Source organism: Musa acuminata, chromosome BXJ2-10 (genome assembly GCF_036884655.1).
Source record: "Musa acuminata AAA Group cultivar baxijiao chromosome BXJ2-10, Cavendish_Baxijiao_AAA, whole genome shotgun sequence".
Classification (NCBI taxonomy): Eukaryota; Viridiplantae; Streptophyta; class Magnoliopsida; order Zingiberales; family Musaceae; genus Musa; species Musa acuminata.
Genome location: NC_088347.1, coordinates 36,397,020 through 36,914,243, shown reverse-complemented (window position 1 = coordinate 36,914,243; position 517,224 = coordinate 36,397,020). Strand labels below are relative to the sequence as shown.

At 38.7% G+C, this 517,224-nt stretch overlaps 69 protein-coding genes, 1 long non-coding RNA gene, 3 other non-coding genes and 1 pseudogene across 153 annotated transcripts; 38 read left to right on the top strand and 36 right to left on the bottom strand.

Moving 5' to 3' along the window:
* The first annotated feature begins 5,110 nt into the window (after positions 1-5,110).
* LOC135581224 (MADS-box transcription factor 23-like) lies at positions 5,111-18,265 on the top strand. Of its 8 annotated transcripts, none has more exons than XM_065130461.1 (9): positions 5,123-5,371; positions 5,464-5,671; positions 7,128-7,206; positions 12,746-12,807; positions 17,046-17,145; positions 17,219-17,260; positions 17,350-17,391; positions 17,552-17,706; positions 17,790-18,265. In XM_065130461.1, exons 2-9 carry the CDS (start codon positions 5,490-5,492, stop codon positions 17,803-17,805), a joined length of 678 nt encoding a protein of 225 aa, XP_064986533.1. In that variant the 5' UTR covers positions 5,123-5,371; positions 5,464-5,489; the 3' UTR covers positions 17,806-18,265. The 8 variants fall into 8 exon arrangements, with proteins under 8 accessions (XP_064986526.1, XP_064986529.1, XP_064986530.1 ...); XM_065130460.1 differs by having other exon boundaries at positions 5,125-5,371; positions 17,350-17,433; positions 17,790-18,264; XM_065130454.1 differs by having other exon boundaries at positions 5,111-5,371; positions 17,046-17,433.
* Positions 18,266-35,004: 16,739 nt separating this feature from the next.
* Positions 35,005-38,445, top strand: LOC103969598 (uncharacterized). Its single transcript, XM_009383178.3, has 6 exons — positions 35,005-35,144; positions 35,433-35,552; positions 36,202-36,319; positions 37,733-37,803; positions 37,869-37,955; positions 38,028-38,445. Exons 2-6 carry the CDS (start codon positions 35,448-35,450, stop codon positions 38,244-38,246), a joined length of 600 nt encoding a protein of 199 aa, XP_009381453.2. The 5' UTR covers positions 35,005-35,144; positions 35,433-35,447; the 3' UTR covers positions 38,247-38,445.
* A 719-nt stretch (positions 38,446-39,164) lies between these two features.
* On the top strand, positions 39,165-41,035 carry LOC135581219 (protein CURVATURE THYLAKOID 1A, chloroplastic-like). 2 transcript variants are annotated; one of them, XM_065130463.1, is made up of 5 exons: positions 39,165-39,506; positions 39,616-39,713; positions 39,799-39,906; positions 40,166-40,237; positions 40,785-41,035. In XM_065130463.1, the coding sequence occupies exons 1-5, from the start codon at positions 39,329-39,331 to the stop codon at positions 40,851-40,853; spliced, it is 525 nt and encodes a 174-aa protein (XP_064986535.1). In that variant the 5' UTR covers positions 39,165-39,328; the 3' UTR covers positions 40,854-41,035. The 2 variants fall into 2 exon arrangements, with proteins under 2 accessions (XP_064986535.1, XP_009381451.2); XM_009383176.3 differs by having other exon boundaries at positions 39,213-39,506; positions 39,613-39,713.
* A 2,403-nt stretch (positions 41,036-43,438) lies between these two features.
* Positions 43,439-48,623, top strand: LOC103969596 (uncharacterized). Of its 6 annotated transcripts, none has more exons than XR_010492093.1 (5): positions 43,439-43,590; positions 43,677-43,971; positions 46,740-46,810; positions 47,239-47,389; positions 47,503-48,215. XR_010492093.1 is itself a non-coding variant. In XM_018819041.2 (3 exons), the coding sequence occupies exons 1-2, from the start codon at positions 43,534-43,536 to the stop codon at positions 43,944-43,946; spliced, it is 327 nt and encodes a 108-aa protein (XP_018674586.2). In that variant the 5' UTR covers positions 43,439-43,533; the 3' UTR covers positions 43,947-43,971; positions 46,740-46,948. The 6 variants fall into 6 exon arrangements, 2 of the variants coding, with proteins under 2 accessions (XP_018674586.2, XP_009381449.2); XR_010492094.1 differs by having other exon boundaries at positions 47,239-47,831; positions 47,960-48,215; XR_010492092.1 differs by lacking the exons at positions 47,239-47,389; positions 47,503-48,215 and adding an exon at positions 48,294-48,623.
* Positions 48,037-51,131, bottom strand: LOC103969595 (zinc finger protein CONSTANS-LIKE 16). 2 transcript variants are annotated; one of them, XM_065130453.1, is made up of 3 exons: positions 49,582-51,131; positions 49,196-49,489; positions 48,037-48,175 (listed from the first exon to the last, which is right to left on the bottom strand). In XM_065130453.1, exons 1-2 carry the CDS (start codon positions 50,599-50,601, stop codon positions 49,235-49,237), a joined length of 1,275 nt encoding a protein of 424 aa, XP_064986525.1. In that variant the 5' UTR covers positions 50,602-51,131; the 3' UTR covers positions 48,037-48,175; positions 49,196-49,234. The 2 variants fall into 2 exon arrangements, with proteins under 2 accessions (XP_064986525.1, XP_009381448.2); XM_009383173.3 differs by lacking the exon at positions 48,037-48,175 and having other exon boundaries at positions 48,912-49,489; positions 49,582-51,128.
* A 6,774-nt stretch (positions 51,132-57,905) lies between these two features.
* Positions 57,906-68,536, top strand: LOC135625533 (putative 1-phosphatidylinositol-3-phosphate 5-kinase FAB1C). 2 transcript variants are annotated; one of them, XM_065130452.1, is made up of 12 exons: positions 57,906-57,996; positions 58,121-59,151; positions 59,241-60,008; positions 60,111-60,264; positions 60,340-60,684; positions 62,569-63,402; positions 63,495-63,829; positions 63,920-64,046; positions 64,130-64,291; positions 64,412-65,950; positions 66,037-66,294; positions 67,939-68,536. In XM_065130452.1, the coding sequence occupies exons 2-12, from the start codon at positions 58,724-58,726 to the stop codon at positions 68,191-68,193; spliced, it is 5,205 nt and encodes a 1,734-aa protein (XP_064986524.1). In that variant the 5' UTR covers positions 57,906-57,996; positions 58,121-58,723; the 3' UTR covers positions 68,194-68,536. The 2 variants fall into 2 exon arrangements, with proteins under 2 accessions (XP_064986524.1, XP_064986523.1); XM_065130451.1 differs by having other exon boundaries at positions 57,961-58,033.
* Positions 68,537-72,002: 3,466 nt separating this feature from the next.
* LOC103969592 (transcription factor MYB20) lies at positions 72,003-73,338 on the bottom strand. The gene is made up of 3 exons (XM_009383171.3): positions 73,111-73,338; positions 72,905-73,034; positions 72,003-72,816 (listed from the first exon to the last, which is right to left on the bottom strand). Exons 1-3 carry the CDS (start codon positions 73,241-73,243, stop codon positions 72,228-72,230), a joined length of 852 nt encoding a protein of 283 aa, XP_009381446.2. The 5' UTR covers positions 73,244-73,338; the 3' UTR covers positions 72,003-72,227.
* Positions 73,339-83,063: 9,725 nt separating this feature from the next.
* LOC135581215 (probable RNA-dependent RNA polymerase 1) lies at positions 83,064-92,136 on the top strand. 2 transcript variants are annotated; one of them, XM_065130449.1, is made up of 5 exons: positions 83,064-83,217; positions 84,476-85,057; positions 86,461-88,358; positions 90,668-90,818; positions 91,123-92,136. In XM_065130449.1, the coding sequence occupies exons 2-5, from the start codon at positions 84,542-84,544 to the stop codon at positions 91,960-91,962; spliced, it is 3,405 nt and encodes a 1,134-aa protein (XP_064986521.1). In that variant the 5' UTR covers positions 83,064-83,217; positions 84,476-84,541; the 3' UTR covers positions 91,963-92,136. The 2 variants fall into 2 exon arrangements, with proteins under 2 accessions (XP_064986521.1, XP_064986522.1); XM_065130450.1 differs by having other exon boundaries at positions 83,098-83,232.
* A 3,674-nt stretch (positions 92,137-95,810) lies between these two features.
* LOC135625893 (actin-like) lies at positions 95,811-98,535 on the top strand. Of its 2 annotated transcripts, none has more exons than XM_065131015.1 (4): positions 95,811-95,928; positions 96,887-96,955; positions 97,108-98,115; positions 98,316-98,535. In XM_065131015.1, exons 2-4 carry the CDS (start codon positions 96,896-96,898, stop codon positions 98,379-98,381), a joined length of 1,134 nt encoding a protein of 377 aa, XP_064987087.1. In that variant the 5' UTR covers positions 95,811-95,928; positions 96,887-96,895; the 3' UTR covers positions 98,382-98,535. The 2 variants fall into 2 exon arrangements, with proteins under 2 accessions (XP_064987087.1, XP_064987089.1); XM_065131017.1 differs by having other exon boundaries at positions 95,915-95,981.
* Positions 98,536-99,945: 1,410 nt separating this feature from the next.
* On the bottom strand, positions 99,946-101,684 carry LOC103969589 (zinc finger protein SHOOT GRAVITROPISM 5-like). The gene is made up of 3 exons (XM_009383168.3): positions 101,471-101,684; positions 100,992-101,391; positions 99,946-100,898 (listed from the first exon to the last, which is right to left on the bottom strand). The coding sequence occupies exons 1-3, from the start codon at positions 101,598-101,600 to the stop codon at positions 100,118-100,120; spliced, it is 1,311 nt and encodes a 436-aa protein (XP_009381443.2). The 5' UTR covers positions 101,601-101,684; the 3' UTR covers positions 99,946-100,117.
* Positions 101,685-110,582: 8,898 nt separating this feature from the next.
* Positions 110,583-115,784, top strand: LOC135625531 (uncharacterized). The gene is made up of 2 exons (XM_065130447.1): positions 110,583-111,535; positions 115,121-115,784. The coding sequence occupies exons 1-2, from the start codon at positions 110,639-110,641 to the stop codon at positions 115,526-115,528; spliced, it is 1,305 nt and encodes a 434-aa protein (XP_064986519.1). The 5' UTR covers positions 110,583-110,638; the 3' UTR covers positions 115,529-115,784.
* A 1,513-nt stretch (positions 115,785-117,297) lies between these two features.
* LOC103969587 (mavicyanin) lies at positions 117,298-118,755 on the top strand. The gene is made up of 2 exons (XM_009383166.3): positions 117,298-117,570; positions 118,067-118,755. Exons 1-2 carry the CDS (start codon positions 117,393-117,395, stop codon positions 118,501-118,503), a joined length of 615 nt encoding a protein of 204 aa, XP_009381441.2. The 5' UTR covers positions 117,298-117,392; the 3' UTR covers positions 118,504-118,755.
* A 1,565-nt stretch (positions 118,756-120,320) lies between these two features.
* On the bottom strand, positions 120,321-127,399 carry LOC135625823 (DEAD-box ATP-dependent RNA helicase 27-like). The gene is made up of 12 exons (XM_065130910.1): positions 126,848-127,399; positions 126,442-126,627; positions 125,362-125,547; positions 123,559-123,642; positions 122,344-122,385; positions 122,194-122,265; positions 121,823-122,122; positions 121,712-121,750; positions 121,519-121,623; positions 121,372-121,440; positions 121,164-121,289; positions 120,321-120,815 (listed from the first exon to the last, which is right to left on the bottom strand). Exons 1-12 carry the CDS (start codon positions 127,397-127,399, stop codon positions 120,636-120,638), a joined length of 1,941 nt encoding a protein of 646 aa, XP_064986982.1. The 3' UTR covers positions 120,321-120,635.
* Positions 127,400-128,950: 1,551 nt separating this feature from the next.
* LOC103969584 (protein COFACTOR ASSEMBLY OF COMPLEX C SUBUNIT B CCB4, chloroplastic) lies at positions 128,951-142,364 on the top strand. 4 transcript variants are annotated; one of them, XM_018819863.2, is made up of 9 exons: positions 128,951-129,158; positions 129,252-129,415; positions 131,466-131,565; positions 131,694-131,767; positions 133,263-133,447; positions 133,601-133,671; positions 136,440-136,523; positions 139,382-139,436; positions 141,990-142,364. In XM_018819863.2, the coding sequence occupies exons 1-8, from the start codon at positions 128,994-128,996 to the stop codon at positions 139,433-139,435; spliced, it is 897 nt and encodes a 298-aa protein (XP_018675408.2). In that variant the 5' UTR covers positions 128,951-128,993; the 3' UTR covers position 139,436; positions 141,990-142,364. The 4 variants fall into 4 exon arrangements, 3 of the variants coding, with proteins under 3 accessions (XP_018675408.2, XP_064986518.1, XP_064986517.1); XM_065130446.1 differs by having other exon boundaries at positions 129,249-129,415; XM_065130445.1 differs by having other exon boundaries at positions 128,951-129,415.
* A 2,929-nt stretch (positions 142,365-145,293) lies between these two features.
* Positions 145,294-150,195, top strand: LOC135625530 (AP2-like ethylene-responsive transcription factor BBM2). 3 transcript variants are annotated; one of them, XM_065130442.1, is made up of 9 exons: positions 145,294-145,450; positions 145,582-146,636; positions 146,741-146,823; positions 149,048-149,056; positions 149,131-149,225; positions 149,326-149,399; positions 149,483-149,533; positions 149,655-149,737; positions 149,838-150,195. In XM_065130442.1, the coding sequence occupies exons 2-9, from the start codon at positions 145,816-145,818 to the stop codon at positions 149,978-149,980; spliced, it is 1,359 nt and encodes a 452-aa protein (XP_064986514.1). In that variant the 5' UTR covers positions 145,294-145,450; positions 145,582-145,815; the 3' UTR covers positions 149,981-150,195. The 3 variants fall into 3 exon arrangements, with proteins under 3 accessions (XP_064986514.1, XP_064986516.1, XP_064986515.1); XM_065130444.1 differs by lacking the exon at positions 149,048-149,056; XM_065130443.1 differs by lacking the exon at positions 149,048-149,056 and having other exon boundaries at positions 149,652-149,737.
* A 2,521-nt stretch (positions 150,196-152,716) lies between these two features.
* LOC135581208 (probable galacturonosyltransferase 9) lies at positions 152,717-157,288 on the bottom strand. 4 transcript variants are annotated; one of them, XR_010492089.1, is made up of 4 exons: positions 155,802-157,288; positions 153,788-154,116; positions 153,039-153,213; positions 152,717-152,970 (listed from the first exon to the last, which is right to left on the bottom strand). XR_010492089.1 is itself a non-coding variant. In XM_065130441.1 (2 exons), exons 1-2 carry the CDS (start codon positions 157,068-157,070, stop codon positions 153,838-153,840), a joined length of 1,548 nt encoding a protein of 515 aa, XP_064986513.1. In that variant the 5' UTR covers positions 157,071-157,287; the 3' UTR covers positions 153,547-153,837. The 4 variants fall into 4 exon arrangements, 1 of the variants encoding a protein (XP_064986513.1); XR_010492087.1 differs by having other exon boundaries at positions 152,717-153,213; XR_010492088.1 differs by having other exon boundaries at positions 152,717-153,180.
* A 1,845-nt stretch (positions 157,289-159,133) lies between these two features.
* Positions 159,134-165,541, bottom strand: LOC135581205 (ATP-dependent RNA helicase SUV3L, mitochondrial-like). Of its 3 annotated transcripts, XR_010492086.1 has the most exons (3): positions 162,511-165,541; positions 159,576-159,851; positions 159,134-159,430 (listed from the first exon to the last, which is right to left on the bottom strand). XR_010492086.1 is itself a non-coding variant. In XM_065130437.1 (2 exons), the coding sequence occupies exons 1-2, from the start codon at positions 164,667-164,669 to the stop codon at positions 159,779-159,781; spliced, it is 2,232 nt and encodes a 743-aa protein (XP_064986509.1). In that variant the 5' UTR covers positions 164,670-165,541; the 3' UTR covers positions 159,134-159,778. The 3 variants fall into 3 exon arrangements, 2 of the variants coding, with proteins under 2 accessions (XP_064986509.1, XP_064986510.1); XM_065130437.1 differs by having other exon boundaries at positions 159,134-159,851; XM_065130438.1 differs by having other exon boundaries at positions 159,134-159,833; positions 162,511-165,536.
* Positions 165,542-166,420: 879 nt separating this feature from the next.
* LOC135625529 (pentatricopeptide repeat-containing protein At5g61800-like) lies at positions 166,421-168,511 on the bottom strand. Its single transcript, XM_065130439.1, has one exon. It carries the CDS (start codon positions 168,357-168,359, stop codon positions 166,818-166,820), a length of 1,542 nt encoding a protein of 513 aa, XP_064986511.1. The 5' UTR covers positions 168,360-168,511; the 3' UTR covers positions 166,421-166,817.
* Positions 168,512-168,971: 460 nt separating this feature from the next.
* On the bottom strand, positions 168,972-180,005 carry LOC103969578 (protease Do-like 8, chloroplastic). 7 transcript variants are annotated; one of them, XR_010492083.1, is made up of 14 exons: positions 179,763-180,005; positions 175,906-176,033; positions 175,039-175,124; positions 174,835-174,933; positions 174,470-174,536; positions 174,170-174,245; positions 173,986-174,052; positions 173,002-173,219; positions 171,932-171,999; positions 170,943-171,022; positions 170,239-170,325; positions 169,990-170,097; positions 169,660-169,851; positions 168,972-169,435 (listed from the first exon to the last, which is right to left on the bottom strand). XR_010492083.1 is itself a non-coding variant. In XM_018818720.2 (13 exons), the coding sequence occupies exons 1-13, from the start codon at positions 179,915-179,917 to the stop codon at positions 169,723-169,725; spliced, it is 1,368 nt and encodes a 455-aa protein (XP_018674265.1). In that variant the 5' UTR covers positions 179,918-180,005; the 3' UTR covers positions 169,522-169,722. The 7 variants fall into 7 exon arrangements, 2 of the variants coding, with proteins under 2 accessions (XP_018674265.1, XP_009381428.1); XR_010492081.1 differs by lacking the exon at positions 168,972-169,435 and adding an exon at positions 169,522-169,588; XR_010492082.1 differs by lacking the exon at positions 168,972-169,435 and adding an exon at positions 169,522-169,558.
* A 1,238-nt stretch (positions 180,006-181,243) lies between these two features.
* On the top strand, positions 181,244-182,434 carry LOC103969577 (zinc-finger homeodomain protein 9-like). The gene has a single exon (XM_009383151.3). The coding sequence runs from the start codon at positions 181,401-181,403 to the stop codon at positions 182,310-182,312; it is 912 nt and encodes a 303-aa protein (XP_009381426.2). The 5' UTR covers positions 181,244-181,400; the 3' UTR covers positions 182,313-182,434.
* Positions 182,435-182,909: 475 nt separating this feature from the next.
* LOC135624192 (uncharacterized) lies at positions 182,910-187,847 on the top strand. Of its 2 annotated transcripts, XM_065127597.1 has the most exons (6): positions 182,910-183,270; positions 183,364-183,642; positions 183,749-185,292; positions 185,453-185,863; positions 186,145-186,374; positions 187,452-187,847. In XM_065127597.1, the coding sequence occupies exons 2-6, from the start codon at positions 183,473-183,475 to the stop codon at positions 187,704-187,706; spliced, it is 2,610 nt and encodes an 869-aa protein (XP_064983669.1). In that variant the 5' UTR covers positions 182,910-183,270; positions 183,364-183,472; the 3' UTR covers positions 187,707-187,847. The 2 variants fall into 2 exon arrangements, with proteins under 2 accessions (XP_064983669.1, XP_064983667.1); XM_065127595.1 differs by having other exon boundaries at positions 182,910-183,642.
* A 402-nt stretch (positions 187,848-188,249) lies between these two features.
* On the top strand, positions 188,250-191,839 carry LOC103969576 (large ribosomal subunit protein eL34). 2 transcript variants are annotated; one of them, XM_009383150.3, is made up of 5 exons: positions 188,250-188,405; positions 188,581-188,660; positions 190,936-191,045; positions 191,145-191,243; positions 191,508-191,839. In XM_009383150.3, exons 1-4 carry the CDS (start codon positions 188,327-188,329, stop codon positions 191,236-191,238), a joined length of 363 nt encoding a protein of 120 aa, XP_009381425.1. In that variant the 5' UTR covers positions 188,250-188,326; the 3' UTR covers positions 191,239-191,243; positions 191,508-191,839. The 2 variants fall into 2 exon arrangements, with proteins under 2 accessions (XP_009381425.1, XP_009381424.1); XM_009383149.3 differs by lacking the exon at positions 191,508-191,839 and having other exon boundaries at positions 188,251-188,405; positions 191,145-191,426.
* Positions 191,840-193,436: 1,597 nt separating this feature from the next.
* LOC135581193 (putative pentatricopeptide repeat-containing protein At1g74580) lies at positions 193,437-204,282 on the bottom strand. 8 transcript variants are annotated; one of them, XM_065130434.1, is made up of 10 exons: positions 204,088-204,282; positions 203,032-203,355; positions 201,687-201,758; positions 201,144-201,307; positions 199,200-199,274; positions 195,459-198,170; positions 194,738-194,787; positions 194,344-194,429; positions 193,866-194,181; positions 193,437-193,790 (listed from the first exon to the last, which is right to left on the bottom strand). In XM_065130434.1, exon 6 carries the CDS (start codon positions 197,964-197,966, stop codon positions 195,654-195,656), a length of 2,313 nt encoding a protein of 770 aa, XP_064986506.1. In that variant the 5' UTR covers positions 197,967-198,170; positions 199,200-199,274; positions 201,144-201,307; positions 201,687-201,758; positions 203,032-203,355; positions 204,088-204,282; the 3' UTR covers positions 193,437-193,790; positions 193,866-194,181; positions 194,344-194,429; positions 194,738-194,787; positions 195,459-195,653. The 8 variants fall into 8 exon arrangements, with proteins under 8 accessions (XP_064986506.1, XP_064986502.1, XP_064986500.1 ...); XM_065130430.1 differs by lacking the exon at positions 194,738-194,787 and having other exon boundaries at positions 193,866-193,980; positions 194,070-194,181; XM_065130428.1 differs by lacking the exon at positions 194,738-194,787.
* A 1,394-nt stretch (positions 204,283-205,676) lies between these two features.
* LOC135625526 (aquaporin NIP2-1-like) lies at positions 205,677-208,576 on the bottom strand. The gene is made up of 5 exons (XM_065130427.1): positions 208,385-208,576; positions 208,034-208,258; positions 206,631-206,825; positions 206,476-206,537; positions 205,677-206,127 (listed from the first exon to the last, which is right to left on the bottom strand). Exons 1-5 carry the CDS (start codon positions 208,523-208,525, stop codon positions 205,869-205,871), a joined length of 882 nt encoding a protein of 293 aa, XP_064986499.1. The 5' UTR covers positions 208,526-208,576; the 3' UTR covers positions 205,677-205,868.
* Positions 208,577-213,584: 5,008 nt separating this feature from the next.
* LOC135625524 (amino acid transporter AVT1I-like) lies at positions 213,585-217,628 on the top strand. 2 transcript variants are annotated; one of them, XM_065130425.1, is made up of 4 exons: positions 213,585-213,629; positions 215,513-215,730; positions 216,351-216,955; positions 217,029-217,628. In XM_065130425.1, exons 1-4 carry the CDS (start codon positions 213,598-213,600, stop codon positions 217,539-217,541), a joined length of 1,368 nt encoding a protein of 455 aa, XP_064986497.1. In that variant the 5' UTR covers positions 213,585-213,597; the 3' UTR covers positions 217,542-217,628. The 2 variants fall into 2 exon arrangements, with proteins under 2 accessions (XP_064986497.1, XP_064986498.1); XM_065130426.1 differs by lacking the exon at positions 213,585-213,629 and adding an exon at positions 215,326-215,447.
* A 1,481-nt stretch (positions 217,629-219,109) lies between these two features.
* LOC103969572 (pentatricopeptide repeat-containing protein At1g62260, mitochondrial) lies at positions 219,110-221,429 on the top strand. The gene has a single exon (XM_009383139.3). It carries the CDS (start codon positions 219,212-219,214, stop codon positions 221,273-221,275), a length of 2,064 nt encoding a protein of 687 aa, XP_009381414.1. The 5' UTR covers positions 219,110-219,211; the 3' UTR covers positions 221,276-221,429.
* Positions 221,430-222,976: 1,547 nt separating this feature from the next.
* LOC103969570 (ATP-dependent zinc metalloprotease FTSH 6, chloroplastic) lies at positions 222,977-226,892 on the bottom strand. Its single transcript, XM_009383138.3, has 5 exons — positions 226,242-226,892; positions 225,547-226,087; positions 225,034-225,347; positions 223,614-223,854; positions 222,977-223,485 (listed from the first exon to the last, which is right to left on the bottom strand). The coding sequence occupies exons 1-5, from the start codon at positions 226,835-226,837 to the stop codon at positions 223,144-223,146; spliced, it is 2,034 nt and encodes a 677-aa protein (XP_009381413.2). The 5' UTR covers positions 226,838-226,892; the 3' UTR covers positions 222,977-223,143.
* Positions 223,893-226,452, top strand: LOC135625525 (uncharacterized). The gene is made up of 4 exons (XR_010492080.1): positions 223,893-225,059; positions 225,164-225,359; positions 225,527-226,141; positions 226,250-226,452. It is a non-coding gene; the product is annotated as an uncharacterized LOC135625525 (long non-coding RNA).
* Positions 226,893-228,240: 1,348 nt separating the features above from the next.
* LOC103969569 (2-hydroxy-palmitic acid dioxygenase MPO1-like) lies at positions 228,241-233,842 on the top strand. The gene is made up of 4 exons (XM_009383137.3): positions 228,241-228,765; positions 233,214-233,276; positions 233,383-233,454; positions 233,524-233,842. Exons 1-4 carry the CDS (start codon positions 228,406-228,408, stop codon positions 233,635-233,637), a joined length of 609 nt encoding a protein of 202 aa, XP_009381412.1. The 5' UTR covers positions 228,241-228,405; the 3' UTR covers positions 233,638-233,842.
* A 2,065-nt stretch (positions 233,843-235,907) lies between these two features.
* LOC135581188 (transcription factor MYB106-like) lies at positions 235,908-237,638 on the top strand. The gene is made up of 3 exons (XM_065130421.1): positions 235,908-236,159; positions 236,239-236,368; positions 236,496-237,638. The coding sequence occupies exons 1-3, from the start codon at positions 236,027-236,029 to the stop codon at positions 237,361-237,363; spliced, it is 1,131 nt and encodes a 376-aa protein (XP_064986493.1). The 5' UTR covers positions 235,908-236,026; the 3' UTR covers positions 237,364-237,638.
* A 793-nt stretch (positions 237,639-238,431) lies between these two features.
* LOC135625522 (tyrosine-protein phosphatase DSP1-like) lies at positions 238,432-240,501 on the bottom strand. 2 transcript variants are annotated; one of them, XM_065130424.1, is made up of 6 exons: positions 240,363-240,501; positions 240,032-240,278; positions 239,823-239,916; positions 238,965-239,022; positions 238,842-238,885; positions 238,432-238,767 (listed from the first exon to the last, which is right to left on the bottom strand). In XM_065130424.1, the coding sequence occupies exons 2-6, from the start codon at positions 240,247-240,249 to the stop codon at positions 238,588-238,590; spliced, it is 594 nt and encodes a 197-aa protein (XP_064986496.1). In that variant the 5' UTR covers positions 240,250-240,278; positions 240,363-240,501; the 3' UTR covers positions 238,432-238,587. The 2 variants fall into 2 exon arrangements, with proteins under 2 accessions (XP_064986496.1, XP_064986495.1); XM_065130423.1 differs by lacking the exon at positions 240,363-240,501 and having other exon boundaries at positions 240,032-240,356.
* A 2,248-nt stretch (positions 240,502-242,749) lies between these two features.
* Positions 242,750-243,614, top strand: LOC135625651 (uncharacterized). Its single transcript, XM_065130728.1, has one exon. The coding sequence runs from the start codon at positions 242,880-242,882 to the stop codon at positions 243,375-243,377; it is 498 nt and encodes a 165-aa protein (XP_064986800.1). The 5' UTR covers positions 242,750-242,879; the 3' UTR covers positions 243,378-243,614.
* Positions 243,615-249,213: 5,599 nt separating this feature from the next.
* LOC135625521 (uncharacterized) lies at positions 249,214-254,188 on the bottom strand. Of its 13 annotated transcripts, none has more exons than XR_010492073.1 (7): positions 253,983-254,188; positions 253,816-253,882; positions 252,957-253,717; positions 252,462-252,515; positions 251,596-251,917; positions 250,826-250,934; positions 249,214-250,750 (listed from the first exon to the last, which is right to left on the bottom strand). XR_010492073.1 is itself a non-coding variant. In XM_065130419.1 (5 exons), exons 1-4 carry the CDS (start codon positions 254,055-254,057, stop codon positions 252,468-252,470), a joined length of 951 nt encoding a protein of 316 aa, XP_064986491.1. In that variant the 5' UTR covers positions 254,058-254,188; the 3' UTR covers positions 249,214-251,917; positions 252,462-252,467. The 13 variants fall into 13 exon arrangements, 3 of the variants coding, with proteins under 3 accessions (XP_064986491.1, XP_064986492.1, XP_064986489.1); XR_010492076.1 differs by having other exon boundaries at positions 249,214-250,934; positions 251,596-251,679; positions 251,772-251,917; XR_010492072.1 differs by having other exon boundaries at positions 249,214-250,934; positions 251,596-251,679; positions 251,813-251,917.
* Positions 254,189-254,886: 698 nt separating this feature from the next.
* On the bottom strand, positions 254,887-256,806 carry LOC135625519 (probable galacturonosyltransferase-like 6). The gene has a single exon (XM_065130415.1). It carries the CDS (start codon positions 256,393-256,395, stop codon positions 255,199-255,201), a length of 1,197 nt encoding a protein of 398 aa, XP_064986487.1. The 5' UTR covers positions 256,396-256,806; the 3' UTR covers positions 254,887-255,198.
* A 335-nt stretch (positions 256,807-257,141) lies between these two features.
* Positions 257,142-265,802, bottom strand: LOC135625520 (pyruvate dehydrogenase E1 component subunit alpha-1, mitochondrial-like). The gene is made up of 8 exons (XM_065130416.1): positions 265,050-265,802; positions 264,874-264,953; positions 262,236-262,313; positions 259,846-259,941; positions 259,690-259,761; positions 259,489-259,542; positions 259,319-259,384; positions 257,142-257,405 (listed from the first exon to the last, which is right to left on the bottom strand). The coding sequence occupies exons 1-8, from the start codon at positions 265,750-265,752 to the stop codon at positions 257,361-257,363; spliced, it is 1,194 nt and encodes a 397-aa protein (XP_064986488.1). The 5' UTR covers positions 265,753-265,802; the 3' UTR covers positions 257,142-257,360.
* A 1,063-nt stretch (positions 265,803-266,865) lies between these two features.
* On the bottom strand, positions 266,866-270,074 carry LOC135625961 (E2F transcription factor-like E2FE). 2 transcript variants are annotated; one of them, XM_065131122.1, is made up of 10 exons: positions 269,828-270,074; positions 269,617-269,737; positions 269,411-269,488; positions 269,275-269,322; positions 269,056-269,179; positions 268,889-268,962; positions 268,721-268,793; positions 268,579-268,640; positions 268,085-268,481; positions 266,866-267,253 (listed from the first exon to the last, which is right to left on the bottom strand). In XM_065131122.1, the coding sequence occupies exons 1-10, from the start codon at positions 269,917-269,919 to the stop codon at positions 267,132-267,134; spliced, it is 1,191 nt and encodes a 396-aa protein (XP_064987194.1). In that variant the 5' UTR covers positions 269,920-270,074; the 3' UTR covers positions 266,866-267,131. The 2 variants fall into 2 exon arrangements, with proteins under 2 accessions (XP_064987194.1, XP_064987195.1); XM_065131123.1 differs by having other exon boundaries at positions 268,889-268,956; positions 269,828-269,998.
* A 3,448-nt stretch (positions 270,075-273,522) lies between these two features.
* On the top strand, positions 273,523-274,864 carry LOC135625517 (protein OXIDATIVE STRESS 3 LIKE 1-like). The gene is made up of 2 exons (XM_065130413.1): positions 273,523-273,809; positions 274,324-274,864. Exons 1-2 carry the CDS (start codon positions 273,523-273,525, stop codon positions 274,742-274,744), a joined length of 708 nt encoding a protein of 235 aa, XP_064986485.1. The 3' UTR covers positions 274,745-274,864.
* A 188-nt stretch (positions 274,865-275,052) lies between these two features.
* LOC135625518 (uncharacterized) lies at positions 275,053-278,979 on the bottom strand. Its single transcript, XM_065130414.1, has 2 exons — positions 278,793-278,979; positions 275,053-275,705 (listed from the first exon to the last, which is right to left on the bottom strand). The coding sequence occupies exons 1-2, from the start codon at positions 278,866-278,868 to the stop codon at positions 275,128-275,130; spliced, it is 654 nt and encodes a 217-aa protein (XP_064986486.1). The 5' UTR covers positions 278,869-278,979; the 3' UTR covers positions 275,053-275,127.
* A 5,422-nt stretch (positions 278,980-284,401) lies between these two features.
* On the top strand, positions 284,402-288,074 carry LOC135625516 (small ribosomal subunit protein uS3x-like). Its single transcript, XM_065130412.1, has 6 exons — positions 284,402-284,553; positions 284,661-284,808; positions 284,904-285,075; positions 287,155-287,209; positions 287,282-287,413; positions 287,703-288,074. Exons 1-6 carry the CDS (start codon positions 284,524-284,526, stop codon positions 287,865-287,867), a joined length of 702 nt encoding a protein of 233 aa, XP_064986484.1. The 5' UTR covers positions 284,402-284,523; the 3' UTR covers positions 287,868-288,074.
* A 1,138-nt stretch (positions 288,075-289,212) lies between these two features.
* Positions 289,213-297,696, bottom strand: LOC135625515 (PHD finger protein ALFIN-LIKE 3-like). Its single transcript, XM_065130410.1, has 5 exons — positions 297,469-297,696; positions 297,346-297,378; positions 293,186-293,414; positions 290,514-290,637; positions 289,213-289,816 (listed from the first exon to the last, which is right to left on the bottom strand). Exons 1-5 carry the CDS (start codon positions 297,563-297,565, stop codon positions 289,553-289,555), a joined length of 747 nt encoding a protein of 248 aa, XP_064986482.1. The 5' UTR covers positions 297,566-297,696; the 3' UTR covers positions 289,213-289,552.
* A 1,242-nt stretch (positions 297,697-298,938) lies between these two features.
* Positions 298,939-300,290, bottom strand: LOC135625513 (uncharacterized). Its single transcript, XM_065130407.1, has one exon. It carries the CDS (start codon positions 300,080-300,082, stop codon positions 299,141-299,143), a length of 942 nt encoding a protein of 313 aa, XP_064986479.1. The 5' UTR covers positions 300,083-300,290; the 3' UTR covers positions 298,939-299,140.
* A 3,672-nt stretch (positions 300,291-303,962) lies between these two features.
* Positions 303,963-304,044, bottom strand: TRNAS-GCU (transfer RNA serine (anticodon GCU)). Its single transcript has one exon. It is a non-coding gene; the product is annotated as a tRNA-Ser (tRNA).
* Positions 304,045-304,182: 138 nt separating this feature from the next.
* LOC135625514 (thioredoxin-like 3-1, chloroplastic) lies at positions 304,183-305,409 on the bottom strand. Of its 2 annotated transcripts, none has more exons than XM_065130408.1 (5): positions 304,938-305,409; positions 304,726-304,800; positions 304,580-304,646; positions 304,438-304,455; positions 304,183-304,360 (listed from the first exon to the last, which is right to left on the bottom strand). In XM_065130408.1, the coding sequence occupies exons 1-5, from the start codon at positions 305,210-305,212 to the stop codon at positions 304,262-304,264; spliced, it is 534 nt and encodes a 177-aa protein (XP_064986480.1). In that variant the 5' UTR covers positions 305,213-305,409; the 3' UTR covers positions 304,183-304,261. The 2 variants fall into 2 exon arrangements, with proteins under 2 accessions (XP_064986480.1, XP_064986481.1); XM_065130409.1 differs by having other exon boundaries at positions 304,955-305,096.
* A 288-nt stretch (positions 305,410-305,697) lies between these two features.
* On the top strand, positions 305,698-313,894 carry LOC135625512 (formate--tetrahydrofolate ligase). Of its 2 annotated transcripts, XM_065130406.1 has the most exons (6): positions 305,698-305,920; positions 306,023-306,172; positions 310,752-311,927; positions 312,619-312,765; positions 313,061-313,344; positions 313,531-313,894. In XM_065130406.1, exons 1-5 carry the CDS (start codon positions 305,759-305,761, stop codon positions 313,334-313,336), a joined length of 1,911 nt encoding a protein of 636 aa, XP_064986478.1. In that variant the 5' UTR covers positions 305,698-305,758; the 3' UTR covers positions 313,337-313,344; positions 313,531-313,894. The 2 variants fall into 2 exon arrangements, with proteins under 2 accessions (XP_064986478.1, XP_064986477.1); XM_065130405.1 differs by lacking the exon at positions 313,531-313,894 and having other exon boundaries at positions 313,061-313,467.
* Positions 313,895-314,921: 1,027 nt separating this feature from the next.
* Positions 314,922-316,702, top strand: LOC135625822 (uncharacterized). The gene is made up of 3 exons (XM_065130909.1): positions 314,922-315,209; positions 315,337-315,422; positions 315,766-316,702. The coding sequence occupies exons 1-3, from the start codon at positions 314,922-314,924 to the stop codon at positions 316,484-316,486; spliced, it is 1,095 nt and encodes a 364-aa protein (XP_064986981.1). The 3' UTR covers positions 316,487-316,702.
* A 2,287-nt stretch (positions 316,703-318,989) lies between these two features.
* On the bottom strand, positions 318,990-345,797 carry LOC135625511 (probable cyclic nucleotide-gated ion channel 20, chloroplastic). 3 transcript variants are annotated; one of them, XR_010492069.1, is made up of 13 exons: positions 345,381-345,797; positions 341,881-342,333; positions 340,623-340,811; positions 339,048-339,146; positions 338,010-338,147; positions 336,069-336,317; positions 333,088-333,342; positions 329,965-330,110; positions 328,164-328,241; positions 324,439-324,568; positions 322,294-322,540; positions 321,764-321,945; positions 318,990-319,788 (listed from the first exon to the last, which is right to left on the bottom strand). XR_010492069.1 is itself a non-coding variant. In XM_065130404.1 (13 exons), the coding sequence occupies exons 2-13, from the start codon at positions 342,316-342,318 to the stop codon at positions 319,674-319,676; spliced, it is 2,247 nt and encodes a 748-aa protein (XP_064986476.1). In that variant the 5' UTR covers positions 342,319-342,333; positions 345,514-345,793; the 3' UTR covers positions 318,990-319,673. The 3 variants fall into 3 exon arrangements, 2 of the variants coding, with proteins under 2 accessions (XP_064986476.1, XP_064986475.1); XM_065130404.1 differs by having other exon boundaries at positions 321,764-321,926; positions 345,514-345,793; XM_065130403.1 differs by having other exon boundaries at positions 321,764-321,926; positions 345,381-345,792.
* A 1,219-nt stretch (positions 345,798-347,016) lies between these two features.
* On the bottom strand, positions 347,017-349,753 carry LOC135625509 (syntaxin-112-like). Of its 3 annotated transcripts, none has more exons than XM_065130400.1 (3): positions 349,034-349,753; positions 347,385-348,532; positions 347,017-347,298 (listed from the first exon to the last, which is right to left on the bottom strand). In XM_065130400.1, exon 2 carries the CDS (start codon positions 348,504-348,506, stop codon positions 347,589-347,591), a length of 918 nt encoding a protein of 305 aa, XP_064986472.1. In that variant the 5' UTR covers positions 348,507-348,532; positions 349,034-349,753; the 3' UTR covers positions 347,017-347,298; positions 347,385-347,588. The 3 variants fall into 3 exon arrangements, with proteins under 3 accessions (XP_064986472.1, XP_064986473.1, XP_064986471.1); XM_065130401.1 differs by having other exon boundaries at positions 349,593-349,753; XM_065130399.1 differs by having other exon boundaries at positions 347,385-349,753.
* A 146-nt stretch (positions 349,754-349,899) lies between these two features.
* Positions 349,900-350,903, bottom strand: LOC135625510 (universal stress protein PHOS32-like). The gene is made up of 4 exons (XM_065130402.1): positions 350,608-350,903; positions 350,412-350,521; positions 350,202-350,320; positions 349,900-350,129 (listed from the first exon to the last, which is right to left on the bottom strand). The coding sequence occupies exons 1-4, from the start codon at positions 350,786-350,788 to the stop codon at positions 350,051-350,053; spliced, it is 489 nt and encodes a 162-aa protein (XP_064986474.1). The 5' UTR covers positions 350,789-350,903; the 3' UTR covers positions 349,900-350,050.
* Positions 350,904-351,725: 822 nt separating this feature from the next.
* Positions 351,726-354,410, bottom strand: LOC135625821 (jacalin-related lectin 3-like; annotated as a pseudogene).
* Positions 354,411-354,487: 77 nt separating this feature from the next.
* LOC103969551 (probable sugar phosphate/phosphate translocator At3g11320) lies at positions 354,488-361,259 on the bottom strand. 2 transcript variants are annotated; one of them, XM_009383113.3, is made up of 5 exons: positions 360,610-361,259; positions 358,461-358,564; positions 358,021-358,249; positions 355,750-355,919; positions 354,488-355,626 (listed from the first exon to the last, which is right to left on the bottom strand). In XM_009383113.3, exons 1-4 carry the CDS (start codon positions 361,075-361,077, stop codon positions 355,773-355,775), a joined length of 948 nt encoding a protein of 315 aa, XP_009381388.2. In that variant the 5' UTR covers positions 361,078-361,259; the 3' UTR covers positions 354,488-355,626; positions 355,750-355,772. The 2 variants fall into 2 exon arrangements, with proteins under 2 accessions (XP_009381388.2, XP_018674669.2); XM_018819124.2 differs by having other exon boundaries at positions 354,488-355,617.
* Positions 361,260-364,265: 3,006 nt separating this feature from the next.
* On the top strand, positions 364,266-369,679 carry LOC135625501 (protein IQ-DOMAIN 3-like). The gene is made up of 5 exons (XM_065130384.1): positions 364,266-364,750; positions 365,146-365,609; positions 366,526-366,747; positions 368,469-368,588; positions 368,783-369,679. The coding sequence occupies exons 2-5, from the start codon at positions 365,202-365,204 to the stop codon at positions 369,449-369,451; spliced, it is 1,419 nt and encodes a 472-aa protein (XP_064986456.1). The 5' UTR covers positions 364,266-364,750; positions 365,146-365,201; the 3' UTR covers positions 369,452-369,679.
* A 529-nt stretch (positions 369,680-370,208) lies between these two features.
* LOC135625508 (protein transport protein Sec61 subunit beta-like) lies at positions 370,209-374,469 on the top strand. Of its 4 annotated transcripts, none has more exons than XM_065130395.1 (4): positions 370,209-370,601; positions 373,546-373,939; positions 374,037-374,096; positions 374,444-374,469. In XM_065130395.1, exon 1 carries the CDS (start codon positions 370,234-370,236, stop codon positions 370,555-370,557), a length of 324 nt encoding a protein of 107 aa, XP_064986467.1. In that variant the 5' UTR covers positions 370,209-370,233; the 3' UTR covers positions 370,558-370,601; positions 373,546-373,939; positions 374,037-374,096; positions 374,444-374,469. The 4 variants fall into 4 exon arrangements, with proteins under 4 accessions (XP_064986467.1, XP_064986469.1, XP_064986470.1 ...); XM_065130397.1 differs by lacking the exon at positions 374,444-374,469 and having other exon boundaries at positions 373,546-373,774; positions 373,876-373,939; positions 374,037-374,099; XM_065130398.1 differs by lacking the exon at positions 374,444-374,469 and having other exon boundaries at positions 373,876-373,939; positions 374,037-374,099.
* Positions 374,470-378,196: 3,727 nt separating this feature from the next.
* Positions 378,197-383,755, top strand: LOC103969547 (protein DWARF 53-LIKE). The gene is made up of 3 exons (XM_009383108.3): positions 378,197-380,187; positions 381,244-381,475; positions 381,701-383,755. The coding sequence occupies exons 1-3, from the start codon at positions 378,878-378,880 to the stop codon at positions 383,630-383,632; spliced, it is 3,474 nt and encodes a 1,157-aa protein (XP_009381383.2). The 5' UTR covers positions 378,197-378,877; the 3' UTR covers positions 383,633-383,755.
* Positions 383,756-384,222: 467 nt separating this feature from the next.
* TRNAH-GUG (transfer RNA histidin (anticodon GUG)) lies at positions 384,223-384,294 on the top strand. Its single transcript has one exon. It is a non-coding gene; the product is annotated as a tRNA-His (tRNA).
* A 2,297-nt stretch (positions 384,295-386,591) lies between these two features.
* On the top strand, positions 386,592-386,663 carry TRNAH-GUG (transfer RNA histidin (anticodon GUG)). The gene has a single exon. It is a non-coding gene; the product is annotated as a tRNA-His (tRNA).
* A 1,978-nt stretch (positions 386,664-388,641) lies between these two features.
* On the bottom strand, positions 388,642-390,172 carry LOC135625504 (putative Myb family transcription factor At1g14600). 3 transcript variants are annotated; one of them, XM_065130390.1, is made up of 5 exons: positions 389,681-390,172; positions 389,514-389,590; positions 389,390-389,426; positions 389,009-389,306; positions 388,642-388,888 (listed from the first exon to the last, which is right to left on the bottom strand). In XM_065130390.1, exons 1-5 carry the CDS (start codon positions 389,922-389,924, stop codon positions 388,879-388,881), a joined length of 666 nt encoding a protein of 221 aa, XP_064986462.1. In that variant the 5' UTR covers positions 389,925-390,172; the 3' UTR covers positions 388,642-388,878. The 3 variants fall into 3 exon arrangements, with proteins under 3 accessions (XP_064986462.1, XP_064986461.1, XP_064986460.1); XM_065130389.1 differs by having other exon boundaries at positions 388,642-389,161; positions 389,243-389,306; positions 389,681-390,168; XM_065130388.1 differs by having other exon boundaries at positions 388,642-389,306; positions 389,681-390,169.
* A 3,805-nt stretch (positions 390,173-393,977) lies between these two features.
* On the bottom strand, positions 393,978-402,439 carry LOC103969545 (ubiquitin-activating enzyme E1 2). 2 transcript variants are annotated; one of them, XM_009383107.3, is made up of 7 exons: positions 402,203-402,439; positions 401,706-402,013; positions 400,871-401,088; positions 397,296-398,090; positions 396,338-397,206; positions 395,330-395,762; positions 393,978-395,040 (listed from the first exon to the last, which is right to left on the bottom strand). In XM_009383107.3, the coding sequence occupies exons 2-7, from the start codon at positions 401,998-402,000 to the stop codon at positions 394,441-394,443; spliced, it is 3,210 nt and encodes a 1,069-aa protein (XP_009381382.2). In that variant the 5' UTR covers positions 402,001-402,013; positions 402,203-402,439; the 3' UTR covers positions 393,978-394,440. The 2 variants fall into 2 exon arrangements, with proteins under 2 accessions (XP_009381382.2, XP_009381381.2); XM_009383106.3 differs by having other exon boundaries at positions 401,706-402,386.
* An 8,494-nt stretch (positions 402,440-410,933) lies between these two features.
* LOC135625506 (protein G1-like7) lies at positions 410,934-414,931 on the top strand. Of its 2 annotated transcripts, XR_010492068.1 has the most exons (3): positions 410,934-411,572; positions 413,740-413,906; positions 414,817-414,931. XR_010492068.1 is itself a non-coding variant. In XM_065130393.1 (2 exons), exons 1-2 carry the CDS (start codon positions 411,038-411,040, stop codon positions 413,778-413,780), a joined length of 576 nt encoding a protein of 191 aa, XP_064986465.1. In that variant the 5' UTR covers positions 410,934-411,037; the 3' UTR covers positions 413,781-414,023. The 2 variants fall into 2 exon arrangements, 1 of the variants encoding a protein (XP_064986465.1); XM_065130393.1 differs by lacking the exon at positions 414,817-414,931 and having other exon boundaries at positions 413,740-414,023.
* Positions 414,932-418,640: 3,709 nt separating this feature from the next.
* On the top strand, positions 418,641-419,566 carry LOC135625505 (PRA1 family protein B2-like). Its single transcript, XM_065130391.1, has one exon. The coding sequence runs from the start codon at positions 418,674-418,676 to the stop codon at positions 419,325-419,327; it is 654 nt and encodes a 217-aa protein (XP_064986463.1). The 5' UTR covers positions 418,641-418,673; the 3' UTR covers positions 419,328-419,566.
* Positions 419,567-422,556: 2,990 nt separating this feature from the next.
* Positions 422,557-427,297, bottom strand: LOC135625500 (F-box/LRR-repeat protein 3-like). Of its 2 annotated transcripts, none has more exons than XM_065130382.1 (8): positions 426,126-427,297; positions 425,547-425,675; positions 424,862-424,966; positions 424,375-424,768; positions 424,168-424,297; positions 423,746-424,037; positions 423,404-423,655; positions 422,557-422,895 (listed from the first exon to the last, which is right to left on the bottom strand). In XM_065130382.1, exons 1-8 carry the CDS (start codon positions 426,912-426,914, stop codon positions 422,839-422,841), a joined length of 2,148 nt encoding a protein of 715 aa, XP_064986454.1. In that variant the 5' UTR covers positions 426,915-427,297; the 3' UTR covers positions 422,557-422,838. The 2 variants fall into 2 exon arrangements, with proteins under 2 accessions (XP_064986454.1, XP_064986455.1); XM_065130383.1 differs by having other exon boundaries at positions 425,547-425,672; positions 426,126-427,292.
* Positions 427,298-429,644: 2,347 nt separating this feature from the next.
* LOC103969542 (heavy metal-associated isoprenylated plant protein 33) lies at positions 429,645-430,672 on the bottom strand. The gene is made up of 3 exons (XM_009383102.3): positions 430,541-430,672; positions 430,244-430,319; positions 429,645-430,024 (listed from the first exon to the last, which is right to left on the bottom strand). Exons 1-3 carry the CDS (start codon positions 430,544-430,546, stop codon positions 429,897-429,899), a joined length of 210 nt encoding a protein of 69 aa, XP_009381377.1. The 5' UTR covers positions 430,547-430,672; the 3' UTR covers positions 429,645-429,896.
* A 936-nt stretch (positions 430,673-431,608) lies between these two features.
* LOC135625507 (biogenesis of lysosome-related organelles complex 1 subunit 1-like) lies at positions 431,609-434,427 on the bottom strand. Its single transcript, XM_065130394.1, has 3 exons — positions 434,315-434,427; positions 432,688-432,893; positions 431,609-431,925 (listed from the first exon to the last, which is right to left on the bottom strand). Exons 1-3 carry the CDS (start codon positions 434,412-434,414, stop codon positions 431,836-431,838), a joined length of 396 nt encoding a protein of 131 aa, XP_064986466.1. The 5' UTR covers positions 434,415-434,427; the 3' UTR covers positions 431,609-431,835.
* Positions 431,609-438,089, bottom strand: LOC103969540 (G2/mitotic-specific cyclin S13-7). Of its 2 annotated transcripts, none has more exons than XM_065130385.1 (12): positions 437,870-438,089; positions 437,082-437,190; positions 436,945-436,980; positions 436,802-436,868; positions 436,513-436,731; positions 436,306-436,434; positions 435,979-436,227; positions 435,731-435,898; positions 435,484-435,662; positions 434,513-435,397; positions 434,315-434,427; positions 431,609-431,925 (listed from the first exon to the last, which is right to left on the bottom strand). In XM_065130385.1, exons 1-10 carry the CDS (start codon positions 437,910-437,912, stop codon positions 435,241-435,243), a joined length of 1,356 nt encoding a protein of 451 aa, XP_064986457.1. In that variant the 5' UTR covers positions 437,913-438,089; the 3' UTR covers positions 431,609-431,925; positions 434,315-434,427; positions 434,513-435,240. The 2 variants fall into 2 exon arrangements, with proteins under 2 accessions (XP_064986457.1, XP_064986458.1); XM_065130386.1 differs by having other exon boundaries at positions 436,802-436,865.
* Positions 438,090-439,428: 1,339 nt separating this feature from the next.
* LOC135625502 (rhomboid-like protein 20) lies at positions 439,429-446,940 on the bottom strand. The gene is made up of 8 exons (XM_065130387.1): positions 446,790-446,940; positions 446,595-446,695; positions 445,759-445,899; positions 445,513-445,579; positions 443,375-443,523; positions 443,176-443,277; positions 441,551-441,670; positions 439,429-439,831 (listed from the first exon to the last, which is right to left on the bottom strand). Exons 1-8 carry the CDS (start codon positions 446,812-446,814, stop codon positions 439,661-439,663), a joined length of 876 nt encoding a protein of 291 aa, XP_064986459.1. The 5' UTR covers positions 446,815-446,940; the 3' UTR covers positions 439,429-439,660.
* A 3,052-nt stretch (positions 446,941-449,992) lies between these two features.
* On the bottom strand, positions 449,993-453,824 carry LOC135625499 (disease resistance protein RGA2-like). The gene has a single exon (XM_065130380.1). It carries the CDS (start codon positions 453,554-453,556, stop codon positions 450,212-450,214), a length of 3,345 nt encoding a protein of 1,114 aa, XP_064986452.1. The 5' UTR covers positions 453,557-453,824; the 3' UTR covers positions 449,993-450,211.
* Positions 453,825-455,526: 1,702 nt separating this feature from the next.
* Positions 455,527-458,503, top strand: LOC103969536 (uncharacterized). Its single transcript, XM_065130379.1, has 3 exons — positions 455,527-455,884; positions 458,051-458,092; positions 458,193-458,503. The coding sequence occupies exons 1-3, from the start codon at positions 455,762-455,764 to the stop codon at positions 458,226-458,228; spliced, it is 201 nt and encodes a 66-aa protein (XP_064986451.1). The 5' UTR covers positions 455,527-455,761; the 3' UTR covers positions 458,229-458,503.
* A 618-nt stretch (positions 458,504-459,121) lies between these two features.
* Positions 459,122-462,939, bottom strand: LOC135625497 (uncharacterized). Of its 2 annotated transcripts, XM_065130377.1 has the most exons (7): positions 462,788-462,936; positions 462,537-462,673; positions 461,811-461,911; positions 461,112-461,197; positions 460,949-461,009; positions 460,508-460,594; positions 459,122-459,509 (listed from the first exon to the last, which is right to left on the bottom strand). In XM_065130377.1, the coding sequence occupies exons 3-7, from the start codon at positions 461,889-461,891 to the stop codon at positions 459,417-459,419; spliced, it is 408 nt and encodes a 135-aa protein (XP_064986449.1). In that variant the 5' UTR covers positions 461,892-461,911; positions 462,537-462,673; positions 462,788-462,936; the 3' UTR covers positions 459,122-459,416. The 2 variants fall into 2 exon arrangements, with proteins under 2 accessions (XP_064986449.1, XP_064986450.1); XM_065130378.1 differs by lacking the exon at positions 462,537-462,673 and having other exon boundaries at positions 461,811-461,909; positions 462,788-462,939.
* A 623-nt stretch (positions 462,940-463,562) lies between these two features.
* Positions 463,563-466,844, top strand: LOC135625496 (uncharacterized). 3 transcript variants are annotated; one of them, XM_065130374.1, is made up of 4 exons: positions 463,563-463,762; positions 465,893-466,305; positions 466,379-466,495; positions 466,584-466,844. In XM_065130374.1, the coding sequence occupies exons 2-4, from the start codon at positions 465,931-465,933 to the stop codon at positions 466,659-466,661; spliced, it is 570 nt and encodes a 189-aa protein (XP_064986446.1). In that variant the 5' UTR covers positions 463,563-463,762; positions 465,893-465,930; the 3' UTR covers positions 466,662-466,844. The 3 variants fall into 3 exon arrangements, with proteins under 3 accessions (XP_064986446.1, XP_064986448.1, XP_064986447.1); XM_065130376.1 differs by lacking the exon at positions 463,563-463,762 and adding an exon at positions 463,790-464,431; XM_065130375.1 differs by lacking the exon at positions 463,563-463,762 and adding an exon at positions 464,541-464,673.
* A 138-nt stretch (positions 466,845-466,982) lies between these two features.
* Positions 466,983-472,167, top strand: LOC135625495 (transcription factor GAMYB-like). Of its 3 annotated transcripts, none has more exons than XM_065130371.1 (4): positions 466,983-467,471; positions 468,762-469,137; positions 470,342-471,341; positions 471,471-472,167. In XM_065130371.1, the coding sequence occupies exons 1-4, from the start codon at positions 467,341-467,343 to the stop codon at positions 471,782-471,784; spliced, it is 1,821 nt and encodes a 606-aa protein (XP_064986443.1). In that variant the 5' UTR covers positions 466,983-467,340; the 3' UTR covers positions 471,785-472,167. The 3 variants fall into 3 exon arrangements, with proteins under 3 accessions (XP_064986443.1, XP_064986442.1, XP_064986445.1); XM_065130370.1 differs by having other exon boundaries at positions 471,462-472,167; XM_065130373.1 differs by lacking the exon at positions 466,983-467,471 and adding an exon at positions 467,551-467,896 and having other exon boundaries at positions 471,462-472,167.
* A 643-nt stretch (positions 472,168-472,810) lies between these two features.
* Positions 472,811-476,870, top strand: LOC135625493 (uncharacterized). Its single transcript, XM_065130368.1, has 3 exons — positions 472,811-472,946; positions 474,169-476,220; positions 476,317-476,870. The coding sequence occupies exons 2-3, from the start codon at positions 474,252-474,254 to the stop codon at positions 476,631-476,633; spliced, it is 2,286 nt and encodes a 761-aa protein (XP_064986440.1). The 5' UTR covers positions 472,811-472,946; positions 474,169-474,251; the 3' UTR covers positions 476,634-476,870.
* A 2,897-nt stretch (positions 476,871-479,767) lies between these two features.
* Positions 479,768-481,965, top strand: LOC135625494 (F-box protein At4g18380-like). Its single transcript, XM_065130369.1, has 2 exons — positions 479,768-480,095; positions 480,461-481,965. Exon 2 carries the CDS (start codon positions 480,696-480,698, stop codon positions 481,758-481,760), a length of 1,065 nt encoding a protein of 354 aa, XP_064986441.1. The 5' UTR covers positions 479,768-480,095; positions 480,461-480,695; the 3' UTR covers positions 481,761-481,965.
* A 1,556-nt stretch (positions 481,966-483,521) lies between these two features.
* Positions 483,522-485,598, bottom strand: LOC135625820 (uncharacterized). The gene is made up of 2 exons (XM_065130908.1): positions 484,045-485,598; positions 483,522-483,911 (listed from the first exon to the last, which is right to left on the bottom strand). The coding sequence occupies exons 1-2, from the start codon at positions 485,596-485,598 to the stop codon at positions 483,522-483,524; spliced, it is 1,944 nt and encodes a 647-aa protein (XP_064986980.1).
* Positions 485,599-491,155: 5,557 nt separating this feature from the next.
* LOC135586656 (ADP-ribosylation factor 1-like) lies at positions 491,156-500,752 on the top strand. 3 transcript variants are annotated; one of them, XM_065130365.1, is made up of 7 exons: positions 491,156-491,296; positions 491,498-491,670; positions 496,200-496,270; positions 496,529-496,648; positions 498,853-498,971; positions 499,747-499,828; positions 500,444-500,752. In XM_065130365.1, exons 2-7 carry the CDS (start codon positions 491,523-491,525, stop codon positions 500,447-500,449), a joined length of 546 nt encoding a protein of 181 aa, XP_064986437.1. In that variant the 5' UTR covers positions 491,156-491,296; positions 491,498-491,522; the 3' UTR covers positions 500,450-500,752. The 3 variants fall into 3 exon arrangements, with proteins under 3 accessions (XP_064986437.1, XP_064986438.1, XP_064986439.1); XM_065130366.1 differs by having other exon boundaries at positions 491,169-491,296; positions 491,412-491,670; XM_065130367.1 differs by having other exon boundaries at positions 491,183-491,296; positions 491,504-491,670; positions 500,444-500,583.
* Positions 500,753-501,770: 1,018 nt separating this feature from the next.
* On the top strand, positions 501,771-516,234 carry LOC135625491 (phosphatidylinositol 3,4,5-trisphosphate 3-phosphatase and protein-tyrosine-phosphatase PTEN2A-like). The gene is made up of 13 exons (XM_065130364.1): positions 501,771-502,064; positions 503,926-504,418; positions 506,403-506,504; positions 506,581-506,637; positions 508,910-508,975; positions 509,713-509,889; positions 509,990-510,076; positions 510,172-510,236; positions 510,319-510,395; positions 511,646-511,692; positions 514,288-514,418; positions 515,053-515,122; positions 515,413-516,234. Exons 2-13 carry the CDS (start codon positions 503,999-504,001, stop codon positions 515,953-515,955), a joined length of 1,842 nt encoding a protein of 613 aa, XP_064986436.1. The 5' UTR covers positions 501,771-502,064; positions 503,926-503,998; the 3' UTR covers positions 515,956-516,234.
* The last annotated feature ends 990 nt before the right edge of the window (positions 516,235-517,224 follow it).

The window sequence follows — 517,224 nt, the reverse complement described above, 5'->3', positions numbered from 1 at the left end:
TTCCCTTTTTCAAATTTCTTGCGTCTTGCTTTTTCTATTTTGCTCCTCTCGTTCTTTAATCTTGTCTTTTTTTCTGTGTACTTTGCAAATTTCTTGCTTCTTGCTTGTTCTGCAGGCATGAGGCTTGTTCAAGTTTGAGAAGATGGAACTCCTATAGGAGGAGTTCCTTGTTCTATCTTCCCCACTCCCTCCATACTAGTTTTATCCCTCGCTTTCTTTTGTTCCAAAATAAAATAAATATTAATTAAAATTATTTTTCTTTTTACAAAAATAACCTTAAGGTAGGTCATTAGCCATGTAAGCCACCAAACTAGTCTGCTTCAATAGAGAATTTATGGGTGAAGCAAAAGATGAGACATTATTGACTATGATTTGATTCGAATCGAAATCGAACAGGATTGGCATTTCGTCAATTCCAAATTGAATTGGAATCAGTCTTGATGGTTCGATTCTGATTTCAAATTAATAGTGTCAATTTTAAGCTGACTAAATATAATTAAAAAAGAATATATATCACATATACAACTTATGAGATAGTGATCGAAATGTTTTTAATTTAAGGAAATCTAGTTGGAATTATTTAGTTTGATTAAAAATTTTATAAATTTAATTTTTCGAAATAGACATTTAGTTGGATTAAAAATTTTATAGTTTTATTTTTTTTTATATCAGCTTTGCCCATTATAGTTATCCATCTCTTTTTAAATTTTAAAAATAAAAATAATTTTTTTTATTAATTAAAAAAATAATAAAAATTAATGGTCCCGAACTTGAATGGTTCTATTTGGATTTCTAATTTTTAGAAATTAAAATTAGTTATTCCGGAATTAATGGTTCTGGAACTGCAATTAGGACTCTAATTCACCCTCTTCTTGTGCTTATTTAGGAAACTTAAGCCCCATAAACCATAACAAAGGCTGTCAACGTTATTCCAATGTTTGTGTATATATATATATATATATATATAGAGTGGCTTCCAGATAGATGGCAAGAAACTAAACGAGCATACAATTAGTTTATCCACAAAGGTGGGGAATCTGACCTTACAGCTAAACAAGGGGGCAAACTACAGCTGCAAGTGACCAATGGAGACAACCAAAATCTAAAGTCTTTACTCAGCTACTTCACGGAAGATTCTGCAGGCCCCATCAACGTATGGTACGTGTCCAAACCCCATCACTCGACATGCACGTGAACACATGAAGCACTGCACTCCACCACGAAGCTCGAAGCATCAGCATGCATTCATGCATGCATGCATTTGGCCGTGGGTGGTACTTCAAAGAATTCCTCCGAGTGCTATCTTTTCCTGCCCGCTTCTTTATTCAGTGCTATGGGGAACTGTCCTTGACATGACACATTAAACTAGCGTTTGCTGACTCTGATTGGCCAAGCCCACGTGGGCAAGATGCCATCGACCAATATCGCGTCGACAAGATCCCGTGGCCTCATCACTAAACAAAGAACAAGAATCTGTTCACCTCCGAGGCGCATTAAAGAAGTTGATGTGATCGCCATGTCATCAAGGCAAACCTCCGAGGCTCCTCCACGGCATTCCAACCCAAGACAGTGCGTGCAGGCCGTCCTTCGATCCAGCTGCTTCACCAAAAACTGAGCTCTGTGGGGGAGGAAAAGGAATCTGCTAACCAAAACAGGCACAAGAAGTGAGGTTAGGGTTTGTAGCATATAGTGTATATATATATATTCAAGTATTGTTTAGATGTGGACAGTGTTAACAAGCACAAGAAGGCTGAATGATTCCCCCTCACTTCCTTCTCTGGCAGCTCTCTTGGCAGCCGCCGGTGTCCTTTTGCCACCGGAAGCTCCAGAGTTTTGATACTCGTGCGGTACATTGCGTCTTCTTTTCTTTTGTGTTCTCTTGGCAGCAAAGCTTCAGAAAAATCGAAAGGAAAGCTCAAGAGAGAGTGACTTTTACTCTGAGAGAGCACATGACGGAGTAAGGATGCATGACAACGTGGATGTAGACATGCCAAGGCTACAATGGGGAAGCGAGAAGGCAATCCAACCGAGGACAACACATGAATGAGTATAATACTACAGCAATGTGATCGATCCCTCGAACGCTGTGTCCAAGTTCGATAACTTTGGAAAAATATAAAGAGTAGATGCATGCATTAATTGAGGTAGACGTACAATTAGGTGAATTAAGTAGTTGCGAGAACGATCATGTTCACTATACAATACGACGGTACCTAAGATAATTTAGTTAATTATTTATCAAGTATTTTATGTCTTTTCTCATATTACAATAATCAATACCCCTCTATCCCTGGGATAGTAAGTATTATTCTGTCCTTAACTGGTCATCTGCTTCTCTCAACTTATTTGACATGCAAAAGCACCGTATGAACTATCAATCCATCGGTTCATTCGTTAACACATGACAAAAAGAATCAAAACATTAGTTGATGATAGATAGTTTATGGCTTTGATCATATGCATCCTATTCCTTCCTTTTGATTAAAAAAGCTTTTCGGTACGTAAGTAAAGATGATTTGATCAGGATAAGCAAACAAGTTATTGGCTTTGGTTAGTCGATTTCAAAATCCATTTCTACGATTAGGTGAAATAGTCAAACCAAAATTCACATTGTGTCGATGACAATTAGATGAAGAGGGGATGTCATATGAATACATTCAGTTTTAAGACATCTGGTGGGTCTTAAGACAAATTCACTACTGTATGAGTCATGAATCTTATAATTAATATAGTAAACTTTATGAGATTTTAAGACTATAATTCATTATACTTCTTTCGTAATGCATAGAATACATAGTAAATGTCTATACAATGCATTTAGTTTTGAGCACTCATATAGAAGCTCATTGATAAGTACTATTCTCAGTGTATAACCACTCCTATTTTTAATGCTTGCATATATGTTGTTTAATATATGGATTCAATAAATTACCTAAACATGAATGTCTTGAATATTTTGATAACAAGTCTTTTTAAGTAACTGTGCGGAATTTCATGTTTCTTTTAAGTATTGTCTGTGATGTCAAATATTTAACATGGTGCCATTTGTAAGCATTGGTACTTTGTAGCGATGAGACCGACACTTCAAAGCGATTAGGAAAATTATATACATGATTTGCCGCCGCCCGCAGTTTTATTAGAGGATGCAACATGTACCATATCTTTGTTGTTGCCCACAGATTTGTTATACATCGATCCTTAAATTATTGATGATTTTCTTCAAGAACATTAATGATACATATTAAAATTCCATTCATTGCCTTGTCTTGTTGATGATGTCTGAGATTAGCTTAGCTTCTGACCTAACAAGTAAGAAGGAACACTTGTTAACTTTGTTTCAGATGTATGGATGATGAATCAAGGAATATTTTCAGCTCATTTTGATGTCACTATTGTCTCAACACCGGTATTCTATCAATTATTTTTAGTCAAATCTAAACATAGTCAAAATAAGTTGAAATCCAATTGTTACTATGGAAATGTTACACATCCTGGAATTAATGCATTAAATATGTCTCTATAATCAGGCAGGGACACCTTAGATAATTTCAACATGTAGAATGGTCAATGTCCTCATTTCATTTGGTAGTGTCAAACTGGTTCTGGTGGTGTATCACTTCACATCCTAATTGATTGATGTGCTTGTCATTCAAAATTTTGATGATATGATTTTTTTTTCTCATTGCAATACATATTTGGATGAACAAAACTAATTTTCATTTACCTACTTAGCGAAATAGTGTGAGAAAGAGACTGGATCCTACTTTCATGCTATATATATATTTTTTGATATCTAAATTTGGAGTGAATGAGATTAATTGCTTGTTACTACAAAAACAAGACAAAGGAGGTTGACTCTATGATTAATACTGAATGACATTATATGGTGGCACCATGCACAAATGTACAACACGATTACTCTGCATATTCTTGGTGAGTCTCATGATGCACTAATTTATAGTGAGTGAAAGAGATGCTCAAAGTTCTAAAAAAGCAGCTGCTTTTTAAGACAAAAGTATGAAATCACCCTTCTGTTCTTAATGCCTTGTGTTGTGCGTGCATACGCCAACGCCCTTTGCAGACTTGCAAAGATTAATCTTGGTTTCTTATCATTTCATGTCAAATCATTTCTGTTCTTACCACACGCTACGATGATTCATCCTTCGAAGCTCATAATTATCATCACATGATCCAGCTAGGAACTGCGCAGATCACTGCAGGATCAAAATTGTATATGCTTCTAATCCTATGTTTCCTTGTTGAAATCAGCAACGTATTGGAATTTGTGTCGCATTCCTTGGATTAGGGGTTTTAACCTACTAATTTTGTTGAAACCGATGAAAATTCCCAGTTGAAGAGGGTGGGTTCTCAAGTAGCACACATGCACCGTATCGAGATATCTCTTCTTCCTCTTCCTCTTCTTCCTTCTCGCGGATGAAGAATGTTCATTCATGTTAAACCAGATAATAAAATTAGTTTCTTTTTCGAAGATTCTTCGGTCATACATCACAAATAATTGAAGGTTTCTGCATCTTAATTAAAAAAATTGATCTTAAATAACCCTAGAAATAATAAAGGAAAATAAATTTGATTCATAGTTGACCATTTCCTGAGAGACTGAAATTGTTATATCAAACACTCGTACATCTCTCTGACAAAATGAAATACAAATTATTCCATGAGCTTTGAGCATGAACAGTAAGTACTCATCTGAAACATCTTTATTACTCCAACCCATAGATTTGGAAAGAGGGGGACTTATTCATGATGGCATCACTATATGCCATTTCGTTGCCACCAAACTCCAATTTTAAGGTTGAAGCCGCGTCTCATGGAGAAACAACACTCTTTTGACCCTTAGGAAACGTCACATTCATCAATGACAAATGGCCACAGGGTGTATGTGCCGAGTCACCACGGACGACACACCAACCAAAAGCCAAACCATAGGAGGCTGACCAGGAAGATGAAACCCGGCACTTGCGTACAACCAGGTGTCAGTGATCTATACGGCAGGCGGTGGGAGTTGTATCAAATTATAAGCAGCGAGGGAAACGTGCTTTGCGCCTCTCTGAACCACCAAAAGCTTCACACCATGGGAATCATCAAGCTGCAGAGATGTAATTAGTGGCTGCCTTTGTTTGACATCACTTCCGTTGTTGCTGTTAATGAGGAGCAATGAGAAAAGGGTCATACTTAGGCATTTGCTGATAGCCTAACATCTTCCTTCCTTTCTATTCTGGTATAAAATAATAGGTGAAAGGGGGAAGACTGATACAAAGAGGAATCATCCTGAACCAAATAAAGGTAAGAGGTGTAGTTGGGTTGTGGCACCAAGAAAAGGAAGCTTACCCTACTTGCAAAAGTTAAGGTTATATCTGCTGCAATCTCTCCTGGCCGCATGTCTTTTCCCTTTCGTGGCAACCTCTTCTGAATTGGTTGTCTGCTAGCTTGTGTGGGCAGATCTGAGAACTTATTGCTTGGGAGACATGGTGAGAGGGAAGATCGTGATCCAGAGGATCGACAACTCCACCAGCCGGCAGGTGACCTTCTCCAAGCGGAGGAATGGTCTGATGAAGAAGGCCAAGGAGCTCGCCATCCTGTGCGACGCCGAAGTCGGCCTCGTCGTCTTCTCCAGCACCGGCCGACTTTATGATTACGCCAGCACCAGGTTTTCCACTCCTTCCTGTTTCCATCTTTTAGTATCTCTTTGAGATGGGGAAGTTAATTAGCCCCAACATTTATTGAGTATCTACGTATTAGATTTCCTTTTTCGTGTGTTTCCTCTGTGAGAGTGATCTTGAATGATCCTCCCGCAATCTTTGTTATTCCTCTCTCTCTCTCTCTCGCTCTCTCCTTTCTTCTGTATGCTCTCTTTTTCTCTCTCGAACTGAATGATGCATGCTAGAATTAGTCCATCCGATATACTTGTCTATATTTCTGGAGATATCTGTGCTTGCAATTGGATTTTCTTGACTGCCTCTTTGACAAACCCTGGAAAGGAGCAAGGTGGTGTCCATTGTTCCCCAGCCAGCCAGTAGTCCCAAATTTAGGTTCTACTTTCCTCCCTATTGCATGAATCCTATGGATCGATATGGTGCCTCTCCTTGACAAGGAAGGGAAGCCAAGTAGGGGGGCTCCAAAAGTTGAAGGAAGATTTAGTTTTTATGTACAAGACATTTGCATGCTCTCCAACCAATCAAAACACTTGATTAATAGATTTTTCCTTCTATTCCTTGTGAACATTATGCTGGAGAAACATGACCCTGAAATGATCTAACTATATGTAGATATCATCAAACATGCGAGATCATGATGAAGGCATCATGCACAAGCATGCGAGAGCCCACCAGCTGGATTATACTATAATATTAAGCACTTAATGCAGCACTACTTACTCAGATAATCCATGAAGCGTACGGTACATCAGAAATTATTTTATGTGAATAAGGTCTGATCGAGGGAGCTGATTAAGCTTTGTCGGTACGATATGAGCACCACAGGGATGATTTCAAATGGATACCTAGAGTTTGATTGATCTATAGAAGACATCCATTGTAGTCTTTGGAACTTGAATTGTTCTTCTAAAAGATATATTTTGTTTCACTGAGCCTCAAGTATTATTCTTGGACATAAAAATATAATTTTTTAGGAAAGGTCGCTGCATTACTCATGATTTCCTTTTCATATCTTAGTATCGAGAGTGGAAAGAGAGTTCGAACTTCAAGTCAAACTTGGCTCCACTACATGATTTTGTTGCCCTATGTAACTCAATCGAATTGGATCTAGAAAGATGGATGGATTAGTTTGCTAAGCTTGCCATTTTGACTTTATGTTGATCGAGAAGCTTCGTTAATGATTTTTTACAAAATGTTCATTTTGTGCTCATCTTTGTGCTCATCATCTTGACACTTACGAGATATATATATATATATATATATATATATATATATATATATATATATATATATATATATATATATATATATATATATATATATATATATATATATATATATATATATATATATATATATATATATATATATATATATATATATATATATATACTCTAATAGAATACCCAAAGCCATTTTTGAGCATTATAGCTTAGATTCTGTTCTCAGCATGAAGTCTGTGATAGAGCGATACAAGAAGGCAAATGAGGAGCATCAACTTGTTCTCAATGCGACTTCAGAAGTCAAGGTATACCAACTTAAGCTCAGTCATGTATATGAGTTCATTTCAAACACATGTTCATTCATTCCATGCTTTTTGATTTGCACCACACCTCTTCTCAAATTTTGCTTCGTTCACTACATGCATGCATTCTTGAACTACCAATTAATATCCTATTTCTAGATGGAAGGTGCATGAAAACAGATTAATTCTGATACAATACATAAATTAACATAACTTGCAACAATTTTCGGTAAGTAGTTTTTCCTCAGTGCTTTGTATTACGGTTCAGATGTCTACAATTTTTTAGCAAGATAATTAATGGTGAGCATAGTTATAATTTTCGACGAAGAATTATGTCCCAGTTGATACTATTTGTTGCATGAAGCATGTCTGGTAATATGATTATACTATATATATATATGTATGTATATTTTCTGGATGATTTCTAATATTCTGAAACTTTCAGAAGCAAAAACATTTTGATTCTATAATTTTAGGAACACAAACAAAAGAGAGCTTGTGACCTTTCTATTATTTAGGTTCCTGGCGACTTCTGAGAAAGAGAACTGTGTTCCAAAAGCAAAATCATGTTCAAATCAAGATCATTCTCGCCCACGAGAGTGGTGATTGTTTTAGAGCTCTAACTAAGTCTTCCCAAAGTGACTCATCATTAGTTACTTGATCTGACATGACTGTCGACGACTTTGCTAACTTAATCTTGTATTGGATACTAAAATAGATCTTACATCGTTTTCCAACTCCCTACTCTAATAAACATCAAATTTCGAGTTAGAAGATTAGGAAGCTTGTATATGATAGTAGCTAAGATTTCTCGTAATAATAGCTGAGATTTTTTCAACTATATAAGAAAATATCGTTACTCTGTCGAGAAAAATCCTCCCTATGTGTATAAATAGATAACACTATATCAAACACATATATTATCTTCGTTTCTTTTCTATTATTAATTTATGAAATTTGTGAAAATGGTTTAATATGGGCATCAAACTTCTTCACATCCATGCTAATTTGAGGCTGACTTGCAATAGCAAACAGTCTAAACCTGTGGAGGAGTGCATATCTAATACGGTTGATATTGTACTATCATATCAATATCACAATCTTATTGTAAATCTTTGCAAGAATGGAACTAACATGCAAAAGGCATATAAACATTGTTCAAGAGCTAGAATTAAATTTCATGACATTTTTATAGAACTATTTTTTTTTTCTTGATCAACTTCAATAATGAAAATTCTAGCGAAGGTTTAACAAGGATTTTATTGCAATCATCCATCGAGAATCTTGGTATTTTGCAGAATTTGATTATGGTAAGCTTCTTCTTCATATCATATCGTGTTCATGATATCCTTCCGATATCAATTTCTTTGATTCAATTACTTAGAAACAATGCTTTACAAACTTACATTGGAGAAGCAGTAGTCTTTAGAGAAGGTGCTGCGTAACTATTGATTATGTTCTTGACAGGTCCTGACACATCGAATCAATTGCTTCTTTGAGTTCATCATAGTTAGGGCCTTCTCTTTGTATCTATATCCTTTCAACATTATTAGCTCCGATCTTCTCTATAGGAAATTACAAATGAATGATGTGTTGTTCTTTCACATCTAACACAATTTAGAGAAGATATAACTCTTGATCTTGGTTTCCTCCCCAAGAACATAGGTCTGAGCTTAGACCTTCTTCTCTTTTGCAGCATCATAGTTCTCTCCATTCTTGAAATTAGGCTCATCTACTCCTTTGTTTTAGGTCCTATTCCATGGTCCTCTTCAAATTAACGAACGAAAAGAATGTAACATTAGAATGCCAATTTTATTAAATTATCATATTCTGAATGATATCAAATTTGAAATAGAGAGAGAGAAAAAAAAAACAAGATGCATGGAGGAAAAATAAAAGAGAATAACTCTTTACTATTCGACCACAAAAACATTGGAAGTCCGATATCAAAATTGAACTTAGGGTAGACAACTACACAATGATATAAAATTCTAATTTCTTAAGCCCCAAGAGATGATTAGTTAGATTGCACTATAAAAACTAACACTTAAAGATAGTGATCAATTTGCAATTGAAGTCTAAAATTTATCAAATAAGAAAAAAAAATTTCATCTCGATCAATCTGCTTTTTTTTTTTTTTTTTTTAAAGGTTAGGTAGAGATGATCTAAGAAAGTCACCACTATAAGTTTCAGGTGAGACTCAAATTATCATCAGCATCAATCAATTCCACTATGAGAATCTTGAGATTCATGTAGATACGTCCACCAGCTTGATCAGTCACCGAAGCTTCAACTTGATGATGAAGACACACACATAAACTACAAACAAATTGGCAATGTATCTTAATTGCATCATATGCTCTTTAAATCGTTCAAAAGAATAGATTTCATTGGCTTTTCACTTAAGAATGTATGATCATACTTGTACTTAGTCTTCGGACACAAGGCTTGATCTTTTCCCTCCTCATGAAGTTGATCTTGAGTCATGATCATGTCTTCGGTCTCAACATCTTCGACCATGATTTCTTCATCATCAGATGTTTAATAGATGTTTCCATTTAGCTTTTCATATTCGGATTCTATCGAATTTGGTGCAAGATTTCTCTTCGTGTTTAACACTTGATTGACTCTTTTTTGTTGCAAGCTATCTGAACATTCATGAAGCTCTCCATGTTGATCCTGCCATTACTTAATTAGGTTGTCGATGATACTGCTTTCCTCAACCATGCCATTACTCATGAAAGATCTTTGAAATCATAGGCTTTAGATCTAACATCTTAAACCTTTCCTATTGAGACAGCATGGAAGTTTCTTGTGTGTCATTAAATATAATGAATCAAAATCATCTTTTAAAAAATAATACATCCTTAAACTCATATCTAGGCATTGCATAATTAGAATACCCATTAACTTAATTTGGGATAGTATTGGCAGAAAAAAATACACATTGAGTTGGGTTTGAGATGGTTTGGTATCCAAATAATTAGTTAGTCTTTTATTAGAGTATAGTAAAATTTATGGATTCCTTACCTACATGACAACAAATTGACTTTTTTTATTTTTGATACACTTAAGATGGATTAAGATATTGGTTGTTCGAGGATGGGATGAATACATGTTAAAAAAATAAAGTGGTTAATTAATTAAGTTAGAATAAAAATTATGGATGTCCTATTTATTATTATTCCTAATCAAAATTTTCATACTAATGTAGTCCTTAGGTCAATGCAAAAATATAATGAAGGGAGAGAAGGGGCAAAAGAAAACATTGGTAAAAAATTAAAATATACAGCTCCTTATCCGAAAAATATGAAATATTTACCTTAAAATACTCATAGGGCTTAAATTTACAATCCTAATTTCGTAAGCTGTAGCTTAAGGTACCAACGACGGGATAGCCATATCACTCTTGCTCGAACCCTAATCCATTGACTTAAGATGCTTAAATAAAAAAATAATAGTAATAGTACACCCATCAAGCTCTTATCCTGCTTTCGTTCCACATCAAAGTTGTTGGAAGATTTCAACTAGCTTAAGCATATTGAATTAATAGATTAGACTATCATCTTTTATCGATAAGCAATATTTATAGGTTTCTTAGATGTTGCAAATTGAAAGCCTTGTGAGTAAATTGAAGGGATATAAAGGTTGAATCAACTTGTACAACAATTTGTGTTCTAAAATAAACATAGTGGCTTCACTGAAGATCTTCATCGATAGCTTTTTCTATTGATCCATAGCACCAAGCACATCACTATTTCGATTAATTAACTGGCTGGCTAATTTCTCTCTAAAAATTTTCACCCGGAGATCTAATGAAATAGATGATTATTGGGTCTTTTTCTTTCCTTTTGTAATAACTGAAATAGCTACTGATCTCATTGTTTGAACGAAAAATATTTGAATAGCTACTGAAATAGCTACCTTTCTTGGTTGAATAGGCTACACTAGCATTCATCTCTCCGGTGGCCAATAAGCAAATCTCCCGGTCTCTTTAGTTAACAACTAGCAGTTAAGACCACCACCAATCATGAAATTGACTTCTCAAGGAGGGGTTAAAAAACACCTATAGATAATAAGAACTAAATGTGAGTAATTAACAATGCTGAATTTTAAAGATACAATCAATTATGAAACACTGTCTAATCTGGAAAGGCAAGAGAAATAGACTTCAGCTGAGGAAGACAATGAGTGCCAATTGGTATCTTCAGCCTGCAATCCAATGTCTGGAGTTCTGCATAATTTTTCTTTTCATATGGGCATAAGGTAAAGCCAGATAATAAATTTGTCAAGAAAACAAAAATAAAATTTTAGATTAATTACATATTGGTTCCATCACATATTGTACTTATCCATGCCTAATCACAATATATATATATATATATATAAACAACATCATCATTTTATCCAATATTTATTATATTTGAACCAGTATCATTTAATTTTGTTAGTTGTTTGACATATTTGACCAACATATACTCATGATTATTGATACATGAAATGATATTATTATCTTTTAATTTAAACATAAATGTAATTAACAGAGATATACAACTTTTACTTGATTAACTTTCTTTATTTGTTCAGTTAATATTCCTTTCTATTTTAAATTAAAAATAAGAAAATAGTTCGTAAACATACTGGAAAAGGCTAAAGAAATAATAAAAGCCCATCAGATTCTTTAAACATTCATTCTGTTGACATCTGAATAACATAAGGTCTTAAATGTAATAAATTTAAATTAGTGGTGTCAGGTTCTTAAGAGAGGACTGAAAAGTGAATTAATCCAAATTGTGGGTACCATATGTAAGTAACCCTGAAAATTTAGCTCAATAATTGTATCCCAGAAATAGGAGATGGTCCTTTCAAGTCACCCAACAAATACCTTGTTAATCAGAGAGCCATCAGATTCTTCATTTTTAGTAGCTTGATCCTTTCAGCTTTGTTATAAATATTGTTCAAGATCATTTATGGTGAGTCCTTAAGATTTGGAAAATCAATGTTAAAAAGAAAATTTAGCATAACTAATAACTTCTGAGATCACAAACCCACCCCACCCATCATTACAATAATTAATTTAGAAAGTTATGGTCATTTAACTAAGAAGGAAATAAGTTATTTATTGGGTATGGAAAACAACTTATATACACAGTTATTTAACTGTAATCTTGAAGAAATGCCCTGGGTCTGTATTCATGCAATCAAAGTTAGATTAAGCATGATAGTTGAAACACAGAACAATTCGTAAGGTAGCAATGACTTAAAAAAGTATAAAACATGAGTTCAAGTAATAAATTTAGAAGAATTACTCAGAAAGAATACTGTCTAAAATCTAAACTATATATGTCGACAGTTCTAGAACAAGTACTTCAATCCTTTACTGTATGAGTAGTTAAGAGTTATATGCAACATTTACCATCATATTTGAGATTCTAATTCACATCACTGTATATATTTGAAGTTTGCAAACTGTAGTCAAATAGATATAGCAAATCCAATCCACTTCTGACATGGATTGAATTTTGTGCTTTGTACTTACAAGTTTTGGCAAATGGAGGTAGCAAGCTTGAGGCAACAACTGCATAACTTGCAAGAAAATCATAGGTATGCTCATTTTGCCCTTCACACATCCAAATGAAAGCATTGTTAGCCAAAAATTCTATTACTTTAAACAAGAAGAAAAACTTCTCTAGCAACATGAATGGTAATTCTGATCACATTTATTGGTCTCCTTTAGATCTGTAAAGATGAGGATATCATGACCAAAGAAGTCTAATATCATCAGTATTTTCTTATGAAGTACATGATTCATGTATGTCCAGCTTTATAGGGTCAACACAAGTGCACTAGCCCACCACATCCACTAATAGATCAATAAACCAACAAATAAACAGGAAACATAACAACAATCTTTTCAAAATCATTTAAGCTTCAACACAAGATGGCAATAACATGTGTTTACCATTTCTCTGTCTCCCTAAGAAACTTTCAAATTCACCAACTAAAGAAAAGCTTGGAAAACAGGATTTTAGCAACATCAATGGCTTGAATAAAAAACTAGAATTTTAAATTCTACATAAATTTCCCCTCTAAAGATCATCAGATTATTGTCAGATGCTAATTGGGCAACAGCAAAAAATAAAAATCAGACAAAAGGAAAGTTTAAGCTGAAGCAGCTGGTACCAAAACATTTACAACCAACATTTACCAAAGGAAAGAAATCAACATACAATACTGAAATTCACACAATACAATACAGTAGAATGAGGTTCCACTTCACTAATGCATCCAAGTCCTAGGAATAATCATACACGTTTTAAACAGTACAAAAATCATCAAATAGCATGAACAACTTTGATTCTTTAACAGTTAAAGAAGGCAGCTTAGATCAAACCACTATCTCCAGATAGCAACTTTTCCAACTCACGACAAGAAATAAGTGATGCTCTAGCACCAAATATAGGGCAATAAGAAATAGTTGCATGCACAAGGATGTATGCAAAAGAGAATATATGAGAGAAAATCATAAAAGCTATAGGGAGACATGCATTTAAGACTCTAGGAGAGCTGAAGAATGGAAAGTAATAGGCCAAAGAATATACATAGCCGTAATTCACTTTTTACAGCATGAGTTGTGCAAAAATACGAACTATAGTAAAAAACTGTATAGAACTACACACAAAAAAGCAACTTTCCAGTATGCATTCCTGCAATCTTTATCACAAGTTAATAAACTTTTATCTTTGTTATCATAAATTGTATTGAGATAGCAAGTTATTAGACATGGATACTTTGTCATGTAACGATATTTTTCTGCTTGTCTGTTTTCCACAGTTGCCTTTAGACTAGTTGCAACATAGTTCTGATGGTTTTGCATTAGATCTATTTGCCAATCCTCTATTGTTTCTGGTCAAATTTTCAGTCATAATTTTCAAATGCATTTCATTACCTGGAGACCAAATAACTTTTTTGTTGTCAAGCTCCTAACTGATATAATGTTCCTTTTGTTCACAAAATAGGTGACTTACATACTAAAGCCATCAGATAGTTAGCTGCAGTGTGTTTTTTCACCTTTTGATGGCACATCCACCTCATAGTAGCTTCTTGAACTATTACTGTATGTTTTCCACTATGAAATTTTTCTAGTTAACAGTTTTTATATGCTAGAATGAACTTGTTAAAAGTAATTAAGAGGTTGATCTCTATGACTTATGCAAGTTCCTACTGAATTAATATGTTGATTGTAGTACTACATGTTACACAAAAAAAGGGAACAATTATGTCACATAGCTTTTGCTTTGTGTTTTTCATAAACATGTCAACTAAAAGCTAAGGAATTTCATTTGGTAACATTCAAACTTATTCCTAACAGACCATTGTCCTAAACACTAGAAGAAAGGATCAATAAGGTCATTGGATGAACCCAAGCAAAGTGGTTACTTTTGTTTCTCTAGAATTATTGACAGAAGGAAAAGGAACCATTTCCATGCCATTACTTTTTAGAAAAAAAACTGAAAACAAAAACCCATGTTCCACTTTTCCTTCTGTAACCCTTCACACCTGCTAATAGCTGCATATGCTACTTATTGCTTTCCTGTACTAATAGCAACATTGAAGGTGCCCTTGTTGCTTAGAGAATTGACAAATGTCAAAATAAGGAGAAGAATTGTCCATGTAATACTCAGAAATCTGGAGAAATAGGAGCACTCTAGAAGAATTCTCCTTTTATTAAACACTGCTCTCATGTAGTACTCAGAAATCTGCTCTCGTGTAGAACTCAAAAATCTACTCAGAAAACTGATGAGCAGTGTTTACTAAAAGGAGGTTTTACACTAATGAGAATAGATCAACACTATAAGTAAATAAAGTTATCAAGTCGCATGCTAAGAAAAGACAACTACCAGAAGTTCTTTGAGGATATAAATGACTTTTCAAACTTGGTAAAGACATCTGGTCAAAGTAAAAAATCATCTCTCTTAGTTCTAGTTGTTGATGATCTTAATGTCAATATCCAACTTAAAATTAGACTTAGCTATCTGATTATCAGGAAATAACAATTGGATATATGGAATTACCCATATAAAGAAACATTCCTCTTGACACTAAATATAAGCTTTAAATACTGGTTGATCTGTATCGGTCCACCCAATTTTGGTTTGTCCAACCAAGCACCAGTAACAGGCCATACTATTTAGTAACATTCAGTACACCAGTCTTCTTTTTTTTCAGTGATTTTAAGCATCATAGATCAAATACATATCGATATATTAGTGCCACATTGGTTTGACAAACTTTCAATACACACCTTAGTGTAGACATCAAAGTCGTATTTTTAGGTATGTGATCTTCAAATCAAGGATTTTAATTTCGAATGATACCGCCCGTATCGGGTGGTACGTACCGGTCCACCAGCAGACCGACACGCGGACCCCCCGCTACCGAGCAATACCGTCGATTGGAGCTATTCCCACCCCGTTATCACTCAAAATCGGTCGGTGACGGTCGATTTTGACCATCACCGCCCGCTACCGGGAGATATTAACTGACGGAGAAGGAAGAAGAGGGAGAAAAAAAAGGGAGAACCTGGAGATCCGATGCTGCTCTCCCTCGATGATCCCGATCTGTCACCGCTCTCCCTCATCGGACGTCGAAGATGAGATGTCGCCTCCTCATTTGAGGCGACGAGGCCTCGGCGTCATCGGCGACTTCTCTTTAGCCACGCAGGGAGAAGAAGAGGCTTCACAGGGAGAAGAAAACGAGGTTTCTTCTCCCCACGCAGGCTGAAGAAACGAGGCGATGTCGCCTCAACGATTTTGACCTTTTTTTTAATTTTATTATTATTATTATTATTATAATATATATATATATATATATATATATATATATATATATATATATATATATATATATATATCAAGGTCTACTATACCAAAGCGTACCGCCCGTACCGGGCGGTACATACCGGTCCGATAGGTTACCGGTACGCGGACCGCCCGATACCGCTACAGTGCTATAGTGCTATACTATAGCACTGCTACAGTATGAAAAAAAAAATTTAAAATTCTTCGGTACACCGGTACCGTACCATACCGAGCCCGGGTCGAAACGCCGGTACGATACGGTACGACGAACCTTGATATATATATATATATATATATATCGGTATGCCAGAGCATATCGCTCAGTACGCTCATACCGTATTGTATCGAGCTAAGCTCGATACTTTGGTATGGTACGAAATTGCGAACCTTGCTTCAAATGACATCAATTAAAAAGTTGGAACTGCATCCACACAATCTTAAATTAGATAAGCAGCAATTGGACCATAAAATCTTAAATTTTATAACAAAAAGCCAAACAATAAACCTCTATGCAAGAATGCTATTGAAGGGTGCCCTGAACTGAAGAAGAGTTCCAGATCAAGATGTGTTACGAATGTCATAATCTTAAGCTATCTAGAATTAAGTTGCCTAGGTAATCAAAATTCCTGTAGTAAAATTCTGTTAACGATAACAGACTGATGAGAGTGCAAATCAGCTCTTCGATTGCACCAAATATCCAAACACATAAATTTTATCACAAGAAGAAGAATTGTAAATGATATGATCCATTCATAAAATATATACAAGACATTCATGAAAGGAACAGTCATCAACCTAGGAAATGAGGAGAATAAGAGTCAAGCCTATGGATCAAACAACCAAAATCAGATATGCAATGGAGTAGTGTCAAAATGCTACAATGAGTAGCCTGAATAGACTTTGTCAATGATCATTTATACATAATGGGAAAAAGTAACTCTAATGGAAGAGCACATATTACATCTAAACCAACTATTGCAGGCAGTTGATGGGAGAAGAGCTTTCTGGCCTGAGCATCAAAGATTTACATGATTTAGAGAACCAACTAGAAATGAGTCTACATGGTATCCGAACAAAGAAGGTCAGTAGTCTTTGCAACATTAAATGTCTCTTTTCTTTCGGCATTCCTAATGCTGTAAATTTCTGTTCTGCAGGATCAACTTTTGACGGACAAAATTCAGGAGCTCAAATGGAAGGTTGTGCAGAAATTAAAACCCATCCTTCTCTGTTTAAGTTCAGATTGCAGCTAAGATGCTTAACTATTTATTCAATGGAAACCTTACAGGGGAACCTCATCTACCAAGAGAATATGGAGCTCCACATGAAGGTAAACCTCCTTGATCAAGAACATATGGAACTACATAAGAAGGTACATTAATTAGAAAGCTGGTAGACATACACACTCAATCTAAAAACTCCATCAACAATCTTGTGGAATAACAAAAATTAATTTGTCTTGCACAAACTAAGCACTCAATCTTCTACAGGTTTATGAAAAAAGGGTAGACAATGGTGACAATAGAGACTCAGCTATTTCATATGGTTTCGGCATTGCGGAGAAAGCAAATGCATCCAATCATCTTGAACTAAATAGGCCACAACACCAAGCCAACAGGGAGCAAACTGGAACATCACGGCTATGGTAACCTTTCTTTCCAATACAACAACCTCACAGGTATCAAAACCTAATGTTAACTGTACAATGTTCAACTGGATTTGTGGCAGTCTTGGATTGCATTAAGGAGATGGTTCAGAAATCAGGGTTGGGTGTGTGCACTTCCATCATAATCATCTGAAGAATTCAACAATGTCATTTGATCAATCACATTTGGTGTTTAAGGAGGAGAAGCATCAATTGTAATTATGCATATCATATGACAGTAAGGTAAGCTTTGGCATTATGGTAAGAATGTTGATATACAACTTAGGTAAGTAGGGTAAATCATAGGAACAAACTCTCTACTTGTAGGGGTAAGGTTGTGTACATTGGCACTTTTTCAGACTTCACAATGATAGTAGCCTCATGAACCAAGCTACTTTTTATATTATTTAATTAGAACTACCTATTTTTAGCAATTTAACAGAATAAAGTGGTGAAGACGAACCATGTAGTTAAGTTTAATAATTTTGGAAGTCGCTAGTTTGCTTTCTCTTTTTCTCCTCCAATTAAACAAGACAAATACCACAAAATACCAGTTCAGATTGCCACAATAAAAGAACATTAGTTTTTGAATGTTTCTAGAAATTGAACAAGTAAAAGCTTGGAACACAATTTCACGGACAACATTAGTCATCAAGCACCGTGAACACAAAAAGAAGAAAGTGAGAAAGTTTGTTTACAAAATAAAGCGCAGCAAGAAGTGTTTAATAATAGTTCAATCAGACAAAGAGAAGAAATTAACAGAAGGCTAGGTGGCAACCTTGCTGGATATAGGCAATCCAGTCAAGAAGACTCTCTGAAAAGCAGTTGTCAGCTTTCAAAAGAGAAATGCCAGGTCCTACCCACAAGAAGGAGACCTAACAGATTTTTAGGCATGTTCCACTAATCCTTTAAAACAAATTAAAATTTAATTCACCCAACTACTTACAAAAGTTATTGAAATGTTGGAGCTCAAAAAGGGGGAAAAAAAACCCAATTAAATTACTCGTCCAGTCAGCAGTCTTATCGGCCTCCCCAAGAATGTGCCCAATATTAAAATCTAGAAAGCTTTTTACTGAAATCATTTTAAATTTCAATGGTATCTAAGACAATCCAGGGATGTTCAGAGTCTTTCACCCTGGAGATAGGAGATAAGTGACATGGATGCACCAACAACTGATTCTCTTGTGCCTAGTTCAACGAGTAAAACTCTCTGAAAGGTAAAACTATTTCATTCATCCTCCTTGCTTTATATAGAACAGAAAAACATTGTCCTGTATTGAGATCACCACTAAGAAAGGTATCTTTATTGTGTCATGTAAATCACTAGTCACAAATAGGATCCACGTATATGAAGAAAAACATGTGCCAGGATTCAGTAATTTCCATGCTTGAACAAAAAATTAAGGAATATTTCTATATTAAATGCACGAGGACCATTTGCATTATAAGCAGGATTATGAACAGAGCATCACAATTCACAATACCTGATAGGGCATATTATGGATTCTGACAAGTGGACACGACCCCCACCACATCAGCCCAAGTGCGGAGCCTTGGGAGGCAGACGCAGCGCCACGTCGGATGCGTCACCAGAAATCCGGGATGACGGTTGTTCACCTCCCGCGCCGTCTGGGGCCACACCAACCAGCGTTGCCCCAACAAGGACCGCTTTGGGAAGCTCGGAACGGCACCATGTGACGCCATTCCACATATCCTGGGCGACGAATGTCCGAAGGTACACTCGCCGCTCGGGGAGTCGACCGTCGTGCGAAGGCCGCATACGGCCGACCCTCGGGCACTATGATAAAAACCCCTTGCCAACATATGACAAGGGACACTTGGGACAATAGAATTCCACTAACTTGATCTTGAGGGGCCTAAGTCGAGATCCCCCTCCCCATCCCGACCTAAGCTAGTGTGCAGGAATCCGACGGCAACAAAGGTGGACGGGCTCGTTGAAGAGGCGCATCCCAACCGAATCTGAGCTCAACCCGATTAGACGAAGACCTCGTCCCCGAGATGGTCCTGGACATCGCCAATCGAACCAAGCCGTACCGACCCCACTGTCACGACCTTAGCTGGAATTGCCTAAGGCGTGATGCACCCTTGCGGCCAAAGACGCGAACTTAGCTTGGGTTGCCTAAGTCGCGAGTCACCCTCGTCGCAAAGACGCGAACTTAGCTTGCGTTGCCTAAGTCGCGCTTCGCCCTTGCGATCTTGCTCCGCAAGGATCAGCCACTTTGTAACCTCTCGCAGGTCCCGAAGGACCTGTAAAAGAGAAAGAAAGTTAGATCGAAAGAACGAGCAACGGACAAGTCCCGAAGTCTCGCGAAACGGAAAGCTTTACAAGCAATTCGACGAACACCCTGTGTGCACAAGAGAAAAGAGGGAGAGGGAGAAAAACAAGGCTTTCAAGGATGAACGAACAGCTGCAAGCCCACAAACAGCCGCTCACCTGGTCCCGGACGCAACACCAAGTTCCCGTAACGGTCACGTGCGAACTTGCGAAAGAGTGTTCAACGCCCGGTATATAACCGAAGCCCCATCCAGTCATGTGCCACTCGGGGGGTTCCTGGGGTCTGAGCTGGCTGACATTTTGGTGAGCGGAGGCAGCTCTCCGCTCACCTCCCGCGGCACGCGAAAATGGCTCCGTTTTGGGCTGTTTTAGGGCTGTTTTGCTCGGTTCGGTGAACGGTCGCTTTGCAACGCTGCAGCTTGTTCGAACTTACATATTTACAAGCAAAATGACCCAAAACCATAAGAAAACATGCTGTCAAGCAGCTGTACATGCGGGTGTGAGCGACGAACGGTTCGTTGAACGGAGTTGTTGCGGGTGCGCGACGACCGTTCGTGACATTCTCCCCCACTTAAACTGTCGACGCCCTCGTCGACGCTTGTTGATAGTTGTTGATGACTTCTTCTTCATGTCGCAGGGCGTCTTCAGGCTCCCAACTGGCTTCAGTTCGGGGAAGCTTTCGCCACTTCACCAAGTACTCTGTCTGCTCCGCTCCGTTGGGTAGCTTTATCTTGCGATCCGCCAGAATGGTTTCCACTCGCTTCTCGTAGGAGGCTGTGATGGGAGGTAGCCGAGTTGGAACACTTCGAGAAGCATCTTGCGGATCTGAATGGTAGGCCTTCAGGTTGCTGGCGTGAAGAACGTTGTGAATTTTGAACCACGCCGGCAGCTGCAACTTGTAAGAAACATTGCCTACCCTGCTGATAATTGGGAAGGGCCCTTCATACTTGCGCACCAATCCTTTGTGGACTCTTTTCCTGAAGAATTGGAGTGATGCTGGTTGGAGCTTTACCAACACCAAATCGCCAACTTTGAACTCTTGTGGTCGCCTTCCCAAGTCTGCCCACTTCTTCATCCGTTTTGCCGCCTTCTCCAAGTAAGCCCGCGCAATATCGGCATTCCGATGCCACTCCTTTGCGAAATGGTAGGCTGATGGACTACTCCCAGTATACCCAATTGCCATAGTGTGCGGAGTCGACGGTTGTTGTCCTGTGATAATTTCGAAGGGGCTCTTGTTGGATGCAGAGCTCCGCTGCAAGTTGTAAGAGAATTGGGCGATGTCCAACAGCTTCACCCAATCTCGTTGATTGGCACTCACGTAGTGCCGGAGATACTGCTCTAAGAGCGAATTTATTCTTTCAGTCTGACCATCCGTCTGGGGGTGGAGGCTTGTAGAGAAGTATAACTTTGACCCCAACAATTTGAATAGCTCGGTCCAGAAACGTCCCAGGAACCGAGCGTCTCGATCACTCACGATATTGTGTGGGACTCCCCAATACTTCACTACACCCTTCATCATCAGTCTGGCCGCCTCTTCAGCTGAACAGTGTAGGGGAGCAGCAATGAAAGTTGCATACTTTGAAAACCGATCGACCACCACAAGTATCGATCCAAGTCCCCCTACAGGTGGCAAGCTTGATATGAAGTCTAAGGAAATGCTCTCCCATGGCCTTTCTGGTACGGGCAACGGCTCCAAAAGTCCCACCGGCTTCCGCTGCTCCACCTTGTCTTGTTGGCAAGTAAGGCATGTTCGAACATACTCCTCCACATCAATCCCCATCTTCGGCCAGTAGAAGGCCCTCTCCACGAGAGCCAAAGTTCTGTGAATGCCGGGATGTCCAGCCCAAAGGGAATCGTGACACTCTTTTAAGAGTTCACGCCTTAAATTGTCCACTCGGGGAACATAAACCCTGTTCCCTTTTGTGTAAACAAGTCCCTCCTGGACCCAAAATCGTCGTGCCTTACCTTCTTTGATGAGCTGCATTAGGATAACTGCCTGGGGATCACTATACAGTCCATCTCTGATTCGGGAAAGGAAGTTGGAGTGTAACTGACTTGTTTGGCCTCTGCCCTCCAGTTGTGCAGCATTCACGCACTCCACCTTCCGACTCAGCGCATCGGCCACGACATTTGCCTTCCCGGGCTTATATTCCATTGCCATATCAAATTCAGCCAGGAAGTCCTGCCACCGTGCTTGCTTTGGGGAGAGCTTCTTCTGAGTTTGGAAATAACTCAGGGCGATGTTGTCTGTCCTCAGCACAAATCGCGACCCAAGGAGGTAGTGTCGCCAAACTCGTAGGCAATGGATCACCGCTGTCATCTCCTTCTCATGCACTGGATACCGCCTCTCGGTCTCGTTGAGTTTGCGGCTCTCGTAGGCCACCGGATGACCTTCTTGCATGAGTACTCCACCAATAGCAAAGTCCGAAGCATCTGTATGGACTTCAAAGGGCTCTCCATAGTTTGGCAATTTGAGCACTGGTTCTTCCAGAACAGCAGCCTTCAGATCTTGGAATGCTATCTCGCATCTGTCAGACCACTTCCAAGGCTGCTCCTTCTTCAGCAACTCCGTCAGAGGGGTTGCCCGCTTTGAATATCCCGCGATGAAGCGTCGATAGTAGTTGACGAAACCAAGGAAGGATCTCAACTCTGGCACCTTCTTTGGAGTTCGCCATTCCGCAACTGCTTGCACCTTCGACTTATCCATCCGAATGGAGCCATCACCGATTCGATGCCCCAAGAATAGGATCTCAGTCTGAGCAAAGTAGCATTTCTCCCTTTTTACGAACAACGTGTTCTCCCTGAGAACCTTGAAAATCGTCCGAAGGTGCTTGACGTGCTCCTCGAGCGTTTGGCTGTAGACGACGATATCGTCCAAGTAGACGACCACGAACTTATCCAAATACTCCTTGAATAGCTGGTTCATGAGAGTACAGAATGTGGCCGGAGCGTTGGTTAAGCCGAAAGGCATCACCAAGAACTCAAACGCTCCATATCTGGTCACACAAGTAGTCTTTGCTTCGTCGCCTTCAGCAATGCGCACCTGCCAATATCCCGACCGAAGGTCGAGTTTTGAGAAATACTTCGCCTTGCCCAATTGATCGAACAAGTCCGCAATGAGCGGGATGGGATACTTGTTCTTCACTGTTACTTTGTTGAGGGCTCGGTAGTCGACGCATAATCGGAGGCTCCCATCTTGTTTCTTCTGAAAGAGAACTGGAGCTCCGAAAGGTGCTTTTGAGCTACGGATGAGACCACCGCTTAGCAGTTCACCTAACTGCTTTCTGAGTTCTGCCAACTCTGGCGGGGGCATGCGATAGGGTGGTCTCGCTGGAGGCTTCACTCCTGGCTCCAGCTCAATACTGTGATCCACGCCTCTGCGTGGCGGAAGAGTCTTCGGCAACTCAGGTGGCATAACGTCTTTGAACTCCTTCAGGACGTTCGCCACCACAGCAGGTTCTTGAATGGTTTCTTCGTTGAGTGGCTCTAGCTTCATAGCAGCCACGAATGTCAGTTCGCCCTTTCGCACCCCTTTCTTCAATTGTAATGCCGAAATATGTTGGGGCTCCTTGGTTCCTCTCCGAGAGACGGGCACCACACAGGGGTCATCGCCTCCCATCATACATAGGGAATTCAAGAATGGCATCGGCACCAACTTCGCCGCGTGCATAAATTCCATTCCAAGAATCACTTGGAAGTCGTCTAGTGGCACGGCCATCATGTTGGTGTTTCCGCTCCAAGTCCCGATTCTGATGGGAACTCCCTTCGCCAACCCGGAGATTCGCCTGGCCTCCGAGTTCACTGCTTTCATTCGGCTTGGGCTCTTCTCCAATGTCAACCCAAGTCGCTGTGCTTCACGATCGGCTATGAAGTTGTGGGTAGCGCCCGTGTCCACCATTGCACGGGTCGTTTGGCCATTCAGCTTGATGTCCACATACATCAGTTCACTACTTCCTGCTTTGTGTGCCTTCGTCTTCATGTTCTCCCCCACTTGACCCCGCATAGCGTTCAACAAACGCATTGCTCCCATTCGGGGTCCTTGCGACTCTTCATCGTCGCTGCTGGATTCAGAACTGCTTGAGCTAAGGGCAACAGCTTTGCCCTTGTCCGATCGGGGAGGGTGGATGGAAGCCGTCAAAGCATTGAGTGCCTGTTTCTGTGGGCACTCCCTTACCATGTGCGGTCCTCCGCACAAGAAACATCCTCCCGGTTTTGAGGCCTTGCCTTTCGGGTTCGGCCCTTTATGGGAGCTCTTCTTCTTCTGTTCGCCCCCGAGCTCCTTCCCTCGAGAATGTTTCGGAGGGCGATTGCTTGAAGATAGTTTCCTTCTCGCTGGGTCTTCAGAGGAAACGAAGTCGGTGAGCCTTTCTGCAGCTGCAATTGCCCCGACCACGTCGGTAACATTCCTTCGATTCAGCTCTTGCTGAGCCCATGGTTTCAAACCATCAAGGAAGCTGAACAACTTGTCCTTCTCGGACATGTCCTGTATGTCCAGCATCAGTGCAGAAAACTGCTTTACATAGTCTCGGATGGTGGTACTTTGGCGGAGTTGTCTCAACTTCCTTCTTGCGACGAACTCTGTGTTCTCCGGTAGGAACTGAGTTCTCAACTCCCGCTTCAAGTCTTCCCATGTGTCGACTCGACACCGACCTTGTTGGATCTCCTCCCAACGAGTTCGCCACCAAAGTTTCGCATCTCCATTCAGATACATTGTTGCTATAGAAACTTTGGTATCTTCAGAATCGGGCCTCGTAGCTCGGAAGTATTGCTCCATGTCGAACAGAAAGTTCTCGAGCTCCTTGGCATCTCTGGCCCCTCCGTATCCATGGGGCTCAGGTGCCCTCAAGTTTTGTGGCGGTGCAACGCGGGTGTTGCCTCCTCCCGCATTTAGCGTTCTTGTGAGCATAGCCACCTTTGCCGTGAGTTCCGCCACAACGTCCTGTAAGTGCAGCACGGAGTCCTTGGTGTCATCGGACAGTCGGTCGACTAGGGCCTCGACCTTGTCGATCCTGGACTCCGCTTCCTCTTGCGAGCTCTCTACCCCAACAAGTCTTTGTTGGCCATGGTAGAGTTCCTCCATGCTCGCTTCCAGAACATCCAGGCGGGTTTCCGCCGTCGTGAGTCTCTCCTTATGACTCTTTTTCCCAGTTAGCGCACCAGATTGCGCTTCCTCCGCTCGCGGAGAGTTGCCAACTTCTCGCTCATCCTGTTCGCTGCCGCGATCCTCGTGAGCGGCTCCAACAGCATGAGAGCGAGTGTGCACATGCAGCCCACCTGCGGCTGCTTGGGGCAAGGGTCCGGCCTGCCCCGTCTTGCTTGATTCGCCACGATGCTTTACCATGGCGAAGTTGCGAAGTTCGTTCGCTGTTCGGTCGAAGAGCTTGCCCGCTCTGATACCACAATGTCACGACCTTAGCTGGAATTGCCTAAGGCGTGATGCACCCTTGCGGCCAAAGACGCGAACTTAGCTTGGGTTGCCTAAGTCGCGAGTCACCCTCGTCGCAAAGACGCGAACTTAGCTTGCGTTGCCTAAGTCGCGCTTCGCCCTTGCGATCTTGCTCCGCAAGGATCAGCCACTTTGTAACCTCTCGCAGGTCTCGAAGGACCTGTAAAAGAGAAAGAAAGTTAGATCGAAAGAACGAGCAACGGACAAGTCCCGAAGTCTCGCGAAACGGAAAGCTTTACAAGCAATTCGACGAACACCCTGTGTGCACAAGAGAAAAGAGGGAGAGGGAGAAAAACAAGGCTTTCAAGGATGAACGAACAGCTGCAAGCCCACAAACAGCCGCTCACCTGGTCCCGGACGCAACACCAAGTTCCCGTAACGGTCACGTGCGAACTTGCGAAAGAGTGTTCAACGCCCGGTATATAACCGAAGCCCCATCCAGCCATGTGCCACTCGGGGGGTTCCTGGGGTCTGAGCTGGCTGACATTTTGGTGAGCGAAGGCAGCTCTCCGCTCACCTCCCGCGGCACGCGAAAATGGCTCCGTTTTGGGCTGTTTTAGGGCTGTTTTGCTCGGTTCGGTGAACGGTCGCTTTGCAACGCTGCAGCTTGTTCGAACTTACATATTTACAAGCAAAATGACCCAAAACCATAAGAAAACATGCTGTCAAGCAGCTGTACATGCGGGTGTGAGCGACGAACGGTTCGTTGAACGGAGTTGTTGCGGGTGCGCGACGACCGTTCGTGACATTCTCCCCCACTTAAACTGTCGACGCCCTCGTCGACGCTTGTTGATAGTTGTTGATGACTTCTTCTTCATGTCGCAGGGCGTCTTCAGGCTCCCAACTGGCTTCAGTTCGGGGAAGCTTTCGCCACTTCACCAAGTACTCTGTCTGCTCCGCTCCGTTGGGTAGCTTTATCTTGCGATCCGCCAGAATGGTTTCCACTCGCTTCTCGTAGGAGGCTGTGATGGGAGGTAGCCGAGTTGGAACACTTCGAGAAGCATCTTGCGGATCTGAATGGTAGGCCTTCAGGTTGCTGGCGTGAAGAACGTTGTGAATTTTGAACCACGCCGGCAGCTGCAACTTGTAAGAAACATTGCCTACCCTGCTGATAATTGGGAAGGGCCCTTCATACTTGCGCACCAATCCTTTGTGGACTCTTTTCCTGAAGAATTGGAGTGATGCTGGTTGGAGCTTTACCAACACCAAATCGCCAACTTTGAACTCTTGTGGTCGCCTTCCCAAGTCTGCCCACTTCTTCATCCGTTTTGCCGCCTTCTCCAAGTAAGCCCGCGCAATATCGACATTCCGATGCCACTCCTTTGCGAAATGGTAGGCTGATGGACTACTCCCAGTATACCCAATTGCCATAGTGTGCGGAGTCGACGGTTGTTGTCCTGTGATAATTTCGAAGGGGCTCTTGTTGGATGCAGAGCTCCGCTGCAAGTTGTAAGAGAATTGGGCGATGTCCAACAGCTTCACCCAATCTCGTTGATTGGCACTCACGTAGTGCCGGAGATACTGCTCTAAGAGCGAATTTATTCTTTCAGTCTGACCATCCGTCTGGGGGTGGAGGCTTGTAGAGAAGTATAACTTTGACCCCAACAATTTGAATAGCTCGGTCCAGAAACGTCCCAGGAACCGAGCGTCTCGATCACTCACGATATTGTGTGGGACTCCCCAATACTTCACTACACCCTTCATCATCAGTCTGGCCGCCTCTTCAGCTGAACAGTGTAGGGGAGCAGCAATGAAAGTTGCATACTTTGAAAACCGATCGACCACCACAAGTATCGATCCAAGTCCCCCTACAGGTGGCAAGCTTGATATGAAGTCTAAGGAAATGCTCTCCCATGGCCTTTCTGGTACGGGCAACGGCTCCAAAAGTCCCACCGGCTTCCGCTGCTCCACCTTGTCTTGTTGGCAAGTAAGGCATGTTCGAACATACTCCTCCACATCAATCCCCATCTTCGGCCAGTAGAAGGCCCTCTCCACGAGAGCCAAAGTTCTGTGAATGCCGGGATGTCCAGCCCAAAGGGAATCGTGACACTCTTTTAAGAGTTCACGCCTTAAATTGTCCACTCGGGGAACATAAACCCTGTTCCCTTTTGTGTAAACAAGTCCCTCCTGGACCCAAAATCGTCGTGCCTTACCTTCTTTGATGAGCTGCATTAGGATAACTGCCTGGGGATCACTATACAGTCCATCTCTGATTCGGGAAAGGAAGTTGGAGTGTAACTGACTTGTTTGGCCTCTGCCCTCCAGTTGTGCAGCATTCACGCACTCCACCTTCCGACTCAGCGCATCGGCCACGACATTTGCCTTCCCGGGCTTATATTCCATTGCCATATCAAATTCAGCCAGGAAGTCCTGCCACCGTGCTTGCTTTGGGGAGAGCTTCTTCTGAGTTTGGAAATAACTCAGGGCGATGTTGTCTGTCCTCAGCACAAATCGCGACCCAAGGAGGTAGTGTCGCCAAACTCGTAGGCAATGGATCACCGCTGTCATCTCCTTCTCATGCACTGGATACCGCCTCTCGGTCTCGTTGAGTTTGCGGCTCTCGTAGGCCACCGGATGACCTTCTTGCATGAGTACTCCACCAATAGCAAAGTCCGAAGCATCTGTATGGACTTCAAAGGGCTCTCCATAGTTTGGCAATTTGAGCACTGGTTCTTCCAGAACAGCAGCCTTCAGATCTTGGAATGCTATCTCGCATCTGTCAGACCACTTCCAAGGCTGCTCCTTCTTCAGCAACTCCGTCAGAGGGGTTGCCCGCTTTGAATATCCCGCGATGAAGCGTCGATAGTAGTTGACGAAACCAAGGAAGGATCTCAACTCTGGCACCTTCTTTGGAGTTCGCCATTCCGCAACTGCTTGCACCTTCGACTTATCCATCCGAATGGAGCCATCACCGATTCGATGCCCCAAGAATAGGATCTCAGTCTGAGCAAAGTAGCATTTCTCCCTTTTTACGAACAACGTGTTCTCCCTGAGAACCTTGAAAATCGTCCGAAGGTGCTTGACGTGCTCCTCGAGCGTTTGGCTGTAGACGACGATATCGTCCAAGTAGACGACCACGAACTTATCCAAATACTCCTTGAATAGCTGGTTCATGAGAGTACAGAATGTGGCCGGAGCGTTGGTTAAGCCGAAAGGCATCACCAAGAACTCAAACGCTCCATATCTGGTCACACAAGTAGTCTTTGCTTCGTCGCCTTCAGCAATGCGCACCTGCCAATATCCCGACCGAAGGTCGAGTTTTGAGAAATACTTCGCCTTGCCCAATTGATCGAACAAGTCCGCAATGAGCGGGATGGGATACTTGTTCTTCACTGTTACTTTGTTGAGGGCTCGGTAGTCGACGCATAATCGGAGGCTCCCATCTTGTTTCTTCTGAAAGAGAACTGGAGCTCCGAAAGGTGCTTTTGAGCTACGGATGAGACCACCGCTTAGCAGTTCACCTAACTGCTTTCTGAGTTCTGCCAACTCTGGCGGGGGCATGCGATAGGGTGGTCTCGCTGGAGGCTTCACTCCTGGCTCCAGCTCAATACTGTGATCCACGCCTCTGCGTGGCGGAAGAGTCTTCGGCAACTCAGGTGGCATAACGTCTTTGAACTCCTTCAGGACGTTCGCCACCACAGCAGGTTCTTGAATGGTTTCTTCGTTGAGTGGCTCTAGCTTCATAGCAGCCACGAATGTCAGTTCGCCCTTTCGCACCCCTTTCTTCAATTGTAATGCCGAAATATGTTGGGGCTCCTTGGTTCCTCTCCGAGAGACGGGCACCACACAGGGGTCATCGCCTCCCATCATACATAGGGAATTCAAGAATGGCATCGGCACCAACTTCGCCGCGTGCATAAATTCCATTCCAAGAATCACTTGGAAGTCGTCTAGTGGCACGGCCATCATGTTGGTGTTTCCGCTCCAAGTCCCGATTCTGATGGGAACTCCCTTCGCCAACCCGGAGATTCGCCTGGCCTCCGAGTTCACTGCTTTCATTCGGCTTGGGCTCTTCTCCAATGTCAACCCAAGTCGCTGTGCTTCACGATCGGCTATGAAGTTGTGGGTAGCGCCCGTGTCCACCATTGCACGGGTCGTTTGGCCATTCAGCTTGATGTCCACATACATCAGTTCACTACTTCCTGCTTTGTGTGCCTTCGTCTTCATGTTCTCCCCCACTTGACCCCGCATAGCGTTCAACAAACGCATTGCTCCCATTCGGGGTCCTTGCGACTCTTCATCGTCGCTGCTGGATTCAGAACTGCTTGAGCTAAGGGCAACAGCTTTGCCCTTGTCCGATCGGGGAGGGTGGATGGAAGCCGTCAAAGCATTGAGTGCCTGTTTCTGTGGGCACTCCCTTACCATGTGCGGTCCTCCGCACAAGAAACATCCTCCCGGTTTTGAGGCCTTGCCTTTCGGGTTCGGCCCTTTATGGGAGCTCTTCTTCTTCTGTTCGCCCCCGAGCTCCTTCCCTCGAGAATGTTTCGGAGGGCGATTGCTTGAAGATAGTTTCCTTCTCGCTGGGTCTTCAGAGGAAACGAAGTCGGTGAGCCTTTCTGCAGCTGCAATTGCCCCGACCACGTCGGTAACATTCCTTCGATTCAGCTCTTGCTGAGCCCATGGTTTCAAACCATCAAGGAAGCTGAACAACTTGTCCTTCTCGGACATGTCCTGTATGTCCAGCATCAGTGCAGAAAACTGCTTTACATAGTCTCGGATGGTGGTACTTTGGCGGAGTTGTCTCAACTTCCTTCTTGCGACGAACTCTGTGTTCTCCGGTAGGAACTGAGTTCTCAACTCCCGCTTCAAGTCTTCCCATGTGTCGACTCGACACCGACCTTGTTGGATCTCCTCCCAACGAGTTCGCCACCAAAGTTTCGCATCTCCATTCAGATACATTGTTGCTATAGAAACTTTGGTATCTTCAGAATCGGGCCTCGTAGCTCGGAAGTATTGCTCCATGTCGAACAGAAAGTTCTCGAGCTCCTTGGCATCTCTGGCCCCTCCGTATCCATGGGGCTCAGGTGCCCTCAAGTTTTGTGGCGGTGCAACGCGGGTGTTGCCTCCTCCCGCATTTAGCGTTCTTGTGAGCATAGCCACCTTTGCCGTGAGTTCCGCCACAACGTCCTGTAAGTGCAGCACGGAGTCCTTGGTGTCATCGGACAGTCGGTCGACTAGGGCCTCGACCTTGTCGATCCTGGACTCCGCTTCCTCTTGCGAGCTCTCTACCCCAACAAGTCTTTGTTGGCCATGGTAGAGTTCCTCCATGCTCGCTTCCAGAACATCCAGGCGGGTTTCCGCCGTCGTGAGTCTCTCCTTATGACTCTTTTTCCCAGTTAGCGCACCAGATTGCGCTTCCTCCGCTCGCGGAGAGTTGCCAACTTCTCGCTCATCCTGTTCGCTGCCGCGATCCTCGTGAGCGGCTCCAACAGCATGAGAGCGAGTGTGCACATGCAGCCCACCTGCGGCTGCTTGGGGCAAGGGTCCGGCCTGCCCCGTCTTGCTTGATTCGCCACGATGCTTTACCATGGCGAAGTTGCGAAGTTTGTTCGCTGTTCGGTCGAAGAGCTTGCCCGCTCTGATACCACAATGTCACGACCTTAGCTGGAATTGCCTAAGGCGTGATGCACCCTTGCGGCCAAAGACGCGAACTTAGCTTGGGTTGCCTAAGTCGCGAGTCACCCTCGTCGCAAAGACGCGAACTTAGCTTGCATTGCCTAAGTCGCGCTTCGCCCTTGCGATCTTGCTCCGCAAGGATCAGCCACTTTGTAACCTCTCGCAGGTCCCGAAGGACCTGTAAAAGAGAAAGAAAGTTAGATCGAAAGAACGAGCAACGGACAAGTCCCGAAGTCTCGCGAAACGGAAAGCTTTACAAGCAATTCGACGAACACCCTGTGTGCACAAGAGAAAAGAGGGAGAGGGAGAAAAACAAGGCTTTCAAGGGTGAACGAACAGCTGCAAGCCCACAAACAGCCGCTCACCTGGTCCCGGACGCAACACCAAGTTCCCGTAACGGTCACGTGCGAACTTGCGAAAGAGTGTTCAACGCCCGGTATATAACCGAAGCCCCATCCAGCCATGTGCCACCCGGGGGGTTCCTGGGGTCTGAGCTGGCTGACATTTTGGTGAGCGGAGGCAGCTCTCCGCTCACCTCCCGCGGCACGCGAAAATGGCTCCGTTTTGGGCTGTTTTGGGGCTGTTTTGCTCGGTTCGGTGAACGGTAGCTTTGCAACGCTGCAGCTTGTTCGAACTTACATATTTACAAGCAAAATGACCCAAAACCATAAGAAAACATGCTGTCAAGCAGCTGTACATGCGGGTGTGAGCGACGAACGGTTCGTTGAACGGAGTTGTTGCGGGTGCGCGACAACCGTTCGTGACACCACGGCCACGGCATAAGGTTCACCAACAATACCCTTGACATGACAATGCAATACCAGCGCTTAGGATAGGTGCTTGCAGGAACCACGCCCTAGGTTAGTGCAACTGAATTCCCAGTTGCACTGTACAGTATCAGCCATTGCTTGGCAACACATGTAGTCCATAATGCTCATTATGTTTTGGTCCACCCTCAAAGAAATTGGACTGCCTAATCTTTCTTCCAGAAGCTGACCCCTTCACAGCTTCCCCAATGTTTTAAGAGAATACAAATATGGTAAGCTTCTCTTATAGGAGAAAATTATGCAGTATAGCAGGTCTTTTATGGCTTAGATATTTCCTGGTCTACCATGAGACTGAAAGAATAAGGGCTTATCTAGTGCACGAGGCTCCTGCCAATACGTGGTCTGGGGAAGGTTAATATATGCAAGTAGTTTCCATGATTTGAGTCCTAGTCTCCTAGGTCAAAAAGGGGCAATTTCACCATTGTATCATAAGGAATCTACAGCTACATAAAAGTTATAATTTTCAGCTTCATACTACTAAAATTTACACATATTATCCAAGTTAAAAATTGATTGCTAACTACACCAAAAAAATTACAATATTTTATGAAAAGTTCAATATTTCAGAGGCTTCTAGCAAGCTCAGCAGCAAGCCTGATGGGGTCATCTAGAAACATATCCAATGTTAGCCAGGGCCTTTGCAATAAGAAATTATTAAAAAGGACTCCCAAAATATAATCTAAGTTTGTGTTTTCGTGTATTCTAACTATCAGAAGCTTTAAAAAATATAATTCTTTAATAATGGTAGACACTTCATGTTTATGCATATCTGATGGGAAGAAATGTAACTAAATATTCATTAATGTAGTCAGAACCTTGGAGGTTGCACATTTTTCTGTTACTGTATTTCACGAAAAATATTGAAACTGAGTTTATACTAAACTTGGAAGTACTTATTGAGAATTAAATAGCAAAGAACAGCTTCTAGGACTTTTATTATAGAGAAAAACACTACAAGTCAATATTCATTGATGATTTTAAAATCATAAATCAAGAGACAATTAAACTTATAATTTAAGAAGTTACAAATAATGATTTAAAATATTTCACATAAATTTCATAAATAGAAGTCAAGGAATATAGACATACCATAGAACTTCCTGCAAGTTATACAGTTGTTGCCTCAAGCTAGTTACATCCTCTTATCATAACTAGACAAGCAATCAACCAAATTTAGATACATGACATAGATAAAGTGCAAATGGCATCCTTATGAAAAAACACTGTTTCTAAGTTAAGCTATAAAATCTAAGTGCTCATGACAAGTCAAATGTAGACAATAATTTACTAAAATAAGTAAAGAAAATAGACATGCTTACTAAGGTTTTCTATTAAGATAATTAGTCAAAAAACAAAGAGCAAATCTGACAGACTTAACGGGGATTTTCTTGACATTTCCTAGAGATATGTACAATTAAATTATAATTGTATTGAGAGGACTGTGGCCTCAAACCTGTTACTTCGAAACTATTCATGAAAGCTTCAAATGAAAGATTGACTCCATTGAGCATAATATACAGCAATCAAGAGATGAAGAATCAAACTTGTAAACAATATAACGTTTGCACCATGGACAAAAGAAGCAATTGTGATGGCATAAAATGTATTTTGATTTGATAAATAGTAAAATGTATCAATACTAGTTGAATATTGGCACACATTCATCGGATAATTTATTTTCTCATTAACTAAATTTTCTAGGTCAGATATTCATGAAAGAGTGCTGTTTACGCTGTTCCCCTTTTCATAGTTTGACAAAGACCCAAAACATATCTAAATCATATGAATTTTAGTTCCTAAATATATTGCACGTTAGAAATCATGTTCAATGGGACTGAGAATCAGTTGGACCATAAGTTGCTACATAAAATACATAGCAAAAGGTATACTAAAAGATTTATTTTATCAGTTACATCATTCTGGACGTATATGTATGCCTACCCAGAACTTCAGTTTTTTCAGGGGATTGTAATACTTGATGCAAATTTGATAACAAGAGAAAAAAAAGAGCCCTTACGCACAAAGGACTCCACAACATGCTACCCTCATTAACATAATTTTAGTGCGTAACCTCATCCATCAAAGAACAATGATATCCACGCCATTGAGCAGCGATGGCGCAGATCCTACAATGCGAACACTAAAGTACTCCCCGAACTGTTATCGACCCTAAAATAACTCAAAAAGGAAAATAAAATAAATAAATCAAAATAATGGCTTTGTATCGCAACCCACAAGAGATCATTGAGGAAATGTACAAAACTTCAATCATCAGGAAGGGGATCGGGGGAGAGGAGATCCGCTTCTCACCTCAGTTTCCACCGGCACGGCGTCCGCTCGTCTACGAGCAAACTCACAATTGAATCAAGAGATCAAACTCGAGACGGGTGCAAGAAGCGAAAGAAGGGTGGAGGAAGCAGATGGGTTTGGCTCTGGCAATTGCAACGATAAATATCGTCTCCTTCTCGAGGAGGCTCATAATATAATAAGCAAAAGAAAGGCGAAACAAAGGGCTTAGCATAGATCCACGTCTCCGCCTCCAATAATGTATGTACTTCCGGTGCTTTTTATGTATCCATGCACTATTCGTTAAACACACCAATTAGTCGATCGATCAACTAATCGGTCGGCACGTTACATCAAGGCATATGTTCCTTTGGATATAAACAAGGGAGACAACTGGGCTTAATCACAGCCGTCCACGTAGTTTGGTTGATTAATAAAATACTGGCATCAGGATATAAAGGAAATATGTTCTATATTAGATAGAACACGGGGGAGATCTGGCTTTATCGCAGCCGTCCACGTCGACTTGATCGCTTGGTTACTGGAGACGTCACACCAAGACAAGGTTATCCTCCCTCGAGAAGAAACAATGCGGGAGAATTGGACTTCATCACTGCCGTCCACGTGGTGCGGTTGATTCAATCGATCTCTGGAATCGCGACAGCAAGATGTGTTCGGAGAAAAGGGTGACACGCCGTATCTTTTTTTCCTAATTCTACCCGTCTCGGCTACCTATCCTGTGACTGGAGGAAGAAGCAGAATTTGGTGGGTCCCTATCGTACGGTCGGATTAGGATTATCTGCGATCGCAGTATAGGAGGTTTTTATAATAACTAAAATTTAGAGAAATAAATACAAAACTGGAAAAGAGAGGGGTTTGCAACCCTAAACGGGACGCGAACGGCTCTGCCCTCGTTGAACGATCTCGTCCGCCTCGAGTCTCTCCGTCGCGCTTCGTCTTCGCATAGGTTGGTTCTCTCCACGATCTCATCATCTTCTTGTCCTGCGTCAGTTATATGCGTGTTTAGATTGCAGCAAATTGAATGAAACCTGAACCTCTTTAGCGTGCTTGTTTTGTTCACTGAATCCATTGATTTTATTTGCCTGTATTTTCTTATCCAATCTTGATGCTCTTCTTCTCGCTCACTGTTTACCCTATTGGCACAAATATTAGAACTTTTTGCTCATACACATAATTGAAGAGATGCTGTGTGTGCTAACTAATATGTTCATCACTTGTTCCTTTTCTTGGCCAGGAGAAAGCGGCAGTCATGGTCAAATCGAATCTTGCTGCTGAAGTTGTATATGATCCTTCAAATTCTCGTACTATTAAATCTCGTTCCGGATCGTATGCTAATGAAAGACGGAACTTCATGGTATGACACGATTCTCTTGTTCTGAATACTGAAAAGAACGTTAAATGCTAATTTAGATGCTCTTTTTAGGAGTTGATGATTGTAAGAGTTATCTGTTCTTGAATATTCTTATGCTTCATCAACTATTCCAGTGAGAGTAATTGGTGATGCACCAAATATAAACCTTAAACTAACTATATTGTAAGTCTTCTATCTACTTCTATCAAGAATCATCATTTAAATTTTCAATTAGATTTCATGCATTTGTACTTTCTAAGGTTCATAGGCATTGTTTAATTATAGACAAGTTGGGGTTCGTACTATGTGTAGAAAATGTTGTTTTTGAAGCATTTAGTGAGAGCTATAATTAGTGAAACAAGGGGTCTCATGAATTGATATGAAAATTCTGATTTCCTTCGAGCAAAAATTACACAATTTTTGGTGTATTTTATGTATGACCTTCTTCTTTTCTTGAATAACTTCATAATTCAATTTTAGATGTGACTGAAGTTTGCATCAATGATTCTTTTCTTGTTGCTTATAATGGTCAAATGTAGAAGCCAACAACATTGTTACTAGTATATGCAATTTCATGCATTAATCATGTTCAATTATACGATCCCAATTATTAATTTATTCTTTTACTAAATTAATTTGATTTCTTCTGCAGTCAGGAAACCTTGCAGATATGTACGGGAAGCCGATATCTAAAGAATCTGATGATCAGTCAGACAGTGAGAATGAGAAGATGGACATTAGGAAAATATTGAAAGATGTTGAATACTTGGGTATGTAGTTTCATAATTTCAAAATTAAATCATGTAGTTTACTTCTCAGATCTTTTATGAGGATAATCATGTGTCGGTGAGATACTGGCATATTTTAAGTGGAACTTTTGCATGTTTATATAGCTAGCTTTTAATCTCCAGTAGAAACGATTTGTGAAATATATTTCCACACGTGATTTTGGTTGGGCATGTATTCAGTTTGTATTTTTTTAATTTGGTAATAAGCTTGGTGACAAGATAATTTTTTGTTGGCCATGTTGACAAAATAAATTTTGGTGATAAAGCTTTTAAGAAAAATTAAATAGACACCTCAGCAAAGTCACCTAGGTAAATTTTATATTTATTTTGTCAATGCAGATAATTTTGTTGCTAATATTCACTTCATTTTTGTGTTATTTGTTGAAATATTCTTCACCTGGTGCTTGTGGAAACATGATTTAGTTGATTCTTTATCTTCTAGATTTTAAATTTTAGAGCTGATTTTTTCTTCTTTAATGATGGTATTTTATCCTATCTTCTCTCCTCTGAGGGGGGAAAGTTTTTATTTAGAAATGCATATTTCAGAGTCTACACCTATGCTTATTTATATTTGTGTTAAATTTTAGCTTTTCATCAGAAACAACAATGAGAAGAAATGATTTTATCTGAGATTTGAAACCTCATGGTGATGAACATAGGTCTGACTATTACAGGTTGGGGCATCTTGGGGATCATAATGTCATGGTGTCATCCTTTTGGCCTTGTATGTCTTGATCTAAGAATGTACATCTGTAATTGATCTTTTTCTGAATTGAATTACATATGCCATCTTGGGGATCATAATGTCATGGTGTCATCCTTTTGGCCTTGTATGTCTTGATCTAAGAATGTACATCTGTAATTGATCTTTTTTTGAATTGAATTACATATGCCTTCTTATGCATAGATCTGAGTAAATGTATAATGGTCGATAAAAGTTCATACAGATATGTGTGTTTCTGGATTTAGTTCACTAGGAAGCTGTTAAAAAATCTTGATATGTTGACCAAATTAAGAATTTACATATTTGCTATTGTAAGATAGGCTGCTACCATGTATAGTCATGCTTCTAGTAGTTCTGAGTCTATGCCAGTAAACTTCAGTAATTTGAAAAGATTAATAAATTGTTTTGATTAGGTATTACTTTTACCCTGTTTGTCTTATTATAGAAAACAGATGTCTGATATTACTTTTACCCTTCTTGACTAAAAGTGTCCTGCTCTACTGAGTTGTGCATAGAGTTGTTAGTTTCAGGCTGGGTTACTATTGATCAGCGGATAATTTTGAATCTGCATATTTAGTCCTTGAATTGTCATTGCAGCTTTTTTAAATAAGAAGTTATTTTTCCATCCTATGCTGTAATTTTTACTTTTGCTGCTCTTGTGTTTCGTTAAGGTGCATCAAATATGTCGTGGAAAGAGAGGAAACAGCATGAGAACCGAAAAGTAGTTAGTTTAGGTGGAAAGGTAAGAACATATCAGACATCTAGTTGTTTCGTTAAATATCTGTGACTTCATTGTCTTCTGAACAGCCTCCTAAAAAGCATCGAACACCATTAAGTGTGGCAAAACCAGCTATGAAAAATCAGAAGAAAAGAGAAGAGAAGAAAAAGGAAGAGGTGGTTTTTTCTTTTTTCAGTATATTCTCTGTTTGACCTAATGGGATTCTGATTCATAAGTGATATTTTTAGGAGCTGATTCTTGGCCGATTTGCGCTGAAGAGTAACAGTAAAGCCAGGAAGCCAAAACCAGAGGGCAGGGGGTTGAAAGCAACCGAGGGACATTTCAGGAAAGGCGTTCTGAATGTCAAGCATCTTTTGGCTCCCACCACATCCAAAAGTAGCACTTTTGACAACAAGAAGGGGAAGAAGAAAGTTACGGGTAAGAAGAGTAAAAGAAAGGGACGTTGATTGAATGTGCTAAAAAATTTTGTTGTGCCAATCATGTCTTGCAAGGAATTTTTTTTCTTTCATATGTCAAGGATTGCAAGAAGCCGTTCATCATTGGAAGCTTTATGTACGTTGTTTTAACCAGAATCTAGTTTTATTGTAATTCTAGACATAATATATATGATTTCTTGGACAGGAACGTACAGGAAAATTCACCTAAGATCTTTTTTCTGTTTCTGCAAATGCCGGTGCTGTTACCTGATTTGTTATTTCTAAATTCTTTAAATGAAAATTGTTACTAGTTGTTATTGTCATCATCGAACTGTTTTTAATGATCACTTGATTGCTAAGGAAACTTCTCTGACATTTTTGCTGAATCATAATGTTCTCTTTATTTTCTCATTGCTGTGTTGAAAACAAACTCGTTTCCTCATCTGGTGAGCCTACAATTCAGGGGATTGTCATAAAGTGTCTGAGATCCTGATACTGGCAGGAAATTAGATTGTTTAACTAGAGTTGAGCATCGGATCAAGAAACATGTGGTGAACAACATGGAGGGTTTATCCAATGAAGAGAGCATGAAATGTGTTGTTTAGTTAGTATGTAGCACCAAACCAATGCTATTTCAACAGTAGGTGTTTCTCAATAATCCTTTGTGTATATTTAATAGTATCATTTGAGGTCCAGAAGTAAGGTTCAATCAATAATAAAAATTCATCAAAGTTAAGCTTGCAGTCGTTATGACTTAAGTTTAGCTGCATTGGTAAAAATTCATCAGAAAAACATTTCATCATTTTCTTTAAATTTGAATATGCTTATTTACAAAAGAAAATTAAAAACATGAAGATGAGTTCTTCTTTTCGACCAAGAAATAGGATAACTCGAAGAGTTCCGGGATCACATATTCTTCTCTCACGATGATATCATGATAGACAAGCAACCAATAAGAAGAAGTCCATCTGCCACCTGTCTATTGGATAGTGGACAGAGGTTGGGTGGCCAAATCACTTGGGCATTTTTGAGGGGAGGCAAGCAAAAGCAAGACCAATCTGAAAGCCGGAGAAGGGGGAAGGAAGCAATCGCCGAAGTCAACAGCGAGCTCCATGGCGGCGACGGCGTTTGCAGCAGCGTCCCCTCCGGCAGCGGTGCTCTCTGGATCTCGCCTCCCCGCGCCCGCGCCCGGTTCAGCCTCTCACCGGGCCCCAGTCCTCCTCCTCCCGCCGCCGCCTCGCCGCTCCTTCTCGTCTCCTCCCATTTCTCTTTCCTCCTCCCAACCCCGTGGTATCCTCCTCCATCTTTGAGATTCCATCTTTAACCCACAAATTAGTACAGGTCCGGTGGTTGGGTAGGCAAAGAGGCATCGACTGATTCAGGTTCTTGATGGCAGCAGATCATTGCAGGTTCTCTTCGCTACGGGCGAGAGCGACTTCTTCATCGGAGGAGTCATCTGGGTCTGGTGATGAGCTGCTGGCTGATTTGAAGGAGAAAGTATGTCCTCACAGCTCCTGCATATTAGCATTCTTTAAAGATCTCTCTTCTCCTAATGGATTATCTGATGTAATTGTGGTAACAGTGGGATTCGATCGAGAACAAATCTACTGTCTTATTGTATGGAGGTGGTGCAATTGTTGCGGTGTGGCTATCTTCCGTTGTTGTTGGTGCCATCAACTCGGTTCCTCTGGTACCAAAATTTCATATTGCCTGGATTCCACATTGCATACTTGTGTGAACTAACAGTGACTTGTGCCAGCATTGTTGAGCAGTAAAGACAGAAATGTTTGTGCTGTGGTTCCCTTTCTTGTCTTGAATTAGTATTTGTGACCTTATTTGTGAGATTTTTTTGTATTCAAGACAAGAAATTTGTTGCTCTTTTTTTTTTTCTGTCTAAAGTCATGATGCTTCAGTTGATGTAACTCAAAACTGTTCTCTTGTTCTTACAGCTTCCAAAGATCATGGAATTAGTGGGTCTCGGATACACTGGATGGTTTGTATACCGCTACCTACTTTTCAAGGTAAGCTTAAGATTTAGATGTTCTCGAGAATGTTCCTGTTTGAGTCAAACAATCCATCTTCTATAGCAGTTTCTGAGGCATTTGTCCTGTTAGATTTCCCAGTTTCGCTGAGCATTGATGTAGTTGATGATTATAATTATCATTGAATTCTTTTGTAAATTAGCCAATATGGCGATGGTATAGGACTTCAAAAGAGGTTCTACTAAAAGAATAGACATGAACATCATCTGTAAATAGGCTATATCGCAACAGCTAAAGTATGAAATATTTATTCATGTAAAATTTCATACATGTCTATTCTTCTTTTGGTGCTACGGAGGACAAGAGTTAAACCAAGTGAGATTTCTTATGTTCTCCTCGACCCCAGAATGTTCATGATTGATTCCATTAAATGAAATCTGATGGAACATTCCCAAACGAAGATAACTGTATCGACAAATTTGTTCTTTCTGATTCTCATAAAGATGTATTATGCTTATAATCTTGCCCTTCTTATTATTTGTCATCATTTTTTTGTTCCCTGACTAGATAAACTTGTCATTTGCAGGATAGCAGAAAAGAACTAGTCAATGACATTGAAGCTTTAAAGAAGAAGATTGCTGGAACAGGGGAATAATTGAGTAAGCCTGCAATCTCTTGGGATTCTCTTGATGACCTGTATAGGATACACTAATATAGTATATTTATCAGTGTTGTATGCTATTTCTTGTATTGAGAAGTGTCCTCCTTGTAATGCCAGTAACTATTTGTGATCAGAAGTTTCCGTCAGGGAAAATAAAAGAGATTATTGTTTATCCAGTTATTGTTTTTTAGATCTTCCTTCCAACTCTTGCCTCTCTGACTTTTCTTACTTACATGTACATCTTCATTCTAATTGATTGTGTCAAAAACTTGATTTTGTGTTGTTTCTCGTCAATAAACCCTATGTTATTTATTTCTGCCTTGTTTTCTTGAAATATTAGTTTTGATAGACAACTAATTACTTAAGAAAATAATAATAACTGAGGAGACTAAACCAACTTGAGTCACCTCAGGCACTTGATGCAAGAAAATAGATGATGCTTCACCATTTTGCTGCATGGGTTAGGTTAGGATGTTTCACATGTACCCAAATTGGGTTATGTTAAGGTTAATCTAACTCAACCCTGCCGAAATCCTACGAAACTACATATTAGAATGTGCACCTAGTTATGATCAAAAGCATAAAACATGTATGATTTAGAATGAATTACTTTCAAGTATCACACTCTTCTATATCTCTATTCTGTTCTTCAATTCTAGTAGAAACCAAAATCATGAAAGTACTATATGCATTCCTCATGCCTCATTGAGATGTCAAAAGTTAGGATATGAAAGCACACACGAAGACTATGTATAAACTGCTGGATAAGATAAATTTCTAGGGGAATGAGCAATGATACAATAACACCATCAAGTATGTAAATATCAAACTAATTACTCTTTGGTGTGTTTGAACCTAGATAAAAGCATCATCGAAGTACATGCATGGTCTTTGTTCTAAATCCATCAAGTATGCAAGTGTCAAACTAAACAAGTTCATTCCATAGAGATTTTGTTTCTAGGACTGCAGGAGAGGGTTCTATAGTAGTAAAAGGGTTGTTGGCTCTTGGGCAACAATGAAAAGTGTTTCCATCATCTTCTGCTTCTTCTCAGCCTTCGTCTTTGTTTTGTTGTTCTTGCATTGCTACTAGAGGTCTGCAGCCTATAACCTGTTGAAAGCATCTTCAAAACAAATCCATGATCCCTTTTTAGGACAAATAAATTCAGATGTATAAATATCAGATAAATGTTCTTTGCAAATGCTTCATTCTAGTGGACGCTATGCCCACACTCATCCCTAAACATTTTGATCACAGTCCAGACAATCTGAAAATCAATTAAGACATTGAGGTTTATTTATCTCGCATCGATGTAGGTAGTTCTTTCCTTGAGAGGTGAGATCATTTACATCTCTCAAAATCTCATCAAACAATATCATTAAATCTCCTCAAATTGAGGAACAATTTTACTGTGGTACCACAGACTTCTTTTTGTTATTAAAATTATTGGATAAATTTCAATAAAACTTCTCCTTTTAGGTATTTTTTTGAAAATCACTCCTCATTTTCAGAATTTCAAAATAATATTTTTTTACTTAATATCTAAAATACATCCAGTCATCTACCTATTTTTTTCTCTTTTTCTCCTTTTTTTTCTTATGGACCAATCTATGGGGTGAACTAATCTAGTTGCAGTATTTTTACATTGCGTTACAGTATTTTCAGAAATACCAAAAAAATATTGTAACACAGTACAAAAATATTATGTTACAGTATTTTTATACTGAATTACAGTATTTTTCTAGTATTGCTGAAAATAAAATTATTATGTTCTTTATGTATATATACATTTATTTATGTATATACATATATACATATGTATATGTATATGTATATATACATATAAATATATATATATATATACATATAAATATATATATATATATACATATATATATATATATACATATATATATATATATATATACATATACATATATATATATATATACATATATATATATATATATACATATATATATATATATATACATATATATATATATATACATATATATATATATATATACATATATATATATATATATACATATATATATATATATATATATATATATATTCAATCCCAGTAAGATCAAAATTATGTTTGTCAAAATATTACTTGTGGTGTGTGATTCATATTTACTTGCCTAAGAGGCTCCATTTGGGACTGTAGCCCTGTTATAGTATAATTAATATCCAGTTGATACTGTAATAGAGATTTTGGTAAAAATAAAAGAGACTAAGAAATTAATGCACAAATATTACCAAAAGTTCACAGGAATTTATTCAAAATGTGAACAGTTGTGATTTTTCTATTTTCTCCATATATTTTTTATTTCCACCAAAACATGATGTTTTTATATAATATTTTTTGATATTTTAACTTATAAATATGTCCTTAAGCAATGGTAAAAAGTTGGTAAAAGAATCAACTCATGATGTCTTTATATAATATTTTTTTATTCTTTTTAGACATTTTAGTTAGACCCCAAAATACAATATCGATATTAAGGAATTATTCAAAGTTAGGGTTTTTTTCTTAATTCGCCCTTAGATTTTTCTTAATTATTATTATTTTCTCGCTAGTCCACAAGCAATCATATTACAGTATGCCGTCATCACCTCTCCTTCCGTTCCTCTTTCTCGAATCTTCTCTCTCCACCGCTACCCTCCATGAACGCCATCGCTACCGCCCTAACGCCGTCGCCGATGCCTCCGTCCGCCAAAACCGTACTATTTCTCTCTTGCACTCTCTTTGTTATCGACTCCTTTTCAGATCTGATGTATATAACATGGTATGGCTGAATTTCTTCCAGCTGCGGGTGGTCGTCAAGGGGCGGGTGCAGGGTGTTTTCTTCCGCGATTGGACGGTCCAGACCGCCCGGGAACTCGGTCTCAACGGTTGGGTCCGCAACCGGAGGGATGGCTCCGTCGAGGCGCTCTTCTCCGGCGACCCCACCGCTGTCGACGAGATGGTCGAGAGGCGCTGCAGGGTCGGGCCCCCCGCCGCCGTGGTCACTGCCCTCAGCGCCTTCCCCTCCGAAGATGACCCTGGCCAAGGCTTCCAACGCAAACCCACGGTCTGAGTAGAAGCATCTGATTCGAGTTGAGGTAGTGAGGACTCTGATCATCTTATTTGCCTCGGGTTATTGGGAAATTAGTATCTATGTGATTATGCTACATCTTTTAATTTTTATTTTCTTAGAGTTTTGATCCAAAATTGGTGCATTTCCGATATCATATATGCTTTCCTGATTAATAATCTACAGTGCCCTTGCTTTGTCAGACTGGTTGAGGGTTTTGATTAGAATTGGGTAGTTAGTGCCGCCATATGTAGAATCAGGTGCGATGTGGAGTCAGGATTTACATTTAGGATTGCAAAATGCACACTGCTGACTCTGAAAATATAGGAATGAACAAAATATAAACAATGTATGATATTACTAACTAATAATACACATAAGATCATATGGGGTCCAGAGATTTAAAAGAATATCAATACTTAAAATATTAGGAGCACATATGGTAATTATAATTCATACTTTCATAGTAATATATATATATATATATATACAAAAATTGGTAAAATAAATTTCATGTGATAAAACTAGATGTGAATGTGAAAAGTTATGCGAAGAGTAACAGATGGATGATATGCTTAGTCCAGCACAGCGATTCACATTGCATAGAGGAACCAATTCATCTAAAATAGAGATAAATATAATGCAATAAATCATTAAAAAGTAGATAATGGAGCCACAATTATGATTACAAAGCTACAAACGAAGAAACAGTATCACTGGAACCTTTATTCATATAACAGGTGGTCTTGTCTTTTCAGGAATGGACACAAACATGTTAGATGGGGATAGCAAGGGAGCCTGACAAGAATTTGGTAAAGTTGGGGTGGGCTTTTATCTGTTTGGTCATGATTGAGGAAAATCTAAAATTTGTATAACCGTCTTTGAGGTGGGTTTGGCATAGGCCTAACCTAATTTGAACCTCAATCTAAGTTGACTTGAATCCTAATCTTGTATATTTAAGTACACAGATTCCTATCCTAACTCCAAATTCATTTTCTCCCCTCTTCTATCCTGCCTCCTTCCTTGCTCTGCCTATCCTAATTTCTCTTCAATCTCCTAGCTCTCCTCTGTCATTTCGGTTCTTCACCTCCCATCTTTATGTTATACCTTTTTGTAATTGTAGATGTGATTCCTTAAACTGAAGATGTTACTGGGTCAGTTTCTTTCAGCGATCGTAACAATTTTTTGCACATTTTACTAAGTGCTTTATTGAAACCAGTTAAATTGGCTCAACCTTCACCAAATCAGCTACCAGGCTAAGCCTATCAGCTGATAAGTGAAGCATATCAAATGATTGAGTTGGGCCTTACATAAGGTTGCTTAAATGAGACTTGTTGAGTAGGTCAACTTGAAACAATTAAATTGCAAATAAACACCTTTGGTAGGTGTCACCTTGGTGTTTGAAACTTCTAGTTTCAGGATGTCAATATGTACAACACTATGTATCTGGTCTTTCATTTTGGTGGGGGGACATTAGACCCATTTGTTTAGCATTAGATGTTAAAATTCACTAAACGGGATGTACAACACCACCTAAATAGCATGCGGGTCATTCAATTTGGAGATCAGAGCTAGCATTAAATACTGTCAAGAATCACATATAACTACTGATGGATGATGAGGTTAATGTGAAGGGCTGGAGAAAGAGAAGGCTAGGAGGGAATATTGCAGTTTACTCCAATCAATTCCCTTTGATATTATAGTCTGTACAATTATGAGGTGAAGGTACAGTAGAGAGAGCAGGTTGGTAGCAATTAAATGAGATAAGAGAGATGTATCTGGATTTTGGCGGGTGATTTATGTGACAGGTCCTTTGAAGAGATTGGACCTTTGTACATGGGCTTTGGCTATTTGGTAATTGGCATTCGGATGGTTCAGGTTTGACCCGTACCACCAATGGCTCCATACATAGTCCTATTGGAGAGTGGGGTGAGATCTGTTATTGGATTGCAATTGGACTAATTGAGGGGACAAGATATTTGGTGAGTTAGCTGACATCAAACCAACTGCAGTAAATGGATGAATGTTATCTCATGGTAACAAATACTACTTATTTATAGATTTTTAGTTATATAATTATATAGTCTTCATTGTTACATGGTCTTCATTGTTACATGGTCTGTACATAAAATTGCATATTCTGGATTTCAAAATTTGAGCTTTGTACTTATTGATTATGCTTGGTTTTTTTTTTTCTCTTTTCTTATAGCATTCAGTAAATCTGTTGCAGTGTTTTAACTATTGGTTGTTTTTAAATTAACAAATTGATAAAAGTAGGATGACTATTGCAGGTAACAGATTTGGCAGTACAATTACAGTATTGACAAGGCTGAGCCTAATAATTCTGTCCAGTTAAATATTGACTATTAATGTCTATAATCTATTATTTGTGTGAATAGATGTATGTGTGCAAACATGTTTGCTGCTGACATCACTTGCAAAGATGACCTTTCCGATCGGTCAATCCAGACTTTGAAAAGTAGCATAAAATATTGCTTCAATGGCTTCAGCAAAGCTTTTATTGGCACCCACATGGTCGGTCTTGTGATGATCTTGATTGCTAATTGCCTGTCCAAGCTGCATTGTCCTTGGCTGGTGCATTGGTTAAATGCCCATCTTTTTTCCATCTCCTGTCTGTGGTAGGATCATAATACAGCCACAAATGTGATTTTGACAAGGATTTTTGCTATTTTTTTATGCTTATTTTACTGTCTAACGATCTTCTTCAAATTCACCTTGGCAATAGTTTAATTGCAGTTCTATCGTATTCATACATTTCCTTCATGTTTGATACAGCTTACAAAGAGCCTGAGCTACTGCAAGGTCTTCATCAAGCAGAGTCGGTTCTATGGAGCCGATAATAGTTGGTATGGTTTCTTTATTATGGAAACATCCTAGGCAATAAGATCATGTGTTCTTCAATATGCCGAAATGATGCCTTTTCATTTCGGCCAACTGTTTGAAATTGAAGTTGGAAAAGAATCGATGAGGTAGCATTATTATCATCTTCTGAAATTGAAGTTGGAAAAGAATCGATGAGGTAGCATTATTATCATCTTCTGTCTCGCTGAAGAATCAACTTCCATATCTACGCTATGGCCTCTTGATGCCCCAGCTGCTATCATAGATCTTGAATCTGATTTTTTTTTTTTCTTTCTCCATTCCAATATGAAGCTGATGTTGTTTGAATCGTCATTGAGGGACCTTGGGATATCTTTCAACTGCTTCCTTTCTAACTTATTTTTCAATCTTTGATTGCCCATATCGATACTCTCTTTTTGGATTTATATGCCAGGGCTTTCGTTGGAATAAAGAATCTTCCTTCTTCTGCATCACCTCCGGCCTTGGTCGACCTATTCGTATTGACCCTCGATCCCTCCGCTTTGAGAGGGGCAGATTCACTCATGTTTGTATTGAGAAAGACATTACCAAGCCCCTCATTCAAGGTAATTGGTTTGGAGAATCTTGTTCGAGCCTCTTTCAAGTGATTTCATATGAAAAGTTTGCCCCACTGACATTAATTCCTCCACTACTCCTTGTCCCTGTTCCTCTGCCACAGGAGGTTCAACCAGATTCGGCTGATGAGAAAGGGAACGATAATCCAATTTTTGATCCATGGAGAAAAGTTCTTCATCGGCGACCTTTTAACAAAAAATCTCTTCTTCCCTCAACCAGTCTTTTCTACAGATTCTGCTACTTGTCCCACCCCTTCAGCTATTGTTCTAATGCCATCAGCTGCAACCAACAAGGTTATTGCACTTAATGCCATCCCAAAACAGACAACGCATGCACCTGATTTCACCAACCTCGAGTCTCAGCAGGCTAATGGTGCGAATTCAGATCCGACCCATTCTGCAATTAATACTTGTCCCAAGGAAGTAATGCCAGGTGAAAAAGATGATGTGTCCATCTTACAGCATGCTTCCACCACATACATTCGCTCCACCCTCTAACTCATCGCCTCTTTCTTTTACTTCTCCTTTACTTTCTTCCTCTTCCACTTCAACGGAAACCAGTGGCTCTCCTGAGGCACTCGTATTCTTACTAAAGATCAACTTTGTGGGGGCGTCCTTTGCAAATGATGATCCAAGCACCGGGGCCTGCAGACTCCAACCTTCTTCGAGACTTCTTGGATCAACGGAGAAAAAAAATTCTTCCGGCTCTAAAATCACCATAAGCTCTGCTGTCTGCTATTACTTTTCCTTCTGATGGATTTTTACCGAATACTCCCTCTAGTTAAAATGATTGTTCTATTTTAGAATTATTATGACATATTTTAAGGAAATCTGTTCGAGATTTTCTAAAATATACCAAAAAAAAGTATATAGACTTGATCTAATTCTTCTGTAGGAAACACACACTTCAGAAGCACAATCTAAAAGATTAGTACAGAGCATCGATCGAGATTGGTAGGGCATCTCCCAGCCATTGATGGAGCCTCGGGTGGTATATTTCTTGCTTGGTGTTCCTCTCTTCCTCACGGTCAGGTGATATTTGCCCAACCTCAATTAATGCATGTTGTTGTGCAATTAAATCATAGTCATTCTTGATTTCTTGCTAGTATTTATGTTAGTACCTTACTTAATTTACCAAATTAGGTATGGAACTCTCTATCTACTTTCGATTGTATGGAACTCTCTATCTACTTTCGATTTTATAGATCCCCCATGGTATGTTTGAGGTGATTTTTGTTACTTGTTAATTTGTTAATTTTATAGATCCCCCATATTTGTTACTTGTTAATTTACGAAATTAGGTATGGAACTCTCTATCTACTTAATTTGTCCACAGTTTCTTTGATTATTTTTGTTACTTGTTTCTATCGTGTCAACCTGCATATATGTACATATTCTATGTTTTAATTAGTAAAGACTTTTCCTTACATGCTAGCTGATATGCTAGAAATGAACAGGCTGATCTCTGTTCTCGTCTTTTCCTTTCACATATTACAAAAGAAACACGTTAACATTGAATTGGTGGTAATTAGATAATTCAATATCATTGAATTAAAGAGGAATTATATACATTTTTTTCAGCATAACTATGAGGTCAAATCTGAGCTCCAAGTGTTAAAAGTCCTATTTAGATCTTAGTGACTAGATTTGACGTAGGGGTTAATAAAAAGGTGGAATTATTAGAAATTCCATCATAAAAATAATTGGCATCCCCCCCCAAGAACTCTTGACAGATGCAGAAGGGCCCAAAAATTATGATGGGAAAAGGAAAGAGAAAGGTGAGAGTATATTATTTACCCAGTTGAGCACCTGGAAACTGGAACCGGAATGACCGCCTCAGTGAGCAAAGGCTGATCCCGGAGCTCGCTTCACAAATCGACCCTTCATCCTCGGCCGCTTCTCCGCGTTCAGCTTCCGCACCTCGTACCGTATCTTCTTCGCGAACAGCCTCGTCCGCCGCTTCTCCCGGTACCTCGTCACCCTCGCCTGCCTCCCCACATCCACAAATCCCACTCCTGTGTCGCTGCCGTGCCCGGTTCCCGGTGTCTCCCCTCTTCCTCCTCCTCCTCCTCCTACTTCCACCCGCACACCCTTATGTCCACAGAAGAACACAGGTTTCAATTCATCGAACAGTCGATAAGCGATGTGTACTTCTCTTTCAGTGAAGGTGTTACCGAGCTTACCATGTAGTCGGGCCAATAATAGTCTAGATTAATCTGTGGCCGCTCGCCGTCGGTCCATGGTGAAGAGCCATAGCTCGACCACGCGGATATGACCGCTTCGTAGTCGAGTCTTAATTTGGCTTTCTTTGTCACTTGTTGCTGCTCCGACGCCACCTCCACATTCTCTTCTTCGAGTTCCTCCTCTTTAGCTGTCGACGACCCTGGCCAGTCGAGGTCCAGCTCCAGCGTCTCGCTCGACTTGTCGATGTCCAGTTCGACTGGGCACTGTTCTGTATCGTCCGGCTGCTCCGTCTTCAATCTGCCGGCACTGTCCAAGCAATAGTCGACGTTGTCTTCCATCGAGTTTACCAGCCCGAGCTTCTCCATCGAGAAGGAGCCGTCGCGCGCATCGAGACCTCCACCGAGAAGGCTCTCCATGTCGGCTGCGAACTCCGCGAGATCCGTGACCGACGGGAGGAACGGGGCCAGCCTATTAGCGGTATCCACGGTGGAGGTGGACGCAGGGGTGCCGTCTGTTGAATCCATCGTCGGCTTAGTTTCGTCGCCGGAACAAGTGTTCGAGTCGTCGAGCATGGGGGGGGAGCAGAATTCCGCGAGGGCCGGGTCGACCACCGGGACGCAGTAGAGAAGCTGCTCCTCCTCCTCCTCGGTCTCATCGACCGATGTCTCGATGAGCTCCGGCACGGTCGTCGGTCGCAGTCTCCGCGCTCCAGAGGTCGTCTTCTCATGCTGGTGCGCGCGGGGGGTCCGGGCCTTGCGCTTGAATCCCCGGAGCCAAGAGGGAGACGACTCTTCCGAATCCACGTCGGCGGCTCTGAGACGAACGCGACGGTGGCGGCGAGCGAGGGGGTTGGCGGAGTGGACGGAGAAGTCGCAGTTCTGGCAGAGGAAAGCGTCGTCGGCAGGGCAGTACCACCGCGCGCGGCGGCGGGCGCACCCGTCGCACGCACGGGCGGTCTTCCCGGCCACCGCGCTAGACGCCACGACCTCGGGCGACCTTTGCTTCTCGAAGTGGCTCATCACTTGCTGCTAAGGTGGACAGAAGAGGCACAACGTTCTCGTAGACGTTAGCTGATAAATATCACACGAGCTCTTGCTCGTATGTTTTGGGAGCTGCAGAAGACTCTAACAGAGAGGCAAACTGTACTGAGAAGGATGAGGTGGGCCATCGGAGGTGCACTTTTGGGCCGACGGTGGGCCCACGGCGCCTTGATCTTTTCCAATGGCTGGGGCCCACAACCGTGACCTTATCTGCAACGCCATTGGCCGACGGAGAAGAAGGGCATCCTCTTCTTCCGACTCCCATTGGCCGGAGGCCAGATTTCCCGGCGGGGCCCACAGCGGAGCTCTCGCCGTCGCCGCTCCCGAATGGGACCGCAGCAATAATTCCTCGTCTCTAGGTGGGCCCCTGGGCAAGTCTCTCAGCGTCGACGTCGCTCACGGATGGGAACAACGCAAAAGGTTGCATTTTTCTCCGTGGTGGTGTGTAGAATTGTGGCTGTAGGAGAAAAGTTTTGGAACCGTGCGAGGAGACTGGACTTTTTCTCGTCGAGGAGTTATTTCAGAGATTACTTTTAGCTTGCTTTGAGTCAGCTAGATACGATCTTATCCCTGTTGAGATAACTCTTGGAAATCCGACAGGGTTGGAGAACTGAGAGGTATGTCAAAGAATGGGTGGACCGCCTCCTCTGTTGGAAACTTGAGTTGGCATCCATGAGCTGATACGGTTCGGCCACTTACCCACCCATCGAGCAGGTCTTTGCTGGAATTCGATCAGTAGCGTAACGAAGACTTCGACTGTAAACAAGCTAAAAGTCTCGGCCTCGAGGGCCATAGAAGATGGGGGGTTTGTATTCTTGTTGAGGACTGGTGTGTCAGGAGCGAGAAGAGAGTAAGGCATGTGGCGAGCCACGTTAGCTGACCGATCTAGAAGGAGCTGTACTCCCTCCCTTGTGCCGATATGGATGTTTGATTCAAGGTGAAAGAAGTGATCTAGTGTTGCTCTTTTGTGTGCATCCATCCACGGATGGATATTGCATGCAATAATAGGTCTCTCTTTGTTCGCTGTGATTGGTGCCTGGTAATAGCATCTGCTGTTGGTTTACCCACTCCGATACGGGTTGCATAGCGAGTGGCAAAGGGCTAAACACAGGTTAACTAAACATGCTGATACGGAGCTTAGGTGTGGAGCTCATATCATGAGAGATTCTATCCTATCATTCCGATAGATAGTAACATAAGCATCGAAGGAATTTTCTTTTTGGGGACTAACATGATCATAAGGATTTTAGAGTTATCTCCTACGTTCCCAGAGTTTAACAGTGAGAGATTTCGTTGCGACGTCGACGTCGACGTCGAGCTCCAGCCCATACTGTGGCTTAAGAGGACCATGGATTCATTCCCATCATCATCGTCTGCGACACCATTAACCAAACGAAGCTGGTAGATCCCGGTCCTATACGAACAGTGTCAGTATCCATGGATTCCCATCATCATTGTCTGTGACCTAGTTTGGTAGCATCCTAGAATTCCCGGTCTTGGAGCGTGAAGCCATGGCTCTCGTGAGCTCCATCACCAGCCATGGTCTCATCTTTCTCCAGTGCCTTTCAGGTCCCCATCACAAGTTCTGTGAGTGCATCTTTTGCATTCACTATATCAAGATGTGGATTATCACTAGAAAAATGCTAATTTTCAATATTCTTTTTTTCCAATTAAGAAATCATAAACTAAACATTATATTACTTAACTTTGGGATGGGGAACTATTTTAAAATCCGTAATTAATATGATCTTTCCTTGTAGAAAAACTTGGGTAACTCTTTGGAGGACAAATCTGTTCTATTAGCAGTGAATTCAAATTCGAAAATATTTTTATTTGAATTAAAACATCTTTAAAAGTCAAGGATTATTTGTTAAATAAATACCCTATGCATCTTAAATCTTTAGGTTATTAATCCTCCCAATGTTTCTTTAGCAAAACCGGAGATGTTGAGGAACGATTCTTCTGTGAGAGCTTAACAAAGTGCTTTATGAGTTTAGATTTGAGTTAACTCAAACAAGAGTTATCGTCTTTTTATTGTTTGTACAGTGTATAATCAATGGATACAGACAACGAGTACTAAATCACATAAATCTAAAACAATCAGTCTACCTTTTAGACAAAATTGTATATAAATCTTTCCAAAGTCAATGATTTAAATATTCATCCTTCTAAATCTAAGTGCAATATAAGTTTAAGATACAAGTTGAAAGTTACAAATATATCATTATAATCACATTGAAGGATTGCATTGGTGTTGATCATTTGACTGACATGCAAACAGGAACTTTGAGAAATCGACTGGTAAGAAATTATCAATAGAGAAGACGTCAATCCTAATTTGACTCGTTCATCCGATTCAAAATCTTAATCGACAGAATAGTACTTTAAAAAAAGAAAAAAGAGTTGGTATAATCCTTAAAATATTGGCTGTTCTTATATGTCTTGCACCTCTGTTGACAGATGGTGGATTGCCACACAGCAATGTGAGATTATTGTGTACGTAGAATGTCTTAAGATCATGCTTCGATGAATCACATTGTTAGAATAGTCTTCAGCCAACATTTTGTGGCTCGAGCTATGCAAAACTTAGCTTAAAGGTGTAATAATATTGCAGGCCATGCCATGGATGGGATTCCAACCCAAACCCAACATTCTAAGAGTATATAAGATGGAAGAAAAAGCCCAACTCCTACTGATTTAGGTTCATGCAGGAGAGAAATAGCCCAACTCCTACACTTTTTTGACGTCGTTCAAAATATCTTTATTTGATTCGTACTATGTAGAACATAGTAACATCGATTTACAAAAAAAATCAGACTCGTCTTCTTCTTTCTTCCGATCCTTCACGGTTGGTCTCAAAGAGATTATGTCTATTTATATGTAAAAATAAAAGATTTAGGATAATTGATTAGAAAATTTTATCCTATCAAAATCAAAATACAATATATTTTATTTAACAAAATTATCATGTATATTTTACCATTTGAAGTGCTCACCAAATAAATAAAGCAAAATGTGAACTGCTTTGCTCATTGCTGATGCGTGTAGTCGGGACTTTATCATGCAACTATTCTGTGGCGTTAGGTAGCAGATGAAGACGTCGCATTCATCCTTGCCTACTGCGGACGGTGGTGGACTAAATAATTAACACAATGCGGATAATATGGACTGCAGCTTTCGAGGGGTTGCTTCGTCGGCTTCGTCTGCCCCGAATGCCACGTAAAAAGTTTGATCGCAGAACCGACGGTCGTGTTTTCGTTGTCAGAGTATGAAGTTAGGTTTGGTGTATTGTTTATCTTCTTCCCAGCCATTACAATTGTTCCCTGCATCACATTTTGTGCATCATATCGCTTCATCTTAAATTAGATGAATCAGAATGGCCCACTCGATTGGTGGTACATTAATGTCGTGGATAACTTTATGCTGAGAGGAAGGTGCTTGCACCATCCAAGACAATGGTTGTCAGCAATAGGAGGCAAGCAAACGTTACAGTGACGTGTTCCTGTTGCGGGCCGGCGCTGTTCGAGTTGAATGGGATTCTAATCGCTATCACAATTTGCCCCAACGACGGATTCATTGACAAAAATCTATTTTTGTTTTAATTTTTTTTCTCGTTAGTATTGGTTTATTCTTGTCACAAACATTTTAGAGATATAAAAAAAATAGAGACAATGATGGGAACAATAGAAATAGAAATGAAGTGTATCTATCAATCCGGAAAAGGCCAAAAATCTAATATTTACATGGTGATAAGAGCTAATAGGATCTAATGAAAGGGCTGATGCAAGTGAAGCCTGGCCTTTAATTACCTCTACAAACAAACCACAGAGAGAGAGAGAGAGAGAGAGAGATGAGGGGAGGGGCAGCAATCAATCCTCGTCAAGACCTGATCGGATCGGTCTCATAAAAGGCGAAGGCTGCGACGGTTGGTGTGCACATTACTACTGCATCAAACAGTACGTAGAAGTATTTAAAGCTATCAGGCGAGAGAGATGCGTCTTCTTGCTTCCTCCGAGGACAGATTGATGGCGACGCCACAGGACTCCATCAAATAAATAAGCTGGTGTAGGAGTTTTTGATTCAAGTACAGGTGGATGTGCGGTGGAGGAGGGATAGGGGTCAATTATATTTGACAAGCACAGGATTCTTCTGCTCTCCTCCTACCTACTCTTTCGTATGCAGCCCCATATCATCCATGCATGCAGAGTGTCTGTATTCGTTCTACCTTTCCCAGGAACCTGTGGAATCGGAAGGATGCTAATTGAAGAGATCATGTCACTTTCAGTCACGACGTGTGTAGTAGGAAAGATCGGAGAGGAAAAATGGCTTCAGTTTTAAGAAATGATCCAAAGGATCTTGATTTTTCTGAACCAAATGCCACCTCGTTTTCTCTGGCCTTTTGCTTTGAGTGGTCAAAACACAGACAAACAAAAAAAGGCTTTTTTTTTTATATGTCTTGTTTTTCTCTTTTGATTTTATCTAAACTTTCTTCTCTCAGTTTTTCTTTCTTATGAAAATTTTATTCCCGAATCTCACATGATTTTCTCTATTAATGTCTTCGTCGTCGTCGTCGTCGTCGTCGTATTATGATCGTTAACTAATTTTAAAATTTAATTTATTTCTCATGATAGACCGATAACACATACAAAAAGATCCATACGATAAAAATACTAATATTTTGATTGAATTTATACCAAAATATTTCAGTTTGAGCTAATTCTTAACTAATGCTCCTTTTATGTTATGGTCATGTGTGCTATTTCTAAACATTTAATTAAAAACAGTTGCTAAATATTATGGTGTTTTTCATTCATAATTATCAAATATAATAATAATTTTCAACCCCTAATTACAAATGAAAGTTAAAATGCATTTTTTTTATTAACCTTCCGAGAGACGCACTTCATCCATGCACTCCCACAAACATAATATATAACTTTATTCATCAACTTATTATTATACTTGTAAAGTAGTACATTCTTATGCCTCTGTAAGCCTTAAAATTTTCCATGGCTTGTCCCAAGAATGTCCTTGAGCAACATGAGAAGGTGATGGTGAACAGTGGAATCCACCTTTTCATAGACCTTTTCTGTCCATTTATGTGCCACTAGATTATGTTCTGATTTCACTCTGGCTTTCTTTAATTCATGTTGTACTTATATATATATATATATATATATATTTATTTATATATGTGTGTAAAAGCTGCATTTGTTCCTCAGGTGCTGCTGTCCTTTCTTGTTATTTTTTTCTTCTTCTTGGTAGGGAGGGAGGTGATGATGTGCTTCTTTTTGAGTCCCATACCTTATAATAAATCATGTTGCCTCAAGACCATGTTTCCCTTGGTTAAGGGCCACCCACCCACTTTATTGGGAGCCTAATTAGCTTGCTCAAATAGATAAATTAAATAACTGATGGAATATTGTGGTAAGACTATTCCCATTAATGAAAGTCTACTTACTACCTTATATCATCAAATTTTTTTTTATCACCTTAATACTCATGATTATATGTTGTATATCTCATTTTCTATTTGGTCAAAGAGAAATTTTTTTTATAAAGAATAAATTTTTGATATGAAACTAATTGATATTAATCTTTATCCATTTTTGATATGAAACTAATTGGAGATGTTCAATTTATTAGTAAAGATAAATCGAACAATAGTTTAATTTATTTGTCACTTTCACATAGGACTAACATCTATTTATAAAAAAAAAGTTCTTAGAAACTTTAATTTTAATATCATATTAATTTGTTAAAAACAATAATGATAAAACTGAGTTAAACTAGTAATTGTTAACATAAACAAGAAGACGAGACACCAATTCGATTTAATACTACAAACTTATTAGGTTTGATCATTCAATAGCATAAATTTATTTGTTATGCTGATTAAACTGAGTATATGTCATCCGATTAGTTGCCGTGAACGTGAGATTATTTTTTTATTTCTCCTTCTATCTTAATTTTTCTACACAGGAATATTTTGGTAATACGAGTTGTCTTAATTTGTAGATTGTATTGAAGTTTAATTTTATATATAATTACTTTTAACTTTAATTAATACAAAAACAATTTATCATTAAAAAATGATAGGCTTTTGTTTGTCCTGAAGTCGAAAGACGTATGCTTTATTTGACAAGACTATTGTTTCTCATACATGCACGCATTGCGACGACCTCCCACTTCACGTGGTGGTGGGTGATTCAGGGCTAGGAAAGAGGCAAAGAAAAGAGGGGCGGTGGCGCTTGGGGCGGCGCCTCCCTCCTTGGTCCTCTCTTCCTCCACCTCACATGCATGGTCAGCAACTTATAGTAAACCTCCTTGCGTCCGTAGGCCAAACTCCTCCCCACCTTTTTCCCTCGCATAGTTGGGGAGGGGGGCCATGATGCGACCTTGTGCTGCTATCTTCTCGCATTTCCTTCACCGAGGATCCCAGAAAATGATGCATGCCATCACCACTCGATCTTGGTGTCATTACTGAAATCATTAAAACAGTGAAGGAATGTGTAGGGAAAGTAAGTGAAGGTTTTTTTTGCTCTACTTTTTAACTAAAGGCGAATCATTCTCGTCATATCTAAATTGGATAGGAGGAAAAGCTAAGGAATTCATTCATTTTTTGTGATCTCAACTTCAATATTATATTCGTTATTTAATGGATAACCATTAAAAGCATACTCGAATGCTTCATAATATCCAAACAATTGACCGATTACAGCAACCGCGGCGGAGCGCAGCGAGTTTCATTCATGTGGTTTCTTCTTTCATTTGGTGGCATTAAAGCAGTGGTTTCGTTGCACTAATTAATATCTTAACTCTTGTGATAGATAGATAGATAGATAGATAGATAGATAGATACTACATTCAAGTCTTAACTTTGTGTCAACTTAAAGTCAAAATTGGAAACTGTGGGAATTTGAGATAAAACCTACAGAATTCAAAATATATATAAATCTTTTTTCTTAAGTTGAAATTGGGTGTACAAGGATTTGCCAAAAGTCAGAGATTTATTAGGGTTAATAGAGCTGGATAGGGGACATTTGACCTACTTGCCAAATTGATTCGACCCAAATTATTAGTTCCCAATGAGGTTAACCCTAACTTGATCCAAACAGTTTGAGCCCGCAATTCAAGAATCACACCCGAACCCAAATCAAATTCAAATCCCTCCCTCAATAGATCAACGCATGTGACCAATTTGGACGGCAGTAGAATACTCACACCCTTTCTTTGACCCCATCACACACACACCATTCTCTTTTTCCTTTTTTTATATCGTATTGATATCTATGCGACTCATTCCTTCGTCCTCCTCCCGCTGCAACGACTACGAACGCCCAACTTAATCCCTTTGATTCCACTTAACACTATGTATGCATTCGGAAGCCCTCCTCGAATAGCTTTTAATGTACTATAAATCTGCCCCCTCATTTAAGAAAGCTTTCCTTCCCCCATCACCCCTTCTTTAACTTTTTCTAATTGTACTTGCACTCAGCTGCCCGCAGGAGAAGAAGAGATTGCCCTCGCCGACGATGGGATCTCCCGCTGCCGCCGAGATCCGTTGCTCCTCCGGAGCCCTCACCCTCCTCCGCCTCCTCCTCTTCCTCATCGTCCCTCTCATTTAGCTCTCTTCCTCTTGCTCGAGCTCCAAAGGTCCCGCCCGCCTTTTGCTTCTTATGGTCAAACACCCCCACCGGGGTCTCCGCAGAGCAATCGGGGATCGGCTGATTGGCTTTGTGGCTCCTTTACGGCCTTGCTTAGTGCTGCTAAAAGTCATTGGATTTTGGAGGACTCTGGATTGCGTTTGTGTCTCGAGGTTTTGTACATAATACCATCCGGTTGCCGGTTAGAGAAAATTTTGGTCTCTTCGGCAGGGTGTGGATTTTCTGGCTTTTGATTGTTGTGCTTCGTGCTTGCCTCTCTTTGATTTTTGGGACCCGAAGAACCCGGAAGGCTTGCCTTTTTTTTTTTTTTTTGGTTTTTGTATGATCTCTTCTCGTTTGGAGTTTGCGAGAGATCTTGACAGGGAAATAGGAAAAGTTTACGGAGGGAAGGGGAGCTGCTAGGTTTCTTTTATGACTGCGAGCGGTTCCTGTTTATGGGAGTAGTCAACTACCCGATTCTCGATTTGATACTAAAGGTCAGATCTTGGTTGAGCTTTCCACTGGACGTCTTATCGGAGTCTTTGATGTCGTCCGGCGGTGATCCTGTCACGTGCTGCGAGTGCAGAGAATTGGGGTTCGGCTACCGGTGCCAAAGTTGTGGCCGGTTGCTCTGCCGGAAGTGTATGCTCGGTGCTTCTCCGGTGCCGGACCGAGCAGAGCAGAAGCCCGTTTTCTGTAACTTCTGCTTTCGAGGTGACAATGGACCTTGGGACGCAGCGCAGCAGCGGGGCAGCACGTGCGCCAAAATTTATCCTTTTGTCTCACCGAAGTCGCCACTCTCCAGATCCAGTACTGACAGGCTCGGCCAATCGGAGTTGCGAGAGTTATCATCTCCGCGCCCTCTTCGTTGTTCGACTAATAGGTAATTCACCGACTTTTTATAGCTAGTCTTTTATTCTCCATGATATGGTTGGTTGGTTCAGATTTTGTCCTGTTTTCTTGTAACTTTAGGAATTACGAAGAAGACGAGGGTGATGATGAGGGGAAGCAGTTTTTCACCCCATTGAGTGTGTTCTCTCGAGATCCCTCTGACATAGAATCCATGAGCATTTGTGCTGGAAATGATTTGTACTTCAGGTCAGCAAATTCAAGTCCTTTGGATAGCCCTTGTAGGCCTGTTGAACAAGGGTTGGTTAGTTCTTTCTTGGGAAAGAGTGGCCTCTCAGATCAAGGCTCTCCAGGGCAGCTGAAAAAATATGGAGCAGATTGTGAGGAATTGCCAGAGATTTCTGGTGATATCTCTGGCAATTTCCTGGGTTCCCGGAATCAAGAAAGTCAAATGGCTACGCAAAACTTTAATTTTGAAAATGATTGTATTTTTGACCCTCCATTCCCTGAGGATGAACAGGATGATATGGAAACCAGTTTCTTTGGATTTAATGACGAGGATGATGATGTCGGGGAGTCAGCTAAACTCTTTAAATCTAGTAGCTTCAGTAGTGACCCAATGCAGACCAAAGAGAAGTCTAATGAATCCCACAAGGAGGCTTTGCGGAGTGCTGTTCATGCACATTTTAGGGCTCTTGTGTCACAATTATTGAAGGGAGAAGGCGTCCATTCTGGGGTTGACTTAGAGGGGCCAGACTGGCTGGAGATAGTATCCTCACTGGCATGGCAAGCTGCAAATTTTGTCAAACCAGATACTAGCAAAGGTGGTAGCATGGATCCAGGTGATTATGTGAAAGTCAAGTGTGTAGCATCAGGAAATCCAAATGATAGGTATGATTTCCCTTTGCTATTTTCTCTGCGGGTGGGTTGGGAAGATACCATCCTCTTTTTCTTTTGTAACCGTAGACTAATGTTTGCTCATAATCTGAACAGTACCCTAGTGAAGGGAGTAGTTTGTACTAAGAATGTGAGACACAAACGCATGGTCTCGAGGCATAGAAACCCTAGGTTGTTTCTTTTGGGTGGAGCATTGGAGTATCAAAAGGTTCCAAGCGGATTAGCATCTATAGGAACTCTACTTGAGCAGGTTATAGCCTTGGCCTTTGGAATTCTTATGTCTTTTTGTTGTCTCCATTAATTTTGACTCTATTTCGGCATACAGGAAACCAATTACATGAAGTTAGCTCTTTCTAGGATAGAGGCACTTCGGCCCAATGTGCTTCTTGTTGAAAGAAGTGTTTCCTCATATGCTCAAGAGTATCTTCTGGGGAAAAAAGAGATATCTTTAGTGCTAAATGTCAAGAGGTCACTTTTAGAGAGGATATCACGATGTACTGGTGCTCAGATTGTTCCATCCATTGATAGTGTTGCTTCAGCAAGGCTTGGACACTGTGAAATGTTTCAGATAGAAAAAGTGTATGAAGAATCTTCATCTTCCAAACATCGGAAGAGGCCCAGTAAAACTTTAATGTTTTTTGAAGGCTGCCCACGGCGTTTAGGGTGCACGGTAATAAATAGTTTTACGTGCTATTTGTACTCGATCAAGTATCTGTGTGCTAAGACATCCTTATCTATGCATTCCTATTCGAGTGGACATGGGCTGGAATAATTTATGCGAAAGTATTGAAAGACTTGATTGATCTTCTCTAACTTGTCAAATGTCACTTCCTTATCCGGCCCACAATTTATATGCATTGAAATGATGGTCCTTTTGACTTGGTCAAGAAATTGTAGGAATTGATTACAAAATAACATGCCTTAACATCTTGTTGCACTGATTATGTAACCTAAATGCAAATTTAATGCGTCACTAGCTGCAATGATTGCTTTTCCAATATGGAACAATAAATGGTTGCTTTAAAGCCTCTGCAAATGCATCTCCTTTTTATTAGTATACTCAGTTGCTTAAATCTATAAAGCTGACATGTCGTTTAGTTTAATGTATGAGGTAGTGGTGAGACGGTCGTTTGATGGTCCGCTTTATGATATGTACATAAAGTTCATTTTTGTTCTTGCTGAGCCTGTTGATCTTATTGAACCAAGACATGCATCTTTCCGGTTGAATCTTGGACTTGCATCATGTGTTACCTTTAATGTTTACACTATCTTCTGCTCTCTTTTCATTGCATCAGTAATCCAACGTTTAGTGAATCTATATTCTTGAGGGCAGATATCAAGGGGTCTGGGATTTGTTTAATAACCATAAATCTTTCTTCCTTTCTTTCTAGTTTCTTTTAGTTTTTCTCCTTCCCCACTTGGTCCTTTTTGTCTACTTTTGCCTCATGCTTTGCTGCTACTCAGTTCAGCATGATTCTAGCTGTTTGTATAAACTGGATTTAGTTACTGCTTCCTCGAAAGGGATTCGACCATACATGCATCCATGGTTATTCACATCTCTCACTGCATGATATGGTAGAATAATTTTAAAGGATCATCACTTAAGTTAGATGGTAAATCTTAAGTTGAGTAAGCCCAATTCAGAAGAATTTTAGTAAGTCTAGTACAGGCTTGCCCCATTGCCATCTTGACTTTGTTAACAAGTTTGTGACTGAAAAACTGTGGCATGCTTTTTGTTGCTGTCATCTCTGCTTGCTTATTTTCAGCTGGTAAATTAACATATGTAGTTCACATTGTTTTTCATTCTACATATATGATTGTAAATTGTAAATTTTACATTTTTGTGCTTTTACAGATTAATCTTTTGTAATTTTCTGTCTTTATGTGTCATATATGTTGCCTAAATTAGGAAGATAATACAAGCTTGACTTATCTCGTGGTAGTGTGGCATAATAGTAACTGGAAAATTCTTGTACTTTTGCATTTTGTCATTGTGGTTCTTTATTTTTCTATGTTAACTTAATATAATTTCTGTAGGTTCTTCTAAGGGGAGCATGCCTTGAAGAATTGAAAAAGTTAAAGCATGTTGTTCAAAATGCAAGCTTTGCAGCATATCATCTATCATTAGAGACCTCATTCCTTGCCGATGAGGGTACAGCTGAAAATAAGCAAGCAGATGAATTTCAGTAAGTCTAGTACAGGCTTGCCCCGTTGCCATCTTGACTTTGTTAACAAGTTTGTGATGGAAAAACAGTGACATGTTTTTTGGTGCTGTCATCACTGCTTGCTTATTTTCAGCTGGTAAATTAACATGTATAGTTCACATTGTTGTTCATTCTACATATATGATTGTTTACATTTTTGTGCTTATACAGATTAATCTCTAGGAGTTTGCTGTCTTTATGTGTCCTATATGTTGCCTAAATTTGGAAGATAATACAAGCTTGACTGATCTTGTGGTAGTGTGGTTAATAGTAACTGGATAATTCTTGTACTTTTGCATTTTGTTATTGGGGTTCTTTATTTTTTCATGTTAACTTAGTAATTTCTGTAGGTTCTTCTAAGGGGAGCTTGCCTTGAAGAATTGAAAAAGTTAAAGCATGTTGTTCAATATGCAAGCTTTGCAGCATATCATCTTTCATTAGAGACCTCATTCCTTGCAGATGAGGGTGCATCACTTCCTAAACTTCCTATAGGGCCTCCAGTTACCTTGCCTATGAAGCTTACTGAGGCTGATGACTTTGTCTCATCAGCTTCTAGTTTGGCTGCCTTTGCTGAACAAGGTTTTGGTAACAGTCATGAGAAAGATAGGTCATGCGGCAAACTTGACATAGAGAGCCAGGCTATATCATCAGATATTATGCATTTGAATAAAGATGTTTTGGAGCATAGTTCTGAACAACAAAAATACAATAATTTGTTTGAGCATACCAGCATTCACGATATTGATGGCTTTTCTGCTCCATATTCTGAAAACAGCGGGGGCATTGCTTTTAGATCTACTTCAGATATTTGCTATTGTGGGTCAACAGGTTCAAGATTTGAGTTTTATTGCAATGAGCCCACTTCCTTTCCACCTTTTCCTATTGAATTGAACAATCACCAAGATGAAGTGCTGGAGAAATTAGTAAAAGAAAGAAGCAACTTAGCTAGTGACCGACTTAGATCAGATGATGAACCTAAAAAATCAGATATTGCTATCAAGAATGATGTTCCTGGAGACTACTTCTCAGCTGCAGACAATCATCAGAGCATATTGGTTTCCTTATCAAGCACTTGCATTAAAAAGAGTAGAGTTTGTGAGCGTTCTCAACTTTTCCGCATCAAATTTTATGGTAGCTTCGATAAGCCCTTGGGGAGATATCTTCGTGGTGACTTGTTTAATGAGGTAATTTATTGTGCCGATGGAATATGAGTAACCCTCTTATATGTTTCCTTTTCCAGATTCTGATATACTATATTTTCTCTCATTAATGTCAGACATATTGTTGTCAATCTTGTAAAGAGCCAACAGAATCCCATGTTCGGTGTTATACTCACCAGCAGGGCAGCCTTACTATTATGGTCAGGCGACTTCCTTCCATGAAGTTGCCTGGTGAACGTGATGGGAGGATATGGATGTGGCACAGATGCCTCAGGTGTGAAAAGGATAAGGATGGAGTTCCTCCAGCCGCACGCAGAGTAATCATGTCTGATGCTGCATGGGGGCTTTCTTTTGGGAAATTTTTGGAGCTTAGCTTTTCGAGTCATGCAACTGCTAACCGAGTTGCAAGTTGTGGTCACTCTCTACAGAGAGACTGCCTTCGGTTTTATGGGTATACAATATCTGATGATAAAGATTATCCAGTCTCCTGTTTGGTTAACTTCCAATGCAAATTTCAATTTCATTCCTTTTCCTGTGGCAGGTTCGGAAGCATGGTTGCCTTCTTTCACTATTCTCCTGTGGATATTTTATCTGTTTGCTTACCACCGTCAGTTCTGGATTTCACTTTCCAAATTCAGCAAGAATGGTTGAAACCGGAGGCAGTTCTGGTATGCTGTTTGGTTTTGCATATGAGTTTTGTGCACATCAAATATTATTGCTGTAATAAAAGTTTGTGATTTTACTCACATAGGTATTCAATAAAATAAATGCCTTGCATGGTAAGATATCTGATGTGCTCCATGCAACTGAGAGGAAGATCATGACATCTGAGGATGAACCTTTAAAGGCAAGCATCCATAGGCACATTATAAAGCTGAAGGAATTGCTTGAAATAGAAAGACACGATTTTGATGTAAGTCCAACAACACTTGTGCTTTAAAGATTCTGTTTGCTTAAAGATTTTACGTTTTGTGACAATCTGTTGAGGGCAACTCCGTATACTGAGCAAAGTTTCTGTCTTATGTGGTAATAGGTCTTGCTTCAACCAGTTATAGTTGGGAATACTCAACCTTTAAGGGTAATGGTTGACATCTTAGAGCTTAATCGGTTGAGACGTGAAATTCTATTTGATTCTTACACGTGGGATCGTCGACTCTATTCTTTGGGATTGTTGTCCAAAGAAAAAGGCCGTACCATCTTTGATTCACAGCTTACAGATATTTCATCTAAAACCAATCTGAGAGAATGGAGGGAAGAAATGCTTGGGAAAGATGGAACATTTGGAAGAGAAGTTACTGACAAGTCATCCTACTTTTCAGCAACTCAAAAATCTAGTTTTTCAAAGCAGCATGAAGAGCTTAGCTTGCGGGTTATGGAGTGTAACACAAACAACATGGTTGAAATGGACCTGTCTATTGAATCCGTCGAAGGCTTTGCAGGCTCAGCAAGTTCTAACTTTGTTTCCAGTAATAATGATGGATGGGATGATACATCAATATTTGATGACACTGAAAGTACATTTTTGGAGAATTCAACTTCACCATTGTCTAGTCTATCAGATAAAATTGATTTGGCATGGAGTGGTTTGGGTCAGTTAATGACGGATCAACCAAAAGGTGGTTCAGAAGCTGATACATCTGGACCTTTGATGGAGAATCCATGCTACAGTAGGTTAAAGTCCCCATTAAGAGTTTATTCATTTGATTCTGCTTTAAGATTTCGAAAAGGAGTACATGGTCGTTTCCTTCCTGCTTCACTGCATTTGCCTTCAGCAAAATCATTCGATTTCTCTGGAGGTCTTGCTAGTATGCCAAAGGATCCGATTACAATCATGAGAAGAGCCTACTCACAAAGTTCTCCCAGTACGGTTCAGAGATTGGATGATCTTCTCAATCACATACCTCTACGTATCTCATCATCTTTGGAAAAGATAGCTGAAGGGGCACGGTTGCTTCTACCTCAAAATGCTCTTGATGATATTGTTGTTGCAGTTTATGATGATGAACCCACCAGTATAATATCCTATGCTATAACTTCCCAAGAGTATAATGACTACATAATGCCTAGTTTGGATGAAACTGTCTCTTGTATGTTGAGGAAAGGAAGTAGTGTTGTTAATATTGTTGGTGCAGCAACTCAACAATCAAATTTGCAGTTTCATTCTGATGTTGGACCTGATGAGCCTCAACTTTCTCGGGTGAACCCATTAGATCCTAAGGAAACACATTTCAGAATTTCTTTTGATGATGATTATTCAATTCCTTCAGACAAGGCAAAGTTTTCTGTTACATGTTATTTTGCAAAGCAATTTCATGCACTAAGGAAGATATGCTGCCCAAGCGAATTGGATTATATACGTTCTTTGAGCCGCTGCAAGAGATGGAGTGCACAAGGTGGTAAGAGCAATGTTTACTTTGCCAAGTCATTGGATGAAAGATTCATCATAAAGCAGGTCACCAAAACAGAGTTAGATTCCTTTGAGGATTTTGCTCTTGAATACTTCAAATATCTGACACAGTCCATAACTTCTGGTAGTCCCACCTGCCTTGCTAAAGTCCTTGGTATTTATCAGGTTAGAAACTGCTACCATCGTACTTCAGTGTACAAACATATAATGTGAAAGAATCACTCTTGCTATTTACATCTTTTCTGTATCAGGTGGCTGTCAAGCATTCAAAAGGTGGGAGGGAAGTGAAAATGGATGTCATGGTAATGGAAAATCTCTTTTTTAAGAGGAATGTTTCAAGAGTTTATGATCTCAAAGGCTCATTACGCTGCCGTTATAACCCTGATTCCTCGGGAAACAATACAGTTCTACTAGATTTGAATCTATTAGAGACAAAGCCAATATTTTTGGGAAGCAAGGCAAAGAGAAGATTGGAGCGAGCTGTGTGGAATGATACTTCTTTTCTTGCAGTAAGCGAACTGTTTCATCTTAACTCTGATAAACAAAATCTTTTACTATTCTTAATTTGAATACTTATTAGACATAAAATATCTGACTTCTTGAACTTGAGCCAAATAATTTGAAGATGCCTCATTGAAACTTTACAAGATATCTTGGGCAGGCAATTGCAATATGGACACAGAAATCAAACTGTATTGTTGTGTCTTCGCTAGCTTATGTTGATATCTATGCCAAATTCTTCTCGTACGAAATTATACAAAATGGATTTTGCCCATGTGATTTGGTATACTCAATTAGTTTGAGCACTTATTAGTTGCTTAATCATATATTTTTTGTGACAACTAAATATACATATGGTCTTAATTAATGCAGTCATATGATTCTTCTCATAATTAATCTTATGGTTGTTTCTGCATAAGATACCTTGCCTAATTCTTTAACCAGTAAATAATGAATTAAATTCCATCTTATTGAGCTGACATCCAATATCGTTTACTTGCATATGGAACTCTCTTGTAGGTGTTTCTTTTTTATCTTTACTTTTCTTTTTCTCCTTAAATACATTTCCAACCATTAAGCTTTGATGATAGCAATGATCAGCTTCGTGGCCCCGATGCATCCAGGTCAGCATGTGTGAACTGTTCAGTAATACAAGGACGTTTAAAGAAAATAATTATATTTGGAGAGAGGATCAGGATGATGACAAAATCTTGATATCTCATTTTTATACGACATCCCTATTTCCTATAGAGGTATGGATTACCTTTTATCATCTAACCAGCCATTAAGCTTTGAAGATAGCAATAATCCCCTTGGTGGTCCCGATGTCTCCAGGTCATCATGTGGGTAAGTGTTGACTAATAGAAAAGTCATATAAAGAAAAGAATTCTATTTGGAGGTTGAAGTTTCAGCAGAAAGCCAATCATCTCTCATGACTTTTAAATTTGAGAGCTAATTAATATTTAGGCTTTGTTCTTATGTTATTTTCTTAATCAATTAACTGGAAAAGTTACACATTACTTAAGCAAGCTGATTTATTATATTGGCCAAAGATAACTGTGATGATAATTAGGTGTTCAGTATTCTTAATCTTTTGTTTATGTGAGATAGATCATTAACATTTGTGAATTGTTTTGACTTATCTTGTTTCTGGAAAGACCATGCCTGATAAGACTTGCCAAACCGTACACAATCTGATTCCCAATGATTCAAATTCTGGTCAGTACGTAAGGACCAGCATTAGACCATATGATCTGGTATTGATTGGTATTTAATTTCTTTATATTTCTTTGGTTGATACCGGGCATTACAGGTTGTTATGTTGCTTGTCACATAGGTATCGTTAACACTGGTATTGGTCTGAGATTTAAAACCTTTTTGACTCCTAAAAATTTCAGATTAACTAGCATCATTGAATTAGAGGAGAGGCTTATGCTAGTTTCTGTTTTATTCTTTGACAATCATCTTCAGCACGACAACAGTGAGATAACCATTCAACTTGAACCCTGTTATGCGTGCAGTTCTGGTTTCTTGGCCAAAAAGACCAATGGTTATGCACTGATGGGTGAAATTTTTTGTTCACTATACTTGGAAGTCCCAAAAACATAGTTATTTTATTATTTTGTTTAATCCTATCTCTCCACATTTTGCAGTCTATTTATGTCATGGACTACTCGTTGCTGGTCGGCATCGATGAGACACACAAAGAGCTAGTGATAGGAATCATAGACTTCATGCGGCAGTATACATGGGACAAGCAACTTGAAACATGGGTAAAAGCCTCTGGCATCCTTGGTGGCTCGAAACATGCAACTCCAACCGTAATATCTCCATTGCAGTACAAGAAAAGATTCAGAAAAGCCATGTCAAATTACTTCCTTACTGTCCCTGACCATTGGTCCTCTTGAGTCCTTTTTCCAGCTGCAAGGTATTCGAAGCATTGTTTCAACAGTAATTATAGATGAATATACCATTACGAGCTATTCTACAAAGATCAGAGTAGTTACCTTCTTACACTGTATTTCATTGATTTATTCAATCTTGCCCTACTTGTATCATGCTTTTTGAATTCGATATATGGGGACGAGTTCTCTGAGCATCAAGCATTGCCTTTTGCCCTGCTCAGCAGAGTCTGTATTCATCAAGTTGCTCAATCGTCACAGTTGCTGTAACATGTAATCTCTGTTAAGCCCTTGTACTCTCAAACTTTAGTGCATGAAGCAATTGTGGATGACAAACATGAAAGTTTCATTCGGTAGTGACCTAAAATGACTGTTCATTCATCAAATATTACTTCTGCACTCGAAATAACATTTTTCTCTGTTTTTCTGTTTTCATGCTTACTGCTTATTCTTCACCAGGATTCTCTGCTGGAATAATCAGCTCTCTCTACTATTTCAAGTTGCTAAAGCACGACGAGCTTATTTGGATTTACTGCATGACTTGTTTGATCATGAAATTTAACGTTGGTATACTATCTAAAGATTAAATAAATTTCAATATTTTATTAACTGATACATTCGTAATGTTTGTGATTTCAGTCCAATTCCCATCCGGTGTCTCTCAATCTCATTTGATGATACCTATCAGGTTGTACCACCGGTGTTCTTTAGTACCCTCTTCTTTGTGTTCTCGAGTGTATTTATTATTTCTCAGTTAACATATGAATCTTGGATCAATATATGGTGTATGATCCTTATTTTGGATTCGTGATCTTATTGGATTTGGATTTGGATTCTATGTGAATTTAACCCATAACAGTTTTCTTGTATATTCATCTCCCTTCGTTTCACGCAAGTATTTTAAATATCGATTATTTACGTTTGGACGACGATCTTGCATTGCTCGAGATGTTAGGGATGGAAGAACAAGGAAACAATAAAAACAGAATACTATGATACAATTAAAAAAAAAATTTCGATCAAGGAAATCGATATAGTATTTAAACAAGAGGATATACATAGAATACTTACAAGATATTTTGAAGTGTATATCCCTTATCTTGCTTTATGAATTATGATCTTATTTATAGGATCTAATGGTAACTATCTCATTCCATCATGTCACTCTAGGTATATGAACTACTCTATAACTTCTAGATCATGAGCCATATTCTTAACATTATCTACGATAATTACTATAAATCAATTCTCGAGATACCTAAAATTTCCAAAAAAAAAAATTAAGTCGAATCAAATCGGCACTCCTGCTTCATCGTGTACTGCAATGCAAGCTCATGGAGATCACATGATCTGGAGTCCACCGAAGCCTATAAAGAAGGGATGTGAATCCATCCGCAATCGACAACCAGAACGATTAAGCTGCTACTGTGTCGGTGTGCAGTGTGGCTCCCATTAACTCCATTCTTTGGAGGTGAGTTCCCAAAGGCTTTTAAGCTTCTGATGCCGGCCGTGAGGGGACCGAGAACCGCCCGCTGCCCACCTCCCACTACGTCTGATCCACATGTACGTCACTGCAAGCTTTCAGTTCCCATGCCTCCACATCGTAAACCCTTCACGGCGCAGCTTCTCTCTCATCCGCCGGTGCCTCATCATGCCTGCTCTCTCCTCAGCGAGTACGTGGGGGATAAAAGAGAAGCTATTATTATGATCGAGTGGGAGACGCTGTCATACATGTCGGGGGGTGTGTGTGTGTGTGTGTGTTGGGTGAGCTTTAGGGTTGGTAGGGCATGCCCGAGGGATAAAAGTGGGACGCGGCTTCGTCCGACGCATGCATGCCGTCGTCTGTTGGGTGGCCGCGCGTGGCCGAGTGGTGGAAAGACGGGCCCGCCGGTGATCCGCTCTGTGTCGGCGAAGAGTGCGTGTGTCGTCATGGGTGATTCATGTGTGACGACGCTTCCTTCGTCGAGCAGTGTTGCGGGTACTCAATTCGGAGCTCCGAGATCCAAACCTACGTTCGACCCATCATCCATGGGAGTGTACATCTTCACTTCGGATCATTTAACATTGTCGACTCGGGTATGGATGTCCTGTTCGTGGCGTGGCAGCATGAGTCTCAGTGCGAACTCCGAGATAGAGCTGTCCCCATGGGAACGAGGAAACGAGAAAAGATGAGACACCAAGTCTAGAGGCCTAAAACCTAAGATAAAGCTTTCAATATCAGATTCCAAATTGAATACAGCTGTTTGTGACGACATGTCTTCTTGGTAAGAGAGCATATCAGATGTCAAATTTGTCAGTGGAGAATCCACGGCAAAACACACTGCAAGAAAATATATAGGAGAATATAAGTGAGTTACATTGTACACAGAAAAGGAATCCCATTTTGTGGAAAGAGTCTTAACCTCAGAGTACTTATAACCATCAACGATCAGTTGATTGAAACGGTGTGAATGATTCAATATTAAGGATGGCCAGTCTCTGGTAGATATATGCCAACTCACGGTTGTATCAAAGCAATGGGATAGAAGCTGATGGATATATAGCTTGGAATTGGAGAGTCAAAACTTGTAGACGCAACGCTCTGAAGCAAAATGTCAGCTATCCATTTTGACGTCGACTTGCTGCAGTCCATTGGATTTTAGCGGCATGTCAAGTCAATGCTTTCCTCGTTTTGTTCCTCTGCTCGTTTTGTTTGGTGTGGCAGCGAATATGAAGTCAGAATTTGCATTGCGGCCAACATTACATTTCAAACCATATTAAGTGCTGCAAGAAGAAAGTGGATTTATTGTGTCCAAGTAATTTGTAGAGCTCTCAGAATGATAGGAAGATTTGTAGTAGAAACATATGAATAATAACTCGCTCACAGAAATCAATTATATATATATATAATGACAAGAAGGAAAAGGACACAATATATTAGACTATGAACTCAAACATAAGGCTTATCATTTGTATAATAATACACTAATCAATCGGAACATCTTAATAGAGTCACCTTCTATTCGTTGTACTTGCTTTTATATCATTACAAGTCTATCGTGTTTGTGTATGAGGTGGCTAAGTTTAGTTTTCATTCATCACATTGTCGTTCTAGCTGGGCTAGTTTGAGGGTAATATGCCTGATTGCATTAAAAGAAATGTCTGATTACATAGGTAAATTAAATATCTTTGGTGCAATGTAGGTGGAACAGATAAAAAGAAAAGGGTACGAAGCATCACTTAGAGTTGATGCATTTAAGAGTGGTCAGCGAACGGATGCGTAAGAAGGGGAACACACAGCTTGTAGTTTAGCTAGAATTCATGTGCCCTGCATATGGTGCAAGGCTGGAAGGAACACATGGAAACATCCGCAATGAATGCTTGAACTCCCAATGCATGGCCTCAAATGTCCAAAGGTAAGATGAATCCAGAAATATGCTGAATCTTCTCAAGTCAACTCTGAGGCTTTGGTTTTGTTGTAGTTGTGTGATGTTGTCATCGATGATATTGACCTTTCTTGTGAATGTCAAACTCATGTGGAAGAGAAGTAGAGGCAGAGAGTGGCCTTCATAATACTTGGCTACTTCTCTCCTCTCCTCTCTTCCACCTGATCTTGGATGGTAGAAGATTGATAGAATGATGATGAAACATAAAGCAAAGGTCAAAAGTATCGGGTCCTTTTCACATCTTATTTTATTTTTATTGATTGACCCTATCATTGATGCAAGTGGCACAAACATCTGTCACATATATGGGGTAATCTACAAGGAAGTAATAAGCAATCGATGAACTTTGCTTACTCATCTTCATCAAACGAGTCATTTCCACAACATCAATCAGCAAAACTTATAGTCGTGTCTAAACATTTGGCATTGAGGTGAGAGAAGCCTCAACTAGAAGCTCATCTCTACATGTTCTTTATAACCTGTACAGAGGAAAACCAAACAGGAAAAAGAAAGAAAGAAGAAAAAAAAAGAGGAGGAAAAATGAGTTTGGTATCACATTCTGTTTCCTCTTTATTCTATCTGCAAGCACAAATTACAGAACCAAGGAGCCTGAGATCAGAAAAGCTCAAATTTCCAGGTTTCTTGATCCAGAGCAGTTCTTTGCCACTGGGTGAAAAGATCAAGGCCTAATTGTTCATCCCCTTGAGCATAGTTGAAGTCCCATCCGTTCAGTTCATCCAAACCCCAAAGACACACTGATTCCGGCCACTCCATGCACGGCGGCTGGATCTCCTGAGCCTTCACCGAGGAGCAGGAAGAAGAGCATGATGATGATGATGATGATGATGATGATGAAGAAGAAATGGAAAATGAGGCAGAGGGGGTGGAAGCACATGGGACGATCATCTCATGGGGCTGGATCATGGGCACCTCATCAGTACAAAAGGCATCGTCAACTGCGCTTGTGATGTTCTCTTCTTCACCTTGCTCTTCTGATACCTTGTCGTTTCCCTCCCTCCTGTCAGCCGAGGCACCCACTTGATGCTGCTCCTGGTGGAGGAGATCATTAGCTGAAGGGATGAGGGGCTCGTGGGTGAGGGGGTCGATCCCCATCCGCCTTAGTTTCTTCTTGATGTGGGTGTTCCAGTGGTTCTTGATCTCATTATCCGTTCTACCAGGGAGATGGGATGCGATCTTAGACCACCTGAGGAAACCAACAAAGGGCCTGCATCGGTCGAATCCACAAGATGACAAAGGGAAAGAAGGAAGGAGAGAACAGGGAAGATGGGCACCTGTTTCCCAGCTTAGAATGGAGCTCAATGACCATCTTCTCCTCGGCTTCCGACAGCAATCCCCTCTTCAGGTCAGGCCTGAGGTAGTTTGTCCATCTTAGCCTGCAACTCTTTCCGCACCTCAGAAGTCCTGTCTCAACAACACGATCTTAAATCTAGATTAGACACCATCAGTGTTGTAGTGGCATGTAAAGTGGGAGGAGGACCTGCAAGCTTAGGCACAGCCCTCCAGCAGCATTGGCCATTGGTGAGGATGAAGTTGATCAGCCGCTTGTCCTCCTCTGCTGTCCATGGCCCCTTCTTCAGCCCCACCTTATCACAGCATGGCTGCCTCCCCATTGCTTCTCCCTGTGGCTCCCCTCTCACGCCACAACTACTCGAATGAGAGGAACAAGAAGGCGCGGAGGCGGGCGAGAACAAGGTATGTCCAGGCCGCCTTCACCAGTCGCTTTATAGCTCTCACTACCCGAGTGCCGTGTACACGTGTCTGGAACTGCGGTTACCTGATCGCACGTGGGAACTCAGTCGTAGGATGGTGCCACCTCATCTACTCCTGCTTGGTTTGCAAGGGTGGAAAGATCAAAGAAGCCGAGAGACCAATACCCCATGTTCTTGAGCAAGAATAGCAGGAAGAAGAGAAAAAGGTCGGCACTCAATATGGTTCTTAGATTAAGAATTGCGCTACGGCCACGAGTGATCATTGATGTGAAGTAGTGCTGTCCGAGAAAGATGTTCCCCACCTGACATGAGGAGGATTACACAATAATAACAACAAACCTTGCAGCTGTATGAATACCATACGAATTCCAAAGGCTGTGTACTCTTTGTATTTCCAGCTTTTGAGATCAGGTAATAAATAGATAAGAATAATCTTTTCCAGACACTGTATATTTCAGGGTGTATACATATGTCAGGACCACACGTCTAGTGTGCATCATGTCGATGTAATATAATATATATGTATATATTATACTGAAAGAAAAAAAGCATGGAGTCATGGAGGGTGGGAAAAGTTAAAAAAGGTTTGTGTGCTGCATCACGCAAGTGAAGCTCACGTCGTCTTCTGCCATGGAGGAGGAAGAGTCTAAGAGATGGCATGGACGCGTGTTGGAAGCCATGGGAGAGCAGTGCATGTGCAGAGCGTGTGGGGGGGGGGGAGGAGAGACAAAACGCCGAGCGGTGGATCCGGAGAGCACTCGCTCTCTTAGGCAACAACAAAGATCTTGACTTCCAGATTAAAAGATCATATCCGTCCACCGCAGAGCACTCGCTGTCTCGTGTAAGAACAAAGATCTTTGACTTGGGAATAAAGATCGTACCCGTATACATGTACACATCGAATACCTCCCCACCACCAACAGCGGCCTTCTACTCTACTCCACTACCAAGAGGCAATCCCACTGCTTCCCTTGGAATGTAATGAACTATATATATATACACTTCCTTTGCGTGGTGTTGTCTACCACACATATATATAGTTAATGATCGTGACAAGAATTAAACTCGGTCTATGAAGATTGCAGCATATTTGATATGCAGAAAAGTAGCAAATAGGAAGGGTGACCCATCTCCTCCCCTTATTTTATTTTTTTTATTATTGCTCAGTAGGTGCTCTTTTCTCTTATTTTTGTTATTGTGATCGTTGATAAACTAATACATCATGGCTGATGAGTCAGCACGATCCGGTTTGCAGGTCAATGTTGGGAGTCTTCGATCGGGTGGGCTGGTTGACAAGATCGGTCGTGCCCTCCGGAAGGGGTGCTGGCGTCGGGAATGTTAAAAACGCCTATCTCGATCGGGATGATCTCGCCTTAGGGGAGATCTGTTTTCCTACATAAATGACCCCCATCAGGTGTTTACCGACCGTGGCCCCTCCGACAAGTAAGTCAGTGGTGGGTTAATCTCTCTCTCTCTCTCTCTTTGTCCCTCTTTTTTCCCCTGGGCCGGATGCCGGCCAAGGGTTTTATACTACTGTACGAGGGTCAATCGTACGTGGGTTTAGCATGACAACCGATCCTCGAGAGGTGAGATGGTACCTTTGTGTGGCCATCGTCCCGGGATGCACTGAACGACGCCATGCGACGTCGTCTCGGACTTATCGGGACTGGACATATCGAGCAACGTCTTGGTACGATCTCTGGCTCAGCACGTGGGGGTACTCCTCTTGCTGATTTGGTTGTAGCGTGACATGATATCGATTGTGACATGATCTGACCCAAATATACCTTATCAATTATTGATAAAAAATCACAAAGTTTATCGATGACATATCCCTTTTCTTTCTAACCCAACCCCTCCAATATCATTAAAATTGTATACATCTTCCCTAGCCTCTCCAACGTCACAATTGACCTATTCAAATCCAATATTTGCTTTCTTAAGCAATGTGAGGCCTCCATTAAATATTCGATTTGTACTTCAAGATGATTCAAATACTTTGGTACCTTCTTTTATTATTTAAATATAATGGGAAGCCTTGGCCCAAAATAATCTTGTGGTGAAAGCTAGATCTAAGATTGACACAAAGGCTTTCTCTCTTAAGCTAGTAAGATAGTCCTGATCAACTTTATTTTCAACTTTTTATCTACTCATATTCTTCTTAGTTCTTATGATTTTTTTCTAAGGGACTCGCTTGATCACAAAAGGTTTCACCTTCTCGATTGAGATAATATGATCCTTCTCAAAGATAGGGGTGGCCTGAGTATTAAAGATATTTTTACTATTAAAAAAATAATTTGTGTCGAGTATTTGCTTCTTATCCTTAATTGTAACAAGGTAGATTTCTATGGACCATTGCTCAGCACCACTGCCACTTGCTTCTAATTTCTATGGACCAATTGAAATGATGCTAAACACAATAAGCATACAACCAGGCCATCCATCCTAGCAAAGAATATGGCTGGTAATGACTTCATTAATTTTTCCTCGAGGACACTGTCAGGGAACTAAGTGGTATTCCTTGTTCTCTTGAGGACTCCCAGGTTATTCTTCAAGTTGATGGATCATTCGTCTCCCCTTCTCTTCCTGCAGCTACTGGATTCCACCTCTTTACTGCTGATCGAAAGTCTCTTTGGATGGGTGGCAGCTGCTGCAAGGCTTCCTTCTCACTCATGGTGGAAGGAAGCTTCCCTGATCCAACAATGTCCAAAGAGAATCTATTCTGACTCCTATTCCCTGGTATATGTGGAATCTATTTTCGGATATCTTTTCTTTTTTTGATCCAACAATTTTGTAAGCCATAATCTGACAAATTTTGGGAGATCTCAGATCTCCAATTTTTGGTTTGCTGCTACAGATCCATTAGCAGCTCAGTTTGTTCCTCAAGTTTAAGACAATAGATTCTATTTCTCTTTTGATAAAAAAAAAAAGAACGAATCTTGACATATATGAATTTAGTAAATATTGCATGCAAATACTTTAATAATACACATGAATTTAAATCTAATAAAGTGATACGTGAAAGCTACAATTTGTGCCAAATCAACATTACTAAGAAATTGGAGATTGACATCACCAAACATAGTAACTAACGTACAGAGATCAAAATCAGTTAACTGTAGATTGGATAAAAGTTGTTCTTGCCATTATTTTGGGGAATAATTTGGAGCCTTCATTTTTAGATTTAGGTGACACTGATTGCGTGTGGTTTGGCTTGTGGATTGGATCAGCCTCTTGAATAACTTGTATGACTCTCTCTCTCTCTCTCTCTCTCTCTTGTTCTGATTCACTGTGTCCTCCATCACTTCCAAAGTGGTTGGATTGGTCTTAAGTCAATGAGCTACATTGAGATACTAGTAGAAAGATTCTTGTTGTAAATTATATTCTTATCTCTTTGTCTCTTCATATCTTGGTTTTAATCAGGTCCTGAGTATGTGATTAACAACTTTAAGCTGTCTAGATGTTTCCTTTAGGGAGATTCTGAGTTCAAAAAGAAGATGAGACTTATTAGTTTAGATCAATTCATATGCCCTTAAAACTATCTTCGCTGTGTTGGCTTAAGTATTAAAGATTTATCCATAGTTAAGGAGTTGGTTAGAGGTACGATAATTCTTTTCGGTCTCAACAAGGACAACTCCATGTAAGCTAGAATTTTAGGTGATCTTACGATGCTAGTCGATAATGATTCTCATATTAATATAAGAGAGAATTCTAATTGTTCGATTAATGTTTATTATATTATAATGAAGTGAGAGTTACTAAAAATAAAAATATTAAACTTAATGGGACGACGGTGAAAAATGAAAATGTTGGACTTAATGAGACGGTGACGATCCTAAAGGACATTTAGATTGTTATAAGAAAAAAGATAATTCATCTCTCTAAAACCATGAAACACTTGGTTGCTTGGCATAATTGTCAAGGGAATGAGCCTCAGAATTACATTCACCAAGCCAAGCCAAGCCACAAAAAAGAAAAAGCCCCTATTTGACTACAAATGATATGTTTACACGGCACCACTTTATGCACAGTGGAAATGCCTAGTCCTTGTTCTCCCAATTTTGACCTTTCCTTTTTGTTTTGGCTTGACATTGTTGATTCTTTCCATCCTAAAAACAATTGATTCTTTTCATCAAGTGGAAAGTCCTCTTCGGATGGAATGCTGAATTAAGAATATTTTGGGTCGATTTCGATGCTTCCAATCAGATAAAAGATGTAAATCCGATTCCTTGAAAACCTTGGAATTTATGTAAACGTTAATTCTATTTTGGTCAGGTTATGAGTTTGGAGTTTACTCCCACCGATAGAACGATTAACTTCTCTTTTTACTGGTCAATTATATACTGTTTTTTTGTTGTTGTTAAAAAGATAGATATTAATCCGTATGTGTATTAGTTTATATAATTGATTTTTTTTTTTGAATAAGTTTATGTGATTTTTTTTTTATATGGGGAATTAGGAAAGATCTTCTAATTGATGGTTGTCATTCCATCTCAAAGCTTAAAGCTAATAATACCAATCGATTGATTACACGAAACTAACGATTTATGTTCTTCTAACAGATGGGAAGAATTCTACCCTAAATCTCGACCATGTCGATCGTCCGTCCTAAGGTGGAAGAAGGCTCCGACACAGATTTACAAGACCACTCAAAACGGCAGACGATCCAAAAGGATGTGTACGACACCACTCCACACAGCTTTCTCCGGAATCGTCGACTCTACTTGCTCCCTACCGCGATCGGCCGGCCGGCGGGTCCCAGCCGCGACCTCGAGAACTGCCTGGTGAGCTCCGGTCTCATCTCCATCGGCTCCGATTGGAGCCCATCCGCCATCTTCTCGTCCTCTCGCTTGATCCTTCTGACCTGGCTGTGGATTAGGACATGCTGTTCATCTCCGACACCATCTTGTCCTCCTCTCGCGTTCCGCTCCTCATCCCCCTCCATCGCCGCTTGCTGCAGCACCCGACCAAGAAGAAGAAGAAGAAGAAGAAGAAGAAATGTTGGTTTTGGCTGTGGTGTTGGATGAAGGGTAGTAGGTCAGGAGGGGGCATGATTTATATGTGATGGATGGGCTCGTGGGAAGCGAAGGGAGATGGAAATTTCTTGTGGCTTCATCGATCGGAGATGGCTTCCGTAGTGCTTTGATCGAGTCCTTGCAGAATTAGAAGATGACGGACCATCAAAGGACACATGGTCTAAAGTATGGGTTCGAATAGGTTGTCGAGTGTCACGCTTCATATGAGACGTATGTTTCTTCATCTTCCTAAGATCTGCAACATCATGGGAACATAGTAGTTGGTCCAACCACGGGTGAGTTGGACCACGATGGTTCGACACGTGGTACGTTTCGAGGAAGTAATGCCACCCGCACTTTGAATGATTCCTTCCGTCGTCGTCTTCGAAAGATGAACGCTTCCAAAGTCCGGCCAAACAGCTGCGGCGTTCACACGCACGCGGAGTTCTTCTACGGTGGGTGGCTCGAGCGAGGGATTCAGCGTATCGAGATTTGCTTCAATCTTGAACGCGCCCTACGGCACAGTTTTCTTTTTTCTTTTCGGATCCCACCGTCAGTTTTGCACGTTACTCTTGATCGAGGGATAATTATATATTACCCGTTCTAATTAACTATAATTAGTATTTTAATTCTTATATTTTACAAAGTAGTATTGGATATCTAAATTTACGAAAGTGAAACATTTAACCTCAATTCTCTTTATGTCGTTAATTTCGTTGACGAAAAAAATTATATGAATAGAAAGGTTAAAAACATAATTTTATTATTTTTTAAATTATTAATTTTATATAAGCTTCTTCTCGCCTTGATTGATTTTCTTCTTGCCTGGGCATCGAGCGATAAGTTTGGCGAGTAAACAAGTGCAACAAGTGACGTGCGATAAGTTTATATAAAATTAATAATTTAAAAAATAATAAAAATATATTTTTATCCTTTTTTATTCACGTCCTTTTTGCACGTGATAACACATGTGACCTTTTCTATCAACGAAATTAACAACATAGGAAGAATTGAGATTAAATATTTCACTTTTGGATCCCAATACTATTTTTTAAATTATAGAGATCGAGATATTAATTATAATTAATTACAAGGATAATATATAATTACCCGTGATCGAGTAAAGTGGAAGATTGGAAGCAAACGTTTTGGACGTGTGCTTTTCCAATCACAGACGATTCAGGAATCACTGTCTTGGAATATATATAATTAAAGTTATTTTTTATAAATTTTATTTTAATTTTTACAAAGGTAAATGCCAAAAGAGGATTCAATTTCAAGACCGATAAGCCACATGAGTCCAAATTCAAAATATCATTTCTAAATGAGTTAGTTATAGACGTTAAAATTGAGTATCAACTTAAATTAAACAAAACTTATAGTTATTGCATATATGATTCAATTGTCATAAATTCTTTCTTAATCAGTATTTTTTATTCAATGTTTTTTATTGTGATATATATATATATATATATATATATATATATATATAATTTAACGATAATATTTTGTCATCCTAGTTGATTTGATTAATTCTAGTATTTTTATAATTTGTCAATTTTATTTTTTATTATATTTATTGGTACTTTATTATTATTTTTTTATTATATTAATATTATATATATTTCATTAATTTTACACCATCACAACAACAATAAAACTATAAGTCCCACTAATATTTGGGGTTGGCTATATAAATCTTTTATCGTCATTGAAATATATAAAAAATTTATATTGAAATCGATTAAGATATATATTCATGAGATTTAATATAGTTTTATATTAGTTATGAGTGATTTAATATAACCATTTACCTTTTTTTTTTTGTCCGGACTTAGGATCATCATTTTTCATTAACTTCATCAAGTTGGATTTAAAATTTTAAATTGAAATATATATTTTTGTAGCACCCTATATATACATTTTGCAAAAAAATATATTATTTTTGTGAAATCAGCCTATTAACCACCTATTTAAGGAGATGAAGTTATATTCTGATCAAATTGAAACAGAATGAAATTTCACCGATCAATTTGAATGGCATTTGATCAGAGAGGAGAGTTCCTCATGAAAAGCTAACAAAGGAGTCCTACGTAGTGAAAGCTAACGATGAGTCGTATAGCTCGTGCTAACTAAAAGTCCATGTGAGAAAAAAAATAATATTATTTACAAGAAAATTAAAAAAACATGCTTCTGATTTTATTGTAAAAAAAACTAATGATTATATTCAAGTCAAAGTCAAACCGATAAAGGTTATTCGACTTTAATGATAAGTTTATCTTCGTTTGGATAGGGAGCAAAGACGTTAAAGTTGAAATCATCTTCTTTCATGACTTATCATCCGAGAGGTTTTCATACATATATCTGAATTGAATTCGATAAGCTTCAATATCATGGGCATCAAATATATTAAGATTTCTGTCTTTTTCAGCTTCTTTTTGTTATTCTTTGCCTAGCCCACTCTTATTCAAATATCTCATAATTATCTTCATTGTTATCCATTATAAACATCTTATTCAAATCAAAATTATAAGTTTAAATTTGTACAAAAGATCCTTCAATTTGTTTTTATAATTCATTACTACTTTAGAAAACAAAGTTTGAAGTAACAAAGCTGATATTGGTATTAACAAAGCTGATATTTATGCTTAAATGACATTCAAAATTAATAATACCAAACTACAATGATATATTCATCTAATATTATATTTTTTATTATTACAACAAATGATTCGATGATATATTGAATGATAGGCCGATGCAGTCGATTCTTTAGCGACATTATGAAAAATGATATTGAGGCTTCAGCCACACTACAAATGCTTCAACAATAAAATGATCAATCATATAGTAATTCATTGAGGCTATGCAAAGCTAAATGGGGTTATGACAATGAACCGTTGATTATTGAGGCTCCGCAAGATTTCTCAATAGCGAATGACGATGATGATGACAATTAGTTGACGATGGATAAGTTATGACTCGGTTGCCTCACTAAGTTATCACCTAGGCTCAACAACCAACCACAACGATAACCACTAGCGAAAAGGTAAACGGCTTGTTCGTAGGAAGGCGATTACTACTTCTTGCCTTGTCGGTAATGACGACATCTTGCTTTGACGACGACGATGACCATCGAAGCTCAGTGGAAAGGTGAAAATGACATCCTACCCCGATAATAATGACTATGACCATTGACACTTACCGAGAAGGTGATGACAATTACAACCACTAACGCTTAACGGGAAAGCAATGTTGACCTCTTGCTCGTCGACAACGACCACCACAACCATCGAGGCCCAATAGAAAGTTGACGGCTATAGCTCGTTCCAGGTTAGGCTAACAAATATTGATGAAGTTTCAATTGACGACGAGGGTGATGATCGCTAACAAATATTGATGGAGTTTCAATTGACGACGAGGGTGATGATCGCAACTAGTGACAAAAAGATCGACACCGATAACCTTCTTCTATCGCATTTGTTAAATAAGATACAACGAGATAATTTAAAGGAAAAAAAGAGAGACAAATCTAAGTCTAAATCAGATCAAATCAAATAATTAGATTTTTTTTTGAACCAGTTTAGTTCAGTTAATATCAAACAAACCGATTTAACCCAAAAAAAAAAAAATCCAGAGTAAAATACGGTCAACGAATATTGGCAGTCATTATTTGATTTATAGAGGGTATCTTAGTAAAAGGGATATCATGATAAAAATCAAATATGATGACATCAATCATCTTGTAAAATCTTATTGCTATTATTATTTTAATAAATTACCCATACATTTGGTTCCCTCGACAAATAAAAGTTGACGTGACTCCATCCATAATAAAGTGTTTTGCTCCAAAATATGCAGTAGCCCCCTACTTTCTATCGGCTAGAAATAGGGAAGCTGCCATCACACACAGCATTACCCAGGAAACAAAGAATAAAGCAGGGTTCATACACTTCACCAGTACTGCTCGACTAAAGCAAAGCACCACCGCGTCAATATCAATGGAAGGAACAAAGCGCAAAGGGCTGAGCCGTTGTGCCAATAAATGCACAAAGCAGGAGAAAACTTAGCAGCGAAGAAACAACCCAGCAAGACCAAGGACGAGGGTTCGTAGAGTGAATGGGAGAGACGACAAAGCACGAAGACTCGTTGTTGACTCGTACCAGTACGCCATGCTCGTTGTGCCGATCAACCATTCGACGAAACGTCAATGGCCGATGTGCTTCTTTTTCCTTCTCTTTTTTTTTTTAACCTTATATATATATATATGTATATATTAAGCTACCAATATATTATTATAGCAATAGAATTTAGTAAGAGCTAAGTCAGCACAATAGAATCGAGATACTAGATATCTTCTTATAGATGACGTCACCAATGGTAGCAGGCAGAATGTAGTTTATGATCTTATCCTTCTTTCTTTACCTATTCTCGTCTGTAAATTACAAAAAAAATCAATAGCTAAGAGCACATATGTATATAATTCCTTTTGTAATTACAAAGTCACTATTAAGAATATTTCTTCTTTTATATGGTGACAATGCTAAGAAAAAGCACGCAAGAGAATAATGTTTAATGTTCTCACCACACGAAGCGACGCAATTTGACTTGTTGACGCCGGCGGTCGATTGGATGCGCTGTGGGCCCGATTGTCAGTTCTGCTGTTCGCTTCACTCGTTGGCAGTGACGGAGTTCTCTTTAAAAACCCTCGCCTTTCCTTTTGTCGATGAACCTCTTCGCCTGCTTTCTGGGGATTTGCTTTGAGGTGAAGAAGGTCTTCGATCAAGGCCTTCCCGTTGAATATCGGACCTTTTCTGTTGTTCTGATCGATTCGAGGAGCTCCGTCTGCTGGTTGTCATGGTAATTTCTCCGTAGGTTGTTCGAGATGCTGAAATGTTATAACTGTGATCTGCTTTCTTCTTTTACATAGATAGCTTAGCATCTCTCTTGTACCTGATCCTGTTGTCTCGATGGGATGATGCCTTGATTCAGTTCGTTCTGCAATTAAAGTGGCTTAGTTTTGGTTCTCTTGCTCCTTGTTCATTTCTTGATGGTGATTATGCCTCTTCTTGTGAATGATTTAGTCTCTCAAGTATACGATGTGCTTGCTTTCTTTCGAGAATGTGTATCCAAGGGTGTTGATAACAAGCTTTGCAGTATATCTTTTCCCACAATTTTTTGGGTGAGAACAACATTATTATATCTTTTTCTCAAACATCTCGTCATAATCCTCTTCTTTTGGTATATCGTATTACAAGGTTTACCCTATCTGAGTCTAAAATTTGCCTTTTTCATATAATGTGATGGAAACCAGGGAATAGAAACTTTAAGCGTTCCGCACATTCTTTTTTGTGATCTTATGTTGTCACAGAGAACTATGTTCTAAGGTTACTTAAGCTATGAACGATTCATTAATTATAAGTCGCCATGCATGTAAGCAATAATCGTCTGGCTGACTCTTGACATTCTTTTAATGCCATCTACGTTGGTAAATTTGTTTTCCAACACTCAACATTTAAAAATTTTCTTTACCAGAGATAAACTTATTATTTCTGTTGATTTGCACCGCACTTGAAGTCTAGAGAACTATAAATGGTTGATCCCCGTTGCATCGATAATTGTGTTCAAGACATTATAGGTGCTCTTTTTTAGTGTAATTCTCTATCTGCTGTACCCTGGGAGTCAACGTTGGAGGGTTCACAGTCAGTTGACCCCAGTCACAATTCTCTGCTTTTAGCCTTGATGTTAATCTTTTGATCTTAGTGATCTGTCACCAAACCATATTAACATGGAAAATTGCTTTGAAGAAGGATAAATCTAATAGACGCTTTAACTTTTACCATATTGAAGTAGTTAAAAATTTTATTTACTTTTTCCTGCTATTGTTTATCTTTCTGTGTTGCTAGTCTACTTAGAGATCTTATATCATTATATCACGATTACTCTTTTGATATAGGCCCTTTACTGAAGTTGTTTCAGCATTCTTTCATGCTGCTATCCTTTGCATACTATATTTACACTTGATGGGTACTTGTGACTGCCCAGTCACATGTTTAACTTACTATTATATGCTGTTGTTCATCAATTGATTCAAATTTACAACTCTTACCTTTTGTAGGTACAATATTATTCCCTTCAGTGAACAAGAAAATAAGAAGTCCTGCATCAAAATACTTTTCCAATAATGACTAGTAAGACTATTCAGATTTCTCGGTTTCCTTCATATGCTACTGCAAAACAGGTAACAGTGTTCCTGGAGAAGTATACGGGTGAGGGATCTGTCATTGCACTTAAGTTAAGGCCTTCAAAAAATTCAACAGTATATGCAATTGTCCAGTTCCCCAGAAGAGAAGATGTCCAAGATTTATTTGTCATGATCCAACAGGGGAAACTGTCTTATGATGGTCATTACTTGACAGTTCGCAATATGGAACGAGATATCATACCTAAACCAAGGAAGCCATTGTTTGTTTTGGAAAATGTAACATTACATTTTGGCTGTCCACTTTCACAAAAACGATTATCTGTTCTTCGGAGCATGGAGGATGTCAAAGTTAACTTTGGATTTGAAATGAGGAAAATCTATTTTCTCCTGTCCCATGGAATTCATTCATACAAGCTTGAACTTGCTTATGAGAGCATATGGGAGATCCGGTTACATCGCTCATCCGTTCAGAATTCTCAGTTTCTTGTGGTTCAGGTCTGCTCCTCTGTAGACAATTTTCTATTCTTAATTTATTTTTCCTTTCTTATTAATTGGTACTGCAGATGCTTTCACCGAATCTTTTTTGTGTCTGTATGCTGTACTTATCAACTGATTATGGGTGTTGTCTTTGGCACATGCTTAGGATTGTATTCTCTCTTTCTGTCGATTGTTGTGAGCATATCTTTAATTTAATGGTGATTAGAAAGGCCCACCACCATATCTTTAATTTGTGCATTTGGTACTGGACAGACAGGGGCAAAGTGTTTCATTTACACAAACCTTTGATGTTGAACAGACTCTCTGTTCGAATTTGGGCTTTACTGGGCTAAGGTACCATAAGTTTTTCTCAAGATATGACTGTTATGCTAGATAGTGGACACTTAAGGAAGCAACATATACTTGTGCTTGTCAATTGATGCCAAGAGTTTATTGATGCAGATAGGAACCCTCTATCTATCGATATTCAAATCTGCTTCTCTAATATGTTGGAAGTTTTTGATTTTTCAGTAATTGTTTAAATAAAACAGATACTTAAGACCAATTTGATAAGTTCTTGAAATATTCAATAATTATCAATATCTGACAAGTACATAATGTTTTATTAGCAGTTTTCCAAAGACTGAGTTGTGGGACATTGTGTATGCACTCTCCTTTTTTGATGCTACCAGTCATGCTACTAGCATCATATGACATGAAAAATGGTATCTTCAAATGTAATGGAGGCAATTACAACATTGACCTTCATGTTACTAGACCCCCTTTCCTTTGCGACAGATGAAGTACATTTAGATCTTTTATCTAAACTGCTATTCTTATATATTTTATTGACTTATCATGTATATTACTTGACTGATTATATACTATTTTATTTTGGTTATAATTTGTATGATGCATGCGTGTTTCTCAAATTGTTTTTTCTTGTATCATGAGTATCAATTTTAATCAAAACCATTAAAATTAAAATATTTATGATATATATTTTAAACTGGTCCAGAACACTTGGTCTCAGCAAATGCATTCTGGTTTGACCATAGAGCAGTGTGGTTACTAGTAATTGGAAGTAAATCCTTGATTTGCATCTCTTAGGTCTTTATTTGATCTATTGTTGTTTATGATATTGTTATATCCTGATAAATATGTTTTTACTTAATAGTTAAAATTATTGGCATTGATCCTGAATTGTTTTTCCTGTAGACCAACGACATTGTCATCGAAATGATGGGCTAGAATAATTGTTCATATACTCATCCACTTGTATGAGTTGTTAATCTAGGCAGTGTTCCTTGGAAGAATTGTTTCCACACATTCTGTTTCTGTCTCTGAAATGATTCCTCTAAGTTTTTAGTTTCTCATGTTTTAGAAAATTTGGATAATTCTAATAAGGTTACATGGCTTAGGTGGTTGCGGCTCCTAAGATTTATGAAACTCCATCACGTAATACTGGTTCCCTATATGAAGATCCTAGACTTAATTATTTCAGGGATCTACCAGATGATCAATGGGTCAGAACGACAGATTTTACTTCATCTCGTAGCATTGGACAATCTTGTGCACTGTGTTTGCAGCTACCATTCGAATGTAGTCTTCCAAACATTCGTGAATACTTTGTTCATTTTATAGAGGTTGATGGTCATTATGATTTGGAGAGAGGCTATTCTTACTCCAGAAATTTGGATCTAGTCCCCATTGTTGAACCCCACACAGGGATTCAGGTTTCTTATAAGATTCTTTTCAAGATAAATCATATGGTTCAGAATGGAACTCTTATTGGACCAACACTTGATCGAAAATTCTATACATTGGTCTGTCCTTGTCCTTCTATACCTACTGAATATATAGAGAGGGCCTTAGAAATGATGTCTGTTTTGGACAACTCCTGTTTCGCTCCTGCTGAATGGTTACTTGAGCAATACAAAAAATTTAAGAAATCAAACCGCCATATAAATTCACCTGGTATTTCCCTAGATTCAGACTCTAGCTTGGTATATGTTCACAGGGTGCAGGTGACCCCTTCGAAAGTGTACTTCTATGGACCTGAGATAAATGTGTCCAATCGTGTTCTGCGCCAATATCGTCAAGAAATTGATAATTTTCTGAGAATTTCTTTTGTCGATGAGGACCGTGAAAAGATGCATTCAACTGATATATCATCTCGGTCTGCTTCCATTGGTGCTGAAAAGCATACTGCACTTTATTGGAGAATATTGTCAACATTAAAAAATGGTATTACTGTTGCAGATAAAAAATTTGAGTTTCTTGCGTTCTCATCCAGTCAGCTAAGGGAAAATTCTGCTTGGATGTTTGCCTCAAATAGTAAGCTAACTGCAGATAATATAAGAGAATGGATGGGTGATTTTAGCAAGATTAAAAATGTTGCTAAATATGCTGCTAGACTCGGTCAGTCTTTTAGTTCCTCCACTGAAACATTGTCTGTCGAGAGAAATGAAATCAATTTCATTCCTGATGTAGAACATGCAGGTTATGTGTTCTCTGATGGTATTGGGAAAATATCTTCTGAATTTGCTAAGAAAGTAGCAACTAAATGTGGCTTGAAAAGTTCAGTTCCATCAGCCTTCCAAATTAGGTATGCTGGCTATAAAGGTGTTGTGGCTGTTGATCCAACATCATCGAAGAAACTATCTTTGCGTAAAAGCATGTCGAAGTTTGAGTCGACAAACACAAAACTTGATGTCCTTGCATACAGCAAGTATCAACCATGTTTCCTTAACCGTCAGTTAATTACTCTTCTTTCAACACTGGGAGTTAAAGATAATGTCTTTGAAAGAAAACTGGAGGAAGCTGTAAATGACCTGGACAAAATATTAACTGATGCCGAAAAGGCACAGGAAGCAATTCAACTTATGTCCCCAGGGGAAACAACCAATGTACTGAGAGAATTGCTGTTATGCGGCTATAAGCCTGATGCTGAACCATTCCTTTCAATGCTTCTCCAAACATTTAGGGCTTCAAGGCTTTTGGAACTCAGAACTAAGGCAAGAATTTTTGTTCCAAAAGGAAGAGCAATGATGGGATGCTTAGATGAGACTAGAAGTTTGGAATATGGCCAGGTCTTTGTTCAAGTTTCTTGCTTTGGAAGCTCAATTTTCCATGGCAATGGCCTCCTCATGAATGGTGTAAGTGAATTGGACCACTGTACCGTTGTGCTGAAGGGGAAAGTTATTGTTGCCAAAAATCCCTGTCTTCATCCTGGCGATGTCCGAATCCTGTCAGCTGTTGATGTTCCTGACCTGCACCATATGATTGATTGTGTTGTTTTTCCACAGAAAGGGAAAAGGTGAGGCATGGCTATCATTCCCTACTTTAAAATTGAGATTGTTTTGAATCTTCATAATCCCTACTTGGAGTTTATTCTGAATCTTAATATCCAATATAAAGTCTTGTGCATGTCAATTGGCTGATTCATCCTTTTCTGCTTATTGATGTTTACTTAATAGAAGGCAACAACATCTTGATGATACCACAATATTAGTTCTAAAACTAATCTTGAGTCACTATCTCATTACGAGGAAGGCAATGTATTCTCATTGCCTTCCCTTATCCCTAATGTTGGGTTTAAAAGGTCTTACAACTTCATATCAAGGTCCTTTTCCCACTTCCACGTTTTTTATTATGTAGTTACAGATGGTAAATACAAAATCATAGGATCTCCTCCGTATCACACAGTTTAAAAGGAAAGCTAGAACAAATGTTCGGACTACCATAGTTTTGACTCCATTTTCACGAAAAATGAAAAATGAAAGCCATAAGAATTCTGCATGACGCATGATTAACTTCCAATTGATGACGTTAATTTTATACTTATGTGTTCCGAAAGGCAGCTCAAGAAGATAAATCGCCTTTAAGGAGATGCGACTAGGAGAAACAGACTGTGAAATATGTATGACAAGTGAAAAAAGAATGTTATGGACATGATTTCGAGAATCAATGATAGACATCATTAGTAAGGTCTATCTGGTAAAATCATTCAGATATTTGACAATAAGATCTGGTCAAGACTTCATGGGATTTTCTTTGATGCCATTGGTATTTTATTAAGGAGTCCACATTCAAGGGGAGATTTGAAACTTCCGTTCATGGAAAAGGATGCCTCCTGGAACCATACTTTCTTTCATCTGTTTTCTTTCTTTTGCGTCTCCTGTATGCTTAAAATGTTTTCTTTTCCTGATTGTATGCCCTTGCTTGCTGTTTTCAGTATAAAACAAGCTATTAAATTTTCCGGGTTATTGAAAACCAACCCTTTTCCTTTTGGTGATTCTACACACTACAGTTTGCCGGATAGGTCAAATTTGAGTTGCTTGTTCAAGTGAAAGCTTCTTGTCATCCTTTTTGTGTTCATTCCATATCTGCATGTACTTCAGATATTGTTATCTTAATGCACACTCCACATGGTAAAAGGCTTATCTCTTTCCTGAAAAGAATCTGCATAGGCTTTGTCTACAAAATATTTTACTACAAAGTGAACTGGTCCATATTATGAGTCCCTTTTTTCGAATCTTTTGAATTTAACTCTAGTGTAACAGAGCTATGGACATCTTAATGTGTTAATATCATGGAGGTGATTCAACCTAAAGGTTTTGAATGACAATTGATTATCACTTTACAAATATTGGTCATGCACAGGTGAATGGATCTGTAGATCAATATTATTTGAAAACAACATCTACTAAGAAAAAGAAATCATGTTGATTGTGGACATCTCTCAATGAAAAGCATCGATGAGTTATCATGAAACTTTAGCTTTTCAAGTCATAAGGTGCCTCATGACTGACAGCTAAGTAAGACAGGGCTGTTATTCTCAAAGAAAAAGGGAAGGTCATCAGATGCCTCAGATTATGGAAACTTTGAATCTCGTAGATGCAACTTGAATATATAAGAGATTGTCATTAAAACACAATTATGCTTAAGTTTTGGAAATGTTGATCATTTTTTTAAAATTTTTGTTGGACAACTGTTTAGGAATTTGAATTGCAATTTCTTTGAATGACTTAGCAAATATGTTAGGTTATAGGTCAACTTTATGGAAGTCCACTGTCATGATAGATAACTCGTGTAACTTTTCTCACCAATAAATGACATGCAATGGATACTTGAAAGATAAATTATTTGTAGAAGCCGTAATGTTAGGAAATGGTCTGTATCGAGAGCAATTATACAACTTATTAAGTTGCCTTAGTTCAAAGTAGATTGATTTTTTATTGAATGGAATAAACATGTCATGCCATCTCCAAGATTATATTGGGCTTGGCTGAACAATCGTTTTTGTTTCTCATTTTGTACGACGGATATCTTGATTTCTATGACAATGTAATACACACAAAATACCAACACTAAATCCGCATGAACTGAATATTATCTGCATATATGTATTTTTGGTTTTCTTCAGCAATTGTTACATCTACTGATGTAATGTTTTATAAATTACAGATATTTATCTTGCTAAGTGTGGTCTCAAATCTCATGCTCATTTTTGTCTTGGTCTATTTACTTTTTGACCTATCTACTATTGGTTAACCCATGCGATGTTTGATACTGGAAGATATCTATTTCGCTATCACAAACTAAATGACATGATTATTTGTGTAGACCCCACCCAAATGAGTGTTCTGGAAGTGACTTGGATGGAGATATCTATTTTGTTAGCTGGGACCCTGAACTCATCCCACAACGTGTTGTCCTGCCCATGGAATATACCCCTGCACCAACCAAGACACTGGATCACAATGTTACAATTGAGGTAGTAACCCGACACTCATTGCCATCCTGCTCGTAGCTTTTCATTAAATATGCTAGTCATTTTTCTTTACAACATGTGTTTTGTATTCAACGTCATGTTATTTCCCAGGTTAGTTACTTTATCATTATTATGCTTGAATTTAATAAAGTCGTGTGATATATGCATCTGGATTCCAGTTGGTGCCTATATCAACCATCTGACTTTCTTGTTTACTTGTAATTGTATTGTTCAATCGATGCAATCAACAGTTAAAAGCCCACTTTGGCTATTACTAATACATGGGTAGTATGTTTATGTCATGCAGGAGGTAATGGAGTACTTCACAAATTATATTGTAAATGACAGCTTAGGAATCATTGCAAATGCGCACACAGTCTTTGCTGACAGGGCAAGAGAGAAAGCTGAAAGCATGGAGTGCATAGAGCTTGCAAAACTCTTCTCTATTGCTGTTGACTTCCCCAAGACAGGTGTTCCTGCTGAGATCCCCCCTCGTCTATATGTCAAAGAGTACCCTGACTTCATGGAAAAGCTAGACAGAGTTTCCTATGTGTCAAAAGGAGTCATCGGTAAGCTATACAGAGCAATAAAAGACCACACACCAGGGTTTGGCCATGTGAAGGCCTTCACAAAGCTGGTTGCTTTGCGGTCTTATGACCCTGACATGGAAGTTGATGGTTTCAAGGAGTACACAAGTGAGGCTTTCTTCTTCAAAGGGGAATATGATTTTAAGCTGGGGAATCTCATGGATCATTATGGCATAAAGACAGAGGCTGAGATTCTGAGTGGCCATATAATGAAAATGTCAAAGACCTTCACAAAGAACAAGGACGGGGAAGCAATTGGAAGAGCAGTGAGGTCACTGAGGAAAGAAGCAAGATCATGGTTTAATGAGAAAAGCAGTGATCATGACCACGACGAAGACGAAGAATATGCTAAGGCATCAGCTTGGTATCATGTGACCTATCACCCGGATTACTGGGGCTGCTACAATGAAAATTTGAACAGGCCACATTTCCTGAGTTTTCCATGGTGTGTCTATGATAAGTTGACATTAATCAAGCAGAAGAAAATGAGCCAGAGAAAGTTTGCAGCAGAGCTGCTCTTGGTGCGGCAAACAATCGAGAGGGCCCTGAGAGCGAGTTGAAGAGAAATTAACGTTGGACACTCATGTAGATAACATCGACAATTGTACATAAAAGTACTTGATGCTTTCTGCTGTGCTTGTTTTCTGTTGATATTTGTCCTCAGCAGTTATTGCAATGACCAGTTTTCTGGTGTAATATGTAGACGGTGTTGTTTGGTTAAGATGGTTTGATCATTACCGGTGTGCGATTGACAATGTTCTGAAACAATTTAGCTTTTTATCTGCTGTTGCCACACTATATATGGATGCTAAAGATATGGTATTTCTATATCTCCCTGTGATGCATGATCATGAATGTGCATACTTGGTGGAGCCTCTAGATTCAATTTTGCTGTTATGGTGAATACTACTGATTCGCTACCGAATCGATTATTTATGATGCATAGCAAATAAATAAATTTATGATTGTTGTGCTTTCTTCGATAGTACTACAGAGTGCAGTCGATGTAAAGGTAAGGGGTCCAAGGCATCGATTGATCCTATGGAGGCCGTGATTGTCTTTCTAAGCTAAGATATACTGGACATAAATTGGATGAGATGAATTGTGGGGTGGGTCAATAGCAGAAATTAATTAAGGATTAATCAGATGAATCAAGGTAGGAAATCCAGAGAGAGCAGTAAGAATACAGGACGTGCAAGTATTGGTGTGCAGCAACGTTAGCCACAAGGGCGGGATCGTCTTCTTCCTCAGTTTCGCACTCTCGAGCAGACTCAGGAGGACACTTCCACCAACGTTAGTCCAGGGAAGCACTTCCACCAACAAGACGACACAGGAGGAGGCTCTTCAAGAATGGAACCTCGCCGCCCGCGGCTTGAGCCCACTCCAGGGCTTGGCATAGCTTTGCAGGCATGGAGAGGCGGGAGGATTAGTAGTTGTCTCTCTCTCTCTCTCTCTCTCTCTTACCGGATGAGCTGCTCCTCTCGTAAAAAGCTTGGCCTTGGCGACTCCAAGTCTAGCCTTCATCCTTGACTCTGTAGGGTTTACATGTCAACCAAGACATTCGTAGTGGGGGATTTGGTGGGAATGCACTTTGTCTTGTCGCTTACTCACCCGCCACGACGGACGTACGAGTGTGAAGACCATCATTCCTTGCATCAGACGTAACCATTGACTTAGAAAAAGACCGCCTCGGATTGGATATTGATGTAACATTTTATTTAGAGAAAACAAATGAAATAACTCAAATCGGGCGATCTAATTATCCCAAAAACTCAAATTGATGATATGGAAAATTCAAGATGACATGGAAAATATAACTTTCTTTTGTCTTCTCTCTTCTCAAGTTTTATTTTATATAATTATATGAGAGTTAGAAGTCTACAAAAAAAAAAAAAAAACATATTCCCTATAACCAACAAATCAAGATTGATATAACCATTGGAGAGGTGTTTGCTAGATGTAATCTAATGAGTATTCTGTAAGAACAGGAGAAGGAGAAGAGATACAAACCCCTTTGTTTTTATTTTTGCTCGAGTTAAGAATACGTCAAAAGACATTCATCTTTTTCTTTTCTATCTCTAACAAAAGAAATGGTTGTGATCAAACATACTGTCCTGTTGATTACATATCATTTGATCGAGTATTGTGTCCTTTTACGTAATTGGAATGAGAATTGTCATCTACCCAATGGGCACCTTTAGCACACAATATTACTAAGAAACGCAAGTCAATACGTTTCATTTTGGTCAAAACCTCTTTGATTTGACCAATAAGGACATTCCCTATCTCCCTCTCCCTCTCCCTCTCCTCTCGTGCCAAACTCCAAGTAAGACGAATGCGAACGAAACTTCGATGGTAAGTTCTTGGTTAGTGGAAAGAAACCTCCTATGTATCCACCCATCGATCTCTACCACGACAGCAAAAGGCGACAAGCGTCAGAAGGAAACTGAGGAGATGGGCGGCGTCCGAGGAGGAGGGAAGATGCTGGACGTGGTGGGGCTGCTTGCTTTGGTTATCCTGAGTTCTCTCGCTCTGTCTTCGTCGAGGCCGTTGGGAAAACCACGGTGGCTGGGAGACACAACAGTCCAGGTTTCGGCGGCCCTCGAGAAGAGCTCCGGGCCGCCATCAGGGCATTCGACGTGCACGAATGACCCCAGCAACGGTGGCAGCGGCGGCGTCGCCTGCCCGAATCACCCAGGACAAACCACCTGCAACTGATGGATGCTTGTTGTGTTCGTGGGATGTTGTCCGACCCATAATTGGCTTTCCATACGTATCCATGAGTTCACGTCTGAAGCTTGATTGCTAGTCCTCATCTCTACCTCAACTGTCTTCTTTCATGTGTTTTCTGGATTGCTTGATTGCTTGTTGTTTCTTCCATGTACAAAAGTCTCACCTTCTTACTAAGATTCTTAGGTTATGATAGAGAAAGTTACGTTAACTGACTTTGAAAACACAAGTTGTTTCTTCATCTTAAAAAACCAAACGATTAATAATTTCTTGCACCATTAACTTGCATTTATTTGATCTTATATCTAACATTTGTATCATTTTCAGTGCATCACACAAGAAATTTTTAGTATATTTTTTAAATCTCGACACACAATTTTATTAATCATATACTACAAAGATTACATTAAATCTTTTATTTTATTTTAATTCAAACAACTAGAACTATGTTATTGTGCATTAAATAAAATCCATATTATTGATTAAATGATGTCGTAATGCAAAAGTGTAAAACTAAACATTTACATTTTGGACTAGATTAGACAAAATGCATATTAATCATTAATCTGAGTAAACTATAAAATAACAAAATGTGCCTTAAAACAATAGTTATCTTACCATTGTTATAACCAAAATGAAAGGCTATCCGACCGACCCTCGGGTCACTAGGTTATTGGGTGATTTAGTGGATTAATCAGTAAACTCATATAATTAACTCAAAATATTTTGAAATATATATAAACGATTCAGAAATATGTATCATATTAAAAAAAATTAAATGTCCAAGTTAATAGAAATGCTAAAAATCTTATATATATATATATATATATATATATATATATATATATATATATATATATATATATATATATATATATATATATATATATATATATATATATATATATATATATATATATATATATATATATATATATATATATATATATATATATATAGATATATATATATAAGCAAAACTTCAATATGAATTAAGATAAATTGAATAGCATCAACTAATATTATAAATATAAATATTTATACAAAATAAATTATTTAATAAAATGAAATAAATATTTTATTTGATATAGTTATGATAATTCAGATACCATATATGTACATATTTATCAAAAAAGATCAAATTGATTAATTATATTCATCAAAATGTCACTCGATGATCCTATCCTAATATTATCTTTACCTCAACATTTTTGGTAATGTCAATTCCACGTAATTGGACTGCGACTTCACAATCACTTTTAGATGTTTAAGTTTTTCCACATTGCCATTGGTGACGTCATTAATTACTATGATTTCCACCTTCTCATGCGACGTAAATTACCAATGTGATTAAAATTTGATGCATTTTTGGACGGAATGGATCATATAGAAACAAAAAAAGAAAAAAATGTGTGCATGCCGACAACTAAATTGCTTGGGTTGGATTTTATGGGATCTCTCCATATTTTGTTCAACATATATTCCAAAAATCTTTTCGCTTAGATTGTCAGCCAGGTGTACGGATGTGATTAAAATACATGGACCGGTTGAGAATCTAAGCCGTGGATTTCGGAACCGGTTCGCAACGCGCGTCGCGGGGCGGGCGGAAGAACCGGGCGTTGCGCTCTAATCTTGGCAGCGCGCGAACAGGGCTTCCCACCACCCCACCTCGCGCCATCCCTTGAACCAAGAGAGATTAAGAGCTCAGGCGTTGGGGAGAAGCAGAGGGAGATCCCAGAAGCAAGTCGGAGATCGCTCCCTCGTTGTTTTGTTCTGCCTGTCCTTTCCTTTCCGTGGTAGATATCAAAGACTTTTTGAGTCTCCGACCCGTTTCGATTTCTGCATATCCGTACTTCCCATCTCTTGTTCGTCTGCTGCGTCTTCTGTTTCGCTTTCTTTTTCCGTTTGGTAATTGGTTTCTGACCGAAACTTCGCATTCCAATGTGTGAAGAAATATTGATGCTCGAGCCTGGGTTGCAAGCTCGACTCTGCATTTATTATGTTTGCTTAATGCCCCATCTATTTCGCTTGGATCAATACATGAACGAAGAAAGCCCTAATTTTGTTGTTTCTTGGTTTCGGATCACTAATCATTTTTGTGTCAGTAAATTGTAGTTTCCGTTGGATTCTTATGTTAGTCATTTTCCTGTTGCCACTCTTCTGCAGAAGAAATGATGGCATGGGTCGCATTGCCAATCGCAACATTCACTTGTGCTCTGTATTGTCTGGATTTAATTGTAGATGCAAATTTGATTCATGTGTTGGTGATCGCTGTAGGTGTTTTATCTCTTTACCAATTTTCATGATTTGACCTGCTTTAAATCATGTCTCCTTATGCCAATTTAAGGAATCAGTCCCACCATTTGCTAGATAAAGTAGCAGTTGGGACTTCATGAACGTATGTGGGATAACCTGTTCAAGGAGACTTGTAACTCCTAATGAATACTTCACTTCATGATTCTTAAAGATCAGATTGGGGACTGGACTGGGGTTCTGTCACATTGGGTAGATTTATGCCTTCAGATGTGGTTCTTCGTCGTTGTTTAACCATGAAATGCTGTGTCGTAGCTAACTAAGCTTCCCTGCAAGTAGTATTGGGTATCGGAATTGCTACTAGTACTTGTTGAATCAGCTTCTTGATAACTTTCAAATTTATATTGGGTGTTCTGATCTAATTATCTATGGATTCTTTTTTGTCTGATAAATGGCTCTTCTTCTTCTTCTTCCCAACGTGGCATTCCTCTTTCCTACCAGATATAAAAGATGGCAGATGGTGAAGATATTCAGCCTCTCGTGTGTGACAATGGAACTGGAATGGTTAAGGTACTACTTGAAGAACTTCTCCTGACAATACTCTTCAGCATGTTTCAGCTTCCTACTATTCGTGCATCTTTCATGATGAAGATGGTCCATCGTTCTGTGATAGAATTCGAAACTAGTGCTAATGGCTTCGTCTACTTTCTCTTCTTCATTAGGCTGGTTTTGCCGGAGATGATGCCCCGAGGGCCGTCTTTCCGAGCATCGTGGGTCGACCTCGTCATACGGGTGTGATGGTTGGTATGGGCCAGAAAGATGCATATGTCGGAGATGAGGCTCAATCCAAACGAGGTATTTTAACCCTGAAATATCCGATTGAGCACGGTATTGTGAGCAACTGGGATGACATGGAGAAAATTTGGCACCACACTTTCTACAATGAGCTTCGTGTGGCACCAGAAGAACATCCTGTTCTTCTTACCGAGGCGCCTCTTAACCCCAAGGCCAATCGTGAGAAGATGACCCAGATCATGTTTGAGACCTTCAATGCTCCAGCTATGTATGTTGCCATCCAGGCTGTTCTGTCTCTTTATGCTAGCGGTCGAACAACGGGAATCGTGCTCGACTCCGGTGATGGTGTCAGCCATACAGTCCCTATCTACGAAGGTTATGCACTCCCACATGCAATCCTTCGTCTAGACCTTGCTGGTCGCGACCTCACTGATGCTCTCATGAAGATTTTGACCGAGCGTGGTTACTCCTTCACTACCACTGCTGAGCGTGAAATTGTTCGCGACATCAAAGAGAAATTGGCATACATTGCTCTTGATTATGAGCAGGAGTTAGAGACGGCAAAGACCAACTCATCCGTGGAGAAAAATTATGAGCTGCCTGATGGGCAGGTTATCACCATTGGTGCTGAGAGATTCCGTTGTCCTGAAGTCCTTTTCCAGCCATCCATGATTGGGATGGAAGCTGCAGGCATACATGAGACGACATACAACTCCATCATGAAATGTGATGTGGACATAAGAAAGGATTTGTATGGAAACATTGTCCTGAGTGGAGGATCCACCATGTTCACAGGCATTGCCGACAGGATGAGCAAAGAGATCACTGCGCTGGCTCCAAGCAGCATGAAGATTAAGGTGGTTGCTCCCCCGGAAAGGAAGTACAGTGTTTGGATTGGTGGATCTATCTTGGCATCCCTTAGCACTTTCCAGCAGGTATACACTACTTGAAACTGTATAACATCATTCTTTCTCATACTTTGAAGGCTAAACATACCATCATCTGGTAGTGCAACAAGAAATTGTTTTCTTAATTGTTATCTTGGCTACTGTTAATGTTTCATTTTCATGTTTTTTTAGTCTCTTTGAACATGCATTGGGATCACCTGTTGATGAACTTTTATTGTCCTTTGCAGATGTGGATTGCAAAAGCAGAATATGATGAGTCCGGTCCTTCCATCGTGCACAGAAAGTGCTTCTAGATCTTCTATCGATAGGCAATAAGGTGGTCAACAACATAAATGGAAGGAGTAGTTCAGTATTCTCAATTTGGAACTTGCTTGTATGATGGTCTGGACAATGATGTGAGATGCTGTTCTTCCTCGACCAAATATGCAACCATCTTCATTCTCTTGATGTTGTATTTTCTCTTGATGTTATTTTTGTATTCGTTTAGTTTGGTTTTATTTTCCATAAGCAAGGGATGGTCAATAATTCTGATCTAAACATGGTTGCAACTGTGCTATCTTATTATTTTGTTGAATAAGTGTCACTCTCTATTTATATATCCAAATGCTTCAGTTTTCTGTGTGGCATCTGTTGCTGCAGGTTCTTTCTGCAACCTTTGTTTTATGTGTACAACTGCTTGCTTTCAATTTCTGGGACCGAGTGTTTGATTCAGAATCTCTTGGCATGTCTCATGGAGAGAATTCTGTGGATATGCTCTGGTCACCCAAGAGAAAAAGTAAATACAAACAGATGATGCCAACTGATTTGGTTCAAGCAGAATAGACCTAGATTTGGTTTTACATTTTGATTACCTACTCGAAACTAGATTTGATATGCCACCTTAATCAGGCTGAAAAGAATTAGATTATTCTTAACCAATCTCAATGAGCTTTCAGCCTTTTAACACGAGGAGAACATTAATCGATTAGTCTCCCTTTCTGAGTTAAATGGGCACAATTTGGAAGTCATTACTTCCGGATCAAGAGTTCAGATGGTATAAAGACTGATTCAGTACATCAGAAAGAGAGGCATTGCAGGAATAAAGTGATGAAAGAAGAGGATAAATATCTGTGACAGAGAGAGATGAAAATTTATAATCATGGTTTGATGTAATCTGTGCAGGTTCCGTGAGTGTTTGCAGATTCCTCTTCGACGTTTTTATATGTTTGTTTGCTGATAAGATGATTCATGTTTACACACCTTTTTAAGACCATTATAATATTGCATTTCATGAATGCTTTTTATAATGGCTACAAAAAGGAGGGGGCCTCCTCTTGCTGGAAGCTTTTGCTTGTCTCTTTGTTTCATGACCACAATCACTCCACACGTTAATGTCATCCCCGAGCTGCTTTCCCTCGCTACTTCTCTTTCTGCTTCCTTATTCAGAGTGTTTGTGCACGTAACGCCGCACAAGAGAGACGAGGATGGCACTGAATACCATGGCATTTTTGCTGCTCTCATCATGAATGATGTCTGTGTTCGTCTTGTGATAAGAGTGCGAGGTGGGAAGGACGATAGCAACTGTAGACGCTCTGACCCCTCACCAACCCACGCATCATCACCCCTCTCACTTTGTATTCTAGCGCGAAAAGCGCGCTGCTGCTGCAACTTGTATTATCTAATTGGCTCTGAGCTTTTATCTCCAGTGGATTTGAGTCATCAATCGGTCTTCTGTTTCGATTGTTCTTGCTTCTCCTCTGCCACTGTTCATCCCGATGAGCTATAGTTTGCAAGCATCCAGCCAAAACCAATGTTTCATTTGCTCAAGACAAACAAGGAGAAGATGGGTTTGGATATCAGATGGCGACCAGAAAAAGACACAAGGAAGCACACCTGCCTATCATTAATTGACCATTGTCTTAATCAAGAACCTCACTTGCACATAGAGAAGCACGTTGCACTTCACATTGACGCTCTTGACATGCACACCGAACATTGAAGGTAATTTACATGCATCAATTAGTACAGGAATCCAAATAATACTGGAAAGCTACGATTTTGAGATCTTCTGTTGACGGTCGTGGTCTTCGTTCTCCTCTTCGCCCTCGGTCACCGCCGACGACATGTAGCTCACGACGAAAGAGTTCTCCTCGGAGGCCATTGCGGGCTTCTCCGGGAACCGCTGCTTGCAAGCGTAGCAAGTGATGTGAATCAGCGTGGAGTTGATCTGCTTCAGAGCGTGCTCCCTGATGGCGTAAGCTCGATTCAGCTCCAGCTGTGCCTGTTGCCTGATCCGTTTAGCGGTCTCGAACTCGTGCTGGGCTAACCCGAGATGTTGCCTCGCATGATGCCTCGCCTCGTCGGCCAGTACCTTCTCGGCCATGGCGAGCTTTAGCTGCTCCATCGTCTCGTCTTTGAGTCTAGTGGCAGCCAATTGTTGATCCTCGGCCGGAGCGTGGTCAGCAGAAGGCCCGATCGAGAGCTGCAATTTGGTGACTTCGGCGTCTTCAGTTGCAGGAGACGATGCAGATGAGGAGAGGGCGAGATTCTGGTTGCCGGATGGAGGTAGGAGCTGGAGCTCGATGTTCCGAGTGCAATGTTTGTCGAGTTGCGCCGAGGACGGTTGATCCGGCAGGGTGAGGAAGACGGCGGCCGTCGGATTCGGCGTTCTAATTAGGATGGGCCACGTCATGGGGCTGAAGTTGGTGTCACTCGACGGGCTCGGGCTTGAGGTCATCCTAGACAGGCACGCGGGCGGCTGGGACATGTGGAGCTCCGCTCGAGCTCGGCCGGCGGCGCATGTGCCTTGGTGCTCGATGAAACTCTCCACCCTGTGGCAATCAAATACAGAGTCCACGAATGGAGTTGCAGAGTACAGAACTTGAACCAGAACCAATTCACTGCGGAATTAAGTCTCTCCGCACCTGGAGAAGACGCGGCCGCAGTCGCAGGAGTGGCCGCGGGTGCCGCAGGTCTTGAGGTGGGCCTTGTAGTCGGATTGCACGGCGTAGGCCTTGGAGCATTTGTCGCAGACCCACTGCCGGTGGCTGCTGTGCTTGCGCCGGAAATGCTTCTTGATTCCCACCAGGTCGCCGAGGGCATGGCGCGGGTCGTGGTGAAGGCAGGTCGGCTCCGGGCACACGTACACCCGCTTCCGCACCTCCGATGCCTCCCGCTTCAGCAGCTTCCACGGCACCTTGTGCCGCCGCTGGTGCATCTGCAAATTCTGGTCTCTCTGGAATCCCTGGTTGCAGATCGCGCACACGTACCGCTCCGACTCCAGCAACGCCCTCGGCGACAGAGATACGATCTCCGCATCCGGATCTATGCATCGGCATAGCCTCAATCGATCCGTAGAAATAACCACACAGTAACATGTCAATCGAGTGGTATGATGGTTTACCTGGAGTGCCCACCGGCCTTCGCTTTTTCTTGGCGTTAGTGGCATCGTTAATCGAAACGAGTGGTTGCGGCGACGAGACAGTGGTGCCATCGCAAGGTTGCTGGGAAGCTAGCAATGGAGAGCCTAACATTGTACGTCTCTCTCTCTCTCTTCTCAGTCGGGAACTCGAAGCCTATATATCATTTCCTCTGTATTCTGAAAGGACTGCACAAGAGGTTCTCTTCGAGCAAAAGGAACACTGATATCGAATGTATATATAGACAGAATACAAGTCGCGGAATCAAAGATCTTTTGTTGTGTTGTTTTTGGAGCTCACCGGGATAGCATAGGAGGACATCATGATTCAGATATCTACTGGTGTGAGGATTCTGCCAATACTTCCAACACAAAACGTGTTCAACAGAGAGAGAGAGAGAGACCGGATAAGCTGAATATTGAGCCCACCACAAATGAGGCCATGAAACAAAGAACAAGCATCCACAAATTTGCATCGCTACGTCCATGATTATAATTTGCATGCATTATGCGGGCCTTTCTCGCAGTCCACGTGAGATCTCTTTCTCACAACACACACAGGGCTGTTGTGGTAGTTGCTGCGGCGACGGCTATGATATCTATGTACGAGTACGAACAATATGTGCATTTTGGCTTATGTCGTGTAGTATATTGTCGACGTCCACTTTGTCTTGTTGTGATGATGTCAAATTCGATTTTGCCCTTCGATTTTACGCTCTTTCTTTCCCTTGTTGATGAGTGCCCACAAGACATAATGAAACATACGACCAATAAATCTTAGACCTTATGTGATGAGACCGTTTGAAGCTACCAAAGTTCGGATTCCTTTACCATTCCGATAGTGTTTGTGTGCTTTCGAAGAAAGCAACGGGAAAAGTCGGAACGCAAGAGCACAAAGCAGTACGATTCTGCAGCTTTTTGTTTCATGAGCTTCTTGTTCTTTCTTTTAAGCTTCACTTGGTCTGAGAAGAGAATTCATAGTCCTCGCGACTGTGAAAGCTGTTTGGTAAATTCTGGGATTTCAATGGAATAATCCCCCATACCAAGAAAGATCTTAGGAAGTAGAATTAATAAAGGGAAGACAACATTATCTTATAATAAGCCTCCTTCATATTTTGGATCAATCCTACTGATATATTTCATTATTTTTAAAAAACTAAGATGGTTTTGAAATTTTCAGAACACAACTCATTTCAACATTCAGATTAGCATAAATCTAAAATTATCTACTTTACTATGCATTAATTCATTAGTCAACTAGCAAACTGCAGGCAAATTATGAAGTGCACAGAAGGAAAACCTAAGAAAGTTCAAACATGTTTCAGTCCACACCCAACACAAAAGCTGTATACTTCCCCATAAATTATTTGTCTTGAGGGCTGAAAGGAAATTGTTCATTTGGAATCGATTTGTATGGTTCCTTACTCTTCTCGGATGGACTAAAGATGCTTCTCAGCAGTACTTGGTTCCCGATTTCTTAATCGATATGAGATTAAATATTTTTATTAGCATAATAGTAAGACAGTTGAGACAGTTGGATGAAAACATATAGTTTTGACACCTATAAGACATTAATTTCTTTACTTCTCGATCGATGTAGGACTAGACATACTTGAAAACTAATATGAAATTATAACTTACAAAATGTATTATGTATTATTATTATTATTATTAAAGCTCTTAAATTAATGAAGACAAACTAAGGAGACCTGTAGTGGGATTGCCTCCGATGTGCAGTAAAAAGTTTCAAACAGCACCGAGAAGTAAACTCAATGCCTCGATGACAAACACTGAAGAAACTTTTACACACTGATCGGAGATAAAAGAAGAATCCACAAAAGCCACTAAAGTTTGCATTGCATGAAACAATAAAGCAACAGTCACTGATAGATGTTGGATGCAGCATCTGAATAATTCCAAGCTATATAACTGTATAACTTTTCTGAATATGTTTGCAGGAGGGCAAAGAGTTCATGAGTTTGGATTTCTTTTTTTTTTTTTTTGGCTTTTTTATTGTATTATATGTTTACTAGTAATATGTATCCACAACTAAGGTTGAGGAAGTCGCAGTAATTTTTTCTTTTCCTGCTTGAAATGATGAATCTAGACATATTAGCTTTTCCTCATTGAATACACAATGAACCATTACAAAAGAGAAAAAAAGGTAATCTCATGTGTTCTTCGACAAAACGTTAGCTGCATTATCTTACTTAGATTTAATATATAATTAATCGAAAGCTGGCCTTTTTGTGTGTATTTATTTCTTTTGTGGCCTTTATGTTCCAAGGAATGGGAGATGACGGGTAGAGGGTGTCAACACAAGTGTCGTAGTAAAAAACACCATATGGATTGGCGATCCTGAATCTAATCATGTCTTCCTAAACTAATTGCATTTCAGGATCTTCCTCTTTATCAATCATTTGTTCGACTTAATAATTTAAAATACATAATTTTGGATGTTGTATGTTCAGCTTTGCAAAGTTAAATGAATGAAAATATCATCCCATTGTATTTGTGTAAACTCGCAACCATGTTCTTGTCTTTGAATGTGAATATTATGATTTTTATTTATCTCATAAGATCACTAAGGATGTATTGAATACTCATATGTCGAGAGAACGAAAAAGATTGGACAGTACAATAACAAAAAAAATTATAAATAAAATATCAAAACAGTGTTATTGTGCTCTATAAGGAGAATATCAAAACAGATGTAAGTAGTGTTTTTAATAACTACATTCAATAAAGAGTGAGTGAATCTATCTAATCCAAAAATTTTAGTGCTAAGAAGAAGCTAAACAAACTTGGGATATTAAGAAAAAAAGAATTAAAAAAAAATTAATAAGGTCATCTCCCTGAAACTTAATGAATGAATTTTTTTTTCAGAAAAAAAGTATTTCTTATTTAGATATACTAAGAAAGGATGAGACTATTGATTCATCTATAAAAAGGAAGATTTGATAGAGAGCACAAATTTAATATGTGCATTGATTGCCTTTATGAAAAATATAAAAAATTTAAAAGCCCACAAAAGACGACAACTTAAAATTTTGTGGGAGCATGATCTTTTAGGCTAATATATTTATGATAAATTTGTTATCAACCTCAATATTGAAATATCTTAGATAGAATCTAAAGATCCCGTTGAATCGTTAAGGGTTTAAAAGTTAATTATAAGTGTCTTACATTGACTCTCGATATGCAAAAATATAATTATAAGAAAACCAACATACTATTTTTCTCCTTAAAACATAATAAATTTATCGAAATAATAATTTAATAAGTAATGAAATTAGGAGAGACATTTCTACCATTAAAAGCAACATAATTTGTGGCCTTCCAAACCAGCCAGCAAATCCTTCTACTATTAATAATTGCCCTAAAGATGGTAGCACCTTTTTTATCCAAATCCTTCCTTTCCAAAAGTCATTTATTAGGAGACCAAAGATTCTTAAAGCGAAAGGAGATGTCCAGTAGTGTGCTATACAGAATGACAAAAGGGAGAGAGAAAAAGAACAATCGAAAGACATGTTGTCAGAATCCTAATTGCATAGAAAATAATTATGCATTTCCACAATACAAAGGGTAGAAAGATGGTTAGAAGTAGGAAGTCGGTGATGTACTAATTTCCGATAAAAACAACAACGAAAAAGAGAAATCACGATAAATTTTCATATAGATCCGAGGTAAGAAATATGTGTACAGTTGTAGTGGTTGGTTGTCCTTTGTAATCAGATAGGAAGAATGCAGTAAATCCAACAAGAAAATTGTCGCAATAAGTGAATCTCCAAATAAAATAAAATAAAAGGAAAGGAAAGTTCCAGGTGGTGGCAGTGTCTCAGCTAAGAAGATTGAGGTCTCTAGTGTTTGAAATTTTTTTGACAAAAAAATTCTTAAAATATTTTTTAATCTAGTGAATCACGACTTGCAATATCCAAACGATAGATAAGTTCAAAATGGAATTATATTATTAGATTACGTTATCCTTTATAATTGAACAAGATATATAATAGAATTAATTAAATTTTGATGATAGATATTATCCAATAGAAAAGAATAAACTCTCCTAATAATTTATCCTAGACCGTCTATAAATAGACAGGACATTTGAGGACTAAATGAACGTATCTCATATAGGATACAATTAAGATATTATAGTTTTTCTCTCAACTCCTTAAATCATTAATCTAAGTAGTCGATATGAAGAGATGAAAAGAAAAGTCTAGTTCTCGTTACAAATTGACAACGGTTTTGAATCTAAAGACAATGCTTTTACATATCACATAGAGATCATTTTTCAAATGACATATGTATCGTAAAACCGATCTAATGTTATTTGATTTCAATCCTAACATAAATTTTTTTTTTACATTATACATAGTATACAATGATTTTTATGGTTACATATATTTTTTGACTTATGATGTTTCTTAAATTTTTTGTTATAAAAGATTTTTTAACTTGATACCTTGTGAGGTGAAGACTAATAAGCCAGTAGTCTTATTATAAATTTTTTGTTATAAAAGATCAATAATTTAGATTCAATAAAATTAGCATGCTAACTATCCTGTCATGACATTAATCTTTCAAAGTTTTTTGGGGACATTTTATGGTCCATTTGGCGTGCTAATTTAACATAACCCTCATTTCTGATTTAGATATTTTGAAAAACTAATAAATATTTTAAAAGGCGAGCCGAGAAGGAAATCAATCACTGTTTTTGTCCTTAGTAGATTCACTTGCTTCACGCCAACGATCGTTGAACTTAAATAGGATACTTTTCAGTCCGATGAGAAGAAGATGCTAAATGAATAGGACGACAACGTCATGATGGCTTAACAACTGGACCGCAAACAAATTAGAGTAGTGATATTAGTAGGTTAAAAGAGAAAGTTATTAGGGAGAGAAATTTTCTGAGAATAAAAACCATTTTCTAAAGAGATTGTATGTTTTTATAAAGTGAAAAAGAAAGGATATCATTATTATGATAATAAAGTGACAGTCGTTTCTCTTCCCCCGACATAGATTTTGATGTGCCAAATCGCAGATGTTGGCAATTCAAAGCTAGATTTAGTCAGACAAAATAATTGTACGTAACTTGAGTCGAACATGATTTTATTCTTTTTAGTAGATAATATGCATATACATCCAGCTCAGTTAGAATCTGGTCGGTCGTACATATAGAATCCATCACCAGTGTTTTTGCCATTAATTTAGGTAGGAAAAGAATCTTTTTATTGCGTACTTGAGGTAGCCCTAAACCTGTGACGACATCCACCACCGACCGCCGTTGTCCGTCGCGTAGAGCGAGGACAGGCTTTTGGGTCTCGTACAAGCCGACGTCAATTGATGAGACTCCAGCCGGACACTCTCGGCCCCTCGTATCGGTCACCATTAGTGTGGTCTCATTTGTTGTAGGCATGTCTGCTGGTGGACTGTCCTCTTGTTCTACTCGTCTTTCTCCGGGCCTGACCGAGCTCATCTGCTTGGCCGGTGTCTTTAACTGTGCTGTCGGTCGACCTCCGAGCGCCTGTCGCGGTGGTCTGGTGCGGGTGCGGCCTTGTTCCTTCCGCTCATCGCCATGCACTCTCTCGTCGTCACGGTCGCCCCACTTCTGAGACTGTTCATGAACGGGACATGCAACGCTGCTTGTGCTCCGACAAAACCCGGACCGCGGGGATCGCGGTGAGAAGGGAGCACGTCGAGCTTCCCCTTGAAGTTTTCGTCGACGTTGCTTTCGTCCTATTTATGGACAATGATACACAAGTTACAGGACTAACGAGGGAGTCGACGATTCCGTCACTGTTAGAACAGTCTCCTAAACGAGGTCATTTACTGGGTTGATTTTTCTTTCTGGAGTCGATTATTGTTTCTCTGTTGAGCAATAGAACTTGGTCCACAACAACTACTCAGTTGTGTTTGGAATCTTCATGCTCTTCTCAAGATACTAAATCTAAGGCAAAGCAACGTGATTACTGATGCGATGAGTACGGGCCAAACACACCTCTTCAGGATTCTTTCATGGCTCGTCTCACTCCTTTGTCCTGTGACTGCAGAAAGAAGCAATGGCGTTTCCATGGATTCTTTCATCTTCATGGAATGGAAGCACACGCTCGTGATATGTTGACTGCAGTACTGCGACACATTCGAGAGCATCTTCACAAACTGTTGCTCGGTGCAAATGAGAAAGTGAACTATTCATCTGACTACCGCGCATGAAGTAATCTTACAAATGAGAAAGTGGACCATTCATTTCGATTTTTATTATGAATCTCTTTTCGATGATCATTTTGTTGGAAAATACAGTTTGTATAAACAATAAATGATCATTCTTATCCATGGTCATTTTGTTGCAAAAAACAGTTTCTATAAACAAGTAGCATCTTCACAAACAATAGGATTTTTGTATCGCGTGTGTATGTTTTTCTCTTTTTTTATGTGCATATTTTCTCATTTTTATATACCACATATATTATTTTTTTACATGTTCATCTTATAGGGAGACTTCGGTTGACTGCTGATGAACAACACACCAACATTTACGGTGGAAAACATTGCTAAAGATTACCCTTTCATGCATTTGAAATTAGCCGCATGTCCTTCGTTTGGACAGCACGCATCGTTTTCCTCTTGTACGAGAATAAATGTGATGCTTCCTAAGTCGATTCCCAATTTTATTACAAATGTGATGACCTTACGCATCTTAGTTATATTTATATATAAATTAAATTTGTTTGCACTTTGTTGACATATTAATGATTCACATTTTGAGTATATATGTCAATTAATTAAATATATGATTCATGATTATATGTGTTTATTCTTATCGTCGATGTTAATCATTAAAAAAAATGATTGTACAATATATCATAATAACTATCATAAATAAATAAATAAAAAGTTTATTATCTTAATATCATTGAGGGAGATGGTTTAGTCTATAATGAATCTTTTAACTACGAGAACTTTACCTTTCTTATAGAAGATCCTTTGAGAGAGGGTTAATGTGGGAACAACAATCTCATAATAGATCGATTAAGAAGTGTATTGAAAGATAAATAGCACATTAGTATATAAATAAAGTTTAACACCAATCTCTATCTCCATGTTTATTGCTCCCGCCTAATGATAAAATAAGAGTTTTAACAATAAAAAAGACTGGACACGATATTTTTTATAAGATATGAGTCTACACACATCGCTAGTACAAGCTCTCTTATACAAAGATATCTAATTACAACTAGAGAATTAGGCATCACTAAAAACTCTAATTAAAAATAAAGATTTATGTAGGACCACTAAAGTACAACCCTATGACTAATCGTATATATTATATGTAATGGTAGAAATCTATATCAATGGAACATAGTTCGAGATTAGCATCTAGTAGTCACTTTGCTATTTTATTTTTATTTATTATTTTTTAAAAATTTTAATCGTTAAAAATTTGAAGTTTGCAAAGATTGTTGGATTTAATTTTAAAACTTGAAAATTTTTAAAATTATTTTTTTGTGTTACATAATGAAAGGATATGTCTCTTGGGCCATACTCTTTTATTTCATGTTAACTTTTGAGATATTTTTAGGCTCTATAGAAGAATCATAAATTTATAAAAATATCAATATATAAAATATTAATATAAAAAAATTAATTATATTAAATAATTAAATTATTTATGATATTAAGATGATATATTTTTTGATATTTTTAGAGTAATTATAACTTTTTAAGTGTCAAAATCACTAAATAAACTATTTTTAGAAACTTAAAAATAAAAAATAATGGCCATATTAACCATTCAAATTTATTTTAAGTTTTCTTAAAAATATTTTAAGAATTTAAAAATTTTACTCTTTCATTTTTAAAATATACAAATATTATTATTGTATGACTCTTGACTTTATAGTTATAAAAATTAGTTTTAAATTTATTGTTTATATATTTTTTTTGAATTTTTTAAATAATTTAATATATTTTGTTTATTATTAGTTATATAAATTGATATATATCAGTAAATTATTTAATATTATTTATTTGGATTATATATTGAAAGGGCTTTTACCAAATGAAGCCTTCATATTTTATTTTTACCAAAGTTACTCTTTTAAAAATTCTAATAATATCCCTCAACCAAATTATTTTAAGCTCAATCGATCCACAGGGCAGTTCGGTTCGAATCAAATTAATTCGGATTAGATCCCTTTAGATTGGGTCGAGATCAGATCCCTTACATTTAAGTTATACTCAAATTATAATTGATTTACTACACTCAAGTTACAATAAAACTTATTAATAATATATTAATATTTTAAATTCATCATAAAATAAAAAAAAACATATTAAAAATTTTGTTATAATCATATTCTAGCAGAATTCTTAAAGTTTTGATAATTAATTATCTTTAAAAAAATATAAAAAAAATATTAATTTTAAAATAAGTTAAGTAATCAAATTTAACTTATTACAATTTCAAGTGCAACTAAGTCTACATAAGAAGTAGAAAATAAGAAATGCTAGATTTTATAATTAGTTTTATGATGAATTTAGGATAATTTTATATAGAAATTAATATATTTTTTAACATGTCTTGAGTGTAGTTGGAGTGTAATTTTTTTGGATAATTAATGATAAATTATGGAAAATAATAATATTTTTTATTATAATTTGAGTTGTTTTATGTTTTTTAGTTTTATAAATATTTAGGATCATCTTATATAGAAACTAATATATTTTTTAATATAATATGTCAGTGAATATAACTCAAGCATAACGATTTTTTTTTAATGATTTACTAGGTAGAAATCAAATGGGGGCTAAATTATCTAATATATTTTGAAACAATCTACAATCTAAGTTTTGGATTAAATGCTCATCGTTTATTAAAAAGATGGAGAAAGAAGGTTAATAAGGGGGGGGAGGAGAGAGACAGATGCAGTCGTCAAGAAGAAAATATAAGAATTGTTAGAGGGTTATTTTGTCATTTTCAAAAGTTATAATTTTCGAAAGTTAAAATGCTCTTCGAGAATTTCTCAGATTATTTTCGAAAATTCGCCCAAAATAAATTATACCATACCAAAGGGATATTATTTAGTCCTTCTCCGTCTCTTTTCCTATCTTCCACGAGAGGAAGGGGGGGGGAGAAACGGAGCCCTAATGGATTTGCTGAAGCGAGAACTCCAGAAGAAACGGCAGAGCTTGCAATCCGACTTCGGCGGCCGAAAGCTCCTGAAGCGGTCCGAGATCGACCAAAAGACGATCCAAAAGCTCCGCGACGAAGAGCAGCGCGACCTCCTCTCCAAATCCCTCCGCTCCACCTCCGCCTCCTCCTCCTCCTCCTCCCCTGCCGCCTCCTCCTCAACCGCCAATGCCTCGTCGTCTTCTCTCGACGCAAACCCTGGTAACTCCCTTCCCCCGGCCCTCGCCTCCGCCGCGGCTGTGGCATCCTCCAAGAAAACCCTCGAAACCCTATCCGAAGAGCAACGCATCGACGACCTCGTCCTTCCCCGCCAGGAAGTCATCCGCCGCCTTCGGATTCTAAAGCAGCCCATCACGTTCTTCGGCGAGGATGATGACGCTCGCCTCGATCGCCTTAAGCTCACCCTCAAGTCCGGCATCTTGGAAATCGATAGCGACATGACCGAGGGACAGACCAACGACTTCCTTCGGGACATTTACGAACTCCGTAAGCGGCAGAAATCGGGCTCAACATCTTCGTTCTTGCATGACCGGACGAAGGGCAAGAGAGATGATGGAGACAGGTTGGAGGATGATGGGATGGATGGGGATGGGGATAAGAATTTGAGCGGGGATGGGGGTTCCTCGGGTGTGGACACCGACAAGGACTTAAAGCGGATGAAGGCGAAGTTTGAGGATCTTTGCGACGAGGATAAAATTCTTGTTTTCTTCAAGAGGCTGTTGAATGAGTGGAACCAGGAATTGAACGAGATGGCGGAGGCAGAGAAAAGAACAGCCAAGGGAAAGTCCATGGTTGCTACTTTTAAGCAGTGTGCTCGTTATCTGAGCCCATTGTTCAAGTTCTGTAGGAAGAAGGTATGGACTTGGTGTTAGAATTTTACTATGCGAATTTAGTTACTTTGTGCCTGAACAATGTACTTGCTTATTTTAAGGTTCTTAGTGTTGTTTAACTTGCTAAATCTTGTTTTCTGATTCTGTCTGAATCTGCCCTTCATGTTATGAAGGAAGAAGGTATTTAATTTTTTGTTTTTTCCACTAAATTCGTTACTGCATTCCTTTGGAGATCGTATTGTTTCTTTAGCCTAACTGTAGATATCGTATATTGAAGTCTGATCATACAAGAACTTTTTTATTATTGTTTAATTGGAGCTATTTCTTGCTATAATGTGTTGTTAACACTGTGATGTAATAGGAAAGGATATCGTGTCTCGAATTCTTATTGATATCGTTGTTGGATATCAGTTAAGGAAAAGAATCATGTGGCTTTTAATAAATAGTTGGAATATATGACCAAGCCAAAGCAAACCAGATTTAGTGAAATGATCAAGTTGGTCTCCAATCTACCACTCTTATCTGGTTACGTCTTTCGGAGCTTTAACTGGTCATCGTGGAACCCCCTTTAAAACATCTACTGCTAGATAGGAAAGATAACTTATGTCTATTAGTGCTCCAAATTATTTGCATCGATGAATTGCCTTAAATAGTGTTGATCGTAAGTTAGCCTCTACAGTAACTCTACTAATTTTCTATGCGAGTCATCATGTCCAATGCAATTAATTGTAGGAACATTGGAACCCCTAGCCAAATGGTCATATACAACTGAATAGGTATTGATCTAGTATGACTATATTAGACTTTGATGGTATGAAAATTTATTAGACAGTCTAGGGATTTTGTCTCAGTTTGAGTGCATCCTAAGATTTAAATCCTAAGCGGATGTGAGTGGTTATGGTATCTTGGTTAGGTGAACTATATGTATATGTTTTTCTTCTGTTTATGAATTTGTTTATTGATAAGCTTAGAGCATCATCTATGTTGCACAATCAAAAGTCTATAAAAAGAGGAGACAGGTACAGATACTTTTTAACTTGCTCCAGGCCCTTCAAACTCATGTTTGGGGAAAATCATGACCTCACACCACTTAAACATCTTGCGTGGAAAAATAAATCTATAACAGATGATCCCATTGTAACATGTTTTGATCAGTTTTATAGGCCTCAACCGCTACAACCAAATGAAAATAATAATGACGAAAAATACAATTATATTAAGACATTAATAGTTTATATATTTTTTCTTTGGGGAAGATAAGTTTCCAGATTCATCTTGGCATATAATCTTCCTTTTGATGTTTGATAGTCTTTCACTTGTTGTAGCTCGGTATTTTGTCCATTTCTTTTCTTCACTTTTTTTTTCTTCTGGATCAATCTGGAAAACAGAGGCCTAAATATTGGGGATGCTACCATATCTATAATACTCCAAAAGGCACCTCTAACATACAAAATTATTTCGAAGACAAAAAATAACTAGATTAAAATTAAAACATGTTAGTGGAATCCAAACCTGAATCCATGTTCATCATGGATCCAAAGGGATTTAGTTTTGTCCTTCTTCCATACAAGTATAGACCTGAAAAGTGTCTTGATTTCCAGCAACACTTAATTCACTCTGATGAATGGATGGTGCTGTATCACTCATAGAGTTGAGGGTCGTGTTATTGCAGTTCTTTTGTGGTCAATGTGGATTTAAATTCGATCATCCTTTCCATTTGATAAGAAACTTTTGATACTTCCATTGCTAGTGGAGGCTTGTTGTTCATCCAAGATATATTTTATTTATTTGTTTTGTTCTCTCTATATAAGGTGGTATAGGTGGGAAGATATTAGACTCAGAAGCAATGAAAAAGGTGAAGTTTGGATAATTGGAAAGTTAACTAAAATATTTCTTGTGGCTTATTATAAAGTGTTAAAGTTATCAATGTTGATAAGTTGGCTAATGCCAAAATCTAGTGGAAGGTCAAGTTTATAGGCATTTGAGCTATAAAGGCCAAAGTTTTTGTCATGGAGCTGATGGAGACCTCACATGTTGAACTCACATTATTTCCATATCTCCCCTGAAATTTTGTAACCTGTGATGAACAACTGTATTAGACTTTATAATTCATTTTTTAAATTATTTGTTTTTGTAAATTTTTGCATGTAAGTATTGGATGTGTTTAGCAAATGAATCAGCATGTTCACTAGGTATTAGTTTGTGTAGGAATAGGAATTAGATCAGTAGATTTTCAAGATTGATATCTAGTGATTCTCCCAAATGTGCTACCAACAAACCTGTTGATAGAATATCATATGCAAATCTAGGTCTCAAGTGGATATATGATCATCAATTAGACATTGAAGAGAAATCAAAGAAGGTCATCTATATCAGTTTGCCCACCAGTCTGAGGGTGATGCATTGAAAAAAAACACAAAATTTGTGATATGCAGGGAGTAAGATGAGCCATCTTGCCAATACAATCCACCATAACAGAAAAAAAACGAACAATGATCCCTTATGGCTCATCGTAAACCAAGGACAAAGTCCAAGCTAAAGTTCCAAGGGGTATGAGGCATAAGCAATGTTTTATACAATCAATTATTATGTTTCTTTCCGTTGGTTACGACACTGAGTTATATCTCTCATGAAGCTAGATCAAAAGAAGCTATTCCCAACCATAAAATATTTTATCTCAACCAAAATGACCTGCAATTCCTTCGTCATGCATTTTCCGAATAATAAACTGTGTAAGGGACCACTAAGAATACACAAACGAATATTCTTAACAAGAAATCATCGTATTATCATAGATCTAATATAGCTTGACATGGTAAATGAACCAGATTGTATCATTTAGGTGATAGTAACTGCAGAGGGAGAGAGGTCCTAGTAACTGCAGATTGTATCATTTAGGTGAATGTCAAGTGCTGGTTCTATCCTGGCCAAAGCTGAAGAACTACAGGCGTGCATTAGCCCTCCGGCTTCGATGCTGTTTTCTGGGAAGAGGAAAAGAAAGATCTGGGCAAGAAGTTGTGCAATAATTTCAGTGGATTTCTAGCATTTCACCCCTTACTGTTATTTCTTTATTCTTTCCTTATATCTTATTAAGGCAAGTCTAATTTTTCCATTGACTTCCTTAAAGTCTATTTCTGCTAGTTTTATGATCAACTTAATATGCATAGAATCAAATCAATCATTATTACCACTGAGTTGCATTTTGTATGGAAATTATAGAGAATTCAGGCTGATGCTTATTTTCCCTATCATATTTGTTGTATAAAGTATCCGTGTAGTTGGTAATATTTGTGCTCTTGTTTCAACAGTTTGTTTCTAATGTGTTGACACTAGATTAAAGAGGCAATTAGATATCTGGTAGCTTTATCTTAGTGGTAGTAGATTCTACAGCATGTCAAGAATTCAATATTTATATGTTAATACATTAATTACATTTGGTTTGCCTATCATTCGGTCTGGAAATTTCTCCCCTATACTTTGATGTACTGTTTGTTAGCAGTGGAAGCGGAACATGAATATACATACACATATGCAACCTTATCTAATCTATACTCGACATTGGTTCAACTTGTCATGGAACATGAATTATGGTTTTAATTTTGAATGTAGGTACTTCCAGATGACATTCGTCAAGCTTTACTGGTTGTGGTGGAGTGCTGCATGAAAAGGGATTATCTGGCTGCAATGGATCAGTACATTAAGATGGCCATTGGAAATGCCCCATGGCCTATTGGTGTCACCATGGTTGGCATCCATGAACGTTCAGCTCGTGAGAAGATCTACACAAACAGTGTGGCCCATATCATGAATGATGAGACCACCCGTAAATATCTTCAATCTGTTAAGAGGCTTATGACCTTTTGCCAGCGACGCAATCCAGCAGTTCCATCCAAATCCGTAGAGTTCAATAGCCTGGCAAACGGAAGTGACTTACAATCCCTTCTAGCGGAGGAAAGGTATCCTGGAAAAGGAGCTTCTGAAGAAAGGCTCCGATTGTTGCCTACACCAAAGGAATAATCCTGAATGTTCGGGTCTGGGGCTTGTCCTGAAAGGCTTCAGATTGTTGCCTGATCCGAGTAGTAGTAGTCACTGGGTGATTGATATCCTAGTATAATCCTTATATGTATGCTTGTTTGTATCACATTTGGACTGTGCCTACTCTCTCCAGTTTGGGGCAATGCCACTCTGAGCACTATTACTGGCTTGATGATAGGGGAATATTTTTTTCCTCTGCTTACATTATTGGGTAATTTTTATGTTCTGCTTATTTTCAGTAATCTTACTTTATGATCATAAAATCCTGTCGCATCGAACATGTTTTGGTTTTTAATGGGAAGTATGATACGGAATGATATTCTGACGTTTGCAAGAAGATTTTTCCATCCCGAGTAATTAAACGAGTTCTCTTTGATGGCATATATGACCCATTTGTTGGTTGTTCTCTTTGCTTGAAATTTTTTTTCTGACGTTGCATGACGATCCTGTTTCTCATTGAATATATTCACATTGGCGTCTCACTCTAATTGATGCCGTTGTTTGTGCAGTAGAGAGACTTTGTTATATGGTACTTATATGTCTTGATATTTTAGTTTGTCGCTTTAGTCAATCGGATAAATATATGTTTAGACAATCAAATTTATTTTCTATTTTAACATTGGCATCTCACTGTAATTGATGTGGCATGCATGTTTTACCACATATTCCTTGTTGAACTTGTAACATCAAGTGCTCTTTGTCCTTAATAAAGAATCTTAAATATGAAGGAAAACAAACGTATTACATTCGACTCGATTGTTCCAATTCAAGGAACGAGTATCGAGAAGGCTAAAACACAATTTTATGGGAGTCATCTAGACAGCTAGAGGGAATCTAAGGAGAGCTAAAACCTCAATTGTTGTGCGAAGAAGCCTTTGTTTGACGACCGGCCAAACTTTGTTGTACTCAATTTTCACAGTCCGAACAGCCACTTATGTTTTCTGAGCATTTTCATATCTTTCGGCAGTTACACCAAATCATAGACGTCGTTTTGAAGTAAAGAATGCATGCATCTCTTTTTTGGCGTATAGCTTGTTGTCACTCGTTCGTGTGTGCATGCGTATGTGCTTCTTGAGGAGATATTTATGATAGCCATGTAACTATTTGGTTTCGATTTTGTTAAATCTCATACTATCTTTTTTTTATTAAAAAATATCCCTCCAATTGTTAGAAGGGGATTTGATTTATCACATTTAGAGGGGCATTTGATCGTTTAAGATTTTGATCGATTCGAAACTAAATCAGAATTATCGGTTTCAGATTTTGGAAACCAAAACTGTACTGTGTTTTTGGTTTTTTTTCCCTCTTCATCCGCTAGTAGAAGAAGACTACTTAATAGTGCCAAAGAAGCAAAAGTGACCAACACAGACCCAAGTAATAAATGGAAGCAACGAAAGTGATGATGATATGGTCCGCCATGAATCTTAGACTTCACGTTCCAAATCTTTTGGATTTAATAGAGGTTTTGCTCCGTCAGTTTGTCTCGGCAATGGTCAGCATCTTGAAATACTGCGTCATATCACGAGTCGAGTTTTACTTCAAATCTCCGAAACAGACTTTGCCTGATGTCCTATTGGAGGACTCTGAGACACTCGACTTGGGAGAGCGAAAGTTTACGTTAGCTTCACTCATCCAAACAAAAGATTACAGCTTTCCGCTTCTTACGTATCCTTGGAGGAAAGGTCTTCTGGCAAGGAATTATGGGCATGTGGTTGTGTGAGAGCTTTTATAAGTGCACCAACGCACGCGAGAAAGGGAGGAGAGGGTGACAAGAAACCTTTTCGTTTCCCCTCTCTCTCTCTCTCTCTCTCTGCCCTCTTCCTACAGCTCCTCCTCTTTGCCTCCCATGGAGAAGGCCATGGCGATGTCCATCTTTGTCGTGCTCGTTTCCATTGTTGGCGGCGCGGGGCTGTCGGAGGCTGCGGTTTACAGCGTCGGGGATGTGGTGGGTTGGACCATCTTGGGAAGTCCCAACTACACCGCCTGGGCCATTTCCAAGAGTTTCAATATGGGAGACACCATAGGCGAGTTCCTCCCTTAATTACCTCTTCGTTCCACTTCTTCTTCTTCTTCTCTAAAAGATCAAAATTTCTTCGAGTACTGGATTTTCTCTTCTTAAACTTAGGTTCTTCGTTAATGGAAAATGCTTTCAAGGTTTCTACATTAGAGAAGAATATGCTGCTCATTTAGATTACGGCCAATATTTTATCTTATATACTGTTCACCATGTGTGGCAAACGAGTTCAAACCTGCTTTACATTAGCTTTCTGTTCATCGATTTACTCATGATGCTTCGAAAGAGAAGCTTGCTGTCACAGGTTATTTACGTGTATGCTCGAAATCATCACTTGAAAAAGTTCAATTGTCACAAGTGATTTATGTTTGACGCTGTTGGTTTAGCCGAGTTTGAATCCCGTCTTCATCATTTATTCTTTGTAAGATATATATGTATATATTCCTCTCGATGTTTCTGTGAAGCTTCCAAGCAAGAAATTAGCTTTCGACATAATAATGTGGCAGTGTTCAAGTACAACAAGAACTTCCACAACGTGCTGGAGGTGAGCAAGGCGGACTACAAGGCGTGCAACGCGGCGTCGCCCATCGCCGCCTACACCTCCGGCAATGACTCCATCACGCTGAAGCGCAGGGGCCACCACTTCTTCATCTGCGGCGTTCCCGGCCACTGTAGCGCCGGCCAGAAGGTGGACGTCAGGATCGCCAAGCGGACGGCCTCCTCCGCTGCCCCTTCCGTCTCCCCCGCCGCATCTCCTCTTCCCGCCACCAGCAGCAGCAGCAGCGGCAGCGGCAGCAACAGCAGCGGCGGCGGAGTCGTGCCCAACCCCGCAGCCGCCCCTCGGCCCAGCGGCGCCAACACAGCTACACCCACGGTGTTTGCTTTGGCCCTGACGCTGCTTTACCCTGTTTTTTCTGGAGGCCTCGTTGCGGTGATCAGTTAGTTTATGAGGTGTAATGGAGATTGAAATAGAAACGAATTCAAAGACTCGACCGACGGCATAAATTGGATTTGAAGTTTTAAGTCGAATGAGTGTTAAATCGCCTATATATTCGCGGTTTGATCTTAAAATATCAGAAAACATGGTTTTTTGATAGGTGTCCGTCTGTTGTTACACTATATTTGAGAATTTATGATCCTTTCGGATGTATATGGCTTTGAAATAATATGAAGCAAAAATTACCTTTATATTGGAGTCTCATTCGTCAGGTTTGAGAGCTGCATCAAATTACTCAAAATCTTTTTGGGCCGGGATCTAATATGTGTCAGACTTCAATAATAATAATATTATTATTATTATTATTTAAAATTTTATATAAAAAATAAAAATGATAATATAACTTGAAAAATAGCTAATTGCATATTATTCCTGTAGTTAGCTATCTTTAAAATCTCGATCTCTACACTTTAAAAAGTTACAATAGCATCCCTATAGTTATGAAAGCGAAACATCTAGGTACATTTACCTTAAACGATGTTTACAAATAATTTTATAGATAAAAACATAAAAACAAAGGGTAAAAAAATAATTTTAATATTCGGTGGTGGATGACATCGATAGTGTCGATGTAGTTGCGTGGCCACCTCCAACGACGATAAGGTCCACTCTCACCGTGATGTCACCTGTCTTCATGAGGAGCATGTCATCGACCTCATCGTCGCCTGTCCCATGCCGCTCTGCATCTATATCGACATTGAACAACAATTGTGTTGGTGTCGTCGCAAATGATGGTGGCCACCATGACGTCTACGGTGAAGATGGTGACCGCCTCACCGTTGACTCGTTGAACGGATCCTAGCCTTGACCCGAATCTAGGGTCGTCGGAGCTCCTACTGCTCCCCCACTACCGCATTAGTTCCAACACAACCTTTCGACGAGAAGTGGTGCTAAAACTAACGCGGCAAAGGGGGAAATGGCAAAAGCTCCGACAACACCAGCTTTGGGTTGAGGTTGGGATCTGCCCAAAAGGTTAGCGACGAGGTGGCCACCATCTTCGTTGTAGATACCACGACGGCCACCACCATCTGCGTCGATGCCAATGCAATTGCCACTAGCATCGACGCAGATACATAACGGTGCGGGACAAGCGACGATGAGTTTGACGGTGCGCTTCTCGTGGAGGTGGGTGACATTACAATGAGAGCAGACCTTATTATCATCGGAGGCAACTAGGCAACTATGTTGGCATCGACGCCAATAGCGTCATCGTTCGTCGCTACCGACACCTTGAACGTTAAAATTACATTTTTACGATTTATTTTCGTGTTTTCATCGATAAAACTAAGAGTAAATAGACTAAACGTCAATATAATTTTTTAAAATATAAGAATCGAAACACTAAAAATATCTAAGAGGTAACATATAATTAATCATAAAAACTCGTTAAAGAGAGAGAGAGAGAGAGAGTCACGAGTCAAAGGGCAACTCGTTAAAGAATCATACAAACAGAAATATTATTGCTTTGATTTTAGATTAACAACAAAATGGGTTTTGCCTAATTGCTAGGACCAAATTTTATGGGCGTCTACACACCTCCAGTCTCAATGGCGGCGACGAAGCTTGAGATTAATACTTCGAAACCGGTGAAAAACCAAATTGAAGATACTAACATATCGACGAGGAAAAAAAGACAAACAGATCAGCCCAACACATTCAAAGAGACATCATATTTTGAAAAGGACCATTCGCTATCAGTCATGTCTGTAAACCACGCTTGGATATATCTTTCAAGATCATCCGCAAAGAGCAAATAGCATAAATGTGAGAATCCAGACTGCCTTAAATGGCTTACATATAGCTGTAGGTAATTATGCCACAAAAATATTGGATTTGTTTCAATACAACTCACCTGTACTTGAATTGTTAAACCATCTCTTGAATAAAAATGATATAACATTCCCAAAGAATACATCCCTGACTATGCTGCTCTTTTAAAAGAGAAGAAACTGATCAAGTTAATAGTCGTAATCATACAAAACTCCAGAAACTGGAATCTATAAGCTTGTTCAAGTCAGATATGAAATATAATTCCCGCATGTGCAGTGTAAGACTCTTCCTCTCTGCACGGCCCAGCTTTAGTACCGTGCAAACTGTCTTTTGTCATCACCCTTCTGTTTTCCATAGGGATTACTTGCACTGATACCGTGGCGGCTGCCTTCAGTTTTGCGCATTTTCTTCCTGAACTTGGACGCACTGCTTTCCAAGTCCAAATTCACCTTCGGAGGCGAGCTAAAGCAAAATGATGCAGCCACATCCTGACAAAAGGCCCAAAAATCCTAAGGTCAACATCAGAGACATGAGGCTCATGTTTTAGCAAGTACGTGCATGACATGATCAAAATTAGCATGAACTAAAGAAAAGAATATACCCTTTTTTTTTAATAATGAATATGCACAATTTAGATGATTAGCCAATAGCAGTTCCCCAAAACTTGAGCCTTAAGGATTTACTATATTTTGTAAAACCTCCAACCATGACAGCCTAAAGGTAGTGAACCATCATCTTAATTTATTAATGGTCTTCACTAGGTACAGCACATTAGGAAGCTTGTTTACAAGATGCCTGATTAGAAACAGACAATCAACATCAAAGTTAATTGGTACCTTGAGATTGAGGTGGTGCACATTAAACACATTCTTCATAGAATGTGAATTGTAGGCTAAAATATAGGACCTATACGCATCTTTAGCTGACTGGCTTAGATAGTAGTTTTCTCCCACTATTTTCTCCTGCAGTAGACCATCGAAAGAATTAGTTTCTGATACACAATCATATGCAAATTATAATATGATGATCGCATGAGAGTGTCACCAGGTGAGATTGCAAATTTGGCACTTTCTTTTCATTAAACTCGTATTCTTTGACAGGTACCTTGGCTTCCTATCAGCAACAGTCAAACAAATCAATAATCATATGGCTCCAGTACTACAAAAGCAACACTTATGCAGGGTAGTCTACCTTCAAATAAAGAAGGAATTGCAACTCTTCAGGCAACAGAAAAAGCAATGCATTGCCTTTGCCACCTTCTCCACGAGCTGTCCGACCAACCCTGTGGATGTACTCCTGAAAATCAATACAAATTTTAGAACATCAAGATGGTCTTTGGAAAGCACAACAAAAACATGATTATGCAATCCACTTAACCACGTACCTTAGGTTCATCAGGAGGATCATATTGCACAATCCAGTCCTACAGGCAAAGAACAGATTACTATTAGGATTAGATAACACACAGCCATGAATAGGGAAGTTTAAAACTCACCACAGCAGGAATATCAAGTCCACGAGCAGCAACATCAGTGCAGAGTAGGATCCCTTTTTCTGCCTTGCAGAAGTCAAAAAAGGTTGTCGTACGTTTCTGCTGCTTTTGCTTTCCATGGATATCAAGGCAATCAATTTGAATGTATCTGAGAAGCTCTGAGTGGTACTTGACAGAGTTGCAGGAAGAAAAGAAGACCATTATCTTTTTTGAAAGATTCCTTTTCAAAAAAGCATACAAGACCATAAACCTTTTGTTACTTGGAACAACACAGTACCCCTGCTGCAAACCTTCTACTGTGACCTGAAAACAGCCAACATTGTCATAACTGTCACTAGCACCAACATATATGACAGTGGAGTCATGAAACTTACTTTTGACCTCCCATCATCAACTCCAACATATATTGGCTTTTCCTTAAATGACAAACACGCAAAATCCTCAACCTGAATAATGTATAATTTTTATTAAATTAAACATATTACGAAAAATTATTACGGTAATCCTCAGTATAAGCCACAAACCTGCTTAGTCTGGGTAGCAGTAAAAAGAGCAGTTTGCCTTGCCTGTACATTGATATCACAAGGTCATAATACAAGTTGCAAATTCCATACATAGATCAAATAAAGAAACCAAATTTTACTGGCTACAAATCAATATACAATTTCATGGCAGAATTCTCAGTCAATATAGAATTCTTGGTCAACATTTAAGGCCATGTACAAGTTCGTTATTTAGTCCTTGAAACAAATAACAAGGTAATAGCATTTTCAACACAATGAAATTTTGTAGAGAATTTACAAGAATCGACTATTCATCTGTCATGTCTGTATGATGTAAGCTGTGAGCAACCCATGCCATGAGCAAACCAGAGCATCTTACCTCCTCACTTGAGCTGGCAGAAAAAAGTTTATGAACATTGTAATTTTGGTATGGCAGTAGTCATTTCATCACAAGGAACTTATAGAGAGAATCTAGAAGAAACATTATCCTTCTTCCATACTGTTATGATGTAGGCTGTGAGCAACCTAGGCAGCCCACATCCTCGCTAGAGCTGGCACACAGTTTCTGGCCACTCTAGGGGCCAACACAACCCGGCCCTGCCCCTCCAGTGGCCTATGTTAGTAAGATTTGGATGCGAAGTATCAGGGAACCCCAGCCCTAGTTGGTGTCACCCCTCACTTGGGAAGCCCAGTTGGAGCCAGCCACAACAATTAGACATTGATGCATATAAATTGAGCCAGTTGGTAACTTTATGGATCATTTCCTTGATGTAGAGAAGACCTCATTACAATGGGCATATGTTAATACAAATAATAATAATCAAAGATATCAATCTCAGTACAATATTGGCTTCAGGAACCTATTGGACACATACATAACCAACTTGTATTACCTGGGATCACCAAAAGAATAATAAAATAATACATATCAACCAGTACCAACCTATATGGTCCAATATCAATTCATGGTCGAACCGTTAAATACTTGCATATATTGACAAGAACAACCAGAGTTTGATTTGTTGTCAACAACAAGCTTCAATATTAAAAAAAATTAATGTGACACATACATAATGAAAAGGAAATAAATGAATTAACATTGACTTTTTGGAAGAAAGTATCAGCATCAGTAGGATTACCAAATAATAAAATGTTCACTCACAAAACCACAGTTTAACTATATGGAAAATCAAAAAACGAAAAGGTAAATTATCAGGAAAAGAATGAAATACACACCTTTGGCAGGCGCTTAAATATTTGCTTCATATCTTCCTCAAAGTTAGCCTCCAAAATTCGATCAGCTTCATCAATTATAAGAAACTACATTTGGAAAGGAACAATATGACAATTGGCACAAAAGAACAAATAACAAACAGTTAATGACAATCTAAAACAGTTAATGAGAGAAACTTCTTGTAACAAAAATCGTACAATGTCATTCTGCTACTACATGATAAAGCAATATTAAGTATAACATTAACTAGTTACTTCTACCAGCAATAACCCTTCATATCAACTATTTAGGCTCAGCCCATAGGTATTCTTCCCTACCAAATATCATAACCTTCATTCCAACTATTGAGGTTTAGCCACATGTATCCTGTCCCACCAATTAACCCTGAATAGCACAAGGTCCTTCGTCAGTTCTAATTACTATAATTATTGCCACTTCATTTGGTGGCATGGCTTCATCAAGAATATCTTCTCCTTTCATCCAGAATATTTATGGCTTCGAGAGATTAATTGCATAGTGGATTGGGCCTTGGTGCAAGAGTGACCATGGCATAGGAGAATAACTGATCCTATTATGTTCTCAATTCTGCTTTTGAAGATATGAAGGGCAGATGGAATAGTGACTTGATTTATTAGGATTCTTTCCCAACCAACAAGGGGGAAAAAAAGGAGAGTGAGTTCAGCCGATTTACTGTGTTGTGCATGCCTATCAGGCACGACAATACCTATTAGGTCATGCATGCCTATAGAGCTGCCTACATATTCTTTCTTTTGCTAGATCAAGTTAGAAATTTCAGGTAGGTTTCGACCCAAATAAATTTTAAAAATGAGAAAAATAAAGTCATTCTTACTAGGAATCTCAACCATACTTCAAATCCAGCAAAGAGGCAAAAGAATGGTGGATCAATTTATATTCAAGACTACAGAAGCCAAAAAAATGGAAGATATTGACCCTTTTACCTAGATGATATATCAAATCTTACTACTGCACACAAGAACAAAAGACTGCCTCATGGCTACTTTTGTTTGGTTTGGTTAACAAGTTGATCATTCACAGATGATATTGGAACCTTATGACTCTCAAGAAAGGCATTAATTTTCTTTTCTCTAAACAGATATCACAGGCTTTCGCTTGTGATCAGAGGAAAAGTCTACATATGTAAGAATTAAAGAAGATGGAAAATTTTGAGAACCTGAGAACAAATGAGAATAATTATCTTGACTCTTACTTTACCAAGTCATGACAAATAAAATTACTGTTTTGATCCTTGCCAAAGGTGAGTTTATTCATTAAATTTACAAAAGTTACAAGCACAATATATGATTCATGACAACATAAGATTCTTTTTCCTAGAACTTGGGAGTATTCTACCTTGTTACTGGACCTTCATTATAAAATTAAGCTCACTAATCTGAGTAAATGTTACCTAAATATTCATATACTATCTGTTGTATGTATATTAGAAACAAAAAGGAACTTTGAACTCAATGTGGATATGTATCTCTATTGTTTTTATTTCATGCAATTCTCCTAGGCATCTCCGATAAGTCAATCATCATGAATGTAGAGTTGTGGACAATAGTTAGTGCCAAGTTAATCCATCTTAACTTGATTATCATTGGTCAAGGTATGTTTATCAACCAAAATTAGTATTTGCACCCCTTATATTCCTCCGAAGTCCAAACAAGAACAAAAGTTGTCTAACATGACAAAAAATTAAGATTGCGAAAGTGACAAGAAATAAGAATAAAACACATTCATAGGCTACAAAAGATTAGCAGTTTTTACAAATATACACTATTTACCATCAAATTTTTGTAAATAAATCCTTTGGTGTTTTGAAGATGGTCCAAGAGTCTTCCAGGCGTAGCCACCAACAAATTTACTCCCTTAGCAAGATGCTCAGCTTCTCCTTTTCGTCCAGCACCACCAATAACCAAACCTAGAGTCTGTGAATGGTACTTCAAAAGGTCCTTTGCAACGGCATGTGTCTGCAACATAAACAAAGAGTTGTCCTAAAATAAAACCAAATCTTAGCTTCGATGAATGTATACGACAAAAAAAACAAAACCAAAAACTCTGAACACACTCCAATCGGTTGACTAGCAAGATCCTGTTTATTTATAACATCATTTTTCCTCAGGGATTCATTCACTCAGCCACAATGAACAAACATATCTGCTACAGAAAAACTTTAAAAAAGCATTCTTTTCTTCTGTTGCCAAGTTTTCAGGTGGAATACAACAATATCATAAACTCAATTATGTTCATAATGAGAGACAAACTGCTTCAACCCAGACTAACCATCTAATAGTATAAGTTGTTCAAATGCTTACCCAGTCTACGCAGCAATCCTTTTGAAAGGCTAGTCAAAAGGCCTAGGCGCAAAAGCAGGTGCCTTCAGTAGATGGCTCAAAAACATTTAGTATTGTTTATCAATAAAAAGCTAAGTGCAATGATTTTTCTGCTTTGGTTTGTCTAACTACCATCCTCAACATGAAGCACTAAAGGTCTTTTTTTTCACTTATGATAAGCTTGTAATAGTTAGCTAATGACTACAATGAAGAATCAGCATTAATGGTGAAGGTGTATACATATATATACATACATATAAATATGAATTAGTTATTGTAACTCAATAGTCACACACACACACACACACACACACACACACACACATATATATATATATATATATATATATATATATATATGACTTAGTTACTCTAACTCAATAGTCATGATTTTGTTAGTGTAACCAAACTATTTTTAATTGTTTATATCACAAAGTTTCATAATAAAAAATACCACAGGCAACTAACAAAAAATCAATAAGGAAAAAAAAGGAGCATTTCAAGCGATTATGCAACCAACAAAATTCCTACTTGAATGGCAAGCTCCCTCGTCGGACAAATAATGATGATCCCAGTACCATTCCGAGGCATAAAATGGATATTATGCAGCAACTCGACTGCAGGTATCAAAAAAGCAAGAGTTTTTCCTGAACCCGTCCTTGCAGCACCCATCACTTCTTTCCCTTCCAGCAAAGGCGGAATAGCCCTAGACTGAATCTGCAATAATGTTATCAAACTGCATCAGCTTCAATCAATTCCTACCCTCTCAATCGGCAATAACGTTATCAAACTGCATCAACTTCAACCGATTCCTACCCTCTCTACCAAAAAGAATCCGTACAATCATTGATGTATAACGGAAAAAATAGCTCGCAGAAAACTAAGAAACCCCAAACCCCTAAATCTGGAAAATCCCCATTATAAAGCGAGATGTGACCTGCGTCATGTTTTCAAACCCCATCTCTTGGATGGCCTTCATGGTGAGTTCGGAGATGGGGAGCCGAGAGAAGGACTCCGAAGTCAATATTCCATAGTCCTTCTTCTTCTTCTTAGCGGCGGGAGCCGTCATCTCTGTGCCGTCTCCGACCTGATCTCCGTCCATCTCTTCCTTTACCACCTCCTGCTCCTCACCTGAACCCTTGAGCGACTTCTCTTCGTCGTGGTCTTCTTCGTCCACCGCCAGTCCGCCACCTTCAGCACCGGTGGCGTCCGCGTCTACCTGAGGGATTGGCCTGTTCTTCCTCTTCTTGTTGGGCTTCTTCTGCCTCTTTACGTCATGAAGCTCCATGACCGGAGACATGAGGAGTGTTACGATGGTGGCGCTCAGTTCTTTCTCAGAAATCGGGGCGGCTATTGCTCTCTCAGACAAATACGCGGGAGCAGCATAACAAAGCCCTAGTCTCTCGAACGCTCCATCGGTATATAAAGCTCCGTCTGGAGCGGCTCGGGCCCGATGAGATTGATATCGGATCTGGGCCCGAAAACGCATGCACGTTGACAATTCGTTAACCCGAGTCTACCTGGCTGCTCCACGTTAGCCTTTTTTTTTTTTTAATTCCTGCGGAAATATAAATTTCGATTAAATTAATACAAATGGCTTTTTAAAATTTTTCCACAAGTAGCGAGTGCATAAGAATTAAAAACACAGAGAAGAAACACATGCAAAGTTCGGTCAACAAATAATATTTTCTTTGTTCATTGAATTTATTGGATTTTACTAATAATTTTTCTTTAATGAATGGATATCAAAACCCTTATATCAAAATTATTGAATTGGGGCACCTCCCCATTTTTATGGTCAATGACTCAATAAGCACCATTAAGATTTCCCAGCAACTCATCACTTGTTTAGTTAATGAAGCCATGGATGAATCATAACGAATCCACATAAACTAATAAACCCCAAATGGGCCGCCAATATCGGCCCGCCACACTATAAGATGGTATAACTAATCAATCCTGCCAAAATGCAAATCATGCAATGTGGGCAACAATGATATTTGGAAAAATGTAGAATATGACAACAAATTTAGAAAAATTAAAATAAGTAAAATTAGACCAATGAGATAAATATTTGGTGTTATATGCATATTTTAAGTCAGTTAATATAAAATCTTCTATTCCAAGCACAAATTGAGTCATTAGGGAACATAATTTTGGTGTTATATGCATATTTTAAGTCAGTTGATCCAAAATATTTGATTCCAAGCACAAATTGAGTCAGGAACATAAGTTGAAATCAACTGAGCTACTATAGAATACGCCAACAAATTTAGAGAATATAAGTTGAATGAAGTTGACCCAAAATATTCAATTCAAAGTACAACTTGATTCATTAGAAAATATAAGTAAAAATTATCGAGCTAATTATAAATTAGCCAGATTTATTTAGTATCTTCGTCGTTATATTTTAAAATTTTATATTAAAATCCTTATAGTTATGAAAATTAAATATCTAATTTAATTTATCCTAACATCATCGATTTTACCGATGAAAGTAAAAAAACGATAGGTAAAAAGATAATTTCAATGTCCAAATTATGTTTTCAGTGGTGATAGATAATAAGAGGTCATAGGTGCTTGTAATAGATGAGGAGAGAGAGCAACAATGAAAAAATGAGACGACGACATAGATGTCAATGTTCTGCATCTACTTAGCATCGATGTAGATGTCAAGTAATCCTAACATAGATGTAGAACATTGCTTAACATTTACATCAACGTAAATGTAAATATAAATATAAAGTGATATCACTTTACATCTTTGTTGGTGCCAATGTAATCGCAACGTCAACGCAGAAATAGAGCGTCGACATTTGTATCATCACTTCTTCTCATCAAACCTACAACTCTAGTTTTGTTAGTATTCGAAAATATAACTGAGATATTAAAAATATTTTTTACTTATTATTTTTATAATTTTATAAAAAAATAATGATGTTAAGATAAATAAAATTAAATATTTCACTAAAATTATCTTTATACCAGTGTCCTTTTCTCCCTCGGGTAGCTTTTAGTTGCCTTCATTATTTATCTTTTTTTTGCACGCTATCTTGTTGGGTCTCCGACCGTTGCCTCCTCCGATGTTCACTTCGTCTCCGTCGTTAAAAATGGAGGTGATTGGCTGCCTCTTCTCAAGAAGGTCTCTCTCTGCATTTCCGATTCTCCCTCCTCGCAGTCGCCGGTGCCCATTTCAGTCTCCATCCCTGGTTCCTCTCATGATGTCCTCCTCCCCTTCTTCTGCCCAGGTGAAGCTAACTCACATCTCTTTTTCCGTTGGGACTCACCTCTTTTTCCCTCTACCTGATGGTGGTTTTGGTGATCGGTCTGGTGGGAAGGAGGCTTACAAAGGGCCCCGACCAAGGAGGGATTTGGTGGGCGATTGGGTCTCCAACAATAACGGGCTTGTCCGGAGCTTGCCCATCTATGTCGGTGGCGTCTCGTTGCTTGTCGTTCTCCTTAATCGTGCCTTCTCTGGCATCGCCCTTGTTACCGACGCTTCAAGGTATCGTTCATTTTACTTTTTCAATGAATGTTTTTATCTCATTTTGTGTATACCTTTTGTCTGTCCTAGTCATTCTCTTAAGGTCTGTAATGTATGGAATTTTGGTTATGAGAATTATGTTAAATTCTCATGTCAAAAAAAATTTCAGCCGATTAGACTGTCCATGTGAGGGAAGAGCTTTCTGACCTTTATTTGAGCTCTTCTCATAATATATGATGAAAACCCTGGACTGATGGAAGCAAAATGGTTATAAAAGAATTTCAGGTTGTGTCAAATTTTCTGTTGCTTTATGGAGGTTTAAACTTGGTATCCACCTAAATTTGCACTAAGCGACTTGGAAATAAAAATTGAACACATTGGAATTAGTCTTTTTTTAACAAATATTTCACAGTTGTATGAGAAGCAATTAACATTTTCAAAAGTTCTTTTGCAAAAATATAAGATTTCATTAATTTTAAAATTATATTATAATATACAATAAATAATCTCCTGTACCTGTAGATACTGGTGTTTGTTTAAACAAAACCCATGGTATATAATCACATGATACATGAATACCCACAATCTGGTTCAGGACAATTAATAACGATATAAAATTCAATCTAGTCTTAAATACCTCCTACTTTCATTACTAGCTTGTAATAACCGAGATAACTCAGGAGGGAATTATGATAGCTGTAGTGCTCTCCTGCATATGACAGTGCATAAATGAGATAAGAAATCAGCTTCCTCATTTACTTCTTTATGAGAAAAGAAATCAACAGTTGGTCAAAAGTTGAGCTAAGAGCTTGAATTAGTTCCCTTGTATCCAACATTTCCAAGGGGCTTGACATTTTTTATTCAGGATCTCCACTGTAACCTTTGAGTCTAACCATATTAAATGTTGACATTACTATTTACACAAGGTAATAAAGTCAATGTCAATGTGAAATGAAGTCTATATGATTGACATTTAGACAAGCTGCATCATTTAATGCTTGTGCGAATGAAATTCCCACTAACGGAACCAAGTTTGGCTAGTCGGGCATGGTCTGGTGCGGTTGGGTGCATCTGCAGTGGTCTGACATGAATGTTTGCTTTAACTGGTTTGGTCCTAAGTGATTTAGCTTAAGCATGTGCTTGGTTAGCCCACGTAAGCACATGGGATGTAGCGCCAATGTTGAAGCACTCGCCTAGGCGGCACTTAGGCAAAGGTATCTTGTCCAAAAGGGTTGAGGCGCTCAGGCTTTGCTTTGCTTTGCTTGAGTGGTTAGGTGAGCACCTGAGTTCCTTTTGGCAACACTAAGAGGGAGAGAGGTAACAAAAAGAGTGAACTTATGAAGGGGGAAAGAAGAATAATGCATTGATACTACCCTCCTTTCTCACAACAAAAGAAGGGAAGATTTGGACAATCTCCAATATTTTACCGTCTAACCAAGAAATATCTATCTTTGCAGTGGCACAGATCCCAATACAAACCTGAAGGCTGAACATTTTGATTGGAGAATACAATCTGGTTGGATGCCAAATGAGAATCCCATCAGGATTTGGTTTAGCTTAAATTTTTATCTTCCTTTGAAGCATAATGTGGGCATAAATTATAATCCTGTTGGACCATCTGAAGGGATTCTTAAACATTGTTCCATTAATATAACAAAGTTCAGATTTCTGAATGAAGCTGTTAAAGATTTCTCCTCTTTCATTGGCATGATGCCATTGACGAGCAGTGGATGTGCAAATATTAATATGAGGCCAACGATGGAGGTGTATCATCATTCTGCTCTAGATCATGGATTATAGTTTGTTTTTTCTTTTGTTCCTCTTCCACTTTAAATTTCTTTATTCAGAAAGTTCTAATTGAGCAACTACCTAAATTTTCAACTTTCTTGATCCTTATGGTTGATTTGTTATCCACAATTGAGCACAAATATATCATATAGTTCAGGCATTTTCTTGAGAAAGCTTGAAATTTGCATTTGTTTATATGGATCTATTTGATTTTTTTTCTTCCTTCATTTATTACATCATTAAGCTTCATAGATAAACTCATGTGAAGTTGTTCACTGAACAGTTCACAATCTAGAGCAGATATTTTGACGCTTTCACTGTCTGTAACCAATCTTCTCACTGGTCTGGTGTGGTTGTCGATTCGTCCAAAATATGTTTCTCCGGTGAGTATTACTGTAGCAGGTCAGTGTGCTATTTCCATATTTGGCAATCTTCTTTATACTTATGGTTGCTTTAATGATTCACTATTTCTTCTTTACTAAAATTTTTTTATTACTTGAATATTTATCAGGTAATTCCTTGTGGTGTAGAGTGTATGCGAATAAACTCGGATATTGCGGATCTTGCCATTCATGAGTTGCGATGGTATGACATTTATACCATAGCGGAAATCAATCATTTTGCTTTTTTTATATTACATGAGATTGTTATAAACAAATTGATATTCCTATTAATGCAAACCATACTCCTAGAGTCAAAATATGTTAGCACGGTTAATCTTGAAAGGTTTTATATTCTTCTTTAAAAATATCATAAGCAAGTAAAACTTTTCACCCTGTTTTTTTGGTCCTCTTCCAGTTGTATGGAAACTGTGTTAATCAGTTTTCAGTAACATACTACAAGGATTTTCTTTTTGGTTTATATTTGCATTTCTAATAAAACACATGAGGCATCATATGCAATTCTTGAAGTAACTTCTCTATGAAGTTACGTTGGCCATTCCTGTTGAAAGATGCACAATACACTGACAAAATAAAACTAGAAGTCAAAACATGTTATGACAACTAAGTTCTAATGTCATTCATCATCATAGAAGGAAACAAAAAAAAAAGATAATTTAACAAGCCCTCTTATTCATTATTGTTATGGTTCAAAGTTCAAACATATTGAACAGCTAAATTTATTTGTAACTCTATTAGAAAAACAGTGACATGCACATGCTGCAGTGCCCAAAATAATAAGCATCGCCACTTTTTTTTATTTCATTAGATAAATCCTATTACTTTACTAATGATTATATGTACAAGTGACTTCTTAAGAGAAGAAGCTGGCATTAGGATTATAGATGGCTGCTCAGGCCTCATCTAGGTCCTTGGACTATTATTTTGCCTGAAACTGAAAAAGCATCAACTGACAGGTACCTAGAAAATGAGGCTAGTTCAGTGGCTTAGGTGGACCACCCAGGTGCCCAAGTCCATGAGAACATTGAATGCTTCAAACTTTACAAGTATTTTAGGGGTAAGGTCTCCTCCAGCTTAGCATGCGACAAGCCTGAAGCTGGTTATGGCAGTCTGAGTGTCCAAGTTCCTGGTTTGATTCCGTACAAAGCTGCAATATCCTAACTTGCAGGTGAGTGTTTGTCAGAGAAACAACTTTTGGTTTGATTCCATACAAAGCTGGAAATACCATAATTTTTAAATTAATGATGAATCCTCTCACAAGGCAGACATGCCTTATGGTTGTATTCTTTTTTTATCTTTCTGTTTATATTTTTTTCGTAAGCCACTTCGGTGACCTATTTTTTTTAATTTCCCAGTCTAATAGTCTCATTTGCCTTCTGCACCTTATAACTTAGAAATACTGGAACCTGAAATCATATTACAGCAAAACTTTTGGGCTACCATATGACTCCAGTGTGCATTAGGATGTCTTGAAATTTTATTTATTGCAAATTTATAATGCTAATATTTTTATAATTATTTTTTGTATATGGGTAATGTTCAGCATCCAAACCATCTTGAAATACAGTTTTTGGATGTCTCACTTAGTTCCAAAATCTTATAAAAAGTTTAAGAAATTCTAATTGAAAAACTTATTATAAACCTTTTATGGTAAGACAGATAAATTTCTAATAATGCAGGGTATGGGAATCTCTTTCATCCACAACCTGTTGTAGATCCTTGGTGGTTATTTATGGAGGAAATTGCTTTCTTCAAATTGGAATTGCAGCTGAATCCCAAAATGAGACTGGAGTTGCAATGGTAGTTGATGTACATAAATTGCTTCAAGGATCACTCTGTAGAAGTGCAATTGGATCTGGAAAACGTACATATCACAACCATTCTTTTTAAGCAGCTAGTTTTTCTTTCTGTATAATCTCGAGTTCTAATTATTTCTTCTTGAGGAATGCACAAATTAAAACAACTTCACTCTTTTATCCTTGTTGGAAAATTTGACTATGTTTTTTGAATCCTACAGAAAGCTATTTGGCGAACCTTTCTCTTTATCCAGGAAGGTCTGAGCTTCCCTTTTTGCCAAGTAATACACAGGTACTTGTTATAAATTGTGTATAAAGAGATAATTTTACATATTTGCTAGATACTGAATGCATCTTTATGATTCTTGAATCTACTTTCATACTTGTGCTTGTTATATATGTCTTGTTTGACTCCTTAATTAAAAAACTATGCCACTCCTAGTACCCTTTATGAAGATAGTTGTAAGGGTGGTTTGACTGACAGAAGATGAAAATCAGTAATGTTACATAAAATTAGGAGCATAAAATTTAATCAACTCACCTTGGAAGTTACATCTTTGTGTTAGAAGGGAAAAATAAAAAAAGCTATTTGGGAAAGTAAGACATAACATAGAATCATTTTATCTATGTGATTGGCATGAAAAGTGATAATGAACTAATACATGGTCTGTCACATAGACTACCCAATTTCAGGCCGTCCACATCCAGTATAGGGGTTATTGGGTTTGCACTCGGAACAGGGCTTACCACCTGATAGCACCTATGAACCAGGCTTACTGCCTTGTTTTAAATTTTTTTAACAATTTTATTTTCTTAAAATCCTAATAACCCAACCCACCTTGTGCCTCTCTCTCTTCTCCTCGTGTTGTCTGTCACTGGTTGCTGCCTCTTCTTCTTGGTCACCTCCTGCTGATGTGCTGTCTGTCATCACTCCAGCACGGACCAGACCCATACCAGTTAGGGGCCATGAACCAGCACAGATGTGGTACTCGAATTGTAGAACCTTGGCTACAACTATTAAATCAGAATCAAATTGGAAGAATTAACCCAAAGTTCATGAGGCTCCTGCATCTGGGTGAGGGTCAATTATACATATTCTTACTAATCAGAGTCACCATCCGTAGTACTTGTGATGATAGTACCTTAGGTAATTTGTTTAAATTTATTTTTTCAGATAACCCCACAAAAACATGAATTAGTGTAAACATTGAAAACACTATAAGTTTTCATCTTGTTTGATTGCTATGGGCCAACTGGGATGCAAATTTAAAATACCATATGTTTTCATCTTGTTTGGTCCTGCATTGGTTGTACAACTGATGAGCTCACTGTACCAGGCTTCCTAGGTAGGAAACATATTGGTAATGTCGGGTGGTACCCGATATCAATACCATTTTCCTTGGTTTTGATAGCTGTGGCAATTGGCTTTCTCTTTCTCTTTTTTTTTTTCTCTATTTCTCTCATGTTCTCTCTCTTTTTCTTTCTTCTTTTCACGCATTCTCTCTCTTTTCCCTCTTTTGCCTCCCCATCTTACTCTTCTCTGCTGCATTGCTGCTTTTGCTTCCTCCTACTGGTGTGCCTCCCCATTTGCCTGCTCATATTCTCTCTTCTGCCTTCTCCTCCTTGTCCATTCCTCGTCCAACAGTCTTCCTCCTCTGCCTCTTCCTCTATATTCTTCTTCATCAATCCTCCAGTCTCCTTCTCCCCCTCCCCTCTTCATTTCCTGTTTCTCTCTGCTCCAGGCAGTACTGAATGCAGCAAGTCAGTATGTTAATCCACACTGGTTCTGTACTGGTCCAGCCACTGTCAGCCTCCATAACTTAGCTGTTAGAGCAGTGACTTTGGGATATAAGAAGACTAAGCAGAGGAAGCAATGATTGGGCACGGTGAAGGTGGTAGCCCTGGCAGATCACAGGCACTGGCTGACCAGTTTAATTCTGTTGTTGAGGAACCATGAGAGAAATAAGAATTTGTGATCATCATAACTATGTTACCACATTCTCAAGATTGGTGCAATGATGACAACAAGAATGATGGCATCGATGGAGGACACACACGTATCCCAGCTAGTCAGAGAAGTGGTAGGACATGCAGATCTCAATGCACAAACAACCAAGCACTACGAGAGACTAAGGTTACCACTAGGGAACACATCATCATGATTACTCTCCCATGAGGAACTCTCTTGAAAATGTGTATTATAAAAGTCCTCGTTTTTTTCGTATGTGGTACCTGCATAGATTCCATGATCCGAGTTATGATGTTGTTGCATAGTTCATATATAACAAGGATTCACGTGGGCTCTATGATAACATGACATGTGCCTATATTAGCCGGGAGTTACATAGGGGGATATTATTTGTTGATTTGCTTGTGGCATAACATTCATAGTTAGATTGCATCATGTTAGAATCATTCCAGTATGTCATCCCTGCATTATAGAAAGAGGTCACTGTGGCTGTGGTCTAGTTTTAGTTGTTTAAAGATATCTAATTAGTTCATCAGACCTTATAAATGCGATAAAATTGAGAAGACACCTTGAAACGACAAGATCTAGTGGAATAGTAAAAGTGTAAGACCACTAAGATTGGATCCAAAACTATTGGAGCTTGATTACATGAGATTCTTCATTATATGCAAACAACATCCTCTTGCAAAAGAAACCACAATGATGTTGCACTGTGTGCTCAATTTAAATATGTCGAAGAATGGTTATTCTGTGACTTCTGTCAGATCATGCAACGGTCACCTTTTTTTCTTTTATAGCTTCTTCTCTTTATACTTCTTTATTAGATACAGCGTGAATATGTCCTCTTAAAATATGCAATTTTATGCTTTCCAAATGGTCATGCAAATAGGTTATAACAAACTGTGATCATGATTACTCTAGTGTAAAACATCTAGCAAGAACACTTGCAACAGAGACTTTCATCTTTTGATTATGCCACCATTCTTTGTCATTTGCTAGATGCCCTTGAGAACATACATTTTTGGCATCTTCTTCTAAATTCAGCTTTACTTCTCCAGATCAGTCAGTTTTTAACAATATTTGCTTTCTAGTCAGTAATCTTACAACCGCTTGGAGATAGAGGAATTGCTATCGTTGGTGGTGACATTATCAGGGGCTTCACCAATCTTGATCAGGTTTATTTTTTTCACTATAAAATGCTATATTTTCCTTTTTTTATTTCATAGGAGTAGTGTGGTTAATATTGTTCATTTAGATGTTGCAGAGACTTTGTGCATTAATTCAGTTCTGCTAAAAATTTGTTCATGCATTGTTGACACCATTTAGGAAATGTTGCAGATCTAATCACAGATAATAAATGGCACAAATTGTGGTGCTTCTTTCACAAACCCTTTATCACATAAATCAAGAAAAAGATTGCAAGATGACAAGAAGGAAATATTAGCTGTCAGGACTGAAGTAGTTGATTATCACCCTTCCATTTTAATCTTTCAGTTCTAGAACTCTCCTTTTCTGATACTTTCTTTTGCAAACAAGGGACTATTTGCAAGTCACCATCCTACTTGAGTATCCTGATGCTCATATCGTGGGAACACTAATCTTATTTTCTATAAGACCTTGGTTAGCCATATTGAAGGTTGATTGGCATCTGCCGTTCCATAGTATGATAGTTGTTACTCTTTTGTTTACTAACTTTGATTGGATCGATCAGTGAGTTAGATGCCATCACAGTTGGATTACTGTTAGAAGTCTAAGATAAGTAACAGTGGGTTCCTGAGGTGTAAGTTCTAGAACTTTAGCTGTGCCTTGCACACTGTCCAGATCTCTGTCATCATTATCCCATGGTCCTCTAAAGATATATCTCTGTTGGTAGTGTAATCCTAGTACTTCAAAGAATAGTTAACGTTTAGAAGATTAATTGAGTATATATAGAGCAAAGTCCATTGTTCCACTTATTTGCCTAGATCTAGACTTGAGTCTGAGTTAGCCGGGAATAGTCCAACCAGTCCAGATGGCCAACCGTCTCAGTTGTTGCAGCACTCATTTAAGTTCTATCAACTCCTTTTCCAATAATATTGAGATATCAACTGATGATATTTGGATCCTGGTAATATTATTCACCACTTGTATTATACTTATCTAAATTGTTTGATTTTTTTTTTCAAATATACTGGCCTCTTAATTCAATTGAGTGGTGGTTACAATTTAGAGGATCGACATTGAATCTCAAAGCAATTGCAATGCAACTCTTATCACAAACTATGTCATCTAGCAAATGCAAACGTAATTGATCAACATTCACCTTAATTCATACAAAGGTTCACAATCAATTATCGTATAAACATTTGGAGAAATTGGTGTTTATGGCTTTATGCAATATAACATGCGTCCAAGGATGTAGTGTGCTGAAATTGACAAGGAAACATAGGAGCCAGAGATAGACCCATATGACTTCTAGTTCTACAATGATAATTCTGAACCAATGCTCAATTGCATCTGCCTAATATTTACACTATACTGGTTCAACTATTCACAACATTCCTACTGTAATGGTGGATATGATGACCAACAGATGCAAGGTGTAAGTTGGTCATTCTTCTCTGAGTCAATACAGAACATCAATATAATGATGACAGTCGTATTTCCACCGCACTCTATGCTCCAGAGTCATACCAGCTGCAATCATACTTGCCATGTGAGCCTCCTACAATAAGAGCCATCACTGATGATAAGGTGACAAATGTGACCATGTTATTGTATCAGTAGCATATAGTTTACCAGTATGAAATGCTGTGGGAGTAGTTCTATGCATGGGTACTACAGATGCACTATATCAACATACAAGTACCATCATATTCCTGATCCACCGGCGGTCGATTCACATGATTCATCTTAGTGGTAGGAGCACTACAAGTATCTCAAGAGTCGATACTAGACCCATACCTGTCCTAGGTGTAGCGGTATGAATCTGAGCAGGTATTTGTCTTTGGTTTACATCTTATTTAGTATTATATAGACCTAATTCAGTTTATAATCATCTAATTTGGTTCATCAGTGAAGGTCTTTTGCGAGCTAAACATAAAGGTTTCTGCAACATCGGAGTTAATATGCTAACTAAAAAAGTACATGGCTCAATTTTGTATCAGAAATGTCTCAATTTGTATTGCCTCTTCAGATGAGAGATTTTTACTTATCTGTATCTCATCTGAATTTTAATGAGTAGCAATATAAAAATGCCCTTGGCTGAATCATAAGTTAGCAATTGGGCATCAGTTTAGAGCAACATCAATATTTTTCACTAATAGATAACTGTCAAGGCAACTAATATAGCTATTTTAGTGAAATTTTATGTGAAGAACAATTTAATAGACATTTTAAGTGACAGACTTTGTCTAAGATGCATCTTATACCTTGAACACCATAATCATCTAAGATAACATAGTGTGATCATCATTTAGATATGCCTTCTTCTATCAAAGAGATCTTTAACAAAGTTCAATTATCATGATAAATGCTCTTGATCATTCTCATTTAAGCTGCTAGTCCTAGTAAAACGCATGTTAAAAACCATATCTTTGTTGTTTGAGCATTTTATACTCTAATTATCATGGAAGATATATTTGTCATCATAAATGCATTAATTTGTGAAAAAAAATACAGTAGCTTCGGGGTTTGAGGTTCTTAAGATTCAGCGTCATTTGTAATTTGAATAATTCTTCTTAGTGCATATGATAAATGAGTTACTGACTTTTGATATGTAATATCTTTGTCATTTGAATCGTCCTGTTCAATATTAGCAAAAAAAAAAATCAAGTTTAGAAAGACTTAAGCTGAATTTTAGGTTTTATGTTTTGCGTTTGTTAGAACTGCAAGAATGAGCAGAATCTCATCTCTTCTTTACTGTCTTAAATATTTTATGATTATGTGATGTATTTTTATATCTTTTCTATATACGCCATTAGTTAATGTGAAAGAAAATGAACACAAGGAAAGAAAAAAAAGGATCTTGAAATGAGCTTCGCCTGTGCTGTAGGCATGGATAACATTAATTGCAGAGAAGTTGGATGCTACATTGTCAGAATTATAGGGTATGATCTCATTCAATTTTGTGATAGTTTTTCAACTTAATCTTTTCCTTGTACTTTAATATAGTTTTTATTTGAATAATCAAGATTAAAACAGAAGATGTTACTCCTGGAAATGACAACTAAGAACTGAGAACATCATCTTGTATCCTCATGAAACCTGATTCCTTGCCATGCATCAGAAAATTTTATCTTGCTCTTTCTATTGAATATACAAATTATCTGAATTAATTCTTACCATGCTTCAGAAACTTTTATTTGGCTCCTTTTATTGAACATACAAGTTGTTTCTGAATTAGTTATAGAGTTCCATAATAATATTGTTTTGGTGTTTCTACACTTAATACACAATAAAGCTCTTTACAGATTCTAACACTCGTGTTCATAGTTAACCAAAATGGCCACATTCATCCTCCACTCTATCAGAATAATTGTGTACTTAAATTCCGGCACTCTATTATAAGTTCTGTGCACAAATGTACCCGGAGTCTAGACAACACCTCCTACAATCTGTCTAAATCTGCCCTAAATCCTTGCACCATCATGAATGATACCAGGGCATCCATTACCCAGATTCTATGGTCACATTATATGTGGAGGTCATGAAAGGTGCCCTATGGATCTATGGAATGTACAAATACCTTATATGGTTCCCAAGATTACATTGGCAAGGGCTGATATACTTGGGATTGGCTAGTAATGACTGAGAATAAATTTAAAATTGGCCAAAATACCTAAGAAAAATTTGAGTAATAGTCGGTGTTTAGTTGGATTTGTTTAGAGGAAATTATGGTTGGTTAGAAAATTTTGTGATTGAATATAATGAATGGATATTTAGTTGACTAATTGCAATCAGTTAGAGATATTTTAGAGGGAAGTGTGTGAAGTGGCTAGGCTTCCAGTTAGAATACGTAAGTTTATCTCTTGATTTCCTCTTTTTTCTCAGTTTATGGTAGCATAGGTCCATTCAAACCAATTTGTTGGAAGATATTTGTGTGTTGTTTTAAAATTGAGTTTGGAGCAAGGTAATTTAAGCTAAGTTTATAAGTTTTGGTCCAACACCTGTATCAATTGCTGGCTGGACAGAGATGGGTTCGTTAAGTACCAGTATATCAGCACATGATAAGCTAATGCATTCTATCAGTGTGGATCAAACAAAAAGAGGGAGATATCAGGGGAGGAGGAGGATGAGAGGAGGAGAAGCAGGAAGAGAAGGTAGATAGAAGTAGGTGGAGAAGGATGAGGAGGGAAGAAGAGCGGAGGAGGAAGAGAAGGCTGAGGAGGAGACATGGCATGGTGGAGGGGAATGGGTGATGTAGCTGGGTCTGGTGTGAGATGGCAAGGTAGCTGTAGTGAGGTGGTGGGAGGAGAATATATTGAGGGGAGAGCGACTAGAGAAAGAAAGAAATCGAGGACCATGGGAGGGAAAAAGAGAAAAAAAGAACAACTATCACCGAAAACCTATAAAATAACACCGGATGATGAGCTTTGGTTTGGTAAGGTTACCGAACAGTAACTCCTGTCTCAGACGGAAGGCAAAATTACTGAGTTCCATCTCCCATTTTCTAGTGGGACCGGTAAATACTGGTTAGAACAAATTGGTTCAACTTGTTTGTAAATTTTTTGTTTATCCGAAGGACAGGTGATGAAGAAATATTTGATCCAAGGATATTGCTATCAACAGCTGAGGATTTTACCAACTAGGTAAGTTTTTAAATCGTTGATTTAAGCAATCTGAGACAATCTGGTAAGTAGCTAGGGGAGATTGAAGTGGATCACGTGGTACATGATCTTGTCACTCCTACCTCTATATCTGATGGGATTCACGTAATGGCTTATCGAAATGATCTTTACTGGGTTTCTCTTTTATTTTTGGGTGATGTTGTTGGGATATATCACCCCTAACAAGATTTCTTAGTATGAACTAGCAATTATCTGGTGCAGTGCATAGATTTATGCATTTTCATAAGGCTTCATTAAAATTGTTCTGTAATTAAATAATAAAAGGTATCAGAAGCTGTTAATTTTAAGAACACATTTATGATTAGTACCAGTCAATAAATGCATGAATGCATTATATAATTGTGAAAAACAACTGTCAATGTGACAGCACAAATAACCTTTCTATTTGCGTGATGTATATTCAAGTATAAATATTGCATTAATATCCATTACATGGAAACTTATGCTTGGGTTTTTCTGTGAGTAATAAACATGAGAAGCATAATGAGAGTCGTACTTGAAGAAATGGAACCTAGAAGGGTAAATGGGCATATTTGACACCATAATTAGATAAAATAATAAGCAATCTTACAATTAAATTTTAAAACAACAATTTGGATTAAGTGCAAAAGATATATCACAATCCTGTAGCAAAGCATGAGTCGTTGCTCGTCGCAGCATGTCCTCATATGTGGAAGAAATCCTTGTACTTCCTTTTTTTTAGTTACACATGCAAAAATCCTTTCATCTTTTACCAGCATATAGCAAATATGTTCTCAGAATATAATAAACATGATTCTAACAACAATTTTGAGTGCGCTCATACTCCAACAGGAGCATTGGAGATCCATGATTGTTTGATTGTGGCGAGGAGCGATGCCGATGCCTTTGGCGTGGTGCGTTTATATGTTTCAGCATGTCTTCGAAACTATTGGCATGGCAGGAATCGACTCGGTGATTTGTTTGGCACCTTACATATTGGTGAACTTGACTATCTGAGATGGGTTTTTGTTTTGTCTATTTATTTTGTTGTTGTTGTTGTTTGGGCTATGTATGATCCAACTTTCTTTTAGGTGTAGTTTCAATCCTTGTTCCTTTTTGTATCACGGCCGCTTATGAATTCATGGAATGCGTCAGTTGTATGCTGTAAACTACCTTTTATGTAGTGCATCTTTCCCCTTTTCCAAGAAGAAAAGAAAAAATTCGACCGTGTTGATCAACAGCTTGATTGTACTCGACCCTTTTCCAACAAATATATTTTCTTAAGTTATTTTCGAAGAGCCGAAAGGATTGCTTAGAGCCAATGTGTGGTATGTAACCGAAGGACAAAACGAGATAGTAACCATTAACATCCTTGCTAGGGGTAGAGTATAGAAATAAGATATGTATAAAAAAAATCATCAATTCGTGCTTTTATATTAGATTATATGGTTTTATTTAATTAAGTAAGATATATTATAGATATGATCGGATTCTGATTATGATTATTGGTTAATAGAAAAGAAATTTATATTATAATATGATTTTTTAGGGGATGCGAGAAACTCTCATAATAACTTATTATAGACTATCTGCTTTCGTTTATAAATAGACAGGACCTTTAGGGGTTAGATAGATGCATCTAAACACAGTTGAGAGATTAAGGTTTTTCTCTCAATCTTCCTAATCTATTAATCTAAGTGGTCCTGTAAAAAGATAAAAAGAGATGAGAAGGAATTTCTAGTTCTCCTTGTATTTCATATACGATGGTTATAAATTTTATGCTAACAATCTATTCATCATTTTCCTAGCACACAAGTAGTATTATAGTTGTTAAATATTTTGTACAAAATGATGGATAGAGAAGTCAGAGAGTACCGTGTAAACTTAGTCTTAATCAGTCTTCGAGTTGGAACTAAATAAGTGGTGTTCCACGGGCTAATTACATATTATCCCTATGGTTAAATCTTTTTAGCATTCTAGTCTCTCAATTAAAAAAAATTACATTGAAATCTTTATAATTATGAAAGTGAAACATTTAATCTCATTTACCCTGACATTTTCAATTGTACTGACGAAAAATATAGCATGTGATAGCACATACATGAATGACATGAAAACGATAGACAAAAATATAATTTCAATAGTAGTGACGGATGGTGACAGTGAGTAGCTGTTGTGGTGGTGGTCAACGAGAACAATACAATGATCAATCTTGTCGATGATGATCTGAACATTGACGAGGACGAGGAAGAAGAGGCAAAACGGTGAGGTATCTACATTGGTGCTGGAAGAAAAAGAGAAGGCAAGTAAGGCATTTGCATCGGCACTACACGCTCTACCTCACTTGCCTCCTCTTCCTCCTCTGGCATTGATGCAGATATAGAGTGACGTTAGAGAAGGAAGAGGGGGCAGAGCGATTGCGGTGCTGACGCAAATGCCTCACCTCCTTTCTCTTCCTCCTTCAGTGCCAACGTAAATGTCTCATCGCCTACCTCCTCTTCCTCCTCCTTGTTGATGTTTGAATCAATATTAGCAAGATCGACTATTGCATCATCGTTTGCCACCACCACCCATGACGTCAACATTTGTCACTATCGTTGAAATTATTTTTTTATCTATCGTTTTCATATTATTCATGCATGTGTTGTTACATGCTATATCTTTTATGGGTAAAACCAATAGTGTTAGGAAAAATGAGATTAAATATTTTACTTTCATTACTATAGTAATTTCAATATAAATTTACGATACTAAAGATGTGGTCTAACTATAGAAATTTCAATGCAAATTTTATAAAGAGATCCAACTAAAGGAGGTAATTTGTAATTAGCCCACATTGAATTTAACTTGAAAATATGTCAAAATATTCCTAAAGTCATCCCAAAATAAAAAATTCTATGGAATTACCGGTTAGATGTTATTGTCCTTCTGTGTGGAACGGTGAAATGGACAAGTATTGAAAAGTTACACTGATATATAATCAACATGAAAAAATAGACATTTACCCAAATAGTTCAGCAAGATATTTCTTTCCCCCCCTACTATATTGCAGTTCATGAATCAAACATCATGTTTGGACATAGTTCCCCAAAAAATTGTCTAATTTTTTGGGGGTAACAACTAATTCCAGCTTTTTACCCACAAGAAAGGTGTCTAATTGTAGATTTTGTTCAAAACTAATACTGACCCTCAGCAAGCAAGATGTCCAAATCTCAAAAGCATTTCTGCTAACTTATATGCAAACCCATTTGCAGACAGCAGCTATAAGAAAGTCAAACGGTGATGGCTGATTCAAAAAGATGCCGCACTTGCAGTTTTGCTGATATGATTTCAATGTTTGAACATACAAAGTTAACTATGTTATTAACAATGTGAGTTACTGTATATCGAATATTGGACATTAAATGTGATTAACATCGTTAATCTATGTATCATCATTTCCAAAAAAAAAAAGGAATGCAAGCCATTGAGTCAAGATAATGACAAAAAGATCTCTGCCGAGGTGCCAAGTGACTCTCGAGGCTGTAATTAGTGTTGAAATGGTGTGTTTAAGTGCACTGCCACCAAAGGTTTGTAGTCACTAAGGATGAAACCTCTACTTAAAAGAGTTTCAACATAAAATGATAAACTCTACTCATCCAATCATAACATAAGTCAAATTTGAACGGAAGTCAAACTGATTAACCACGTTTCTACCCATTTCTATGCCCGATCGACGGGTTTTGACACAGTCTCCTCTCCGACATACGGACGTACGTCAAGACGAGTGGTATCAATACGGGTCACGGAAGTCACGTATACGTACTTTGGGCGCATTTATACCCGTGACCTGACAAATCACAGCCATCGATAGTCTGCAGGCGAAATGGCCGTCGGATGCATGTTCCATTTTAGATAGATCACATCGGACGGTGCTCCTGTCTCAAAGGTAGCTGGAGATCCCACATGAAGATCCGTGCCGCTCCACGTGAAGGAACCGCTTGGCCGTGCGAATCCCAACGGACACGCGTCGTACAAGAAGCAATCTTCGGCTCAAGATTCGCGCTTCGGCGAACGCAACATTATGATTCGCACTACGATGCCATCGGACGGCGACTGATCACCCTGCCGCACGGGAGTCTCGTGTTCCGCCGTGCCCGACGCACCGCATCGTTCAATGGATCGGGTCACGGACGGTGACCTTAAAGACACGGCGCAACCAATTCCTTCGAGGCATCCATTTTCCTTTGACGGGTTGAGCACAAACCCTAAGGCGTTCTCGTCGCGCTTTCCTCTGTCGACTGAAGGCCACGGATCTCAGTTGTTTCTCCAATGTTTGATGCTCCCTATCTTTGCATGCATATGACCAAAGAATTTTCAATTTTGCAGAAAATTTGGGGTGAATGGAAATCTTTATTATTTATTTATTTACTTTTTTTTTTTTTTTTTTTTTGTATATACTCAGGTCTGGATCTCTCCCGAAAAGTATCAAGTAGATAAAGTTTGAGTTCGCTTGTTTCGGTTTCAATTTGGAAACTCTTGTGGGTACTCGATCAAAATTTCGTTGATGGTGCTGAAGCTATTGATTTTTTCTACACATATTTGCCATGGAGCTGTAAAATTTACTGAGAAACGGGAACTAGGGATCGGAGGATAATATTTTGGTCTGAGAAAGAGAGGAAGATCGGCTTTTGCACGGATGAGCGAAGCGAACGTACCATCAGATCCACTGGTAGATGAACAACTTTCCAGGAATCATAACCTTATCCTGCCCCTCCTTAACGAGGGTTCTGAATTGGTAGTTTGCTCCGACAGAGATGGTGGGCAGGCTGCGGCTGAAGCCCCAGAAGCTGCAGAACTGGAAGCAGATTCTGCGGCCATCGACACCCATCACAAGAATTCTGACCCTGTCACTGAGGAGAAATCCAACTCAGTGGGAGAAGCAGTGGGGAAGGGATCTGATGACTCCGAAGCGATAAGTTCTTGTAATATCGATGCTGATGTCGGTATTGTTTATGAGGGAACAACCATCGTAGAGGAATCCCATGGTCTGGAAGTGGCACCATTAAACACTGGTGATTTTAGCATTATTGTTGGTGTTGTTGATGATGAAACCGATATTAGAAAAGAATCTGATGACTTGGAAGTGACACCAATAGGCACTGGTGTTGTTGATGCTATTGTTGGTTTTGCTGCTGGTGGAACCACTGCTAGAAAGGAACCCAGTGGTCCAGTAATTCCATCAAGATGCTTGGATGATTCACATGTTACAGATAGTGTTGAGGCGATGACTAATGGTGCTGGGAAGCATGACCCAAACATGCTGTCTACCAGCTGTGAGGCAGCTAAGGCCACTAATTATGTTGCAGATAGGGAGACTGAATTTGAAGAAGCTACTGATGGCAGTACCATGGTTCCTTTGCCTGAAAAGGCCTTAGAAAAGAAGGTTGGCACACTTGTCACTGCAGCCATGAAGAAGTATGCGGTGCCAAGATCATCCAGTTATCATGGAGTTACAAAGTGAGTTTTGAGGGAGAGCTAATCCAATGGAGGTTTCATATTGATGAAGGTATTGGAACTGATTCATGGAACATGATGATTGCCTGTTCGTCGTTGCATTGCAGGTTGAAGTGGAGTGGAAAATTTGAAGCACATCTCTGGGACAACACAAGCAGAGTTGAAGGGCGGAAACGGAAAGGCAAACATGGTATGAGTTAAAGTTGATGTACCTTATTGATATTGTTGTATTACATTTATCGATGTTGTGAAAGCAAATATGCTAAGAGTGAATCATCACATCTATGATACCGGTGAGATGAAAAGCTTGTTGTGCATGTTTATCATTTAGCATGTATCTCTTTTTTCAAGTTAAAAGAATTCATTTATTACAAATTCAGTGGCTTGTTTATGAAATACTGCAGCAGATTATTTTAACAACAAGCCCTCATTCCCAACGTTTAGTCTATTAAAATGGTTTTGAGGTGACGTATGTGCAGTGCTCCAGTAGATGCAATATGAGATTGGTTGAGGGAGCACAATGTTGGTGTCGGTAATGATTAAGCAAAGTTTGTTGACATTGATACCAATTTTGGTAGAGAACATGTGTCCAGAAAGTCTATATTGATTGTACCTGACTTACAAGAAGAGATGGGTTATTGAGAATGCTATAGGAGAATTAATTGTAACCGTCACTTACTGAATTTGTCTAAAATTTGATTGACCAATCACAGCTACTGGAATCCTTGGTAAAAGCCAGAAATTGACCACGATCTGTCAATGCCAACTAAGTTCTATTGATTTCTGACTGATTTCTCAAAAAAAAAAAAAAAGGTTTCTAGATTTTACATAGTTCATCCCATTTAAAGCCAACAAACCTGTATTGAAATTGGAGGATCCTGCAATCCATATTTAAGGTGAAAGGTTTGTAGGAATATATCTGGAGAAGTACTTCGGATTAAAGATGATAAACCAGGTAAACATTATGGTGCAACTATAGTTTTGTGACGGGCATGTAGATGGCACAACATGAGGACTTGCTTAAAACCTATAAAGCACTTCAAAAATACAAGGATGTGAATGACTGTAGTGACCAAGAAGAACAATAGACATCACTAGACTTTATAGGCATTGTGAACCATGAACCTTACGAGATATTTTTGTAATTTATTGTCAAAATATCATATACTTGTTACAATTAATATAATTAAAGATATATGAAACTATATATGATCTAAAAAGACTTTTTTTTGTATAATTTTTTTTTTTTAATCTAATTTTAACTTTATCTGATTTAAATGTGATTTTCCTGATTGTTCTTAGCCGCTTCAAACTGGTTCTAGGTTCCATGGTAAATCTGATGGGACCAAGATCCTGCAAACTCTCAAACTGCTACAACTTTTTGATAATTCATCTCTAATTAGTTGCTCCTACGCTTGGGTTGGATCTTCACTAGATTATGTGGCCGATGGTTACTAAGGGTAATATGAAGACTCTGGCTGTTGCCAAAGTTGACATTGGAAGCTATAGTTCTTCTTCAGATAACAATCTGATTGTACAACAATTAATGCAGGAGTTCATCCAGTTTTGGGGTTAATTTTTTAGCCTATATTGAGTCAATTATTGTTTTGCATTTATCTTGATTATATTTTCTCCATAAATTCTATGTTGATGGTTGTTTGAATTCTTTCTTTTGTTCTTCTAGTTTTCTTGTATTCTTAAAGTCTTTTATTTTCTTTGTTTTGGCCCAATAATCTGTGTTAGCCTAATTCTCTTAGTCTGTGTTTCTTCATTTGTTGTGTTTTTTTTTATTAAAACTCCAAACTCACAAGGATCTAAAGATTCCAAATTTAGATATGAAATAGAGTTCCAGCACAATCATTTGTTTTAAACTAGTATCTAGTGGACCTTTTGCTTACTGAAAACCCATTCCTTTTTCTTTTTCCCACACCATCTATAGCTTAAGATAAGGGGTCCACTGTTTTGAGATTATTGAAGAGGTTGCACTTCTTGTCTGCATCAACAAAAATCTAAATGCAGCTCACGAGACTTTCACCAACTAATTCTCTGTTCATTTTGATCATTATATTTTTTTATTTTTTTTGTTTTTGGGTATCAAGACATTTGCTGGTGTAGAAGATGGAGGCCTTCTAATCAGTTTGGAGTCTTGTGCCTTGCCCTCTGAATATTGTTGGCACTGTATTACAGTAGCCACATGAGTAACATGGATTCATGGTTGGTTTTTGTTATTTAGGGAGCAGTAGCTCTCTGCTGTCTCATTCTGTAATTCTCTATTTTTACAATTTATCATTGTTGAGACCAATTTTTTGAGTAAGTATTACTGATTCTTTTTTCTGATTCTCTTTGGTGGCTTTTGTGGCACATACCTGTGCTTATGGTCATTGCCATCGGTTGCTGCTGTGTTTGTGCATCAGTGTATTTAGGTCAGTACTGATATATATTTTTTAGTCTATAAAGCAAAAGTTGTTTTTATAATGATTCTGAGAATCTCATGCAGGCAGCTATGTTTCTGAGGAGATGGCAGCAAGAGCTCATGATCTTGCTGCTCTTAAATACTGGGGTCCAGGACCTACCACCAAACTTAACTTCCCGGTAAGATATCTTTTACCCACCCTTTTTAAGATAACTTTTTGAGGTTTTAAGATATTTGAAACTCATAATCTCATTAATACCTTAATTATTGAACTTATAGGTTTCTGATTATGAAAAAGAACTCGAGACCATGAAGACCATGTCTCAAGAGGAATTTGTTGCCTATGTGAGAAGGTGTGACTGAAGAAGTAGTATGTTTTCTGGATCACCAAATCATAGTTTTGTTTTTTTTTTTAATCCTTGAATTTCCTTGACAGAAAAAGTAGCTGTTTCTCCAGAGGAGCTTCAATTTACAGAGGAGTGACAAGGTTGGTTTTTCATTCATGCACCTTCTGAATAATAGAATGTTTCTTTATATAGCACACTGAGGATGGCGTCCGCTACTGACCAATGATTCTGTTGCAATTTGGTGGCATTTCGGACCAGAAGACGGAAAGATGGCAAGTGGCAAGCTCGAATTGGTCGGGTTGGTGACCTTAAGGATGCCAAGGACATCTACCTGGGAACATTCGGTGCGCAATCTTCAAATTTGTCTCTTTAGCATTTCAATTTATATGAACCAAAACTGATGACGGTGCTATTGATACCAATGTTTACTCTTGTATAAGCCAGACACCGAAGAAGAGGCTGCTGAGGCTTATGACATTGCAGCCATTGAACTCCGAGGGGTGCATGCGGTGACAAATTTTGACTTAAGCAACTACGATGAAGGAGGTATAAAACGATCGGAGGATCCCTGCACACTTGAGATGTAAAGTCAAATAATGGTTGGTTTCAATGAGTGTATACCTTTTGGACTCGGTCTCCCTCTGACCTTCCGAAGCAATAGTTTTTTAAGACTTTTGGGCAGAGTGTGTTGTTTGTAATGTCTGTTCTGGTGGATGTAGCTTTCTCTGGCTCATTTAAGTTGGACTCTGCCGGGGTCAAATGAAATGCCTGGTTAGCTTTGCTTGTCAGAGCTTACTAACTAGTTCAGCCCCTATTCCATTCAGATTCAGTTTGACATGGGTCTGCTCTGAAATGATCTGGGTTGCAACTTGTTTGTTGTCAACGCCAGTCAACGGTCTTGTGCTGCCTTTTCCTTTTAGCAACTGCTGCTTCTGAAACATGTTTAAAGGTATAATACAGCTATAAACAGTAGCACTAGAAAAATGTTTCTGGTAAGTCATATGCTGGCGGTATGTATGGCTATCCTCATTCTCAGAGGACTGGATGTAACGAGGGATTGATGCAGAGCATTGAACTGGATGTTCTCGGCCATGGCTATTGGATTCTGCTAATAAGTGGTGAGGAGAAAAGGAGGAATGCAGTCTTCACTCTTTATCGGCATCTTTATCCTGATTGTTCCTTGGACATGACTTTTTCCAGATGAAAAATATAATTTCTTGTGGAGAGGCTTGCAGGTGTTCCATTGAGCCTCCAACCACACCTGAGTTAAAAGCTGCATAGCTCAATTATTTCGCAAACGTGAAAGATGTTAAATCTATTTGGAGCATTAAATACATCTGTGGGGTGACTTTTAACTAACTAACTAACTAACTAATTAACTAACTAACTAACTAACTATATATATATACATATATATACTTAAAATGGAACTAAAGAGAAAAAACTAATTAATTTTCTGAGGCGTAAATGGATGTCCTGATGGATATGTCCGACCATCGACCAGATTTGATCAATACAACCTGATGCAATTGCAATCGGGACTAAAAAGATTGGATGTAAGAAGATAAAATGATAAAAATGGAAAGCAGAAAACAAAGGATTCTTCCACGAGAATATGGAATTGTGGGTTTCTTTCTTATGATCCAACGCACTGTAGCATCTTTCAACGAGAATATGGAAAGAAAATACGTATTCTGGAAAATAATTTGGATAGGACAACTCCCAAGTCCTATCTGTCCCTTATGAGTAAAGGCTGCAATCGAGTTGAAATATATGCGGAACGAAGAATGGCATTCAACTGCAACACTCGATTTTGGCAACTTACGAAAACAATTACACCTAATTTGACTTTATTATAAAAATCATATGTAGATTTCTCAAAACAGAAAACTCTTAATAGGGAGAAGGAAATTTCCAATTTAAAATAGCAGAATCAATCCTGATATAATGAGAGATGAGGAATGCATATGCTGATTTAGAGAAGTCGATTGTTCTTTAGAATCAGACTTCCATATCCATTTATCCTCATTAGGCTTAATAGTTAAATCAACATCAGTAATAAAAACAACAACCATATCACCCCCCCCCCCCCCCCCCCCAAAAAACACTTCAAATTAATGTCATAATGCTTCACAGAAACCTTCAAATTAATTAGTGCAGGATTAATAAAAGTTGATTTAAAGGTAACATAAATATCGAAAAGCCAAATTGTCAAACATCAAACTAACATATTCTCCATTACCAATATGAAAAACTAGATTTGAGCTGATCTTGGGTGTGTTGGAATAAAACACAAGATCAGACATAATCTCTCAACATCCTCTATAGAATTCAACAATATAGTCATATGAGCTTAGGACTCTTTTTTTATCATACCTAACGGAATGAATGGCATCTGAGGCCTCCTACCTTTGAAAAACGGTGATAAAGGAAACTCCCTCCTCATTAGAGATTCTAATACCAGGCATTAGGGGCCACCTACATGCAACGCCTCCAATAAAAGGATGGTTCCAAAGTAAGTTATAAAAATTGACAAAAGCATTAATAATATCAGGCAGGTGAAAGATAACCTCCTCATTAACTTTTAACACAATGGATCGCTATTGGCTCTCCTTCTAATGGTAATGAGATTATGATAGTATTTAGTGTTACAATCATCATTCGAAATCTATTTAGTTTTGAAGAAGGTCTAATATTTCAAGTTAAACTATCTAAGGGTGCATGGAATAAATTGTACAGAATGGATAAATGAGTCCCCTCCTGGTCGAAAGACCAATCAAGAAGTCCTTCGCCTCCAGGTCCCTAATCTTTCCTTCTACCTTAGCCGCCTTATCCTACCCAAAACAAGTCCAATTTCATTTGGACAAAATGCCTCTAAGGTCTTCATAGATGCAAATACAGAGCGGTCCTCGGCTCTCGTTGCCACTCGCCTCATCTACAATAGTCACTCGTCCCCCAGCGACACTGTCGTTTGTCACCACTGACGTCGTTCATCATCACCAACTAGAATGCTAGGATTATCTTTTTACCCTTTGTTTTTGTATTTTCGTTGATAAAACCAATAACATTAATATAATGAATCTAGATGTTTTAACGTATGATAATGTAATTAGCACATTAATATCAACGAACTAATTTCAACTTCAGTCTTGGTTTGCAGCTCTTTAAGACAAACCAAGTGGCATCCTGCAAGGTCGCTGATGCCACTATCAGAACAACAACAAACATTTGGATCAGACGATGCCTTACTTCTAATAAATCTGGTAATAAAACCGACTTACAATTAGTGTATTGCATCAAACAAAAGTCAGCAAAAACAAATCTGGAGATCAAGATAGTGAACTTGTAAAAGATTCAGTTTCAGAACTTGATACAGAGAACGTCAAACGAGAAGCACCTTTGTGAGAGAAGGAAAGATAAAAATATAAAGAGCAAAAATTGTAAATAAAGTGTCCATTCAAGTGTTGTGCACCAATTAAACAAGATGATTCTAGATTTGCCTCTGAAAACAAAAATAAAAATTCATACCTTCAGACTGACATGGAAATCATAAGCTTCCCACAGAGAATGCCTCGAACTGTGCGTAGCTACAAGGGTCAGATGACCAACAAATAACATAGAAAAGGATATGCTCTCAGTACTGACCATTGTGTTGGTTACTTCAATGACTAATTGTGTAGCAGATAGAATGAACCAAAGATTAGATGTCTCCAGTATCAGAAGTAAACTAGAGCTGTGTGTTCCGTGGGTGCCCTTTGGCATCAGAATAAACCAAAGTATGTGATCCCTACACAAAACCACCAATTCTGAACAGCGTTACCTGTGCAAGAGGCTATGCAATTATGGTGTGGCATTGAGCATAAGAATTGTAATGACAGTATAAGTAGTGATCTCTGGAAAATTCATGCTGCTACTGTACGTTGTTGCAACATAAGAAAAAACAATACAGACTATGTTGCATTTTAGATTGGTTACACCAAACAACATTCTCTACCAAAAGATATGAGGGAATAATGGACAAAAAACTCAAAAAAACAAACAGACGAAGATAACCATTGAGAAGAGCATTAATTTTTCTTCCAAGAATTTCATCCATTGATATATATAATACAGATTAATCAGTTCTGCAAATTGTAGTAAAAGAAGATAACTATTGAGAAGAAGCATCAAACTTTTTTCTCAAGAATGACATCATATATAAATATATATCAAAACCAATCCAGATGCAAAGGAGCTACAGATTGCAACGGCTAAAGCATCTTCAAAGTGTAACCTAAATAAAAGGAAAAAACTATCGGGCCAAGGACATACATAATAGAGGAGGATATCTTTCCATTATAAAGTAAAAAAATAAAGACAGGGCACTTTGCCTGGTATCACAGGTACTAACTCACAATCAGGTTTTTGAAATCCTCAAGTAGGCAAGGCTTCATGGTCTTATGAATTAGAGGCCAAAGTTGCAGAGCTGGAGGAAGTCCATTTCGGTGTCAACATACTTCGTCCAGAGATGCTTGTATTGGTTCAGGGCCACATCGAGCCATGGTTTCATGTTCCCATCAAAGTGTATTACAGCTGCATTCTGAATCTCATCAACACTTACACTTGGATTATAACCAAGGCCCATAACATGCCAATTCTTATCCAGTGGCTTTGTGGTAGTGTAGAAGGTGACTAGTCCTGCTGAAAGCACAGATGATGGGTTCCAGAGAGTTCCATCCTCATTCTATCATAAGAAGACAGCATCAATCCAGATGTCAAGTAACTCAAGATTTGCTTAAAGAAGAATTTGAAGATATTGGCTAAATGTAATAAATAAATTGGGGAGAAAAAGAAATAGAAGCATGATAGTTAGCTAAAAAGTAAAAAGAGTGGCCATGTTTAAATATTTAGTTCATCAACACTGAGCTCAAATTTCAGTTCTATTTGAAGTCCTTAGATGAACTTCAAACAGTTTTTACTTCTTTGATTCCAGACTATGGAAAACCAAAGTAATTCAAAGTATTACATGCTTGAACCTACCAGTGGTCAATCGACTGTGGGCTTTAGTGATGTCCAATAAACTGCAGGAAACACTACTAGACCATTGATCATCAACCACGAACAAACTACCACTATTTCTTGAATGACTCATGGGACTGTACAACAATTGTTGACTTTGGCAATTTGTGGGTAAGGTAAGGGGCAAGCCTTGGCATGTTGCTCTTTATGACCTGCATGACTAGGGTTTGTATTGGGAAAGTAGCCTCCTTGAAGGGATAAGACTGTATTGCCAGACCCCTCATTGGAGAACTTATGCACCATCCCCCTTTTCTTTTTCTTTTTAAAAATTTGCCAACATCACATGTAAACATCTCCTAACAAATGAATTTGAAAAGTAGGAATCTCCTTAAAAGAAAATAAAGAAAGAAGACAAGATAATAACTCTAAACTAAACTAATACTAATACATGAAAACCAAATCATAATTCAAACATATTAAAGGTCTATTGCTACTACTGCAACAACAAACGATAATGTCCCAACTACTGGGATCAACTATAAGGATCTTTAGCCACCCATGAATAAAAATATTTTTTTCTTTCCTGATGACTTCAAAGATCCACCTCACTATTCTCATGTCAAATAAATAATTTTTTATATATTTTGTTTATTGATTATTCAATCTTAGATTCATAAAGTATAATTGATATAACAATTTTTTTATAAACATTTTTAATCTAAAGATACCTAGTGATCACACAAACTCCTAATCACCTTCTTTACTCTAACTACTTAGATTTTACTTGATGAGCTATATCTTCATCCATTTCTATCTTTGTGAATAATAAATCCAAGGTGCCTAAAACTTTTAATTATTGGAGTTTATTATATATCTTAGGTATACTCACTAGACAAATAGTCCTATACAAACAGTAAACTCACAAGATACACTCTCTATGGTTCAAATACAAGTGAATACATTATCATACATATTTTTTTTATAAATCAATATAATCAGTGGATACAACATTTCTTTTCTAAGAGCTACCATAATTGCAACATGCAGATAAATTGTTTAGTTGTAACCATATCAAAGATGTATGCTTAAATTACCCGATGAAGATTATCCAAAACCATAATTAAAATTTTCTACTACATTAGGTCTGGGAACAATACTAAGGTCCTAAATAAAGAAGCGGGAGCAAAGATAACGATGTGGACTGTACTGCTTATATAAAAAATGTCTGGATATTGCTAATATAACTTCAGCAGAAGAGAAACAGTGAATAAGAAGAAAATGACTAGAATAACTCTATGGTTACATCTCAGTCAAAATTATTGTTGAGAGATTTGCAGGAAAAGACAATACTAAGAAGTGCTTTTCAGAAACATTAGACATAAGTGGTAGAAGAAGAAGAAGAAGTCTCACCATTCTCTGGTACTGATGGAATTGCTCGGTGCATCCCTCTCTCCTCCATGCACCGAGGTCAAAGACGTTCACCCCATAGGCCCAGGCACATGTTCTGGGGCTGAATCGATCCCGGATTTCATGATTCGAGAAGTTCAAATACCTGCTGTATCTCCTGAACCCACCGAAGCAAGTTTCGACAGCCCCGTTCACCTTCCCATCCATATCGAGCCTCCACAGTTGTGCCAGATCCTTCTGCACCACTACATCGTCCTCCAAGAGCACAATTCGCCTCAGCTTAGGGTACATTTCGGGCAGGTAGAACCTCAGATGGTTGAGCACCGACAGGTCACCCCGCCCACCCTCAACCAGCCGGACCACTGGCGAATAAGAAGCGTTCAAGAACCCAAAGTCCGCGACGGACCTCACCTCCACCTTGGCGCCGCCAGCCGGTGGGCGGCGGACGAACCAGACCTGCATGGCGGGCAGGTACATGGGGTCGGTGACGACATGGAACACGTGCTTCCAGGGCTCCTCCGCGTTCTTGATGGCGGAGTTGACAGCCACGGAGACGGCAATCACGTTGTCGGAGAAGATGGCGTAGTGGTAGAGATCGGGATCGGCGAGATCGGACGGGGCCGCGGCGGTGGCGCGGCGGTAGGGCTCGGGGTGAGCGATCCTCTCCTCCATGAGACGCATGGCGAGGCAGTGGAGGCTCTTGGGAGTGGATCCGGCGGCGATGGATCCGGCGAGTGTACCGAGCTTCTTGGAACGGTGGAGCTGCTCGCGGGCCGCGAAGATGGTGTCGCTTAGCTTCTGGATCTTGATCTGGGTGTCGAAGGCCTCCTTGGACTCGCCGACGAGCTGGCGGGCGAGCTTGACGCGGTCCTTGGCCTCTTTCTCGAGGGGGCGGAAGGCGTCCTCGTCGTCGATGGGGGCGGCGAGGCGAGCGGAGAGATCGGAGAAGGCTGCGGCGAGGCCCTCAAAAACGTGGAGCTGGCGAGAGGAGTCGAGCTTGAGGCGGCGAGCGTAAGCCGCATACGCAGTGGCAACGGCGGAGTGATCAGCGGCCTGGCGGTAGATTAGGTCGAGGCGGGCGCGGAGGGGGTCAGAGGCGAGGAAGCTGCGGCGGGGGACGGCGGCGGCGTCGGTCGTGTGGGAAGGGTAGGAGGAGAGGAGGACGGAGACAGCGGCGAGGCAGAGGAGGGTGAATACGGCGGAGGCGAAGACCTTGTAGGAAAAGAAGGCGCGGAAGCCAGTGGCGGGACGGGCGGAGCGGACTCCGGCCATTACAGTTTTCGACAGTGGTTCGCCACTTCGCGAGTTAGGGGCCTCAGCACCAGATCTTATACTGCTGCCCACTTTGGCCTGTGGCCACCGACGAGGAGATGGATTGGGGATGGAAGGTGGAGATCGCAGCCCCCAACGGCGTGCCGTAAAGTGGCGAGACCATTGACGTATGTCGGCGGTGGCGTGGGCCTCAGCATGGATACATGAAGTAGTCTGTTCGGTTGTTCTCCATTGGAAAAGATTAGAAATATGATGGAAGCATAATAAGAATATTAGGTACACTTACATAATTGAGAGATATCGAGGATTAAAATGCAAAATGGGAATAATTATTTGGGCAACGCGTTTTGACGACAGATGCGTTTGGCACTAATTAATCAGTTGGGTTTCAATAATATTAAATTTACATATGCTAGGTTTGATTAGGGAATTAATTAATATGATTATGCTATCCTAATTCAGCTCGCTACTTTGATCCTAGCGTTTATATATATATTGTAAATTATCTCTATCTTTTATCACTTACGTTAGATTTCTTCTCTTCTCAAAGAAAGAAGATAGCACACAAGAAGAGATCATTATCCCAAGTCTTAGAACAGCGAAGAAATCTTGAAGAGATATATAGTGCGAACTGGTAAAAGGATTCTTGATTAGGAATCAAGAATGATGTTTAGCTGCTGACATTAGTCCAATACAAGGAAAAATGAGAGGTGTGACCTCCATATATTATGACATTTGAAGTCTCACATCAATGAACCATGTGATCCATCAAAATTTTGTCGGTTCTCAAAACAGACGTTAAATCATTTGCAAAAAAGCAAAATCAATAAGTTTCTAACATTACTAACGTTTAAAACCTCCGTATCCGAGACCATATAGGCGGGTTAATTACATATTACTCCTCTAATTTTTTATAGTTAAAATATTTTAATATTTTTAATATCTAGATTTAAATTTTTTATAATTATAAAAGTGAAAAAACTAATTATACTTCCCTAACATCTTCGATTTTATCAATAAAAATATAAAAATATAAAAATAATAAATAAAAAGATAATTTTAACATCCCAATTACATTTTCACATTTTCGATCGTGACGAACGATGACACTATTAGGAGTCGCGAGTGATTTTTGTGGATGAGGAGAATGAGCAACGACGAAAGGTGAGACGATGACGAAAATACCAACAAAATACATCGATACCGACACAAATACAAATATAGAGTGGAATCGTTTTGCATCTATATCGACGTCAACAACAATACTAGGAAAAGCAACGCTACTTTGCATCTACATCGACATCAGTGCCAACACAGTTGTCGAGTAACACTAACGTAAATATAAAACGTCAACATCTATGTTATCGCCTCACCTCATTGCTCTCCCTCTTCATCCACAAGAACCACCCATGACCCCCTAATGGAGCCATTATATGCCACTACCGAAAACATAATTAATATATTAAAATATTTTTTTACTTATCATTTTTATATTTTTAAAATGAATGAAATTAGATAATTCACTTTCATAATTATTAAGAGTTCTAATGTAAAATTTTAAAATCTTGTGAACAAAATATTAAAGAGATCTAACGAGAGGAGGTTAAGCCTCCAACTAAGTTTTTATAATAAATGTTGCTTTTGTTTTAAAAGAAAGGATGATAAGTGAATAACAGAGAATGGAAATAGGAAAGCAACAAAGACACGATCATGACTAAACCATATCTGGCAAAAAATTTATTTATTATTACACCAAGAAAAGGGATTGTCAAAAAAATCAAGATCGATCACAGCATTGGCATCAACCAATTCAGAAGTTGCAGCTCGCAAAACTACTCCCGGTAGCTTTCTCATCTCCTTTGTTTCAATTACATAAAATATAAAATCACCAATCAAAAATCATAAGTTACTAATATCAGAAACCTGTACCGATTTGGACCACAAAAATTTTTGCCAAGAACCATCACTACAACAACTATGGTAAGTCCAAAACGTAGTTACCAAGTAGTACATTAGAGCAAAATAGCTTCTTTCCTTCCATTTTTTTTTTTAATCTAGCATCATCACTTAAACTTCAGTCACATTATTACCTCATATTCATGGTTATTGCAATTTCTTCATTACAGGTAGCATTAACCCCTCAAGTTTACAAATCTTGACCACACAAAAGAGTGGCTAATTTGACAAGACACTGTTATTTGAAATAACAAATACACTCAACCTCACAAGACATCACAGTTTGATAAATTAGTGTGAGGTCAACAATGCTGTCCAAATGTGATTACCTAGACAGAAACACCAGCTAAATCCGGTTCCCCATTCATCCAAAATTGAGGATTCAGTCTTTCAAATTGTTTGGCCTGCAGGGACAATAGATAAATCGAGATTTACCTTCTTCACGTTGACCTAAATTAACTAAAATTTGCTTCCAATGAAATTATCTGTCAGATGAAGAGCTTCTAGGCTAAAAAACATGTTAGATTAAGCAACAACCATATTCACCACCTTGTAAGTAATTCTGCTGAAAGGATCAAAACCTTCATTTGCAACACAGGCGCCTCTTTGACCACAAGTTAATTATCTCCTTTCCCAAAGCCGTCCATAAAGCCCATGGAGACACAAGATACTCGGTGGCACAACTACTGAAAAGTTGATCATCGACAAAAGAAAACAGATTCATGGCAAAAGATTCACGCAAGCAACATTCGTCAGATGACAAACCCCTTTGAACGATTACTTTGTCCGGATTGATTATGCTTTCCCCTGTTGGTCAAAGTGAGACTTGTGCATTTGAGAATTTTAAGGGCACAGAGAAAAAACACGGTCATGAACTAGAGTGTAATATATCATGCTTGAATAAGAACTTTATATCAGAAAACAACAATCAAGTGGCTTAATTTATGGCCTTCAAACTTTTGACTAGTATCCTAAGGGACAATCATATGAGTAAAACAGCTAATAGATGATGACACATCAATGAGTAAACAAACAGCTTAAAGGATCTGTCATACTTGCACCAAAGTACCTGAAGGTTAAAGCAACTGATATCATGCTCATGCTATTTTGGTTCATCTCTATGTGATGTCTTGATATAACAAAATGCATATCCTGCATGGTATAGTTCTGAACCATTTCATATCTAACCTACTCAGTCCCAAAGTACCTAAAGGTTAAAGCAACTGATATTATGCTCATGCTATTTTGGTTCAGCTCTGTGTGATGTCTCGATATAACAAAAAGTATATCCTGCATGGTATAGTTTGGAACCATTTCATATCTAACCTATGCAGCCTGCATGAAGACTAAATCCTGGATTAATGCCTCTTCTAGGTATGATAGCATCTGAACCTTCAAGCTCCCTGAAGGTAATCAACTGCGGTAAGGAAACATTATAAAATAATGACTGGCATACTAGCAAATCATCTCCCTTCAAATAAAGTCCCTTGGTTACCCACACAACATATACATATATGACTGAGAATTTCTAATGCCAGCTAAGTCACCATATAAATCTTCTTATAAAAAATAACTACTCTGATGAACATAAAATCTTAAGTAACTAATGCTAAAGAAGAATGATTAGCTACAATTTCCAGATATCACATGTCAGAATTAAACGATCCCATTCCTGGGTGCCACTTTAAGTTGCCACTTGATACCTAGGTGTCAAGACTTTAAGCTAGAAGGAGAGTTTCTGCGTTTGCAAGGGCAAAACCCAGATTGGTAGGAGACTTGTGCACTTGACTTCCCATTTAAAAACCAGAATAAGTAAAGATAAACTTAATTCCTCAGTTCACTGCTGACAAGGGGAATGGTAGAACAGATATAATATCTCAATTAACTACTGCCTGCCGCCTCGGCCCCCATTCTTGATCAGCGCACTCTCCCACTCTGGAAAGCAAGAAACCAGTTGCTACCCAGAAGTCTTACCTCGGCAGAAGGAGAATGATGAACTACAATTTTGAAATTTAAGAAGTTATCTCATTTTTCTTTGGTACCGAATGAACTTTTAGAAGATTTTGATACTACACCTGCTTCCTAATGTGTCCTTCCCAACTCAAAGTGCTTTCAACAAGAACTATTTCACCAAGATGAAACTCAGCTAAACAAGAATAATTTGTCAGTATTCTTTTTTTCTTTGAATATTTTTAAAAATCCTAGAATATATATGTTCAAAATGCAACAACATAAACTAAACCATGATTTCTATATTTAATGCTATTCCTATTTGCTTCACTATAAATTTGTTATCCATTACAGCTCCAAATGTACAACACAAATCCTTGCAATCTCAATTTTAACAAAAGCATTGACTCAATGCAACTGTAAAGATGCTTCATACTGACTCTTCTGGTAGTTATATAGTTTATGTGATCCAGAAATCAGTGTCATATGTCCTAGAAACACAAAGATATTATTGACAGTGACATGGCTGTCCTACTCATGGACAGTCCTAGTGTTTGAGTAGTTCAACTACCAGAATAACGAGTATATTTTGATAGACAACATAAATGTTCTAACCACTGGGGCATCCAATGGTGTGACATAAAGTTCCCTAGAAAACGGAAGATTATATGGTAAGGAAATACATAGATACCCTCCTAGTAATGGAACCACTTCCTAAAACTCTTAACCAAAACAGTTTCAGGAAGATTTTGCAAATCATGGACACTGCACATATGTTCTCTAATCCACAATCTGGCAAAGATAACCTCGTTCAAACAAATTCTCCTGAACATGGTGTTAAGTCAGCAATCCTAGTGTGAGGGGTAAAATAAAATTTGGATTAATTATTATAATAAACAAATCATTCACCTGTATAGACAGACTTGGAAATCAAACTCATGGTATTGCAGGTTTTAGGCAAAGTCTGATATTTTGATGCTATCTTTCATTTTCATCTGCATATTGTTTCAAATTTGACCTCCAACAAACTAAAAGCCCTTTCAGATATCAGCCTCTATCCTAAAAAATACCTGACAAGTGTTAAGGAGCTTTAAATTCCGATTGACATTGCTCAGGCACCCAACAAAATCAATCAAGCATGAATGCTAAATCATTTTGTTTATTCGAGCTTCTTAGACAGGTATCTTCCAAAATCTCTTAACCAGATAACAAATTTCTTATACAAGTAACTTTTTATTAGACTGATTTTCCTCTATCAAGTATCTTCAGATAAATCTGGAATACATCAAACTTCTAAACCCCAACATAGAACTAAAGAATTCAACTTCAATGCACTAAAATAATTTACCTCAAACAATTAAGAAGAAATCAACACACCACAAAGCTTGAATCATCCACTGATACTGTAAACAATCTAACAATCCACTGATAGTTTTAAACAATCTCAGTTATTAGGCAAACACAGAGAGAAAGTTAATTAAACTGGAAAAGCTTAAGATGCGAACAACCAGTAAAGGCAGGCAGAAGAACTTACATTGTAAATGTTTGAACAAGTGATATTGACCTTTCATATTCATCTTTAGAAACAGGTATTGCCTCATCGTGAACATCCTGCTCTGGAGCCCTTGGTCTTCCCTGTGGTCTTGATTCAGGCTTCCAACAAACTTTTGCTAGAGACTGACCGAGTAAATCGGCAATGTCCGTGGCCATTGTCTCAGCCTTGCGCGCATAAGGAAATGTATCCTCCTTGAAATGATGCGATAACCACATGTACATTGACAAAACCTGATGCTTTGTCTCAAGGTCCAACAGCTCAGCATCATTTTTAGCTGAACCTTTTGGCATCCCCATTGCTATAGTAACCGGGCGATTCTGGCTATAGTGTGAAGCAAAACGAAGGAGATGATACATTGCCTTGGGATCCCTAATATTGACTGGTGCAAAACAGAAATTAAAACGATCTTGAAGCGACAAGACCGGTATCTTTTCCAGCATGTTGGCAACTTTTCTAACACTATCATGCTGACACAAGAAATAGTAACCATCAAGGCGGCAGTTCTCACGGAACTTGTCCAAAAGCTCACAGAAAGTTGCTTTCGGGAACTGTGCAGCAAACAACTCCACCTGCTCAAAGAATGGAAACAGTCCAACTTTCTTCACCTCCTCAAATGGTTGCTGCAAGCACTCAATCAAATAATCCAAATCATCCAAAATGAAGGTTGTCGCAAGGCCGTCAGGGTAAACGCTCCCTCTCCGTCCGGCTCTTCCAGCTATTTGCTTCACCTGGGATGCGGGAACTGGCACCATTTTATCACCATTGTATTTGGATAATGAATAGAAAACAACCCTTCTTATGTTCAGATTCAGGCCCATCCCCACAGCATCACTAGCCACCAGAACATCGTACTCATTGTCCTGATCATTGAACAAGCTAGCCTGCAGGCGCCTGGTCTCTGGCGGCAGTGCTCCATAGATAACACAGCATTTGTGCTTGGTCAACTTCTCAACTGCCATCTTCACCTCAAAGATCTCCCTCCTCGAGAAGGCCACGATGCAGTCACCTGATCGTACATTTGTCATATTGCCTAGCAATGTCTTCGCCTCTACCACCAGGGGCTTGAACCGCTCGTAGCGGTTCACCTCCAGGTCATCGCCTGTTTCCTTGCAAACATTCTCGACTACTTTCAGCACGCTCGGGTCTCCGCACAGGTGGATCTCGTCGGCCTTGAGGCCGAGTAGTGCTCGGGTCCAGGCGTAACCCCGTGTGGGGTCAGCCATCATCTGGACCTCATCGATTACAGCAACGTCGTAGCACTCCTCGGTGGATACCATTTCGATGGTGCAAGCGACATGGTTGGAGAAAGGAAGCGTCTTCTTTTCCTGACCGGTGTGGAGGCTGCAGTAGACACCGGTGGCGTTCACCCGATCGAATACCTCCATGGCGAGGAGCCGAAGAGGACTGCAGTAGATGCCACTGCTGGCCTCCATGAAGCGAACGAGGGCATTGTGGGTCTTCCCGCTGTTGGTGGGGCCGCAGTGGTAGATCACACGGCGGCGCATGGCACGGGCGAATGGGAACCAGGTATGGGGGCGGGTGAGGTCAGCGGACTCCATCAAGGAGCGGAACCCACGGAGCTCGTCCGGGAACTCGTGGAGGCAGAACTCGGCGAAGATGGGGAAGAGGAAGCGGTCGGCGGCCAGGGACGGACCAAGGGCGGAGAGGTGGCGGAAGGCGGCAGGTGGGCAGCGGCGGAGGAAGAAGAGGCGGAAGCGGCGGGCAGCGGTAGGGAAGAAGGACGAGGGGATGTAAAGCGCGAGGGCCTGGTCGGAGGTCCACGGGGACTTGGCGAAGGAGCGGAAGACCCCGACAAGGGCCTCCCACTCGCTGCGGCTGAGCTTGGCGGAGCCGTCCTGGGCGGCGCGTAGCTCCCGGTAGACGGCGGCTGGGTCGGGCGGAGGGTCGCCGTCGGTCGCGATGGGATCAGGGGCTAGGGTTTGAGGGGAGGAGGTGGCGGTGGTGGAGAAGGAGAAGAGACGCGGTGGGAGCCATGGGGAGGAAGGGGAAGGGGATGGGGAAGGAACCAAGGGCAGTCGAAACCCTAACACTAATTGGGGGTGTGGGCGGGAGAGGAGGACGCGAAAGCTCGACAGGCAGGCGGGGCGGAGGCGGGTGCGGAAGAAGGAGGAAGCCATTATGGCGGAAGAGGGGATGTTGCAACAGAGGGTGAAGAAGGGGGAAAACGGTGGAGGAGGCGAGAAGAAAGCGAGCGTCTATATTGAGGTTGGGAGGGCGGCTGGGTCGGGAGGGTTTGTAGCGGGACGGCAACACGGACGTACCGCAGAAAACGGGTTATAGTGAGAGGTAATGGCTCCTCGTCGAGTCCAGCGTTCGCAGGATACTGTGTTATACGAAACTGTTTTGGGCAAACTCGCTTAGAAGACCTTCTAATCATTTTTTCACATAACCTCCTTGTTTTCTTTATTTTTTACCTAATTTTAAAATAATTAAAGGAACCCTTAACCACTCTCTTTTTTTTTTCCCCTCCTCTCTCTTACTTTTCAGATTCATTATATTGTATTGAATCAAATCATTATTTTAAATTTACCCAAAACTTGAATAGATCCTAAATAAATAATACTAGTATAGTATATGAATGTGCTGATTTTTTCCAAATCTAGCTAAATTTGACAAATGGATTCATCCATGAACCAATTTACAATATTTACACTTGTTAATTAGTTTGGATGTAATGTTGATAGTTTGGTTCAAAAATAATAGGATTTGGATACTGTTACACTATGTTTGGATCTTATTAAAAAATAATATAACTGGACCTGAAACTTGTCAAGACAAACTCCTTTGAAATGATGTAAGATACACAAATTATATTATTTTCCCTTTTTACCATTTTTAATAAGTCATTTATTATGGTGTATTCAGTATGTGAATAAACTGGATTTTTCTGATTTCAACTAAAATTTAAAAATTTAATGAATCCATTAATAAATTTGTAAAAGTTACACTTGTTTATTAGTTTAAAGTTTGATTCAAAAATAATAAGATTTTGGATATAGTTATACTATTTTTGGTCCAAAATTTATCAAAATATAAATCCCATATACCACAAACAAGTGTAATTTCATTCCAGTTATTCTATTTTTCAATAGGTACCAACAATAGTATAACTATATTCAAATCTTATTATTATTTTAATCAAACATTCAGAATTACTTCCAAACTTAGTTAAAAAGTATGAACATTACAAATTAGTTCATGGAAGCATCAAAATTTATGATATATAATATAATTTAAAAAAGAGCTTATTTATATGTTGAATTAATCACAAAAAAAGACATTTGAAATCCCAAATATTGAAAAATTATATCATTTTATGTATCTAAGACCATTTCAAAAGTTTCGGAAAGTTTGAGTTTGTTTTGATAAGTTTTAGTTACATTAAATTTTTTTTTTGATAGGATACAAAATAATATAATTGTATCCATATCTTGTTATTATCATTAATCAAGCTTTCAGAATTACTTCCAAACTAATTAACATGTGTAAATGATACAAATTGGTTGATAGATTCATAAAAAATTGTCAAATTTATCTGAGTTTAATAAAATCCAACCTCATTCACATACTGAAAATACCAAAAAAGGCTCATTAAAGGTGATGCTTGCAAGGATGACGATATTAAAAGGCCGTATGCCTAAACAACTAATGTTCATGCTTAGAACATGCAAAGTTGAACAACTCACAGAATCATTTTCCACTTGCATCACAATCTGCTTGCGTAAAGCTTTGCTCGAATGAACTTCTTCCTGCATAAAAATCAGCCGAGGATATCATCTTTCGTTCTGATGAGTAAAAGACGAAGAGAAGCCAGCGAGCAAAGATTATGAGAAGGAAGAGCATCCGGGCTAACCAATAAAACAGCAAGGAAGCACAACTTCAGATAGATAGAAGCAACTGTATGATCAAATTTCATTTTTGTGCTAACAGAGTTTAATTTTCAGATTGTTGGCACACTGTACTTTGGATTCCAAGTCCGGTAGAGTCAAGAAAACGAAGGGCCTGGGCATATATTTCTTCCTGTGGTTTGGGAATCAGTAGTGTTGGGCTGTCCTAAACCATCAAGAACTTTGTAACCATGGAAGCTTAAGCCATGAAGAGGTGCATCCCTGGATAAGTTCTAAATACTTTCATCAAACACTAATTGAATAGTCTTCTTTTCCAGCCTATCTATTACTCAACCAAACAGATCTATGGCCAAGCTGATGACTAACAAAACAACTGCAACTGTCATTGTTCTCTCTCTATTTTAACCTCGCCTCACCTCACCTAAAAGGTGCATAGTTCAGTCTGCCATGGAGCGATCCATCACCCACCTCGACCGAACTACAACCAACATTCTTTTTCACTCTCTTATCACCCATCAACTTCCTTATCCTCGCAACATCCTCCCACCTCTTAGCAGTAGCATATACATCAGACATAATGGAGTAGATCCCACTGTCCTCAGGGTTAAGCTGTAAAAGATGCTGAGCTGCAATTTCTGCGATCTCCACATTGCCCTGTATTCGGCAACCAGCGAGCACGCCTCCCCACACATACGCATCGCCCTTCATCGGCATCCCTTTTATCATCTCCATCGTTTCCTCGACCAACCCGGCCCGACCAAGCAAATCTGCCATACACCCGTAGTGCTTGAGCTCACGTTCGACACCATATATGCTCTCCATCTCATCAAAGAGACTCCGAGCCATTTCAATAAGTCCTGCATGGCTGCAGGCCACCAAGACTCCTAAGAAGGTCACCCCATCTGGCTCAACACCCACAGCTCGCATCCTATCGAAGTACTCCAGTGACAGTTGACCGTTCCCATGCACGGCCAGACCAACGATAATAGCATTCCATGTGAACAAGTTCTTCCGTGGTGTTGACTCGAAAATCTCCACGGCAACGCTAATGCAGCCGCACTTTGCGTACATGTCCACCAGCCCCGTCGACAGATAGACATTAAGTTTAGCCCTGTTCTTCTTGATGTACTCATGGATGGCTTCACCTCGGTCCAATTTCCCTAGCTGAGCACAGCAAGAGAGTACCGAGACCAAAGCAACCTCATCAGGCCTCGTTCCCGTCGCAAGCATCAGATCAAAGAATGAGATGGCTTCCTCGAACTGACCCATCTGCGAGTAACCCGCCAAGAGCGTACCCCACGACACTACGTCTCTTTCAGGCATATCGTCGAAGAGTTTGCGTGCAAAGGCAAAATCGCCAGCCTTGACGTAACCGTCGATCAAGGTGTTATAGGTGACGACGTCGCGAGCCGACGGGCACTCATCGAAGAGGCCTTGGGCTTCCAGCAAGGAGAGGCAGGAATTGTAGGTGCTGATCAAAGAGTTGCGGACGTAGAGGTCGGCGGCGAAGCCGAACTTGAGGGCTTGGGAGTGGAGGGAGCGGCCGAGGTTGGGGGAGCGGAGGCGGGCACAGGCCTTGAGGGCGAAGGGGAAGGTGTGGGAGTCGGGAGCCACGGAGGAGCGGCGCATGTGGGCGAAGAGGAGGAGGGCGGGGATAGGGGAGGAGAGGAGGGTGTGGGCCCTAATGAGGAGGTTGTGGGGGAAGGTTGAGGGGCTGGGGATGCTGCGGAAGAGGGCGAGGGCGTAGGCGGTGCATGAGTCGGCGGGAGGGAGGGAAGGGGGGATGAGGAGGAGGGTGAGGGCGTAGAGGATCTTGGTAAGGGCGAGAGAGGGGTGGAGGGAGGCGAAGCCCTGAACGGTGATCCGGGCATGGATGGACTTGAGCTGGTGGAGGGTCGTGCACTGGTCTCGGTGGAGGAGATGGAACAGCGGGTGGTGATGGCGGTGGGAGAGTTGCATAGAAACCGCATTCGAGGGTGGAAATTTGGAAGAAGGGCGGCGGATTCCGATGGGAAATCACAGCCCATATACACAGAAGCGTGCACTCGTTATTTGATTTCGTCTGGTGTGTGCATATGACATTTTTTACTTTCTCATATTGTATTTAAAATCTCACACAAATATAGGGAAACCAACTACTATGCTCATTGGTTGGCAAGTTGTGCTCTAGGGAACTTACATACAAATACCTAATCCGTCGTATGCATGTAAGATATTTTGAATGATGCTTGTCTGCGGGTGTGACAATGGGCTCCTCTCGGCCGACCAACGTCGTCCCCACGTGACAACTGACGTCAGCTAGATAGATACATCTATAAACACGTCCTGCATATCGATTCTATCTTCAATCCTTCATTTACCAATCAGACAAATTCTCTGTTCTAACACAACCAGCTACCAAGACGATCTCAAAATTTTGTCGAACACTCTTCTGTACAATACAACACTTTCTTTGATTTTTTTTTTGCAAAAAAAAAAAGCCACCAAGACGATCTCAGGGCCCGATCGCAGGAGCAGGCGGGAGAAAGGACTGGGGACCTGAGCTCAACATAGTTAATGATCAAAACCTGCTGGAGAAACATAAGAATCCATCTCTTACAAGAAGAGCATAGGTTTACATCGATCATGTATCGAGTACTAAGCACCTATCTTATAAGTACTTGTAGTAGAGACCAAGACATATCGAATGACTTACAAGTAATTTATACTTCAAATCTAGATGGAAGCTCATGGAGTTCATAAAGCATACTGCCACCATTTCACCATGATAGTATCTTTTTGTTCAACACATCCATATTTTGCATAAACTACATATCCTTCTTAGTTGCAGAGAATCATGTCTTTTGTGCCTCGAGGACAATTGCCTTCATAATTAATGAAGCATTGTCCTCCATAGCCATGACAATAAAGAGCCTTGGAGCTACTTTCAAACCCTTGAAGTAATGGACAAAACCACACATACGGTTTCAAGAAGTCTGGATCTGCAGATCTCGGTTGCAAATTTCTTGACGTGATATACATGTTCTGCAGTTTTTCTGCAATACAAAAGTTATGCCTGCTTTATTCCCACAGTGATAGCAGTCCACAAGAATTTTTTATACATAAACTGTTGGAAAAGTACCTTTATCAAATTCCCAAAAGCAGAAGTAATAAGCTGCCTGATTGGTACCACAATTATTGATATGGAACTTCAACATTCAAAGTGATGCCATTTATTTAATTTCTTAAACTTGTAACAATTTAAGAGAATAAAATTTACCTATTATTTTGCAAGCTCAGAATGGAATAAGAACTTATCAAATGGGGGGTGATTCTGGACCAGTCAGATGCTCGTCTCCTCTAAAACTACAGGTAGGTCTAAATTCTCACTTCCCCTCTGAATCTTAAGCAGAACAGTGTTTCCAACATTATACTCATCCAAAATCTTCAATAGATCAGCTTTGCTGCGAACCTGATAGGTAAATGTAAGATTTTAATCAGATAATGTACTTGTAACAGAAATGCCAGTACTGACACTACAATCTTGATTGGCAAAGTAAAAGATTGAAAGGGGAAAATTGTGGAAGCTCTATAGTCTATACACACTCACAGGTTTATTATCTACCGCAACGATAACATCCCCAAGAACAATATTACCAGCTAAACCTCTTGTGGTAGGTAGCAAACCTGCTTTGGCTGCAACACTATTCTCAGGAATCTACAATGCAAATTTAAGATTCTTTTTAGTAAAAAGACATAACCCTTGCAACATGAAAAATTATCAAAAAATTCTTCACAAAATCTACAAGCTCTCGCAATCTGTGTCTACAGAACAATCTAACCCCACATCAAGATGTACCTGCAGCACAAGAGCTCCATTCCGAACATTAAGTTGATTAGCAACTAGATCTGGCGCTATCTCCATATTTAAACCAGCACGCACAACCTTACAAGATCAGGCTATTTAAGAAGCAGATAAAAGAATGTAATTGCAACAATATAATCCCTTGAATGAAAAAAAGAAAGCAAAAAAGCTAAGTGAATATCTCAGATTCAAAAGTAGTAACTTGAATACCCAGCTTACCAGCATGTCTAATCATGTACCTATCTTACTTCAATATAAATTCTAGACAGGAATGAGTCGGTAAATCCTTCACTTTCTAGGTATCCTCAGTGTCCTCCCTTCTTTACAGTTTCATCCAAGTCGGTAAATCCTTCACTTTCTAGGTATCCTCAGTGTCCTCCCTTCTTTACAGTCTTCTCATTGCTAACTATTTTGTATTGAGGAGTCTACAATTTCAGCTAAAATTGGTCAAAACAGAGAGAAGTGCTAGGTAAAGCTTTTCCAGGTTTACATCATCCTCCCAAAGATTTCTTGTAGCTGCATGTGTTGCACGAGAAAAAATGTGTTCCTACTTATTGATTTAAATTAAATAGTTGAAGACAACTGTAAAATAAAGATGCCATATGAATGTCTAAGTACCAATAAAGAAACCAAAGAAGCCTAGCTTCTGCAAAGGAAGCATATACCAAATTAATAATTCATATGTAAGGTGAACCTACTTTTCCAAATTGGATTAGCTGAGGGACAATCCTAAGTACAGTTGAAGACGGGATGGCGAATCCTACACCTGCTGAGGCCCCTGCAATATGTAGATATTTTAATAATCTTAGTATCAGGCACAAAATACACAAAAGCAAGCTACTTGTTAATTAGAATATTTTGCTTCATACTCTTCAATAGACAGAAAACATGCAGTTTTACAACAAAAAATAATATCTGACAGTTTATTTGTTCAATTTAAATACTTCAAAATTCAAAGCCTACTAATGATCATAAAGGTACAATCATAAAGGAGATTTAATGATCATAAAGGTTCACCACATCATCATCAACATCATCTTCTTATCTCCACCACATGGATCACTTCAACAACAACAACAATAAAGCCATATAATCACTAGTATTTGGGGTTGGGATATCTTGCCACAACTGAGCTCTATAAGAAGTCATATCCTTGGTTTAACTTAAGAATAATTAAATCTTTATTTATAGTTTCTAATAAGGTCTTATAGATATCCTTCCACCTCTCCTCGCACACCTTATAAAGTGAATCATAAAGTGATTCGATTTTAACCACTTATGCCAACGAAGTTGTTGATGCAGGACTACTGCTCTATTCCTTGATAGATTGGTATGGGTACTGTATCCGCCATCTAATATTGATACTAGAATCAAGATTTTAATCCTTGCTCAAATCAATAGTTACAATTAGTGCATGCTTACTCTAAATATCGTCGTCTTGGTAAAAGATTTACATTGTGGAAAAAAAATCAAAACCAAGTTTGACTTTGAATTCAGGTACAACTGTTACCTGTTAATACTGTGACCACATACAGTTGTGACCAGTGAAGTCAATATAGTTTGATTTACATCTTATGGAAAAGAAACATGACAAAGGAAAATTGAGTCCTCCATGCAAAATACATTGCTCGACTGCAAAGTTTTCTCATAACATCATACCACTGAATAAATGAACTCAAACCTTTACCTGTATTTGTGAATATTGCTGTGTTAATTCCAATCATGTTTCCTTTCGAGTCCAGCAAAGGACCACCACTGCCAAAATATCCATTCAAAGTATCAACTTCCTATCTAGTTACATGGCGGAAAAGAAACTTACAACTGATTCAACTAAAAAGTTCTCTCTAGTAAAAGAAACTTCAACTAGGTAGCACAACACGATTTCTATCACAGTTGGCATTCCGTTAATATTTAATTTAAAAAATAATTGGTCGACTTTGGTTTGCTTCAAGTTAAAATCCCTGCTAGATAAAAAGATGAAACTGTTATCTTCCCCGGATACTTTGGTAGCCACGGAAGAGCTTAGATAAGCATCACAGGAGAGAATGTGCGGGTGAACACAATTAAAAAATTATTAGCAGTTAGAGTAGATGGACCTCCACCCTGCTTTAAGCAAAAGAAGAAGATTATTTCAAACGAAAAAAAAGGCAAAAGAAAGGGATAAGTTGGAGAGAAATTTATGCATGTAAGTAAAACAAGTTATGCGCGAGACCATAAGCTCCCAAACGATGTCATTCTTTTGGTTAATCAACTTATTGTGTTTCTTCTCAGTGAACCTAACCGGTGGACTTGTAGGTCATTATGCTACAGAAAACATAGTCAAAATCATCATAGTTCATTTAATGTCAATATGAAGTATATTCCAAAATTGGAATTTTAAATGTTAAAGTAATAAGGAAAAAAAAACTCCAACAGGAGTCCAAGACGCAAGAAGGTTCTCAAGGACAAGAACATCCTTCAACTTTGCATATTCTATAATCATCTTATCAGTTCATAGATATCCAAATTTCACACAGAAACTTTTTCTTTTACTCTGAATGGTTTACCAAATAGATAAGAGAAGCAGAAGATAATCTGGTGAACTCAGTTTTTGGCTATTTATATGGAACACACTACAAGAATATGAAATTTGCAATAATATTTGCTTGGACAGAGAAGCTAGACTGATTTAGTATTGAATATTCGAATGTACCTCAAACATTTTCAAATAAACTTATAAGCAAAACAACATTTGGGCCCAGGAGATCCAGAACTCACCTATTTCCAGGATTGATGGCTGCATCTGTCTGAATGCCACCTCCAATTGTCACTCCAGTTTTGCTAACAATATCGCGATTCAGTCCACTAATAACTCCAACAGTAAGAGTATGATCAAAACCAAAAGGATTTCCAATTGCTAAACACTGCTGGCCAACTCTTAGGACTGAAGACTGACCGACATTAATTGGCTTCAAAAGATCCGCAGAGGCATCCACCTGTAGTAAAGTAGTACAACAAGAAAATTTTCACAAGGATATTCCTACAGAAATAAAAGGATTTACTTTATTGACACTGCATGGAACTTGAGTTTGTGGTTTCAGAGTTCAGAGAACTTCATGTTCTCTGAATTTGCTCACCATACATGTTCTATATTGCAATCTGTTAGCTTCAGAAATATTGGAACCTTTCAGATCTTTGAGGAATACTGCCAAAGTGTGTGAACACCTGAAGAGAAATACTACACTAAGCCATAAAAGATCTTGTTTTTCATTACTTTTTTTGCATGTATCGCATGATGGCAGACTTTTCTATTATTTGATCTTTTTATGCCTTTTTTAAGGCAATTATTGCCCTTTCGCAAGCACAACCAAGAAGTTTAAATTATATGATAACTTTTCATCTTAATTAGAAACCATTGTGATGTCACGATTTGTGCTTCATCATAGACTCTAACCTGTTAATTTGTGCTTGTCCATCATCAATTTGTCTGCCAGTGTTCTATTGTACGAAGTGTCAGACATAGTTAATAGTTATTTTTTTACGAATCCTCATTTTAGAATCTCTGCAAGTTATCATATTACTCATAATCTAGTTCATTTACCCTTTAAGGTGATACTCTAAATGACAACAGTATCAAATGCAAAAGTTGGTTAACAACCTTGCAAGCAAGATAATTTGGGTTGTCAAAAGTTAGCTTGGATCACAACAATTAACATCAATAATCTTTTTAGCAAAACCATCGAATTGAAGTAAAAGATCTACCTTTAAGACAGCAAGATCTTTAGCACGATTTGCACCAATCAGCCTACCCTCAAAGGTCTTTTGTACCCTTTCAAGAAATGAAAATGCTTATAAGAAATAAATGCATTATAGTAAATAAGGAAATAAACATTAGCTACAAAAATAAGCAGTACATTCATTCCTGGGGATTAGTAGAAAATCTTACCCTTCAGCAACAAGGATGTTCACACGTGCAACAACTTGATCAGGGTTTGGATTCTTTGAAAGAGCATTGCCAACAACTAGAAAAGAAGAAGATAAAGAAATAAATATCAAAACTCACAACAAGAAAACAGAAAATATTAGCTCCATCATAACTGTCCCATCCATCAAAACATGCAAAACAGCAGACATGGTTACTACCAAAAATAACAGCAGAAAAAGGCAAAACTAGTAATTATGCACAAAAGATTTCCCTACAAGTCAAATATCTATTACATTGACTAATAAAATTAGTGGCTCTTACCGTGATAATTTGTCACAATGTGTCCAAATTTATCCCAAACAACTCCAGAACCATTTCCTTCAGGCACCTGGACTTTGTAAATTCAAAGGAAAAAAATAGATAAAAGACCAATAGATAATGGAATTTCTATAACAAGTCATACCCTCGGCAAATACTGTCATATCCAAAACAATGCATATAGTTTATTAACGCTTCTAACACATAAAATTTTTTAGACAGGCTTGGTAATAGTAGTATCCCAAGAAAGAGTATATACCGGATGCCACAATTTATTCCTCAAAAACACACCATAAAATTTGTTGGACAGGCTTGGTAGTAGTAGAATCCCAAAAAAGAGTATATATATCAGATGCCACATTTTATACCTCAACAACACCGGTTGCATTAAGCCGAGGGCGTAATGTTACATCAAAGATGTTGACGACAGAGTAAGTGTTCTTCTCAAAAATTTCCACAGTTCTTTCCTGTCAAGCAAAAGCAAGGTGTGTGGATTTATATTAGATATCCTGATAAAAAAACTTAAATCAATTATTTGTAAAAGCAGAACCGAAAAAAAAAAGAATATATACTTCTGAAGGAAAGAGCGGCCCAGATAAGAAAACACGAGGTGTGACATCTTCAGTTGTGATAGATGGTTCTTCCAATGCAAGAGCTGCTATAAAAAAACATTGAGGACATTAGGACTAATATTGTAACATAAGGAACATGATAAGTTCTATTTTGGATATGTTAACACCATAAGTGATGCACAATACACTAACACTGAAGGGAAACATACATATTACTGCATAAAGAGCTGAGAATCAGCATCACATGAAGAAGAATTTTCAAATGGAAACAGAAGTCCAGAGAATAATTTAACTGTAACCACCCTCATCTATGGCTGGCAAATAAAATATGATTACAAACAGCAAAAAATAAATCATAAGTAGTCCAATCCACAAGTCAAGAATAGTAAATTAAAGAGATGCACACTACAATGTGTTGATCTTTGCAACTGGCATAATCCTATTTTAGGTATGATGAAACAAAAGAATAAAAAGATCATAACTAAATTGCAACAAGATCTTCAAAAGTGTAACATATGTTCCACATTGACAAGTAGAACAAGAAAATAATGAGACAACAAACTAGCATTTTGTAAGAATTATTCCCAATAACTATACTAGTGTATGGTAAATGTGGATACTTCAAAATGCTTGCCATATTTACATCGAACACTGAGACTTACTGGACAATTCTTAAGATGTGTTAAATGTTCCAGAACATAATAGGATTGTTATATCATTTACACTTATTTATGTTAGCATATTGTGGATATGTACAGAAATTCATCTATGAATCAATACGGTTTATAGAGTCACTAAATATAGGTATGCTGAAAGACAACACTTATGTGACACTATGAGAATGGTTCCCTATTGTTGGTCAGTTACCTGGAAAGTACTTTGAAGTGTGCAAGCAAAACCATACTGTTGAACCAGCAAACAGCATTCGCCGAGAAGTAAATGGGAAAACAGTTTTCATAGTGTCATCCAGGTTAAAAGTCTGTTCATCAGATGACCTAGAATATGAAAGTTGAAAACACGGCATTCATATCAGCAAAAAAGAGATATTGCATCAAAAATACTATAAAATAACAAAGAAACAGATAAGGTAATTTGGACACAAGAATGTATCAAAAATCATAACGAAACTCATTTATTACGAAATTGAACATAATTGTAAATGAATATTCTGTCAGGGTGTCCTCCAATTCAAGGAGAGTTGACCTCCCAAAGATGGAAATAAAGGAAAAAAAAGGAAAGAGTTTGATTACAATCTTTGATAAATCTACTATAATAACCAAGTTTCAATATCTTAACCCGATATCAGTATCACTTCCTTGTTGATTGCTGTGGTAGTAATATTTGGCAGTACACGACCTAAACCACTTGAAATCATTGAAAAAATAACATAAAAAGGAGAATTTCTATTAGTACCAAGCTATATGGTAGATAATTGGTCCTTGGTCAGACTGAAAAGTACCAGCTGCTACATGTTGGTTCAACAGGTAGTTTGATACCTTAACGATAACAAAATCAACAAACTTATACAGATCTACGGCCTACATACGCCATATATACTGTAAACCAAGGTCTTTAATTTCGAATAATACTGTCCCGAACCGGACAGTATGTACCGGTCTACCAACAGACCAGTACACGGACCGGTCGCTACCGTACGGTATATATATATATATATATATATATATATATATATGTATATATGTATATATGTATATATGTATATATATATATGTATATATGTATATGTATATATATGTATATATATATATGTATATATGTATATATATGTATATATATATATGTATATATGTATATATATGTATATATATATATGTATATATATATAAAGGTGACGTCGCCCAGTGGGGGGAGAAGAGAGACGACGTCACAATTTTTTTTTTTTACCTATATATATATATATATATATATATACACACACACACACACCAAGCGATATACCGAAATATACCGCTCGGTATACAATACCTTACCATACCGAGCGACTCTCAAAACTCCGGTATGGTACGATATTTCAATTCTTGCTGTAAACTAAAAAAAAACTTATGAAAGTAGAATTTCCTCTTTAACAAATCTCCATAAATTCTATCTAAAGACATATCTAGCTCTAAATATGACCCATAAAACCTTAAGGACTCTCCTAATTCTATCTATAATAAATCAAAATGTTACTCTGTAAGCAACACAAAAATAGCAACTTAAAATATGGACCGAAGACATTAAAATAACAGAAGAACAGCAATAAAAAAGAAAATTCCAACTGAAATGCCCTTTATATGGTTGGCCAAGGTGAGAATTTCAAGAGGTGGTCCTGGGTCAAACCACTTTGTACCAACTCCCTATCCTTCTAATCCACATTGTCCTAAGATGGCAGTCCATGAACATCTTATCAGATCAAATCCTTGATCTTCATCATCCTTCTTCTCTTCTTGGCATGTCAAAGAAGGTTGATGATCTCAATATATGATGGTTATTCTGATACATCACCAAAATCAATCAATTTCTACAACAATCTATCTTCTGAACTTCTATAAGAACTAGAATGTGTTGTACCCTTATATGATGCTGCTCTTGGGATCCATCAAAAGTATTGATTTCTTTAGTACATTGAGCTTCGATCCAACCAAAGTTTTAAGGAGATGCTAGATGTTAAAATCTTTGTTCCATTATAGTGCTTCTCAATAGCTGAACAGCCCTTGTCTAGGTCTGCATAGAGCTGGCAAGCTGCTGGTTAGGATCTTCAATGTCACTTTTCAGCATTCTGAAATCTTTGACATGCTAAGGCTTCTCCAGGATGATCTGGGGGATCATCAGGTCCTTCAGAATTATACTCGCAATAGGGATGAGGAGACAGAGTAGTAGACTTAATTTATTCTGATGATGTAGAAGAGGTTATCTTTTCATCAGCCTAATTTGTTGAGGATTTTGGGGTAGTAGCGCTCATATGTCAATGTTTCTTGAGCCTGAAGAATCAAGTGGATTTACATCCTTTATCATGTTGACTATGCCCTCCGCGATATGCCTTCTTAATTGTACTAGTGTTAGAGGATTGTTGTTAATGGTTATTGAAGTCACCTAGCTATGAAATGCAAGGTACTAATGACGTGACTGTAACAAATTTGATGCCAGATGAGGCAAAGAAGCACTGTTCTAAATAATTAGAGTTACAGAACCCCATAGAGATTACTATCAATAAAGAAAGATATATAATAAAATTACTCTGATGATACTATCACCAAAAGGGGTACCCTTAAATATTTTATGAATTACTGGCATCCTCTGGAATGATTAATATCTCATACAAATTTTGGGAATAACTGTAATACAGGTATGACAAATTAATATACATAAACAGGTAAGCGATTGTTGGGGTTGTCATATAGGTGGTCATAAAGATCTCCATGGACATCATAAATGTTGTTGTAAAGCACCACAAATGTTTGTCGTGAATGATCACCTCACTCTAATATCAAATGATAAAATACAACCCATTTATCAGGGCATTCTCTGATTAGAGGTTGAGAATTGGCCTTGAGGATGAAAGAAAGAGAAATAATAGTTTACTACTAAACTACAATAAATCTAGAATCACAAAATAACTAAACTACAATAAATCTAGAATCACAAAATAACTAAACTACAATAAATCTAGAATCACAAAATAACCAACAAGGCCGTATCTAGCGTCAACGAAGATTTGAGTCCTCACAAGGTACATGATCTAGGATCTGACCGCTTGATAACAAGATACTTTTAAGCAACAAAAATAATCTCAATCTATCATGACAAAGAAGATGCGTAGCTTGCTCATCTCTCTACTTTGATTTTCTAATATCAAAGTCCAAATCAAACCTCAACTTCAACCTTCATTTATGCATTTTGAAATAGGAGGATTGCTCTCTCATAACTTTATTACCATGACCAATAAGGTAGATATCCCTACCCACCAAATTCAAGAAAGAAAGCAAATCCATCTTCCTGAGTCTGCAACGGACAGGATTTTATTGCAAGATGTGGATTGATGTGGTCGACAACCAGTCATAACCTTAAGTTGTCGACAATAAAGATTTGGATCGTTCACATACGGTATCGGCATACCAAGCACCATCATGTACCACTAGTTAACACCAAAAATTAATAAAAAAGTAAATATCAAGTGGAACCAACCTATATTATCCTGTACCGGTCCTTGGTCAGACCAATAGATGTCGATCAGAATATACCAATCCAACCGGTATAGATTTCTGACCACATCAATATAATGTTAAACACGTGATTATAAATTGGCAAATCAGATTTCAAATAATGGAGATAAACAACACTGTAAGTCCTTGATTATGAAAATAGCAATGCTTTAGGATCCCAAAGATCAGCCAGAAAGAGTCAATGGGATCAGATTCGAATGGCTGATAGAGGTCTATCTTTGGGTTTCTTCTTCTATGGGAGTCCATGGATTACTCTTCCGATACACCTCTTACAAACTGAGAGCAACAAAAGGCCGTGAGTAGCAAACACAGAAAAGCTAGAATTGGCCGCCACAATTTATCAGAAAATAACACCTTAAGTCCTTTAAAGAAAACAACGGTGAAAGTTTGCACTAAGAAATCAGCATTCAGATGGGGGCAGACCAGATTGTTCGAAGCGGATCTTGAACCCAAATACGGTAAAGACATGATTAACATCAAGAGATAAGGAGCGGGGTTTACGAGCGAGAAGAGGCGGCGAGGTCGAGATGAGGAGCAGGCGCGGTGGGTCTTTGGGAGGAGATAGAGGAGACACCATCGATGAAGAGCTCTCGCCGGCCGAAGCATCTCGGAGGTCGAAAACTATGGAGTGGTCGGCTGCAAGCCAAGACGAGCATTTGTGGGAGAAACGTTCGCGGAGTTCTCTTCGAAAGAGAGAGTGAGAGCGGGCGAGAACGCGAGATAGAAAGATCTGATAAGGTTAGGGTTTTAACTGATCGTAGAAAATGCTTTTTGCCTTTAAATTAACATAAAAAATAATGGCGGATTTTTTAGAAAAACTTATTTATTTTTAATCATTTATAATATATCTTTTTTATTAAAATCAGATTGGACCAATTTCTTAGTTTTTTTTATTTTTTTAAATACTACACGAAATATTTATACTCATTCTTTGCTGAAAACAAACGTATCATACTCTATTAATTTTAATGATATCATACACGAAATATTGGCTTTTTTGTTTCTTTGTTTTTACACTTTTGTTAATGATGTGTAGCCTTTTCAGATTCATCTCTTAAGTGGATTGAGATGTTGCATCATTACTGATGACAAGAAGAGAGAGAGAGAGAGAGAGAGAGAGAGAGAGAGAGAGAGAGAGAGAGAGAGAGAAAGGAGGATTCTTCCACGTTGTGATTTAATGTCATTTACATGATTTCCTGAAGGCTAAAATCGACCTGTCAAACCAATTAATTCCACTTGTCGCTGCCAATTGATGCCGATTTGAGAATAATAGACTAAGTACATTGACTCGATGCGACATTTGGGGGTTTTTGGAAGTCTTCAGATCCCGTTTTGTTGTGTGGTTTAACTTCAAAGATACAATTGCACTAAATGTGAGTGGCGTGGATAGAGAGGAACCTTCAATAATTACATCCACTTACCAAAGCGACTTCCCAAAGGCACGTACGCAATGTCATGGTTGCGTGTAATAATCCTCGTAATCGTTATTATTATTCAGATTGGCATCGAGTTTGATCCACCATTGAAGCCACTATGATAACAGCAGTGGATGTGGAAAAGCTTATATGTGTAACTAACTGTCTTATATACATAATAACATTTTTGGGATCAAGTGATGTTGATGATTAACATATGGTGAATTATCAAGTGATTAAGAGTTTATCGACATTCATGTTATGAGTTATGACATCCTGTGGAAGCAGTAAAAGTAATATGAATTTTCCTGCAGTTGGAGCAGAGCAGAGCGGCCAACAAGGCTCGATGACGAGGCATATGCCGGTGTGTATCACAAGTTCCCTTTCACGTTGTTCCCCATCACTGCACCCAACCTAACCATGACGTATTATTAACTCACCACCGCCTACCTAATTGAAAACGTGGGGGGCGTACATCGCATGCCACTTGTAATCTTCTTCCTCATCCTCCTTCTCTCTCTAATTGTGTCTTTTTATTCTCTTCTCTCTAAGTCGCCCTGTCTTATCACCATCATCACCACCATGATTCTCTCTCAGTTTCTCTCAGCCTCTTCTCTCTCTTGCGTTAATTGTCTCCATGGCCCCTTCCGGAAGCTAATTCTTTTATATTAACCGTAATAAAAAAAGAAGCTAAATATCTTAGTCCTCTTCTCCCTTCTCTGCCATGGACCACACCACAAAGGTCGCGGAGCCGGAGACTGAAGGCAAAACCCTCTCCTTCCCCAACGGCACGCTGCGGAAGCACCACCAGCGGCAGCCAGCAACGGCGGTCGAGGAGTTCCTGTACCGGGAGTGCCTTAAAAACCACGCGGCCAGCCTCGGCGGTCACGCTCTCGACGGCTGCGGCGAGTTCATGCACTCGCCCGCAGCTGACCCTGCTGACCCCTCCTCCCTCCGCTGCGTCGCCTGCGGCTGCCACCGCAACTTCCACCGCCGGCTCCCGGATCCCCTCCACCACCGCCACCGGCTCCATGACCGGGAAGGGGAGGATGAGAGGAACAGAGAGGGGGGAGACGAGGAGGAGTCGGAGATGGATGGCAGGCGGGAACCCACTCGGACCCACCGGAGCTCGAACTCACCTCCGCCCTTCTACTCTGCTCCCCGCATGCTCCTCGCTCTCAACGGCGGCCCGGGCCCGATCCCGGTTAGGCCTATCGTCACCCCCATCGCGGCCGTGGCCGCGGCGACGCCGATGGCGGCGGATATAGCGCAGCCGAGAAAAAGGTTCCGGACTAGGTTCACCCCGGGTCAGAAGGAGCGGATGCAGGAGCTGTCGGAACGGCTGGGGTGGCGGATGCAGAAGAGGGACGAGGGGCAGGTGGAGGAATGCTGTCGGCAGATAGGCGTGGACAAGGGCGTGTTCAAGGTCTGGATGCACAACAACAAGCACGCCTTCTTCGGCCAAGCAAGGAAAGGCGGGGCCGGTGGCGGCTGCGGAGGCAGCGGGACTGGTAACGGCGTCGATGGCGGAGACGTCGTCGGTCGAGTCGAGGAGACCAGTCACAGCGCGAACGGCGTCGACGACAGCGGCGGTGGCAATGGCCATGCGATGAATGGTTCTTCCTCCTCGTCTTGAGTGGGCTGAGCAGTGTCGTCTCCCTCTCTGCTAATGCCGATGATGCTGTTATTACAGTACTAAAGTGTACTCACGGATACTGTGTTGCACTTCTAAGAATGCATCCCTTGGATTCCTTACAACCTTCAGTCAGCTAGAGAGAGAGAGAGAGAGAGAGAGAGAGAGAGAGAGAGTGCTACTTTGTGAATCAAAGACGGAAAAAAGGATAAATTATTTACTAGTCTTTTAACGATCACAATCCAGCATTTACATGACAAACGCCAGTTCTCTTTTCTAATCAAACTTTCCAAAGTTGGCATATTGGGAATTATACTTCATTAAAGAGGTAGTTGGCTGCTTGACTTTGTTAGAGCAAGTATTATATACTTGTGTAGCACTACTACTTCCGATTGCTATTGGTCGCATGGGGCTTGCTTGGTGGTGGTGTTAAGCTTCCTTGATGTTATATTTTATGGGTGAAAGTCTTTTGTGCTTGAGATGATGGGAAAGAATGCAAAAGTATTTTCAGTTATGTGCTTGTTTCTCATGTTTCAAAAAACAAAAAAAAAAACAAAAAAGCTGATATATTTCTGATTGAATGTTCTGTGGAATTCAGAACTATTGATGGAAAAAAGAAAAATCATGTTTGGAAAATGATTGATGGTGCAGAGAATGTAGAGAGAAGATGGAGGTGGCATCTATCGACTCCCACCTCGTAAGATGCTGCTATTGGCTTAGTCAGCTTTCCATAAGAATCAGCTCATCCCTTCTCGAACCACTTGGCAGGAAAACAACGCACCATCCGACTTGACGAATTGTGCCCATTTTGTTGCGAGAAAAAGGACAGTAGCAGCCATGAGATTTTTGCTGCAACCAAGGCATTGTTTTTCCAGGGCCTGAAGCCAGTTGTTCTCCGGTTCTTTTCCACCCTCCTCCTCCTCCCTTAAACGGCACCTGATGCCTTCCCGCCTCACATCAGGTAGAACTGCACACCATTCCGCCACCATGTCTTCCAAATCCCAGCTTTCACTCCTTCTGGTGTAACGTTTTGCTTGTCCTTCACATTTCACAGTTGAAGAGTTCATTTCTTCTGTTTAATTCACTGGGGAAGGACTAGGAATTTCTTGAATCGCCTTTATGGATTGCTTCAAATCGAGATGAAGTGCTGGTGAAGTGAAGCCATGGAAGTCCGAGGAGTTGCTTCTACCGGTAACCATCTCGGTTCTGTTCTTAACAAGCCATCGAGTCATGGTTTTTACACAAGGATGGCTCTCTTTTTTGGCTCCTGCTGGTTCTTCGTCACCGATTCTTTGATTTGGTTGTTCAGTTTCGTTGCCATGCATCTCTTCAGGTAACCGAGGTTTGATAATTGGTGTTTCAACTTACATGATTCGAAAGCTTCGGTTTGTATTTACTTTTCGAGTGGTACCATCATTTCTTTCTGTTCCTAATTGTAGAATTAGGAAAGACAATAACGCTCAGGGAGTTGACCTCAAAGTTTCCTCGATGCATGATTCGACGAGAGTGGAGCCATTTCCCCAAGTCGGTGACTCATATATTAGAGAGGAGAAAGAATCTCCAAGTTTGAGTTTTAAGTTCCAGTATCAGTTCTCCGATCATCATAAACTCGGTGAGGAACAACTGCTGCGACCGGTTGCGAATGAGGCATCTCTGAAGACTAGCATTCGCAAATATCACTTCTTGTCTGAGAAAGATTATGCCGGTCTCATGGAAGAACCAGAAGCCAAAACTTGCTGTGTCCGAGCGTCTTATGTTCAACTCGGCCTTTTCTCTTTGTATGATGACGAGAATATTAGTGGCGAGCACACTATTGATAAGCTGGATGGGATCAGAGAAGAGAAATTTTCTAATGTTGCGCAGTTGGAGGAGGAGAACACCAAAAGTAGTTCTGAAACTAATTTACCAAGTGAATTTGAAAGAACCGATCAAGCAAAGTTTGTGTCGGAGGAGTTTTCTGGCTTTGATTCCGACACCGAATCCCTAAGTGCAAGTGATGGTTATTCCGTGAAGGACCTCATCGTTGATTCAGATAGTGATGACTTGTTGTCCGAGTATGATCATGGAGCAGAAACCACACGAGCTTCCATTGATGGCGCTGTATACAAAATAAAGCACTCGGAAGGTATCAGAAGACTGGAAGAAGCACAACCACAACTCACTCGTGATTATGATTCAGAATCTGTTTCTGTAATCGGTAAATATTCTTTCACTGGTAATCAGAGAAGACATGCAAACATCAGCCTAGATGAAAATTCTCTAGAAAATGAATCAGGCAGCCCCCAACCTGAGCAAAATGGGTTGACGAATCGTGGGGAAGCTGGATCAAATCAAGTTCGGAGGCTTGACGAATCAAAACTGCCGACTTCAAATGCCTTGCAAATGGAACTTATGGAATATAACGAGGATGAGCTTCGCGGAACTAAAAAGCAGAGAAATCTCATAAAAGGTTCTGACGACATCAGCAGACATGAGAATGAGGGTGAAAATAATGCAGATAGCAAAGATGGCGTTGAAGCTATCACAAACGAAAAGTTGGAGCTTTCAAAAGGATACGATGTTTCCCTTGACGGGTTTCTCGGACAAGAGGATGATGGTAAGCTCATAGCAGAATTGGATGAACTGACACAGGAAGAAGAGTTTGAAAGGAAAGATAATGTACGAAAGAAAAGCAAGGAGGACAAAAAGACAGAGATGAAAGATTTGGACGATGAGGATTGCGATGAGTTGGAGTCCCTCTGGGAACATCAAGATCTAATAGAACAGCTCAAAATGGAACTGAGAAGAGTGAGGGCCATCGGTCTGCCGACCATCCCAGAGGCATCAGAAACGCCCAGAGCGATCAATGATCTGAAACTACGGAAGATGGATGAGAAGTTTCTGCATGAGGACCCCATGGATGAGCTACACAAGTTCTACAAGTGTTATAGAGAGAGGATGAGGAAGTTTGACATCTTAAACTATCAAAAAATGTATGCCATAGGTAAGTCCAATGTCTCAAACTTGTATCTTTTACTGCTGTTGCAGTTCATGGATGGCTACTATACCACCAAAATTGCTACTGTTTGGCATCTGATAGTAGTTATTATCCTAATTATAAGTCAATTTATATTAAGGGACTGAGTGCAGTGTCTGAATTCCAGGTTTACTCCAGCTGAAGGACCCCCTTCTGTCAATGGGATCACAAAAGTCCCTACTTCCCAAGATCACATCCATTCTTTCTCAAAGTTTCTGGGCCTGTAGTCGTCAATCTGGTATCAGTCCATCGGAGAAGTTCATCAAGGAGCTACAACATGACTTGGAAGTGGTTTATGTTGGGCAAACATGCCTTTCATGGGAGTTTTTGCGTTGGCAATACGAGAAAGCGCGGCAGCTACCAGAATGTGATCCGTATCGGAGCCATCAGTACAACCGAGTGGCTGTAGAATTCCAACAGTTTCAGGTGATGATGCAAAGGTTTATAGAGGATGAGGCTTTTCAAGGGCTGAGATTACCCAATTATGTTAAACATAGATGTGCTGTTGAGAATCTTCTCCTAGTGCCAGTCATAAGAGGTAAGACAAGATGTAGACATTGGTTTGGCACCCTAAAAGAAGTCCCCTGGTTATTATTTCAGCAAAAATTTTCCATTGCATAGATGTTGAATCACTGATGAAGGCAGAGAAAAAGCATGCATATTGAATTGAAGCTCTTCCCCTTTTCTTTAAAAAGTTGAAGCAAATCATCTTCATCAAAGTGAAATGGCTCATGATTAAGTTAAAACCTTGGAGTGACTTGTTTAAGAATGAAATCTGCTGGTTCTGTAACATAGGACTGTTTGTTTAATGTGTTTCAGAGGATAGCTCCAAGGAGAAGATGGAGGATCAAGGCAATGGTAATTATATTGTTACTAGTGAAATACTAGAAGACATCATGGAGGAGTCCATTAGGATCTTTTGGGAATTCGTCAAGGCAGACAAGGATGAAACTCCAGGGATTCTGAAGGGTTTGATGGGAACTCATGTTGAACTGCAGGATGCAGCAGATTCTGAGCTCATGACAGACATCCACTCCAATTTGCACAAGGTAGATTGTGATCTTCATTTAATTTGGAGATTTTGATTAAACTTTAGTATATATATATATATATATAAACTAGCCTTTATTACTTTAAGAAGGAGAAGATAAATTAAAAAAGGGGCTTTACATATATATCATATCAAAGTTTGGAAATCGTCGTTATCAATTTAATATAGCATATACTTCCCTCCAAATTTTTAGATCATTTATTTTACCCTTGTTAGCATCCATATCATAGAATCTGGCCAACCATTATAATTCCTGGTCACCAATAGCTAATTTGAGTCAGAAAAATATTTAAAAACATCGGATACCGAAAATACCTTTTATTGTTCGAACTGATTACCATACCCTTTGTTTGTTCACTTCACCTTCAGCAAACTTAGGCTTCTTCTTTCCTCTTCTCCTTCCCTTTCATCACATCCTTCATCCCTTTAAGAGAAATATATTTTAAGAATCACATCAGATGCTGTAAAAGAATTGGAGATTTAAAATTGAAATAAGTTATTAAACAGGCTTGAAGCCCAGAAAGGATTCAATCCTGTCAATTAGAGTCTCAACATCATTATGCTAACAATCAAAGAATGAATATTAACTACAATGACTTATTTATATATGCACATATGCTAAATTTAAATTTGAATGGGTAAATGCAAAAGAAAAGAACGTTAAATGCAGAAAACTATTTCGTCAACTAATTGATGGCTTTTGTAATTGTGACATAAGATTCCAATAGAATTCTGCTAAACTTGTAATTAGCTAATATGACATGAACTATTGGTTTGTGATGAAGGTGTAATGAAACTCTCATTCTTTTCTAATAGGAGTGATCATGTTTGAAAACTCTTTATACTTATCCAAAAAGGGCAAGAAAAGGCGATTAACCTTCTCGAAGAGTTCGTCTATTTTTTCTTGCTAAAGTGAGACATCCATGTTGATGCTCTATTTCTCTGAACTGTGTGTGACACACTTGGGTTTTCTGTTTCAGTGACAGGAAGAGGAATCAGGAGACAGATACTAAATATTCAGATGAATTTTCATCTAATCTAATCATCGACATTGTTGTATTTTCTTGTTTTGCAGAAAGAAAAGAAACTAAAAGACATTTTACGAACCGGTAATTGCCTTGTCAAGAAGTTCAAAAAGCCTAAAGAAGACAGATCTAATCAGGATATCTTCTTCTCTCAAGTAGACCTCAAGCTGGTAGCAAGAGTACTCAGAATGTCAACAATTTCAACTGATCAGCTCGTGTGGTGTCATGCAAAATTGAGCAGTATAACATTCACAGAGAGAAAAGTTCAGAGAGAGTCTTCTTTTTTGCTCTTCCCATGCTGGTAGTAGACATTTTTCCTACAATCAGTGCATGTATAATTGTCTTTCCTCAGCAGAGTCTCGAACAGTCTCAGATACCTGTGTCAAAGAAGAAGAAGTTGATGTAAGTTTTGTCATCATAATATAGAGATGAATGATTGCTCTGTCTATGTTCAGTTTGTGAGCAGCATGTAAACGAGGTCAATTTTAAGGGGGAGGGAAGGGAGAACTGCAGATAGAGGTAATGTGAGATGTCAAATTATGACAAAAAAGATTCATATAATTTATCATAAATAAATGAGATTTGCATGACTATATTATTAAAAATATAGTCATCAACGCACCAAAATTCACGTAACAACATTGTTAAGACCTCGATTACCGTAACAACATTGAGTGGTGTTAATTAACTCGGACCGGTTCGGGCTGGAGCAAACCCGAAGCGAACCGGGTTTAGACCCGAACTTCTTTCTTCTATAGAAGTAACGGAGGCCGTCAGATCAGATTTAATATGATCCGTTCGATCTAGGTCGTCTTATTTTGGCGTTCTTCTCGGGCGGCTCCTTAAAAGGCCAGATCCATCGATCGGGTTTACTCCTGTCGTTGGTCTCGTAGACGGAAGAGGCGGAGAGGGAGAGAGGGGCGAAATGGTGCAAAGATTAACGTATCGTAAGAGGCACAGCTATGCCACCAAATCGAATCAGACGAGGGTTGTCAAGACCCCAGGTAAATATCACATCTCGCCATTCCTTTCGTCTGTTCCAGTGGACGCCGGATCTGTTGTCGATCGATGTGATTTTTTATTGCTTTATCTTTTGCAATCTGATTGGCGTGTACGTTTTGTGCTTCGACGTATTTTACTGCATTACTTTTGTTAATGGTGTTAATCTTGAAACCGCAGGTGGGAGGCTTGTGTATCAGTACACGAACAAAAGGGCGAGTGGGCCGAAATGCCCTGTCACTGGCAAGAGAATCCAAGGAGTATGCTTTCCCTTTTCTAAAATTTCATTAAGATTTATCACTTGGAAGTTGGCTGTTTGACTGTTACCGCACTTGTTTGTTGTAATAGCATCAGACGTTTCTTATATGGTTGCCGCTTCATTTTGCTTGTTGATAGATTTACGATTGTTTAAAATGGTGTAAGATGGATGCAGATCTAATGTGATTTTTTTTTTTGGAACCCATTCATTCATCTGATCCATAAGCTCTTGCTGGGTGTCTTCAGTATATGGTTTATGTCATTTGTTCTCTTCTGCACTGATCTACTTTTACATGATTATACTTGAGCCTTATGTCAGTGCATAATCATCTTGCTCAAGGAAAATATTTTATGTTGATGAGTTCAGTCATTTTGAGTGTATAATTAAAACAATGGATGTTGTGTTGATGAGTTGTCTATCTTTTCAGAAACGAATCACACATAATACAGCTAAAGTGAATTTGTAGACAACAAATTTTATAGCAGTGATGTAAATAGGCGTTCGGGCGAAGCGAGGCAAGGCCTGAGCACTTCATGTGTGCACCAGGCGGCGTGCTTCAATGAGGAGCTTTCGCCCTTCAATGAGGAGCTTTCGGCGAGCGCCTGATTCAATTACGCGAACCGAACCAGTTTAAGGCTGGTTCGATTCGTAGTTTCTTACCTTAAAAGCCACGCTTCACGCCCCCGCGACCCTGAGGAACCCTAGCATTGCTTCTGCCTTCGTCACCGACGCTCTTTGCTGCTGCCTTCACCTCAGAAACAGTGCACTTAGCCTTCCTCTGTTGTCAACGGACGAGTCCGATGGCCCCGTAGCTTCCTTCTGCTATCGCTTCTTTCCACTGTTGAGGGAGAGGACTGCAGGTTCCTTTACCACCGACAGAGTCCCTCTAGAGCTTCGGTCGTTGTTGCTGTCTGTAGCCTTCACCGTTGTTGTCCGCAACTTTCGTCATTGCCCTCGGCTTTTGCCTCTGTCACTACTACTGTCCATAGCTTCTCTTGTTGTCATTTCATAGCGTTGTTGCAACAATCTTAAACTAATCCTTTGTTGCCGCGTTATCTCCCTCTGTTACTATTAATATTTTTTTCTTCCCCATCTAACTTTATGTAATATACTGTTAACAGTATATATATATTTTTTATTTAATATCATATTTTTATTTAAAATAATTATATTATATATTTTTTATATTTTAATATTTCAGAGAATATTTTTTCTCTCCCTCTAACTTAAGTAATAATATATGTAATATATTGTTAACAGTATATTTTTAATTTAATATCATTTTTTATTTAAATAATTATATTTTTTTAATTATATTATATATATTTATATATTTTAATATTTCAGAGCGTCTCGGGCATTTTGAAACCTTGGCGCCTAGCACTTTTTAAATCACTGTTTTGTAGAATCAGAGATGGTGAGTCATTGTATTTTAGTGATTCTTGCTAACCTATGCATTCCTTTATTTGGATGATGTGCTTTTGTCGAAGCCTTCATTTGGTTTTGTCTACCTGCTGTTTAACTTAATAGTAACAACCTTGCTAACATGTCATAAAGATGGGATATTCAAATTTTTGCATGATCTGAGTGTCTGATTGAGGAGATTAATTAAAATCATACTTACCTTAGAAATGTCTAATAAATATTGGTGGTGTGCTTGCTTTAGGCTGATACAGGACGAAGGGTTGATGCTCAGCTTGGCAGCTAAAGCATCCAAGTCTCCTTTAAGGATCGTGGTCTGGATCTCCCTATGTATTTGTATGCATTTGTGTCCTGCTCTTGGTGGCAAATGACTACAACGTGTATGGGACCTTAATGTGCTGTGTGCACAATGTATAAATAAGAAAGATAAAGGGTGAAGGTATACTAGGGATTAGGAAGACGTGAAGGGATAGGTGATGTGGCTTTCGTCCTTTATGGTGTCTCGTTTTATGCTTCTAATAATTAACTGTTTGGAGGTTGAGAAGTTGCTCATCAACGATGAACATCATAAAGTTTGTCACTTATCAGTAATCCAACAGTGACCTAAGCCTGCATACGGTCTTCAGATGACATAGGTTGATTGCTGATACTTGTGTGATAGCTATTCCCTTTTTAAATTATATCGACTGCTTATGCTATCCTGATGAACTATGCTTTATATTGGTGATAATGCACATAATGTTGTGAATTTGCTGTAAAATGGTTCGCAATTTCAATCTGTTAGACTGGTGTTAATTTGACAAAAAATGTTATAATTTTTCTTTTTTGATTTGATTTTTGTTTTGTATTTTCAGATACCTCATCTAAGACCTGCTCAGTACAAGAGATCCAGGTTGTCCAGAAACCGGCGGACTGTGAATCGTGCTTATGGTGGAGTTTTATCTGGAAGTGCTGTTAGAGAAAGGTTAACAGCAGATTCTTTCAACTTTTCTTTTTTCCTGGTTTTATTTGTCACCCGGTTTGATGTTGCCTGTATCTTAGTTTACTTTTGCTGGTTTTGTAGAATTATTCGAGCTTTTCTGGTTGAAGAGCAGAAGATTGTTAAGAAAGTTTTGAAGATCCAGAAGGCTAAAGAAAAGCAAGCCTCAAAGAGCTAGACAAGGTTGAGAGGATCATAAATGCTATGAGCTTTTTATTACCCAGTTGAAAATTTTGACATGAGTATATGATGAGGGCTTGGCAATATAACTGCTAATATTTAGAGGCTGATCTTGTATTCCTATGGTGGACTGATTGTTGTAGCACAAAATTTCTGGGACATTGAATCCCCATTAGTCTTTGATTATTTGTTGTGCTCAACTATCTTTTCCTACATGTATTCTTTGTCAGTTATATTGTTTGCTAAGTAACTACTTCGATTTTTCAGGGTGATTGTGGCTGCAACTTCCTGATGCAACTATCAACTGTTTCTGTTGTATGAGGAAGGCAGCGGTGGATCGAGTCCATTATTTTTATCTGCATAGGCTTCCGGAGAACATTTGGATTGAGTAGAACCGAGTGTGTGCATAGGCTTCCGTTTAGAACAATTTTGAGAGCTTAAGCTCCTTCCAAATTGATTCATACGGATACTCGGGTGTCCTACGAGGTTATTGTTTCTCAGCGATAAAAGTTAACTCTGATATACATGCTGTTTATTACTTTATCAGGACGTTGTGACATGATTTCGATGATGGTATATTCTCTTGCAATGTGGCGTGAGCTCTTTAGCCTATTAAAGATGTCCCAGACTATTGGTTTTTACATGTAGTTAATTATTTTTAACGTCTCAAATTTTATATTTTAAAAAATTATATTGATATTCTTATAGTTACAAAAATAAAATATCTAGGTTCATTTATTTTTATAGCGTTAGTTTCATCAATAAAAATATAAAATATAAAAAGATAATTTTATTGTTCGATGGTGGATGGTTACATCGTTGGCATCGACACCGACACAGTTGCTTGGTTGCTTTCGGTGATGATAAGATTTACTTTCACTGCGATGTAACTCGCCTACACGAGAAGCACACTATCGACCTTATCGTTGCTCGTCCCGCGTTGTTCTGCATTTATGTCGACGTCAACGTAGTTGTCGCTCGACAATTGTGTCGGCGTCAATGCAGATGGTGTGACTGCCACGGCGTTTACAACGAAGATGGTTACTGCCTCGTTGTTGACTTGTCGAGCGGATCCCAAACCCGACCCCTCCCCTTTTGCATTTATGTCAGCATTAACGTAGATTCCGAGCGGCCATCGCCCTTCGATCCATGCTCCCTTAGCAAGCTCTGCACCATGTTTGACCACCTCTCCGGCAAGTAGTCGCTATTGTTGGACAAGACCATCACCTTCGCCCACGCCTCCTTGATCATCTATAGCACCTCCGTAATTGCTTCTCCACATCAACCACTATGCATGCTACTACAATGTTTAGCAACGTTGTCAACTTCTCCTCGAATGCCTCATTCCCGGATGACCCTAGGTCCTCGTCGGAGTCGTTTCGCTCCTCCTCCTGCACGAAGCGAACCCATCAAGGGATGTCAGCGCCGTGCTCCGCCAAGTCCTAGAAGGGGGTCTTCCCACCGAAGAGGATGCCAAAGTTGGAGACGTTGGAGAGGGAGGTGAAGGAGGGCCTGGGAAGACGGGACTCGGGTGCACCGTAGAAGAAGGAGGAGGATGCAATGAAGGAGGGGGCGGTGAGGTCATGGGGCTAGGCTAAGGGGAGGAGGAGGAGGGTCCTTCTCCGGCCCTTCCTACTAGCATTATGTGGGCCAGTTGTCCACCATCACTATGATTGTCAGTTAAATTGAGGCTCAATGATCAACGTAGCTACCAGTGACCATCACCATTGATGAAACCATCATAGTATCCTTACATATCCTCAATGATCAACGGTTCATCGTCGTGTCCTAATTTTGTGCAGCCTCATTGAATTACATTATGACTTATTATAATATTAATAAAATATCTATAATATAGTTGAATCCTCGACATCATCCTTCATAGTGTAGTTAAAGGCCTAGAGATGATTCTCTTTCGAATAAAATATTCAACTTGCTAGATAAGATAGACACTCTCAATTAGGCACTATCTTTGTCGATATTAAAATCAGACGTAATTTTAGGAAGTAGTCATTTGATACTAGACCAAGTTGAAGGATCTATCACTGCACAATTCTGCAAGTAGTCATTTGATATTCTGCAAGTAGCTTTGTTTCAGCTGGAAGCTAAAGTAATGCCTTCATGAGAAGAATTTGCCAACATAAGCTAAAGTAACTTATGTTGGCAATACAAACATTCAGGAGAAGAATTTGCAGATGAACAACTTCATCAAAGGAATATAAATAATTGACTGGTGAATTGTTTGTACTTTTCTGATCGGATAACTTAACACATTGTAAAAAACAGAGACAAACTACATCAGAAATCTGTATCTAATACATGTGACAAAAGAGAGAGTTTAGTACCGAAGCAAGTCGAATTTAGTTCTACTTTTGGTCAGCTCCCCGATCAGTCGAACCATTGTGGCCAGCATCCAAAGAAGAGTACCAAAACCAGTAGAATTTAGTTCTACTTTTGGTCGGCTTCCTGATCAGTCCAACCATCATGACCAGCATCCAAAGAAGGAAGTCGAACTTTATGAAACTGACTTGAAATGGATCACAGTACATCCTGTAATCATATCATCGATGATATACCTCCCTGTTCAGTTATGTTGCAATAGTTCGGTATGTAAGAAAAACATACTTGGATGGGAATCTTTGTGTAGCATATTAAGCACTCGTATTGATCTCTAGTTGAAGAATCATCTCTCTCAAAGACCCTTAACAATCCCCATACTGCAGTACCTATTGCGTATGATCTGCAGCATAATCACAGCCAAATCAGTGAGCCATTGAAAACTTCACATATCATATGAATAGAACACGTTGAATTATAGAAAAACTTAGCTGCCAAGCATTTATAACCACAATTTCTTCCATTATTATTCTGGAATTGCTGTCATACCATCACCATCACTGCTGTCAGTTTAAGTGTTTCGAGAAGCAAGCACTTCGATTTACTGACATGATCAATCAACCAAAAAAGGAAAACAATATCCAGTTTTAGGTTCTTATGGCAGAAGAATTAATGATATGCAAGAATAAACCAAACATAATGATGATCCATGAGCATGAATTACAAACAGCCAGAGGTTTCCCGCTAAGACAAACAGAAATAAAACCTGAGAATCACAGTAGAACAATCCATGAGCCTGAGATATTTGGATCAAAAAGTTTTGGTGCTCCCTCTCAATTGTCCACAAATAATCTACAGATAATGAAGAAATTAGCTTAAGTAAAAAACCAACAATATATTTTTATTCAACAATCTGAATATAGTCAAATCAACTAAAAGTTATTGTATGTTATAAAACTAAGATTATAACTGCAGAAAACAATCATAAGCTAACACATCAGGAAGAGGCTTGGAGACCAGAAGGCAGGGTGGAGATCAAATTTGCACAGAAAAGTCTACTTAAAGATTGTTGGCACAATTTCTGCCTGGGTTAATTGTTCCAAGCTTGGCAGAGGATGAAGCGACAAATCCATATATGACTATTAGGGGTTAAGACTAACATCCACCAGGATTAGTGTGGGATCCAGATGATAAATCTCTGAAGCATCAACTGTATAGAAAAAAGCTCATTTAAGTGGAATGATTGACAAGGGAAAAAAAATGATGGCAAATATAAAAATGTACAATATCAAACACTAAGCTTGGACATGTATTGGTACTCATCAATTCCAGAATATTTGGCAAGCCCAATTGTCAATGTGAAATTTAAGCAGGCAGGGAAACATGTAGAGTTTAGAACTCCAACCTGGAAAAACTAAAGCAGGGTGATTATGTGCACATGGTTCTGGCCAATGCAACAATGGAACAACCTAAATCTAGTGCCAAACTCACCCTCTTAACATAAAATATCATCCTTTTCTTCCAAAAAGAGGGAGACAACTTGTTGTCTGTACAGTATCATGGCAAGTGATAGAAGATATCTAAGGTCATCAATCAGATGGATAAATATTTCTTGATATCAACCATATTTTTTAGCAGTCCCTGGATTCAGAAAATTGGGTTTCATTGTCGTTATATCTCTAGTCAAGTTGAAGCTATAATGACATTTCACTGTCCTCAAACAGTTACTTGGCAATTGTGCATAATAATAACAAAAGTCATACCACGAACAAACAAAAGAAAGAATAAGCAGGCACTACTATCGGAAGAACCAGAGCTAGAAGCCAGTTATAAGGAAAGAGAACTACATATTCTTTGGAGAAAATAACATTTTGAGAATACCAGATTGATCAGCTGCTAACCGAGTAGCATTAGTATTATATAATTTGCACTGGCTTCTCGATTCTTTTGATGGTATTGCCATAGTTGAAGTATGGTTGTGAACTGATTGGTGTCTTTTTTGACAGGCCTTAGAATATTGGATATTTTCATCTTCAAGACAGCAAGCTCCCACTTAAATTAGCTCTTTGAGATGTCCTAATTAAGAGCTTGATTAAGTACAATATCCTCACGAAATTTCATTTGGCGTTGCTTTCTCAGTAACTTTTTATCTCTTATTGCATCATAAAGCAGTTCATAAGCATAATAAGTTATATGACCTTTTTTCATCAACTCCTCCACAAGAATCTTAGGTGCTGCTATTTCCCTTTTATCAACACTGAGTATGGTATGCACTACTTCTGGGACAACACCACTCCTCACCATTATGTGAATGAGGCCAACAGCTTCATGAACTCTGTGGGTTACAGAAAGGCAGTTTATCACCCGTCCAAATGTTCCCATTGTTGGAATGAAACCTTTGTTGATCATGACTATCAGAAATTCATAAGCACGGTCAGTATTTCCAGTCCTACAAAATCCATTGACTAGGACACTGTAAGTGTATGTGTCAGGCAAGCAGCCTTTGTCGATCATCTCATTATAAATCTGCTCAGCCATATGAATGTTCAGCTTCTCAGAAAATGCACAGATCATAATGTTATATGTATCAATTGTTGGAAAGAACTTATCTTGTTTCAATTTTCTGAACAGATCATAGGCTCCATCAAGATCACTGTTCCTGCAGAATCCATGTATCAATGTGTTAAAACTAATGGTATCTGGAGCCAATCCTTCATTTGTCATCTTCATAAGCAAATCAGAAGCTTCTTTTACTCTATTGGCATTGCACAGATTTTCTATGAGTATGTTGTACGTGATAATGTTTGGATGACATCCTTTCTTAACCATCTCTGTAAAAGTTTCAATGACATCAGATGTTTTTCCAGCTTTGCAGAGGCCATTCAGTATGGAATTGTACGTGATAGCATCTGGCATAATACCATGAGTCCACATCCTGTCAACTATTTCCAAAGCTTTATCCACCTTCAGTCGCTTGCAATAGCCATCGATCAATGTATTGAAGGTAAAAACATCAGGAAGGTATCGTTTGGCTATAGCATCATTCAGAACAACAGTTGCATCAGAAACATTTCCCATCTTGCATAATCCGTTTATGATGATGTTATATGTCCAAATATCAGGGCTACAACCATTTTCGAACATCTCAGCCATGACTTCCAAAGCCTGCAGTATAAGGCCTTGCCGAGACAGCCCCTTTATTAGTGAATTGTAGATAATAATGTCAGGTTTTAGCCGCTTACCCTGAGCTTCATCAAACACCTCGAATGCCCTGTTGATGTCACCTTCCTCGCAGAGCCCATTGATTAGAGAGCAATAAGTCACGCGGTCTGGCACAAACCCCTTGAAAAGTGCATCTTTTAGAAGTTTACAAGCATCTTGCATGCGACCCATTTTGCAATATCCATCAATGATTGTATTATATGTAAAATCATCCGGCAGGCAACCTCGATTTGCCATCTTATGCAGATATTGTTCAGCTTCGACAACATTGGAACTTTTGCATAAACCAGAGATAAGTGTGTTATAGGTGATCACATCCGGAGTCAGACCCTCACCCATTTCCTCTAACAACGAAACAGCCTCAGACAACTTACTATCCTTACACAGACCTTGGATTAGTATATTGTAAGTGAACAGGTTTAGAGAAATGCCCCTCTTCATAACCTTGGCAACAAGCTTGTAGCTTTCTAGAACATTCCCTTTATGACAGAGGACATCTATAAGCTTGTTAAATGTAACTATATCAGGGCATAGTTTTCTACTTAGCATTTCTTCAAACAGATTGTAGGCCTCACATCGACAGTCCTCCTCGTAGAGACCACCGATGATGGTGCAATACGAAACCGCATTGGCGTCGCACCCTCTCTGCGGCAGATTCCTCAGAAGCCTCAGGGCTGCGTGCGGTCGTCGAGTTCGACAGAACGACTTGATCCTGATCGTGAAGGTGTAAATGTCGGGAACAATTCCTTTGTGGAGCATTCTGAGGTACACTTTATGCGCTTGATCGTAGTGCCCGAACTCGACCAAAACGTTCATGATAGCATTGTAAGATATAACAGTCGGCTCACATCCATAGAAATCCATCCTCTCGAACGTATCCACCGCGGCCTGGACCTTCCCTCGTCGCCCGTAGCTCCTCATGGCGCCCACATATACCCCTTCGAGCGAGGAGTTGTCGAGGTTCATTCTCATCTCTGAGATTACATCCTCCATGGCCTTGAACTCTCCATGGGATCCGAGCTTGTCCGCCATGCACTTGTAGGTGAAGAGGGTGTGCTTGAAGCCATCGTCACTCGCCGCCGAATTGAACATCTCGAGAGCCCGAAGTGGGTCCTTTTGGTGCTTGATCACGGCGGCTACATGTTTGGGCAGCAAAGTGCGGCCCATCACACTGCAACAAAATTACATAGCATCTGCGGGGATTCTTCACCTCCGACGACGACGATGCCAAACAGGTCAGGTTGAAGAAACGGATCGAGGCGAACTATTATATAGCGTGTCTCTCAAGTTTGCTCTCGCGCAAACAACACGATTTGACTTGGACGCGAAGACGTTGAGAGGGTACGAGCGCCGTCCGTAGGTCTCTCCGGCCTTCAAGCAAGCAAGAGCAAGACTTGCTTAGAAAGAGCAAATAATGAGATTTATCTAAAGAGGAAATATTGCCGGATGGATTTGTCTAATTATTTATCTAAAGAGGTATATTCCAAAGAGTTTCAATTGGTGAAATGAGATTTTGTATACCCTACCAATCATATTTTCAAATTGTACAAGTTTTTACATGATCTAAATATTCGAATAGTCAAATGACGATTTAAAATAATTTCATTTAATTTGGAGTTAATTTAATTCTTAGAGAAAAAAAAGACTAAATGGTTTTTTTTTTTTCAATCGCTCGAAGATAATAAATATATGAGAGAAGATAACTAATATTTAATATATATTAGTGTATTTAATGATTTTTTTATTTTTTATTTAATATAAAAAATTATTATTATATTACATTTTATGCAACAATCACTAGTATAAGTTTATTTTAAAAATATTTTATATTTTATTTTTAAGATATAGTTTATATAATTATTTTATATTAATATAAATAAATTTATAATACTATTTTTATTAATTATTATTTAGTTAGAACTTGTTATTATTGTAATAGCATTACTTAGTTTGAACTGATTCAAATCTTATATTAGGTTAAACCGATCCAAATTGGAGGATGGATTGAAAAATGAAGGAAAAAAGATTTGATGGACGGAAAAAAAATGAAGGAAAACATGAGGCTTTTCTAGAGAATTTGATGTATTTTTTCAGGTATTGATGGATCTATCCTCACCGATGTTTAAGAACATTCATGTTCGTTTTCTTGCATGGTACTGAAAGATAAATTCTACATCCAAATACATATGACACCATTTTTTTAATATTAGGAATCAACCAAAGAATTGTCCGCCCTTTCAATCAAAACTACCTACGAGGAATTAGGTCTCTCTATTTCCACCAGTATGGTTTACTTAATTTCTCCACTGCAGTCTCGTAACATTTAATACAGCAGAAAATTAAATCCCATATGTTTATAAATATGTGCCTGAAACTTATAATTTTAAAGGGGTTGCTGACCTGCGTTCGCTCTAGGCGTCGCAGAACACTTATGGCCCAACCCATGATGTTACATAACAACAGAAATCCAGGAGCCTGAGAAAGAAAATTTTGCAAAATAAATCAGCTAAAGGTTATTGTGTCTAGAACAAGATAGAGCTTAAAGAAAAAGTATGGGTTTGAATTTTCACAAAAGTATGTGGAAGCATTATCATAATCCCCATTAGCATGAGTAGTGGTAAATGAATCCCTCGAGAACAAATGAATTATTACCTGAAAAATTTTAGGAGAGGAAAATAAAGAAAATGTAACATTCCTAAATAAACATGAAACATCGATAATTTCAATGCAAGCCAATCGATCTAACAATTGCATTGGCACCCTTACGTTATCCGTCCGCAAGTATATAAGGACCTGTAAAAGAATCAATAAATATCTCCAATATCTCGGACTTAGTTGAAATTACCTAAGTCGTGAGATACCCTTGCATTATCTATACGCAAAAGATCAACCTAGTTGCGATCTCAATTAGGTTTCAAAAGAAATAAAAAAAAATAAATTAATTAGTTCTGAAAATGAGCAATGAACAAATCTTGACATCTCTCAGAGAGAATAGCTTTACAAGCAATTCAACAAATACTTAGTGTGTAAAAAAAAAGAAAAAAAAGGGACTTTAAAAGACAAATGAATAGTTTCAAGTCCACAATAACTACTCACAAGGTGTCGGACGCATTGGATGTTAATTGAATTCATAAATTCGGATGTTAAGCTTACGAAAGCTTACTAATGCACTCAACACCTAGTAAGTAGTCGTTTGCATATTTGCGACTCGTTTGTCTTCTAAAGTTTTTGTTTTCTCTATTATCTCTTTTCTCTCTTGCACACTAAGTTTTCCTAAATTATTTGTAAAACTATCCTCTTTGTGAGATGTCGAGATTTGTTCGCATTCGTATTCGAAACTAATCAATTTTCTCTTTTATAAGTCCTCGGGGACCTGAACGAGATTACGACTAAACTAATCCTTTATGAACACATAAAGTGCGTCGTGACTTAAACAATTCAAGTTAAGTGATTTTTCAATAAGAACTAACAAGTTAAAAGGAGTTGTAAAAAAAAATCTGCACAAGCCAACAGAATGAAGATAGCTACTGTAGAGGCAAATAATAATGTAATATAACTTTAACAGGTAATGGATTAAACAAGATAACAAAACTGGTGGCATGACATGTAGTATCTGACCAAAATCTAAAGTTCAACTTCAGATCCCACTTTCCACTATAGAATGTAATTTTAATGATAGCGGTAGTGGCCTCTTTAGAAGTGCTCTACGTGTAATCCATTCCAAAAGCAAAAGCATGCCACTAACTTTAAAAATCAGTTGAGGATTACGATATTTTTTATTTTAAAAAAATGGAGATAGGTGTCATTCGTACACTTTTATAATTTCAAACACTAATATAGATATGTAAGAATAGGTTGAAATAGCATTATCTTTTTTTTCCCTATTTAAAACATAACAATGCATTATGAGATCCTTGTCATGCCAGTACGATGGTTACAACAAATTTTAACTGAAACTTAAATAAAATGCATCTATATGGCCAAGGAGAAGATACTACTGAAAAAAGAACGCACAAAAATAGTTTGTAACTTCACTTGATAAAACAAGCCAAATCAAAAGATCAGGAGACAAAAAAGGCTTTATTGTTCCAAAAGAATTCTTCTTGTGTCATCTTCTTTGCCACATGAAAGCAAGGTATTCTATAAAGTTTGACAAAAAATCTGTTTTTTACCTAAGCAATAACTAGAGTTACCATTTACAGAATAACTGACAGATGGATACAAGAAAAAGCCAGAACCTCAAGGCATAAAAACAACAAAATTTAGTGAGAAGTCGTAGATTTTAAGGGTTTCATTATGAAAAGAACCATCAATTCGTAAGTCTAATGCATATCAGGGGCTTACCATTAGAGCGGCAGAGCAGAAAGAAACGGCACCACTAGCATTTGTAGGATAATCGCCATATACAGCTTCAATTCAGTGACTCTGTACTGCTGCCAATGCCAGTCTCTCAGAGTCATCAAAATTCATAAGAAAACCTCTAATCATCCATCTGACATTGCTGTCTTCTGAGATCATAGATTAATGACAATTCAGGTCAAGGATAGTAGATCTACAATAATAAAAGGAACATACTTCTCATTAATTAAAATATCATTACCATAGCCTCTTGGTAGTGCAGTGTACCCAGGTTTATATTGATGAAAATCATAAGAAGGGCTACCATTTTTATCACAGCATATGACAATAAATCATTCTCATATGCATGCACGAATTATAATAAAAATCTGAAGATTACTAGAAGATAAACAAGTTATAACTATGTTTAATGAACATTTTAAGCTTGTTTAAGAAGAAATAAACTATAAATTTATCTTCACACAAGGGACACAAATACCACAATTATGGAGGGAGAATATTGAGAGAATAAGCATGACTGCAACTCACCTCATGGCAGATCTCACAGGTTATATCACACTTCTTGCTGCACCAATGTTGCACACATGCCCTACGATCATACTACACATTGCAAAGGACAAAATGTGAATAATTTAGGCATAAACAAAGCAACAAAAAGCTTAAGAAGACATTATACTACGTCCAAGAAAGAAACTTATAATAAAGAGCAAAATTCAACAGTAGCTAATCAAGCCAGTCCTACTGATGTTTGCATCAGTTGCTTTCAGAAAGATGTAAGATATTAGTAGAACAAATCCGATGTAGAAAAACTAAAGTTTAAGAACAAGTATCCAAAAGAAATGATCGGGCTTTTCTATTCCATCATCAACCCCTGGATATCCAGACTTTATTAACATGTTTCAAAAAGTTTAAGCTCTTCTGGTGAAAAGCAATATAAAAATAAAATATACTATATGCAATCTCTCTGAAATTCAAGTGGGCAGAAATCAATTGAGAGCAAGCCATCAACAGCTTCTCGTCTCTCTAAGGCCACTCAATTGCTAGAATCTTAATCTAGTGGTCCTCTCTGCACCTCCTTTCCCATGCTCTCTAATACAAATGCTACATTCATATTGGGATAATAATATATCTACAATTCTATTCTGCTAGTTCTTTAGTATTATGTTTAGAGACTCTCAAACTAAAGAAACTACACAACACTGCCGCAGAGCAGAATAAGACGCAAGACAAATCAAAGCCTTGTGCTTCAAAAAACAATAGAAAAACATTGGTGTCGCTAATAGTATAATATGAAGGAAGAGCATAATGGGCTCATTCAGAAGAAGAACCTGTATTCAACAAATCAAATGGTTTTGCATTTTTTTAGAAAAATAATGTTTTCTACAAATAATCTACAAGTCACTCGTAGAAATCACAAGAAGAATATCCACAAAAAGAAACATATATTCTCGTTTACTATACCTTTGCATATAGACATAGCACTTAAAACTGATTTGCATGCATATTTCAAAACCCAATAAAAGCTAAGTCATGACAAATACCTAACAGATAAGAAATATGACAATATACAAGAAATTAATTCCTGTTCGACTAGATTAATATACATGGTTTTCATATCCATTTACTGCAAATAAGCGTATAGCCATATAGAAGAGAACATGGTGAAAATTTTTAACACATCAGGCATCCTAACAAAGGAGCAAAGCTTAGAGGAACATGAAGGTCAACTGATTTCCTTTGCACAATATTGGTGTGGAAGATCGGTGGACAAGGTATATAATAACTGGCATGAAATATGCATTTTTACTACTAATTCAGAATTCAGCGAAGAATTGAAGACGATGAGGCTAAGTTGGTCAAAAAACTTACAGACCTTCAAGCTGCCACTGCAAGTGCAAGGGGAACTCTTAGTTTTTACGTGATCATTGCCTTGCCATATTTGGCATTCAACCATCTGAATTAGAGGCTCTTCTTCACCAACCTCCTTGTCTTCCTCCCCTGCTTTCTCATCAGCAGAGCTGACAGCCGAAGTAGTAGGAAAGGTTGGTTGACAGCCATGGGCAGGCCAGCAGAAGGCGACGAACCCTCCCGTGCCTTGTCTTCCTTGTCATTAGCCGATCCGTATGCAACACCAAATGATCGCCCATCTCCTTCCGGCGTCTTCGCTACCAGATACTCCTCGAATGCTCCTGCAAACCTAATGTGTTTTGACAAGCAACTTGAGAACATATCCAATCAATGATTGATATCAAAGGAATTCTTGGTCGAGAAAGAGGCAACAAAAACAAAGTAAATCACGCGCGATTCGAATGCTGAGACAAAATTTGGAAACCCTCAAATGCCGCGAAAATTGCACAAAATCGCAGCGTTGTTTTCCGCACGAATCCAGATTTTCACAAGGGAAATTATTTCCCCAATTCCTGATGTTTTGGATCAGAAACAGAAGGCCAAATCAAGAAACGAATCATGAAAACAAATCATGCTAACAAAGGAATTCTTCATCGAGAAAGACACAATATGAATGGGAAGGCACCAAATCGTCGCGTTTATGTCCGCCAGCATCCAGAATTATTACAAGAGCGAGCTAAACTATAACAAAGAAGTCAAAATAACAAAAAACGAAAGAGGAAAAAAAATCGACATTCCGCGCTTATGAGCGGAATGTTTTGGGACTCAAATTGATCTTTTAAAATGAACAAAAGATTTTTTAACATCATCAATATTTAAGCAATTAATATAAAGGATTAAAATCATACAAATTAACTAAGAACTAAGACAATCAACCAAAATAATTATCCATAAAATCACGCTATAAAAAATACGAACCGTATAAAAAATTTTGAAACACTCTGTCGTCGAACATCAAAAACAAAATAACTATTCGTAATTCATAATATAAAACATCAATTAAACATAAAAGTATCCCTACCCATCACGCTACCGTGTCTTCTACTTCTTCCACCTTTCTCTGCCCTTCGTCCACCAATCCCCTCCTTTTTCCTTTCTCCCATCTAATTCTTCCACCTTTGTTATCATTTCTTTTCCTCTTTTTAATCATCCAATTAGACAAAGACAAAAAGAAGGAGACCAAAAAGGCTCTTAGGGCCGACCTGGGAGCGGCAGCTTTCGGATCGTCTTACGGGTCAAATAGGAGCTGATCATGTGAAATCTTATAAAAGATTATGAAAGTTGGTTTGCTGTTTTGTTTTTTTACTTTTTGATTATTTTTCGAAGGTTCACATATCTTGTTGGGATTAATCACATATTACCCTTATAATTAGTTATTTTTATACTTTAATTTCTATATTTTTAAAAATTATATTGAGATTTTTATAATTATAAAAGTAAAATATTTGATCCTTTGTTCTAATAAATTTTCTCTCAATTAATTTTTAATCATATAAAATTATCTTTTAAAATTTTAAAATTTTACTTTATAAATATAAAAATTCAAATATAACTCTTGAAAATATATAGATTAATTAATTATAAGAATAATTTATAATTAATTTTTTTTATCAATTCTTATTTTTTATGATTTATTAATTGACAAAAATTATTGATGAGTCGATCTGATTAGTTTACTATGGAAAGTGTAAGTCCTTCGTAATGACTCCTCCTTGCTGACATGGAGGGTTAGCACGATAATCTTATGAGGGGAGGTGGTTTGTCAGGGGTGATCCAACCCTCGTATGGTGGAGTCAGGTTGGAGAGCTAAGTCATCTTTGCTATTGAGTTGCCTCCTAATTGTGTCTTCGGATGATACTAAGGATCTTACACAATAGGTCTTCATCGGGGGCATTCCAACTCGACCCCTCTGATGCTTAAGTTAAAGAGATGGAGATAATGATTAATAATGTAAGCGAAAGAGTAAAGAATTTTGCCCCTATTTAGCCTTGGGCCCGACTTTTATACCTAAGCACTTGGTGATGTGGACGAGTGCTCGTCAAGGTCCCCTCATACTATGTGACAGAATCATTTAACAAGAGTGGCTTGCCAGTGTATGCCCCCCAGGGGCATCGCATAGAGCGGATCATCAACGTAGCTCATCAGATCTAACCTTCATGCTCTTTTGGGTCAAGCAAGGCATGGTCATTCTGCCAATCGTACAAAAGGGAATGCTCGTGAAGTCGGGCCATACTGACAGTCATTAATAAGAGACGTGATCTTCTTCTCGATTGTGGTGAAAATGAAGAAAGGATATTGTGAGCTCATTTTGGGAGGTTGGGACAGATGTCGTGACCTCCTATTGGCCGTTACGGGGAGTAGGTGACTCCCATGTTAGTGCTTAGGTGTTGCTTCATTGGTAAATATGGTGGGAGGAGCTGATAGTGTTAAAATTATCCTTATCATGATTATAGACAAATTGTCATGTCACAAGAAAAGCATTTAGTAATGTTATTTCTGATAAGGACTTTATTTCTTCTTGTTAGGGACTAAATGAGCTGGCAAAAGCCTTTAGCTTCATGTACAAAACACTCAACCCCCGGAGATTCAAGTCTACAGATCACATGATGCTAGTGAAAATATATAGCTCCACGTTAATGCTGCCTTGGAATTTAAGGCTTCAAAAACCGCATTACCATATCCAATATTTCACATAGCTCACGAGTAGAGACTTCAGCTAATATATGCTGATAGATTATTGGAGGCAACAGTTGGCGATGCCCAGAAACCTCCTCCTCCTCCTCCAAGATCAAGGCCCCTTCACTAAATGTTATCGAAAGCGTTGTTGGTAGGACTCGCCATTTCCAGGCTCTGCAAGCGGCGGAGCTTGAAGGAGGATAGCTTCTGTGCAGCAGTGGCTTGTGGTTGCGTCTCGGTCATCCTTATGAAACTGTAGGAGCATGCTCCTGACAAGGTGCCCAACACCGGGCCCAGAAAATACACCCAAAGCGAGTCGTAATTGCTGCTCGCGACGGCCGGTCCGAGTGTCCTCGCCGGGTTCATCGATCCTCCAGATATCGGCCTGCACAACTCGATTCATCTCAACAGCTGTAAACCTAGCCATTTTGCTTGCCATTATTCACATCCTATGTTGTATGTTCTAAAAGTGATGTTCTTAATCGATTCCATCGATCTAAATTAGTGGTGTGGTGTGCTGAATGCCCGTGTGTGGCAGCTGTTCTTTCAGTATTGAAATGACACACTGTGTGAGCAGGTAGGTTATTGTTATTGTTGTGCATGAACGAGACTGCGTTTCATCTTCCAAGATACTCGATGAGCATGGATTTAGGTCTCGTCATGTGCGTAGCTAGGTTTCTTGACCATGTCTAAACTAGTTGAAATTGATCAGAATAAAATGTTCTTAGTTTACCCAGCTAGAATGGAGGTTATGCACACCGATGAACCCACAGCTAACCCTGCCAACTCTCCTACCTGCATCAAACGAAGACGCGTTCCACCAGGTGATCAGAAGAAGAGCAAGCATGAAGTATTAGAGCTAAAGTGAAAGCAGGATAAGAGGCTCACAGCTTTGGAGTCCGTCGCCACCGCTGACGTGACGAACATCATGCAGAAGGTCACCACGATTTCCATGACCAGTGCCTTCACCGCCGTATCCGACGGCGCCGTGGTCCCGAGATCGGTGATCGGGTGCAGCAGCTCGCGGAGGACGAAGGAAGCGATCATGGCGCCGGAGATCTGAGCAGCCATGTAAAAGGGGACCTGCAGGTGACCGTAGGAAGAGCCAATTGAGTCAACCGTAGGTCGCTGCATGGTGACAAACTGATGGGACTTGGATCCAGAACGAAAGATTCATTTGCAAATGATCATTTTTCTCCTTTGATTGCATGCCAAATTCTGAGGATTAACTACCTGTTTACCATGTCAATACCAGCCGAGCTGATGTCGAAGCTGCCCTTCCGGCTTTCTGTCCCAATTCTGTAGAAATCGAAGGGGACAAGAAGGCTGTCGGCCTCCGGCAATGAGGATTGATGTGGCTTGTGCTATTATTGGGGAATCCTATTGGCTCAATTTGAGCTTGCCATGGGTCCACTAGTCATGGCATGTTGCAAGCCACTTGTTGAATTACAAATCAGATTACGGCTCTTTTCTCGAGACTTCTTTGATTCCATGAATCTGAGCCACAAACAATGAGAACTAATAAAAGGATTTTTATTTTTCCTGTTTTTTGGTTCATATAGTTCAAAAGAAGCTCCTAGCCAAAGTCCTTAAGGCACACAAGATCCTCAAAAGATTCATCACACAGTCAGTCATGCACCTGTCATCTACCTTCCACCACCCACCACAATTATATCACCAAACTCCTCGAGTACTCATGTTCTATAGGGCAAAGCCCTTCGAAAGCAGGATTGCTAGTGGCTAGCTATGAAGGTGGAGTTTTGGCTTCAACAGGAGTTAGATGGCGATGCAGCTAGAAGCAGAGTACGCAGTTTGATAGTTGTTGTGGCCCACAATCATAAATCATGCACTCAATTATTGTTGAATTATTCTTCTGACAACATGGATATAGAGTCATGCAAAAGGCGATTGTTTATTAGATGCAAAAGGTATCATACCAACAGAAGTTGGAAGAAAGATTGCCTCTCTCTTCGATCCACTTGTGAACTGGAAGAATCTTATCATCACGTAATCATCGAGTGGATTAAATGTTTGATGTATTAACATAGAAGTTTCGTCTCATTTAGAGATCCAGGACGATTCGATGGAACTCATATTTATGAAAAAAGCTGATTGGTTGTACTACGAAAAAAGCTCGGAGTATCGATGGAAAGGAAGAAAATGGTAAGAAGAAAAAACCAGTGCATCGGTTTGTTTATATGATGAGCTGCCTTGCAGCATAACATCATCTTAGAAGAAGAGCAAAAGATGATGCCTTGCAAGAGCTCGATGCGCGGAAAAAGCAATCTCACCTGAATCCATGGGAAATGCCTGGCGACGGCGAAGGCCAACGTGACGGCAGGGTTCATGTGGGCGCCCGAGATGTGCCCCACGGCATAAATCATCACCGTCACGATCAGTCCTCCGGCGACTGATGCCCCGAGCTGCGAGACCAGGCCTGGGTTGCTCTTGCTCAACGCGGCGGAGCCGCAGGTGGCAAATACCAGTAAAAAGGTAGCGATCGTCTCAGCTACAACCTGAAGTGCATGCCATCCACAGCCATGAACAAGTGAGTCGTCTCGTGAACATGAAACGAACAGCATAGATCAGAAAAAGCCCAAGCAAGATATATGTGGATTAGCAGTAGTCGATCGACACAGCACCTTTCTTGCAAGAAAGGGTGGGAAGACTTCTTTAAGGCTCTTCTGGTGAAGAAGAGTCGGAGAGATGTAGGAGTTCTGAGCTGTAACTACATCGATGTCATGGATTTCATTGGAGCTATTAGGCCTTGTGGAGGAAGCCATTTTTCCAAGCTCCAATGAACTCCTCGAGTATGGTGTCTTAGCGCTCTCCACATGCTGCTATTTATAGAGGGAGCTGCAGTGGTTGATGATGGCATGTCCTGGAAAAGAAGGCTGTGGCATCTGCGGTCAGCCGGGTTTCCAATTTACCAATGACCAAAAGCTGTCCCTACACAGGTGGCTTCTTGGCGCAGAACATGCCTAAGCTCAGCCATCCATATGAAAGACGTGAAAGATATCAGTTGGGTCACTCAGCTACTGCCGACCTCATCTTTTCTCTCTCTGAGGGCGAGACGCACTAAGACTATGAAGCCACGGTTTATAGTGCCAAGGAAAGAAATGGAGTTTCGGATTACAGGACATCTCTACCTCGATTGGTGGGAGAAACTCGAGCTGGGGCAGGCAACATCTGGGCTTTTGTGGATTCCAACACTCTCTTGGAAGGGTAATTAATTAGGTATAGCGACTGCACTAGCAGTGGACTTAACTGTTCCTCTGTTGACTCATGTCGGGGACAAAGGCGATGATCTCTGTGGACTCGTATGAAGAAGGAAGTCATATAGACGCTGCGGAAAAAACGAAGGAAGAAAAGATTCAGAGCATACAATATAATACGAACATTTACAAGTGACAGATGAATGATGTCTTCCACTTGTGTTGCTGTGACCTTTATAAATCATGGTAATTTGGAGAACGTATGGAAGACTCCGGCACAGTTATATTCTCTTCTCTTTTCCCAGTGTCGGGGAGGTATAGAACTCGTTTAGTCGGAAAAGCTACAGAATACAGTAATCGCCACCTTAATCGGTGGTGCATCTTTCAAGTAGCTTGATCATAATAATATACCTTCCAACGAACGTCAAAACATCAATCATGAAGGACCTGCACTTGCAACTCAAGAAATTTTAGCTCCACAGTACATTATTATCATTATATCTAATATCTATGTACTTTCATCCGTCAACATTTTCTTCCAAAAGTATAAATCTATCAGCTAAAACCAAGTACAGTTTTGACTTTTAATGTGTATATTTATGAATATATATATTGAACTTTTAATGAAAAGAAATCTTACCTAAAACGAGTTTAGGATAATGCAATTAGTAGGAACAATTCAAGGAGTCATCAAACTAAGCATTCAAACAATTGTGCTTTCTTATCACGTATCGATTGCTACTTTTGGTCTTATCAAAACATCAAGCAGACCTTCGAACAGCAATACTCGACAGGTAGTGAAGTTGCAATGATGCTAAATTGTGGAATGATCCACGCTAAAATGATAGATATATTATTATACTTTGGTCGAACATCAACCGCAAGTCTTTCGGTGTCTCATTAGTGTGACAAATGAATTGACTTGCTATTATTTTCTCTCCTCCAATGTCTTAGACAATCACAAAAGTGGACACTAGAGAAGTGGAAGACATTTGGAGGTTTAATGAATCCCTGCTCTCGAAGTTGAGATCAAACATTAGATGAGGATGCCAACTAATTGAGAAGATTTTTGTATAAGATTGCTATGTCCTTTTTAGGAGTTGATTTATGAGAGAATTGACTGATTGCCATCGAGTCAACTTTAGGCAAAGGGGACAATGCATGTTACTTGGACCAACCCCCACCATTGAAAAGCCACATTATTGAAGAAAGAATCTGACATGCGAGCACAGTTGGGTGCACCATCTGCTCCACTATCGATGTATATGAAAACAGTAACATGATCGATATGTGTGATATATTTCTTCTTTTTCTTGGAAGAAATCAGAAGGTGGTCACACCACATTTGATCTAAGGATCATTTACGGATTTGAATAGTTGATTTAAATACGTAATTTGAGTACATGATAGAGGATCAATCACATTTGTATATACATCGAAGAAGCTAATCGAGGAGTTTGGGTTTGGTTTCCAAGCTTAAGGAATATTAAAAGAAAAGGAAAAAAAACCTTGTCTAAGTTCATGCATACTAGAAGACAACTGAATTATGGGTAGGGTTTTAGCGTCAAGGGATGAAAACCCACTGAGGTGATCCAAGTGATTTTGTGCAGGCATCATTGTCACAAGACGGTGTGAATTGACGAAGAACTTAGAACTGAGTCATCGATATAGACTTGCCAGCTTATGAAAGAAGAGATCTGTGGCAATTATTTTGTTGGATGATATTATCATAGGCAGCAGCTACAGGAAGACTCCGAAGTCCTAAAGAATTTAAATGAGAATGTCCCTACATTAATTTCAAAGAAAGAACATATCAATCTTTTTGTTTCTCTTGTGGTATTTATTGTTAGAGAGACTTTCATAACCTTTGAAGATTATGCAGTAAAATCTCATCAACATATTTATATTTATGGCATTAAGATGTATAGATATGGGGATAATGGGGATATCTCTCACTAACTTCTCTTTTGCAGGTTAGGTTGAGCATTGATAGAAGCAAAGCAGGGCCAAGAAATGCATTCAAAATTCTCACTGATGAACTGTGGGGGTAAATTAGCAAGAGACATAACTTTGATGATAAAAGTTTCTCCATGATAGATTTTGATTATGATGTGTGGAATTTTTTTCTTGAAAATCATGAAATCATATTGTGGAGGTGACTAAGACCTTAACATTACAAAGAGAGATCAATCTAAAACTCTATCTTCCTTAAGATTTCTTAGGATAAAGATATTATGAATCTTAGTCTACTCAAGTAGGAAATAAAGGCACAAGAAATGAGATTCTAATATTTCTTAAACCCATTGAAAAAAATGATTTGCTTGATTTTTTTACTGATAGTGTATATGAGTTTATATGCACAACAAGCGATTACAAAATATGATAATTATATGATTTTTTTAATCAATAATAAATATAAAATATTGATAGAAAATATAATGATCCTCGTTATTGATAGAATCATGATAATATGGTATCATAATTTTTATGATTTGAAATCATTATAACATATCATCGATAATTTTATCATAATTTATTTTCTTTAATAATATTCTTCATAGTATTCGTCACTAAAAGGTAGTAGAATCGATTCGCATATAAAAAAAAGTAGTAGAAACAAACCTTAAAATTATGAATGTGAAGTAAGGAAATAGATTGAAAGTGAAATAAGTTGCAACTAAATGCGGAGGTTGTTCACTCCAAATTACCATCCAGAAACATAATTTTCAGGTGGGGTTCTCAGAAAATAATGACACTGAGGTTGCCTTTTGGACAGGCTGCTCGTCGTCGACCAAAAATACTTGGAAGCAATCGAGTGTGCTTGTCTCTATTTCATGCGCCATAGTTGAATTGGGTCTTACATAGTGGAGTAACTACAGGAGGAAGAGGAGGAGGAGGAGGAGGAGGAGGAGATGTAGCATGCGTTTGGTCCTCACCACTAACTGAGCTGAAACTAAAACATGATGACCAATGGCTGCGGGGAGTACTCTTCCACAGTGGAGGCCACTGGCACATGGCGAAGATAGGCACGCAGAGATGCACTATCACCGCCAAACTGGGAAAAGTGCGTGAGAATTCCCATCTTTTATAGATCAGAGACCACATGAAGTGTCTTCTTCTCCATCAGAAAAAGACCTACCCCTTTCTCCAGAGAGATCACACAGCACCCAGCGCATGCATATAATTTGGTGTGGAATTAGTCACTCTTCCCCATGATACGATGGTGGTGGTGGTGGTGGTAGTGGCGGTGGTGAAGGTGGCGGGGTGGTGGCCCTACTACGAGTCCTTGATGCCTACCATACGGTTGGTTTGGGAATTGTTGGCTAGGAATAGCTTCATGCTCACCAGGCGTTGATGCGGAGTTCCAGAACGTCCTTGATGTCTCTGTGAACGACAGCAGGCATCACATAATACAATTCGATTCCTTATCTCCACAGGAAAGGAATGCTGCCTCCGTACGCTGTCACGAGAAACTAGAAAAAGACTATTAAATGAAGTGGACAGAAAGATTCTTGGATCGACAAAAACATGAACTTGCGTTGTCAACCCTGGCGATAGCATTCTTCGATCCTACGTTTGGCAGCAACAGTTCGAGTAAGCAAGCAGCAGTCGGAGTCTATATTCTGCACTGAGTCTGAAACTGACTCCTTTCCTTAAGGTGGTGAATTTGATCTTAGGACTTTGCAAAGAAAGGGTTGACAGTAAAAAAAGTCAAAGAACAATAAAACAAAAAAAAACATGTTTATCGTTTTTGTTTGATTCTTAAAAAGAGAAAGAGAAAAAAAAAAGAAGACATGAGGACGGAAGAAAATGAAATTATAAAATATTTTTGCTGGTTATTCCAGTCATATATATAATTCTCAATATAAAAAATTATAAGATATATCAAAATTAAAGAGTGAAAAATGTTGACTAAATTATTGCAACTTGGTGTTGACGGAATGCTAAAGGTGAAGAGGGCCCACAAATCTATTGGATCACGGGCCATTTCAAAGTGGTAGGCATGCTAGCCTTCCTTGGAGTGGGCTACAAGCTATTGGTTTGATGTTCTTTTCTTTTTCTTTTTGTTGACTGAAAAAGGATCTTTTTTTTTTTTTTTCTTTTTTAATAAGTTGATAACATAATCCTACAAAACTTGTGGTTTAAATAAGTTCCTTTTCCTCTATGGGTCTATCTATTTAAGACGGCCAAAATTGACTCAAGCTATAAGTCATCATCTTATTTACGTTTCTATGAATAAAACTTGAATTGTATAACATTAACCATCCATATCAAAAAATAGCACTAATAATTGACTTTATATATCATGATACACATTTGACACTGTTAATAATTGACTTTATATATCATGATATACATTGACATTGTTCATAATTGGCTTTATATATCAGGATACACATTGACACAATTAATAATTGACTTTGTACATCATGATACACATTGACATAGTTAATGATCGTAAGATCATCCAATGGGATCAAATCTTTGCATTTCTTCTTATTTTATACCTTTATTTTTTTTATTGTTCACGATAATCTTATAATTTTACATAATAAATAAAACCTAAGGTTAAGATCTCCTCCCTCTTTTATTTAAAGAGGTCATTCCATGGTGCCAATGTCGCAGAAGAAGGAGAAGAGATGATGGGTGATTACCAACAACTAAATATCAGGTAGGGATCCTTCTCTCTCTCTCTTCTTGTTTACTTTTTTTTTCTCTTAGTATTTTATTCGTGTTATGTTGGGCTCTCTTTGTATCATCATTGTATTATAATGAAATTATAATCGATACAAATATGATATGTAAAAACCCTATTATACTCTTTGCTCACCTCATCTCTCTCGTTTCAATCCTTTCTGCCCATCGGGATCTCTTCTTCTTAGCTCATGATGATTCCTCTACCTATTATTTATCATTCTCCCTCCCTCATATTTATGTCCATTATGACCTAATCCCTTTAGATTTATAAGTCTCCAATTATCTTCTTTTTACCTCTTCCATTGAACCATCTCCTTCCTCGATAATTCGTCTTTCTCTTTATCCCTTGTTTCAGGTTTTTCTTTTCTCTCCTATTGTATTCCTTCGATAGCTCCCACCTCTCTTTTGGGCTAATATTGTCTTCGGCTATGATAAATCTGATTTAAGCCTTTTTTTCTTCTACTATCCAATTCGATTGTATCAAATCCATCTCACAATTTTATCACCTTTGAGGATGCCAAGCCGGAAGAATGATGCGACTCGTAATCTCATCAAATATTTTTTTCGATATCCATAGTCTCTCTTTAGGTTCTTCGTTCTCTATTATCTAAATCTTGATTTGTAATCTCTCCATTCATTATGGATTTAGCCGATAGTTATTTCTTTTTTTTATTTTTTTAATTATTAACAAAATTAAATTTAAAAAAAATTTATTTTTTTTTAATTTCAGGTTTAATTTCGAAAGACCTTTCGGTGCTAACAATACTTTTATTTTTTATTTTTTAAATCAAACTAACCACACAGATAAAGTGAGCTCACTTCTTGTGAGAAGTTGATTTGTGTGACTTCATAATTCAATCGACACCAACACCATGTCGATTGAGGAGCACAGTAGATGTTATGTCTTTTATACTTTTGATTCCGGCAAACTGAAGACTCCTAAACGGCAAAAATTTGCCACATTTATGTTCCCAAAAAAATTCAAAATGTTCTATAAACTTCAACCTGACCAAAAGAATAGAGAGAGAGAGAGAGAGAGAGAGAGAGAGAGAGCGATACTTTAGGCACCCACGAGCAACTCTCAGTAGCAAATTAAAGCTATAAAATGGAAGCCAATGTTCATTATTAAAAGTAACGCTGACATAATGAAGCTTCCACAAAAGCCCAGAGATCCATCAGCGAAGAGATTCGTTGTCCGCCAAAGGCCAAGAACTCCAAAACATGACAGCCACGGATGCCTGCAAGAGTTCAAATAGCAGGACGACTCTCTGCCATATAACGAGGAGAACAGGCATAGATCATCGCCTTTGATTTGGCTGCTTTTGGTCCCATCAAATAAAGTAGTCTGCTCACGAGGGAGACGACGGACTCCAAGCTTCATGGTGATAGCTAGCAGAGAGGGGAGGGGCATGCGGGGACCATGGATCTATCGGGTTAGATGCACCTTGGATCATGGTGCTCATATGTTAGCATCCTACTCCAATGAAGGAAGGATAAGAGGCGATGCTTTTGATAGACCCTTTGATTTAAGTGGAATCTGCATGACATTCTTGTCTGATGATATTTCTCCAAGAGTTTGTAACTTTGTCTTAAACAACCCATAAAGAAGAAGAATAAACCAGAAAAAACCACACACACACACACACACACACATACATATCCAGATAGAGCCTACAGCTAATCGGATTGTGCTGACTAATCAATAACTCCTCCCATCAACGGAGGTCAAGTCCACACCAAACTCTTTGTTCCCGAGACGCCGCCGCTGCCGCTTGCGTCGCTGGTGCAAGTGGTTGAGATCACGTCCTTCGTCTCTCTCTTTGTTTATTGATCCATAACCAGTTCTGTCTGTTTCAGCGAGAACAAGAGGATGGCTGTGAAACCATCAATATCAGATCCGGAGGCCGGAACTCATGCCGTGTCTGTCGTCGGTGACGAGGGTGGCCCTGGCGTCACCGTGCCGCTCCTCCGCCCAAACGGGCATGAGATCCAGTACAGGAAGCAGCGGCAAGAGTCTCCGCAGGCTGGTGCTACCTTTGTCAGGACTTGTTTCAATGGACTCAATGCCTTATCAGGTGACTCCTCCTCTTCCTGACGCCGTTTCTGTTCATGGATTTCTTCCATCTTTTGATCAGTATTTTGTAGCGAAGCCATGGAGTTCTTCTTTATATTTTTTGTTTCTGTTTATTCTATTATCTTACAGGTAATTTCATCCCTATCTTTTGGAAAAATCCAATTAAACTTAGCACCAATCTCTTTCCCTATGAGGTTTGAAGTACTCATGAACAGTGTTTGATTCACCATACTACTAAAAATGAGATGAATAAGGTGCCATTACTATGTTAATAATCACACGATCCTCACAAAATTATTCATATCTATCTAAATTAGTATTGAAAATTCTAAAAATATCTCTAAATTCATTTTGAATTTTCTTCTCTCAAATTCTAATTGTTAGGAATATGAGGAACCTGTAATTTTGTGGGATGTTCATTTTGTGTGAAATATAACCTATTGTGACTACAATTATAGTCTTGAATTGCCATCTTCATAGTGTAATATGTGTTTTTTGATCGTAGTTGCACATTTGGTTCTACGTTCTCATTTTGGTCACACGATTCATGAAATATTGGTGACTCTCTACGAAAGCATCACAGAAACAGATTCCCGATTCATGGTGGTCTTTGTTTCGCAGGCGTTGGGATAGTATCGATTCCGTATGCGCTCTCGAGTGGCGGATGGTTGAGCCTCGTCGTTCTCTTCATGCTGGCAGCCATCTGCTGCTACACCGGATTACTCCTGCAGCGCTGCATGCAGAGGAGCCCGAACATCAAAACCTACCCAGACATCGGGGAGTTTGCATTTGGCCACAAGGGAAGGGTAGCCGTCTCCGTCTTCATGTACCTCGAGCTCTACCTCGTCGCTATCGGATTCCTTATACTGCAAGGGGACAACTTAGAAAACCTGTTCCCCGGCGCCAGTATCCGGATCGCAATGCTTAACATAGCAGCGAAGCAGCTGTTCGTCATCCTCGCCGCGCTCGTCGTCCTGCCGACCACATGGATGCGGAGTATGGGGCTGCTCGCTTATGTTTCTGCCGGCGGAGTGCTGGTTTCCGTCATCATGGTTTGCTCTGTGCTTTCAGCTGCCACGGTCGAGGTTGGCTTCCATGAAAGGGGCAGACTTGTGAACTTGAGTGGATTGCCAACTGCGTTAGGTTTGTATGCCTTCTGCTACTGTGGTCATGCAGTGTTCCCCACCTTATGCACCTCGATGAAAGACTCCACCAAATTCTCTAAGGTCAGTGATTTGCAGCAAATCACTCGTTGATTTATGTATTCTAGTTTGTCTTAATTCCCCTTATCGTTTGCAGGTACTGATCGTCTGCTTTGTTCTCTGCACTATCAATTACGGATCAATGGCGATCATTGGATACCTCATGTATGGCGACAACCTGAAATCCCAAGTGACGTTGAATCTCCCCATCGGAAACATAAGCTCAAAGATTGCGATATACACGACCGTGGTGAATCCTCTCACGAAATATGCACTGATGGTTACACCCATCGCAAATGCCATTGAAGAAAGATTGGCAGAATACCACAAAAGCTTGGAACCGTGCCTTACGAGAACACTCCTAATGCTCAGCATGGTTACCGTAGCTTTAGCGATTCCGTTCTTTGGATACCTCATGGCATTCATTGGATCATTGCTGGGTGTGGTTGTCTCCATTTTGCTCCCATGTCTCTGCTACCTCAAGATCTTCAAACCCCACTGCATTCATGTGGTGGAGCTGGTGATTATTTTCTGTATTCTGATGATGGGGTGCGTGATGGCAGTCACAGGTACTTACACGTCTTTGAGAGAGATCTATCACAAACTATGAAGAGGCTGTAAGGTGTGATCAGCCTTATAAGAGAAAATTTGTTTTGACTGGTGAAAGGTTAAGCTATCTCATAGCATCATTGAAGTATGTCGTATAGGAAATCTATTGATGATTGAATAAGATACTATATATATATATATATATATATATATATATATATATATATATATATAGATGTTAAGCTTATATATTTTTTCACAGATAATACTTCCAAATATTTTACTTATTTTATTAAAATTTTAACTGTTATAATATATCAAAGAAGAAACATAACAATCACTAGAATAATAATTAACATTAAAAAATGTGGGTTTTATAACCAAAGGAATATAAAAAAGCTAAGTACTATTGAAAACATCTATATTTTGCCTATTTAATAGAAACCTTATTTAAGGGAGTTTATGGGTTTTATAAAACAGCCTCCAAGCCCAGCTAATATTAGATTGACTCTTATCATATTTAGCATTCACCACTTTAACCCAAATATTTATATCATTATTAATAGAGAAACTAATTCTTTTTTGTTAGAAAGTAAATTTAAATAAATGTAAATCATAATCCTTAAACTCCCTTCTTTTCTAGGGTGAGTAACATTCTCCCAAGAAACAATGGGCAAACATCTTTGGTTATATTTTTTTATTAGAAATTAATTTTATATTTTTTAATATTATTAAGGGCAGATTGAGGTGATAGATAAATAGTGAATATGAGTGATGAGGATAGTAATTATGATAAGACTCGGCTGACGTCAGATGACGCCTCACGCAATAGCACCTGGTCAATGCAGACCGGAACGTCGACCGAGACGCATTAACATCCTGCCAAAACTTAATTCTTCACGCCATGCCAACACAAAGTTAGATGCTACCAACCTGCCTCATGCAAGCGGGCAGCTCAGGAAGCAGTATGCTTCCCTATAAATACCCTCTCGTTCATTAGAAAGGGGGGGGACAAACACACAAAAACCCTTTTTCATTTAAAACCCCCTCCACATCGGTTAACTTGATCGTCGGAGGGGTCGGGCCGAGCGCCTCGACTCGACCTTTGTGCAGGTGCGAAGCCGAAAGTCCCCTCCGGACGATCGCCTCAGCGGGCTCAAGGAACGCCCCAGGGAGATCCCCGTCATTCGGACCCGAATCGAGCCGCGTCGGCCCCGAGGCCACGGCTCAAAGTTGTTTCCCACGACAATGAGTAACACCCAAAATAGTATTCCTAAGGGTAACCCTACCTGCTTGAGAGAGTCAAGTAGTTTATCATCCATTAAGTTTATTTTGTATTTGATTAAGAGTGCCTATTTACTTAAAATAAAATTTTATCTATATGATAATAAATTTAGTATAAAATATACTTCTAGTGTTTCTATTTTATTGATACTAGCATCACATAATTTATGATTAATATAGACATTAAGTAATAAATTTTATTTTTATTCTTGAAGTGAAATGATGATAGCTGACCTTTTTCACAGACATTATATGACAGATTTGTATTTATAAATCTTATATATATATATATATATATATTTATATATATATTGACACAACGGATGCAATGTGTCGAGAAATCTATCTAACTTTTGATTGGTAACGGAAGGGGCAAAACACCGCACACGCGCGCAGGAAATATGTCGAATACATGATAACCATTCGCGTTGGAAGAGGTGAGATGAGATGAGACGGTTGGCTCCGCCGATCGGGCGTAGTCGTGCGATCCCCGCCGCTCGTTCTCGTGCTGGCGCTGACCCTCCCCTCGAAGTCCGCCGGCGGAATCAGGCCCTATCCCAGCTGATACGAAGCGGCCGCCTCCGCGAAGCGCGCCGGTTCTTTGACGCCCTCCTCGACCGCCGCAGTGTCGTCTCCTGGAATTGCATGATCGGCGGCTACGTTCGCCACCGCGAGCTTGTCGAGGCCCGGAAGTTGTTTGACGAAATGCCACAGAGGGACGTTGTCTCCTGGAACTCCATACTCGCGGGCTACGCACTATCGAGGGACCCTGGAGAGCTCGAGGAGGCCTGCCGCCTCTTCGAACGCATGCCGACCAGAGATATTATCTCGTGGAACACCATGATCACTGGCTACGCACGGAATGGCAGGATGGAGGAAGCCATGCAACTCTTTGGCAGAATGCCCGATGCGAACGTCGTGTCCTGGAACACCGTGATGACCGGATATCTTGGTGTTGGTGATGTTCAAAGGGCTGTCGAGCTGTTCGACAGGATGCCTATCCATGATGCTGCTTCCTTGAACGCACTGGTGTCAGGCCTCATCCACAATAACAGGCTGGAAGAGGCGGAGGAATTTCTGCTTGGAAAAAGACGAAAAGCCAAGGTGATTGATGGGGCTATTGATGCGTACAACACCTTGATCGCTGGTTATGCCCAGCAGGGAAAGGTCGAGGAAGCAAAGAGATTGTTCGACTTGATTCCTCATGGTCCGTATCAAGATGCAGAGGTAGATGCAAAGAAAATGCATCGTAAAGTGAGAAGCTTCGAACGGAATGTTGTATCATGGAATTCTATGATCATGTGCTACGTCAAGGCCAGTGATATTCTCGCAGCCAGGGCACTCTTCAATGAGATGCCTGAGAAAGACTTGGTAACATGGAATACCATGATTGCCGCCTATACACAAGCCTCAGCAATGGACGAGGCTGAAGCTCTTTTCCAGGAAATGCCCAATACTGACTCATGGACATGCAACTCAATGATATGTGGATTCACTCAGAAAGGCCAGGTGGAACGAGCAAGGAGAATCTTCGACGAAATGCCCCGAAAGAGCATCGTCTCTTGGAACGCAATGATCGCTGGATATGAGCAGAATGGAGACTATGATGGAGCAATCGACTTGTTTGCTAACATGCTAGTTGCCGGTGAGAGACCGGACCGGCATACTCTGTCTTCGGTGCTCAGTGCTTGTGCTGGTCATGCAAAGCTTCTTCTAGGGACTAAAGTGCATCAGCTGATCACCAAGACGATCATACCAGACATTCCAATAAACAATGCCCTCATCACTATGTATTCTCGCTGCGGCAAGTTGATGGATGCCAAAGCCATCTTCGATGGCATGGGAAGTCAAAGGAACGTTGTCACTTGGAATGCAATGATTGGTGGATATGCACAGCATGGGCAGGCCAGAGGAGCTCTTGAGCTCTTTGAAGAAATGAAACGGAGGTGTATTAGGCCAACTTACATAACCTTTATCGCCATCCTCAATGCATGTGGCCATGCCGGGCTAGTGGCTGAAGGTAGGAGAGAATTTGATTCCATGGTTAATGAATTCAGAATTGCACCTAAAGTTGAGCATTATGCTTCCCTAGTAGACCTTATAGGCCGGCATGGGCATCTCAAGGATGCAAGGGAGGTGATAAGCAGCATGACAGTTAAACCCGATAAAGCCGTATGGGGAGCATTGCTAGGTGCTTGTAGAGTTCACAACAATGTGGCATTGGCTCAGGTTGCTGCAGAGGCCTTGGTGGAGATTGAACCTGAAAGCTCTGCTCCGTATGTATTGTTGCATAACATGCATGTAGATGAAGGGAAATGGGATAATGCCACTGAGATAAGGAAAACCATGGATAAGAACAGGGTGGTGAAGCAGCCTGGTTACAGTTGGATTGAGATGCACAACAAAGTTCATATATTTGTTTCAGGGGACACATCACATCCCTCTTCACATGAGATTTTTTCACTGATAGAGAGTTGCAATAGGCACATAAGAGACTCACAACTTGATTGAATTGTAGAATGGTGTTATGTAAATTATGGCACCAAAGTTTTGCATTCACTAGGAATTTTGAGTCCATGTTGATTATTTTCAAGTTAGCTCATCAAAATTAGTACAAGATGCATCCCCAACAATCAATCCATTTTGAGCCAAGTTGCCTCTTCAATGCAACTCTCGCTAGGTACATATTTCAGGTCTCTAATTGCTCTTTTCATCAGTAGCTTAAGAAGAATAGGGCAGTTGAAGGTGAGAAACTGATAAACCTTCCTTTGGTTTGGATAGATGAGGAGATTTATTTACTGGGTTATTCAGTAGTTATCTAAATACATAGATGGTTTTAACCAATTAAATAGTTTGGTTCAAGGTGGCGTTTCATCCTTTTAGATTGGGAAAAGCATTTTTTTGATTTTTTAAAGAAGGATTTGATCTTAGTATTTCCAAAAGAAGGGATTTTGTTCTTCTGGAACTTAGCCAAGCATGAGGAACACAGATTTATGTAAAACATCAACTGAATACCAAAATGGAGCTTTTAGCAACATACAACCTAGTTTTGGAGGAAAACTTTTAACTGCATCAAACTGTAGAGTCTCTCAAAACACTTTTACTTTTGGTGACCTTATAAGCTGCTTATGGATTCACGTACATAGACTGCATCACACCTTCAGCAGATCCCAAAACCCAACATCTTTGACTGAATTGCATCTACGATGAAATTACTCCTATGGCAGCTTTGATGTTCCCCTTCTATGAATTGAAGCGGGGATCATTCTACCCCTTTCATCTGTCCTCAAGTCTTGCCTTCGAATCTCTAGATCTTCTGGAGAAGTGCATGGAAGGATCTTGCAAGATAGGTATTCAGAGGAAGTGAGAATTCTTATGTGTATATAAAGAAGAAAAATAATAAGAAAGCTTGAGCGAGACAATGTAGCATGGAATGTTGTGCTATCCTGCTGCACGAATAAACATCATACCTCTCATGCTCAGAATTGGTCTATATGTTTGATGAGTACAAGGCAAGTATGGCTTATGGATTGCATGAGTTCTTCTGCTGAAAATGTTCATTTATATTCTAAGCTTCACCTACGTTTTCCTCCGATCAATGAAGTAAACTTCCTGGTCGAGGTTTTACATTGCACAGATATGCTTGAATATTTGAAAGATATGAACAAATGTAAAGCCTGAGATCAGTACTTTTTGCGTGAAGAAAGAAGGTGTCATTGACCTGTCTTGATACAATCTACTGTTTTACTTGGCAACTTTCTTATTAACATATTTTGCAAAATTCCGGAGAGAGTTTTCCTGAAATAGATGTTGAAGGCAGCAGAAATAGAGCAACAATGATGATAACGATATTTTTTATTTTCACATTTATTGATGCTCTGATAATGTTTTGTGGTTGGTCTTTGCTTAAAAGGTTTTTTTTGCATGGGTTAGTTGTTGAAGATCTACATTTTCATATTTTTTCCAATTCCAGAACCCATACAAAATCTTGTTGGGTGATACTGAATGGGATGCTATGGATTATGTCAATAAGAAAAATACTAAGATTGTTTGATATGTCGTTGCTGATTGGTATGGTTGGTACAGTGTTATACCAGTATTCTATGATCTGTATACCATTGTCCTTTAAAACCATATGCATACTAACCTGTGTGCACACTTTGCATTTTTCCCCTAATGGAGATTATAATCTAGTGGATAGTCATGGCTACAGACTCCTCAAAATTTTGATTGTTCCATAAAGCTTGTATAGATTTTATTATATATACACATTAACCGAAAACTTATACATGCATCACCAATTGACTGCCTAGCATTTTTCATTAGGCAGCATATCAAGTCATGTCACTGGGAACTTTTACATGAACTAACTGGACACCTCAAGCAACAACCGGTTCTGTAGCAGCTCTTGTCTCATCTCTTTGTTGTGCAATATCGATGAACTCGGATAAAATTGCTCTGAATTCATCACCTGTGAGAGTCTCTTTTTCTAGCAGTACGTCAACCAAGTGGTCCATGGCCACTCGATTGTTCCTAATGTGTTTCTTTGCTATTTCATAGGCTTTGTCAATGATATCTTTTACCGACTTGTCAATGTCTTCTGCAAGCTTTTCAGACATGGAATTCCTAGCTAGCATTCTCAGAACCACATCACCACTTTGCACTGCTGGATCCACCAATGCCCATGGCCCAATCTCAGACATTCCAAACATGGTGACCATCTGATTAGAATCAAAAGGATCAAAAGGTAACAATGATAATTGTATGTCAGCTCTGAATTTATTTTAGCTTGAAAATATGAAATGAATAGATTTTCTTTTACAAGTCTATGTTAAATAAAAGAGTATACCTGTTTTGCTATCTGTGTTATCTGCTGCAAGTCTCCAGCTGCACCAGTGGTTACTTCTGATTCACCAAATATTACTTCCTCTGCTGCTCTGCCACCTAAACCTCCAACTATTCTAGCAAAGATCTGCTGCTTCGAAATAAGACTTGGGTCTTCTCCAGGGAGGAACCAAGTAAGGCCTTTAGCTTGACCTCGAGGAATAAGAGTTACTTTTTGCACTGGATCATGTCCAGGGGTGAGTGTCCTGCAATTTGGGATCCAGTTAATTAAGAGTGTTGAATTGATACAATCATAAGAATTTGAGATCGATTGATATCGAGGAGAAATATGTTGATAAAAGAACACCTAAGAATTTGAGGCATAAGAATTATGCTTATGTCTCCTAATGTACTGAAAATGTGAAGTATTGGGGGGTGAACTTCATAAAAATTCTTAAAATCATGAAAACATTCAATTGTTACATTGTTAACATTGTTCAATATTCGAATAGCATAGTTTAAGAGTTTGGCAAGTGTTTGACTCATGAACACATGGGTATATATTTGATGGGACTTGCAGACATGGACATGCGTGTCCATGGAATAAAAATAGCTAAATCTGATGCCTCATGACCAGCCCATGACATTATGATTCTTAACCTTGTGCTTTACATCTGACAGCTTAATGATGCCTGGCTATTTGATGCTTTGGATCACAATGTTTTCCTATCTTATCATATTCAAAGATGACTCAAATCTCAATGTTTCAGATACTTGAGAAGTTCTCTTTGTTCAAGGAAGCTCTTTTGTTAACCAATTGATCAGTATAATTTATGTAAGCTCATGTATGATGTCTCAAACTCTTTTCCCTTCACTTTCAAAATGCATCACTCAATTTGACTTCCAACTAGCTTGTAACTAAATGTTAACAAATTTGTGAGATTTTGCACCATGTACAAGATATATTCCTATATTTATGAGAGCAAGAAAATAGAAAATTCTATATATTTCTGATCAAATGCAAGATCTGAATATTCTATGTGATTGACAGTAATGCCTCTTAACTGTTATGTTCCTTTTTCGGTTTGTCAATGGTAAAAACTACATTATGGAAATAAAAGAGAACAAATGTACAGGTTTCTACATCTGGTTTCCTCTGCTTGAAGTCCTAGTAATTTGGTCCATGTATATGGATAACTTTTCTGGTACGATCTACATTTCGCATTAATTCTTTCATGCTGTGTCTACTTTGTCATGATTATTATATCAGTTATGTCCATGCAGAAACTAGAACAGTCATCTTAACAATCTGTTTCTTGCATTCACTGCAGTACCCAAGTTCACAGATGTTGATACATACGGACATTGAAGATGAAACACTTTCATGCACGGTGGCAAACAAATTACAAGAATTGCAATTATAAAGAGAGAAAAGTTATACTTACGCGCAAATGGCATGTCCAATCTCGTGGTAAGCCACCAGTATCTTGCTTTTCCCATCTGTCATCTTGGTTCCTTCCAAGCCAGCCACAATGTGATCGATTGAATCATCAATCTCTTTTGCTGTTATTCTAGTTTTTCCTCGCCTTCCAGCAAGAATTGCTGCTTCATTCATCAAGTTTGCCAGGTCTGCACCACTGAATCCTGGTGTTCTCATTGCAATAACACTCAAGGATATATCTTTGTCGAGCTTCTTATTGCTGCTATGCACTTTTAGTATTTCTTCCCTTCCTCTGATGTCAGGCAATCCAACAGTTACCTGCAAGGCAAAGTAAGAGTAAATAATAGTCTCTCTCTCGTAAGGTAGATTGCACAGTTTTGTTACACCTGCTGAAACTGACAAACTATATCTGCTTTCACGCCTTACATTTGACTGTAATCGTATGTTCACTGTATTATGATACCATTGCTAAATCTTGTGGCCTTGTCTAATAACAGTGTGGAAACAATTTTGTTACCTGTCGATCAAATCTTCCTGGTCTGAGCAAAGCTGAATCAAGAACTTCTGGTCTGTTAGTAGCAGCAATTACAATAACTCCACTATCACCACTAAAACCATCCATTTCAGTGAGTAGCTGATTCAGTGTCTGTTCTCTTTCATCATTTCCTCCTCCAATTCCTGTTCCCCTCTGCCTTCCTACTGCATCAATCTCATCAATAAATACCAGGCATGGAGAGTTCATCTTTGCCTTGTTAAACAGATCCCGCACTCTCGAAGCCCCCACTCCGACAAACATCTCAATGAATTCTGAACCTGACAGAGAAAAGAAAGGAACCCCTGCCTCTCCTGCAATTGCTTTAGCCAGCAAGGTTTTGCCAGTCCCTGGTGGACCAACAAGGAGCACACCCTTTGGAATTCTTGCTCCGACAGCAGCAAACTTCTCTGGGGATTTCAGGAATTCAACAATCTCCTTGAAATCCTGCTTTGCTTCATCGACTCCAGCTACATCATCAAAGGTGATTCCTGTGTTGGGTTCCATCTGAAACTCGGCTTTTGACCTGCACAGAGTTCATAAGCATCAATGCTTTGTGTGCGTACCTTCTTCTGAACCAGTAAGCCTAAGTTCCTACATTGCTATCAAAGATTTTACTTGAGCTCAACAAGAATTATGTTTTGTGTTGAATTATTTATTTCTCTATGATAACTGATTACCTTCCCAGTCCAAAAGGCAAGTTGGGGCTTCCTGGAGTATTCGGTGATGAAGATCTAAGGAACAAAGTTCCCAGTAACAGCAAGGGGAAGACCAGATTTCCCAACAAGTCGAGGATTGCAAGTCCCACATTGGGTTCCACAGGATGCGCTGCAAAATCTACATCCTTCTCTTTGAGTTTCCTGAGAAGCTCCGGGGGCAATCCGGGAAGCTGCACTTTGACTCTCTGGATCTTTTTCAAGGCTGGGTTAGATATCTCAGCAATGGCGACCGTCCCATTCTCAAATAGATCCACCTTCTTCACTGCTCCTTCGTTCAGGTACTCCAAGAATCGTGAGTAAGACATCCTGCTGGATGCAGACTCTTGAGGACTCTCTGGCCGAGCCGTTGCCGGCTTAGCTACAGATAGCCCTGCTCCAACGAGGCCCAGCCCCACAGATTGGAGCAGCTTTCTTCTTCGAAAATCGGCATCCGAAACCATTCTCTGGTTCAGGTTCTCTCTCCTCACAGATGATTTAATGTGGCACTTTCTGGCAACATCCAGGGAGTTGCAGATGGGAAGGTGGGTGGCAGCGAGAGACACAGCAGCAGGTGACATTCTTCTTCCTTCTTGAACAGGAAAGTTCTTCTGGTTCTAACTATGCTAAGCAAATGAGATGTCAAGGGACCACTTGTACCGAGGCAGATGGACAATGGCGGTTGCTGGTGGTTTAAATAGCATGAGCAATGCAATGGAATTCTGAGTTGCAGAAACTTCCAGGTGAAAATGTTCATTCATCAGTAGTAGTGTCTGCTGAGAGAAGAGAGACATCGCATGATCTGTCGATTAAGTCGAAGCATCCAGGTAGTTTCAGTAGCTCCGTTGTCGTTATCATCTCTTGACTTGTATCTGCTTGTCTCGAAAGATCAGGATATGTTAGGGATTGGCAAGCTGTGTTGTGGAGTTTGCAGTCTGCTGCTTCCTACTGAGTTGTGACATTGGTGGGCAGGTTGATGATAGAGAACCGGAAAGTATTTGGTACATCGGATTGATAATGATGGGAGAGTATAAAGAACAGGTAATCATCATCACATGAAGGTCTTTAGTTGTAAAGTATTTGATTATTACATCAAATACTAAATAAAAATTAGAGTTTGACAGTGACGTAGAAAAAAAAACGTTCAAGAGGAACTAAAATCGTTTAATAGATATTAATATCGAACCATTCAACAATATAAGAGGTTGTCATTTTTCTTCCTATCTTGCCTCGATTGATGAATACATTATTTGATATATGGCATTTAGTCTCCGGTGGCCCAAACTGCTCGGCCATGGAGCAGGTGAAGGCGTTGACAAGGTTGCACGGCTTCCAGAAGCAAAGAAAAAGAAGCTTTGCATCTATCATTTTCCCAGTCGTCAATTCCACGCAGGTAGACTGAGCGGGCAAGTTGATGCTTCGCGAGAAGCCAAAATAATATTAAATAACTATTTATTTGCTATATATATATATATATATATCAATTCTATTGGATAATAGTCGCCATGTTGGACTTGGACTTGTTCATTCTTATCTATTGGGATGAGAAAAAAGTTGGAAGGAGATGACATGTTAAGACGTTTACGGAATTAGACTTGGAAGGCTCATCGGAGTCGTTCGTCGGTGGTCCCAACTCGATAGCGACACCGTGGGACGCTTTCTCTGGACGAACTTTTGTTCAACACCTGTCTCGTGGGGGCTGGGCGTAACGGATCATCTACTTTTGTCCAAGGAACAAATTACGTGTGTTCCCGAGGACACGAAGCACACTTGTCGTTCTCGATTTCCGGGGGGCTCCACCTACAAATAAATGGGGGCCCAGTTCTGAGGGAAACGGGACTCGTCTGTTCCCTGCCTCGGCCGGAACAGGTGAGTAATTACGAGTTCGTGGGCCCGCCCGGGTGGGAAAGACATCCCCAATCGGGGTATGTAATTAAGGTATTCTTACGGACGCGGTCAACGTAGGCTTAACCCCCAAGCAAGTTGCAGAACGGCTTTCATCCTTCCTCCTGTTAAAAGCTTTCCGCCCCCTCTTCTCTCTCACCCTCTTCTTGTTGGCTGCTGCTGCTGCTAAAGATTGGCGCCGAGAAAGAATCAATCGGTATTAGATAGGGATCGATCGAGAAGGATAGGAGAGATCGAGGGAGAGATGGGGAAGGGGGGTTTATTTGATTTGGAGCGACACTTCGCCTTCTACGGGGCGTACCACAGCAACCCCGTCAACGTCCTCATCCACATGCTCTTCGTCTGGCCCATCTTCTACACCTCCCTCCTCATCTTCCAATTCACCCCGCCCTTCTTCCATCTCCATCTTCATCTTCCTCTACCGGGAGGAGGCGACGCCCTGACGCTGCCCTTCAACTTCGCCTTCGTCGGCGCTCTCGTCTATGCCCTCTTCTACCTGTTCATGGACAAGAAGGCCGGCTCCCTCGCCGCCATCCTCTGCTTCCTCTGCTGGTTCGGCAGCCACGCCCTCGCCGTCCGCCTCGGCTTCTCCCTCGCATGGAAGGTCGGCCCCTTTTTACTTTTCTGCCTTGAGATATTCCTTCCTGACTAATCCCTCCATATCTTCACTTAATTTATTTATCGGAATGGTGTGTTTATGCCTTCCATTTTTTTCAGCCTGATTCGAATTCATTCGATTTATGTTGTTATTTTCTTTCCTTTTCTCATCCCCGAACAGCAATTGATGAACTGTTGAACATGCCTTTACTGTACATCCCGTCGACTATTCATCGTTCATCGTGTGCTGTGCAAACTTTTTGTTATTGTTTTTTTCGTGGTGGGTTCGTGTTGTGCTACGTGGTACTTCTTTAGCATTGTTGATGAGATCAGGTCACCTTGTCGACAAGTGATTTGCTCCTGGTATCACTTTTTTGGCATTGGATTCTTGGCCTTAAATTAGTGAATGATTATTGTTCCTTCTGGAGAAATGATTTGATGTGGATATAAATTTTGGTTGCTTGTTAGCTAAACGCATGTGAAATTCTCTAACGTCCATGAACTGGTAATAATTGCTGCTAGTTCATAAGTCTCTTGATCGACCTGCTGTGTGTCTGCTAATCCTGGTTATGGTCAATGGAGACACATTCCTGATAGAAAGCTCATGTCCTATTTCATTCTATATTCCAGTCAATTAACTTGAGGCTTGGGTCTGACTAGCAGTGCTGAAGACCAGTGATTATTTCATACTAATTAAGTTATGATCTAGGAATAGCTAATGATCAGAGTGAACAATTTAAAAGTTCCCTAGACAGAAGAGCTAAATTTGATATTTGCAGGAAAAAAAATTGTGGTTTTTTATTATTTATTCTGTAAAACCAAAGGAATACTGATTTAAGATACTCCAAAAGGGAAATGCCTAATTGTCCACAGAACATAAACTTATTTCTGTGAGAATTACAAATTCCAGTAAATAAAATCTCCATATTGTGATATTGTGCATTAACAAGTCATAAATGGCATAAATAGATTCTCAGGAGGTGTCAAGCTGACTTCCCTGAATGTGCAATTGGAAACCCTTTAAAAGAGATATAAAGACATCAAGGAGAATTATCTGCATTATAGAATGAGTGGTTGTATGTACTCACTGATCACTCGTTATGAGTTGCTGCTAACTAAAAATATATATTCATAATGAAATTATAAAAAATATATTTTTATTATATATTCTGGAGCTGTCCTTTGCATATACCCATCCTTCCCCAAATTGCTCAATTTTCCAAGTGCCATATCTTTCGATCCATATATCTCATATTTGTATTCCTGATCCATATGTTTCTGATAGTTAATCTCAAGTATCTTTTGCAACCGTTAGCTTCTGAATCAAAGAAAAATTCCTTTTCTGCAGGATGCAACAACTTTCATCCTTATTTTAAGGTGATTTACATAGTAACCCGGAGACTAGTCTGTCATCTTTCTCTCCACTTGTAACCTTCTTCTATTTCATCCATTATATATTAGTGAGGTGACAAAAAATTTTGTACTAGCTTGACATGCATTTTATGCTAATGAACTGGTGATTCTATCTTCACCATCTATTTAGAACCCTCTGCACTTTCATGTCCTCCAGAAATTTAGTCTCTATTCTCCACTTGCCACAGGGAAGTCCTAAGAGAATCAACCAACTACACTTACTCTACCATGTTTGTCCTGGTTGGAGGGAGAAAACTGCAGCTGTCAATCAAAAACAAAATAAGATTTACCTTACAAAATTTGTGTCATATGCATACATGCAACACTTATAGAAACATGTTTCAGGGATCATCTGCCTGCCTGCTTTAGTATATAGGTTAGATTAACTAGAGGGGCTTTTTTTTCACACTTCTAGACACAATATGACATATAGCTCTCTCTCAGTTACATATCTCCTGTATTTTTTCTGGGAAAGATACAATTGTTAGTACTTATGATTATACTCTGTAATATTTTTATTTTTATTTTCTGTGATCGACAAATATGTATAGTCTTCATCCTTTTGAAATAGCAAATTTGTGTTACTGTTGCTGGATTTGCTTCTTAAATAAAATAAATTATTTAATTATGCCATGGTCAACAGTATCATAAAGAGATGTTAAACTGTATCAAATGCATTTTATTCTTTTGTAGGGTGGGGTGCATGGCCTGGAGCACATTTAAATAGTTAGCTTTTGCAATAAATCCTTGATCAGATGAGAAATTGTTGTGAAAAAGTTGCTTTATGATCCCCAGCTGCAAGCCTGCTAAGGCTATTGATATCATAGCAAGAAAGAGAACTACTGAGCGAAATAAAGAATTTCTAATGCATTACAGCCCAATATCCGAACAAATATTATGCATAATTTCTTTTTATTTCTTATGAGAGTTGTCAACATGTGATAGGCAGAAACAAAAAGTCATGTTTGGTTTTAGTGCTTGTCCTTTCCCCGCATTTGGATAGATGGTTAAATTGAGTGAAGCATCTACATCTCTACGTTTCATCAAGATTTTCCCTCCAAAGTTCACTTATTTATTTTTCAATATATAATCTTTTACCTTTCTTAGACATTTAGCCAAAAGAATCCCTTTTTTTTATAGCAGCAATAATTATTAAGATCTGTATTTACCATAATGCAATGAAGGCTGGTTTTTGCCTAGAATTAGTTTTTTCTTTTCTTGGGAAACTTTAGTTGAACTTCATAGTTATTTTAGTTGTTATTCTAAGATTCCTTCAGTACTTTGGAAAGAGGGTGATAGATATTGGTTTAGACTATTTGGAATCGAGGTACAGATGGTTGACTATTTGCTTAAGAGAGTCCTTCAAGGATTTACTTTGTTGGTGCAGGCATAAGACATGTTCAAATATAAATGAGTTTTAGATGGTAATATGATTACCTTTTTATTCAATTAGTTTGTTGTTTATCTATGGGCAAGTAATACAAATTTTTTGATATCTTGAGTCAGATTTAGGTTTGGTATTTCTGGAGTTTATAGCTAGATAGGAGATGCAGTAGGTGGTTCAGTGAGTTTATCTGGAGTCTTTCCCTTATCTCCTCTGTTTCTGTTTTTTTCTTTTTATTCTTTGCCATATCTATCCTTGTTATCATTAATCTGTCCAACCTGCTAGGAGCTAATCACTGTAGATCTTAGCCAATCACATCTCTTTAGTTTTCTATCCAGAACTTTGTCCATAAAATAATCTATTGCAGCATATAATTGATTGTTTGTTAAAATCATTAATTTTGGTTTTGGTGGTCACCTGTTACTTCTAGTAGATTAGTTGTATAGCAACTGGAGGCTACTGTTTAACTGAATCTGATGACAGAATAAATGTAGCTTGTTCTCTCAGCAAGGGCTAAGTGGCTTTTTCCTAAAGAGTGGATTTATTTCTGTTGTTCGGTAGCAGCAAAAATGAGTTGTCCTATTTTCCCCAATCCTTTGGACCTTCCATTCCTAGTTGGCTAAATCAACCTGATTCTGCATTATCAATTACTTTGGCTTCACTTACGTAGTTAAAAATTTAAATCTTGGTCTGACACCAGCATTGACAAATGATCAGACTGGTATAGGTACCTTATATGTTGGATGGTATACTAACTTGGAGCACCCAATATTACTAAGAAAATAAAATTAAAAAAAAAATATATGCCAACCTTGGTTGTCCAGTATTAACCGGAGAAAAAAAAAATCAAATACTGACCAGTAATTATATGGTTTCACACCAACCTTGACGGAATCTGTAAATACAGTTATGTTTCAATTTAAACTAATGTTCCTTTTACCACTCTTCATTTTTCTTTTGTTTTGTTTAACTTAAGAAACTATAGACTAGCTGCCTTTTTCTCATGTTTTGTTTAACTTAAGAAACTATAGATTAGCTGTGTTTTTCTTATGTTTCGTTTCACCCAAGAAACTAGACAAGCTGTTTAAGTCACCTTTGGCTTTCGTCTAAGTCTTTAGTTTAATTAATTTTTTTGTTTTAAGTTTCACTTTTAAAACGAGTTGTTCAATTGCAACCAATTCATGTACATTGTTAATTGTTGAGTTTTGTCTAGTAGTTTCTTTCTTGTTTTTGCCTCATTTCTTCATTCTATTCTATATCCTGCTGCAATTTTTTTAGCTTAGAGCTTGTTGTTACTGGTCCCTATTACCTGTATACCCTGTGCACAAATGAGTTATACCAGATTTAGGGTAAAACATGGAGAAATTTTGTGAAATACCCTCTTTATATAAAAGAAGATGCCGGAATGGCATGCCCTGTGTTTCAATAACTAAATGATATGTTTTGGTAGCACCTGTGCACATCTTTTTTTAGATATTCATCTTATTTCTAATCTTCACATTGTTTCATTAGAAACTTTGAGCTGGTTGCCATTCAAATTTACCTAAAGAATTTCAGCACAGTTTGTGTAGTCCTTAAATGTTGAACCGCAGACAAACTGATGTGATTGGTCTCAAGTTTATTCTGCTGAAATCGTCTTTCTAACATATTGTACACAGGTGGTTCTGGCAGCTCAGTTGTTTTGCTGGAGTTTCCAATTTATAGGTCATGGAATGTTTGAGGTACGCCTGCCACAGTGGTGTAAACTAAATAATTGCTGATTGGCAAGACCTCCATTGTTTCTTCTTCTTGAGATGCTACAACTCAGTTGCTTTTGTCCCCTTTCAGAAACGAGCACCAGCTCTTCTTGATAATCTTTCTCAAGCATTCCTGATGGCTCCATTTTTTGTTCTGCTCGAGGTAACAATTTCCAAATCTTTACACTAAGAATGATTTAATATATATAGTGACTAACATTTTCTAATTCAGGCACTTAGTTTGTTGGGATACGAGCCATATCCTGGCTTCCATGCCAGCGTCCGCTCGAAGATCGACACGGATCGCAAGGCATGGCAAGCCAGCAAGCAGAAGAAGGCTTCTTGAGTTGCAGGTTCCTTTCAGTTGCTTGTGGTTGGGGTCGGATGTCATCAAATGCCGATATGCTCATCCGCAATATGTCTCTACACTGTCTAGTAATGTTGTACAATGGCTTAAGCATAAAAGGGTGAAATAAGGTTCTAATGTTGCATCATTTAATTCCGTTTGTGGACCAAAAGATATTGTGACTATTTAAAATGTTTTTTCTTCACTGTTTTGCAGAAATTAATGTTGATAAGCTCATAGTTACTGTGGTGACGATAGGCAGAAATTAATGTTCATAAGCTTCTGTTTGTGACATGAGTTGGCATGACGATGGTTTGGAATAAAACCAGAAATCGAGCCTGGGTGGTTCAGCCCAGGTTTCGATTGCATAAAAATTAGAATGGTGATTTTGTTTTCAACCGATCAAATTATATAAAAAAATATTATTATGTGTATTATGCATATGAGGGTTAATTATAGAGTACTTGATGTAGCTAGTAGCTAGTAATTACATTTAGTATTTAGGTTTTTATATTTTAAAAAAATATACCGATATCTTTATATTTATGAAAATAAAATATCAATGTTCATTTATCTTAATGTCGTCGATTTTATTAACAAAAATATGAAAATAAAAAGGTAAAAAAATAATTTTAATATTTTAATTGATGATGACGGATGGCATCAATGGTGGTGGACAACAGTGTCGTTGGGGTCGTGGGTGGTCGTTGTAGATGAAGAGAACAATAGCGAGAGGTAAGGGTCACTCTGCATTTATGTTGACTTCGACGTAATTATCGAGCAGCATCGCTCGATATCTACATCGGTAGCCTATTCATCGCTCGACAACTATATCGATGTTGATGTACATGCAGAGCAGTGTTGATCGATAATTGTATCAATATCGACGCAAATGCACAGCGGCACCGCTCGACAATTACGTCGACAACCCTTTTGTCGCTTGGTAATTACGTCAGCATCGACGCAGATGCATAGTGACCCTCACCTCTCTCATCACTCTCCTCATCTACAACAACCACTCGCTACCTACAACGGTGTCATCGTTTGCCACCACAATTGAAATATTAAAATTATCTTTTTACATTTTGTTTTTATATTTTCATTGATAAAATAAACAACGTTATAATAAATAGACCTAGATATTTCACTTTTATAATTATAAGACTATAAAGTGTAGAAACTGAAATGTTAAAGATAAATCTAACTACATTAAATAATCAATAATTAGTCCTGGATTGAAGATTTTATTTTATATATTTATTTTTATGGTACTACGTGTATAGAAATACATAACTTTTCAAAGTCGAATTCAGATCAAAATTTTGAAATAAAATTATGAATTTTTTTTTATATTTTAAATATTTTTAATTAAAATTAGAAAAAGAAAAAGAAAAAAAAGGGGAAAAACCTGAAGTGGTTCTATTGCAATCCTCAAAAACTTGGTGGAAATTCTTATACGTACTCTCTTTTCCAATAAGATGGGAATACAGATAAAAGATTCTTCTTCTATTATGATTGATAGATCATTATATTTTTTTAAAAATAAAAATAATTATAGATTCAACAATCAGTTGCTAACTCTATGAACTAATCTTTATTTCTTCTTTTGCGATTGATCCTTTTGCATGTACTTATTGATTATTCGGGGGTGCTCTCTTCATTATGTTATTAGGGGGTGTTTGACTTTTAATTTCTGCACTCCAATTAACCGATACGATCTTGTCTTATGACAATGTATATGGTAGAGAGAGAACCTTCCAAGCTATGATCGATGCTTTTCCTCTTCAATCAATCAATCTTAAATTTCCTTCTTTTTTGCTTTCGGCCAAAGCACACGTGTTCTTCTGCCGATCATAATGGTGTGTGGGGGCAGACAATTCCGTCCAACTCGGCGTGCAGAGTCAACAAGCATCGGTGCAAACTGAGAAGCGACAAGCTTCGTTGTCCACATCGAAGGATTAGATGAGCGGATGTCACCTTAGCAAAGAGGGCTTAAAATGACTGCAGAGAATGCTTAGAACTACGAGCGATGCTTCTTTTTGAGTCCCGTCCATGTATTTTTCGGATTGAGATTGCGACAAGTACGATAACTGCAGCGAGCAACCATCGTTCGTTCACCCACTGTACATCCCGATGAATCTTTGGAAACACGGCATACTACACTCGAGGTTGGATCGAAGGTCGTTTACGCCGTGACACACCTCCAAACAACATTTATTTCTGCATGAAGACCCATCTGTTGTTGTCATCTATTAATCCTCGAGACCTTGGCTTCGCTGTAACCTCTTACTCCTTGTGCATGTCACTTGCAGTGGAGATCGGCTCTTTGAAGCCCCCCCTTAGAGCTTAAGCATATCTTGCTCGATCTGCAGGTCGGGATCCGACTGAGATGGGTCGATCACCATGCTGTGACAAGGTGAACCTGAAGAAGGGACCTTGGACTGTGGAGGAAGACCAGAAGCTGCTCGCTTATGTTGAGAAGCACGGCCATGGGAGCTGGAGAGCGTTGCCCGCCAAAGCCGGTGAGCCGCCTGAACTATCGTCGCCGCGACTGCGTAAGAGCGTGGTTGAAGAGAGTTGTGATGCTTCCTGTAATTGCAGGACTGCAGAGGTGTGGGAAGAGCTGCCGGTTGAGATGGACCAACTACCTTCGACCGGACATCAAAAGGGGGGAGTTTAGCCCGCAGGAGGAGAAGACCATCATCCAACTCCATGCTCTTCTTGGGAACAGGTGACGGCTGCTGCTACTCCATGAATCTTGATTACGTCTGCGGTCATTCACGTCATACTACCCGCCTGGAAGCGTTCTTTCCTCTGCTAATGCTGGTAGATGAGAGTCTCGTTTCCCTTGCTTTCAGATGGTCCGCGATCGCCAGCCATCTGCCCAAGAGAACCGACAACGAGATCAAGAACTACTGGAACACCCACCTGAAGAAGCGGCTGGCCAAGGTGGGCATCGATCCTTGCACCCTCAAGGCCACCAGCAACACCCTCAGCTCCGCCGACGGCCGACCCAGGAGCGCTGCCAACCTCAGCCACATGGCTCAGTGGGAGAGCGCACGCCTCGAAGCCGAGGCCCGCCTGGCGAGGGAGTCAAAGCTGCGTGCAGCTTCCGGTTCCATGAACCTACAGCAGCAGCAGCAGCAGCAGCAACAGATGAGATCCTCGTCGTTGGGCGAACCCATTTCATCTCCCTGCCTCGACGTGCTCAGAGAACGGAAGAACACTCCAGGCGAAAACGTCGACCTGGAGTCACCCACCTCCACGTTGAGCTTCCCGGAGAACCGTCCTCCAACGACGGAGTCCGGCACCGGGCTCGTGGACGGCGATGTGGCCGTCGCACCGGCGAGCCAGCAAGGAAGCGAGAACTCGGAGCCAGAAGGCGCGGAGTGGAGATTCTCGGGAAATGATACAACGGACTGCCTCACAGGCTTCTCTGTCGAGGCCTTCGATGGGGAGGCGCCATGGCTATCGGAACCGTACGCTTCGCAGGCAGGGTGTTCATGGGGGCAATTCGGAGCAGGATTCACCGGAATGCTGTTGGGTGAGTTCGGGGAGCAGAAAACTCGGGACCACTCCCGAGATTCCCATACGAATGGGCACGAGACCTGCGCCGACGAGGAAGAAGAGGAGGGGGAGGAGAACCGGAACTACTGGAACAGCATTCTTAACTGGGTCAACTCTCCCTCCTCCAGTTCCTCCCCGGTGTCCTACAACCCAGATTAAGGCACTTCCCTCGCGTCTTTTACGTACATCTTCCACGCCATGAACCACTAGGCAATCACGTATCCTCCCTCTGAGATCGAACCTGTCTCGATACTCTCGGAACCACACCGAGATTAGATAAAACAATAAGAAAACGCTGAGAGATTGTTCATTCTCTCGCTCTCTCTCCTTCCTTTCATTTAGTTGTGTTTATTTCCTCTCATGATTTGCTATATATCCTGCAACTCTGCTTGCAAATCTTAACACAGAATTCATTGCACGAGATTCGAACTGGATGTCTCATCTTCTACATCTACAGAGTAATGCAAGAGTTCCACATGTCTCTCACCCACCATGTTCTCAGCACCATGAGAGACGGCTTTATCCTCACAAACGCCTGCTGCCTTCCATTACGGTGGAGGCATGTACCACCTTTGACCACCAATTCTTCACGCCCAAAACAAGTGTGTGTGGTTGGAGATGGAACACTCACTCCTTGCAGATGTAGGCGCAATAGATTACTGGCATGAACAGGCACAACCCACATGCGATCATAACTCCACGATTGCACTCCCACCATAAATCACGTAAATTGTAGTCATAAAGAGGCGGTCCATGGACTTGTCGGTAAAGCATAAAGACATCTGTTTCCCTGTCCTTCTCTAAGATTAAATGCCGAAACCAAAGCTAGCTCTGAAAGCTCATCCTAATCTGCTGCACCAAGGAAAGGAGGATGTGGTCATCGTTAGACGTCGCCGTCGCCTCATTTAAGGCAGTGTGGCTGTTGCTTCGGCTTCTTCTGACACCAACCGGAAAACTAATCTGTAGTTGAAGCTGGGCCATGGCTAATCACAATTGACTTGAGCAACATTAGCTCCTCCTCATTTAGTATATGTGATAATCTAACATCTTAGGATTTCCTAACAGGCCAATGATGTCATAAAAAAGTGATAACAGGTAAAATGGGCCACAAATATCAGAGAAAAATATTTCCTCAAAATAAGATATAATGTTCACAAACACAGGCTGAAAATTCTGATGCATGCAAGATAGATGGGATTTGGAGGAAAAGAAATTGCAAGAAATATATGAAAACTGCAATCTCCTCCGGGAAATCAATTAATCGTTAACACTCCATTACAATTACCATAAGCAGAAATCTATGTTACTGGTACATTACATTAATGTGGATTCTCTCTCCAAAATCATGCTGCAGTGATTCTACGAGAGCCCAACTCGACCATGTCAAATACAAATGCAAAGTGATAATAAATGCTTAAAGCTGGAAGTGTCGAATAGCTCGATCAACCTCTGATCCGAAACCCTCGCTTTAGCAGCAGCAAATTGCTGGTACTCATCGAACACAGAAGACAAGCACCATCTTTGCAGCTTTCTCAAGCATCCAACCACACAACCTGTTCGATGCTGCACGACAAACCCGTTCTGAAGCTTGCTACTCGAACAGCAACCGAAACATACAAGAAGACTAAGCATCTTACTTTTCCTCTGTTGCAATGGATAAGCAACGGGCGATTTCGGGCATCTGAAGGGAACAATCAAGAAATCATGAATATAACACTGGATTTTTATCTTGCAGAAAAAATTACAAACATGTTTAGTACCAAGCACGACTCTGAGAGCCTCTCGAATTTTGTCCTCCGGAATGTTGTCAAAAGGCTCCTGCAAGGATTCATTTTTCCTTGTTATTTTGGACATATAAATGATTTAAACAAGAGAAAACTATTTATTCATCATCATATTAAATATTTAGCATTGGTATCTTCATATGATCATATAATTAATAAGCATAATATTTTCACAAACTACTTTGCTTCAAATACATTCTTTAAGATATTTGAGTTTCTTTCCTCTGTCTTGTTTGATACCTACAAGTTCCAACCTTTCATTATAGGATTCCTCCACAGCCATCAGATGTTCCATCTTTTCAGTCCAATCCAAGACAAGAAAGTCTTTAGTTTTGGCAAAATTTATTGTAGAGATATGGTCTCCAGGCTGTCTCTGTCCTTTTACCAAAAGAAAGCTACACTAAGAACAATGTTTGTGTCTTCACTCCTTACATATCATTTTCAGTGAAACAGGAACCTCCTTCCAACTTTCTTCCATGCCACAATACTAGAGATTTGAAACCCTAACTATAGCTGCCCAATTAAAGCTCTTTATTCCTTGTGTCTATTGATGAACCACATCTTGGGACAAGGAAATCAATACTTATCCTCCGAGACCAGCTCTTCTCAACGCCCACTGCAACCCTCAAAGTTTTGACTTGAGGTGTTGATCATATCAGAAGCGACGAATTAATCGATGGTTTTGGAGCTTCGTCATCTGCTTATTTACATTAAATCGTAGCTAATTCTTCTTTTTCTCCAAAGAATTATTATCTTAAACATCCAAATAATTCGTAAAATGGAAGTTCGGAAAGCAAAAGCAAATCATTATGCAGCCAAGATCGGATCACGTACCTTTGAACACTCCATGCCGAAGTGGAAGAGCCTTATCCGATTGGACTCGAGAAACACCTTGTTTGCCTCCGGATACGGCTCCGGACACAGGTATCTGAATCGAAAGCAAGATAAGAAAGAGAAGAGGCGGCTGCAATCAGCCGCACCGCAACAACGACGACGGGAAAGAAGGAAATGGTGACGATGGAGAATAATAATTCTAGTCTCACACGACCGAGCGCAGTTGCAGCGTATCCAAGAAGCTGAAGTTGGCAGCGTCGGGAAAGCCGGACCGGAAGACGCCGCGGTCGACGGTGGCGAAGTTGAAGGGTGGAATGAATTGTCCCAGTCGACCTTCCCTTGCTATCACGCTACTTCTCCTGCTCTCATCCTCTTCTGATCTCAGTTTCAGTTCCAACTCTACTGCAGCACCTCTATGATTCCCCATCTCCGGTGACGTATCTTCCACGGTGAATTCTGGGCAAAGAAGGAGGCAGTTGGTTATTTATAGTTTTAATAGCACACCATCGACATGGTGGGGAGAAGAGATGGGAACGGAACCCAAGAAGATCCCAGTTGGAAGACTCGGAGCTGCATTATTGACTCTTGGAGCAGGACAGCCTACTCGTCAAGGCTGACGAGGAGGATTTGCGGGTCTCTTTGACGTGTAAGCGACAATGAGATGTTTCTTGCTCTCCACTGCATCGACTTTTCTTCTTCTTCTGTAACATCTGCTCCGGAGTATTATGTTAATATCATGCACTGTAGAACGTTTCCTTCCATGCGAGTTTTGTCAAACACATCTTGCGAAGGATAATGTAACGTTCTCTTTCTATCATTTAAATCACTCAATTCGAAGTCAAGTTCTTTCCCAACTCATCGATTATAAACTATTTGCACCGATGATTTCTTTGATGAAACAAGAAGATGCGGGCTTGACATCGTCATGGAGCCCTAAGTAGGTAATTGTTGGTGAACAAATGTGTTGCTGGGGAGTCAGTACGACTAGGTGTACGGGCCGATGTTGGGAGCTTTTTACAGGGTGATTCGGATGATGTGGTATCCGAGTTTTCGAGAAGGAGTGTCAGTTGGCATTGATCGAGATCGGGACTGATTGATGACTCCTTGGTGCCGAGCAAGTCATGCTCCCATGCCGAGTCCCTCACCGTCGATGAGCGGTAGCCCTCCTGCAAAATAGCCTCCGTCGGATGGTACCCGACCGTGGCCCCTCCGACGAGTAAGTTAGTAACGAGAAGGATTGCTCTTTTCCTTCTTCCCCCTTTTTCTTTTTTTTCCTGACCAAAGGCCAGTCATGGGTTTTATACTGTAGCGAGAAGGCTGATGGTGCGTCAAACGGCACCGCCCCGAGCCCCCGGGACTAGACGTGTGGTTCAGGGTTCTGACTTAGCATGCTGTGTCGGCTATGACGTGTTCAGATTGCCAAAATGTACCATATCAGTACTAATGCATAAAATGATGATTGGATTCCACGAAACAAATCCAACATACGTAGGGCATATAATTGTTAACCATATCCCATTAGGTTGTGTTAGATCATTGCTGGCGAAAATGTGCTACCACATGGCAACAAGGGCCGGAAATCTCACTGACGAACATCGATACAAAGGATGCATCACCTCCTTAATTAGTGTGCAAAGTGCACCTCGACGTGGGTTCTCCAATTGCGAGTAACCAAGCAAGCAGAAGAAGAGGTCGTCACGGTAGGTCGGGACATTTGTCTTCTATGCAAGTCATGTTAGGTAAACTCAATCGTGCACAAAGTCACATATTTATATAGTCAATCGAATTCGAATTCGAATTCGATCATATAACTTTTGAGACGATCCTAATCTAATTTGATGTACGATTTAATTTAAATAGAACAAGTGTGATATGCGGATCGATGTGACCTCAACTTGCAGTCGGTAGTGGATTCAGAGAGTGCAAGATACCACTACGCCACACCACGCAAACATAGCAGCGGCACCAAAGAGGGTAAGGCGAGGCAAGGCAGACGACCACCACCACAGAAAACAGTGGCCTCCGTATATGAACCCATCTCTGGTTGGTTCCAAATAGAAATGGGCGCATCCCTAATCGGATAGCTCCCGTTTCGTTCGTGATGCCAAAATAATTGCGTCTGCGCCGAGTAATTCCATACGATAAACTCGTTTGATGCGTCGATGAATAATGTATACATTGAGTTCCATTTCATGATTGCAACATAAGAGGATGGAAGACAATGGAGGGGTAGCGAGTGGAAGCACCACTCGAGGAGGAGGAAGGCCATGAAGGGTGCTCGATTGTAATGCTTGCTTTCTTGACTTCCCCGTATCGGTTTTGGAGGAGATTATGCAGATATTGAGCAGCTTTTTGTTGCTCTGCATCTACATCGACATCGATATAATTATCGAGCGACGTTGCTCTATGTCGGTATTGATGTTGAGTGGCCCTGTCACTGCTTGTGTCGACGTCGATGTAAATCCAGAGTGACCCTTAGCTCTTACCATTCTTTTCCTCATCTACAGTAGCTACCTATAGTCCCCAGCTGACACTGTCATTCGTCACCACCGACGTCGTTTATCACCACTAACTGAAACGTTGAAATTATCTTTTTACTTATTTTCATAATTCCGTCGATAAAACCAATGACATTATGATAATGAAGCTAAATATTTCATTTTTATAACAGTAGGTATTTCAATATAAATTTTTTAACACTATGAATCAGAATGTTAAAAGGTCCACTTTTTATTAACTACATAATTCTTTATTAAATACATAATTCTTTAGAAATCACTTTTTATCTCAACCGTCAATCTATTTTGAACAAAAAAAATAAAATTTTAGAAATAGATCCGATCAAAATAGATAAACGGCTGAGATGTAAAATGAAAACGTGATGGGCGGTTTTAGAGAACCGTCGATGTGTCTCGTTTGCTTCGACACCTTCCGAAGAATTTGCTTTAACCAGTCAAGTCTTCCCCACTCTTATGATTTGCTCAACTTTCATCGTTGCCTACGAAGGAGTCGAAGAACAACCGCCGAAACCCTAATCCTTGATCCCTTTGACCAACCATGTCCGCTTCGCCTCCTCGGCCAACAACCACAGATCCGACGGTCCCCGCACCGACTTCTCCTCCCTCTCCTCCCCAGTCCGATCATGAATCCCTGCCCGTCGCCGCCGCCGTCGTCACCGTCGCTCCAACACCGGACCAGAAGGTCGCGGATGACACAGGGGAGGCGAAGAAGGAGGAAGAGAATGGAGCAGCGGAAGCAGAGGAGGAGGAGGAGGAGGCGGAGTGCGGTTTCTGCCTCTTCATGAAGGGGGGCGGCTGCAAGGACGCCTTCATTGCGTGGGAGAAGTGCGTGGACGATGCCGAGAAGAGCCAAGAGGACATCGTTGACCGATGCTCCGAGGTCACGGGCCTCCTCAGGAAGTGCATGGATGCCCATGCCGACTATTACGAGCCCATTCTCCGGGCCGAGCAAGCTTTGGTCGACGCCGCTGCTGATGCTGCCGCGTCTTCTGATGATCCTGACCCGCAGGAGGAAAAGAAAGGGAAGGATTCTTGAATTCCTTTGTCCGTTCCTGTTTCTTTTTGCGGCTTTTAGTTTCTCCGTGTCGTACTGTTCGACATTGGATTCATTGATGGATCACCGAGTTCTTTTAACCCAAGCTACTTTTTTAACTTCAAATTGTGGGAATAATCTACAGTGGAGATATTCCTGCTTGAGCAACTCCAACGAGATGTCTTCCTTTGTAGAACTAAAAGAATTTTGAATTCATACACACATTTTTTTTCTTGTTAAGCTACTTCTAGTCTGTTCTATGGTTTTTGTAACCGTGATATTTTCTTTTTGAGTAGTTGCATATTCTGAATACAGTAACTTGTAGTTGGATACATGGTGCAAACCATCGAAGCATAATATCTGCAATTATATAACCGATCCTGAGTTTCTTTTCTTTGAAATATACTCATAATATGATCAGTTACATTGTTCTATCATCCATATGGTGTAATACCACCAAAAAGATTGGAAAGAAACAAATGCCTAGAACTAACATTTTGATGTTATTTTTTATCAACAAATAAGTTCTGTCATATTCATGCTTTTTTATGATAACTAGTCTACCTTGGAAGTCAACAAATATCCTAGTATTGCAATTTGCCAATCTTTGTTATTTATTCAGTGTGTTTTGTCCTTAATTTGACTAAATTAGATGAGACTTGTTGATGGTGAGATTAGTCAGAGGTGTTATTGTGAACATACTAAACGTTGTTCGCTGTGATTGTGTACGACACTGTATTAAACTTGTCTTTCATATTATTGATTGATTAGGTATTGTGACTTGAATTTCAGCAAAAAGAGGCCTTTAAAGTTGCATGACCATGTTAATGGGGTACAAAATAATTTTATTGATCATCTTAAACTCCGCATTGTTGATTTGACTGAAGGTTTTGGTATCTTGTTAGGTCCTAAAATCTTTCTTGTTTAAACAGTCATGGAACATTTCTAGAATCAGGTATTCATGCTCTTTAAAATTCAAATTCGGACAGATTTTGCACCAAGAATCATCAGACATTTCCATAGCTGGGTAAGAGAGCAACTATGAAAATCATGAGGATGTTGAAGTTTTCTGCACTGGGAATTAGAATCCTACATCGCAGATGAGGTTCCTAAAGTTTTAACCAATGCAAATCCAACCAAATACATCAATTATTTGTCCATTTATTATCTATTGTTAGCAAATTCAAGGATGAATGACCGAAGTATTGGTTCTAAATATAGAACAATCTGACTTTAGTTGACACACGTGTGGAATTTGATAGTGAACAAGAAATGGAAATACAGCATTACCATGATGAATAAAAGATGGGAAAATGAAAGTTGCAGCAGTCTTTAGCTTCCCATTCACTGATATTTCTAGTTGAAATGGAGCCGTTTGTCAGGAATGTAAATTAAATCATAGATTCTATATATCCAGGAATTACAACCTAGTGATAGAACGAGGCATATTTGACTACAAGAGTGCTGCAGCTGTCATGGAAGATCTTTTTTATTTTGTATTTGGTGTTTATTTGATTAGAGATACATTATAAGCAAACTCTGCATATTTGGAATCTCAATGAGACAAGTACTGTAGTTCTTTTCCTTTTTGGACCTAAGAAAATTAATCATTAAGACAGAAATGCTTTATTATTGAAAGGGTTATTGAAATGGCTTGTTCAGATTGGTTTTTAGCAAACAATATATGGCATGCAATCTTAAAGGTCACTAAGGAATCTTCATATCTCATGATTGTGGCTTGAAGGTTTCTGGTTGGCAGTTTTATAAAATAGGCAACACCCAGTAAATCAGCATTTTATATAAGATATCTATTGGACAAGTTAGGTGTTTTAAATTGCATATTCTTTAAGTCCTGTTTTATTTGACTAAGATGGACATCATTCAAGACTAAAGCACCTGGTCAAGAGATAGACCCTAACTATTCATTCTTGTCTCGGGAGATGAAAGAAAGCCATAGGAACCAGAAAAAAAGTTTCTTTTATTTTGACATGATCACAACCTTATGAACTTTTAAACAAGAACTGATTCGTTGCATTTTATGGATGTAGATTCTTGGATTTAAACAAATGTTTTTCTTCACACAGTCTATGCCAATGCAGTTCAAGGATTCTAAGATCTAGTGTGACTATAAGCCTCTAGGTCTGATTCCTGAAACTTGGAGAAATTAGGCTTTTCTTCTTTAATATTGGCTCATTGACATTTATCATGCTCCATTCTTTTTCCTGTCAAATTGGGATTGCCTTTAGGATAGAACTTTGTATGAAAAGGCTCCATGGAATTGAATTTTATTACCGGTTGTTAACTTGATATAATCATCTGAAGCTGGTATCTAATTAATTGTCATGACAAATCAAAGCCTGAAAGGATTGGCTTGTAGAATATAATCTGACGTTGACTCCAGAAAAGAGTTGAGGAAAATTTATGACCAACAGATTTAGGTATGAAGGCACATGCCTTATATCCCAAAAGGCTAATTGGCAAAAAGAAAAGAAAATTCTTCTTGGTTGCAGTTTATGCACATATAGCCAAGTAATCATTCTTTGAAATCTCCTAGGCTGCGTATAGTCTTGAAGAAAGGCACAGGCTTTGTTATATGATTCGCTTTGAAGACATGATTAAGCTAAAATGCCAGTGGAACACAATCCCAGTTAATGTAATATTATGCCAATGACTTTGTTTGTGAATAAAATCTTGTTTTTCTATTTTATAATTAATTGCAGTCACCGCAAACTGACAATCTATTTCTTGTTGGTGTTTCTTGTTCTGATGCACCTAAAATCATCCTTTTATGACCATTACCTCTTGGTCGTTGTCACATGATAACAGTTTGTTGGTTCTCATTCAATTTATTGTTGGCTTCACATGAATTTAGCTGTGTTTGAAAATTTAAATTTGGTTACTCTATAAAGTATTAGATACTCCAGAATGCTTGCTGTAGCCCTATTGAGGATGTGACTAGTATTAGTATTTATCTGATTCTTCTCATATGATATCAAACTTTTAAGTAATTATTAATTGCTGAGTACTCTTTGGATGCTTCGAAACTCTTTGTAGAAATTTCTTGCAGACTTAGTTTTCTTGAATGTAATATTTTGATGATGAACAAGATGCATGAAATCGTTTTTATTGAGCCCACGTAGATATTCATCACTCATTAGTTTCTTGATAAAATATTTCATGATTTATTGCTACAAGTTTTAACCTTCTAACCAACTGGATATGGTTTTACACAATATTCTATATTCAAATCAGCTCTATCACCTATGTGGGTCATTAATCTTTCCATGATTACATGTATTTATGTAGATATATGCATTGCATTGTTATGGATCAGTGTTTGACAATATTTACCTGGTTGTCATGGTGAATTTGATTTTGATCCAATCTTGGTGCCTCTATTCTTTGTGTGTCTCCAAATCAAAGTTGGACTTTAATATTGATGTGGAACTCTTTGTAATTTTTCGTAAACTTTTGATATCTATAGTTCAGAATGCCAAAGGAAGTTTTGGACTAACATCTTCCATCTGTCAGCAAAAACCTCTTAATTCCTTTAGTGTTCTCTAAGAACTGGCACATAAATACATCATTAAGCACTTTGGCTTAGGATCACTCATGTATACTGGAGAGCTGCTTTTACATATAGTTCTGGTCACAGTGTCAAATCCAAAATCATTCCATTTTGTGGCAAAAAGTTTATTTCTTTGTTGTCATAGATGACAAGGTGAAAAAGTAGTTATGCAGTTGATAATTAGGTTCTTAGAACTTAGCCTCTAAGTGTATCTTATTGGTTTTGGGAGCTGATTAAATTGGTATGTTGTTTTGTTATGCCTGTACGAGGACAGATATGAAGGCTTGCAAAACTTGATACATGAGTATTTGCTTCTTGTAATTACCATGCTGCAAGCCATTTTGTGACCTTAACAGCACCACGTCCTATTTATTTCCACTATGACCATATGGAACTCGTAACCCATGGGGTTATATCTATATGAGGAGAAGAGTACATGCATATCTAACCAAGTGAATTTGGTTTGGCTGAGAAGAGTACATGCATATCTAACCAAGTGAATTTGGTTTGTTTTACATGTAGTTCTTTGTTTTAGTCAAATAGAAGCTTTAAACATGTGAAGATTGGACTGGTACATAGTACCAACCAGTATTTACTAAGTCTCACCAAGCATCAATACAGATCATATAGGTCAGTACCAATTGGTATTAAATATCAAGTATTTTATTATATTTTTCAGTGATTTAATACTGGTATGTATTGTAAGCAGCATTGGTTTGGCATTTAAAACATTGGAATTTCATGTTTTTGGTGCTAAATTTTGCTAATGAATGTAAATATGCCTGAAAGTATTGGCGAATATTGCAGGTTACAATTTGCAGTGTTCATATAATTCACCTGCCTTATAAGCACATATGAGCCAGTGTACATATTACTTCTAGACATGTTTTGTTAATTACAGCTTGGATTTTGTTTTCTGTTTTGTTATATGTGCTGGACAGGTTATTCATGCCAGTTTGATAGTTCAATATCTGATATTTATATGCTTCACTTGGACTTCATGCTTGTTTTATATCAAATATTACTAGTATTTAGAAGCAAAATAAATGGGGGGCTAATTACATATTAGTCTTTTAGTTAGTTATCTTTAGCATTCGGTTCTTACATTTTAAAAAGTTATATTAGCATTTCTATAGTTAAACAAAGTGAAACATCTAGATTTATTTACCCTGACGACATTAGTTTTTATCGATGAAAACATGAAAATAAAAAATAAAAAATATAATTTTAATATTCGATGGCGGACGATATTGGTGGTGGCGGACGACGGTATTGTTGGTGTCGATGCTGACGTAATTGCTTGACCGTCTTCGACAATGATAAGGATCGTTTCATTGCAACACCACTCGTCTCTACGTGGAGCGTGTCGTCGATCTCATCGTCGCTCGCTTCGCGTCGCTTTACATTTGTATCGATCTTGATGCGGTTATTGAATGTTAAGATTATATTTTTATCTTTTGTTTTCATGTTTTCATCAATAAAATTGACGTCGATATGATAAACGAATCTAGATGTTTTATTTTCGTAACTATAGAAATGTCAATGTAATTTTCTAAAATATAAATATCGAAATGTTATAGGTATCTAACTAAAAATTTACCATAGAGATTAGATTTTCAAACATCACATGCAGTAGAAATTTCTATTGAGAAAGTCTTCATTCACCAACGCCGTTGACTTTCTTGAAGAGAGATGGCACTTTTAAAGACAAGCCCTGACGAAGGAAGGCTGTCGATGAGGACCTTTTCTTCTTCGTCTTCTTCTGTCGATGAGGACCTATCTATCTATCTATCTATCTATCTATCAGAAAGCACTAAAAAGAATAATACCGTAAAATAGGAAACTGCGATTGTTGCTTGCCCATAATTAAAGAAAATGTGGAGGCACTTCATTACATAAGATGGATGATGAAGTGGGTGTCTCCGCACATATTAATCTAAAATTGATTATAATGAAGTGGAATTATAATCTCATCTTTCTTATCTGCATTAATTAATATGGATACTTGTAATAACATGGATATGGATGGGGGCATGGATTGATTCTTAAGCTGCACCCCCCCGCATTAGCGGTAGGCGCAGTTATCAGGCATCCGATTTGGTGCTCGAGGCTGATCCCAATTTTAATCGACAGCAGAAACCACATTTGGACCGTACGATTTCTGCCTATGATCGGAGTAAAGTCGGGCCGCCGTAAGCCCTGCACATTTGGGCCGCCTCAGCCTTTCACACGGCCCATTTTCGTCAGACCACGATATTGAAAGGAAGGACATCGATTTAAGCATGTCGGTATTATTGGATTTTGGGAACGCTAATAAGCCCTCCCGCCCACATCTATTATCCGAGGAGGCCACGACGATATCGAAACATAGGGAAGGAAGTGATGAAAGCAAACAACAATACCATTCTCAAACGATGGATGATAGGTAGGCAAAGAAACAGGAGAGGCGTATTTTAATTAAGATAGGGTGTTTCGTCTTTCGCGCCATGGGATTAGATCTGTACTACTTGGAGGTGGGTGCCCTGCTGAAGGAAGCTGCCCTGATCTTGATCCTCGCGGTCTTGATGTATTCTGCTGCCCTTTCGTTGATATTTTTCTTCTTCTTCTTCTGCTGCTGCTGCTGCTCCTCCATGGGCGCCGCCGTCGGTCGAGGCCCCACCGCCTCCTTCACGGGCTTTGCTGGTGGGGGTTTACTGGTGACATCGGTGGCGGAGTCCCGACGGGCTTTCAAGTGGAGGGCGGTGAAGAGCTTTTCGCACACGCCCATGGGCTCGGAGGCAGCTGCTTCTTTGTTCGTTGGAGACTGAGGCACAAGATGACCGAACGGGTTTTTAATAGCGAGGTTTATGTTGTGTGTGTGGGTGTGAGACAGCGAGTGAGAGAGAGACAGAGAGCGAGAGAGACAATAGAGAGAGTAGGGACGGCACGCCGATGTGATAGCATCGAAACCAATCAGGGCGATAAATGCTTTGCTGAGATGCCAAGTAATTTTTGGTCTGTTTCTTTTCATGGCATCGGATTCCTCTTCTGCTTTTTTGACTTGGAGGGACGATGCTTTTGTTTACGTGATTCTTCGATATCTCTATCTCATGAAATGGGTTCACATCGTTAACCTCAAAAGCAAGCAAATGTTAACGTCATCCGTAACAGTAGCAAGTGAGTTACGTATGTGGACGGACGACTACACGATGACCTGACCTGTTGTAGTCATCTTTCAACCAAGACACAAAATTGCACCCACCAAAAAATTAAAAATGGAAAGAGAATTCCTGCATCAAATATCCAAAACTAATAATGAAAACCCAATAGGAAGAGCAACACACGAACATGTAGTCACGCACACAAAAGCCTAGTTAACACGCCAACCCTGAAAATGAAATTTTATTCCATGAACCTAACTACTGAAGTGCATAGGTTGAATATGTGAACACATACATACATACATACATATATATACATATATACAGAACAAACGTCAATGAAGTATTTATGAAAACGAAAACAATAACTATAAAGTACAACCCTAGCCAATTCGATTTGCGATTAACCGATCGATGTTCTTTGGGGACACCTAAAATTGACCCAACATCATCTTTAAAGCTATGAGCAAATACAAGAAAATACACGTATAAGCTATGAGCAAATAAGCCTACATTTGAAGGCATGATTCAAAATACCAAATATTCTTATACTCAATAACAAAGTCCAGATGATCATAATCATTTGCGTAATTATCTACTACCTCACCCACGGCAGTCAATGCAATACCAGTAGGAAGAATTCTTTCAGTTCGTTTAACCCCGAGCATCTACAACAAAACAGAAAGAAGACCTTACTATGATTTATTCTTTTTCTTTTCTTTCTGAAATTTGGTGTTGCCGACCTTACGACCACGTAGATAGTCCAGTGTCCCACACGCCAAAGATTGCCGCGACTCTTCAAAAACTTCACTTGCGAGCCCCAACAACATAGACACGTCCAGTTCCATCATCCTTGCAAGAGCAAAATTAACTTAGTTCAGTATACTATCTTAAACATCATTAAGGACCTGATATATAAACCCAATCAGGAGTGGTCACACCAACTGAAATTTCTCTCTCCAATGCATTTTATAAAAATTAAGAACAATTATCCGTGTCATCGGAGTGGACAAAATGAGCAAATGCCATGTCTCGTGCTATTGTTCACCAGTCAAACATGTGTAAAATTCATCGTGATCCCTCTTGAGTAAATCCATTATAAACTCTGACAGGATCATATGTATATATATGTATACATATACATATATGTATACATATATATACAATGAGGCAAAAAAAAGAGAGAGGAAGTCACTTCAATGACCTTGTTACAGCACTAAATTTGTCAAACATGGCAACTTAGCAACTTCTAGCACATAAATATATCAATATCTAATTCAGATAGATAGATCTGAACGTACAAGGTGTATGAACAACATCATGCTTACAAGTTCAAGCATACTACCAGTATGAAATGGTCAATGGTACATCGCTCACAGAGCTACAAAACGCAAACTTCAAAAGTGTGCTAGTTATTTAAGGATTACTTTTAGCAATTAGTTCATCAATAATAATACAAATAAAAACATAGGTGTCTGGAGAAAAAAGAATCAAAACCACCACTTTTAAGTACCAGGGGGCATGGGACATCTTCGATCGTGTCAAGCGCTTGCATCAAGCATCCAGCATCATCATGTTTTAAGGAGTGTTGTTCTACCTGAAAACATATCAGATGAAGAGATCACATCAGATAGAACATACAGAATTGTCGACTTGGAAATATTGAAACCTTCAGAGCAGCCAAAATACTTGTGAATAAAGAATATGTGCCGTTTATTTAATTGTACCACCTCACAGACCACTTTGCTCACAGTTGATTGGTGATTCTGAGCCAACTCATCCAGTTACAGTAACAACAAGAGGAAGGACCTTGCAAGCAGAATCTAGATGAATGACTGAACAAGACAGCACAATATAAAAGATCAAGAAATTTATTCCCATAGCTGCAAAACTACTGCTAACACATGAATTAAATCAACAGGTAAGACAGAAAAGATCTCGAACATGGTAATAGTTAATTCCACGATTGCTCTGTCTTAAAATGCAAATTTGCTTCTAGAACAACATGAAAATGAAAGGTGCTTTTCACTCAAAAATTGCTACTTAACATTTAAATTATGGTACTCTAAAATAAATAAAATACAGCATCATCACATCGAGGATTACCCCCAAGTACAAAAACAGTACTTGGTATGAAATGTTAAAACAACCAAAGTAGGGCAAGATTTTCCCGAAAAAATGCAATATGGACTTTCATGTCATCCTTCAAAATCTAGCAGACATGATTCACTGACAACGCAAAACTTTACAAGGTAAGTTACATTTTAATACATCAACATAACCTGCATGTATAATTGACTTGGTACAGTTTAGCCAAAATATGATAGCTAAAATTACCAGACAGAAGACAAAAAGATCAAACAAAGGAAAGAAAGATACCTTTTTCTATCTAGGAAAATGACTCTCAGGAGCATCATGTAGAGACTCAATCTGCTGCACAGTAACAAATTACCAGTGTTAGAGGGGACATGAAGATCGACTATCATAAAATAATGGACAGATGACATCATAGACATACAAATGCAAATAGCAGTCTATACACTGAACTTAATGGAGAGCAAGGAATTGAAGTTAACTGCAAATAATAGTGTCATATATTATCACATTTGCAAATTAATTTGACGGTTATTTCTGAACTCCAAATTAGCAACAAACACAGGTTCTCACATATACCCCTAGACCTTTCTAAATAGTAACCTAAAGATAGACTCGATGTTCCTAGACACCGTTGTATATGCTTATATTCACATCTCATTCTATTGGAAAAATCAAGGATTCCTCCAATAATTAGACACTACCAATATCTTTCACAACAAACTAATGCTCCCTGTTCCAAGTTCTGCAACGCATGCTTAAAGATCGGGGCATCCGTACTGGTAACGACGATGGCCCAACGGTGGTCACGACCAACGCTCCACTCGAAATGGAGTCATATTGTTTCCTGCAACCGGGGCAACGCCCATCGGCCTCAAGGATCCTCTTGTGGCAGAAGAGGCAGAGACGGTAGCCACACGAACAGGGGAAGAAGCTCGAGTCCGTGGGATCCAAGTCCTCACAACAGATAGGGCACGGGCAAGGCGTTGAAAGCACGCCCTTCTGTGGCGAAGCCCAACAGTGCCGGTCTTGGTTTGGCGGAATGCTCCACTGCTTCGAGATACTGGGAAGGCTCCGTGGCCGAAAGCCATCGTCCGGCCTCCAGGCTCTGGGCGCGCTCCGAATGGGCTCCGGCTTTGTGGTGCTCCCGCCACGAGGAGGCTCGCAAGGCATTCCGGCGGAAACAGCAGGCACTACCGGATCAGGGCCAAGGCCGTCACGATCATTGGCTTCAGATAAGGCGTCGGCAACCGCCTCCCAGTCATCAAGGACCCGGTTACCGCCCCTTACATTATCGATCCCCTCGTCTTCGGCGTCGCTGACACTAGAAGAGCTAGACTCGATGCTGCTTCCGCTGCTTAAAGTTCTTCTATTACCACGGCGAAGGTGGGGCATTGGGTAATCCGAATCGTCGTTACCATGCGAGATCGTATCTTCCTCCCTCGTCCTCGAATCCGTTTCGTCCGCCCGGGGCCGTGGCGGATGGGGTAAAGGAGGAGAGCTGGCCGCGGCCAAAATCTTGCAATCGTCTTTGCTGTTGGCTGATCCCAAGTACGGGGAAAAGAAAAGAAAAAGGAAGAAAAATAAAAAAGGAGTGATCTAAAAGTACAATAAAAGTCGATGTACGTGGGAATCGAACCTCGAGACAGCCATTGCTCGCGGCGTACATCAAGCTTGCACTGCTTCAATTTCGCCGAGCGATTCGTCTGACACACAAACAAATAGATGGCGATGAGAACGATTTCGATATATTATCCACGAGATGCGATCCTTTTTCCTGATACCCGATTCGAATCTCCTCCTCACCCTCTTTTTCTTGGCGGCGTCCCGTGAGATCAAGGCGGGAACCGAAGCGCCGTTGGCCATCGCATCGAAACCCATAGGATCGTCACCCCCTTCCTTCGCAAACAAAAAAAAAACCCTAATAAAGAGGAAATAGGAAGACCAAAACGGAGGAAGGATTTTGCCCTCGATGACTTCCAGCGAAAAGAGCTTCTTGGGATGGTTTGTTGTATGAGGTGCTGCGATTATAAATGATGAAGAGACCATCGTTGTTATCGCAAGTCATGACACGTACGCCTCGCGAGCGCGTCGCCACTATCCATCACACCTCTCGTCCTCCTCCGCATGCGTGTCGTCATTCGTAGCGGTGACATCATGTTTCGTGAATCATCATCACATGGGTGGATAATGCTGGAGAGAAATGACATCACCTCGTCTCAATAAATAATGTTTTTCTTGCATAGAGTTGTAATTCTGGGTATACTATTTCCCTACCTTATTATTAATTTCATTTATGTACAGCTGCTGTTACTATTACAACCGAGGGTGTTGTCAAAGGCATGATGTGCAATTGAATGTGAAATGACATGACATGACATGATGTGTATAATATGCTAAACACGACAAAGTATGTTATGCTATAATATCATCTGATATGCGTGTTTACACGTAAATGCAAGGAGGAGAGTTTGCATTGTCGGTTTACGCGTCAGCTTCATGTACGTGTACGGAGTGGAGACCGCAAGCACCTCGTAGTGTCTGCACTGCACAGCTGGCGACTATCCTCCCCTGCGGATATAATTAGTTGCATCCAGACATATCCAGCCTGTACGAGAGACGTGGCTGACACCGAAGAGCATCATTAATTGGACCCCACCTCCCACCAACCATAATATTCCCCCTACTCCCCGTTTCCATCGTGATAAAATTGTAGACAAAGATCAGTCAATTGTTCAGACCAAAATACAATGGAATGCATCCGTTTATACATGAATTGAATGAATCGGACGACATAAATGTAGCAAGCGATTTCAAATTAATCTTTGAACCCCTAAAAACAAGCTAAAGAACGAACCAAACCGGTGGATGAATCGCCGCTCTCTCTCTCTCTCTCTCTCTCTCGCTCTCTGTTCTGTTCTGATCTGTACATTGTTATGCCGGCGGTGGCGAGCTGCCTTCTCCGCCCCTAAACGAATGGAAACAAAGGAATAAAGAATGCCAATGCGTAACACGCCAAGGACTACGAAGACCAATAAAGGATGAAGAAGGCGAGGATGTCGGTCCCGGAGGATGGCCGGATAAAGAGGTCGTAGGGATGCCAGAGATGGTCGACGGGGCAGGGGGAGCCGGCGTCCAAGCGGTCCCATGGCTTCCCCTTCCCGCTCCAGTGCATCAGGCTGACGGGACCGGGGTGGAGCCACCGGCATTCTCCGGTGAGGTTGTCGCCGCCGAGGCCGTGCTGATTCCACCGGTGATCCAGACCCTCCACCTCCCCGGCCAACACCAGCAGGAAGGGCGGCAGGGAGCCCAGCTCGTAGATTCGCCGCTCCCGTTGCACCTCCATCCACCGTTCGATCCGGCGCCGGTACCCCCCGGCCCGCCATCTGCGGAGGTCCATCACCATCACCCCGGTGTTGAAGTAGCAAGGCCGGCGACGCCGGCCGGCGAAGACCCGAGCCCCGCCTTCCGCCCAGAAGGCGGACGTGAAGTAGCGGGTGAAGTTGGCGTGGCAGTACTCGGGGGCGGCGACGACGGCCGCGGCGGAGGCGAGGCGGGCGGCCGCGTCGTCCCAGAGGAGGCGGACGTCGTCGACGACGACGACATCGGAGTCGAGGTAGACGACGCGGTGGACGCAGGGGTCGAGCAGGTCGGCGAGGTAGACGCGGGCGTAGTTGAGGGGGTTTTCGAGGGTCTGGCGGACGGAGGAGGAAATGAGGCCGCTGACGAGCTCCTCCTGGAAAGTGTACACCTCGAATCGGAGGGAAGGGAACACAGAACGGACGATGGAGCCAAGAAGGCTGGGAAGTTTATCATCGCCCCCGTCATGGCCGCCGGCGGGGGCGATGAAGTGGAAGAACATGGTGTCGGGGCAGGAGGTGTGCCAGAGGATGGAGTAAACGGCGGCGATGGAGCCGCGGAGGTAGTGTGAGTCCAGCGTCATGGCGATGTGGACGTAGGAGGGGTCGCAGGCGGTTGCGCGGCCAACCCCGGCGGAGGCAGACGGGCAGATGTCGCTGTTGTGGAACTGGTTGGCCTCCTCGAAGCGAAGATGGGCAGGGGGTGTAGGCGGTGCAAGGGCAAAGAAGAAGGCGGCGCCGGTGGGGGATGTGAAGAAGAAGAGGAGGAGGAAGAAGAAGAGAGAGGAAGACATGGCGTTTCTTTCTTGGACTGGTGGTGGTGGAGAAGGAGAATTAGTCTTCTTTTTTCCGCAGGCCATATCGTGTTGTAGGAATCTTTAATTGGCCACACAGAGAAAAAGCGGAAAAAAGAAGACCGGAGAAGGTGGTGGTGGGCGGGGATGCGAGGTCATTTATGTGGGTGCTTAGCTAAATTGGAAGCGACGGAGTCACGCTGCTGCTGCTAATTGCTGTTGCCGTTTGTTTGTTTGCATGTTTGTTGTGGCCGTTGTGGCCAACTCTCCGGTTGGCTCTGTCCGGATTTGACGTTCCGTTTGCTGGTTTGAGGAAACCGGGGACAAGCGCCACCACCACGTGGCAGTGTTGTGAGCTGAGCCGGCGGAGAAGGATGTCAATGATTGTGTTCACGGAAATTATTTGCCCGTAAACCAACGAACGCTGCTTTTAGATCGTAACCGCCCAATGATAGCTTATCGTATCTCCACAACTATCAAAGCCTTCGAGTTGAATGAACGGCCGGTGATCTACGTCGCCGCATATACCTCGACCTCGGATGCACATTTCGCACGCAAGGCATCTCGGGAAGCCCATGCATGTCAACCTCCTCACGGCTTCTCTCTCATTCCATACCCGCACGGTATCATCTCTCTCCCATCTCGTGTTGTGTGTATGAGACGCATTCGAGTTCTTTCCCACGTGAGCTTTTGTGTTCGTGGAACTTCCAAACGAAGTCTTCTTTTGGAAAAACCATTCATTACACTTAAAGAAACTCGAATAAGTTTATTGCTACGTCGAATTTTAAATAAAAAAATCATATATTACCTGCTTGAGGAAGAAAATAAATATTTATATAGCCAACTCCAAATGGTTAAGACAAAGATTTATTGTTGCTGTAGAAGAAGAAAGAAATATTACAATTTTCGTTACCAAAAGATACAAAGAAAAGCACAGATTGATTCATAAGTTGTGGAGAATAGATCTCACCTCCCTCTTATTTCCAAACAACACTAATTGAAAGGAGTTGCTGTGCTTACTGCAATCTGATTCAGGGAAGAACAGATCTCACCTCCTTCCTGTCTGGACCAAACGTCTGCAAGAGGGGGAGGGAAGGGAAAAGTCAGTTCTTTTTTCAGGAAAAAAAGCAATAAAATTTCTTTTGAGAAATGATGCGAATACAATCAGTGCTTACAGAATCAGCACTCAATAGAAAAAATGATGATCATCGACAAAAAAAGATGACTTGATTTACCATGCAAATTTTGCCAACCACACTTTTTTCCTTTTAGGAAACACATGGGATGTTCGAAAAGCAGTCAAACAGCTTAATGGCTAAAAAATATGTCGGGTAAGGTTGATGAGTGCCCAATTTCTCGTAGAGAATATCAACAATAAGTTCATCATCGATCTTTAAGTGAATCATGCGATGGGCACTTAAAAACTTGATCTTGCAGTATAATTCATCATAAAGGAGCATTATTGGCCTTCCAGACTACTATTAATCTTATTCTACAATGCTTAACGTTCCTGCAACATCTGAACTTGACTTCCCTGAGTAAATCTATCACCGACCACGTTTCTCCTTCATGGCATCAGAACTACAAATTAGTCACTAATTTACTTGTCCAAATCAATTTACTCATATCAGCATAACACCAACTCCAGCTGCACGATGCATACTTGATTCTTCCTCTGCTTTGATTCGATATATGACCATGTATGTAGGTTTACTATGACAAGATCATAATCATAGGGTCAGTCAAATGCCGTCCACAGCTCATCCTTGGCCATTAACTAAAAATCAACAGGTCTCTTATTCTCGATAGCCACAGCTCATCCTTGTCCTCTAACATGATGGCAGGTAATATTTCACAGTAAGAACATAAATTCTCAAAATGAATCATGCCCGAAAAGATCTTGAACATGTCCTCTTCCTTAAATGCAAGAACAAATAGTGTACAACAACTGATAGAAAAATCAAAGCTAAAAAATCATAAGGCAATGGTCTATATTCCTTTTTGATGGCGAAGAGTTTAGCATCCTCACTAGTATCTTTGGCAAGGAATAAGATGAAAACCAAGCCAATATTAAACTGAAATAACTATATAGTATATAATGAGCATGGTGCTTGATCCATCACTGACAAAATAAACTCTAAGGAGATTATTTAAGCAAGCGATACTCGATTGAAATTTCGGTAACTGTATTCATAGTGGATTGTTTCTTCTCTTTTTCTCCTGGTTATATCAGCCAAATAAATTCCTCTGTGAAGAAGTTCCATAGTTGCCCACTTTAGACAATAACCGTTGCTTTGTTCACTGAACCATCAGGAAGTTTAAAAACAAACCCACATCATAAGTTCTATATAAAACGTATACACAGCCACCTTTCCACTGCATTGAGTGGGCTCAGATTGGCATATCCAGATCTGTTCTACAAACTAATCTTTTTGGGGAGAAGTAAACATGGGATCAGTTGAGAACAACTAATTGTGAAAACTATGCTTGACGGTCACCAGATCAAGATTGGTCAAATAGGGCTATAAGGGTCAGTTCATCTTGGTTTGGCTGCGCAAATGGGTTTGCCTATCCATATCCACAGCAACACAAAATGTCTTCATTGATCAAAAAGGTCAACTAGCTCTGCTATTTATCGCTGGCTTTCATACATCTCTCAATTTTATACTGCACCTGACACTGTAATTCCTTTAGTATACTCTTGGGGCCTATGACAAATATGGATGTATGATAACACTATTGTAACTCCTTTACTAGACCCACGGGGCTTATAAGAAACATGGCAATTGTGTCTCCAATATGTTACATATGATTGTTTGAATTGCCTTACTAATACCGGAAACAGCAAGAATGAGAATGCTAGATCCTGAAGTTCCATGTTACTCGAGATATTCAATATGCATTGTCAACTCTCTTCATTAATGATAATCTAAATTTCAAAAAGATAGATTTTATAAAAATAAAGCAAAGATTTAAGAAAATCATATACCTCAGCACCAAAACCTTTAACATACACATTGGAAAAGAGCTCAGATGGATCAGGCATAGGGCATTCCTGAAGTTTGGGAATTAAAAAAGAAAAGGTTAAAACAAGACCATGATAATATCAAAGAGCATGGCATAGTAAAACTTATGACGAGTTCAGAGTCACTTGCTGACCTTTGCTTGAGCAACTGCATCATCTACTTTCTTTCTAACTTCTTTTTCAATATCCTGACAAATCATGAAGCATAAGTTGATCAAAAGGACAAAAAGTTCAAATGCAGAGATTGATACGACTGTACACTCTCAATATTTTCATATGGCTTTTTAATTTCCGGAAATACAAGCAGCTCATTCTAGAACATAATTGAATAAAACCTTCAGCTCAGAGGCAGAAGCTAGCTCGTGAGACAATATCAACTTTCTAACCCTCTCGATGGGATCTCGTTCCTGTGTACAATATAAAACAGCTTTCTTAGAACGAGAACTCAAAAAATCAATTAATAGTAAGTGAACCGGGTATGATCAGCTGACCTGTCTTACACCACTGATCTCGTCACGTGTACGGTATGTGCTTCCAGGATCTGACATGGAGTGCCCATGGTACCTGTAAGTATCCATTTCAAGAATCTGGATACCAGTATATGAAGAAAAATATGAGTTCTTCATCCATTGTCTAATTTATATCAACACGAGCTTATAACTATGTATACAGCTGATTGTATGATATATCCACACATCAATTTATGATATATCCACACATACAATGTTATGTGTATGATATATCCACACAAATTTATGTATACACATGCAAAGGGTATGGAACAAGAATCGAGCCATGTACCCATACAATGTTAAACAAACCATGTTGATGTACAATGACAAACAATTTACAGTTAGGACCAATATTTAGGAAATATGAGGGAAAGATGAAGTGTAACCAGAAAACTATACATCCCACAAGTTAGAACAACATTTTAGTCCCAAAAATTGTGAAATCTTCATCTATGTCAATTAACCAGGCTTTCTAGGTTGATTCCATATTCAGCAAAAAATTAAGATCTCAACACATTTGAATAATTGATGTCCTGATTTTTCTTAAAGCAGTTAGGAGTTAGGACACTCAAAAAAAAAAACAACTCTATGAAACAGAGAATGATAAAAAGGCCAACAGCATCAACTTCAAGGGGAAAAAAGATTAAGAATGAGATTTAAAGAAGAAAAGAAATTTTACTGATCATCCGAAAGATAGAAAAGCAAACCACTTGGCAGAAGTTGTTGACTAGGGACAAAGCCAGAAACTTCACTCCAAGGGAAGACTAGAAATTATCTAAAATATTAAACATAGTACAAAATATATTAAACATGTCCATTCCAGATTTGAATACCAGAAATTTAAGTGCTGACTAGGAAAAACCAATACTCACTGCTTGCTAAAAATATAACAATTCAACTAGTTTTTCATATCAAATCAATTGTCCAATGATGGTTCAAAGTAGTGTTCCATTTTTGTTAAGTCAACAAGTACATCTATTATGGTCCCAGTGTTTGACATGCTTTTTGAAATCGATAACAAGTCAAAGTAAAATGTTTAATAAAAATCATCAACATGACATGTTTTAATAGAATGAAAGAAAAATCTCACCAGCAATATAAAGATTGTAGAACATGCATATTATTAACAGCCAAAGATGCAAGAGGTCTGGATCATGCAGAAACAGAATAACTGACCTTTTATTTAAATGATATAATTTTGGGAGTCCTTTATGTCAGAGGATATGATAGAGGACTCCAGAGTTATTTAATTAAAAAAATCTCTCTTCCATCATTCATTGCAAGTATGGTCTTCAATCTGATTTGTTGAGTTCATCAATCATGAAAACGTATGATCTACAATGGTGATTTCTGCAGACTGTGACTTGCAGAGGGATGCCAGAACTTCCGACTTCCTTTTCCTAAAATACTGAGGGTATCACTCCTGGAAGCAGATTAAGCTCTGCCTCAAATTCATAGCCAATCTACTCTGACAATCTGACTCAAATTGGTATTTTTTATATGTCAAAGTGGAGTTTTCAAATAGGGCCCACACATATGACAGCCTTTCTTTTTTAGCTCAGAGTACCAGCGACATGATTCAGAGATTTAAAAATTGATGGCCATGTAAACTGAAATGAATTAAACTTATTAAATATTTCCTTTCTAAATCAGGCCACACATGTACACCAGAGACGCATGCATGAGCTGCATTCTGTTCAGAGAGGACCAGGACATGCAATCCACAGAAAATAGTAGAGAATTTTCAGCTAAGTCCATGACAGGACGTTGGATGTGGCCATGGACCACTCTGATCCAGCAAGGGGCTTCACACATCTAATTGACAAATTATAGAAGTCATAATGTGTTTCCTACAACATCAGAAATTCAGAACTATGACTAAAATGCAGCAAAGAGGATTTGACAGAATAAAATGTGACTATTATATGCAGGAGACATAAGATATCACCATATACAGGCTCGGATAGATACATTAATAGTATAAAATAAATGATAAAGATGTTTTAACGTAAAGGATAAATACTTCCTGATACAAGTTTACACAAAATTGGTAATAGAGCACATTCTTTGGGCATGCATGATATTGTGACCAAACATTATTCAGATATTATGTTTGAACTTTGAAGTCCTCATTTTACACCAAAAATCTATTTATGATTACATATTCATTAAAGGCGAAGCTCATCATGCTTCATGGATCTTCATTAATCTAAATTAATCTGTACTAAACTATTATATCTGACATAATAGTTAGCCAACATCAACTATTCTATAATCTCCACACAAACCATAAGATAGTTTGTACCAAGGCTACATAAAAAAATTCTCTAATAAAACATGACAAATAAAAAGGTTGATTATATACTCACAATGGGTCCATTAGCTAAAGCATATTCTTTAGCAAAAATGCATGCTTGTTTCACAGCAAGAACATCCATTCCATCAACCTGTTATGAAAAAAAAAACAATATACTGACAAGGAATTTTATATAATCAACAGAACCTAATATCTAAAGGATATAGTTTATATTACGTTGCGGGCATAGGCAATGAAGTTGCTAATACAAATAGAGTGAATAACATGATAATCTAGAAGAAAATCAAAATTCACAACCAGCAAATTGTACAAAGCAAATCTTGCAACGATGAACCAGAATTGCAATCAAAATATTAAGATCCTAACATGTGCATATAACATTATCATATAGCTAGGCATCCACATATACATTTGCAATATAAAAAAGTACAACATATCCATATATGCATACTTTAGTAGCATCATTTGTTTATAATATATAAGATGAACATTACAAGTTGATTAGAAAAATATATTAACATCCATTTATGTAGCTTATTTGTCTACAATCACCTTTTATGAATAGTCACTGTTTGCTATAAAGAGGGGTCAATGAGTCGAGTCCAATTCAATTTAATCTGAGACCTGGTTCACTTAGAACTATATAAGTTTTGACCAGGAACCTGGATGGTAATGACCCAAACCAAAAATGGTCAGACCTCAGGAACATTTATAATAGCACGTATAATGTAACAAATATAGACTATCTATCATGGATCAGATCCAGTGGTAAATCTCAATATCAACTCAAACATGAAAAAGGTTTAAACCATGTATTTTCCATCCTCCAGAATCACAAAGACAATCTCTCTGTTTCCAGTTGAAAGTTGAATTCTACAATAAACAACAATGACTATGTTAGAGCTCAATCTTTCATTGTGTCAAAGATCCATATAGTTGACCCCATATAAGATTGGGCTGACTTTAATTGCAATCAATTAGGAGAACAAACACTTGGGTTGAATAATTGAAAGACACATTTATGTCTTTGAGCCCAAAGAAGCACAGATAATGGGACATGACTAGGTCATCACTCGAAATAGTTCAGTTCTTTCATAGTAAGCAGAGCGGACACCAAGCCAAGTGAACATTTTTAACTGACATTAACTATTTCCTTCTCCAATACAAGTTCTAAATTTACCGATAAATGCTCAGTAACTTATTTCAATTTATACTATTGCAATTGCTTGAATGCATTGAAAGCCTCAAGATTAATCTTTCCGAGATCTTTAGCACCACAAAAAAAAAATTCAAGCATGTTGAGTTGTCAAACTGATTGTCATTCAAGCAGCCACAGAAGTAAACTCCATAAAAAGTCATGTGCCAGAGGAACACAAGAATTAGGGATGGTGCATGGGACCAACACAGATTTTTCTTACTGTTCCAGCCATGTTATTGAATCAATCATAATTTCTACTTTGGGGGCACTTATATTATATACATGGGTTTTCTCAACTGGGGTCCTCTCTTGAAGAAAAGCTCCACATCCATGTAGACATAGTTCCAGATAATAGAACTCATGTTTAGTTTCTTGTATCAATAAACAAACTCCAGAAAAGGCTGGATTCATACTGATAATTTCTCTAGGATTAGAAGAACAAACTAAGTTAAAGTACATTTCACGAAGATATTGAGAAGAAAATTGGAAGACAAAAAGGATACAAAGAGTGCATTGTTAGACACACCCCCATATTTAGCTGGATCCAAGTCAGTCTGAAATTAGTGATAAGGAAATGATCCTTTTAAACAAACTCTGCAATCAAGACTATACTAGAGTAACTCTTACCAACCTACCCTTGCAATTCAATTTTCAAATGTTATTTTCAACTTGAACTAATCATCAAGTTTGAAATATATTTCCTACAAATTATGCAAAATCAAATTTCCAGTGGTCTTTTCATAATTGTCAAGTTTGAAACAAATGTCTCAGAGAATGACTCATCTACCATGTGCATAAAAGTCCTGAACTCAGTTCACGGTTTGTGAACCTTTTTACCTACTTTTTTTTTTTTTCACTTTCCACCAAAAGAGCAAGAGATAAGAGAGATCAATAAGTGCTGAGGTATTTCACATCTGAATGAGCAACTTAATTTGACCCAAAAAAGGCTAAAAGTAAGTGAAACTGTATTAACATCATGACCGCTGCTCTTCCACCCTCTGCCACAGAATGTTGAATAGTATCTACAACCCTAATTTAACAAGAGAAGACTCCAAGAAGTTAACGAACAGAGAAAGAACTCATTTAGCAATATGATTCAAGAGATGATCCAAGGAGGAATATAATCTAAAATGCCACAAGGTTTGAGTAATGGGAATAGTTTCCCTGCATGAAGTTGCAGGGTAAAGCTGAATGCGATGACCACCCCAAATTGGTGAACCCCTCGTGCACTGAGCCACCATTTTTTTAAGCACAACATCCCAAATGTCATGGCTTCTATGGTGCTAAAAGCAAAATGTTACCAAGATCCTATATAAAAAGGAAATACTATTGAATAGGCCTCTACTGTTAGTCCGAAAGTGCTATATAGTTAAATAGGTCAGCGGCAGTGGCTGATTAGAAAGTTAGAAAGTGACTTAAAATACCTAGAATTCAGATCGTGACCAATGCATCAAGAAGCTTAGAAAGTTAGAAAGGGACTTCCTTTCCTGACCTTAAGACCAGGAACATAGTCGCCACGCTTGTAATAGGCTGGGCTTTTCGCGGCTCTCCACTCGGCTGTACCCATTCCATCTGGGAAACAAGGCAGGTAGGTGAAACTTCCATCAGTCACCGTCTGCGTCCTTCTCCCTACCCACACACATAGAAGGGCACGATAGAAACACTCACAGTGATTGTTCTCGCAAACCAAGATGGCCGGCAGATCTAACAAGGCGGCCATGTTAAGCGCCTCAAAAAGCTGCCCCTGGTTGGCAGCCCCATCGCCGTACAAGGCGAAGGTCACCGAGCCATCCTTGGAATATTTCTGCGCGAAGGCCACGCCGCAGCCTAGAGGGATCTGGGCTCCGACGATGCCGTGGCCACCGTAGTAGGAGGCTTCCTTTCTGTAGAAGTGCATGGAGCCGCCCTTGCCCTTGGCGCAGCCATCGCGGCGGCCCATGAGCTCGGCGAAGGCCTCGAGGAGGGTGCCGCCGCGGCCGAGGAAAGTGCAGTGATCGCGGTAGGAGGTGATAATTCCATCGCGCTTGGTTATGGCGGCCTCCATGCCGACGGCGACGGCCTCCTGGCCGTCGTAGAGGTGGCAGAAGCCTCGGATGAGTTTGGCCTTATACAACGAGTCGGCGGCGATCTCCATGCGACGCATGAGCGCCATGTCGCGGAAGAAGGAGAGGATCTCGGCGGGGGTGGTGTCGACGGCGCGGGAGGGGGGCTCGATCCGGTGGCCTGTGAAGGGGACGCTCGTCTCGATGGTGAGGACGCGCTGGTCATCGGCGGCGGAGGAAGAAAAGGAGCGTAATGACGAGAAGGAATGTGGACGGAGGAGGAGCTTTGAGAGAGAGGATGGCGACGAGGAGCGGGCGAGGACGGCCATTGTTGCTTATGTGGTACTCACGAGGGTTCAGAGTCTCGAGGCAGAGAAGAAGCTGATATATATATATATATATATATATATATATATATATATATATATATATATATAATGCCTCATTTCTTAAAACAATGATATTTGAATAACAATGTTGAAATATTAATTGAAATGTTAATGTACTTTAGATATTTATATAAATTTTAAGAGTATTTTTTTTTTATATTCAAACTATAATTACATCTGTTGTCGTCTGGAGAAGTTACTTAGAAACTTGCGAAAGAATAGATATACATACGTACATCAGTTAGGCACGTATCATAAGAGGCAGGTGTCGTTATGAAACGGCTCTATGAGTCGATGACCTCAAGCGTCTCTTCTTGGTCGCTCATCAAACCCACCCATTCCTGGATCCAGTGAACGCGAATCTGCTTCCGAAGATTTCATGGAGGAAGCCTTGGACACCAAGAAGCATGGCATGTCTTTTAAGTCACCATGGCAGCCACTGTATTCAATCAATCATATGTTCATATTTTCGCTTTGTTTCTCTTCTCATGTCAAGGAAACATTTGGATTCAGTGTCCTCTCATCATTAAATTAATATTTAAACTTTGAATATTTGATATATGAATGAAAAACATACATCATTATTATATTAATATTTTAAATGTAAGAAAATTAATAATAAATATTTAAATCTTAATATTTATTAAAAATGAATTTGATACATCATCACCATGCCAAACGAGTGTTGCCAAAAAGATAGCACAAAAGATCTATTTCTCTTATAAGACTTTAATCATGAACAAAGAGCCAACATCAAAAACATGCAGGTCAAATTTTATTATCATCCATTAATGAAACAATCATTCTTACACTTAAAAGAGTGATCTAAGACTTCTGAGATCCATCATTAGATTGAACTGAAGTATGAGCATCAATAAGTTAACTTGATGTCATTCTGATTAGAAGCTGGTCATGATATATCTGCCACACAAACACACAAGTTTGGTGATCCGAAATATGTGAAATTAGAACCCTAAGATTTCACATTGGATCATATTCACCATTGCACACATTTCCACAATTAAGTAACATATGTTCCGGAAACCAGCAATGTGGAAAGCTAACCTTTTAAGACAAATAGAATCTTTTTGAAATGTAACATTAAAAAGGACCGGAGATGAGTACATGCGCTGGTTGACAAGAATCAACCCAAGAACTGTCTTTTTCTTTCATCTATAGCCTTTGTGGGTTCTTGTACGAAGAAAATACATAGAACCCAAAGCAGTCTCAGGCCAATTCATATACGATGAAGAAATTGTTGCGCAGGTTAACTGGTGAAAGTAAGCAGATAGATGAAGTGGAGGATCATATCAATTTTGCTACAATAGATCACTCGTGACGAGCTTACTGAAAGGCTGTTGCAGGTTCCTGCTTCCTTTAGTGGCCTCCACGTACCATGTTTTCCATGCCTCCACGTAATGTGCAAACAGTTCACTCAAAGCTACAGGAGAAGATTAATTGTTAGGCTAATGTCATGCCAAGATGCAAGGAATGTGATAATTAGATGAAATAAAAATTTAGATCTATGACCATTAGGTTCTGAAACATTATTAGTATGTAATTATTCCTCCTTTCCAAATTTCAGAAGTTATAAACAAACAATTAAGCTTCATGTTGGTTGTTATCTCCACAGAAAAAATTTCCATTTGCAATACTCAAAATTTTTAGGAAATAAAACTGTGACCAATTGATTTGCATCTTAAAAGCTAGTAGATAGATAAACTCTGTGGATCAAACATTGAGAGGATAAATACAGCAAAACAAAGAACTTTGTTGATTGTGTAATCTCAATAAAGGACTGTCTTCATGTGGCATGAGCTTGGATTAAGAATAATTGAAGCTTTTCAAATTAAAGATTCATCCCAACTTACTAAATGAATTTAAACAATAAATGCATAAGAAACAAAATCTGTCCTCCTTTATAGATTTTCTGCAAAGGGAATCTTAAAGATTTTAGTTTGATTTGATGAATACAAATTTCAGAAATTCAAGTCATTCGAAAAGGGTTCAAATGTATACCTTATCATCCTCTAAGAGCAAGTTATTGTAATGAGACCCAAAAACTTAAACTACTAAAAATAACTCAATATAAACTTTAACAGGGAACATGCACATATTTATATTCAATCAAGTGCTGACATTTCTTCAAGAACATAGATCATAAGGATATAAAGCCATCAAATTGCAACTAAATAGCTGTAACAAGTTAACTATCCTTCGGTGCAAATAGAAGAAATTTGGCGGATGAAATATATAAAGATATTGATCGGACCTTGGTTGTGATACTGGGGGCGGAAGGAAGCAGCCAAGCTCTCCCAGTCTTGAACTCCTTTCCCGCACTTCACCTCAACATCAGCTCCCCGTTTCATTACTCCATTCGGATGGAAAGGACCGAAAGCGTACCCACTCTTGGATCCCAAGTGCTTCAGGGCCTCGCGATTACACTCGTTCAGATCCTCACCTTTCGTCTGAACTTTGGTCGGTTTCTTATCCGCTGTTAAATTTGGCCTGCTCTTCTTCGAGTCCACGTTGGTGATCTCAGTTCCAAATGCTCTCTTCGTCGGCTTCTTTGGACCTGGTGCAACAACTGTAACATTATTATCTGCCTTCATCTTACCCTCCTTCAATCCCAACCAGCGAAAGGCTGGCTTCCGTGCTTCAACTTGCGTCTGCAACACCCAGATCACAACGAAAGATAAGAAACATAATGCATTCTCGTCTTTCTCGTTTTCAATGTTGAACTCATAGTAACTCATAGAAGTTTACCTTCTCAATGAGATTTATAGATGACAGGACATTCGCTATGTCGTAGAGACGCCGGATCTTGGCTGCATTATTATCTTAAAGAATGAAAAAGAACCAACATTGCTAATGAAGAACATGAGATTTGAGGAAAGATTTTGAGTACTTCTCATATAAGATGCGTCATGGATGGCACCAAGCAGCAGCCTCGCAGCGTCATCAAGCGAAATTGTGTCCCGCTGATTGAAAACTAGTTAAATTAGCTAAAATGGTAAGAAAACAAAGGGAAAGGATCAATGAAATTTCATTGGGACAAAGGGATCGATGGGCATACATCTGTGGTTAGAAACAGCTTGATAAAATTCTCGGTGAGCGTGCCTAAGGATTTCTCCCTTCTGTTGGCTGTCGCTACAATTAAAACAAATAAGGGCATAAATACGTTGAATTCAAAAGTATTATTTTTTATCCTAACAAAAAAAGCTAAAAGTGTAATATACACACCAGATCTGGCTTTGCAGCAAGCACCACTCGATAAAGAAGAAGAATTAATTATTTGACTTGGTTTCTCATCTCCTTCGTCTGCATACAGATCTGGACTTTCGTCTAGTTCGTCCTCCAAATCCTCCTATTACAACAAAAAGAACTTGATCACTAACATGAACATTGTTTACGCGCTGCAGATACGAGTAATTGGAACTGGAAGGAGAGCTCAAACCATACCTTGAAACCAGATCCTTCACTGCGAGTAATTCCGCTTCGTGCCTCATCCTAATCCAGATCAAGATGCTAGATCGTCAAATGTTTTGTGCTACAAACAAAATCAAAAGTGGGAAAGATAGATCTGACGAGCTCAGACCTCCAATCTATCCAATGCCTTTGGGATCCCCGAAAACCCGATCCAGGAGTACGCATTTTTGGCCTTCCTCGCAAGAACCTGCCAGATCCCCAAAAAATAAAACCATCCTCTGTTCACTAAACAAAACTCCAGAGGGAGATTAAAAAGATGCATCTTTCTTTCACTTTTTCAAATGAAACGATCATCGGAACCAGTCCAGCTCTCACCCCGACGCTCTCCATGATGTTTACGATATCATAGATCCGCCGCCTCTCGACGCCGAGCCGCCGAGCCGCGTCATCCAGGCCGATCGAGTCAACGCCGTCGCGATCATACAAGCTCACAAAACTTTTCGAAACCAGCAGATCACGGCACGTCAAACAACAAGCCCGAGGATGGCATCATCAAAAGGACAGAACAAGGGGAAGCGAGGTTTACTTGGCGCACAAGAGGCCGAGCGATTTCTGCTTCCTGCTGTAGGCGTGGTGCCTCATTCCAGCGTCCAGCGGGTGCGAAGAAGAGGAGGACATCCTTCCTCGGAGTCGACAGCAAAGAGCGGAGGCTCCGAATCGAGATCAGGCGAGGAAGGGTTGGGGGGGGGGGGGGGGGGCGGAATGGCGATTGTTAAAAGGTCGAGGGAGTTGTGTTTGGCGCGGAGGGGGCGAATTGGAATTTTTTCGAAAACAGATCGGGTATCCGAGTCCGCTCCGTGGGATTGGCTCGTCGCTCGTTGCTGCGCCCGCGGCGCGGGGGCGAGGAATTCAAAAAGATATTGCCGCGCGGCGCGCCCTGATGGGATCGAGTCCGTAGTGACGATAATGTCCTCCGACGAAGTGGCAATCGGCGGGGTGTTTTGGTCAATATACTTGGGCATGGTGTGTGTTACGACTTACGAGAGAATCCGGGGGCGGCGGCACGTGGTTTGTTTCCCCCGTGGCCAGAGCTTGGGATGGCCCGTGATTGCCTCCTAGCCGTCCGTTCACCGTCAAATCTACATCTACTCGTCCGAGCGTGGGTCCGAACCACTTTACCAGAATTTGGGGATGCGGCCGTTTGTTGACGGCCGTATCCCACCTTAACGGAGCCAAAGAAGGGCAGATGAGGGAAGTGGAGGCAAAAGTCAACTCTCTTAAGTTTTCTGGCTATCGATTTAGGTTGACAATTAAATGATTAAGTCAATTCGATTTAAATTTTGTTTGAGACTTTTTAACCAAATCTTTTTACAAAGGCCACGTGGATATACGTGTCATTTTAATCTCCAATTCACTTTTGTAGTATTTCATCTTGATGATTTTATTATCTTACAAAGTAATATTTGACAAAAATATATTTATCTTTTATCATGATTGGTTTAGTTCTTAGATATTTTTAGACTTGAAGAGTTATCACAAAATATTTTGGTTGATACATCTAAATTAAACATCAATTCATTTAGTTAATTTTTGAACTAGAGCTACAACTGCAATGTATTCTATTTTTATTGTTGATAATACTACAATCAGTTGTTTCCTAGAAGATCATAGAATTAGTTTGTATCCTAAAAAGAAAATATATCTAGATGGGTTTTTTCACTACCAATATCTCATGGATAATTAGTATTGATATTTCAAAATAAAATTAGTATTGATAAATTTAATTGAATAAAAACTTTCTCTACCATTAAAAAAAATCAAAATCCTAAGCCTTGTTCAAATAACAAATGACAATCTTTATCGCTTAAAAATAAATTTATGTTGGATTCTTCATTTATTTGGTTATCAAGATATCTCATATATATGGTATTATTATTGTCAATGCCTATAATGTATCTATAATAATTATTATCGATCTTTTCGTCACCACCAATATTATCAAACTTTAATGATTAATTTATCCAACAAAAAGTCTTCAAAAAAAAATTTATCATAGGACACCCTCATATTTGATGTTTACTAAAAGATATTTTTTTTAAAAAAATCAAAAATACACTTGATCTTGGGTCGATTTATTTTATTGAATCTAACTACCTGAGCCAAACCTAATCGATCTAATGGTTGATTTGGTCTAATCTAATCCATTTGGGTTGGATTCTACACAGTAGATCGGGTTAAACTAGGTTAAATCAGGTTTGAAGTAAAAAGCAATGGAAGATGGCAATTGATGCTCCTCTTCTCCTGAGCAAACAACTTTCATTCTTGTTGTGGGATGGGAAAAAACACCGCATCAAGAGTATTTCTACTCACCACATGAGTAAGATTTGTTTCATCATCGTCTTCTACCCTCGACATCCTTTGTAAGTGATATTTTTTTTTTTTATCTTCGTTTAGGTCTCTGATTCTTTGTTAATTCCAGTTGCTGGCATTCATGCCCATCCATTGTTGTCCGTCAGCCGATGAAGAGTTTCCAGACGCAGACATGGTCGGGCATCAATTGAGTAGAACGACAGAGCAAGTTCTCGGTGATAAGCCATTAGATTTTCCAATAGCCAACAACACAACATAAATGGTTATGAGTTTTCAAGAATCTACTAGATGATGGGATATAAAGAGAAATAAACTTTTGTATATGAATAAATACTAGCAGGCCATAACACGCAGCAGAATTAAATGAAAATCACAATCAAATATGACACCAAAATTTACGTGGAAAACCCCTCCAAAGTGAAGGGTAAAAACCACAGGGCAAACTAGATATAATCCACTATTAGAATAATGAATATACAAATCTCAATCTCTTACCCTAAACCTTAATAACAATCACAAAAGAATAACTATGATATAAGGATCATATCACTGTACACAATATCTAAATTCTCTTTAAGTAATCACAGCAAGAATTTACTATAGATCTGATCTAATTAGATCTAGGATTTAATCAAAAGGGAAATAACCTGTGAGCTATTAAAGCCTACTATAAGCTGAATCATGGGCTATCAGCCAACACCTAAAGGTAGCTTTTCGCTCTATATCATCTTTTATTTCTCATTTCAATATCCACATATATATATATATATATATATATACTCGGTTACTTGTTCTTTTGCTCCATTTGAGCTTGTTCTAATGTTCTCCTTTTCTCACCATTTAGTAACTTTTAACTATTATCGATTATATTTAAAATTAGAAGCCACACATTGTATTTAACTTTTAACTATTATCGATTATATTTAAATTTAGAAGCCACAAACAGTGACTCAACGAGAGAGAGAGAGAGAGAGAGAGGGGTAAAAGTGGTGTATTATCGATTATATTTAAATTAAAAATTTATAGTTTTAAAAGTAAAATAAATAATTTTATTTTACTTTATCAAAAATAAAATAAGATAATAGTTAATTGAGGACAAGCACCTTATCAAAATGACTAGATAATATTTCGGACAACAACCTTATCGTGCCGATTACACCCTCCTTCCCAATTCATTAGATGTTATCAAAAATAATATCACAAATAAATATTAATTTAGAAGCCACACATTGTAGTTGATATGGAGACAACCATGGCTTAGTTGTTCCGAGTTCTATTGTCCATATCATTTTTGGATAGGATTCTCTTTTATCGTTTATCCGATCTTAATAATAGAAACACACATGAAGGACATCGACCAATTAGATACAATCAACATGCATGAACATATATATATATATATATAAAACGGAGGACATCTTTCCAAAATAAACTATTTTCAAAGTCTATCTATCTAATTTCAAGTCTGATTAGTATACATCTGATCTTTATTAGTTATAATAATATTAAATTATATCATATTAATATAATTTAATATATTAATTATAATTAAAAACAATTAATTAAAAATAAATAAATCATAGAAGTGGAAGAACAAAAATAAGAAAAAGAAATGCCTATGTTAAAGCAATATGAATAGGTAATTGTTACCAAAACTATTATTTATTTAATGGCCCATTCAAATCCTAATCCCATCGGGGATCAGATTACTGAGGAAATTAACCATAAATTAATCGGCTCACTGTACGTCGGCATATAAATTAGACTGCTAATGGAAACTATATATTAGGCGCAGCGGCGGTCTCCACGTTTTAAACGCTGCCCTCCCTCTTGTGCTGGAGTCGGTTGAACGGAGGATCTCGTGTGCCGGAGAAATCCCAGCCGTCGGTACCCGGTGGACGCGGCAACTTGATGCCTATAGCTACGGGGAGGAGGGGCGGGATCGGACGGCCCGGGCTCGTCCACTGGACGGCCGCCCGCCGCTCGACCTCCGGGGCGGCGCCCCGGCGGGGGATGTGCGGGAAGGCGAAGGCCGGCGACGGGGATTCTTGTAGCTCGTCATCTATCGGGCAGGACAGCGACAATGTGGCCGGCGGATCTGCGTCGGAGGGCGAGGAATCGAGGGAGACGGAGATGGAGAGCGGGTCGAAGGGGCCGCTGGATACATTGCAAGTGCTCGAGGAGTCGCTGCCGATGAGGTATTCGCTCTTGATCTCCATGGATTCCGCGTCCTTCTTCTTTCTTTTCCTTTTGTCTGAGTTCTCGAATCGAGCCTGCGCTGGAAACCGTTCCTCTTTCTTTTAGTTATATAAGAAAATGATTTTACTCATTATAAACATTGGAGTAATTTGATTTTATATATCATACAGATAATAAATAAAAATAAAAGAGTACAATATCACATGCCATAAAATAATGCAAAATAAACAATAAAATAGAAATAATAGTAAAAAAACCACAAATTTATAAATTATGTTATTTACATAATTTGTGCATTTTTTTTTTATTTTAAGCTATTTTTTAAAAACTATCTGACATTTATGTGAGGCATTTGCATGTTTATGTTGATAATATTTTTTGATTTACTATTTATTATTATATCAAATATGCTTCTTGTACTTTATATTATTTAATTTTTGATATTTTTATTTCTATATTGTTGTTATATTATTTTATTCTTAACGTATGTTATAATTATTCATTTGGTCGTAGGCGTGGTCTCTCAGGATTCTACGCCGGGAGATCCAGATCTTTCCAGAACCTTACCGACGCTGAGGCTTGTTCTTCCGCTGGGGAGATTGGCAAGCCGGAAAACGCCTACACTCGCAAGCGCAGGAATCAACTTGCCTCCAGTATCGTGCAGGAGAAGTCACATAATGATGAGACGGGGGGAAGCAACGAAGACCGCAGCCCAAAGAGGCATGCTGCTGCCGGCGGGAGCACGGTGACGACGTGCACCATCACCAGCGATGGCTCTGCCGGCTACGATGCTACTGCCATCGAAGAAGCGCCAGATCCAACTCAGTCTTCCCCGCCCGGTCTACTGCGGGAGGAAGTTGGTAACACAAGCGCCGCCGCTACCACCGAAGAAGAGCAAGATCCAGCTCAGTTTCCCCCTCCCGGTCGACCATAGGAAGAATCTGGCACCACAAGCGCCACTGCTGCTGCCGCCACCGATGAAGAAGGAGATCCAGCTTCTGTTATAAATTGTTCAAATTAAAAAAAATTCTTTTCAAAATAGTTATTTTTCAAAGATTGTAAAAATATCTATAAATAAGTATTTGAAAGTAAATTATGAATAAGATTTTAATTTTTGATATTAAAACTTTTCTTATAATTATAATTTTTATGCTTACACGGTAATTAAACTTAAAAGGAATGCACTGTAGTCTGCACCTGAAAAGGAGGTGCAACCATGTAAAGAACCAGTGAAGAACACACTTATAAGGTAATGATCGACCATTAAGCAAATGGAACAAGAAACAAATGGTGTGTTCCTCCTCCTTGATGGATCACTTACAAGCCAAAACCATAAGCAACAGCAATCCAAGCTGCAGCCACCATAGTCCATAAAGCACTGCTGAGGCTGCTGGCGCCGCTGCAGTCGTCGTTGTTGCCGCTGAAACATCCAGGCCGGACTGTCTTCGCCACTCCTCCCTGAAGCACGAAGCTGCTGTTCCTTGTCCCATTGCTAAACAGAACACACCAGAAGTAGGGAGCTCCACCATCGGTGCCACTAACAGCAACTCCTACCTCCGTGTGGTTCTTGTCATGCAGAATCTGCAGGCTCCGAGCATTTTCAATCAAGATATCGAAGGCCGCTTCAGGGGAGACGTAGGTGCTCTGGCAGGCAAGTAGCCGGCCGGTGATGGGAGCAAGTGTTGGAGCTTCAACACCACAATTGGGAGCGAATGTATCGATAAAACTACTGTCAGGTGGCTTCTTGCTGTCCCCAACCTCACCACACTGACCCTCGTAGGCTTTGATGTATTGCAGGGCAATGCAGCCGAGGCCTGCATTGTCAAAGAGAGCGGGGGATTTGTGGGATGTTCTGTTGCTGTTGATCACTGACACAAGCTCATCTGCAGGATTGTCTGTAAAGAAAGCAAATTGAGAGAAGGCAGGAAAGACAATAAGAGAAACCAGATGTTAATAATATTAAAAGATTAGTGATCTAATGGGATGGGTTGCCTGTTATTGGACATTATATTACTCCAGAGATAAAGTAGCTTACAAGATAGAATCAAGGAGAGAGAGAGAGAGAGAGAGAGAGAGAGAGAGAGAGAGAGAGAGAGAGATACATAGTCTTGAAATAAGAGAAACTTTTCATTCATAAAAATATTGCTTCCTGCAATTATATCATATGTAATCTAGTCTAACTCTGCAGATGTTGCTCTTTCATATAACAGTAAACAAAATTCTCGCCTTAACTTACACCATTTTCTGCAGTTGTTCCTCACCCAAGTAGTTATTTTAGTATTTGGCCATCATAGAATATACATCCCGGTATAAAAAGGGGAAAAAAATGAAGCATATACTTTACATAAAGACGCATATTTCCCAGATAAAAAATTTTGAGCTGGTCTAAAGCCTTGTATTTCTACATGGATAGTGATTAGGTCAAATTTTGGCCATCCATTTGGAAGGACAGGGACGGGGCCAGCTGCATCCTTTCACTTGAATCGTCATGTTGACCAACAAACATTTGTTGGTCTCATATTTCAAAGAAAATAATGAAGAATTAAGACATGGTATTAGCACGTAATCTAATAGCTTAAGTTTTTCATCGTAGGAAGCAACATCCAATTGCCATATCAATGTGTTGGCCTGGACTAATATCTCCCCAGTTGATAGCCTCATAGCCAATGGTGTAGCTTGAGCAATGAGGAGTAATGGACCAGTCAGAGTAACCTTCTGCATGACTATGACTATACAAGAGAAAGGTAAGTAGTTAAGTCAGTACGTAAGTGCTTTAATTCTGAGATTGCTTGATTGGTATGTGATACAACTACAGATGGCAAATTTAATTTGATACGAGGGATGTTAACAATCAATGGGGACTCTCACATGAGGGTAAGATTGCCGGAGAGGAGACATGTGAGGATAGTTAGACCTATATCGCAAGAAAATAATAAAATGAGAACAAAATCTATACGATTAGTATATACCTAACAGCTTAAGCTCTTCGACCATTGTGATAGAATTATATAAATTGGACTATTTGATGTCCTCCCCCTCCCCAAACAATATCTCCCAACAGACAAACATGACAGGCACTATGAAGTTTTACTGGTCTAAAGATACCTTCTACAATATGCAATGGATGATTCAGTCACCTAAAGTCTCAATATCTCTAGCTTTAATGGTCCAAAGTAATCTATCTGTGATCTATGGCACAACACAATCAGCACGCTAAAAATATGATACAATTCTCCTTTTGGCTAAACCTCGATTCGTGACAGAATTCTTCCAGTATGCTCTCTTTCAGGTCAGATCTTACAGCAATCTTAGAGCTACCAACATATTAAGCAACATAGATAGAGTTTATATTATGAAAATTGCTTCTCGTCATAATTCCAATTGCATAGTATCATCTCAAATTGATACCAAAACCCCAAATATTATTTTGATTGATTTTCAATTGTATCCAACCATTTCAAACCCTGTTTCAGCCAATGAGAGTAGTTTCAGGCAAATTATGACTAACCATTGCGACTCTAACCAAATTCTACCAAATCATAGTCAATGTTAGTCAACTTTCAACAAATTGCAAGCTGATGGCAGCTGTCCCTGTTTTTGGTTCCAAATATTTTAACCAAACAATTTAGCTCGATCTACAATCTCTAAGGTCTAAATATATTTCATCTACCATGTGACATAATCACTCACAATCGATCAGCATCATTCTCGTAGCTAACATTCTTAAAGGTGAATGCGTGTGCAAAGAGATCATCATATCCGGTATCAGTAGGAATTCAACCCAAAACATCTGCAAGACATGTTTGCAATCCCATTCGCCATGATCCTCTGTTCATTTAAGTCTTTCTACTCACAGATTCTTCTCATATTGTCCAGTTTACCACCACAGTGTGATAAAGTTGTTAAATGCATTTGTAAATAGGTTTTCAGTAGCCAAATTTATCAATTTTTAAATTGTTTTCTTAACAATTCCAAACATGTCTCAATCTCTTTCTCGCAAATAAACTACAGACCTTTGACCATCACAAATGGCCATCAATCTCATTTGATCCTCTTTCTTGTCAAACAAGATATTTGCATAAGACTTTTAAGTTTGACGATCAACCGAAAGATTGAGAATCTTTCGCTACAATATTCAAAACAAGTTACCTGTGATGTATTAGCTTCACTTATTGACTCCATTAATTGTCTCTGAACTAATACTTCTAAAGTTTACAAACATTTTCCATTGTCATAAACTTGTAATTATGGCTCCACAAAAGACACTTTGAGTGAGTACTTAATTTACGATCCTTGATCCTCAACAACAAGCTAAGGTTGTCATCTTTTCCGATCATCTTTGACGCACCAATTGAAGAACCAAACCAGATTCCTAAATCTTTGATGCCAACTGACTATCTTAGGTTTTAGTTGGTGAAGAACAAGAGAGAAAGGGAGGAGACAGGCAGCAGAAGATAAATAAAATAGACCGACTAGTTCAGTAATCGCTTGTAAGGTAAGAAATATAAAAGAAAATCCTACATCAGGTTGTACAGAAGCAAAAAAGATGTCATCACCCACAGAATCTAATAAATGGATTTACTGTAGAAACAAAAAAGATAAGCAACTCTGATTCGACAGAAATGCCATGAGAGAACACAAGATAAAAATCCTCTAACCATCTAAATTCACCAAGTTAATCTACTCCTCGAAATGCTCCTCCATATATCAGTGAAACACATCAATTGGTGAGATATACAACTAATGCAGTTTCCATCGGCTAAACAGGAAAAGGGAAAAAAAAATTCCTTCATAAGAATCAACCATCACTAAATCAATGCGAGCGAATCAGACGAAAGATACTCGAATACGAGGAGGACAGACTCCTGAACCGACCAATGCAGCCAATGCTCCACAGATCTCAGCAGAAACGGAGCTCTGCAGCAGATCCACATCGAGGAACAGCCGTTCACCGACATTTAAAAAAGAGAGGACGCGCTTACTTTTGCTGTCGGTGGCTGAAGAGAAAGAGGAGAGGAGGAGCAGAGAGGCCGCTAGAAAGCAGGCGGAGATCTCCATTGCCTGATCCGTGCAGCTGCTTGTTCTACCTCTCTGTTATTTGGGTGTCTTTGTGCTATAATATTGCAGCTGGCTTCCGGAGATGACACTGCCAAGCTTCGGACAGCGGCGTGTGAGAGCCCACAGCTTACCAACTTTCTTGGTTGCTTTCCTTATTAATCCTTTAAATCTTTGGAATTTACTATCCAACCCTCAATTCTCCCCAAGATTAATTAATTATTATTTTTAATATTTCGATCATTATATTTTAAAAAATATATATATTTTCTATAATTACGAAAATATAGAATTAAAAAATATATAATTATAAAAAAGGAGTTTTATTACCTAGTTTTGATGTACAATTGCTATCTATCTTTTTCTAGTTTACAAGATCATTTAGGAGTATGGGAATCAACTGCTTATAAGTTCGTCAGGTCTCCCTTATCCTTAGAGACATCTTTTGAATCTCATATGTTTTTAAAGGATAAAATCGTACGAATACGCTCCAATCGATCGATCAAATGATCCCTTATCAAATTGATGTTAGAATGAGGGTTCGATGCCTGCACCTCGGTCGAGCAAACTCGCTCTCGAATTATGCACGTAGGCTATGAGCCATTGATTGTACCAAGGATCGATCGACCAAATGATCTCTTATCGAAGAGAAAAACTATTGAATCGAATAAAGATTACAAATATTTCCCAACATGGGTTGGGATTCCTTTCTTCACTGCCTGTTCCAAACCTTCCTTTACAGCCATGGTTAGGAGACCGTGCTAGAGTTAAAGCTACAGTTATCTAACTACGTTGTCATAGAATTACAACCTGTTTTTTTTTTTCCCACATTAACAGAAGAAAAATGTGATGATTTCACCGATGACTTTGCAAAAAAAAAAAAAAAAAATCAAAGTAGAAGTCATCCATCCCCATCTGAACATATAGATTATTAATGTAGTGATTCATAGTTGGTAAAGTGTTGATCCCTAAAACATATTCTAGAAGAGATTCGAGTGAGACCAAATGAGATAGAGACAGAAGAACATGAATGATTAATGACTACAATTAGTCTGCTCTTGTGCTGTTGACGAATTTATATATACATCAAGAATTAATTGCAGGCTGGAAATTTCAGAACCTAATCGTACATAGTTCAATCGACCAAAGAACATGTGACAAAACAAGATGTTTCTTTATTGCATGCCATGCAACCTGTTGCTCTTCTAGTGGATGTTATAGTCTGCCTTTTTCTTTCCTTCCACAAACAAATTGCATGCATTACGATTTCCATGTAATTCGAAAGCTACGCTTCTCCTTGCGTGATTTTGAGGTCCCAACCAACTCTCAGTGACGATGAAGCACTAAAGCAGTCCTTCCACCGACTCTCAGGTCCCAACCAACGCAGTGCCAGCGCAAAGGTTGTTCTTCAGCCTACCTTTGGTATTTTATGTAGAATGCTTCGAGTTTATTTTTTTTTGAAACAATGTTTTTTTTTTTTTGAAAATGAAATGATCATTTTGTCTTTATCCATTATTGTTCTCATTGCGTCTTTATCCATTTTTGAAAAAATCTCCTTCGTCTTACTCTCAAATATATTATTAATATTCTCCAAATTAAAATATTAAAATATATATTGTCTATGAGATCTATCAGCTATCTATCAACTGGAAGAAGCAATCGATGGTCGTCATCTTTTTAAATTATTTCGATTGATAAACTATAACATTAAGTTGATCGAACAAATTATCATGTAACTCATGATAATATCTTCAACTTGCAAATAATTGTCACTTCTTAAGTTTCATTTTGACTATTCGGGTTCACTTAGACTTTCGTTATTCTTTTTAAGACATCATCAATTTATTATTATATAATAAAAAATAAAATATTAACTAGTTATCTAAAATAAAATAACAAATTATGTGTATGATCGGAGATAAATACATCTGCTTATCTTACCTTCTTGGTAACTCAAAAGTGTTAGATCATGTGATTCTATTTAATTATGTAAGATATACTATAAATATGATTGAATTCTGATTATGGGTATTCAACGATAGAAAAAAAATTCATATTATAGTAGAATTCCTTAAGGGATGTCTTTAATGGGAGGAACGCTCTCGTCTATAAATAGACTGGATGAGCTATATATGCGCATCACAACTTTTTTATTTCAATCTTCCTAATGCATCAATCTAAGTGGTCCAACGAAAGGAGGAGTGTGTGGTTCTCTTTGGAAATTAATATATCAAATCCGATAATATCTAATTCATCAATCTAAGTGATCCAACGAAAGAAAGGAGTGTTTAGTTCTTCTTGGAGATTGATATATCAAATCCGATAATACCTAATTCATCAATCTAAGTAGTCCAACGAAAGGAGACGTATCTAGTTCTCCTTATAGATTGGTATATCAGATTCGATAATAATACGTTTGTAGATCAGATAAGATTTATTCTTCTGAAAAACAACGAAATGTACGAATCCTAATATTGTTTAGATCCATTATTATTTGATTTCATATTATGGCATAATTTTTTTTCATATTACAGATAACATGATTATAAATTTTATACTAAGAATAATAAAAAATAAAATATTAACTAGTTATCTAAAACAAAATAATAAATGATATGTATGATGGGAGATAAATACATCAGTATGTGATCTCCCATAGGGGTTGCCTCATCAGCTACCAGCTTACCTTCGTAGTTGGCAACTGAATAGTTGATGAACTGTATGGATTTAAGCCATGCCTACAGTACAGGTTGTACAAGAGTTGTAAAGTAATATAGCTTTTTCCTTCTTGGGAAGCAAAAAAATGCATGCCTTTGCTTACATCTAGACCATCGAACAACCCTTCAAAAAACCTGCTCTGATGACATCAGATCATCACTCAGTTGCTTTGAAGATAGAGCATTTGCATACCTGAAACTTCTTGGGAACATGAATCTTTAATGCCTTCGAGATTCAATTAGATAATGTCAATGTAATTTTCCTGTAACATTTCATATCATCCGTGGAATTTCTGTCTCGTATGGTCAGAAATGCCATGGGGAAGAACTGCGCAAGGAGCGAGATGGCGATGATGATGGACCCGATCAGCAACCCTCACGTCGCTCACTCTGACGTTCTCCGACGACCTGAATCCGAGAAAAGCATTTTCATCTAAGAAACCCTATAGATAGAGATTTCGAGCGATCGAGAAAACGAGGGAGGCGGAGAAAAAGGGGGAAGGATTTTGACGCCGGTGACGGATTCTTCGAGGAAATGCTTGACGGAGTGGTGATCAACGAGGTTAGACTTCTTCGCCGCGCCGCTTGTCGCCATCGCCTGGTGCTCTTCCGGTCTCTCTCCGCCAGAGCTTGGCGCACTTCCGAGTTTGCTTAGGCAGGTAAATGAGGACACCATCTAAATACCTAATTAACCTCGCTTAATTTTGACGGAATGGACAAATCAATTCAAAATCGTTGACCTATCTCAACTCCTATTCCAATTGGAATCACACATATGAAAGAATGAGTTTTTTCTTATATTATTTACCGACATATTGCTTGTCCTATAGCAGATTAAATGCAACATTTTCTTCTATATTTTTTAATTAAGTACAACATAAAACTCTAATCACACATATGAAAGAAGCAAAGCATGATTAATATTTAAACTCACACTACACTGAAAATTCCATATATATATATATATATATATATATCGCGTTAATTACATTTCTGGATGAAAAAAAATAAAACAACATGCAAGAAAAATTGAAACAGACAACGGAAAAGGGCATCTACCATTTGATTTTGTACTCAGTGTGGTAGGGAGTGGAATACATGGCATCATTGCCTGATTACAGAGCAGAAGACATCGAATTTACACCAATTTTAAAGCACGAAGAAGGAAAAGGACATACCTTGATCATCGAGCATCGGGCGATTGGAATTGGATTCTAAATGATCCAATTTCCCCCAATTGCCCGATGGAAGACTTTAATCCACGGAACTGTAAGAACTCCGATTCCCAATTCAAAGCATCACAAAGAAGCAGCGGAGTAAAGCTTCTCCGCCATCCGCCGTTCGCGTCGCTCCAACTTCCCCAGCTGCGATTTCTTGAAGACCAGGAATGCCCCCAGCGCCACCTGCAGCGCCACGGCGACGGCCAGAAACGCCAACCCTACCTTCTCTCCGAGATTGAGCCGCTCGGGGTTCCCGGACCGCGATGCACCCACCCGCGTCGGGTGCTCCCGGTGGCCGTCATTGTTGCCGGGAAGCTGCGGCGGAGGGTCAGCAGCCGTCGGCGACGGCAGCGTGCGACGAGGGGACGGGAATGGCGACGGCGAGGGAGAGAGGTGCGAGTAGGGATAAACGGCGGGGACGAGGAACGGGAAGAGGAGGAGCAGGACCATGGTTAGAGATCGCAGCTCCATGGAAAGCGGGGAAGGAGATCAGAGTTTCCGACCGAGGGCGGCCTTGCTCCGCCTCCTTCCGGCAGGTGTGGAACCACATAAATTTGGAGGGGAGAGAGAGGAACGGGGAATGGAAGTGCTTCTGTTTCTGGTATGTGTTCTCTCTCTTTTTTCTTTTGTTTTTTGCTCGAATTAATAAAGAAAATAACGGAATAACGCGTCTGTTATACTGTTACGCGTGTACCGTTGGAAGCATGTGGCAGTTCGATCCTATTTACGGCCGTTTCGGTCTAAGAATGGGATACGTGCCCTCACCAACCTGCCCAAGAACTAAAATTAATCTGATTTGGAGAACCATAAATAATAAAAATAACACTCCGAAATGAACTATTATTTCACATTTTAATGATTAAGAATTAAATTAAATTAGATTTGGAAATTTTTTTGATATGTTCAGCCTTATTTCTTAGTTAGAAAAAAAATAAATTTTGGTAAAAATAAAATCATACCAAGTTAATTAGTACATAGTAGATGGTCTGATCATTATTTTTGATAAATTAGGATTGAAAATTATAGTGTAATCAGTATCTATTAGATGTTCCATGTTAATTTTCAAAGATACACAAATAACCTATTATATATGTTATATAAGCATGACACCTAAAGGAAATATATCTTCACCAATTACATGATAATAAGATTTATACTATATAAACAAGTAAAGAAGTTTCTCTAAATATGTCTTCATTTCTGAACTCATTGTATAGGCTTACAATTATTTTGTGCATGCAACCAACAAAACAAGGTTAAATGGGATTAATATATTTTGATACAAATCATGCAATATTGGTTCAAATGAAATGCTGATAAAACATAAAATCTTTCCCGAGAAAAGAATTTTTTTTAGAAACAAAGATACATCCGATTATTCTTAATTCGTTTATGATTGCCTTTTTTTTTTCTTCTTAATAGTCGTATTAATTTGCTCTGAAATTCTCCAAAAAAATAAAAATCCCTCGAAATCGAACCAAATCATCAAGCGTGATTTATTATGCATAATATCTACGGCTACGATCGTCTCAACTCCAATCGTCCATTTATCCCTCTATTCATCATCAATCTTTTCTAACCGTCCGATCCTTACAATAAACCACTATTTAAGGCCCCCAAGCTGAGCTTATTTGCCTCCTCTAGGGTTTCACAGAGAACCAACTCCGCTACACCATACGAAGAGCGGCGGCGAGTTCGTTCCCCCTCGAATAACCTCCGAGATGGCAACCCAGATGAGTAAGAAGCGAAAGGTCTCGAATCTTCCCATTCAAATGCCTTCCTTCCCACGATTTGGCTTCTCACCCGAGCTTGCGATTTTATTTTGTTTGCCTTTTGATTTTTTTCCCGTTTCTCGCAGTTTGTGGCGGATGGGGTGTTCTTCGCGGAGTTGAACGAGGTGCTAACGAGAGAGTTGGCGGAGGATGGCTATTCGGGTGTGGAGGTTAGGGTTACGCCCATGCGGACCGAGATCATTATTCGGGCGACGCGCACACAGAACGTCCTTGGTGATTATGTCTTTATTTTTTCCTTATTTTTATCCAATTATTTGGGCTTGGAAAGGTGTTATTTAGTGTCTGATGCTTTTCTGGTTGGGGTTTAGGTGAGAAGGGAAGAAGGATCAGGGAATTGACATCGGTGGTGCAGAAAAGATTCAACTTTCCCGAGAATGGCGTTGAGCTCTACGCCGAGAAGGTGAACAACAGGGGGCTCTGTGCCATTGCTCAGGCTGAATCGCTTCGTTACAAGCTTCTTGGCGGCCTTGCCGTTAGGAGGTTGGGATCTCATTCACCCTTCATTAAGTTTGTTGGAAATAACCATCTTTATTGGCTTGATATTAACTCTATACTATGCATGCATTATCCCTTCAAATTTGTCTTTTATCATCGTTATTAGTTATGATGATTATGTTATAAATTTTCGAAAGATTGAGGATGTCTTTATATGATATACCATTAGATGATTTTGTTAACTGATTTGTTTTACAACTTGTCACTGCCTGTTGCTAGAGTTTAGTCTAATTGTTAAGTAGCATTTAAAAGTATAATTTGGTGTTAGGCCAGGAGATGGTAATGTAGGATTTCAAGCGCGTGTCATCTATAAAGCAAATAGGTCATTCAGTACCAACTTTGTGTCGGAACGTGACAATAACAAGATTGCCATGGATGCAGTTAGGATTATGACACTTCTTAGTTTCATGGCAGAAAGCTCCTGGCTACATGTTTCGTATCTATTCAATCATTGAAGCCACTTCTTAAGCTTGTCATATTTCAGTACTCGTCTTGTTCAATGAGTATTGTAGGAAATTAGTTTTACCATGCACTGTCATGAACATGCTGAGGGATTATGATGTTACCATGTGCTGATATGAATATATATTCATATATGCTACCCTTAGTTGCTATATCTTTTTATGTTATGTGTTTTGTCAGCTGTTTATTTACAAATTTTAAGTGTCCATGTGAAGCTAAATTAATGTTTAAATATGTTATTTACTGTGACACTATGTTTCCTCCTAAATGGGTGACAAGGGTTCGAGTCTCAGGAAAAAAAAATTCTAGGGGTAAGGTTGTGCACATCGATCTTCCCCAATCTTGGTATTGGCTGGAGCCTTGCCACCAAGTCTGTTTTCAGTGTTTTTTATTATTGTCATCTATAAAGCAAATAGGTTACTCATTACCAACTTTGTGTCGGAAGGTGACAAAATCAAGATTGCCATGGATGCAGTTAAGTTCATGATAATTTTTTGATCTCATGGCATAAGCTCCTGGCGAAATTTGTGCTGATAATTTCTGGACCTTTTTTTAAATTTTCTCTTGTGGTTTTGATTTTGGAACCTTTCAATATTATTTTTTGTATAGATATTTGAATTTAATTTTCTCAAATAAAAGAAAAGCTAGTTGGATCATTATAAAATATCTTTCAACTTTGATGGCTATAAAAAGCGATCATATATTTTTCAGCAGTAGCATTGTATCTGTGTTTGTTTGATACAATGCTAATTTATTGCTGAGCCAATGCTGTGTGTGTGTGGTTGTGTGTGTTATTACATAGCTTTGTTTTTTTATTTTACACTTACTATTTTGCTTTATGTTTCTGAATGTGATTATTGTTTGTTTTCTTGATTTCTTCTGCTGTGAATATTTTTTCATCCTGTTTATTGTTTTGTAACTAATTGAGCATTTGTTATTGTTCATTCTGCTGCTGGGCAGTGTATGCTCTGATGGCTCGTCTTGATGCTCATAGAATGAGTTATGGAGTTTGTCAGGCTTCTTGTATCTTGTATGCTTGGAGTTTGGAATACACTCCAACATATCTTTGCTATATTGGTATTAAAGTGGCTAATTGATAAATTTTAAAATCTATTTAGACTGGCTGATGTTAGTTGCCAATATCTGCCATCCTTGTTTTTGGGGTTAATATGATTGGTCGTATTATCTGGAGATAACTGCCTTTGGTTTTCTTTTCTGTCTCATTTCTGCTTTAGTGGTTTCTTTTTTGTTTGAACAAATCTCATTTTGTGTCGTTCAACGTATGATCAATGATAAAAAAGAAGAGAAATCTAATTGTTTAGTACTATTAGTTGCTGTATCACTTGAGATTTTGTCCTTTTTTTTCCTATGAAATTGCTGTAAATTTTTTTAATCTGCTTTTTGACCTGTCTTATCTGTGACATGATTTTTTGTGTTTATAGTGCCGGGTAATATGGTTTAGTCATGATCTTGAATCATGCGCAATATTCATTTGTAATTGTGAACTTCAAAGGTTATGATTGTCAGCTCCTTGGAGTGTGTAATTTATGAAAAGGCTTTTGGAGTAAAGTTGTCTGATATTTTTATGTATTGTTGTTCTAGGGCCTGTTATGGTGTCCTGAGGTTTGTCATGGAGAGTGGTGCAAAGGGGTGTGAGGTATGTTTTCGAACTAAAGCAGCAGTGACGTTTCCTATGGACATTGGAGATTTATTCCTTGATATGTTGTAGGTAATTGTAAGTGGAAAGCTCAGGGCTCAGCGTGCCAAGTCCATGAAGTTCAAGGATGGGTATATGATTTCTTCTGGTCAGCCGGTCAATGAATATATTGACTCTGCAGTGAGGCATGTTCTCCTAAGACAGGTGATCTTCTAAGATTTAATGTTTGCATCTTTCACTTTGCACGATCAAGCTGTCGATCTATTTCCTACTTAATGTCCATCCTTTGCAGAAGAAACTAGTAGGAAGTTTTTAAGATGACATACTACCTCTTTTTTTTTTTCTTTGTCAATTCTATTATGTTATCTACTATGGTAATATTTTACTACACTAAATATTAGTTGTTGAGTCAAAGTTTCTGTTCTATGGTCTGTTTTAACAAATAGCTGATATAATATTGTATTCCTGCAACGCTGTGTTGTGTCTTGCACAGGGTGTTCTTGGAATCAAGGTCAAAATTATGTTGGATTGGGATCCAAAGGGAAAGCAAGGTCCTACTACGCCTCTGCCAGATCTCGTCACCATTCATCCACCAAAGGACGAAGATGAATATGTCAGGCCAACACCAACTTTGGCTCCAGAGGTAGCCATCGTCTGATGATCCCTGGTTTGCTGGGGTATAATGGTTCCGGGAAGAGGTCTCTTTTTGCTCTCAAAAACAAAAAAGTTTAGCGTTTTTGGTCTATTTTGCAGTCTGAAACTTGTTTTACTATGTTTTCTTCCTAACCAATGTTGGTTTGATGGTTGAATTGCATTCTGTTCTTTTTTTTTAAAACTTGCAATGGGAAAGAAATTGATTTGTAGCTGTGACGTTTGTTATATATCTTGATGCTGTTGCATGTTTAGCTGTTCACTTGAGACAGGAATTAGTACGTGGATGCTGCGATTTTGATTTTTAAGTAACATTAGGGACTGGACTGATAGGTTACCTCAGAAAGGTTTTCGGATTTCTTTAGGTAATAATGTGAATGGTAAAGATATAATATGTTGATTCAACTCGTGTTACCTAAAATATGTTGGCTCGACCCAGAGTTTGAATTTTGATTCCTATGCGGACTAGGAATTATTTTGCCAGGGATAAAAATAAATCAGCGAGTGAGAGGAAAGATGGATTGGGGGAGAAGAGAACAAAGGTTGATCCTTCTTATTCGCCAAAATGGGTGCAAAAACCGCTTTCGTCGATATCGAAGCAGATTAGCAAAAAATAAAAATAAAAAAAAAGGCCAGACGATTATTGCTCTCTGAAAATTTTTAGAACGGATAGTACGTCTTTAATTACAGTGAGTGTGGACACTCTTCGAGTCAGATTGAATCTGGATTCTCCTTACACCGTCACTCTCATAGCAGCTGGCGGCGCACTGATTCTCTGCACAAACCTGCATCAGAAGTATTGTAATTCTATTCATAAATACTGTAATATAAAGAACCTGCATCAGACCGATTAACCCATTACAAAGAGGAGGAGCTGTTCGTGAGAAATATATTAAAAAAATGAGAAAAATCCGAAACTTGAGATTTTCTTGAGAAATAACCCTGAAAGAATCATAGAATCATGCTAGATATACTTCTTTTGCACCATTATCAATTTGTTTGAAAAAGCTTCCTTTAATGTGACTTATATTCCAATAGTCTAACTAATGTACCACATTTTAGCAACAAAGATGTGTACCCAAATAAAATTCTCATAGCTTCCACAATCTTTCTAACCGTCGTTTGTTGAGAAACAATCGATATTTATTTGGTTTTAGGATGCAATCCACTAAGTAATAGACACAAATAATTGTGAGCTCCACAAATAAACATTTAAACGAAGGACAATATGATTGTTCATGAATATGATTTTTTAACTAAAAACGAAGGGCAATAGATGGATTTTTAACTCTATATTTCAGTACATAGCTAAATAACAACTCTGTTTAATCCAAAAGATAGAGCAGCATGCATGGAAGAACAGATCTATATGTTACATAATTAATTAGAATACTTAATACACAAATAAACAAGGTATCCTGAGATCAATCTGCAAACTGCCCTACCTGAGCTAGTACAACCAACGAGGAGTTCCAGTACAAATTTTCAGAGTTAACTATGCATTAGTACAAATTTTCGGAGTTAAACTATGCATTAGTAATTTCTGCATTACGAGCGATGGTTGTGTAATGCCGCCTGCAGTTTACGTAAACTGCAACTTCTCTACAAAGCTTTACAATGTTGTCACGGTTGCTAAGATGCCAACCAAGGGAAATCGAGAAGCTTAATGTGGCGTTCTTGCCATTGCTGGTTTTACGTGGTCCGCATCCTCTTGTTGCTGCACCATGGACACTTGTAATTCTTGATGTGCTCAGCCTTTGCAGGGGTGACCTTCACGCACTTCCCATGGAACCACTTCTCACAAGTATCGCAGAAGATCCAGAAGTTATCTGGTACAGAGCTCTCGCCGCATGCCGCACAGAGATAATTGTCTTCATCGTCCTCCTCGATTAAGTCTTCGTCCTCTTCCTTGGCATGCTTTGCTTTTGTGTTCTTGGCCTGATATTCTGATGCCTTCTGCAAGATCCCAACAGAACAAGCGGCTAACTTGACTATACATTGTGAAACCTTAAATGGTACATTGTTTTTGCTAACATATGTGCCGAATTCCCACTTTTTGTCAATTCAGCACAGAAATGCAAAATGCCAAAATCTCTAATCCTAAGAAACAAGAAGTGATATTTGTATTAAGGTCATCACAAGTTTGCTTTTCATGTAAAGTGATCCGATAAACACCAGTTCCCTTCAGTGCTTCACTAGGGAGTTTGTTACCACTTCATGTACAGTGAGAAATGCACCTAAGCCATATGGAGGCAGGTTAGGAAAGCCATCATTTAGTGGTACGAGCAATCCTCGAAAAAGGTGTTTAAGGCAGCAATAAAGAAACTACTCGGTTTTAGTAATGCTTAAACAAGAGTCTCTTGCATTTTTTTGTACCAACTGATTAAATCATCTTTGGATAACAAAACCATGTAAGATCTTGCACTACTCCAGCGAAAAGCAAACAGTATACGACTATACGTTATATCAAGGAATCAAATACCACACTCTGTTATATCTTATATATGGCATATATGCTAGTCTAGCATACAAGAAATGTAATGTCATGATTGAGTGGAACGAAACTTCCCAATTAAAATCTCCTTTGCATGGTCAACAAGTAAAATGGAAGTTTTGAGTCTTCAAAAAAGAAAACATCTGAAATTTTCCTCACCAATTTGGAATTTGATTTGGACTTGTTACTGATGTTTTTAGAACCAGAGGTCTTCTCTTGATTCTTTCCACTTACAATTTCGCATAAGGTAGGCAGATCAGTTACCATATCCAAAAGGCTTTTCCTGCATCACAGAAAACAAAGCAAATTTCTTTTATGGCTTCTTATAAAAAATAAATAAACATCATCTAATTAGAAATAAGGAGAAAGCAGCACCATTTTTAATGAAACGGTGAGGGGAGAGAGAGAGAGAGAGAGAGAGAGAGAGAGTTACCACATATAAAAATGGAAGAAAGAGTAAGATTTGCACAATTTTGAGAAGTATTTTACTAGGCTATTAGAGACAATCGGAAAGTGTCATTAGGAGTTAAGAGAAATATAATCTGTGCCTTTCTCTGAAGATGGATCTTATGAACTATATCTTACCCATGCATTTTCACAAATCAGACATGAAAATTTGCTTAAACTTTTGTAAACTCCTCAATGAGGAATAAAACAATAAAACTGCCTTCTTATATGATGAACAATCCTAGCACAAAATAGACATCCAGAGCAAGAATGTTAAGATGGATTAAGAGGGAAAGGCACAGGGGATGCTCAGATTAATTAAAGAGCGAATTCTTAGATTTAAGTGATCAACATAAATTCCACAAATCCATGCTGGAAACAATAATGTGATTTAAGTGGTCAATGCAATGTTTTAGGCAGGAGGCACAGTGAGCACCGACTATAACAGTAGGATATATGAAGCAAACAGAATGCCACAATCGATTAATTTCTTCAAATGTCTCTAGAAAGGAAATAACAATATTTCTTTAAACCTAAGAAGTTCCTTCAGGGAATTTGATTTGTCTGAACCTACTGAACTTAAGTGAAAATTATAGATCATTTCGAATGAGTACAAAATAGGGGCCTAATATGTTATCAAGCAATGGAGGATGCTTATATAACAGCATATATTCCAGTTTGTAGTGAACATAGTTTATTAATGAAATAACATAATAAAACTTAGAGTCTAGTTAGTTACAGAAATTAATTTATCCAGGTCTTCTTTCAAATGATCATATTCTTTACAACAAACTGGACATTAATATTAATAAAGAAAGATATACAGGACAACTCAGGTTAACACTACAAGAAGATACAAATAATTTATTACCAACATGACTTGAGCAAATTGAAGTGAAAAAATTAACAAATCAGAATCAAATTTATGTTGTATAACAAAGTGATATATCTGGGCACCGATGCAAGAAGACAAAGGTGTTTATAATTTTGTCCCGTTTCCTAGCCAGACGATCAAATGCCATACAGTCCCTATGTATATATTCCAACCATGATGGCTCCTTCCATCCTCCCCCACATCCTAGACTGAGTGCCAAACACCTAAGCCTGTCGTGACCTTGGCAAATCAATAAACTGACCTAAGTGACCTCTTATTATAAATAGTAAATGCATTTGAAGCAATATGTATGCTCCTTATAATAAAGGCTAGAAAGGACAAAAGATTTAAGTGTGTACTGGTAACCGTAGAAAAACAACGGAGTCTAGGAGCATAAAAAGACCAAATTAGATAGAGATGATGAGTGTATGGAGAGTACATATCACTCTCAGAAATGGTCTTTATTTAATCAGATTATTAATGAGTATGGTAAGTGTTTGCCTTTCTGTTTCAATGGTCCTGTACTACAAAAGAATAAGCATAGCACAGAAAATCAGGAGGAAGGCACTTTCAGAAACTCTATATCTTCATCACAGCTCAACAAATTCTGGTATATTGTAAAGCTAAAAATAATATGATGCTATATTTTTTCTTATCTCACTTTATAGTTAAATAACCTCAGAAGCATGAACATTCTTAATGTGAAAGGCAATTTTAGGAACTATACAAAAAGCAGAACTGGCCGTAAAGGTTATTTATTGAAGACGAGCAAGTTTAATAATTGAAAGCAATTGTGCATATAAGGAAGCTTGGTATAGTCACCTTTACAAACTCATCAACTTTGGGTAATTTTCATGTTTGAACCATTACACTAGTAGATGCAGCCCCATGTACTCATGTAGGCTCCCGTCAATGTGGGGTTTGGGGAGAATCAATCTATTCAGTCTAGAGACTATTTTTTCAACTCAATCAAATGAAACTACTGTAGATTACTTGAATTTCTGATAGAGAATGCACCTAAATTCCATAGGCAATCTATTCATCAGACCTTTTTATAATTGATAAAGAATTTTACTTAAAAGAGTAGCAATCAAGTAATATGTTTCTATAAAACTTGCTAAAGAACTGGGGACGTCAGGAATTGTTATTCTTGAGGATCAACATCATAAATTCACCAAGAACAATTGTTCGCCAGTTCACCATCAGAATCATAGAAACTACAACTCACCAAGAAGATGAACAATTGTCCATCTCACAGTGACAAGAAGATAGATTTCATAGAAACTACAATCACCTCTAAACTACAACTTACCAAGAAGATCAACGTTCTAAACTACAACTCACAGTGATAAGAAGATAAATTTCATATTTCACAGAAAAACAACTTAACAAAGTTCTAAATTCTCAGACCAAATTCAGCTAGAACTGAAAAGTAGTTAACAAAAAAGTACTTGAAAGTAATTTTGTTTTTTAATGAAAGAAGCAATCAACAAATTGCATCTTTACTCACCTCTGTTTTTTATCAAACTGAAATCTACCACCAAAATAAGATGCTAAAGCAAGCAACCATGCATCACTGTGTAAAGCAACCAAGGATAACCAGGATTTCTTTTCCATTCCATCTCTAGCAAAATTAATACCCAAAACAGGTTCCGGAATCTCTGGAGGAACTTCATCAGAAGGCAGATCAACCTCCCACTGCTCAGTGGGAAAACCATAGAGACACAGATTTTCTTTTGCTGCAATAAAGTAATATTTGGTTAAAATCTACAACCATGCAAAACATATCGAGTACAATCAGTGAACTCGTAGGCAAGATTATGAAAGTCAACTAGCTTCCCAATATTCTCAACACTAACACTATATTGTATCCCTTGATTGTTTATGTTTAAATTGCTGTTTAGAATAAACTTCTTACCAAAATGCTAAGAATAAAATATAAAGCCGGATAAAAGTAAATCGGTGTTGCAAATCAGTGTTGCTCCTGTTTAGTGGACAATAATGTAGAAGAATTTATTGTTCAAGAATGATGCCAGAATATGTAATTCAATGTTGCTGGCTCTTCAGGGTCTTCTGTTGTCATATCAGTAATCATGTCAACATACACAATAGTAGCAATGAGCCATATTTCCAGATTATAAAGTCGGCTACTTGGATCTTGTCACAAAAGGTAAGGTAGGGAGAAAGAAAGAGTGTGTGAGGGGGGAGTGAGAAAGAAAATTAGAAAGAGAGAGAGAGAGACACAGAGCATGAGAACAAGAGAATAGAAACAAAAGAGTAAAAATAAAAAAAGATAGCCTTCATTTACAGATGTTAAAAACAGAGATTTTAGATACCGACTGGAAACTTATCATCTGGTATAACATGGTATCATGTTGTTTACCATCCGATAAGTCTGACACAATGAGCCTACTTGGTATAGTCCATATCCTAAACTGGGTAAAATCATGTAGTCATCATCCCGCTTGGCTATTGAATTGGCAGGTAATAATCCTTGCTTGCCATGGTGCGGCCCCTCTCAATCGAAACAGATCAATGCAAGATAATATGCATGACCAAAAAGGAAACCACCTTAGCTGGTCCTTGTTCAGGATGAACCAAACATATAGGGCCGATACAATTCCTACAAACCCCAAAATAGTAAAATTTGATTAAAATACTCATAAAGCTGATAGGAGAAGATGATAATACCTAGGATATGCTTTCTTATTGGCTAGTGAATCGTAGACTGATTTCATCATTAATTTTAGTAGCTACAGAAAGCTGATATAATCATATTCTGAGTCTTTGATGCATGATTCCTAATATGATTATGGTCCAAAATAGATGGGTTGTTTAACTATTAGGAAAGCATTTGGAGAAAATCCATAGGTCCCTTTTGGTGGGATTTTGAAGGAAGAAAAGAGGATGTAAACCTAAGGGGTCACATATGTTTTGATTATTTTTTTAGTTGAAAGATTGAGGCATTTTCTCCTTGAATTAGAGAAATGTTTGTTTTGGACACTCTCCAATATTATTCATCTTCCATAATGTCCATGGAGATCTATACAATGCCATTGCCATACCCTCTCAACCACAATCATTACTCCATGGATTTCCTTCATTTGGGTATACTTGAGGAATATAATAAATACATCATGAAGGATCTTCCTGTGAAACTTTGCATAAAACCTCCAATGAATTTATAACAATTTTAATGTTGTAGCAGACTATGTTGTACCTGTATTATGAATTTTCTTAAAATCTGCATGTGTTAACAAGCTTCCCAAGAGAAATAAACTAGTTTGAGGTTTTTCAAGTCCTCATTTTCAACAATGTCAAAAGACAATTTTCCTTCCATACTACCTATGTTGTTCTCAAATTTCTCTAACAGAAAGAAATTTGAGAACAACAAATTCATAATACAGGTTGAGAAAGTCATTACATAATTCACATCATTTTGAAAAATGATGTGATTATCATAAAAGGAAAGCTTTTTTCTACAAAGAAATTTGTTCTTCCATAAGACCTCTGAGGTAGCTATGCAATATGAAAAAGAGGATGTAAGCCCAAGGTTTCATGCTTAAAGTGTGGCCATTAGTGTTAGTTCTTGAATATTACTGTTAGCTTTAATAATTTCATAAAGAAAATTCACAGCATAATGCATATAATAATATCTAGTTATTGACAATGGGCATTATGAAATATCCCCTCCGACTTCTTATCCCATCAGAATCATGAATGCTACCAAAAAAACCAACCAAGTAAACAGTAGCAAATACTGGTAATTAGAGCCTCTTCTATATAAAATACTTGTGCATGGCAGGTAGCCACAAAATAAAAGATGAAAAGGGGACACATTGCTCTAGATGGAAAAGATACTATTGATTATGGCAAATTGCATGCCTATGTTAACAAAACCCTATAAACTACCAAAAATATCCATATATAAAAGCTTGTCACAACACATGAAGTTATTCAACTTCTTTAGTATGGACATGAATAAGCACTTACAAGCATGGTTGTATGACAATAATTAATGGCTCTATAACTTCATAAGCAACAAAAAAAAAAAGCAGACTGTTGTTTGGCTGAGATTTTAGAGACTAGATATTGCTTTCTTAATTGTAAAATTACTACGATCTTAAGAAACCATCATGATCTTAAAACAGTAATATGACCATCGTCGTAGTCACATTGGTGATACCTTATTAGTTGATGACAATAAATTGAAGTTGAGCAAAGTGTCCGATAAGTACAAATTACACAGTACCAATAGCTAAGCCTAGGAAGCAACAATAAGTATGATCAAATATGCTTTGTTCTAATTTTTTCCTTCAATTTTGAGTCAATGATGTGAATCTCTTCCATTCAAACACCCGATGGAATGTAACATGTATAATGATATTATATTTAAAGTAGTCTACCAAAATGAGAAAAGGTATTGATGGGTGCAGCATGTCTGTCACTCCCTCTCAGCTGAAGGTCTCAAATGTAGGCCACATGCTCATCTCATTTTAACAGTACCAACTCCCTTTTCATTCAATGTTGCTCACATGCTTCCCAACCATCTGATTCTAAGCACAAGCCCCATTGACCACGACTCTCATTTTGTTTATGAACAAGCCCCTTCCTGACATGTTGTGTGGTCCTATTTATCCAATCATTGAATTTAACAAACCTTAAGTTAGCATATGGATAACAAAAATGGACCCATTTGTAAGTCCAAATTATGATGTGGGTTTAGTATTCTGTATGTGATAAATTTTTTTCAGATTGACTTTCTATCTTAATCTAATTTGTACAATCAAAATGCCATGTCTTAACTGGATGCAAATGCAAGAGATCACGAAATACGAACCATGTAGGAATTGCATTCGTTGTAATATTTATTAATGAGTCATAATACCCGAAAAAAATCCTTCTTGAACATAATCATAACATAAGAGAGTAACCGCTAAGCTTCACTTCAATGAAAGTTCATGCTCTTGATAGTTAATTGATGATGACACATCGCTTGTACATGTTTGGACAAGTATATAATTTAAACTCTTCATTGTTTTCACATGTAAATTGTCAATTAATGGTTAGAAAAAAGTGATTATTGTTGAACGATCAAATACAACAAGATTTTGCTTATAAACTGGTTGTAGCCAGGTCCAGTCACTCGTAGTTTTCCGACAAAAACATAAAACCGCTCCACTAGTTTTCAAAAGAGTTAGTAGCAGTACATAAAGAATCAAGAACAATTGGGATGATGTACCACCCCAAGTCACAGATGTAGATTAAGTAGCTACTTTGGCCAATAAACAGCCCAATTGCTCCCGGGTAGACACCAACACAATCGACTAAAGCTTAGCAACAATGTTTGCTCACTTACTGGTAAATTCATGGTCTGCACGTAATCGTAATCAATTCTTTAATACTGGTTCCGCACGTACTATGTTAGTTGAAATCGCTAACAATTACACCCCAAATCCCGGTAAGGTGCCCCGGTGATTGTGTCTTATGCATTCAAGTACCACTACCGTACATGTAATAGCATTACGCTCATCCCACCCCCAAAACTTCACAAAAGACAACAAGATTCAGTTTCCGAACCATAAATAAAACCTCCAAGAACCTAAATTACAAAAACACAAGAAACACGAAAGGACTTGACTAGCAGGTAGTAGTGATAGAATAACTTGCCGGGATCGCATTGCTGGTAGAACTCCTCGAAATCTGCAGAGAAAAAGCCACAAAAAGATACACCAGCGTCAATAAAGATCGCATGTTTGTGAGCAAAGAGAAAGGGGAAGAAGGCGGAAATACCGGTGGTGAGGGCCTTGAGGATGCCGGCTCGACGGCCCTTGATGTCGCGGAAGACCTCCAGCACGCGCGAATTCTGGGCGGCCGATCCACGGTCCATCCCCCGTCAGATCTCGAAGCTGAGAGGCTTGGGCGAGAGAAGCGCCTCGGGGGGGTTCGCGATGGGAGGGGCGAAGGAGCAACGGTGGGAGGAGACGAGAAATACAAAATATTGTGCGAAAATTAATGAGAAGAAAGAGAGTGAAGGGTGAGAAGGGCGTCGGCTTTTAAAGGGGTTCAATCATTTCGTCTGCTCCGCTCAACTACCCGTTCTCTTATTGAGTCGCATCTCAGGGACCCACAGGGTCCCCCCATTAAGTAGAACGGAGAGTCAGGTAAAGTAGAGGTGACATATATATTTTTAACTTGCAGCCTTCAGTCACGTGAGCGAGGGTGAAATCGGAATCAGATGCCCAAAAAAAATACCTTCCAATTCTTGTTTAAAGGGTTCTTTAACGGTCAGACCTCCCAATTATGAGAAACTTGCTTACCATCTCTCTCTATAAACACCACTAATATATGGAGTAACAAAAAATGTTTATATATATATATATATTTGAAATTATCTAACTTGTTATTTCGTAAAACTTAAATTTATGGTTCAAATTCAAAAACTATTAATGTAAGAGGGAATCTTTACATAACCTTCTTTAAGGGTATCATATCAGTTGGAAATTTCAATGTTATATATATATATATATATATATATATATATATATATATATATATATATATATATAAAATCTGTGATGACTAAAGCATAGGAAAAAGTGAAGATGATCTTAATGACGGAGGAAGAGGAGGGAGCAACAAGGTGATGGAGATCAAAGATATATCAACATAAAATGAAAGAAAAATAATGGAAAATCTATTGACAATGGAGATGCTAGTTTGAGGAAGAAGAAGAAGATGAGGAATATACTACAGTTTAGATTTAAGGCCGATTTCAGTGTGTTCTCCAGTTGTTCCCTTTTGATTTGAGATGTTCTTCGCTAAGAAAGTTGTGAATCGTCAGTCTGTGAAGTTATTATGCTTCGGTTTTCTTCAGCAGCCCTATATACATCCCATATTTTTATCTGTATTAGGCGGATAAGATGGGGTACAAAAGGGCCAACTCATGTTTGAATGATGGAGGAGGAGAGAGCGACAGGTGTTGACTGGTATGCAAGAAAGGTGCTTTTGAAGTCAAACTTACATTTCGCCGACTCTGTTCGATTTGATGGCATTGAATTCTGTCGACTTTGACCGAGAAGTTTTCTGCTATGTCGCAGACATAACTACTGTGTGACGAAGCCTCGCAGAGTGGGTTAGAAACACGAGAAAGAAGGAAGAAAGATAGCAGCAGAAGGCCGAACCAACCGGTCTCTTCAAAGGAAAGGATCGATGGCGATTGGAATCAACCGATCGAATAGACACACACATCATTCTAGTAGCTGGTCACAGAAACCCATCTTCACTGTACAATTTAGATCACACAGTAACTCCTCCATTAGGAAGAAGCGGACCAAACACCAGAAGCCAAAAGAATAACCTAAAACAATCCCAATAGTTACAAATTGCCACCTGTTGAGATACCATAACCAAGAAAGACTGCTGGATCGAAGAAAGAGGAGACCAAAGCTGATCTTTCGTGTCGTCACCTCTCGAGTTCGATGGCCCTTAGGCCTTTTCCCGTGTGAAGGAAGCTCTTGGACTCCATCAGCTTCTTCTGTGACTCCAAGTCCAAGTCCTGTTCCTCCAGCTCCTCTCGAGCTGCGTCCTTCAGGAGCGGTAGGTACTGCGGCTCTTCGGGGAAGACCTTGGAAAGCCACAGGTAGAGCGCCATGGAGAAGACGGCCATGGCCGCCGTGTACCAGCTGAACTGGAGGTTGACGAGGGACTTGGCACGGTGGAGAGCCTCGTCGCTGCGGCACCGGACGACCATGTGGCCCACCTCCAGGTTCATGAAGCAGCCCTTGGGGATGAGGCTGGGCGTCCACAGCATGAGGCCCATGACGACGAACCAGACGCCCTGGAAGGCGATGCTCGCCGAGCGGACGAAGCTCACGAGGAAGCTCCGGGGGAGGGCGACGCCGAGGAGGGTGGTGGCGAGCGACACCACGATGACGATCTGCAGCAGCCAGTGGTACTGGCCCTCGACGCCCATGTGGTCGGCGGAGTGGAGGTGGAACATGAGCAGCTGCAGCGCGAAGGCTGTCGCGGCGAGGAGCATGGTCATCTCGTCGCGCAGCCTGGGGTTGACGCGGTCGAAGACGATGGCGAAGGAGGCGTAGACGAGGAGGGCGAGGGAGATGGAGGCGTGCTCGAAGTTATGCAGGTGGTTGGGGGGGATGGTGCCGTCGTCGTCGAAGGGCTGGTGCTTCTCCGGGCCGATGACGAGCTCCATGGAGATGGAAGCCAGGCTGCCTAGTATGATGAGGTAGAGCTCCAGGCGCCTGAGCTTGGAGGTGGGGAACCATGGCCGGGAGGTGTAGGCGCCGGGACGCAGGGAGTGCAGCTTGATGTGGTTAAAGAGGTGCCACAGCCCAATCACCAAGAACCCAAAGCCTGGTGCCACATGACCTACCAAAGTTCCCATGATGCCTCCTCAGACACCGCAAGATGGACACTCGTTTTGCTTGGGAGGCAAGATTAAGCTATGGGATCTTTCCTTGTCGTTCGGAGTAAGCTACATCAAGTGCTGCGAGGAAACCCAAGAAGAGAGAGAGGAGGGGTGAAGCTGGGGAAAGGCTTGAGGGGGGATTTAAAGTGGAAAAAAAGGGGGAAAAAATTGATCTAGATGGTTCGAGTTGAAAGCTTTGAAGGGAGTTGGGTCGGGGGAGAGGATCTAGATGAACTCCACATTGTTTGACCCCACCATGGTTGTCGAGAATGGAGCTGGGAGAGGAATGAATTATGATTTTTTCTTAATGCAAAAATGATTTATTTTTCCGGTGCTAAGCGATACGCAAAACATTTTTTTATAGATTATTTATTTATTTTAATGTTGCATATTTATTTGGAAGGAAAGAGTGGCTTTTCCGCCACGCAGCAACAACGAGAGCTTTCTTCTTTCCCACGCAATATAGCGACGGCGTGGTGACCGGGGAGGTATTACGTCAACACACGCCGCCTTCGCCAGGTGTTCGACGAAATGCCTCCGTCCTTTGGGGTGCATCAAATCGGTGTGCCATCCAACCTCCGGCTTGAAATTGACCAACAGCCGTTCTTTTCTGCCAAGCCAAAAACATATGCAACATGTGTGAGGCATTAACTATTATTAATTAGAAGCAGTAGCCACGACGGAACGCAGACTCTATTGCAGATTTAATAGTTGCCGTTCACATCCAATTTCGTCAGCTGATGAACTGACATCAAACCCACAGGAATTTGCAATGGGTCATGATGCAAGATTTGCAAGGGGTCTAAATCTTTTAGTGGCATTTAATTTGCAATAGGTGATCGAGAAGTATACAAATCAAGGGCTCATAAGTCTATCGGATCTTTTTTATCCTCACAGGCGTCTTTTGTAGCTTGCATACTTCGAAAATGATAAAATCGTGTGAGTATGTCCATCGTCCAAAGCGGATAATTTCTCACGAGCCTACGAGCTGCACTAATAGTCGATCGATCAAATTATCCCTTATCATATTAGCGCTAGAAGGAATACCTTATGTCAAAGGCTCTTTTTGAAGCTCATATGTTCCGAAAAGGACAAAACCGTATAAGCATGCCCATCGTCCAAAACGAATAATTCCTCACGAGCCTACAGGTCGCACCAATGATCGACCAACCAAATTGTCACTTATCAATTAGTACTCATGGATCTAATCACACTACAATCTCGAAGCTCTCTCACACACAACTTGTCATTTTCATATAAAGTCATTGGTCAATTCTATAATTTCGTTTCAACACATTTGACTAATAATTTAGGGGTTGAATGCTACAAATATTTTGTGTGATAATGACCTAATCATAATCATACAGAGAGAAAACTCTTTCGCTAACACATATAACCAATGACCTAAGCAATTAGGTGGGAATCAATTTGGAGAAGTGACTAATTGCATGGATTAACATCAGACGAGTAGTGCATAAATATATAAAAAAAGCTAAAATATATTTTGCTCTATCTTAGATTTAAAAGACCAAACCGTAGGAAAAAAAAGTCCAAAATAATAGAAATAGGACAAATTAAGCTAAATTTAAACAGGGAATGAAATAAATATATCAGTTATGACGTGTCAATTGGCTGTATGATTTGTATTCATTGTTAAGCTCATCATATCAGCTTGAAATGGATTGTATTTAATTTCCTCAGTTAATTTAATTTATTTGAAGAACAAAGTTAAACTTATGTGACTTGGTTTCAAATTCCAACCTTGATTACTCTTTCGAATGATAATAATCCTTTCTTTGGTGCTGCTTAACATCTACACGGCATTCGTGGTATTCAAATTCGATTTGATCCGATCGGTTGATTTGATGGGTGATTAGGTTGAGTTTAACGTGTTTGAACGGTATAGCATCGGGCAACTCAAAGCGTGCAAGATTAAAGCTACGTTATTGGAATAGAGAGAACAACAGAAGAGGAAGAAACTATGAATCATTGATCGACGATTTAAGTAATTTTAGTCGATTAAATGCTGCAACGGATCAAAGTTTCTAGTAATAATCGACTGTTATGTTTTAGATAAAAGCCTTTGGTTGTAATCAAAGGATTGAATTTGCCAATTTAACGAATAAGGATAATTGCCACTTACCACAAGCAAAAGAACCTCAAATTTACTTATTGGTCGTTATCTATTGGCACATCAAATTGAGTTTTTTTTTTTTTTTTTTCATCCAATGAAATAGAATGGCTAATTAGATATTATGTAATGTAGTTAGGTATTTTTAGTATGTCGGTCCCTATATTATAAAACGTTATATTAAAATAAAGTGAAATATCTAGATTTATTTACTATAATATCATCGATTTTATAAACAAATATAAAAATAAAAGATAAAAAATAATTTTAATGTTATAATTACTTGTGGCAGACGACGGTGTGCTACGGGCGACTATTATGAATAAGGAAGCCAGTGACAAGAGGTAGGGGTTGTTCTATATCTGCGTTGATGCTAATATAGTTGTCAAGCGGCTCTTTTACCACTTTGCATCTGTGTTGACGTCGACGTAATTACCGAGCAATCTTCACCTCTCACCGTTGCTCTCCTTATCCACAACAGTCACTAGTAAACCTTGGTGGCATCGTAATTCATCACCATTGGCTGGAATATTGAAATTACCTTTTTTATCTTTTGTTTTCGTATTTTCGTTAGTAAAACCGATGTTGTTATTAGGAACGAGGTCAAGAGTGGCACTAAGAGGGGGGGGGGAATTAGTGCGGCCGTAAATACTACGTCAGTTCAGAAAACCTTTATACAATAAAATAGTTTTCGATGAAAACTGTTTCGTAAAGATAGCTTGAAAGCTTATGTGAGTGTAGGCGTAGTAAAAGCACAATAAGGAGGAGAGATAGTTTGCTATAAAAGTAAATGCAAACCAATTTATAGTGGTTCGGTCGTCGTGACCTACATCCACTCCGTCGTGACCTATATATATATATATATATATGATTTGTATCCGAAATATGATATGTTAAATTACATCCAAGAAAATAATACTAGGATTAACAAAGGATAAATATTTTATTTAAAATAATTATTGAAATATAAAAAGAAGAGTTTAAGTTACTCCAAGGATATTGTCTTACATAAAAATTGATATGATATATTTTGACATCGCTCACGTGGACCTAAACAAGCCGACACGATGATGCAGACGTGGAACCTCAAGTACAATGTGGCATGCAACACGCACGTGACTGACAATTGCTTACCGCCCTCTCCATATGAACGACATCATCACAGTACAGTCATCCCGGAAAGCTTAGGACAGCGTCGCACGACGTCGATCCATGCAGGTCAATCGATGCTCGTACAGAAGCTAAAGTCGACCATAGTTAATTGACCTCGTACGACCAACTCATCCTCTAAGGTATAAAAGCTAACCCTCTTTAATCAGGAGGGAGAGAACTTCGAACACTCAACTCTATCTCATTTCACCAAAAGTTAACTTAAGCTTCGGAGGGAACGAGTTGGGAAATCCCCCTTCTGACCTCGACTTGTGTGCAGAAGTTCAACAATAAAGAAGTAGACCACTCATTAAGAGAGAAGATTGTGCTCATGGGACGAGGCTTGAACCCAACCCTACTTGACTCTCGCTCTCATCACCCAAGCATCCACGTGGGCAACCTTATACATCCGAGACTGGACCGAGCCATACTGACACCTCAGCCACAACGTAGCAAAAACTAATAGAGAAAATATTTATACAGCCAAATCAAATAATTGAGACAATTATAACTTCAGTTAAAATTTGCTTGGAATGATTATTGGCTTCTCTGCATGACTAAAATAAAAACATCATTCGTCGCCTGAGAGATTCGAACTCTCGCGGGGAAACCCCATGTACTTAGCAGGCACACGCCTTAACCACTCGGCCAAAGCGACGTTGGTGATAAGTTGTATCATTATCTATATTTATTTAATTTCTAACATACATAAAACATAACCCTGCAGCGCAAGTTTCTTCGAGTTCGCTGTTTGCTACAAGAGAAAATAACCAAATCCAAATATGTTCTCCAAAAATGAAACTGGACATGACCAACATATATATATGTGTCCACATCTACAGATTATACATGCTTTGCAATGAAGAGATGGTGCATCAAATATGTTTTTGGATCATTTCTCGGACTTCATCGATGATTTGCCATGCTTTGTGGCCTCCAACCACCTCATCCTTCCATTCCTTGTCCTTCCACAGCTGCATGAACCACAACCCTTCCAATTATTTCTCAACATAAATGGGTTTGAAAGACCAACCAAATCATCGTCACACACCTGAATGGTTGGCATTTTCTGGGCAAAGAACAGAAAGATCCATGCACGCAGGAAGAAGATGATGAATCATCAGTAATCAGCGCAATATTATAAGCTTTCCTCAGAGCGAATAGAGGATTCTTACAGTGGTTGGTTTACTAACCGTGATGTTTCCTCGCTTCACCAATTCCTGAGAGACTTTGTTGACATCCACCAAATAAAATCTGACTCTGGGTATACACAAAATTCCCAATTTACACACGGCCAGATCAACTAATTGTGAATGTAGAGTTGGATGCCCTAACTCACCTTGGGTCGTATTCTGCAGCAAGCTTCTCAAGCTTGGGCTTCAAGTAGATGCATTTCCTGCACCAAGTCGCCATCCTGACCAAAAACAACCATCAGATTTCACTGCTGCAAGTGTGCGGATTCAGAAATCAGCTCAATTTTTTTCCGCGACATAAGAAGTTAATTCGAGTCCTCTTCCTTGTGAGAGGTCAAGAGAAATATATTCCACTAACCAGTCGACGATAATGACCTGAGAGAGCTCATGGGCTTGCTCGAGGATCTGATCCAGCTCTTCCACTACCGTAATGGCTTCCATCGGCACCGACATCGGTCTCGACGACATTTCCTGCCTGGAAGCCCCCAACTTTACCCCAACCCTCGACCTCTTCTTCCACGCCCTGCTACCCAGAGCCAAGACCACGGCTCCGGCATTAGCTGCCGCCGAAGCACACCGTCCGTCAAGACCACGGCTACCGAAAACACAACAGTTTGGAGCCAAGACTGCCATTCTGGTGGCCGGGGATTGGAGCTGGGAGGGAAAAAGGCGACGCTTTTGTACGAATCGATAGCCTGAAACCTCCGGTCGGAGCTGTTTCGATCGAAGGAAACAAAAAGCTCCAGACTGCCTCTGCTCCTCGTCATGTTGGCGAGGGATATATCGAGAAGAATCGACGGCGGTCAAGTGTTGCTTATCCACAAACGAGGAATGGAGGGAGAGGAGAAAGGGGGATCAGCCGCTTTAAATAACATGGTGTTCCATTGACGGCTACGATCGAGTTATTAATTCCCATTTTACGTTGAGATTCCCATTTTTTTTTACGAGGGTCAATTTGCCATATGATTTATCTCTAAATTTCTCTGTTCTTGGGATTTCTCGACCGTCGTTGATCTGCTGCCACATTTCACCATATCTCTCACTCGCACCGTCTGATCGTAATCCTACGGTTGAACTCCTCACATCACCCAATGAATTATCCAATAAGATAGTCCTTCTGGCCCAAAAGTCCGCATCGAGGACGGTGGAGTAGTGGAAGGGAGTAGAAGCGATCGAGATATGAGTCCTTCCAAGACGATTCGGCGGTTGGAGGTGGTCTCACCGGTGCCGGCCGACATTGACATCGCCAACTCCGTCGAACCCTTCCCCATCGCCGCCATCGCCGAGGACCTCAACCTCGGATCCAAGCACTACGACCTCTACGGCAAATACAAAGCCAAGGTCCCCCGAATGACTCCATCCTTGTTGTTCGATTAGTCGTCTTCTTCTTTTGGGTTGGTGAGTTATGTGGGTCTTCTCGAGTGTTCTTTCTGTTCTCCTCAGGTGCTGTTGTCGGTGCTCGACGACCTACAGGGATCGGAGGATGGGTACTACGTGGTGGTCGGTGGGATCAGTCCAACGCCGCTCGGAGAAGGGAAGTCGACCACCACGGTGGGTCTCTGCCAAGCTCTGGGAGCTTTCCTTGACAAAAAGGTGACGCCTTGGAGCTCTCCTGTACTTGTGTAGTCTTTTATTGGCAAATTGGTTCCGCTTTTCTTGGATTCTCGTTGCCACTCCAGATGTTGAGGGTTTACTATATGAAACACGCTGCAATTGAACAAATGCGTCATATGCGAGTTTATATAATTAGTTATTGGGTTTGAATTGAATTGGATCGCTTCTTAATTCGCCGTCGATTTGCCTGAGGTGTGAAAGAACTGCAAAATATACAGCAGATCTAAGTACCTTTCTTATCTTATTGTGGATTTGAGGGACTGAGTTTGCTTGTTCTTATTGGTATATTCGTAAGAGAGAAAGAAAAGAGTCTTCTATTACATTTGGATCTGAATAGCTGACTTTTACTTGCCAGCCATTATTCTTTGTTTGATTTTCTTGATTATCTATTTCACACAAAAAAAAATATTTGCAAATCTGAATTATCGTTTAAATTAGATGCTAACTTATATCGGATGATACTCTACTTGGAAAAACGAAGTGTAGATTGTGCAGAGTATGCGAACATTTTGGAGATTTTAAACTATTGATGGTGGTTCCATAAATTTTTGGTATCCTGTAAAAAGAATTGTTCACTTTAGGTTACAAGCTATATGCTTTGGCAGTGCTGGAACTACTTGCATCTACAAAGATTGATGGAGATGAGAATGCTTCCAATGCACATACTATGCTCAAAGAAAGAAAGTTCACCTGAATCCATATGAATCAATATTGTGGTCATATGTAGCTGTAATTAGATTTCCATTATTTTATAGTCGGCCAAGCACTTTTTGGTCTTTCTTTCATATGCTATAATCTTTATCATAACATCGTAGTATGGTAGTTGTTTAGGGCCAATGTTGCGATTGTGCAGATTTTATCTCTTCAAGCAATACAATAATTGATCAGGAAGTTAATACAAACAGAGCTTCACCAAAATATGATCTCTAATCAATATTCTACCAGAGATGGCAGATTCTACTTGACTATAAAGGAGGTAAAATTAAGGATCATGATCAATGAAATGGCTTGTTTCTTCAGTTAAGTGTTGTTAAGCATGGAAGAAAGCTTCATGCAATATGTAGGATTGCATATTAATACTTTTAGGCAAGGAAATGATTCACAGTGATTCTAATATGCACTTCTTTTATTTGTTTGTTTAATTTTTTTTTCTTGTTGAAATTGGTTTGTAGTATAAAGTGAAGAATGTTGTACATTTGGATATTGATGAATGGAATGAACGGTTTCATTTTCTTTACATGCAAGGCTGTCTTTATCCTCCTAGAGCAAGTTTCCAGGATTTGAATGAGTCCAAGAATATTACTCTTCCTATTTCATGATTCCTTATCCCTGTTCATATTTTTTTATCCTTTAAATGTCTCAGGTCATCAAACAACTCCAACCGTATGCTACCTACACAAATTTCCGCTTTAAATTCCTTTTCTTTCTCCTTTTTATCCTAAATGCTTCTACCTCACTTAGACCTTTCAAATTAAAGAGCAACAGCAGGCTTATATGATTTGTTGTATTTATGTTGCGAAGACCACTGAATTTAATTTAAATTATTGCATGCTGTTATACAGTGGAATAATTCGTAGTTTGCTACAGATTAAAGGTGTGTGTTTCTGCAGATTACAAGTATTCCATTGTTCTCATTGAGAAAAATCTGATATAGTCATAGAGGACTCAAGCACACGGTAAAATTAAGATGCAACTGTAGGAAAACAAGAAGTTTAGTCAATCTTCTATTTTCATTATTTGAAGTGATAGAATGAGTTACAGACAAGGTTTAATAAACTGGCTGTTCTTTTTTATAATTGGCCGGTTCCACATTCCACATCCTCCTGATTCTGGTTCTAATTTTTCCTGTCAAGAAAATATCAATTCATATTGTTTTTTTTCCTGTTTTGAAACTTGGTGCAAAGTACATCAGTTATGTAGTAAGGAGAATCCTTTTGGCTAGTGACTACTGTTTTATGATATTTCTTTTAAGGATGGGCCTTTTTCTTTTTTTTTAAGCAACAGATCTTTAAAAACCTCTTTTCAATTTTTCCTAATACAAAACTCACTCCTCTTTTTATTTTCTAGATTTTGCCCTTCTATTTGCTGTTACACAGTCCAGCCATTATTTTTTGTCAAAGTAGCTTGAACAGCACCTAATTTTTCTCAACATGGATACATTATCCCCATTTGTAAATTCTGAAGCACGAGGTTGAGCCAATTAGGTTGAGCTTTGATTTTTCATTTGATAATGATGAGCTGATTCAGGACATAAATTATGGTGGTGTAGCAAATTGATGTTTGGTTATCTTATTTATCCCTGTCTTGAGTTTTTCTTTTCTATTAGACTTGACATTTTTATGATGCTATTATTAGTTTTGATTTAAAATGTTCAAGTTTTAATTGTTGATTATAAATAGATCTGTTTCAATTGAGGTGGGTTGGTCTCAGCCTTGGCTGATCTAAAACCATCATAATTGCAGAGTTTCATCCCTTTTCAGCCCAAAACACATGAGTTTCAGTTGAAATTACTGTATACCATCTTAGTAAATTACATCACCTGATAACTGTATGTGGTACTTATGATCTTAAGACATACATGATTGGCAATAATTTACTATGAATTATTTTTATTAGCATTTGTAGTTTGATACTGGTTCCATGATCTTTGTTATTGTGATCATTCACTATGGCTCACTGTATCTTGCAGTTAGAAGATCTGTATTCTATAGATGCATGATATATCATCTTACAAGTATAAAATGCATAATTTTAATAAGATGTATTGGTCATAAGATAATTCTAGTGGAATGCATGTAATTTCTTAAAGTTTTAAACAGATCTCCGTAAACTATTAATGGACTTGGCAGAGCAACAAAAAAATATTGAGCAGCTGTTTGAAATAAAATTATTTATTGAACAAAAAAATATTTCATCAGAAACCATCTGTTAGTATTGTTATCAATTCTTTAATTAAGATATATAATGCTTTTTGAAAATAATTTTCAGCTGAAACTGCCTCAAGCTATTTGAGATAGTTGAAGCAGCTGAGATCACTGAATCTGAACTCGTAAGGTCTTGGCTGAGTTGCAAACTCATGGTTGAAACTGAAACTGCATAACATCATAAGCCTTGGACCTAAGTCATTATTGCAATTTTTTCATAAGTCATGTTTGAATTGGTTAAAGAGAGGGCTCGTAAACATGAACTGTGATATCTTGATTTGCTTACAGAAACTGACTGATCACGAGGCAACAAATTATGTGACAACTGCCTGCATTGATCTCTCATACTTTGTTACTGACCCTTACCTATGTTAATTTGGGCCTTCTGACATCTTCATGGCATATGTAGTAACTATTGTACACATTTGATGACATTGATTTCTACAGGTCTTGATCGCTTCAGACCTTGAAGATTTAGAGTGTAATGTAGTCTAATGGTTGGGCCATTTAACATTAATATAGTGGCTATTTCTTTGTAACCTTTAGATGTTGATAATTGTATTAACCCATTGAAAGATGAAAAATATGTGATATTCCTCTAAAATAAGACACTATGATGAATATGTTTTTAGGGGATTATATGCATGAATTTAGCATAAATGAACTAGTTTTTTTTATATACAACCCTTACTAAGATACTTATTGAAATTTGGAGGGATGGTACATATATTTTCTTTTCATTGGATAATTCTTGAGATTAGATCTTTTGTAAGGGTATGCAAGCAATTTTTGTCCACATAGAAAGCTCGAAAAAGTCACATCTCAAGCACAAATTCCAAAATTTAAATGGATAATGATGCCCTTATATTTTGTTTTATAATTTATTCATTATTCCAGGCCTTCTGAAAGTGGTTGCTCTGGTGAAGTCTTTGGTATTTTACCTCGTGGCTGTAAAATTCAATCATCTGAGTCACCTTGACACCTATACTTGATAGGACTCATGTTTGTGTGCTATAATTGTTCTCTATGACAGAATATCATCATAAGAAAAGAAAACATTATTTTGTGCTGTCTTCCACAGGTTATATGTGCTACAGTTACATCTTAAATTGTTCAGATCCTAAGTGTGGCTGATATTGCTGCCGCTGTTTGAAAAGTTAATGCTGCAATCTCTATAATCCTCTTCTTTGATAGAACTTTCTCTTTCCATGCTATAGGTGCATTTTTCTAATATTACTCAGCAGATGCTTGCTCCAAGAATAAGCTACTGTTTGTCTTTATAGACAATTTTTATGCAATTGTTAATCAGAACAGAATGAGTTTCTAAGTTGCTTTGATTATTCTGGATTATACTAGTTTAAACTTAAAGAAAAAGAATTCATTAGAAATGGATCAGGTGGCTTAAATTATGGATTCATCAAAAAGAAAAAAAAAAAGATGTTAATTTTATTCTTTCATGTGCTTCTACGATCACACTTATCCTGGTCAGTGTCTGCCATCGATATTGTCTGATAGTGTTGCTTCAAATATGATCCTCTTACCATGATAAAACATTGTCACCTTCAATAGCCATTCTTGTTTTCTAAGATCATTTGTTTTATAAACTTAATTTACTTTTGTCTCTCTATAATCAGGTTGTCACTTGTCTCCGTCAACCATCACAAGGGCCAACTTTTGGAATAAAAGGGGGTGCTGCTGGAGGTGGTTACAGTCAGGTTATCCCTATGGATGAGTTCAATCTTCATCTAACAGGAGATATTCATGCAATCACAGCTGCAAATAATCTTCTTGCTGCTGCTATAGATACCCGGATATTCCATGAGGCATCTCAGTCAGACAAAGCTCTGTTTAATAGATTATGCCCACCAAATAAAGAAGGGAAACGAACCTTTGCCAATGTTATGTTCAGGCGTCTACAAAAGCTCGGTATTTCAAAGACCAATCCAGATGAGCTTACGCCTGATGAAGTCAAAAGATTTGTTAGGCTTGATATTGACCCAGATTCCATTACCTGGAGAAGGGTCATGGATGTCAATGACCGATTCCTAAGAAAAATTACGGTTGGACAAGGTCCTGAGGAGAAGGGGATGATCAGAGAAACAGGGTTTGATATTGCAGTGGCTAGTGAAATCATGGCTGTATTAGCTCTTACTACCTCTCTTGCAGAAATGAGGGAAAGGCTTGGAAGAATGGTAATAGGCAACAGCAATGCTGGTGAACCAATAACTGCAGATGATCTAGGTGTTGGAGGTGCTCTAACTGTACTAATGAAAGATGCCATCAACCCTACCCTAATGCAGACTCTTGAGGGAACTCCTGTCCTTGTTCATGCTGGACCTTTTGCCAATATTGCTCATGGAAATTCTTCAATAGTGGCTGATAAAATTGCCCTTAAGCTGGTTGGAAAGGGTGGTTTTGTAGTCACAGAGGCAGGTTTCGGTTCTGATATTGGCACAGAAAAGTTCATGAATATAAAATGCAGGTACAGTGGTTTGGTGCCACAATGTGCTATTATTGTGGCAACTATAAGAGCCCTTAAAATGCATGGGGGTGGACCTGAAGTTGTTGCTGGAAAGCCCCTGGACCGTGCTTACATAACTGAAAATGTTGCCCTTGTTGAGGCTGGTTGTGTAAACCTTTCTAGACATATTTCAAATACTAAGGCATATGGAGTGAACGTTGTAGTTGCGATCAATAAATTTGCGACCGATACTGATGCTGAGATGAATGCAGTTAGAACTGCAGCTTTAGCAGCTGGTGCTTTTGATGCTGTTGTATGCACTCATCATGCTCATGGCGGAAAAGGAGCGGTTTGTACTAACTTATCATCTTTATTGTCCTTTTTTGGTTTGGTCTATCTATATTGTATAAATGCTCAAAAAGCTGGTTTGATAGCATTGTTAAATTTTTTTAAGGAACATTCTTGTTTACGACTGTGCTAATTGAAATATTAAGTGGCTTCTGATAGGTTTCCCATTATAATTTCAGGCATGAAATTATAGATGTTTTACTTAAGCCTGTTGTTTCTTTCTCCACAAACTTACTCTAGACTCCAATTGCTGTTCCGCATGCTTCCTGTGTACTTCTCCTTACTGTTTCTTGCATCTTTTTTCTGTCTAAACTATCAATTACTTAGCAGTGTTGTATGATTGCATATCATAACCTCTTTTCCATAATCATTTATATAACATTTCCAGTGGAGCTTTGGTGATCAGGATTGCTTTGTGCACCTTTAATTTTGAAGTACTAAATAAAGCACTTATCCATGTACCGTCTTTAGCAACCACTTCATCTCATTTCACATGATCATACCATCATCAATTTATTTTCCCGAATGTTTGGTCGTGTCACCTTGTGCTTTCAGTTGCTTATACGACTAATCTTGTGTCTGGTATAGTAAATTGATTTCCCTCATTTCTCTTGCCCGTGTATCAGCATCGTTAGAGTTTAATGTAATGTTATCTAAGTTCTCATTCTCATCGCCATTTCCAAAATGTCCAGGTTGACCTTGGGACTGCAGTTCAAAGAGCATGTGAAAGTCAATCACAGACGTTGAACTTCTTATATCCTTTGGACATTGGTATAAAGGAGAAAATCGAGGCGATTGCTAAGTCATATGGTGCCTCTGGTGTTGAGTACTCCGAACAGGTAATCCTTTTTCGATCCTATTATTCCCTAGTAATTACAATTGCTGGAACCATAATTGTAGAGGCAAAGGTGAGAATCTCCACATAAAAAACTAATTGAGCGCATTCCTATGCCTTCTGTTTTAGTAAACTTATGGACCATGTTACCATAGCTCCACATCTGACAGTTGAATGTTAGTCCTTGTTAACTGGACATAGGAATTAAAGTTTTTTATCTGATCAATGCCATGCACGTTACTTTTGGGTTTCAAGTTCTTGAGAATCCTTGCTGACACAGTTATTGCTTTCATCGAAAGGCGGAGAAGCAGATTAAGATGTACAGTAAGCAAGGGTTTTCTGGTTTACCAATTTGCATGGCGAAAACCCAGTACTCATTCTCGCACATCCCATCTCAAAAGGGTGCTCCAAGTGGATTTGTGCTTCCGATCAGAGATGTGAGGGCTAGCATTGGGGCTGGTTTCATATACCCTCTAGTAGGAACAATGAGTACGATGCCCGGCCTTCCAACTCGACCTTGTTTCTTCGACATTGACATTGATATCGCTACGGGGAAAGTCCTCGGCCTCTCCTAGAATGTCATGTAAGTTTATATTTCCCGATTGTTGTTTCCTTATTTCAAGTTGAAGAACATTCGCTTCATTAATCTTGGGATGCGTCAAATAACTGCTACAATGTACGAATAATCCAATCCAAGGTTTCTTTCTGTTTGGGCTGTTTTAACATATATCAGTGTGCCTCATCTGTTTTCTTTGGTTTCTACTGTCAGGATGGTGCTACACATAAAGAGTACAATATTCCAAGTTGCCTTTTGGATGCATAAGATTTCGGAAATTTCATTGATCATTGATTAATACTGCTGAATTGTATCAAAGTTGATTTCTTTCTTTCCATTAAGATGACGGCATGCCGTATAGGCCAAGGGTGATCAATATCCTTTATGAGAATATCCAAAGCAAAAAAATATATATGCTTTATAATCTTTAATTCGTCAAAGACCCTTCAAACTGGGGTGATGTATCATAACAGCTTAGCTAGTCATGGCCTGAGACCACTTGGGAGTTCTCATTCTCTCGTCCGGTGTGTCGCTGTTTCATGTCGGGAAGTAAATGAAACGCCAGTAGATAAAGATAGTATTGGTCTCTATGTCTTTGCATGTGGTGTGTGGGGCCCTACAGGACCACTTAACTATAGTTGTTGAAGTGCTACTTTGGACAACCGATAACCATCGACTTTTTCATGTGCCCGTCACCTTCTCAATCCCTCTCTCTCTCTCTCTTCACCTCAGTTTTGAATTCAGATAGTGTGCGGGCATCCCAAACTCTGTTCATCTCTCTACTTTTACTGATGAATCAATCGCAGGTTATACCTGTTTTCTTCTCATATTATTGGACGAGACATTTTGGTGGGCTGCAAAAAGATTAGTGCTCACTGATTAGCCAATTATATCTAATAGCCAACATATAAAACAAGTTCCTCGATCATCGATCTTTGCGCGACACGTGGTCTCCCTGATTGCCACTCAAAATTGTGATGTGATCTTGGTGTACATCATATGACGAGCATACAGTGGACTCTGGTGGATTATATATAGATGAAATTAAAGATATAGATTATGCTTGAAACATGAAGGATATGGTCTCATATAACAACGAGAAAGGAAGGTCGGATTCCACTTTTGGTGGCTGTCTTCGTTTTCAGATCCAAGCGCGGATTACCTGTCACGGCTGAGACAGCGTTCAGGAAACGAATCCATGGTTTAGTCTTCCGATCGGCCCGTTGCGACAGAAAGTATTCACTTGAGAGGTCTGCTTTTTCTGAATCCTGTCGGTCTCGTGAGTATGTGATTGCGGTGCAGCTCTCCCAAGGATTTCCCACTTCCCACATAATATGGGTTTAATATCCATGTCCAGTTTTCTACCTTAGATTATTTGAAGTACGAGGAGGAGTCTATTAATATTAATAATAATAATAAGATTAATATTAATTATCCATCCAATGAATTATGAAGAAAAAATAAAGAAAGAACCAAAGCAAACTTCCCTTTTATTTTCTTTTAGTCTCTCGGGAGGGGGGGTTTGATGCAGTCTTCTATATCCACACATCTCCCACTCTCTCTCTCTTCCCCTCCAACTATCCATCATCTCAGACTCTTCTACCATGAGGATCCGGAAGAGACCCTCCTCCTCCCACTGTCCCTCTCTCGCTTCGCTTCCTCTCTCCCCAGATCTCTCCCTCCATGTCCACCCACCGAATGGGAGTCATGGAAACAAGGATAACAGCGGAGGAGGAACAACTGTCTCAGGAGAAAGGTTGCACCCAGTTGGGGAGGATCTGTCTATAGACCCCCATGAATCAGGGAGGATTCCTAATGGAGGATCTACTCGGAGTCCTCCCCGTTCAGATCCATATAGAGATGCCAAGGAACGCCGCAGCACAAGTATGCAGGTGCCTACTGCTTACCCCCCCCCCCCCCCCCCCCCGGCTTTTGTCTTCTCGGTTGCATTGTTACTACATCTCTTTGCTTGCCGGGTGCAATGTGGTGATTAGAACACACCCTCATGGGTTATGGCAGGTGGTGGTGGTGGAGGAGGAGGAGGAGGTGGTGGTGGTGGTGGATTCCAGCAGGAGGTGGAATGGCCAGGCCAACAGCAGCAAGAGGTAGGTAACTTGCCCCCTTTCTCCCTTTTGTATCACCATCGTTTGTGGATTAAAATAGAGACAAAGGTAAATCCGTGTATTTGCTGCCACCATATACGATGCATGCCAGCCTGACCCCATAATGACAGCCCACCCCATTCCCATCTACTGATGCAATCACTCACACACATCTCCTCCTCTTTTTAGTTCTGGGTAGTTATTAGCTCATCCCAAACTCGTGGTAGCGCATCATCACACGAGAGGTGGAAGATAGTAATGTGTGTGGTGCAATAATAATCAATGGATGATGAGATCTGGGCTGTGATGCAATGTCTTCCGTGTTGGCATCTCTTTGCCTCCCTAGGATAAGTGGCACCTCTGGTGCAGTAGCGTCAGGCGCGGCGCAGCTTGGAGGGACGGTGTCGCCACAGAAGAATACAAGAGGAGGGGATCAGCGAATGGAGCAAGAGAGAACGGCCAAGGCGAAGGCGAGAGCAAGCACTGGTCCTGCTTCAGCGAACAATAATTGCACCAGTGGTAAGGATACTGATATGGAGGGATGCCACATTGGTGGGGTAGCAGTGGTGAGATCTGGGAACGCAACGAACGCTAACGGGAAGAGGCGGAGGAGCCCGGCGGTGCTGATGGAGGGCTCGCGGTGCAGCCGTGTCAATGGAAGGGGATGGCGGTGCTGCCAGCAGACCCTCGTCGGGTACTCCCTCTGCGAGCACCACCTCGGGAAAGGAAGGCTCAGGAGCATGAGCAGCGTCAGAGGGCAGCTGGGTACCAGCAAGCCCAAGTGGCGTGCTAACGGGAGGAATGGTGTTGTCCCATCGACTTCGCCCGAGGAGCAGGAGGAGGAAGCAGAGAAGGAGCAAAGGCAGCGCCCTGCCGTCGCCGCTGATAATGGCATGCAAAAGATGGAGGAAGAAGAAGAGGTGGAGGAGGAAGAGGAGAAGACGGAAACGAAGAAGAGGAAGAGGATAGGCATGGTGAAAGCTCGATCGATCAGCAGTTTGCTAGACAACACCAAGCATCCGGCGTCATCATCCTCGCCATCGCAGGAGGCCAGTAAAGTGAGCTAAAGCGATGGAGGATACACGGAGAAGAAACAAGGAAGATCATGAATTTGCTTCAGGCTTTTGCTGTTTCTTTGTTCTACCGGATAAGGAGATCGAACACTCTGATGTGGTCGGAGAGATCAAACCCCGATCGTGCTTGTCACCTCTCTCCTTTATGTTCCGAAGACATGCAAGTCCTGCTAAGAACTGTGGCACAAGCGCGACGATTATTATTCTCCACGGGCATGCTAATGGCACCAACTGGTTTACTACTATCGATGCTGCTAATTATTTTATGCAGTAAGACTCGTGTAATGTAGCGAAGACATGGCATGTTAGGACAAGAACTGTAAAGACTAAGCATCCATGTTAGCTGTTGTAAGGAGGTGTGAGTTGGGGTGCAGAAAGCTCTGGCTTTCTGAGGTAGAGCAGCTTTGTTGCATTCAATATTTCCTCCCACTGCAGCTGTTTGGGTGGGATCCTTGCGATGGGTGCTTAATTCTTTTGACCCTTTTTTGCTGGAGTCCGCGACAAGGATTAATCTGATTTGGCACACCAAATCTACCTACTGTCGTTAGCTATGACTCGACCGGATTAGCATTTTGGCAGCAGCAAGAGAAGAACTGTGTCGACATCATCCAAGACTCTAAATAGTTATGAGACCTACGACTAGCAATTCTAGAATGTATATTACATGCTTATTATAAGTCTATGGCTTGGTCTCAAATGTCACGTTGAATTTTACATAGAATGGAAAGGGATTTCATGAAGATTAGCGACAGTAGCAATTCAATTAAATAAGATTAGTGTGTCTTCTCTATAGATATGGCTTTTGGTTTTGTACGTAAATTGTGATGATGGTGAGAAAAAGAATGACAAAGATGTTGAGTTATTAAACTATAATGCCAAAAACAGAAGAACTTAATTTATATAAGATTCTAAAAATGAATCAAAAACAAAATTGTTTCTAAAGATCATAACAATTCGGTTTCGATTTGATCTGTGAGGACATCTTCATCATCATCTATCACAAGCGATTGGTTTCTTTTTTCTATTTCATTTTCTTTGAACAATTCAACTTAATATGTCTTTATTCTTTGTATCTATAATATTGAATATCATCTAAAGACCTAACTCTTGAGAGAATCATCCTCCTCGACCTTCACCCTATAGGACTAATGTTTGATTTTCTAGGTTTCTAGATTTATCCTTTTTCTTGATGGCAAGAAACCCTAAATATTTTTCAACTTGTTTCAAAATTACTATATCTTTCTTATGCAATTTCAACTTTCTAAGTTACTATTTTTTAAATATATCCAGATATTCTACCAAATCTCTACTTTCCTCCATTGTCAGCCTATATAATTTTTTACTTCACATATAACTTGTTAATTAAACTTGTAGCTAAATAAAGTACTTATTTCAAACAAATGATGGAGTAATCATCAATAACATTATTGATAATATTATCAATAATGCAAAGATGAATAATACTTGTACATTTTACCTTAAGCTCATCGTAATCTTCATTGCGTTTCTTTTCTAGTATGCTTGCTCATCCTTTTAATGTTATTGATAGATCTTATCGAACAAAAGAATCATTCATCCGCAAAAATGATCAACATCTTTGTTAATATTTGATCATCGAACCTTTTGAGCTGAAGAACAAAAAACCAAAACAAGACTCTAGATTAACAATCAAAAGAATATTTAAAAGTCGATGCAAGATATAACATGGTTCGACAATTCTTATCTCCATCTATAAAGAAAATTAAAATTTTTATTATATAAAAAAATTACAAGACCCTTGAATTATTCATAATAAAAAAAAATCTCCTTATATACCCCTATCATATAAACATGTAAAACTCTTATCTCATCACTCTTTAAATCCACTAGAAAAAACCGGACCCAAAGTATCTAATCTCTTACTATCCGTCTTACCAAAATTTTACGACTCAAAATATATTTTAAAAAATAAATCTTAATCCTAAAGACTTTTCCTATTTGAATCCCTAATTAAATCCAAATCCTAATCCATAAAAAAAAATTAAATTTAATTAGAAATCCTATCGATTAGTCCGAACGTCCTAAATTATCGTACCAACCCTAATTGGGAGAGAGAGTAGACAAATCCCATAAGTGCCTAATTCTCTCAAGAGAGATAAATATTGAGAGCTCAAACACTTAATAGAGTCCTATGAGAGACTACTAATTATTCTCCTGTACATCTCTCCTACAGATAACGGCTTTCTTGCAGAAGGAAGATACATGATTTTCAATTATTAAAACTAATTCGTTTGTATCAATAATATAATTAGAACAAGAATCATTATAACTATATAATCTTGATAGTCTCCACAAATCCAAGGACAAAGCAATCTAACATAATAAGCCATCATATTTACATCTGGTTTGTGTCTCGTGTCGTCTTACCGCTTACCGGAACATATAGAACCTTGGCTTCTTTTTTTTTAGCATATCAAACCCATGTCAGTAACCCAATAATCACAAGCGTTGTGTACCATGACATAACAATCAGATTGTCATAGAATGGTCAAACATACTCCCATACATAATGATGACAACAATATTAACTCGAATCTCCACAAAACTAAGCCTATGTATTGGTCATAACATATGATAAATATGTTTATCCTACATGGCTTCATCCATCACTTGTCAGATTTCTCCTTGGGCTGTAGTTTGCTGTAGTTTGCTACATGGATGAGGTCAATACAAAACTAAGCTTATGTATTGACCTCATCCTCAAGTCAAGCAGGTTGCTGTAGTTGTTGACTCCTTTGGCACACACCATAATCCTGTTAGATCCTAAATTAATGATCAAATCAGATATTGTGTTTGATCACAATAAGAAAGGGAACCACCGAGATTGTCGAAATCCCACCATGTACTCTTGTCAATGGTTCATATGAAATAAGGCCAGATTGTGAGGTGTGACACAGCAATAAACTGTGACCAAGGAGTAGAACATATGAACCATCTTTGCCCTAAGCTTCTTTCACAGTAAACTTGGGCACGTTCACGCACCACTTGTCCTCTCGATGTTGAGCCTGAGACGATCATAACCCTATCGCAAGAGAATGCTATCCAGGAAGGGACCTTCTTTTTGCTTCATACAGCCGAATATGGATATAGATACAAATTACAGGAATAAATGTTTGTTTTTGCTGAATTGGATGGATGCTCATCAACGAGCACGAGAGCTAGAGTTAGTTGACACCCGCTTTATACGCCTCTGCCTATATCTCCAAGCCACTTGAATGCGCCTCGCAGCCATGTTGCGCCAATAGGGTGATTCATACCTGACATTTTGATGAAAAGGCATTCTTGATCCTTACGGTTGCACATAGTATAAATGGTCCAGAAAGAAAATCAAATTGAAAATGATGGTTCAATAATGAATCGACTCTGAGCTGAATATTTAAAAATATACAAATTATCAACCAGTTATTGTATGCCTAAAACTGCAAATCTCTGAAAATAGTACCACTGGCACCATCTAAGGGTTTTTGAAGTTTTGATTGTGTTTGAATGCTGCTCAACAAGATTTAAAGCTCAGACAGTGGTGACAAGATTTAAAACGAATCATTAAAAAGATTATAACAAGTTTAACATGGAAGTCCTTATGCCTACTTTGAATTTTCCTGTCACCCTTCTCATTCTATAAGATTAATCTACGTTTAACATAGAAGTTACCCTTCATTGACATATTGATTTATTTGTTTCTCAATTATATAAAACATGCAAATCTTGATATTACAACAATGGAACAAATACCCATTTGTGATGGTAAATGTAGTGTCTGGAGGCAACATATAAGGATGTGAATGTGCATACAGCCTATAGTCCTCGTGTGACATGCATCCACCTACTATAGATGATACACCAAATCCTGTGACCTACGAGCACTACTTTCATGATAATCTAAGCAGCTACTGAATCTCCTATAAGGCTCAGTGACAAGCAAACTTGTTTCAAAAAATTCTCTTAACGAAAATTAAATAAGTACTTCCCCAAACGACAATTTATGACAGTACCCAGAATGACTCATGAATGGATATAAAAAATGAGATTCCATATTTACTTGAATGTTCCTCATCCTTCAATATTTCTGCTAATGATACTCTCACACCAATTAAACACGACCATCTTATCTATATGCAAAACAATTGCAAATTGGAAAATGCCTTCAAGGATTAGCCTTTGTGGCATGTTTTTCCTAGTTTTTGCACAGATTTAGTCTATTCTCATCCCAAACTTTCTGAGGAACCCAGGTGGTCTATTTTAAAACCATAGAGGCCAATGGCCTAAATGATCATCCATACTTCCATTTCACATGGAGCGTTAGGCTCATATAATTTATATTTCCCTATGGACAGAAAGCAGGTGATCTGACACAAGACACTAGGAGGAAAAAAAAAAAGAAAAGCACTACACAACAGCCAAACAAAAATAAGGTCAAGTAAAATGGAATTTAGAACAGAATTAATCAGAATTCATGAAAAAAGATATTTTAGTAGCATTCCACCACGATCTCAGTTAGTTCTAGGTACTATTCCATGTCACCACCCATGAAGTTAGAAATACTTTCAACCAAAACGTAGCTACCTGAGCCAAAAAAAAAAAAAAGATGGTGGACAAGCGAGGGCTGACTATGAATTAAAAGTCCAATTATTATTAGGGTTGACAGATGAAAGAGATACTGATAAGGCAAGGCTCAAGGAAAATTGGTGTCTCAGTAGCAAGCTGAAATGAAAATAGTGAGTCGATTGAATGCCCCAAAATGTTGCATTAACCTAAGCTGCTCTAGTTACCAGAGGTCTGTAACAATCGGTCAAGTGAAAGCCATCTTTCCAACAACTTCAATTGTGAATTCATCTTATAGTTCAGATGGCCTCTCAAAATAACAGAACTTCATGTTCCTATATCTCAATTGTTCCACGAGGTTCTCTTCACATAAAGCACATTTACCATAGCACACTCTTGCACAACAGTTTTCTATCGTTTAAGTTCTTCCACCAAAATTTTCCCAATAGTGCAAAGTTAAAAGTTCCTAGGATGGTTGGTTAGAGGTCATAGACCACCCTATTTCTGTCTATGCACACCATTGACCATGCAAATAATTTAAATACAGATATTACAACAGAAAATTAATTATGACCAAGCTCATTAAGACCAACCTTCATGCAAACAATAGCTTGCTTCTTTTTCCGAAAAATGCAAAATAATGTTCATCACCTAAAAGGATTTATTTTCTGAAGAAACTGCATGATTTACCTAATGGCTCCTTGTACACGTGGATTTCTCAAGAACCTGGAGAACAATGTAGTTACTTCTTCCAGATCAGCAGCACGAAGAGCAAATGCTTCAACATTAGTAATGCATTTAACAGTCCTGGTAGCGAATAAGCGCGATCCTGGGAATCGGATTTTCCCACCCTCTGCAAGCAAAACAAAATCCTAAAGACACATTTTAGCATGATTGCAAAATTACATCCAGTTACAAGTCCATAGGATTTTCTTTTTTCTTTTTCCTAATTGCCACTTTCAGCAAAACTAAAGGACTTTCCATTACCAAAAACAGAAAAACAAGGTCACAAATGAACAGCTGATCCATGTTCAAAAGGAAAAGATGACTATTAAAAAAAAAACTCATGGCTTTGATGTCCTGATGCTTTCCTAACTTTAGATGTTTGCAGGAACTTTACTAGACAGGATGGTTCTTGAATTTACATATTACAAAAAACAAATAATGAATGACATTGTAAGACTATAATGCTATGCATAATTTGAGAAGATAGATCATACCTTTATTAATTGAAGAGTGCTCAAGATACCAGGTAAGGAGCTCCTCACCACATACATCTCCTTCGGAGAGTGGAGCTACGTTTCCATCTGCTCCAATGCTTTCCAATTTCCCACGGACTATAAAAACCATCTTCTCAACTGTACCTCCTTCATAAAATATGGCACTTCCTCCAATGTACACCTTTTGCCTTAACTTTTCACAGACAGCATCTAAGATTGGCTCATCCATTAGAGTGAAAATACGGACCTGCAAAATTAGTTTATTTTTGTAAAATTAACAGGTGGACAATTACTTTGTGTGAAATATGATTTTATTATTTGTAAATTTAATATAACCCAGAATTTTGCTACAACAAATTAAACCAACAATAGCTTGTCAAAGCTTTAGGAAAGAGAAATCAGGTCCTATATGATGATTATAAATTGAAAAATAGACAACATAGTTACATTATTTAAATGTAAATAATCATTTAAAAAAAAATAGCCATATGATACTGAGTAGAAGTCTACAGTAGTGGCTAACCAATCCAACATCACAATATCACATTTCACTTCCAATCAAGTTTTGGCCCAGCATCTACTGTCATTATTTTGTTAAGTTCAATTGTAACATCAGGTTAGTCCCACATTGGAAGTGGACAAATACTAATATTGTCTTATAAGGGTGTGTATTAATTTAAACTTGGTTTAGGCCCAACAAAGTTAAAAGACTAGTTATCTCATCCAAGGTTTCTAATTTCATATCGTACCAGTGCCCCTACGAGGGGGGTTGCAACGGGACCAGAAGCGGAGGAGTCAAGGTCGGAGGGAGGAAGCTTCTTCTTCCACAAGGGCTTCTTCAAGTGGCCGCGGTTCTTGACGATGAGGGAGGTCGAGACCAGAAGCGAAGGAGTTAAAGTCGAAAGGAGGCAGCTTCACCAGAAGTGAAGGAGTCAAGGTCGGAGGGAGGCAGCTTCTTCTTCCGCGAGGGCTTTATTTCTCCTGTTACCGCCCGATATCAGCCGGAACAGGTTGGTAACGGTCGAAATTTCGACCATTACCGCCTGATATAGCCTCGTATCGCCCGATACAAGGCCAAAAGACTGATACCGCCCGTACCTACCGGTACGAAACGGTATTAAAATCCCTGATCTTATCTCATCATATAGGATCATGATATTTAATATCAAACCTTGTATTAGGGAATAGTGAGAGGCTCGGAAAGAGCTACTCATCTCATATTAGGGCTTAGTGGACGAGGTTGGAGAGTGTGTCACGACATGGAGAAACCACTAGGCTAAGCTTCATATGCACCATACTAGGTTTTGATTCTAGAATATGTTGGGCCTTAACAAGGACATTAGACTACTTCAATGGAAAAGATTGTAAAACACCAAGCATTTCGATTCAGTGGTTCAAGCTCAACAAAATTAATAGGCAAGTTATCTCATTAGGCTAGTCATGACACCAATAGGTTTTATCGAAAATGGTTGAAAAACAACAAATAAAAGAAACAAAAAAGAAAAAGAAAATCAAAATAAACTAGAGTAATGGATTAAAAAACTTTTGGTATATCTGTAATACTAATAACTATAGCAACAGGACAAAATTTAAAGAGGACCACTGAGAATTTTCTCAAATAAATTACAGTGACACATTTCACTTGACTCACATCTTTCATGCGAATATTAGGTACTATGCAATTTTATGGTAAATAGATGTCTATATTATGAGAAAAGAGAAATTTCTTCTATTTCTTAAAACTATGTCCTCCATTATAGAAAATCACAATATCCCTTTGCTAAAATTGTGTAGTCAAACTGTCCTGATGGTTCCTCACGAAAATCTGTTCCTTTTTCCTCGAGAATAGGATGATTCCCTAAAGCTCTCTCTCGCTCCTGAAATTATGATATTTAAAACATGAGAAAAGGCTTCAGCAGCCAGTTAATTGTTTGTTGTTTCCACTGTTTATTCTTTCTCAAATTCTTTATTCTTGTTTTTCTGTTCTGCCCTTCTTCTATACTATTTGCTGCATATACAAAATGTAAACTGCTTATTATATTATCGACCTATTATATTGAGCCCTAAAACTACATCACATGGTTATTATCAGATATAGTATCTTCAATCATATGGTGCAAAAATATTATCTTTTTAGGAACTAACTTTATTGAGAAACTTAAAGAAATGGCGACGTATTTCTCTTTGTATGTCCTCGGGTAAATTCTCTAGTAGTTCTTCTTCATTAACACCTCGAGTTGCAGCCCAACTAAATCTTTCAGCTTGTCTTACTTTCCTGCATTATAAATAAACGAAGCTGTCAAAGAAAACATAAAAAGAGAAAAAGAGCAAACATGCAAATAAATTAATTTGAGATTACACTAGTGAAAAAAGCAGAAGTAGAAAATGTAGCTAAGGGACAATACTCACAATATTACGTCCAGATAGTCTGCATTAGTTATGTAACAAAATATGAGATTGAAGTCATTAAATTTGTGTAGGAAAACACTAAGTAGTATTAAAAGAGGAATGGAAATAATATGCTTTCTCACCATCAAATAAGTTGAATACAAATTTGTTGGATGAAGGTTTTCAATTTCATGACATTGCTTCATTTCTTAATGTGCCAGTACCAAAGATGCTTCCTAACTGTTAGTTATCACGAGGAAGAAGTCAGCAGGCATGGAGATATCCTGGTACTTTGCTTTTGCCAGGCCACCACAAGTCGGCACCCATGTATGAGCTAGTCCTATTATGAATGCATGCTAGGTATGCATTGCACACTTATAACCAAGGTTCGTAATACCGTACCGTACCGGAGTTTCGACCTGGGCTCAGTACCGGTACGGTACGGTATACTGCTACAGTACTACTGCAAACCATGCTTATAACAATGCCCAAATGATCAAAATTTAGGGAAAAATCCACAGATAATTTCACAAGAGGCTTTTTCTAATGTATGTTCTATCTTATGATGAATAAAATGAAAGATTGACCAAAGTTTCATCATTCTAGAAAATGCAGGAAAAAGATTTTCTATCTGCCTTGCTGTGTGCTTATGTGTCTATTAGTTGCTAGCATGGTATATGTCATCAAGGCAAATCATACACTATCATGCAAAAGAGAAGTGTCAATGGATTTGAGAAAAAAGACCACAGTTCAAGGGAAGGAAATTAAAGACAAAGATTTACCTTGTCTCATTTCTTGTTTGATATCTTGTTGGATTGAAATAGTACTGGTAACCAACATATACCACCTGATATGACTGAATAAATGTTGGAAGATAAATATTGAGCGGGATTGAACTATATGGTCCAGTACTGATCCTTGGTTAGACCAATAACTGCTGGTTTGCCACATACTGGTCCAGTGGTATTTGAAATCTGGATACAACAATGGCTCATCGGACAAATCCATTGGAATAAACCTCGTGCTTACCCAAATGCAGCTATGATCTAAATAAAATGAGATCAGTTATTTGAAAATCCTGACACATTGTTCAGCAACAGTCCTGAATATCAATATCGTTTGTGAATATACACCCTGACAGCATGGTTTACTTATTCATGCCATGGTATGGAGATGGAACCAAGGTGTATTTATTCAGATGGTGGATTTTACTTACTTTCATTTTGTTTGTCCAAGGAGCATTTTTTGAACTTCTTCAATATCAGGCTGGTTACCTTCTTTTAGCTTCTTATCAATTAACATAAGTTGCAAGAGAAATTTTTGATACTTTTCATGAATGTTCACTTATCAGAGCACAAATACTTTTAATATTAATAGTAGAATACCATAGCACAGTTCCAGTGTACTCATTACTTTCTACTATTAAGCATTCTTCACAACCTTTTCCCCACATGCATACCAAAGCACAACAACAATTAAATGATATTATCAAGCCTTCTGAACACTTATTCACACTCGTAGATCGACTGAACGTTGTCATTCCCTGTAAGAAGTCATATTATTATTATTTTTTGTCATATTAGTAATGTTTAAGTTGAAGGTTATGCACATTACTTGTTATTATGGCCATGGTCCTGTCTGTTACAAGTTTTTAAGATCAAGGCTATGCCTTTTGCATCCATACCATGGCAAATACACCTTTCACTTAATCCACAAAATAATTGTACATACAAATAACTCCACCAAGGAATCAAATACCATTGGGACAAATGAATAATTCCAAGGAATCAAATATCGGTCAGACTGGGACTGCTCCAACCAAAGGAAAATACTGGAAAAATATAGGTTGGTAAAGATTGGAGTTTAATTTTTAAATTATATTTTCCGAGTGATAAAGGGTCATATTGTCATCACTTCCTTAGTTCGTTTGTTCAAGGCATGTGACATCCAAGCCACACCCGCTAAGGGTTAGCCAAGACCTTCACCTCTATACACTGTACGTTGTGGACTGCATAGAAAAGATAAAAATAGAAAGACGAACGCACAAGTAATATACTGCCATCGCGCATAGGAAGGGTAAGAATACCAGATTTAGAAACTAGATTTTGTTAGATACAAAATGCTCTCACATACTGACTGACTGGTCACACACAAAGGGGTTTCGAAGGAAGCTTAGACCTAATGTTCACCTATCACTTTTATCTAACATAAAGCACACATATTAAAGATTTTGCACCATCCCTCACACGTAGAACCAAGGCTCCATCCGGACTACTGCCACCCAGGGTGTTAAAACAGCTCACATTTTCATCGTAAGACCATCAGTAAAATTCAGCCCGTGGCACACAAAAACAGGATTGTTTTGGTTATTTTTCCTCGCGTGATGACAAACAACCAAGAACATTTCCAAGGTTTACAAAACAAATACAGAAATAAAAACATTGCTAAAAGCAAAATGCAGTTGACAATGCCGCTGCATGTTCTGTACAAGTTGCCTATGACAAATCACGTAAAAACACAAAAAACACAATTGAAAAGTCACGGATGTGCATCAAACACCTTTGCTACAACTCAATGATAGAATGGTGTGGGTGTACCATTTGGTAAATATTCATACCTGGCAGCCTTATTTATTTATAAAGCATGACGGTCCTGGATTTGAAGTAACATCACAAGTATATATCTGTCTACCTAATATTCTAGTCTATAAAGCATGGTAAACCTGACAGCCTTATTTGTTTATAAAAATTTTCATTTAATATAAGGGTACATGACCATTATTGAGTACCTCTAAGGCAACTATACACTTTAATCAACTTGTTTTATTTTTATCATAATCATATGCTTGAGTTAGATAAGGTATCCCATGATAGGGATTTACAAACACAAACTATAGGAGAGGAAAATCTTTAATTATAACAAAAACTCAACAGCTAAAATAGGTTGTTTCTATGTGCGCTCATGATACCAGTGGTACAATGTCATACAAAGATCACATGATCAGGCTGAAAGATCAAGTTGGCAATGGGGTCGTCGAATCAGATTGTGATTTTTTTTTTTTGAAATTACAATCACTTGCAATCTGTCGAAAATCGACAGAGATCTGCAGGATCAGCAAGAATTGGATTAATCAACCAATAATTACAGGTCTGCTAGAATTTACCAGGATAAACAGCCAAGATAGGTTGGATTGTCAGTTAATCTGGATCCAATCCTCTGAAGTCTGAACTATTAATTTAAGTATGCATGCAGTAGCATTCTATTAGCAGGTGATAGAATTTCAAGTTAAAGGACAAAATAGTCAACAATAAACAAAAGGCCAGATGTAGCTTGATTGATTTCTATAGAACTTAAGACATAACAACTAAGTGGTTATACACAGGTAAACAAAAATAAAACTAGACTACCAAACTTGTCGGGGACAGACTTATAAAGAGAAGAAAATATGATGAAGACAGGCAAAAGATCATTTTTTAACCAACCTCCTTAATGGTTCAGGTAATCGCCGATGGCTCATCCACCGTTCAACGTCACGTCGTCGAAGTTGCATTTCAAGTCTCCTAGTAAAAGAAATACATGGAACAAGATAAAAGTCATAAGATCAACAAGATAAAATGTCTTTCAAATACTAAACAATGACTTATAGAACAATTGCTTGGAAGATTGAAGTTCACTAAACAAGCCTTCTGAAATATTAGTTTGACTATATCTAATAGTTTTTTATTAGAACAATTAATTTCCAGCTACTTCCAATTAGATTAATGACAATTTTACTTGACCAGTTTTTTACTTGACCAGCCAAAGTTGGAGGACCAACTGCAAATGTTTAGTTCTTGTACACAGACACAAGATTCATGATCCTAGGTAATTTAGCAGCATCAGAATGTCCCAATTAGATGAATAAGTCTCTTTACATCCTCTTTGAATCCACCTCAAGTCACTACATAAAGGAAAATCAATTTAAGTAACTGGAAGTCCCTAACATGCTTTCATCTATCTATTAGAAATTGTGATTCACAAAGCATTATCTAATCAATTTTCAGACTGATGAACTTAATGGGCAATTACATCTCCATCTAGTTTCTAATTAGATCATCAAAGGTGAAGATTCCAATAGGTACAGGGACTGAACATGCTTGAAGCTCATTTTCAAAGTTCTATAGAAACCAATGGGTTTAATAATGAAGTGCCTACTGCCTAGAAAAGTAATCAGGCTGGAAGAACCATCCAGACTAGTATGTACTAGTATTTTTACCTCTCTGACCAGGGACTAGCACCTGGTTCAGTTCAAAATAGCTTTTTCTTTTTATTATGGACAGCTGAAAACAGCTGCTGACAACTGTTGACAACAGGTACATTTTCAGGTCCTCTTTTGAAACAGGTTTTTAAAGATCTATTATTTTTTTTTAAACAGGTTACATAAGTTTTTGAATATGGGGTCTTAGAAGGTGAAAATGACTATCAACAACAGGTGCGTTTCAGGTCCTCTACCTCCTATCCATGTCCTCCTTCCCTCTTCTCTCCCTCTTTCAGTTTGGTCCATGCCACCTGGTATGTTGGCAACCATTTATTGGTGAATTGGTACATACCAGACATGTACAATCTTGGCCAGAAACAGGTGCTGGGCTTGAACCAAAACCCTTCAAGATTTTTGCGGCATGAACTATTTATAGCAAGCAAAGTTTTCTCTTGGTGCACATGAGTTCTAGCTTAGTCATAAGCCACACAATACTTTCTATCTAGTAAAACATTTTGCTCTTTGAACCTTCACCAATCTTAAGACTTCAATTTAATTCTCATTTCTCAGTATGTAAGCTATCATGTATGATAAAAAACAATCAACTACGCTATTGTTATCTGAATACTGACACAATATCTCATTGAAAAAAAATTATAACTTAAACATTTTGACAATAATAAATAAAATGATCCTAATTCAAACATGAAAACAAGCAGATTAAATGGGATATAAATGTGAAGGAATGCATTTAGATATCTTCTTGCAAAATAAGCATTAACATTAAAACTAAAATAAAATTAGAAAAAAAGTATGTGTTAAGCCAGCACCAAAAATTTCTCAAACTACCCTTTTCTTCAGCAACATCCAACTTTAGCAAGTAGATTACACTCAATCATACATCTGAACTTTCAGTCACATATATGCAACAAAAGAATACATCACAAGAGCAATAAAAATCTCTTTCCTCTTGAGAAATAATACCCTATGTGATAAATAGTAACAACAATATAAACCACAGAAGCTAAAGTTAGGTGTTCTTTTACCTTCTACCAAGAGCCTGAAGAAAATTCTGCATGTTTCCGATGAGCAAGGCAAAAAGAAGCAGGCCTAGTCCAACGATTGCCATGGTGAACAAAACTTCCCACACGAAGTAACTTGGAACTTGGTTACCAGCTAGAGTACTGATTTGCTGGGGAAAATACATCACATTATAAAAATTTAACACATTGTGTAATGCAAAAGACAACTTTCTACTTATACATATGAATGTTCAAATATCAAAATATAAAACCACTGAGAAAAGAGTCAGAAGTTAGCATTTAAATATATAAAAAATAACTGTGTAAAGTTAGCAACATTATTAACAAATACCAAGTTTAGCTATAGGTGCTAGTGAATAGTGTACAGTAGGAAGGTAAATATAATTTTTTTTATCGTAACAAGTACATGAAAATCATATATAATTACCTTGGAAGTTAAAACTTTTAATTTGATACCAACAAAAAAAAAACACTCTTTTGTTAAGTTCAAGGGACCCTTTCTTTTTCTATATCTAGTACCTAAATTGATGGACATGAGTAATTGATTACAGTTATAATTCTCAGTTTTCACATACTTTTATTTTCCTTACCAACTTATTTAATGTAATCACCAAATTTTCTGTTTAAGCTAAGTCATAAATGACAGGGATAAAAACCAAGCACAGAGGCTTTCATGTAAAAGATCATGAAAGTATATATGTTAGACTTGGGATATTCACTAAGTTGTAACTGTTAATACCTTGTCAAAAACATAGAGAATTTATTTACAACTTTTAGATCCTAAAACAATCACCGCATATAATTTTGTCTTAATAATCATTTTCAACCTTATAATCTGATCTTAATTGGTACTTTTAATCTTTTATAGAATCAAACCCAATTAGTTTTATACTTTGACTATACACTATGTCACATGATTAGCTTCAAATTTTGGTTATCAATACAATTTCCTATATGATTTATCCATGCATAACCTTCAATAATTGTTCTTACTTCTTACAACCAAAACTGCAATAACACAACGTACAAGCAAAATGTGAAAAAAATGGAAAGGTATTCATTTAAACATCATCTAAGAAATAAAAGCAAGTTGTATTGAGCATATGTTTCTCTATGTGAAAAATATAGTTTTAAAATTTTCCTGAACCGGTACATACAACATGGTATTTATTGCTCTTGGCATGAACCAAAGGTTACCACCTACTAACATGCTCATCGCCTCAACCAAACTCACCAGCAGTCTTTTGCCCATTACAGGCCTGCATCAGTGGTGAGCCCATATCTCGGTCCCAAGCATTAAGAGACCCATTGGGTTCTCTTTCGAGGCTTTAAAAGGTCGTTTTAGGCTTTTAGCTCTCTTCACTCTCTCTCTCTTCCAAACTCAAATATTTTAAGAAAAGGCTCAATTTCTCAAGGTTCAATTTGAAGATCCAATTCGATTTTTCTCCCAGATTAGGTAAATCCAAACCTAATTAATTAACGCATTGGATTTTCAGTCTTATAATAGTGACTTTTATCTTATTATTGACTAGGTTCGAAAGGCTTAGACTATTAAGATCTCCCATGTCCATCTCATTTTATCACTGAGGCTATTGAGAAAGATCAAGTGATAAGGATCATGGGAGCCTCAGGATGAGTAGGGTCTGATGTTAAGAAGTGGTCAAACTTCAAGCAGTCAATTTATGGGTCTTGGCAGATCACAGAAGAGTCAACCATCAGGTCATTGTAATAAGGGAAAGGGTCATGCTTGCAACAAATAGGTAGATCGTTATAAATGATTGACAAACAATGTCTAGTTGGATGACAAAATACCTTCTCCTTTACAGTTCACACTTGTTCATTTGAAGATGCAAATCACTGAGAATGAGGATCCACATTGTTCATTTACAACCAAAACAATAAAGAAAAGATAAAGGATGTTGATTCATACTAAGAGATGTGACATAACCTACATGATATCAAATTAGGCAACAGTTCCTTGTATTATCAAATTTCCTAATACCCTGTATCACAATTGCATGCCGATAGTTGGATATTGTTTTTCTTAGTCAAATGCACCATATGGTATGCAACATTAAAGTGAAGAGAGTGGCAAATTTATTAGACTAGATCCTACAGAGCCATACTTGTCACAATCCTACATTCCTGAAATGCTTCCTACCACTCACAATTGGTCTGCAAAGTTCAATTTTGTGGGATAAGGATGTTGAGATGAACACAAAAGGTTCCTAGAAAGGATACAGCAACCGCATTTGAGAATGTTTACGCTCATCTCAATCAGAAATAAAATAACAAAACTATTTAAGGTACTCTAGATGTGTTGAAAGGATTTTCATAGATGCATGCCATCAATTACTTAAGCTGATCAGATTCAAATTAGTGGTGCAAGAGGCAAAGGAAAAGAAGATATTATCACAAATGATAGAATAGCATTTGATGGGTTTTTGGTTTGGCTGTCAATTAGCCCTATATCATGGATTGTCATATCATGAGCTACCACCTGTGACAAGTAGATACATGTTGGTCTGACCAAATACTGGGACAGACTTTCATGGGCATCAACAAAACTGCATTAAACCTGACTAATTTTAAACTACTATGACTAACAACATATTAAAAATTTTGGCCAATGCCCAATGAAAGACCTATAAAAGAAAACTCTCTCTATCTCTATTAATCCCTATCTATCTCAATCAATCTTCCACTTGGGTCATGCCACCATCAACCCTTAAACTTGCCTCGCATACCGTTGACTGGTTAGTTCCACCTGATTGTGAGCAAGGAAAAAAAGGATCCAATCACAGACCATATGTTTTTTCTTTATTTTTTCCCTTCTACTTCTTTTTCTTCCCTTCCTTTTCCAACTGCTATTGGTAGATCTGCTACAAGATCCTGTACAAGAAAGGCTATTCTTGCCCTCAATAGAGCTCAATGGCAGAAAGGAACCAAATACTACCCAATCTGTATATTGTGTATAAATAAACGAATTTTATATAACTGAATATTGATGCATGCCAACAAGAAAGTGCACAATTATTGTTTACATTCAAGATATCATCTAACAGACAGCTACAAGCAAGTTAGCATCATTGAACAGTTATTGTTGGCATGCATGTGTTTTGGTACCTGAAAGCCCCAAAAAAGAGAGTATATATATCTCTTCACCGCACTAGACTTCGTGGTCAGCAAAACAGTTTTTTGGTATATCCCATAATCAAAATCTCCATCAGTGTTAAAGCAAGCTGAAGAATCATTATCATCAACCCATTGTTGTCTGGCATGACTTTGAATAGCATGACCACGTCCACAATCAATTAATGTGCTGCAATTAAAATTATTTGGTGCTGCAGAGCAGGTATCTTGTAGACATTGGTTCACTCTCTGATAAGAAAAATATATGGGAAATAACATAGCAATTGCATTCAAATAATGGTTAATATTTATAACAAGGAATTCAGGACAGATATCTTAAAAGCCATAGCATATATGGCAGAAGCTCTTACAATTATAAAATATTGAATAGAAAATAAAGAAAATAACCAATAGTTGTGAGAAACATATGGAAATAACTAAAGCAAACTGTATTACATTTTTCTACACTATCTTGTCTACATAGATGCCAAGACCAAAACATATTGCCACATCTTACCCGAAAGGGCACTAAGGCTGTGAATAATGACCCTTCACCGACCCTGTATTGGTGGTAGCCTCGTGCAATAGGCTACCTATTTAAGCGTGATAAAAGGTGCAAGGAAGTGTTGCATAGAAATTTCTTTTTATGTGGAATCTCTAACTTCTCATTATGCAAGCAAACCTTGTAAGTTTTATCAAGGATTAGTTAAGTATGATTAACATGGACAACGAGACTGTTAAAGAAAAACAAAAACTAAATAGATACATGAAGAACATGTTGATGCCTTCAGAAAACCAGCTTGCAGAGCTTATTTACAGTTAAGAAATGGTAAGCCATCAATTAAGTAATACAAATCATCATAACATACAAAGGTGGTAAAGCTATCCTGACAAATTGCCTTCCCATGGCATTTGTATGAACAGTCCAATGGGTACTAGGACATAAATACGGCTGGCCTGGCCATGCCAACATATCAAGATATGTGAAATGGCAGGGTCAGTATTCTGAATAGAAAGACTAGATTGAAAATATTGATACATTAGATATCTATAATCTAATTCAAATTACTTTATGTGAAAAAATAAATGCCTTCCATTCAAGGAGCTCCATCTTTTCTCAACTGAACATTTGCCTCCTAAATAAATGATCCCAATGAACCAAAAGTTCTTATGATAATCAATTCATGAAACAAGGGTGACAAAAGTACAGTATGAGTCTTAAGACAGTCAGAATGATACATTTAATTCATAAGCAATTCACCTAAATAAGGCAAGAAAAGTAAAATATGAGTGTTGAAAGAAGATGCTGACCAGAGGCAACACCTCTGTCATGGTTTAACTTTAAAATACCACTTGGACTAGTACATGGAACGATAAGAAGATCCAATAATATCATCGTAAGGACCAAGACGGGCCTTATGCTGGGTGTGTAAGCATACCGCCTGGTGGTTAGTCCATCTTATTTGAAGTTTAAGCACTATGCCTGAAATTCTAAACCGACATGCTTGAAAAACCATTCACTGGGTCACAAGCAAAGGCACAGAGAAAATCTTTCACTCATCTTTCACTTTGACTCCTCTCTCTTTCACTCTCTTTCTCTCCAATTCAGCAATCCAACTGGGCTACATCCACCTTGATTACAGTTGTCTTTTACTCTGATCCATCCACATTTAAGATATGATCATCATTAGAAGTTGCTATATACTATTTCAAAATTCAGTCAGCAACTTAACATTAAGATTTAACAAAGACATTAATCAAGCACAGGTTCACATAGATATGGTCTAAAGACTCTAAACTACATGTATCTGAGTCCCATCTGCATGAGTTTGCCTAGATCTTTGCAAATATAGATTAGTTTCTTACAAATCTATCCTAAATCTACGAGGATGTGTGATGGATCCACACAAATCTAGGCTTGATCAACTTGAATTTAGGCAGAATATACATAGATATATCAGCATCGGATGACAAGGCATGGATATCATAGACAAAGCTTTTTATGATTGAATATATATATATATATATATATATATATATATATATATATATATATATATGTAATATTTGAATATATGCCACATGAATGAAGTTGTGTGCTAACTCTAAAGCTTTTATTATTGAATGTTATGGCTAAATAAAACTTTTATTTATGTTTTTCATTGTATAATTGATTATAGGTCATGAAAATATCAAAGAAACAGAATTTTGAGAGAACTTAAATTGCAACCATCATTGACAACCATCATTGGGAAAGATGTCCAATGGGAAGTCGGATTGGATCCATCACACCCAATAAATAGCAACTATTATTAACAACCTGTCCAACGGACTGCTCCAATGTTGGGATGAATGCAGGTAAAGAATGTACCAGATTATAGCTTAAGAATGTAGCAACCATTTGTGTAGGAGGAGTGTTATGAGAACAAAAAAGAAACATAGCTTGCTCATGGACAAAGTACTTAAGATTCAGAACTCACAACTATAATCCAAATAAAGCTATAATATCGCTCATAGAATTATTCTGAGGACATAATAGAAGACAAATATGTTAATGCGAAAGTTCTAGATTTTAATAAAATCTTGGATTCCAGAAGCTTAGCTCAAACATCACCCTCTAGCAATAGTTATAAAGAACTAAGAAACTCTTAGGATATTTGGCAAACACTTTTGTCATTTGCCATGTCCAGTGAATCTCAACTTTAAACCTGCTAATTCATTAGTAAAAGCAGGTAAAGAGTGAAAAGAGAGCAAGGCTAATATTAAAGGCTAGGGGCTAAACAGCATCCGGATTATGTCATACTAAGTTTAGCAGATGTGCACCTTAAATAGACTGCGCTGACCATATAAATAGGAGTTCTTGGGCAATAGAATCATAAACTAAAAAAAATGAAACTCAAGACAGCTTTGGAAAAGGCATATAACTAAGGATATATCCATCTGATGGACAAATATGTCAGAAACACCAGTCTAACCTGTAAGCCAAACAGATACCAACATGAACCCACGACATGTCCAGCCAATGCAAACATAAGAAGATTAATTACGAAGTTCGCCCATGCTGACTCAAAGATGAAACCACTTGCTGACTGCCCACCAAGAAGTGGTAGAAATCTGATAATTCTTGGGATATACTGAAGAAGGACAGTTACACGTAAAAGATTTTTGGCATAATTTGCTTCTGATGATCCCACATAATTTGGTATTACTGCTAATATCATTACCTATACCACATCAAAAGAAAGACATCAAATAAAACCCATAATAAAGACCAACTGTCCATAAAGTACTACAAGAACAAAGCCATTTTTCTGCATAAAATTTATAAATAAAAGTTTGATGAAAGAAAACCAGGATGGTTACTTGTTAGCTGTAGTTCATGCATGAACGACATTTGCAAGAACCAGGAAGCATTTTGATATTAATGTATTTATACAACTGGACTACCCAGAAAAAGCAGCTGAATTGATTTCACACAAAGCCATGATATGAACATTATTCTAAGATCTAAAGGCCAATATCAATAAGTTCAGACTGACTGCTTGAATACTTTCCAAAGAGAACCATACTTGTACCCTTGTTTGTGGAAACAATCAAGTCTAAACCAACAGAATAGAGGAAGAATAGACTTCCATCCTTGGATGAATTCAGAAAATCCAGACAACCCTTCCTATCTTGAAGTCCCCTTCACTTCCAAACAGGAAAAGTATAGCATTTAGCAAGCCAGAGAATAGCAGCTCAAACCAAAGGATCTATTTTAATGATCTCTGAAAATTCTTGCTTATATACAACTATAGTTTCATTCCATATGTTTTTCTTAGATTACCTTATTCCAAAATTTTAGGTTTTTGTACAATCTCTTTGGCTCTAATAAGACACCCAAAGTTCTTAATTCTGGTCCTAACTAATGAAACAGTCGAACACATAGCACAAAACAAAGAGCACCATCCTAACCAAAAATTGATACCTTCATTGTGGCACCGATTTTGGTAATCTATCAAACTGATACAATACCAATATACTGGGTGGTATGTTGATATGTATTATTCAAGATCATAAATAAAATAATAAAAAATGAGAATGAATGGCTTGTACATATATTGAGTTATATGTTTCAGTGTAACATAGTAAGAATAAAAGACTTGGTATGACCAATGTTGTGGCATGAGAACATGCCTACAGGCAACCCACATGGAAGAGTTCATATCACTGTTGTCAAAAGGTGCTCGAGTGCTTGCCTAGGCACTCAGGTGACGAGATGAGTCTCGAGCATCTCAAAGGGCTCTGTACAAGACACCTTAGACTGGGAGCCTCAAATGGGGAACTAGGCATCCCAATGAACCTAATGATAGCCCCAGCGATTGAATTTGTCTAGTATGACTTACACTCAAACATCCACCGACGAAATTAAGTCCAGCCCAATCCAATGCCCCACCTGAATGATCAAAACTGACTTAACCCACATTTAGCCTGAAACCCCTCTTAGCATGCCATTAGGCTCAACGCACTCACAAACCCAATGCCCTTGCTTTGCGCTTGAGCCCAACAAACCCCACTCACCTCACTTAACAGCCCAGTGTGTAGTCAGATTCAACGCACCCGCAAACCCAATGTTTTGGCTATGTGCTCAAACCTGGAGAACCAACCTGGTTTGGTTAATCCCACCAGGCAAATCTACTACCTTATGCAAATCCCAATGCACCGCTCAGTTTGTCCCAATGAGTGACCAATACATCCAATATGTCATCAAACACAATCAAGAACCTCTTTCCTTCCGTCTTTCAACTAAAGCAATCTAAAAAGTATATTGCAATTCAGATAATTTGTTAGTTGCCAGACATTCTACAGACCAGACATACACTTGCAGAACTTAAGGAATTAATCAAGAACGATAAAGAAATGAAAATAGTCCATACCTGAGGAAGCGGCAACACAACAAACAAATCCAATAAAAAGTATCCACGAAGATAATGAAGAACAATTTTTTTTGGCTGATCAACTAGATCCCCAGCGCCAACCACTCTAGATTCAGGAGCAACATATGCAAGCCTAAACTGTGCAGATAAATCAATAGAATAGGTAAAAGAAGTGATTGAATTTGTGACAAAAAATGAAGTTGCGTTATAATTAAAAGGGAATATTTAAAACCAGACTCCATTTACAGAAAACAAATAAATCAAGCAATATTGCTCAATTAACCAATGGCATTGATTACAACACTACCACTGACAAATAAGAAAACTGTAAACTCCTGGATATGTAAATTTTGAGTTGTCAAGTGCTGATTCTGCAATGCCCAAAAAACATCATGCTTTTTTTTTTTTGAAAAAACAAACTTGCAAATCACATCATCTGACAGCTTAACCAACCAAAGAAAATCCATAATCATATACATTTAATTCGTCAAATGCTTCAAAATGTTTGATTTTTACAGACAAATAGTGCACTCATAATTCACTATTTGTGAGAGTATTCCCTGTTACAAAAGAGTCATAAGATAATGTGAGAATTATGACCTGAGACAGTTCTAGGCAAAATCATGATAACATTTTTTGAAATATCATGATAACTTAAAAGGCAAGTCTAGTACTGAAAGATAACCTCACTGGAAAACAACTCAACACAGACAGATGAAAGAAGTTGCTCTGAGCAGTACATTTAAACAGCAAACAAGAGTGCCAGTGTGCTGATATTTATATAATTGGCAGGCGTTGGCATTATAAGAAGCTAAAAGGAGTGCAATAGTTAGGTATTCACCCAGCCAGTGGAACTCAATTATCTGATGGAAAGTTTTACCAATTAGTATTAAGTAGCTGATCATTGATGGATTATATTTAAAAGTTGCTCTAATTTTCCTCATCTTTTTTCAACTTCACCAATCACCACAACATAACACGTACAGTTAACAGTGCAACCAAACGTTTCCTAGCTGAAACATGTACCTAAAGCTTTACCTGAAGTATGATGTGCAGAAGGTAAATGAAATCAGTCAGACTTCGCACAACTGCAATTGCTGTTGCCAAGGACCAGTTAAAAACTATACACTTGTTGTTCTGCATTAACGAAAAAACATATATAGTGCAACTTTCACAAAAATAAGGGGCAACATCCAATGAATATGTACACAATAGAGGACATGTAACCAAATACAAGAAGCTTTGTAGTCAATAAGTTTCAAAAAGAGAAGGAAGTTAAAAAGTTGGGATTTAGTATCTGTTGTTCTGAGCTCGCATGAAATAAGATAACCACAAAATGAGTTCTTTTACTGAATGGAAGAGAACAATTCTAAGAGTTCTCCAAAAAGAATAAATAGTGACATAAGAAACAACATGGTTTATCACAAGAAAATAAACAGCATCATCAAAGCACTAACTTATAAGAAAACTTCACAGGTAAATTGAACAGTATCATTATGATCTTGTACAACAAAGAATAAGCCACTCCAACAACTCAGATTGATTACATAGTTACCTCATGGTGTGCAAAATTAGAGTATACCTCAACGTTTTGCATGCTAGCACTCGTTACTCACTACTATGTCTCAATATGAAAAAGATCTGTTGCCCGTGCATCAATTAACACACTAAAAATAATTTGATTTTGTTCACTGACATACCCAAGCATGCCACTTTTTGTTCAAAGTTCAAACCCACAATTAACATGAAACCAAATCTTCTTTTCTATTCATTTAAATAACTTGCTTCTGTCAATTAATGTCCGTCTTGCAATTCCATCAAGTTTCTTATATAGTAGACAGAATTTAGTTTCTCATCCTTGAGTAACCCTACAAAAATAAACAACATAACCCTTTCTAGAAGTCCCCATTAGAGAATACATCTGGTGCTCATCATTCAAGACCTTAATCAGTTTCGCTTATTGTTATATGAGTTTAGTTCTTTAGTAGAGCCATTACTTGTTCAATCTTAGGATATTTTACCTAGATTAAAGGGCCAAATATCCTTTGGCATTACGAACTTAGTAGTCTAGATTGAAAAGAAACATATAAAACACACAATCAACTGCCATGGGCTTTATTACCAAACCCACAATCCAAACTCAGAAAATGCAGGTAATACATGTATTGCCATTGACGTATTGAGGACACGGTCCACGATGCATCATCTAGAATGATCTTTCCAAATTGTAATTGATTACAATTGTTCTTGATTTTCTCAAATTCAACATTTTCAGACATTCTTTTTAACATCCATATAGAACTGTACACCCAAACAAGGTGATAAAGGTTTCACAGAAATTGAATCCGAATAACTAAAAGATAATGCAGTTTAGTTTCTAGAGTTAATTATCATTATTATATAGACAGCAAAACTTTGTCCCATGGACTTATCCAACATTTCCGCTTATTAGTTTTATGAGAATTAATTATAATTACGAAACTCGAAAACCATTAATTTATGATACCATAAACTAATCAAAAAACTAGAATAGCAATATCTTTTGCATTTAAATGTGACCTGGTATGACAACAAAAATTATCATGATACAGATTAAAATAGGTGATAACATACCTTCTGAACAGACAAAAGGAAGAAAAACAATGGATCGATGAAAATTGCAATTAAGCAAGATATGACAAAAAATTTGTTCCACTGTTGAACAACTTTTGTATGAGGATTCATGATTGGGAAATATGAATTGAGACCAGATATCCATTTCTTAACCCATCTATCATCATCCCCATAGAGAATGTTATGAAGCTGTAAGCCACAGAAATCATAAAAATTATGTCAGTTCAATATTTATGACTCCATTATATAGACTAAATTATCTAATGTAATATCATCAAAAATAATCCCAAAAAACATAGTACAAAAACAGCACTAGGGGTTATTGGAGCAACAACAAACTTAATACTGGCAACGACAAATCTTTACAGCAAACAGGAAGCTGCCGATTCATACTAGAAAAATTGTTTGCAATTATTTTCCACCACGTATTTGTGATAATTGAGGAATTAAGTACCATAGAAGAAGGGTACAGATCAAAAGATACTTGTTAATGATGTGGAAGATGGAGAAGCCATTATTATAATTTATTTGATGAATATACAACTTAATTTTAGAGATAAACAATGGTGAAAGGTTTAGTTATCATAGATCTATTCATAAAATTAAAGCAAATAAAAATATTTAAGAAAAAATGAAAATAAGTAAGAGTGTGGAACCTAATAGCACTAGTTCAGAAGAGTGTAGGATATACAGGATGATTCAGTTGACTAATTTATTTAACAAGTTGTAAGGTTAAGAAAGACTCTAATGAATGCATGAGAAGCTTTTCAGTATCAATTTATAAGAATAAGAAAACTATCCAAGGATATTCAAGTTATAGCGAAAACAAGAAATGAATTATACCATGAAACTTTCGGAAAGGATGATCAGAGGTACAATAAGATGTGAAATGAAAATATCCAAAAATCATTTTGGTTTTATGCACTGAAGATCAACCATAGAGGCTATTTACTTATTTAGGCAATCGATGGAAAGGTATAGAGAGAAGAAAAGACTTGCATATGTTTTTATCGTTAAAAAAAAGTCTATCTTAGAGTCTTGAAATATCTATATGATCGACTTTAGAAAAGAAATGTATTTTCACTAATTATATTGATATATAATATACGTATGACTATAAGCAGCTATTATGTAATAATATTTATATAGTAAACTTGCAACTGCACAGACAAATTTGAACATCATAGATTCATAATGACCTATATCAGACAGGAGAACAAAGGTTACTAGAACATGTGTGCAAGAGCAAAAAGTGTACCTTCTTTTCCAGAGAAACTGAACTTTTTTGGTGACTTCTTTTGGCTTTATAAACTGCAGGGCATTCAGTGCAGTCAGGGTTATTGCATAAACCCAAAGGTCCAGACATCAGCAGATGTTCATTTCTCGTCACATAGTTAGTATCTGGAAAGGCCCCTCCACCCAATACTTCTGGCATAACAGCTTGGGATCTGTTGTGCAGTTTGCCATGTCCAGTCCAATGATTTTCTGGTTTTCTGTTCCTACTTAAAGGGCCAACTGCAACTCCATACTCTGTTGTCCTCTGGGTACGCAGAGGACCAGTATGAAACACCAAAGAATCTTCACCATCATAAGATGCATTTGGTGGCACAGACATTGATGCACTCCTAGCAGTAAATCTTCGCATCTCTATATTGCCTGATAGCATCGGAACATAATCTTTCTCATGTTCAGCCATTTTTTATGACTAAACCTGAATCAAAAACAACATTTTAGTAAAATAAATTAAACCTGAAACAAAAACGACCTTCTAGTAAAAGAGTTCATTTTTAGAAATATTTTGTCCAAGATTTTTTTCTATGAATCAATTTTCTCTTCTTTCCAGATAGTCACCACCCACCCACCACAAGGGCTTAGTGCAAAAGAAAAAAAAAAACACTATACTAATAGAAAGCTCCTGATAAACTATAAGCCATTCCAAATTGTCGAGTAGAATACATGCGTTAAATATAGCAAGTAACCTCTTATAAAACTAGATTAATACATTGTCCAGTAGACACCATGGAAACATCAGAGTTAAAGTTGCTTTATGTGCTTGACCAAGATTCATCTCTACATGTGTTCTTATGTTACCAAGTCAATTAATTTCTGGAAGATCTATATTGATATACGTTCAACAGCATCAAGAAGAAGAAATCAGTTAATTTTTCCATTGCCGCTGCGATGCTGATACTACCACTGTTGCTGCTTCCCAAGTATGCTACCGCTACTCCTCCTCCTCCTCTTCTTCCTTCTTCTTCTTCCTCCACCGCTTCCTCTTCCTCCTTCTTCCTTCCCCCGTCCTCCTTTGTTCCTCCACCGTCCCCTCCTCTTCACCCTTTTTTTCTTCCTCGTCGAAACATTGGTACACTGACACCGGCATACCATGTCAGTATGCTGGTACATACCGGTCCAACAGATTGTTGAAACGGGTCCAATACCTGAAAAGGCAATCCTTACATTGAACCACACACGACACTAGATTCGTAGAAGTCTCATGCAACAAAACCACCCCTTTTTATCATTTTTCTATATTTATTTCATTAGATTTTGAGCTTACAGACTAGATTTCAGTTATTGTGATTCAAACATCAATATATGTGAAAGAAGTATTAGCACATATGGGAAAGAATTAACTAAGCTAATGGTACTCCAATATTTGTTTCTTGTGAAATAATCAAATGGCTATAAGACAACAAACAAATTGTTTCCTAACGTTTAAGTAGCATTAAGTTTGATTTCTAAGTAATGAGTTCCATAATCCATGTGTTATCTTCAAGTGTGAAACGTTTGTTATATATGCTATATCAAATGATATTATCACAATAGAAGAATACATAGATGACTTGTAATATTTCTTTCTTTTTCATTTAAGGTTTGCATCATAGTGTTTCTTCCTTTTTTTTCTTTATGAAGTAGAGTTCAAGCATTTGAACTCAACAGCAATGATCATACCACCTAGGTTACCTAGTAATATTGTATTAATTTCATAGCAAAGAAGCAAAAGAGTATGCAAAATTATCATGTAAAATGATGCCATGGAGAGTAAAAATATTTGAAGATTGATTTACATTGTTAATTTCTTCACATTCTTAAGTATTTTGTTAGCAATCTTCCAATCTCTTTAAAACTTAAAACATCTGGAACACCAATATAACTAGAAACAATGCAACTAAAACTCATAGGTAGGGCAAATTCTATATCAAAAAATTAATATATACAAGGTAAAATAATATTTGACCATAGATTTTGGAGTTTTTTCTTTGGTAACACCAATTAGCTACAACTTTTTAGATTACAGGCATTCTTTCTTACAAGCATACACTATGTAGATTGAAGCAAGAGATTCTTGAGAATTGAAACCTAATTCCTCTCTTAAGGAATGAGTGTAGTAACACTATTTTTTGCTAGGTGCAGGTATTTTCCTAACCAGATATTTTATACTGCGAAGCTACTGCCATTGTGGAGGGACCTAGGAGGGCATCAAACAAGGGAGTGTAAAGGATTTTGGTGGAATCTGATTCCAAGTGCTTAATTGACATTATTAATGGTCAATGTGCCCCTCGCTGGTTAATTCTTGAAATAATTAGGAGTATTTTGAGCTTGCTGAGGAATTTTTACTGATTTATCTATTGTTTGTACCTTTAGAGAAGGGAACAAGGAAACTAACTTGGCCAGAGTTAGCAAGTTTGAAGTTGTTTGGCAAGGGACTGTTCCCTCTTCTCTTATGTAATGTTGAGTGACACTCTGGGACATGGTTATTTTTGTTCTATTAACTAACATATAATCTTTTTTCTTTTTGGGGACTTAGTTCTTAAGAACATGGTAATCATATTTATGTAAAAGTGCAAGTCAACATCTAAGTATGGATGTAACAGACTAATCTTAGAACCTTAACCATTCTTAGTAGCAGTAGAGAGTTTAGGTGATCGTTCATTGATGAAAGTTTTTGTCTTCCAGCAAGAACAGACTAATCTGAGAACCTTAAACATTCTTTAGTGCCAGTAGAGGGTTTAGGTGATCATTCATTGATGAAGGCTTTTGTCTTCCAGCAAGATCATGTGCAAGTCAACATCTAAGTATGAACGTAACAGACTAATCTTAGAACCTTAAACATTCTTAGTACCAGTAGAGAGTTTAGGTGATCATTCGTTCATGAATGTTTTTGTCTTCCAGCAAGAACATGTGATTTTGTTGCTAGTCTCACTTGTATTCTATTTCAAAACAAACTGGAACGGGTAAAAAAAAACAAAGAACAAACAACTTAAGATGAAATTGGTCTATAGCCAGAATAACCCAGAAACATACGATTTGACTGTTTCATAATTCATTCTAAAGTAAAAGAAAAGATGCATATCAGCCAGCAAGGCAGTGGAAAAGCAAATAAACTCAGACAAGGTTTCGATCGAGAAGACGTCCTCAACACAAGTGAGACGTTTAACCGACAATAGCGTCGATAAGGCTATTCAAAAGGAAGGGCAAAAAGTAATGAATCAAAACATTCAGTTTGCACCAATACTCAAATGTTTTCGCATGAGAACAAAGAAATTCACAGAAGTTTTAAGTATACGTGCTAAGTACTTTAGGTTTCAGTTCAGGTGTACAAGACAAAATATTCGAGCAAATCTCTTGATTCAAAGAAAATCCTGTCAAAATATTGAGGAAACGGTTGAAAAACCACTGCCCGAAAGAGGGCCATCATCCTGTCTATCCCAAGAAGCAGCAACACAATTTGAGCGAAAAACTGCTTCCAAATCCTACCTTTTGCCGAGGAAACAACTCCCTCGCCCAAAACCTCAACCGAAGAAGCAGCGGAGCGACAACAAAAGATCCGAAATTATTGCGGGATTCATGCGACGAAGATCACAACAACCGAGCAGCAGCAGAGACTGACCGGCGCACTCCAGCCTCCGATCGGCTCCCTCACATCAAGGAAACAGCGAAACCTGGCGGCGTTTTCCCACACCAGTGGCAAGAGGCACCATCTTCGACGCGCCGGATGTGGGACGGAAAGTTTCACCGCGGGTGAGGAAGGGGGAGAGTGAAAAGGCCGAGTCGGGAGGAAGCATCGCGTGTTTCTTCGTGGTAACGGAGGAAAATATAAAGAATCTCTCCAAATTAAAATGATCGAAAGGGCTATCACTGGCGCTTTGGCTGTATCGATGGAGGGCCCTTCGTCGAGTCTCTGCCGTCTTTATTGAAGTCTCTCGCCGGTGGACTTGACTCGGGGGAGTAGGAAAAAGAAATCAGAATAAATAAATAAAAATAAAAGGAAACGACGAAGACGAGGGCCACCCCGATGGGCCCCGCTCACATTCAAGTACGCGTCAGATGAGCCGGTCTGGAATACTTGCGACCACGTGCCGCCCCCCCCGGTTGCCGAAACGCTTCACTCGCAAGCGAACCGACGTCCGTTATTTTTTGTTATCTGGTCGTTGACCTCGTGGATCCTAAGTCAATAAATATGGACGGTTGATTGCTTCAAATAGGGGTGCTGTCAGAGCCGCAGGATGTCGAGACCTAAAAGTGAGATCGCAATCCATCTAATATATTTTAAATATTTATCTAATTATGATATATTATAAAATTTTAATATATATTTTATATCTTAAATACTAAATTTACTTATTAAATGATAGAGATTCGAAATCTCATCCGATATATTTTTTTATTATTTGTTATTTATTTAAAAAATTATATAATCATGCACTATTTCATTAATCGACGGTGAATGACTTAATGGCAGTTCTTACGATTTCATTAATTGTCGATCTTGGAGATAGTTTTGACGTTAGATCAATGAAGTTTCTGTTTCTGTTGTTGTTCTATGGCAGGACAAATTTCTCGCAGTGGCGTCGTCATCTTCTTTTCCTTTGTTTTTTTGGTTGTCTCTGAGAGCACGCAATCCCATCATCATTAATTAATATAAGATCGTCCTAAACTATTACTTAGTCAATTTTGAAATCACAAAACATCATTATCGTTTACTAGACTCGGTCTTAGCAAGAAAATCCTATAAAATCTGTAACTAATAATTATGGGATCATTTAAATTAAACAGTTGATGAATAACTAAAAATATATTAATATTTTGTTAGGATTGATGTATATATTAATATATATATATATATATATATATTTAAATATATGTATATAAAGTTAATATAATATTTTAAATATATAATTTGAAAGTCAGAGATAAAAGTAGAGAGGGCCAGAGATCATCAAGAGTCTAAAAGTTTATAAATTTTAATATTCAATAATAGTCATGAGTTTTGAAGATTCTCTATTTTCCTTAACACACTATATATATACTTACATTCATTACCTTTCCAAGAGATATCCTAACCCAAATCAGATATATATTATATTTTATTTATTCTTTTGGTACCAAAGCTTTCTTCTCCCATATAAAACATGCACATAATTACATTATCCATTTACACGACCTGTGAGAAAACATTTCTCTGCAATTAAGTTCTGAGTCCTTCCATAATAAATTAACTATAATTGTATCCACAAGTCCTGAGTCTTTCCCATACCGATACTTCCGAATAAAGCATACCTCGTACTCTTTTATCTGTGGCTAATGTCTGCTTTGCGATGTCTTCTATTACCATATCTTTGTCCCTAATTCTTCAAAGCTCTCTTTGCCTTGAGAGATTTCTCACTCATAGATTCTAGATTGTGTTTCAAACAAGATTATGTCACCAAATCCATAAAGAACTTGAACACCTAACAAAATAACAACAACTACTTATCTTACATCCGTGTAAGTTCATCATGTTCCACAGTCATAAGCATCAGCCATCGCATTCACGTGACTCAGGTTATTACAGTTCCTCTGCAATTTGGATAACGAAAGGTCTTCCGCAAGAATGAGAAAAAGACAAGCACAAAAAGCAAAAGGTAAAGCAAAACGTACCGACCAATCTATACTATCAGCATCCTCGAATTCATGGGCGTGTGTTTAAGGATCCGTGAGTATAAGAACCAAGCAAACCGAGATGACAACCAGCAGCAGAGCACAAACCAAGCAAGCGCACTTCTTGTTCCTCTTCCTCATTGCATTGGCAGAGACGAGGCGGTCGGTTCCCCCACTGATGTAATCCTTCGCCCGGGCCACATTCTCCTCGATGTCGTTCAGTTGATCCTCCTGCCCTTCCATCATGACCGCCATGTCGAGGAAGACCTGATGCAGCTGCATCAAGCTCCTCTGTATGTCGCTCACCGCCTTCTGCCTCTCCAATACCTCCAAGTCCACTTCGCCCTTGTTGTCCAGGAGCCCGACTTGGCTGGCCCCTGAGAGCATCTTGTCGATCGCCTCCTCGGTCGCGGCCTCGCCCGTGGCGTTGAGGTACCTCCGCTTCAGGCCCTCTCTGTGATCGGAAACTATGCGCTCCCGCAACAGCTGAAACCCATTCATCGTCTCCCTAAGCTTGGTCCGCAAGCCATTGGTCACCGACACCCGTGTCCGGTCCACGGGACTGCCCTCGGTGAAGCACGCCGCCACACCACGGTTGGCGGCGTTGGAGCGGTCGAGGGACTCCAGCCGGACCTTGATGGCCTTGGCCTTGCGGAGGACGGCCACCACGTCGGCGTCCATGCGATCCCGCAGGCCGCGGAGGAGTTTGGCGCTGTGGGCGGACTTGGACTCCTCGTTCAGGAAGCGGAGATCGACGAGGAGGCTGGAGACGTCGTCCATCTCGGACTGGATCCCGCCGATCTCGCTGAAGAAGCGAGCAAGGTTCTCTTCTTCCATGCGGGTGAGACCGCCGGCCGCCGCCTCGACTTTCGGTGGGTCATCCGCCCCGGCCTCGAGATCCTTCAGCGCCTGCTTCTTGAGTTCCACGTAACTCATGAAAGACTTGGTCATAAGGTCGTTCATCTTCGGAGCAGCTCCTCGTCGCCGACCTGCAAGAAACCCATCGTAAACCATCGAAACCGAAGACAAAACAATAAAAATTCAAGAAAAAAACTGGAAGGAAGAGAACAAATTTTAATTTTGCTACACCGATCAAAGCGTTGGTCGATCGTTCACTAAAGAACCCGAATTCAACCCCGATGGTCCATCAAGAAATGAAGCAAAACGATTCAAGAACACACGGAGCAACGAAAGTGAATCTTCCGACTGGGTCGAAATCAAGGAGAACAACAGATAAAGATGCATCAATACCCACAGAAGCAAAAGAAGGCTTTTCATAAAGTGGTGGCGGTTCGGCAAAGCCGCCTCCAAGAACCCCAAGAGGCGATCTCTTCCACGAGAATTCGCTTCCTCGGGCGAAAGCTGCTTCGAGAACTGAAGCAAAGGGGTTCAAGAACGCACCGCCCGATCGAATCAAACATCAGAGAGGATCGCAATTAAAGAAAACAACAAAACGAAATTGCGAAGAACCACCGAACGGAATCAGTCACCCTGAGGGAGACGAACAAAGCCTCGTCCGCCAAGAACTCCAACAAGCGAAGCAGAGCTAGGGTTTCAGCCAGGAGACGACATCGTTTGCGAAGGAGCAGAGGAGGAGAGCGAGAAAGAGGGAAGTTTCCAAATGGGCTTCGGTTATGTTATGGTTTCAAACTGGAGATGAAGGCGGTAAACTGAGAAGACGGGAAGGAATAACGATAAGTAATAATAATGGAAACAAAAACGCTATTTAGACGGGCCCATTCCATAACCAAACACTAGATGCGTTCCCGTGCTTCCACGTGGCAATCCAACGGCGGAGGTTGGTCAGGGACCCACTTGAGGTGTGCAAAGTCAAAACTTGTGTCATCATATTAACAAATGGATGTTGAATTATACATTCACTTTTAATACAAACTCTTATTTAGGGAATATATATATATATATATATATATATATATATATATATATATATATATATGTATTCACTTAGATATACATCAATACACATTCATTCTATCTACAAGTTTGAAGTTGAAGTCATTAAGACATGATCCAAATTAGCATGCCTACCTACTGCCAAGCTCTATCCACAGACAACACAAAGATCCTCTGTAATCTCCTGTAATGTCATCGGATGATCGGTTTTAGATTATGCACACAGTCATCACAACCATGTATCAGACAGCTTCTCCAGAAGACTACAAGTCAAACAAAAAAGTCAACTTGTCGCAGGCATACAACAATCATACTTCTCTTGGCGTTATATGTGATGCCGGGCTTAAGGCAGCAGCCCGAAGAATTGAGGCTTCCAATAAGTTCTGTAAGGATATTTCTGTAGCATTTCTATTCTGGTATTGCATGAGAATGATGAATACGATTAAGACAATCCAAGAAACACATCCATTAAATCGGTAATATTTGCTCACTGAAGCTTATTCTCCAAAGAAAGCAAGTAAAGCATGAGGAGCTAAATGTTCTTCCACCAAAGCAAGCAAACAGGTTTGTCTTAGGGAGAACGCCACAGCGAATCAGGCATTCGACTTCACAACCGTGACCGGGCAGGTCGCGTGGACGACGACGTAGTTGCTAACGCTCCCGAGCAGCACTCTGCATCAGTGATCACCGGCTCAGAGATTTGGAGAGGATTAAAGCTTGTAAACGAAGAAGCGAGCAATCTACCTTTTAATGGCTCCTAAGCCCCTGCTCCCGACCACGAGTGAGTCCAGCTTCAGTTCCTCCACTGCATCACAGATCTTCTCCCTCGGATCGCCCCAGTAGATCTTCGAGACCACCTTCACCTGCGGAAGATGAGCCGTGTGTTATAGCTGCAGATCGTTCGACTGGATTTTGCTCGGCGGTTCTTGGACCGGAACGAGTATACAATAATACCCCTTTGGTCTCGGATGCAGTGTGCAGGATATCCAAGACCTCGCCGTCCGGGCTGATCCCATATCGCACCGTCAGGTTCATGTCCTCAAATTCACCAAGAGGAATCAGAGCTAGAGGATGAAACGAGTCAACACAAGGAAGTTTTCGTTCATAGATGCATACGAGAGAGGAGATCGGGGCAGGGGGAGAGACGTACGTGATCCATGTTCTTCCCAAAGCTGCTTCTCCGTGTGGTGATCAGACTTGGACAGGACATGGATCAGCACGACATGGTCGCCGGCGCAGACGAGGTTGTCGACGGCCCATCGGACTGCCACTTTGCTCGTCGGTGAGTAGTCCATCCCGATCCCCACCGTGCGACTCCCTTCTGCCGCCATCTTCTTCCTTACTTCTCTCAGGGGGGCTTCTCAGCTTCGGAAGGAAGTCTTGTCACAGTTCAGCCTCTTGGAGAGGAAAGCCAATCGGAAAGGGTGTAAGAGCATCCAACTGGGAAGCACTACTTTTATATTGAATCAATAATCAACTTGGAAAACAGTCGGTATTCATGCTCTCCACTAGTCGAAGAAGACTGGAGGAATACCACATGGTTTTGTGGATGAATCTGTGGGCGCATGCTGGTCTAATCAGCCAATGAACAGAAGGAAACACTGAACCTATTGTCACTCTCGATGGCGCATATGAGTTGAAGCATTCAAAGTTTATCCCTTTAACATTCAACCATTATGGTTTTTTGTTCTTTCCAGCTATGAGGACACCAATATAGCGCATGCATTGATATCAGCGTGTCCGTTTCTGATCACAGTTGACATGGTTTTCGTGAGTTTTTGTTGCTAGCAATTATTGGTTTAGTGTTATTTTCACTAGTTTGGCATAGGAAAAGTCAAAGCTTTACTTTTCTATTTGCTGAGATTAACTGTACCAACCAAAGTTGTCACCATTGAAATTGAAGCCATTGGTCAGGTGATCTGAATGCAGACTTAGGAATGATTCCATGCTTCATTTCTCTATGGCTGTGAACAATCCATGTTGGCCAAAAAAAATAGTATAGCTGGACCCACGATGTTTTACATGCATGCCCCAGAATATATATATATATATATATATATATATATATATATATATATATATATATATATATATATATATATATATATATTTAGTACCCTCTAAACCATAATATGCACAAATGATCCATTGCTGAGAAAACAAGCAACAAAAGATTGAGTCGATAAACAAATCAAACATGGAAACTACACGTACAGAAGGCCCATTTCAATGCAAACTGGGCAATGTCAAACACTTTGGTGTTTCAGGTTATGGTGGCAGAAGGCCTCTGGCACCGAAATGTGCTAATATACAAAAATATATCTTCAGAGCTGAGGATCTGTACTTTGGAAGTACGAACTTGCATAATTTTTGCAAACACAAGATATTTTGATCTAACTCGTGCAGATTAAACAACACACTGGAGCATACCAGAGAGTTCTACCATCAACAAAGAGATTTTATTGAGATTCTATTTCCAAGCATATGACACCAGTTGCTGGTACGGCCTGTCCGAATAGATTTGTATGAAGCTTTGATAAGTTTCATGTATGTATCTTCTCAAGTATATAAGTTTCAGTGCTGTACAGAGCATAGGTCCGTCAGGTGAAGATTGTCCATTTTCCTGTGCGTGCATGCAATGTAAGCAATAAGAAGACATACTTGGAGAGCATGGATTTAGTGGTGGGCTTCTTCTCCCCCAGCCATCGCTGCATGTGAACGCCAATGGCATCCAAAGACAGTCCACTCCTGCCATGAAAGCAGACGGCCTTCCCTTCGGTTGTAGTGGAAGTGAAATAGGTGCCAACCTCTACACCGAATGCTCCATACTTCCCCCTGGTGGTGTGAAATGTGAGAGATTTTACGATCTTGAGCCTGTTGCCATGGTTGATGGTGCAGTATATCCACTTGTACAATTAAGGATCTCATTGGGATAGTCAATTTTGACCTGCAAAAACCATGGAAAAATCAGTCACTGGCATGAAGTTGTCAGTGTTTATAGCAGTCGTGCAGGAAAGGAGAGCAGAGGTTTAGAGAATCTAGTACCGATGCATACCCTTTTATTACCTGGTGCGAGGTCTCTCCGCTGCTTCCATGTCTTGCAGACCAAACAGACTGACCACTCCTATCGTATTCAATCTGCACAGAGTTTATGGCATCTCCCCTTGTGATATGAACTTGCTTGGCTCCTGAATAAACTCCATCATCCCATGGTTTACCTCCATCACCACCCCAAGGTCCTGGTCTAGATGGGGTTGGTTCTTTGATCAGACCATATGTAACCTGAAAGATGTTGTGTTCACAAAGGGTTAACATGGAGAAACCTATAATTTTTTCTTCAACTGTTTATACTATTTCGGTTTCAATAAAATTGAGTTGATTGCTCTCCTAAAAAAAAGAAAGGTGTTCTGATTCCAACTAAAGAAATATTTAGTGGCTACATACTCTGTAAGCAAATTAACCAATTACGGTGTTAGTCAGAGAGTGTCAGTGACCATGCTTAGATGTAACCATAATGTCACTCCTTACGTATTGTTGCAGATACTATTTGGGCTTTTTATTCCAGGGACTGAATCTTCGACTAATAATAATTGACAAGATGGTCAAGAGTAAATACATGCATCAGAGACTGTCGTGTAACAGGCTGCAAGAAGAAAATGATGTGCACAAGACACAAATTGTTAGAACAGACAGATTACTTACACCTCAAAAGTGCACTAAATAGTCAACATTGCCTCAATCTCATTTCTATAGATGGAGACTTCATGCTTATAGAAATGGATCCATATCAAGCTTTGCAGCATAGCAATCACACATTAACAGCTGTTAAAAGCATACAAACGGGAGTGACTTCAGCAGAAATAGGTTACCTCTTCTGCAATCTCCTTTGTTGAATCAACTGGTTTTCCAGACCAGCTAGGATAGACATCTTTTTGAGTCATTGGCGTGACCATATGTTGATGGCACCTTCCCTTTCAGAGCATGAACACTGACACTGTCAATATACCATCCACTTCTACCATGAAAGCCAATGATCATCCCATCGACCAAGAGGAGAAGAATGTTCCCTGCTCGTCCCCGTAGTGTCCATAATCCCTCTTTGTTGTGTGAGACATGAGGGACTTCACTGCAGTTGGTCCCATGAGCATAGTCATTCCAAAGTAACCAGTTATATGTGGTAGGAACTCAAATGGAAATTTGAAAGCTATCTGCAGAGAAATATACATATATGTCAGGCTTTACACCCAACATAAGTCATTGCAATAAACTGCATGGTGTTTACCTTGTCAGTTTTGATTCCTCCACTGCCCCCATGCCTGTTTCCCCACACTGCCTGACCATATCTATCATATAGAACCTTTAACAATGTGATACTAACTCTGTGTGTTAAATTGATTTGTCAAACACCTGTGTACACACCATCATCAAATATTGTTCCACCGCTTCCACCCCAGGGACCTCCTGTGGTTGAGGATCCTTTTCTGAAGTAGCATAGCTCAGGAAGGATATCATCTAAAAGAGTAACATATATATATATATATATATATATATATATATATATATATATATATATATATCAGAATCTAGTTCATAAAAATGTCTTTCTTTGCTGGCAACATACATACTAAAAAGAATTTGATCCCACATCAGCATACATTTTCAAATTGCTTACAATTTGAAAATGTATGCTGATGTGCACAAGAATGAGTGCTCAAAAACTATAAAATCATTCATCAAAATGAACATCTATCTTTAGCTCTATCTAATTGACAATGTTAAAAGCAATATAATTCAGTTAGGATATCATACCTTATTCTTCAGATCTAGAGCTCTATAGTCCTGGGAAGGCCATGCCAGCTCCCTTGTGTTTGTGTTTGACAGAACTGTAAAGTTTTGCCCCCTTCCTCTTACTACAAGAACTATATCATATCCCTGACTAGCAGTCCCCTCCATGCTGGCTGCTAGACTTTGAAATGGAACCAAAGCTTTTGACAGACTGGGACTCCTCACCTGCTTCAGGTAAAATCCAACGGAATCAAGGTACCAGCCTGCATTACCATGAAATCCCGCAACCTTGTGACCACTTATCGGGAATGAGAAACACACTCCCTGATCAAGACTGAAAGGCCCATACTTTGAGCGATTGCTCTCAAATATTAGTGACCTTGAACTTCGTCGGGATAGTCAAGGTTTATCTGTGATTTATGGAATTATTAGAATGCATATAAGTTATTATTTATCTGACAGATAAAATGTAGTGATCAAGATGACTAACGATAAGGCAAATTGTTGGCTAACAATTAAATCACTAGAGGTGAGGCTCATATTGGCTTAAGAGAACTGGGCCTATGATTGCTATTCACTTGTTATAACTGCATTAGCAAATCAAATTTCACATCCTACAAAACTGCTACTTGAGAAGTTAATTTAGATACAGTAAACAAAGGTTGGTGGCCCTCTATTTTATCCCTCCTGATGACTACATCTAAACATCTACAAGTTCAAGTTTGAAAAAGCATGATCGATATGGAATATGTGAAGCTTATAAAGATATAGATAGGTGCAATATCTGCGAGCAGCACATGACATCAAATCTTTCCATCTATATCAGGTAGATTTAAAACTTAGAAGGCTAGTCAAACAGATTTGTGGTTAGACTTCACTAAGGTTTCCTCAAGGCACAAGTCTATGATAAACAATGCCATCTTTGGCTTGGTAGACCAAGAAAAAGAAGCATGACATTATCCAACACCAAAAAAATGAACAAATATAGGCATTTTTGTTGTCTGATGTATGATGAAAGATGTTAAACGATACATCAATTAACAAAAAAAATACGCCTATGATCCTCTTAGAAGTGAACTGTTAGTAATCGTAAAGAATGTAACTCATTAAAGTACACGAGTAAAATGGAACATGATCCTCTCACAAAGAGTTCTGTTCATTGGAACCTCAATCAAAATGATTTAGAAAAGAATGCAACTCCCAAAATAAATGAAGCCAATTAGTTGTTGGCACTTTCTATCCCTATTTGCTAACTGGTCTTCGGTGTTAAGATGGGAATGTTTCCAGGCTTCAGACAAAAGAATCAGGTGCAGACAGGATGCATGAGTGGCGTGCATGAGCTAACCAAACTCCAGCTTCAGTTAATCCAATGCCGCTGCAACCACTAACAAGGAAAGACAAGAATCAGGTGCAGACAGGATGCATGAGTGTCACACATGAGCTAACCAACCTCCCACTTCAGTTAATCCAATGCCACTGCAACCACTAACAAGGAACAAAAACGCACCTGATGGTTGTTTCTGAGGACAATCACTTGTTACGTTTCTTTGCTTCACCGTAGAGAATAACTCCAATTACTGTGACGGTGTAGCCAAGCATCCCGGTCACTGTCACAGGGTTCTTAAATATTAGAATTGAGACAACCACTGCAACGGCACCTTTGGCATTTCCAAGAACCTGAAACCACCAAAAGCTGATCTTCAATCGTTGCAGCATTGCAATAAACAAAGTATATAAAAGCAGAATGGTAACAAAGATCAGAATTCATCAGCTATAAATAGTTCTTTGATGCTGATAGTAACATAACTTCAACATCTTGGTACGATTTGATGACAGAATTAAGGAGCTTGAAGCAGAATGTCAATAGAAGACTGAAGTTCTTAAGGAGGAACTTGGTACCAGTTATGAACTTGACTGCTTTTCAAGCTGACATAAGATTGGAAGAAAAGGCAAACATGTTTGATATTACTATCAATTTCATATCCCTCCAAGAATCAAGCAGGTTACTGAATTCTTTAGAGAAGCAAAGACCAGGCACTAAATTTTGAGTTTTAAGCTGGATTGAACTAACTCATCTTAGAAGTTTAAGAATGGTCCTAAAAGCTATGCCACGTATTATGACTACTGGGTAGACTGCTAATCTTAGAGGTAGATCAGGCAAAATTATTTATGGAGCACATAGAAAATTATAGGCTTCCATCAATTCTTCAATATTTTTTATGAGTATAACACATTCGGATCTAGTGCAGTTAAGTCATGCTTCTATCCTTTCAAGTCTTGAGTAATGGTGCAATAATAATAACACAACCATACTCTTAGCCTCTTAGTATTGTTATAAAGAGGTCCATCAAACCCCAAAACCACCACTCATGAATAGAGCTGAAATGGTCACTAGGGTCAATGTCTTGCAATCTCAATGTTAGAAGGTCATAGATATCTGTGCATGAAGGTGACATGATTGATTTCATTCCAAATGCCAATGTTGTTATCAAAAAATCAAGCAATAGGCTGACTCTATTATTCTAATCCTTAATATTGGATAAATCTGCAAATGGACCTCAGAAAGTTATACAGCAGCCTTAGAAAATTTCCCATCCACATTATTCTTTCTTTTACATGTCCTGGCTGACACCTAGATCCCATCATATGCGAGGTCATATTAGGAAGATGGCAGAGGTTATCATTTGACTGCAATCAGGCATCATACTATAAAAACATAATCTTCACTCAATGCCCTGAGATCAACAAAAATGTTGGGGTGTGATCTAAATCTATGATTCACAAAGATAATCACTCAGGATTGCCTGCTCAAAAGACTGGTGGGGTTAATCATTTGTCTATCTGATGATGGTAAGATGCAGATGATTGTGTTCTAGTCAGATGCTTACTATGTAAATGTCGGGCTATGAGATTTATTTACCATTTCATTATTTCAGAAAGAGAATCCATTTACCAATTATAATTTCTTTATGTTGTGTGGTTGCTGGACAGCCTGCTAATAAATGGATAAGAAGTACCTTATGCAAGATCCTGCAGAGAATAAACTGGAAGTGCCTTGCGGTGGCAGCAAAGACCTTTTAGGAGTTGCAGATTATCTTATAAGCATCTTCTTCTTCTTTTACTACAAACAACTTCAGTCTTTCAACAAAAAGAACAGTGTCCAATTAGTTGACATAAATATAAACTATTTCACCACTAAATGAGATCAACCACTGATAAAATTTTCCTTCCTGCTGAACTAATCATCTATCATGCAGCAGAACAAGTCTGATGGCCTTTATTCCAGTAATCCCCTCCTACATCATGACTGCCCAAAAGCTATGCTTTCAATCATTTTAATTGCAGTGCTAGATATATGTCAAGTGTCTTACATGAAATTGAGCCCATCAAAGAACGACACCATTATTACCTTATTTGCTGTTTGTCATTTACAAATTAGGTATTAGCATTTCATCTGCTGTATTTTTGACACAGTTATATTTCAAATTCCCAAGTACTTGGTGTTCAGCAGCTCCAACCCATTGTAAGAGATGAAAACAACACGACCATTGTGCATTTGCTTTTGAAGGTCATTATAGATGTAAAGATAACAGTAGATATGAATTAACAAATATCATTTTCAAGTTTTTGTAATCAAACATACTAATGCAAGGTTATAATGTGTAAAACTTAAAGCAAATAAATTTTCATGAAGCCAAGCAGATGAATATAAAAGGAATAAGATGTAAATGTCTTTTCTTGTTATTTAGAAGGCAATGAAATCGTGTACGGAACATACCTGGAGTGTCAAAGCGCTAGTGTGCTTAGTCACCAAAAAGTTGGTCAAATTCACAAAATAGGCAAGAGCAGAATTAAACAATAGGTAATATATAATCTTGTTATCTTCTCGAGCAAGTGCCAATGTGATGCTGACCACATTTTTCTCCATAACTAATGTAGCAGGAAGTAAGAAAACAACTGCTATCGGAGCCATGTGTAGGAGCAGATTCATTGAATTTAGCTTTTCCCTGAAATGAAGTATAAAAACACAAGAGAAGTGTAAATATTTGACACCAGTCTTGCAGAAGAAAATGAATTATAACATTTTCAAGGAAAAATATTAACATCCTAAAATTTCTAGTTTGTAATAACTAAGTAAATATACTGTAAGGCTGTTACAGAGTTATAAATGAGTAGAGAAGATGCAATTATCATACAGCACAAAAATGTATTTATTACCCCTCTGAAGACAACAGTATTCCTTGCAATACTGACTTAAGTGCCCTTGCAGCAGTTGCACTTATACACATGATAAAACCAAACAGTTGGAAACTTGGCTCTCCCTGCATTGGTAAACAAAAGTAAAAACCAGTTAATAATTATTCTCAAGGAATCATTCGAGAAATAAAATTTATATATGGGCCCATAAACCAATATTAAACATAGTTGGAAAACAACATGGTTGAGAACTTAAAGGGCCAATTTCACCTTGCAGTAGGCAGTCTCTACGTAAACTGTAATCCTCCTTGACATGTTAGTGCAAAGTGGCATTTCATTACCAATCAAACTTCTTATTCAACATTACATATAAGAATCTACCCATTACATAACAAGACAAGAGTCTTGAGAATATAATTCAATGAGAAACTAAAGGTTTGCAAGTAATCCAGATGAGATTCCTGGTCAAAATAGCATTCCTTTGGAATACACAAAAGCTCTCACGGATAGAATCAGAATACATCCAGGACAATCAATTATGCTAGATCATTTTCTTAAATGACTGGTTTCTTCATTTATTTGTTACACCTGCTGGGTAGAAGTGGCATAAACTTTTTTTTTGTTGAACATTTCTTAAACTCCAAAAACTTTGAAAGCTAAAATATCCACTATAGTGACTAGTGTATTTCCTATCTTGATCATCCAACTTTAGCCTTGTATCATCCAGCATTCAACAACCAAAATCCAAATTGTGCAACTAAACTAAAGAAGTGGCCTCCAAGGACTCCAAGATGTTTTTTGGGATGTTGAACTTCCCCACTACTTGGATGCTTGATAGCTTTTAGGAGTTTAAGGCTAGAGCAGCCTTAGGTGCTTGTAGGCGATTTTGATGTGCAAAATGAATTAGGTATTATAAGTCACTTCTAATAGCGTTACAGAGGGAATTTGTAATTTTTTTACTTCATCTACATATTACAATTATTTACAAAATAAAAGCCTTTTGTAGCGAAACACAGAATTCACATATAACATTCAACATATTAGCATCTTCCTGTCTCTGATTGTTATCAATCACCCATCTAGATTTGTTTTCTAGCATAATTGTTTATCCAAAACTTACTAGTTAACATAAGTTTTCATAATTGCATATGTTTGCAACTTGATATTATTATTGTTCAAACGTATGATGTTCACAGGCCAAGTTAATGTAACAACTTATGGTATATCAAAAAATAATAACTGAACAATTTTATATGAGTTCTAGGCATAGAGTTACTTATATTCTGGCCTAGCCATCTAGGTATTTCACCCAGTCTACTGTAAGGATTCACCAATTAGAGCTATGTAGCACTTGGGCAACCTTGTAAAGAAACGAGTCAAGAACATTTTAGCAAGAAATTTCTTAATAAAATAAATTTCTGAATGTTCAAGACAATCTTTCCGATGAACATTTCTAGTCAGTTGTGTTTGTTCTTAACATATATAAATGAATGTCAAAACTAAATCAGAGCATTGGAAGTAAACAGTATGCCACCTATGAAGAAAATCATGGATACTTTGTCTGATATACCATGTTGCATTTAACAACCTCTAAGCTGTCTAATCAAAAGCATGACAATCAAGAGCCACAAGCAAAGAGGAAACATGAATCCTATGGAACAATAAACACAAGAGGTCTAAACGGCAGAATAACTCGTTCCCAAACACAAAAAGCTGGGCTACTTTAATATGAAGTGTCTTCTATAACTTAAATCACATATACTGCAACATCTAACATGTACAATTATGCCTTTTGCTGCATTGACTGTACGTGCTTTATGATGCAACTCACCAGAGAGTTAGATCAATAAACAACTCTCAAATCGAAACCCATATATCATGATCAACTAACAGAAAAAATGTAAAACTGATGTCATAGTCAATTACGCCTCCTGCATTGTTCAGTAGCTAAAAGGACTACATCAAATAAACCAAAAATCAACTTCTAACCCCTGCGCTCTATAGACTCTTAAGTTAAAGTGATCTAATTCCATAGTTTCCTCCTTTCATTTGAATTGCAGAACGAAGATTCAACCAATGGCAAACATCAAACACATGGCATTCATCACAATTTGTTAAAAATACTTGATCTACCAAATCCGAATTAAATAAAGATAGAGAGCGGCCGTACCCCACTGGCAATAACGACGCCGGCGACCACCGGGATGAGGGTGACGTAAGTGAGCCAGGCTTCCCGTTTTACAGTAATGATGTAGGCGAACACCGCTGTGAAGAAGGGCGTGGTCGCCCCCACCGCCTGGTTGAACGAGACGGGCAGATACCTAAGCGAGACGTTCCCACTGACCACCGAGCCGCAAAAGACGACGCTAAGCGCGGCGATCTTGACGAACTGCAGCCGCGAGCGCACGGTCTGCATCGGCACCACCCGCAGCCAGGCAATGGCCACGTAGCTGAGCAGCGAGCAGGCGGTCATATGGCACATGGTGAGGAAGATCGGGTACTTGAAGCCGTAGTTGCTGAGGAGGTACTTGTTGAGCAGGAGCACCCCAATGTTGGACGAGTACCACGACGCCACCAGCCCGAGCGTGACCAGCCTCCCGCTCACCGAAGGCGGCGACCAGTTTCCCTTGGTGCTCATCTCCTCCTCGTCACCAGCCTCTGGATCGTTCGATGGAGAAATGGGGAAAGATTCCAGCGGAGTTCGCTGCGACTGGCACCACCAAGCGTCGATCGTGGAGGGGCAGGGCTAGGGTTGGGGGGGAGAGAAGAAGAGATCGGATCGGAGGAAGAAGTCGAAAGGCCAAGAAGAGAGGGGAGCGGGAAATGAGGCTGCCTCTGCTTTGTCGATAATGGGGATGGAATATTCTTTTTCAAGTTAATTAATCATTAAATTAATATTAATTCGTTTCCCTCCTTTTCGTGGTCGCAGGTTGACCCTTTTAATTCTGTGGCTCGCGTTTCCTATAAGGCTTTCTTTAATTAGTCTGAGAATGGTTGGTTGCTTTTAGTTTAATTGCGAATTAGTGGATGAGTGGAATTATTGCATCACCGCCTCACCCCCCTCTTGTCAACTACCTACGAAACACATCATATCATACGATGATAATATTAATTATTTTAGCAATAGTTAATGGGTATAAAAAGTATTAATAAGATAATTTGATCATAAAAAAAGCTTTTGCCAAATAAATCATAATGATGGACATGTGATTGGCTATTTGATAAAATAATGGTTATAAAATATTTTTTTCAAGTAAAATTCTTGTTTTCCATCTTATGCACTCAATATCATATGTTGAATCATACTTAAAGAAACACTAACCCAGGGATTGGGTGGTGCGTATGCAAAGTCCTATGTGACAGTAATCGGAGCTTAAATTTTTATTATGAAAAAATATCATTGATGCTTTAGTAAATCGGATATACTCTCGTATGCTTACAATTATTTAAGGGTGATGAACTTATTGTTGTCGCGTGATTAGCGTTAACTTGAGGAGTACGGTGGTCAAGCAAGCCATCACGATCGATGTCCTTGGCCTCTATTATTGGAGAGGATTATCGGTCGAACAAGGATATCTTATCCATAAGTTGAGGCATAATATCACTCTATTATCTCTTTTTTATCTTGTTGGGGTCTTATGTTAGGAGTTGGTGCTGATGGATGCCGGTGGCGATGACGATTAAGCTACTGATCACGATTGAGATTGTGGTGTTGTATATTTGGTTAGCCAGAGCAAGAGCAGAATAAGCATGCATCATGCCCATTAGCGTTTGCACATATTGGGTAAGATTCAATAACACCTAAATGAGAACAAACAAGTGGCTTGGGGTCACTCCCAAGAGCGAGAGGCCCAAGTCGTTGAATAGATGCCCATATCATGTTGGTGTTTATGTCGAGGTAGATGCATTCGCATATCATTTTGTTGTTGGAAAGAGGGCCTAATGCCTATCACCCTCGACGGTAATCCCAAGTCATTTGCTCATCCTTGCTTAGTTATTTTTAAATCTCTTTAAATCTCACCCAACATGTGCAAACACTAATAAGCACGATGCAAGTTGTTATTATGCTATTGTCACAACTATCCCAACATATGATACTATCATCTCAGTCATGATTAGTATCTTAATTGCCACCAAAATAAAATGAGATACGAAGTGATATCATGACATAAGATATCCTTGCTCAATCAATGATCCTCCATAATGGTAGAGGCCGAGGACATCAACCGTGATGACCAGCTTGGCCACCATAACCCTCAAGCTAATACCAGCTAGGACCCTGGAGGTGACGACTAAGTCCATCACCCTTGGATAATCTTGTGTATGCAGACACTATGTCGAATTGACCAAAACATAAATGATATTTTTTTAATATTTTTTTTTATCAAATCAAACCTTATATTGATTTTGAGTGTGAAAATAATATCATCAACTCTCGTACGAGTAATCTCATCAAGCATATCTATCATGCTAGTTTGACTTATAATTCTATGATGTTACGAGATATTTGCTTGGAGGGGATCATATTAAAAGGACATATAAACCCTTAGAGGTTCCTTTATTAAAACATGACAACTTTTGGTAAGTGGACTCAGAGGAAAGAGAAAGAAAATTTATATTAATGTTTATCGACAGCCTTAATGGCTTAACTAATCGAAGCATGCACTACAATGTTTATATATATATATATATATATATATATAGAGAGAGAGAGAGAGGAGAGAGAGAGAGAGAGAGAGAGAGCACATCATGAAACCTTCAGTTATATGAAGTTGACTTGGAGGATCCAATTTTGTTTAGTTGGATACATAGTAGACCCAACTTTATTTTGAATATTTAATTTAAATATAATTTATGATGCCATATAATATCACCATAAGACGTGGGTCAAAGAGATGACATTCTCATCGTGGATTGTTTAGAAGTCAAACAAGATTATTTTTTGATGATCTTAATAGCTACAAGCAACCAAAACTAATTGTCAACTATGAATTTGTTAATAGTCAACCATTATATTACACCACATCTCAATTCAACCACCGAACAAAGCACATGATTACAGATAAAAGTAATATACGAGCCTCTAAATAATTAATAAAAACACTCTATATATATATATATATATATATATATATACTCTTAGAAACTCATAAAAATGAAATAATTTTGATTTTTCATTAAAATCACCTAAACACTCTCAAATAAAATATTTTAAAAAAACTTTATTACTCATAATAAGATTAATAATTAAGGTTTGTGAGAATTTTAATTGATCGAGTTATGATGTTTTTAGTTTAGTAAAAAATAATATAATTTATTTAAAAATTATTATTAATCAGTTCGATTGAATAAAAAACACTATAATTGAATCGGTTTTATACTATAATAAGATTGTAATTTGTTTGATTCTATCGTTTCGAAAGGAAACTCCAAAATTAAGATAAACAATTATCGATGAGGATAATTTTATTATTTTGAAAAATTGAGATTCTTTTTTAGGTATTTTGGAAAGGAAAACCCAAAACTTCACATTTTATTTTCCCCATCGACAGTATTGGAGTAAACAAAATATGGTCTTTTGGTTAATAAATAATTACATATTTTTATTTATAGAAATAAGTTTGCAAAACTCGATTTTTTTACTGTATTATTAAATTGCAGCATCGTGCGAACTCAACGGCATTACTGCCACCGTTACGCGGCGGTGAGAGTTATTAGTTTCACCGAAACGCACCCCACCGCGATGGCCTCCAAAAAGGTGGCCTATCCGTTTACCTTTGTCCACGTTAAACACGGGCGGTTATCCGATTCGGCGAAACGAGAGATTAGTTTTGGGATAGAGGAGGAGAAGCGAAGTTTAGAGCGAGAGGGAGAGGGAGAGCGATAGAGAGAGAGAGAGAGAGGAACGGAATGGGACGGCAACAGAGCCTTAAAAGGGTTGCGAGGGCAGCTCCCTTCTGGCGTCGGAGGAGGAGGAGTAGGAGAGGGCGGCTTGGCGAGGTGGGTCCCAAACCTTCCCGCCAAGGTCGGTTCCATCAGAGAGGGAGGGAGAGCGAGGGTGTGGGTGGCCGTGTGCTCCTCTCGCGGTCTTAACCGATCTCCAGGGTTTGGTTTCTTTCCGAGAATTGTTTCTTCTTCTCGCCTCTAATAGACGGAGAAAAAGGGAGGGAAAAAGGGTCCTCTTTGTGGGCCTTGGCGTGATCGTGCCACCAACCCAGTCTTTGGGACCTCGTTTCTTTCTGCTTCCTGTCATCGTTTTGGGAAGAAAGAGTGGACCTTTGGCGTGTCTGCTATCTCGCCACCAGTACAAGGTAACGGTGTTCCCGAAAAGCTTCTCCTTTTGCTCCCATTTCGATTTCCTTTTCCTTTTGTCTCCCTACGTTATGTTCTACTTTTTGCTTCTTTCATTTTGATAATTTCAGTTGTTTGCTCCTTTTTTGATTTTTTGGTTTTAGTTCCTTATTATTTCCATTTGCTGCTATAAATGCGATTTAGATTGTCCTGGAGCTGATTTTTCTGGGGAAAAGATGAAATCTGTGAGAAAGTTTTGTCCTAATCTTTATGCTTTCAGTATTGATTTCTGGGAAGAAAGTTCGTTACTTTTTATATAACCTAGTCTTCTTGGTTTGTGGCGGACGCGGGATAGCACCAAATGAATTAGGATTTGATCTCACTCTCTTGTTTCTTTGCTGCTTGTCCGATGAAGGTTCTCGCACAGGAGTGATCTAATAAAGATTACAATATACCAATAAGAGGGTGGAGATGGGGAAAAAAGGGAAGTGGTTTACTGCGGTCAAGAGAACCTTGATCTGTAACTGCTGTCAAGGAGAACAAAGGGAGAATCTTGGTAAATCCAAGCATTCTGATCCACTCCCTACAAAAGAAGTGGAGACTGCTGCTCACGATGATGCTCAACTGCTGCCGCTGGCTCCCATTGAGGGGGTTAAGCTGACAGAGACGGGGGATGAAGAGAGCAAGCATGCCAACTCGGGGGCACTTGCCAGTGCTGTTGCTGCAGAGGCTGCAGCTGTTGCTGCAGAGTCTGCAGCTGTTGCTGCTGAAGCAGCAGCGCAGGTCATCCACCTCACCACCTCAATGACCGGGCTCTTAGGTGAATCGAAAGAAGATATTGCAGCCATCAAGATCCAGGCTGCGTTCCGGGGGTGCCTGGTATAGTTTCTTGTTTCAACATTTTGTCTTTTTTAGTGATTGTTCTATCATTAATTTCTCATTGGAAACAATGGTTAAGTTGCAAGAGAATATTATTTTGTTATTTTATATATTTTTAGAGAAACTGGGCTTCCTTCTGTTCTTGTTGGAAGTGCAAATATCACCATTTGGTTGTCTTGAAAATCATGGAACCTTGACATTCTATTGTTCTCTTTACATAATCGGCTTGCTTTTTTTCTTATAATTTCCCTATTTTAGCTTGTGTCCTATCCATTTAATTATCTGTTCTATGTTTTTCTGTACCTCCCTTTACTAAATAAGGTCAGCAAACCATTGTGTTTTATTGATACTCTATTTACATATTAGCAGGCATATGAAGCTAATTTACTTGACTTTTTGATATCCACATTAGCATATAGTGCAAAACCGTGGATGTGTTGGGTTCAAAAGCTTTATAATGGGAATTCTATGTTCATAATTTTCCCTTTAGCAATGAATGCCAAATTTGCATCACACATATTTTTAAGATCTAATGTCGTTTAGGATTTCAGATCCAAAGCCTTGTCCATTTGACTTACTAACTTGTTCAAATGAAATAAAAATTGTTTAAACAAGTTCAAGAAATCATCAAATTATCATGAAATATAAACCGTTATGCATATGTACAAAGATAAAGCTGGTTTATATCAAGTTCTTCGTGCGGCACCAATTCACGAGCATTGAGTTAATTGGGTTAAGACCTTTCTTATTTAGGGCTACACTTATTAGTGAGACCTGCACATTCATCTTGCATTGAATCAGTTCATGTGTTTCTGCACTTATCATCTTGATGCTCCTTTACTATCTTATGATCTTTTGCCGGTCTTCAATTGTTGGTGATATGATCTATTATTATTTTGTTGAAAATTTTATTAAGGCAAGAAGAACACTACGAGATTTGAGAGGATTTGTTAGGTTGAAGAGATGGGTTGATGGAAATTCTGTCAAGTCTCAGACTACTAACACATTGCATTCCATGGAAACAATGGCAAGAGTTCAGACACAGATACGCTCAAGGAGGATCAGAATGACAGAGGAAAACCAGGCTCTTCAGAGGCATCTGCAACGAAAACATGAGATTCAACTAGCAAAAATAAAGGTGAGTGTGCATTTTGTCACTATCTGCAATATCATTTTACACACCATTTGATGCTTTGATTCAGAAAGGTGAAATTGTTTGCAGCGATTGATAATGGTTTAGATGCAGTGAAGGATGGTCTAAATGATTGATGATACCTGTTCAATGTATACAATTGGATATACCAGATCTGCTACTTTGTTTGCATTTGTTGTGCTATGGTGATGCATATGAGATTTGCATGTTCTGAAAACTGTGATGAATATAAATTCTAGGAAGGAAACCAGTTTCACCATGCTACTTCACGAGAGCTAAGACTTGGACGTTAGGAAATAAACTAGCAACTGCTTTTACATGATTTACTAATCTTCAATCAAATCCTGTGGTGGACTTTTTCTTTTACTTAATTATATTTCTAAAATTTTTAGATGGTAGAATACATAGAGCCTTCATATTTGGTGGTGAACTGCCTTGTATCTCGGGTTGACAATGGTGCTGATCGGGGCCAAGTTTTGTCATTTCCAAACTCGCCCATACATGCTCTGTTCCTTGATCAGGGTTATATTGTGTTTCATAGGGTAGATTGTATTCTGTAAAATGGTTAGAAGTTGGACTAGGTTTGGGTCGAGGCGCAGGTTGGTTCAGGTCTAAATTGAATTTCCACCATTGATCTTACACAAAATTCCCTTCAAAAACCTCTTAAATGTTGTTCATCCAGCAAAAACCCACAAAAACTAGGGCAGGTTCCAGTCAGCAACACATGGATTGGTCCCAATTTGTCAGGTCTGTCTACCTATATCCTTTAAAGGTGGGTAAAACCCTCAAACTCCACTTGTCATTTCTAACAGTAACTATTGCAACTTAGCAGTCATTTCATGACATATTCCCTACAAATTATGTGCTACTAAGACAATGAGCCAAAGCAAGTGCAGAGAGTCATTTTTTCAGCATCTTGTATAGGTTTAGTTTAAAGTTTAAATTACCTAATACGAGATAGCTAAGAGCCTCATGGCTTTCTTTTAGTATCTTTGTTTCTTTAAACTAATTTCCTTCCATTATATTACACGGATTCAAACATGAGATTTATCAATTGCGCATTATGCTAACCACAAGATCTTTGTTGCGGTGGACTAGCTCACTTATGAAACTAACAAAAATTATCAATGAGCCCCGTGCTATTGCTGCAAATATATTTATTGCATCCATAGTTTGAATTTGATCATAATATTCTACTTTATAGTCCAGGGTCTGCCGTACCGAGCCGTACCGCCCGGTACGGGCGGTACGTACCAGTCCGACAGGTTGTCGGTACGCGGACCGACTATTACCGGTCCGAGTGCACTGTAGCAGTGCACTGTACTCGGTACACCTAGGTGTACCGCTCGGTACACCTGGGTGTACCACTCGGTATACCGTACCGTACCGGTACCGAGCCCAGGTCGAAATACCGGTACGGTACGGTATTGCGAACCTTGCTTTATACACCTATTGCTAGTCTGTTTTATTATATTGTTTGATTTAGAAAGAGGAAGTTATCAATGGCAATGGGTATGTGGTGGTCATCTTAATAACAAAATGGACAATTTTAACAGTTCTTGTTCAAGACCATAACTTTGGTATTTCATACTGTAATCTGTTACCTATTATGTGATTTTACACAATATCCTGAACTCATGTTGCTCATCTTTTCATCAAAACTAAATTTTGCTATGTCTGGACTTATGGTTAATGGCCATTGACAGATCAAAGAGGAATGGGATGATAGTCTTCGGTCCAAAGAGCAAATTGAAGCAAATATACTGAACAAACAAGAAGCTGCTATAAGAAGAGAAAGGGCACTAGCTTATGCATTTTCTCATCAGGTAGTAGGCATTTTGATCCCTAAATGCATCTATGATGTTCTTGCTACCTCAATTCTCAGCTTTCTTAATCGCACTATAATTGTGGATTTTTTTTAACTAGGCATTTCATACCATTCTTTGCTTTTCCTTCTAGTACTTTCTGTAAGTTTTTATTCAGTACTCTCAAATGTTTTTATCCGTTTTCTCTGGCACAGTGGAAGAGCTCTTCCAGATCCTCGACTATGGTTCCCACAGACCCGAGCAATCCACAATGGGGTTGGAACTGGTTGCAACGCTGGATGGCAGCAAGGCCATGGGAGAACCACAGAACGACAGAGACCAAGGATGATGCCACCATTAAGATAGCCAACTGCAGCACCGTAGGACAGACAATGAAGCGCTATGACACTAGCATGGAACGCACCTCATCAGCAGCTCATAAATCAAGCCGGCCTCCCAGCCACCAGTCACCTGCAACTCCACAGTCTAAGCCATCATCGGTCATGAACAGAAAGAAATCAGTGAGCCCCCCAAGACTTAGTCGGTGCTCTGCAGATGATGACTCAAGGAGCATGCTCAGCCTGCAGTCTGAGCAGCCAAGGAGGCGCAGTTCATCGGCAAGAGACAATGAGAGCCTGGTGAGCTCGGTGTCCCTTCCAAGCTACATGGCATCCACAGAATCAGTGAGAGCCAGGTCTCGCTTCCTTAGCCCTCAAAGTGAAAGACATGGAACTCTAAAGGAGCGATTAATTTGCTCGGTGAAGAGGCTTTCTTTTCCTATGACTGACGTGAACAGTATATCACCTCCTGCAAGAATTCCCAAGGTAGAAATTTCCCCATTGAAGGATGTAGCTATCGAGAAGGAACAAGAAGCCAACAATTGAGAGAGCCTTGGTGGTTTGTGGTGACACAGCATTAGCTACTAAGTGCACTGTTGTATGTGTGGGGATTGTTCTTGAGGGTTGTGTTCATTGTTGTTGATATGGCTTGTTAGTGAGCTAATGGGGAGCGATTTGGCTTTTATCGCCTTCGATCTTTAGTGAGAGATTATCCATCAGAAACTGGTTTGTAATAGCATCCATTGCTGAAATGTTCTTCACCATTTGTTTCCATTCCCCTCCACAGAAACTATCTTTTAGAGATCTAACTGTGAAAGAATTGTTTGGTTTAGATTGCCTGATGAACTTTTGGAAGCTGACGAGCTTCTAAGATCATTCTCATGCACGATGGAATCCTTGAAAGCCTTGCTGTGGGTGCACGGGAATCATCGTCTCGTCCACTGCTCTCCACCTCAAGAACGGCATGGTGTTTCTGCTTCGATGCCTACCTACTTAGCGACCCACATTGCGGGGCCCATCTTCCAAGAGGATGGCGACCTGTTCTTAGACTAACCAACTGTTTCTACCAACTGTTGTCTGAAACCGGATATGGATGCTTGTATTTTATTAGCTGCGATACCTGTACAGTGATTGGTGGGAACGTAGTCGTGTACTGGGACCCAAGAGTTTTTCCAATGAAGAGGCAGGTAAATGATTGCGTAATAAATGAATGGGTAAGACTTTATACGTATTTTTCTTTTGTCTCTTTCCCAAGGAGACGGCGAAAGGAAGGGCTTTTTGCGGTTCGTGGTTTCCAGTTCGTTTTTGTTCTGTCGATCTCGAGTAGGATGGCGAGGGGAAGCTCGCTGTCGCAGAAGGCGTCATCGGCGGGAGGCGGGGGGCGACCGGCCACGGTGGGGCCTAGGGGGACGCCGGCGGCTGCTGCGGGAATGAGGAGGCGGAGGCTGGGTGGCGGCTCCGCCGGGGGATTCGGGGCCGCCGGTGGCGGCGGGGGAGGTAGCAACATGCTGCGCTTCTACACCGACGATGCCCCCGGGTTCAAGATGACGCCCACGGTCGTCCTGGTGATGAGCCTCTGCTTCATCGGATTCGTCACCGCCCTGCACGTCTTCGGCAAGCTCTACCGCTACCGCTCCTCCGGCGGATCTTAATCCGCCGCCGACCTATCTCCGGAAGAAACTGTGTAAAACTTCACGTAAGCTTGCTTTGTGTTTGCTTTCGTCTCCTTGTTAGATTCAGTCTGCTGTTTTGTTCTTAGGGTTTGATGGAAGAGAGTACCTTTGCAATCGAGTTACATCTCTTCTTAATTGTTGTAGTCTCTAATCATTGATGCACTAATTCATGATCGATTTTTTGGGAAAGATGACTGCTTTCTCTTATTCTTCTGTTCTCGTATTAATCTACACATATGCGCGATCTCTTCCCGAGATTGTGCAGACATAATTAGATGAAGTCAGTTTCATAACAATCATCGACGAGTAAATTACCCTTATGTTAAAACATAGGAGTTTTATAATACAACCCTTAGATTGCATTTAAATTTGGAGCCATTTTCTGCTTTGAATTGCTTGGCCAAGCCTTTTTCATCTTGTTCCCAAGATTAGCTGAAAGTTGCTACTGTTGAAATGCCTAATGATTTCACCATGGATTGGTTGAGGGATCTTTTCGAGGGCTCATTTTGGAGAGTGTTAATGAAGCTGATAATAGTTTGTGTTGCTAAAAATGCTGAGATGAACTTGTGAAGTTATCGCTTCAGTAGATGATAAAATGAGAGAGAAACGTTTATGATGTTATAAACATACACTAAGAATACCTACAAATACATAGTTAGACGAGGTTAAATGATTATTGTTAGTGGTATTAGCGGTACAAGAAAGGTAAATGAAAATTTAAAAAACTTTAATAGAAACTATAAATAAAGATTTAAGTATTATTAAACTCATTATAGATCTTAGTGATGGCAAAAGATCCATCTTATCGACCCCAAATAATTGGGACTTTACGATTTTTTCGTTGTATAATAAGATTCAGTTTGAAAAGTTGGATAACAGAGAGATTAATTAACACAGTACTTCAGATTATCTTGATAACTGAGGACAAGTAGTTCATCCCATCGTTTTCGTTATATCCTCCAATTCTTCAAGATCATGGTACAATTCATAAAGTGAGTAGTTTTTGCTAGCTTTAGCCCTTTTATAATCGAAAGGTTTGAATGTCTTGGATGTCAAAAGGGTAGCATACAGTTGGGGAGATTATTAAGATAGAGGCATTCTGCCTACCTTCCATCTTAGGAAATGCAACCTGAAATCAAATTTTCTAAGTTGAATGAATTTAATATTACTAGGCTCACTGTTTTGATAAGAGCCCTTACTTTGGACAAATATGTATTGTAGAATAACGATCTTTCACTCATGTTCAGTGCAATTATGGTAGTTTGTGATTAAGACGTTGGTTCAAAATTTCTTCCTGCTTGTTCTTGAAGTGAGCTCTATGGACTCTCACACCCAGACCCAAATCCATGTTGGATATGGATCTGCATATCTGCACATCAGAGACTTAATCGCGCCCTTAATTATACTGTTCCAACATCAAATGGTATTCAAATCTGATAAGTGATCCTCCTGTGATTCTAAGGCTTCTTTTGAACTCAGCTTCTCATAGTTGACATTTTACAGTATCTTCATTTTGTTCCTTACCGAATCCGACACCTGAATTCATGTCCATGCAACAGTAATGACATCAATAATCATTCGACCATGCTACTCACTTACACTAAAAAGATATTAATATTTATGACTGCTAACATGTCTGCAATTTCAAGAATGAACCTTCCAATTCATTGCATGGTTGATAGTGATGACAGGTGAATAAGCTTTCTGAATAATCTTTTTCTTTTACTTGTTAGAATTTGTGTTTGGTTTTCCATTTACTTTTTATGGTGAGAACCATGTTACCCTTTGTCATCTTATTATCTATGTCAATTTCCATTTTCTTCGACAACATATACTATTTGTCAAGGAAACCATAGTATATAACATGCTTCAAAAGAATTTGTTTCCAGCTATGATATGTGCTTATAGTGTTGATAGTAGTATATGATGAGATAATTGAGATGGATGTTTATAAATACACATGGTCAGTCCATAGAACATTAAATGTATGTGGTAATATGGGTTAGGTTCTTCCTTTTGTTCTCGAACTGATGTTTTATTATGACGACATGTTTGTTTGTTCTGCTCACTTCTTCTTTTGGCTTCCTTTTCCTCCTCTGCATTCCTACTTCCTTATCCTTCGTCTTCTTGAGCCGCCCATCTTCAAAGATGGGAAGTATCAGTCTTCATTTTGGCAACTACTTGTAGATGTTTGTTAGGTTAGCGACAAATTATTTTCAGTACTCATCAGATATGGGCCATTGTAATCAGTTGGAATTAATAACTTCACATGTCAAGTTATTCAATAGAAAGATGAATAGAAAGCTTACAGTACTAACATATCAAATATCAAATCAGATAATTGGAATGCAGACAGCAACAAATTAAAGGTCCGAAGCAGGTGGGTAATGAGTAACTTACAGCATTGTGGTTGTGATGCTCACACTGACGGTACTTTTCTGGGAGCAAGCAAGGTTAGCCACAAGCTAAGAAAGAGCTAGAAGTAGTTTGCCAATTTGAAGAAAAAAATCACCTACAAGGAGTTCAGTTCAAGATTCGCTAACTACAAGCACTTAGTTTTGAGCCATTAAATTCACTGATTTCAAGACAATAGCACTTGTCATTTTGTGTAGTCAGCTTCCTGTTAGCTTTTGGAAAGCTGACTATCAATAGTTGAGGATTCTTGGACACGCAAATGTTTTAAGCTCACATATCTTGCTTATTTCAATGAGTGTTATTATATGAATTAATATCTTCTCCATATAGGCCACACAAGAGCTAAGACCCACTAAGAATATTTAATATGGTTCCATGTTATTGCCAAAAAAGAACCTTTTCTTGTCATGCAATTATGAAATTCCTTTTGTGATGAATAATTTCATTTAGTGCATTTGAATAATTGTTAAATATTTGTTTACTTTTATGGGTTTCCCTCCCGTAATGTTGCCTTTTCTTTTTTGTGTGTCTGATCATTTTCTTGATGCATAGATGAGTGGAGATACTGGAGTATCAGCATTTCCTGAGGGTGAAAACATCTTCTCTTGGATCGGTACCATTGAGGGAAGCAAAGGAACTCCATACAAAGGCTTGTTGTACAAGCTGTCACTAAGCTTCCCATTGGTCTATCCATTTAAGCCACCCCTGGTTAAGCTTGAAACTCCATGCTTCCCATCCAAATATTGATCAATGTGGCAACATTTGTTTAGACATCCTTCAGGTACTCTGATATTTGGCTTTCCGATCAGCAAACTACTACGCTAATGGCCTAATGCAATGTACTGCACTTGTGTTCATGATATATTCTGTACTCTGACCCAGGACATGTGGTCTTCCGCATATGATTGCAGAACGATCTTGTTATCTATACAGAGCTTGTTAGGAGGTACGGAATCTTTCTATGATTTGTGATGGGAATACCGTCTTCTCGTTCAACTGAATGCCCCATCTTGTTAACTGTGGATTATTTTCATTTGCCACAGAACCCAATAATGAAAGTCCTCTCAACAGCTATGCTGCAACACTGTGGAGCAACCAAGAAGGTTCATATGTTCTCTCTGGCCTTACCTTTTTTGCTACTATATTTATCCATCTCAGTATTCTACTATACATAAAACATTCCAACTTTAGCCAAGTTACATCCTGAAGTTTGAGCAATAAGCTTCTTCCTGGATGTTTTGTTGGTAACTGTTCTGAGATAAATTCTACTTAAGAAACAAAAGCATGGTGTTCATGGTTCATGATCAGTTGATTGGTGCATTATGATAAATTGCTCCATTTATTTAGTTTGTGGACAATAGACTTATTTAGTTTGTGATAATAAATTATCCAATTCTTCAGCACTTAAAATGTGGTGATCTGACTTGTACTGATGCTTATGTCCTACCAGATTACAAGAAGATGGTCCACAAGCAGTACATGGATAATATCTGAATGTGACTGCATCAAACGACTGTAATTTCTGAACCATGCCATTGGATCAAACAACTGTAAGCTCTTTCAAGCGCATAGCTTAGCTTGACATCTCTCTCTCTCTCTTTCTCTCTCGACAGATAACACCCTATATCTGCTTTTCTTTTTCCACTGTAATAATAAGGAGACTTCAATCTGGTCAAAGCATCTGGAAGAACAGATGTATCTTTGTGTATTGTCTGATAACTCAGAACATAAAGGGAAATATCATATACCGATTGGATAGTTACAATCATATCATAATGTTCATAAACTTCTATGTTTCGTTTCTATTTCGTTGCATCATCTTATGTTGCACACTGCACTAGTTTTTTTACTTAGATGTGCTTCCTGTCAATTTTTCTAGGCAAATTTGTTGCATTTTACTTCGTAGTTGTGCATTTTACTGCCCCTGTTGGCTCTTCTTCCTCCTCAGTCTTCCTCTCCTCCTACCTCTCCAGCCTCCGCTTTCCTCTCCCCTTTCCTGTGTCTCCTCGTTTGCCTTTCCTTACTTTGTCTCCATCTTCACCTTCTCCTCCCCATCCTTTTATCTCTTCTCTACCCTTATTCTTTCTCTTCTGTTTTTGCTTCTCTCTTCTCTTCTCAATTTAGGATTGATTGGCTTCTCAAAAGAGGGCACCATTTGGATACTAGGAGAGGGTTATCCTTCTTTTATAGTTGAGGTAAAGGTGAAGTCCTAGTTAGGTTAGGATTTGGAAAGTCTTATTGTAGTTAAGATTTGTTTAAGGCTATCTATCACATAGTCTTATCTTATTTTAACTAGGAGTGTACCTCTCTTGTTTGGTTGTTATTCCTATTATTTGGGTGAGGACTATCCTAGTCTTATTTTTACTAGGACTGAGATTGAGATGAATGGACAATTGTGATATGGGTTTTGTCTAGCCGAATATGACTTCCATACTTGAAGAGATCTTTGGATAGAGGGTTGTTCAAAATGGTTGAGTGCTATTGAGATCGTCAATATCACTCTACTCTACTAATAATAATTTATGTAGATCTTGTTTATTCTACTGACCTAAGTTTTAAATGAAATGATATTGATAAAACATTAAATGATAAACCTCAAAGTCAGTCATCTAGCAGAAAGGAAGCTCACACTGAATTAGACATAATATTGAGAAAAAGAAAAAGCATAGAGATGGTGGAGGTTCCAAGCTTTAGAAAGCAGCAAAAACCATTGAAAACCAGATGATAATTCATCTTTCAAGATGGTGATCGAACAAAATGGAAACACAATGAAGGCTTGCAGATTTCTGTGCTAAGTTTTCTTCGATCTTCCCGAAAGATACTGCTGCCCACATTTTACTCAGGCAAACCTTTTTCTTCAGCACCACCTGTTGATTCCATTGCTTATTTTTTCTGCTGCATGGTGGATCTTATTTTTCTGGATAACATTTCGGATCTAGAACACATGATGGAACTTAATCTGAAGGAGAACTTTCAAGCTCAACATGGTAAGACGTCAAACCCTGCCACGACTCCCCATTCCCACCAACACAATAACACTTCACAGTGCTCCAGTTACTTTGATCTGACCAGCTAAGTTGGGATCCTGGTATCCACTCGTAATGTTCAATGGAAGTCATGGAATCTTGTCTGTCATGAGATGCAGGTGATTCCCTCCACTCTCAGGGAGAAGGTTGCATCTGGCCAGGTAGCAACCATTCATGATTGAATCGCTTTCCATGGAGTCATTAGAACCGCAAGGTGGTGATTGCTTCTAGAGGATCACAGGTGTTTGGCCTTAGCCACATGTAAACTTGAGCTGATTGCAGCAGGCTCCACAAGATACAAAGTGGACTATCCTGCATGCAGGGAATGATTTCTGGTCCAAATGTAGGCTAATTTATGCCACTAACCCTGTGGAAAGGGAACCCTACAGATCAACTTGCAGCTTGACCTGCCATGGAGAAAGTTTGAGGTGAAAGCACCAAAGAAGAAAATGAAGGCCTTACTTTACCAAAGATTCTGCTTCCATTTCAAGGCCTCTCTCTCTCTCTCTCTCTCTCTCCCCCCTGTTTGATATAGTGGAGGAGCCATCAAAAAAAGGTGCAACAGCTCTTTTGAGAGTGGGGTTGGTCCATCATACACATTCATTACACACTAGCAGCCTGTGTCATCTCATTCACATCTACCCCACCCCCTCTCCTCACCAGCAGGCATGCTCCACTGAGAAAAAGGCCTACTCATTGAATTCCTACACCTGCATGACTCTCAAATGCCCAGCATATATGCTTCTTGTGCTATGAGATCTTCCCCAGTATATGTTCTTCCCCCTGCATGATTAATGAGATGAAATTCTTACACCTGCATTTCTCTCAACTAGTGGAGGAATTCTTGCTGCTTCAGCTTCAGAGAATGTAAGGCAATAAAATACAATGCATGGAGCATCTTCTTCTGACTTTAGAGTTCCTCCCGCACTATAATGGTCCTCTTGAATTTTATCCTTCATGCCTGAAGTTAGCTTGCTGAGGAGATGATTTCTTGTTCTACAGATACAAATTAGAACACTAGAAATGGCCGCTAGATAAACAATGTAAACAATGACATTCATCCTAATCTGCATGCACGAACAAAAACAATTTGTTTCTGTTTTCTTCCTACAAATTTTGGAACACAAAAGACATGTTTTTAGAAAACAACGACAGGTCGTAATCTCAATCATTGTTTTTGTTTCTTTTTTTCGAAAACAGGAAGCACGAAACAAAAACACCGCCCAAGCGATGATAAGCATGAGTGACAGATGGGAAGGGGGGAAGGAGGTACCCAGTGGAAGCCTGATGCAAGAGAAAGGGTGGTAGTGGATCAGATTCCAACCTATCTCCCTCAAGAAAAAGCGAGGAAGAAGAAGAACGGAAGACGTCGTATGAACGAGCTTTACCCAGAAAGTAGCTAGCTAGGTTTTTTTTTCTGTGGCCTTTACAAGTCACAGAGAGAGAGAGAGAGAGAGAGAGAGAGAGAGAGAGAGAGAGAGAGAGAGAGAGAGGAGGACAAGTGCGTGTCAAGGGAGAAGTCCATTTCCAAAAGGCATCACAGTCATCATCCTGGAAAGCGCATCCACCCTGCGCTGCTGAGAAGGATTTGATGTCGAGGGAGATGTTGATTGGCGTCGAGTGCCTGCTTTCCTTCCTTTAATGCTGTTCGGAGTTACAAGAAAGGGACGCACCCCAACCAATAATGAGCGAGAAGAGTTGGTGTGATGCATTAAAGATTAAGATTAAACAACAGACAAAGAGAAGAATGCTCAAAGCAAAGATTTCACGTAAACAGCAGTTCACTTGCATGAAGATGCAGGGATGCATGAAATGTATCAAACTTAATCTTATATTTCTTCTTTTCTGTCACAGGAAAATAATTACAGTGCGAGGAAATTGTTTCTGATGATCGTCAAGTGACAGTTATTATTGTTGGTGGCGGTGGTAGTGTCAGCCGGCCTCTGAAAGGCGGGGAGCAGTCTCTCTCTCTCTCTCTCTCTCTTAAGTCAATGGAGACTTCATCATCACTCAAAAGTTGAAGTGTGCCCACCTGCATCAGTAGAGGAAAGTGCGTGAGCGGGACCGGCCGGTGTGGGAAGAGACAGGGAGAGGAGGACACGAACCTTCGTCTCGGTTCCCATATAGTTATCCGGGGGTAGGGAGGACAGTATGAAGCGAGGGACAGGGGGGGAGGCTAGGTGGCTGGGCCCTCACCTCTCGTGGGGTCCACCTCGAGTGCTTTAAGTCTCTCAAGACTTGATGAGGACGTGTGCGGACGAATCGGCACATCACCCCTTGACGATTCGGCGGGTGAATCACCCGTGCTCTCCCAAAACTGGAAGAGGCCTTTTGTGGAAGGGACTGCCCTTTGCGAGCAGAAACCGGCCGCTGACCAAAACCCCCAGGCTCTCCAGCGCAAGTACGCCCGTGAGGGCGACGCGACCGGCGGTTCCGCCATCCGCAGCATCTCCTCCGTCACTCACCGACGAGAGACCTACGGTCCAAGGAGCGGGGGAAACGAAGGGCAGCAGCGACGCCGCTGGCGGTGACGGTTGTGTGAGGAGCACCCCGTGTGGGGCCCGCCGGCCATTCTGCTCCCCCGTTGGTTGGAAGCCCTGGGGCCCGCCGTTCTCCCCCTCTCGTCGCCAGCGATAAGTAAACCGGAGGAGTGCCAACTGCCATAGACAATCGATTGCCTCTCTCTTCTCTCTTCTCTCTTCTTCTCGCGGTAGTCATCGTGTTCTTATTATTGCTAATTGCTATTGTATTGTACTTTGCGGAGAACTCCCTGGAGAATCTTGCATTCGAGAAGGGGTATATGTTATTCTTGGGGTTTAGTTTTTAGTGGAGTATATGTTAGCTTGGTCGAGGGCGGAATGCCGACGCCGGTTAGTAACGCGCGCGCGTGCCTCGCTGCCGAGGCGGCTGCGGCACTCGACGGCGCCGTGTCGGTCGCCCTCCGCCGCGCCCACGCCCAGACCACGTCCCTCCACGTCGTCTACGCTCTCCTCCTCTCTTCCTCCTCCTCCTACCCCTCCCCCGCAGCCGGAAGAGGCGCGGATGGAGGCTCGCATGCGCCGTGTTCGATCCTCCTTGGTGACGCGCTCTCACGAGCCCGGAGCTCCGTATATTCGCCCAGGCTACAGTTCAAGGCGCTTGAGCTCTGCTTCGGAGTGGCTCTCAACCGGCTGCCGTCGTCGTCGAGCAACAGGCAGGCGGTGGAGGAGGGTGGCGGCGGTGATGAACCGCCGGTTTCGAACTCGCTGATGGCGGCGATCAAGCGGTCGCAGGCGATCCAGCGGCGGAATCCGGAGACGTTGTACCTGTACCAGCAGCAGCAGACCCCCGGCGGCGGTGGCGCATCGTCGTTCTCCGGGGTGAAGGTGGAACTCCAGCAGCTGTTGCTCGCGATCTTGGATGACCCCGTGGTCAGCCGGGCGTTTGGCGACGCCGGATTCTGCAGCACGGACATCAAGCTCGCCATTCTCGGCCCCCCGCCGCCCATCCTCCGCTTTCCCCGCGCCGCCCGATCTTCCCCGCTCTTCCTGTCCAATTTCTCGGCCGGGGATGGATTCGAGACAGTACTCACCTCCCGAGAGCTCGTTTTCCCCTTCCCCACGGCCACCGCGCAGCTCTGCTCCGACGGCGGCGGTGAGAATTGCCGGAGGATAGGGGAGATCCTTGCTCGGAAGAGCAGCGGACGGAATCCGATGCTGGTCGGAGTTGGCGCCGGCGAGGCAGCTCGAGACTTCGCCCAAGTAGTCGAGCGGCAGAATTGGGCGGTTTTGCCGCCAGAGCTACATGGAATAAAGCTTGTTAGCATCGAGAAGGAGGTGGCCGAGCTCAGTACTGGCGGCTGTGATCAGCTGGCGGTTGGCATTCGGCTGGAGGAGATGGGGAAGAAAGCAGAGTCACCAGGTGCCATCTTGAACATTGGGGACTTGAAGAGGGCAGTGGAAGGCTGTGCTGAATGCAATGATAAGGAAAGCTGTTTGGTTTCAGAGGTTACCAGATTGTTGGAGGTCCACCATGGGAGATTGTGGGTGATGGGATGGTCGGCGACGTACGAGACATACATGAAGTTCTTGTCCAAGCATCCAATGCTGGATAAAGATTGGGGTTTGCAGTTGTTGCCAATCACTTCAGTGAGGACTGGAATGGGTAGATCACTTACCAGACCTTCAAGGTGGGTGGATCACTGACTTCAAAGTTTTAAGCTCTTAAATCTCAGTACTGGATTATCTTTATTAGTTGAACATGATATTGCTTCATATTCTTAGTCTCTTTTTCCAGCTAAGTCTTATTCTACTTAGGTTTGAAACTGAACCTACCTTATGACCAATTTCTAAATTGTGTATGTTACATCAAGGATTATAAGTTCTTGATATGCTCATGAAAGCTTTTTGCTCTTAGAGACTGAAGTTTGTCATGCTTGAACAAAAGGAAGAATTAAAGATTCCATACTGTGTGCTTAAAGCAAGACACATGACACTGAGAGTACTATGGTTTCAGATGGCAGGTGTATGCTAATACAGTTTGTAGGATTATAAAATACAGTTTTTTCGTTTTTTCGGCTTTTGACAAGTTGGAGATTAAAGTATAATATCATACATAACAAACAGTTTGAATCCTGTTCTGGCATTGGATGCTGAAATCTGGACAAAATATACCTCACTGTCTTGATCCAAAGTCTCTTCTGGCATTGAAGCCTGTTATGGCACTAGTTTTGTGTACTGAAAAGAAAAGAGTAAGATACATATAGAGACAACAATATGACAATCACTGGCACTTTTCAGCTACACCAATCTTCTGAACAAGGATTTGTTTTTCCCTTGACCCAAAGTAATTGCCCTGTTATTGTGATCTTCCATTCTTATAGTTCAATTCCATATGATTACATCCTCTTCTTTTCACTTTGAGATTCAAAGTCTATGAAAAAGATGTTCGGTTTTATATATGTCTCAATTTTTGCAGCCACCGATGTAGTATTTGAGCAAATGCGAAAAGTGTTTATCTGCTAGCAATGCATGACAACAAGCTTCCAGTTTATGCATAAGATATAGCAAAATATTTGGTTGGCAAAACATGATTCTGAGATTTGTTTTGGTTAATTGAAGGCACTTTTCTGAAGGCTTTCAACTGTTGTACCTGATATTAGTCTTCACACTGTAAAAGATATGCTTGTTTTAAGATGCAAAAACTTGTGCTCTGGAATCTCAACCATGTTTTGTTCATATTACAGCTTGATGGAGTCATTTGTTCCACTAGGAGGATTTTTCCCTACAGCATATGAGTCAAAGGGCATATTTAGCAGTGTGTATTCATCAGTGTTCCGCTATGACGATTGCAATGACAAGTGCGAGCAAGAAGTTTCTCTTACTCTTTCAGTTGATGGTCAGCAAAATGCAAACTTGCCTTTTTGGCTGCACAAAGCCAATATGGTTAGCCTGAATGATGGATCCTATGCAGCAAAGGTTTGTTCTCTGATAAGGTTATTTATTTTCATACATTACAGCAGGAAATCTTAATAATTTCTTTATATCACCTCTGAAACTGATTCACCAGCTGTCATGGAACCACCAGACATGTCATGCCATGGTCTTGTTACTCTTGTGTAAAGAGTAAATTTAGGCAACAATTGCAATTGAGCTATTTTCCTACCTTTCCAAGTAGAAGTCATGCAGTTTTCTTCAATGCAGGCTAAAGATGATCAAATAGTTTTGAATGCTAAGATTATGGATTTGCAAAAGAAATGGAATGATAACAGCCAATGCCTCCATCATGGTTGTCAGACAACAAACACAGACGATTGTGCTGCTGTTGCTTGCACTACGAATCCATCATATATTTCTAACATGGAGAGGGCCTGCAGTTGGAATGGTGAAAATCCTGATGATGATCAAAGGCCAAGAGGGCATGGAATTCCATATCCTATTTCAGTAGGTACACAGAAGATCATCATGGCTGGTAAGAGGATCTCCTTGCCTTCGGTTTTGGAACCAGAAAATGAGGACCTATCATTGAAACTTCAGGTCAGACCTTCCAAAGGTGAACAGCTTCAAAGGGAGTTCTTCCAATCTCACCAGGGCGATGAACATGCTTCACCTTCCTCTGTTACATCTGTCATGACAGATTTGGTTTTGGGAACTCTTCATGAGCCGCTTTGCAATGAGGAAAATTTTGTTTGGCAAGAGCAAAAAGATCATTTGGAGGATTTGTCTGGTTGTTTGCCATCAATGAGTGCTGATATGATTAGAAAATTTGGCCCAGATGTTGCTGTTGAATCATCTTCAGACGAAAAGAGTACCCATCCACTTGTTCTGACCCACTCATTTTCACAGGTTTCAAATGATTGTGCCTCTGCCTACAATAAAAGCTCACTCATCTCGTCCAATACAAGGCACAAGTTTGATTTGAGTAACTATAAACCATTATGTTCAAGTCTCATCAACAAAGTTTGCCAACAAGAAGAAGCAGCTATTGCTGCTACTCAAGCTATAGTCCATTGTAAAACTGGTGAAAGACGTCGTGGTGCAAGCCTGAGAGGAGATGTTTGGCTCAGTTTTCGCGGCCCAGACAAGATTGGAAAGAAGAGAGTAGCAATGGCTCTTGCAGAAACAATATATGGGATCAAAGAAAACTTTGTATGCATTGATCTAAGTTACCAGGATTGTGTTGCTCATCCCAGGAGCATCTGTAACCAACAGGATGCCATCGGAAATGGTTTACAATGTAGAGGAAAAATGAATGCGGACCATATTGCTATAGAGCTAAGCAAGAAACTAGGATCTGTTGTATTCCTTGAAAATGTGGATAAAGCTGACTTGCTTGTTCAGAACAGTTTATCCCAAGCTATTCGTACCGGTAAATTTCCTGACTCCCATGGAAGGGAATTGGGCATAAACGATGCCATATTTATCCTGACTTCATCAGGAACTCAAGGCCAAAACTTTTCTCGGAGGAAAGATCACAGTAGTTTTTCCGAGGAGAATATTCTGGCAGCTTCATGTTGGCAGATGAAGATTTTCTTAGAACCATCTCCAGAAACTGCTAAGCTCTCATTTGCTTCAACTCAAAAACCCAGGAATAATCAAGTATATGAACACTCTGTTTTTGTAAGAAAGCGCAAGCTGGATATTTCTGATGATTTGATGTCTGCAAAACGGGCACAAACAACCTCAAATGTGTTCTTAGACTTGAATCTGCCTGTAGAAGACGTTGAAGGTCACAAAGATCACTCTAAATCAGAAAATTCGGCGGCATGGATGGAAGACTTCCTCGGCCTAGTCGATGCAACAGTGGACTTCAAGCCTATTGATTTCGATGCCTTTGCTGATAGTATTTTGAAAGATATAAACAAGATCTTTCTTAGTAATTTTGGTTCTGATTGTGTGTTGGAGATTGAACAAAAGGCAATGGAGGAGATACTTGCAGCAGCATGGTCATCAGAAGATAGGGGAGCTCTAAATAACTGGTTCGAGCAGGTTCTTGTCAGGAGTCTCACTGAGTTGAGATGCAGGTACAACCTCTCATCAACTCACAACATTCTTAGACTTGTTGCTTGCAAGGATACATTTGCTCAGGAGCATGCACCTGGAGTTCTCCTTCCTTCAAGAATCATCATCGACTGAGAATGTATAGATTGATGTAACACTACTTGCATAATGTAGCATTAGCACTCCTCGTGAAATGACTATAATCTTGTTAATGTAATTGCTTTCCTGTGTAAATCGAATCAGGAAGTTTGATGGCTCTGATCATTTTCACTAAATAGGTCATCTATCATCATTCTCCATTGGTGTCTGCCTTCGTTTGTTAGTTTTCCTCCTCATCCTCCTCCTTCAGAACCAACTCTGTAGCTTACCCTTCTCCTACAAACAGTGTTGATCAGCACTCCGACTCCAGAATGGTTCCTCAGATTGGACTCCACGCAAGGTAGAAACCATCTCTGCAAGGTTTCATCAGTAGTACTGTTATTATGGGCATACGTTGACTTTAAGAGCCAGTGTGTTACGTGCAGGTTGACATGCGTTTTGGTAGATGGCGAAACTCCATCACGCTTGTGTTTGACTTGAGATCATCGCCGCGGAGGTGAAGGTGGAGGAAATGACGGCGGTGAGAGGAGGCTTTGGAGTTGGTGGTGGTTGTAGGAGGAATGGAGGGCGAAAGTCTTTGCTATTTTAATATATATATATATTATTTGTAAGCATAATGACATGAAGTGGCTGTAGTTTAGTGGTTAGAATTCCACGTTGTGGCCGTGGAGACCTGGGCTCGAATCCCAGCAGCCACATTAATTTTAACTTTTTTTAGATAAATTACAGTGAATCATCACATAAGTATTTATTTATTTATTTTTATATGTGCTATAATGAACCATACAATAATAATATACAAATACTGCAAGTATTATATATTAAAAATAGTATTACTATATAATATATATATTTTTTAAACCTAGAATATTGTACACATATGCATTATATATTATCATGAGAATTGTTATTCTAACCCAGCTACATAAATATGTATTTTTTAAGACATGATATACTGACCATACAATAACAATATAAGAAGTTCATGGAACAGTATTCAACTTTCATTAATAGTAACGTAAGATAATAAAATAGTAAGTTCTGACTATTTGGGATAGGTTACATCCATTTTTATTGTTCTTGTTGAGATCGGTAAAAAATCATATCTAAGTAAATATCAAATACCTAATCTTTATTTTATATTTTTTTAATAAAAAATCTCATCATCACATGTAAGATTAAGGTACAAGAGAAAATAAAAAGAATATTGTTACATGTGATCTCTTTTTTGAATCACGGATTTTGATAATAAAATCAATTGATGAAGTTATAATCTAATGAGTGTTTAAATGGCGTAGGACTAACTTTGATCATGGAGAGGTAAATCGATTGAAGTAAGAAGAATTAGACGTTGGCCCAGAATGGATCATATTATAGATTGGACGTCAGACCAAAATATTGGACGTCGGACCAAAATATTGGTCGACATACAAAAAGATAGACTTCGTGCTATGAGTTCGGGTATCGAGTCAAAAGGATCGAATATTACGCCAAAAAGATCGAGTGTTATAGGAGATCAATATGCCAATAGATCGAAAAATATGCCGAAAGAGAGGATGATGTGTCGGATGAACCAATGACAACATATGATTCAAATTTGTAATCAATTATGTTTTTATCGAAGTAGTCTAGGTTTTAATTAAATTGGTTTTGGATGTAATCATGCTAACTTGATTATGTGTCCATTGGGCCTAAATCAAAGTAAAATTGGGTCTATTGGATGACCAATTTAGTGACCTGAAGTTGGGCTAAGCGGTGGCACCACCAGGCCAATCGATGGAACCACCTGTGAGCTAGAAAATATGAAATATACTTTTCCAAAAAACCTAACGGTGATACCGTTGGGTCCACGGTGGAATGCCCTGCTCATACACAATCTCTTAGACCATATCAGACAATGGTACCGTCCAGATTGGGTGGTGGTACCATCCAAATTGGGTGGTGGTACCGTCGGTATTCGGGGTGGCAAACGATGATACCGCTAGTACCTCGAAAATCCAGAGATTTAAATTTTTGAATTTATTTTTAAAGTTATTTGGGGTCTATAAATACCTTATTCATTTTTGTTTGATATAGTAAGAAAAAGAGTAGAAAAGAAAAATAATTCTTGAGGAAAAAAGAGATGTAATTTCTCTTGAGTCCTGAGTTTTTTCCTCCTAGAGTTAAAAGTCTTCTAAAGGATGAGTGAGATCTAATTGTAAAAGAGATGCATGAAGGTTCTCTCCTGAAGCATGTGAAAAGGAAAAAGAGTTATAACAATAATACTAAATCTTTGGCCATTGAAAGATCGGTAGTAAAAGTTGATGGTTTCGAGTGAAAAAGAATCGAGAGTGGATATAGGTCGGGACAACCGAATCACTATAAATTCAGTTTGTATTTTCTTTATATTTTTTTATTATAATTATTAATTAATTTAGTTGCTCACTACTTTTACTTATTAAACATATTTCTGATAAGGTTTCATCGAGTTTTAAAATTCATTTAATTTTTCCAAGACACTAATTCATAGCTCCTCTTTACGATCCTAACATCTCCAACCTGATTAAAAAGAAAAGTTTAACCATATTATTATTATTATTATTATTATTATTATTATTATTATATATATATATATATATATATATATATATATATATTAAAATTGATTCAATGATACTGATCACTTAATTCAATCCCAATACATGTCAGAACGATGGCACAAGACAATCCAAATGCATAAGTTGAAGGAACAATCATCATCAATCTTAATAAGAGCCAGTGTATTACGTGCAGGTTGACATGCGTTTTGGTAGACGGCGAAACTCCATCACGCACGTGTTTGACTTGAGATCATCGCCGTGGAGGTGAAGGTGGTGGTAATGTCGGCGGTGAGAGGAGACTTTGGAGCTGGTGGTGGTTGTGGGCAACGGTTGGTCACTGAGGAATGGAGGCGGATAGTCTTTGCTATGTTAGTATAAATATATGTATATATTCTTTGTAAGCACAATGACATGAAGTGGCTGTAGTTTAGTGGTTAGAATTCCACGTTGTGGCCGTGGAGACCTGGGCTCGAATCCCAGCAGCCACATTAATTTTAACTTTTTTAGATAAATTACAGTGAATCATCACATAAGTATTTATTTATTTATTTTTATACGTGCTATAATGAACCATACAATAATAATATACAAATACTGCAAGTATTATATATTAAAAATAGTATTACTATATAATATATATATTTTTTAAACCTAGAATATTATACACATATGCATTATATATTATCATGAGAATTGTTATTCTAACCCAGAAATATGTATTTTTTTAGACATGCTATACTGACCATACAATAACAATATAAGAAGCTCATGGAACATTATTCAACTTTCATTAATAGTAATATAACAAGATAACAAAATAGTAAGTGCTGACTATTTGAGATAGGTTAGATCGATCTTCTATTCTTGAGATCCGCTAAGTAAATATTGGATACCTAATCTTTATTTTATATTTTTTTTAAAAACCTCATGTAAGATTAAGGTACAAGATTATGTTAGGATGTTTATGGTACAAGGAGATATAATAGAGAATATTGGTACATGTGATATATTCTATTGAATTTCAGATTTTGATCATGAAATCAATTGATAAATTATGATCTAATAAGTGTTTGAGTGATACAGGACTAATTTCGTTCATGAAAAGATAAATCAATTGAAATAGAAAGAATCAAATATTGGGCCGGAATGGATCATGTTAGAGATTGGACATTGGACCGGAAGATTGGTCGACGTGTAGGAAGATAGATTTTGTACCATGAGTTGAAGCATCGGGCCAAAAGAATCGAACATTATGCCAAAAAAATCAGATATTGCATGAGGTCAACATGTCGATGAATTGAGCAATACACCGAAAAAGAGGATGATGTATTGGATAAACCAATGACACGTTGGATAACATAGGATTCATATTTATAATCAATTATGTATTTATTGAAGTAGTTTAGGTTTTAATTGAATTTATTTTGGGTGTAACTATGCCAACTTAATTAGGGGTCCATTAAGCCTGAATCAAGGCTGAATTGGGCTTATTGGATAGTCAATTCAGTGACATGAAGTTGAGCCAAGCAGTGGAACCGTTTGTGAGTTGGAAAGTATGAAATATATTTTTTCAAAAAACCCAATGGTGGTACCGCTAAGGTCAACGGTAGTACCACCAGGGTCAGTAGTGGTACTACCCCACCCAAACATGATCTCTCAAACTGTATTAGGCAGTGGTACCGTCGGTGCTCAAGGTGGCAAGAGGTGATACCGCCAATATCCCGAAAACCTGGGGATCTAATTTTTCAGCTCCATTTTAAAAGTTATTTGGTGTCTATAAATACTCCACCCATTCTTGCTTATGATAACAAGAAAAAAGTAGAAAATGGAAAGAATTCTTGAGGAAAAAAGAGTTGTAATCTCTCTTGAGTCATTGAGTCTCTTCCTCCTAAAGGTAAAAGTCTTTTAAGGGAGGAATGAGGTCTAATTGTAAAAGAGATACGTGAAGGTTTTTTCCTAAGCATGTGAAAAAGAGAAAGAGTTATAACAAGGATACTTGATCTTTGCTCGTTGAAAGAAGAACGGTAATAAAAGTCGAAGGCATCAGTGAAGAGGAATCGGGAATAGATATACGTCAGGACGACTGAACCACTATAAATTCGATTTATATTTTCTTTATATTTTTCATTATAATTACTAACTGATTTAGTTGCTTACTATTTTTACTCATTAAATATATTTTCGATAATCGAAAAAGTTTTCAAATTGATTCAACTTTTAAAAACTTTCGAAAAAGTTTTTACAATGCTAATATCTCCAATTGGATTAAAATAAAAATTTAACCACGTCATATATATATAATCAATGATACTGACCACTTAATTCAATCCCAATACATGTCAAAAGATGGTACAAGACAATCCCAATACATATATAAAAGGAAAAATCATCATCACTGATCTTAATAAGTATATATATATATATATATATATATATGTGTGTGTGTGTGTGTGTGAAATGTATATATCAATCCCCAACAGCATGTCAAATCTACTTATATAAGAATTATACAATCAAAGCAAGTAATTCTAATACCTCATTAGACAAATACATGTTGGAAACAATGGAAGAGAAGGATGTGTTAATGTCCATCGATCAGCTTCTTCATCCTTGTGTGAGTACCAAACATCTGACCACATTTCCATCATGTAGTCAGACACAGAGTCCTCGACACACTCCCATGCTCCATGCTGATCTCTTCCTCTAACAGAACCTGCTGAGGTAGAGAGGACTCCTTAGCATCTAATAAAACATCCGTGAATCATTGTCTTGTCTTGAAGATGATGGAGGAAACAAGGTGAGTAACGAGCTGCTATCTACTTCCTCGACTTGCCTCAACTTTGGTCGCTTATCCTTTCTTGATCCTGTACTTAGAGATAGAGTGAGATCAGGCTCATGTTCCTCCAATTTCCATGTTTCAGTTGCAGAAGCATAAGATCTTGATCCAGCTGCGGTAAGGAGTTGGCTTTGCCTCCAATACATATGGCTACAACAAGAAGAGTTCAAACCCAATTCTTGTATCAGGTTGTTTGATGTTGCACGCATGGAACTCAAGTGTTTCACACACCTCGAATGGTTGTCATGCATCATGGGGAAATGGCTGAGACTATCGATAGGGTTCTTGGGGTTTGCTACAGCGAAGGACAAGAAACCGTAAGTAGCAGGCTGTAGAAGCCAAAGGATGCAGGTTAATCATGCTATGAGAAGAGAATACCATGAGTCGAAGCATCATCATTCTTGATCCTATACATCTGCCAAGAGCGGAAGAGCCCACACGAATCTTAGTGCATGGGAACATCGACAGCCTCGAAGGAAAAGTTGGGTTGATCAGATGATACCTGCAGATGACTCTTAACGTGAGAGATGCCGAGTCCTGTTACGTTCATCAGCTGGAGGACCAGCTTGGGTGTCGCTCCTGCACATCAATCCAGCCAAGGAAAGGGTCAGACGAGGAGGAGAGTGCTTCTCTGATGAGTTCCAAGAAGAGGGGTTTGGATCTGCTCACGGTCTTTGCCGCCAAGCCTCTCCACGGCATGAACAAAGGAGAGGTGGAGATCCGGCGTCCACCGCAGCCTTGGGTTCTTGGATCGGACGTACGGCCGCACGCTGACCTTCCGGTCGTCGTCGTCTTCCTCCTCCACCGTGCTACTGCTCGAGCTCACTCCGTTTCTTGGATCGTCTTCTTCGTCGGCCGCGGTATTCTTTCCCGAGGGACGACTCCTCGAGGTCTCGGAGGTACCACTCGCCATCAGTCTCCTCTCTGAGACAGGTGGTGGGGAAGGAACAGAATAGAAGCTGCACAAAGCCTAACCCTAACACAAGAAGACAGCTACCTCCCTCTCTCTCTCTCTCTCTCACTGTCATGTCATGCATGGATGTGCATCGACACAAGCAATTCAAGAGTCAGGTGGGTGTTGGCAGTGGCCATGCATGGTGGTCGTGTTGGTGAGGTCATCGAGAGGGGAACAGTGGAGGGAAGGAAGGAAGCGGTGGGTGGAGATCATGAAGGTGTTTGGACGTAACATCACGTTACTGACTTGCTTTTGATGTCAGCTGTCGGCGACGCCGACCCCAACCTCAAGACACAGCTCGCACCTCTCGTCGCGAATCACGGAGTTCTATCTATCTCCTTGCCGCCATGTATAATGACCCACCCCTCCTCTCTCTCTCTCTCTCTCTCTCTCTCTCTCTCTCTCTCTCTCTCTCTCTATGCATAATGAAGATTAAAAACGATCAAATAATAATCTTACACTAATGTGGATTGGAAAATTGATTTAATTCACAACTTAAAGATTGCATTAACATATAAACACATGTGTTGCTAATCAAGTGATGGCTTAAAACTCCATGCTTTCTCTCTCTACACTCGTTGCAAATAGCATGATATGATGTCAATAATAAACTCACTAAAGCTTGGATAGTCATATGCGTTCTTCAAGAACCGAGGGTGTCTATTTGCTTCACTTAATCTTCTCATGTGACCTAACCTCGAGCTAAGCTGTACTTGTCTGCAACTCTCGTAGGGCCATCAATCAATGAACAATCTCATTATAGGTGACAAGACAAAGCCGAATTGGTGATCTGCCTTCTTTTTAATCTAGGAAATTAGATTAATTAATAATTAGAGCTTGATCAAGATTCTTTGCTAGATTTGTCATCATATTTTATCTCTCAACATGTCATACTCTCTATGGCTATAGTTTTCACCAAATGTATCATATTGATGCTTAATATATGCATGCTACAATGATAATTATGTATATGTGATTGTCCAAACCTTGGCTTAGTTTGGTAAACCAATTATGTTCATGCATTTTCTTTTAATCTTTTTTGGCAACATTCAAAACTGAATCTTGATCTTACACCTCATTTATCAGCACTATTCGTTCAAAATTCATATGAGATTATTCAATATTTGTTATCCATACACACACGGTGAATATATTGTGGTACGATAATTATTCACGATCAATCAAGACTCGACATATGAAACCCGATCAACTAGAAAATGCTAACATGCCAAAGACATGACATTTGAATGATTATTTTTGTATTAGTACGCCGATGATGGTTATAGAATGAACATCGAGAGAGGAGGGCATCCAAGTACGTGAACTTTTTTCGATCTTCTTCGGGAGATCTTATTCGATTCACTTACGATACAAGTTTTGCAAGAATCATCCTAACAAAAATTGAACAATCAAGATTTTTGGGTTCAACCATACGTCTCTTTACCAACTTGGAACGATAATAAAATTCAGGAAAAAAAAAAAAAGAGTCATTATGGATCAAATTGATAGTAAGGCATTATTTGTTATTGTCTTTCACGTATCTGTTTTCTCGACCGACTTTGTGATTCATACATTGACAATTATCCAATGATGATATGTATCCAACGTGACCGGTGCATGAGATATAATACCACTAATTGAAATATGATGTAGACGACGCGCTTGATTGTAGCCGCAGCCGTAGCTGTTGGTTGAAGTTAGTCGTCTTCGCAACGTACGCATAGTAGAAATCGAGATGCTTGTTTCCATCTAAACGGGAACTATTCAATTTCCACGCCTCTCTTAATCGAGGGTTGGCGTAATAAAGCGTGCAAAGGTCTTAAGAGCGTAGAGAAGCAATCAGCTACATCGTAGACTGTCAAAGATGGCGGCTGTCTTCACTTGGACGAAAGAGTGCTTTCCACCAGATGGCTTCTTGCTGTCGTTTAGAGCTGCGGCTCTCTAAACGATTGTGATCGTTGACGACATTTGATCCCCCCTCGTATGCGTCTGCAAAGGTTGCTGAGAGTGGTGGTCACAGGCACTCCATCTGTTCTCTTCGTTCTCATCCTTCGAGGACTCGAGCGTCCCCGTCAGCTCGATATCTAGTTGACTATTGTTTTAGCCTGACGTGTTATCTACGGAGCGTATTGGCTATGATGCATTCGGGTAACCCTTCGTATCCAAAGAACGTTCGATGGTTATGCTAATCGTTTATAAAAAGGATTTTAGGGACATTTCGAATTATATTTGTAATTAAATATCCTAATTTGATCGTCGAATTAGGATGTATACGCTCGACTCGTATGTCATTCGATCGAAGCCTCTCATCATTTGAATACCGATCTTGTGACGAGAATTTCGATCATTGGCACCTTTTGTTTTAAGTTTGGTTGATGAACTGAGGGAAGTACATTATGTGAGGTGTTACATCTTAAAATAATAATGCTTCGAGTATTGATTTGTTGTCATGTTCTTCTGCCATCACTCGGGTTACGCTTTGTTCTTTGGTGTGCTTCAGAATGAAGCATACTACCAGCGTGCTAATTAATCCTCGGTGTCTTATTTAGTGCATCTGGCAACAACAGCTTAACACAAAATGATAAGGTTAATGCATGACGAAGCCATGTATTACGTGGCTTACCTTCACGTCAGCAGAGGAGGTTGATCTATTATTGGGCGTGTACTGGATGGACACCAATAGAAGAAGTGCAAGAGGGGTGTTTTGAGAGCCACCGGTTGCTGTGGTGGCCATGTGAGGATTTTAAATGCATGAGGCAACATGCACAGGTCAACAACCACCATCAGAAACTTCTTTCTTCGTGATGTGGACCATGCAAGAACCCTGTGATACCCATGCCTCGTCATCCATACATCCATGTCATGCTGCGAAAAATCCCTTGACCAATTATGGTGTCTCCGCGCTTTAGATTCACAAGAGACCATCCATGTATAATCAATCTAATGACTGTCCTCTTGTAGGTTTTATATCATGACTTGCTGTGCGAGATGTGACGAGCGTCCACATGCATCATCAATTTCAGCCACAAGATAGAGAGTACATCTCTTTTGTAAACCCTTGCCGACCATTTATTTTTATGGCATCGTACTGAGTTAGGTAGCAGTCAAGACCTTGCCTCCCATGAGATGGGCCATAAGTTCCTCAGCATGCTACCTAAGCTTAATATTTCATGACCTTCGTGTGAGTTGGGGAATCTCCTGTTGAAAGAAGAAGATCGCCACATTATTGAGATGGAAATAAGTGTCTTCTCGACCTGAGGGAATGGTGCATATATGTTGTTTCTTCTGTGTTTGATCAAAAACATAAACAAGAAATTGATCATTTTGTGACCCTTTTGTTCTCACCATTCGTTTAGCTTATCCTTTTGCCTGATCTGGATTTAAATCAATCCATTGAGCCATTACAAATTGCATCAGATGACATCAGTTTTGTGACTACTAAAATACTCTTTTAACAGTAACACTTACTATTCAATATTTTAGACTTTAGCTCCAACATGCTATTGCTGAAACACGACATGTCTTGATACAAACTAGCTAAATGAAAAATTCTTGAATGGCGACCAACCAAACACTATTATTCACATCAAATGAGTCGAGAGTTGAAAACTCGATCAAGTTTTTGCAGTAACTCCAGAAATCAAGACAACTGCGAGTAAATAACTAAAAGGTATTTTATTTTTGCATATTACTAGTCCAAATATTTATGTTCTAGATTGATTGATTATATATCATGCACGTACCTTGACATACTCATGATCGATCTCGTTCCCGCACTCCATTAAGTCCGAATGTGGCATCGTCCAACATACTGGCTGAACAGAGATCCTATCAGTGATCACAAAACATTCATATTTCATCCTGTTTACCAGTTAAAGAAAAAACCAGAATAAAGCAGGCCATTAACCTTTACATCAGAAGCAAAACCTCATAATTGCATGTAGGTCAAGGAATCTAATATCCCACATGAGAAAACAGTGCCATCCATGTTAGAGAAATAGGAAGCTTAAATTAAAATAAAGATCATATCCCCAGGTAAATTGCTCAGGAGTATTAATCAATCTTTAAAAAGGACCTAATATAACCAACCTGACATGTGCAACAGTGATATAACATCATATTGAACACAAAATTTCAAAAAAAAAGGACGGAAATACAGCGACACCTGCAGCTGCATGAGAGCTATGAGGTTTGAGGTTATTGTAACACCAGTCGCATGCTGGAGCATCTGAGTGACATGTACATGTCTGCAACAGATGGATCACTTAATTCTATCCACCATGCTTATATGTTCTTCAGAACTAGTTACGGAAAGATAAACCAACAGAAAATACAGTGGAGACAGTCTCAGGCTTTGCTTCCAATACAGTGGTAAAGCCAAGTAACTTCACAACCACCCGTTTTGGGAAGATATAATAGCTAGACAGACAATATTTTAAGTCTTCAATTGTGTTTCTTCTAATCTCAAGCTAGACTACCGGAAGTAAATTGATATCAGTGGGATATCTACGTCACTGCCATCCTCCTCGTCCTCACAGGCCACCACAACATCCACATGGCGCCTGTAAGAGGGAACTTCTACCTTGGCGACCTCCTTCACCAGATCAACCACCTTCCTATCCATCCTATCCTTGTGCTTGGGAAACATGCTATTGTAAAGTAATGAAGTACCACAAGAAATGCTGTAAGCGCTTAGTGCTTTGTCCTTGAACCATTGAAGCAGTTCCCTTAGGGTAAGGTCACCCTCGACAATCCAGCGATCCCATACTGTCCAGCTCATGTCTCGGTGCTTCATCATCTTCGGAGGAACCGGCTCGGCCATCGAGAAAAGTGGGAGTGCAAGGTTGGCAAATGTGTTTCTGTAGTCCTCCAGCTTATGTCCACCACCTAGCACTTTGTAAAGCTCCAGGCACACGAGACCAGTAGCCATGGCTGTTGATGTGGCAATTGCTGGGATGATCCTACCAGCAATAAATTTTGCCTTCAGCTTATCAACTTCTGGAATGCCATAGTTTCTTGCGCGCATGTTAGCTAGCCCAGCTATAAAATCCATATGGTAGTTTGTGTCATCATCCTGCATATTGAATTCCAGAAACATGTCGTCTTAAGAAACCCATACAGGAAAGTAAATCCATAGACTTACCTTATATAAGCTACAGATATGACGAGAATCAAAAGTAATGGCTAAAGTGAGCATAAGAGTAATGCCAATAGTCAAGGTATATGGCACAACAAAGAAGGAAGCGGAATCAAGCACATCAAGAGCAGAACTCATCAATAAATGTATTGTGGGATTCAAAAAGATTAAAGCAGAACTTTAAAGTTTGAAGATGACTGAAAAATGAGAGAGGAGAATCATTTACCTTCTCAAACTGAATAGGATTCATACGAAACCCTGGGGGCAGCCTCTTGGCACACTCTTCAAGTTTTGGAATAAGGTCATTAATAACAGCTGCATCATCGATAGAATCAACGGACAGGCTAGTAGCGTTCTCATCTGTTACAATTTTAACACCTGCCCTGGGCTGAAAGTCAGGAACTAATACCTTATCAACAGCATCAGCTAACTTCTTTGAGTTTTTGGCCCATTCAGGAACAGGAATTCCAAATGTCTCGGCTCTAAGAAGGGAAGCAGCCATGACAAATTGAAGGTGGCTGGGGTCACTAGATGAGAATTGCAATGGTTGTGGAAAACGTTTAGGAGCAGACCAGAAAGGTGCACCTGTGCTGGTGGCTGCATCCTCAGGGAAAGTAAAAGTTAACTGCTTCACACGATTGGAGAAGTAATCCTCAAACCTGAGGCATGAATTAATGTCTTAGTTCAATAACATACGAAAAAACAGAAGAAAATATGTCGCATGACCAAAACAAAAATGAATGTCTTTGAGTAAAGTATCAGATGCCTAATTCTGCTTGAACAAAAATTGTCACATCAGTCATCAGAAATATAAAATAAAGTAAAATAGAACTTCAGCGCACCAGTATGGTCCTAGCATTGAACTTTAGGACCAATACATGTATAAACATTGAATTTTTTTTATTACAATATATTAATTATATGCAGGTACAAAGGGCTACAAGGATATCAGACACCAAAATTAGGTGAGATATCTAGGGGTGAACATCAAATCCAAGTTTCAGAATAACACATCCCTCTGATAACAAACTGAGTCCACAGCCTTGTTAGCTGTCAGAAAATGTGACAATAAGGGTGTCACACTAAGGAGATGCAAACAGTATAGAATATTAAGCCCATAAAAAATAATGCGGTAAAAAGATTGAAAATATATATGCATTACACAGGTGGAAACAGACATCCATTAGGAAAAAGCATAGTAACAAATCTCACACATCAAGGACAACAGACTCACCTTAGCCGTGCCCAGCGAACACAATCTTGGAATGTCTCACATCTATCCTTATCAAGGCACTCAAGGACATGTTCAATAAGATCCCTAGCCTGAGCGTCACCTGCATTTCTCATTGACGAAACATATGCACTTGGATTAGATAGAAAGGTATTTACTTCATTAGGTGTTTTCTCAAGCAAACCCTCAAACTCAGATCTGGCCCATGTTAGACAGTGATCGATATTGTGGGGAAAAGAGTGAACTGTGCACATAGGTGCCTGTTTCTCAGGTGGATCTCTGGAGGCCCCATAATTCTCCGTCAAGTGAGGAATGACCATCTGTGTGTTACACTTGGCACCTAAAGTTCCAGATTCTAAAAGTGGCTTCTGGAAGTATAAACACCGACCATCAATGTACATTCTGGCAGTTACATTATCCAGTGCATTAATAACTGCATCTAAACTCTCCCAAAATGCATCATCAAACACATCTTCTGTCTCTGGGCTTGCTCGGTTCTGAAGAGCCTCAATATGGAGACTCGGGTTTATCGACATTGCAGCAGCAGCAGCCACAGTGGATTTGGCTTGCCCAATATTCCAGTCACGGAAAAGAAACTGGCGACTAAGATTACTCTTTTCAATGACATCATCATCAGTTACAGTAAGCTTCCCTCTCGGACAGCAGGAAACTCCCATTAATGCTAGATTCTTCAAGAACTCGCAACCCAGGGCACCAGAACCTACAATAAATACTCTGGCCTTTTCCAGTTTCTTTTGAAGCTTGGATCCAAACACCGAGATTTGAGCATCATACCGACAATTTAAAGGCCTTAAGTCACCAGATTCCAACGGTTCGACAGGGAGAGATTCAAGTGAATCAAAGTAAAAGAACTGCCAAAATTCACATAAAACATATGTTAGGTTGTGAAGCCTAAAGACAATGAATTAATCGAACAAGCCCTAACAGACATTATATTCACCTGCAAAAGTGGATGGAATTTTCCTGAACAGGCCTTAACAACCTCTTGCCCAACAATACCACCAAACATTGCAGCCATAGGATTCAAAACAGCCCGGGAACCATAAGCAAAATGCTGTAAAATTTTCTTGTCAATATCTTCTAGCTTACCATCACCGAGGCTTTCATTGATATTGACAGCAAAATCTATAAGTTGTTGAGCATCGTCCTCTGATCCAGCAATCGGAAAACGTCCTTTATCATGCCTAAACTTGTCCAAGGCTTGAAAAGCCAAGTGCAACAGAGGTGGACGATCAAATTTGGAGAAGTCACTCAAAAGGAAGTCACCTGGATCTTTAAGAGCATCCCTTAGAGGCTTGAATCGAAGGACTTTAGGTTCTTTTACCTGTTTAACTATACCACCTTTCTTGTATACACCAAACTGAGTTGTGTCCTCTTCGAGAGTGAATGAATATGGCCTCGCATTCTTAATTTTTCTGGGCTTTCCGTCGTTTAATTCAATCATCCCCTCGACTTCGGAGAAGACAACAAGATCTCCATCCTGGAACTCAAGCCGCTCATCATCGACACAGGATACAATTGCTGGATTGTCATTGCTGATGGATGCAATTATACCAGTATGTGGATCTTCACCATCGACATCAAATACAGTAAACTCTGGACCAAAATCACAGAACACACTGCCAAAAAGTCCTCGAATTTCAGATTTAATGAAGCAAATTGGAGGCTGGTGATTATGACAATAATCATCATACTCGGTCGCTTTTTCCAAACTCAAATCAGTAAAAACAACAGCCTGTAAAGTACAAAAAGTTACAAACATGAAAATGTCCGAAAAATTTACAAAAATGAATCACTGAAGAAAAGATGGTGTTTGAATCAATCTTACTTAGCACGCTCAATAACATAGCAAGCTCAAGTTTACCACAAACATAGGTCATGTTTCATTAGGATTACTAGATTAGAGACATCAATATCCTAGAATGATAACAGAAACATATTCTTAGATTTCCTTTTTCTTAGCATTCACATTAATCTGATAAATTACACACAAGACTGCATCTAGCATAAATGCCTAATACATTTAATGAATAATTTTCTTCAAAACACAGAGTGTTGAAAGTGATGCTTTAATTTCAGCAAAAAAAATGAATAAGGGTGGAAGTTTAAATTTCACCAGCAAAATTAATTCTTATAATAAATTGGATGGCTCGTACCAAAAGAGGAATAACATATCCCAACAAAGAGGAAACTGGTAGTGATAATCAACCTTGCTTGTAATCAATTCCAATAAAAAAGTTTGACCTGTAAAGATCTTTAGCTAAACACAAGGGATGGGTACATCAAAGTTACATATTACAGCCAGAAGGGATGTGGCATCGGATATGAAATCAAGAGTGTGACAAACTTAGAAGTAGGCACTTCAGGATAAAAAAGATAAACAAAATCCCCCACCGAAAAAAAAATTTCCTAAAGACACCAGGAGTGTTATAGCTAAGTCACAATTGACCCAAGGAAAGGATTAGCTATAAACAGGCCTACTGATATGATTTGAGCTGTTCAACACTGTAAATCATAATTGACAGGGATCATATGGAAGCAAAGTAAAACCTTCTTTGATCATTAGTTCAGCCAGTTGGAGATAGTGACTCAAAAGATTGACGTTCAATTTTACATATTATAAAAAAGATGTAGATAATTTAACCACAGCTTAAGAGCTGCTGAAAAGAGACTAGTGAATTACACAATGACCAACTGGATCTCTAGTTGACGACCTATAGTAACTATAGCAAGAAAATGCATACACTGCCACCAAAACCGACAGCTAATTTCTTGACTGAAAATAAACATGTAATATATTGTTAAAATTATGCTCATTACGAGAGTGTCAGACATGTTTATCCTTCGTAGACACAGAGGCCTCCTTTAATCAATCCATAATAAACATTGTCTTTGCGGATAGAATCCACTGTGAAGGATTGGAATGGAAGTTCCTGCACCTTGGGAGGTAACAAATAAGTGGTTATTCAAGTCAGTGTTTGGGGCATAAAATAATTACACTGGTAAAAAGTGGCCCCAACCCTTGAGAATAGGGTAATACATCAAAGATATTATTCCATCAGGTGCATTGTCCCCTAGAATTCCCTAGATTTGGAGTTGTCATATGACTAAATTTCCATACGGGGAATGACAAAAGTTGGGCATCATAGTCAATATAGCCAGGTTGGATAAGGAGGCACCAAATACATACAGTGAGCCACAATAATAAAAGCCTTCTCTTTTTACAATAAATGTTCCGACACAATGACCAACTCTCTCTTGTATCTACAACCTTGCTCTTAGAGTCCTAAAATTTTCTTTTTTCATGCGCCTAATTTTGGTATTCATCAAAGATTATACGGTATAACAAAGTTCCCATCCATCTTCCAAATTCTTTTATCCTACTACAAGAAAACCTTGTCTTATCATCTTTTAAAAATTCCCCCGGAGTTTTGTTAAAACAACTTACAGTAATTTGTTTATTCCATTAGCATTTCCATCCATCTACCAAACTCTTTTCTCAATTAAAATATCTTGTATTATCATCTATTTAAAATTGCATCAAAGTTGTCATAAAAGGACTTACTATAATTTGTCTTGTTCATCACTAAAACAATGATATGTTCATCATTGTGTTAGACTCTTCACAAGCAATAAAAGAGCTAGCAAAAGTTTTCTTACTAACCAGCTAAATTAATTAAAAAGGATAAAACATAGAATGATTTAGCAATATAGATTAAAATCAAAGCCAGTTGTTTGTGAAGAAAAATATCTAAGATTTTACCTCCGATAAGACATCAGAATTGAAAAGAGAATATCAGGTATCTTTATATCCATAAGGAATGACTAGCAGAATCAATGAAATATCACCAAACTAAAAATGCACTTTGTAAGCTTATGGAAACCAATCATGCAGTTTCCAAAAAATCACAATTGAAAACCAATAAATAATATCAAATACAAATTACAAAATGCACCTGATAAGCTCATAGAAACCAATCACGTATATATTAAAAAGAATATCACAATTGAAAACCAATAATATAATATCAAAGATGACATCAGGATGCACCTAAGGGCGAGAAAAGTTCATCAATTATCAAAATTATCAGTTAATAGAGTAAAAAATCAGATGCATACAGTGTAAATGATAAATTTTCACAACCCTAGAAAGATAGCTTATCATCATCAACCTAAAAGTGAGTGAGGGCAAGCCTTACAAAAATATACTAATAAATTTAACATCAAAAGACTAGCAATTGAAAGCTTTTTTACATAGTCCTTCATGTTCACACTAAATCTTGACAGGTAGTCCAACTTAGCAATGTATAGTCAGAAAACTTGTTTAAGACTACTATATCAGAAGCATTTTAGTAAACTTATGCATCTAAAGCATTCATAATATTGTTTGGCATCACTGATATTAAAAATAAACAATAGCAAGTGAAAGGAATAGCAGTATTTGCACTTTAATGTAGATGGCCACTGAAAACAAAGGAATAAACCATCAGAAGCACGGGTTACTGGGCAACATACCTGAAAATTAGAGAGCTGCTCAATAGACAAACTTCCGCTCAAGGTAGAAACTGTAACAGCACTGTTAAGCTCTTGTAGCTTCATAACACAAGCAAGGGCTCTGTTCTTACCCACATCCTCCTCAGAGAAAAAGAAATTGCCAGATAAGTCCCACAGTTCTACATTCCCTTCATCATGCAAGGTGATAGACTTGACACCTGCAAGAACAAGATTCTTCGCTGCACGGACAAAAGTTCATGTCATGATGAGCACACCACTCGCAATTTGCACAGCACATAAATACAGATTGGGAAGCCAGATGATTAATTGGCTGATGCAGGCTTTCATGATTACACACATATCAGTGGATAAATTTAACCTGCCATTGTACGTACCCAAGTCCAACAACCTGGCATCATATTGGAACAAGGTGCACCTAAAAGAGAATGTACTCTGACTAATGGCAAGCAGCAAGAGCTGATCAAATTGAAAAAGCTTGACATGATATTCTCGTATATCTTTGCCATTTAATTTGATGATTAATGAATTTGAGGACACTTAACAACACGACTAACAATCATTTAGTCAGCATCACACAACAAATCACTAAACTCTCGATGGATGAATGTGACGAACACTACACGGTAGTTAACTATATGCAATACGGCAGCAACCAAAAGAAATGATAAACTCTCGCATATTATGTTCCATGTAATATTAACGATCAGAAAATGAGGTCCACCAGATCTTGAGATCTACATCCCAACTCCAAGAAACACCCAAATCCATAAAAAAACACAGAATATAAATTCAAGAATTTAGACATGAATTAAGAACCGTTGTACAAAAATATTACCAATCTCGGCGCCAAGGCCCTGGAGGCCAGAGACGAGAACATTCGACGCGAAGAGCCGGCGCATGGTCTCTCGCCCGTACACCGCCAGCTGCCGGCTGTGCAGATCCTCGTCGATCTCAGCCTGCTTGCTCCCAACCGCATCGATCTCCATCCCGTTCGCCCAGCTGTTCTCCTCCTCCATCGCTGCAGAAGAAGAGATCAGGTCGCCCCCCCTCGTCTTCTTCAGCTGATCCTCGTCCGCCGCCGCCTGGTTCTCTTCGTTCTCCGCTCCCACCACTCTTTTTCTCGGAAGCATATAAAGCAGCACGCTGCTCACAACCCCCACCCCAAGTATCAGAAACAAGAAATCACGACGAGACAAGAACACGTCGCCGTCGCGGCCCGCCGCGAAAACCACCGCGAGGATCCCGACGAGAAGCGAAGCGGAAAGCCCCAACCCCAATCGAAACCCGATCGCCATCGGTCGATCGGGAGAGACGGGGAAAAGAGGGACGTACCGAGAGATCGAGAGAGAGGGCAGGAGGGAGAATCGAAGTGGAGTGCGACTTTCGCTCTTCTTCCTTCTCCGATCTGTTCCTCGTCTACCTTTATCGCTTTCTTCTCTTAGGGCTCCGATCGAGGTCGAGAAAGAGCGAGAGAGAGGCAGTTGGGCTTTGATAGTGGAGGCCCTCTGAGACAGTGTCTGGCTCCCATAACCCGTATACTTATGCGGAAGATAGAAGAGATCGCGACACCGTCTCTTCTTTCCCCGACCGGATACCCGTCTTCCTATGAACCGGGACCCACGAAGGCTAGCGTTCCTGTCACGGTAGGCAAAGGTGTTGGCCCGTTAAAATGTCCCGCAGGTACTGTGTAAAGAGACGGTTGCTTGGAGAGGAGGCAAGCAATTAAGATCGCTACTATTATAGGAAGCTTTAGTTACTTACCCGTAAGATTGTATTATTATGGTGTCCCAGTCCAACTTATGAGAGTTTAAATTTTTATTTAATATATTTAAATATGTTAGCTAACTTAACTGGTAATTTTTTTATTGTAATATCGTAGGTTTGAATCCTGTCTTTATTATTTAATATTTATAAAAAAAATTATTTGTTTGTAGTTAGAGATACCGAAAAAGTTACGAAGCATTTGATCTATATTATATTAGGAAAAAGTTATTGTTGTCAGGAGATTGTCTATTTCTCGTGATATTTGAAAAAATCATCATCTCATAATTTTCTTTAAAAAAGGACAAAAAAAATAATTATTAAATTAAATTTACAAAGAATAGATCAATCTTTATTATATCAAGAAAAATTCTTATTACTAGGAGATAATGTATTTCTTGTGATATTTGAAAAATCATCTCATAAAATTTTAAAATAAACTATTTGGAAATAATTTTTAAAAAATATATTCAATTTCCCAAATAAATATAAATAACAATTTATTTGTAGATTAATAATTATGCAAGAGCTATTGGCCATGATCCTTTTCTATCTATTCCATATTAGATATAATTTGTTCTCATTACTCTCTTATAATTCCACATCTAAATTTTAATTATTCACTTCTATTTATAAAAATAAGCTTATTTTCTAAATAATATTTTTTAATTAGATTCATAATCTTTTTTGTTAGGATCGAAATCAGCATTAAGAGGGGGGAGTGAATTAGTGTTTTCGTAAAATTACGTCGGTTTGAAAATTTCATTCGATGAAATCATATTAAAAAGACGTTTAAACTTAAAATATTTATAAGAATAGTAATGACTAAGTAAAGTAGTTATAAAATAAATAAACAAACAGAGAAAGGGAGGCACGCCAATTCTATAGTAGTTTGGTCATTGTGATATGCGTCCATTCCTGATTCCTCCTCCGTTGAGGCCACCGATGTCCACTAACAGACTTCCTTCAATGGGCGAAAATCAACTACCATCTTACAACCATTTTCTCCTTTTCACGGGTTTAGGAGATAACTTTTACAACCACTTAGCCCTCTCTCAAACAAAAATTATACTTTAGAAGGAGGAACTCTCAATATTGCAATTGTATTTTCCCCAATTTATATTCTCAGTTCGTGTATAAACCGAGCAGGGATGAGCAGGGTTTTTATAGGCCCTAAGTAGATTCAAATTTAGAGCCAAAAATTTGAATCCTCGGGATTTCAGGGTACTAGCGATACCACTGCCTTACATTGAGCAGTACCACCGCTTGGACTGATGGTTCTACCACCTGACCCAACTTTTAGGTCATTGAATGAGCATTTTATTTAACCCAAAATAACCCTAATTCGGGCTCAATAGGCCCCAAATTGAGTTGACTTAATTACATTCTAAACTAACCCAATTATAACTAAACTATTTCGATCTAGATAATTATTATAAAGCATTAATCACATGTTGTCCGACATGTCATTGGTTCATCTGGCACTTGTATATGTGTGACATGTCATATTAGGAGACCAAATCATAGAAACATCTCTCGATAATATTAAGTCGGTAAACGTGAGGCAATTAGATTGACCCACGTGGCCTTCCATCGTTATAAGTAGGAACCGATTCCCGGTGTAGATTGAGTTGGTCGAGTCCCTCGAAACTCACCTATATCGCGATTCACTATCTTGTTTACGACATAGAGATGTCACCGGTGACCTGAGGGCATGGTATACTTGGTCGAGTCCCTCGAGGGTATATCATCAAATCGGACTCATCTTGTAACGAAGGTGTTGACTTAACCGAGCATCATGGTTGGTCGAGTCCCTCGAGACCATGGTGATTCGGAGGCCGAACAGGACGGGAATCACAAGGAGTTGTGATCGGCAAGAGTTGCCTACCTTTTAGGCTTAGTGTGATTGGTCGAGTCCCTCGAGATTACACTAAGACGCTGATTGGATCCTGATCCCCACTAGAAGTCTGCCGGAGACTTCCGTTTCACGTGCTGAGGGTGTCGCGTGACTCGTTAGTAAAATAGTGGGAGTATATTAAGATAGAAGTCCATATCTTGATAGTTTATTTCTTGCAAAATCTGCATGTTATTCATTTCTGCTGCATCTTTATTTTCAGAAAATGTCGTTTTCAAATCCCTTACGTGGCATACTTGATGTCAACCGCCTCACTAGTCCAAATGCAAATATATATACTTATCTAGTATGTGTATAATCAATTACACCAGATGATCATGGACCACAACCTAATGTGATTAGGCCCGAGCCAGTAGGCCTAATCACTCACATCAAGATCTATGTGTGCAACGGTGCATCTCCATGCCCTGTGATCATCCATCTCGTCCTCATCGGTTCCGTCGACATCTTGATGCATCTTCATGCATCACGATCGTCCGTCTCGTGGGTCCCGCTATCGCATCCACGCTCCCGCTGTGCCTCCTCATGTGATTACAACTTAATCATAGGCACGCAGGCCCAACAATAAACAAGAAATATAATGGAGGCTCGCAAACCTCAATAATAATAATCACCAGTACGTGCATCGTTCTCTCCTTCGGCATATTGCTCAATCGACATGTTGTTTTCCCGCAACATCTGATCTCCTTGGCGCAATGTCCCATCTTCTTGGCTCGATACTCGAACTCATGGCACAAAGTCTTTTGCCGATACATCGACCGATCATTCGGCTCAACGTCTAATCTTATGATATGTTCCACTTTGGCCCAACATTGATTCTTTCTGCTTTAATCAAATTGTCTATCTATGATCGAAGCTAGTCCTACATCACTCAAAATACAAATTAGATCACAAACTCATCAATTGATTTCATCGTCAAAATATGAGATTCAATACTTATTTATCTATGCTATATTATCCAAAATACTATTATTGATTGAATTTATAAAATATACATTAATTTTGTAAATAATATTTTTAATTAATAATATAAAGGAGCTCTTGTCCAAAATCCTTTTCCATCTTTAAAAAACATGTATTTTTATGTTCAAATGGTTACGAAAATTAATCTCTATTTTAATTTATGTTAACCTAAAAGTTCATCGTCAATATGAATTATTGGAGTGCGAATCTTATCACCCAATGATACGGATAATCAACACAAATGTAAATAATATATATTTTAATTTATGTTAGCCTAAAAGTTTATCGTCGATACAAATTATAAAGTTAGATAGTTCGATTATGATATGGCATATTTTGGTACCACCCCCACGGCAACAATCAGCAGCCACGTTCATGCCAACATAGAGCCTCAAGGATAATATGGTGCACTACGTCAATGCGACACCTCGGACTCAAATGGGACGATCGCCTGTTCCCGTGTTGTCTGAGGCTGTACAAGACAATGCCACATAGTACAATGACGCTTTGGAAAGCTCAAAACAGTGTCACATAACACCGATCATGTAGGTCGGTCGACGCCTACATGGAAGGTACGAGTCGATTGCCCGAGGAGTCGACGACCATTAATAGACCATATACGATCGATTTTCGTTCACAGGTATAAAATCCAACCTCTTGACCAATGTCAGGATTCAAACTTCGAGCACCTCAACGACGGAGGAAGAGAAACTTCTTGCTCTACGTTCGATCGATCCTGGAGATAAAACCTAGACCCGACTTGATGACAACCACCCTAATTTGAGCAACCACATGGGTGTCTATGCTTACTGATCCTATGTCGTGTTGATCCATCGATCACAGCATAAAGTTGCTCAACAGATTACAAATCTTATCATGGAGTGAGACAAATAATCGGCACCTAGGAGTTGAAAGACCATTGTGGCTTAAATTAGGTGATGCCTAATCGAAGAGGAACTTATTTAGAAAATAGAGAACTAATGGGAAAAAATACATTTTACTAGTTTAAACTAAATAATATATTTCAACTTGTACTTGTTGTGCCTAGAAAGATATTTATCTACCCGCATGTGACTAGGAAAAATATTCTTTAAATATTTTAAAAACTTGATCATATTATTTTATTCTATTTGTTTACAATTAACATAGACCTATCAAGTCTTCATGAGGCCATAAATATTGCCCAATTCAATTTGATCATGACAAGGTGGATGAGCTATAATAATGGATGTTACCGAGTCCACATCCTCCGCTTCTCTTTTTATCTCTCGCACATCACCATGCTGTGATCACTGTGACCGATCACAGTGAAAGGAAGCTGAGAGATGGATCACAAGACCACTGTCTGCGTCATGGTCGTTCGTTATTCTCGACCCTGCGCAAGCTTTTCAATGCACAGGAGTCTTCTTTGACCGCCCTCCTCCTCCTCGTGGCTCCTGCTGCTGCTGCCTTGCCATGGCAAAGCATGCAGGAGTCGTCGTGCATGTGCAGCCACCGAAACAGTGCAACCATGCAGTTCTCAGAGACTGTTAAGAATCCGCCATGGGAGGGAGGACCGCACGAGAAGACGGAGGAGGAGAAGGTACAGTGCCTGCTCTGCTACAGTACGGGGGTGGTAGAGCTGCCATTTGAAGGGAAGCCTGGAGATGGATCTCATGATCTGTTGGCTTGAGCTTCCGCTGGGTCCGAGTAAGTACGTGGTGGAGGTGACCGGTGCCTGCAACCACGACGGTGTGTCTTCTAAAGAGGCGATAGCGTCTCGTGTTCCTATCGTACCACTCGACTATTTCCTTCGCTCGTCTCGGCTTGCGTGCTGCTGCCGCTGCAGCACAGTGCAATTTTGAGCGCCACCACAGCATCCGTCCAAAGTTTTGAATGCTTTGCCTCGATTTTATCCTACAATTTTGTTTGAGCGAATTGTCGAAAAAAATCGTTTGAATTATCCAAAAAAGAAAAAAAAATATCTCTTTTATATTTTTATTCCGAATAAGTGCTCATTTTAAAATTTATGATCTTTCTTTGTCTACACTTAAAATAATTTTTCTTGTGAATCGGTCCAATTATAATATTTTTACATCGTGTTATAGTGTTTTCAATAATATTAAAAAATATTATAATATACGAAAAAATCTATAATTTTGTAAAAAATAATATATTTATAATGTTCTTACACTATATTATAGTATTTTTAATAATACCAAAAAATACTATAATACAACATAAAAATACTATAATTGAATCGGTTTATAGAAGGAAGACAAATCGGGTTATAACTGAATATGTATTTTACATATCAAATAAAAATACCGTATAATGAAGGTTTTTTTTATTTATCCTTTTTTTGCTATCCTTGATGATGATTAAATTTTAAATGACATTTTGGAGGACTTATAATGATTTTGCAAATATAGTTTATGAATCATATAAGCACTCTTGTAAAAAAGTTAGTAACCATTTATTTCATCTCTGTTTGTGATCTAATTTGCCAATCTAATAATTTGATTGATCACCATAAATAAAATAATATATATTTTATAGGATTTTATTATTAGTTTTAAGTTTTATTATGATTTTACAAATTAATTTATACTACAATTAACTTATAGTTTTGAATACTCTTTTTTTTTTCCCTTATAAAACAACATTTCAAATCTTTGTCAATTACTAATCTTCAGAAGACATTTCCTTCGATAGTTTAATATATATAAATTAATATCAAAACTAGAGCTCAAATGGTGCCTCTAAACAATCATCAAGTCTAAATTTACATTAATAAATATTCTTAATTGGATAATCAATCATTTCCAAAAAAAAAACCTAATATATTAAGGAAATAATCGAATATAAAAAAGTTGACTCTTGAAATTAAACTCAAATTATGTCATGCAAACCAACTAATGAGAAGGGATAAATCAATGATAAATCCCAAAAATCTGAGTTTTTAAGATTTAACATGCATGATCAAACCTTAAATTAAAAATTACAATCTTTTATTTGTTTTAGACATCCAATTAGTTAATGTATTATTGCATGTGTGATAGGTCATAAGTTTGAATCCACATGTAAGTAATATATTTTATATTTATTTTTTAAAATAAAAATAATATTTATCGAAATCATATTAAACCCTCTATTGGCTTGCTAGTCATGAAATATCAATTTAAGCTTGTTCACCAATGCTTCAAATCAACTCATACAATTAATGTTCATGGGACCTACTTGTAGAAATTGGCTGAGTTGGATGACGTCCAAAGTTATCGAAGGAATCGTCCTTGATGGGGTCACTTGGGATCATGATAAAGGAATCAAATAATAACAAAAGGTTTGGTGGAGAGTTCGGATTGGGAGCCTTGGAATCTCTCATGGGGGTTTTTGAGGAGTTTGAGAGGAGGAAGAAGAGGAAACTATTCGCCACTTCATGGATGATGACGATGGTTTTGTGCTTCTCTTAAATCCGTATCCAATGTTATTGGCCATTAAAAAGGTTTTATAAAAAGATTATATATATTTTTGATTAAAAATATAAAAATTAGGATGATTATAATATTCCAAAAGATTGACTTTATTTTTTAAGAAGAAGAAATAATGGTTGAAAAAAGTTTATTAATGATTTAATCAATAATTCCAGTTGATTGGGACTCCACACATATAATATAGTCGATCAAACCTATCACATCAATATTAGATGTAAAGATAATATTTTTTTAAAAAATATTTCTTATTTCGATATAAAAAAAATTTCTCATCATTCTATAGAGGTACTCAGTTTGGGGAATACATATTAGTTCTTGTGATCTAATAACTTTTAGAAATTGGATCAGGTGGATGCAACATTCATGTGATCAAAATTGATACCATATATATTGTCAATCACCAATTATTTTAACTACTGAAATGATACCCCATTTATGCTTAAAATTTCATCAGAAATTTCATGTCCAGCTAAATGAATGTTGTGAGACAATATGATGGCCCATAATTTGGCAAATTTCATATTATTATTATTATTATTATTCAATCTTGTAAAATATTATGATGTCTTTTTCTCTATTGGTCATTTACACTTCATACAATGTGCCCTTCTCAAGGTATGAAATAGCAAATGAAACCTATGTGAATGAAATAAATGATAAAATGTTCAATGCAAATGAAAACTATAAAATATATAAAATGATAACCAGTTTTTCAAATATGTCACTGTAATTAAATCGTTTAACTTTGATACATATAATCTTCTCATTTTCTTTAATTCAGTAAGAAGATATAAGTGAGGAAGGGAAAAACTATGTTGGAAAATTCCACCACCAATTTATTTCTATCTACCAAGATGTGTATGGTTAGCCAAGGAACAAATCAATCTAATCCAAGCTTTGACTAAATCAAAAGATGTTGCCAGAAGACCATATCCCTTCTTGACCAAAAGAAGAACAGAGAATTGGGGAGATGCATGTATGAAAACAACCTAAAAGGTTCCTCCAAAGTGAAATCCAAACGGGAATATGAAGTGAATTAGTATATTAATCTAATAATTACAGTGTTTTGTGGGTTATTTTTATCCATAAAACACTGTGTAATTTATTTTAGAAAACACTATATAATGATTTTGTTTAAACATACTGTGACATAAAAAATATTATTTAGTATTTCTAAAACAAAACACTATATAGTTTTTTAAAAAATATACCATATAATATTTTAAAAACACTGTATAGTGTTTTGTGGATAAAAACCAACTCACAAAATACTGTAAACAATTGACAAAAAAAAATTTAAATTTGGGCATAAAAAAATGACAGGTTTTTTAAGAGATGTTTTTGGAACATTAGAGATAAGGGATGAAGGTTTTATAATTTAAAAAATGGTACCATCCTAGAAAAACTTAAAAATAGAATATTTTTCCTAACAATAATATATATATATATATATATATATATAGAATAATAATGTAATCTTCATAATATTTAAATCTTTTGCAAATGCCACTTTCATTAGTAATCATGATTATAATGAAAAATTAATATTGTCACACTAATTTTCTATTTTAATTAAAAAAATATATTGAAGGAATATATACTTAATTTTCTTTTTGAATTTTTTACCTTATTTATTCAAAGATTATTATTATTTTATTGGTAGCAAGATATACTTCTCACAAAGTGGAAAGTTTGTGACATGATAGACATTGCATCACCCAATTTATGCAGCCAATTATATTGTGAGACTCATTGTTTTGCCTTACCAAGGTTGTCAGACCCAAATGTATACACATCCTCGACTCTGTTCTTCTTCCTACAGTGGAGAGCGCCATAAGTGACATCCCAATCCCCGGGGGCCACCACGTGTTCTCACACACCCATCTCCCTTTTTGTTGTCCTTCCCATATCGCATCTTCTATCTCTCTTTCTCTCTCTCTGTCTCTCTCACTCTGGCTCTCTTTGCTTCGCTCCTCCTCCATTCTCTTCAGTCGGAAGTAGAGAGAGAGAGAGAGAGAGAACGTAAAGGGAGTGGGGAGCAGTGGAAGTTGGTGCATGGACTCGGCGGGGGCAGCAGACACGTCCACGGGGGGCGAAGGGCCGTCCAGTGGCGGCGCGGGGAAGGCCGGGCCGCAGAGGGGGGCGGCGGCGGCGGCGCCGAGCAGGTACGAGTCGCAGAAGCGGCGGGACTGGAACACCTTCCTGCAGTACCTGCGGAACCACAAGCCGCCGCTGGCGCTGGCGCGCTGCAGCGGGGCCCACGTGATCGAGTTCCTGCGCTACCTGGACCAGTTCGGGAAGACGAAGATGCACGCCCCCGGGTGCGCCTTCTACGGCCATCCTAGCCCGCCGGGGCCCTGCGCCTGCCCCCTGCGCCAGGCCTGGGGCTCCCTCGACGCCCTCATCGGCCGCCTCCGTGCCGCCTACGAGGAGTCCGGCGGCACCCCCGAGACCAACCCCTTCGCGGCCCGCGCCGTCCGCATCTACCTCCGCGACGTCCGCGAGAGCCAGGCCAAGGCCCGCGGCATCCCATACGAGAAGAAGAAGAGGAAGCGCGCCCCCGCCGCCGCCGGCCAAGCCCACCCCGCAGGTGAGTCATCCACCTCCACTGTTCTCAGTGGCGGAAGTTCTGGTTCAGGGGCCGGTGACGGATCTGGCGCTCTGCTTAGGGGCTCCTCTAGTTCCTGAGTCGCTCTCTCTCTCTCTCTCTCCCTCAACCTCCATCTCTCTTCTATTGTTCTTGGCTCGTGCATGATGCTGTCATTGGCGATTCTCTACATACCTAGTGAAGAAAGAGGGAAGAGACGGCAACTCTCTGTGTCTCTCTCGAGCTTCTTGGAACTGAATCCGACTACTGCCGACATTAATTGATCGCAGATCGCTGTGTCTTCCTCTTGTATTGAACCCTTTGGTAATCATCGTTCATTTGTTCCAAGAGACTAGGATCAAAGAGATGTGTCGTGTGGAACTCCTCTCTTGCCTTCTTTGCTGTGTTTGATCTGCTTGAGAATGGAAAGTAGAGAGAGAGAGACGAGATATCTCAATCCATCTGCTATCAGAGAGGTGCAATAACTACAGTATGTTGCCTTCTTTCCCATTCCCACCTCTTCTATCATAATCCCTGTCTTCTTCGCACTCCGTCTCATCTTGCTGCACCATCTTCTTCCACCCAGTGTAGCCTTCATCATCCACGTTCCACACTGACGCAAGGCAACACCAGTCATCTTCCTGGATCGATCGACTGTGCTCTCTGCATCAGATTAGGGTTGATGACGAGAGAAATCGATGGTCCCCTACTGGTTCAAGCCAGGTCTCGCCACACGTGCGGCCTCCACCTTCTCTGACTCAACCTTGCTCACTCGCTCACTCTCCCCAGTTTGGCAGCGATAAAAGCAGGCTGCAGTATTCCTCCTTCCTTCTCTCTATTCTGCACCTGATCTCCTCCTCCTCTCTCTCTCTCTCTCTCTCTCTCTCTCTCTCTCTCTCTCTCTCAAAGACCCTCTTTGCAGTAACGTTTGTGAGCATTACCACTTTCGTCATGCCTAGTTCTTCGTGACAAGTCACTGAATCCTTTTTTAGTAATATCTATGATCATTGCCTTCTTGTTCGACTTCTATCTATGTCGACTGCCTGCCATCATCTCCAACCCCTCATTGCTTGATGTCACATGTTCATGTGATGGGTCGTCCGTGGAGCAGACCGTGTCACAAGAACAACAGTAACCTCCTCTCTCTCTCTCTCTCCTTTCCCATGGACAAACCTTTAAGAACAGTATGCTCTCTTCTTTGCTCTTCTCGGGATAAAGCTTCTTTCCTCCTTTGTTTTCCTTTTGAATGGGTAAAAGCTCGATCTCCTATCTTTGTGGGGTATGAGACTGTCTCTGATGAGATTTTGTATTCTTATTCTTCAATGATGTCGTAGTGGAGTAAGAGAGCAACACCACCGCACGTCTAGTCTTGTCCAGACTTATACCGCAGGCTTCAAAGGAATATATCCTATAAACAATTGCGACCCCATTACTCACACTTTGCACCATCAAGAATAAGCTAATGAATATGATCTAACTTCATACTATCTAGTTTGGTGTTCTAATCTCTTGCGGTGCTGTTTTATGAACATTCCTTAATTTATTTTTGTTGCTGAAGCAGTTTCATTAGGGTTTAGAGTGACACTTGACGATATCTTCAACCATTGTGTGGCATGAGCTATGATTAAGCCAGTGATATACATGGCTGCGATCTCATATTCTGACATTTCTACTATAAGTTTATTTCCTCGTATTTATGATATCCATTGAGATCTTATACCAGACATGATGTAGTATTGGACTACAGATATAGAATTGGTTGGAGAGGCAGCTGGAAGTTTATCCCAGACAATGGATAGTGTTCTTTGCTTATAATTGCCGGTGATGTTGATGGCTATCAAAAGGTTAGATCTAGGGAGATCTAACACTTCTTTTCTTCACCATCATCAACTTGTCCTATTAATTAAACGACTTTATCATCTCACTCGTTGGCTGATGCCACCTTTTCTAGAACTCACAGTCGCATCAACCACGAGCACGAATCTTTGTTTTATGCATCTTTCAGCATCTGCAATAGATAACAGACAAGTGTTGGTGCTGTGGCTCAACTCCTGTGGAGAAGCTAATTGAAGCTTCGCATGGTTCTAAATTCCTCTGGCATCAGTTCTTTAGAGGTTCTGATCAGAATGAAACATTCTCTAGTAATACATGCTGTCTTTGGTTGATGAAGAGCCTGGAGGATCAAGTAATGGGGGAATTGGACCTCACTAGCTATAAAATGAAGAGGATTCAGTTGATGCTCCTCCCTTGGAAATGCGCAGAGCTTGGAGAACTTGCTGCAGAAGTTGAAAATAATTGATGAATTGCAACATGGAAAGGCAGCATAGTAATCTCAAGGTAAGAAATGATTATATTCCATGAATACAGCTAAACATAAAAGAGTCCAAAACCTTGTATGCATCAATATGACTTGAATTTTCCAAGTAACTCAAGAGCAATGTTCTTTTTCTTTTTCTCAGAAAGCAATATCAATCATTGCCATTGATGTTTAAATCATATTCCCATGAAATGCATAGGATTCATGACTTAAAATTTAAGCTAAATGTGGATTAAGTGGATCTCAGCTCTATGCCTTACTTGAATAGTATGATTGACATCAAAGGATCTGCATTCAAACATTGAAGGCTAAACATGGACTACAGTGAGAGAACCGTTTCTTCTATCAAGATTCTTCTGTAAGTCTTGGAATGAAAAGAGTGATAGCCTACAAGCAGTTCTTTGGTGCATGTGAAGTTACCCACAGTGTTGTTGATATCAGGGAACTAATCCCTGGTCCCACAGATTGGTTCTCTTCTTCCTACTCTAGTTTTACTTCCATCTCTCCAAACCCTTAATAGAATTGTTGTCTGTGCTTATCATGCAACATGTTGTTTTACTACTTGTGTTCTTTTAATTCACTTGAAAGCTTTTCTAAGATGATATGGTTTCTCAAATGAACTGTGCAGGCTAATAAAATGCAGTAATAACATAAACTTCATCCCTAGCTGAGAGAGTAACAGAAGTCTAAAGTAACAACATGTTGTTTTTCCTCCTCCAATTCTCTCACTACTTCAAAAAATGTTTTTTTGGGCATGTCTTTATATAAAGAAGCAGAGTTAATGGCCTATTAATTATCTACTTGGACTTTAGATGAGGTACTGTAACTTAAATACAAATTATCCGGATCACAATGAGCAACCTACTTATAGTTGATATGGCTGTCGCAGTCCTTGATGAGATCAAGATGAGTTTAATTTTCTTAATGCAGACTTTGAACTACTCTTCAAGTTGGAGCATCTTCTTGTGAAAGCTTTACTAGAAATTTCAAAGTGGAATTGAAGATCGGAGACCAAGGGTTTGCTATCTTCATGTTGCACTTCACCACCACTACAAGAACCTATTGAAATACCAGCAGCAGGCAGGTTAATCTAAATGGTTATCTGGAAAAGCTGCATGCAGCATTACTTCGTTAAGCTTCCTTGAGGGAAGCAAACACCAGATGTGTAAGTATAAATTTGGTCGTCAATTCGAGGGCTCCAAGTTCATCTGGCCTGGTCATCCTTTCCGAATCTTGTCGCCTGCGAGTTGCTAATCCGCCTAGTCAAGCTTCCTTCTTAGACCTCGATTTGGAATCTCGACCTAGATCTTTCTTTTCGATGTGATATTGGCCTAGGTATCTTGAATTGAGCTCCTCGAGATAGCTTGGCTTGAGACTCGCTTCTTCCGATAAACTGTTAAGTAAAGGAATCATAATATGATTAGAATCTATAATGCACTTTCAGAAACTACTCACACCAACACAGGTTTCATGGGGGAAGACGATAACAGGCGAGTCATCGAACAGTTCATGCTCATCTCCAAGCACTGACATGATCTGCCCATGTGGGTTCTGATCCAAATACCTGAGGAGCATGGCGGTGCGTCCCGTCGACGAGGTCACGGGAGCCCCGGGGCCCGATTCCACGCCCTTTGACTCGGTGTCGACTCAGTCCCCGACAGAGTAATCTGCGACCCGGATTCGACAGCTTTGCCCGAGGGGCCTCCTCCTGGAATCGGTCGCCATGGGAAGCAAACTTTCCCAGTCCCACCGCCACCGCCATGGCCTACGTATTGTGTGCATACACCTGCGTAGTTACCTGTTGATAGCAGATGGGGCAGAAGGTCATCAGCGGCGCGCTTCATGTCGCAGTCTCAAGCAGGCCTTCCTATGAATGCTGCTGCCTCTGTCTGTGTGTGTCGGTGCACTGCGGAAAGCTGGGGTAAGTGCTGTCACTATCCATCATGGTTTGTGTTGTCTAACTTAGATCTTTTCCTTGCCATTTGTGTCTCTCAGGAATCACCCTTCTTTAGTGAAGACTTAATTGATGTGGGGAAGCTCACAAGTGGATTCTCGAAGGACATCCAATCAATAAATTCGTTGCAGTTCGATCAACTCAACTTTTAGAATCCCAATGCTATAAAAGGGTCTCTCTCTTGTTTGGTGCTCCTATGTTCTTGTATTCGTTCTATTTTGGTTGTTTATTTTTGTGGATTATCACCTCCACATTCACCTCAATCTTAGTAATCGATGCTTCTTTTCTTGGAAGAACCTATCTCGAATGCTGTAACGGCTTTAATCACGGAAAGTGATATAGATATGCTCTTACCATCCATTTTGAATGGGCCATCTCAATTCTAACTGTGGAAGATGATGGTTAATTATAAAAACTCGCAGACGAGCGACGGAGAAAGCAACGGAGATTAAAACATATTTGATTTAGAGGTGGGAGAAAAGAGACGAGGAGAGAGCAGCAGAATCAAAGATGCTAATTATATATTATCCTCTTATAGATTGTGTCGCATCAGTTTTATCAATAAAATATAAAAAGATAATCTTAACGTTTTAATTAGTGATAACGGATGACGTTACTGGTGACGGAGGATGACACTGCTCTGCATCTATATCAACGCTGACGTAGTTGCAGAGCGATGAAAGGATCGCTTAGCATCTACGTCGGGTCGACATAAACGTAGATCCTCCCTCACCTCTTGTTATCGTTATTCTCATCCATAATAACTATCTGTGGTCCTCAATGACGTTGTATTCATTACCATCAACAAAAATGTTAAAATTATTTATTTATCTTTTTTTTTTTCTTATTTCTATTGATAAAATTAATTATGTTAAGATAAATAGATTTAGATGTTTAACGTTCGTAACTATAGGGATACTGATATAACTTTTAAAATATAAAGATCGAGATATAATTATTAACTATAAGGGGATAATATGTAATTAGCTAAACGAAGATATCGTTGCTTAACCTCTCCAGCAACATGAGGTTTGAGGGTATCCCCTCTCTTCCTTCTTTACTCCACTCTCACTATCACTTCTTGCGTGTCTCTCTCTTTGAATGTCCCTTCCACTACTCTTTTCTCGATGCAAAAAAAAAAATCCTACTTTTATTTTATAATTCTAATTTTTAAAATTGTTTCAGTAACATATGCAACGCAAAAAAGGGAAAAAAAAATCTGATCCCTTTATAAGATAACACTTTTGTGAAATTAGTAATCTTGCATATAATGTTATTACTTTCTATTAGTTTTTAGCTTATTTTGATGATTAAATAAGCCAGTGAAGTAGAGTTGGCCTATGACACTATTATAGGTTGTGCAAAGATTAATTTTATGGCTGCTCAAATGCACTGGTTTAAGACATTGACTGTTTATTTTTCCCAATTATGCAGGGTTCAGAATTTAGATGGAGTGGCTCCATTTTAGATTGATCAAATCTTGACTAGAAAGAGTATGATTATTTCTTAGGAAATAATCATAATCATTTGATAGGGAAAGTAATAATGCTAGCGTGACAATGTCAATTCACGTAGTTAAGACTATCATCTAGGCAATGACCTGATCGAAAGAGCACGTGCCCTTCCTTACGATCATCGGTAGGAGTACAATTCGTTGGCTCCTACCCAACTCGATCTCCTTGAGGGTAGCATGATATCATCGTAGAATGCATTAATCTATGACAGTGAGATTCGTCCCCTTTTTTCTCTTTCCTTAAATCATCCATCATGAGTAACTTGACACATCTCGTCAAACCATAGTTTTGGGAAGGCCCACACGCATAGCAGCAAAAGACATTAAGTCTAAACAATGTGGCCTAGTTTCTCTTCTCTCATTTTCCGGACGCCTAGTGTACGAGGCTATTCCTGCTTGTCCCAAACAGGCCTCGATCCCAACAAACAGTACCCCTATTGTCATCCTTCCATGATGCCACCCACAAAGAGGTGCATCCGTCGATCGTCAACATTAATGAACCCCGAGATAACGTAAGAGGCACTCCAACCTATCATTGGTCTCACATCAACGACAACTCAAGTATAAAAGTCAGCCTTCAATATTCAAAGGAGGCAGTTGGATTATTTTTCACTTCTATACTAACTTAATCATCGGAGAGGTTGGGTTAGAAACATCCCTCCGACGTTGATCGCTTATGCGAGCATCTTGGCAAAGCTTAGAGGCACTTCAGGACAGCTCTAGAACATGTTTCTGGCGAAAAAACAGTACCTCGAGATTGTGCCAATCGAATCCGCTTCCTATTCCGATCTCCTCACATGACCCATCCCGTGGACCCCTTTGGACGAACTTGTGCCTTCGGGACCGAATCGAGCCATGTCGACTCTCCGATCAACGACATCAACAGTAATAACACTGACCATAGCCCCTTATTGAACGGTGATATCGATCATATTTTCTCTATCACGATATTACTTTTAATTCAAAAAATATTTATGACTTTAATAAATCGATTTTAATTTGACGATAAGATTGTTCATTTGCTATTCGAACCTTATGTTCGATAATTTACAAATGATAAAGCGACCATCGTGTCGTTTAACCCATTAGTCGTATTGAGCCTTATACCCAACCCAATTTATGCTTTATTTAAATATTTTCCTTCGAGTCCGTTGACCATGCAAGATGGTTCGTTGCCGAGTCCATTTTCTACTCCCAACCGTTCGTCCTCTAGGAAGCACGCGGGACCCGTCGAAATGGCATATAAAACCCCTCCCCACCCGAATCCCGTGAGGGCAGGAAAAGGAGTGTCTCTCTGCTTCTAGAGTCTTCCTTTCTCCGATGATGTCCTCCGCCCCCTCCCCGGCTCCCCTCCCCATCTCCAATCCCCCCTCCGTCGCCGGTGCCTCCACAGGCCCCGTCTCCACCCCCGCCTTCCGACTTTTCCTCTCCCGCATCTCTGACTCCGTCCGCCGCTCCCTCGCCGAGCGCCGCCCATGGTCCGAACTCGCCGACCGCTCCGCCTTCTCCCGCCCTGACACCCTCGCCGAGGCCTCCTCCCGCCTCCGCAAAAACCTCGCGTACTTTCGCGTCAACTACGCGGCCGTCGTCGCCGCCGTCCTCGCCGTCTCCCTCGTCACCAACCCCTTCTCCCTCCTGGTCCTGCTCGCCCTCCTCGCCGCCTGGTGCCACCTCTACCTTTTCCGCCCCTCCGACCCGCCCCTCGTTCTCTTCGGCCGTGCCTTCTCCGATCGCGAGACCCTCGGTGGCCTCGTCCTCCTCTCTTTCCTCATCGTCTTCCTCACCTCGGTTGGATCCATCATCATCTCCGCCACGGTGGCTGGGACAGCCATCGTCGCCGCCCATGGGGCCTTCCGCGTCCCGGAGGATCTGTTCCTCGACGAGCAGGAACCCGGCGTCGCCACCGGGCTCTTGTCCTTCCTCGGCGGAGCTGCCTCCTCCGCCGCCGCCGCGGCCACCCCTGGCCGCATCTGATGCGTGGGATCTGATGGATTTTGGCTTGATCGGTGCTAGTTAGATCTTCTCCCTCATGTTTGGGTTTGTTTCATCCTCTCGCATTACAGAGCGAAAGAGGTCAGACTATATCCTAAATTTTGGAATTTTGCTCGCTTACAATATATTATTCATTCGATTCTTTTGATGGATAACTTATATCTGTAGATTCATTACCATTCTACATGCCTCTGAATGAACTGCTGCTTTTGGATCTTGAAGTCGCCATTAGATCTGGATCTCATTGTTATGTTTTATGCTTTCGATGAATTAGTGCTAGATGTATCAGCAGTATTGATGATTGCTGCATGGATCTGCTAATTGGCAGGTCTGTTTTTCACAGATCTGAATGTGATTCATATAAATTTCCGATCTGAGTATGAATATGAAGTTAGATGGGCTAATTACAGATTACCCATACGGTTAGTCATCTTTAACATCCTGATTCCTAGACTTAAAAAGGTTATGAAAGTAAAACATTTAACCTCATTTCTCCTCATGTTGTCAGCTTTACTGACAGAAGATATGGCACGTGCTGTCATGTGCAGGAATGATATAAAAAAAAGGGGATAAAAAAGTAATTTTGCTAATAAAAATGTCAAAATCAATAGATGCTTTAATAAAAGGTCGAAGAGCATTGGCTCCACTATCACTACCTCTTGTTAGTCGGAGAGGAGAAGGTCACGGTATATATCGCGATGCTCGGAGAGGACGTCAAGTAGGGGATCGATCGAGTCATAGTAGCGGTAGAGTGTGACATTGAGGAGGCTAACATATTCCTTGATGAGGGCGAACTGGTCCTCGAGCACTGACACCATCTTGGTTATATGGCGATTTCCCAGAGAGCATCAACATCGGGCCGTGTGATGAGGTCGTCACCCGTGCGACGGATGCAATCCTCGGTGATGAAGAAGCCGACGATTTGCGCGAAGAAGATCTGGTGCGACTCGAGGAAGGGAGTCAAGGAGGAGACCTGGAAGTGAGAGGTGAGTTGCAGTTTGCGATTCTTAAAGTAGTATCGCCAGAAGCACTCCTCGAGGCAAAGGATTACGTAGATGTGGTGGGCACGATAAAGAGGGGTGAGATCGAGGGTCAAAGCTTTGCTATTAGCAGTGGCCACGGTGAGGTAGTTGGATTTGTCACTTGACTAGTCCTCCTCCTCATCTTCAAGGCGGAGGGAGTATGGATGGTCGTGGAAGATAGGGGTAGTGATGGTGGAGCCGAAACGAAGACCTTGCTCTTCGACCTTTTATTAAAGCATCTATTGATTTCAGTCTTTTTTATTAGCGAAATAACTTTTTGTATCCCTCTTTTTTGCGCCATTCTTGCATGTGACAGCATGTGCCGTATCTTTCGTCGGTAAAGTAGACGACATGAGAAGAAATTGGGTTAAATATTTTACTTTCATAACTATAGGGATGGAATGTAACTTTTCTAGGTCTAGAGGCTGGGATGCTAAAGATGACTAATTATAACGGGTAATTTATAATTAGCCCGAAGTTAGATCTAGAACTTATTTTGTAACATCCCAATTTAGTCTCATATAGAAAGTGGGTTAAAACTTAGATTGATAGGTAAACTATTATTAACATGGGATTCATGCTCAACGAACTTGACAAGTGAGTTATCATATCAGGCCAGGTTACTACAATTAGTATCGGAGCATCAAGAAACTCGAGTAGGAAAGGACTAATTGTGAACATGGGATTAGTGGACACGTCATCACGTGGAGCCAACTATGTTTCATATACACCATGCTAGAGTTTGATTTTGAGTTTTTGGGTCTTGACGAGGATGTCAAGCCCTTGAGCATGGGAGATATTATATAGTTTGTAATTTATTTTTCATTTGACACATTATTTGGTTGCTAACAAATTTGGAAGATGTGGTGTTGCTTTCCATCTTTTTCTTAGGTAAGGAAGTTGGATGATTTTGAATGGTGTTTGAACTGGACCAGAAAAGTGAATCTTTTAGTTGAATTGTTGAACCAGGTTTCTATTTCTTTGGGGAAAAAGTAAATTGGATTATTCATATAATAGAAATGTTGCAGTGGTGGTTGTAAAATCAAGTGAATATAAGCTTTTTATGTCACCAAAACACAAATTGACATGTATCAGATGAAAGGGGGAAAAACTCCAAGACACTTTGTTGATCGATCTAGAGTTGTTGGTGGAACCTCATATGACTTGACCATCTGACATTAAACCACATTCTTTCTTAATAACTAAACAGTAAGCAAAACAAAAATATTTGTGTTCAGAAATTGAGGGATCTTGGAAATTTGATGTTTGAAAATTTTGTTGTTTGGAATTTGAAGTGTTAAGCACGGTAGTAAAGATCATGGGATGGTCTCAATGACTATTAATCATCTTTGCGACATGTGGATGCTAAGTTACAGTGACTCAAATCAAAGTGATGACTGTTATTAGTGGTAATCCCTTTTAACGTTGTTATGTTAAAAACAACTTGAGATGGGACTTCAACAGGTGTCCTTAACTGTAATGCTGCAGATGTATCGTTGCTCTCTTTGTTTCTTATGATTGAATAATTTTAGGGTGATGATCCTTTGGCACGATGTCAGTCAGGATTCCAAGTAATGCATCAAAATTGAAGAATGAAAAAGGCTACATTTTATTGTCTGATGTTGAGCGTACGAGGCTACTTATCCTATCTCCAATCAACATTGTTATGTTAAAATAACTCGAGGAAATATATATATATATATATATATATGTCCTTAACTATAAAGCTGTAGATGTCTTGTTGGCTCATTGTTTCTTATGAATGAGCTGTTTGATTAGTTTCCAGTGCTCCCATATGTTATCGCATAATGAGCTTCTGTGCTGGTGGTATGTGTGACCTATTAATCCTGGGTAAACACTTGCAAGCAAGTTTCCCTTCCACAGCACCTGATGTGCATGTGCAGAGTTGAATTGACTTAGAAATATCAACTGTATATTCTTTATCTGTTACATGCCTGCGTAAAGGCCACCACTGTCACAAACGAATGTGCCGCTTACATTTGAAGAGTTAGCAACTTTTTAATGTTTGTTTTTTCCACAAATTTTATTACACGAGTTAGCCGGAAATAATACACTCTAAATGCTTTTATCGTGTTTGGCAACTAGCAGTTTCTCAGTGTATCAAAATTGACACCAACTTTACGGATTCTTAAGTTGTTTGTACTCCTTTAAGAAAAAAAGTGATGCTCTTGTTTTTCAATGTTCCTGGAAGAATTTTGATATTTAGAAGTGTATAGCATCGGTTGCAGGGAGTCTAGTTTCGCTACCATTTTGAAAAAAAAAAAATATATTTTTTCACTCTTCCTCGCACAGAGGTAGTGTACATCATTACTGGTTCAAAGCTTCTGTTTCCTCTACATTTGTGGTTGTGACTTGCACTTCCCAGCTTTAGTTGAATCATCTTCTGACTCGGAAATACTCAGTGTTTTTTGGTCAAAGACGGTCCTGAGATCAGAGAAATTTTTTTTTTTCTACACATGCATTTCTTGTGATTGCTGCTTCCAAACTTCACTTGGCTCAAGTTCAACCTGGCAAGAGAAATCCTTATCAGTCAATTAAATGAAACAGAAACAACCATAAAATGATAAATTGCTTGTTTTTGTCAACTCAAGGGTATACCGGAAAGGTATAATCTTATCCGTTACAAAGTGACCCAATGCTTCTCTAAGTTAAAAATATATAAAATGACAAGAATTTATAAGCCATTCATCCTTGGTAAAAATTCAGGGAACTAACCCTGATGAAAAATTGTTGAACTCGTGTCTTCATTATGTGAATTTAAACAAATAACAACCATAATATGAACAACAATTTGTCGATCCTGGATATTATAACTGACTGTATATCAAGAGACAACTCAAGTCATCTTGCTACTATCATTATTTCAATTGTATACATTAACACTCATATCTAGAATTCATGGATGTGACTACAAATATAAATGAAGAAATTGATTAACATAATCAAACATTTGGAAGTACCATGGGCCAATGAGAGAGAGAAAGAGAGAGAGAGAGAGAGAGAGAGAGAGCATACCTGGAAAGGTTTGTCCCTCCACTGGAACAAACACCCCCTGGCTTCGACGTGTTCAAGAATAGGCTTTGGAATCAATGGTTTAAATGATGAGTGGAGTTTCACTTTTGTTAGACCGCCACATGCCACCAAAACAGCGGCCAAGCCATTTGATGTAAGCCCCCCCGAATGTAAAATTGTCATGTTTTGTAGGCAGCTGACACTAGCAAGTGCCAGAAGCCCCACATCTGTTACTGAACAATATGACAAATTTATCTGAAAATTTGGCACAATAATATCACAGGATTAGGCACAATGATCAAACTATCAAGAGCCACAAGATAGAGAACACAGAAATCGAAGTACCTGACGCAAATTCTGGGAGAAGCGAGCAAGTAGAAGCATTCCAGCATCATCTACGAAATAGCATTTCTTGATGTCAAGCTTTGTGAGTTTTCGACATCCCACAGCAACGACAGCAAGTCCTGAAGATGAGACTTGGCAACCACGAATCTCCAGTGTATTCAAATTCGAGCATTTTGACAATGATCTTAACGAATAATCAGTTACTTCTGTGCAGTATGATAGATTGATTATCTGCAACAGAGGGCAACCACGAGCTATTGCCATAACACCGATGTCCGTTATTCCTACAGACCTGAAGGCATAACTCATATTCGTTAAATCTAATCTAATCAAGAGCATGCACACAAAACCTAACAACATTATGTCAATCTCCAATCAAAGTATGAAGACCTAGCAGTTTGTTCTACCCAAAATTAATTTACCTGTACAGATCAAGCTCTTGGAGGTTTGGACAACCTTTTGCAACATGAATAAGACCTTCATCGCTGATCTTCAAGCATATGCCAATTTTTAAGACAGAGAGATTGTGACATCCTGAGATGGCTCTAAGGCCTGCATGTAAGAACATAATGAGCAACTGGAATAGCAAAAACTAATAAATTCACATAGTTGAGACAATCTTGGAAAACCTTCATCGTCCAAGTCATTATCAGTAAGGTCTAGTTCCTCCAAGAGATGACAATGCTGGCCAATCAATCGGAAACCCTCCCTAGAGACCAGGATGCAAGATTCCATGCTAAGATTGGTAAGAGAGGTGCACGAACTAGTAATGCTGGCCAGCGAGAGATCGGTTATATTGCGACAGCATGTGACATCTAATTTAACCAGTCCCTTGTGTTTCGTCACGAAAAAAGAAAGTCCTTCATCTGTCACTCCTGAACACTTGCTCAGACTAAGTTCCCCCAGTGATCTGCAAGAATTTGCCATAGTTTTCAGTCCAGAAGTAGTGACCTCACAACCATCTAATTTGATAGACTGCAAATTGTAGAGCTTCTGTAAGCTGCTAGCAAGTGAATGTGTTACCTGCACTAATAAAAAAATTGTAAGCACAAGTTGGAAGAGAGAGCCAAAATATTTATTCAGATGACAATTTAGTACATGAGCAACAGTCTTTACCTTGCAGTAGTATGCTAGACTTATTTCGCGTAATCCAGGAGTCTTACTCAATAAGGAAGAAAATCCAGCATGATTGACATGTTGACAGTTTGACATATCCAGAACCTATATCAAACAGATTTGGATCAATACATAGTGACCAGCAAGATTCAGTTTTGCACATGTAGATGGTTTTTAAGGTAATATGATCCACATAAGGTAAAAGGCATCCACAACAAACAAAATTGCTCATGAAGTCATCCTAGAACATGGGAGCAGTTGAGCAGAAAGATTCGATTTTGCACATGTTGATGATTTTTAAGGTAGTATATAATGAATCCTACACCAAAACCACAAAATACGATCCACATAGGGCAAAAGGCATCCACAAAAAAATGCTCATGTAGTCATCCTACAACTTGGGAGTAGTTGCCATAATAACAATGAAGAAACAGTGGTTATGGCCATGGCAAACATCCAAAAGCACACAATCCTGTATGTTACACACTTTTTCCCTGATAACATAAGATACAAAAGATGTTCTGCCAGTCAATTTGACCAATTTTCCAATTCCTTGAAAACAATATAAGCATCGAATATCTTGTATCACTAAACATCAATTATAGCAACAAAATTTTTGGTTGTACAATTCCTGACAACACCAGCACTAGGTATAGGCATCCAGAACAAAAACAGATATGCATACCTGAAGTGACTTGGACTCTTGCTTGACAGACATGAGACCTTCATCATCTATACTCAGGCATCCTACTAAAGCCAAATCTTCAAGATGTGGTAATTGTAGGACAGCAGGAAGGCACTTTTCTGTTATCTGCTATGCACAAAAAGGTAAATATCAAACAAAATATTCATCAGAATTAGGTTTTCTTCTAAAAGTGCACATAGGAACATATAAAGCAAGAGTGATTGGAGGAGAACAAGTATTCTCCAATACGACTGACAATAAGCCCGGTAGAACTATGTCTACAAGTGGCCAAAACTAAATAGATCGGATCATTACTCTAAATTTCAGAGCGGCTGCCTTTTTCCTTTTTTTTCCTTTCTTTTTTTTTATTTTTTTTCTTCTTGAGGTTTGAAATAGATACATAGAGATAAAAACATTTTCGAGGAATATATCTACACTATTCCTTCCTAGTGAGACCAATTGGATCAGTTACACACAGATCAGCAAAGAAAGACCATCAGATTAGCAAATCTCTTGAACTTTATGCATCGGAAAATGAAGAAAAATGGTGCTAAATTAGGAGAAATGTTCAAAGAGTACCGGCACGAAGGAGAGATCCAAACTCCGTAGCTGCTTGCATTTTACAGCCACCAAACCGACCCCCAAATCCGAAATCCCCAAGCACCATTTCAAGCAGAGCAACCTCAGCTTCTGGCAGCCGACCGCGATGCACCCGATCCCCATATCCGTCACCATCTTACACCTCGCCAACCACAGCTTCTCCAGATTCCTGGCCCGCCCGATCGCGGCCGCGGCCGCATCGTTCAGATCCGTGGCGTTGGAGAGGTTGATCTCCACCAGAGCCGCGCAGTTCACGGCGACGCTCTCGATCCCGGCGTACGAGAACCCCCTCGACCTCGAGAGGTCGATCGAGCGCAGCGACGATCGGAGGGCGCCGCCAACGGAGGCGAGGGCGGCATCGGTGACGCTGGGGCAGAGGGAGAGGTCCAGCCGCGAGACCGAGGGGTAGCGGGCGAGGGCCGCCGGGAGGAGGCCGGACCGGAGCGGCGTGAGCGCCCGCCGGTGGCGTGACTCGGCGGCGTAGAACGACCTGCAGACGAGCGAGAACGACTTCTTGTCGAGTGGGTCCGATTCCAGGCGATCCAGGATCAAGAAGAGGACCTCCTCGGAGAGCGAATCGAACGGGTTGCTCCGGTTCTCCTCCGCAGCGGCGGCGGCAGGGGAGACGCAGCTGACGCGGACCCGCTTCGCGGATCTGGAATACGAGCAAGGGTTAGGGTTTGGGGACCCGGAGAAGAGATCGAGGGTCAGGGTCGCGAAGCCATCGGAGCGGTCGATCCTACGGCAAAGATCGCGGCTCTTCGCCATGCCAAACGAAGACACGAGCGGATACAAAAGATAGGGTTCTATCTCCTAAGGGTCCGCGACGGAGATGAGGAGCAGAAGGTGAGCGAGCGAGCGCGCGAGAGAGAGAGAGAGAGAGGGGCAAGTTCTAACAGAAAACGGTGGGCGTTCAAGAAGAAGAAGAGGATGGCAGGATGAAATTACCCAAAAGGCTCTGTGAGTGCTCGAATCCAAGAACCGTGAAGAGCGATATATTAGCCTAAACTGACTAAAATACCCCGAGGAATGACGGTGACATCTGTCAGCAATCAGCGGAGCCCTGAGGGTATAAATGAAATAACGGTGATATAAATCCGTACCGGAAGGACGAGTGGGAGGGGTAAAAAGGGGAGAAAGGGGGTGCGGTAAGCATTGGGATGTGGGAGAGGGGGATGTGGGGAAGGACAATGCGGACGCGTACGAACGCGAGCAACGCGCGGTGGGGAATATAATAATTGCCCATAAAAGGACAAGTTCGGGACGGTCCCTACGATCTATATTTTATTCGCCGAATCCCACCTTGGTCACTCTCCCCGGTATGCTTACCTCCATTTTTTTGTTTTTTCCCATCCTGTTGCATGGCTTATTAATTGGGTTAATTATAAATTATCTATGTACTTATTAAAACTTTTAGTAGTCCGATTATCGATTTAAAAAATGTATATTAAAATTTTTATAATTATAAAATAAAATATTAAGTTCTATTTATGATAAGAATAATAATAATAAAAAATTTAATGTTTCAATCGATGATAATGGACGACCTTGGTGATAGTGGACGACGAGGTCGTTAAGAGCCGTGGGTGACTATTGTGAATGATAAAAGTGACAAGAAAAGATGAAATCTTCGTTGCATATGCATCAACGTCAACGTAATTATCGAGCGGTAAAAACGTCTCTTGGTATTTGTATTGGTACCAATATAGATGTCGAGCGACTTCGCTCAATAATTACGTTGACGTTGATACAAATATAAAATGGCTCTCATCTCTCGTTGTTGGTTTCCTCATCAACAACAACAACCACTTGTGGTATCCTAGCAACATTGTCATTCATTACAACTGACATTGTTCGTCATTACTAACTGAAAATATTAAGATTATTTTTTTATTTATTATCTTTATATTTCTATCGGTAAATTCGATAATATTAGAGTAAATATATCTAAATATTTTACTTTTATAACTATATGGATTCGAATATAAATTTTTTAAATCTAAAGACCGAGGTTAACTATAGAATAATTTATAATTAACCCTTACTATTTGACATGCTCATGGATTAGTCCAATTTCAATTATAATTTTAACTCTCATTAAATAATAAAAATTAAAAATAATTTATTGAAGAGCCCGACTCCACATAACGAAGAATCAGATGAACATGTCGACTATTTTTTCTAGCAAGATTCTGATCATCGATTATTATTTTTATTATTTATCTTTATTCGAGAAGAAGGAACACCAAAGAGAAGAAATCTTGGAACGTGGGGAGGCGGGTGAGATTGTCTTAACGTAGGGGGAGGTGAGCATATGCACGAAAGCAAGTGGAGCAGAAGAAAGGGATGGGGTCGGAGAGAGGCGAATGGGGTTTACCGTACTCAAGAAGGACCTCCTCCGGTGTACCGAAGCGTCCAAATCGCCGAGGCCAGGCAGGCGGCATCCTGGGGAGGCGCTGCCTCGTCCCTTTTGCCCCGCCAACCCGGGGCCCACACCTTTGTCGCCGCTCAATGAGTGGGCCCTACGTGGGCCCGACGCTGGGTGGGGTGGGTGGGTTCCTCCAATGAGAAGAAATCGGCCGCTGGGAGACCATTAGGTGGTGAGCGGCGAGAACAAGAACGGTGGAGGTGGCACCTGAGGGCTGAAAGCTGCATTCCCGAGTGAGAAACGTGTGTGGACCAGCTGTTCGGATACATCAGCATCTGATATTTGACTGCCATTAACACCCATAAGAACCTTCACTTATTTTTGTAAATAATAATCTATATTTAAGTCTTATCTGATAATTTTTTATATCTTAAATATTATAATTCCGTAATTGGTTTCCTTATATCTTAGCAACCAACTTCTTACCGTTTAGAATTAATAAGAATTTTCACATATATTCCTCATGTTAATATTTATGTAAAAAAATTCATATTAATTGTAGCTAAAAGTCATTTAAATTGACTAACTTAATTATTTGATGTCTCTTCAATTTTTTTTTTTTTTTTTATCGTTGTTGCTAGTATAAATTATTTCCTAAGCCTAAACATATATCACGAATCCAACATTAAATGATGTTCGGAATATCAATTCTCATTTTAGATTTATTGGCTAAGATGATCATATATGCTTTGTATGTAAATTTTATTTGATAAAAATATTTAGACAGGATTAGAAAAATCAATAACTCATAAGTTTGTCATATCATCCTTATCCAAGTATTTTTCTTTTGGGAGCTTAGACTTACCAATGATGGATCGATCATGACTTATCACCGTTCGAATCCGATCCAATAATATATATATATATATATATTATTGCTAAGAATAATATATATATAGGGAAAGAGAAAGCTGCGAGATTGCTAAGAATCAGGTTGTGAGATCAAATATATTATTGAGAATATAAATCAAATATTCTCTCTCACTCATTAATATATTCTGACAATGACTGATCATAAAATGTGATATCAGACTAATATATCAGACTAAGGATTTGGTAGAAAACAAACAAAAAACAATCATAGAGAAATTTATTTCAGATGTCACTTGTGGAGCCACAGAGAAATCACAAATTCTAAAGTCCCAACAAAAGTCAGTACTTTCACTGATGGACGCAATTAATTTGCATAAGCTAATTGGTGTTGCTAAGTCACAAGATTTAAGAATTTAAACAGGTAGAACATGAAAGCAGGGAGTTTCCATTTATTAGGTGAGTGTTGTGATTAGATACAGGCATCTTGTTACTGCCAGGACCTTCATTTCTTATTCTTCACTCCAAGAAGTGGCACTCTTTCCAATCTTCTGCAGAACCCTGATGACTTCTTCTGATGTAACATTTCCAGTCACAGTGATCTTGTTCAGCTCTGCGTCAAGCCTGTATGTCTCAACATCTGCACCAAACAAATTAAGAATGAGCGGCTGCAAGCTTTGGCAACAGAAGAACACAGCAAATAAATTTATAGTAAAAGAACATGAGCTGATTAATCTTCTTCTCTCTTACTTTGATCAAAGCTAAAACATTTTTTAGTTCATGTGCTGTGTCAATGATTAGATATGAGAAAGATTAGGTGTTTGTAGCAGGAACTTGATTTAGATGAGGCAAACATTACCCTCAATTTTCTTGATGGCCTTCTTGATTGCTTTGATGCACTCCTCACAGTGCATGCCGACCTTCAGCTCCACCAACTGATATCACATACAAGGACATCAGTCGCTTTGGGTTCATCTCAAACGAAGAGAATATAACAAGCACTAGATGAAACTAAAACAAGGAATAGTGCTGTTTAAAACAGTGAGAAAACCAGAGAGTAACATGAATTGTGCCACCAACAAGAACACACACACACACACACAGAGAAGATAAAAATAGGTTTAAGCAGGAGCGTGATACAAAAATAAATGCTTACAGCCATTGGACTTCAGTTGCAGAATGAGGAGCTGTGGTTCTTGGGAGAGGATGCAGATGGGTGTCTCCACTCCAGCTTTGGAACTTACATGGCTGACAGATTCCTTTCTTTGGAGCATGGTAATGCTGCTTTCTGTAAAGTGATCTGATTGATGTCAGCCATTTCACTTAGTAATCAAGAGAAGGAATCTGTTTGTGACAAGCTTGAACCGTTCTTTTCCTGAAGCTTTGACTTTAAGCTAGTTCAATCATTATTCCTCTTGCAGAGATTAACTTCAAGAAAATGATGCAAGTGGTTATGCCAAACCTGAAAGGTATCCACTTTATAGGGTTGTGGAAGACTGATGCCCGAGTTCTCAGCCTGTAGATCAGTAGGATCCCTCCAATATTGCTTGGACTTATTCATAATCTTCTAAAGAATATATTATTGGCATGTTAATCTATCAAGTGATATTAATGGAGACGTAATATATAAAATAACATTATTGGGAAACTTTGCCCTGTCTGAAACATTTTCTATGGCTCTTACAACCATATATCATTAACAGGCAACAAAGTATGGTGTTCCAAACAAGATTAGATAAATTCACTGTTGTTTCAGTATGGAATTATGATATACTTTTCATTGTTCTTTACTTGAACTCTAAACCTATTTTTGATACCTCTTCTTTTATCCTGCTGCTCTTGACAAGAAGCTTGCTTAGTAAAAAGGCAAAAGACATGCTACTCAGGCAACAAAACCCTAAAAATAACAGGAAAAAGTATATGCTTTTGAGTTTCAACCATTTTTTGGTGTGGAGGATTCCAATCAGCAGAAAATCTAGTGCTTATCCAATTTATGAGAATATGAAGTAAAGCACCATTGAGACATAGTTTGCAAAAAATGCTCCATTTACTAAAAGAGAACCCACACTCAACAGCATATTGCCCACGTACACGGTATACTGGTTCCCTAAAGTGACACACATTCATCCAAGAGATCAAGTCATGATGCATCAGGCTATCCCAACTAATTAATTCTACAAGTAGCTGCACAATTTAAAACACACAAAAAAAAGAAAACAAAATATTCTTTAGAAAAAAATTCACTTTATTGTTTTCAAAATTAGCAGAGTCTTAACAACCAAGGTTATCAATTCAAACAACAGCAATAGCCAAAGTTGCATGCTAGTTGTTCATCTACATATGTTTTGCTGAGCAAAACAGCAGAACCTTGAGGGTCATTTGTACCGGAATATGCACCACTGGAACTTTGAGACATTAACTTGGCATGGATTATAGCCCTTATTCATGAGTTCACATCTGATGGATATTTCGGATGGCAGCATTTATGCTTTTACAATCAAAGTCCATTATCTTCATCCAGTTCTCAAAGTCACCAATCTCCTGTGATAAAAACAGACATAAGAAAAATATCGAGAAAAATTTAACTTTTATTTCATATATATGTATTCATGAGCATATTAAAAAAAGATAGATAACATCGTTAAACAGTTTCCTCCATTTATTTTCCCAGAAAATAAATAATAAATTATCCTTCTAGTAGGAAGACAATTATGAACTTAAATAAAAACAGGACAGCAAGCTTTAGTAAATAGTGCCTTACAACTAACCAAAAAAACTTTACCAGTTTCTGGTATCAGCCAAAAATCTAGAATGTTAAGGAGCTGATTTAGTGTCCCAAAGATGAACAGTCTTCTGAACGATGCTTCAGATTGATATTAAAAGTTGTTATTTTATTACTCATGAAAACAACACTAGATTCTTCATGAAGCAAAATGGTTAATAGTCTCAATCCATTTCACCTTACCTGCAGTAAAGAAGCTAGAGAACAACAAAGTCTACCACTGAAGAATCAGCCACTGAAAACCACCTAATTCAAATATTTTATCATTTTCCTGGATCCTCACAAAGGTCCCCAGAAATCAATTATAACTCTAGTGCATATGGACATCAGTTGGTCAAGCATACATCACTCGTACCCTAGAGCCTGAGATAAATAGCAGATCAAGGACTTCTTCTGAGTAGATTTAGTCAAATTTAGATATAACAGTGACTAACAAGGTCTAAAGATTCTGAGAATCACCATTGCCAATGTATATGATAACATAATGAAATATTTTACAGAGCATTTTTAATGGAACAAACCTTTATAACAGTGTTCAGTGCATGGGAAGCAGCAAGCCACTGGTCTGTTTGCTTCTTGTAGCGCATGATAGTACTAGCTAAAGCACGAATTTCAAGTTCAACTCTCTTCTCATTTATAAATGACTCTTCAACTCCTCCATTAACAGTGTCAACCAGAAGCTCAGAAACCCGCATGGCGGTTCTGAGAGCATTCTTCTTTGCTTTATCTGTGAGACAAAGGCACAGTATGATTAAGATATACCAAGCTCTCCACTTGATTTACTAAACAGTGAACTTGTATCACTAGCTGCAGTATTTTATGTCTTGCATATAAAAGCAGGTGCAGCATCATATATAGAGTCATTCTAAAATACATAATTAAGTTATCTAATCTCAGTATCCTTTATAACTCACTGAATGCTGAGTTATGTGCAAGATTCAGCTCATGGGCAAGCAGTGCTCACTAGGCCTTTCAGGCTTTGCATCAAATTTCAGACAGCACTCTTATAAATTCACGCCAATAGAACTGTTATATCTGATCAACCACAAGTATTGCTCCACGAAACTGAAACGTCAAGCCTTGTTGATCCATCAAATGTACAGACCTCATGCAGTCAATAAGTTACATTGAAGAATCATTCTAATGAGAGACATACAAGACTTACATTGATGTTTTTCTTATGAAGCTAATAATCAACTGTTCTCATTATATGGGCTACCATATCATTCTCGAAAGCTTGCAAAACCCTTTCTTATGAATTAGAACCAGGTTAACTAAATGCTTGTAAAAATATTTGATTACCTGGGATAAGATAAGAGCCGGCATAAGAATCTAAACTCGCATCAAGCAAGCTCTTACGGTATTCAAGTCACATAATAATTACATGATTAATCACTTCAAACCCAACATAAAATTACCATAAATATTATTAATTGTTTTGTCTTTTGAAACTTTTGTAGAGGTCAACACTCACTATCAATAACAACAGAAGACATTTCACAATTTACTCCTTTTCTTTCAACTTTCAACATGAGACCTATACAGCGATGACCAACAACCAATTAAATGTAACTCATGACAAGAGATCATCAAATAAGCAAGTACATGGACCAAGTCACATAATAATTACATGATTAATCACTTCAAACCCAACATAAAATTACCATAAATATTATTAATTGTTTTGTCTTTTGAAACTTTTGTAGAGGTCAACACTCACTATCAATAACAACAGAAGACATTTCACAATTTACTCCTTTTCTTTCAACTTTCAACATGAGACCTATACAGCGATGACCAACAACCAATTAAATGTAACTCATGACAAGAGATCATCAAATAAGCAAGTACATGGACCAAGTCACATAATAATTACATGATTAATCACTTCAAACCCAACATAAAATTACCATAAATATTATTAATTGTTTTGTCTTTTGAAACTTTTGTAGAGGTCAACACTCACTATCAATAACAACAGAAGACATTTCACAATTTACTCCTTTTCTTTCAACTTTCAACATGAGACCTATACAGCGATGACCAACAACCAATTAAATGTAACTCATGACAAGAGATCATCAAATAAGCAAGTACATGGACCAAGGTACTGGAGATTCTGAATTGGTGGAGATGCTGGAGATATACCTGTTTGCTCTCTGGTCCAAATGGACCTCTGTTGGTGTTCTTGGACGATTTGGAGAAGCGACGACTCCAAGCTCCCCATCTGCGCCTTCGCTCCCTCCATTCCTCCCTAAAATCTAAATCAAGAGAAAAATCTATCGGGTAACAAGGATCACATGGCACATCTAAAAACTAAAGGGAAAAAGCAACGAAGGAATCTACCAAAGCGACTAAGCGGCGGCGTGCAGGGCGGGCGCCGTCGAAGAGGCGATCGATGCTAGCGGCGGTGCCGGAGGGGATCAAATGGCAAATGAAGGGCAGCGGATTTAAAGGAACTTGATAGTACCCATTAACTCTTACCCATTCGTACCTAGTCGTTTGATCGAATGTCACATCATGTGGGCCCCACATCATTCCTCCAACAACAGCACAGGTAGCCAAAGACGACGTGCAAATATGCAAAACAACTGCAAACAACCATGGGACCCACAGACGACCTCTTGTGGAGCCAGGGATCGTTCCAGTCACCAAGTAGGTAAGTGAAGGGTAGAATAAATGACGTGTCATTTAGAAGATTTATAGTTTTAAATCAAATTATTAATAATTGCATGCTCTTCAAGAACATGTATTATTAGTCTTCAAGAACAAAAAATCAATAATTTTTAGTCCCTAACACAAAAAAGAATTAGCATTTCAAGAAAATATTTTTCGCACTATAAAGAAAACACCATTAGCTTCAATGCTATATATATATATATATATATATATATATATATATATATATATATATATATCATATTTGCTTTTCCCAAACTATTCTGAGTGAAGAGGACATCAACCCCCAAAACCAAAAACAAAATAGTCCACCATGCTCTTCTTGTTCCCTTTGCTGCTTCCAGCCACTCTTTCATAAAGAACATGAAACACATGATTTCATTCTCACTTGGCAGTCACTTCCCAGCCTTCATCATCTCCTTCACCAGTTCGGTTGCTGGCTGTTGCAATGCCACAGCTCCAAATTGCTCACCACAGTACTTCTTGTACACAACCTTCAGCTTACCCTCGGGAGCAACCGCATGGGAGTTCACTAAAGTCTGTGTGCAGTCCCTGCAGCAGCATCCAATGCGCGTGCGTATCAGTCAGCATACGATGATATTATACTACCACTGAATCATGAAGGGAGCAAGACATACAGTAATTGTCGCTCCGTGAAGCCTGTGTGGCGTTTTAGTGTTTCGGTCCACAGAGGAGTCTTCTTCAGAGTGCAGCGGGCTGCGTACACCGAAGCAGCTGCAACCATGGACGGGGAGTGCAGTGCCATCGAGTACTCCACCAGAGCCAACTCGGCAAAGAAGAACACCATACGTTCCATCTGCAGTTTTAGCCACAGATGAGAAGCATGCACATCAACACACATCGAGAATCGTATCCAGCTCTCACCTCCTCGTCACGATGGCACGATGCAGCAGCCTTCAAGAATCTCACGAGAAACACGTACGGCGTCGGCACCGTCAAGTTCCATTCGAGCCTGTCCAGGATCGCTTTCTCCATCCCAAGGATCTGCTCTCTGGTGTACGCCCGATCTGAGATGCATATGAAGTCATTCACCTGCAACCAGAGATCCCCCCGTCCCTGTTCAGCTCAACGACACCGACGAAGCTTGTTGCGGGCGTGCTCTCTTTACTTACCTCCGGTGCCCAAATCTCCTCGTACTTGCTGGCAATGAGCATGGCAGACACCCCCACGAGCTGCAACTCTATCCTCAGAACAGTCTCCATGGAAAGGTACCGATCGATGATGTGGAAGGTTAAGTAGAGAGTCTCAGGCGTCAGCTCGAACTTGTGGTGCACTTCGATCAACCAGTCGGCAAGAATAGCTCTCATCTTGGCGTTGATCTCCACCTGGGCGCCCATGTAGTCGTGAGGCCTGCTTGATTGCTGCATCAACAATCGATGTCATCACAATGAGAAAGGGAGCTGCTGACAAGGTTTTGACCTCGACGATGAAGTACGTACCTCGGCGGATTTGTAGAACGTGTAGATGTCCTCGACGTAATCCACGACGGCCAACTGGTCCTCCGTATCGGCCGCGTCGATGTCGATCATCAAGTCCTTCGGCTTGTCAGTGAGCAGTCCACAGGCAGCCTTGAATGAGACAAACATGCAGATTACAACCAGTGCAAGTATCTACCGAGTAAAGAGATGCTTGGATTGGTCGTATACCTTGCTTCGAGCCGTGAGCACAGATGTGAGTGCAGTAATCTTCTTCCTGGAAGATCTGCTGCAGGATGCTTGCTTAGATTCCTCGTTCTTATCGGGGCTTATCACGATAATCTTCTCCTCCTTGGTGATCTTCTCCTTCTTGCTTTTGATTACAGCCTTCTTCGGTGGTTTTGCTCCACCTCTGCCTGCTGCTGCATCAGGTTGAGTAGCTACAGGTTTCTGCAATTGTGATGATGCAGATGGATCAAACACAAGACATAGAAAGAAGAGACTAGTGCTGAGGAGACACCTTATTGGCAGCAGTAGCTGCTGCTTCTGCAGCTTGTGCTTTCGCAAGAAGTTGAGCGCCAAATCTTCTGTAAGAAGATCACAGATGTAAGAGATTCTCGCGACAAGAATTGCATCCATCAAGAGTGTGTTCACTGGATTTACCTAGTAATGGGACGATTGATTTGGGGTTCCTGCTTCCTGATCACATGAAGATGTGGTAGAGTGGCATCAGAAGATTGAACCAAATGACTGTTACGTGAATCTTAGAAGGAAAGGAGGAGGAGGACAGCTGCTCGTACCCTTCCACCGCCCGGACGTTGACCAGATTACCGATGTCTCCAAGGGCTCGGCGATTCTTCCCATCCGCAGCCGCGTTAGCTTTTTGCTTGCCTGCTGGCACAGCCCCACCTAGTGTTGGCATCACAAGTAGAAAAGGTATTAAGGTAACGACTTTGAATCCTTGTATACGTGCTCGAGAAAATGGCCACAAAGCAGAGGAGTTAACCCAAGAAAGAAGCAGCAAGAACAGAAGTAAATTTCAGATCAAGGGGGAAACATACTCTTGGAACTGAAAGCCTCATCCTCACAGATAAAGGGCAAGAAGATGAGAAGAATAAATCACCAGAAATCAGCAAAAAATTTCCTCTTTGGAGTTCGGAGCTTCTAAAGGTATGCCATCAAGCACATATGAGAAGAAATTCCCTCTCAAATAGAGGAAAGAAATCGGCATCAGAGAGGAAAATCGATAAAGACTGGTCCTGATCGAACAAGAGCGATATCAGTCGAACAGAAACCGAAGAACGATCAGAAGAAAGTAGACAAAAAGATGCAGCCCAAATTGAGGAAGAAATCCACATCAGAGGGAAGACTCGTTCAAAGATTGATCCTGATCCAACAGGACTGATCTCAATGGGTGCGAAAAGAGACTTTTATTGGGTACTATGATCATCATCAGACCATAAAAGATGCTTCTTTTATACCCTGTCCTTGTGGAGAAACCAAACAAGGACGGGAGAAGAAAGAAGATTAAAATCCGATCGAGAACAGAGGGTTTCTTGATACCCTGTCCTTGTGGAGAAACCGTTACCTCTCTGTTGCTGCGAGACGATGGCCTGACTCCTGGACGCCATGTCTTCTCCCCCTTCGTCGCCGCTTCCTTCTTCTTGGCTCTGGCGAAAGAGAGTCGAGAACAGGGATGATAGGAACGATTGGAGGCGAGCCGCCTTCGACTCCCCGTTCCCTTGCGCTGTCGGATTGGCCGCCACTCTCACTCTCTCTCCCCTTCCCTCCGCTCCTCTTCGCTCTTCCTTCGGTTTCGTGGGGTTTAAAGGGGGACGAAATGAGGTCAAAAGGGGGAGGGTAAATTCGAACGGTCGGATGTTTTCGAACTCGCAACGGTCCGATCCTCGAGATCCTACGGCTGAGGACACGCGCCGCCCCCTAAAAGTGGAGTGTGAGAAGTTTGGGTTTAAAGAATTAGCATTGTAATAACCAAATTTCCATGTGTATTTTAGATGAAGAATTAATCCCTAGCGCTCATATAAAAAAAGGTAAAATGAATTAATTACTTAAATTACAATTTCTATTTAAAAATATATTTAACAATAAAGTTTTTTTTTTTGTGATTTTCATTCAATTTTTTAGCTTTTTTGAAAATTAAGAGTTTTCGTTAATTTCACTATTGAATTTGACAGTGTTCTATCTATCTTTCAATTTATCCATATGTTCTTTATACACCTTAATATACTTGATTTTATAAAAAAATAATCCTCATAGTAATTTTAAAGATGGAAGAGAAGAAAGAAGAAGATATCATAATTGTGTTATATTCAACACATAGTTATCAAATTCACATGGAATGGACTGATTAGATCGGAAAAAACTAAAATCTTTATTTGTCATCATATGTACTTGAATTTAAAAAAAAAATATTTAACTCATTTTTATTATCAAGATGAATGAGAAAAATACTCATATTTATAAGTGTCAATTTTGATCATGAAGAATTATTTGTTTTAGGAGATGAATGTATCAACATAATTTTATCCTTATGAAGCATAGACAAATTCGACAGATTTATGAATCTTAGTTTCATACTCTATAATCAACGTGGGATTAAATGATCTTATCATTTTAATCACTCTCGTGATCAGAAAAGATATTCTCCGAATTTAACCGATGGAAAAAATCCGTGACATTTCCTTCACATAGAGCATCATTATTTCCAGTGGATGCTCTGATCGATTTGATCGTAGCAACCATGCTCTGATCTGCTCTTGCAGTGACAGGACTTCAGGTTTTTTGTTACTCTTGGTTGGTCGGTCTTTGGTTGATATGTATGAACGGAACTTAGAGAATATATATGACAAGAGAATTAATTATATGTTATGACAAATATACTCCGCTGTGGTGCATCAATGCCTTCTGATGTGATAGGCGATAAGCTTGTACTTAAACATGGTTTTGCATATCTACAATGTTAGTGTGTGGCCGGTCCAACAGTTTATAGGGTCAACAACACAATCTACAATCAACGGTACTAAAAAGTACTAAAAATCTAGCCTGTATAAACCTTTGTGAAACATAATTTAACCCTTAATCAAGTTGCAGGCGCAGTTTAAAGTTCGAAATAAAAAGCTTCTAACATAAAAAATCAGAGTAGTCCATTAAAATTGTAGCATATTAGTTGTGTACATCAATATCATTACAAGGATTGCCTACCTAAGCTATCATATCTTTTTACAAAGTGCTATAACCCAGTGACGTTATTGTTCGGGCAGTCAAAATATTTGACAAATGAATATGGCCCCAAGTAGTGATCTGACGACTTCAGCAACCGTCGAGCTTCGAGTTCGGTACTCGTGTTTTTGACACAACATTACCGCGACTGTGATTCAAGCAGCATATTTGTGGCAGTATTGATGTCATTTCTAGCATGTACAAGTGCTTGTATTGCAGAATCCCTGTCGAATCCCATAGACACTAATGTCGCAACCGAAGTCTCAGATGGCTCCATGACAGGAATGCGTGGTGCAGAAGGATAACCACCCTGCAAGGCAGTGAAGAACGAGGCTGAAAGATGTACGGCAATGTGACAAATATTGAAATAAAACAACTTCATCGAAAGACTCATGAAAATAACAGAACACCCACAGTTTACTTGAGCATCTACTGAAACAAGCACAATTGCTATCCACTCTGATATAACAAGAAAATGATTTATACAAAAAAATGTCTTGCAAATTATATAATCGATATACTGGTTTGTAATGGAGTCTTTGTCCAATTTGACGGCCGTTCCCAATATGCACAGAACATTTTTCGCAATAGGCAATTATGGTACAATGTCTGATCCAGTTTTTCTTATACTCCTTATGGGATCAAGATGGTTCCTGTTCTACTGGCCATGCCAAATTCATCCACTTTCATGCACTTATTTGATGCTTCTAAATTTATTTTTCTGCCTGCTTGGTTCAGGATCTACCTTCACATCTGTTGACACCTATTGGTATTTATTTGTCAAAGTCATCTGGTTTGCAGGATAATGGACCGTAGCAGAACTTTTCACAAGTTTCTTCAACATGATCTACCATCGAATTACTCTCTTAATAAAGTCACTGCTCTCCCCACAATTTGTTTATCATGCATCATTAACATCCAAATGTATTATAATGAAATCTACTCAGAAATGATTAGTAAAAATTGAAGCAAAAGGCCAAAAATAAATTCTATTAGATCTTCTAACTTTTATGATACAGAAAATTGAAGGTCTAGAAACTTGATAAATGCTCAGGTTAGATCCATAGCTTTTTTCCAAAAAAGGAAATGAAATATATTACTTCAAAATTCTACAAGATAAGCTAGACTCCTCAGAGAACAAAATTGTGGTGCTTGGTTAGATCCATAGTTTTAATTATGGAGAAAAAAACTGTAATGCCTTTGATATTGGCCCTGCTTATACATTTGTGACAACCAAATGAGGAAACCAAGAATAGGACCTATCTTGTGAACATATTTCCATTTTTTTGTTTTAGGAACCTTTAACTATATTTCTGAATATTTTAAAGTAAAAAGAAAATTGCATTTGAAAATTCAAAGTCAAAGAAAGAACCCACCCACAATATTCCTATCTCGAGAACATGACCTCCCTCTGACCCTCTTCTGATTTCCATCAGACACTGAATTTCCACTTCCAAGCTTGTTTCAATTTCCATAAAGAAGAGTTAAAAAAAGACAAAAAAAAAAGTGTTTCTCTTCTATATTCAAGAAAAAGTAAACATTGTGTGACATGTCCCTGTCTTGCACAAGCCTATCATATTTTTCTTATTATTTGATTTTGCTATCAGAAATCATGTGCTCATAGCTCAAACATGGTTTACTTCTCTATCTTGAAGCTGTATTCTGATAGCTATTTGGCCGAGTTTAAGTTTTAAAATTAACTTTTCTATATAAGATCTTGCTGATTTCCAGTTCATCTAGTCTATTTCCGCATTTATGGAATTTGAGAGAAGATATTATCCGGTCATAATAATATAAGCAGTGAAATACATTATAGATGAAGATATTATCAGGCTTCAATTACTATCATACATAATCTACAAGCTCCATGCTGAATGGCATGCGAATCACTATAAAAAGAAAAACTCCAGACTTGGGTGATGGCGGACAGATTACAAGTTTTAGCATGGAAGAATGAATATATGAGAAGAACAGCTATACATCAATTATAATAAATAAAACATTTAGCCATGAAAGCATACAGATTTACCTCCATCTGATCAGGATATGCATGTACATTTCCTACAATGTTCCCATTTGATGATGTTGGTGATGAACTACTTGAGGGCCAAGATAACCGTGAAAATACTGACAAAAGTGCATCTGGAAACTGCACAATTTAAAAAGTTCAGCTATCAAAAGATACATTTTGGAAAGAAAAATCACGCACAAAAAATTATTGGCATATAAATCATGGTTATGTCAAAAATAATATAAAATAATAATCTGTAACACTATAATTTAAAGCAAAATTTTGAATAAAATGCTAAATCACAAAAAAATACAACTATGCATATCATCGACCCATTGAATTAGTTGAATGCTTTTCACTAGTTGGGCTATCTATCAGAAACCATCTTCATGGCTAAGGAGGATAATATTTTCCTCCAAGGTGCAAGGTCAACATTGCATGTCACAAATCCAAATTCAAAAATGATAAATAAATGAGAGAAGCTCGAATATTAAGATCACAAAATTTTCTTTCTGAACTTCTACCTTGATAAACTTTAACCACTATAAATTTGCCACCTCTGGGAGAGCTAAGCAAATAAACAATGTCGATGAATTCAGAATAATTGTCTCTCACTTCTTAGCTATATTTTGGCATTGCTGGAACAGTGTAAAAACATTTCAAAGGTTTCAGAAGAGTAGACTGAACCAATACAATTCTATACTCTTCTAGTTATCTGTAAAGTGTATATAAGTCTGGAAGGAAAAATACAAAACTTATAAACTTATATTGACTGAATAATTTGCTTACATCTGCTTGGTCTATTTCTAAATTACATATTTAATCTATGTGTTGTTATATTCCAGTTTCTTTTTTGCTCTTGTCAAGTCAGACACCACACAATTGCAACAATCCTCACATCTGCATACATGAAATACTAGTCATTCGATGATGACTTTGGTTCTTATTTCTAAGAATTCCTATACACTAAATTTTACATTACAAAAGTATTACCAGATATTAATCATTGCATCAGACTTGTTATTATATTGTATTTCATCTAGTGTAGCCCATAGATAGTATCACATAGTTAGATATTAAAGGAGATTTAAGAATTGAGACAAAACCAGTGTCTTGTGTTGTTTGAAAAAAATGAATATAATTTCTAAAATCTCAGTTCAACTTGCGTAATAGTTAGTATATGGTAAAAATAAGATCAAAACACTAACAGTAATGTATAATACAAAATCAAATGCAACAAAAGAAAGCAAAAAAATATTAGATGGTGAAAAAAGAGAACATATTATGAGGAAAAGAAAACAATTGAAGGATGGAGAATAGGTGAGAAATTTGAGTTAATATAATTCCAAAAGCTTCTTCATCAATCTGAGGACTTTTTGATTTGGCCATATACACCTATTAAACCTATTAAGAGTTGTTTAATTATTGTCCAATTCTTAAACAACAAAAATAGTTATATCAAAGTAAATACATATTAATTGCATTTAAATAAAATTTCATATTAACGACATATACACCGTCCCACTATAAATAAAATTTCCTTGGGAAGAATACACTAACATGCATATTAACTGCAAGTAACAGCTTTACAAAAATGACACTAATAAAATGATAAAATAACTGAAAAATTTTGTGGCATGAACCTTTATTTTGCGGATGCCAAATGCATTAAGACGGTATAAAGACCCAGCAAGCAAACCACATAAACCAGGTATTAGAGACCGTTTCCAGGATGAGAAAAGAAGCTGAAGATAAATATTAGAAAACCAGATGAGATTTTCTGACATCATATGTAAAACTGAATCTTCTACATAATAGATGAGTTTCAATATTAAGTTTCACCTGAAGGCCAGCTAAATATATAAATGATTTGTCAGTGAAATTTATCCCAAATATACGGAACCGCGATGAGACTGGAATATCAAAGTAAAAGGGCATAAAAGCAGCAAATATAAGACCATATGGTCCAGAAGCAAGGTTACTCAACGGATCTGCAAAAAAGTTGATATAAGCTCCCTACTCAAGATAACATAATCATAAAAAAAGCAGCAGCATAAAATAAAAAGTAATATCTACCCATCAAATAATCTAAAAATGAGAATGACAACACTTGGCCAATAAGGTTTCAGAGTCAGCTGCACTTTGTCAGACACTATCATGACTGGTCACCAGCAAAGAACTATTTATGGAGAACATGCCTCAACCAAAACAAATAAAGATATTTAGTTTGATGTAGTTTACAGGCAAGAAAATTGTAGGAAATGAATCCATAAAAAATTCAAAGAAACAAAATCTGGGTAAAAAATCTGATGCTGGATTTTGTTATCAGATAATCATTTACGCGTTAACTTCCTTTAAATAATCAAAGAATTTCACTTCCTACATGTTGTAGCTGATGCTTTTTCTGATCCCTTTTGCTGAATGAGCACCACTTTAGTAAGAAAGGGGAAAGAGATCAGGTCGTTCCACTAACTAGATAACTTTTCTTTCGATAGTCACTTTAGAGAAAACTAATAGCTGGAATGATTTCAAAAAAAGGGTGGCCTATGGTCCTGGGAATAATATCAAGAAGATACATTAGCACTCCAGCTTGATGTAGTAAGCCCTCCGTTCAAATTTCTAGAATCTTATGCAAATAAATTTCAAGGTGGAAAGATGTGATAGGGGTGTGAATAAATGATCATATTTTAAAAAAAGAAAGATATATCCATTACATTAAATGGTGTACATGACGCTCACATGTGAACTCAAACTTGAGACCTATCACTTGTACAACAATGCACTAACCAATCCAGATGTCTCAATAGAGATTGTGTAAATGATCATTATTGTTCTTTGAAGATGTAACACTCTAGACCAAGGTTTTAATTACTGGTCAGAAAACTATTGGATATGTATGGTATCAAGTGTTGGTATATCATTATACCAAGTATTTAATTACTAGTCGGAAAACTACTGGTATGGTGTTATTATACCAATCAGTATCCCAACCTATACAGTCCAATAACATTAAATAAAATAATTTAAAAAAATGCATAAGTATTGGTAACAAAATATACATTTCGACACCGGTCCGACCTGTAACTGAAGCCTTGCTCTAAATATTAATATGTGCATCATTTGTAATCTCACATATCCATCCAATCATCATTTCCTTTTACTCGATACTAAGTAGGAAATAAGAACTTAAGTTTGGTTTCTTATTTCTTAATAAATTTAAGTCTTATTCCGAAAAAACAGCTACAAAGCATCCACATCAGGCAGCCAAATCAGGGAATAATTATGGCAGGTAGCTTAATAGAGAAACTAACATTGAAAAAATTCTTGGATATTTGACCCGTTAGAGGATGATATTAATTAAGCACCTATACATGAGGTGATTAGGAACCTCACAGATGATGCAAAGGAATTAGGTGCAAAAAAAGTCAGCCAAACACCTTTCATGCTTTTTCTAGATTGTATGACGAGGTGATGTCTCAATCAAATAAAGAATAAAAAGAACAATAAAATAAAGGGTGTTGTTTAGTCCAAGTGTAAATTGCTTCTGAGAGTGGCTGTTCCATCAAACAGGAAAACATTTAGTCAAAGTATTAGAACCTATCAATTTCAGAAAAAAACATAAAAAAGGTGTCAAAGAAAAAAAAACACCTTTCATAGATTGTATGGCAATGTCATGTCTCAGTCCAATAAAGAATAAAACGAACACTAAAATAAAGTGTGTGGTTTAGTCTGAAGTGTAAATTGCTTCTGAAAGTGGCTGTTCTAGCAACCGGGAAAATATTTAATCAAAGTATTAGAACCTAACAATTTCAGAAGATAACATAAAAAAAGGTGTCAAAGAAAGAAAAAAAGCTAACAAAAAAAGTAGACATAGCAAAAAGAAGAATGTCAAAATAAGATACTATTTTTGCAAGTTGAAACTACTGCCCTTCAAACAAGTAATACATGCTAAACCAAAGTGATTTGCTGATAGTGCATACCTTTGAGGTACGCCAAAGCTAGAATCTCCAGTAATAATGACAATATGACAGAGAATAATATGAAGATCTGCATATCAAACATCAGCAGCAGCACAACAAAGTCAGAAGAAGAATGATAGACTTTGCAGTAAACACATACACTTTGTAAAGTAAATTAATTCACTTTGATGAAAGCTTCAAGTGGAAGATGAAGATGGAGTTGTGGATATTTCTGTACAATCATTAGTTCATAAGCAACACACTTACTGTATGTTTATTTGAGCCTATCTGCCTCTCGAAGACCCTAAAGTAATATAGCAGATAGAGACCAAAAATCATCTCAGGTGTTGATGAGAAAGAGAAGATGGAGGCAAGAAACTTCCATAGTTGGAACTTTTGAAATATGTCCTGCCATAACACATGCAGAAGAAACTGAATAAGCTTCGAGAATAGAGTCCCCAAGATTGCTAATAAATAATTACATTTACCTTTGAGGATTACAATTGGAAAGTATACGGACATAAAATTTAAGAGCCAATATACTAATGTAAATGGCCAATGCATTTCGACTTAATACAAGAAAGTTAAGAAAAAGAAAGAGCAGACAGGTGATATTCATCCTTCCTTTCTGAATCTCAAAATTTGTCCATTTTCCCCAGGATAATCACCACGTTCCCTGAAAGACCATATAGTTGTCGGTATCACTCAAAGTAAGACCAGAATGAATAACCCAAACTCATCCACCCTCCAAACACCACTCGGAAACTCACATAGAGACCCAAGTCGACAGATTTAGTTCAATAATGTGCCTCTGTCTTACATAAGGTAAAAACTAATTACTAAAAAGCAGGTAAAAATATACATACAGGAAAAATAATGAATAGGTAGTCATTCATCTAACAGATGAATGCATAAATTACAAGACCCTAACGATCCAGGTAAATAACAAGAAGTAAAATGAAACTATCTTAACAATATCTAAATTGGCTGTCCAATTTACCAGATCGATCAACTCTAATATAGAGATGAAATTTCCACCAACAGAATAACCATTCATATAACAGAGAGGAGGCAAAGATGAGATCTGAGGAAAAAGGCAAAACCTGATACGACAATCCAAGCTTGAGAGAGCGGCCTTGGAGTCCCAACAGAACCGTGAGGAAACCGCTCGCGAAAACGAAGGTCTTCGTCACCGGAGCATTATCTACAAGAGATGGATCAGAAGAGAACGGAAACGAGATCGAAACGAGAAGAAAGACGATGTTCGGAGAGAACGAGGGAAGGGGAAATCCGCTTACGAAAACCAGACGGCCCGCCGTTCATCTTCCCGGCGGCGACGACGACGGAATCAAGAAAGACGGGGCTTCCCTTCCACCTGTTTCTCGTTCCTCCTTTGGGAAGGAAAGAAACGTTATAATGCACCACAACGGATTATAACTGGCGTGATATATCAGAAATCATTATATCGGTTGTTATTTAATTCCATTCCAAATGTTATGTTAACGAAGGCCGTTTGCAATATTATGAATATGATAAGGGTGTATCAGAAATTTGACATTGTGTAACCTTACAGTGACTTGGTTCAAATGTGACACTGTCAACGATCAAACCAGCTGGCCCGTTACAATGCATAGATTATAACGGGTCTAGCCTATCTGAAATCGATATATCGGCTGTTATTTACTCCGAATTCTTGCAAAAAAAAAGAACTGTTTCTGATATTTTTGAACATGTAGGGGCATAACTGAAATTTTACATGATGCCAGTTATATGAAAAGGTCAACGATCAACCTGACTTCGGCCCATTTCAAATTGGAGATGGGCTCACCGTCTCTTGGCGAATCAATCGGCCCAACCTGACAGGCTTCAAGGAGTACGACAGACTGAGGTAGAGGCGGGCAAAACGTTCCTTCTTTTTCTTGATCTTTCTCCGTTTATTTCCACAGGTCTCGTCGATCCCGCAGACAAAAGCATGGAGCACGATGGAGGACTGCTGTTCCCCATGATCCACATGAGAGGGAGCCTGGTAAGGACGAACTGCTACGCCTCTTCAATCATCAAGATCACGATCCTTATGAACCAATCGATCCTTTCGCCTTCTGTGTCATCCTTTTTTCTCGTTGCTTTTGACACTGGCATTCTCCTAATGAACCGATTTAGGGTTAATTTGTTGATGTAAAGTTTAGTATGGTGCTCTATAGCTGCTTTTAGGATGGGGTGTGGTAAGGTAACAGGATCCTTCTTTGGCTTTGTTGAGGTTTCATTCTTTGTGGTATGTGCTGTATTCGTGTTATCAGGTGGTAGGTAGCCTTACTAATAAATTTACTGTACATAGCAGACAACATGCCTATTAGCTCTCTTAAAGAAGGAATGTGAACCCAAACACAGATATGACAATTTACATGGGGATATAAGTCTCCTAGAAGCACAAAGAGATGCACATTGTAGGTGGAATATAGCTTCTTCTTGTCTATAAGATAACCCTTGGAAACCCATGAAGTGATCAAGAGACTGATGTATGATCGATCCTTCCTATAAACTGCCCCTCTGGAAGAACATTCTCTACTTGAATCTTGTTCTTAGTATGTGCTAATGATACACAAAACAATCTGAATAGCCTCTCTTAAGTTGATTACTAACTTTCGAGTATTGTCATGGAACTTGAGCTTTTCTTTTCTGAAGATAATTCAATAAGTGGAAAGCCTGAAATGAGGACAAGAAAGCTGGACAAAATGATGAATGATTCACCTGGAACTGCAAAACCATGTGCAATGTAAATCTTCAGTTGGTGAAGCTAGAGTCTGTTCTTACACTAAGATGTTATTCGTATATCTTAAACTGAAATGGAAAAGGGCTTATGGGTTATAATCATTTAAGTTAATTCTGTAGGTCTTAAGGACTTCTGCTCCATTCTATAAACTTGGTTAATAATGAACAAATGTATCAGAGTATGTAGCTCAAGTACTTCACAGATCTAGTGTACAATGTAGACCTACCGATAACATATTTTCTTAATATTATACTATTTTGAGAATTTGAATTTATTTACTAGGTTTTATGTTTTGTCTCAGCTTTAACTTTTTGTTTTTTATTATAACAAGATATTTTTTGGTTGTAAGAAATTTCAGAAAATTAAGTTTTGGTTTGCTATTCCAGTTTTCTGAGCATTTTTAATATAATTTGCTAGTCTATATCTGGAAAACAAGGAGCCAAAAATAATTTATTATCTCTAGGCACCATCTAGAATCAGTCATGAGCGGATGCAGTAACACTAATATAAGGCAACCTGAGAATGTATAATAAATAAGAAATCTAAGAATTCAATAAGCCCGGTTTTTTTGTTGTTTAGGAAGATGGAATAGATCAGGTTCTGTAAAACTGTTCCATGTGAGGAAGACAAGAGGGCATCCAAGTTTTATACACTGTGACAACATCACAAAGTACAGGATAATGATCAATGTGTTTCACTAAAAAGACAAAATATCAAATTATCATATTAATATGACAAGCATCATCATTAACAGTTGAGGACAACTTCACACATGTGCATAATGCAATATCCATCAAATTAACACTATTCCATTACACTAATTTAGTAAAATATGCATTCATTTAAACATCATGCTACTACAAATTTTTACCTGTCTTGGTATGCTATTAGGGATAGCCATGTGATTTGTATTTACCTGTCTCTTAGGGATGACTATTTGGGAAGCCAAATAGGAGTGAGGAGCAATATAAATGGCTGAAAGGTGGGACTGTGTGTGGCAAATATGAGAGGAAAAATAATTAAGATGAAGGATTTAAGATAGGAGCAACTGAGATGAAAATTCTGAAAGGAATGGCTAGTGCCTAGTAGCAGATGAGATGGCAAGCAGAACTTCAAGAGATGAAGAGATCAGAGTCTTGACATAACGTGATGATGACAGGGCATTAGCATAAAGATGGTAAAGAGCCAAGCGAGATGTTAGAGATGGCAAACAGAATGGCAAGAGATGAAGAGAGCACAATCATGACATAACATGAGATGATAATAGGGCATTAGCACTAAAGATGGTAAAGAGCCAAGTGAGATGTTAGAGTTATGATCTTTTGCAACTCGTCCTTACCTGCTTTTATGGTGATAATAAGCCACATGCTAAATCTAGGGTAAGTTTGATCAGAAAAATTGATCTTTATTTGTGATCCTTTGGATCCAAAGTAGGATTTTCGATCCCACGCAATCCTAAGATTCAGATCTAGATCTTATCACAATTTCACCAATTTCATATCCTACAATGTATTAGATGGTGTTGGTTGGTTCAGGTTTGTTGGATCCTAACATAGGAATCAAGATTTTGACACATAAATTTAATATAATTCATTCATACATGAATGTATGCATTGGCCTACAAAAATATGAATGATTGTGTATCGGCATATAATGACCCGATCAGGCATCACTCGAGTGCCTTGAGCCTTGCCCACCACCTAGGTGGTAATCAAGATGATCAAGTGACCATGTAACAATACCAGAACAGTAGTATGTTATATTAAATGACTACTGTCCATTGAACAATGTTGTGTATGGACAGGAACAATGGTTGATACCAACTTTCTCATTGGATGTAGTGATTGAAGGATTAAATAAAAGTAATTGTTGGCAATGGACTTGGTATCATCATAGTGCATCATGGCATTTTTCTTTGTGCAGGCTGTGCAATGATGCAGCAGGTTGCTGTTATCCTAATCGCCTCAGAATTAACTCATCAATTTCTATTCTGGGGATGTGAACTATCTTGTGCCAGTCTTCTCCGGTTCTCTCTTGACAACGCTCTTTCAACAATGGACATTCTTTGATGCATAATTCTTGCAGTTCAATGGGTAGGCCTGCCTCTGGCAAGTACTGGACTTGTTGGCAATTGACTATGGTCAGAGTTGTCAGTGAAGAGAGTTCTTGAATCCTGGCAGGCAATAGTTGGAGGTTGATGCAATCAGATATCCCAATAAACTTAAGTGTGATAGGAAGTCCTTCCTCCGGAAAATAATACAGGTCAGGGCAATCTTTGATCCTCAGATGTTGAAGATATGAGAGGTGCTTAAGCTCTTCAAGTAGCTTTTTAACCAGTTTGGAGCATGAACTTATCCTAAGATCTTCAAGTGAGCTGGGAAGCAGGGCTCTATCATCTTCCCGAGTCCCAAGTTTGGGGCAGTTGTAAATGTGTAGGCTCTTTAGTGAAACAAGGCTTCTGAAACCTTCTGTAGGGAGTTTGGCAAGCTCTTGGCAACCAGTGATTGTCAACTGCTCGAGAGCCCTCAGTTGCTGCTCAAGAAGGCCTTGCTGCAATGATGCCAGGTTCACACATTCATTAATTTGCAGGACAGAGAGTCTCGGCAAGTGCAATGAGTCCGAATTCTGCAATCCTGGAAGAAAATTAATCCCTATGTCTGAAATCTTGAGCCTTGTTATTGTTCGAGGGAGACTAGGCAGCTCTCTTAGCTTTGGACAATCCACAATTTCAACTTCGGTAAGGCAAGGGAACAACGAAACATAATCTGAGCAAATCCATTCCACAAGATCAGGCATATCATCAAGTAATAGTTCAACCAATGATGGGAACCCTTGGATATCAGTGATACCTGAAAACTCTTCACTGATTCTTATCAATCCATGCACTCCGCTGATATCCAGATATCTAAGCAGGGGCAACTGTCCAAGAGGTGGAAGAACTATGCATCTTCTGCAATTGGACATGTGAATGGTCTGTAAGTAGCAGAATGATGGATGACCTAGCCAACTTGGAAACTTGGTACCCGCATAGCCCATGATTGTAAGCTCCTTCAGATCATGGTGTGGTTGAAGGGCTTCAAGTACTTCCTCGTGGAGATTTTCACCTTCACAGTTGACATTTCTCTCATCTGACCACTCAAGGCTGAGAGTATGAAGGAACTCTTTGGCATATAAGTTAGCCTCACTTGCCTGTTTTCCATTGAACACGTTCTCAAGCTTTTTAATTCGTAGATTTCCTCGAAGCTCGTTCATTTCTTTCAACTCTTTTATCTTGTGTCCTCTAGCCTTGCGAACAGTGAATTTCTCTAATTCTTGGAGGCAGGTTAGGTTCCCCAATCCAGTTATTTTGGTGATCAACTTTGTAGTTGCTTCAAGATGTCGCAAATTGATCAGTCTGGTAATGCCATCAGGTATTTTAACCAGTAAATTGCAGTTTTTTAAGTTCAGTACTTGCAGATTATAGAGTTTACCAATTGACTGAGGTAGTGTTTTGATGTCAGTACCGGAGAGGCCTAGGTACCGAAGCTGAATCAAGCTCCCAACAGAATTTGGCAACTCATTTATATCTCTACGATGCAAGACCAATACCCGCAAAGAACTGAGTTCTGTAAAGAGGTCATCTGGGATAGGTCCAGTCTTGGATTTGTATCCCTGAAGTAACAGAAGTGTACGTAGTCTCTTGAATTTATAGAACTCCACAAAGGAAGTTGGCACTGAATTAGCACATGAAAATGATAAATGATGAAGCTTTTTCGGGTCATTGTTTCCCAAATCTTCTTCCATCTTGTGGCATTCTCCAACGGACAGAGACTGTGCAAGCTTATGGATAGCATCATGCATCACATAGTTTCCATTATGAGACTGAAAGAAAGATCTAGTTACTAATTCATCAAAGTAACTGTTCCCTATGTCCTCCAATCGTTTGCTTCGATGTGGCTGAATGAATCCGAGTGCCATCCATATCTTAACCAGTATGCTTCGTTCAAATATATAATCTTTATGAAAGACCGAACAGAAAGCAAAACACTGCTTCAAGTGTGGAGTTAAGTGCTTGTAACTCAATCTTAGAGCTGGTAAAATGTTGTTTTTACCTGGAGTTAACTCCCAAATTTCACTTTTCAGGATGTTCTTCCAGTCTTCTTCATTAGTTTTGGAGTAGAGGAGGCTCCCAAGTGTCTTCGCTCCAAGAGGTAACCCCTCCAACTTCTGGACTATATCCCTGCCTATCTTCTCAAGATTTGGGTAAATTCTGGAGTTTCCATTAAAAAAAGCATAATTTCTGAACACTGTCCAGCATTCACTGTCTGATAGTTGTTTCAATTTGTAAGGAGATACGCCACCCATGATCCTCCCAACAGATTCATTTTGAGTTGTCACTATGATTTTGCTCCCTCTATTCCCAGATCTGAGAGCATTGCTATATGTATACCATTTATTAGGGTCCTCATTCCAAACATCATCTAGAATGAGCAAGAAACGTTTTCCTTTGAACTTTTCAACTAATTCTTCATGGAGCAAGTTTAAGTTTCTGGTGGTGCAAGAATACCCACTAGTTGTCGCCTCTAGTGTTTCTTTTGTCAGCTTCGTCTCATCAAAAATCTCAGAAACACACACCCATATTCTCAACTGAAAGTGCTCTTTTACCCTGTGATCATTGTAAACAAGCTGGGCAAGAGTAGTTTTTCCTAGCCCTCCCATGCCAACAATAGGGAGAACAGAAACATTGGGAGTTGAGCCGGCATCAGCCAGCAAAATCTTTATTATTTTTTCTTTATCTGTTTCCCTTCCAACTACGTTAATATCATCTACTAGCGAGCTAGTCTGTGGTCGCTCTGTTACCTGAAGTTGGTCTGTCCAATCTAATATTTGGAGGCCGAGACTCTCTCGTTCCCTTGCAATCTTATCAAACCTCTCTCGGATTGCTCTAATTCTATGTCGCAACTTAAACTGTAACAAACCATGCCAACAAATATTAGCAAAGCAGCTACATACCTGCATACTTTGAGCTTCTCTTTCCGTCTTCCTCTTCAAGACTTCTGCCGTGTACTTATCCAGCAATTCATCCATATCGTAAGCCACATCCTTGAGCTTTGCCAACCAGTATCTGACTGATTTATCTTTTAATTGCTTCTCCTCTGCATCCTCAAGCAAGGCTTGGATTGTTGGGAGTGTGGTTGTCATATTTTGTAGTTCTCCATGGGCACCCCAAAGTGATCTTGTCTCATCTAGAACAGTAGTAATTATCTTGTCAAAAAGTACCTGCATAAAAGCTCCTAGAACTGCTTCTCCTGCCATGGGTTGATCCTCCTGCAGCTATAGTACAATGGCACAAAAGAAGAACCATAGTGCAGGCAGCTATAGGCCTGAGTTGACTTTTCAAGTCAAGCAGATCGATTATAGCTGGATTTATTAGAAGTGAGTGAGCTTCGTGGAAGCCTTTCTGTCTTCTGACCAAGTCGGCATAGCTCTAGTGGTCTACAAACTATTCTCATTGGATCATTAAATGCATCTTTTATTAAGTTGATGTTGGCTTTGATAATGAAATGGACCAACTTTTTGTTGACCTCAAGTGTAGAAAGTTATAATCACTACTGTATGCAGCATATTTGCAGGCACAAAGGTTCATGGTAGATGACATATGGATGCTGATATGGTAGAATTGACATGGCCGACAACGTTTTCTTCGCAAGTCGACATGTTGACCTCGTCCGATTGACATGTCAGGAACATTTGGGTGACCAATCGACCACAATGGTCGGCACTTTGTGATATGGAAGACGTGTCAGTTCTAGATGGCAAGCCAGCTAACGACGTTTTACCACTCGAACCCAAACAATCAGTCAATTAATAAATCTAGCTGGCCTTCCCCGATGAACGCCACATGGAGATAGTGATTCGGTGCTAGATGACAATGGTTTCAACCGAATTTCATGCCCTCTATTATCACACTAATTGCACAATAAATAGGTGTAACGTTCCAAATGACAATGGTAAGGAAATGCTTTTATTTCCGGGGAATGAATTTATTGTACTTAGTTTCAGAACAAGGTCTTTTCAGGTTATAAATAATATCGTACAGATCAGATATCTCAAGTTATTCCAGTCAATCCCCAAACTCTCAACCCTTCCCTCTGTGTTTGGTTAAAGATCTGCAGAGTAATTGTTTGGACTTATTCTTTCTTTTGCTTAATATATTTGTTAGGATTTTGTATCTGTCTTTCATGACTTCGATCTCATTTGCTAAGTTTAGTGCCAGCATTGACAAGGAAGACACTGTAAAGTTTCTTGTGATCTCGATGAAAGGAGTGAGTGGATCCTTTATTGTACGATCGTTTAAATGACCGAATGACCGAAGATCTTTCTATTTTTTATTGTTAATTATGCTTGTGTGATCTTGAAATTATTGTTGCAAAGTATATCTGCACTTTTATCGGTGTCATATGAAACTATAAAGATGTTAGAAGAGATCGATCGAAAGAGTGTTGTATGATTCAGACAAAAATATTTAAGCTCTTGAAAGATAATAGTCACGACCTAATAAGATATTGCAATGTTGGCTGATCCTTGTTTCATGATTTGGACAATTTCAAGTTAGTCCAAGCGAATTTGGAAGAAAAAAGATTTTGTAAATAAATTAAATTTGTTCAGCTTATAAGAAAATAATTTCTTAAATTTGTATTGATAGAAGAAATAAAATTATTGCTGAATAATTTTTTCAAGGTAACATTTCTAAAAATTAAATAGTTTTTAGAGCGAATTCTCAAATTTTTTCGTAAAATATTCAAACTTTTAAAAAATAATCAAATCATGTCTCTAACCACGTGAAACGTTGTTTTACCCTTATCTTCACGGGAACTATTGTCATTTTTGTCATTGTCTTTATACTCTCGTCGGATCTTAAAATCATCATGCACGCACAGGGGGATGACCAATGGGGTCAACCCATGCGCGAAGATACAGGAGACTAGGAGAGTTTAGTATTATAGGTCAACAATAGAAAAGTCAAGTAAGCTGCTCGGTGCACAAGTAAATAAGCTTCCGTGAGTTCTAAATTTCCTTACAATTATAGGGGCTAGCCCAAACGTAGCGAGGCGATGGTCGAGAAAGATAGAATGATCATATTTTTTTTAAATTATCTGATTTTTATAAAAAAAATTGATGTAATTCACCAAAAAAAATTCTTAAACTTATGAATTTCATTCTATTTTTTATTAAAAAAAAGAAGAAAAAAAAAGAACCCTACTGCACAAGCATTAATATTGGACGGAAGCAATCCAACCGTGTCGACTTCGAGCCTTGCCCTGTTCTCTCTCGCTGTCGCTCTTCTTCTCTTCCGCCATCGATCCTCCTCATCAATCCTCTCAGTCGTCGGCCTCTCATCCTCTCCAGAGCAGGAGCAACCACCAAACCATCCCTTCCTCTCCTTCTGATCCCTCGAAGCTTGGAAGGAGAAAAATAGGGTGATCTTTTTACCCTTGTTCCGTTTGGAAAGAATAGAAGATGCCGCATCGGACGCGGCCGATGACGTCGCTCCTGGTGTTCATGGGGTTGAACTTGGTCCTCGTCAACACACTCTCTCCGGTTTACGATTTTGTTTGCTTCCTTCCCTACTGGGAACGCCGGGTACGCTCTTCTCCTTCTCCTTTGATCTAGACTGCAACCGATCCATTTCCATCTTCAGTTTCGAAGTTTTGGTGTTTTGGTAGCGAGCGATATTGCTGTGTGTAAAGTTGAAATTAGAAGTCAAATTGAGTTCTATGTGTAAGTCTGATTCGGTCATGGAATTGATTTGATGGGTTATGTACATGGAGAGAACTTTGGCTTAAAATTGTTGGAGTTTAGGGCTAACTGTTAAAGATGTTGCGGTTTTTCTTTCTTTGGACTTGCAGCAGATGACTAACTATAAAAATGAAGCAGTATATGACATGCACAAAAATGCTTTCAATTGATTGATTTCTGCCACATTATTTCGATCTGTCTAGTGTCATCTCTTATCTTTTTCTTGTTGGAAAATTGGGGAGGTGGTCGTGTTTTTGGGACCGCTCTTCCGATTTTATTTCCCTTTGAGATTATGCATGAAATGAAATATCTTTTTTTTTCCAAGAATTGAAATTTTGGATATACGAGTGAAGCATCTCATGCTGAGGCAAGAATGAGAGCTGGTATAGGGTGTCTTGACCCTTGAGCACTGTATCATTTAAAGCTACTGTGTTCTTGGGCTGCATTGGCCGTAGCAGTGGTGCACAATGTTGGTTCTGGTTTTGCATGAGACTATGGATGAAGTTCTTTTTCTGTTTTAGGGTCTTCAGATATGTTCAAAGGTGAATTTGAGTTTTATAATCCGTAATCGAACCCAACTAAAATTGGGTGAACCCACACCCAAACCAGACAAATCTGAGTTGGACTTGGGTTGGGCATCTAGACCCAAACTGGTCGATGCTGTAAGTTTTTTTTGAAGTCCCAGAGGCCAGAACTATTCCACCTATCGGATGTCATAATCCTCTCACCAGAGCCTTTGACCAATAGGAAGCAAAATTTACATGTATGAAGACAGATAGGACTTTCATTATGTGATTGGAGAGAACCACTCCTGTGAGTGACCATGTTATGGTGTTTAAATTGGACATGATGGGTACCCAAAACACATTCTATGTTTTTTTATATTCAGTGCCTTAGGCTTCCGACACGGACATTTTGCTAATATCTGGCTTAAGCTCATGTACCTGAAATTACAGCAAAACTCAACCAATCACCATTGAGGTTGTGTATGGGTTAAGCATTTTTCATGAACCATTAAAGTTCAGTTCATAACTGATCCAGCCTGAAAATGATTCATCTTAAAGCCAACACAACCCTATCTTGACTCAACTCACCTGTGTTCCCAACCTCATTTCCCCCATAATAAAAGTGTTTTCTTTTCCTCTGTTTTTCTCCTGTTAATTGCCATACGTCCATTTTTTTCCTGCATGTGTGATTGTTTCAAAGTCAGTTTGCATTAATATTTATGCACAAGTTGTTGGCTTTACGTGATTTACTTGCTATCCTATTGCACCTTTGTTTTTGCAGTAAACCTCAATGAATTAATATAGTCTCCTTTGTAGTGTTTTCCTTGCTATTATTGTGCACCGCATCTTCATTATGGTTTGTTCATTTTACAAGTTGAACGAGGATTTGAGTTATTTATGTTAGAGTACAATTTGGTCTAGAATTTAAGTTTATGAAGAACATTGGAGGACTGTTAGTATACTACTATGTCAGAGTAGAAGTTGGACTCAAAATTGAGTTTATGAGATCTCATTCGAGGACTGGTTTTCTAAGAATGTGGTACTGTTATTCTCTTTTTTTGTATAGGACTAATTTTCTTTGTAGAGAACTGGCTTTTTTTGGTAGAGGACTGTTATGCTAATGGCTTGTGGTTGTATTATTATCATTGTCGTCGATGTCATATGTTGGAATCAATAGATACTTGGTCTAGTCAATGTGGACTATACATGTTATATTTCAGAACTTTATTTTTGGATATTTTCCATTGCGCATCCTGTTCTTATCAAGATCTGATGTATTGGTGTATATCTTGCCATATAGGTAACATGTATCTTAATATTCATGCTCTGTAGCTTGGGGGCAGTAGTAGAAGAGAGTGATGTATTTTCTTGTGTGCCAAGGAATTATTGGCTTCTGGCTATTTATTTGTTTCCGATCCAGTATTTGTTTGTGGAAGCTCTTCTTCCTGCTGCTTTCATTTTTAAACATACCGGAGTTTGTTCTTAGTTTCCTGTGCTGTTGCAGAGGGAACGACGCCGAAAGGAGCGTGAGGCTGCTTCTGAAAAGGTTTCTCAGACAACTTAGATGCTCTTGCCAGGTTCTTTGCTCCAATTCTCCTTAAAATAGTGATATCTTGAAACCCTAAATTGATTTTCCATCTTCTCAGTACTGGAAACGAACTTATGTAAGCTTCGAAGGGTGAACTCCTTTGAAGACGTGGTTTCTGTTGACACCATCATAGATGGCAATTTATGTAGTGGAGCAAACACTAGGTTATTAGCAAGGTCATTTAGTGACTATGTTGTTTGGAGATGCCATTAGGCTAAATATCGTACTTCCAAGAGAAAAATATTGTAGTTCCAATTTACTTTGCGGATGCTCCCCCCCCCCCCCCCCCCTCCCAAGTGGAACTCTGTGCTTTGTCAATAATGCCCTTTGATTGCTTTTACCTATTAACAGCCTATGTTGATCGATTCATGTTATCGTGAACTTTGTGTTATTTTCCTGTATTATATATATATATATATATATATATATATATATATATACACGAATGAATATGTGGGTATCATTCATATGTTTGTGCTATGGCTTGCATATTTCAGCACAAATATCACGTAACCTTTAATTCTTCCTTCAGCAGAGATACTAATAATAATAAATCATTACGGGAGGAACTTGACCTGCCAGAAATTATGATCGATGTTGTCCAACTGATGTATATGATGAATATAATATTCTTTTACCAAATTGGATGACATAAAATAATGTTCAAGGTCCTATAATGTGATTAGTCTTAACCGGTGTGTTCCCAAAAATCTACCAAAGGCTTCCATCTGGGTAATTAGAACCTTCAGAAAGCTTTCAGTCTAGCGAAAGCTGCCTCCGACATAACTTGAGTAATTAAAATCTTCAGAAAGACTTAACACATGTGCACATGTCAAGAAAGGAGTTAAGAGTTAAAACTCTCTTACGAAGTCGAGCAGATATTTATCGAATAAGAAAAAAAATCAGAGTCCTTCAGCATGAAACAAATTAGTTCGAAGTAAATAAGAAAAAAGAGAATAAAGTGTATGAAAGATAAGGCAGTGGAGAGGCAGCTAAAAAATGATATGATAAAACTGAGAATTAACCACCATGTTAGGTTTACTACACAAGCATTTCAGATGCATCAATCAGCAATTAGTCAGTGAAACAAATGGGTCAGTCATAGACGCTAGTGAGAAAATTACGTATCTAAAAACCGACACTTCTCCCCCATGTATTACACTTTCAGGAAAATAAAAAACAGAGGAGGCAAGAGAGAAAGAAACCCAATGGCACTGCTTCAAATGAACACAAGGATCGGATTTGAGAAGAGAAACTTCCCTTGATATGCGGTCCAGCATGTTCACAGATATTTTCTTGCAAGAGCTCGGACTTTGGTATCAAAATGTGATGATGTGATGCGCGACCCAGGTAAGTATAGGGGATTTAATAAAATCTGTTCATGCGAAGTAGAAAGACACGTGATTTAGCACTTTCTTCAATCATCAGTACTCTCAATTTTTTTTTTTATACAGGAAACAGAAATAAATACTCAGCATTGACCACTGGAGTTACTAACTGCAACATTGAAGCAGAAGGAACCAATATTAATGATAGCATGTTATAAAACCAGCAAGGTTGCCCACTGCTTTGACTAAACAGTTGATACCATTAAATCCAACATCAGTCTTACAAAAATAATAACAAAACCATAATGTCCAAACTATTTGGCTGGCTTCCACTACATGGATCCTTTCTTGCCATTGAGCTCTATATAAATACATATCTCTAGTTAAATTAAGAATAATTAAATTTTTTATTTATGATTTCTAGTAAAGTACTACTAATAATAATTGTTTTAGCTTTTCTAGCCTATAACATATATAACATCTATAGATGTTCTTAGCGCATCCTTGAACGATTTTTCTTCATTTCATCCTCTATTGAAGCTTACGAATGAAAATTTTCTATTATTCTTAATAACTACACACATCCACCAAAACAATCTCTCATTTCAGCCAGCCACAGAAACATCCGTCCTCGTATGCTATTTGTAAATCTCCCATACCTTGCTATGACAGTTATCTAATTTAGAAGTGTGATGATTCATGGTACTACAATATATCTGGTTACACAAGTATTAGTTAATACTACAAAGAGAGAGAATCTAACATGAATGATGCAGATTCCGCTGATGCTAGATTCTCTCTCTACATGAATGATTATTGCTAATGTCTCCATCAATATATATAAGATGCTTTCAGATTCCTAGGGGTGAAGAATTGTGACATTGTTGGGTTATGTATGCAATTTTACCAAAATGAAATTGTTTCTAAATATAACAAACTAGTCCCAAGTACCTTTGGCTTCATGCTCTATCCTAGGAAAGATGAATCTAAAAACAAGAACTCATGCAAAATATTCACTAACAAAGAAAACAAATAAAAATGTTACCTTTATGTAAAGCTCCTGAACCTCTTGGAAGAAACTCTTTATCCCATCCTCATTGCGGGAATCATGTAGCAACATAAATCTAGTGTGTATGAATTAGGTGTGTTAAGGAAACACAAAAGTGGCTATGATTTTGTTGTATGATAGAACTAATAGATCCTGTATGCGACAACAACACAATTTCATGAATCATGATTTTGCAGAATAGGTATTGACTTACAATTTTGATGTTTGACAATGCAAAAAATTATGTTATGTTCGTGATATCTGTGAATATTCATCTAGCAAGATAGTATTAACTTTGAAGTAAGAAATTTTATGCACTTTGCTGACCCATGAAATGAGGACGGATAAAGAAAATGGTAAAGCACAGTTAATGCACTTTAGAAGTCTTGATCAAATGTTAGTATGAATGTTTCGTCTAAAAACTGTTGTTAGGATATGACCAGCAGTAACATATACAGAGACCACAAGATCATTGAACTTGTCCACTGCCTTCAAGAACCTGCAGGAGCATGAGATGTGCAAAAAGTGCAGGTACATTATCGAAGGGAGTAATGATCAGTTCACATATACACCGAGCAACAGAAAAAATATTGAGTCTCACATAGCACTTGTTGTCCATGCAAGGTCTTCGACAATATCCAAGGCAGCATGTAAAATGAACTGGTGCTGCTGAGCAGCTTCTTCTTTCTGTCAAATAATAAGATAAGAACTTAGTCAACTTATGCAGTCACTTGAATTCCCAACAAGAACTATGAACAAAATTTATATTTATTTGTAGATTAAATTAGTACAAAAAATGCACAGAGCCTAGAGTTGAGACTACCATATGAAGCAACAAAGACATATCTCATACAATACATAGTGGCTATGAAGTCAATGTGTAGTGGACAGGTAGATTCATATCCAAAAAATGTGCCCAAAAAGACACGTATGAAAAAATTGAAACAAACATGCATAGCTCTTTGCATGCATATCTTATGTGCACACATCCGTATTCACACCAATCCCCACATTGCCTAAAGGCTATGACATCACGAGTAGTATTCACTACCAAAATACATCCATTTAAAAAAACTGGAACAAGCATGCATACCACTTATGTCAACATTCACATCAATCTCTATGCTACCCACAAAATTTCCATCACAAGTGATAAACCGTGAAACATTTAGAAGAGCAAGGATTGCTGCTTTGTCCGGTTCAGCTCATGCCAACCAGTAAGGATGTAATACTTTCATTGCAGACATCTTAAGTAAGATAAAGTAACCACCAAAAAATAACCCAAGTAAGCATGTAATACTTTCATTGCAGAGCCAACTTCAGCTTCATAAATTGGAATGTCATTTCTGCTGACAATAATGAAGCACGCTGTATTAGCCATCAAATATTATTCCCAGACCTGAAAGCAAAAACAATTCAGTATAAAACCTCTGTAATGACAAAGGTTCACTTCAACATTTTTTTCTTGATTCAAGTAGGAAATCTTGTTTACAATGAGTAAACGCAATTGTACATAGAAGTATGTTAAGGATAACCAAGAGAGCAGATCTTTCAGTAGCAAAACAATTCTGGATCGTAAATAGGAACTACATTAAGCACCAACAACAAAGCAAAAACACAAACTAAAGGCATCAAAACTGTGTCTAATGCTAAAAGAAACTTGAAGTTCAAACCAATTCAAAGGTGGGGAGGGATCAAGATCGGATTTTTTTGTTTTGGCTTATGTCAAAAGGATAATCGAATATCGTGCGAGTTGAGGGGAAGGATCGAAGGCGACAGAGAGTAACTTATCGGCGACATGAAGATAAAAGCGAAAGATCGAGAAAATGGCTGGCCTAATCGATCCGACGCCGATCTGACCATCTACAGTAAGGAACAACTTAAGCCGGAAGTGTGACATTTCATCCACGAAAACATGAAGAAATTCCAACAAAATCACGGGAAATAATTTCATCGAGAAAGCTAAATTCACATGCAACTTCGATCACAATCAAGAAAACATCGAGAAGAGATTGGCTCCATAACTCGGGTTACGGCCTCGTGAAGTCGGAGTCGAGCTGCACTTGCGAATCGCACTCTCGCCTGCCGCGGACACGACGAAAGAGGAAAGGGAAAGATCAAAAGAAGTAGCTGGTCTATTCGATCCGACGCCGATCTAACCGTCTACGGTCAGGAAAGATGTAAGTCGGGAGGATGCAATTTCAACCACCACAGTACGAAATAGAATGCAACTTCGATCACAATGAAGAAAACATCGGGACTAGATGCGCTCCATACCTCGGCCACCGGCCTCGAGCGATCGGAGATGAGCTGCACTTGGCGAATCGCACTCCCTCTGCCGCGGTGACTGATCCCCTGATCTCTCTCTCTCTCTCTCTCTCCCCGATCCCCCTTTCGACGATTGTCTAGGGATTCCGTGAGTCGGGCCGTGGCCGATGGGCTTACAGTTAAAGTCGATGGCCCAGATCCGTTATCGGGAACCAACGGATCCACTTCTAGGCGTCAAGAAACGGAAACGCGAAACGGGTCAGATCGGACCGCCGGCTCGGTCACATTTGGTTCGGTCGGAACCAGCAACTGATACGGCTCATTTCCAATTACGTTTATGCTATTCCTCGAAATAATGAAAATTATAAGCTATGTTGAATTATCTCGTTGGAATAATTTTATAACATGTAATTGAAATCTGGCTTTCATCACTTATTTTTATAATAAAATATATATAATTTAATGTACTAATACGAAGAATATTTTATATTAGTGGTGTCACAACACCGTGAATTACTAACACCGTGAATTCGCATCGTTAATCAATGTGCGAATCTTGAAGCAGCAGTCAAGTAGTTGGGATCAACGACGATGCTCGACGTAGAAGACGGGATCACAGAGATCCCGCTTTAAGTTTTGTGCAGACGAGAAGATGGAAGGAACCTCCAAAAGCATCCTTTCGTAACGGACGGTAGGGATGTACTTTCATCCGTAATCTCTGCCGTCGGATTCATCATGCGATGGGGAAAAACAAGAAAAATCGTCGGCTACCGAACTCCAACCTTTTGGGTAAGAAAGCGAGCGAGCGAGCGAGAGAGAGAAAGAGAAGCAAATCCACGAATAATTCCTCTGCTTATCCTCCTACTTTCGTCAGCTGGAATCATCTCTCGCTCCGACGTTGGGTCAGAAAGAAGCAAAGGCGGTGCGCTCCGTCCTCTCGTTTCGGGCTTTGGCTTGAAGACAAGAGAGGAAGAATTCCGTAAGGTGAACTCGCTTCCGTTTGTTCTCTTCCCGCCTCTAATTTCTAGTGCCACACAGATGCTTTCTTGTTGGCTTTGGGGACATCCATTGGTTCGTGACGAATGGCTTCGTGGTTTTCTTGTGGATCTAAACTAGATGAGAAAGTTCCCTTGATAGCTGTGGATGGGATATTTGGTGCACACCTTCTTAATGAAATAATGCTAATAAGGATTATAGGCAGGTATCTTATAAGGATTGTATTCTAGCAAGCTTATTGTGGGTACCTAGCTCCTTACATCTCTTAACAGGTTGGATGTTAAGTGCATGTGCCTGTTTAGTTGGGAGGAATGGCTTTGGTTACCAGGTTGATGTTGGTTAAGGATGGCAAAGGCTTGGGTTTCTTATCGATCCATATAGACCAGATTCAAGAACCCTTTAATTGGGTTTGAGATGGGTTTGGGTAGAACAATAGGTGTCCGAGTCGGCTTTGGTTCATGTTTGATACCCGATAGTCGGGTTCCTATAACATGAGGTAGGGATGGTAGTGGGTAGGTTTGGGTATCTAGGTTAATCCTATTGATTCGGGTAGTGAAGTAGCTACTTGGGCGAGGATTTGGGTAAAATTCATGAGCATCGAACTCGCCGTTATCACTAATGTTGGTCCAAGTTAGCTGCTTATTTGGAGCATTTGAGGTTACCTTTAATTTTATCTGAATATCTCTTGCTGGCTCACAGTTACCTTTTATTTATTACGTGTTTTATCTAATATGTTGAGGAAAATGGTTAAAGTATGTACTAATTGTACCATCTTTTGTTGTAGGTTAATGCCAACCTTTGTGCTCAATTACAATTCATTGGAAATGTGTTCCTAATGTTTATACATTAGTCACTCAGAACCTATGTCGATTTCTTCAATTAAATTACATATCAATCAGGTAGCACATAAGAAGAGTGATTTAATTGTCATAAGTTGTTATGTAGCTTTGATGAACTTGGTCTTCTAGTGATCCTGTTCCTAGTGTCTGTACTCCATATGCGACGTCAAAGGCTTCATACAACTCTAGGATAAATCTGCCAGAACTGTCGGAAGAGCTAAATGTTTATTTGAAAACATAAACTATTGTGAGCTTAAAGGAAATAACATTATTACAACTTCGCATCATATTTTTTGTAAAGGCAATAATGAGCTAAAATATCAAGGAGTTATGGAACAGATTAAAAGCATGATATTAATAAGTTTTAATAATTAATATTATGCACAGTTATCATGATTTTATATATGTATCGAAACTATTCTTCATGACTTTTGTCAATTACCTTTAGATCTATATACCCAGTATTGCAGCTGATGTGAAAAGTATAAATGAATTTAATAGCAGTGCTGTCTTTTTACTACAAATTGCAGTATGACACTATAACAATTATTGGGCACTCGCTATATTCCAATAAGATTTTTTGGTTCATGAACAAGAAGAATTTTGAAAGTAACTACCAGATGTGGGTAAAAGGAGCAACAAATAATGGCATTACTGACTCTTTCATCTTTTACACTAATTAGAACTTCGAACTTACAGATGTGCAAAAGAAACTGGTTGAATGCCTCTCAGATGAAACTAGGTTTGGCGCAAGGAGTTTCTTAGAGGATGTCCATACTAAGCCCTGCTCCAAACAGAGTTCTTGAAGGACAAAGAGTATTTAATGGTTGACGACTTGGAGTAATTCACCACTCCGACCAGATATGGGCATGCTACCATACTCGTATCATTTAGTTAGTGCAGACCAGTGTTTTGTAGGTAGCACAACTGAATACAATAATGCAACTTAATAGTGATCTTTGTTAGCCTAAATAGACTTGTGACATTTAATCTGCACACATTCTATAGGGCAACCATTGTTTCCAGTTGGACTATAAAAAATTAAAGGTGCATTTACTATATATGACAATATAACAATGGCTCACTTTGCTGTAAATTTGCATCCATGAATCTACTTCAAATCATTGAATTGATGTGTATGAGTTTGCATTAGTGCCTATGACTTGGTTTTGTTTTTCAGCACCATGCTATTTAGATATCTAAATTTTTGCAGCCTAGAATGAAGGATATAACTACTGGTCTTTGTATCTCTATGTAATTTTCAACCTTTGATCTCCAGATCGAAACTGTCCAAGTCAAAGCTGCAGTAAAGCATTGATGGCTGCCACTGCCATGTCTTTGTGCTTTTCTAATCGTCCTCCTTGGATGATGCAAATGGCCGTAAAGAATCATGGAATAAAGCCAGTCATTCAGCACAGATCTTTATCTCGATCTATTATCCACAGAAGAAGCCGACACCATGTTGGTCGGCGTTCAGGCTTATCATCCCATAGGTTTGCTGTGTTTGCAACCACTGAAGGCTCAGCAAAATCAAACAAGTCAGATGAACAGATTCCCTCTTGGGCTAGACCTGATTCCGATGAACCTCCACCTTGGGCTCGTGATGAGGGCGACAAAAGCACTTCTCAGTCATCAGTCAAGATCCCTTTTTTTGTGTATTTACTTGCATCGGCCATAACAGCAATAGCAGCGGTACTTTTCCGACCCTTTTCTTCTCCTTATATTCTTAGTCATCCTGTTTCTAAACCAGTGATTTCCATTACAGATTGGTTCGGTGTTTGAGTACGTAAACCAGAAGCCTGTTTTTGGGGTCCTACAATCAGACAGTGTCTTCTATGCACCATTGCTTGGTTTCTTTGTTTTTACTGGAATACCTACCTCGGTAAGCTGTTGTTGTTCTTGAATTCACCTTTAGTTTTCTCCATTTATTTGATATTTTTGTTTACATAGAAATATGCTTTGGCTTCCAGGCATTTTTGTGGTTTAAATCTGTGGAAGCTGCAAACAAAGAATCTGAGGAGCAAGACAGGAGAGATGGATATCTCTAAAAGTCAACAGCATTACATGCATTTCCTATCACCTGTTGCAATATTGTTCATAAAACCAGAGTACATACGAATTTCCTTTTTCTTTTTTTTTTGCTTTGTCATATTGATCAATGATGCATGTTCGTATTGGGTGGAAAGTATAAGAGATGATGAGTTAACTGTGGCATTTTATGATTTTTTTCACTGAAATCGCAGCTATCAATCATCTGGTTGGTGGAAACTATTTAACTGAAATATTTACCTATCTTTGATTGTGAGCTTGGAATGTGTTATTTGTCTCTAATCCTTTCTTTCTATTTGATTCTGTTTCCTATTTCTCTCATCTTTTGTTTTCTTTTCCTATCCTTTTCTTTTCTTCCATGGGTTGGTTTTCTGTATCTCCTCCATTGAAGATGCTTCTCTTCCTTCATCCTCATAGTGGTTTATGTTTGTTTTGCATGTCTTCCTTGTGCCTGATTAATTAGGTGAGTTTATCCGGATATCCTCGTAGTAAGTTTATATTGTATAATTCTTAGGCAGGTGAATATATGTCTACAACCAAATGCGGGCGTGCACATATGATTATTAGTGTTCTAAGATTGCTGTTTTAAATTAGGTTTTCATATGCTCCTTAATCTGTGTTTTAAGATGTTAGGCGACGCATATCAGACTCCTTGCATCGGTGTAATCCCCTCGGTAGATGATTCGTCCAGGCTTCGACCGTTGGTTGATGCAACCCGCATCGGTCTGCGCCTTGAGCCGACGTGTCAGAGCAAGGAATCATCGTCGTTCTGTAAGAATCCTGATCGCTGTCGTCAACATGATTTGGAGGTAAATAAAACTCATCTCGCAATGTACTATAATAATATCAGTGCCGATGGTCAACGTCAACATCAACATCAATCAGCATCCCTCTCGTTCTGATGCCATCGACTTCACTGTGTCGAGGCATCCATTTACGCAGTATCGGATCGGATCTGGAGTTGGATATCGGGTTGGGATGGGATGGGGCGTTAGTTACATGCCCGCATCCGCAATTGGCAGAGAGAAGTTTGAGAGGGAAAAATATTAAATATTTAAGAAAATTAAAATAGGAAAAACCTATACCGATCCCTCTCTTTCACCTCCCTCTCCCCCCGGTCCTCCGCGCGGAGCTTGATTGGCTGATACTCCGATCTTCTCTGGCTGTCTCACCATATCTCCTCCGCGTTCCTTGCTCGGTCACCGCGCCAATTCCTGCACGCTCTTCGAATTAGGTTCAGAAGATTCGAATTTTGATTTCCTTTTTTTTCCGCTAATTTTAATCATCTTTTATTGCTTGATCTTCTTGGTTGCCCTAAAAGTATGAGCTTCGAGCCCCGTCACTCGTGCTGCTTAGGAGGGGTCTTACCTTCGTCCGGTAGCAGGGGTTTGGTCCGTCAATTCAGTCGCGTCATCGAGTTCTGCGATCCTGTTCTAAAGGATCCGAGCTCTTTGTTACCGAGAGGGGCTTCTGTAACCTGGTGATTCCTGGAGCACAATGTAGAATGGAATGGGTTCGTTTGGGGATCTGTACCTTCTAGTTTAGGATGGGAAGTAGGACCTTTCGAGTGCTTATAGTATCTTGCAGCTCAGCTTGGAATAGCTTATGGATGTATTAGGCTTCTTACTATTTTTAACTTATAAGCTGTCATCCGAAGATTTTTTCATCTTCATACGTTTCCTCAGTTTCAGTCTAATTGTTTTTTAGATCTCCTCCATTTATCTTCATCATCACTACCAGATTTCGAGTTATCATTTGATTAGACTTTGTCATTCTCTTCTTGAATTCTTGTTGTGTCTTTAAGTTTCTAGGTTGACATGGTCTCCAGCATATACTTAAAGACTTGTGGATCTATCAGATATATGTCTGGTTTTTCTCATTCTGACTGACATACGTATTTGGAAACCCGAAAAACTCATTGCTGCTGTATCATTTTGTTACCTTTTGTAGTTCAGTATTATAAAGATTTTCAGGTTGACTCTTTTTGTGGTTTTGACCAGATTCTTGCTTTTTGTTATATCATCAGACACTTTATCTTGTTGTTATGTGTTTCTTTTCTGAAATTGTGTTGGATACTGAAGGTTTTGTTATGGATCTAGGTCTTGGGAAATGAATCATTTGTCAACTAAGAGTGATATGGAAATGATTCCAGAAGACCACATGGACATGCCTTCAGTGGATGAAGGTAGGAGAGGGAAATCAGTGAGTAAGGATGGTCAGGTTTTGAAGAAGGGACCTTGGACATCTGCGGAGGATGCACTTTTGGTTGAATATGTTAAAGAGCATGGGGAGGGAAATTGGAATGCAGTTCAGAAAAACTCAGGGCTGTCTCGATGTGGTAAAAGCTGTCGTCTGCGATGGGCTAATCATCTCAGGCCAAATCTAAAGAAAGGTGCCTTTACGCCAGAAGAGGAGCAACTGATCATTAAACTTCATGCTAAGATGGGCAACAAATGGGCTCAGATGGCAACACAAGTGAGTTTTCTTCAGATTATTTAATATACTTAATTGGTAATGTTCTCTCATATATTCCTTTTGTCTTTCTTGTTGTTGTTTGGCTTCTGCTCTGGCTGGAGAGCTTGTTGTTTAATCCCATAGTATCAATGAGTTCCTTTTTCTTTAATTTTTGACTTGGGCACCATATTTCATATAATGAACTATAATTGTAATAAAAAAATGTTAGATATAGCATCTTATTATGATCACTAATGTTTTGTTCACTTTGTACTCAAAGCTACTGGACTTCTGATTTTGGTCAGAAGTTTCAAGAAGAAAGTAGAAAATTGCCTTAATCAAAGCATTTTTTTGGTTTTAATCGAGACTTAATATCTTTATTTATTTTTCTTCTTTTTTCCTTTTTTATCCCTAATGGGATAAGCTTGCTGCCGTGCTGTTTTTACCAGAAAAGAGAAAAAAAAAATAATTAAGCTTTTATTGAGATCTTGCCTCCATCTCATGCTTATTGACCAGTATGTACTGTGCCATAATGTGGTTGGCATAGTAAATTTTATGTATATGTAACGTGTTCATGGACTTTGGTAATACATAAATTTGTTGACTTGCCCTGGGACTATATATGTAGGCATTTTAAGTATGGATTAATAAATTAGAAGGACGATGTTCAGCAATCAATTAGAATGATAACCATGGAAATATAATTTAGGAATGCATCTAGTATCATGCATTTGCTACAGGAATAACTCAAGGGGGAAATTTTATGGAATATTATGGAGGTTGTTATCATATTGTGCAGCATCATACATTTACTATAATATATAAAAAAAGTGAAAAAAGAGTTTATAGTATGTCACAGGGATTGTTTATCATATTTTGTGATTGCTGTTCTTGTCTACTGCCAAATGAATATGAAATTACGTGAGATCAATTTTATTGGTTCAGCTTGATGTTATGTCTACAAGTTTTTAGTTGGACTTGAAAGTTACACTAGGTTTCCTAACCACATCATCAGTTTTTTCCAAAGGGGAGTTGATAACAGTATACCTCCTCCATGCATGTGCTGTCTGCTCGTTCATATTGAAGATTGAGCGCATATGATACTTTGATTTGGCACATTCTTTTTGTAGTTTTTTCGGTATATCTTGATTCCATGTACTTTTCATTGGAAGAATTTGATGGAGCATTTTAATGATTCTATTACTTGTTCCAACATTTTCTGCAGTTACCTGGCCGCACCGATAATGAGATTAAGAACTTTTGGAACACACGAATAAAGAGACTCCAGCGTGCTGGTTTACCCCTGTATCCTCCTAATGTTTGTTGTCAAGCTTCAGATGGAGATCAGCAAACTCAAATTGTCAGCTCTGTAACCCAACACCAGAATGACATCTTGCAGGGAAACAACTTCAATTTTCCTGATATTGTATTTGAGAACTTCGACCCTGATCATGGGGATTTATCTTATACCTCCTCATTTCCAGATATCTCAATGAGTCGCATGTGTCAAGGGTTTGAATCCCAAGACCATGGGTACACGAATATGTTGAATAATGTTGAACAGCTTCGAGACTCCGAAACCATAAATGTTGGCTACTATAGCACTTTCTACAGTGGGCTTCCCTCAGTATCTCAATTTCCATTTGAGCCATCTGGAAAGATACAGTTAGCATTTGGCTTAGATAATCCATATGATCCTGATGCCAACATCAAGAACCTGGCAACTTTTGGAGGTGAAATTTCTCTCAGCCATGCCTTATCAAATGGCAATTTCTCTGCTTCTAGGCCCCTTTCCGGAGCTTGGAAGTTGGAGCTCCCTTCACTCCAACATGCAGAAATTGATGACAGTAGCTGGACTGCATACCATTCCACACCACGTCTTGAGGCAGTTGATACATATGTTGAATCCTCTCCAACAGCTGTCTCATTGCAATCTGAATGCATTTCACCAAGGAGCAGCGGTTTACTAGAGGTGATGCTTCATGAGGCACAGGCACTAAGCAACTCAAAGAGACATTCATCTCAGAAGAGCTCGAGTTCTTCTGCTATCACACATAATGAAATGTTGGAAAGTTCAGGCCTTAACTTCTTTGATATCGGGTGGGAAGATTGCAATGACCCAATTTCTCCCTTGGGCTGTTCTGCTGCTTCTATCTTCAATGAGTTCATGCCTCCCATCAGTGGCAGTTCAATTCATGAGTTTCTACCTTCCGAGTCTACAACCGGTGCATTTTAAATTCTAATGCTTTTTCCTTTTTTTCTTGTTTTTGCTTCTTGTACGACTTTCTGCTTTAGTTTTTCTGTTTTCCATAAATTGATCTCAAGTAAAAGTTTCACATGGGCAGTTTCTGCAGGTTCACTAAATATCATGGCTGTTGCTGAACAAATTTCAATCCCTAATGTGGAGGAGAAACACGTCTTATCTCAAACAGATTTCCCTGAACCTGAAGCTGTACTGGGATCAGGTTGGCTTGAGGAAAGTTCTCAAGCTGGAAAAGATTGTTTTGTTTCGAATGATGCAATAGCAACACCCTTGGATCAAGACTTTTGCAAAGATACCAAGATGGTGCCTGCTGGGGCATCATCTAATCCTCTGCAAGGATTTGGGCTTGAATCTTATCCATGGAATAAGATGCCTGATGCGTGTCAAATGCCCGAGCTTCCTTGACCTTGATAGTGGGACTCCAAAATTCTGCTTACCATTGGTCACAGGTATGAAGTTTTCCTGAGAAATGGTCATGGAGGACTTCATCTTGTTGGCTCATATGATCATTGTTAATGCTTCTTTCAGATTGATCATGACAGGTCGTGTGTTTTCTTGTGAAAATTGTTGCTGCAAGTAGGCTTTTCTTATCGTGTAATAAACACACGGGCCTGTTCAGCATGAGTGCTATCTGTCACGTTTCTCCTTAGAACAGTTATTAGTACTGTGGATTGTAGTTTCTTCACGGGTTGGTTTTACTGTCATGTAGCATTTGTAATTGCATGAATGATTCTGTGGATTCTTTAGAATCATTTTGTTGAAGAAGAGAATTGTGGTTCTCATGCTTTCTTTGTTATCTATAGTTCTTGCAGTGAGTGCAATCAAAACAAGAACAGCATACATCAACTATCTCCTGCTATTTATTTGCAATCAAAACTCTATTGTATGCCATTTAAGATCTTCCGACATCAAAGTTTAAGAATGGATATGCTAAGCAATTTAGATTGGGGATAGAAATCTAAGAGAATTCATCTAGAAAAATTAATTCCTCTAGAAATTCATAGATTTAGTCCTAAATTCTCAAAATTATCAGATTATTCGACTAAAATTCGATCTAGAAAAGATAGAAAATGCTTAAATAATCGGGCTAATGTCCTAATTATTTAGATTTAGTTCTGGCAGTATAACGTGACTTAATTTAATGCGATGTACCAATTGACCAAAGTCAACCATGATTAGTGGCTACCGAAACCCATCAATCCGACTCGACCGGATAGAATTTACCCGAACCATCGAGTCCACCGGTCAAAATCGGGCTGGATTCGGTTCAAGCACAGTTGCCAACTTCCTTCTTTCTGGTTTCCTCAGAAGAAGCCCGGGTTAGGAGATGACTTAGACCAATGACGTAGCGCCACGTGGTTGGTAACTGGGCCTAGCAAGCTCTTCTCGTTCTCCCAACCCCTATTTGAATTGGCGACCCAATTGGACGTGCTCCGTTTCCGATAGGTTTGAGGAGCTCCTCTCTCTCTCTCTCTCTCTCTCTCTCTCTCGCATTCAATTGAATTCCATTGTTTGGAGAAGATCTTATCTCCGAACCGACGGAGGTGCAGAATCTACCGCCATAAATGTAGGTCATCTTCTTCCTGGGATTTATGTTGTGTTCTTGGACGACTTCTTTGGAACGCAATCCATTATTCTTTGATCCATGTTGGTAAATGATATGATTTTTGGTAGATTAGAGGTCTATTTGCTTTAGTACATGGTATTGCGTTGAGAGATGTGTGCACCGATTTTCGCTGCTGCCACTCGTACAGTTTCTATCGATTTTGATCGATAATAATGGAGATGATGCATCTCTCTCTCTATGTTAAGAATCGCAAATTTGACAATTTTCCGTAGATGAGGGATATGATTTAGAGCAATCGTCTGTATTCTTCTTTTATATGGATTTTGTCTTCAAGTATGAGACAAAACATTGGATGTTAGAGAGCAAAAGATGAGACATTTTTCCATGCCTGATCTCATGGTATGATAAATATTTTTTTCCTGCATATTCTTTTCACATTTTTCAGGTTTGAGGAGTGAATATATAAGGGATAACTTTGTAGAGGGATCTGCAACATATTGAGATATTAGATTCTCTTGCCTACATGGAAAAACTTATGCTTTTTTCTTGGAAATCATATTATTTTCTTGAAAAAAAAGTTAATGATCCTGTTTTCATGTGACACTTTTTTTGCATTGCTTTCGATCATTGCAATTCTCTTGATGTTGGACCACCCAATTGGAGTCTTGGATGAAACTACAATCGCCTCATAACTATGGTATTATATATCTTCATAAACTTTAGCCAGTATATAATGGTTCTCGCAGTTTCTTTCTTGATTATTTGACTAAGTAGGAGTTCAAAGGAAATGGTCTCAACCTGACACTACATATATAGCGAGAGAAGTAAATATTGGTATTCTTCGTTTGGTGTTTATATTCTCTGACTTGTTCATGAGAAATGTTCAGACGTGTGGATTTTAAGATTATTTGCATATTTATTTGAGACTAAGTTGGTATATTTAGATCCAAAAATGAAGAAAGGAAAAGCAAAGTATCTTAAAGTTTTTAGTGAATTGATGCACGGCTTCATCCACTGATTTGTAAATTAGGTTTTGTTGAACCATGACTTCAAAAAATGAAGGCAAAAAAAAAAATAGTATGTATTGTATCATTTAAATTTATCTTCTCTGTAGCCATTATGAATCTTTGTTTTCTCAGCTAAGAAGATTTTACAACTGGAATTCCTTTGCTAGTTCAAAGTTAGTGCCATATTCACTTTTCTTTCCTTTTTTTGCCTACAGATTCCTAAGAGGAGAAACAATAGAGAAAAAAGATCTTAGTGATTGAGGCTGTGGTCATAGTACTGAGTAAAGAAACAGTTCTAATGTGGTCGAGGAAAAGAAGATGGATAACTGCTTGTTATCATCCGTACTCTGTTGGTGTAGTTGCCCTCTTGTTTATAGTGTACAAGTTTTTTCCTTCACTGTTTGGTCTTCTTGTAAATTCTTCCCCGGTCATTGTTTGCACAAGTCTTCTTCTTGGAATCCTTCTGGGTCTTGCCAGACCGAATGTTTCTGAGAATGAAGAAGATAATAAGTTAATTGATGCAAGTTCATCTCTGAAGAATGAGTCAGTTGCAAATGATCTTGTGGCCAAGAATGAGGAAAAGTTCAAAGTCAGATCTCGTGTAGGGAGTAAAGGAGCAACTAAGAGAATGACAGTAAAGACAATTGTTTTGGGTGGTAGCAAGCTTAATGAGCTGGATCAAACAGATGCTACTTCTGTTTATTCAGTTGAGGAAGATAATAACTTGATCGAAGATAAACATGCTGCAAGAAGGCTGGTTGAAGATTTGATAGAAGCCAGTGAAGGTATTGGTTGTGCTGAAAAGATCACTACAGTTCTTGGTGTGAATGCTGATGAAACTAAATTGGACCGATGTCATGACTCTTGTTTGGATTCTTCTTGGCATCACATCAATCACAAGGATGCTTCTTCCGATTCTGAATCTGATGGAACAGATATCTCTAATTCTTCTGTGGCAAATGCTGTACCGATTCTTGATGAGCTCGACCCGCTCGTTTCAAAGGACAATTCTGAAGATGATTCTGTAGCATTCTCACAGAACCATGTCTCAGATGATGGTAGCACAGAGGATGAAGCTGAAAACCAAGATGACGAAGATGATGAAGAGTTACAAGAGGAGAAAGATGACGGAAACAAAGTCGTTGTAACATGGACTGCTGATGATCAGAAGAATCTCATGGATCTCGGCAAGTCTGAACTCGAAAGGAATCGCTGGCTGGAGAACTTAATAGCTAAACGAGAAGCAAAGAAGGCAACAGAGAAGAACTTAATAGATTTGGATGATAACATGGAGGAGACATCACAGGCTTATGCTCAACTTCCATCTGTTAGTGCACCAAGAAGGAATCCGTTTGATCTTCCCTATGATTCGGATGAATCAATTCCTGGTTCAGCTCCTTCAGTACTCTTACCGAGGCAAAATCCATTTGATCTTTCTTATGAGCAGATATATGATGAGGAGAACTCAAACCATGAGTTTGTTGCAGTTCCACAGCGTGATATGTTTATCAGAAGGCATGAGAGCTTCTCAGTTGGTCCTTCATTTTTCAGTGATTTTAAGGTTGAGAAGCGTGCTTCCCGGTTCAAGGCTTATTTTGGTGCAGAAAAGAATGAGCCTCAGGAGACAACTTATGCTGGTCTGCACAGAGAATCAAGTGGAAGTAGTGATTCAAAACTGAGTTCTACTTCAGAATCTGATGCAGTTTCTTCAGTCATTGATCAGGAACATCAGAAAGACTTGCTTCTAGGGAGTGGGTCTTCTACTAAACATGAAACAATTCCTATTGAACAAAACAGCCAATCCTTAGAGGATGTTAAGTCAGTGGATGTTCAACAAGTAGAGAGTCAGATAAACATAATTAATGATCACGCAACTCATCCGAGTGACAGCATGCTCATGGAAGAAACTCATCAAGCCAATGAAAGCTTTGGAACAACCAATGATGACACCAGCAGAGACTTGGTACTGAATTTGGCCGATTCTTTTGCTGAGAGGGTTGAAGTGATCGATGAAGAGTATGAGTCGAGTTCCTCTACTCCATCAGAAGCAGAAAATAATAGTCCTGACCTGGAACAAACGAGTGATGGTTCCTCAAAAGGCTCAACTGCTTCCTCGAAGACCATTGTAGCAGACTCCGATGTTGTGAATGTGGAAACAGATCATGTTCATGACAGCCATATTGTGGAACCTGTTTATGATTCCAGCCCAACAGCAACTGAAAGATCACATTCGAATTCGGCACTTGATGAAGCTTTCTGTATTGCTGGTAAGAAACTCTGTTGAACTTTTGTGCCATTGTAGTTCTAAATCATTTCAATGGCATTCATATTTCATAGCCTCAATGAAGCATCATCTTATGCAGATAAAGGAGGTTCACCTTCAAGTGCAGCAGCTGAAAGAATTATTTCATCTGGTGGAGGAACAGAAGAAAGCTTGACATCCACCCAGGGGACTCTCTGGGTTGTACCTCCAAGCCTAGCATTTGTAGACCAGAATGAATCAGTATCAAGGGAGATATCAATAATCAAGGAGCTTGATGTCATTGGAGATGAGTTGTCTAAAGTTCATGAAGATTTTGGTGGCCCGATTTTGCCTGTTTTACCAGATCCAGCAGCTAGGCAGAGCATGCTTGGCTCAAATTTGTCATCGGTGGAGATTGAAACAAGTGAAGATAGATAAAACCAACAGAGAACATCGATGGACATTGTTCAACTTTATGCTATGGTCATTGTAGCATTCTCCTCAAACCAATACGTACACAGAAAATTACAACAAACATCTGAGTGATCATCTCAGCAGTCATTTATCCAATAGCAAAACTAAAATTGTAAGTTTATATCAAAGTTCCTGCTTGCTGAATTTATCAATGAAAATGCTAATAAATTGAAGCTTTTTAGGTGGCTATTTGCATCTGAATACTAAGGTTTATTATACGAGAATTTTTGTGATGTAATTAGCAAGATTGGTTTAACTTTTGCTTTTAGAAACATGTTCTTGCCTTTTCTAAACTTGTCCACTTAAATTATAGGGGAAATTGCATATAGATTTCTACAAAAATTTGGAACTGTGTATTTGTTCCTTCAAATTTTGTGTGCTCATATATAAAAATATATATGATGAGGTCAATTTTATTGTGAATTGTAAGAGGCTAAGCTGCCACTTGGAATCGACCAAACTCATAAGCTGTCTGATGATGTGGCAGCAACCAAGTGGATGAGATGGTCCCAAGGTGAAAATAATATTTGAATTTTTTAATTAAGAATCACAATAAAATAAAAGATCATGTATATATGCTTAGAAAATGTGAAGATACACAAATGATTGACTGATCTGAGAAAGGACTGGCATCGGATCATATAATCTTGGACTGATTAATATTTAATTTTTGATATTATTTTCAGTTGATACTAAGGGGTACAGATCAGCATCCCGCTTGGATTACAGAAACCAATACCAGATCAAGATTAAAAATCTTGTGTTAAAGTAGGTTCCTCATCTTCTTTAGTGTATTCAAGCTATAGTCCTCCATCAAATTCTAGCTTCATGGCAGTGGATGATTCTACCAACTTGCCATTTTTGGTTGGATTCAAGAAATATTCTATGATCCTCTTCAAACATTCTACATGATCATATATCTGCATAATAACCTACAGTGTAGCTTCTGATTGGAAAAATATATTCATGAGAAGTTTGGTTTTGTTAGATCACCTCTTCCATCATATTCTATTTCTTTTTCCATTCTTTCTTGTTAGGAAACCTGATAACTTCAAGGACCAAATGGATGTAAGGAAGAAGAAGGTTCATTTCACTTGATTGATGAACTACTTATTTGGCATTTTTTCTGATTTTTGTGTTTCCATGTATCACTAACAAAAGAAGTTTTGATCTTGTGGAAACATAAATAGACAAACTAGTTGATTAAACCAAGGGAGAATGTTTGTCATCAGGAGAGAGAAATCAGAATGTCATAGCAAAAGATTTCTTTGTGATATCCTATTTTTTCTCTAAATTATTTTCTGAAATAAATTTGTGAACAAAGGAAATGATTTCAAAAGTTACGGACATGCCTTATGCCTCTGTTTCAAGTTTCTCTTCTGAGAAAAAAGATGACACAGAAGGGAACAAAACAGACAATCCTAAAAGAAGTTACACAAACTTCCCTTGGCACAAAGAAAAGTAAAAGAAACAGAACTGGTCACTTCTTAAAAGCAATTAGTTTTACAACCACTGCTTGCTCTTATAACAAATCTAGTTCATATCTGACAATGACAAATGAGACAATTCAGATGTTGAATTTCTGCATTAGAACCAGCTACTTGTTGTTGTTAGCAAGACAAGGAAGAAGACACTCTGTATGAACCTAAAGTTCCATTTTTCTCAATCAGAGAAAAACATATCATGCAGAAGATCTCTTGATTCTGAGAAGAAAGCATCACTGGTAGGAACAAAGTGATCATGAAAGGTAGTGTATCTATTTGATATGATGGAATAAGTTTAAAAGACCATATCTCTTCTCTCTCGGGAGAAGCAAAGCACACATCTGGAACAATTTAGCTCAATATGAAGATAAACTGCTTGCTAGATCTGCATCTGCATGTTGAAGTTGGTGAGCTCTGATGCCATCCATGGTTCATATGAAGAGGGAAACTGCATGGTTTATGCTGCATATCAGCGCATGTGAATTCATTTCTTTCTGAAGTGAGTACTAAAAGAAGAGGCCTCTGATATGAGGTTGGTGGCTGTACCTGATGAACAGGTAAAAGTTGGAACAAGTGCAGGTAGAATTTTGTGGTCCTCTGCTTGATATCATTACCTGGACACTAGTTAGATCCATGTCAGCCTGATCTGGCAGAGATTGAAACTTGATGAATAATCATCCCCAGAGCATTAAAGAAATACTAATTCTGCATCTATTGATCCAGAAGTATTCTCCTGCTGTACTACATTTCCATTTCTGCATATTAGGTGGCCAAAGAAGTATTCCTGAATCCCCAGAGAGTTGAACTTTTAATCCTTGATAATATGGGAGAAAGATTCTCTGAGGAACCCTAATTTATAATGTATGTGTGTACATGTACACATACATTATTCCATATGTGTTTCTTCTATCCAAATCTTGAAGATGTGCAAGCTGATCCATGCCCTCAACCAATTAACTATGAAAGCAATAAATCCCTTCTAATGTTGTCCTTTATGATCTTCACAGGATATTATAACTTCAAGATGGCTGTTCAAAGTTGGCAAATTATTATGCCAAATACCTAAATGCAGCACCTAATGCTTTCCATTTATGAGGAGGAAGAATCATGGAGCCATCAGTGCTTGTAGAATTGTTATTGGAAGCAAATTGCTAATTATTAAGTCAACCATCTCTTAAAATAATAACAAAAAAATAAAGAAAAAAGGTTGAGTTGTTTATCATAGAGATTCAAGTGTGGGAAGACTTCAAGGCCTTCCCACTTGATTGAATAATTAAGAGGAAGATAAATCTAATGTATATTTAATATTTAAGTAGGCTTATAAAAGGATATCTATATTTGGAGGGATATATGTAAATATGAAAGTTCTTAATTTTATAGGGATATATATATATATATATATATATATATATATATATATATATATTTATTTATTTAAACGGCCTCTACCAAACGGATATTTTGTAGATCTCTGTGATCTTCCGGAACTAACGGCGTTAACTTCGCTTGGTACTTCCGTACCCTCGGTCACGTGACCCAACGGCGCTGTCAACTCTGGCTTTTTATCTACGTCGGTGCGCGAAAAGGCCATATGAAAGAGAGTAGGACGAATCTACAGAGAGAGAGAGAGGGAGCACTACTTCCCTTTCGAGAACCCTAATTCCTTCCTGGAAAATACGCCAATTTTCTTTGGTTTTGCATTCAGCGTGCGACATTCCTTGGGCGAATTCCCCCTCGCCCGGAGCTCGATCGACGTGTCTCGGATCGACCACACTTTGGGGGATTTGTAGACTCGGATTGGGTGGGTCTTTTGGATTGGAGATGGAGAGTTATCTGGTGCTGTTGGGAGTGTGAGGAAAGTCGGGTTTTTGGATCGTTTGGTGGGATTCGTGTGGGCGGAGATGGGTTTGAAGGGTCGTCCTAATGGGTGAAGGACTTTTAGGTAATGTTCTGTCTCTCGGTATTATCCTCTTCGCTTTATTCTCGGCTTATGGATCAGGTTAAAGATCGCGTCTTTGATTGTTTCTAAATGCCTAGTGTTGATCTTTTTGGACGAAATTTTGGTGATTTTACCAGCCTCCTGGATTTTCGACATCTGGTTTTGATGGTTCATTGCGGCCTGGCGTCGTTCTGCTGTTGAATTTTAGTTTCCGGTGTGCAGATTCACCGTCCAATTTAGAACATTTCGTGTTTACATTTTGTTTGCCGTAGGGTTTGAAGCTGCTGATTCAGAAGGTTTCTATAGATCGAGATTTACAAGTAGAACAGTGGTTCTAATTAGCATTTGTAATTCTTAATGTTCTTCAGGCCATTGCTTCGGACGCGCAGCAACAGTTAAATAGAACGTCCATAATTCATGTTTACTGTCAGAAAAAAATATTGTGATCTTCCAACTGTGGTTCACAATCGTGAAATCTGTGGCTTCGGCATCTTCAAATTTCAAAGAACCGCAGTATTTTGAGCTGCAAAAGTCATTTTATTGTGAAGGGTTTATTGAAGTCAGACGGAAATATCTTTCTGTTTGGAGAACGAATTTGATAAAATGCAACCCAAAGCAAGAGTATATGCTGACCCATCCCGTGACCTGGATGAATTCGAGCGGCTGCCTGACTCGATTGTCCTCCTCATCTTCAATAAGGTTGCAGATGTCCGATCGCTCTGTAGCTGCTCTGCTGTTTCGAAACGGTTCAATTCCCTCGTATTTTTGGTCCATGATGTCTATCTTAAGATCGACCATGTGGTGACCATTGATGGTGATTGTGATGATCCCTTGAGCCCATCCTCTCCCAGGCATAGGAGACTCTTCTCCAACTTCGTAAAGCTCATTCTCTCTACTCTTCTAAAACCCTTCCACAACCTTCACAGCACCAATGGCGGTAACAAACCTATCGTCCCACAGCTCTCCCATCACTCTCCTGCACAAGTTCTCAAGAACTTTGCCCATGTCCGCAACCTCAGGATTGAACTGCCTGCTGGAGAAGTTGCAACTGAGGAAGGGGTTATTTTAAAATGGAGAGCTGAGTTTGGGAGTACTATCCAGAATTGTGTAATCTTCGGGGGTACAAGAGTTGACCGGAAGCCGGTCTTCTCTGAGCATGAATCGCCTGTAGAAGACAGCGGAAGCATTCCTGACTCTTTCTACACAAATGGAGGACTAAAGCTTCGTGTTGTCTGGACAATCAATTCTTTGATTGCTGCTTCCAGGAGGCACTATCTTCTCCAGCCTATTATCAAGGACCATCCAACTTTGAAGAGCTTGGTCCTCAGCGACGCTGATGGGCAGGGAACACTAAATATGGGTGTAGGACAGCTGAAGGAGTTCAGAGAAAAGCCACTGGTAGCCTCAGCAGCTTCAAACAGGACACAAGTTCCAGCTTCCAACATGAAATTAAAATATTCTCCCTATTTGGATCTCCCTGGTGGGATGGCATTACAAGGTGCCACCCTAGTGACTATTAAGCCATCTTCTGATGGAAGCAGTGGCACTAACACCAATACGACTGAGAGTGACGCCTTTATTTTTGGAGCATTTGAGGGCCCATTCAAGGTTGCAGCAAAGTCACTGATGAAGCGACGGACTTACCTTCTGGAAATGAATGGTTTCTAGATTACTGATGCAGCAAAATCATTTTGTACACAAATGATGGAATAGCAGATGTATCATTCACACTTTCTTCCCGAAGGTGCAAATCACAAGCCAGACATGGTGAAGGTGTGGATCAGCTGTGTTTTTGTGTTCTTTCGCTTGTATTTGTATAACAATAATGGAATCCATGTAGAAATAACATGAAAATGTTTTTTGTTGTTGTTGTTGTTGTAGTTTACTAATTTATGTGTATTTGATTTATCTGCTGGTATTTTCATGTTTTATTTTGGTCCAATTTTACTTAGTAACTTCCATATGCTTCTGAATTGTACTTGGAGTGACCATTATTTATTTTTTTTGTTCAACCAGGTAATAGTCAAATAGCCTCTCTAAAATTTTATTCTTAAAAGAAACAATGTCTGGTTATAGTTAGTACAAATGCTACTCTTTAGAGAGCTTATTAGCTCAATCTTTCATGAAGGGAAACCTCTCATGACTTCGGTATTCCTCTTTTTCCTTGATATATTGTTTTCTTGTTGTGTTTTGGATTTGGATAACAGTATCTAGCAGAGCCTTGAGTCGTGCTGCTTTGTTCGATGCTCTTTAATCTGTTGTCATAGCTTTGCATTGAGAGCTGCCTTCCTATGGGAAGACATTTGAGACTCTGCACTGCTGTAACATCTGCATTATTCCTTTGAACACTTAACTCTGTGGATAAGTTATGGTTCATTGTATACTGTGTCCAGAGTTTGTAGATTTGATGTTGTTGCATTTGTGCCTCTTTCTTGGAGTAGGATCAGCTTAAGTCACCTGGGTCTACTCAGCTGCATCCTCAAACTCTGTTTCGGGCCATTCGGTACCGCAACCAGGACATGCCTTCCAACTCTAGTGATTCATATGAACCATTAGAAAGAAGGGAGATGTTCTCCATAGATAAATGAGTAATTAGTAAGCTGCCACAGAAATTGCACAGTGCACAACTATTTTTCTTAGAACACAAGTAATCATGAATAGTCAGTGAACAAAATGAGGTAAAATGCATTCCTAATGTGGATAGTCTAGTCATGTTGATAGGAGGTATGCAAAACTGACATGTTAAGCACTCCATGAAAAAATTGTAGCTTTGAATCAAAGTACTACAAACAGCTACAGTGTTCTAAGCCATTAGTCGCATCAACAGAAGATAGTTCAATGTCTTATTTTTGCTGCCTGGAATTAATCACTAAAGACTGAGAAGTTTAGGGGGTATTTATAGATATTTTGAGGTTTTTTCTTACTCAAATTCATGGCATAAAAAATTGGAAATGATCTGCTCTCTCACTATGATTGCTCAGCTCTGATGGATCTTAAATTGAAACCAAGAGGCTCTTATATCAGTGTACAAAGAATATGAATTCCATGGTTTACATGTTGGCGAACCATGGTTAGAATGACATTACTTGTGGAAGCAATAATTCATTCATACAATATACTGTATGGTGGAGTATTAGAAAAGAAAGATCCATTAGATAATGAACTATTGTTTCTTTTCTTGTGATATAGGAGTATTTGTTTGAGAAGTAATAAGCCCCTTTGACATCTCTTCATCTATGAAGAATTCTCAACTTGAAAATACAGAGACAAAGTACTTGTCTTTGAATTGGAAAAAGAATGGATTTCTCCTGTAAACATGTTGAAGTTTTTTTTTATATGCTGAAATATAGTGTACAAACAACTAGAATTTACATCTAAAAAGTAACACATACAAAGAGAACCGATATGGATGGGAGGGAAGGCATCACATTATTTCTGTTGAGACTCTTCCACTGATGTAGAACTACAAATGAGGTCAAAAGGTTTCTCCAGGCTATCTTCTAGATCAGCAATCTGCCCCTCCTTGGTAAGAATGTCCTCCTTGAGTTCTTCCGTCTTCTTTTTGAGAGAAGCAACATCATCTCTCAGATCAGCAATCTGCCCCTCCTCGGTAAGAATGTCCTCCTTGAGTTCTTTCGTCTTCTTTTTTAGAGTAGCTACTTCATCATCAATAAGCATAATGTTCTCTTTTGATTTCTTCACTTCTTCCCACATCTGGTTTCTCTGCTCAGTCACCTCTGAAAGCATACTTCGAGCTGCAGTTAGCTCCTCTGTGTACTCTTGGGACTCAGTCTCCAGTTGTTTGATTTCTAATTCAGCCTGCACAGGTAGAAACAGAAGAACATCAACAAGAACACAGCAATCTAGTCGACAGAGACATTGTCATTGTTCACATGCACTACATAACAGTTCCTCTTATTAAGATTCAGAGATCACAATATGTGGCCTTCACCTCTGATTGCTTCGACATGCTGCTACCTTCTGCAGGCAGTGACTTCTCATCTAAAATTTTTGCTACAGTTTGTAGACTAATTCTGAAATTTTCATGTCTTCTACTCAAGCTTTGGTTTCTGATGGTGTAATCAACAGGTAAATGTCCACTGGTGTCATCTCTGGGCTCCTGCTTTTGTTCGACTCGTTGGCTGTCGAGGAGTCCTAATAGGTCGCCGAGCAAGGACAAGCCCTCGGTCTGCAAGCAATCTACTCGAGCACGAAGCTCCTGGTCCAGCTTAATCCATGAGACGTCACCGCCATTTCCAGCATCTTGCAAACGACTCAACAGGCCAATGTTCTCGTGTCTAAGTTTCTCCTGTTCATGCTTGCAAGTCTCCAACTCCTTCCTCAGCTTCTGTTCGACCCCCGTCAACCTTAGCTGCTCCATCTGCAGTCTGCTTAGCTGATCATTCTCGTCTGTCGGTCTGCTTTCGACTTCGTTGTTATACCCTAATCTCAAACCACCAATAGTCCTCTCTTGTTCGTCGCATTCTTGTTTCAGACTCGCAACCAACTTCTGCAACTCGTTATTCTCCTTTTCTTTCTCGCAGAAGCATCGTGCGATACGTCGCCGGTCTTCTTCACTCGCATCGAGCTTCTCCTGCAACTCCGACGAGTCTTTCCGAAGCTTGCCATTCTCCGTTCTCAGTTCCTCCACAGCAGCCTTCAGGTCAGTGATCTCCATCTCAGAATTCGCAGTCGTAACTTGGTTTTGCTTGCCACCGCCTCCAAGCCAAGAAATCTCACGCTGGAGTGATGCGCTTTGCTCTTCCAGTTCCCTCACCTGTTTCTTAAGCTCCTGTTCATCCACCAGAAGCATTTTAAGCTTCATGGAGTAGTCGATCGACCTCCTCTCCAGTTCTTTCTCCAAACTAATTTGGACTTCACTCCTCTCCCACTCCAATCTCCTAGCCCGAGCGTCCAGGTCCATCCTAACTTGTATTAAATGCTCTGCTCCTTCAAACCTATCAGCGATTCTGCCCCTCAATTGTTCTGCTAACTGTAGCAATTGGTACCTCCTGACGTCTGCACATTCTCGAAGTGCATCAAACAATGCTTGCTTAGGTATCTTTCTGATCTGGATCGTCAGGTATTGCAAATCTTTGTCGGCTAGACATCTTAACGTCTCCTCTACGGCTTCCAAATTTTCTCTTAGCTCGTCATCTGTACGTTGCGGCTCAGCACCAGTGCTGTATAATTCGTTTTCAAGAACCCAATCACGTCTTCCATGTCTGACCTCATCCTGCCATTCACAAAAATCGTTGAAGTTGTCCCCAGAAATGGTTGTGCTGTGAGAGTCATCGTCTCGGGAATCCATAATTGCTTTCCCACGAAGTGTATCCATTGGCTTCTTTGCACTCGTTTCTGCCTCGTGATCATTTCTAGTCCAGGTTCGTAGAGGGAGGTGATGAAAGGCACCATCTTCCTCCTCCATGAATGAGACTGTCGTCCAGGTTTGTACAGGGAGGTGAGGAAGGACACCTTCTTCCTCCTCCTCCTCCTCCTCCTCCATGAATGAGACTGAGACTGTTCTCGGATCCTCTTCTTTGTAGGTCGGTGAAGGCAGTGCTGTAGGCTTACCTTCCTGTTTCCTTCTTTTCGGAAACCATGGTACACAACCAGCGCTGCATTTCACTGACCTTTCCGAAGCAATTTCGCACTCTCTTCTTAATACACTAAGAGAATGTTGGTTTCGAGACAGATCATTCGTTTCAGGCCTTGTGGCTCTCTCTCCTGCAAATTGATGGCATCTAAAACATAGAGAATGAAAGAATTGGATTAGAATTATCGGAAAAGATATCAAACGTCCAAATCATAATAGCACATGTAAATGATCCAAATATAATTAACACTCTCGGCAGATGTAAAACCAAGAAAAACCAAAAGAGGAACAATCTGTTTGACATTTATAATTATCAGCATTAACCCCTCAATTAGAGCTGCTTAGATTATCTGCAGTGTGTATTAGATCTCTTTAATCACATCAGAGTATGATGGTGTTATGTTTCTGAGGAGTTCCTTAGATCTCTTTAATGCAAGAAACCTATATTATCTGATTTCTTCCGAGAAAAATGTTCTTTCCTCTCCTTTGAGAACAAATTTCCTGTGGGTTGCAGTATCTCATTTCATCAGTTCAAGTAGAATACAGAAAACCAAACCGGAAGAGACTGGGAAACACACGAACACAGATGAGCATAACACCGATGAGAGCCAAACAAATGCAAAGAAAAATAGTAGCAAAATTGCAGCACTCACTGCGGTTGGCAACCATTTGCATGGATTGGTGTGCTCCCACATCTGGATGTTAACCTGAACATCTCACCCAGGGAAACACGATTCCCTTCTCTCAAGTAGCTGTTGCTTACACAGAGTGGATACGTATGTCTTCTTCCAAGCAAACGAGATGCACCCTCGCCTTCTTGATGTCGGCTGAGAGGCTCACGAGTCACGCCTTCCACAGTTGGAGGATGAAAAGTTGGACGGTCGTCGCCTAGCAAGTCATCAAGCAACTCATCAGAAGGTGGAGGATATGCCGGTGAAGAAGTGCATTGGCTATAGGTGCTTCTTGATCCCGAAGATCCAAACGAAAACAGCTTCCTCGCCTGTTCATGCAACGCACAGAGTAACCCTACGTTAAGGAACTATGTTCGAGTTCTAGATATCAATCAACTCAGGTGGCTTTAAAGAAACATTGCTCTAGAATAAAAGATGAACTTCCATGAACGAAAAAGAAAAGAAGGTAGATTAAACATCTACAAGATTGGTGTTAGATCGGGTTCATTCGGTCGAATCTATCTAGAATCACCCAAAATCGTCTTAAACTGGTCTAATTTTGAAATAGATCGGTTTCGACTCAAGCTATATAGGCCTAAATTCACTCTAACTGTTTTGAAATGACCCAAAACCAATCTAAACTAACATGAAATCAATTTATGAACCTCGTTGAATCGATTGGGTTCAAGTCGAATCGCTCAAACTCAATAGTCATTCGTTTCTTAGTATTTTAATTTAATTTGAATATTATTTTCATTATAATAATATAATGAAGACATGAACATTATTAATAATTTTTACATCATAATATAAAATCTCAAAATAACTATATTAACATTAACAAATAATCAAAACATATGAAGACATGAACATAATTAAAATATGGTATACTATTTTTTAATTTAAAATTTATAAATATCCTAATTTGATAAAATGTTTAAGAAACTAATCATCGATAAATTTAAACTAAAATAAAAGATCGATAACCTACTATTTTCTTTAAGAGCGATGATCTCTGCTTGATCTTCTTCATGGTTATTCCTTGCGATATGAGAGTTGAGAAGAAAATGGAGGTGTTCGCAGAGGTTTATATAGGGGTCAAGAAGGAGCTACATGAGTTTTTTTTTCATATCAATTTTTATATTTATATAAAATCAAAATAGATTTTTCTATTATGTTATTTAAGAAGTAAGAAATAAATATTGAATGTTGAGATATATTCCTTACGAGGGTATGAAATATTGGGAGGTACTAATGATGGTGAAGTGAGTATCATTCATGATTTTTCAATATATAAAATTAAGGTAATTATATTTCTCCTCCCTTTTTGGAATTTGATTCCTGAATTCCACTTACCAAACGTGGATATTTCTCTTTCCATAGTGGTTTCATTATATATATATATATATATATATATATATATATATATATATATATATATATATATATATATATATATATATATATATATAAATATAATTTTTTTGGTGCAATGTCCGATCATTTGGTCCGATACTTGAACTCATGGCATGAAGTACTGTCAACACGTCGACCAGTCATTCAATCCGTCGTCTAATCTTCTGACATAATTCACTCCGGCCCAACGTTTAATTCTTTTTGCTTCAATCAATTTACCTTTTATAATCAAAGTTAGCCCTACGTCACTTAAACACACATTAGATTATAACTTTATCAATTGATTTCATCATCAAAATCCGAGATTAAACAACGCTTAATGTTGGCAACTAAAAACTCTTACACAATAGGAGTTAGGTTGACCACGTTGGTAGAGGTTGCCCCTTTGGTGGCAAATATATCGAGTGGTAGGTCTTCGTCACTTACGACGGACTCATTCAATTCCAACTAGGTCATGTCGACCTATCATATTATGACAGAGTTTGGACTTATAGCTACTCAACCAAGTGATTGACGCTATGAGTTGTGTTACTTCTTTTGTACTTGTGTTGATGTATTGAAGTTGGGACTTTGCTTCTCCCTCCACCTTTTTTTTTGTTGAGACCTTCCATTACTCGAAGTTCATTCCACTTAGATGACATTGAACTCCGAGCACTATCTCACAATATTCGTTAAGGAATGCAAAAAGCATCATATCACCTAGATGCTAACCCTATTGCTTACATGCATGCTATAACATGTGCTTTAAAGGTTTAGTCTACTTCCTCTCTGCCTACCATGGCTACAAACTCAAAGGGGATTCAACATCAAATAAGGGCTATAAAAGGAGGTTTTTCTTTATTTCTTCCCAAAATGGATGACCAATCAACTTGGGTTGGTTGACCTAGAAGTTCTCCAATGTTGCCTCGAGTTTGCATGGGTCAAAGAAGGAACAATTCTATTGAATTGTTCTCTAGTTGTCCAAGTCCACTACCATCCTCTAGATGAATGAGCAGTGGCTCATTGAGGCAAGCTCTAGCTCTGCACCCTTTGGTAAGGTGATAGGGTTCTTCCTTCAATCCTACGACCAACTCTATATTCTTTACAAACATGAATATCCATGATAGTATCATCCAAGCAAATATTAGGTGCAATGTTAATATGAAGATGGTGGTGTCGTGCCCCTCTTTATGGGCACATCGAGAGGAGGAAGTTGGGCGAGAACACAATTGCCCAATCAATGAGGTCTGAGTCTTTTCAATCATCGAACCAAACACAAGTGTCCTGTGATGCCTTTTCCCACCCCCATTATCTGTAAGTTAGTGCCAACGAGGCACTCACCAACTCAATTATGGGAGAGTCCCCAAGGAGGAATGAACATTCTTGCTCCATGGGAAGTCGATGTGAAGATCGCTCTTCCGAACAACAACAACAATAATAGCCACAACAATACCGATAGAGGTTGTAATCCCTACTGAAAGGATCGATGGCTCCCTCGGCACCCTATGGTGTCTCGTTGCTCTTAAATGTGTTCAAGATTTTGCCTATACGGTGGAACTTATATTGCTGTGAGTCGACGATAGGTGGCCTAAGAGAGAGAGGAGGGGATAATGATCCCCGCATGGACCATCATCGATAAAAGCCAACTCTTGGAGGTTCCACGATAGGTCTCATAATGGAACCTTGTCATGTTGCACCCAAGGTTTTACTAAGGGCCTCTATGCGAGCGAGGCCCATTGAAGATGTTATAGCCAACATGCACAAGCAACTCATCATGGAATGTGCTCAACCTAACAACTTCCTTTTTCTCTTTTGCTTTGCATTGCACTCATAATTCATTTCTTCTCGCAAAATCATCACATCACGACGATGATGATTGACCAAGCTCGAGATTCCTCCACCGCCATGGCACATCTTCTCTGGGAGAATGAGTGACTAAACAATGAGCAAGACAAGCCAAAGAATGAGGTGACAAAGTACTATGAAATATCGATCTGACTGTGAACTTAGCTTGACGAGCTAGAGAATCAAATTGAGGAGGGAATAGATATGGTTATAGAGCTTTACAACCAAATTAATGTCCTTATGCAATTAGCTGACGAAGCTAGGGCCAAGAGAGTTAGGTTTAATAAAATGGCTTTGAAGTCTGATGCTAAAATCATTATCTTATAGATCAAGGTAGGCTCCCTTCAGCCTATAATAAAGGGGTTGACGAAGTAGTTGGAGGAGGAGGCTTGCCATCCAAAATTGAGGCAAGATAGGTGACCAAATTCATGCCTTCAACTTCGGATATCAACTCGTGATTTCCTGAGCTCATTTTGACCACATTGATATCGATCTCCCAGAAGACTCAATGTATCTATGCACAACTAACGATTTAATACCTCTAGTTGGTGCAAACAGCATCGACAACTATAATGAGACCATAGCTCCTATGAAAGAAGTTGAAGCTAAGTCAAACCTAGACTTTGATTATCAACGCGTGAGCTATTTATCACTTCAATTTCATGTAGTCTTGATATCTTATATACTGTACAAATATTAATGATATAAGAAATGAAAAATATCTTTCAACTGAGGATCATCTTTACAATAAAATTATTATAATAGTATAATAACAGTAAAGATATAAACCATTTGTCATTAGAATAATTTCAATGTAAAACAAAAAAGAGTGCTCTTAGCACTGTAAAATTAGTAAATTTTTTCAATTATGAATTGAAGTCTTCAATCGATAACATCGATAAATCATCTTCAAATGCTAATAAAAGACTAGAAGAAATGTCAATGACTATAAAATATATTTATAGTATTCATGAAACCTTATATTGTTTCTGAATCTTTAAAAGGAATAAACTAACAACAACAACAACTAAGGAGGTATATTGAACTAAAATTTCTCATATATTTAAATGTTTCATGTATGATAAAGAAAGGAAGAGGAAAAGAAAAAGGATAAGATGAGAGAGAGAGAGAGAGAGAGAGAGAGAGAAAATAAGGAGCAAAGAGGTCTTCTTTTACCTGGAACTAAAGTAGTGCAAGCCACGTCTCAAAGTCACATCCCATTTAAAACAATGTATATTAGGACAGCTATGAATCGAAACTACAAAACCAAATCATACCCCATTACCCATTTGAATGGTCATATAGCCACTCCACTGTTTTAAACCGGAAAGAAAGTAGACTCGAACAAAAGTAAAACGATTACGTAACAACTGGCCGTGGAAGAAGAATTCGCATCATTTTCTGTGTCTATTTGGGTCTCTTTCCACGGTCCAAAACGCGGAGTCGAACCGGATTCCAAGACCCGACTGCTGACGTCGATAGTACGACGTGGGCGGCTCCTATTGGCTGAAATCTCTCGCGGAGCGGTCGCGTGCGTGAGGTTCACGCGCGACGGCATCCCATCCCGCTGTCTTCCCCCCCCCCCCCACTATAAAGGCGGGGAGACTGCTCTGCGCCCTAACACAAGTTGTGGTGTTCGATTTCTTCTCCTTCTCCCTCTTGCGACGATAGAGAAGCCTCGTCGAAGAAATCTTGTGGTAATTCCACTGCCGCCTCTTCGATTGGATTTTCGTTTCGATCTATTTGATCTCAGAACGATCTATTCGCCCGTTCTTCGTCTGTTTTTGATCGATTGTCATCGTTTTCTTGTAGTTCATCCTGTAGACCTGTGGAGCTCCTCCTCCCTATCGTGTTTTGGGTGCTTTGTTGTTGATTCCGGCGTCTCTGTTTGTTGTTAGCGTTAGCGTTAGCGTTGGAGACGAGATGGGGCTTACGTTCACAAGGCTGTTTAGCCGACTCTTCGCGAAGAAGGAGATGAGGATTTTGATGGTAGGGCTTGATGCGGCTGGTAAAACCACGATCCTGTACAAGCTCAAGCTCGGAGAGATCGTGACCACCATCCCCACTATTGGTCAGCATCTATTTCCGTCCCAAAAAACTTGTTCTTTCTCTTCCTATTATTGTTTCTTATATATCTTATTCTTATCGTTCAGTTATGTTATTAGTCCCATTCTTCTGATACCTTTACTGAGCTCAAACTTTGCGATCCCTGTTTGCTGCTAAGAATGTCACATGAATATGCCTCATGAATGTTATAATTGACTGAACAAGAAGCTCGTCAGAGTGAACCTGTAGGTCAGTTTGAATTCGTTCTTTCTGGATACTGAATGATACAATGCTCTTAATTATTGAGACAGTTATATTTTTTCCTAGATTAATCCTTAATAGTGAATTTTTGTGTAAATTGACGGAGTGATATATTCAGATTTTTATTTGGAAAGAAATAATTAAAGACAAAACAACTACATGCTTTTTTATTATCACGTGTTTAATTATTTGAGTTTAATACTATTCAAGATGTTTTACAAATTTGGAAATTTCAGAAGTATATTAAGTAATCTATAATGTTAAGATAAGTTGTGTTTCATCCAACCTAAAATGTTTCCAGGTCTTTTAGGAACATTTTTACATGCATATGTATCTTCACATCATTGGAATTAGTTCTCATAAATTTATTTAAGTCAATACACAAAAGCTACCAAGTCTTTATATTACTTGGATGTTATCCAAAGCAAGGTCTGTCATACCGAATCGTACCGCCCGGTACGGGCGGTACATACCAGTCCGACAGGCCAGCGGTACGCGGACCACCCGGTATCGGTCCGCAATGTAGCAATGCAATGTAGCACTGTAGCAATGCTACAGTGCTCGATGAACCTGAGTGTACCACTGGGTACACCTGGGTGTACCGCTCGGTACATCGTACCGTACCGGTACCGAGCCCAGGTCGAAATACCGGTACGGTACGATATTGCGAACCTTGATCCAAAGCAGGACTTTGTTGGTGAAGCGGTGATCACAGAAGGGCTATCTGATGCATGAATTTTTTTGTTTTGAATGATGTGTCTATTCGTACTTTGATATCACCTTATATTAGACTAAATGTTACTTGGGCCTTCCATACTAGACTTGTGATGGTAGTTTTGACATTTTTTTATCAGAGGATTATTCCATAGTATTTAAGAACTCGTGGGGCTACTAGTTAATATCTATTAATGGTTCACGTTACAGTCTAGAATTTTCTAAATTATTTTGTAAGGATCTGTTTATAATGTAAGGATATATTTTGAATTGTTTATAAGGACCTATTTGTAAATATAAGAAATTACAAGGACTAAATTGCAAAATGTATAAAAAGGGCCGCCTCTTACCTCATGCCTTCAGCTTAAAGGAATTAAAGGTGACTTCTTTCAGTAGAGAAGAGAGGAAGTGAGTGAGAAGAAGAAGAAAAAGAGATGAAGAAGTGATTTAGCTCAAATCCTCTTATTTGGGATCAAATCTTTCTCAAGCAAGTCTTCTAACCCCTTCCTACAGTAATTTTAATCTTGATCATTAGTAATTTGAAGGGTTTTGGCCTTGCACTTGATACCAATCTCATTCAGAGATAAAGCTATGAATCTGAAATTTTTGAGATTTATGATCTATCTATCTTGTTTTAGCTATAATTTTTTGTATCGAATTCTGATTTAAGCAAAACTTATTTCTTTAGAAACTAGACTTGTAGATCTTTCTTTCCATATCTTGATTGAAAGATTTGGAGTTCGAATGCTTGCCCAAACTTTATTTCAATTGACCCTATGGATTCTGCAAAATATGGATCATAATTTCTGACTTTTCGATACTAAATTGCTTATAACTTTATGTTGGAAACTCTAATTAGTGCAAAATTTGCTTCATTGGAAACTAGACTCGTAAATCTTTCTTTATATCTTATTTGAAAGATTTGGAGCACAAATGCTTGCCCAAACATTTGTTTTAATCTCCCCCACTCGGGCTTGACGTCCTCGTTAGGGTCTAGTATAGCCTAGATCAAACCCTAGCATGGTGCATATGAGGAGTAGTCCAGTGGTGGCTCCATACCATGATGAGTCTTCTGACTCCATCCACGGGTAGCCCTTTCCTACTCGAGCCCTCTCACCATACCCAAATACTAGGTCGACTCTTATACTACCTCTGTCATACCTCTCAAATTAACACATTCAAGAGGTGTGAACCTATCATAAATCAATAATATTATAATTCAACTACAATCTAAATCGAAGATCCAAAATGACATTTGAGGACACTAAAAAGCATTCAAACATCATTCACATCCATAACCTGTGCAGTTTATAATCATACACTACATTACTCGATAATTCACGAAAACCCAAGTTCAACTCAAAAAATATCATCAACCACCACTTATAAATCAACAAGCGTAAGAATTTATACAGTCATAAAACTAACCTTTTACCACAAGTTTATATCGTCGTAAAACTAAATTTAACATTCTAAAATCCTAAACATGATAGGCCTTTTAAACTTTTGCAAGATAGATCAATTTAGATTTGTCGATAATATTTCATTACATGCAAAATATATTTATACAACACCAGCATATCAACCCATAAAGACTTACCCAAAATCTGAATAGCTTTCCACAGCCTCAGCCCAATCCAAAAATTTTAAAGAGTGATAAGATAACCTGAAAAATTTATACAACAGGGTGTGTTACAAAGCTCAGCAAGTGACTAATATATCTATGGCGAGAGATGATAGTTCATACGGCCTTAATATCAAGGTGCAAGGCAGAGACAAGAATTCATAGATATCATTTCATTAGATACAAAAATCACAATGTCATTTCATCATAAGCATACTTTGTTCATTACATTGGAGTAAAGAGTATTTAGGAGCATATCAATTGCATAAGAAGCATTTTGGAGCATATCATTGGTGTATGAAACATTTAGGTGCATATCAATGGCATAAGAACATTTAAAAGTATATCAATGGCGTAACGAACAGTTAAGAGCATATCAAGAGGACAAATGAGAAAATAAGCTCAAGTGTTATATTTGACGTTGCATTCATTTCATTCTTATCCAAAGCGTATATAGAAACACATAAGCAATACATTGGATAACATGACAAAAACATAGAGGGTGAAGTGAGATCATAACATAATATAATCCATTTAAATCTGGATGACCATTAACATAAGTCTCCCATATTTGGGAACTCCATCCATCCATGTCTGGATGAAGTCAGAGGGGGCCGACAAGAGTATCGCGAGCTTTAAACATAACTCCATTTCTCATTTCTGGCGAATGTTAACATTTTCCCACAAACACCAGAGCAAGGTCTGCAATTTCATACCATACCGGAGTTTATATATATATATATATATATATATATATATATATATATATATATATATATATATATATATATATATATATATATATATATATATAAGGCGACGTCGCCTTTTCCTTCCCCACGCGGGGCGACGTCGTCGAGTTTATATATATATATATATATATATATATATATAATTTTATTTTATTTTTCGTTCCGCCCGGTAACGAGCAGTCCGCGTACCAGTATGTCGTCGGACCGGTATGTACCGCTTGTACCGGGCGGTATCATTCGGTATTGCCTACCTTGCACTGGAGAATAAAAGGAGATTGTGAGCAAAAAATTTAGCGTGTATAGGAAGCAAATCTGAAATGAAAATATACATGTTGAAACAATATGATACAAACATAAACTTTTGCATAATGCATTCATATATGATAAAAATCAATGACAAGAGATATAAGAGTTTAAAACAATCATACAAGGCTCAATTGAGGGAAGAATTCTATATGAATTCGGTTTCAAAGAGATAGAAATAATAATAGGTAGAATTAGCAAAATTTTGTACTAGTATAATCTGAGGCACTTTGCACGAATTATTTGAACAACCAAACATACTCCAATTTACTCAATGAAGATGTCATTTGAAAGATATAAAGTCTTCAACAGGGAGTTACAAGTAATTTAGTATCGAAAGGTCAGAAAACATTATCTTTGTTTTGCAGAATCGATAGGGTCGATTGAAATAGATGTTTGGGCAAACATTTATACTCCAAATCTTTCAAGTAAGATATAGAAAGAAAGATCTACGAGTTTAGTTTCCAATGAAGCAAGTTTTGTACTAATTAGAGTTTCCAACATAATGTTGTAAGCAATTTAGTATCGAAAGGTTAAAAATTACGGTCCCTGTTTTGTAGAAGGCATGAGGCTAGAGGCGGTTGAAGAAACCTCTTTTTATTTTTTTGCACACTTTGCAGTTTAGTCCTTGTAATTTTCTATAGTTACAAATAGGTCTTTATAAATAATTCAAAATAGATCCTTACATTATAAATGGATTCTTACAAAAAATTTCAGAAATCAGGGATATTACAAGTTTCTTGGAATTTGGCCTAATTTTCTTTATAATAGGAATGTTTCCTTGTCTTTGAGATGATGATTTTGGTCACGCTGGTAGGGTGAATTGTTCTTGTGAGATCATATAGTCTTGTTAATATCAAATATATATTTTCAGTTATGAAATCTGCTTCTTTAGTTCAGGCTTCAATGTGGAGACTGTAGAGTACAAGAACATCAGTTTCACTGTTTGGGATGTTGGTGGCCAAGATAAGGTTAGTTGGAACTATGTTTGACACTCTGCTTTTACTTGGTTAAGCTTGGAATTTGGATCAAATTTCATTGAACACCCATGAATTTATGGAAGCTTACATAGATCTGAGATCTCAACAAAATTTAAGCTTGAGAATACTGATTTTAAACTTAATTGTCTTTCTGTATGGTATGTTTGGTTTTTTTGGCCCACAAAATGTGCATAAAAGCTTCATATTTGCTTATTTTTGATCTATTTGTTCTGTGTTTCATTATAACAGATCAGACCTCTATGGAGGCACTACTTCCAGAACACTCAGGGTCTTATTTTTGTGGTTGATAGCAATGACAGAGACCGTATTATTGAGGCAAGGGATGAACTTCATAGGATGCTTAATGAGGTGAATTCATCTGGTTTGTTAGCCATAATAAATGCTCTCTAATTTAGCATAGCTGTGGTATATGACTGTCTCATACAATTTGATGATTGGATGTAACCTACGTTTTCCTGTGCATTTCTATACAAGTGTGTTTATCACTAATTTTGAATTGAATCTCCTCTATTTTATTACTACCTTCTTGCTTGTGGTTATAGTTGGTTATTAAAGAAAAGTTATAAGCAACTTAAGATGATTGTCAAGGGTGACATGAAGGGTTCAAGGAAAGATGTAGTTGCAATAGGTGGAGCATCAGGGTTCAGAATAAAGGGTAGTAATGACATCAGAGCGAGTGAGAACTGGGGAAGAATGGTGATTCCTCTGCCATTTTCGTTTTAGACTTGGTTAGAGGGAGGAACCAGACTATGCAAATTATGATGTTGTTTCTATTTTCTTCTATAAATTCCTTTTTCAGTTGATGTTGCAAGAAGAATGTTATATTTCGAAATGAACATCACAACCGTTTATAAATTATGATGACTATTGTATGACCATACACTGGGATTTGCGGTATTCATCATCATGCCTAGGGCCTCTGAATTTGTTGGTTGCTAAATTCCTTTTTCAGTTGATGTTGCAAGAAGAATGTTATCTTTGGACATGACCATCACAAGCTTTTAGAGATTATGATGACTATTGTATGACCACACACTGGGATTTGCTGTATTTATCTTCATGCCCAGGGCCTTCAAATTTATTGGTTGTGTTGAATAGAGTAACCGACAAAACCATGCACATAATGATTTTGATTACGACTCGACTTTGATTGGATAATTGACTTATTGACTTTGTTAAACCCATACCATTGACTCAAAGTCCCTAAGTCCAAGTTAATAGTAGTGTATCCATCATCCCTTTATAAGTCAATCTAAGTCTTTAAACACTTTTGATATAGAAATAGATTATAATTTTCCTTAAAGGTTTGACATCCTTGTTCATCCAACATAGTCAGAATATGACCTTACTATGGTGCATGTGAGGCATAGCCCACTAGTGGCTCCATCCCAAGACACGCCATTTGGTGTTATCCATACTTGAGCCTCTCACCAGGCTCCAATATATCAATTGTCACAACACCCAGTTTGGTGGAATGATTAGCCTACTAACTTTGTGGACTCATACAAAATGCATGAGCCTAAGTTAACAGTACTGTATCAATATAAATCTTTAGACACTCTCAATGTGGGACTAAACCTGGGTATGACATGATTTGCAATATTCATCTTTATGTCAAAAATATTTGAGGTTTATTCAGTAAATTAATTGTCCATATTTAGCTATTCTTGAATTGGTTTTTGAATTGAATATGCAACTAAGTTATTGTGTTTGGTGGCATTTTTTTCATTCTTTAGTGGTGGAAATCAGTGCTTTAAAATTCAGATAATTGGCTTACCCATTAAGGTTTAGTGGTTTTCCATACTAGCATTTGCTGAAGCTTGTGCTACTCCTTTCATGCACAAGCAGTTATGAAGCACTTGTGAGAAAGATGCTATGGTGGAAACCTCAAGTAAACAACTATTTTTTACTTGTGATGTTGATGGTTCTACTTGGGGTTTGATTCTTTTTCATAATGTTAAGCAGTGAGGTTTATCTGTGAGTTTGTGTCAAAGATTTTGTTTTCGCTGATGTTGTCAACATATGTGGAATCTGATACTAATTAGTGTATGCATTTTGCATACAAAAGTTGACCGCAATCTAGTATGTGTTTCTGTAATTATAGATTTGCAGAGTTCATGTTTCTTCTTTTATTATACATCACGTTAGAACTAACCTGAAATATTTTATTTTTGCATTGTAAAACTAGTTTGATTCAGCATTAAATTACACCAATATTGTAATTGTCTGTGAATTCTTTTGGACTTATTAGTAAAAAAAATGGCAAACCCAGTGCACTAGGCTCCCACCAATTAAATATCATTTTTAAATTGTATAATTTTCAATTAGTTACTGGGACTTTTGTCAATGGTTGTTGTAGCTCTGAATGGTTGTTGTCAATGGTTGTTGTAGCTCTGAATATGAATTCTTTTTATCATTTTAGGATCTTCTTGCCATTTATTAGAAATTGGAACACTAAAGTAGTGATGATGATTAATGTTGTATTATTTGATTTGCTAACTTAATTTTTTACCTTACTTTAGATCGCTGACTTCCTTCTGGTATGTGTGCAGGATGAGCTACGTGATGCTGTGTTGCTTGTGTTTGCAAATAAGCAAGATCTTCCCAATGCAATGAATGCAGCTGAGATTACTGATAAGCTCGGACTGCATTCCTTGCGACAACGACACTGGTATGATTGGATCCCCATTTTTGCAACAAGGCACCTACATTTGTGTCATATAGAAGCATGTGCCACAGCATTTGTGATTAATTAGAATATCTGAAATCATACTTAAGCATAAATACGAATATGCATAACAAGTCTACACACGTGATTACATTTTAATGCTTTCATAGACCACATACCTGCAATAATTTTTTTATTGCACATATACAATAACAGTGCATTTCATGTTTTGGTGGGTTGAATTGTCCGTATAAATGTCAGTGCCGACATTACCACCCACAAACTTGATGAGTGGAACCTATATGGATAATTCAAGACAGGTCTGTGAAACTACCTCACCGCTGAAGTTTTTCAGGGGTGCCTCAGTCCACTTAAATAGCATTTTCCTTGGTGGATCTTTTTCTTAGTGAGTTATCACTATCTTTAACAAACTATTTAAAAGCATCAGATGCCTGGGAGGCGTTTGTGGAAGTTGGTAACCTTTAGATGGGTATCTGCTGTATTTGCTAGTTCAAGGTTTTCTGTGGAGATTATATATGAAACTAGTGGCAGACTAATTATGTCATATAGGAGTCTTATCAGCAGGCAAAACTTAAAGAGTTCTCCCAACAATAAAAAGTTGACTTGATGTCTACTGTTGCCTTATCATTCGTTCAATTGGGATGTTAATTGGTCTTTTGTTTTGTGCTGCTTTTTTTTCTTCCAAGTGTGTCAACACAATATGTTGCCTCTCCTTTTCTTTCTGTTTAGCCTAATGATCAATATGATATGTTTGTAGGTATATACAGAGCACATGTGCCACATCTGGTGAAGGGTTGTACGAGGGGCTGGATTGGCTCTCCAATAATATTGTCAGTAAGGTATATATCGTCAATTTTTTTAGAACATTTTGTTCTTTATCTTTTAAGTCAGTTTCCAAATATCATTCTAAGGTCAGATGTGACTTTATACTCATAGACTGTGAGATTTTTGCAACATTTTTTTTTCCGATGATAAGCACAGTTGTTGGGAAGATCGCTCTACTGACACAGGTGGCAAACCTTCCTCAACCAAGTTAAGCATTTCTTATTTGAACTGTAGTCAAGCATGGGAAACCAAGTAGAAAAATGGAACATAAGTGTTGGTGGGACAAAGTAACTTCGGTTGCAACAAAGTATGAAGATGAGTGGAAAACAGGTTTCCCCGTAACTATGATTTGAACTGGGCTTGAGATTCTCGATGATTAAAAAAGGCTTCCGTCTGGAAAGTAGGAATGGTCAAACAGAGCAGCATCATTTTGTTGTGTCGATGGTCCATGTTATAGGAAATGATCCCCTTCTTGAGCATCACTTACAGGCCAACGAAATGCTTTGACCTGGCAAAAGCTGACCTGTCTTTAATGTGTTTCCATATGGCAATTTAAAACTTTTCGGTGTCTTGGAACTTCTGCCACGTATTCAGTACTGTATTAACCAACTTCTCTTTTGTTTCTCCAGGCTTGAAACTCGTGTCATTGTGGTCTAAGCTTCTACTATTGCTCCGTTAGACATGCACCTTCCACAGCGGCTTGGGTATTGCTTTGATGACATTCCCAGGCAGCTTGTTGCTCGTGGATAAATCATCCTGACCTCGGTTATCTTTTCTCTTCTCAACAACATTTTTATTTTTTTTGTAGTAATCACACTTCCGTATCATGTATAAGTTTGACAAAGATTATGTTATATAATATAGTGTGGCATGGTTGTAATGGTTTCCGGTGTGTTTATAAGGATTGTAGAACAAAATTTCAAGTTCTTATTTGTAGATATGCCGCAGTCTGATGCAGGTGGACGACAAGAAATGATGCAGATGGGTTTAGGGGCTTTGCACTTGAATGAAATTAGTTTTCCCTTCTTTACAGCTTTACGTTTGACCATAGTGAGGTTGAATTTAGTTTAGTGATTTTTCTTTTTTTTTGCAAAAATGTATTCAAATGAACAATTCAGATTCTTATAAGATTAACATCAAAACGAAACAAAAATCATTTATCAATGTGAAGAATAGTAGGCCATTTTTTGAGAAAAACTTTGGGTTTTTATAGCATCATGTTTTTTCATTTCTATTTTTTTCCAAATAGATATTTTTCTCTTTGTAAAAAGACAAATGTTTCTTGTCAAAATCAATTGGTATAATATTACAATATTTTTATTATTGTAATATTAAATAAAAATATTGTAATTCTGCTAAAAAAATATAATAATTTTCTGAATTGCCATATCTAAATTTAAAATAAAGTGAAAAAATGTCAACACCTTTATATATCTACATCTAAAACCATTTAAATTCTCAAATATTAAAGCTATCAACTATAAATGAGTATATTTTTATCACTTTAAAAAGTTGAAACTCTTCTTATATATTTAAAAAACGAGGGAAAAATTCAAAAAAAAATCGTGAGTAATATTTTCTCAAACGGGTTTGAATACATCAAATTTTTCGTAACATAGGAACGTTTAAAGCCCTCCGTCTTCAAGGCCGACCCAACAAACTCCGGTTCCTAGACATATCCAATGATCACTTGCGGTACAAGCTCGAACCGGCCCACACACACCACTCATCTCTCTCTCCCTCTCTCTCTCTCTCTCTATACCGTCTCGTCCTCATCGTTGACTCAGATATAAGTGGCTGGTGTGAACTTTTATGTAAATAACAAAAAGGAGAGTGGTATTTATGAGAATAAATGATTGTGATTTTTTTTACGAGTTTGCCCTTATGTGATCAACCGAGTGAACAATCCGAACCGGCCAGTCGAATCCCTTCCCCGTGGACCGGGCCGCCGCCTTTTTATCATCCGCGTTCCATCTCCCTGAAGCCCACAGATCTCTCCCTCGCGCTCCGTGCTAAGTTCATCTTCGGTCTGATCTCGAGGTCGAACGCCGCGCGCCAACGGATCACGACTCCGCAGCCCCCACGCGCTTGGATCCGCGTTTCACGTCGCCATCGATCGTAGTTTACCCTTTTAGTTTAGTCCAATTATTTAGAAGATCTGGTTCAAGCCTGCGCCCTCGACCGCCCTACATCGGCTTCCGGATCGCATTCCGCCAACAGATTCGATTCCGCCGACCCTAGCTCCCCGAGGTCAGTCTTTGTTCTCTTGATCTCTTTGCTGCAGTAATTCGATTTCTTTCTCTTTCCATCATCTTGTAATCGCTTCTTTTGAACCTTATTGTGGCCATCGAGACTCTCGATAAGATTATGAATGTGACAGGGTAAAAGAGATTCGAGCCTGATAATCTTTAGTGTAAATCACCGAAAGTAGGAAAAGTTGATCTTGTTAAGGTTTTCAGGATTCAATTAGGGCATGGTAAGCTCAAGAAAGCGAATGTATTTTCTTCTTCTATTCTGCTTGACTTATGTTTTTTCCTTTTTCTTTGGGAAATGTTGGTATAAGAAAAGTTAACGACAGAAAAATGTTGTGAAGACTCACTTACCCAAACCCGGACACTACTATAATCACACTATGGAAGAGATGGGAGATATCTGAAAGGAATGGAGTGCAGTTTTGCCGGTGAGAGATTGATCACGAGACTCATTCTGGCCGGCAAAGGTTCTTCCAAGGCTTGATAGCTTTTGAAACAAATGTGGTTGATGAGGCAAGGATTTCGTAGAACTAGGATCTGAAGTAATCAATATTGTAAACTTATATGGGCATATACTTCTAGTCTGCTAAAAGAATTTGGATTTGAATGCTAGACATATGATAAATTCTTTAATCATACTTGTTTAAATAGACATGGGTACAAGGTGGATTTATGACAAATATGGATTTGGAATGGAATCTTGATAAGTCAATAGAGATGTATATATCTCATGAATCGGATGCATTACCAGTTTAAATTAGGACATCAACTCAAGCCTATCAATGCTCTTTCTTGGATAGGAAGACCTAGAGCAACTATGAAAGGGAAGAGTGAGTAAAAGAGAATATGTTCACCCAGAACAATCCATCAATAACACCTACCTTAGGCAAATATATGTAGATAAAACCTCTTGAAATATGTTTGAATATTAGATTATGGATATAGACATTCAGTAGCTTGGTCTATCCAATCTCTCAACACTAACAAAAGTAATTAGAAAGTCTCAAACATGCATGCCAAATTAAAATTTATATATCCATGTATGTACTTAAAAATATAGCTTTTCTTTGCATGTACACACTTGTGGATGTACAATAAAATGCTATTGTGAGTTTTAAAATGCACAAAGATTTACTAGAGGAATGTGTTTAATGATCAAATAGTAAGAGAAGGTTATTATTTAAGAAACCAATGCATATTGGATCCTTGAAGCTCAGTCCACAAGTTTAGGAAACAGCAGTTACGGTGTCTGTTTGTTCAACATATCTGCATGTTATTCCATTCATAATTTTATTTTAATTTTCTAGATTTGAATACTTTCAGATGGGGTGGTACAAAAAACTGCTACCTACAATGTTATATTAAAAAGTATTGAAATAATTCCATCTTTTCTCACTGGTCAGGTTTGTCTCGATTCAACTAGGTCAATTGCGATCGGTTGGCTCATGAGACCATGACAACGTTATTTTACCTTACAGCTTATTACTAGATTATAATAAATATTGTGTAAGCATATCTAAACTACAATCAAGAGCTGAAACTGTGGCAGTGCAAAAGTTACTGCCTTGGTAAATAATATCCTGAAGTTTTTTAAGTGCACAAATAGACCATGTTAAGTGTGTTCACTGGTTGGGTAGCCTTGGTATTATTCTGTGGATTGAATGCTTAGCTTAACAGAATTAATAAGGGTGCAAATATTAAGACTATAAAAAGATACATGTTATCTATTACTCTATTTTCCATAGTATATTAGTCCCTCAGTGTTTTGCAATGGTGTTCGGCTATACAAGTTTGTTTTATACAAAATTTTCATTTCATTTGTCAGTTTATCTTTCTCATTCAGTATAGTTATTTTGCAGATATGCAGCATGTAATTTGGTGTTTTAAAAATTGACAAACATTTGTGTTTTACTTGGGGATTCCTTGAGTACAATGGAGCCACAGCTACTTGAGCAAACATCTTCACCTCCCGTTACATCCCCTGTCAATCAAAGTTCTACTTCTCCTAGACAAGATGCTTCTGCACGAGACACGCAATCTATTTTTTCCACTTCTGGTATATCCTCATGGGCCAGAAATATTAAATTGCCTCAGTCATCTGGCCAAGACGATGTGCAGTCTGTAAATGCAGGAAAGTCAACATTTTCACGTTTAACTAGTGGAATTGGGTTTCGTTCATCTCCAAAATCTCCTCAGTCTGAAGAGACTGTTGCTGAGGGCACCTCAACAACCACTCAACCTGGAGTTTTTGGATCATTGACAAAAGGCTTAGTTGATACATCGAGAAGTGCAGTAAAGGCTGTCCAAGTAAAGGCTCGGCACATGGTTTCTCAAAACAAAAGAAGATATCAGGTAATGTTGTTGCTATTACGCTTTCCTTACATCTCTATTATCTGTTCAGACTTGTGAGGTGATCAATTTTCTGACCTAAATTTTCTTTGTGTAGCTTGCTCTACTGGTTTCTTTGTGTGCACCTCAGTAGACTAGTTGAACGTTCATGCTAATGCACATATTGTCTAAAGGAACAATTCAATTATTCTATCAACATGGTATAAGCTTCATGAACCACAAAAATATTAGTAAATTGTAATATGCATTTAAAATGCCAAAACAATAGAAGGGCTTCTTAAAATTATAAAGGTAGGTAGTACTTTTAAATAAAAATAAAAATTGGATTTAACATCAATTTTGTGAATTATTAGCCCAATCTTGACCTTACCACAGTCAAAGGGCATGATGCCAATTAAGTTTCCCGTTGTAAATGTGCTTTGCTTTAATTGAAGGAATTATATTTCGATGTTCCATTTTAACAGTGAAGTGGTGGGAAGCAGATTGTATATCTATTTTAAGAAAAATGAGACCATATGAGAATTACTTTAGAGATACACCAATACTTGGGAGAAAAATTCCACCAGCAGCAGAAATATTATCACTTATTATATGGCAGTGTGATATGTACTTGTTTGAAGCAAATTTGGTTTGCTTACCAGAAATATCATATCATATGCTTTTAATCAAGAATTTAATACCAGTCAAACCATTACGTATCAGCCAATACTTATCAGTCTGTGCAAGTAGCGGTATCAAAACTTATAAATTAATTCTGGTACAAATTTTGTTCCTCTTTATTCTTTTATAGGTCAATATACGGCTTGGTGTGTCGTACCTTACTGATATAGTAAGTTGCCAGAATCAGCAGCGGACTGGTATTCAGATTCTTTTTCTATTATCAAAATAAAAGTAATGTATAATGTGTCCTAATGTTTCACATCGGAACAGTGCTAGTTGATGATAGATACTTTGGGGTTTGTTATATGTAAAATTATTTTTCGATGCGGATGGTTACATGACATGCAAGCACAATATGCTAACTAAATTAGTCCCACTTGGTGATATTTATGATAAATAAGTAATGCGTCTTCGTTACCTGAACACTCAAGGAGCTGATCGAAATGCTCCTATGTAGAAACAAAATATTAGATGTGTTGATGCATATGGTTTCATGATTATATTCAAGCATGTTATGCTAACTAAATAGTCCCATTTAATGATTCTTATGTATTTAAGTAATGCATCTGTTTTTTAAGGAACTGGTCTATTTGATAATACCAAAACTAGATATCTTTCTTGGGAACTGGCTGGTTAATTACAGCATACTATGTTTCTCCTGCACCCTCTAAACATTTTTGTTCATATTCTGTCTGTAGTTTATTGAATATGCATATCCTTCACACAGTTTATGCCATGTTATGAGCAACATTAGCACTTCTACTTGATCACGGATGCGAAGTATACCTATGCTCATGTGCATGCTTAGATTTGTATCCTTCTTGTGCAAGTATCCAGTTTGCTGTGGATGTGTTGTGTTCCTGTCCATCACAAGTAAGCACTATGAAGTATTAACCATCTCTTCTTTACTTGTACTGGTACTTAGCAATCCAGCTTCTTTCCTTCGTACAGTTTTTAAATCTTAACAGTATTGAGGCCTGAGGATATCTAGTACTTTCTCTCATGTTCTCGTGCATAAATGTTAATGTGACAGTGGTATCATGTCAATTGCTAAATTTTCTTCTATTTTCTTTTATGACTAGGTTGCTTCCTAGTTTTCTCTCGTTTTGATTTTATATTAATCTTAGTTACCCTTATTATGTAGAGAACAACATGCTTTTGTTTACATGGATTGTAACTTCTGAACAATGGTCAACCTAAATCTTCATCATATGGCTTCATTATTGCTTCTGCTGATATGTTACACTAATTTTCTTTTAGAAAGAAGGAAAAAACTTTGATTTGTTGTATCTTGCATATTACCCCTTTTCTCTTTTATTTATTTCAGGAAGGTGGATTTGATTTAGATATGACATACATTACTGAGAATATCATTGCTATGGGCTTCCCGGCAGGTGATATGAGCTCAGGCTTTTTTGGATACGTTGAGGTACTTTAGAAATTGACTAATTGCCGATAACAATTGTTTTCATTAAGTTCATTTAAAAGAAATATTGGTTTTACAGGGATTTTATCGCAACCATATGGAAGAAGTGATCAAATTTTTTGAAACTCATCATAAGGTATGACAATAACTTGTCACTGTTATTATTTCTCCCGAAGTCAACAAATGATTAGTGTTCTAATAGTATTATTGCATATAATAAGTTGCTTTTTATGACAAAAGAAAACACTACTGATTCTATCATACTTGTGGCATTTGAACCGAATACCATTGCATCTTCTTAAAAGAAATTGAAGTTCCACGAGTGGGAGATAGGTAAGAGATGGAGCATTGATATTCTCTATTCATGTCAAAATTATCTACCAGAGACAGATGCACTATAAAGCATGTTGACTAATTATCTTGATGATCATTCGTGTCAATATTGTTTTATACTACCTTGGTACTTCGTGTATCCTCTGCTTCTGTTACAGAAACCACTTAACAATCTAAACAATATGTTTGCGTCCAAATATGGATGACAATTAATGTATGGAGAAGTCAAATGCTCCACATGTTGCATTGGTTTTTTGTACGTAAAGGAATTTATTTACAAAGTAAGCCAATCCAAGAATTAATTGATATGATCAGTTTGCAGCAGTCATTTGTTACTATGATGTTTGAAGCAAGGTCAGAAATGTTGGTAGCACCCCAATTTTCAGCTGGTGGCTGGCGCACTATGTGTGACATGCCATGGGAAGCCATTATGCTGGCATCCTGTTCCAGCATCATTACAAAAGAAAACAAAAAGAAGAAAAATATACCTTTTCCATGTAAAATAAGAAAGGTAAAAAATTTATATCAGTAGGCTAACCTTCTTTTTTGGTTTCTCCACTTATTTTTCTCTTTTGAGCTCCCCTTCAATTGCAAGGGCTGTTGGAGACAGCAAATAGTAGTAGATTCTCCTCCAAGATGTGTCAGCATAGCTTCTGTGAGATGACACAAAGAATTGAAAGTGGCTTGATCCCCTTCTTTGATGTGGTAGCCCTGTTTTGCCTATTTCTCCTCTCCGATGATCAGATGATGGCAGATCCCTCTATTGAGACTCTGAAAGGATTGAGTTATAAAATAATCGAGTGTTAAAAGTCTATTTTAAGTATTGAACCAATCCATTACAGAAACTTATATTTGGCTCACCCAAAATGAGCACAGCTGACTCAAACATGTTCCCAAAAAGCAATGTAAAATGTTTGTTCATGTTATACTGGATTCTGTCACAAAGTTGCTTGGCTGAAAGAACCACTTTGTTTTTCTGCTTATCCTTTGATGAGGTTAAAAATTGATAAAATATTTTATTGAGAGTATATTTCATTGATGGTTGGTTGCTTTGGATGGCATGGGTGCTTGTATCTTTAATTCGATTTATCTGTTTGTAAACTGAGTAAAAAGACCCTTAATGAATGGTTATGGTGGTAAAATGATGCAAACCTAAGTTTAATGAGAAAAGAAACTGCAGTGAAGAGAATAATTTTGGCAAGTTGAGGTAAACATACAATTTGAAAGGCTGTAATGGATAGCTAGCAGACCAAAGTGACTAGCATTCATCTTTGCTCCTTTTGTCCATCCTTCTTCCCCATGCTTATTAATGCTTGCTTTGGATCAAGACTTGAATTTTTTGTCAGCATGGGGAGTTTACTGTTGAGCCATGTTGTGGTGGCACCAGCATTTTAAGCTACAAACAGGTCAACTTTTGGCCTATATAGACTTACACAAGGACAGGTCAGTCGTATCGTGCTAGGTCATATCATGCCAGTAACATGCTAAAGCCCCCTGGCCTGCCAATTTTTAGTATCTTATTTTAAATAGTGTGGTTTACTGTTTTGGATCTTGTAGAACCATTATTTTTTCTGAAAAATTCTTTGACAAAGGTTATAGTATGGAGAATCTGGAGATGCTCTAGTTACATATTTAATTCTGATGACTTGTGTTGTCTTATGTACTGGCATTTACAACAGCATCAAATATTTGCTATGGAGTTTTAGTTTTTTATTCTCTTAGTATCTATGTACTCTTGGTGTTTGTTCTAATAACTAACACTGATTCATCTATCACCTCTGTTGACTAAACTGCTGTCATGCTTCTTCATGGTATCTCTCTCATGGAGTTGCAAAAGGATTTGCTAAATGTTAACATTTTATATTGAACAGTTTCCTGATAACTAGGATGCCATTTAGATTGTCCATCACTTTTGTGGAGTTTATCCTTTAACAATATTTTATTAGCTTCTAGTATGTTTATCAAATCCACAATTTCCTGAATGAAATTTAGCAATTAAATTCGGATGACTAACTTGCAACCTCTTGCATTAAACTTTCTTGCATAGGTACTTAACTGAATTTCTTTTTTTACAGGGTAAGTATAAAGTATATAATCTATGTTCAGAGAGGCTTTATGATGCATCTCTATTTGAGGGAAAGGTATGTTCTCAATCTTTCTTTTCTCACTGCAATCCATGTGACGCCTAACATGTATCTGGGTTTTGGTGAAAGTTTGCAAAAATTCTATGCTAGTTTATGGAGTTCTTTGAACTTTTGCATTTATGGAGTGCAGAAATTCTATGCTAGTTTTTGATATGTTCCACAAACATGAATATATATATTTTTTCTATCAAAATCAACTTAGTTATGTACCAAATTCTATTTGTTTGAGTTGCTACCTGTCTTTTCAAATAGTACATGGTACTATGCTAGTATAGTTCTTTATTATAAAAAAAAAATATTTTTTCACTTTGGCCTGGGTGGTAGAAAAAAGACAACCAAGAAGAAAAACAAAGAAAAATAAGGTAAGTTTCTAGCGAGAAGGTGAGAGCATATACCCAAGCTAACTTATGTTCCACTTCTTCACCTTCTTCTCATGCTTCTTTTCTGTCACTCCCTCCCTGGAGAAAGGTGGGGGAGAAAGGGAGGATTGCATAGAGAAGTTATGACTTTGTAGATATTGTGATTGAGGTCGATACCGTGATCGATTGGTCTATTAGGTTACTTTAGAATTGTGGCTATCAACTTAACTGAGTAAAACAGTGTCTGGTCTATGCTCAATTGGTATGGACTGCTGTACTTGGCAATTCGGTTTAAGAGTGGAACCGAAGATAGAGGCTGCTCATTAACCAATTTTTTGATATTCTTGCACATCTGAATTTTTTGTCGCTTCTCAGGTGGCTTGCTTCCCTTTTGATGATCATAACTGCCCTCCAATTCAACTTATTATATCATTCTGTCAAAGTGCCTACTCATGGTTGAAAGAGGACATTGAAAATGTGGTTGTTGTTCATTGTAAAGCTGGTATGGCAAGGACAGGGTTGATGATTTCTAGCCTTCTTCTGTATCTTAAGGTAAGATTAAGTTGCAAAATTATTAGGCAACATGATTTGTTGCCAGTTTTACCTAGTGTTTACTATTTCTTTTGATATAAATTAATGCTGTTTCATACAGTTCTTTCCTACTGCGGAAGAGTCCATGGAATATTACAACCAGAAAAGATGTATAGATGGAAAGGGACTTGTTCTCCCAAGTCAGATTGTTAGTCTATTCCTTGCTATAATATACCTTTAAAATATGAAGAAAAATATAAGTTTTCATTCTGACATTTTTTTAAAAAAATTTGGTACTTGCAGAGGTATGTCAAATATTTCGAACGAATCTTGACATACTTCGATGGTGAAAATCAGCCAGGTCGCAGGTAACTCGTATTTCTAGTTTGTTTTTCCCATTAGCTTGTCAATATGCTAGTTTCAGTAACGCCATACTTTCCCTCTTTCCAGGTGCATGCTTAGAGGTTTTCGTCTTCATAGGTGTCCTTATTGGATCCGGCCTTCAATCACTGTTTCCAATCATAATGGTATTAGCTAGTTTGAGATCTCATATTAACACATGAATTACATTCATTTTAGGCACCTAAAAATGAAGTAAATGTTGTATGTCTGATTTGTGGAATTTACACTAGTATCATCTTTTCATTTTCTTCCAAATTTTGTTGACACCACCTAGCAATAAGAGCTATATTGATTATACATTACTAGATAGATGCTAATGTTTCTAGAATCCTCTCATTTAATGTCTGAGGAGGAAGGCTTTACCATTCATCAGATTACATATTTCAAGGAGGGTGTTCACTTTTTTGATAGAATACATATAAATCTCTCATGTATGCCATCCTTTTCGCTTGTCATGATTGCTAAAGACTGAAATTGTTGACATTTCATGTGACCTTAAGATGTTAGAGAGCAAGTTGGCAGATAGACGTGTAAAAATAACTTGATTCGTGATACTTGAGGAAAATTTTGAAGCAAAAACAAAAGCTAATTATTAGCTGACATATTAACACAACCAGCTTGAGAGAATAAGTCCTGATTTAGAAGCTTTCTTAACTGATATTGCTGATAACTTTTGAATACTTGAGAACCAACACTTAGTCTTTGGTTCCATGAAATCAACTGATGCGTGACCTTAGGTTGGTTGTGGTGCTAAAGTTTTTTAGAAGAAAAATCAATATGCGGGGTAATTTGGTCACTAAACATCATGTGCAGGTGTGTGGCACATATCTAAATGCATGTGATTCTTATTTTAGGAAACTTTTAAAAGTGAACATTTTAGAAAATATGAAAGAGCTAGTAATCAATTAGAAAAATAATATACTAGAAAAGCAAATAATATACTAGAAAAGCAAAAGAAAATTCATGAGTCACGAAATTTCATGAGTCACTAAGGATGGTGCAATTCTTGATGGATAGTAAAAGGAGGGCAACAAGTTTGCATGGATAGTAAAGGAAACTAGTATGCAGTTTTATCTTCTGAAAGCAGAGAAGTAAGCATATTATCTCACGTTTTATCTAAAGGCTGTCATACCTTCTTTTATAATACATTATCTGGATCTTAATGATTAATTATTAGTTGCTGAACATCTTAGCCATGCATATGTACCATAAATTTGCATCTGCATTATTAGTTGATCGACATATTAGTATATCTAAGGACAATTAGCTTACATGTGATTTAAGCATTGGGGCATAGTTGAATTACTTAAATGTATACATTTCCTTCATTTTGGATTTGGTACTAAGTGTAGCACCTGCATCTGTTGCAAAACAGGAGTCCTTTTCTCGACAAAAAAGCATCCGAGGACCAAAGATTTAATGGTATGTTCTTATCATTTGTATATTTATTTAATTCAAAGTGTGCTTGTTGCTGTTAATGGTGTATTTTCCTCTAACTTGGTTGGATCTTTTGGACCTTAATTACTTGAGCCAATGCTTGATATGGTTCCATTCAATTTGAACTGCCCTATTTTGCTAAGTTTTCAAGAATGAAGACTACTTAAAGCTTTTATTTCTGAAGTTTGCTACTGGTCATAGAAAGGATACTTGAGGAATTCTGTGTAGAAAAAGTTACCTAGATGTAGGAACTAAATAGAGTGTCACTTAATTGAGAACTAAATATTGATGGGAACACACTGTGGAAGTGCTATTTGCAGCACCAAATTGAATTTTGGATGCTACATAGAAAATTATCTTATTGGGCAAAAGTCATGAAGGGAAAAAATACATATTTTTATAACTAATTTATACTTTAATCCCAAGAAATTCTGACCTTCTGAAACATTCTAGCAGCATAAACAAAAGATCCATATTCCACAAAATTCTATGTAATCTTGTCACTTCTATTGGTAGCATCATTTATTTCTGGTGAATGCATATTCTTGCTACTCTGAGAATGTAGATAGTGTAGACTAGGATTTCAATTGTCGCCTGCTATGCACCCTTTTAAGATATTCATTTAAACTTTGATCCCAACAACTTCTGACATTCTAAACATTCTAGTAGCATAAATGTAAGATTCATTTTCCACAAAATTCTATCTGATCTTGTTAGATTCAGTGGTAGTGTTATTTGGCAAGAATATTCTTGTTACTCTGAGAATGTAGATAGTGTGGACCAAGGTTTCAAATACTGGTACCATATGCACCATACCAACTGGACCATTATGAAACCGTACGTTCCAGTACTGGTCAATATATATATATATTTATATATATTGTTTATTTGGGTTGGCACCAGATTGCTGAATCTGGTACTGAACTGAGATTTAAAACCGTGGAGTAGACCTTGATTAGATGGACATAGGTAGGTTGCCAAGTGATCCGATAACAGTTCCTAACTTCTATAACAGTGGTGCTTATTAATCATTGTTCTAAGAAAAATAAAAACATGGTCCCGGACTGGTGGTGTGCAGGATATGGTATTTGGACAACTGTGCATGATCTGCATTATGTTGAGTATCTCTGTGATGATTGACAATTTATAGCCCTCATTCTTCTCCAAAGAACATTATTTAAAAAAGTGAGTTATTTTACTGTATTGAGTTGGTTTTCACATAACATGAAAATGATGTGCCTATCTTGCTGTATGTTTTCCACACACTCTTTATTTTTCCATTGATGCTCTAATTATGCTGAATGTGATGGACAAATGTATCAAACCATGTGTCATGTTAGCTTGGGATGGATGAGTGGCAATTCTACTATTATATGACCCTATATCTAACTGGTGGGAATTATGCATTGGACAATTACTATTTAGACCAAGACCTAAATAAAATATGGTAGGGTGGATGACTTTATATGCATCAAATTGTCCATTCTATGGTCAAAATTTTATAATTATGTTTGAAATGAACACTTTCCATTGGTTATAAGATTATCGATCCATATCCACATTCATGTTTATATTTAGATTATTCATGCTTAAATGTGTGCATATTTATATTCAGATCCACAGGTGCTTATATATATACACACATGCTTCAGACACTAAATATTTACTATAATAAACCAGGCACCTAAAGCAAATATGTAGTTCAAGTGTTAAACAAATGTCAATGGACTTGTTCACATTTTAATACATGGATAAATTATGAGTATATTAAGTAAATCTCCATGTTTTCGTATTTATTTTCTTTAGAAATTTTTATGATAGTAAAAAATTGTTGAACTCCAATAAAATTTTTATTCTTGGCATTAATGCAAGTGAAAGATTTCAATTGTTAAAAAGTGTATCGAAAAGGCCTTTTTGCTTGTCCTGATCAAGCAATTATCAGAAGAATTTCAATTGTTTTGGCCCTTCAAATTTTGGCGCTTTGTACATTTTGATCCAGAACCAAGCATGTTTATTGCTTCAAACTTGGATTTACTGACAATTAAGACCTCTTCTCTTCTTGTATATGCTTGGCAACATTATTTTAAACTAAGTATGGTTTTTTTTATTCTTATTCAAGATGGACATTTTTTATAATATACTTTCTTTGTCCTGATTCTCTTGAACATCCTTTATGCAAAAAACTGAAAAATCCAGGTGCTATACTTGGGCAGAATGAATTGACTCTCTTCTGTATTCTTTGCTGTTTTCCTTGATGTCTTAACCTATTTTCACTTTCCTGATGCATTATAAAGTTTCATGTCATTTGATCTTTTGTTGCAAGAATCTGGCTAGGTTGCTTGCATCTGATGTTTGAGATGTTGCTAAAGCCTAAACTGATAGAGTTCATCAACTGCTAAATATTATCAATGTGAAATGTAAACAAATTATTATTAAATATTGGTGCAGTAGATCTTTCATATCTTGGCTTATCAGCTGTAGAGGTTTCCAAATTCTTTGGACCTGTATGCTACTTGTTTAGTTTCAATTCCATTTTTTATTAAATTATGTCTATGTCTTACTGATCGTCATGTTTTTTAGCCTGAAGATTTCTGGTTTAGTGCACCAAAGAAGGGGATCATGGTGTTTGCTTTGCCAGGTGAGCCTGGTCTGACGGAGTTGGCTGGTGATTTCAAAATTCACTTCCATGATCGACAAGGAGATTTTTACTGGTGAGGGCAATTTCCCTATTTTATTGATTTCTGGGTTCTCGAGTTCTCTAGACTATGTAAAATTCAGCATCTTGCTGGTCAGCTGCATTGTTTTTCTGGGTTTTTCATCTTCCTGTATGTTCAGAGGATAATATCTTAATTCAGGCCTTTTTTCCTATAGCATCTCAACTGTTACCATTCGCCTGTCTGATTAGTGGCAGCTTGTGTGATGGATAGGAGCGATTAGATAATGTTTCTCTAGTGAAAATATATTTCATTTTTCCTTTATATCTATCGAGATGATGAACATTGATAGAAAGTGCAGCACGTCCAGTTGAATTTCAAACTGCTCAAACATTTAAAGGCCAAACAACTTATGGTAGGTTGTGCTAAATGATCATCCAAATTACTTGTCCATAAAACCATGCAAAATCAATGGGTATTGCTTATATTATTCCAAAGGCTTCTATCTCTTCAGGTTATTAACCTTTGGAGGGATGCATTAAGAGATTAAAGTTTCTCCTAACTTCCTGTAATGTAATGCATAACCTTATGTATATGATAATTAAACAGATATTTGCAGCAGTCAGAGAAAGAAAATTCCTGTTAATTGTTCCAGCAGCTCACTTTTTTTTTTTTTTGTCTCATTGGCTAGCTGGCTAAATACAACATTCATGGAGGACAGAAAGATTTTGAATACTTCTGACCTTGACGGCTTTGACAAGGTAAGACACTGCCACTAAAAAACAAAAATGATCACTAGGTCATTGGTTCAGAAGCATCAGTGCTCTTTATTGGATGATTACATCGGAAGATTAGTAACCATTTATTCTTGACTTGCAACTTAACGGAAAAAAAAAGGTTTTGATCAATTAGCTGTTAGGTAAAAACAAACAATTCATTTTCTTCAGCTGTAGTTAGACTTCAGTGACGCTCTACAGCTATATGATATTTTAATCATGTTGTTGTATCTGTTCTCATTCTTGTAGCTCAACAATGAACCTTCATCTTGCAGAGAAAATTACCTTCTCCGGGATTCCAGGTCGAGGTCGTGCTTGTGAATTATGATGGGTCTAATCCTCCACGACAAAGTAGTTCAAATGCCAACAAGGAATCTGCAGGGGGCACCACATCTGTTACTGCAACAAAAGAAAGTAGCACTCCACCTTCTACAGCCAATAGGGACTCTGGAAATCAAGACAAAGACGATGTCTTCTCGGATAGTGAAGCGGAAGAGACTGGGTCCTCCAAGAGCAAGCGTGACAGGATGGTTGGTGATAAGGATGGAACAACAGTTACAGCAAAGGGAATTGAAATAAAGTCTTCAAAAGAGGAAGCCGCAACTATATCACAAGACATTAGTCAAATTTCACTAAAAGATGAAGCAGACGGTAAAAAGAATCCTGATGCTGCTGATGCGAAAATTGAAGGGAGCAGTAAGAGTTCAATAGCAGAGACCCCTGAACTGGAGTCCACCACCATGAGTGAATTCAAGGCAATCGCCGCAGATGCTTCGGTCTTTTCTTTTGGTGATGATGAAGACTACGAGAGTGAATGAGCCTAGCCATTTAGCATTCATCAGAATGTAAAGATAAATGCATTCAAGGACATATTGATAGAGTTCATATATATTGGAACTTGAATGATGTATGTGTTAATCACATCTGGACAATGTGGAAAGGGTGGGAAATTGGCTTGTTACTTGCATTTCATGGTGTGTCTGGCTCTCTATTCACACCATTGAATACTTGATACCAGTGGGCTGACAGTATTCCCTCTTCTGCCTTGTTCAGACTTGTTTAAGATTGAGAAAACTCTTTAAGATTGGGATTTCAAATGAGGCCTTTTTTTTTGTTTTGCATTCTTACAGTTGATGATTGCTGAGTTCTATCTACTTTAGTTCCACATCAGGAGTTTATATGACTTAAATGGACTTATTAAAGTATATTATTATTAACTCAGGTTTACATATTTTTAGTTAATATTTTTGATTGATCAAATTAATATTTCAGTTTTTCTGTATATAGACTTAAGAGAGATTTACTTGGTAATTAGTCGGGTCCAAATAGGATCATATTAACTGAGGTGATCATCGTGTGGGCCCACTTCGGTCCAACCTGACTCACATTTATTTAACTCAATTTAAATCAGAAGTAGATTTCCTTCAAATTCAGATTGAGAAGTGTACGAGTAGAAAGTTAATACCCAACTGAGGGCGAAATTTGTGGGTTCTTACTTACCAATTTGTTAATTCGTGTCATTTACCCATTTGCCTAATGTAAACTACGGTTAACATCACGACGAGAGTTCGTGTGGGGGTAAAAAGGTAATCGAAACCCCACGAGGGTATAAATGTTAAATAAGATATCTATTTTTAATTTGAACTTGTAACGCGTCCCGCCTCCTCCCTACTATATAAAGTTAGTTAGACCCCGAGAACAAGACCAAGAAACCATCTCCCCTGGACCCTGTCCCACCGTCGCGCCCTCTCCCTATGGTGGAAGCGATCTCCACTGGAACCTCGCCGCCGGTCTCCTGATCCTCCGTTTACCCTTCTACTTCTTCGCGGTTGCGGCTGCGCCCCTATCCATGGGCGTCGGCTTCCACGGCTTTGGATTTCTCGACGACGGGTTGATTCCCTTTGTCGCCTTGGACAAGCAAGTGGTCGGTGTGTGTGCGGGTAAGTGCTGGCGCTGGAGGCGGCGGGTGGATCGATCTTGAAGCTGCTGGAGTTTGCCAAGGAGAGGTTACTATGGCCGGTCGCTCGATCGATCTGAAGATAAATTTGCGGCGGCGTAGGAGGCCGCCTGTGGCTCAATCTTGAAGC

What these genes read in the sequence shown, in the direction of transcription:
- LOC135581224 (XM_065130454.1), top strand. Translation starts at nt 5,490, where the DNA reads ATGGTGAGAGGGAAGATCGTGATCCAGAGGATCGACAACTCCACCAGC. An exon ending in TATGATTACGCCAGCACCAG is followed by an intron (nt 5,672 to 7,127) that starts GTTTTCCACTCC and finishes TTCTGTTCTCAG; the next exon opens with CATGAAGTCTGTGATAGAGC. An exon ending in ATATGGAACTACATAAGAAG is followed by an intron (nt 17,434 to 17,551) that starts GTACATTAATTA and finishes AATCTTCTACAG; the next exon opens with GTTTATGAAAAAAGGGTAGA.
- LOC103969598 (XM_009383178.3), top strand. Translation starts at nt 35,448, where the DNA reads ATGGTCAAATCGAATCTTGCTGCTGAAGTTGTATATGATCCTTCAAAT. An exon ending in GAAAGATGTTGAATACTTGG is followed by an intron (nt 36,320 to 37,732) that starts GTATGTAGTTTC and finishes TGTTTCGTTAAG; the next exon opens with GTGCATCAAATATGTCGTGG. An exon ending in TAGTTAGTTTAGGTGGAAAG is followed by an intron (nt 37,804 to 37,868) that starts GTAAGAACATAT and finishes TCTTCTGAACAG; the next exon opens with CCTCCTAAAAAGCATCGAAC.
- LOC135581219 (XM_009383176.3), top strand. Translation starts at nt 39,329, where the DNA reads ATGGCGGCGACGGCGTTTGCAGCAGCGTCCCCTCCGGCAGCGGTGCTC. An exon ending in TTCCTCCTCCCAACCCCGTG is followed by an intron (nt 39,507 to 39,612) that starts GTATCCTCCTCC and finishes TCTTGATGGCAG; the next exon opens with CAGATCATTGCAGGTTCTCT. An exon ending in ACCGCTACCTACTTTTCAAG is followed by an intron (nt 40,238 to 40,784) that starts GTAAGCTTAAGA and finishes TGTCATTTGCAG; the next exon opens with GATAGCAGAAAAGAACTAGT.
- LOC103969596 (XM_018819041.2), top strand. Translation starts at nt 43,534, where the DNA reads ATGAACGCCATCGCTACCGCCCTAACGCCGTCGCCGATGCCTCCGTCC. An exon ending in TGCCTCCGTCCGCCAAAACC is followed by an intron (nt 43,591 to 43,676) that starts GTACTATTTCTC and finishes AATTTCTTCCAG; the next exon opens with CTGCGGGTGGTCGTCAAGGG.
- LOC103969595 (XM_065130453.1), bottom strand. Translation starts at nt 50,601, where the DNA reads ATGAGCCACTTCGAGAAGCAAAGGTCGCCCGAGGTCGTGGCGTCTAGC. An exon ending in ATTATTGGCCCGACTACATG is followed by an intron (nt 49,490 to 49,581) that starts GTAAGCTCGGTA and finishes TGTGGACATAAG; the next exon opens with GGTGTGCGGGTGGAAGTAGG.
- LOC135625533 (XM_065130452.1), top strand. Translation starts at nt 58,724, where the DNA reads ATGGGAGTAGTCAACTACCCGATTCTCGATTTGATACTAAAGGTCAGA. An exon ending in CACGGCGTTTAGGGTGCACG is followed by an intron (nt 60,685 to 62,568) that starts GTAATAAATAGT and finishes TAATTTCTGTAG; the next exon opens with GTTCTTCTAAGGGGAGCTTG. An exon ending in GACTGCCTTCGGTTTTATGG is followed by an intron (nt 63,830 to 63,919) that starts GTATACAATATC and finishes TTCCTGTGGCAG; the next exon opens with GTTCGGAAGCATGGTTGCCT.
- LOC103969592 (XM_009383171.3), bottom strand. Translation starts at nt 73,243, where the DNA reads ATGGGGAGGCAGCCATGCTGTGATAAGGTGGGGCTGAAGAAGGGGCCA. An exon ending in GGCTGTGCCTAAGCTTGCAG is followed by an intron (nt 73,035 to 73,110) that starts GTCCTCCTCCCA and finishes TTGTTGAGACAG; the next exon opens with GACTTCTGAGGTGCGGAAAG. An exon ending in CATTCTAAGCTGGGAAACAG is followed by an intron (nt 72,817 to 72,904) that starts GTGCCCATCTTC and finishes TGGTTTCCTCAG; the next exon opens with GTGGTCTAAGATCGCATCCC.
- LOC135581215 (XM_065130449.1), top strand. Translation starts at nt 84,542, where the DNA reads ATGACTAGTAAGACTATTCAGATTTCTCGGTTTCCTTCATATGCTACT. An exon ending in CTCAGTTTCTTGTGGTTCAG is followed by an intron (nt 85,058 to 86,460) that starts GTCTGCTCCTCT and finishes TACATGGCTTAG; the next exon opens with GTGGTTGCGGCTCCTAAGAT. An exon ending in TTTCCACAGAAAGGGAAAAG is followed by an intron (nt 88,359 to 90,667) that starts GTGAGGCATGGC and finishes TTATTTGTGTAG; the next exon opens with ACCCCACCCAAATGAGTGTT.
- LOC135625893 (XM_065131015.1), top strand. Translation starts at nt 96,896, where the DNA reads ATGGCAGATGGTGAAGATATTCAGCCTCTCGTGTGTGACAATGGAACT. An exon ending in ATGGAACTGGAATGGTTAAG is followed by an intron (nt 96,956 to 97,107) that starts GTACTACTTGAA and finishes CTTCTTCATTAG; the next exon opens with GCTGGTTTTGCCGGAGATGA. An exon ending in CCCTTAGCACTTTCCAGCAG is followed by an intron (nt 98,116 to 98,315) that starts GTATACACTACT and finishes TGTCCTTTGCAG; the next exon opens with ATGTGGATTGCAAAAGCAGA.
- LOC103969589 (XM_009383168.3), bottom strand. Translation starts at nt 101,600, where the DNA reads ATGTTAGGCTCTCCATTGCTAGCTTCCCAGCAACCTTGCGATGGCACC. An exon ending in AAGGCCGGTGGGCACTCCAG is followed by an intron (nt 101,392 to 101,470) that starts GTAAACCATCAT and finishes GCCGATGCATAG; the next exon opens with ATCCGGATGCGGAGATCGTA. An exon ending in TGCGGCCGCGTCTTCTCCAG is followed by an intron (nt 100,899 to 100,991) that starts GTGCGGAGAGAC and finishes TGATTGCCACAG; the next exon opens with GGTGGAGAGTTTCATCGAGC.
- LOC135625531 (XM_065130447.1), top strand. Translation starts at nt 110,639, where the DNA reads ATGGATTTGCTGAAGCGAGAACTCCAGAAGAAACGGCAGAGCTTGCAA. An exon ending in TCAAGTTCTGTAGGAAGAAG is followed by an intron (nt 111,536 to 115,120) that starts GTATGGACTTGG and finishes TTTTGAATGTAG; the next exon opens with GTACTTCCAGATGACATTCG.
- LOC103969587 (XM_009383166.3), top strand. Translation starts at nt 117,393, where the DNA reads ATGGAGAAGGCCATGGCGATGTCCATCTTTGTCGTGCTCGTTTCCATT. An exon ending in CAATATGGGAGACACCATAG is followed by an intron (nt 117,571 to 118,066) that starts GCGAGTTCCTCC and finishes ATAATGTGGCAG; the next exon opens with TGTTCAAGTACAACAAGAAC.
- LOC135625823 (XM_065130910.1), bottom strand. Translation starts at nt 127,399, where the DNA reads ATGCGTTTTCGGGCCCAGATCCGATATCAATCTCATCGGGCCCGAGCC. An exon ending in GGTTTGAAAACATGACGCAG is followed by an intron (nt 126,628 to 126,847) that starts GTCACATCTCGC and finishes ACATTATTGCAG; the next exon opens with ATTCAGTCTAGGGCTATTCC. An exon ending in CGAGGGAGCTTGCCATTCAA is followed by an intron (nt 125,548 to 126,441) that starts GTAGGAATTTTG and finishes TTTATGTTGCAG; the next exon opens with ACACATGCCGTTGCAAAGGA.
- LOC103969584 (XM_065130445.1), top strand. Translation starts at nt 128,994, where the DNA reads ATGTTCACTTCGTCTCCGTCGTTAAAAATGGAGGTGATTGGCTGCCTC. An exon ending in GCCATTCATGAGTTGCGATG is followed by an intron (nt 131,768 to 133,262) that starts GTATGACATTTA and finishes CTAATAATGCAG; the next exon opens with GGTATGGGAATCTCTTTCAT. An exon ending in TGCAATTGGATCTGGAAAAC is followed by an intron (nt 133,448 to 133,600) that starts GTACATATCACA and finishes TGAATCCTACAG; the next exon opens with AAAGCTATTTGGCGAACCTT.
- LOC135625530 (XM_065130442.1), top strand. Translation starts at nt 145,816, where the DNA reads ATGAGCGAAGCGAACGTACCATCAGATCCACTGGTAGATGAACAACTT. An exon ending in AGTTATCATGGAGTTACAAA is followed by an intron (nt 146,637 to 146,740) that starts GTGAGTTTTGAG and finishes GTTGCATTGCAG; the next exon opens with GTTGAAGTGGAGTGGAAAAT. An exon ending in CCACCAAACTTAACTTCCCG is followed by an intron (nt 149,226 to 149,325) that starts GTAAGATATCTT and finishes TTGAACTTATAG; the next exon opens with GTTTCTGATTATGAAAAAGA.
- LOC135581208 (XM_065130441.1), bottom strand. Translation starts at nt 157,070, where the DNA reads ATGGCCGGAGTCCGCTCCGCCCGTCCCGCCACTGGCTTCCGCGCCTTC. An exon ending in TCCATCAGTACCAGAGAATG is followed by an intron (nt 154,117 to 155,801) that starts GTGAGACTTCTT and finishes TTCTTATGATAG; the next exon opens with AATGAGGATGGAACTCTCTG.
- LOC135581205 (XM_065130437.1), bottom strand. Translation starts at nt 164,669, where the DNA reads ATGGCTTCCTCCTTCTTCCGCACCCGCCTCCGCCCCGCCTGCCTGTCG. An exon ending in CTTGTTCAAACATTTACAAT is followed by an intron (nt 159,852 to 162,510) that starts GTAAGTTCTTCT and finishes CAAATGCACAAG; the next exon opens with TCTCACTTTGACCAACAGGG.
- LOC135625529 (XM_065130439.1), bottom strand. Translation starts at nt 168,359, where the DNA reads ATGCAACTCTCCCACCGCCATCACCACCCGCTGTTCCATCTCCTCCAC.
- LOC103969578 (XM_018818720.2), bottom strand. Translation starts at nt 179,917, where the DNA reads ATGCTCGTCTTGGCTTGCAGCCGACCACTCCATAGTTTTCGACCTCCG. An exon ending in AGCAATATTCACAAATACAG is followed by an intron (nt 171,023 to 171,931) that starts GTAAAGGTTTGA and finishes TACATATTGCAG; the next exon opens with GGGCCTCAGCAGGTGTAGGA. An exon ending in AGCTAATCCAATTTGGAAAA is followed by an intron (nt 170,326 to 170,942) that starts GTAGGTTCACCT and finishes TGATCTTGTAAG; the next exon opens with GTTGTGCGTGCTGGTTTAAA.
- LOC103969577 (XM_009383151.3), top strand. Translation starts at nt 181,401, where the DNA reads ATGGACCACACCACAAAGGTCGCGGAGCCGGAGACTGAAGGCAAAACC.
- LOC135624192 (XM_065127597.1), top strand. Translation starts at nt 183,473, where the DNA reads ATGGAAGTCCGAGGAGTTGCTTCTACCGGTAACCATCTCGGTTCTGTT. An exon ending in CCTAGTGCCAGTCATAAGAG is followed by an intron (nt 185,864 to 186,144) that starts GTAAGACAAGAT and finishes AATGTGTTTCAG; the next exon opens with AGGATAGCTCCAAGGAGAAG. An exon ending in TCCACTCCAATTTGCACAAG is followed by an intron (nt 186,375 to 187,451) that starts GTAGATTGTGAT and finishes CTTGTTTTGCAG; the next exon opens with AAAGAAAAGAAACTAAAAGA.
- LOC103969576 (XM_009383150.3), top strand. Translation starts at nt 188,327, where the DNA reads ATGGTGCAAAGATTAACGTATCGTAAGAGGCACAGCTATGCCACCAAA. An exon ending in GAGGGTTGTCAAGACCCCAG is followed by an intron (nt 188,406 to 188,580) that starts GTAAATATCACA and finishes TTGAAACCGCAG; the next exon opens with GTGGGAGGCTTGTGTATCAG. An exon ending in GGAAGTGCTGTTAGAGAAAG is followed by an intron (nt 191,046 to 191,144) that starts GTTAACAGCAGA and finishes CTGGTTTTGTAG; the next exon opens with AATTATTCGAGCTTTTCTGG.
- LOC135581193 (XM_065130434.1), bottom strand. Translation starts at nt 197,966, where the DNA reads ATGGGCCGCACTTTGCTGCCCAAACATGTAGCCGCCGTGATCAAGCAC.
- LOC135625526 (XM_065130427.1), bottom strand. Translation starts at nt 208,525, where the DNA reads ATGGCTTCCTCCACAAGGCCTAATAGCTCCAATGAAATCCATGACATC. An exon ending in GGCATTTCCCATGGATTCAG is followed by an intron (nt 206,826 to 208,033) that starts GTGAGATTGCTT and finishes GGTCACCTGCAG; the next exon opens with GTCCCCTTTTACATGGCTGC. An exon ending in TGGCGACGGACTCCAAAGCT is followed by an intron (nt 206,538 to 206,630) that starts GTGAGCCTCTTA and finishes CGTTTGATGCAG; the next exon opens with GTAGGAGAGTTGGCAGGGTT.
- LOC135625524 (XM_065130425.1), top strand. Translation starts at nt 213,598, where the DNA reads ATGATGGGTGATTACCAACAACTAAATATCAG. An exon ending in TACCAACAACTAAATATCAG is followed by an intron (nt 213,630 to 215,512) that starts GTAGGGATCCTT and finishes TGTCTGTTTCAG; the next exon opens with CGAGAACAAGAGGATGGCTG. An exon ending in TGGACTCAATGCCTTATCAG is followed by an intron (nt 215,731 to 216,350) that starts GTGACTCCTCCT and finishes TTTGTTTCGCAG; the next exon opens with GCGTTGGGATAGTATCGATT.
- LOC103969572 (XM_009383139.3), top strand. Translation starts at nt 219,212, where the DNA reads ATGAGACGGTTGGCTCCGCCGATCGGGCGTAGTCGTGCGATCCCCGCC.
- LOC103969570 (XM_009383138.3), bottom strand. Translation starts at nt 226,837, where the DNA reads ATGTCACCTGCTGCTGTGTCTCTCGCTGCCACCCACCTTCCCATCTGC. An exon ending in TTGCCTTTTGGACTGGGAAG is followed by an intron (nt 226,088 to 226,241) that starts GTAATCAGTTAT and finishes AACTCTGTGCAG; the next exon opens with GTCAAAAGCCGAGTTTCAGA. An exon ending in ATTGGACATGCCATTTGCGC is followed by an intron (nt 223,855 to 225,033) that starts GTAAGTATAACT and finishes CCCAAATTGCAG; the next exon opens with GACACTCACCCCTGGACATG.
- LOC103969569 (XM_009383137.3), top strand. Translation starts at nt 228,406, where the DNA reads ATGGGGAAGGGGGGTTTATTTGATTTGGAGCGACACTTCGCCTTCTAC. An exon ending in GCTTCTCCCTCGCATGGAAG is followed by an intron (nt 228,766 to 233,213) that starts GTCGGCCCCTTT and finishes TATTGTACACAG; the next exon opens with GTGGTTCTGGCAGCTCAGTT. An exon ending in CATTTTTTGTTCTGCTCGAG is followed by an intron (nt 233,455 to 233,523) that starts GTAACAATTTCC and finishes TTTCTAATTCAG; the next exon opens with GCACTTAGTTTGTTGGGATA.
- LOC135581188 (XM_065130421.1), top strand. Translation starts at nt 236,027, where the DNA reads ATGGGTCGATCACCATGCTGTGACAAGGTGAACCTGAAGAAGGGACCT. An exon ending in AGCGTTGCCCGCCAAAGCCG is followed by an intron (nt 236,160 to 236,238) that starts GTGAGCCGCCTG and finishes CTGTAATTGCAG; the next exon opens with GACTGCAGAGGTGTGGGAAG. An exon ending in CATGCTCTTCTTGGGAACAG is followed by an intron (nt 236,369 to 236,495) that starts GTGACGGCTGCT and finishes CCTTGCTTTCAG; the next exon opens with ATGGTCCGCGATCGCCAGCC.
- LOC135625522 (XM_065130424.1), bottom strand. Translation starts at nt 240,249, where the DNA reads ATGGGGAATCATAGAGGTGCTGCAGTAGAGTTGGAACTGAAACTGAGA. An exon ending in CTGCAACTGCGCTCGGTCGT is followed by an intron (nt 239,917 to 240,031) that starts GTGAGACTAGAA and finishes CTTTCGATTCAG; the next exon opens with ATACCTGTGTCCGGAGCCGT. An exon ending in TCGGCATGGAGTGTTCAAAG is followed by an intron (nt 239,023 to 239,822) that starts GTACGTGATCCG and finishes GAATCCTTGCAG; the next exon opens with GAGCCTTTTGACAACATTCC.
- LOC135625651 (XM_065130728.1), top strand. Translation starts at nt 242,880, where the DNA reads ATGTCCGCTTCGCCTCCTCGGCCAACAACCACAGATCCGACGGTCCCC.
- LOC135625521 (XM_065130417.1), bottom strand. Translation starts at nt 254,057, where the DNA reads ATGGGTTTCGATGCGATGGCCAACGGCGCTTCGGTTCCCGCCTTGATC. An exon ending in ACGCCGCCAAGAAAAAGAGG is followed by an intron (nt 253,883 to 253,982) that starts GTGAGGAGGAGA and finishes TTTGTGTGTCAG; the next exon opens with ACGAATCGCTCGGCGAAATT. An exon ending in CGAGCAATGGCTGTCTCGAG is followed by an intron (nt 253,718 to 253,815) that starts GTTCGATTCCCA and finishes ACTTGGGATCAG; the next exon opens with CCAACAGCAAAGACGATTGC.
- LOC135625519 (XM_065130415.1), bottom strand. Translation starts at nt 256,395, where the DNA reads ATGGCCTGCGGAAAAAAGAAGACTAATTCTCCTTCTCCACCACCACCA.
- LOC135625520 (XM_065130416.1), bottom strand. Translation starts at nt 265,752, where the DNA reads ATGGCCGTCCTCGCCCGCTCCTCGTCGCCATCCTCTCTCTCAAAGCTC. An exon ending in AGATCAGTGGTGTAAGACAG is followed by an intron (nt 259,762 to 259,845) that starts GTCAGCTGATCA and finishes TATTGTACACAG; the next exon opens with GAACGAGATCCCATCGAGAG. An exon ending in CTTCTGCCTCTGAGCTGAAG is followed by an intron (nt 259,543 to 259,689) that starts GTTTTATTCAAT and finishes ATGATTTGTCAG; the next exon opens with GATATTGAAAAAGAAGTTAG.
- LOC135625961 (XM_065131122.1), bottom strand. Translation starts at nt 269,919, where the DNA reads ATGTCCTCCTCTTCTTCGCACCCGCTGGACGCTGGAATGAGGCACCAC. An exon ending in AGCTGTTTCTAACCACAGAT is followed by an intron (nt 268,794 to 268,888) that starts GTATGCCCATCG and finishes GTTTTCAATCAG; the next exon opens with CGGGACACAATTTCGCTTGA. An exon ending in CCCCCAGTATCACAACCAAG is followed by an intron (nt 267,254 to 268,084) that starts GTCCGATCAATA and finishes CTTCTCCTGTAG; the next exon opens with CTTTGAGTGAACTGTTTGCA.
- LOC135625517 (XM_065130413.1), top strand. Translation starts at nt 273,523, where the DNA reads ATGCCTATAGCTACGGGGAGGAGGGGCGGGATCGGACGGCCCGGGCTC. An exon ending in GAGGAGTCGCTGCCGATGAG is followed by an intron (nt 273,810 to 274,323) that starts GTATTCGCTCTT and finishes ATTTGGTCGTAG; the next exon opens with GCGTGGTCTCTCAGGATTCT.
- LOC135625518 (XM_065130414.1), bottom strand. Translation starts at nt 278,868, where the DNA reads ATGGAGATCTCCGCCTGCTTTCTAGCGGCCTCTCTGCTCCTCCTCTCC. An exon ending in TTCAGCCACCGACAGCAAAA is followed by an intron (nt 275,706 to 278,792) that starts GTAAGCGCGTCC and finishes CTTTCTTTACAG; the next exon opens with ACAATCCTGCAGATGAGCTT.
- LOC135625516 (XM_065130412.1), top strand. Translation starts at nt 284,524, where the DNA reads ATGGCAACCCAGATGAGTAAGAAGCGAAAG. An exon ending in AGATGAGTAAGAAGCGAAAG is followed by an intron (nt 284,554 to 284,660) that starts GTCTCGAATCTT and finishes CGTTTCTCGCAG; the next exon opens with TTTGTGGCGGATGGGGTGTT. An exon ending in GTGGTGCAAAGGGGTGTGAG is followed by an intron (nt 287,210 to 287,281) that starts GTATGTTTTCGA and finishes GATATGTTGTAG; the next exon opens with GTAATTGTAAGTGGAAAGCT.
- LOC135625515 (XM_065130410.1), bottom strand. Translation starts at nt 297,565, where the DNA reads ATGGACCGTGGATCGGCCGCCCAGAATTCGCGCGTGCTGGAGGTCTTC. An exon ending in CTACCAGCAATGCGATCCCG is followed by an intron (nt 293,415 to 297,345) that starts GCAAGTTATTCT and finishes ACTTTATTGCAG; the next exon opens with CAAAAGAAAATCTGTGTCTC. An exon ending in CAGTTTGATAAAAAACAGAG is followed by an intron (nt 290,638 to 293,185) that starts GTGAGTAAAGAT and finishes TCTGTGATGCAG; the next exon opens with GAAAAGCCTTTTGGATATGG.
- LOC135625513 (XM_065130407.1), bottom strand. Translation starts at nt 300,082, where the DNA reads ATGGGAACTTTGGTAGGTCATGTGGCACCAGGCTTTGGGTTCTTGGTG.
- LOC135625514 (XM_065130408.1), bottom strand. Translation starts at nt 305,212, where the DNA reads ATGGCAGTCTTGGCTCCAAACTGTTGTGTTTTCGGTAGCCGTGGTCTT. An exon ending in CAGGTCATTATCGTCGACTG is followed by an intron (nt 304,801 to 304,937) that starts GTTAGTGGAATA and finishes GTTTTTGGTCAG; the next exon opens with GATGGCGACTTGGTGCAGGA. An exon ending in GCTGCAGAATACGACCCAAG is followed by an intron (nt 304,647 to 304,725) that starts GTGAGTTAGGGC and finishes GTGTATACCCAG; the next exon opens with AGTCAGATTTTATTTGGTGG.
- LOC135625512 (XM_065130406.1), top strand. Translation starts at nt 305,759, where the DNA reads ATGAGTCCTTCCAAGACGATTCGGCGGTTGGAGGTGGTCTCACCGGTG. An exon ending in ACGGCAAATACAAAGCCAAG is followed by an intron (nt 305,921 to 306,022) that starts GTCCCCCGAATG and finishes TGTTCTCCTCAG; the next exon opens with GTGCTGTTGTCGGTGCTCGA. An exon ending in GAGCTTTCCTTGACAAAAAG is followed by an intron (nt 306,173 to 310,751) that starts GTGACGCCTTGG and finishes CTCTATAATCAG; the next exon opens with GTTGTCACTTGTCTCCGTCA.
- LOC135625822 (XM_065130909.1), top strand. Translation starts at nt 314,922, where the DNA reads ATGAGGATCCGGAAGAGACCCTCCTCCTCCCACTGTCCCTCTCTCGCT. An exon ending in GCCGCAGCACAAGTATGCAG is followed by an intron (nt 315,210 to 315,336) that starts GTGCCTACTGCT and finishes GGGTTATGGCAG; the next exon opens with GTGGTGGTGGTGGAGGAGGA. An exon ending in CAGGCCAACAGCAGCAAGAG is followed by an intron (nt 315,423 to 315,765) that starts GTAGGTAACTTG and finishes TTGCCTCCCTAG; the next exon opens with GATAAGTGGCACCTCTGGTG.
- LOC135625511 (XM_065130404.1), bottom strand. Translation starts at nt 342,318, where the DNA reads ATGGCTGAACATGAGAAAGATTATGTTCCGATGCTATCAGGCAATATA. An exon ending in TTCTGCACATCATACTTCAG is followed by an intron (nt 338,148 to 339,047) that starts GTAAAGCTTTAG and finishes TTATCTGCACAG; the next exon opens with TTTAGGCTTGCATATGTTGC. An exon ending in CGTGTACAAGGAGCCATTAG is followed by an intron (nt 319,789 to 321,763) that starts GTAAATCATGCA and finishes TCAAAATGTCAG; the next exon opens with GTATGAATCACCCTATTGGC.
- LOC135625509 (XM_065130399.1), bottom strand. Translation starts at nt 348,557, where the DNA reads ATGGTTTACGATGGGTTTCTTGCAGGTCGGCGACGAGGAGCTGCTCCG.
- LOC135625510 (XM_065130402.1), bottom strand. Translation starts at nt 350,788, where the DNA reads ATGGCGGCAGAAGGGAGTCGCACGGTGGGGATCGGGATGGACTACTCA. An exon ending in TTGGGAAGAACATGGATCAC is followed by an intron (nt 350,522 to 350,607) that starts GTACGTCTCTCC and finishes TTCATCCTCTAG; the next exon opens with CTCTGATTCCTCTTGGTGAA. An exon ending in CTGCATCCGAGACCAAAGGG is followed by an intron (nt 350,321 to 350,411) that starts GTATTATTGTAT and finishes CATCTTCCGCAG; the next exon opens with GTGAAGGTGGTCTCGAAGAT.
- LOC103969551 (XM_009383113.3), bottom strand. Translation starts at nt 361,077, where the DNA reads ATGAGCACCAAGGGAAACTGGTCGCCGCCTTCGGTGAGCGGGAGGCTG. An exon ending in ATACTGTTGTCTTCAGAGGG is followed by an intron (nt 358,250 to 358,460) that starts GTAATAAATACA and finishes ACTTCATTTCAG; the next exon opens with GGAAAAGCTAAATTCAATGA. An exon ending in CTAGCGCTTTGACACTCCAG is followed by an intron (nt 355,920 to 358,020) that starts GTATGTTCCGTA and finishes TGGTGGTTTCAG; the next exon opens with GTTCTTGGAAATGCCAAAGG.
- LOC135625501 (XM_065130384.1), top strand. Translation starts at nt 365,202, where the DNA reads ATGGGGAAAAAAGGGAAGTGGTTTACTGCGGTCAAGAGAACCTTGATC. An exon ending in CTGCGTTCCGGGGGTGCCTG is followed by an intron (nt 365,610 to 366,525) that starts GTATAGTTTCTT and finishes AATTTTATTAAG; the next exon opens with GCAAGAAGAACACTACGAGA. An exon ending in CTTATGCATTTTCTCATCAG is followed by an intron (nt 368,589 to 368,782) that starts GTAGTAGGCATT and finishes TCTCTGGCACAG; the next exon opens with TGGAAGAGCTCTTCCAGATC.
- LOC135625508 (XM_065130395.1), top strand. Translation starts at nt 370,234, where the DNA reads ATGGCGAGGGGAAGCTCGCTGTCGCAGAAGGCGTCATCGGCGGGAGGC.
- LOC103969547 (XM_009383108.3), top strand. Translation starts at nt 378,878, where the DNA reads ATGCCGACGCCGGTTAGTAACGCGCGCGCGTGCCTCGCTGCCGAGGCG. An exon ending in TCACTTACCAGACCTTCAAG is followed by an intron (nt 380,188 to 381,243) that starts GTGGGTGGATCA and finishes TTCATATTACAG; the next exon opens with CTTGATGGAGTCATTTGTTC. An exon ending in ATGGATCCTATGCAGCAAAG is followed by an intron (nt 381,476 to 381,700) that starts GTTTGTTCTCTG and finishes TCTTCAATGCAG; the next exon opens with GCTAAAGATGATCAAATAGT.
- LOC135625504 (XM_065130388.1), bottom strand. Translation starts at nt 389,924, where the DNA reads ATGGCGAGTGGTACCTCCGAGACCTCGAGGAGTCGTCCCTCGGGAAAG. An exon ending in ACGTTAAGAGTCATCTGCAG is followed by an intron (nt 389,427 to 389,513) that starts GTATCATCTGAT and finishes CGCTCTTGGCAG; the next exon opens with ATGTATAGGATCAAGAATGA. An exon ending in TGATGATGCTTCGACTCATG is followed by an intron (nt 389,307 to 389,389) that starts GTATTCTCTTCT and finishes CCTTCGCTGTAG; the next exon opens with CAAACCCCAAGAACCCTATC.
- LOC103969545 (XM_009383106.3), bottom strand. Translation starts at nt 402,165, where the DNA reads ATGGCGATCGGGTTTCGATTGGGGTTGGGGCTTTCCGCTTCGCTTCTC. An exon ending in GGGCCTTGGCGCCGAGATTG is followed by an intron (nt 401,089 to 401,705) that starts GTAATATTTTTG and finishes TTGTCCGTGCAG; the next exon opens with CGAAGAATCTTGTTCTTGCA. An exon ending in AATTCCATCCACTTTTGCAG is followed by an intron (nt 397,207 to 397,295) that starts GTGAATATAATG and finishes GAATTTTGGCAG; the next exon opens with TTCTTTTACTTTGATTCACT.
- LOC135625506 (XM_065130393.1), top strand. Translation starts at nt 411,038, where the DNA reads ATGGACTCGGCGGGGGCAGCAGACACGTCCACGGGGGGCGAAGGGCCG. An exon ending in CGGCCAAGCCCACCCCGCAG is followed by an intron (nt 411,573 to 413,739) that starts GTGAGTCATCCA and finishes TGGTTGATGAAG; the next exon opens with AGCCTGGAGGATCAAGTAAT.
- LOC135625505 (XM_065130391.1), top strand. Translation starts at nt 418,674, where the DNA reads ATGATGTCCTCCGCCCCCTCCCCGGCTCCCCTCCCCATCTCCAATCCC.
- LOC135625500 (XM_065130382.1), bottom strand. Translation starts at nt 426,914, where the DNA reads ATGGCGAAGAGCCGCGATCTTTGCCGTAGGATCGACCGCTCCGATGGC. An exon ending in TGGATCTCTCCTTCGTGCCG is followed by an intron (nt 425,676 to 426,125) that starts GTACTCTTTGAA and finishes TTTTGTGCATAG; the next exon opens with CAGATAACAGAAAAGTGCCT. An exon ending in AAGAGTCCAAGTCACTTCAG is followed by an intron (nt 424,967 to 425,546) that starts GTATGCATATCT and finishes TGTTTGATATAG; the next exon opens with GTTCTGGATATGTCAAACTG.
- LOC103969542 (XM_009383102.3), bottom strand. An exon ending in GGCCATCAAGAAAATTGAGG is followed by an intron (nt 430,025 to 430,243) that starts GTAATGTTTGCC and finishes TGTTTGGTGCAG; the next exon opens with ATGTTGAGACATACAGGCTT.
- LOC135625507 (XM_065130394.1), bottom strand. Translation starts at nt 434,414, where the DNA reads ATGGAGGGAGCGAAGGCGCAGATGGGGAGCTTGGAGTCGTCGCTTCTC. An exon ending in TTGGACCAGAGAGCAAACAG is followed by an intron (nt 432,894 to 434,314) that starts GTATATCTCCAG and finishes TTTGTCTCACAG; the next exon opens with ATAAAGCAAAGAAGAATGCT. An exon ending in CACTGAACACTGTTATAAAG is followed by an intron (nt 431,926 to 432,687) that starts GTTTGTTCCATT and finishes TTTTTATCACAG; the next exon opens with GAGATTGGTGACTTTGAGAA.
- LOC103969540 (XM_065130385.1), bottom strand. Translation starts at nt 437,912, where the DNA reads ATGGCGTCCAGGAGTCAGGCCATCGTCTCGCAGCAACAGAGAG. An exon ending in TGCTCACGGCTCGAAGCAAG is followed by an intron (nt 436,435 to 436,512) that starts GTATACGACCAA and finishes GTCTCATTCAAG; the next exon opens with GCTGCCTGTGGACTGCTCAC. An exon ending in AGGAGATTTGGGCACCGGAG is followed by an intron (nt 435,899 to 435,978) that starts GTAAGTAAAGAG and finishes CTCTGGTTGCAG; the next exon opens with GTGAATGACTTCATATGCAT.
- LOC135625502 (XM_065130387.1), bottom strand. Translation starts at nt 446,814, where the DNA reads ATGAACGGCGGGCCGTCTGGTTTTC. An exon ending in AGCTTGGATTGTCGTATCAG is followed by an intron (nt 445,900 to 446,594) that starts GTTTTGCCTTTT and finishes GTGTTATGGCAG; the next exon opens with GACATATTTCAAAAGTTCCA. An exon ending in TTGGCATCCGCAAAATAAAG is followed by an intron (nt 441,671 to 443,175) that starts GTTCATGCCACA and finishes TAAATTGTGCAG; the next exon opens with TTTCCAGATGCACTTTTGTC.
- LOC135625499 (XM_065130380.1), bottom strand. Translation starts at nt 453,556, where the DNA reads ATGGCAGGAGAAGCAGTTCTAGGAGCTTTTATGCAGGTACTTTTTGAC.
- LOC103969536 (XM_065130379.1), top strand. Translation starts at nt 455,762, where the DNA reads ATGCCGCATCGGACGCGGCCGATGACGTCGCTCCTGGTGTTCATGGGG. An exon ending in TTCCCTACTGGGAACGCCGG is followed by an intron (nt 455,885 to 458,050) that starts GTACGCTCTTCT and finishes GTGCTGTTGCAG; the next exon opens with AGGGAACGACGCCGAAAGGA. An exon ending in GTGAGGCTGCTTCTGAAAAG is followed by an intron (nt 458,093 to 458,192) that starts GTTTCTCAGACA and finishes CCATCTTCTCAG; the next exon opens with TACTGGAAACGAACTTATGT.
- LOC135625497 (XM_065130378.1), bottom strand. Translation starts at nt 461,891, where the DNA reads ATGGCTAATACAGCGTGCTTCATTATTGTCAGCAGAAATGACATTCCA. An exon ending in AAGTTGGCTCTGCAATGAAA is followed by an intron (nt 461,198 to 461,810) that starts GTATTACATGCT and finishes ATTATTTGACAG; the next exon opens with AAAGAAGAAGCTGCTCAGCA. An exon ending in GCATGGACAACAAGTGCTAT is followed by an intron (nt 461,010 to 461,111) that starts GTGAGACTCAAT and finishes ATGCTCCTGCAG; the next exon opens with GTTCTTGAAGGCAGTGGACA.
- LOC135625496 (XM_065130374.1), top strand. Translation starts at nt 465,931, where the DNA reads ATGGCTGCCACTGCCATGTCTTTGTGCTTTTCTAATCGTCCTCCTTGG. An exon ending in CCATAACAGCAATAGCAGCG is followed by an intron (nt 466,306 to 466,378) that starts GTACTTTTCCGA and finishes TTTCCATTACAG; the next exon opens with ATTGGTTCGGTGTTTGAGTA. An exon ending in TTACTGGAATACCTACCTCG is followed by an intron (nt 466,496 to 466,583) that starts GTAAGCTGTTGT and finishes TTTGGCTTCCAG; the next exon opens with GCATTTTTGTGGTTTAAATC.
- LOC135625495 (XM_065130370.1), top strand. Translation starts at nt 467,341, where the DNA reads ATGATTCGTCCAGGCTTCGACCGTTGGTTGATGCAACCCGCATCGGTC. An exon ending in GTCGTCAACATGATTTGGAG is followed by an intron (nt 467,472 to 468,761) that starts GTAAATAAAACT and finishes TTATGGATCTAG; the next exon opens with GTCTTGGGAAATGAATCATT. An exon ending in GGGCTCAGATGGCAACACAA is followed by an intron (nt 469,138 to 470,341) that starts GTGAGTTTTCTT and finishes CATTTTCTGCAG; the next exon opens with TTACCTGGCCGCACCGATAA.
- LOC135625493 (XM_065130368.1), top strand. Translation starts at nt 474,252, where the DNA reads ATGTGGTCGAGGAAAAGAAGATGGATAACTGCTTGTTATCATCCGTAC. An exon ending in TGAAGCTTTCTGTATTGCTG is followed by an intron (nt 476,221 to 476,316) that starts GTAAGAAACTCT and finishes CATCTTATGCAG; the next exon opens with ATAAAGGAGGTTCACCTTCA.
- LOC135625494 (XM_065130369.1), top strand. Translation starts at nt 480,696, where the DNA reads ATGCAACCCAAAGCAAGAGTATATGCTGACCCATCCCGTGACCTGGAT.
- LOC135625820 (XM_065130908.1), bottom strand. Translation starts at nt 485,598, where the DNA reads ATGGAGGAGGAGGAGGAGGAGGAGGAAGAAGGTGTCCTTCCTCACCTC. An exon ending in GCATGTCGAAGCAATCAGAG is followed by an intron (nt 483,912 to 484,044) that starts GTGAAGGCCACA and finishes CTACCTGTGCAG; the next exon opens with GCTGAATTAGAAATCAAACA.
- LOC135586656 (XM_065130365.1), top strand. Translation starts at nt 491,523, where the DNA reads ATGGGGCTTACGTTCACAAGGCTGTTTAGCCGACTCTTCGCGAAGAAG. An exon ending in GACCACCATCCCCACTATTG is followed by an intron (nt 491,671 to 496,199) that starts GTCAGCATCTAT and finishes TCTTTAGTTCAG; the next exon opens with GCTTCAATGTGGAGACTGTA. An exon ending in TCCTTGCGACAACGACACTG is followed by an intron (nt 498,972 to 499,746) that starts GTATGATTGGAT and finishes ATATGTTTGTAG; the next exon opens with GTATATACAGAGCACATGTG.
- LOC135625491 (XM_065130364.1), top strand. Translation starts at nt 503,999, where the DNA reads ATGGAGCCACAGCTACTTGAGCAAACATCTTCACCTCCCGTTACATCC. An exon ending in GAAAATCAGCCAGGTCGCAG is followed by an intron (nt 510,237 to 510,318) that starts GTAACTCGTATT and finishes CCCTCTTTCCAG; the next exon opens with GTGCATGCTTAGAGGTTTTC. An exon ending in CGAGGACCAAAGATTTAATG is followed by an intron (nt 511,693 to 514,287) that starts GTATGTTCTTAT and finishes CATGTTTTTTAG; the next exon opens with CCTGAAGATTTCTGGTTTAG.